This window comes from Athene noctua, chromosome 3 (assembly GCF_965140245.1).
Source record: "Athene noctua chromosome 3, bAthNoc1.hap1.1, whole genome shotgun sequence".
Classification (NCBI taxonomy): Eukaryota; Metazoa; Chordata; class Aves; order Strigiformes; family Strigidae; genus Athene; species Athene noctua.
In genome coordinates, this window is record NC_134039.1 from 29,654,105 (window position 1) to 30,205,550 (window position 551,446).

Genomic DNA, 551,446 nt, shown 5'->3' on the forward strand with positions numbered 1-551,446 from the left:
TACCTGACAGCTGCTCCTCCAGCACCTCACAGCTCCATGCAACTGTATCCAGCCTAACCAAGTGATTGCAGAGACCTGGCCTGCCTCTCCCCCTCGCCAAGGGCTTGACAATCCTGAAGCCACTCTTTCCAACACCATTGCATTGAGTGAACCAGTGCCAGCACGGATCCTGACCTTGCTCAGGCCACAATACATGTAGGGCTCAGGAGCAACAGGTTTGATGTTCCCAAAGGACAGAGTTACCCCAAAGCAACAACGGCTGCTGTCAGTTCCCATCTTCTTGCACCTTTGTGAATCCTTTAACAGCTTGCAGTACCTAAAGATGCTCTTAGTCCAGGCTATTGGAAGCTCACAGTGCTCCTCTGCTGCTCTTGGGAACTTGAGGAGGTGTCTTTTTCAGGAAGCCTAAGCATGATGGACAATGCACAATGCAAGAAGAGATGAAGGTTGGTGTTCTGTGAGACCGGATTCCTCTATCACAGTACCCTGACCTGCCAGAGGGCTGCCCCAGACATCTGGAGATGCAAATCAGTCCTGAGGTCTCTGCTTCTTTCTCTCTGATTCGTCCCCAGGGCTGTGCTTGGAAGGTCTAAGCAGCAAGGACAGACACACTGGCCTCGGTGGTGTCCTTGGATGATCCCGCCTGGGCCCAGGGATGTCAACATGCTCCTTTGCCCTGATGGGTGCCTGCAGGCAAGCAGTAATCCCAAGGCAGAGGGACAGGGAACAGGTAGCTAGGCGGCCCAGCACCACATGGGAGGCTCAGCCTCACTGTTCAGCAAGAGATAGTGTTGGCACTGCTGTGACAGGCTCCTAGCACAGCCAGAGAGCAGGACAAGATGGGAGCACAGCAGCAGCAGAGGTCCTGAACAAGCCCCCCATCTCCTCCCCAACCCACCAGCTACATCACAAGGATGCTGCATAGCTCAGTCTACGTGGAGGTTGTAGCAAAGCTCAGTAGCAGGTGTTGCAGCCAGATATTTCTGGAAGGTGCCGGGTGTCCTCTGTGGTTTTCCTGCTGTGCATGGGGTCCGTGCAGGGCTGAGGGAAGGGAGAGAGTGGATAGCAATGAAGCAATGGAGAGTCTGAAAGAAGGCCAGCTGAGATACCCTGAGAAATGAAGCAAGTAATAAAATCCCAGAGAAACACAGTGCTCTGCTCCCAGCCAGGCCCACTCCTGGACCTGCCAAAAAGTCATCCTTGGCTCAGAGGCAGGCAGTCATAAATGAGGGGAGAAACTTCACAGGGAGGGAAGGTTTTACCTGTTGAGCAAGTTCAGGAGTACCTTCACCCACCAGCTGGGAGTGTTGAGCACAGTGGTGAGGTGAAGTGGGCAGTTCTTCCACCACAGCCTTCAGCACAGCAGAAGAGGAGAGGGGGAGCAGCAGCCCTGTTTCCTCTGTGGCATCCAAGCCAAGAGACTGGCTGGGCCATTTGGAGAGGGGACCAACCCCTAGGGAAGGTGGGGTGAGCACCTGGGCCAAGTGAGGTAACCTCTTATTATTAGTGGGAAGGGTGAGTGCCTTTGCAGTTTTTGGCAGGCGGCTTCTGTTTTTGGCCACCCTCCTTGGAGTCAAACCTTCACAGCTGGAATAGAGGTCCTGTCCACTTATAGGGCTGATCCCCAGCTGTCCTGTCCTATCATCCCCGATGGGTCCTTCTCCCAGCCACTGCTTTGCCTCCTGAGCTGTTCATCCCTGCTCATGGGCACAGGTCCTCTTCGACTTGCTCAGCAGGTAAAACCTTCCCTGCCCACGAAGCTGAGCTTGCACCCCCAGGACAGCCCAATAAAGCACAACGTGGGGCAAGGCCCTGTTCTGCTCTCTGCTGTTTTTACTTCTCTTTCCCCCAAATAAACAGATCACCACAGAGACAAACGCCTTTGTTTCCAAAGCAGGAAGGACTGTGAGAATGGCATGTCTCTCTGCATCTCATCAGGGGTTAGATACATCCCTGAGGGCCATGGGGAGCCCTGCCATGCAGCACAAGTCCTTGCTGACAGTGCTATTGTTAAGAAGGGGTGCATTTTGGGAGGGCTGGGGCTTTTGCTCCCTGCTTGTTTCTCTCCAGGAAAATCACAACTGATGCTGTTTGCCCAGGGAAACTTCCCTTCCTGACAACTCTTACCCCAGACAGACACTAGCTTGACAGTTGCCAGGGGGTGTGCAGGGAGGCCTCCATTTCTGGACCTCTCCATGTGCCCCTGGGTTGGCATACACATCATGGGATGCCAAAACTGAGCTCTAAAGAAGTGGCCTTCTCTTGGGGCTGCCCAGCACCAAGCTCATGCCGCTCCAACCCAACATCTGCACCCAGCAGTGGTCCTTGGGTTGCTTCTTCCAGGACCTCTCAGGCAGCAGAGCCAGTGAAACAAGCCCAGGATGCTCACCTTACCCATGTTGGGGGATGCCTTGCCCAGAGCTTGGGTTAGGGCTGTGGTCCTGCAAAGGGCCTGTCCCACTCAGGGCAAGTTTGTACAACTGCAGACCCTGTAGGGACGTTGCTTTCCCTCTAAGGTTACGTCCTTATCACAGGCTTGATCTGGGTACTACTCTCATCTCACCACCTTCCCTTTGAATGGGAGGAGGTGCGTTATATTACAGGTTGAACCTGGCTGACTAAATTTAGCCAGTGCAGAGGCCAGGAGAACCTCCCTGGTTTTCCCTGTTTGCTTTGGTGGGAATGGAAATAACACATCCTGGCTGTTGACTGCTTCTGGAGCAAATGCCCAAGGGCCTGGAGGCTGGTACTTCTCAGATGTCTGGGGTTTTTGAAGATAATCCACCCTGCATAAGAAAACTCTTAGACTGTAGGACTTAAGGCCATGGACATACAGAGTGAGGGTAAATAGGCATGAACAAACCCTCTGGAGCCAGGGTTGCAGGGGACACCACAGGAACCATGTCAGTGTGATCTCTAAAATGTCACCATCCCAAGGCCTGGGGCGGAAGGGGAAGTCAGACAGGTTTAGTAACCCCGTTGGGTAACCGTTATCAGTAGCTGGAGCCAAGCGGAAGTGATAAATGACCCTTTGTCCAGGAGGGAGTTTCACAGGCATCTCACTTCTGCTCCTTGATGCCTCTGTTGTATCATGTCCACAGAGATGTGCCCAGTGCCTTCCCCCATCCTCAGGCAGTGCCTTCTGCCCTCTGCTTCTGGGCTGCACTCTCTTGCAGTCATTTACTTTGCCTCTGCCAAGAGAGAAGCTAAATACATTAATGCATTTCCCAGCTCTGGGGAAGTCTCAGGGATCAGCACCCCAGAGTGTAAGGGCTGAGCCTCCTGCCAGTGGCTTTTGGCCTCAGTGTATCTCATGGACATGCCATGGGCTGAACAGACAGCATGGACCTACCCCACAGACTGGCTGCCTATAGGGTACAGAGGGTACATCCAAAGATACCTGGCTGGCTGATGGACTCTCCCTTACCTTCTGTGCTGTGGGAGAAGAGCAGGTCTCATGCTCATGTGAGGAGAACTTGCCACCAAACATGTGGCATGGATATGGTGCATGGATACTGCAAGTGAATGTCCATCCCTTTTCCCCCAAGATCCTGTTGTGAAGAGGCTAAGCAGAAGCTGATATTATGTCTAATCAACCCCTTGCACCATCTGTGACCCTACTCCCTATTGGTCTGTCAACCAATAGTCCATGGGCCAAAAATGCTTCATACAATCCTCAAAGCTGTCCCACAAAAAAACACCCCACTCATGCACATGGCCAGGCAGTCAGTTGGCATGTCAAGATCTACCCCTCCAGCCAAAGTCAGGAGTTTGTCAGTGCTTAGTCTCAATGTCCATCACAACAAGAGCAAGACTACAAATAGAACAAAGCCACATTGTTTATTTTGGTGCTGAGTGCATCAATATGCTTCTCTCCCTTCTCCCAGGCCACCCTGTTCTGCTGGAATGTGAGCTGATCCTTGGCTTTCTCCCAGAAAAATGAGATGGTCCTTTGTTTGGAAAAGGCTGAGGAGCCCAACCCTGGAGCACAAGGCAGGAGAGAGGGAGGGTACATCTGTGCCACCAGTGCTAGGGGAGCATGAGCTTGTGCTCCTGATGAAATTACCACCCTACCAGCTGCTGTTGTGAACCTGCCTGAGCTCCGATCTGGAGGAGAGAACCAAGGAGATCCCAAGTGTGGATCCTATCTTTTGCCATGAGATGTGGACAGTTGACACCTGAACTGGCTGAGTGCCCAAGGCCCACTCTTCCCTCTTTTGCCCTGCTAAGCAGGCAAAGCCCAGCTTTGGTGTCAGTGGGGTGCTTCAGTGCCTGCTCTCTGCCCAGGGAGCAGAGGGAGCTGGAGAAGCGTGAGGAAGAGCGAGCTCTTGTGTGGGACATGATGATGGACGGACATGTTTGCTGGCAGAGGTAGAGATGGCTCTGCAAAGGGCTTCCTCACAGAGATCCGCTTGCAAAAACTCCCAAAAGAGCAACACAGCCACACCACAGCAATGATGTGCCTGTGCCCACCAGCCCCAGAGGGTGCCTGAGCTCCCCTTGCAAGGAGTGAGAACCAACAGTGTTGCAGGGCATGACGCATCCCAGTGCTTTCCACTGCATCTTCACTGCACTTTCTAAACTGCGATTGTATCGGAGAGGAGTGCCCTTCGCTTTCTCTCCGCAAATAGTACGAGCCTCGGGGAAGGGAGGTTGCCAAGCCCTGACGAAACACCCTCCCATTTCAGCAGCTGATCCTGGCAGATAGCAGACAGCTTACTAGTGAGAGGCTAATTAATTGTTCCAGCTGGCTGTAGGGTGGCAGACAGCAGCTGCCTAACAGGGCTCAGTACCACCTAACTCTTTGGGGTACCAAGTGAGGGATAGCACATGCTACCGAAGCCCCCAAAGGAGTTTTCGGGAATTGTGGGGGTCCCTGGTCAAGCAGTAGAGGAGAGTCCTGGGCTGCGCTGACTTTGGGGCACTGCCCCTGCCAGGAGGGTGCATCCCCACTGGAGAATGATGAGCTGTGCCACCCACATGTCCATGCAAGACAATTCTCTTTTCTCCAGCACTTGCTACATAGTGGGGACCTGTTACCCCTCAGAAAGACCAAGCTGGCCTTTTGCCTGCCTTGGCTTCAGTTCAGCGGTGCTGATGCCTTGTGGTCCCATGTGCTTTGGAGGCTATCCAAGCACAAGATGTGCCCCTAATGCTGGCTCATGGTCTGGCTGCAGACAAACGTGTTTGCCAAAGCAGATGCAATGGTCCACACAGGGTACATCTCAGTGAGAAAAACCTGACATGCTTCAGGCTCCATGCCGGCTTTACCTTCCAAGCAGCTCTGATGCCGTTTTCTCTGTGTTGAGACTGGTATCACAGCCCACACCCTAGATACCACTTTGCATGCACAAAAAAAGGGTGTTTTCAGGCTTCCTTGTCATTTCTGCTAGCAAAGCCTACTCAAGGCAATCCTCTTCTTCAGTATTATCATTCTACACTGGTTTTTACACACATCACTTGCTGAAAAATGGCATGCAGCTGAGTTTCAGTCTCAAGGCTGTTGCAGGAGGACGTGCCTGTATTCCATGAACATAGTTCTCCTGAGCACTGTCTCTTGGGAGAGCTGAAACCTGCATCTGGGTTGCTGTAACATGTTCAAACACAGCGTCCACTTACAGTTTGCATATTAATTACAGCAAAGAAACCTCTGCCCAGCACATCTCAAAAGTCATTTTAACAGACAATAACCCAAGACATGGAATATGTCTCAGCAGGTCGTTTCTAGGCCTGAAATAGGCCCAATAAATGGCATGTTTCTAAGGCACTACAAGGACACCAATTTGGTATTACAGCAGTGCAGAGCTGGTGGCCACAGTCAGTTGATAGCCTGCAGCTCTCCCACTCTGGCACATCAGTGCCGAAACATCTGACTCTCCTGCATAGAGCTGCATTTCCTTGCCCTTGAGTTCTCAGCACTAACCAGCAGCCAAAGAATATTCCTTAGTGTCATATAATATTCCCTTTCCTACAGACATTGTACTGGACTTATGTTTCAGGCCCTCCTGAACTCATTAGTCAACATCCAGACAAGTGTTGGCAATGTTTTCCCCTCTACGGTCAGCATTTGCTGAGCTTGTAGCTCTGCTTTCAAAACATGTCATTTCTTAAAAGGTTCCGTTTGAAGCCTTGCCTGCAGTGCCCGCACAGCCTGAACAACGCATGCTGCACCACAACTCATTTTCACTTCGACCTTTTCCTTTCTTTCTTTTCAACTTGTTTTATTTAAAGAAAATTGGAAATTTATGCCACTGGCCAGAAGCTGATTTCCCTTTTTCTTTACATGAGAATAATAGTATCAGTTTCAAACTGTGTGGCAGGGTTGTACAAGGTCCCTAATTGTACTTTGTCTACAGGAAAACTTAAGCCTTACGCCATTCACCTTCCAGCTCTCCCGGGTCTGCTGTCCTGCTCTGGCTCAGCAGTGATTGCTCAACGTGCTGCAACACTTTTCTTAACCTGCATTTGCAGCTCTTGGAAATACTCTATGTGCAGCAACCACCCAGTCCGGGCTGCCTCATTGAGAGCAACCTCTCTGTGTCAAAACCAAGAATGTGCTTTCCTAAAGCATCAGGCCACCCGTCTTTCATTTGCCTTTGCTGTGCAGCCCTGGGCCAAGTGCCCCTAAACCGAAATGCAAATGGCTGGAAGCCTTCCTGACCAGGCACCGCCCGGCTGCGATTAAAGATCTGCTAACTCCAGTGCTCCAGAGTCGCAGTCAGGATCCTTCACATCCAAGTTAATCGAAGACCTGGCGCTTTTTTGCTGTGCTGTCAGTATTTCTAGCACAGTCAGGCATGGAGTCCTTCTGCCTATCCCCCACGGGGTGGAGCTAACCCAGATCTGTGGGTGGCTTCTCGCTGCTCTCTCATGCTAGAAGGGCACTTGAACATCTTGGGCCAACCATCTCCTGGGCTGACACAGGCTGATCCATGCCGCCTGTGGCTGCAACCCAGCACCTGGCTCCCTCCCTGCCCTCCCAGCCATGTGCCCATACCACATCTGCAGGGATACCACCCTGACTGGCAGACCAGGAGCACTCCCTTCCCTGCTAACCACTGCAAGGACCACCAGCTGTGCCTGGGGAGGGTTTACACCCCAGAGGTGAGATGGAGCCCAGTGTGAGCAGCCAGAGGTGCTGGTGAGGAGGTGGGGAGCATGGATTTGAGGAGGTCCTGGGATGCACTTTGAGGTGTGTCTAACACATCCCAGTGTCATTAGTATGAGCAGGAGTCAGTCCCACTTACCCAAGCTGTAACTTCAAGCTCGCCCAGATAAATCACCTTGTCCAGGTACCCTTTGATAACATTTGCAGGATTATCTTCATCACTGGGGAACACATTTCCATACTGATTTAATGAAAGCACAGAATCTGGAGTCAGCAGGAGCTGGAGACTCATAGACAGGTCCTAATCCAGGAAATTGGATGTGGTTGGAAATATTCCAGCAGGCAAAGCTTGGGAGATCCTGCTGTGGCTCATTCCTGATGTGAGGCTCTGTGTCCATGAGATAATAAACTTGTATTTAGTGCACCTAATCCTGAATTTAAAATACCACAGCCCACATAAGACAAAGTGGCTGAACAGGTACAAAGACGGTGTCCCAGTGGAAAGATGTTGCAAATCACTGAAGGAGTAATTGCAGCTGAAACAGGCTTTTGCCAGCTGGAGAGTAATGTATACAGGTGGATTTTGGTCACGTAGTCCACGGGCTTTTCAGACAGGCCCTTTCCCAGTCTCCAAGGTCATGGCTTGGGATGCCCTGTCTATTGTTTCATCCCTCACAATCAGATTTGGGGGTTAATCTTCCCTCTTTTGCTTCAGACACTTGCCTGAATGGGCTATTTCTTTGGCAGCTGCCAAACCACCTTGGTTAGAGCCACTCAACAGCTCAGCCCAGCAGTTCAACTCAACCCCACAACTTGCAGTAGCTGGACTCCAGCCCTCAGCATGAAGGACCAGACTGGGTATTCTGGGGCACACTAGTGCCTATCAGCTAGACCAGAAGACAAGCCCTAAATCAAAGCTACTCACAGTAATGAAACTCACCCTTAGCAATCCCTCTTTCACCTAAGCTTGGAGGTTGGGAGGGGTGGGGATGCCCATGAGGAAGGCTTGGAGCTCAAGAAACCATGCCATCTCAGCATAGAGAGATCAGCACAGGCTCTTTGGGTGTCAATGAGAGTGCAGGAAGAAGGCAGAGTCCCTGGAATAAGAGCTACAAAGAAGAACATGGGCAGCCCTAGCTACACATGGGGATGGTCCAGTCCCTTCTACAAGAATGATGGGTCACAGCCAGCGTTGGGGGAGGAGCTCAGGCCCCAAAGGCAGCAGCAGTTCCTTAAAGACTGTCTGGGAATTGCTCATTGTACAAGGGCAATTTGCACTTTCCAAGAAGGAGTGAGTAGATAGGGACATTGTGCAAAGAAAGGCTAGCAAGAGAAAAGCAAGTTGCTCCCAGGAGCCAGGCTGTCTCTGAAGCATGGGCCACAGTAGAGGTGCTCAGGGTCAGGCCCTGAGTGGGATGCCTAACCCCTGGCACAGGACATGCTTGGTGGAGTCTTTGCTGTGATTTCTGTCCTTGCACACATGTGCTGGCTGTGAATTTGGTCTGTCCCTGTCATGGCAGCTGGGTCTTCTACACCCCCTTCTCCTGGCCCCATCCTGTCCAGAACACACAATCCCAGTTTGGAGAAAGCAGATGCAGATGCAAACACCACCTGCCTCACCCTCATAACCAGAGATGAGGCACTGCTAAAGTAGTATCCCACAGACATTGCTCTCTTCTCCACACTTGCGGCTCCCTCTGGCCAAGAGTTTGTCATGGCCACAGGCACTGTTTGCAGCAACAGCATCGGGTCCAGTCCCTCCCTTTGGCTCAGGCAAAGATCTTTTGCTTCCCCATGTATGATGTAGATCAATGGCTCTCCCTCTAATACAAAGTAAGGATTTCCAATGTGATGCAGGAGAGCTCTCCTAGTGAGGAATAGCCTGGCTGGAGGGGTGAAGGAAAAGTGACCTATCCCACTGTTGAGTTCCCACACAGCAGGACAAGCCTGTGCCACCAAGGTCTGCTGTGATCTGTCCTCATCTTCCTCATCTTCATCCTTTGCAGATCCGATGGGCCAATAATCTGCTGACATCTCCCCTAGCTGGCTGACCCACTGCACACTGATAAGGAATGAGGTGACAGAAGGTGAGGTTTGCCAGCTCTAGTCAGCCTGGCTCTGCCTTTCTCAACCCACAGTGGCCCTTTCTACACCACATTTCTCCTGAAAATAATGAGCAAGCACCTCTGCATCTTCAGTGTGGTGGAGCAGGTGTCAGTGCAGTTGGGGACACCATCTCTGTCTGGTGTGTCATCAGGGTGAGCAGGGACCCTCCCTGCCCTGAATTCAGCCATACCTTGTGAGGATTCTGATCCTGGAGCTTTAGATTTTGTCACCTCATCATATTGGCCAATCCAGAGGTGGGAAGGGAGACATGTCATTGTACTGATGGAGGTAGCCCATGGCCTACAGGCAATGGGAAACCCCATTGCCTCCTTGCCTGTGGTATTGGCCTGTTGTGCTAATGTAATTTAATTCAAGGCTCCCTGAAAGCCAGCAGAGACACCTGAACCTCCATCAGACAAACACAGGCTGCCTAAGGTAGACTCAAGTCTGAAGGCTGAATTTCTTTGTTGTGAATAGCCCTTCCAGTGCCTCCTCTGGGATGGTATCCCCTCACTCATTATCATTGTCATCCATGAGCTGGTCTCTAATCTTCCCAGCAGCATTTGGAGGAACGTCCCTGGACAGGTATGACTCAAGAAGCTGGTAGCTGCTAAGGCTGGGTTACAGTGCTCAGCTGCCAGAAATGCTTCAGGAAACACAGAATCTGCCCCTGACCTTTTAAATGGCCTCCCTCATCTCCAGCTCTAAGTGAGCAAGTATCTACACATTTCCCTTCCCTGTCAAACATTTCTTGCCACGAGAACAGCCCCCCCTAGTCCAGCTCCTGAAACCTGCTAGATCATGGCTCCAGCAGCAGATCATCTCCTTGGAGAGATGTTTGGGTCCTTTGCAAGGGTTTGGTCTGACAAAATCTTGAATTTGAAAGGAATTGATTTAATCACACATACAGCCTGAGCAGAGGGAAGCTAGCTCTGGTTACTTTTACTCCTGCTGGTATGGAGCACTTCTATTCCCGCACCACATGGAAGGGATCAGGCTCAAGGGCTGAACCTTGAGGCAGATTTCCAGAGGGGGAAAGAGGAAGCGGGCATGTCAGACCAGAGAAGCCCACTTTGGCCTTTACTCCAGTCACTGTGGGGTGATCAGTGACCTGGCCAAAGGCTGAAGGCTGTCCATGCCCTCCCCAGCTCCACCAGGCAGGAGGGTCTCCCTACTAGCTCTGCTGGCATTGATGGCACCAACTGGAAATACCCAGGAATGACAGCCTCTGGGGTCGTGCTTGATAGGGGTAAGATGGATGGGGACTATCATGTCCTCAGCAGAGGGGTAACTGATAGGCCTCATAAAAAGGGAAGAAGACAGCGTTTCAGTGAGTTTCAATTCTGGGCCTCTTAAGGAAATCACAGAGCGTCTTATGATTTAGAGACAAATATGCAAGACAAGGAGAGCTTTAAGCCACAGGCTTGGCTCACTGCCTGAATTTTTTCCCTCATCTTTCAATGTAATTACAGTTGAGCCATGTAGTAATTGAGCAATTTTTTCCAAAGGAATCCTTTCACCCAGAGTGAATCATACTTGCCACAAAGAGAACATGGAGGCAGATAAAAGATTTAAAGATCCTATGGTTTATTGTGATAGAGCATTTTGCCCCCATCCCCTTGTTCCTTAGCCCCCAGGTGTGTCCAGGGCAGGTGCAAGAACCAAGCACTGAGCGTTTTTGGATAATTCCTCCCCACCCCTCCAAGATGGCTTCCTTCTGGCTTGCTGTGCCCTACAGCCAAGATGAACTGCATGGTTTGGAGGGTATCTAAGGGTTCTGCATAATAAGGACTATTTTCCCTGCTTTGGTTCCTGTACCTACAAGAGCAGGTCGTAGGGGCTGGGTCAGCAGCTGGACAGCCTCCAAGGACAGCAAGGCTTGATAGTGCAGCTGGGTGTCCCTGGATCCAGCTTCAGTCCTCTGCTCCTGGGTTTTCACCTGGACCACAAACAGTTTCTGAGGTACTGTGTGCGCTCAGTGATATTTCTTCTGCTCCTGATTTAGCCAGAGCTGAAGAGCCCAGCCCTCCTCACAGACCCTTCCCGCCAAGTCTCAATCCATCTGACCATTTTCCGTGTGGGATAAAAGCCTTGGATAGTAAAATACTCATTGTAAAACTATTTTCCGTTGGATTCATAGCCACACACAGCTGGATCTCTTCCCGGAGCGGCCGGCAGCCTGCTTGGAAGGGTTGGGTTTAGCATCCTGGAGAGGAGCCTGGGTGAGGGTGGGAGGAGGCAGCTCTGCCTGATAGGCCCTCCCTGCCCCCAAAACTAACCCCTCCCACCCTTTCCTCGGTCTGATTGGCGGGGGGGGGAGTGGAGAAGGGCTGGGACAACTCAGCTCTTCATCTATTTAAAGACAGGGGTGGTGCCCCTTCAGCTGCTTGCCTGGGACTTTTGCACCTCGGTGGAGAGGAGCGTTAGCTTGCTGAGCAGCACCATGTCTTGTGTGAGTAGAGAAAGGGATGGGGCAGCTGGTGCGAGGCTGCAGGGGCAGCTTTGCTGGAGGTGGTGCTTCATGGAGTGGGACTGTGGGGAATGTGTTGGCTTGCTGCAAGGATTCTTGCACTGTCTTCCTCCATCTTCTCATCGACCCCTGTGTCACAGGGTCTGCTGGAGCTGGTTGCCTATTGCTGGGGAGGAAGGATCCATGGGCCATGCCTTACAGAGAGGGGGCTGCTATTTCTTTTTCTAGCAGGAGTGGGTTTTTTCCCTGCAGGATCCCTTTGGATACATATATGGGGGGTCCTTGCTGGATTGGCTCCTAAACTGGCATAACCTGTTTTACAGCAGCTCTGCTCTATGGAAGCAGCTGCAGTAATGTTTATTGCTCTCTAAGCATCTCTTCTGGGCAGCCTTACTGCTTGCTTCCTGGCTGAAGTTTTCATGAGTCACTGAATTATTCCCCCTTTCTCATAAGGAAATGTGCTATACAAAAGTGTCCTTTTGTGAGTGTCAAGGACTGCTGAGAAGATGCTTGTGTCAGAAGAGATTCTACTTCTTTGATTAATTTATGTTTCATTAGACTGAGGGTGATTAATCAGGGAGTGCCCCAATACAAGCTTATTTAAGTGGGATGGGGGAAAGACTCTTAGTATTCTTGGGGTCTTGCTTCTGCTGTGGTAGAAAATGAGTACATATAGTTTTACCAGGGTACTTTAATTCTCCTAGAGAGAAGGTAGGGAAAGATGTGTACATGGAGCAGGACAATATTCTTGCAAATGTTGAGCTTGCAAAAAAAAAAAAAAAACACAAAAAACAACCTGCAAACAACAAGCCCTTGGGAGCTGGGGAGCAAGCTGTCTGAGCCCCTGGACCTAAGCAAGGCTTGGAGTTCAAATTAAACCCAGGGGAAGGGAGAAGAGGCTCCATCCCTGCACAGCCAGGCTTGTGTGGGATGGTGTGAGACCCACAAGGCACACAAGTATGTTTGGGATAGGGTGGGTGTGATGAGAGCTTGCAGGTACTTATCCTCTTCACTGCTGTGAAATACAGATATGTTGATAAAAGCAGTGGGAGAAAGGTTGGGAAATCAGACACATGTCCCATGTGACTGGGGTAGCTTCTCTGGGATGTGCCTGGTGCAATGCCCTAGGGGAAGGGAGCTTCCCTGTCTCCAGCCGTACAAAGCGAGACACTGTCTTGCAAGGCAGCAAGGAGAGCTGCCAAGCCAGCAGGTACTGAGGTAACATCTCTGCCTTCGTATTCCACAGGGACCAGTATGCAGCAACTTGGGTCTCAAGCCTGGCCAGCGCCTCACTATCAAGGGGAAAATTGCACCAAGTGCCAAGAGGTAAGATGTGCTGTGCTGCCCGGGCATGGCCGAGGCACCACACTGGGCTGCCCTCTGCTGGTGGAGGACAGAAGGAATCCCTCGGGTAGGAAAGGAGCAGCTTTGGAAGGAGTTAACCGCGAGTTAACTTCCCAGTGAGTCACTGCCTAATGCACTTTGTAGATGCACTCTACTGCCAAGGGATAAGCCAAAGCAGATGTGAAGCCCCAGCTGCGTGCACTGGCACTGACCACTTCCTCTCTAGTGCAGGGTAAAGGAAATGGAAGCTGTCTATACTGAGATTTGGGTTAAAATCATCCCCACAGCCACATCCTCTCCCCTGCATGAAGATGGCCAGTAGTAGGGACGTTATTAGGGTGCCTTGCTTCACTGGGCAAGAGGAAATTATAGCCCAAACAGCTGGGAGGTCTTGGGTGCTCTGGCTCCATGGATGCTCTGAGCCACTGCTGATGGTGCAAATGGAAAGGCTGCATGTTGCAGCAGGGCGTCTCAGTGTTGAAGCTTGCTTTCACCCAGTGGAGATGACTCTCAGATGCTGGTGGGGAAGGGAGGGAGAGAGGGAGGAAGGTGGTGAGCAGACAGGTGGGATTAAGTGGAAACGTGTTTCTAATGCTGCAGGGATCAGGGTGTCTGTCATCCCTGGGGAAGCTGCTGCATCACACCCCAGCCTTTGTGCAGGTCTGTGGCTGGTAGGGCCCCTCGATGTGTAAGGTGGAGCCTGTAGCTGCTGTACCAGCACTAGTAGTGTTCCAGGAAACATGTCCCAGCTCTTCCCAGTGCCTTTGAAGTTTGATAGCATCAGAGTGAAGCCTCCTGGGCTTTCTCTTGCTAAATAATATGCCTCTTCTCATCTGGGTAAGTGGCCTGAAGGCAAGGTGGACATTGGGCTAGGAAGCTGCTTCCTCCCACTGACATTGCAGATGCTTTGGGATAGCTAATGACATGGTAATTATTTCAGCTGCCTGCAGGGTGGGGAGAAAGCAGTGGCTGTCTGGCAGGATACAGCACCAGCTAACTGTTTGGGGCTGAAAGGAAATCTGTGAAAAGCAACTGACTCCTTGGGAGCCGGTCTGAGTGCAGAATAACTCCCTCTTCAGGTCTCATTGCTGAACCTTTCTCTCAAAAGTTTTGTGGAAACTAAGTGGTGTCCTAGGGATGGCACTGTGGGGCCTATCACCCCAGCAGAGGATAGTACCCTTTACTGACACAGCACCATCTTTTTAGGGAAGCTGTGTAGTTTAGCAAAGGGTTTCTCTTTGGTTACCCTCAGCTGGGCTTGAAGCAACAGACCCGGAGATGATCATGGTAATCAGCAATGTGTTACTATAGTATTGATTAAAACAGCATTGATGTTTTCTTTCTCTGCAGCTTTGTGATGAATCTGGGGAAGGATGCTTCCCACCTCGGACTTCACTTCAACCCCCGTTTTGATGCTCATGGTGACGTGAACACCATTGTGTGCAACTCAAAGAAGATGGAAGAGTGGGGTGCGGAGCACAGGGAGACTGTCTTCCCTTTCCAGAAGGGGGGCACAGCAGAGGTGAGGCCTGGGACACACTCTCTGTCCATGCCCTGGTGAAGGGAGGGTGTTTGACACAAGGACACCCAACTGCAGGGACTGTCTCAGGATTGCCTGTACAGGAGGTTGCTGCCTTCTGCTTGGTCAGTGCCACCATGCAGGGCTCTGAGCAGTGGTCAAATATGCAAGCTCCATCTAGCTCAAAGGGATGTTACTGTTGAACTGAGCAGGGAATAAGGCATCTCTTGGGAGACCAGAATACCACTCCTGCTGTTGAAGAGCAGGTTACGCTGCTTAGCATGTTCACCCTGCAAAGCACAGAAATGCTGTGGAGGAGAGAGGCTTGAAGGTATCTTGGCAGAAACTTTCTCTGACTTTTCCATTTGTCTTGCAGATCACTTTTGGTATCAATCAAAATGATGTGACAGTCCACCTGCCAGGCCACCAGTTCACATTCCCTAACCGGCTTGGTCTCTCTGTCTTTGACTACTTTGATACACAAGGGGACTTCACACTTCAGTCCCTCAGCTGGGAATAACTTCCTCTGACACCTCCATCACAAAGATACAGAAAAAGTGATCAATAAACAAGAGTTTTGCTCTACCCAGTCTCAATCTTTTCTTTCATACTGCAAATCCACATAGGTTGGTCACCTTGATGGAGGGGTGGAGGGTAGCCAAGTTTGCTCAAGTACCGTATGTGGGTGGGATTGTGCCAGCCCTGGTCCTTAAAGTCATGGATGGAGAGGAGGGTGAGGGTCAAAAGCCTGGAAAGGCAGAAGATGAAAATCCCAAGAGTCTCAGCAGGAAACACTGGGGCTAGATGTGACTTGGAGGGAGGAGTCGAAGGGTTGCTTAGGCAAAGTCACCCATTCTTGATATCTAGACTGACACCTTACCCTGTCTGTAAAATGTTTTGATTAAATCTATCTCCTCCTAAACCAATTATCCATGGCTGGCCTTAGACAGCTTTGAGCTGCTGTGCTAGGTAAACCTAGTGGAGTGAGGGGGAAGTCCTCAGTTGTGCTACCTTTGGCCTGCACCCCCCTGTGGACACAGGTCCTATTCAAGATGGCTCTCCTATGTTGTCTTGGGACTTCTTGCTTCTGCATGAGCACAACAGTAGAAAAGGATGCCTTGCTGAGTGTGATGAAGCATGCATTGGGCTCCTCATCCAAATCCTTGCTTCCAGCAACTGCAGGAGCATGCATACTGTTGAGCTATAGCTCATGTAGGACACAAGGGCAGTAACCTGGCAGGGTTTGTTTTTTTTTTCTGGCCCAGCTAGAGCTGGGAGAGGTAGCAATACCTAGCTGGGGTGTGGGATGCTAAGGATGTGTCCACTATGCTTTTGTAACTCCTTCACTCACATTAGCCCAAATGAGCCTGAGCACTTCTCAGTCTGAACTGAGGTTAGCCTCTGAGGAGCCTGGAGATGATGAGGCATGTTTAATGTTACAGCATAGTTCTCCCAGGGCTGTGGATTGTTACCCAAGATATCAGCCAATAGCTGCCTTGGGGGGGTCTCCCAGTCTAATGCTGCTTTGGCTGTAATGACTACTGCTGTTGGGCAGGCTGGGCCTGGTGGGCATAGGAAAGGTGGAAGCTGCTCTTTCCACAGTGTACAGCAGTTACCAAGTTATTCTGGATTGGGAGGACCCACTCTTTGGGTTCTCACTTTCAGGCTTGGCCATAAGCAGTGCAAAGCACAAACAATCTGATGTCCTATAAGGACTCCTTGCAGGCCTGGCTGGGCCAATTCTTCCCATTAGGCAGTTGCAGAGCTATGGGAACTTGCTCCTATGGCAGCAGCACCTCCTGTTCTTGCTCCATAATTCATGAGGCTCTGCCAGGTTCTGTCTCAGGTACCCATGCAAAGGAGGCTTGGCTGCTAGAAATTGTGGGGCAGAGAAGGGAGAGACAGGTTGGAGACAAGGGCTCAAGATGGGCTTTTGAGCTGGGAGGCAGGAACACTTGTGGTATACTAGCAACCTGAGGCACTGCAGCTGGATGTCTCTTGAAACCTCATGTTGCCCAAAACCAGTCTGCTCTGGATGATCACATCCCGCTCTTTAGGGCTATATCTATAACAGTAAACAGGACAGCTAACATTGCCACCCTGTGCATAGGCATGGCTGGGGAATAGCATAGCTCGGACACTTCCCATAGACGAGTCCATTTTTTCTGGGAATGAGAAGAGAGTTTAGCTGTATGGAAGTGAGCCATACTAGGCTAGATGGCCTCAAGGCAAGAGACCTGGCCCAGTTTATGCAGTGACATTGACACAGTCTTGCAGACTGGGGTACATTTTGTAGGCAGAGAGTTGGGGATTTCCTCAGCCACAGCAGGGACATGGTGCTGCTGAGGGCTCCCTCCATGAGCTATGATGATGGGACACGTAGTGGAGCCCTTGCTTTGCATCTTCCTCTGCTGGACTGATCTTGAAAGCTGAGCAAATGTGCTGATCTCCTGAAGCTGTACTTCAGAGCAATCTCACTCTGTATCTTAATTGCACCTGGGAGTCTTTTTTTTAGAAAGACTCTTCAAAGATTTTTTGTGGAGGGTGGGGGAAGAAAGCTGAGATTAAGTTTTACCACAAGAGGATGAACCTCATTCAGGTCTCCTGCTAGCGTGGCTGCTCGCTGTGACTCACTGGGCCTGTGAAATCTGTGACTCAGTGTTGTCCTGACTTTGTTATGGCTCAGCCTGTTGCTAGCAAGGAGGTGAGGGTTTCCCAGCTGTATAATTTAGACCTATCGAGGCTGACTGCTCCCTTCCACCCACTCCCCTGCCTTGCGCAAGGTAGAGGCTGGCATGGGAGGGCTGAGGGTGGAGTCAGGCTCTGAAAGATAAGTGTCCTCCCCCAGCTGAGGACAGTGAGTGGCCTTGCAAAGGGAAAGGCACCACAACAACGTTGCACGCTGACATGGAAGGTGATGCACTTTTATTTCTTGACTCACCCCCAGTCAAAGGCTGGGAGATGTTCCCAACCTGGAGCATTGCTTACCCCTTGCTTTCCCCCACAGACCCCAACAACTTTCCAAAAGCCGGGAAGATGCTGTGGCCTCCTGCTGGCCCCTTGTAGCTGCCCGGGAGGGTGCTGTGGGCTGTGCCATGCCTATCCCGCTGCAGCCAGGGCGTCGTTGGTAGCTACTGGTGAGCAGGGTGTAGAGAAATGGGTTGATGCAGCTGTTGCCATAGGCCAAGCAGGTGACACCGAAGTTGAGGTAGGCCTGGGCAGCAGGGCCAATGCCCAGCCCCTCACCTCCATATAGCCAGGCCAGCTGCCAGGCCCAGAAGGGAAGAAAGCAGGCCCAGTAGGCCACCACAATGGCGGAGATCCTGGAGAAGAGCCGTTGGGCAGGGGCCCGGCTGGCCACCAGCAGCCCCAGGCCCCAGGCAGAGGACCAGTACGCCCGGGCCAGGCGGGTGTAGACAACGCCCAGCACCATGCCGGGTGCCAGGATGCTGGTGGCAAAGAGCACTGTCAGGTAGAGACGGAAGGCTGATGGCGTCCAGGTGGGGATGCAGATGCGCTTGTGGGGGCCATCCCCCTCCCGCAGCTGGGTCATCACCATCATGGGGGCTGTAAGCATGAGTGAGAGGAGCCAGAGGACAGCGCTGGCCAGCTTGCGGTAAGCGTTGCTGGCCTGCCTGGCCTGCAGTGGCCTGGCCACCGCCCAGTACCTCTCCAGGCTCATGGCAGTCAGAAGGAAGATGCTGGCATGCATGGTGAGGAGGTCTAAGCTGAGCAAAAGCCTGCAGCCCACATCCCCAAAGAACCAGTCATGGGCAAAGTAGGTGCAGACCACGAAGGGGATGGTGGAGAGGTACAGGAGGTCAGCCAGGGCAAGGTTGATCACGTAGACCCCCAAGGAGCCCACTGAGTGTCCTGCCACCTTGCCAGAGGCCACCACCACCGTGTAGATGTTTCCCACCATCCCAATGAGGCACATTATCAGCAGCACTGCACCCAGCGGCCCCGTGACTAGGCTGTCCCCTCCCAGGACACTACTGTCGTCAACCCCGCCACTGCTTTCCTCCACGAAGCTGCCACCCTCAGGATCCTCTCCAGGCCTTGCACTGATGAAGGAAAGGTCATAAGACATCTTTGGGTAGGGCGAGCAAGTCAGGCTGTCAGAGACCCGTTCCTTCTCCCTGCTTCCCCCCTCACTCTATGGGACATGCCTAGGCTTAACAGGAAAGCAGTCAAGTAAAGGGAAGAATGGTGAGAGTTCATCAGACGTAGGCTACTCCAGAGAAGTCTGTTCCTCACCTCCAGCTGCCCAGTCCATCATGCTGATCTTGTCCATCACAGGCTCTGTCCGGTGGTTTCCCTTAACCATCAAAGGGCTGAGAAAGGAACACTGCCCTCCCCTTCAAGATCAATAGCTGTAAAATAACCTCTGCCGGCCAGAACGAAACATCTCTTCTCTTCACCAGCTTTTCATTTGTTGCTTCACCAGCGTTCACTGTGCTCACGGAAACCAGTGGACGCAGTGGACAAGTAGATTTCTCCTCCCAAGTCTGTGTTCTCTCAGCTCAGACAGACTCTGGACGGGTGGGCTCTGCCCCCCTAAACCAACCACTGGAGAGTTGCCTTGGCCACTGCATGGAGGAATGTGTCTGACTCACAGTTTCACACACTGGTGTGAATGCAGTCCCAGTTTATACTGGGCTTTTAGCCACTAGCTGAGGAGCCCTACTGGCTCTCTCCTCTTTCTTGCAGACACACTCTTTCTTCCCCTGTGTCTTCCTTGCTCCCTTTTCCTTCTTATTCTTTTTTCCCTTTCTTTTCCCCATTTCCCCTTGCGTACTTGTTCTCATTTGAGAGAGGACATAACTGAAAGGTAAGACTTTTTAAAATGGCAAGTGGGGGAAAAGCATTACGCTGTGGTTTTAGAAGAGAAACAAGGACCAGCCATGAAAGTGAAATAGGCAGGAAGCTGCCACACTGTTCTCCTTGGCCCTTAGCTGAATCAGACTGAGAGGGCCTGTCCCCTACTTCCTTCCAAGGGCATCAGAGCCCCTTTAGGCGTAGACAGTGGAGGTAGCCCCCAGTTTGCAAGCAAGCCCAACAGATGGTAGGATATCCCACATTTTCTATGACCTTGCCCTGTTCCACACTTGTCCTTCTGTCAGCAGCAAGCTCCTAGAGACTCAAAGGGCTAGGTATTTTAGACCCGCTCTTTCCTCCCTCACCCTAAAGACCATCCTCCTTCTCTAAGCTTTATCCCTGCTGCCTCACCTCAGAACAGAGAGCGGAAGCTTGTTACGTAGGCACCATTGCCTTCTAGCGGGACATTGCTGCATGACACCTATGCCCTCCTGCCTTCAATGCTACCTTGCTCTTTCTTCATCCACATCTAAGACTCGTTGATCTCAGGGAAGAGACATAGAGGGACAAAATTTGCAGAGCAGAGGCAGATGTGCCACTATCAAATGCTCTCTGCTGTTAGTTCACAGGCGTTTTAAGGCCACTCCATCTACACCATTTTGCATCCTCAGTGTATTAGCTTAATTGTGGCCAAGTTAAATGCTTCCACTCATCTCCACCAGCAACAACTCAGCAGCAAACAGGAGAAGGAAGCATCCTACTGTTACTACTCTCGCTGCAGTAGAACCCAAGCACATTCCTGGACAATGTGCAGTATGCAACAGCAACAGCTTCAGCATTGCTGTGCCACAGGAGTGGCTGTATGGCACATGTCATTGATGGAGGCAACTTCAGTGGCCTCCCTCTGGGTTATCTGTGTCAACTCTTGGGATGTCTGGGTCACTCTCTCTACTCTTCCTCACAGAGGAGAACTGAAGTGGCAGGTCATTTAGATGGGGCTTGAGCTTTTTTTTAATGGACTGCCCCATTTTCATGTTACCAGAACCAAAAGGCACTTCATTTTGGAACACAAGCTTTGCAATGGGTTTTGGTTTATAGGACAGTCATGCTCCAAACTGGGGGAGATCATCAAACTGCAGTGACATCATACTTTTGGGTGGAAAGCTCCATTGTGTCATGGCAGCAGGATGAGCGATGCTGCTTCTTATCCAGAAAGTCAATGCTCCCAACAGGTTGTGGTGGTCTCAGCACAGAGAAGCCCCTGCCTTGGACCATGCCTTTGCCCATTTGGCTCTGAAGAGAAGATTCACAGTCCATGTGCCCCATGAAATGCAATTAAGAGCCATGGCTCCTTGCTCTGATTGGCTGTGTCTTTTTGCAAGAAACTACCTCATGCCTTAGCAGTTAGCATTTCAGCTCATTTAGGAAGTTAAAATAAATTACAATGGAATTTTAAAAATTAATTTCTTTAGGAGCTAATTAAAATGCTTGTTGCCTCCTAATTCCAGTTAGCTCCCCTTAACACATGAGATGCCAACTCTCACACTGCCCATGTAAAACTGCAGACACATCAGATTCTATAGTCATCAGCTGGTCCTTCCAGCATGTGAAACAGCTCTCCCAGGAGAGCTTTAAGGGATGATCTTTAAGATATGATTCATGGGTTGATTTAGTGGTTAGGGCTAACTGTTACTAGAAGGGCATGAACATATGGACTTCCTACTACTGCATAAAATTATATGTGTATGTAACATAAAATATATACATATGTAATGTATAGGGCTGAACGAAAGTGCTAGACCTTTGACATACAGAGAATGAGGGAGCAGAGATCCATGTATTATTAACTTCAGCCATCAACCTCTAGGCTCTAGTAAAGTCAACAGAGAGTCCAAATTCTGTATCAGACATGCCATAGGCTGCTCTCTGCTCCACTGGTTTGATTAGAGACTTAAATTTGACAGCTGAACTTCAATGGCATGAATATCCCTGACAGTATCTTCTGTAGGGCAGTATTCCAACTCCCACCACTTTTTTTTATATGCATGCACACACACACATTATCCACATACACACAAGTATATCCACACATTGCTTTTGAGCAGATGTTAACCCTCTCTGTAGCAATCAGAGGAAGGCCTCCACACAAATGTGGTCTGAAGAAGCTGGAGAAGGAAACAGGCCTCACATTTGGCTGTTAAATTACATCTTTTAAGTGACTTTTCTCAACTACAGCTCCAACTGATCAAATATCTAGATGTTTCACATCTCTGTTGCCAGCAGAGAAGCCATTTCTTGTAAAGGAACAGTCTCTCCTAGTCCAGCAGCCCCTGCAACTCACTAGGGTGTAGCCCCAGCCAGGCAGCTGTTTTCTTGCGGAAAGAGTGATGCCAGGTCCCACATCCAACACAGCAAGTGCCAAGTTTTCAAGGCCCGATTGATAGGCCAGGCCTGCCAGCATCCAGTCAGATCACAGTAATTTAACAATGATAATTTGCACGGAGGATTCAGACTTGCAAAATCTTGTGCTTGAAAGGAAGCAGCTTAATTCGGCCCTCAGAACAAATGGACTGTCCATAGGGAAAAAAAAGTGCTTCAAAGAGTGCTTCAAGAGCACTGTGTTTCTCCGATGTCAATCTCCTCTCCTCTCCTGACAGCCCACCCAACAGGACCAAGTAGGGTTCAAGTTGTAGAGAGGTTCCTGCATGGCTTCCTAGGATTTAAACTTGAAGTAGGCTTCAACTGTAAGTGAAGAAAAAGGGTGGTGCATTAGAGCAATACTCTGAATCAGAGCGGCAGAAGGGGAAGGAAACAGCATCCAGACACTTACTTGCATATTCCTGTGGTGTCATGGCCTGGTTGATGATGCTCGTGAAGGCCTCGATCCAGTCCAGCTGGTCAGTCTCTGTCTCGCAGGTGAAGAGGTATTCCCGGTCGGGGGTGACAATGGTGAGGCCATAGTGCCAAGAGAAATTGCCCTGTGTCCCGGAAGGCAATCCCTTCTGAACGCTATATCCATTCTCTCTGCTGCCCACAAATACCTCACCCTTTGCAAATGCATCCTGCACATCAGGAGGGAAAGAGGGATTTATAGAATGCCAGAAGAACCAGGGAATAGAAGGAGTGCACCTAAGGACAGGGGAAGAGTGGGTGAGGACCAGGGATGTAGCAGCAAAAAGATATGAAAACGGTCAGGGGATTCAGAAGAGCAGGGAGGCTATGCTCAAAGCCAGCAGCATAAAGAAAAATTTAAGCGCATAGATCTTAAGAGGTCTGAGAGAGGAACTGCTGCTCCTGTCTCTCCATGACACCCCCTCATGTCACTGTCCTCCCCATCACCACCTTGACACTGCTGCCCTCCCTTTTCCCATTGTCTGCAGGCAGTGAAACAACACAAAGCATGGGATGAATTAAGTGAGATGGAAAGGGGGAGACCTAGAGTCCATTCAGAGCAGCTGGGGAATCCCTTACTGCAGTGCAAAGACTCTGGTTACACTTCGACCCTGCCCTCAGCACTGTTGCCCGCAGCTGCCAGAGGTCAGATCTCCCCCTCACCAAAGGGTCCTTGAAGTACATGAGCCTGCGGTGATCCAGTGTGAACCAGCGCTTCTTAAAAGCCTCTCTCTGCTGTGAAGAGAAAAGGTGACATATGTAAGGGGACAGTGCCCTCTGCCGCGAGCAGTTCAAATGTATACCCAAAATTCATTCCAACCACTTGAACCAAGGCCCTGACTTAACAGCAACCTCCTCCTCACCCTTTCTGAGCTGAGAGTGGGGATCAGTATCGGGTCCCAACTTCTGTCCCCAAAGCTTGGACTTCTGTGAAGGACCCCAGAGTTGAGACAGGAGAAATCTAGATGCTACATACCTGTAAGGTCACGCACACACAGACACATGCAGAAAGATCTGTTGTTCTAGGAGAAAGCAGGGACTCTGGCTTCACCTACTTTCACATGTGTCCCTCCCCTTCCCTTTATTCTCCCCTCCCTTGGTGCACACACACTGTTCCCACGGGTTTCTAAAGAGTCAGGGGGGAATGGGGAAACAGCAGGAGGAAAACATTGAAGTAGGGAAGAGATCAGTGGCTCTCTGGGAGGTCCCCATTAGATTTTTTTTCTCCCACAGTAGATCACCTTGGGACCAGTCTTCTCCATGTAACCCTCCTTCAGGAAGTTTCTTGTCAGCCTATTTTTAATCTGACAAAAAGACAAGAGTAACATCATTTAGGCACGTTTCTTTGCTATTTGCTTTTGCCCCCAACCCTTCATTCTATTCCTCCAAATTCATCCACTTTTTAAATTCATGTTTGCAGAACTGCCTCACCAGGAGTCACTTCTGTCTCCAAAGTGCCCAGAAACAGCAGAGAGCAATTGTTCTCTGGCAATCACAGGCCCTCTTACACACACTTTTTCATCCCTCTGTCTAAACACTGCAATTTCCACTTCTGTACCTGGGGATCTAATAGAAGCTAATGGGCTCTTTTATCACATAACCAAGTACCAGTGGGAGACTCAGCACCACGTTCTATTGCTGACTCACCTCGTTATCACTGGCAATGGGAAATGCTACCTTCAGATAATGGAACTGCACAGAGCGAATGGCATTGTACCAGTCTACTACCTCCTGAGAATGGAAAAGGACAGGACAGAAAGCTTAGCCAGAGCAACAACAGCGACCAATCTAAATTCACCCATCTGCACCCAACCCTATGTTAACTATAAACACAGCCAGCTCTCCCTCCCCAACACCTACAACATCTCCCTCAAACACCACCAGCATGGCTGCTCCATTCCCCACATGCACAGGCAGCACATCTGAACATCTTCTCCAGCAGCTCCTCCCACACAAACCACCCAGTGTTTCTGCCCTGCTTCCTGCAGCAAAACTCTCACAGACACACAAACATAGCCAGAATCCCCACCCTGTTACCTACACAAACTCACACACACATGTCCTACCCATGCTTCAGACTACTTAGTGTCAGCAGCTTCTCAAAACACCTCAATTGCTTTGCAGTGTTTGATGCTAAAACCAGATACCTTTCCGCTTTCATGGTAGACAAATATATTCCTGGTCTTGTTGTCTTTGAGATATGTGATCTGCAAGCCATTGGGGTTCCCAATCTTCACTGGCTGGAATGTAGCGTTGATGACATCTATTTTAATATTGATTTTGGGTTCTTTGGCCTGAAAACAGAATGACATTTGGTATGCATGAGCAGTCCTAGTGGGAAAGAGACCTGAGCTACTGATTTAGTGCGGTAAGGCAGGATCAGAGGGTTTTAAAAGGTAATAACTGTCCCTTCCCAACAAAACTGTTGTGGCATGCACTCCCTTCACTGTGTGGTGTGCATGAGACCAAGCAGTGACCCAGCCCCTCCAAGTTAGATTTGAGCTGTGCCTACTCTGGAACTGCCAGTGAAACACTGAGAATGCATCTGACTTTACAGCTGAGCCAGTCTAAACGCTAACTGACCTCAAAAGGAAAGACTCCCCTCCTAGAATCATAGAATGGTTTGGGTTGGAAGGGACCTTTAAAGGTCATCTAGTCCAACCCCCCTGCAATGATCAGGGACATCTTCAACTAGATCTGGTTGCTCAGAGCCCTGTCCATTTGGCCTTGAATGTTTCCAGGGATGGGGCATTTACCACCAATCTGGGCAACCTCACCATCCTCATTGTAAAAGATGTCTTCCTTACATCTAGTTTGAATTTACCCTTTTAGTTTAAAACCATTACCCCTGGTCCTATTGCAACAGGCCCTGCTGAAAGGTTTGTCCATCTTTCTTATAAGCCCCCTTTAAGTACTGAAAGGCTGCAATAAGGTCTCCCCGGAGCCTTCTCTTCTCCAGGATGAACAACCCCAACTCTCTCAGCCTTTCCTCACAGGAGGTGTTCCATCCCTGTGACCACCCCTGTGGCCCTCCTCTGGACCTGCTCCAACAGGTCCATGACTTTCTTGTGCTGAGGACTCCAGAGCTGGACACAGTACTCCAGCTGGGGTCTCACAAGAGCAGAGCAGAGGGGGAGAATCACCTCTCTTGACCTGCTGGCCAAACTTCTCTTGATGCAGTCCAGGATACCCTTGGCTTTCTGGGCTGCAAGCACACATTGCCAGCTCATGTAATTTTTTCATGCACCAATACCCCCAAGTCCTTCTCCACAGTGTTGCTCTCAACCCCTTTATCCCCCAACTGGTATGGATACCAGAGGTTGCCCTGACTCAGGTGCACGACCTTGCACTTGGCTTTGTTGAACCTCATGAGATTATCCAGGTCCCTCTGGATGGCATTTCCTGCTCCTCCCCACCCCAAGCCATTTCCACCCTGTGATAGTGTATTAGCACTTGCCCCATTCATTTCAGGGAGATGATCAAACAGCGAAGTAGCCTTCCTCAAAACAAACCAAACAACTGGTTTTTGCCAACTTGGCTCACAGTGGGGTGAGACTGGTTCCAGGGATGCTGCAGGATTACACAGCCAGGCAAATGGGCAGGGGTGAAGTGAAAGATCAGTTCTTTTATCGGCAGGAGGGAAGGGTGTTGGGAAGCACAAAGGGAGGACATGGGGAAATGTCACACTGACAGTAGGAAGAGGGCCTCTCTCTTCAGTGACATATTTCTGTTATCATCCCTGGCCTGGGATGAGCAAGGCAACCTCAGAAACATGATTAGAGAATAGAAACATCTCTGTGACTCCACTGCCCTGGGTGGGGTATGCACTGAGGTGGGAGTTGACCATCATACTCACATCCTGCTTGGTGAAATACTTCAGACATCCCTCTCTCTCAGACAAGAGGAACTTGCGGGGTAGAAACTGCCCATTGTCTCGACCTCGCTTCCAGAGAATACCTTCCTTCACCCCTAGGAGCAAAAGGCCACTTTTAAGAGCATCCCCCCACAGGCACAGTAGGCATCAGAAAGCTGCATGCAGCCTGGGGTCCCAGCCACACCTCTGGGATAAAGCACATGATGGACTGCTGCTGAGATCAAACACTTGGGGAGAGGTCTCACCTCTGAGTTACACATGAAGTTGATGGTATTCCTGGGTTTGCAGCCCAGATAAATGGTCACCAAAAGACATTCCGAGATGCTTCCCACCTCCTAGTCTGGCTCCCACTACTGGCTCTGACTGTGTGAGAGCTGATTGTTCCTGTGAACACCAGAGTCCTGACTCACACAGACCCTGGTGTGGGACCAGAACTCTTTCCACGCAACTCTGCAGGCCTTTGGGCTCCAGAGCCTTGTGTCACAGCACTGGCAGTGACATTTCAAAGACAACTGCCATGGTTGGAGGGGGTGGCATGCAGGAAGACAGAAATTCCTTACTGCAGAGGTCTGGCTCCACCAGGACAGCAAATGCCTTCGAAAAATACCAGCTGGTAATACCAGACTTGGAAGCAAGCCATGGCACTGCCAATCTATACTGCCCACAGTTCAACTCCCCCCAAAACAATGCGCTGTAAGTACCAGCTGGGTTCTCAGGAGTACTTGTAGGATTTACAACATTGACTCTATGAGCTTTCTCCTCATAGTGAGTAAAGGCAACAGGCAGGATATTTTGATGCTGTGTTCTCCTCTTACCATCAGAATATGGCAGCCGTTTTCCTGGCTTGGTGAACTCTTCGCGTTCATATTTGGCCCGTATCCACTGTTCTCTCAGCACTCTAGGGAAAGAGGTGACAGATAGCTCAGAAATAAACTAGAGGAGCCCAGAACTGCCATTCCCCCTTTTCTTCTGTATGCAGCAACTTACTGGCAGTCATTGTAGGTTGGCTGGTAATAGTAAATAGGGATGTGAGCTTCATATGTAGCTTTGGTTACAGCATTTCCATGCCTGGCCAGAAACTGCAGAGTTAGACAGAGAGTTAGTGCCTTCCCTTTGATGCAGACTCATGTTGGACCTTTTTCTTTCCTGATCTTCTGCAGGGCTAGATGCACACTGAGCTCTAATGGAGCACTCTCTTTCCCCTCCATTGCAACATCCCAGCAAAGTCTGGCTACAGAAAGGTGGGTCTCAAAGGTCTTGTCTACTCTCAGAAGTTATACTGGTTGCACCTGAATCAACAGAATGCCATAAATGTCACTTCTGTGGAGCTAGGTGTCCCCACATTCTGGGAATTTGCTGCCATGCCCCACATTCTGGAGAGACCAATTTCAACAACAGCTTTGCAATGCCATCTGGGAGGATATTCCAAAACTCTTCACTCCTCTCCAAAGAGCAGCGAGATACAGACTACTTTCTTTGGATCTCTGGAATATATTTTCAGTCCCCTGAAGATTAATGGGTTGAAGGGGGTGTAATGGGGAGAAGTCAAGTTCCCATAAATGCCATTTTCCCAAGAGATCACATATCTGGAAACTCATCTTGGACCATGGAATTACCTAAGATTTTCCCCTCGGACTGCTGAAACCAAGAGGAGACACTGAGGCTGGATGGTGCTGGTGAGTGGTGAGTAATCTGGAGCAACAAAGATCCTGAGCCTTGGCAAGATACATTGCAAGAGCTCTACATTTGCCATAAAGTAACAGAACAGGGAGACACATAAAGCAAGTGCGTGCTCCCCCTCCCAGTGGGTTATGGGGAGCTTATCCCTGCTTGAGTATGCAGAGCATGTGTAGCAAAGGGACAGATTAAATCTCCAATTCTGTACAGCCAAAGGCCTGATTTTCCCAAGACAGTTTATTGCCTAGAGCCAAGCCACCTGACATACCAGTGGGGATAAAGATCTCACCTGCACCTGAGCATCATCCCAGTGGTCCATCTTCAGGGATTTGACTTTGCTGATGCTAGGGATGTTGCGGTGAATTCCTGAACAGCTGAGGCATATAAACACACCCAAAGTAGAGGATGCCCAGTCAGGATCTGAGGGTATAAAAAAGGGTGTGACTAAAAGTGGTAAATTCCCCTGGGAGATATGCCTCAACTGAGAACATAGCCCTGAAAAACAGAATGCTGGATGACCACAGTTTCATCTGAACTGATTAATTAACACCCAAGGTATAGATAGATGCCAGTCAGGAAAAAAGATAGCTATTAGTTCCTCATTGCCCCTGCTTCAACCACTTCATCTGAATCTCTACTGACCTGAGCCTTGAAAACCTCCGAAGTGCTCTGCACGCTCCCTTTGTGTAAAGGGTCACCTGCGATGAAAATGAAACCATCTCTGGGAAAAGACTCCAAGAGCTGTTTAGTGCAACACAGCAAACCCCCACCAGTATTTAGCTTAAGAAACAGAAAGCAGCCTTGAATCCAAAATTTTCCTGTAAGAATTTAAGAAGGTATAATGGTACTAATTAGCCCAGTCTTTGGGCTAATCTGGCTCAGGTGGTACACTCCACGTGTCCCTTTGGGAAGAGTATGATGGGTGTTTTTAGCAGCACTTGTAGGACCTCAAAGTGGGTATCCTTTCCAGAGGGCCATTTCTTCCATAAAAGAAATCTCCAAGGTGTCTGTGGCAGGTTGTTAGTTCAGAGCTGAGTCATAAAGGAGACAATGCCCTCCTGAATCATGCCTTCTTTCTGGAGCAGTTAGGATTTCACTGGGAGCTTTCCTGTCAGGTCCTGACTGGGCATGACCATGATTTGTATTTGAGATCTGACATGACTACAACCCACAGTACTGCAGCTACACAGACCCTGCTCATCTGGCACTACCATGTCCCCATCCTTCTTCCCACCAGCGCTGCAGCAGCATGTCCTTCTTCCTCCCTTGACAACTCACCTCCAGGGAGAGGAAGCAAATACCCGGAGCAATGCCTCTCCTTCCTCTCCACGCCAGGCTTGTGGGCAGTCCAGACAGCTGGTACACCAAATAGCTGCTAGAGACCAGCCCCAGCTCCCTGCTTCCTACTCTTCCTCTAGCAGCCCTCGGAGACTCACCTGGCTTCCCGCAGTCTGCGCACAAAGAGTTTTCTGCTCTTCTCCACACCTCCTTCAGGGCCTTCACGCTCCTCTCGTTGCCTCCAGCCATCATGTAGAAATGCTATCCCTCCAGGCAGGGCCAGGAGGGCAGCTGCCTGCACCTTCTGCACCTGCACGCCAACCCACAGGGTTGCCCAAGGACGAAGGAGCCACCAGAGAGACAGAAGCTCTGTCAGAGGGAAAAGGGGAAGGCAGAAGCTGTAAGGTTAATGGAAAGCGCACGGAGGCCTGACGCACCTGAGAGGGCTGAGCACAGGCAGGGACAAAGAGGCTGGAGGCTGAAGTGCACCCAGACTGTGAGTGAGGAGGAGGAGACCTGCCCCATGGGCGTGGAGGGAAGTGCAGCAATTAACCACAGAACTGGTTTTTCCGCATTTCTGCTGGTGAAAGGACAGGCCAGGAAAAGAGCACAAGTAGCAAGGGACATGATAAACGCAAGGCGGCTCTGGACAAGCGGCTGCCAGGCCGTGTCAGGACTCGTCATGCTCTGTGGGCTGTGGGGGTTGGCTTTGGCTCCCTGCAGTGCCTTAGGAACTTCCACCAAAGTCAGCTGGCCACCACAGAAGCATTACACCCATCTTTAAGGTGAAGACTGGAGGGCGAGAAAGGTTCAAAAGTTCAGCCAAAGTCACTCAAGCCAGCAGCTGAGAAGATGGCAGTCCTGATGCCCCCACCAGTTTGTGCCAGTACCTCTCACCACCATTACAGAAACCATGGCCGTTCAGCCAGGTTCTGCATCTTGGGACACTGTGCCTGAGCCAAACCCCACCCCTGCACTTGCCTTCCCCAGCTAAGAAGAGTAGCACAGGTATCACTGACACCAAGCAATGACAACAGCTTGAAATAAACTTTCAGACCTTTATTGAAGAGATGCAGATGTAAAATACTCAAGAAGAGTGGCAGAGCGAGTCTCAAGGCAAGCAATCGGGTGCTATGCTGGCTGCACAAGGTGATGCCACTGAATCTTTTGCTGACAGACAGCGGAGGAGCAGTGGGAGCTGGAGGCACTCAAGCCCGAAGCAACCCCATCCACCCCAGGCTGAATGCTATGGCCAGGGACACCTGTGAGATCTATGACAGTGGCTTCTCTCTCCTGCCCCAGCCTGGGGGAAGAAAGCACGGCAGGAGCAGGCAAGGACACACATACAGGCTCCACACACCGGTGGCACAAGAGGACCCGATGCCGGCCCCACACTGCTCCTTCAACCCACGCCACAGCCAAGGCAGCAGCCCTGCCGTGCCGTTCCTCCCCCGCCTTCCACTCACCACCCCACAGCCCACTGCCGGGGGTGCTCGGGGCTCCCCCACACCCTGGCGCCACTCTGCCCCCAGCCCAGCAGCAGCTCAGCCGACAAGGACTTCCCGCTTGACACATCATGAAGAAACCAGCCCCTCAAGCTCCCCCACCCGGCGAGGCGCCGACAGCACAAAATGGCGGGTGGGGCAGGGGCCGTCCTTCCCGGCCGGCCGGCGGCGGAAGGGGCGGGCGGCGGCGGAAGCGGCGGTGGTAGCGGTGGCAGCAGCAGCAGCAGCGTGGTACGGCCATGGGCCGCAGGAAGAAGGGTTGGGGCGGCCGTGAGGGGAGGTTGGTGGTGACTTTCGACGAGGAGAGGCGGAGGTAAGGCCGGGTGGGCCCGGGGACTGGGGAAGGTATCCTGTGGTGAAGGGGTCGCTAAAAGCTGGGGGGGTTCTGTATTGCCGGCGGCAGGGAGTACCTGACCGGCTTCCACAAGCGGAAGGTGGAGCGGAGGAAGGCGGCGCTGGAGGAGATTAAGCGGAAGCTGAAGGAGGAGCAGAGGAAGATGAAGGAGGAGGTATCCCTACAAACACCCCTTGGCCCTCTGTGGGAGAAGGTCTCCCCCCTCCTGCCGTGACGGGCTGGGAGCGGGCCAGGCCGCGGGGACCAAGCTGTGGGACAGGAGGGGTCTTCGGGCTTCCCCTGCCCCGCTTGTAAGGGGATGGGGCCATCCCGGGCGGCTGGAGCGGCAGAGGCGCTGCAGTGACCTGTTTCCATCCCTCAGCGGCACCAGGAGTACCTCAAGATGCTGAGCGAGAGGGAGGAGGCGCTCGGTACGTGCTGGGCCGTCGGCCGTGGGGCGGGAGGTGGGCGCCCGTGGTCTTGATACCCTGGACTGGGTGATAAGGGCTGGAGCAGGGGCGCTTGCACGCTCCCACAGCGTCAGCACCTCTCATGTCCGTCTGGGAAGCTGGGCAGTGTGACCTCTGCGGCCCTCAGGCCCTGGGGAGACAGGGGTCAAGTGGGTTGTACAGAAAGCAACAAGAAGGACATCTTCAAGGTGTTAGCAGGGCCCCTCTGCTGGGAGAAGGAGCTTGCCCTTCGTGCTTGTAGTGCCAGTGTTGAAGCCCCTCTGCCCTTTAACCCTACATGCAAAGGGAGGATCCCCCCATCAGCATGGCACCACAGGAACAAGCGAGCATATCTTGCAACAAGTTGGGCACTTTGCAGTGCAGGATTTCATGTCTCCCCAGATGAGGCTGATGAACTGGAGCACTTGGTGACGTCGCGGACAGAGTCTGTGAACATCGACCACCCAAACCACGTTGTAACAGTGACCACCATCAGTGACCTGGACCTCTCAGGGGCACGCCAGCTGGGACTGACCACCCCTGTGGTAAAACCTCATGCTGCCTCTCTGTATCAGTCATAAATATTCTTCGGGCGGCTAGGTAGGGCTGGTACTCCCTGACTATGCCCAAAGACTAGAAAAAGCAAAAAGCTGACTAGGAGCAGGGATGAAAGGGGGAACTCGTAACTTTCACATTCCTCCACAACTTATGTTGGGCCTCTAAAGAGAAAGAAATGTCTGATGTGAACAGCTCACATGAAACCTCCCCAGAGTCCTTTGCTAGTCCCAGATGCCCTTCACAGAATCACCTAGGTTGGAAAAGACCTTGAAGATTTTCTAGTCCGACCATTAACCTAATTCTGACTGTTCTCAACTACGCCATATGTTATAAGCACTATGTTGACCTGACTCTTAAACACCTCCAGGGATGGGGACTCTACCACTTCCCTGGGCAGCGCATTCCAACGCCCTTGTGTAAGTGAAAAGCGTCACAGGGCTGGATGAGGCACTGTAGCATTTTAAGAGCAAATACAGCACAAGCAGCGAGATTTCAGACTTTGCTGCATGGGCTATCCTCAACCTCTTTCCTTTGTCCTGTCTAGGAAAAATTACTAGCATGAGGAGGGATTTCTTTCTCCATGATCCATCCTGTCCTTGGACCACAAATAAGGGAACCTTTCAATTTTGGTTGCAGTTGCTTCTATTCTTAAAAAATATCTGCCTCTGTCAGCCAGGCCTCTTCCTGTGCCTGTGCCAATATCTCATATTTGTTTCACAGAGGCTTTCAGGCACTAGTTGACTTGATCCTTTTGAGCTTCATGACTTGTGGCTGGATTTGAGCTTTTTGGGGAAGTGTCTGTGTTTGACAGTTAACCTTTTACACTTCTAAGGTAATCTTTTAATCTGAAAAGCCATTTAAAGGTGTTTTATTAGTAATTCAAGAAAAAAGCTGAAACATTCAATTAATACTTTACACTTAAGTTGCACGATCATTAAGATGATGCTGAAGTTTTTGGATCTTAGGGTGGATTACTGTAGGACTTCTCGCTGTTTGTCCATTTTTGAGGGGCTGCAATGATAAACGTTGAGATTTGGACAGTGAGGGATGTTGAGAATTATAAAAGACTTCATCCATAACTAGATGGTTCACAAAACAGGATGAAACCAAGAAGGCAGCAGAAACATCAGAATCACAAGACTGCCTGTTTTAATGTGTCTATAAGGATTTTTTTCTCTTTTTTTTGTTTCATTCTTAAGGGAAAAATTGATGGATCAGAAGAAGAAAAGGGGGAAGAGATGGCAAACAAGCCTGTAAGAACAATGCCCAAGAAGTCCCGAAACCCATTTCTGTCTGAAAAGTATGTATAAATCCATGCAACTCTTTGCTGCTAGGCTGTGCATGCTCATCAGGAGGATCTTGGGTTTCCAGATCGGCTGTGTGGTTGCAGGGAGGGGATGCTGTGCTGCCTGGGTGCCAGTGGGCAGGAGCCAGCAGAGGGCACTGGCAGAGCACAAGCCTGCCCCAGACACTCCCATTCCCATCACGTTGATCGCTGGTGACAGCAGCAGAACGAGGAGGAGCAAGATGCGGTGCAGGACAGGCTTTGTCCTGAACTGTTTACTTAGTCCTCCTTCTTGGCAAATACTGCAGGGAAGGGTGTATTGCAGAGTGCAGAGTTTGTCTCTAGGATTGAAGGTCAAAAGACCCTAAAGTTTTGGCATACTCCACATTTTTCAGTATCCAGAATTTACGACTGCTTTGGGGATGCAGAGAATTAGTTAACTCTCTGGTGGCTGGGTAGCCCCATTACTCAGAAAATTCGTTTTTCTGTGGTTGTCACTGCACATGTAGACTTGCAGGTTTTTTGCTCTGTGAAGATGTGCCCAGAACAGTGAAGTTCCTCTGTGGCTTGCTGTGGCTGGTGTCCATTCATGCTGGGTCACACAGGGCTCTCCTGGTGGTGGTGTGGTGTCATCTTCCTCCTGCAGGCTTTGTCCCAAAACATTCTCTCTTCCTGCCCTGCACAGGATCTCTTCTCTTACTGCCACGCTGCACATGCACAGCCGGAAAAAGACAAAAAAAAAGAGACCCCAGCGTGGGCAAGGCTCACACAAGAAAATCCAGAAATCCACCACAGGGCGAACCACAAAGACCCAGCGACGGAGGCTGACAGGCAAAATGGGCCGTGACCAAGACTAATGGAGAACCTAGTGCTCAGACCAGCAGCTGGGACAATGCTCCATGTCTCGCCTGCTGCTGTTTGGGGCCCCTTCATTACAAGCAAGGGCCTTGTTTACTTGGTGCTCTGACAAGCAGTGAGCCCAATTCAGCCTTTCTGTCACCTCTGGAGCATTGTCCAGGATGACTAGACATTCATTTATTTCTGAAGTTGTCTCCAGCTAGATCTCTGGGTGCCGTGGAATCTCTAAAAACTTCTGCTGAGGGTCACATTCTCTATTTGGTGTAACCCTTCTGTCCTTGGGCCTCCCCTTCCAGATCTGATACTTGGCTTTGTCAAAGGAGAGGATCTGAGGTGGGTTGCAACAGGCACATTATCAGGGCAGTTTGAGACTTGGAAGAACTCTGCTTCCACTTGTGCATCAATGCCCTGGCATTTCTGCTGTGCAGTAAATCCTTTTTCCATGGAGACATATGGTGTCATCTTGTCTCGTGTTTCTTCTCCAGTGCCACACCTGAATGCAGGGGTGCTTTTTGTTTGGTACCTGTGCCAGGTGAAATTTGGTAACTTTGAATAAATTTTTAAGTCATTTTGCTGAAAAAACCACCACATTTGTGACTTACTTGAAGCACAGTGGCAACTGTGCTAACACCAGTATCAGCTGGAAAGAGGGGAGATGATTCCTGGTGTTTAAAGGATATTGAAATCCACTGGTGCTTGGGAAATTGAATAGCTAGGAGCTATTTCTGCGGTAACGCAGAGCCAGCCAGAGCAGGAATGGCTCATTCCTTTGTCTGCTGAATATGCTGATCTTAACTGTGATAGCTTAGAGGAGTATGAAGTGACCTAATGCCCTTGCTGTATGTGTGTGGCCCTCTCTGGGATAGGAGCAGCAGAGACTGCCCTTTACCTCAGGGCTGCTGCAGTCATCAGCAGTTAATTGCCTTTCTTCTTGGAACCTCAGTATATGTTTTTTAGCCTGGATGCCTTCAGCAGAGCGGTGGGGAGAGGTTTGCATGATTGGGGTTGAGAAACACTGGTGGCAAAAACTGAATGATTCCTCTGAGATGGAGAGTGAGCCTAGGCAGCATGCTGGCCTCTGTCCTGGAGTATCTGTAGGAGATGGTGGCCCTTCTGCCTCTGTCAGCCAGGCCTCCTCCTATGCCATGTGTACTGGCAAGGAAATGACAAAGGAACAAAAGGCCTGTGTGGCCAAAACCCACACAAGAAAATTGGCAACCCAGCAATGGGCAAGTACATAGATTCCTCATGCTAGAAATGGGAGTGGCAAGAGTAAACCAGTGCCTGGAGGCTTTGTGGAGGAACATCAGAGCAGTGCTGATGGCCACCAGCCGCTGAAGCTAGTGGCACCAGCCTGATGTGTCTCTTCATCATTTCCCAGGGCGTGTGTGCACATGCATGCTGCGCAAACAGAGAAATTCTGCAGAGTGCATTGAGAAGGAGGTTACGATCTCAGCGCTGAGAGCAGCTACGCAATTTCTGCTAGAACACCTTCCTCTGGAGGGAACTGGGTGACACGCGTGTTTGTGGTGAGGAATGGGGTCCGTTTGTACCTCCCATTCTCTGAAGAAGGTAAATGGTGGGAAGTGGACACTGTTAATCCATGTGCCACTGCTGCCTTGTGTGCTTGGACTCCTGAGTCCCATCCTGGGCTGAGTTCTTAGGCACTAATGCTGAAAAACCTTGGTCACATGCAAGCAGTGTGTGTGGTTTCCTCACCTCCAAAGTAGTTTACATACACCAGAAGGCTCGTGGGGTTTAATGTGTGACCTTGCCCATCTTCCTGCCTTACCTTGGAGTCTTGGGCATTTCAGAGCTGCAAAACCACAACTCAGAGGCAAGGCCAGAAGTCTGTTTCCGGAGTGAATCTCATCCACAGTGTCCAAGAGGCACCATATGTGGAGCACAAAAGTGTTTATTGCTCTGGTTTGGGAGTTATATGCTCTAGAGCCATTCTATGATTGTTGGGTTTGAGAGGGATGTGGAAGGGGAGGGAAGTTCTGTTTGGACTAGTGTACCACACCAAGAGGACTACAGCTCAAAGCTGGAGGACAGTGTGTGACACCCCTGGTCTGGTTCATACAGCAGTTTTCCCTTCTCTTCAGGCCATAGTGACTTGTGGAGTGACCATGGGCAGGAGGTGGCTTGTGTTTCCCCAGCCCAGGAGTTTGCTCTGGAGCTGCAATGGCCACTGGAAATGTACAGCATTTGTGAAATCTGCTGAAGTGTGAACTGTGGGTTGGGTTACCTTCTGCAGCCTGTAGACAGCCCGGCATGGATGGTCACTGACAGAGCACTGGATTACCTCATTGTAATCCTGATGGGATGTTAAGAGTGTTCTCAATAGTACTTTGGTGTGTGTTATCTTGCTGCCAGGTGATTTGGAAGAATCTCTTAGTTTGCTGGCCCTAATAACTTCTGAGCCCTTCTCAGGTGTCAGCTGTAATCTCCAACAACTTCTTCCATGCTCTGAAAGCTTCCAGTTCCTGCTGGAAGCTGTGTTTCCACATGGAAAAAAAAAAAAAAAAAAAGTTTATGGAAAAACTGAGAACAACACTGTTAAATCCTATGCTGTATTATCTATCAGAATTGTTCTCCATTTGATTGATTAAAGCTTTATTTTGTAATGTAAATTACAGACTCAGCCCTAGCCTGCTGTCTTTGTGTTACACCCGGTGCAGTCAGGCTTCCCCAGGAGGTATTGGATCAAGGATATGAGCTCCCATGTGCAAGTTAGTGTGTTAAGTGTTTGCCAGACACATCACGGTTCATACCAGACTCTGGCTTACAATTCTTCTTTGCTGCTTCCCCTTGTTTTCAAGATGGATTTCAGCGGTTTTGTTGGGGGGTTTTTCCCTCCTAGCTACTTACAAGTTCCAGCTGTTCAGGAGAAGGCTGCTTCCAAATATAAGACACCTGCAAAAATCAACATACTAGCACAGCCGCTGCTCCGAAAAAGAAAAGGAAAGACCAGCAGCTTGCTGCGTGCGCCCCCTTCCAGGGCATGCACACAGGCTTGTCACGCTTGGCTCTGCAGCTGGGCCACCTCAGGCACCTGCATGGTACTCAAGCTTGTGCCTGCGGGCTCACGGGGAGAGGTGCAGGGTTTTGATGTGGGCTGCCACCCTGGGGTTTGCATGCATGACAGCTTTCACTGGCTAGGCTTCGATTCCACACACGGGCATGCACAAAAATATAATTGAGATTACAGAGGATTAAAACCAGACTGGGAGCCAACAAGGTCAGAGAGTTGGGGAAAAATAGGAGCACTGCACAAAGAAGGCATGGCTACAGCATGTGCATGAGCTGTGTGATAGTCAGTGCACTGTATTTATTGCTTTTAAGTAGCATATTGTACCCAGTATAATCCTACTGCTGCTTCCAGCCTTGTATTCCAGAAATGAACTGGGAAAAGAAGTAGCTGGGAGAGTGACAAGAGCTTTTGGGGACTAATTGAGCTGAATAACTGGGGTTGTCTGGCAAAAACAGGTTTTTAGAGTGGGTTGCAAACGGCCTTGCAAATGGGTCAACGAAAAGTGAAATTAAACTTCTTTTTAATGCTCCCCAAGATCAGGAAGAGAATGAAGTTGAGTGGTAGTGGGAGCAGTGAAGGAGAGATGTTAAGCACATATCACTAGGAATCGCGAGGCTCAGGCAGGGCTTGTGCATGGCAGGTAAAGCCCAGGTTAGACAAACCTCTGTGGGGGTGCTGAGGGTAGGGCCGACCTGCCGTTGGAGCTGTGCAGGGGACACGGTGACGTTTGGCTGTCTTGGTGCTTGCAGATGAGTCTGCTGCTTCAGCAACTCTAGGGTGTATGTTACCTCACCCCTGGGGTGACGCCTGCAGGGGAAACACAAGGGGCAAGCCCTCGGCAGATGGTTTGGTGGTCCCAGGGGAGATGCAGTGGAGGTGAAGGGCAGAGAAGAGGCTGAGGTATGAGGGCCCAAGGCAAGGGGATGAGCCACAGCCTGCTGCCCCCTCCTCAGGGTCACCAAAATGAGATAAAAGAACTTACTGACACCAGTGTGATGTAGATAAGCAGACACTCCTTTATTAACGGCCGAGTGTGCAGGGGAGTCATCTCGCCAACAGCACACACCTAACTCGTGTAACATGCTGATTATAAAGGATACAGTAATACATATTCTTATACATAAACATGCTTATTCCTGTAACTCATTTTCATGCTCCCACCCCTTTCTGGTCATGTGCACCTGAGTCCTGAAATGAGTCGCGGGGCTGCTTTTGTGACCACCACAGACGACTGACTCAAAAGAACCCCCTCAGTGTCCTTGACTCAAGGACTTTGGCTCACATTGCAGTTTTAACCCACCTCGAGGCCCTTTCACAATACAACTCTCAAAACACCTGGTCTACAGGGCAATAAACCTTCTTCCCCAGACAGTCTAACGATGGTGCCTCGTCTAGCAGCATAACTGGCTGTATGGTTACTCTAAACTGAACACAACATCTCTAGGACTACTTAAAATATTACACCGCTATCTTTTATAAAAACAGATATTTCTGTGAGATTCCATTAGTCCTAATCACTCCTTATCAAAATCACCAAAAATCAACTCAGATTAATAACAAACCAGTACCACCAGCCCCGGGGTCGCCGAGCCCGGCCCGGCCCGGCCGGGTCGATCGCCCGCGGCCCGCGGCAGGTGTGTGCCCGCCCCGTGCGCGCCACGCCCCGCGCCACCGCCAGCCACTCAGAGGGCGGTATTCAAATCGCTGGTCGGCGGCAGCCAGTGAGAGAGGAGGGGCGGGGCCTCGCTCCCCACGGTTCCCACGGCCAGCTTCACTGAGGGGGGAGCTCGGCGGGCGGCCAGGTGCTGGGAGCCATAGGGAAGCTGAGGTATTGGGGATACTGGGAGGCACTGGATGCACTCAGCATGGCTGACTGCATGCATGCATGCATGCATGCGTGCGTGCCAGAGGCCCTGAGGATCACGGCATCATCCTGGCAGTAGGTCCTAAGGGATGTGCGGAGCAATGATTTGCTCGTCAGGCAGTGGGGTGCCTTGGGCTGCAGCCGCAGGTGGCACTCCACAGGCAGGGGTGGGCTGCAATGTTGGGGTGTTTGGTGCTGCATCGCTGACAGGTGAGTGCTTAAGCTCCTGTCCAGCATTTTGTGTGAACAAGTCAAGAAATGTGGCCCAATGCAAGGAGGAAGGCTGTAAGGTTGGCACTACTGCAACTTGCTGTCTTGCAAATGATTGCACTGACAAATAAAAGTTACAGCTTGGTTTTGGCATTGGCAGTTGATCCTGGTTGTTTTGGGAGCCTTGAGCAGTTGCTCTGACTCAAGTGTCCATGTTTAGGGGAGCAGTGGCATGTTCACATCAGGGATGCTGGACTCATCCCACACTGATTTCCTGTCCTTTCGTTGTTGCCCTTCACAGTTTTGCAACTGACTGTCCTACAGGTCTCAGAAATTTTAGTGGGATCAGCAAGCTTAGGAGCAGTCTCAGTGTGTTTCCAAATTTCCTAAGCTGCTTATAGCTATCCCTTTATGAGCAACATAGTTAAGAAGAAAGGGTTTGGTTTTGTGCCTTTTAAGTGAGCTTGAAGGAAGAAAACTTCCATCAAGATAGCAGGATGTGAGCCTGTGTTCACAGGGACTCCCAAACTGGGGGGTGTCAGCAGTCATTTCAAGGTGCAGTGAAAGAGGTCCCTGCTGGAGTGTACCCTTTGATTAACTATAATTATATAGATCATACTGATCACCTTGCACCTGGATACCTTTAAATTCCAGTATTGCCAGCTGAGAGCAGCAAACTTCAGTCTGGAAATAACATTCCTGCTTCCAAAGGAGCCTGAGGCTGAGGGACCCCAAACTCTGGTCTTCTGCTGCTTGCTGTTTCTTACTCCTTTTCCTCCTGGCTGCCCCCTGCCAGCAGCCCAGCAGCCAAAAAGATCTTTATCCCTGCTATGGACAATGTCTGGTTCAGTAGATGACGTGCCCTGCATGAACTTTGAAGCCAGCACATCTGCAAGGAGCCTGTGCCAGCACTGTTTGCAAGCCGCAGGGGTTCACCAGCACTCTATCCAGGTGAGCTCCTCCATTCATTAAGGGCCCCTTTGTTCCACGTTGGGACCTCATGTGCCTTTGTGGAGATTGAAATCCCTAAGACAAAGGCTCAACCAGCTTTCTAGATGTCTTTGGGTGAAAGTTGCAGGGGAGGGAGTCTTCCCAGGCATGGGAATCCATCACTGAACCATGTCCAGGCCAGCGCTGGGACACAGCAGGGAAGGGCTGGACACAGGGTACGAGGGGCTTGATAGATCCTGGAAGGGAAAGCAGGGATGTTGCAGATGCAAACCTACAGGAGGGAAGAGGGGACTGGCAGAGGAGGGACCCACCCTGGATTAATCTGCTTGATGCCTGCTGGCAGTTACAGTGTGCCTCACCTAAAATATGGTACTGGTGGGTGGCCCTGTGGCTCCCAGCTGTTGGCTTAGGGCCAGGGCTGAGTCCTGTCCCTGGGGCAGCTGCAGCGAGCTGTTCCCGAAGGGGAAGGCAGGAGTGGAATAAATCTCACAGAACTTTGGGCTCTGGATCCAACACAGTCCTTCGGCACAGAGATGGACACACAAGCTGCTTGGCTGCCTCTGACCAGGCAATGGCTGGTTTCATGTTCACAGAGGGTTTCGTGTTGTTCTCTGTCCTCCAGGAGCAACTGGCCTGACGTGATGAAATAGTAATGAGCTTCCCTCTCTCACCCTCTCCCTCTCTGCCCCTGGCCCCGGGCCCTCTAAGGTTACCTCAGCCCTTCGTTTTCGATCTGCACAGAGCTGTCACCTCTGAGTGAATCCCAGAGCAGGCAAGATGCTAGAGGGAAAGCAGCATAGGCAGCTGGCTCTTTGGAGCCTCCCCCACTGCTGCTCATAAAACCTGCAGGTAACAGGGTTTGAGGGATCCCCAGGGCTGGGGAGGATGCTGAGACACCTACAACCCATGACAGAGAGAGGCAGGGGCAGGGGCTACATCATTCTCTGCAAAAATCTCCCTCTGGGCTCCGTTGCCTCACCCTGGGCTATCCGAGTGGCAAGGGAGAGCAGCTGCCAGCATCAACATGGACATGGGGGAGAAGCTTCCCTGAGCCCTCATCCACGTCTGCTGTCTCTGGGATGCCTGCAGCATTCAGCTGGGCCTCTCTGGCCTCCTGAAGTAGGAGAAAAATCTGAACAGTGGGCTTGAAGAGGCATCAAGAGCCCCAGATGCCAGGCTGCTTTCGGAGGAGATAGAAGAAGCAGGCATTTCTGAAGAGCAGCCTTCCTCCTCATCCTCGACATGCTGACAGCAGCATTGCACCCCCTTCTTCCTCACAGGAGCATGCCGTGGAGGTCGCAGGGTATGATGCCAGCAGCGACACAGACCCAGGCGGGCCCTGGGACGCCCTCTGTATTTTAGCCCCGCAGTGCAAGGTATACCTGTGTGTGGGCCCAGAGGAAGAGACAGAGAGGTGAGTACCAGCCAGGAGCTGTACGGCTCCAATGACCCCCTTTGGTGGGAAGAAGGGAGGAGGGGGAGCGAGAAGCCAAGCAGGGGGAAATAAGATGCCTTCTCCCTGATGCTCTGCACACCCAGTGCCTGAGAAAAAGGGCTGAGCAAACCCCATGCCGTGCCCTCTAAGGGTTCCTCTTGGCTGTCCCAGGAGAGGTCGGGGGGCCACTGAAAGAGTCTCCTTCCTCCTCACTGTCTCTAGAGCAAGGCTGGTAGTCCCAGGATGGGCTGTGCCAGCCTCTGCCCATCCAGTGGAGAAAGATGATGTGGCTTGGGCCCCTGACGCTGCCACCCACCCCTGAGCTCTGCAGGCTGTGCTGACCACCAACTGTCCTCTCTCCCTGCCCCACAGCTGGCACAAGAGCAAGGGATATCCCCTGCTCAGCCCTGGACCTGAGGCTGAGCACAGAGAAACCAGCACCAACCCCAGCACCTGTGCTGAAGCCAACTCCATGCTTGACAGGGTGAGATGGGGATCTCTCGTGGTTTGGGTTATTTTGGTCTCCCCAGCCCCTTCAGCCCTTCAAGACCACTTCTGCTGGGCACATTCAGAAGGTCCCGAGATGCAAGGGGGGGATCAGCTGAGACCCTTAGTCCCCACAAAGGGGGATTTCCCCATAAAGAGCCCATGAGATTTGCTCCTGGATTCCTGCATGCAGACTTTCCTATGTTATTTCTTGCCATGCCCATTGATGTTGGGCTGGGGTCATCTTATGCTCACCCAGCTCCTTTTCTGGTTCCTTTTTACCAGCATCTTTGGGCTGAATGGGCTGTAACTTCTCATATAAGCTTTTACCCCTGTTTAGCCCACAAAAGCCATGGGTTTGCATTGCAGAGATCTGCTCTGTCTTGTCTCTCAGGACAGGGAAATGACCCAGTTGTGGGACAGCACTTTGGGACTGGGCAAACGGAAGATGATGAGCTACATGGGCCACAAGCAGGAGGTGCGGCCACAAGCCCCACAGGCAGACAGACCCAGGTGGGTTCAGCCCATTCCCTCTGGATCCTGGGTGAGAACTGAGGCCCAGGACTTTAGGAAAGAAATCTGCCCACTGAAAGCAGGTACATTTGGTTTGCTCCTGTGTGAGATCCTAGTTCTGGTTTGCTTTCCACCCGGGGATCTCTGAAGTTCATGGCAGATCTCTATTTAAATTTAGCATCTCTTTACCCAGTTCTGGTCCCAAGAGTCATTCAACACCCCAGTGGGCACCATGCAAAGTGATGAGTCCCAGAGTCCATGAGATGGCATCTCTGTGTGTTCTGACCCTGAACCACGAGTCTCCCGGGTGTTCTCTCTCTGCATGGTCTGGCATGCCCTCAACTTACAGTGCTGTGTCCCAGCACTCCCACCCTTCCTGGAGGGAGTCTGGGTTTTATCTCTGCCCTCCTGGACTGTTTCTAGCTCTCCTCCAAAGACCTGTTTTGCCATGGATGTGGTGGCATCCCACGTCGCTAGTGCCTCCCCCAGTAATGGCCTTCTCCCCGTCCCAGAGCGCCATCCTGCCAGCCAGAAGCCCAAGGAGAGCTGGCCAAAGCACCGGAAAACTGACCCTCCCTGGGGGTCCACCCCACCGCGTGCCACCACCAGCTCTTCACTGGCCCGCAGCAACCTGTTGGGTGGCAATGGGCACCTCGCCGCCTCCTACGTTTGGGAGCCCCACAGGCACCCCAGCAGCGGGAGCATGGAGGGGCGGCATGGGCTGGAGAGGCAAGAGTACACCATGCTGGCAGACCTGCCCAAGCCCAGGCGCCTTGGCCAGCAGAATGCTGTTGACCGCTGTGGCTCCCGTACGCTCAGCCCTGGCCGGGTGGAGGTGGAGAAAATATTTGGATGTGAACGCAGGTGAGAAGGAACGGGTCTCCATAGCAGTCAGCAGTGGAGGATCCCCTCCCTATGCTTGCTGTCAGGGGCCCTCACCTCCGAGTCACCGTGCCTCAGGGAGAGAGTAGGGCTAATGGCAAATCTCAGCTTTCAGCTGTGCTTAAATTTCCTTTAAAGCAAGGACTGGGTTAGGCTCAGCACCTCCCAGCCTGGGGAACCTCCCTCATCGCAGCACACAGTCAGCTGAGGCCATTGGAAAGGTGGAGCAGAGCTCTGCCACTGGAAGTGGAGGAAGCAGCCCACCCTCCTCATCCTCACAGCCTCCTCCTGGAAGCCATGGAAGGGGGGAAGGAAAGAGGTGCATCAGTAGCTCCCCAGGGATCCAGGGTCCACTGTAGGAGCTGCTCAGGAAAGGACAGGGGATGCCAAGAAGTACCCAGTGCTGGTTGGGTCTTGGCTGGAGAATCAAGAATGGCTCCAGCATTGGTGGCACAGGGCAGGAAGGAATGTAAATGGGGACGAGAGAAGTATCCTGGGCAGGTGGGTGGGATGTGAAGGATCAGATGGAGGGAAGCTTAATGAATAATGTGAAGAAGACATGGGTCAGGCAGCAGGACACAAAATCTGTGGTGGTTGAAGCAATGGGGATAGGGAGGGGCTATGGTGTACACTGTGTCTGGGGCAGACAGAGGTCTGCAGGGGCAGGTTTAGGTGGAGCAGGGCCCACAGAGGCTCTGCCTTCAAGCTGAGCCTGGTGGCAGCTGGACAAACTGTGTGTGCTTGCAGGAAATCAGAGACCCTGGAGGCCTTCCAGGCGCTGGAGGAGGGCCGTGTGGACCGGCTCGATGGCAAGACCCCGGTGCCACCCTGCAAAGGCCATCTGGTTCGGAGGCAGTCCAGCCCCAGCCTGCCCAGGGAGGTGAGGCTTGGCTGCGCAGCGGGAACCCATCCCAGCTCCTCAAGCTGGGTTGCTTTTTTTGTCCCACATCTTCCTCTCTTTCTGCCACATGTTTCACTCTACCATTCCCCTGCTCCCCCTTCCCTCTATTCCCAGCCCTCCCTCTACCATGGACTGGGACTCTTGGCTCTTAAATGGTAGCAGCCCATTCACCCTTTGGGTGCAAGAGGCTTCTCTTCAATACAGGCTGGCTCTGTGCACGGGGATGCAATTGCTGTCTGGGAACTATTTAACCAAACCATTTCCCTGCCCTAACCCTGTCTTCTTCCCACTCACCAGCATTTAGTTTTTTTCAGAGGACTCTCTGCTCTCTCTCCCCTGTGTCTCTAGGGTCAGCGGCTCTCCTGGCACCTTGAGCAGCGCAGCAAAGACCCCAAGGAGCCCCTGCGTTCCCCCAGCCTGGCTTGGCACCCCGAAAAGACCATCAGGAACCAGGGGGACCCCCTGCGCCCTGCCAGTCCCAGCTGGCTGCTGGAGAGAGGCAGCCAGAGCCCACGCTCTGCAAGTCCAGCCCACCGGCCAGAGAAGAGGGCAGGGGAGCCTGCAAGCCCTCCCTGGCTCTCAGAGAAAAGCTGGAGGAGCCGAGGGGAGCCAAGCCACCCTCCAAACTTGGAGAGGGGCAGAGCCACCTGGCAGGCTGGGGGTACAGGGCAAGCCCTGGAGAAGAAGAGCCGAGGGGACTCCCTGCACCCTGCAGGCCTTGGGAAGGGTTTGGATAATAGTGGGCTGAGGCGGGCGGGGCCACTACCACGGTCTCTGAGTCCTGGGAGACATACGGAGAGCACGTGGAAAAGCCAAAAGGAGATCTCCTCTCCCAGGCCAGTGTGGGGAGCAGAGAGGAAACAAGCAAAGCTGGGGGAGCTACTGCACCTCAGGGGGCCTGGGAAGCCGTCTGAATGCAGCTGGCAGAGCCTCCGGGAAAAGCTGCCACCCTCCCCCCCTGGGAAGGGCACTGGCAGTGACTGGAAAGGCAGAGGCAAACCTCTGCGCCCTGTGAGCCCAACACAACCACGGAACCAGGACTGGAGGGGTCGGAGGGATGCCCACCGAGCGCAGGCATTGGAAAAGGACTGGAAGCGCCAAGAAAAGCCTATGTGCCATGCAGACTTGATGCACCATCAGGAAAGGGACTGGAAAAGCCCCGCTACATGTCTGGATGTAGGACCACGGCCGGATGATAGTTGGAAAAGGCCTCAGAGTCCAGCACAGCAGCTGGAGGACGAGTGGAAGGGTCCCAAGCACACCCGAGACACAAGCAACCCAGAAAAGTCATTGGAAAGTGACTGTGGGAACAAGAAACTTCTCATTTACCATGTGAGTAGAGCAGGAGCCAGAGGAGATAAGGACCCTTCCAGGCATAAAACTGGCAAGCACAGAGTGGGTGGGTCCCCTGGATCCTCTGCTTCTCCGAACTGCCTGCCTGGTACTGGGAGGAGGGAGCATGCTTCCTGCCCTGGCTGGTGCCAGGAGGCGAATGCTCAGATCTGGGAAAGTGAGGTGGGAACTAAACCTCCATGGCTTTAGCTTCTGCTTTCTCCCCCTGCAGCCCCAACTGGGTGGAGGTACCTTCCCGCCCCAAAGCAGCACCAGCTCCTCGGGAAGCCCGCAGCCACATTCCAATGCCAGCGACAAGCGTAAAAAGGTAGGGGCCAGGTAGGGGCAGCTGCCCTTCCCTCGAGGTCACTGCGGGCAGCACCTGGATCTCCAGCACTTGAGCAGGCTTAGGGTGGTGCTGCCTTCCCGTGACCTCCTGGGCACCATGCTCACTAAAACCCCCCTGTCCTTCATCCTTTGCCCATTTCTCAGGTGGGAAACTGAGGCATGGTACCTTTTTTTAAAGCCAGAGAGGGGCAAGCAGTAGACCTGGGACTAAAATCTCAGTGTAGCTGCTTTCCTTCCCTTTGCTATTGCCAGGGCTATGATGGCAGTGAGGGTTTTACAGTGGCATGAAAGAAGATACGGTCAACTGTGTTGGTGTTCCTGGAACACCAAAAATGGAGTGGCTTTGGAGGGCTGCAGAAAGTGTCCCAGGAGCCCATGTAACTGGCAGCTGTGCCCAAGTCCCTGCCTCTGTACCCCTCTGTGTGTGTCAGTTGTCTCAGCCAGTTGTTCCCTGCTAGGGTCTGGCTTTGTGCTTTATACGAGTACAAACTGCAGCTAGGCAGGAGGCTCTCAGAGGACTCTGAAACTCAAAACCCATGACATCCCTTCCCTTGCTTCCCTGCCTCAGGCCAGAGAGGAGCCCAAAGCCGTGAGCTCCTGCTGCACAACTGGGGCTGGTTCATACATAGATGTGGATCTATTCCAGGTTTCTTGAGCACTGAGCTGCAGGCCAGGCACCTTTGCCTTGCCTTTCAGTGAGAAGCATCACCTCGGTGTAATTGCACAACAGAGCCTGGCATTTCATGATGGGCAGCCCTCTGCCCCTTTTCCTTCGGGACCCTCTCTAGCAATTCCCCTTCATGCTGCCAGCCGGCTTTCCGGGGACACCAGAGGCCTCCCTACCACCTCTGCCAAGACTGCAAATCGCTGCTTTAGGTGTTCGTTGGGGGGGCGGGGGATAGAACCAAGCAGCTTCAGGAGCGAAGGTGAGGACCTGCCTGTGCTCACACACATGACGGGACTGCTGAAAAAACCTGCCTGAAACAAACAAATCCTCGTCTGAAAGAAAACCCTGCCTGGCTAAGGGCTGGGCTCCCGGCGGTCCGTTCCTGGGGCAGCAGCGGCTCAGCCCATCCCTCCCCGGGCTTCAACTTTGCCCGGGCCAGGGGGAGAGAGGGGGAGGCGGCTCAGCCCCAGGACCGTCCCCGTGCCGTCCCGCCGCTCCCCCTTTCCTTGCGGCCCGGCGGCCTCGCCCGCCCCGGCGGCTCCATTGGCTGCGGGCGGCCGGGGCGGCGGCGGCTGCCTGCCATTGGCCTGCCCAGGCCCTCCCAGGAAGTTTGGGGGGTGGAAAGAAAAGTTTTTTGAGTTGGTTTGTGGTTTTGGTTTTTTTTGTGTTTGTTTTTTTTTTCTCCCTTTTCTTTCTTTCTTTTTTTTTTTTTTTATTAAAAAAAAAAAAAGCGGGGGGGTGGGAAAGGCGAGCGGGGAGCGCGGGGCGGGCGGCGGAGCGGGCATGGTGGGGCCGCGGAAGCCGCCCCGCCGCTGAAGCCGCCCCGCCGCCCTGGCTGCCAGCGCCCGGCCCCGCCGCGACCCCGGCCCCGGCCCCGCCACCGGCCGCGGCGCCCCCGCCATGACGGTGAGTCGAGACCGACCGGCGGGGTTCGGGGGAGGGGGGTTCGGGGGACGGCTCCTCTGCCCGGCTGCTGCCCGCCCCCTCGGCCGCGCCTTAGGGGGACCCCGCGGGGCAACCCGGGGCTGGGACGGGGCGGAGGGTCCCCAGCTCTCAGCCGCCGCCTCCCCGCGGGTCCCTCTGCTCGCTGCCCGCCTCGGGCACCTCTGCTTCCGTGGGGGCTCTGGCCCCACCGGGTGTCCGAGGCTGCGGCTGAGGCTTGGTGCCTCCTTGCCTCCCTTCTCCGTCGCCACCGGGCTCCCCTCCAGGGCTCCCCGTGGCTGCTCGGTAGTCGCTTCGTTAGCAGCGGGCACCACCCCACCTAGATAAGACACTGGTAACGCTGCGCCTAAGCGCGGACCGGGCTGAGGCCTGCCGAGCTCACCGCACCGATGACCGCAGCCGTATGTGAAATCCGCATCGCCCTGGGCGCGGGGAGTTCCTGCTCCCTGCGGGAACCAGATGCAGTTTCGGGGCAGGGAGCGTCCCACCCCTGGGGTGAGCCTTCCTTGGCGCGGATGTTTGCTGGCCCCAAGAGGAAGACTCTTGAGCGGAGCGGGGTAATGGAGGTGACAGGCCGGGCTGCGCCTGCTGGCGCTTCGTACGGGGGTGGTGAGAAGGGGAGAGGCTGTCGCCCGCTTGCTTTTGCAGCACGTACGGATTCAGGAGCCGCATGCGTGCGCCAGCCTGGGAGCGGTTGTGCTTCCACCAAGCTGAGCTGGAAGGCTTTTGCTTTGTGTTTTGGCCAGGGGCCTGCGCCTTGTGTAGCAGGTTCCCCTTTTGGAGGAGAGGAGACATTGTGCTTGCCGGGAGGCTGCGAGCCCCTCACACCGTCTCTCAGAGGTGAGAGGAAGTAGCACTCCAGGACCTGTGGTCCTGAGGAGCTTTTGGGAGTGGGAAGAGCGGGGGTGCGGCAATGCCAGAGGCTGGTGGTGGAAGGAGCACACCTGACCATCCCGTCTCTCCTCTTGGATGCCGAGCTTTCTCAGCCTGTCCCAGCCTCTTTTCCCCTCTCCATCCCAGCGCCTCGGTACCACTCAGGAGCCATTCTTTCACTCCCACCCCATCCCCTTTCCTTCTTTGGTGTTTACATTCTTCAGATACTTGTAGGCTGTTATCACCTCCCTTGTAGACCTTCTTCAGCCCCAGCAGGCAGCTGCCTCTCCTTAACCTGCTGTTGTAAGCCAGTCCTTCCAGAGGTCACCTGTGTCCCCAGCTGCCTGGGGACCCCCTCTGGTGCCTCTACCTGTCCAGTTGTGGGGCTAAACATTGTAACTGGTGGGTATGGATGCAACCAGGTGAAATTGCTGCTGCCACCTCCCAAGCCAAAGCCTCACCATCCTCAGCCCTGCGCTGCACTGCAGAGCTGCACATTATGCCAGGAGTGCATCCTGCTGCATCCTTGTGTCTCCGGTGCCCGGATCTTCCCAGTGGTTTGGCTTTCCTGGATGTTTACTTCTCCCACTACTGGGTCATTTCCTGTGGATGGGGGGTTTCAGTTTGAACCCTGCTCTCTTCTCCGCTAGTATCCCAAGGTCTTTATGCTGGATGAGGAAGCTGGATTTGCTTGTGGGAAGGAGGAGAAAAGTAGCCTTAAAAACTTTGTGCATCAACTGATGCTTCATCCTACAGTACCAGCCCCTCTATGACAAGAATAGTTCAAAGCCAATTCTAGAGCTGCAGCTCCGCATTTGGAGGTGGCAGGGAAAACGGGGCCAGCAGGGAAAACAGGAGCCCTGTGCAATTTGTCTGCTTGGGAGAAGCCCCCTGGGGGGATTTTCTGGCCCCAGCACTGTCAGGGGCAGCGGTTCTGGCAGGACTTTGTGCTGGTTTTCCCAGCAGCATGCACCCTGTTAATGTTCATTATTTTGACACCTAATGCTTTGTGATTGTAAATCTTCAAGAAGAGACACAGCTGATCCATACAACCACCCCAGTCAGGTGTCCTTTCACTTCCTCTCTCCCTCCCTATATTGTTTTTCCACCTTTGCATAGCCTGCCCGGCTGTCTTCTGCCGAGTATCCATGCATCCCGGGAGAGGGGGAGGTTGCACTTTGACGTTTCGCCTCCTTTCCTTCCCTCCCGCCGCTCCCAGTTCAGAGCCGGAGCTGAAGTCACCGGATTGGAAGGGATAACGGGAAAAAGGGTGGAGCTGTTACCATGGGGAAAGAATTAATTTTCAGGGCAGTTTTTCAGCGTGGCAGTGGGGCTGGTGGGGTGTCTGAGTCCATGGAGATGGACATACATGCATCCCCCTCATCTCCCAGCTGCTGGTAGTACCCGTCACTGGGGGGGTGGCAGGATGGGTTTGTGTGTGAGGCATGGGAGCCCTCCCATGCCCTTATGTTCTGGTTTTTCTCTTCCCCGGGTGGTGTGGGGCCGCCATTGGATGTTTCTGGCCAGGCCTGAAGCTGTAGCAGTTAGTGACCCACCCCTTGGCGGGCCTCCCCACACCTGCTTGAACCAATAGCCGACGCGCTGGGGTGGGCCAGCACGTATTCAGCTCTTGACACCCCATAACCTTGGGTGTAACTCAAGAGCAGCAGCTCAGAGAGTTGAAAGCAGGGGAAGGCTCAGGCTGGCTGGGCAGTCGGGGAGCTGGGCTTGCAGGGCAGCTGCAGCCAGATGCTGGGCTTCTTGGGGGGGTGCAGAGTGGCCCTCGGCTTGCCAAGTCACGCCTTCTCACCAGCTCAGTCTCTGGTGGTGTTGTGGCTCATGGGGATCGCTGGTGGTTTCTCTGGGGCTGCTGGCATGTCTGGTGCAGACCACTGGGAGATCCAGCTCTGGCACCATCACCTCTCCAGCACTGTTCTTGCCTGGTGTGGCTGCAGAAGAAGGGGCAGATCAGCAAACTTTGGCTTCCTGGGAAGAAGAGGCGTTGGGCTGAATTATTTGGTGGTGCAACTTCTCCAGAGCCAGCAAGGTTGGGAGGAGGGACCAGCTCAAGCCTGTTTGGCTGAGGGCAAAGCCAGGGAGAGTGGTTCCCCTGAGTCAGCTCTCTGGCACTCCGCCTTGGGAAGGAGATAAACTGGTTGGGATGCTGCACCAGTGGCATGAAGTCAGGAGGAGGCAGGGAGTGGGGGAAAACTTCTTTCTAGCATGGGGTGATCTCGGTGAAACTCTGTTCATCCTCGTCTGTGGCTGAGGCTGGGCAGAAGGCAGCTCTGCGGTGGAAGGGAGCAGAAGTAGCTGGGTAAGAAAGGAGCCCCCAGCATCTCAGAGAGGATTGAGTCTTGGAGAGGCTCGAGTCTCAGAGAGGATTAAGTGCTGATTGTGACTCTGATTTCATCTCTACCCTGGGACACATCGTTTAAAGGCAGCATGTTTTCACAGCTGTTGAATTGCCTCCTGTACTTTTTCAGTGAGGGCCATTTCGTAGAGAGCTACTCCTGTCTTTAATAAATGATTGGTGGTGAAGTAACCAGAGGGGTGTAGCTCTGGGGCATGGATGGCCAAGGTTTGGACAAGGCATGCTGGTTCTTTGCAACTTGCCTCAGTCTCTGAGGCAAGCCCCATCAATGGCAGTGGAGCACTCCCTTCTGCCCGCTCCCCTTGTCACTGCCTCCCCCTCTCTGAATAATTACCTCCGAGGCACCTTGTGGAAACCTCCCTGCTGCATATTTTCCTTTAATTTTTTTTTAAACCTCTTTCCTTATCTCCTGCTTCCTCTTACAGGAACAACTGCCAGCTGCTGAGAGCTAAATCCAGTTCTCCTTTGCCACCAGGTCCTACACCCCCATGAGTTTCCTAAATGCCAGGCTATTCTCACTGCCATTCTGCCACTTGGGACTTACCTTCTACCTCCTGGCATGAAAAGCCCTTTTGTGGCTTGCTCTGAGACAGTAACCCTCTGTTTTGTCCTTGTCTCTCCAGCCGGATCTTCTCAATTTCAAGAAGGGATGGATGTCCATCCTGGACGAGCTGGGAGAGGTAAGCTGGAGGCACAGGTCTGCTTCTTCCCCCAGCCCCTGCTGCTAGAGTGAGCAGCCAATTTCCTACCCCCTTGCTGGCTGAGGTTGCTCCTGTCGGGAAAAGCAGTGGGAAGCCTTTGGTGGAGGTGCCTTGCTCTGTGTGTGGGCACGGAGGTTCACCCGGCACCCATCTCCCAGCCGAGGGGTGCAAGAGGGAGCTGGAAGGGATGTGGAGGAGGAGGAAGAGAAGGCTAAGAGGTCACGTCACAGAGTGTCCCTCCCTGTTCCTACACTTCCCATGGTAATGGCCTATGCATTTCCCTCCTGTCTTTAACCTTCCCTCCCCCTGCCTGATCCACCTGCAGTGGAAGAAACATTGGTTTGTGCTGACTGACTCGAGCCTGAGGTACTACCGGGACTCTAATGCAGAGGAGGTAAGCACAGCCAGCCTTTCTCCAGCCCTGTCTTCCTTCCCAGCCAGGGAGGAGCATAGCCCTGGCATGACCAGCATGCTCTTGGGAGAAGTGGCAGTGTCATGTCCTCCTGAAAGGCACCAGAGGTGGTGAGCTGTTCTTTGCCAAGGGGTGATGAAGAGGATGGGTGTCTGAAGGCGGGCTGGTGGGGTGGGGAAGCCTGGGGGGGCTGTCAGTGGTGGGAGGTGAGGAGAAGGGCTGGTCCTGTGGCTGGGCATCTCTGATGCTCTCCATCCACGTTGCTGGCTGCCTCTTGGGCCACGCTGTGCTGGGGAGCTGAGACTGGCTCCTGGAGACCTGTGTGATGAAGGCAGAGGTGGCCTGTGCTTTGGTTAGAGTGCCAGCAGGTGGCGGGGGCTTTTTCAAAACTGGGTTTGCACTGGTGTCCTAGTGGGTGGCTGTGCTTGCAGGTTGATGACCTCGATGGAGAAATCGACCTCCGGTCCTGCACGGATGTGACAGAGTTTGCAGTGCAGCGCAACTACGGCTTCCAAATACATGTGAGTGTCCAGCAGTGCATGAACACGGAGCAGCAACACCAAGGGACATCGGGTGGGAATGAGCACTTCCTCCCTGTGCCAAGATGCTGAGGGGCAAGCTGTGCAAACCTTTTGTCAGGATGATGGCGCAGCAAGGCTGGTTAGTGACACATGGGTGGCAGTGCAAGTGCTGCCTGCCTGCAAAGGAAAGAGGAGGAGGAGGCTTTGCAGGGCTCGCCAAAGGCTGTGCTGGAGGCGGCCCAGGAGCCAAGCTAAATGCCAAGAGTGTTTATTTGAGCTGTTGGCCAAGGCAGCTTCTCTAGAGCTGCAGGGAGGGAGCGGTGAGCACTGCAGATCTCAGTGTAGCCTGGCTGACTATGCTCTGAGTAACAACCTGTACCCTGGATCCAGCCCCAGTACAATCCTGTCCTTGGCTACTTGCTGTAGCAGCAGGATGTGGCTGCTAAGGCAGCACAAAAAATGGTATTTCTGTGGGTGTGCAGTGCTGGGCATTTCATAGTCTGGGTTTCCCTGTGGCTTGCTGCTGTATCCCAGCACTGGTGCCCAGCTCCCAGCGCCTGAACGGCTGGATTGCTCTGGCTCATGCTTGGCCAAATGTGCTGGCAAAATTTCTTTTGCCTTTGTTTGGAGATGGTCTCACAGAGGATGTGTAACGGGCTTCCCCACAAAGAGCATGTCTCCACTCCCATCCCTCCACCTGGCCACAAGAGTCCTCGAGACAGCGGGTAGCCTCTCCAACACTCTCCAACCCCATGTAAGCGGGTGCCCAGGGAGCGAGTGGGAGCTGTCTGCACTTCCACCAGGCACTGATGGGTCCTCCATCACCTCCCTGTTGCAGACAAAGGATGCCGTCTTCACCCTATCAGCAATGACCTCGGGCATCCGACGCAACTGGATCGAGGCCCTGAGAAAGAATGTGCGCCCAGTCAGTGCTCCAGATGTCACCAAGTAAGAGCTGCCTCGCGCCACTTCTCCTCTTTCTCCTCTTGCTGCCCCTCTCCTGTGGCAGGCAGGGACCAGAAAGGTCCCTCTGGAAATCCAGCTGCTGCCAGATCAGCCCTGCCCTCTGCTCCTCCTGAACATGGCCTGGATACACCAGCCGGTGGTAGGGTTGAGAGCTTAATGGCTCTTGCTCTTGCACCTGCTTTTTGCCTTGCCACATCAGTTTAGCCCAGTTTCTCCACCAGAATGCCTGGAACTGGGGTGAATCCTCCCCACTCCATGAAGGAACCTGTTTCCCCAAGGGATGGGATGCTACAGGCCCAGCTCTGCGCTCAGGGTGGGGTTTTGTAAGGCTGAGCTGAGCAAGGGCTGAGCCTTGGGCAGCTGGCAGTGCCTCCACTGGTATCCTTTCCCACATGGTACCTCTCCTTCACTATCTGACACTCTGGTTTCAGGCTCTCTGACTGTGATAAGGAGAACTTCCGTAACTGTGTCCCCCAGAAGAGCTCACTCCGCACGGAGGAGCAGCAGCGGCCAGGCTCAGGCTCTGAGGGGAACTCGAAGGGTGGTCACTGGAAGGCAGATGGGCAGCGCCATGCCTTTGACTACGTGGAGCTGTCTCCCTTGCCACAGGACCCCGGGAATCAGGGGTCCCCTCAGAGGACAAGAGGGAGCTTGAGGATCTGCGACCGAACTCTCAAGCAAGAGGAGTTGGAGCGGGATCTGGCAGTCCGTTCGGAGGAGAGGCGTAAATGGTTTGAGACCCTCGATGGCAGGGTCCCAAACAGCGATAGCCCAGTGGGAGACTCTTCCCGCAAGGTGGGGGAGCAGGACCTACCCGCTCCCCTGCTTTCAGAGGACCAGCGGATTCGGCTGAATGAGGAGATAGAGAAGAAGTGGCTGGAGCTGGAACGCCTGCCTTTGAAGGACTCGCGGCGGGTGCCCTTGACAGCACTGCTGAACCAGACCAAGGGAGGCCACGGAGATGCGAGTGAGGCACTGGAAAAGGAGGTAAGAGAATCCCTCCCCTCTGAAACTGGGATTCTTGTGGCCCCTTAGTGTGGTCCCTGGCATAAGGAGGCTCTGCAGAAGAGGAAGGCAGAGGTGCAGGGAGATGTTAATTCTTTCTGGCTCCATTTGCCACCTCTCGAGTGCATGGAAGCTTTTGCAGCTGGGTTGTGCAAGGCCAGAGACCTGCTCTCGCGTGCCTGGAGAGGTTCCACAGGCCACATTTTGGTCCAGGATAAGTTAGTCGGTGGCACTGCTTGTGTGGAGTCTGTGTTTCCCAGGAGTACATCCTCAGCCTCTCTTCTCTGGCAGTTCCCAAGTCTGCAAGCATTTCACCGGACAGCTTTTGAAAGGAGCCATGCGCTTCTCTGTCATCCCAGCTACATGTGCAGTGGTGGCTTCCTCCAGCACAGATCCACCTCTGGAATTTGGGATGTCTCCTTCCCTCCTTGCTAGCGCTTACCAGGCTGGGGCTGGCTTTGCCAGTTTGGTCCCTTGGCAGGCTGCCATTCCTGTGGGAAGCAGGTGTCTCCATTGGCTGTGCATGATCCTTCCTATCCCTAAGCCCAGGGTTCAGATGTGGCACGTTGCTGGGCAGGGGCACTTTTCCACCCCTGGCTGAGCATCTCTCTGCCCTCCCTGGCGCAGGTCCAGTCACTCCGGGTGCAGCTGGAATCCTGCCAGGCCCGAAACGAGAGCCTTCGGGAGACAGCGAAATCCCAGGGAAACAGCCATGTGCCCCGGGGGTACATCTCACAGGTGAGCAGGGCATGGGACCCTGGGGTCGCTCCCAATCCCAAACTGGGAAATGCTGGGACTCAGCTTATTGCTGAGCAGGTATTGCTAATCATTGGGTTGCCATGGTGACCCTAACTGAGGCCAGTTGTAATGAATGTTAATTACATAAAGGCTGGTGCATGTTGCCTGGCCTTAAAGGAGTCAAAGTATAAACAGGAAGGAGGAGAGTTAGGAGAGGGGTGCAGGATCTGTGCCTCACTTTGTGTGTGTGGGCATGATGCTGGCCTGGGCTGGAGGGTTGAGCCATTCCCCAGCTCAGGAGTGGGTCAGCAGCTTTCTGCCAAGCTGCCTGCACGTTCCCTGGCGGTTTGCAGCTTGCCACATATGGTTCTTGATAACAGGGACTCCCGAATCCCTTGTTAAAAGAACTCTGTCAGGCCCTGGGGATCTCCTGTCCCTGACAGAGCCGCCTGAGCCCTGAAGGTCACTTTGACAGTGCAGCCTGTTTGTTTGCTGGGGTGGCACGTGAGAAAGCCCAGAAATCAGAGTTTGGTCACGCTTTCAGCCTCTCTTTTCTCTTTATTTATTTTCCCTGCCATGGACTTGTCCAAAGCAAGCAGGGTCACATCCCGCAGGGATTTCCTGGGGGGAGGCTGCTGTTCCACCATGCTGTGGGGATTTCAGGATGTGCCCTACGTGTTGAAAGATGCCAGGAGGGAAGGAAGTCGGGCTGGCAAAGCCTGTTGGCAGGTTGGCTGTACCTAGCCCAGATAAAGAAACCCACAAGTCCCATGGTGTCCAGCCCAGCCAGTTAGCAGTTGCTCTGTCCCCTTGATTTAATATTTACAGGTCACAGGCCTCTTTATGGTCAAAGAAAGCAGGAGTGAAGAGGAATGACACCTTATCTTCCTAATAACTTGGTTCAAAAGGCCAACATTTCACATCTGAGGCCAAACTTGGCTTTTCCCCGAGGGATTTATTCTCTCTGTCTGCCGAGGTTTGCATCTGGACAGATCACCAAACTGATCCCTCGTTTTTTCCTCTCCTTTGTTCGATCTGTGAAGCTTCCCAGCTTTCCTCATCTCAGTAGGGAGGAGTAGCCAGCAAGGACTTGTATTCCCACAATGTGTTGCAGTGCCGTTGATATCAGTCTTTGCCTTCCACTCTGGGGGAAGAAATGGGGTGGCAAGGAGCTGTTGGGGGATGTGATGTCTTCCTGTCTCTCTACTGATGTCTCAGAGGCCCTGGCTTTTTAAAATAGTACTCTGGTGGTTTGGTGGTGAACAAATCCTTCCTGAGTGGCTTGGGGTGGTGCTGCCAGCGTCTGGAGGGAGAGCAGAGGTATAGCTCTGAGGTGGGAACTGCTTTGCTTTGCTGTAACACCAGTTAACCACAGCACTCAGCATTGAAAGAACCATCCCCTTGGTCTCAGAGTTGTCAGAAACGAGGGCAAGCTATGTGAGGAGTATCCCTGACCATTAGGCTTTGGGGAGGGCTCTTTGGCAGCCTCCATCGGGCCACAGGGCAGTGGAGGGTGTCATTTTTCAGAAGAGGCTCAGTTTTCATTGATTCCAGGGGATGATGCTTCATTTAAAAGGCAGATAGCAAGATGCGGTTCCTGCTGTTGATCTCCTCCAGCCAGGCAGTGCAGCCTGGTGGAGAGTCTGGACTGCAGTGTCGGGTACATTATTCCCAGCTCTTGGCCCAATAGGGACATTCCTCTCCTGCTGCTTCAGTTTTAAGAAGAGCAAGAGGAACGTTTCTTCCTTCACAAAGCAGGAGGGGGTTGCAAGATTTGTGGCCTTGTTAAATGGTTGTGTTTGGTGGTAAACGTGCCACCTCACTTTCATAAGGAAAAGACACTCCTGGGAAGTGGTCTCACTTCTCTCAGAATGGCCCTGGGCTCGGGTGAGATTTACAAAGGCAAACATCAGCCCAGCCAGGTGCCTGTCCTGGCCCAAGCCCTTCCTCCTGCCCTCCTAGTCCCTCACCCTTCCTTTCCCTGGCACCGCAGGAGGCCTGCGAGCGCAGCCTGGCTGAGATGGAGTCGTCCCACCAGCAAGTGATGGAGGAGCTCCAGAGGCATCACCAGCGGGAGCTGGAGCGGCTGCGGCAGGAGAAGGAGCGGCTCCTGGCAGAGGAGGCGGCAGCAACAGCAGCAGGTAGGAGCGAACACCAAGCCGTGCCTCTGCTCACGTGGGTCTTTCCCGCCTCTCCCAAACGTTTCTTGCCAGAAACCGGTCATCCCAGTCACCTGGAGCCACACTGCTGACCCTACTGGTGTGAGGCTGATGCTCCTTGAGAGCATGAGCATGGTGCTCCTTGGACCAATGATGCGAGGGCTGTTTGAGTTGGGGAGGAGGGGGTGGTATAGATGCCATGGGAAATAGGATCTTGCCTTTGTGGATGAGTGGGAGGAGGCCAGTACCTTCTTGTAGGCAGGCAGGGCTGGCAGAGGTGACAGGGAGCTCCTGTTAGTCTCCTTAGCAGCATTTGCTGCATTGGGGATGATCCTGGGACATGGAAAAGGTGGGGGATGCCCTGAGGGCAGAAGGGAAGGAGAGGGAATCTGCAAAGACAGGTCTGGGAGACTCCAGCGGCAAGAGCTCAGGTGGTTCCCTGGCATGGTGTGCCCAGATGTGCTGGAACTGGCACAGCCTGATCCCCCATCTCCTGTTATCCCCCTCTGCAGCCATTGAGGCACTGAAGAAAGCCCACCGGGAGGAGATGAATAAGGAGCTGGGCAGGACACGAAGCTTCCAGCAGTGCAGTTCAGTCTCAGATGCCCTCCAGAAGCAGCACCAGTAAGAAACCACCTCTCCCTCTCCCCTTGCCCGATGCTGCTGCCCTATGCCAGTGTCACCAAACCCCATCTGTGGCCAAAGCCCCAGCTGTCCCTCCTGCCCCGTCCCCAGCTCACCTCGCCGGGGGCTGTGGGTGCCTGGTGGTGACTGCCAGTGCTGCTGGAGCTGTAGGACAGGGAGGTTTATTCCCTGCTTGGCTGTTTTCCCTGCACCACCTCCGTTTTCCCTGCACCACCTCTGTTTTCCTATAGCTTCTTCCCTCTATTTACAGAAAGCTCCTCCATTTCTCCTGCATGGCTTGAAGCTCCTAGTATCACCATACTCGTGTGCAGGAGGGTGGGAACTGAAGCCTTGGTCCACAGGGAACAGTATTTTGTGCCAATGACTGAAGTGGGCAGAGGCTGCCCGTGGCAGGGGGGAAGGTTATGCCAGTGGCCAGGGGCTGGACAGGGTTGTGGGGCAGCAATGACCCAGCGTCTCTTTGGCAGGTTGGACGTGGATTCCCTGAAGCGGGAGCTGCAGGTGCTTTCTGAGCAGTATTCCCAAAAGTGCCTGGAAATTGGGGAGCTCACCCAGAAGGCAGAGGAGCGGGAGCAGACACTGCAGCGGTGTCAGCAGGAAGGGAAGGAGCTCCTCCGGAAAAACCAGGCAAGAGAAGGGCTTTCCCTGCCAGCAGAGACTGTGGAACATGTTCCTCCTTTGCACAGCACAGCCCCTCTGTTAAAACTCCCCTGCTTGTTCATATTTCTTCCCTTCTGAGATTTTATCATCAGAAAGAAAAAAGATTGTTAGAGGCTGTAGATGGACTTGTCTTAACTATGGTGTTAAATATGGTGAGTGTATTCTGCTGGTTGTAGGTGCTGCCATTGCCTACGGACAGGGAGCAGGGCTGGCATGAAGTTGGAGGGGTCAGAACAGTAGAGAGGCCTGTGCCATGGCTACTCTGACATCTTTTGGTTCTGCAGGAGCTGCAGACCCGCCTCTCAGATGAGATCACGAAGCTGCGAAGCTTTATTTCCTCACGGGGCTCTGGGGACAGGTCCCTGCACAACAATGAGCGGAGCTCCTGTGAGCTGGAGGTACAGGAGTGCCCCCCAGGCTGCCCCACTGCCTCCATCCCCACCCCGTGCTGGGGGATGTCCTCCTCGTGGCGGTTTTGGCTTGGAGCGGGTGGGAGGGGGGTGCCTGATGGAGCAGCGGGGCTGGTGCAGGAAGGAGGTGCGCAAGCTTCCCCTCTGCCACTCTCCTGGGGCGCTTGTGTCGTTTCCTGCCCCAGACCTCCTGGCCTTTCCTTCCTTTTCCATTGCTGCGCTTGCGCAGGGGCCCTACAGCCTTTCCAGGGCAATGGCTCTTGAGTCACCTCTGGTTCACCTCCCCCCTCCCTGTCCCAGGTTCTGCTGCGGGTGAAGGAGAATGAGCTCCAGTATCTAAAGAAAGAGGTGCAGTGCCTCCGGGAGGAGCTGCAGATGATGCAAAAGGTCAGTGTTTTCTGGGAGCCATTGGGAAAGCAGCAGGAAAGGGGAGGGAGCGAAGCACCAGGGCCACATGTCAGCACAGTTCAGCTGGGTTTGATGGGATGCTCAGACCAAATGCTCGCTGTTTGGCCTCTATCACTCCCGAGCACATAGCAGCCACATGCTCCAAGCTGGCATCAATTTATCTTGTACAAGGGAAATGTCATGGAGACTTTGGTGCTGGTTTCCCCAGATATATGTTCATAAAAGTGCGGACAAGCCAGGAGCACTTTTTTCCCAGGTGGTAAGCCCAGATGGAGTCTTCCAGGCACTCTGCTCCCCAGCCACCTTCTCTTCACCTAGTTGTCCCCTTACTGTGTGGACATGTTTTCTTGGGCACCATTGCTGGGTGTGCTGCTCCCTCTGCTGGCAGCAGCTCCTTTGGAGGGATTTGCAAAGACCCCTGCCAAAGGGGAACCTGAAAGAGGCCTTGAGAATCAGTGATGCTCCAGGAGTTTAGAACTTTCTCACTTGGACTTTTTGCCGTTATAAATGGCTGGGACCAGCCCTATTAGTGGCCTGCAACTCTGGTGGGGTTTATTTTTCCCACACGACTGGCCCAAATGCACACAAGCCATGGTAAAGCCTCCATCACCTCCTCAGTGTGGTGCTTTGGATCTCTGCTGCTGCAGGACCAGCAGCTCTGCTTTCCTCCGTGGCCCGGGGTTTGGGAAGTGCTATTTCCATGCTCTTCTTCTGAATGATATCTGCATGGCCTGGATTGGGATGGGTTTCAAACCTGGGGCTGGCTCTCCCCTCCTCACTTGCTGGCCCTTCTCCTGCTGGGCTCACCTTGCTGTCCCCCTCCTCTGTATCAGCCCTCAAACCTGCTGATGCCCTTCCCTCCCCTGGCAGGATAAGAGATTTGCCTCAGGGAAATACCAAGATGTCTATGCAGAGCTGAATCACATCAAGGTGCGCTCAGAGCGAGAGATCGAACAGCTGAAGGAGCACCTGCGCCTGGCCATGGCTGCTCTGCAGGAGAAGGAGTCTCTGTGCAACAGCGTCGGTAAATAACGGTAAGCGCCGGGGATGCTGTGAGCACCTCTGAGTGAAGGTGCCTGAGACCGACTGCCCTGCTTTGACAGGGGGATGGAAGCTGCCAGTTCCTGCTCCACTCAGTGCTGAAACTTTAGGCTTAGACTTTTCCTTCTCTGCTTCCTGCATTCTCTCCTCCTGCCCTCCTGTTTTCCCTGATGTTGTCCTGAGGTCCCCAGCCCCCTCCTCACCGTGCTGCTCTTGAAGCTCCTGCAGCCAGCACCAGGTGCTGTTCAACCATGCTGGAGGTGGGAGCCAGCCACATGCTGGCCTTTACCCCATGGTTTGGGGGGCAGCAGGGGCGAAGCTACGTGCTACCTCATGTTCCTGCTGCGTTTGCCTTTGAAACAGTTTCCCTGTCGAAGCATGGAAATTTTAGGTCTGAATCAAAGCAGCACTGACTAGACCCAGCCCTCCTCCCACGCTCGCATGGGGGCATCACAGGTGGGGAGGGAAGCAGGGTGACTGGAACGGGGGTGTCCCCTTGTCTGAAGAGACTCTGCTTCTTGCTTGGATGCCGTGGCCATTGGGGTTAGGGTCACCCTGCTCCGCCAGCGCTTGCTGGTGGGCGCTGAGATGAGTGGGTCTGTAGAAGGGCACCAGATGCCATCTTCCCAGGGAGCAGAAGGGATGGCATTTCTGCCCTCAGTGGAGTCTTTCTAAACCATTTCTGGTTTTGTCTCTCTCTAGGTCTGCTCTTCGTTTGTTTATCTGTTCTTGTTTTGTATTTGCTCCATTCCTCACTTGTGGGGAGGGGGAGGTTGAATCCCATCCATATCGCCTTGGCAAGGAATCACACCCCCCCAACCTTCTCAATCTCCTTCCAAAGCTTTTTTGATGAACCCCTTTTGCCTGCATACCTGAGCACGTTGTTTGGACTGGCTTCTTACATGCACCTTCTTCAGGATTTTTTTATGTGAAAATTATATTTTATAGAGGATTTTTTTCCCCCTGCAAGAAGAAGAGGAAGAGGGGAGAAAAACTTGCTACATCATCAGCATTTTCTAACCTGAAAAAGAGAATCTGATTTCCCACCCCCACCCCAGCCCCATTGCTCCCAGCCACACAGCCACCTTTGGCACATATTCCCTCTCTTCCAAATGTCTCCATGGCTCCCCTGGGATGTACGTTGAGGACCATGCTCCCCCTCCCGTGCCACCCCCAGGGACCTGTGGAGAAGTGCACGCCATTGGAGGGAGCCGCTGGGGCAGTCTGCCATTGATGTGCTTGCCCGGGACTTTTTAAAGAGGAGACCTTAGCAAGAGTCTGCATGATCAAGTTCTCTCCATGACTGTCCTTTGGCTCCTTCAAGAACCCAAATGGGCAGGAGCCCAGAGCCATGGGGCTTCTCCTTTCCAGGGAAGAGGAGCTGTGAGGCTGCTACTGCACCCACTGGAGCCAACCTCCCCCAAGGTGGCAGCTGCTGCTGCTCTGCTGCACCCTTCAACTTTTAACTTAATAAAATCTTCCCCTTTCGCTGAGAAAAATGTGTTCATGGAGGGAAATGTGTCCCAAACCCGGTGTGGTGGCAGTGGGGGGCCATTTTTCCAGGTTTCTATGTGATTTTGGAGCATCCTAACCTGTCTTCTCTCCCTCTGGATTTGGGGAGGTATGGCAGCAGGAGCAACCCCAGACCCTGGCTGGAGAGTGGGAGGAGCCCTGCAGTGCTGTTATCCAGCTCTCTGCTCCACCTTTCGGTTTGGGGGAGTAAATAAACTGCTTCACCACAGCGCTCCAAAAATCCCACATGGACCCTCAGCCCCATGGAGGAAGTGCTGAGCCTGGGCTGTGTTAGTAAATCCAGTATTAGGGGGGCAGATGGCACTGCAGATTCGTGGCAGAGTAAACAGATCCTGGAGGAGATCAGAGGGATTTCAAACGCTTTTCTTCTCCTGTTTTTGGGTGAAGCACATGGGGTTTTTGGCAGGATGGAGGACCTAGGGGGACTGCTCCTCATTCAGCCCTATCCCAATGTAAATGTCAGCTGTTGCTCCACAGAGGCTGCTGGCAATTATGGAAGAGCCTTAACTGCAGGTTCGTGCCAGGGCTGGAGGTGCCATCTGAAGAGGGGAAGATAAAAGGAGGACCCTTGGAGGTGACAGGCATCAGCTGAGAGTCTGGAGGACTGCAAGATGAGAGGATGGAAGCAGGGCATAAGGACACAGTGGCATATGCAATGGGGGGAGTTAGGGCAGCATGCCTTCATTCAGCCTGTGATAATCTTGCTGTGGTATCGGTGGCCCCTGGGGCAGGGGTGTGCAGGCAAATACAGACCCACTCCTCTGTGATTACGGCTGTGACTACTGCTTTCCTTAGGTAAGGCAAGCTGCTTTGTAAGTCATAAATTCCAGTAAAACTGGATTGCAGGCTTTTGTCACGAACATGAGGCCCTTGGGTAACCCAGCGGATGGTGCAAGAGGCTGGATGCTGAGCCAGGGCTTGCTCTAGCTGGTGCTTGGCCTCCTGCCTAGAAACCCTTCCCATCCCTGTTCTGTCCAAGGTCCAGGCTTTTCCTCTGCCTCCCAGCAGGACATGGCTGTTGCTATCGAGTTTGGGATGGGGTGAGCATTCAGCACACCTGGGGCTGAGATGGGAAGGGAGGCAAGAGTCAGTAGAGCAGCACACTGCTTCCAGGCTCTAGGGCTTGGTCTTACCATTGGCAATTCGTAGGGACCAAGAAAGGAGGAAAAAAAGTGTTGTTCAGGACATGGTGTTGTGGACTGGGGTGTGTGTGCATGGTTTTTAGAAAAAACAACCACTGAAACAACAGTCTGCATGGTTGTACTTACTCCTCGGGGAGAAAACCCCCCAAAGCAGGACATTGGGGGCAAGTGGAGGGTAAGCAAGGGGTGAACAGCAGACTGCTGGTCTGTGTGGCTCGCCAGCTCCTTCCCCGAGAAGTTTGGTATCTTGTGTTTGTTTGGGTTGGTTTGTTGGTGTGGGGTTTTTTTCCCTTCCTGGCTGGGGGCTGCTGATCCTGATAAACATGTCACATAAGCACGGGTGAAATGTGTGGGTGCCTGACATGCAGTCAAGCCACCCCTACTCGAGGCTCTGTGGCTGCAGATCAGCCACCAGCTGGGTAGAAGTGTCCTGTCATCCTGGGGTGATGGGGGACTGCTGCCTCCCAAAACGGCATGGTGTTAATCAGGAGACACCCACCTCTCCTGCAGCAGGGCGATACGGTTGCCCTGTTGTCTCTGCATTGCTATCTTCTGGGTGCAGGGTTGCTGGGTGGGGGGAGAGTGGTGGGGAGAGGAGGTAGCCAAAATGCCCATGGATGACAGGCACGATGGCTGGGGGGAGGCCAGCTCTCCACCACACCTTGCAAAGCCCATAACATCCCAACACGATGCCTGTACTCCACTCCCTCACTTGCAGCTGGATTGTGGCTGCAAAATCATCCCATCCTCAAACACAGGGAGAATCTGCAGCCACACAGAGCCCCAGTTGCATGAGAGCCAGCATCCCAGCTTGCATAAGGTGCTTGCCGTTAAAAACCAACTCATAAATCTTTTAAAACAGTGGTAATCAATCCAGCAGTCAGAGTCAATACCCCTTTGCCATTTACTGGCATGGTTAAAGCCCACTCTGCCATTAGCGGTGGCTGGGCTGAGTGACTTTGTGCCGGGCTGACTGCACTGTGTTGCACACCAGGGGTCAGGGCTGAAGCTCTGATGACCACAGCTGGAAAATCAGCTAATTTCTCTGTTTTGCCACTAAAAAAGCACTGAAGCACTTGGATCTGAGTGCTAGTGAGGCCAAGTTCCACTGATGGGGATTTTGAGCCTCTTTGAAAACGAAAACCAGGTAAAATCAAATGTTGTTGCTGGTATGAGTTTCCAGAAGTGCACTGGTGCACTCAGATGCCAACAAACAGCCATCCTGACCCCACAAGGCAGGGGCTCCTAGCTGGCGGATCTGTAGTACGTCTACGATAGATATGATTTGACCACTTGAGATGAATTCCACAGCTGGAAGTGCATAAATCCCTATGGGGTCTGGTTGAATGCAGCACAGGGAGGTAGGGGAAGATAAATGGGGTTATGGAGAGGATTCCTCTGCCAGGCTCTGTCCTCTGGGTGTTCACTGGAGAAGCAGTATTTCCTAATGTCTGCCACTTAATGACAGAAATGGGAAGCCCAGGAGACTTGGAGCAGTTGGCAGCTCTCCTCAAGGAGAAAAGGGGGTGCAGGAGGTAACCCTGGGCATGGTGGCAGGTTCCTGTGGCCAAAAATAAAGTCACAAACCCAAGCTGGGCATGGGGGACTGGATGGCCCATGGGAATAATTTTTCCTTCTGGATGAGGCCCCCATGCTGCCTGTAGTGGGATGCTGGCAGTGCTGGACCCCATTTCCCAGAGGCAGCAGGGCTTGCATTGCCCTGCAACATCTGCATTCCACCTCCAGACCCATCATCCCACCAGGGACTGGAAAACCCCTCTCAATCTTGGCCAGCTCATGTTAAGGATGCATCAGTTTAACAGTGCAGGGTTCAAGGGGTGCTTTCCAATATCAAGTGGGGTGCTTAGGGGTTACCTTGACCAGGATCCCCTCCATGTGCAAGGCCAGCAGCAGCCTGATGAGCTGTGAGTACCCGTATGCCTTCAGTCCACCAACTCGTTTGGGGGCACAGGATTTTCCCCATATTTTGACTTGCTAGAAATTGGAGAGCTAGACTGGATGAAAGGGTCAGAGCCCCCATGTATAGGGGGGAGGGTGTTTGTCCACTGGCAGGAGGCTGAGCAGCCTCAGTTGGCTGAAGTAGCTGCCCAGGTGACTGGCTGAGATTAGATCCCTAATTTTCGGCTGGCTCAGGTCAGGTAAAGCATCTGTCCTCCTCCCTCCCTGCCTGCCCCCCTCCTTGCCTCTTCGTCACTGTGCTGCCCTGATAACGTCTGCCTGGTTTTTAAGGCTGGAGGCTCTGCAGTCAGCCTGCGGCACTGTGCCAACCCTGGTGGCTCGGGGCCGATGCTTACCGCCCCCTCCTTGTCTACCCTCAGAGCCCGACGTACGGGTGAGCTGCTTCTGACGGTTGAAAACTTGAATGTAAATAAAAGCAGATAGTGCCTTATCTGTGCACATTAGGGTTGCCTATGTGCAGGCAGCCAGTGACGGTTGTTTATTCCTGGCTAGGAAAAATGAGAGGTCTTTCAGCTGGTCAAAGCATTGTACAGAGGGCACCAGAGCTCACTGCCCATGCATTTCGTATGGGATGGAAAGTGATGTATTCCTTAGGCCTTAAGCAAAAAAACCCCCAAAACACCCAGGGGATGTGGGAGGATGGTTATTCCTCTCTGCAATTAGGAGCTCTTCTCTCTTAATAAAATCAAGTGTTTTGCAGATGCTGTAAACCTCTCCCGCTCCCCAGCTGAAGCAGGGCATGTAAAAGAGTAGCACCAGGGAGGGAGGCACGGGGGTATGCCCCCAGCAGCTCTTCCACCAGTGAGAAGGCATCAGAAGGCTAAGTGACTCCTCTCAGGACAGGGACATGCTGCACCCTTACAGAGTATGTGTGTGTGTCAGGGAGCAGGCATCAAATATTTCTATATTTCTATTTTCTATTATTTCTATTTCTATTGTTTATATTATTTTTATATTTATTTGTATTCATATATCTATATTTTTATGTATACTTCCATGTCCCTGGAGCATGGTTTTCAGGTCCCTGGGCATCCAAGGCACATTGAGGTTACAGACAGGTGCTCACTGTGTGTTTTAAAGCCCTGATGAAGCACTGGGGGATTTGGAGGTGCTGGGGTTCACCTACAAGCACTACGGGGCATGTCGGTGGACACCAGGTGGCTGCATCTGTGTGTTTTTAAGAAATAAGGGGAGAAATATCATCTAAATCCTATGGGCAAGATGATAGTAGCTGCATTTAATCTACCAGGAACAGCCAAACACTCAGCTGGGAAGGGGTGGCTGACTGTCAGTGTTATGTGACCCCTCACAGTGTTGTGTGTGTCCCCAAAAAGGGGACAGCCTGTCATTTGTGACCCCTGCCACCCTCATGTGAGGGCTGAGCTGATGTCCCCAAAGCACCTGGTGGGGTGCAAAGGGGGCAGAGGAGGGGGACAGAGACATTGGGCTGTGGGGTACTGCTGCTGAGCCTATTCTGAGCCCAGTGCTCCCCCTTTTCTCCTTGGTGTCCCCCGCACTGTTTCCTCTAGTGTCCCTCCCTGTCTCCCTAATGTCCTCCCCAGTTTCTTGCCGTCTCTCCTTGTGTCCCCCCTCAGCATCCCTCCCTGACCACCAGCATCCCCCCTTAAATGTCCCTCCACATGTCCTGATGTTGCTCCGTGTCCCTGCCATGTCCCTCCCTGTCTCCCCAGTGTTCCCCCATGTCCTCTCCCAGTATCCATCCTTGTCCCCACCCAGTGCTCCCCCCAAGTGCCCCTCCTTGTCTCCTCCATGCCCACCCCAGTGTCTCTCCTTCTTCCCACCCAGTGTCTCCCCAAGTGCTCCTCATCCTGCTGTTGTCCCCTCCAGTGTCCTTCCTTGTCCCTATCCACTATCTCCCTAAATGCTCCTCCCTGTCCTCCAGTGTCCCCACGCAGTGTCCCCTCCAAGTGTTCTTCCTTGTCCCCCAGTGACTCCCCCAGTGTCCACTCCAAGTGCTCCTCCCTGTCCCTCAGGTGTCCCTCCTGGTGGCTCCAGTGCCAGCCCGGCGGGTCGGGCCGGGCCGGGGCGTGGCGGGGGGCGCACGGGGACACTGCCGGCGGCAGGCGGGTGCCGCGCGCGCGCGGGGGGCAGTCCTCCCCGCGGTCCGCGACACGCCTTTAAGGGTGCCTGCGGCGGGCGCGGCCGTAGAGCCGGCGGCGGCGGCTTCTCGCGGCGGCTCCGTTGCCGTTAATCCCCACCACCGCTCGCTTCCCAACCTCTCCCCGCCCAGGGTTGTTGGGGGTCCCAGGGCGGGCCAGGCTTCCCGCCGTGAGGGGATAGCGGGCTGTCGCGAGGCAAAGTGCTAACCATGACAGAGAGCCCAGCCTCGGCTCCGGCTGCCAAGCCCAAGCGGGTCAGGGTGCCGCGGCGGCCAGCGGCCCACCCCACCTACTCGGACATGATCATAGCAGCTATCCGGGCCGAAAAGAGCCGCAGTGGCTCGTCCCGCCAGTCCATCCAGAAGTACGTGAAGAGCTACTACAAGGTGGGCCAGCACGCCGACGCCCAGATCAAGCTCTCCATTCGTCGCATGCTCGCTGCCGGAGTCCTCAAGCAGACCAAAGGAGTCGGCGCCTCCGGCTCTTTCCGCTTGGCCAAGGCTGACAAGGCAAAGAAGTCACCTGCTAGGAAGAGGAAGAAGGTGGCCAGGAGATCCGTGTCACCTCGGAAAGCAGCTACGCCCAGGAAAGCCAAGTCGCTGGCAAAGAAGCCCAAATCTGCCACCAGGAAAGCCAGGAAGAAGTCAAGGGCCAGCCCAAAGAAAGCCAAGAAGCCAAAGACTGTTAAGGCCAAGTTGCTGAAGGCATCCAAGCCCAAGAAGGCAAAGCGGTCGAAAACCAAAGCCAAGTCCAGCACCAGGAAATCGCCCAAGAAGAAGTGAGAAGTCTGGAGGCATTTTGGTACTCTCCCCGTTGGTTTCTGTAAATAGCTTTTGCCTTTTATTCCTGTCTGGAAATAGCTAAAACAAGGCAGCTAATGAAAGAAAAAAGGAACATCTTTGGTATGGAGAGTTCCCATTTCTAAGAGTTACTGGTCTGGGTTTTTATTTTGATGTCTCAGAATTTCTTGTGTGTGTCGATTGTTTTTTTTAATGCTGGGCTGCTTGTTGTGTGTTAGGAGTGATGGTGACTCTGTGTCTCTGTCAAGGCCATACAGGATTTCAATTCATGATCCTTCCCCAGCTCCCGGTGGGTTGTGTGTTTGCTAAGGCTGGGCAAAGACTCTGCCTGTGTCCAAGGGGCAGTGGAAACATACAGCTGCAACAGCCACAGCCCTCCAAGGAGGAGGAAAAGGGGCTCCCTTCTCCCTCCTCCACCACTCTGGCAAGGTGTGCTGGGCTGCTGGGTGTGAGGTCTGGCTGGTGCTGGAGATAACCAACCAGCCGGGCAGGTGATGGGGCTGCCCACCCACCTGTGGAGCTGCCACTGCTCTGCTGGGTGGTGGCAGGAACGGGATGGAGGAGGCGCAGTGGGATCAGGGTCCATCCATGTTTGCTTTCAAGGAGCTGGAGGTGTCCAGCAAGCAAGAAGGGGTTGATCCCTGGGGAGAAAGGAGAAACATGGCTATGAGTGGCTTTGCTCCCTGGGGAGGAACTGGCCCCAGCATGGCAGTGGGCAGCTCTGCAGGCAGGCTGGGGCAAGCAGGACTGCTGGGCACACCCCTGCTGTCACCTCGGGGCTCTGGCTTTGTGCCCAGTGGGGGCTGGCATGGCTCCAGGGCCTGCCTGGCCCCTGCCAAAGCCCCTCCCCAGGCAGAGCTAGGTGGTCCTGACAGCAAGGGCTGGTTAGGAGTCTGTGAGCAAGCCCTACAGCTCAGCCAGGATCTGAGCCTCAGGCACAAGGTGCCCAAAGTCCCTTGGCTAGAGACATCTAAACTCCTTGGATGTCAAGATCCCCAACCACATGGGTCAGGAGCTCCAAAACCCCAAGGGCTGTGGGCGTCCAGTCCCCTTGGCCTTGCTGTGCCTAAATCTTGTGGGCCCAGCATCTTCACGCTCCCTGGTGGTAGCTCCCAGATCTGTCGGCCTGATGATCCTAAATCACTTGGGCAGATGGTGCCTGAGCCTTTTAGCCATTGAGGATTCCAAATTGTGTAATTCAGAGTACTGAAGTCCTTGGCCTGGAGGCACTTAGTCCCTTTGGGCTTTGTTCCTAAAACCTGCGGACCAAAGGCTCCCTCTAGGCTGAAGACTCTAAACCCCTTTCAAGAGCCTGGTGCCTAATCCTGGACATGAGGGGCCTAAACCACTCTGGCACAGGATTACTGTCAGCTATAGTGGAGGATGAAGATGCTGGATTCCAGCTGGACTCTTTGTGTCTAAAACTGGTGAGCCTGTGGGTCACAAACCCCTTTGACCAAAGGCATTTAAATTCCTTGAGCTCAGGTTCCTAATCTCCTTCAAGATAGTAAGTCCTAAACCTCTCAGACCAAAGGATCCTTGGTGACCTCAGCTGGATGCACCTAAATCCTACAGAATTTCATCATAGAATCATCAAGGTTGGAAAAGACCTTGAAGATCATCCAGTCCAACTATTAACCTCACACTGACAGCTCCCAACTACACCATATCCCTCAGCACTATGTCAGCCCGACTCTTAAACACCTCCAGGGATGGGGACTCCAGCACCTCCCTGGGCAGCCCATTCCAACGCCAACAAGCCATTCTGGAAAGAAATGCTTCCTAATATCCAGTCTAAACCTTCCCTGGTGCAACTTGAGGCCATTCCCTCTTGTCCTATCACTTGTTACTTGTTTAAAGAGACTCACCCCCAGCTCTCTGCAACCTCCTTTCAGGGAGCTGTAGAGGGCGATGAGTCTCCCCTCAGCCTCCTCTTCTCCAGACTAAACACCCCCAGTTCCCTCAGCCGCTCCTCGTACAACCTGTGCTCCAGACCCTGCACCAGCTCCGTTGCCCTTCTCTGGACACGCTCGAGTCATTCAATGTCCTTTTTGTAGTGAGGCGCCCAAAACTGAACACAGGAATCAAGGTGCGGCCTCACCAGTGCCGAGTACAGGGGTCAGATCCCTTCCCTGTCCCTGCTAGCCACGCTATTGCTGACACAAGCCAGGATGCCATTGGCCTTCTTGGCCACCTGGGCACACTGCTGGCTCCTGTTCAGCCGGCTGTCAATCAACACCCCCAGGTCCCTTTCTGACTGGCAGCTCTCCAGCCACTCCTCCCCAAGCCTGTAGCGCTGCTGGGGGTTGTTGTGGCCCAAGGGCAGCCCCCGGCATTTGGCCTGATTGAAACTCCTCCAGTTGGCCTCAGCCCATGGCTCCAGCCTGTCCAGGTCTCTCTGCAGAGCCTCCCTACCCTCGAGCAGATCAACACTCCCACCCAACTGGGTGTCATCTGCAAACTGACTGAGGGTGCACTCGATCCCCTCGTCCAGATCATCAATAAATATGTTAAACAGGAGTGGCCCCAACACCGAGCCCTGGGGGACACCACTCGTGACCAGCTGCCAACCAGATTTAACTCCATTCACCACAACTCTTTGGGCCCAGACATCCAGCCAGGTTTTTACTCAGCAAAGCGTGTGCCCATCCAAGCCATGAGCAGCCAGTTTCGCCAGGAGAATGCTGTGGGAAACGGTGTGAAAGGCCTTACTAAAGTCAAGGTAAATTACATCCACAGCCTTTCCCTCATCCAGTAAGCAGGTCGCCCTGTTGTAGAAGGAGTTCAGGTTTGTCAAGCAGCACCTGCCTTTCATAAACCCATGCTGACTGGGCCTGAGCATCTGGTTGTCCCGCATGTGTTGTGTGATGGCACTCAGGATGAGCTGCTCCATCAGCTTCCTGGGCACTGAAGTCAAGCTGACAGGTCTGTAATTTCCCAGATCATCCTTCTGACCCTTCTTATATGTGGGTGTCACATTGGCCAATTTCCAATCAGTCAGGACCTCCCCGGTCAGCCAGGACTGCTGGTAAATGATGGAAAGCGGCTTGGCGAGCACCCCAGCCAGCTCCTTCAGCACCCTCGGGTGTATCCCATCTGGTCCCTTAGACGTGTGTGTGTCTGTGTGATGCAGCAGGTCACTGACTGTCTCCTCCTGGAATGCGCGGGCGGTCGTTCTCCCAGTCCCTGCCTTCTGACTGAAGAGGCTGGATTCCCTCAGTACAACTAGTCTTGTCATTAAAGACTGAGGCAAAGAAGGCATTAACACCTCAGCCTTTTCCTCATCACTCGTTGCCATGTTTCCTCCTAGATGCAGGGGATGAAGGCTCTCCCTGGTCTTTCATCTGCTGTTGACATAGAAACATTTCTTGTTGTCCTTGATTACTGAAGGCAAATTAATTTCCAGCTGGGCTATAGCCCTCCTGATTTCCACCCTGCATAGCCTCACAGCCCCTTTGTAATCACTATGTGTGGCCAGCCCCTTCTTCCAAAGGCTGTAAACTCTCCTTTTCTCCCTGAGTTGTAGCCAAAGCTCCCTGTTCACGCAGGGTAGTCTTCTCTGGTGCCAACTTCTCTTACAGCACTGGAGACCGCCTGCTCCTGAGCCATTCAGACTTTGTTATTAAAGAGCGCCCAGCCTTCCTGGACCCCTGTACCCTTCAGGACCATCTCCCAAGGGATCCTGTCAAACAGGTGCCCAAACAAGACAAATTCAGCCCTTTGGAAGTCCAGGATGCCAGTTCTATAGCCCCCTCTCGGCCTCCCTAAGAATAGAGAATTCTATTGCTGTGCCCTAGTCGGCCTCCAACCGCCACATCATCCACCAGTCCTTCTCTGTTCACAAAGAGGAGATCCAGCAGGGCACCTTCGCTGGTCAGTTCACTCACCAGCTGTGTCAGGAAGTTATCTCCCACACATTTCTTGAACCTCCAGGACCAGTCCTACTCTGCTGTGTTGTATTTCCAGCAGATGTCTGGAAAGTTACAGTCTCCCACAAGAACAATTGCTGTAGTGGGCACCCATAAAGGGTTGTGAGGATCCAAGTTACTCACCTGTGCTGCAGACCCCAAACCGCTCAGGTGTGGCCACCTAATGCTCCTGGCCTTGATCCTCAAGGTCCACAATGGCTCTAAAATCCCTCAGGCACTAGTACATGACCCCCACCACTAAAAGTTCCTAAATCCCAGGGGTGAGGGTTTCCCCAAGTCCCTCAGGCTCCAGACATCACTGGGGGGGGAGCCTCCCCCCCACTCCAAGAAAAGCCTGAACAGTCCAACCTGGGTAAAAAACTGTCTGGATGGCCGGGCCCAAAGAGTTGTGGTGAACAAATTTAAATCCATTTGGTGGCCGGTCATGAGTGGTGTCCCCCAGGGCTCAGTGTTGGGGCCACTCCTGTTTAACATCTTTATTGATGATCTGGATGAGGGGATCGAGTGCACCCTCAGTCAGTTTGCAGATGACACCAAGTTGGGTGGGAGTGTTGATCTGCTCGAGGGTAGGGAGGCTCTGCAGAGAGACCTGGACAGGCTGGAGCCATGGGCTGAGGCCAACTGGAGGAGTTTCAATAAGGCCAAATGCCGGGGGCTGCCCTTGGGCCACAACAACCCCCAGCAGCGCTACAGGCTTGGGGAGGAGTGGCTGGAGAGCTGCCAGTCAGAGAGGGACCTGGGGGTGCTGATTGACAGCCGGCTGAACAGGAGCCAGCAGTGTGCCCAGGTGGCCAAGAAGGCCAATGGCATCCTGGCTTGTGTCAGCAATAGCGTGGCCAGCAGGGACAGGGAAGGGATCTGACCCCTGTACTCGGCACTGGTGAGGCCGCACCTCGATTCCTGTGTTCAGTTTTGGGCGCCTCACTCCAAAAAGGACATTGAATGACTCGAGCGTGTCCAGAGAAGGGCAACGGAGCTGGTGCAGGGTCTGGAGCACAGGTCGTACGAGGAGCGGCTGAGGGAACTGGGGGTGTTTAGTCTGGAGAAGAGGAGGCTGAGGGGAGACCTCATCGCCCTCTACAGCTCCCTGAAAGGAGGTTGCAGAGAGCTGGGGGTGAGTCTCTTTAACCAAGTAACAAGCGATAGGACAAGAGGGAATGGCCTCAAGTTGCACCAGGGAAGGTTTAGACTGGATATTAGGAAGCATTTCTTTACAGAACGGCTTGTTGGCGTTGGAATGGGCTGCCCAGGGCAGTGGTGGAGTCCCCATCCCTGGAGGTGTTTAAGAGTCGGGCTGACATAGAGCTGAGGGATATGGTGTAGTTGGGAGCTGTCAGTGTGAGGTGAATGGTTGGACTGGATGATCTTCAAGGTCTTTTCCAACCTTGATGAGTCTGTGATTCTGTGACCTGCGAGAGCTGGGGGGGGGGGGGGCGGGACAGGGGCGGGGCCGGGGGGTTCCAGGCTCCTCCTTCCCGGCACGCCGGCGCGGGGGCGTGTTCCTGGCGGCCATTGGTCGGTGGGGCCACGCCCCCTCGGGGGCGGGGCGGCGCGGCGGGATGTGGCGTGGCGCGGCAGTGCGGGTGCTGCGGGGCGGCGGGGCCGAGACTTCCCGGGCCGCTTCGGGAGTGGCGGCAGCTGAGCTCCGCCGTCGGCTGGAGAATGAGCTGGAGGATATCCGAGGCGCCGGCACTTGGAAGAGCGAGCGGGTCATCGCCTCCCGCCAAGGTCCCCACCTCCGCTTGGCAGGCGGCGGAGCTGGTGCGTACGAGGCGGCGGGGGAGGGCTCTCCACTACGACGCCCGTGGGCTTCTCTCTTTCTCTTTGTCTTTCCCCAGGGATCCTCAACTTCTGCGCCAATAACTACCTGGGGCTCTCCAGCCACCCCGAGGTGATCCGTGCTGCCGTGGAGGCCCTCGAGAAGTTTGGCGCTGGGCTCAGCTCCGTCCGCTTCATCTGCGGTACCCAGGTACCGGGGCAGCATCCCCTGCTCCCGGGGAGACTTTCTCAGGGCTCTGCTCAGACTCCCTGCTTGGCACTCACATGCGTGCACAGCGCTAAGATACAGGTGGCAGGGCAGAAGAAATGGCCTGCCAAGTCCCTCCTAGCCCAATATCTGGAGATATGCCAGTTTAAACCATTAAAACCCCCTGGAGAGCAAAGAAACAAAACACCCCTCTGAATTTAGAAAATAAATGTCTTTTTCCCTCCTTGAGGGTCAAAATTACAGGGACTCTGACTTGAAACGCCTCTGTCAAACATACTCTGGTGTATCCCCACTGGAACCCATTCAGAGCCCCAGTTGGGTTAAGTGCAAAGAAAACTCAGAGCTGCTCCCCCATGGGTGGGGATCTTGGAGTCTCCCTGCTGTGCTTCTGGCATCCAAACCCATAACCACATTTTAAGACTCTGTTTGCAAACACTTTCTGAACACAACTAACATCTCTCACACACACCCCTTTTCTGTATAAAACCTGGATGTTTCCTCCCATTGCAGTCAGTGTCTAACAGCAGCAGGCAAGCGAGAACTTGTGCTGCCCCAGTGGTGACGCTCACTCCTCTCTTCTCTTTAGAGCATACACAAGGACCTGGAGGAGAAGATAGCGCGTTTCCATCAGCGGGAAGATGCCATTCTCTATGCCAGCTGCTTTGATGCCAACGCTGGTATCTTTGAGGTTCGTAGGGCTTTCCTCGATGTTGTGCGTGGAGGAGGAAGGTGTTGGCGATGTGCCTGCCATGCCTTCCGGAGGCTCTGATGTGAGCTTTGTGCCACAGACAAGATGGCAGTGACTGGTGATGGAGAACCTTGACTTGGTGCCCTTGGACTGGGGGAGCCACGCAGAACTGGTTAATTAACCCTCACCTCCCTCTTCACTAGCCAGCTCTAGGTTTTGGGGAGGGCTTCTGTTTCCTGGGGGATTTGTACTCCACTTTGAAGTGTAGGCAGGGGGAAGGGGTGTTCCCCCAGGCTTGCTAGGGAAGGAGAGGGAGGTTTTGAGCTCAGAAGTCACAGGCAAGAGCCTGGCCTAAGGAAATCAAGGTATAAGGTGGCTGGGAAGAAGAGTGGAAAGTTTAGAAGTGCCAGGAGAGATGTGGCAGCTGCAGTCAAATGCAGCTTTGTCCTCTGCACTGAGAGGCTGGAAGATCTCGGTGAGGTGGTGCCCTGGAGCAAAGGGTGATCCTTTCTGTTTGGCGTGGCCAGGCTCTGCTGACCCCAGAGGATGCAGTGCTGTCGGATGAGCTGAACCATGCCTCCATCATTGACGGGATCCGCCTGTGCAAGGCTAACAAGTACCGCTACAAGCACATGGACATGCAGGACCTGGAGGCCAAACTGCAGGATGCGCAGGTACGGATGTCTGCTCCCACTCTGACTTGAGGGTGCTCACTTAGCTGTGCTACCTGCACAGTAACCAGTCCTGAAGGATAAGCTCCGCCTTTTCCTGTGCCATATGCATTGTTTTTGCTGATAGGCACAGGTAGGCATGGATGGGTAAGGTGAGGAAGCAGCTGGTTGCAATGCAACCTCCCTGTCTTGGTTAGGTGTATCCACTCCCTACAGGAGTTGGACTATGTCCCAGTCTCCTTCTCCAGCCCCTCTCCTCAGGGTGACATCTTCACCCTTGGGAATGCTGGTCTCCCTCTCACAGAAACATCGTCTGCGGCTGGTAGCCACTGATGGTGCCTTCTCCATGGATGGTGACATCGCACCCCTGAGGGAGATCTGCCAGCTGGCCCAGAAGTATGATGCCCTGGTCTTCATTGATGAATGCCATGCCACAGGCTTCCTGGGACCCAATGGCAGGTAAGTGGCTGTTTCAATCCTGTTTCTCCCCCTGACCCCAGATACCTCTGATGCAAGGTTAAGTTGCTGATGACCAACATATTTTTGTGTGGGGACTCCTGGAGCCACCATTTCTTGAAGACTTTGCACCCCACCTTTGGGGCACCCGAGGGGATTGAAGGGAGATACTTTAGCACTGACCCATCTTAATGTGACAGCTGCTTCTTTGTGTGTAAGGGATGATGTGACTATCTCATTTGCCTCTCCTGGCAAGCAGTTGGACTTCCTGATTTCTGAATCCTTCTCCTCTCAGATATCACTCTCAAATGCTTGGGTCTTGGGGGTTTTGTGGCGTTAGCTTGCACAGATTGATTAATTCCCTTAGTGCAGCTTTTTCCTCCATCCCCTGAAGATCCTCCAGGTGCCAGGCAGTGCATTTGCTTGCAGGTGTGTGCTGAGAAGAGATGCTTCATGTGCTTGTTTTGTTCAGGCATGTGAGCGCCAAGCATTCTGTTGCATGATCCTTCCTGCTGGAAGGTAGAGACCCATGTGAGGCCACACCTGTAGGAATAAGCGGTGGGTTCCTCCTCAGATGGAGGGATAGTGCAGGATGAGGAGAAGGCCAACTCTGAAAAAGCCAAAAGTTGCTCTATGAGGAGCTCCCTTCCAGCTCTCATCTCTAGAGAGAACTCATGTGTGAGGCTGCCAAAGCCACATCAAGCTGTGAAATGGGTGAGAGGTGAGAACTAAGCAAGAAAACTTGCCTCATTTTCTCACATGGCAGATGTTTCATCCTGGATCAAAATAATGGTGCAAGAAACATCTTTTAAGAGAAGGGATCCATTTCTGGTGGCACTTCATCACTAACAAGAAGTGGTTGTGCTGACCCTGTGGTTGTACTGAGCTTTCTCAAATTTAAGTCTTCATAAAGAAGAAATCATAGGGTGGGCTGTTTGTCTTGTAATCTTCCTTCCTTGGGGCATGGTAGCCATCCTGTGCGTTTAGGTAGACCTTGTTGCTCTATCCCTGTGGGCTCTGTGGTCCCACCAGCTGCAAAACTATCTGACTGCACTGAGGTGTGTAAGTGCACAATGGCTGGAGGAAGAGGGAACAGTTACTGAGCGCTTCATGAGTTGTGCTAGTTTCAGTTTGAACCCAATGCTGTTGTCTACAACACTGTTTCAAGAGACCCAACAGAGGAGCTGTGTGGCCATGCCCCATCCTGTCTTTTTTGGGCTGGAGGATGCAAAGCTGCAGAGCACATTTGCCACATTTGGTTGGTTCCACTAGCGTAGGCCTTGACATGGATGCTTTACGCCTCTGTGTATTTGGGACAGCACATCAGTGATGTGCACAGCCCACCTCAGAGGACATTGGCTACTCTAGCCAGGCAACTGTTTTTCCCTGGCCTGTGCTAATGGTATGGTGTGTCAGAGGTGTGTGTAAGACCTACATCAATGGCTAGTGCTCTGTTTGGCCTATTAAACTTCTGTGGGGGAAATGTGAGCATTTTCCCATCTGTAAGGGATGAAGAACCCATTCTCTTAATTCCAGAGATCCCAGTTTAGGCTTTCTTCAGGAGGAGGGAAGGTCAACACTTGGGTGGAACTACCACAGGGGGGTGTTCTTCCTTTACTAGAAGAGGGGGCACGGGAGATCTGTCTGGTGGTGCTTTGTTTCCTGTGAGGCATCAGGTGTAGAGCAGCTTCCATGGTTCATGCTGTCACAGCTGAATATGTGACATGCCTTTTTCTACAGGGGTACTGATGAGCTTCTGGGAGTGATGGACAAAGTCACCATCATCAACTCCACCCTGGGAAAAGCTCTTGGAGGAGCTGCAGGTGAAGATGTTTTCCTGTCCAAGACCCTCCATGCCATAAGGAGCTCCATGGCATCATTTTGATGTTTCCTTCCTCTGCCTAATGATAGACCAACAAATGCATGTTGTCCTCTTCTACTGGTGGCATGAGGCTCAGTTTGGGACGCTGGTGCAGAGTCAAGGGAGGTCCTGCCACGTGCCTCTTCCACTGTCATCTTCTCCATGCATTTTCCTTTGGGGTCGAGGTGGAAACTCTTGGTAAAAGGCATCAGCTGTGATTTTTTTAGGCCTGGTTTCACTGAAATTCCTGCTGTAGGTGACGGGTTGGCTTTATCGAGGGGCCCCCATCTGAACAGGTCACCCTGGGATGCCTTGTTCATTTCTCTTTCCTTCATCTGCAGGCGGATACACAACTGGCCCCAAACCCCTCATCGATTTGCTCCGCCAGCGTTCCCGCCCATATCTCTTCTCCAACAGCCTGCCCCCTGCTGTGGTGGGCTGTGCGTCCAAGGCCCTGGACCTGCTCATGGAGAGCAATGCCATTGCACAGTCCATGGCTGCCAAGACCCAGCGGTGAGGGGCCATACTAGTGTGGGAACAGGGGGAGACATTTGTTAGGAATGAGTTGTCCACCTGTGTTTATTCACTTCCCCCAGCCCCGGTGATAGCCACAAAGGCAATTTGCAAGTCATAGCCAGTGGGTGCTCAGGGGAAACCATATGACGTGCGTCTGGGTGTCAGACAAATGTGTGGGCAGATGTGTCACATCTGGATGCTTTGCATGCTGGGATACATCTGCCCCCCAAGTAGCTGCAGTTCCATGGAGCAGGAAATGGCAGAAGGTCACTTCAAAAAGAAATCCTTTCCCTGTGCAAAAGATGCAGGTGGAGCAGAAACACGCTCAGCCCTCAGTGGCCAGGCCACCTGGGAGAAAGCAAGGCAGCAGTCCTCAAGGACAGGGTTGACAAGGTTTTACTCATCCTGTCATTCTCTTCACCAGGTTCAGAAGCAAGATGATGGCAGCTGGCTTCACCATCTCAGGGAAAGACCACCCCATCTGTCCTGTCATGCTTGGGGATGCTCGGCTGGCTGCAGTCATGGCTGAGGACATGCTGAACAGAGGTGAACTGGGGAGGGAGCTCTGGATGCAACAAATGCCTTGAGAGAAGGAACAGCCAGTGGTGGTGCCACCACCATCCTTTCTCCAGAGGATGTTCCTGCATGAAATCTGTCATTTCTATACCCTTCAGCTGTAAATGTCCTCCTGGTTGCCCAGATGTTGGTTGCTTCACTTTCTCTTTTGGGGGGGGTTTACTGAGCCCTCTTGTCCTGCCATGCTTCACTCCATCCCCATCACTGGTCCTAACCCTCATTTCTATGCTTGGGAGCAGAGCCACTTGAAAACCCTGAAGCCTGGAAATGCTTACTGAGAGGGAAGAGAGGATCTGAAATACTTTCTATCACCCACTACCACCTCTGCCTCCCTCCGTCCCAGCCAGCTCTGACTCTTTGTATTTTCTCCCCAGGCATTTATGTCATTGGCTTCAGCTACCCCGTGGTCCCCAAGGGAAAGGCCCGCATCCGGGTCCAGATCTCAGCTGTGCACAGCGATGAGGACATTGACCGCTGTGTGGAAGCCTTCACTGAGGTGGGACGGAAACACAGAGCGCTGCCTTGAGGGGCCAGTGAACACCTTCTCCAGCGCCCTTCCTGCCTACGACCTGTGCCAGAGGAAAAGGATTGAGCAGCATGCTGCCGAAAGCAGGACCGGTCCTCAAGACATTGCAGTCTGTGGAAGGCTGTGGCTGTTGGCAGCATGCTGGCAGGAGCACTGGCAACCATATCTTGTGCATTAAAGGTGTCCTTCAGTGCCACGGATATTTGTCTGGCTCTTGTTTTCTCATCCGGGAGCTGCAGTCTGTCCCCATCCTCTCTTGCTGTGACTGGACACTCTGCTGTGTAGTCCTTGAAGCTCCAGTCTGGGCACTGAAGCACAGCAGCTCTTGCTCTCCTGCTGATGGTTGCTGGTATGCCCGAGGTCACCTGCTTCCTCCACCTCTCCTCCAGGTTCAGCAGCATCACCCCAGCAGATCCATCTGCTGTAATTCCCCACAGAGGCAGAGGGAGTTTCCCAAGCTCTTGGCAACCTGTACCACTGGCAGCTGGTTTGGGAAAGAGGTCATGGGCCAGCCAAAGCTCCCATCTTCCTTTCTCCCCTTCCGTTCTTGGGTGTTGGGTGTGAGGCTTGCTCGATCCCTAGGGCTGTCTCTAAGGCTTTGCCCATCACTGCAGTGCTCCGAAACCTGCCCTGGGAGGTACTTCTTGCCCCAGAGAGGGCAGCAGGTAAGCAGAGGAGGCAGAGGCCAGCAGTATGGCAAGAGGGCTGAGGCTAAGACTAGGGGCAAAGCAGGTGACAGAAACTTGTAATTTTCCTCTGTAAACTGCAATTTTCACACAGCAGAGAACACACAGCAGGCTGGGATCTCTGGATTTGTTCTTCCAAGCCTTGCTGGTTACTGATTTAGCACCCAAGCAGGAATAAGCGGTTCCCGGTCATCTCTCAGGATGGCTTTGTTTGCATTGGTTTTCCTCCGGATGACAAATCATGTGTGTCCTGCCATCTGCCCATGTGCTGAACTGAGCACCAGCTGCCTGCAGCCGGGATCAGGCTTCAGCCGCAGTCTGGGTGCGCTGTGCTTTGCTTAGGTGCTGGAGAACAGGGTCACGTCAGCAAAGACCTGCTCTGAAAATGCTACTTGCTGTTAGGCAGTCAGGGAGCAAACTACAGGGTGATAATACATCTGACCTGAACCAGAGCAGCTGCAGAAGAATACAAAAGTTAATCCAGGGTTGCAGGGATTTACGGGATGCAGAGAGCAGAGGAGAAATGTGCTTTTCATAGGGCTGCCAACAGAACTTGTTAGAGCACCTGGCTGTGTAACTGTGTGCTGAATTTTATTTAATTTTCCGTCTCCACAGGGCCCTGAGCTCAGCCTGCTGATAAAGTATGATATGGAGCACCCTTTTGTGTGGTGCCAGGCCCTCACGGTGCTGCAAATTCTTTCCCCCTTACCAAAGGGCAATATTTTGGTAATGGGGAATGTAATGGGGAAATGGCAGGGGGTTACACTCAGGCCTCTTTTGCAACCTGGAATAGATGAAGCTTCAGCCAGATGGGCTCTGGTATAGAGGGTTAGAGCCCATAAACTGAATCACTGCTGTTCTGAGCCCAGAGCACATGCACCCCCTTGTTCCCCTCTACTTGCACACCTCCATTGCACATCTGTACCGTGCTCCTCCCCTATCTTTGTCCTGCTGGTCCCCAGCCCAGGCCTCTCCCTCTCCTCTGGGCTTCTGCAGGCAGCCCTGCCAGTGTCTCTGCTCCACTCAGGGCAACCAACTCAAGCAATTAAACCCTGCTCCATCCTTCAAGCCCTCCCTCACTGGGACAGCAGTCATACACAGACTACTTCCTACTCAGCCACAAGCAAGAGCAGCAGCAGACTCCCTCCTCTGCGATGCACACACTTGCCCTTGCATAAACACATGCACTCCCCCCTTCTCTTCCTCCTTCTCCTCTCCTCACCAGGCTCCCTGACCTCCCTATCTCCTGTCTCTCCCATGCCCCTTGAAAGCCAACCCACCATGCTCCATCTGCTTCTCCACCTGCTTCAAGGCCGAGCTCTGCAGCAGACTGCAGTTTGCACGGCAGCACGGGGGACTGCTGGAGCCCAGGGAAGGCAGGAGGGACGCTGGAAATGAATAATGCAGGACCCATCGACTGCAGGCATCGTGTTAATATTGCATTCTCAGGCAAAGCCTCCAGCTCTTTATTTCTTTAATGCTTCACAGTCTAGGTCTGATCTACAGCTCTTTGCAGTTTTTAGCCCAGAAAGCAGTGGGCTTTTTTCTCAGTGTAATGTAGAGGCAGAGGCCACTTTTTGAGGATGCAGTTCCCACCCCAGGTTTACTGACCAACCCCAGACCCCATACATTGCTCTGCCAGGCTTCCTTCTGGGTCTTGAGCCATCACCCTCTACACCATGTGGGATAGATATGGAATATCTGTATCTCACATGTTATACCTCAGAATAGGGGACTGTCCTGTCCCATCCTGTTTCAATACACCCACCCCCCCAGATTATTCCAGCCCTGGGTCACTGCCCAACCCCTATTTGGGCACCACCACCCACACCAAACCTGCACCCCTTCCCACTGACACCCTCCAGCCTCAACCCACACTGCTGCTTCCACTCTGAGCTACAACCCACCTCCCTCTACTCCTTCCCTGCCGGCATCCCTCTGCCCTTGCTTCCTGCCTGCAGCCCTGCCCAGGCAGACAGGGAGGCCCCAGCTTGGACTGAGTCCACTGGAGCTGATGCAAACAGGGTCTGAACCTGCTGTCAGGTGCTGTTATTTTCCCATCCTGCACCCTTTGTTGGAGATGAACGTTACACAAGGGCCTCTGTTGGTGCTAATGCCTCCCTGAGCTGGTACGTGAGGGGTGAAGCAGTTGCTTTCCCCTGCCCAGGGGGCTTCAGCAAGAAACAGCAATGACCCCAGCCGATCCCCACTTCCTTTCTGGAGGTTTATTTCTCTGTCTGGGGGATTATCTCCCAGGGTCCCCAGCCCCAAGGGTGAGTCCAGGAAGCTGCCCACCTTTTCAGGCCATTTGGCTGCAAGAATAGGTGCCAGGGGGCCCCTCCGCAGCCCCCCACAGCCCCTTCTGTGTCAGAAGCACTTGCAGGCAGCCACGATGGAGTAGGGGATCTGTTGCCAGGTGCAATGTGGGGGGCCCAGCAGTGCCAGGCCAGCAGCTTGATCTGGGTGATCTGTGTGGGGCAGCAGGCCATGCCAGGAGGCCAGGAGCAGCTGGGGAGGCTGGTCTCGCAGGCAGTGTGGGGCCAGAAGATGGGTCCCAGGTCCATCCAGGTGAGGTGGCAGGTGGCCCACTCCACCAGCCACTGCCACAGGCGAAGGGCCAGGGCCCCCAGCAGCTCAGGGGGCAGCCCCAGGTCGGGGGGCAGTAGGTTGGGCAGCTCCAGCCCCTTTGCCTCCCACCACAGCTTGCAGCAGTAGCATCCGGTGCCCTCTGCCAGGTCCTGGCTCAGGGATTCCAGGTTCTCCTCGAGGACACTGCCATTGTGGACCTGGGGCTCCTCGGTCACCATCTAGAAGGGGTCAGAGCCTGAGCCCAGAAGCCAGTGCAGCCACCTGGGCCGCAGTTGCCAGGGCTTGGGGGAGTAGCAGTAGTCCTCAGGGGAGAGCAAGAGGCTGTAGGGCTGCACCGGGGCTGAGGGGTGGCCATGCAGCAGGTGGGCAGTGGGGTCAGCAGTGCCAGATGGCGGTGGCATTGGCTGCTGAGGTTCCTCTGGAGGTGGCAGCAGGCCCAGGGCACCTGGTGGTGGGAGCAGGCAGAGGAAGAGGAGGAGAAGGAGAAGGAAGGTGTGGTCCCTCCGTGGTGAGCAGTGCTGTGACAGGCAGTGAGTGCCAGGCTGCGGGCTTGCACTCTGCTGCATCCCCTGGGTTATCACCACGTCGCGAGGCATGGCCTTTCCCTTTTCCCTTGTTACCACGGCTCATAGCGAATTGGTGGGGACACCTCGCTCCCTCCCACCAGCAGGGCAGGTGGGGAGGAGAGGCCGCACCATGCTGATGGGACATCATGGATGCTGTGGAGGGGAATGGGCCAGCACCACCTTTTTGTCCTCCTCATCTCGCTCCATCACTGGAAGAGGTGTCCAGGACCTTCCCAGAAAAGGGAAGCTGGCGGCCTTTGGGTCTTTCTGGGAAAGGGCCACCAAGCTGCACTTGGCCTCAGTGCACCTAGAAGTCCACAGCGAACGGGTCCCATCGTGCAAGTGGACATGGAGGCAGGGCAGGAGGGCTGTGTGGTCACTGCCAGCTCTCAGCACAACAGCCAGCGCATGTGCATCTCAAACAGCTGTGATGGAGCTGAACCTCTGGAGATAGCCTCCCTGGGTGGCTTGTCCTCTCTCCCCACACTTCAGTGCCCTGGCAATGCTGGTGGAGGACAGATCTGGACTGGATGGAAACCAAAACCTCCTTTCCCCTCCTTCCCCGCATCAGATATTGTGAGAGAGACTTGATCTGCTCTGTGCTGTGCTACTAACAACTAATTAATAACAGCTAGTAATAGCGATTAGTTGCTTGTGCTCCAGAGTGTTTGGACTCATATCCCAAGGACAGGGCAGAGGCCAGGCTTCCCATGGTAGGATATTCATATTCCTCACAGGTGTTGAGAAACACATCCTGAACACCCAGTGTTGAGAGGTACCTGCAAGGCTCTCCAGGGTCCATGGCACCCTGCTCCCTTCCATCCTCCCTCTCCCACTGGAGAGCAGTGGGCTTTTTTTCTGCTGCTCCCTACTCACTGGAGCAGGAGCAGCTGAGCCCTCTTGAAGGCTGGGCAGAGAGGAGTTAACTCCAAACCCAACCTCAGAGAGAGGGGTAAAAAAACCCCAGAAATCAATAGATCAGCAGCAAGAGCAGAGGGAGGGAAAAGGGAGAGACAGAGAGAGAGGGGAGAGGAGCTCCAGGAGAGAGACATGTGTGGCAGCCAGGAGAAGAGAGAACAGAGCTGGTGTCAAGCAGGAGGAGGCAGCCAGGAGCCAGGTGATGACACTGCCCAGACAAACTCTTCAGTGGCCCATGTTCTCCTCACCACCACTGTCTGGGCTAGACTAAAGGTCTTCTCCAAGTGAGCAGCAAAGCTGCAGACCCTTCCTTGCAGAGGTGAGCACTGGCTTTCCAAGCTGAGAGATGGCCTCTGGCTCCCTGAGCAGGGACACACTGGTGCCCAGAGATGTCCCACAGTTTATGTGTGAGGTGCATGCCTAGAGAGAGACCAGGGCCCTCTGCTCGAGCGAGGAGATCCCATGGGGCCAGATTGTTACCAGTAGGACAGAGGGGACTGCAGAGCCAGAGAGGCAGGGATGACCTTTTGGTGTGATACAGAGAGGCTGCTGGGAAGGAGACATGGTGTGAGCTGAGGGATGGGGGAGCATGGGGTGAAGGAGCTTGCACGACTCAAAAACGAGTTAATTGTGTGTCAACAGTTGCTAGATAACTGTGTCTTTCCCTCTTGTTGCTGCTCAGCGAAGGATAGTTTGTTCTAATGATAACACAACATGGTGAAGGCTTTTTAGGAAATAGGCTATTGGTGCTCCCCTCCTGAGCACGGTGTTACTCAGGGCTGGAGGAAGTTTTGCAGCAAATCACAATACCTTAAGCTGCAGTAATAATATGCTCCTTCACAATGATCATCGTGTTGTGTTTCGGGCAGCTCCAAGGTCTCCCCACCATCCTCTCCTAGCTGCCACCAACCAACCTGTGACCATCTCTCAGCATCAGTAAAAGGTGCCCTTAGTTTCCTCTCCCCTGTGAAGCATAACTACTGCACAGGGAGCAAGGAGCAGCCAGCAAGGAGCTCCCTCAAATCCCTGCTGCTGGAGGTGGCACAGCCCTGGGATGAATGTGCCAGGACCACTCACAGCTCATGGGAGCCCCCTTCCCCTGCCATGGCCTTGCAGCCAAGCCCTCTTGAACATGTTGAACACCAGCCAGGATTTAGACTTGCCAAAGCAAGTGATCCCAAGAGGTTTAAGAGCTTGGGGACTGTAGGAGGAATGTAGGTGAGACCAGGCAGTGGGGCAGGACGTCCTTCAGGGAGCTGGGAGCACAGGAGATGCCATGGTGGGGATGTGAATCTGGGCAGGAGAAAGGGGCTCCAGCTCTGCCCAAGCCAGGCAGATGTGGACTGACTGATCTCAACAGCATTCTTGCCAGCGACATCATGAGGATCTTGATGTCATCATTTAACCAGCCTGTTGGGATTGGTGTCTCTGGGAGAAACGTGGGCATCAAACAAAGACTGGGATCAAGCACCTTAGGGCCAGAGCTCTGGTGGCCACTGTGGTCAACACTGACCAACACCTGCATGCCTATGGCCACGCACAGGTGCCGTGTCTCCCTTTCTCCCCAAGCCAGTCCCTTCAGCCAGATGCGGAGATGCCAGGGGGATGGAATGCCTCTTCCGACAATCTGGAGCTATGACAGCAGGGATTATTGTGCCTGTCATCTCCCCCATCTTCCTCCTGGGTACTGTGGGGAACAGGCTGGTGATGCCTGTGCTGCTCCAGAACGGCCAAGTCACGTACACCACCACCAACTTCTTCCTTAATCTGGCCATGGCCAACCTGTGCTTCATCATCTGCTGTGTCCCCTTCCAGGGCACCATTTACACCCTGGATGGGTGGCTCTTTGGGGCCTTTGCCTGCAAGGCTGTGCATTTCCTGATCTACCTGACCATGTATGTCAGCAGCTTCACCCTGGCTGCTGTCTCCATTGACAGGTAAGTGTCCCCTTCCCTTTGGGTCTCTCAGCTCAGAGACAACACGTTTGCCTCCCTTGAGCTAAGGAGTGGGAGAAAGCCAGTCCTTACCCCATTGAGTGCCCTGTAAGAAGTAGGTAGGGCGTCCCCAGAGGCAGGACCAACAGAGCCAGCCTCCCCAGCTCCCTCTGCACTCGCCCAGCATGAAGCCAAGCTCTCAGTCTGGTTACCCAGCCCTCACTTGGGAAGGGGTGCAGGCACATGCTCATATTTGGTGTCCACCATGCAAAACCAAGAACAGCAAAAGCTCCAGGGCAGCAACACACCACAGGAGAAACAGGGAGCTCTCTGGGTGCTGCTCCTGTCCTTCCCTGGTTCAGAAAGCTTCTTGCCCTTCCTGAGATAGCACAGCAGAGTGGGTGATGGAGATCCCAGACCCCTATTGAGATGACCTTGATCTCTGTGTGAATTCACTGTAACCCTCCCTACCAAGAGGTGGGGAGGGGGAGAGATGGGCGGCTGCATAGGAAGGGGTGCACAGATGGCAGCTCCACGGGGCACCTCATCTCACCCATGTTGTGTTTGGTTTCTCCTTCTCCTCTTTGACAGGTAATTTCCTTTGTCTGCTCTATTTGCTGTGTGCTGGATACAATCTCTGCCCAGAGTAGGACTTGGTGGTGGAGGCTCTATGGGCTGTTTGACTACAGTCTGGTGCTCCCAACTCACTAGCAGGGTAGCATTTGTTTTATTTGACTTTGCAGACTCTGCAGAAGTATAAAGAAGAAGAAAAGCTGAAGGTTTTAAGACAGATCCTGCACTGCTGGTGTTCAAGAGAAAGTCATGGGAGAGGGAGACAGAAGCAGGGGGAAAAGGAGGGATGGTGGAGGCAATGTAAATGACAAATGTCTGGTGGGAGCCATCCACAGGGACAGAAAACATCAGTGAGATGTGATGAGGCAAAGTGAGGGTCTAGATGCAGAGGGCAGAAGGGAGGACAAGGGGCATGAGGGAGGTGGGAAGCGATGTGCTGGCAGAGCACCCACATTTTGGCAGGAGCATTCTCCCCAGCCCAGCAGTGTCATAGTGCTCTGGAGTTGGGGTGAGCGACACTCAGCCACATTGAACCCCAGTCCCACAGCAGCTTTCTCCAGCATTTTTCTGCATCATCAAGCTGCCAGAGAAGCCCAGAAAAACACCATCCAAGCAAGGCCTTTGATCAGTCTAGCGCAAATGTGAGGGAGGGAGACAGTGGGATTTGTATTGCTGCAATGCTGTGATTTGCCATGGTGCCTGGCAGAGCCAGGTCCAGCCACCTGGCTCACTTCACACAGCTCCAGTTTTGTCACGAAGTCATGACATGAGTGGAGAGGGGTGGAGGACTATGCAGGGTACTCGGCTTCCCCACTGTGCCAATTCTTCGTGCCACAGGCGATTGCAGCTGCCTGGGGCCATTCTCCATGGGACAAGACAACTTTGCTATGGGGACACAATGTGTGATGTCACCTTGCTTTCAAGTGCAAGAAGGACAGATCCTGCTTCATTTGCCAGTGCAGATGTAGCCCCTGAACCTCAGTCCTGTGGCTTGGGAGCTTTTGGTGATGCCACAGGACAAGACCAGGAAGAAGCCCTGGGAATGGGACAGCGTGGTATTTCTAATCCTCGCTGAAGCTGTTGCACGCCTTGCTATAGCTCAGCTCCAAGGACAACCCCTTCCCTGTGCGGGAGTCAGCCGAAGCACTGAGCTGGGAATTATTTTTCTTTTTCAAGTGTTTCATGCTCTCTGCACCTTGATCCTCTCTCACCTCCTATCCCTCTTACTGATTTCTCCAGCTCCTTTCCTCCATGGTGGCTGCTGCTCCTCTGCAGTCAATGCCTTTCAGAAACGTGTCTAGTGTGCTTTGCCCACCTTCCCAGGGATGGCTAGTCCTGCAGCCCCCATTTGCATGCAATGCTGTGGCTGGTAGCCAGCCCACATGGCCTCACACAGCCTCGGGGTAACACAAATGCATACATCATTTCTGTGGGTGAGGATTCATTTTGTGGTCCAAAACACTGGAGGGAGAAGGAAACAGCAGTTAGGAGCAGTGATGCTGCACAGTCAGACACTGCCTGTTCTTGCCCATGTGGCTGAGCTGCTGCTCGCCCCTGATCCTGCTCCTCCTGGTCCCAGCTTGCAAAGGGAGCAGATCAGGTCGAGACTGACTCTGCATGTTGAGGTGAAGCCTAAATAAAACAAGACAGAGAGAAGGCCGGGGGGAGAAGGTGCATTTAGCATGGCAAGTGTCTGCAAGCCCTGACTTCCATCCCTAAACTCTTCCTGGTGCTAAGCCCTGACTTTGGGGAGCACATGATTGGGAAGGGCAGGGGCTGAGCCTGGGTTAGGGAGGCTCAGAAGCCAGGAGGGAATTCCTGTCTGACCAGTAACAGCGTGCACACTCCCAACTGGTTTCTCAGCTCAAAGGCAGAGGTGAAGAAAAGGTCTCATGCCTTTGATAAAGAGCCAGGTTTAATTAAAACTGAAGGAGCTTGATTGCTGCTTTCCACACAGCCTCCCCTCCAGACTGATTAGCATTCTGCAGTCTCACTCCCAGCTTCTTGTCTTAATTAATGACTCTTTGCTTATATTTTCTTTCTTAATTGTCATCACTCAGGCTGATGGGCTCAGATTTAACCCTGCACAGGCCAGTTTGCCATATTGGCTGAGAGCAGCTGTGCCAGGAGCTGGCACAGGGCAGAGGGAATGGGAGAGGTGAGAGCAGGTCAGGGCTTTGCAGATAGTGGTTGGCACCAGCTCCCCTGCAAGCTGGGCATAGCTTCTCTCTGTGGAGCAACTTATTCCTGCCAGCCGTGTGCTGGTTCTGGTGCCTGGCACCTCCCTGGCATGCGTGCTGCGAGCCCGACGCTGCTGGGAGGTGTCAGACCTAGGTGCTGAGGAGCTCATCCTGCTTACACTCCTGTGTGCAAATCTGGCAGCCCTGGTGGGACAGGGGTTCCCTGTCTGCAAGCACATGGGGCTGGGGGAGATGGAAAGGGGTTGCAAGAACAGGTCCTAATTCCCTGGCAGAGCAACATGCTCGAGTGCTGCCTGTGTTTCCCCTTGTGCTCACAGGAACAGGACCTTGTACAGACACTCTGCAAGCAGCCAGGGCAGCCCTGCAAAGGCAGATCATGGCAGGACAGCCTTGCCAGCTCACAGGCAGAGTAGTGGTGTGCCAGGTGTGGACAGGGCACATACAGCACCATTAGCTATAGGGAATTATGCTTAATTGCGTTTGGGTTTAGCTGCTAGTTCCTAATCCATGACCAGACTTAGCATGTTGCTAGCTGATTATTTTAATTCTTCCAACAACCACGTGTTCTCTTCCCCTCAGAGCTTTCAGAAAAAAACCACAGAGGAATGCTATTCGCTGTTATCTCCTTTAACAGCTTCCTAATCAAAATTGCTGGCTCTTCCACCCCGTTGCCTCATGGGCCCTGAGCTGCCCAGGGATGCTCTCCCACACTGGCCAGGCATGGTGTATGAAGAAGGAAACTTTCTGCAAGTACCTTTCCTTGATGGAGAAGGAGAGATCTGTCTTGCTCATGAATGAGTGGAGGAAGCAGATGAAAGGGTGGGAGGTTTGCCAGAGATGCTTCATGGGGCTTCTTTCTTTAGTAGCACAAATAATTACAATGATGGATTGGGAGTCTGCTAGAAAGTCGAAGGTGGAGAAATTAATGGAGTTCAAGTGTTGGCATGATACCGTGGAGTTTAATTATTTCAGCTGCTGAAGAGTTGGAAAGATTCTTGATGTCTGCACATACTGCAGCATGTGCTTTGCATTCACTTGCACTGGTGAGTGCTTAATAACATCCACGCAGCTTTGCTGGGAGGCTTTGTTCAGGCTGTTGCTTCTGCTGTGGGTCCTCAGTGAGACGCAAGCAGGTTTTATCTTCACAGGCTTGGATGAGCCAGATCCTCAACCTATCTTGTTTTGGTTGCATCTTACAGCGCAGCAGCGGCTGTAAAGATGGGGAGGTTGCTGCTGGGTTCAGTGGCTGGGGATTGCGCACGTCACTGCAGAGCTGTGCTCTGAACAAGGGGAAATGGGGTATTGTATTTGGAGGCCAGAGAGCAGTGAGGGGCAAGCAAGGCCTTGGGTCAAGTTCTGGTTAACATCACGGCCCCAAGGCGGAGGATGCACTGCTACTTGGGAAAGGGACCTGGAAGGTGTGTTTGATGGTGTAGCACAAGGAAAATGAGGAGGTTGGACTGAGTTTCATGGAAAAATAGATAGCTGAGGGAAACCTGTGTTGTTGTTTTCATTCTTCATTACTGCAGCAGACACCTCTGGGAGATGCAGAAAGCTGCCACCAGCCTCACACCTATGGGCTGCACGGGGAGATCTGTGGCCCAGGGTGCAAGGGGAAAAGCTGCTAGGAGAGGCTGAAGACTCTATGCCAGGAGCAGCAGAAAAAACAGACAGTGTCAGTGAACAGCTCTAGGCACAGCATGAAGCCACATTCTCCTCCTCCCCTGGAACCTTTTATTTCCTTCTTTCTGTCCTCAGCACCTCTCTTTCTAGATACAGCTGCTGAGCATGGCAGGGTAGTCAAGGCTTTGGCATGACCAGCTGACACAAAGAAACCTAAAACTTTTCTCAGTCTGGTGCCAAACACATGACTTGGCTCTCAAGCAGCCCAGTGCTTCAGCCCTCAGGAGGAAAGCAGAACTGACTGCAGTGACTCATAGACTATGATTTCTAAATGTTGCATTTTTTCCCCACTGAAAACCAGATCCCGTTTTCTCTTTGTTATCTGGTGTTATCGCTAAAGCAGTGGCAAAACTTCCTATAAGCCTGCTGGTTTTACTTGCCTGTTCATTTTGCCAGTCTCCAGGGGACTGCCTGCACTGCCTCATCTCCCATGGAGGGAGCAAGGCAATTGCTCCTGGCTGGCTGCAGTACCCCTTTCCCCTCTGAGCATACAGTCAGGAGCAGTTATGAAAAACTCCAGTGTCAGGCAAGAAGAAGGCCTGAAGAGCTGTGAACAACACCACATGTACTCAAGGCTAAAAGCTTTTCTCTGAGTCCTAGCTAGGTGTATTCCTGGTTTTCAGGAAAGCTTCCAAGCTATGTCTAGTTAGCAGACAACCTCAGCAACTAAAGTAACTGCAGTGATAAAGATCATTTCAGCCGCTTGCCCTTTGGGCACCTTAATGGTCTCCTCTGCAACAAGGCTGCTGAGTGCAGAAGGCTGACAGCTAGGTGTACATGCATACCAAGACTCAGCTGTGAAGATGGGAAGAAATAAGGTAAGTAAATACTGGACACAAAGGTCACCTGCTCCTCACACAAGAACCACCCTAGAAATTCTGTGCCCTGTTCAGATGTCCCTCTCCAGTCCCTCATAACCCTGCTGTCTCTTCACAGCACAGCCATTTTATCTGCCATGGGGCAAGGCACAAGTTCAGCTGCCCTCCCCACACCAACTCCATACTTTTGCAGGACTGCAGACTGGATAAGGCTGCTTTTCCTCTTTGCAAAACATCCCATCTTCCAGCCTAAGCAATCCCACTGAGATTCTCTTTCCTCTATTTGTATGGTTTCACAACAGCTGACTAGATTTGAAGTTTGGATTTCTTGGCAGTGGTAGTCAAGATCAGGAGGTACGTCAGCAACCATGTACTTCGATCTGCAAACAGACTGGTGTTTGAATTGGAACAACTTTGCATTGTCGCTTCTGATTTCAGTACCAGGTATGAGTAGCAGTTACCAAGTCCAGTGCTGTGCCTGGGGCCTGGAACATACGTAAAGAAGGAGGAATGAGCCACTCTGAAAAAGAAAGAACTTGGCTGAAGACTCCAAAAAGGCTGACAGGATTTTATTGAGTTCAAAATATAAAAAGGTCAGATTGTCTCCCACCCACCCAGTATCCTTCCCATTCAGCATATTGTAATGAAGTATCAGTATTCACAGTGTCAGCTCCAGCTAAACCACAAGACCATTAGTCCCAGTCATGGCCTCATGGATGAGCCCATCTAAAAGTCATGCATATTTCTGGTATCTCAGCTTTGAACATAGAGGTCCACTCAGCCTCTTCCTGGACAAGAGGTCAGATTACGAGAACATGCTGACATGAAGGTCTCTGAACACTCCAAACCGTGGCTGTTCCATGGTTAAGCTGAATCTTAAGTATGAACACTTCCAAACCAGTGTTGCCCAAGCTGCAGGATGGGTATTGCTACTACACACTGTCATTTAGGTATGGTCCCCAGGTGGGCACTTGGATTGCTATCAGGCATGTTCTTGTCACCCTGATGCTATTTGCACCCTACTGACAAGATTTATGGATCCCAAAACAAAGCTATCTACATCTTCACTAATCACAGTGGGGCAGAAGCAAGAGATCAATTAGCAACGGCAATTCCCTGCATCCTTCATAGCTGCATTACTTCAGGTTCCCAGCAGAGGTCATAACTCATTCCTCACAGCACACTTGAGGTCCTCGAGCAGCACCTCTCTGTGACAAGCAAGAAACACACTATGGGCCAGCTCTGGGCTTGGCACTCCTGAAGCAGCAGTAAATCCACCTCCATCCCAGCCTGAACATACAGCTGAATACACAACACCTCCTGTTGCAGCTGGACCTCTTGCCCAAGACTGCCAGTAACAGGAAACACAAAAGTCAGTTATGGTGGTTTTTCTTTTCCCAAGATGTAGATGTCTGCCTAAAACTGCACTAGGATTAAGTCACCCCTCAAACCTTATCTTGCATCAGGGCAGGCTGTCTACCTGGGTATTTTTTTGCAAGTGTTTCACTGTAGTATTTAAGCACTAACTTGCAGCAGTGATTTAAAAACCAGGGGCAGTGAAAGCTGTTAAGTCTAGTGATTAAAAGCTTTGTATCATATTTGCAACCAGACAGATTCTCTGCCCTCTGACCACAGGCTCTGGGGAAGGTTAGGATTAAGCGTCAGCACGTGTGTCTCAAGGCAGTATGTTTGCTCAGCTGCTAGCATGCAGAATTAAGTGTGCGTTCTTCTCACAACACAAAGCCTTCTGTTGTCCGAGGCATCCACTTTCTGCCCCATGCAACTGAGTACTGTGGAGGTGGCAAAAGGTGCCTGTTCCAAGCATTTCTGTGATGTTGGCCAGCTGCTGAGTGCGCTAGTCAGGGCTGGTGACTGCACGTGGCGTCAGCCACCACTTACATCAAGCTGAAGTGATTAGGAGAAAGCAAAATATCTCTGGAAGGGGTAGTCGATTCAGTGCCAGCCCATCTGATAAAAAGAGCAGCTCTTTTTTTCCATAAATCTGAGCTGCAGCACTCTGTTGTCTAAAGCCTGCTGTCTCCCCATGAGGCAGCTGTGGCAGCACCAACAGGAACAGTCTGAAAACCAATGGAGAGTGGATCTGGCAGGAACGGCTGCTGGCAGCAATGTTTACTCAGCAATATGGGAAGCAAGCTTCAGCTTCCTCTTTTTCTCTCTAAGGTTTCTCCTGCTGCATCAGGAAGATGCATTTGGAAGCCCATTACCTCTTCTCCATCTTCTGCATCTGCAGGCTGAGTGATGTGAAGCTGGCCAGGAGGTCTGTAACCTCGTCCACCTGCCAGAAGAATACAGCTGGCCATTAGCCAGGGGAATGCAGCTGTTCAGTCACCCACCACCCCAGAAGAAATCCCCAAGCAGCAGGGACCACCCTTGCACCAGGACTGCCAGTAACACCCACGCTGAGCTTATACTAGGGCAGGACCCCTTTGGTCCCACAACCATGTAGAAGGGATCCCATCCTCACAATCCTAAACTAAGGCCTCCACCTCGTGCGATTTAGCCAGTCCTTAAAATAGAAGCATGTTGCTGCATTACCCAGAAATCAGCAACGGCATCAAGACTGTTTCTGCTAAGCTTGTTTCTAAGGGCCAATCTTTTGTAGAAAAAAACCTGAACAGGCCCTGCAACCCTGTGTGGTTGTGCCAAACCTAGCCTTAAAATGCCTGTGCCCTCGACCCATCAACTTCTCTACTGAGCTGCTATTGCTTTCTGCATTTTGAATTCCAACCTTTCTAAAGGAGTACAAGTCATCATGTAACTTGCCCACTTTACCCAATGTGAGCAAGAACACTTCCATAACCGTGTCTTCGGTGTCACCTTGCTCATCCAGTTGGATTCTCCTAAACGCAGAAGTCACAATGCAAGTAGGTGAGTCACAGTAGCTCAATGCTGCCTACCTGCTCCTTTGTGCTAGTCATCTGTAACCTGGAGCAGAGGTCATCCAACTGTTCCTTTTGCTCGTGCCTCCCCAGACGCTCCAGGTATTCCCGCAACATCTGGATAATCTGAAACCAACAGGCATAAGAGGCAACCATCAGACAGCTGCACCAAGCTGGGATGTTTTTACAGGAAAAATTAAAGTGTGGTTAAATTGCCAAGCACAGCCTTGACGCTGCAGTACATGGCAGAGTACATGACCCATAAAGAAGAACACATGAAAAGCAACTGGAGAGCACTAATGGCAGCATCAGAGCCCAGTGAGTCACCAGAGGCGTTGATCAGCCACAGATGGACTAGTTGTTACCCCTGTGACTGGTTTAAGAACAGGGAAGAGAGGCAGGCCCAGCTGAAGAAGCATAAGGTCTAGCCCTGAAAGCATCAAGCTTTTCTTCATGGCTAACTGGCTTCCCTCACTGTGAGGAGCAGGGACTCCCTACTCCAGCAGGATCCACTTGTGCATGGAGGATGAAAATCCTCGTGGCTCCTATATGGTTCCTGAAGCAAGGCCCACAGCTTGTGCATTTGTGATGCAGCCCTGTGACTGCTTTCCTGTTTCACCTATCAGAGCAGTGCAGACTGTGCTAGGAATGCAGAGTCTCTGCATGTAAAATGCCATAGCTACAGCCCTATGCTGTGGTCCCTCTCCTGCCACAAGGCATCTGGTGACTGAAGAAAAGAGAGTGCTCCATACAGCCTGAGAAGACATTCAAAGCATCCTTGGCCTACCGGAGCCAAGAGAGGTCCTGCAAAAATTCATAGTAGTGGTTGGGAAAAAGGAAGGTCTCTGAAAAGAGAAAAGTCAAACTCTTCCCAGAGCAGCTAAGAGCCTACAGGTATTTAAACTAGTTGCTAAATTATATTTGACCCTTAAAGGGTGAAGGAGACTGCCAGGGGCTGCACCACCTTACCAGAACATGAGACTGTTTCTTTTACCTGTTTCACTTCAAGGCGTACAGCCTCCAGGCTGTGGGAGAGTCCCTCCTGCAGGATGTTCAGCTTTGATTTAGCAAGGTGCAGTGGGGTTCTGCCAGCTCGATCCAAGGCATCAACTCTGGCCCCTGCAAGATGCATGGGCAAGGACAGAAAGTGAGGTCTCTCTTCAAGACTTAGTGTCCCTGGGGAGTGTAAACAGGGGCAGGGCAGGAAAGTGACAGACTGTAATTGTTACAGAGGAAATGTTACCTCCACGCAGCAGTGTAGTGATGACAGGAACGTGGTTTGTGCAGGCAGCTGGGGAGGGAAAACACAGGACACACAACTCAGAGGTACTAGCAAACAACAAAGGAGTTTCTGCTCAAGCGTCGAGCTTGTTGCTTCCCAAAGGGCTCTTTGCCACGGGAAACAGCCCAACTGCTAAGCGTAACTTCACATTTAAGCCTGAGTACACTTGCTGGAACAGATCTTGCAATCCTTGGGGCTGGCAGAGAGAGGGAAACTGATTTTCTCAATCTCTGACCCTTAAACTTTTGTGAGGAGTGAAGCTAATGAAATGCAAAGAGTCCCTCCTAGGCTTTAAAGCTGGGAATGCATACTGTGATGCACAGGAAAGAGGAAGGTGGAGAAGAAAGGAACAGCAAGGTGGTGTTCCCCTCACCTCTCTGCATGTAAGCTTCATCTGTGTGGCACCTACCCAAGTGTAAGGGGGTGTTTCCCAGCCCATCTCTCTGGTTCGGGTCAGCCCCATGGTCCAGAAGCAGTTGCACTGGAAACAAGGAAACAGAGCGACATCAATCCCTTCCCTTTGCCCCACAGGTCAGGCCCACACGGGCTGCAGGTCCAAGTGGCAGCTACCAGGCTGCCTTATGGGTGCTTCTGTTCAGCTCATCAACTTCCTCCCGGAAACAGGGCACGGAGGTTTGCACAGCAACACAGAAGGACTCAGCACAAAGCCAGGCAGCACCGCTGTCCCTGGGCTCCCCAAAGGGAAGAACTGGGACTAAGGACACCTTTCCTTCTGCACCAGTACAGCACTGTGTAATGGTTTTAAGCCCTGCCGGGACTGGAGACCATGTTGCTGTTGCCCCTCCTCCACCCTCTGACACAAGTAGGGCACAAACCCCGGGTTAAAATAAGAAGAAATTCAATACAACAGTGTGATAAACAATCTGAACAACAACAGTAGCAATGATAACAACAATAAACAGCAATAACAGTAAACAAGACAAAAGATTTACAGAGAAATACCGCAATGGTTACAGACAGCTCACTTGCGATGCTCCCCGCCACTAAAGCCACAAAGGAAAGCTTTCTGCGCTGCCCGCAGGACCTGACCTCAGCATGGTATGAATAACCTGGTTGGAGATCCCTTCCTCGTCTCTGCTGGAGAAACTTAACCCTATCCTAGCTGAACCAGGACACCCTGTTGCTAGGAGCTCCTGCTCCCCCTTCAGCAGGGGAACATGGCAAACCTGGAGCCAGAATTCAGATGGCAACTTTGCCACAAAACACAAGGAATCCAGCAATCTCTGTCATGTGCTGAATCAAAGAGCATCCTTCAAAATCTCTGCCACAGAGAGGTTGGAAGACAGAATTCCCCCTCCCTACTCACCGATGTGATCATTGCCATTGCAGGAGGCAAAGTGCAGGGCTGTCCGGCCTTTGTCATCCGCGGCACAGGGGTCAGTTCCATCCTCCAAGAGTTGCTGCACTGACAGTGCCAAGGAGAAGAAAGCAGGTAAAATGTGTGTAAAATAAAGCTCATTCTGTAGTTATTAAAAATACCGACAGATTTGCTATATTTTGAGATCTTTAACGTTTGATACTCCAGAAGAAAGAAAGGGAGACTGACAATGCCACCAGTGAGAACTGTTAATGGGTAACACATTACCTAGTCCTCCCCTGAAACCAGTAGGAAATGACATAACCTCTCCCACCCAGTGCCACCACAGGAAACAGCAAAGATTCTTACTTGATGATGAATAAATTCATCATCAGACACTTCCTCAAGTTGCAGAGTACACAAAACACATCAGGATTGTAAACAGGGGAGCCTGTGTATCAAATACAGGTGTAAAACTCTAAAATGGATTGAAACTAAGACTTTCACAAAGCCTGACTCTTTCATTCTTCCTCTTGTCTTCGTGACTGAAGCCAAGTCTTTTTCTACTGAGAGAGCTCCTCCACCAGTTCATGACACCAGGTGTTTTGTGGAGACCAAACCCCCATTCTGATATACTGGGAGTTTCTACAAGTCAAACCAGTTTCCAGTTCTGTTCACAGAGTGGCGGAATGAACAGTTAGGTCAGTACAGTTGAGGGGAGAGTATAATCTAAGGAGGCACAATGATAATGGGCAGATAACATACACCAATATTGTTGCTGGACACCATATCAAACCCTACCTAATCTACAGTATAGAGAGGTAAAGGGAGTCACAGATAGGCCACAAGCCTTCTCTGAAGTCACTGTGACAGGCAGAGTTCAGCACTAATCCTGGTTCTGATCTACTGGGTCACACTGTCTCATCACACAGGTTGACAATCTTAGACGATCATAACTTTTCCACCTTACCAAAACACTACTTTCTTGCTGCTTACGGTCAGGCAAAAGTTACATACCAAAAAAGCTGGAACGGCAAAGTGCTGCTTTAGCTTGAGGCAGTTGTTGGCGAACTAACACTATGAACCAGAGGCAGTGAATACTATAATCAACCTCACCCTGCTCAGAGAATGAAACAAGGCTCCAGAAAAGCAGTTTCTAGATTTGCAGCATCTAAAGCACCATGTCTGCAAACTACCTGCACCCTCCTCCTCCTCTCCTAAAATAAACGTCCTCGACAAAACTGCCCTTCCAGGAAGAGGTCCCAAGTAGGATTGGCAGAAGTCTTACCTGTGTCCAAGTCATTGCTATTGGCAGCTTCACGCAGCCTTTTCAGAGCTGTGGAGGGGAAAAAAAAAAAAAAAAAAGGCAGTTACTGGAAGGCACAGAGGACAAAGGAGCGCTTTCCTACAGAAATACCCCATCCCGGTGATCGAGCCCAGGAGGAGGGGCCAAACCACGCTGGTGCCGGCTCAGCCCAGAGAAGGGGAAGCAGGAGATCAAGATGCCAGGTAAGAAGCACTCTCCTTGCCTCCTCCTGAGGCTGGCCACGGTCCCTCCAGTCCTGACAGGCACCCTCCCCTGGCAGGAGCAAGGGTGCCTTCCCAAGGCGCCCACCGAGCACATCCGACCTCAGTCCAGCGGGCCCGCACACGGGAAAGCCGAAGCTTTACCGGGTCCCCACACGGGAGCCTCTCCACCCCGCCGAGGCCCGGACGGCAGCACGGCCGCTCCCCGCGCGGGGCCGGCCTAAGAAGGGCCGTCCCAGGGAGAGGCGCTGCCCGCCGCTCACCGTAGCTCTCCTTGCCCGTAGGCCCCAGCCGGCGGTGGAGGCGGGCGGCCCTGCGTAGGCGGCGGGCCGGGATCTTGCCCGCGGGCTCCTCCCGCTGCCACAGGACGTGCAGGTAGCCGAGAGGGGCGCCCGCCGCCGCCCCCAGCGCTAGCCCGGCCCCCAGCGCCGTCTCCGGCTCCAGCTCTGGCTCTGGCGCCTGCCCCGGGCCCGGCCCCGCGTCGGGCGCTGCTGCGGCCCCGCCGCCGCCCTCCATCCCCTCACGGGCCGGGCCGGGCCGGGCCGCCGCGCAGGGTGCGGGCGGAGAGGGGAGGGGAGAGCCGTCGCTGTAGCAACGGGGCGGGCCGCTTCCACTCGACTAATCGAAGGCGCCGCACCCTGTGTGTGCAGCCAATGCAGAGAAGCGGGTGGAGGAAGGCGAGTGGAGAGGCGGGGGCGAAAGGTGAAGGCAGAGGCCAGGAGGGTCTGACGGGCACGCACACTGCCCAATCAGAGGGAGGAATAGGCAGGCCATAGGTTGCACCAGGCCCATGGCAGCTGAGCGGGCCGAAGACGGGCAGTTGTTTCAGCCAGTGGAAGGGCGCAGCCCTGCGCCGCCGCTGCAGCTCTTTCCGGCCGGCCAGCCCGAGCCCCGCCCCTGGTCCCACCCCCTCTTCCTGCCTTCCCCGCGCTGGGCCCGCATAGCTTCCCGGAGGCCTTTCGCCGTTTGCCGTCGCCATGGCCTACCCGGGAGAGGACTACGATAATGAGGTTCGGGGTGGGGGTCCTGGGGCGGTGGGAGGGAGACGCGTGGGGTCCCGAGTGGGTCGTATCCGGGCTGGTCGCGGTGACTCGCTGCCGTCTCTTCTCCACAGGCTGCCTACGACCCCTACGCCTACTCCAACGACTATGATATGCACACGGGTGAGCGTGGGCCTCGGCCGCGCCGCCGCGGCGGCCGCTTAAGTGCACCGGGCTTGTTGGCGCCCGGCTGGCTCTGTGGGCCTGGGCCGCCCCGTGCGGCAGCCGCCTCACCACTCTGCTTTACCCTCAGGAGACCCGAAACAAGACTTGGCCTATGAGCGCCAGTACGAGCAGCAGACCTACCAGGTGATCCCCGAAGTGATCAAAAACTTCATTCAGTATTTTCACAAGACGGTGTCGGATCTCATTGACCAGAAGGTGTATGAGCTCCAGGCCAGCCGTGTTTCCAGTGATGTCATTGACCAGAAGGTGTACGAGATCCAGGATATCTATGAAAACAGGTATGAAACCATCCTTCCATCAATGGGAATCACTGTGTAAACTTTTAAGTGCACCCTGCTCTTAAAAGCAAAAGCTGACTAGCTGCCTTTTTCCAAACCTGGGCTTCCTCTAAAATACAGCATGATGCTTGATTTGATCACTGGGGAAAAAAACAGGTATTTCCAGGCCATTAGTCTAACATAAGTCTAGGTCAACTGTGACCTATCTAAAGCAATAGTTTAACAGGTATGGAGGTAGCAAAAAGTGACCTCAGTCATGCTAGTTAAGCAGTTTGCAGAAAGCTGTGAGGTGTAATTATTGTGTCTGTTCTCTACAGGTACTCCTACTCCTGTTTATAGCTACGTTACCTTACCATAAAGGGAATGTGAAAGTAACACACTCAGCTGTTCCATACTTCAGGGATAAATTGAAGACTTTAATTGTTTAGTTTGCCGTTCTTATTCTTTGCTTCAACACTGGACTTAAAGGATGGTGGTGGTGTTCTATTCTCATCAAATCCAAGGCCTCTATATTGTCATCTCTAACTCCAGCACTCATACTGAGAAACAGTTTCTAATACCACATGTATGTCTATTTTTCAGCTGGACAAAGCTGACAGAAAGGTTTTTTAAGAATACCCCATGGCCTGAGGCTGAGGCCATTGCCCCTCAGGTTGGAAATGGTAAGTTTTTTCCTTTATCTTTGCTTGTCAGAGAAAGAAGAAACTAAATTACTTTTGATACATAAATGAGCAGGTGCACGGTATTGCTGCTACCTTAGTCAATCATTGTTGTTCATGCTGGTATCTCCTTCAGTAGATGCCTGGCAAGAAGTCAAAACTGAAAGAAGTGTCTGTACCTCCCTATATTACTGTGGCAGGAGGAACACAACTGGCATATCTGAGAGATCCAGTTGCCTAGGCCTTGTGGCTTCTAATGTCCGGTTCTGTCATCTTTTCCAGATGCTGTTTTCCTCATCCTGTACAAGGAGCTGTATTATAGACACATCTACGCCAAAGTCAGCGTGAGTGTTTGTCCTCTGTCTTCCTGTTGGTTGCATGCTGGCTTCTCTGTGCTATAAAACTTGCGAGATCTTGCTGCCACCACAGTATCAGTGGTTCCATAATTTTTGCGAGACAGGATTGAATGGGCTTATGAGCTATATAAGTCAAGCTGCTTTTAGGGAAACTCAAATTTCTTGCCTTTTGTTAGTAAGGATTCACTGCTGAAAACGCAGAAAGCCTTGACTGTCTTTCTGAGGCTAGTCAGCTGTCTCCTCCAACTTAGTTGCAATGAGTGTGCAGGTTTCCCTGGCAGCTTATATTAATCAGAAGACCTGGTCTGAGTTTTCAGGAGGCTCTTATGTAAGTCTGTTACTGATATCAAATGTAGTGGTTAGTGAGTTAGGGAAGAAGGAGGTGTTGGGAGATAGTTGACTTTTCTTTTTGATAGAGCTGTGATTGCAAGACCTATAGATCAGTTAGCGTTCTGCGTTCCTTCGTGGCTGTTCTTCAGGTTAGCAGGTAGGTGAGAGGGTGTGTCACAAGAAGAGGGTGCGTTGTTTGCGATTAAAAAAACATATGGGGTGAGAGTGTCTTGCAGAGAGGGAAACATGGGCACCATAAAGGATACAGGAGAATGAAATAAAAGGAGTAGCACTCTATAAAAGAAAAAAGCCCCACATTTTTTTCTTAGGCTAATTTGAAGTGAGTAAGAAATCACAGTGCTTCTTTGTTCTTTGAGGAAAGAAGCTGAACAGAGACATGATGTACAGAGTGAATAAGTAATAACTGCAGTTTTGGTCTGGACCAGAGGGTGGAGAAATGGACACTTTAAAAAGTGTATTAATTTGAGTCAGGCTTTAAAAGGAGAGACTGGTTTTTCAAGCTGTGCTGTTAGTGGTTCTCAGGCTGCCCTCAAATGTCTCCAGGTGAACAAGGAAGATGATTCTAGGAAGAATGATTCTCTGTTGTGTTTACTGGTCTTTCAAAGCACTTAGAAATACTGTCCAGAAGCAGAATTGTTGATGTATTGAGGCCTCTTATGAGGAGAGAACAAAGGAAATCTGTTGAAGGTAATAGGAAGCTCTTGAGTCTGGACAGCAGAGAGGAGGACAAGGAAGGTTAAAGCATCCTATTCACGAAGGTTTGAATGCTCAGTTATCCTGGGAGAAGCTTCCTGTATGTCAAAAGTCAGCCCTGTTCTATGGCACAATGGTGACACAATTTCAGGTTTTCCGGGTGTTACTGCTGGATGTCCTGGTTGAATATTGGCTCTAACATTTCTGAAATAGATCTTTTACTGCTGTGACTATTGACTGTCTTTCATGTGCGGTTGCCCATGAACTCACTCCTGCCATGCTTGAAACTAAACAGACTGTGCTGACTTCTCGCTACAGGGGGGGCCCACGCTGGAGCAGAGATTTGAATCCTATTACAACTACTGCAATCTCTTCAACTACATCCTCAGTGAGTTGCTGCAGTTCACTTCTGGTTTGTGAATTTTGGAGAGGGCAGGGCTGGACAAAGGGTCAGTTTGTTTTAGATCATATAGGGAGAAGTAGTCTATGAACTCTCCATATGTTTGAGTTTCTTCAATGAAGAGCATTTACATTCTTGCATTTAAAACCACAAAAATCACAAATAACTTCCAGTGCTTTCTGAAATACTGTAAAGAATAAAACTTGTTTAGCTTTGTCTTGCTGAGAACTTCTTCACCTATCTTTAGTAAAAAGCACAACAAAGCTGTAAACTAGAGAAAACTTAGTGTTTCACAACTGCTTGCTGTTGTTGACTCCCCTTGGAACAAATTTTAGTGTTTGTGACTCCCTACCAAACTTCTTGTGGAAAATAAATTAGTTAGGTTAAGTCCTACAGTCTGCACAGCTTCTGAGAATCATTGCTGCTGAGCAGTCACACTCTAGAGATCAACCCCATACATGCTCATATTCTTTAAAAGTGAAGGCAGTTGAGGTAGCTAAAACTATGTATCACTGCCCTACTGGAAGCTTCATTTGCTGCTGCATCTCCCATTTCAGGGAAATTCTTGTCTTCTTTAATTCTGTTCCTTCAGTTCTGCCACTGTTCTTGCTCAAGGTATTAAGCTTCTCATCTGTTACTTACGTTCTGCAGATGCCGATGGCCCTGCTCCCTTGGAACTGCCCAACCAATGGCTCTGGGATATCATTGATGAATTCATATACCAGGTATATGACTTTAAGACTGGGCCATTTTGGGGTGGCCTTGCCTCTATTAGTGCTAGAAATTTTCCATTTCCTCCCTTTCTGTGATTTTCATACTAGGATACTATTGCAGGTCAAAAAACTTTGGTGAGCACTGGTATTCCTGAGTAGATGAAGTATTTGTAAATGTATATATTTTTAAGTTACAGGGAGCTCTTTGGGGAGTCCTGGACTTCTATTGATATTTCTGTTTCAGTTGCTGCTTAGGGGACTTATTTTTTTATTAAACTCGCCTTCATTTCTGTCTGATTTGTGCAAAGCAGCCTGACTGAAATCAGTTATAATCACAAAGACCTTATTAAGATACTTGTTCAAACTAATTTTATTGTGTTCTATGGTTTTGCTTTAGCTTCGTATTTCTTAGTCAGTAGGGCCTTTATGCTTCCACTGAGAGATCGCTGACCTGATTTGAAATCTATGTCCCTAGGATCTTGATGTTAGGAAATATTTTTTCCCCTTACTGTTCTGGAGTGCAGTAATACAGATCTCAAATGCTACTGTTTTTTTCTCTATAGATTCCTTTTTCTGTAACTTTTTATTATAGATATGCCTGGAATTCCACAAGTGCAGTCTTCTCAGGCCTGAGCATGAAAAAGGATGTGTGCATCTGTAGAAACAGATGTGTGTGTATGCAGACACATCTTATGACTTGGTCATTTTCTTTGCTACCTGTTCAGACAGCAAATTCATGTTTAGTTGCTGGTCCTAATTGTCTAAGAGATCCTTCTGTGCTTCATTCTGTCTTCTGGCCTTTTCCCTCTGCTCTGTATCATTTTTTCCCTAGGTGCTTTAAAGCTGGTATAATTTGCCATTTTGATTGCCACGTGATCTCAGATGAAACTCTTTTTCATGCAATTTGCAGCTTACTGTAATGCATTTGTGTGATCAACTTGTAAGCTTAGTGCACGTAGCTGAACATGTCCAAACTAGCTTCTTGTCATTGAATCTCTGCTTTTTCCTGTAGTTCCAGTCTTTCAGCCAGTACCGCTGCAAGACAGCCAAGAAGTCTGAAGAGGAAATTGATTTCCTTCGTTCCAACCCCAAGATCTGGAATGTCCACAGTGTCCTTAATGTGCTGCACTCTCTGGTGGACAAATCCAACATCAACCGACAGCTGGAGGTCTATACAAGTGGAGGTGAGCTAGCTGGGTGATGCCAAGCAAGACTGATTTCTGTGCTGCCTTACTTTGATTTGACCAAGCTTGGTTAGCTTTGTTTGGGAGCTGGAGTAATTCCTTAATCAGTGGATGGACTGACTGGGAACAGATTCTGTTGGCCTTGCCTGAGAAGTGCTGGCGATTACACTTGAGGTCTTGCTCCCTTTGCTTGTAAACATAGAGGTGTTGAAGAGTTCTCACCCCTTGTTGAAAGGGGAGCTTGCTTCCTTGGAGGCAAGTGTCATGGTTCCTTTTTTTCCTAGGTGATCCTGAAAGCGTGGCTGGTGAATATGGTCGCCACTCTCTGTACAAGATGCTGGGCTATTTCAGCCTGGTTGGGCTACTGCGTCTGCACTCTCTGCTGGGGGATTACTACCAAGCAATCAAGGTTCTGGAGAACATTGAGCTCAACAAGAAGGTAATACAGCATGTTTTAAACACTTTGGTTGCAGTTTTCCAAATGACTCTGTTCAAATATGCTGGTGAAAGATTGCCATAATGAATCTTCTAGCTGAGCAGCTGCTTGTAGCTGTTAGGAGTTTTTAGTTAAACACAGCTGGAGCTTTGGCATTAAGTCAAGCCATATGATGATGCCTGATAAATGCCTAGTTTTTGAGGAAGCTTGCAGTGTTGTTATAGGGATTATTATTTGAACTGTAAGCAGTAGTGCAGTGGTAGCTAGCTGAACATATTGTTCCCACCTTTGTCAGTGGCTCATTCTTGTATTTTTTTGAGCCACTGTGCCCACTCCCACCTTGCATGTTTTTGCCCTAGAATTGCATGCTGCTTGTGGTAACAGTGGCTGACAGAAGTCCAGCTGCAACAGAGACTTGGCCCAAGGCTTGGCCCAGATCTATGTATGTCCTGTCTGGCAGAGGATGTGGAGTGAAATGGGGGGAAAGGGAACTGAGCAAAGCGCAAGAGTCCTCTGCTTGTAGGAAGCTGAAACTGGAAAACAGAGGATGATCTAATAAATAGTGAGGAAGCTGCTGCAAGGATGGGTGGGAGATGAGGTATCCTAAATTAACCCTCTCCTTTCTATATTTGGAATGGGGGTGAAAGCAGAGGTGGCTAGATTCTGGGTAAAAAACTGTTTGGATCAAAGGTGATAGCCTCGCCTCTATCATAGTATGTTGATCTTTACTTCTTAGAGCATGTACTCGCGGGTGCCTGAGTGCCAGGTGACCACCTACTACTATGTGGGCTTCGCATACCTTATGATGCGACGTTACCAGGATGCCATCCGTGTCTTTGCCAACATCCTCCTCTACATCCAAAGGACCAAGAGCATGTTTCAGAGGACAACCTACAAGTATGAGATGGTAAGAGATAGAATAGGTCAACACTTACCAAGAGAAAAGGCTGCTGTCTTCTTTTCTGCCCCTCCTCTGTTACCTGTTAACATCTAATAGTCCAGCCCTGTTTTCCTGGACTCTGGTGGTGGTGGTGACTGGGAATCCTTTGAACTCCTTTGCTATGTGTGGCAATATTTTCTTTTAGCTGTGTTACTAGTTCCTTTGGTTGCTCACCATATGGTTGCCCTGGCACCATCTACACTCTCCCTCTAGGTAGTGTTGTTAATGAATATCAGCTGCTAATTATATTCTAGTCGATGTTTCTTCAAACTCAGTCCTATTTCTGGTCCAGTCCTGCATTTCAGGTTACTGCCATTGTCAGATCTATTTCCATTATCAGATGATCATTCACAGAGTGGTTTAGTTTAGTGTGGCTGAAACAAAGCTCCTTTCTCTTTCCACCTAAGTTGTCCCTGGTGCCTATTTTACCCTCTGCTGTTGCTGTCTCAATTTCATCCTTATGATTAATTTCTAACTTTGTGTAGCCAAGTCCTGCTGTTTTTAATTCCATGACACTTCAAAAGTTTGGTATGTCTGTTTCAGCCACACAGCTCTCCCTTTCATCCCACACTCAGATAAATCTTCCTTCTCAGTCTTTTCTTCACTGGCCTCCTTTGCCAGGAGATGGTTGTAAAACTATCTGTCTCTTCTCCTCTGCACTTTTTTGCACCAAAGCAATTAAACCTGCTTCTGGCTGTCACTCAGTACTGCCCTCTTTTTTCATTGGTGAGAGCCTTGATACAGCATTAATCTGTCTGCTTTGCCCAGAGGCACTGCTTCTTTCTGCTGTCCCTCTTAAGCATTAGGACCATCAGTGCTCTGGGTAAAAGGTCTGTCTGAAAAACGCAGCTCCCAGCTCTTTCTGGCACCAAAAGCCTGAGCACATTGGCAAGCTAACAGGTTCTCCTCTCTGTCTCAGATTAACAAGCAGAATGAACAAATGCATGCGCTCCTGGCCATCGCCCTCACCATGTACCCCATGCGCATAGATGAGAGCATCCACCTGCAGCTGCGAGAGAAATACGGGGATAAAATGCTGCGTATGCAGAAGGGTGATGCACAAGTCTACGAGGAGCTCTTCAGTTATGCTTGCCCCAAGTTCCTCTCCCCCGTGGTACCCAATTATGACAATGTGCACCCCAACTACCACAAGGAGCCCTTCCTGCAGCAGCTCAAGGTCTTTGCTGATGAGGTTCAGCAGCAGGCCCAGCTCTCCACCATCCGTAGCTTCCTCAAGCTCTACACCACCATGCCCGTGGCGAAGTTGGCTGGCTTCTTAGACCTCACAGAACAGGAGTTTCGTATCCAGCTGCTCGTCTTCAAGCACAAGATGAAGAACCTGGTATGGACTAGTGGCATATCTGCCCTGGATGGGGAGTTCCAGTCAGCCTCTGAGGTTGACTTCTATATTGACAAGGTTGGTATTTGTCCCTTGCTGGCTAGTAAATTCCTTCACCCAGGAAATTCTGGAAGTGGCAGCGCCTAGTTTTGCTCCAGTCTGGGAAACATCCCTCCTTCTTTGCCATGTGAAGGGCTTGGCTGCCCACAGTGAAGTTGTAGCCCTGCTTAGTAGGAGTGTCAGTAGATGAACAGTGATGGGATGTCACAGACAACTTTGGCAGTTGTTGTACCCAGAAAACAAAGATCCTAGATGTCTTCGCCAGGACAGAAGGAACTGTCTGTCAGTGTTCTTGGGAGGTGACAGCTGGGTGACAGCTAGTGCTGTCTGTGTGTCAGGTGGGATTGTCAGCTTTGTATGTCTCCACATCTCCTTTGCCTGACAAAGCAGGGAACTTGCTTGATCATGTGACATGTCCATTTTTAACTGGAACAGCATTTGGCTCTGTCTGCTCTAGGAGGAATCTAAATACAAGGTATGGTCCTGTCACCATCCTGCCGGTGTAGCTCCAGGCAGCAGGAAACATAGCAAAGAGTCGTTTAGGACTTGATTTTCGAAGAAGATAACAGCAACCATTAGGTTTCTTGATAGGAAGGAGAACAGGTTGTCCTTTATTCTCAGTCCTTAGAGCAGACCTCTTCCTGCAGCATCTTGTGCTGTATCTCAGCCTAGCTCTTCTGGACAGCACAACTTTTAGCTGCTGGTAGAGGGAAGCAGAGGGTGGTTTGGGGTTGGGACTGTCAAACTGCTGCCTTGAGAGACAAAAATAGGCAGAGTGCAAGAATGGGGGAAGTGAATACAATGTGAATTTGGGACCCATCTCAGGCAAGGGTATAGTGAAGGCAGCCCAAATAACTGAGTGACTGCTGTGGGACTGGCACAGGTCAGGTGTGTGATGCTGGAGTGAAGCCCCTTTGATCGCTTCTCATGTTTGGTGGTGCTTGCTGTCTCCCTGCTAGCGCAGTCCTTTTCCTGACCTCACGCTGTTCCTTCCCCAGGACATGATCCATATTGCGGACACAAAGGTTGCTCGACGCTATGGGGACTTCTTCATCCGCCAGATCCACAAGTTTGAGGAGGTGAGGCCTGGGCAGGATTGCTGTGTAACTTTATAAGAAAAGGGGGAAAGCATTGGGCTGTGCAGGCCCCAGAGGAGCCATGCTTGTGTGAAACAGCTGCATGGTGCCTTGCTGGGGTGAGCCCCGGCTCTGCAAGGCACTGAGCAAAGCCAGGTGGTTTAAGCAGCAGCTGCTGGCCTTTGAAGAATGGTATGTTTTGTGTGAGAAAGTGTTCTTTTGAGCCACAGTGGAAAAGGAGGAGGGTTGTACTGTTCAAGGGTACTGACTCCATTGTCCCTAGACAATTGTAGTGTTCATGTCAGTAATGCAACCAGAATAACATCTCTACCCTTGTAACTACAGCTCTAGAAAGTGGCCTCAACGATTTCTAGAGCACAGATGACTTCAGCATTGTGATCAGCCAGGAGGTGACATCCTGTCACTGCTCCACTCTCCCAACAGAGGTTGCTGCCCGATAGAAATCGAGGCAGCAAAATCCTGAGATGTGGGGACTTGAGCAGTACATGGTTGATACCACTGCTAGAAGTTTGCACCCTCTCTTCTCTCCACATCTTCCTTTGCTGCCTTGGAGAGGAGGAGGGAGCTTTACTAGTTTCTGTTCTACTTTGCACCCTGCCTTCACTTGCACAAGAGCTGTTTCTGTCAGTGACTTGGGGAGGAAGAAGTAGAGGCATTGGATGAAGGCTGCTGAGGGGAACAGTATGTCAATCACTATATTTTTTCTGACCTTTGCTTTCTCTAATTCCAGCTGAATCGAACCCTGAAGAAGATGGGCCAGAGACCCTAAACATTTTGTGGATGCAGTGATCAAACTGAACAGAGAAGTGGGTGGGAGAGATTATTCTCTTTGTGGTGAGGGAGAGTAGCTCAGGGTTCTGGTATTTTTGTAATCTCCTGTGACTTTGAAGGGTTTTTGTACTTAAATAAGCAGACTTGTTTGGCTCAAACTATCCTACGAAGGACAAGACATCTAATAAATTAGTGGAATTTTCCTGGTGCGCATTCAGCATCTGATGTACCCATTTATCTTTTTCTCCATGAAAGGATATAATTGCTTCTGGAGACATAGGCAGCTGCTATTGGTTCGTGCTGTCCTTGGTCCATGCTGTTGCAGGTTAACAGTTGGGAGCAGATCTCTTTCCATGCTCTGTAAAGGCACTGTGCACAGCAAACGGGAGACTGCAGAACTGATTAACAGGGAGAAAATGAGCTGTTGCAGTGTTTCCAGAGTGTATGGAAGGGGATACAAGGTAATACTATTCCTTTTAGCTCTTGCCCCACACATTGAATAAACCTGAGTTGTAGTTGCTGTCCTAGAAGGTTGCATTTTTTTTGCCTTCCCACTCCTCCTTTTTTTTTTTTTTTTTTTTTTCAGTTGCTGTGAGGTAGAAATGATCGAGTGGATTGACAAGTTTTAAAGGAAGGGGAAGGATTTTTGTAAATATTCAACCAATAGTAACTTTGGTCATCTGATGAGATGTCTTTGCTGGAGATAGTTTTATTTCAGCACAAGTGATGCCCAAGTTCTGTCCCTTAATGTAATGGAGTTCAGTTTCTCCAGAAAACTCCCTGCGACTGTTTAATTTATTAAAACCCTTTAAATGCTAATATTCCCAGCTCTCCAACCACTTTGGATTCTTCAAGGCAAACTTGCAGTGCCTTGAAAGAGAAAAGCCAGTTGAAAACTAGCCCTATAAAGGGGAATCAAGGACCTGTAAATATTGGGGAAGAGAACGCAAAGAATGAATTGCATCTCCTCTGCCCTCCACACCCTCTCTCCCTTCTCCTCTTGCTGTCTTTAAGTAGTTTGGTGTTTGAGTGGTAGAAACAGGTGCAAGAGCAAAACCTGCATGTGTAATAGGAAAGCTACACAAAGCTTCATATATACCATCTGTCTCTTTGTACTTCTCCCTGTCATTCCTTTCCCCTGAGAGCGTTCCTGGCGGTCCAGCTTGGCTTTGTATGTGATTCTGTTTAAAAGTCAGGAATAATTAGCCTTTGTTGGATTATATGCCATATTTGAATGAGAGTCAAGTTTCTAGTGTCCTAGATACTGCTCAGAAGTAAACTGCGTTTTCCATCCCAAAGTCCTGGAACTAAGGCAGGCAGGATACAGGCAGCACAGAGTGAGATTAAATGGGCAACTCCTATTGGCCTTCTAGCTGCTGCTGTTAGTGTTACACATGCTAAGGACTTAATACCTCCAGTTCTGAAGGGTTTGAGGCTGCCATATCATAAATGAAATCAAAGGACTGAGACACCACTCCACTGCAGCAGCACATGGGAGCTGGAGCTGGGTATCATATGAAGTGAATATGGTCCTTTTTATATTTAAGGCTGGCAGTTCTGCCTGGATGTATTTAGCAAGAGCAGCGCAGTGAGGATAGCTGTCGACAGCAACTCCCCTCCTGTTTTCTTACCATCCAAAGCCTAAATATTTCCCAGAACATGTGCTACAACATGTAACAAAATAACCTCTGGCAGGGCAGTATTTCCATGAACACTTCTAGTTCATAGCATAGCAAAGGAATCCAGTGTGTTACTGGGATTTGTTTTGTGTTTAATATGTGATTGGCATGTTGGAATTACAGAGTTTTAATACAATTGTGTATCATTTTAAACCCTCCAACGGTTACAGGGTGTTTGCAGGTATGTGAATATGCTGCTGCTTGTGTTTGTGTCTGCCAGAGGATGCAGAGAGAGCATCCACAGGCATGCCTGGCTCCACGTCTTGTCTGAGGGACTGCAGAAGGTTAACTGAGCAAGACTGGCACTTGGTGGAACGAAGCCAGGAAGAGCTTGCAGCTCTTTCTGCCCTGTGAGAGATGGGCTCAGTGAGCTGTGGTGCCTGGCACTGCTTGAAGCTAGAGGAGCGCAGAGCGTTCACCAGTATCAACAGAGCCTTGCTGCTACTGCTGGAAAGACTCTGCAAGGAGGTGGGGTGGGTTTGTTACAGCTCGAGCCTTGCCTGCCGCGGCAGGCTTTGGTTAGTGGAAGTGTTCTTGGGCAGTTCTGGTCAAAGTGGTTTTATCAGAGGGAACCATGGCACAGGGGTTATCTACTCTGTCTCTGATCTGTAGTTGTGAAGGGAGTGATTATGGACCCTGGAAAGGACAGTTAAGAAAACATCCCTATTCTTGCTCTCCCTTAGGACACATCAGGAAGATGCTGTCAGGCAGGTCTGGGGGATTCTGAGCAGCCAGCTTGGTCGTTACAAAACCAAGACAATACTTTATTTCCTTTTTCTCTACATAGTAGCTCTTCCTGTGATTTACAGCACAGCTTATCTTGGGCACTGAGGGTGGAGGCTGTGCAAGCTATTCAAAGAGTATTTTTCACTTGTCACAGCTCTGGGGCCGTGGACCAATAGAATGAAACAGTGGAATAGAAAACGGAGGGCTCTAAGCATGAGCTCTGACTGGAGAAAGGAATATAGAGCGCGTTAAAAAAAATGGAGAGAGGGGACTCCTATGGATTTGGGATTGCCAGCAATAAACTTAACATCTGTGTGATGGATTGGTCTTCCACAGAGGTAGCTATTGTCCCTCTCTTTGCCCAATTGGAAATGAAAAATATGTTTAGCAAAATTAACGTTTAATAATGTACTTTCTCCCCTATGCATCATCGGATCATCACACTAAGCATGTAAGCTAGCTCTCATGACAATCCATCTCCCCGATGTTGTGGTTCCTGAGATTGTATTGCACCCTTCCTCTACTTCTTCCAGGGCTTCCTGTGAAGTGCTGCCTGCAACTCCAAATGCCCTTAACGTCAACGCCCTCCCTGGCCCCGTGGCTACCCCGGCAGCCACTGATGTCCCACACGTACTCCGCTGTCTTGACGTTTCCATGTCCTCTGCTGCTCTAGCTTATTATACCTGTAGGATGGCTGAGACCTGCTTCTGCCTAGGGCAGCCTATGCCTAAGTCTGGTCAGGATCCGGAAACGGAGGGGGGTGGGTGGGGGTGGCGGTGGGGTTTTTAGGAGGGTTGGTTTTGTTGCTTTTTCTGGTGTTTTTTGCTTTAGCTGAAGTTAAAAACTTGAGTCCCAACTGTTTGCAGTTCCTGCTTGCAGTCCGCCAGGGACTGCGCCGGGATACAGAAGGATGCGACTTTCGTCCGGGGCTTTTCTCGGAGAATTCAGCCTTCCGGGGGGCGGGTGCATCTCCCGGGCCCGCTGCCCCTGGGGACTTACTGTGTTTCCCGGCTACCGCTCTGTCCCCGTTCCTCCCGTGTTGCCCGCCCTGCCGCCCGTTTCTCAGCCCTCCCCCCCCCTCGTTCCTTACGCGCGGCGCGGGCGAGGCGCCGCGCGGCCACGGCAACCGCCGGCCCCGCCCCCCTGCGGCCCCGCCCCGGAAGCCCCGCCCTAGGGGCCCCGCCCCGCCCCTGGGCGGGCGGCGGGCGGCGGCGGCGGCAGGAGTCGGAGCGGCCGCCCCCATGTCGGGCCCGCGGGGTGCCCTGCAAGCCTGGTGCCGCCGGCAGTGCGAGGGGTACCGCGGCGTGGAGATCCGAGACCTCAGCGCCTCCTTCCGCGACGGCCTGGCCTTCTGCGCCATCCTCCACCGGCACCGGCCCGACCTCCTGTGAGCAGGGCGGCGGGGGCTCTGCAGGCCGCGCGGCACCCGCCTCGCCTCGCCCCGCCGCGCTGGACGGGGCGCCGCGGGGCCCGGTCCCGACCTGCGGCGGCTGGGGGCAGGAGGGGGAGGCCCGGCGGCTTGGGGTACGGGGGGTGCCGGAAGCCCCGTTTCTGGAGGGGCCGGGCCGTCTGTGCCCCCCTGCAGCTCTGCTGGGGGCAGTCGGGGCGGGCGGGCGGCTCGCAGGGAGATGGAGGCGCCAGAGGAGACGGCTCCAGGCCGTCTGGCAATGGGGGACAGAACCTCCTGTGCATGAACGTGGGGGTTCAGGGGCGGAGACCACAGCAGTGGCTCCGTTGCCTTCTGAAATAATCTGGTGCCGGGAGGAAGGTTGCCTTGTTTCAGTGAACGGCTTTCTGACCCGGGCTCGCACACCATCAAGGTCAGGGGCTAGTAAGAGTCGTGTGGTGTAAGGCCGAGGAGAGCACGGAGGTGGCCTAGGTCTGTACAGCCAGCTTTTAGCGGAGCCGGCCGGGGAGGAGGTATGGCGCTGGCAGCTGGGCGTGGGGCTGTTTCGCCTCTGCAAGAAGTGGGCATTCCCACTTCCCGAGAACTGGAGGCCTGCCCAGCACAGGGACGTTCCTGGCTGCCAGGAGCAGCCGCTTTGAAACATGCAGAGTCCTGGACCGGGTTGCTCCTTGCATTTTTTCCCGATTGGTTTTCTGTGGATGCCATAGTGAAAGCAGGAGGTAACAAATACCAGCAGGGATGTCGAGCCTTGCTAGCCTCCCCCCGGCAAATGGCTTGGAGTTGAGTTTTCTCCATCAGCCTCCATTTTGAAGGGTGGCTCGGGGAGGGGGGGGGCGGAATGCGAGTTTCAGGAGGCAGCCGGTGAGTTTGGGATTGCTTGGGGGCATGGTGTCAGGCTGGAGAAACTGGCTGAACTGCTGGAAGGAATCTGCCCCAACCTGCTGTAGCCCTGCGCTGCTGGGAATCTGCCTCCTTTCTGCTCTAATCTTTGGTAGCCCTTGCAGTGCAGGTAGGCATCGCCCCACCTTGCGGTGCCTCTGGCGTGCACATGCTCCTCACCTGTCAGCAAAGCCCAGCAGTCGCGTTCTGCTCTAGGACTGGTGGCTCTTCCATTGAGGTTGCCTGAAGTGACCAAGTCCTCTTTTCTGAGCTAGCCCTGGGACAGCCTTTTGTCATGACAGCAACCTCTAGCAAGCCGAGGGTTGACAACAACTCCACTGTGGAGCTGTGGTGTACATGAGAGGGCAAAACAGGCCTGTGTTCTTACAAGCAGAAGCTGAACAGGTAGGCTAGAAACCAGACGGCTGCTTGCTGTGTTTCAGGTAGCTGCCACAAAACCCTCAGTGTGGCCTTCGGGAACCACTGGCAGCCAATACGTATGGTGGCTTTGCATGGCTCTGGGTCTTGAGGGAGCTTACATGGTCTTGTGTCCTGACAGCTCCTGGGTGGTGTGGTTCGCTCTGACCAGCTAGGATAGAGCTTCTGAAAAAAAAGCTTCCAGTCGCAAGGCTACTGGAGGGGAAGAGTAGTTTCTGAAATTTAAACATTTTCTTTCTTTTTTTTTCTAAGTTGCACAGTAACTGGGAACTGAAAAGCAGAGTTGCTTTTGAGCTTATGATAAACATCACTAAAACCACCTGATGCTTTCTCATTAACTGCATTTACCATCTCATTAAGTAGCAGCCACTGCTTTTAAGTTGTTAGTGGGCTTAAATCTGCTCCTGGCAGATGTCTTAACTAAATACTTCAGAGGTCCTGTGCATGAGCTGTATTGTAGAGACAAAGCCCAGGGCCTTACAAGGACATGGCATGTTGTAGAAGGATTTTCAGAGGGTGGTCAGAAGAGTAGCATCATTTCATCTGATTCCAGCTGCTTCAGCCTGTCCCAATTTGGAAGTAGTGGGAAGAACAGATCAGAGGCAGTTAATCTCTTGACTGCAGAGGAAAAGTGGTTGCCCTTCGCTTTCAGTCAGCCCAGTAATGGGTCTTGGCAGGGATCTGTGAGTACATTTCTGACCTTGCGTAGTCTTCCTTTGTGCGGGGCTCTCTTGGCCTGGATGAGATGGCCACGCTGCTCCCCAAGGGCTGAAGTTCCTCCGTACTGCTGCCCCACTTCCTGCTGACTTCCCCTTGGGTTGCAGACGGGAGGAACAAGGACATCCATGCAAGAGCAGAGCTGGAGCTCTCTTCTCTACTTGTGTGGCACCACTCCTCTGGCAGCCTGATCTTCCGGGCTTTATTTTGCTGCTGCGGTGGTTGGTTGTCTGTCCTGGCTGTCAGACCCTGCCAGGACACCCCCGTTGTGCTGTTGTGCTGGCAGGTGACACGCTGGGGAGGCTATTTTCTGTGTTACCCCTGGTTTGAACACAATTGCCTTGGGATGAGGCAGGTGGCATCGGAAGGATGCTCCCCTGAAGAGCTTAGAGCAGTTCCCTGCAGAGCTCTTGGAAACACTGGAGTTTGGGGGTTTTTTTGAAGTGGACTGGAAGAGTTTGCTGTCTACTGAATCTGGCTAAAGGTGTCTTGAACTGACGACCAAGGATTAAGTGCATACCCGTGGGACCTGTGTGTTGGACCATGAAGCTGAAAGTCCCTGCCTGTAGCTCTGCTACTGTACACACCTAACTTGGTTTCACTGCTTCTCCCTCCCAGTTGGGGAAATGGGAAGCCTTTGACTGCACTGCTGGCTGTGTGATCTTGAGGCAAGACATTTAATCTCTTATTTTCCCTTGTCAGTTAAGCTGCAAGCATCCAGGCCAACTTGACAGTGGACTGTGGGGATTAATGGGTTTGTTTGCTCAGTGCTCTAGAAATGTAAAGCACAAAATTAGTGTTTACAAGACATTTGTCACAGCTTAGTGAGGCAAAAAGAGTCTTTCAGTGTCCGAAGCTGTGCAGCTTACCCAGAGCTCAGGGGAGGTTCTTGGCATTCGAGTGCAAGAAGAATAAGAAAGCATGGCACATGTCTTTTGAGTGCTGCGAGAGATGGAGGCTTGAGGAAAACAGGAGATAAGAGCTGTGCATTAGAAATGCTGTTTTGTTTCCCTAGAGCGGTGGGTTCGGTTACAGGCAGAATCACAAATCTCATTTGTTCCTTCCCATGTACCGTCTGCATTTCCCTGACAAGACCTTGAAAGCTCAAGGGCTTGTTAAGCAGCACTGCCGTTAAAGTGCTCATGATTTATATTTGAGGAATCCAGGAATTTGCTCTGGTTTTAGCTGTACGGCGCACCCTTCCCCCTTCCCTGGGTCTGCTCTGCTCCCTGGCAGTTGCCCTAAACCCTGGAGTGTTTAGTGGCTCTGTATGTATCTAATTAGGTGAGCGCTTGGGATGTTATTTGCATGGAAAAATTACTCTAGAATGTACACATACCACAATACTGGGGTTTGCTGAGTCAAGGTGGTTGTTTGGCTGGGGTACCCAGAGTCTCGCCTATTCTTACATCCAATCCCTTGGACTGGGAGAGGAGCCTGAGCAGGGCTGCATGAAAGGCTGCTGAGATCAGGGCAATGAAATAACGTGACATTCAGCCACATGTCACGGAGCCACAAAATGGCAAGGTCTGAGATTCTGCAGAGGAGGCGGTTTATAGAGAGGAAAGGGGTATATCTGGGATGACCTTTTCCCCTGCCTGAGAGGCCTTGTACGTTGGTACAGGGAACATGCCCAGAGCCGCAGGGATGCCATGCAACAGAGTGGCATGTGGGAGTGCTTGTGTTGGGAGTGATGGAGATCAGTGCGGTCCTGTTTGGCTTGTTCAGAGAGGGACCAGGAAAATGCAGTGGAGAGGAACTGAATAAACTGTGATCCTTGGGCCCTCGTACTGATGGACTTCAATATCTCTGGTAAAAGCTCTGTGAGAACCTGCAATCCTATGTTAGTGGAAAAAATGTTCTATTTCCTTGCTGCTTGTTAGCCCCCCTGTTACCTCTTGAACTTCATGTCCTGTCTGCTGGCATCCTCTTTCCCAGGCAGATTTGCCTTGGTTTACTAAAATGGCTTTGGTTCACTGAGGTAGAGTGGAATGCTCTCCCAGCCCAGGCCACCAAGGATTCCTCGAGCTTCCAGCTGCACCACTCCCATATCCTGAAAGCGAGGACATTCAAAATGAAGGTCAGGAATGTTTAGTGGGCAGTTGATATATCAACTTCTCTGTCATCGCTTCTTCTGTGTTCCCAAGCTTGTATTTTCTTTAAAAGAAAAAAACAAAAAAAACAGTAAAACCAGCAAGGTTAAAGGAGTTCTCTAGACAAAAAAAAAAAAAAAAAAAAAGACTTAGGGAAAAAACATCTCCCAGTGGAAACTAGTTATAAATATAAAAAAGGCACTAGTTTTCACACCAGAGCCAAGGCTGCAGCTGAAGCCTTTTCTCACCGGTGTGTAGAGAGCAAAAAGTTGAGGTATTTTGAACAGGCTGAGTGCTGTGTCTGTATTTGCATGAGTTTTTGGAAAGGTACGTAACACAGAGCTGAATGTTCATCCCATCTTCTGCCCGTCTGCCGCATTTGCTCCCACAGCAGCGAGCGGGTGCAGTTTCATTTATCTGGGAGGAAACGGCACCAACAGCCTCTCGCTTTTGAACGGAGGAAGTATAATTTTATGGTGGCGCAGACAGCTGGGAAAATCTTTCTGAGCTCATCAAAAGACTTCCTCTGCAGCATTGGGAAAGGCGTGCGAGGAGCTTCCAGAAGGGGCGGGTTGCCCTGCGTTGCGGTGCTGGGGTGGTGTTACAGGAAAAGGCAATAAAATCCAAAGGGGGATAGAGGAAGGGAGGCTCCCACAGCCCCTCTCTGCAGGCGCACGGCTGGGGATTTGCCATCTCTCCCAGTTCCTGCACACCACTCTTGGGGTGGGGCTGCGTTCCCTCTTCTAATCTGAATTGTGTTTCTGGGTTGGTCTGCCAAGCTTTGACACCTCTCTCTGGGCCATTGGGGTGGCTTCACCTGACCCTAAACCTTTCTGGGCTGTGTCGTCTGTGAATCCAGCTCACAGGCACACCAAGCTGCTGCAGGAGGTTTTTTTGGTTACAAAGCTGAGATCCTTGGCAGGAAGGGGCTGTAATCATTTTAGTGTGATGCTGTTTTCACACATTATGCCCACATGCACATGCAAAGGCCTAACTAACTCCTTCCTCTATTTCTTCCACTCTATTGAAAACGTGCAGACTGCTTTAACCCTCCACCCTCTGCTCCTCTGATTAAGGCAGCTAGTTGATCCCTGTGGCTGGGCTCATTTGATCCCATGAAGGGATCCAGGGGCAAAGTTAAATTCCACTATGTTTATGGGTTGGGATGTACTGGGGTTCCTCTCTGTGCCCAAAACACCTTGCATTCAGCAAGCTGCCTCGCTGTAAAGGCTGCAGCTGAGGACGGTTTGCTATGTACTGCAAGTGTTGGGGGGCAGACAAGGACAGAAGTGCAGTTTATCACTCCAAATCCTGTGGTCACCTCAGATCCCTTAAGGTGGTTCAAGGAGATTTGTCTAAGGACCATCATAGCAGGAAGAGACCTAGCACAGGCAGCTCTTGAGGTGGGGGATCTGCTTCCCCATCCTCCTTCTGCTGTTGTGCTGGTGGCATTTGAGGGGCAAGTTCAGGGTGGTGTTGTGCACCCTTCAGTGCAGCAGTGTGTGGTGCTCATTGGAACGTGGCCCTGGTATTTCTGCAGCCTTTAATCGCAAGGGCAGGAGAAGCGGATAACGAGAGACAAGAATGACATTTTAATTTCCTGGTTACCACCCATTTGGGACTTGCTTTCTTTTTTAAATTGCAATTTCCCTTTGGTTTCTTTGTCCCTTTACAACCTGAAAACTGCTTTGCCAAGGTTTGGTTTATCTAGGATCTTCTATGTTTTGGGTTGTTGTAAGGTTGGCTGTCCTGGGAACCTGCACGTGGTAGCATTGGGGCACTTTTCCTCTGCACCTCATGTGGCTTTTTTGTGTTTTCTTATTTTAGAGACTTTGATTCTCTCTCCAAGGATGATGTCTATGAGAATAACCGCTTGGTAAGTCCCCGTTATGCAGTGCACATAAAGAAGAAGGGACATGAGAATGATTTGATGGAGGTCATGGAGTGTGGGAGGACTTCGTGATGGTAGTGAGGGTATAAGAAAAATCTGTGTTTGTAAGTAACAGACAAAAGCTTCTCTGGAAACATAAGGGAATGTGAAACATCAGCTTCCAGCCTGTACTGAAGAGAAGATAAGATAGTTATCTTGGTAGTTGCCAAGGCAACGTCTCAGGTGAAGATTAAAATGGTGCAACATCTTCTTGACCTCAGCTGTGCCAGGCTTGCAGGCAATGGAAGCAGAAACCTAGTTTTACTTCAGGCATAAACAGAGAGGAAGGTCATGCTGAATTTAGGCTGTTCTGCTGTGTTCCTTTCCCAGTTGGGACAGCTGGAGCCAACAGCCAAAGCAGGCAGTGGGGAATGGGGAAATGCCTAACCCCAGAGGCTAGGGGTAGGACAGAGCAGCAATAGCCTTGGTTTTCTTTGCTGAGAGAAAGACCTAATTGCTGCAGGCTCCATCTGATAGTCTGTGGAGAGACATGGGCCATCACCTTACCAAGATGAGTTGAGCTAAGTTGTCTGGGTTTTCAGGATTAGGGCTCTCCAGTTGGGTCCTGGCCATGCCCTTTCCTAGACCAGTTGGCCTCTTTCAGCCTAATCAGTCAACGGGTTCCTTCTCCTATTAGTGACCCCTAAGCTGGGATCTTTCCTTGCTCCCTGTTACTTGCAGCCTTGTGTTCAGCAAGGCTCAGTCCAGAGAACCAGCTTAAAGCCAGGCTGAGCAAAGCAGGGTGTCCACAGGGGGCATTTTACACCTCCAGTTACTGTAAATATCTTTTTTCATTCCTTTTCTTTAGATCCCACACACTGCACAGCATCTTGTGCCCCAGAGACCAGGCACCTTCAATCTTTACCCACACCCTGCACCTGGTATTTCACCATTCAGTCCACACACCACTCTCATCCCACCCTGACTCACTTTCTCTTCAATCCCTGCTGTAGTCTTGCATCCCCCCCTCTTTTGGAGATCAATGTGGGTGCATTGCCCTTGGCAGAATAGCAGGATGGCCAGCATATAGCCAGTAATCCACATACACTGCTAAGTGTGAAGCTCTCAAACAGCTATTTTCCTCTTTTACTCCTTCTTTTCAAGTAGTCGTGCATGCAGCTGTAGGAGCTGTGTGCTTCTTACCACAATGTCCTTGTCATTACTGCTTGCTGAGACACAGAAAAGTGCTGAAGTGGCTTGTGCATGGCAGGCTGCTGGCTGTTGAGCCAGGATAGCTATGTTAACTGTGGGAGGGAAAGAGGTGGCACCCAGGAGTGTGAAGGAATGGGCGGAGTTGGTGTTTCTGTGAGGTGAGCATTTGGGGTGGCTGGGGAACCTACTCAGTAGACCTGGTGTGTGGCTGTGTTGCTAGAAGTATCTGCCAGCCCTTGGCCCTTCATGGTGCCAGCCAAGGCTCTGTTAGGCTCTTGCGCTGGTGGTGTGCCCATTTCACAGGTTGAAAAAGCACTGGTTTTGGGTTGGTTTTTTGTTTGTTTTTTTTTTTTCCGATGAAAACTGAGACCCTCCCTGTCCCAGTGCAGTAGCTGAATGCCAAGACCCCTCAGGTGGGAGTTGCAGGGGCAGAGGCAGATGAAGTGACTTGAAGGAAAGGGAAGCTGCAGCAACTTGTTCCTTGTTTCTGATGTCACCTTCCCAGTCAAGTGGTGTGTCTGGGAGCCTCTGTCCATCAGGGATCATAGATCATAGAATGGCTTGGGTTGGAAGGGAACTCAAGTCATGGGCCTGGGCAGGGACACTTTCCAGCTAGACCAGGTTGCTCAAAGCCCTGTCCAACCTGGCCTTGAACACTTCCAGGGAGGCACCATCCACAGCATCTCTGGGCAAGCTGTTCCAGTGTCTCACAATGCTCACAGTAAAGAATTTCCTTATAATATCTAATCTAAATCTACCCTCTTTCAGTTTAAAACCATTACACCTCGTCCTACCACTACACTCCCTGATAAAGAGTCCCTCTTCATCTTTCCTGTAGCCCCCTTTAAGTACTGGAAAGCTGCTATAAGGTCTCCCCAGAGCCTTTCCTTTTCCAGGCTGAACAACCCCAACTCTCTCAGCCTGTTCTCATAAGGCAGGTGTTCCAGCTCTCTGATCATCTTCGTGGCCCTCCTCTGGATTCGCTCCAACAGGTCCATGTCCTATGCTGGGGGCCCCAGAGCTGAACACAGTACTCAGGTGGGGTCTCATGAGAGCGGAGCAGAGGGGCAGAATCGCCTCCCTCAACCTGCTGGCCACACTTGTCTTGATGCAGCCCAGGATATCGTTGGCTTTCTGGACTGCAAGTGCACATTACTGGCTCGTAATCAGTTTTTTATCCACTATACCCTCAGTCCTTCTCCTCAGGGCTGCTCTCAGTCCACTTATCCCCCAGCTGGTATTGATACTGGGGATTGCCCTGACGCATATGCAGGACCTTGCACTTGGCCTTGTTGAACTTCATGAAGATTGCATGGGCCCACCTCTTAAACCTGTCCAGGCCTCTCTGGATGGCACATCCCTTCCCTACAGTGTGTCAAACCACACCACACAGTTTGGTGTCGTCGGCAAACTTGCTGAGAGTGCACTCAATCCCACTGCCTGTGTCACCAACAAAGATGTTAAACAGCCCTGGTCCCAGTACTAAACCCTGAGGAACATCACTTGTCACTGCTCTCCACTTGGACATCAAACCATTGACTGCAGATCTTTGAGTACAGCCATCCAGCCATAGACTTACTACTTAACCTTCCCCAGGGTCTTTCCAACTTGATTTCTCTGTTATTTTTCAGAGAGTATCCGTTTTCTCTCCTTAATGCCTCTCTCTGTTCCTGCAGGCCTTTGAAGTGGCAGAGCGGGAGCTGGGCATCCCAGCTCTGCTAGATCCCAATGACATGGTCTCCATGAAAGTTCCAGACTGCCTCAGCATCATGACTTATGTGTCTCAGTATTACAACCATTTCAATAACCCCAGCCAAGGTGAGTGTCCTTCCACCCCTGTGGCTTCCAGTTTGCCCTCACTTGACTACAGGAAACCCAAGCATTACCTTGTGCTTCCTCATAGGGAGCCATGTGTGTTTGTGGGGAAGGGGAGAGGAGTGGGTAGTACCTGCCTCTACCGGATCTTGTTGGTGCTGGTGAGGAAGGCCTGGAACAGGGAGTAGGATAGAGCCAGGTTTCACAAGAGGTGGGGAGTGATTTAGCAGCTCAGGCTGGTGAAAGAGGAACTCCTTGTTTCTCCTCCCTCTGCGCTGCATTCTTGCCACTTGGGTTGGTTCTCATCAGACCCTTTGTGATCTGCTTTAACCCACTAAAATGAGAGAAAGCTAGATAGGCAAGCTGCCTACTACCGTAGCTCATTTTTATCACATCAGTGTGTGTAAAGTGACTGGAGGACAGAGGGAAAGGAGCCAGGGTAGAGTGTCTCAAATCAGCTCATCTGTCCTTGCAACTGCGACCTGAGCTAAGTGCTACTCTGAGCCAGCTCTTCCAGGGCATCCCTCCTGGGTGGAGATGAGGGCTCCAGGTCTCCTCTGCTCCACTCTCTAGCTGCAGCATCAGATAAATCTCTTCCATGTGTGTGTACTTCTTCAGAGATGCTGGCCTCCCAGTTGAGAACTCCCGCTGCGGACTGGTGTGTGAGTGCCAGCCCTGATGGGCAAGGGATGTTTCACAGACTTGCTGACAGCACAGAAGCCCTGGGGCCCAGTGGGTCACAACAATAGATCAGCAGCTACCTGGGGTGCTCTGGGCTTTAAGCATTGCTTAGGGAGTTGGTTACAGGGAAACCAAGCAGCATTTGATGACTAAATCAACTCACAGTGAGAGGCTGGTGACCCTGGGCCACAGAAGGGGATCCACAGCAGGGCCAGCCTCTCTGGCAGCCTCACAACTGACCCATTATTAGGTTGTGTTTGTCTCTTCCACCTAAAATAGGCACTGAAGCATTGGGAGTGGCAAGTCCTGTCCTATGTCACAAGGCAGGATGATTTTTTTTTTTTCCCTCTCCCCTTCCCCCACACGGATGGTGTGAGTCACAGTGCCTGATCATTCTTGCTTTCTGCCTCCAGCCAGAGGCCCTCCGCCTATGAAGCGCCCAGCTGCTGCCTCCTCGCCTCCTCTGCTGTCCCACAAGAAGCCTGGGGCTGTGCTGGAGAGTTCCCCAGCACCACAGGTACCTTATTTCTTGATTCAAAGCCAACCTGAGGCAGTGGTGCTCCCTGCGCTGTCGTGAGGAGCTGGAAGAGAGCCTGTCACAGTGGGATGGATCTTTGCAGGGGGCTAACTGTGTATTTTGGGGTGGGGGGGTTGTTTGGGATTTTGGTGCCTTGGGGACACAGCTGAGAGAGTGATTTCTCTCTAGAAGTCTGTGGACTGAAACTTGTCCATGGCAGGCAAGAGTTTGGGTGGATTGGTGATAGATGGTTCCTTGAGCCACCCAGGGCACAAGCACCCTCCTTCTTATGGGAGGATAACCATACAGATGAGGAAAGAGCAGGAATGTGGGGTTAGAAGAGCAGAAAAGATGCCTTTGACTTTCTTGGCCCTTTATTTCAGGTTTTAGCAGATGTTTGGGATGGCACAGTTTCCAAAGAGAGGAGGTTCCTCTTGCAGGTCCCTGCTGCCTGGAGTTTAGATTAGTCCCTCCCACAGCCCTTCAGCCCTAGACAGCAGCAAGGCAGCTTTTGGAGTGGCACCTTCTAATTTGGGAAGAGGCAGACTGCCTGTGCCTGGATTTGGGGGCAGCTGTTCTGTGTGTTGTCAGACCCTGAGGTCAGCCCCTGAGCTGTGCCACAAGTGCTCAGCAATGGGCCTTGCACAGGGAGCAGCTGCTCTGGAGGAGCTGTGGGCTGGGGAGCAGCTTGTGACCCCCATCCTGAGCTCCACATGCGTTGTGCCTCAGGATGATACGCCCCCAGACCCGTCGGAGCGGTCCCAGTGCACCACGCTCAGCAGTACCTGCACGGCCTGCCAGCAGCACGTCCATCTGGTCCAGCGCTACCTGGCTGAGGGCAAGCTCTACCACCGCCAGTGCTTTAGGTATGTCTTGGCCAGGCCTGGTGGGGCAGCCACTCTCCTTGGCAAACTGCACGTCTGTGGCCAGCTGCACCCCATCTTTGTGTGTCCGTGTCCTTGGGCAGCGTAGACCATCAATGCCAGTGTCCAAAATCAGACCAAAGAGGGTCCATTTGCCTGCCAGCCTCCTGTCCCAGAGGTCTGACTGGCCTTGTGTCCAGCCGTGTGCTGCTTGCCTCCCCTACTCCCTGTTGCCTTGCTCTCTTGTGCTTTCCCACTTCACTGACTTTGGGTCTCAGCCCCTTTGTGCTTCTCCCACCTCCATAAACCAGGATGCTCTGCCTCTTTGCCGCCTGCCTACCCAGACCGCCTGCCACCACCTTCCAATGAGGTCTAAGCCAAGATGTCATCCTACAGACCTCTTTCCACCTACATTCCACTTCCTCAACTGGATATACAGGCTCCTACACTGCTGAGGTGGTGCTGAGCTCTCAGGGGAGCATGTGGAGAGCTGTAGTTACCAAACTGAGGAATGAGGGATTAGACGTCAGCAGGTCTGCGGTTACTCCCTGTGTGCAGGTCCTTACCTGCAGCACCTGTGAAGTCATTTCACTTTGCCTTCCCTGCTCTGATAATTAAGGTATGAGATCTTTCCTGTGGACCACAGGACAAGAGCTGGCAAGTGAGCAGCTGGCATCTGAGGACAGAAATGTTGAGCCACTGGGAAGCTACAGGAGGTGTCATTCACTTGTATAAACAGTTCCTGCATAAGCCAGCTGGGGTTGTGTCATAGAAACAGCAGGAAGGGAGCTGACCTGGGGCCCATCAAGCTTCCCATCTGCAGCTGGGTCAAAAACAGGAGTTTGGGGATTTGGTCCTCTTTGGTTGGGAATGTCCTGTGGCAGCATTTTCTGTGTGTTGACGGACAAACAGACCTCTTCATCCCCTTGTCTGAACTTGCCACCTCTTCATTTCATCATACCCCTTCTCTCTAGAGCCCCTTGTGTCCTCACACTTCTCTACATTTCAAAGGAAGCCCCAGTCAACTGGACACCCAGAGCAGAATTCTTCACCAAAATTTTCTGCTTGCAGTGTAGGGCAGCCATCTGCTGCGAGCACCAGGTATTCAGACAAGAAAGAATAGGCTTGGTTTTCATGGGAGTGCTTGATCAGCCCCTTGCCCTTGGCTCTCTTTCATGTGAGCTATCCACCTCCCTTCCCAGGTAGAAAAGGGCTGACTTGGTTGCCAGAGCTGTGTATTACCCTTGCACTTGGAGGGCTTCATTAGGAGGATTCAAAGGCTCAGTGGGGAGACAGAGTGGTTGATCCAAGGCGATGTGGCAGACAGTGAAGGATGGGGAAGCTACTAGTCCAGTTTCAACAAGCAAGATAGAGTGTAAGAATGGCCCTACTGTATCATTCCTTCACCTTTCCAGCCAAATGCCATGACCCTGGTGGGGACTATGGTCATCCCCAGCGAGGGTGAGCGTGAGACCAGCTAGGCTTGTGTGCTGCTTCTCCTGACTACTCTTCAAGCCTCCAGTGTAGGAATTTCCTGAGTTGGAAGTGGCATAATATTATTTAATACTCAGAGTTTGGGGGGTTTTGTTTTATTTTTTTTAACCCTCACAGATGTGTCTGATGGTTCTTTAACCAGTCTGGACCCTTGACCCTGTCAAGGCAGCCCATAGCCTGCCTGTGCCAGTTCTGAACCAGCTGCTCCCTAATTCCAGTTGTTACTCCCTGTTTCACGTCTGTGAATGGTTGATTCTCCTCTGAGGGCCACTTGTGATCTTGTAGCACTCTCTCCTGTCCCCATCAGCTGCATCTTTTCCAGGAAAACTGGCGGTTTCTGCTTTTCCAGGTCTAGAAACCATGCCGTATCCCAATACCAACTATTGCCCTTCCACATCTATTAAATCCTTTCTGAGTTGAAGGAGGAGCCCAAATGCACGCAGTATTTGAGTTGTGAACTCCCCATGGGTTCATGCAGTGGCATGGTGATGTTTCTCTCTGTTCATCTCCTTTCCCAAATGACTTCCCCAAGACCATGCCAGGATTTAGTAGCAGAGGTGGGAACTAACTCCGTGGCCCTGCAAGGATCTCCCAGGTGCATTGCCTTCCCTTCTTGCCCTGAGGGGCAAGATGGTGTTCCCCATCTCACAGGGCTCTCTCTTCTCATTGGCAGGTGTAAGGAGTGCTCCAGCACACTGCTCCCGGGGTCATACAAGCCTGGGTCAGAGGCAGGGACTTTTGTCTGCATGCAACATCGTGGTAAACTGGCCATGAGTGGGAAGGTAGAGAGGAGGCTCAGTCCCGACCAACAGTCTCCAGACCTAAGAACTGAAACTGGGGCTGGAAGCGTGGGTGAGGATGCCCTCCCTGCAGGAGCAGAGGTGGGGAAGGACGACAGTGACTCCCTGGAGAGCATGGCAGAGACCCAGATGCCTGCAGAGGGGCTGGCTGGCCCAGTGGAGAACAGCACACCCAGCAAAGCAGAGACAGCGATGCCCCCTACTCATGCAGACAGTGGGGTGCCTGTCTCCCAGACTCCCCCCAGACCTCCCCTTCCCAGCAAGCCCACAGTGCTCACCCAGGACAAATCCAGCTCACTGGATGGACGGCTCAGAGACACACGGCCCACCCCTGCCCCAAGGAGGGCCACCGATGCGTCAGCCCTCTCCCCTCCAGCCTCTCATCCCATCCCTCGGCCCAGGTCCACTCTCCAGAGCGAGGGCAGCGAGTGTGGGCCTGGCATGGTGAACGGTAAGAGAGCCCAGTGGTGGCAGAGGTTACCCTCCACCTCCCCAGCAGCCGATGTGGTTGGCTGCAGGTTAGATGAGTTTCGTTCCTTCTCTGCAGCCTGATACCCTTCTGCCTCTGAATAAGTCTCAGGCTCAGACACCAAACCTTCGATTGCTAGCCATCCCCATAGCAGGGAGAGCAGTACTAGGTTTCATGCCTGCCTGCTCCCTTATATTTCTCCAGGGGGTGCTGCCAGTGTGGAGGGAAGGTGGCAGTGCTCGAGCAGTTTGCAGGTATGGGGACAGAGGGGCATGTGGGTTCTCTAGGTGCAGCTCCTAGGGTGGGGTGGGGAGAAAAAGGCAAAGGGGATGTTTGGGGTTGGCTGACTGCACCAACTATGGGAGAAACAGTGAGGCCTTCAGACGGTGGGACTAGCCAGTCTCCTGAAGGGAGATGTGTAAGAGGTTCCTCTTGTTGATTTAACCTCTTTCTTCATGTCCTTTTGGTGTTGTGACAGTCTGACCCTGTGTCTTTCTAGGTAGGGTACCTGAACCCAGCCCCCCTGTCCCAAAACCCCGAGGGAGACCCTGCTCCTCTGATCGGTACGTCCTTCTGTTCACAGATCACCTGCAAACCCCATAGTGAGGTGGGACTGTGGGGATGGCTCATATGTGGTTTCCTCTCCCATCTCCAGGCTCTTAGGAGGGTGTAGGCTGTGATCAGGTCTCTTCTGTTACCTAACGGGTGCCAGCCTGGTACAGTCAGGCTGACAGTGTTTGTTTGTACTTCACAGGATCTTTGGCTCTTGGGGTTTTTAAAGAGTTTGGGAGCTTCAGAAAGGTGTTTCTATGGCACGTGCAGACTGCCAGGTACCTTCTGAAATGGCCCTGCTTGTCAGTGCTGAGAAGGGGACACTTGTCTGCCTTGTGGAGGGTTTGTCCCAGGAAAGAGCCGGTGCAGGGACGTTGTGGGTGCCTGGCTGCAATCTTTAAACCTCCTGGGCTCCCACCCAGGAGCCCTCTGGTGTCAGTTCATCCTTGCCTGCTCTTGGGACAGAGGTTGCACAAGCACTGTGCATTCGCAGTGGCCAAGGAGTGGGCACCTGTGGCAAGCAGCAATCACTTTCCTGATTTGCTGAGCCCTGGTGCAGGTTTGCCATGGGCTGTGCTCCCAGAAGAGCAGAACTGATTCCAGCCACAGAAGTTAGCAAAGAGGAGTCCATCCCTGGGACACTCAGATGATAAGGTGGTGAACAGCCCTCTGAATTGTAGGAAGGGATTGTGACCACAGAGAGCAGGTATCTGATCTTGACTCTCCCTCCATCCACAGCCTGGGGAGCAAAGCTGGGTATAAGAACATCGTCAGGGAGGGAAGAACAGCTGTGCCCATAAAACTCAGCCTTTACTGCTGGTTAGCAGATGGAGGCTATAATTCAGAAACCTAAATGCTGGGTCCAGCGGGAAAGTCAGGCTGTGCTTTCCTCAGGCCCATAGGTTTGCCCGCAGAGAACAAGACACTTTGTGTCAGGGGAAGACTAGGGCCACCCTTGTATGAGAAAGCTGGTTCTGCACAGGAGACATCCCCCTCTGTCTGTCCTTTCCCCTGAGGGCTAAGTCCCTCTCCCAGTGCCTCGCCGTCCCAGCTTGTCTCTGTTCCTTGCCACCTCAATCTCTCTTTCTCCTTTCCCAGTGCTGGAGCTGCTGTGAGAGCCAGGGACCCACCATGGATGGCCTTAGTGCAAGCAGAGTGCAAGAAGAAGCCAGCTCCCCCTCCCCCCCCGGGCAGCAACCAGGAGACTCTGAGCAGGACTTCAGAGGAGGAGGATGGGGACGAGGTGGGGAAGGCTGGAAGTGAGGAGAGCAGGTCTGATGCCACAGATCCGAAACCGTACAACCCCTTTGAGGAGGAGGAAGAGGAGAGTGCTGCTGGCCAAAAGAGCACACCTGAGCAGGAGCAGAGCGAGACTGTTGCCAGGCCTCTCCACCCCTGGTATGGCATCACTCCCACCAGCAGCCCGAAGGTGAAGAAGCGGCCAGCTCCACGAGCCCCCAGTGCTTCCCTGCTAGGTGAGCTTCCCCCTACTCCCTTATCCCTCCGCGAGCCCTGTGTGGCCCCTTAGAGGCTTACCTTTCCCAGGCACATCTGCATCACCCTGGCAGACCAAGCCTTTATTCAGTGATGGTTGTGCTGGGACTTGTGCTCGCCGTGTCTTCTCTGCTCATTGGAGCACAACATTTGCAGGCATTTGGAGGGTCCCTTCTGTCTTCTCTGAAGACAGACAGGTGCTGCTTCCCTTTGCATTCGTCCCTGCCTCCAGTATATACCACTCTACCTTTTTCTTCTGGCTGTGCCCCTGTTCCTCTCTGAGCTCTCCCTTTGCTTTGCAGCCCACCACCCCAACTCCAGGCTGTCGCACTCGGAGCCATCATCCTCCACCCCATCACCAGCCCTCAGCCTCGAGAGCATCCACTCTGAGAGTTCAGCCAAGGTGCTGGGTGACCCTGATGAGGCGTCAGTGCCCAAAAGCTCCTCAGAGCCCACTGTCCACACGCCGACAGCCACCAAGACCTCTAGCACTGACATGCCTCTGGCCAGTGTCTCCTCCAGTGAAAGCCCAGCTGCTCCAGCCAGCCTCTCCACCCACTCCTCCTTTTCCTCCTCCAGCGAGCTGGCCAGCTTCAGCGGAGAGGCGCAGCCCAGCACCCCACACACCAGCAGGAGTGTCTCCACTGGCAGCTTAAAGACCAGCCCCAGTCGGCTGCTCCCCAAGCCTCCTGCTGGGGCTAGCCCTACACCCATCCTCTTGGCTTCCAGTGAGGGTGCTCGGAGCCCTAAGATGGCCTCCTCGCCCAAGCCACAGCTGAAGGTGAGATGGTGACGTTCCTTCCATACAGATCAGGGGGCATTTCTTCCCTGTCCATCACTCGGTCACAATGGGCATCATGAGTCCAGGCTTGCGCCTTAGGTAGGTTTGGTGTGTGACCCCCTGAAAGTAGGCCTCAGGCCTGTGCTTGTTAAATGATGGCTCTGCTCATACTCTGCCTGCCCCTTGTGCTAGAGAAGAGGCAGGATGTTGTATGGTCAGAGCAAATAAGAAGGGAACTGTGAAGTAAGATAGTTCAGCATGCTTGTTAGAAGCTGGGGAACTGATGCCAAATAGGAGCACAGCTGGTTTTTGCCCCATGGCTATGCTGCTGGTGGAGATCAGTGCTGTGTTCCTCACACAGGAGGCTGTGGAGCAGGACAAACCTTAGAGCTGCCCTGTCTGCTGAGTTCCAGCTGTTGGAATGCTATACCCTTTCCCTTTCCTGGACCCTCACATATTTCCTTTTGTCCCACTTCTCCAGTCTTCCTGCAAAGAGAATCCCTTCAACCGGAAGCCATCGCCTGCTGCCTCCCCCTCCTCAAAGAAACCTCCCAAGGGCTCCAAGCCGGTGCGTCCTCCTGCACCAGGTCATGGCTTCCCACTGATCAAACGCAAGGTAAAGGGGCCCTTGGGAGTGGGGGGGAGATGGGGGGAGGAAGCCAGCTCTGTAGTATGGCCCCAGGGCCAAGCTGTGTACATGCACCCTGCTGATGCATGTGTGGGTAGGGATTGCACAGGTGGGTGCGGCAGATGGTGTCTAGGCTAGACCCCGTTGATGGTGGCACCATGGTTTCCCTTTGCTCCAGAGTGGGGTGGGGTTTCAGATCCATGCTTAGGTGCAGTGTTCTGTTGTCCCCCTGCCCCCGTTAGTGTTGACCAGCCTTAGGGTTATCCCTGGAAACTGGAGGCTGATGCTGATGAAATTCTCTGCCTTGTGGTTTGGCAGGTGCAGACAGATCAGTATATCCCTGAGGAAGATATCTATGGGGAGATGGATGCCATCGAGCACCAGCTGGACCAGCTGGAGCACCGTGGGGTGGCTTTGGAGGAAAAACTTCGCAGCACTGAGAATGGTATGTAGGGTGGGCTGTCTGTGGGTGTGGGGCAGGATGGACCCTAGGGCTGCCTTGTGTTCAGCCATGGATAGCAGCAGTGACTTCCTCCCTGCTGATGCTGGGATTGGAAGAGCACAAGGGGCTGGGCTGGGCTTCAGGAATGGTCACAGCTGTACCCTGAACAGAGTGGAAACAGGTGGGAGAAGAGATAAGGTCCCTCTGGGGCCCAGGAACAGGCTGAGTTCAGGTTGGATCTAGCCCAGGGCCACTCTCCTGGCTTGGCAGAGCCCAGTCTGCTGCAGGGTGATGGGATCTTGCAGAGCTGGGGGTGGCCTTGAATTGTCCTTTTGCTTGGCAGAGAGCCCTGAGGACAGCCTGCTGGTGGACTGGTTCAAACTCATCCATGAGAAGCACATGCTGGTGCGCCACGAATCCGAGCTCATCTACATGTAAGTGTGTGCTAGTGTGTGGGGAGGCACTGATGCTCTTGCAGGAGACCGTGGCTCAGTCCTCCTGAAGCTGTGCTTCCAGGGGAGAGCCTGACACAGCCTCCTTGCTGGAGAAGGGAGGGAAAGAGGGGCAAGCAGACAAATGTATCCAAACACACTCAGAACTGACCGACTTAAAAGTCACCAGAGCCCCTGCAGCATCTCCTTCAGGAAAGCCTTAAGCAGCCAGGGCTGGTCCCTGCTGCCAGTTGCCTGCATAGGATGAGATCAACATCTTGATGGTCCTTTCCAAGCTCACTACGTACCTTGGGATGATGTTCTGCTTCTTTGGAGCCTTGCAATGGTTCCTGGATGTGCCCCCTTCCCTTGCAGCTTCAAGCAGCAGAACCTGGAGCAGCGGCAGTCAGATGTGGAGTATGAACTGCGTTGCCTCCTCAACAAGCCAGGTAAAGCATCGCTCTGGGTGCAGTTACCTCCATTTTCCCCCTGGGCTTCATCCCCGGTCCATTTGTTGGGCCTTAGATATGTAGGGATGCCAGCACAATCATCTGGCTTTAGAACTGTTGCCCCATCTCACTGCATGCCCCAGCCTTGTGCAGGGATGTGCTCCTTTTGTCCCCATGGGACACCACCTACACGGCTCTCCCTCCACAGCATCACTAGCCCAGCTGGCCCTGCAGCATGGCAGGGTAGCATGGGATCATGCTATGGGATCTCTGCCCCAAAAGTTCTGAGTTTGAGCTCCTTCAAGCCATTTAATTGTCTGTCCTTCCTTGCACTTTGGTTGGGTAGAGAAGGACTGGACCGATGAGGACCGAGGGAGGGAGAAGGTGCTGATGCAGGAGCTGGTGACCATCATTGAGCAGAGGAACGCCATTGTGAACTGCCTGGATGAGGACCGGCAGAGGTGAGTGAGGAGTGGGGCGGGCTGGAGGAGAGGGGAAAAGTGTAGCCGCCTGAATGGCTCATGGGTGTGTCCCAAGACGTCCCTGTTGCTGACATCTTTCACAGGCTTACCAATTCTTATCTATTTGAATGCCATGTGTGGGAAAAACAGGGCAGTACTTTCAGCTTGTGGGATTTATCCTGCTGGTAGCAAATGCTCACAAGAGAGTGATGGATCAGCCCCTCCATGGCTTATAAGTAGGAGGTTCTCTAGCCTTAAACAATACATCAGCTGTTTTCAGGGCTGAATTCTGACCTATTTCCCACCCTTTCTTTCAGAGAAGAGGAGGAGGATAAAATGTTGGAAGCCATGATTAAAAGGAAAGGTAAGAAACAGTAAGGAAGATTCTTGGAGTGATGGCTTCACTGCCAACCCCAGTGAGGGGCAGCGTAAGCCATTCATGAAGTTGCATGCAGAAGGAGAGATTGAATCTATTCTGTGTAGACTCTGCAGCCTTTCCTGTAGGGTTGTTAAAAGTTTGGGTCACAGTTGTGCTGCACACCTGTTATCACAGAAGAGGTGTGTGTACAGTGGAGTGATTGGATTCATGGCTCTCACCCTTGCTCTTGTTGCTATGCACATGTGTGTACAGCCATCAGCATTCCCCAGTAACAACCTCCCTTTGCAACCACAGAATTTCACAAGGAGATGGAGACTGAAAGCAAGAAGAAAGCCAAATTCAAGCCCATGAAGGTGCTTAAGCTGCTGGGCAACAAGCATGACTCCAAGAGCAAGTCACCCAAGGAGAAAAGCTAGAGCAGGGAACACCAGCAGTGGGAGGGATGTGCTGCCTGACTGCCTGGGCCTCTCTGCAGCTGGCCGGGACACCTGCCAGGAAGGGGGGGCTTGTCTCCCTCTGCTCCCCTTGCCTCTCCCCCCGCTCCCTCCCCAGGCACCAGAGCTGCTGCCCCAGGGAGACGCCAGCCCTCTGCCCGTAGTGGGGGAGTCTGACCAAAGCGCTCCCCTTCCCAAAGCTGCGGAGGAGTGTGACCGTCCCCGCTGTGAAGACTCGCTAACGAGGCAGGGAGAAGATGGATTGGCTTTTCGGATATGTTACCTGGTTACGTGTTCTTGTTATTAACTGAGAAGCAAGCCAAGGAGTGTGGTGTTTGTGGGAAAATTTGCACTAACTGCCCCCCATCCTTTCTCCTGCTCTAACTGTGACAGTTCCGTGTGCCTCCAACCTCTGCCAGGAGGGGACTGGGCCTGCCTGTCCCTCCCTGCCTGCCCGCTCTTGCCCCTTCCTGTCCCATTTTTAACTTCAAGAGAAAACTCTGGCATTAGAACCAGAATTCTTTGGGTTTTACTGGCTTGAACTAAAATGTTAAGAAAACACTCCATCACAAGGCTCTGGAGCCATAGCCAAAAACATAACCGGTGCCCTGTTATTTTGAACTGTCCCCTTCCTCGAGCGCCAGGCCTGGGTGGGCTCTGTTACAGGGCTGAGAGGACCCAAGGGGATGGTGTACAGCTGCTAGGACATAGCTCACACGCCGTACTCAGGACATCTTGCCCCCCACTGCTGCTAACCACCGCTGGCTCTGCTGCCTTCAAGGGGAGGAGGAACATTCCTTTTCCAGGCAAGGGCAGAAAAGCTCAAGGCTCAGTGCCAGCAAGGGGCACTGAGCTTGTGCCCCTGCTCACCAGTGCCACCCTCGAGCGGCTGGGAAAAGGGGTGCGCTCACAACTGACCTTTACCCAGCTTCATCTGTGTAGACTTTAAAAGTGTGCAGGAGTTGGCTGGTTATTTTTTACATCTGTACTAGATGAATTCAAACCGACCCTAAAACTTTTTAAACCCCTTATTTTATTTGTCGTGTGTGTACATTGGAGGACGGAATGGTGGGGCGGTGTTCTACCACCTGTCCCTTCCATTTTGTTTTCTGCCTTCTCCTCCAAGGCGAGGAGCTATTTATTGAGTTGTTGGATCAGTCTGAATTAGAGTTCATGGGTGTTTGGTTGATCAGCTGTTTGTCATGACTTTTCATTAGCCAACTAGATATAACCAGCCTGAAGCAATCTGCTGCAGCCCTTTCTAAAAACCCAACAGGATTTAGCCAAAATGCTCCCAGAGCAGTGCCTTGCAGGGTGGTGGCGTAGCATTCTGGAAAGGGATCCCCCTTTCCCAAAACCTGAGGGACCTCAGCCCCGCGCTGGTGATGCCATCCCACTCTTGCTGTACCCCAGCAGGCTGATGAGGAGCAGTGGTAGGGGAGATCCCAATGTACATCTTTCCTCCAAGGAGAAACAAATTTGCTTTAGAGCTTGCTGTCACGTCACTGTTGCCAAAGGACATTGAGATTGCTGCAGCCTGACACCCCTTGGCCCTGCGCCTGGTCAGAACTCTGATTTGTAAATTACACTGTACTAACTCCATGACTTCCATTCACTTGAACAGAAATAAAAGAAACATTGGACTTCAAAACCAACTGTGGCTTAGGTTTCTGATTCCTTTGTGCACTCATGCTGTCCTGGAGACAGGGCATGCTGCCTGCTTTTGGGGAGTGGTTGACGAGTATTGCTAAGAAGCAGATGATGGAATTTAAAGAAATCAGGAAGCAGACTTTATGCTGGGATTTATGCAGGAATAGCGGGGCATCATGCTTCAGCCTGCTGGAGGACAGAGGTAGCAATATGTATGAGGTGAGCAAACAGCCATTCCCAGGCTCTGTGTGAGACGCATACCATGCTTTCAGGAACCAAAAAGCCACAGGAAGCCTGCAGCAAGGAGCAGCATGCGCTGGGCTGAAATCCCCTCTCCCTCCTCAGTGCAGCTGTGCTGAGCACCTGCCCAGTTCAGCTGCCACCAAGAAGTTTGCCAATGCACACAATCATGTGGGCCTGCAGCAATGTCGGAGGCTTGTGTTTGCACGAGGGTGCACAGCAATATCTTTCTCGCTGCCGTCTGCCAGCATAGCCGTTCCCAGAGTGGTGGGGACAGCAGTGCATTGTGGATGTGGGTGGCACACACATCAGCATCATGCTGTCACAAGAAACCTCCAGCTCTGGGTGGATGGGATGAGTGCTAATTTTATTGGTGAATTGCTGTCCTCTGAGATACTGCATAGGCAAAAAGAGGCTCTACTTTGTCCTGTTGTGGTAGCCGCTGCTGTGTTCATCTCTTTAAGGGATCCAGTGCACAGGTAGGATTTTACAACCACTTTCTTCTGTTATGAGTTATATACAACTTGTTCCTGCCTTCTGGCTTTAGGCAACAGGTGGTGCTGCCCCCTCTTCCAGCACAGGCATACACCAGTCCTTGAAACCCGATGCCAAGAGTCCAGGAAAGAGGTGGGAACAAATTGCACTCCTGTTTTTCCCTTGGCCTAGTCGTGAGGATCGGATTTGTTCCCACCAGGGAAGTCTTTTGTCATGATCTCTCTCATTTCCTCACTTCTCTTCTTGTCAATGATCTCCATCTCACGCATTTTCTGCAAAGAACAAAGGGGAAGGGCTGAGCAGGGGAGAAAGCCGGCCGCTTTTTTTTCTTCTTTTGCCAATCCCAAGAACAAAAGTTCTATTTCCCTGATTAAGTTACATGCAGAGAAGGAAAGAAAGGCTGAAAACCTCTATCCTCCATTCCCCAAATTCACGCTTGTCCTGTGCTATGAAGGGAAACACTCAGTTTTCTGTTCCCTTCCCTGCTTGGGTATCAGAGGAGACTGTGCTTTAAGGTTTCTGACACCAGGGATTCCCTCCAAGCACTGTATGGCCAATGCCACCAGGGCCCTTGCATACCTGTGAGATTTCAGTGAGGACAATCCTTCGATATTTCTTGCCCTGTCCTAGAGCTGCCATCTCTGCCAGGAATTCCCTCCTCTCCTGAACTTCATTCACCACTGACAGGTAAGAGAAAATACTATGGAAACAACATGCAGCCAAAAGGCAAGAAAAAAAAAAACATGTTTTTTTCTAGATCTGAAACCCCACTTTCCTAGGTCTGCTTGAACAGCAGTCCCGCCAGGGGAAAGATGATGTCTGCTGTAACGCTCATCTTGCGCATGTCATCAAAATACCTCAGTAGTCCCTCATGCAATGGGAAACGTTCCCCCTGCCCATCTTCTTACCCCTCCCCAGTTTGCAGGAATAGTAACTTTCTAGTTTTCTTTGTAGACAATTCTGTTGCTTGTGGGCAATTTATCCAGTCTGTGGATGGAGACAGAACCTGCCTAAGCTGTTGAGGTTCACTACTTGACACACATCATCCAGTGACCACAACCATCTCTGCTCCCAGGAGCAGCACTGGCACAGAGCATTAGCTGCTGCTTTGCAGCACAGACCTGCAGCCAGCTGGTCCAAATCTTGCCACAGTACAAAGTACATGGGTATTTCAGATGTGTCAAGGACAACACTCAGCTTGCGACAAGTTTTAGAGGATACAAAACGTGTGAAGCCAGCCAGCTGCACTGGCTTCCCTGCAGCAGGAACCAAAGCACCTCTTCCGTACACATTATTCTAGTGTTGTCCATCTTTGTGCAGCCCTGGCTTGTGAAGGGCTGGCTGGTGTGTACACACACATTGAATATTCAGGCATAGAGAGGTATTAGGTAGGGTCTTGCCATACCAGAATACTCTGCAGGCCAGAGTCCCTCACTGCTTAAAATTCTGCTCAATATTGAAACTTTGCTAGTGTAACTGTTCTGATCCAGGAGTGAAAGAAAACAGAGCGCAAACTGTGGTCAGGTTGGCAAGTATTCTACTCTATGTTGAGTTATGCTGGCTGTAAAAAGGACCTGCAGAACCTGGGCTTCCTGCCCAGGTCACCTCACGCGTCCCTAGTGGACTCCCCTGCCGGCAGAGTTAATTTTGTGTGAGCAGTCCAGGGACCTTGAATCTGCCAGAAAACCTCTGCAGTATAAGCTCTGTGAGGATGGCTGGATCACAGCAGCAAGTCCTTTCTTTCTCTTGGAAACTGGACTTTGTGCCTCTTTCCTCAACAGGCTTCAGGTTACCAGCAACACAGCCTGCCACCCCAGCCTTCAGAGGTAGCTGACTTCCCACCTGGGTACCTAAAGACGTACATTCTTCAAACCGGTCAGGCTGAGGTATTTCCTCTTCCTTTGTCTGAACCAGCATCTGCTTCACCTTGTGCTCCACAACATCCTTCCCTGCCGCTAAGATATTTTGGAGCCTTTGCTTCTCCTTTTCCAAATCTCCTGTGAATGCCAAGGGGAAAAAACTTATTATAAGCCTGTCTCCTCAGGGAGGAACCTGGCCATGCTGCTTCCCTGACAATGATGCCAGAGGAAGTGTTAAGGAGACCCCATCCCCAAACTGAACTGCAAAAGCAGCACACAGGTGTAGAGCTAACCAAACTGACATCAGAACTTTGACTCACATTTATAAGCTAGAAAATTACATCGTGCTCCCTTCTTGTGCAAGGACTGTGCAAGTCCCTATCACCCCCTGTGCCAGCGGGCAGAAGTCAGCAAGCACTTACAACAGATGTTCCCTCAGAGATCCCTTTTTAAAGCAGCTTTGAAGACAGAAAGCGTGAGAGTGAAGTGCAATTAAGACACGCCCTGCCACTACTGAGATTGCAGGCAGGGGACAGATGTAAGGGCAGAAGAGGGACCAGCCAGCATCACTTATTTATTAACGAAGTTTGCCAACTTACGCCTTGCCTGTGGCTTGAATTTCTCTCGGGTGTAAGCATCTCCTGCCTGGCAGACCCTGGCAGGCCGGAGATGCGGTTTAGCTGAAAGCCTGCTCAGCTGACAAACTGGTGGGGAGAAAGCAGGTGCTGCAGGCACTGGCTCTTTGCTGGATGTGGGGTGGCACTGGAGGGGCAGGGCATCTCCTCCTGGAGAACAAACCGAAAATAACAGTAAGTCAGACACAGAGGAGCCTGGATACTGCCAGCAGAAGATCTGCCTGTTGATCCACTGTAGCACCATGAGTGAAGACTCCGGGTGCCACGGATATTTCAGCCTGGTTGTCGGTACACGCTGACATGAGGCAGACTGCGGTTCAAGTCACACCACTGCATCATTCCCTGGGTGACCCTTGGGGACACCTCTCCCTGTACGTCCCTGCGCGTCAGCAGTGGCCATGCTGCTGCCTTAAAGCACTTGCCCATCCAAACAGGCTGTGGGCGAATGCTCCCATCTCGGGGTGAGCCACAAAAGCGCTTCAGCACAGCAGCGGTCGAGAGAGCAAGAGGGCTGTCACTCACGTTTCACGCAGTCCATCAGGTATCTCCTCTGGAAACGTGTCAGCTTCGACTCCTCCATCATCGCTGAAAAACATGCCTTATGGGTGAAGACGGCAGCCCGAGGGGGCTCCACGCCCCGCCTCCAGCAGCAGGGACCGGCTGGGGAACCCGCCCCGGTACGATCCCCCCTCACAGCCCAAACCCAGGGGGGAAGACGCAGGTTTAGAAGACTCTGGCGCCACAAGCGCCGGGCCCGGCCCCTTCACCCGCTCCCGTCCGGGGGAACCGCGGTGGGACGCGACGTTTCATTTCAGGGTGGGGGGACTCCTCCCTGCAGCGGCCGCCGCGGGGGCAGAACGGGCCGGATTCCGGCGGTACGCGGGGTACGGGGAGGCCGAGCAGGCGGGCCCGGTCCCTGTCCCGGCCGCGCTCCGCTGTTACCTCTCAGCAGCTCCCGGGTCCTCGGGCTGTACCTGGCCGGCCCGGCAGCGCGCCCGCCGCCTCCCCCCGCCGATCTCCCGCCGGGTGCGGGCGCTGATGTCACGCCGCGGCGCTCCGACGTCTCCATACGACAAGCGGCGCCCCGGGAGGGAACGGAGCTGCGGGGGAGCAGCGCGGCGGCGCGTCCCCTGGCAACAGCGCCTCGGGGCACTTCCGGTAACGTCACGGCGAGCACCCGGAAGTGGTTGCTACTTCCGCCGGGCAGGAAGGTGGCGGCGAGGCAAGATGTCTGACAACGAGGACAAGTGAGAGTGGGGTTGGCCGGGGGTGGGGAGGGAAGGCGAGGCGGCGGGTCCGGGTCCGCCCCTGCCGGGGGCGGCCCGACCCCGGTGTGCGACGTGCGTGTCCCTCCCGCAGCTTTGACGGGGACGACTTCGACGATGTGGAGGAGGATGAGGGCCTGGAGGACCTGGAGAACGCGGAGGAGGTGGGTGCTCCGCGGGCCACCGCGCCGGCCGGCCCGGGCGGGCTCTGCCGGTAGCGCGGGCCTGGATCGCGGCCTGGCTGGGCGATCGCTGGGGCTGGGAAAGTGTCGGGGGCTTTCCCGGCACCGCGGGGCCTCGGTGGTGGGCGCAGCTGACGTGCAGAGCTGCTTTGCTTTCTCCAGGAGGGACAGGAGAATGTGGAAATCCTTCCCTCGGGAGAGCGGCAGCAGGCGAACCAGAAGCGGATCACTACCCCCTACATGACTAAATACGAGCGAGCCAGAGTGCTGGGCACTCGCGCCCTCCAGATAGCGTGAGTATTTCACTCTGTATCCCGAGTGTCGCCACAGTTTCTCCTCCCTTCCCAGTGAAAGCAGCTTTCCTCCTTCCTTAAGAACTGTATCTCACATAATCCTTTACATGACTGCTGAGCTTGCAGATTGCCATCTTGGTCAACACTAAAGCACAGGACCACGAAGCTTTTAGCTGCACGTGAAGTCTGTATCTCTCCTTGGCTGAGACTGTGGTACTTCTGCTAGAGAGGGGGGCATTCAGCAGCTGCACTGAACTTTCCTATGAGTAGGGAGTGTGACAAGCTGATCCTGCTTTCTGTCTTTCATAAGGAAGCCAATGTGGGCTGGAAAGCTCAGAACTGGTTTACAAAAACAAGCGTTGGAGGGAGTGATGCTCCAAAACATCTTCAGTTGATACCACAGAGCTGTAGGAATTGGGAGTGGAGTAACCAACCTGAAATCTGTTTTAAATGCAGTTGTGTTGTGGCAAGTTGTAAGGTTTTTTTAAGTATTTGGAATAGTGAGGCCTCACTTAAAATGTGTAACAACATTTAAATCCTGTTTTAAGTGCTGTAAGGCTGGCTGCTCTTAAATTCATTCATTTACCTGTGTAGATTTGTTTTAACAATGCATATCAAAAATTTTTGTGCTTTTTGAATAACTGCCTTATGAGTGAGATTGTTAGGCTGTGGCAAGATTTGTCTAAAAGCACATGTCTAAGCTTCATCTTGGTTATATCTACCCTCAAAATGATGCCTCTGCATCATTTAGAAGCTCGTAGGTGGTGCTCAGATCTTTACTTAATCATTGCTTTGCCAAGCTATTTTTTTCAGTTTTCATTCCGTGAAGCTATTTTGTGCCCATCCTTCCAACTGGTGGAAGGCTAGAAAAAGGGGGGAGATGAGATGGGCCCATGCTAGGCCTTTAACCCAAAGCACTGTGGTGCCTGGTTCTGCTTCACCTACATATTCTGCCTTCGGTGCTGAACCTAGGCCAGCAGCAGCCCCCAGTGGCCTTACCCACACATAACGTGAACTTTCTTTGCTGCCACTGTCTAATGGGCGGATATTTGCTCTGCTGTTAAAACTCTCTACAAGATGATTAATTTTTTCTTCCTAGAGGTATGGTGCATCGTAAATCCTTCCTTCCCCCCAAACAAAGCCTGGAAGGTGTGAGCAAATCTGAACATAAGAGATGTTTTGGAGTTGTGAGAGGCATGCTTATCTTACAGTGTTTCCACTCACTTCATTGGATGAATTTTAGAATGACTTTTTCTCACATTTGAGTACAGCAGAGGGTGACTAGAAGGGTGTGGATCTGACCAGCTCTTGAGCACCAGCTGGTCAGCAGAGGCTGAGGGGTGGGCCAAGAACATTCAAGTAAAAGCTCAGTCTTTAACCACTTGGGGAAATTTTCTTCCTGAAGTGCATAACAGAGCAAACTAGATTTGCCAACTTTACTGGCCGTATTCCAGGTGACATAGATAGGCATGTGCTTAGCTGTCCCTCTTCCCTTTCTCTGTGTTTGCTCAAATGATTGTTGATGTTCTGTCCCAGGATGTGTGCCCCTGTGATGGTGGAGTTGGAAGGAGAGACAGACCCCTTGCTGATTGCCATGAAAGAGCTCAAGTAAGTCCCAGACTTTGGCAGTGAGCATATTGATTTCCATAAAGCCAGCAGTCCTCTCCTCATCCCAGCATTTAGCAGCTTGTTCCAAGCAGCTTGTCTTCCCTCAGTAACAATAAGCACTACAGTTGCCTTTCCATTTTTCACCTTGGGACTTCTCTGCAGCTGCTCTCTCCCATCCTAGTTGCTTGTGCACAGTGCACTGTGCTTGTGCACATCCACTGATGATTAGGAGTGCTCTGTCATTTTTACTTTGGAGTCCAAGTGTTCTTTATTTCTATGATGAGACTCCAAGGTCCTCATCTTTCTGGAATCAGTTTAATTCCCTGAGTGGAACTGATTTGAAGCAGCCATCTGAACAGACCTGTGTTCAAATAAAGTGCTGGCAAAAAATAAAATAAGGGTCAGACTGATGGTGTGGAGACCTTGTTACGAATGTTCTTTTCCCATGCCCTTGTACACTTGGCTTATTGTGCTTGTGGGGAGGCATGTCCTCTGCTTGCAGAGAGATAAACAAATCATTTCTGACTGTGGCAGAGGCAGCTTTCGGGTGACAGGCCCACCTTGCCACAGCTGAGCTCCCTGCTGGCCCAGTTTGCCTGAATGTTTGGTGACCTAAATCACAGGCAGGTATCCTTCAAGCAGAGCAGCTGGACTCCATTACTGATTAAGTCCCTGTTCTTGAACTGAATTGTCCCTCTGCTCCCCTAGTTTCTCAGTGCATTGCAGTTGCTTTTGCAGATTTTTATATCTGTTACAGCTCCCTTCGTCGTGTTCCTGTCTCTGGTCACTGTCTGAGGGTGAGCTCTAGAAAGTAAATCAGGGTGTGACAAAGTATAGTGGCATCCTGTTCTGTGCCAGAATTCAGTTGTAATTCTTGGCATGGGGGAGCTACTTTTGATACTGGAAAAACAACGGCCCTGAATGTGATTAATAAAGAAGTTGTATTACTCTTCAAGTCTGATAGGTTGAAACCTGATGCCCCGGTTAGATTCCAGGCTGCCTGATTACATTCTGTTAACTTAAATCTACTTCCACTAAGTTAAATTGTGTTCAACATTTTCTTGCTTTCTAATCGGAAGCACTGTTAGCAGATGCTGTGCTCCACCCCAGCTGTACCGGGTTTTGGTACCTGAATAGTCCCTACTTCATGTATCATTCTTAAAATGTAACTGATGCTCTCAGGGTGAAAAATGCTCTGTAAATACCAGTTTGTACTGAACGTTCTCAGAATTCTGCCACTTTTGTAGTGTCTTGTGGGGAAAAATTTCCCATCAAACAAAAATTGGGTTTGTTCAAGTCCCTTGATTTTTAAAAAAATTTTTTTTTTTTTCCTCTATATCTGTGTTAGATGCTTGGTGTTGTCTCATAGTGGGTTCAGATCATGGGGCTCAATTCCTGCAGTAGCAACAGAGGGCTGACCTGCAGGGCTTAGACTTGAAACAACCAAAGGGTGCTTAGTGCTTTGCACCTACAAAAGAGAGAAGGTCCTTGGGACTTCCTTCTACTATATAATACCAAATCACTGGTGCTCACAGATCTCTGTTAAACCTGATGAGCTTACTGAAGCCACTAAGCACCTCAATTCCCATTGCCTGCTGAAGTGGTATAGTGAAGGCTCTGGCATTTCTGTTCATCTCTTTGTCCTGCCTTCAGAGCACGCAAGATCCCCATAATCATCCGTCGTTACCTACCAGACGGGAGCTATGAAGACTGGGGTGTGGATGAGTTAATTATCACAGACTGATCAGCCTCCTGCCATTGTTTTGGTTCTTTCCTTCTCCAGAGATGTTCCTATTTTTGTTTATATTTGTGTAAATAAATTATAAACCTCCCCATTTTAAGTTAAATGTGTTCATGTTTTTTTTTTCCCCCTCCCACCTTCTGTTTCATCTCAGTCCTACATGCCCAAGAGAAGACTTTCTTGCTTCTTTCTACCAGCTTGGTTCTTTCTGTGTCATGGGCTATGTAGTAAGATTAGGGAGCCAAGTGCCATGCTTTTCTTGCAGCTTTTTTTCACCTGCAAATGCCCTACCTTTTAGCTAGATGGACTGCAGTAACTACTTCCTCATCTTCCAGCACTGCTCCTCCCTGCTTATAGGACCAATAGCCAATTAAATTCCTGCTGTACAAAAATGCTCTTGCAGGTACTTTGGCTTCAGAAAGACTGCAGGTCTCCACCCCTGTTCTTTCTTAAAACAGGAGTGCCGAGACACCTCCATTGGTTCCCCCTAGACAGTTGGGCCTTTGTGCCCTGAACGGGTTGCTGTGGAAACCCCCAATTTCCTCTCTGGCCAAGGCTGGCTGTGGGTCTTCTCAGGAGTATCGTAGAGCAGCTCTCATCAAATCACCTATTGTTTCCCTACTCCTGCTGCTTATCAGAAGTGGGGATCCCCTTTCAGTGGCACTGCCCCAGCCGGAAGCACAGTCGCCACTCACAGCCCCACCAGTTCAGCACTCGTAGGTTCTTGCTGTGCCTGCTTCTTGTAGGACCGTTCTCTGACACACGATGGGAATGATGGTCCTGGGTGTGTGGGTGCTCTACAGCCATCTTAGTTGTACACGCTGTGTGTACTTGTCTGTTATACACACTCTGGTGGTTCTTACAGTGGCACAACAGTAGTTAAATCCTAGAGTTCCTTTAATCTGTAGCATGATGAAAGATCAGTCATTTGTCCCTTCAGGTACCTGCAGTCTAGCCTCTGGTTACATGCCCAAGAGTTGGGTGGATGTGTTACAATCTGTAACGGCTTCCAGCCAGCCACTACCTGATTCTCATTTCTTGGTCTGTGGGCTCCAAGGTTCTTTTTCTGCACGAAGATCTGAGCTGTTGGGCAGAACATACTGAGTTTTTCTCGATTAACTTATTAAAAAATGCTCTTGGAATTTTGTTTTATTTTTTTGAAGAAGGAGGAATCACAGAATCATCTAGGTTGGAAAAGACCTTAAAGATCATCTAGTCCAACCATTAACCTAACACTGACCATTCTCAAAAAGGGAACGCACGCCTCACCTATGTTACACTAATTTCTCTCTTTGCACTGGTCCAGGAAGAATATTTCTAACTAGTTTGTGTTAAAGCATGTGCTTATATATAAAGTGTGCATTCTCCATGCTGTATGTGTGGTCAGTGTCTGCACATGAACATCTGTGTCCCAAAGGAAGTTTATATCCACCTGCCTGGGAACTCAGCTCATATAACCAACCATGAGTGTCATTCTCTTACCACTCCCTGTAAAAGCACCGGTCCATCCTTCCTATGTTGGTGTGCACAGGAGGGGCTGGTGTTGGAGGCAATAATGCAAGAGCTGAATGGGTCCCTAGGCAAAATGACAGTTCAAAGGGAATGTGAAGATGCTTGCAGGTGTGGGAAGAGAGTCGACTGCGAGGAACACAAATGCTTCCTGGTTCAGGCCATCCTTACCAAGAAAAGGTTAATTTGCAGCACTGTGGCCTTCAGCCTTCTTCCCCCACCCTCCATGGAATCCTTTAATCACGTTGGTGCGGTGAAATTTCAGCCCTGAAATGGTGCCTTTGTGCAATCGTTTTGGCGTCTGCCATGGATTGCGGGGGTCGTTTTCTTGTCTTTTTTTTTTTTTATTTTTTTAAATGGCTTCTTTGTTCCCTACCCGCCTCCCCTCCCCAGCCTTGCATCTGTATCAGATACGATTAAAAGGATAGGGAAGGATGCCGGGCCAGCTCCTGCTAGGCTGGAGGAGGAGTGGTTAACCCCTCTGTTACCAGCAGCATTCTCAGTCCTGTCTTAGTTGTGAGGACCCTCCTAGATGAGAGGAGGCATTGCCTTCCACTAGAGAATGGGTGAGGCAGAGCCCACTCACTTTCTTAATTTGCTTTTTGAAGAGCTGGAGAATGGTACTTGTGTGTGGTTAACAACTTTCTTTTCCCACTCTTCTGTTCATCCACACCATCTCCCTTCTCTCTCCCACCCCTGTGATCAGCTCTCCTACCCTAACTCCACCGTGGCTTCCCTTCTTTCCCACATACGCTCCTGATCTGCTCAGCAATGCAGTCCTTCCCTTCTGGACTCTTCCCACAGCCTGTAATTTGGGGTAGAAATTTTTGGTCCTCTCCAGTGAATCGCCACAGTCCTGTGCTGCATGGAGCTCTTTAGCTGGCATCACCAGTCTTAGATCCATTAAGCCATTGTGCTGATGATGCTCTTGGCCCTATGTAGGACTTTATCCAAATAGTGCTGTGAGTTTTGAAAAGCTCTGAACATGTCCCACAGTTCCTAGACATCCTGCTTACTCTACTCACCCATAAAGTGTTTAGTGAACACGAACTCACTGGATTGATCACATGCATGGGCACTGAAACCCTTTGGAATCAATTTGTAATTGTTGTGGAGTCTCTGTGTTAATTGGGATCCTACCTTGCTACCATTGGCCTTGAGAGATGTTCTTAAGCAGACTGATATCTACTGTGCATTTTCTTTCCAAACATCTTCAGATAGCCTCTGAGGACCTGACTACACCCAGGATGTCTTCTTCAACAAATAATTAGGTGTATACATCTATTCTTGAATATACTCTCTCTGTGTGAGTGTTTGTATTTAGGTTTTTGCTTGCAGAAGGCAAGAGGCCAGGGGGGTTGAGTTTCTGCAGAGAAACTAATGGTTGCTTCCAAAATACTCAAGTTTGTGTATGTGAGGAAGTTTTTTTTAAGGTACATCATCTGCCACCTGGTGATGAGGAACCAAGATGAGAAACCCCGTGCTCCTATTCTGGAGAGCGCTAACAATCACACTGAGAAGTTCTTGAGTGAAGCGCATGTGAAACAGCACTCTTCTTAGTTGCACATGCTGAATCTTAGCTGAAGAACAGAAATCAGTGTTACTACTTTGTCACTGAAGAAATGACTGGAGCTGGGGTGTGAACAGAAAATGAGTTTCATCTCTGTGAAGGAGTCTGGTAAGCCAGTCAGAGTTCTGCCTGTGTCCTCTTCATGACAGGCAGAGGAAGTCTGTGCACAGGATCCGTGTGGCAGTGATGTGACCCATCATACACTTACTGGGGGAAAAACAGAGACTTGCAGAAAAGACGTCAAAAAAACCCAGACACATGAAAATGAAACTTTTAAGTTTATTATTCCATATGTTTAATGCAGAGTTAATGGTGCTAGGACAGCACAGACACTGGGGAAAGGGAGGTAGGGGAGGAAGGTGCTACTTGCATAAATAAGGGGTCAAGGCTGGAAGAGGTTACATGCGTACAAGGAGCAAACATTCTACGTGATCTTTTCAGACACCACAAGGATAAGTCATCCGTAGCTAAAGGAGGCAGGAAGGGCATCTGACAGTCATAGCAGAGGGATACAGCGGCACCGATTACAGTCCATGTTTGGTCAAAGTATTTTATCTTTTAGACTGGAATTATCCTTTGGAAGGTCCCACAACATGTCTCTGCAATCAATTGCCAGGAGTCATCTTTTCCTGCAGCAACTTTTGTGCCAGTTCACTCCCTGGCAGGACAAACCCCCCCAGTCCTGGAGGTGACAAAGTAGAAATAAGCAGACTGTCCTTTGATGTTGGGCTGAAAAAAAGAGCTTGATCTGACTGCGAGAGCTGGTTGCTTCCAGTTTGAAACCCAGAGGGGAAAACAAATTCCTTTGCACCTAAATAGGCTTCTTTTCTTTACACTCATCCAAGATTGGGTGTGTTATCTCCCTTGCTTAAAGCTGCAGGAGTATCTTTCCATCCTCAGTGTAGGTAGGAGGGAGGTGTTGACTGACTGGAAGACATGATGAACAAACAAGCAGGGATGCACACCCCATCAGCCTGAGTTTGGAGTGGGTGTTCAAATAGAGTATTGGAGTCAACTCAGGGTGTTGGCGGTGCATAGTAGCTTTCTTGGTGCCTCTTTGTTTCAGGCAGGCACAGTCAGACATGGAAGAGCAAGGACTAAGTTTGCTCAGAGATTGCTTGGGATACTGAAGAGATTATAAAAGACTTAGGTGCCAGAAATGCCAGACATAAATGAACGATATAGAGTAATCTTAAGAAAGGAGGATTCACCCACAGCACCTTAATAATTTACTGGTCCTTCCCCACCTCTCCTGCACCTCCGTACATGAACACGCATGTGCACACAGGCTGTGATATGAGTAACACTAAGACCAACGATGTGGTTCCTGAGTCCTATGCATTGTTCAGGCAAGCCTTAAAATCTCCATGCAGGAAAGAGTGTGGGATTAAACAGACAGGATGGAGAGAAGAGGCGGGGAGAAAAGCTAGGATGCAGCTGTGGAAAGCAGCAGGGAAGCAAGCGCAGGTTGGTCTTCCAGCGGGGTTCAAGATTCATGCATGTGTGAATCTTAGGCAGGACTGCTGCATGACGCTGATCACAAGGAAGCCGGCTGTCCCGTCTTCCCTGCTACTCCTCCCATAATGTGTTCACCAAGGCTGAGCAACCACCTTTCACCCACAGTGGGTGACAAAGTGTTGGCCATTGTGGCCTGTTGGAAACACTTGCTAACTCCCTGGAGCAGTTTGGGGAGGGGAAGGAAACGACAGTCTCTCTCATCATACAGTCCAGGGTGTGCACAACGAAACCCACCATGGACCAGTCACTCCATGTCTAGAATCGTCCTCATCTAGAAGGCCAATAAGGTGTTGCAAGTCAGTCATGTGGCCTGCGTGAAATTGGTAAAGGGCGAAAGGACAAAAAACCTTCCTCTAGGCGGGTGAGCCAGCGATAGCCGGGGTCAAGAAAGGCACTTCTGTATACTCAGTGGGTTCTGGTGGCTGGATGGCACTGAGTGACCTCGGAGTTCGGAGGCTCTTCTGCCTGTGCTGATTCTTCGGAGCCTTTCCGTCGCTGCTTCGGTCACCGTTCCCCATTCCCTACGGTCTGGAGAGAGTCGTATACACGGGCTGTTCCCAATGTGTGGGGCTATGGGACTGTGGCACAGATGGTGCAGGGTCAGAGATGGCAGTGTAAAGGGGACGTTGGGAAGGTCCCATATAGGAGAAGGCAGAGTAGAGGCCAGAGGCTTGGGTGGAATGGCTGTAGTAGGGTCCCGAGGGCTGGTGGTCCGGGTAGTCAAACTGTGGCCTGGAGATGGAAGGGAAGGCCGAACCGTAGTGAGGCAGACTCAGCGATGTGTAAGCTATCTGGGAGGTGGAGGGCTGGTCAGTGTAATGACCTCCAGGGGCAGACCCCTCTGTTTTCACCTGGGCCTTGGAGTCCACCACCGATGATGTGGCAGTGGACAGGGAGACTCCATGCTGCTTGGAGATCCAGGCAGAGTGTCCGCTGGCTGCAGCCAGGGCGCTCCCAAGGCCATAGCCAGCAGCCGCCGCTGCCGCATAGCCCCCAACATGGCCTGGGTGGCCGGCGTGTCCGTTGGGTGGCAGGTATTGGTCGAATTCATTGACATCAAAGGTCTCCATGTTGGACATCACTTCATGGCTGATCTCCCCAATGTCCACATTGCCAAAGTCAATGTGTGGCTTTCCCCCTTCCCCCAGAGAACGCCCTTCTCGTTTGGAGTCGGCTTTGCCTGCCTGCAGCTCAGTCTTAGGGGTAGTAGGAGGTGTGGGAGGCCCATGGCTCTGACCTGCAATGTGAAAAACATTTTGAGGAGTAGAGAGGTGAGTTACCACTTTATGCCTGGCTTTACACACAGCCCAGCTCTGCTCCTCCCAGTATGTCAGCAACTGTCTGGCTGGAGACTTCAGTGAAGGAAGAGAGAAATAGCCAGCCAAAACCAAATCTTTTTATATCATCTTGTGGAAAAAGAGTGCAATAGTACCTTGCCTGACCAGAGGAATGCAAGTTCCTGTGAAACTCAGGTGTGTCCCCATACTGCTGACTCCAGCAGAGTTTGATGGGTCACGAGCAAGGTGTGAGCCAATCACTAAAGCTTTCACCATGATGACTTGTCTTTTTTGAGCCTCTCAGTTGGCTGAAACCTGTCTATAGGTTCATGGAGACCTGGGACTCACCTGAGGAGTGTTCTGGATGACCGTCAGACATGGGTGACCCTTCACCGGGATGCCTGTGATCCAGGTGGGCATTCTTGTAGTGGGCCTGGATGGCAGCAGCCCCACCAGCCTCCCCATCCACCTGGCCTTCGCCCTCACCCTGAGTGGCTTTGCCATTTTTCCGCCGGCGGGGCTGGTACTTGTAATCAGGATGATCCTTCTTGTGCTGCATCCTCAGCCGCTCCGCCTCTTCAATAAAGGGCCGCTTGTCACTTTCGTTCAACAGCCTGCAGAGGCCAAGGTGGTAAAGAAGGGAAGAAGAGGAGAGGGGCAAGTACATCAGAAAAAAACTCCACACCTATACACAGCATCTTGGGACAGTGTGTAAATCCAGATGTCAGGGTGTTGCCCTATTGAGAGTACTTCCCAGAACAACAGGGAGAGCTTGGAAGCGTTTCAGTGGAGACAGAAGTGTTTTCCTTCTCCTTGTTAATTATTAAGCCCTGACACTGGTTGGTGCCAGTGCTGGGTCCCCCTTCCCCAGCAGTGTCACCTCAGTAAGTTCAACGCCGCCTTTTACACTGGCCAAAGGCAAAGCTCAGCCTTTCCAAGCTGTGTAAATAAGCTGTGTAAAATAAGGCTGGACAAGTTTCCTTCAAAGACTGGGCATATTAAGGGCAATTGGGATCATCCTTTGGACTAAGGCAGTGTGGGTGACCCTTGCTATCTGCAGTGCTGCCTCCCACGTGTCTTTTTCCCTTCCCCAGACTGTATTTATTCCAGTTTAACCTTACACCCTTCCGTAGGCTCTGCTCCAAGTTTGAGACTCTACTGAGCACAAATAGCAGCAATTGGTGTTGGCTCCACAATACCCATGGGTATTGCTGCATGGAGCTTGCTGGGCCTTTAAGCATCTTGCAGTATCCTAGAAGGGAATTAAAATTTCGGAGGAAGGGAAACTATTCTGCTATTCCTGGCGCTCCTGCTCACCTTAGACATGGATAGTGCAAAAGGCTGAAGTACAAAGGACCAGCCCTTCTTGAACTTAGCCAAGCAGTTGTAAAAAATTTAGCTTCTGTGTTGCTAGCCTTGTAGAAATAGATGAGTTTTGGTCTCTGGATGAAAGGCACTGCAGAAATGTAAGCTCCTTCTCTGTATGCCTGCCAGATCATGGGCTGCTCTAGTTAAGATAGGCTCTCTGAGGAAATGGTGAAAAGTGCAGGCAGGATGGCTCAAAGTACTTGAAGATGAGATCAACCTTATTGCTCAAGCCTTTAGCAGTGTCTCTTCTGGAAGCACTTCAGTTTCATTTTTCCCCTCAAATATTCTTGTGACTCGAGGTCGTCCTGCTTCCAACCAGAAACCAGTGCTCTCAGAAGGGACCAGCCTTCCCATGACTTGTAACTCCAACAGCCATTAGAAATGGCAGGGCTCCCAAACGACAAAAAATACTCTATTTATGATATATCCACGCCTTTTTCTCCCCAACAAAAGAACTACCTGGGGATGGGGCTGTGCCAGCACCTTGGTGCACCCGGAGTGTTTAGCACTAAAACATGACCAGTTCTGTTAAGCTGTAGACACTGAGGAACATACAAAGGCCTGAACTGGCCTGAAAAACTGAAGTTGAAGAGGAGACATGGCTCAAGGACAGACAGATAAATCTGTCAGGGCAAAGGGGTTGCCAGCAAGTAATGGGTTGGTTCCTAAGCAGCCTCTTTCTCCCTGCTCCTTGTGCATCCCCTCAACTGGCAGCCAGAAGGTGCATGGCATGGGCTGGAGGCCATTACGGTGCTGACCTGGGTTCACTCCAGGCAGTTTGAGCAGGTCGCAGCCACACACCACATTCCTCCGCTGCTTTAATCCTGGAGATTAAAGCAATTGAGCCACTGTGAATCCAACACCAGCTTTCCTGTCTCCCTCCCGCCAACATACACCATGCTCACACGTCCTGGAGGGCTCTAATCCCTCAGCCTGTGCTGCTCCGGACTGCTCTCCAAGGGGTCCAAAGCGGCATCATGGCCAACCCTTGTAAGCATCATGGACTGCAAAGTGACCTTGCCTTGGCAAAATCCTCAGCCTTGCAGAACGCCCCATCTCCATGGGAGATGGAGAATAGAGGCAAAAGCTGCAGACTTGCAACCCAGGACACTTCACTACAAGGCAGCCGTGCTCCAGCGTCCCTGCACTCCCAGCCCAGATGGTGCTAAAGCTAGTAAGATGCTGTGGTTGGGAATGAAAGGTCTTTCTCTACACGGGCTCCTCTCAGAGCAAGAAGGCTGTAGGCTGCACAGTCAGCTTTCATCTGCAGGGTGGACTGCAAGGCGAGCTCAGAGCAGAGCTTCCCATGGAGACCAAACCTCAGCCTCCCAGATCTGTCTTGTGGATGGCATGAACCAGAGCTGCTTGAGGCTGTGCAGGAGTCAGATCCCTGCCCTCTGAGCTGTGCCCGAGGGCCTCACCTCCTCTCCCCTTCACAGCAGCCCACGGACAGTGCCACCAGGACAGCGGCAAGTCCACTCCCCACATCTTTGCCTTCTCCTTTCCAAGGCTGCCTGCTCCCTCCTCCCTCCCACTTGGATCAGAGCTCAAATCGGCTTTAGCAAAGTGAAACTGGTGCGACCAGGCAAAGGCCAGGAGATTTGGGGGGATTTGGATTTCACTTGCTTCCTGCCCTCCCCCTCCTGTCCCCCATGCTTCCCAGTCCATAATGCAAAGGAATCTTGCACGGGCAGAGAAGTTATGGATCACAGAGTAAAGCCCTTCATGGGGCTTAACTGAGCCCTCGCCACCCTCCCCGACACTGAATGCTCATTCCTGAGCGGAGGGGAGAGGGGCAAGCATCCAGCGCCCCACTCTGGGAGAAGAAAGAAGGGCTAAAATCCTTATGCCTGCTTCCTGCAGCCTCCCCTTCTACCCTGTGCTGGGACTCAGCTGCCGATGAGTCAGTGCAGTGATAGGGTTGGGTGTCGGGGCCGATGCATGGCAAGGGCTGGCTGGGAGCAGAAAGCAGCCATGTGGGTGCTCCTACACGTCCATGGCCCCAGATTTTGTGGGAATGACCCTATTCGCTGGGCGCTGCCACCTCAATGCAAAGATCCCTCCATCAGGTTCCCTCACTCCTCCCTCCTGAGCCTTCCTTCCCTTCTGCTTGTGCCTCACTTGTGTCCAGCCCCAGAGGAGGTGCTGTCTGGCATTTTGGCTGAGAGTCATACCACCATTTTCATCAGCCAGCCTCCATTTGAGAGCTGCTCCCTGTCCCATCCCAGGGAAGGAAGGCAGCCAAGGTGAAATTTCATGACCGCCAAGCACAGAAATGCTCCCTTTTTTAGTAATTCAGTTTGTTGACTGCACCCCTCACACACCCTAAGTGGGTACAGACAGGGAGATGGATGGGACCATGAGCCCCCTGGCACCACCCTTGGGGCCACACAGGTAGTGTGGCCATTGGGACATGTCCTGCCACCCTTCCCCAGTGAGGGCTGGGGCCCGTGAAGGATGTGTTGGTGGCACAGAGCCAGAGCAAATGCTGGGCTTAAAAAAAAAAGCTGGGACCATTGCAGGCTATTTTGCAGAGGAGCACATGAGACAGCACTGTGGTTATCACTTAATCTGCTAGCTACCTTTCAAGATTTTCCATCCTCTTCCATCCCCACTCAGAGTCAATCGCTGGGAACATACTTGGTTTAATGGTGGTCTGCTGGCAATCTGTGCTTACCAGCACTCATCTCTGCCTAATACCCTCTACCTGTGTAAACTCAGAGCAGCCCACACGGAAATATGTCACCCACATTTTCCAAGGCAACTAGTGATGTAGGGTTTGGGTGGCCACCTTGTAAGGGTGGGGATATGTGAACAGCCAGGGCCCTTTGCAGGGATACTTGTCACATGTTTGAGACTAAGCTATACAGAGCAAAACCCGGCTGCTCACAGTCATACCTTGGGGATAGTGTAGATGAGGGCAGCGGGAACCTCAATGGACGAAGACCCAATCATATCATGGCTGGAAGGTGAGGCTCAGGGCTACTATCCTGGTAACCTTTGGGCCACCTCCCTTGGAGTTCTGTGGGCTGGTATTTCCCTTCTGTCTCTCAGAAAGACACTCACATAGTCATACCCAGGCCAGACACCGATGCACCCATAACTGAGCTTACTGTGCTGTATGGTCCTTGTAGGGGCTGACATGGCTCAGAGAGCCACAGCCTGCACTAGGGACACTCAGTGAGGAGATAATGTTCAAGCAAAGCAGCCACAAACACAGCAGCACCCAACAACCTCAGGCCTGATCCCACAAGCTTCTCTGCCTGACCCACACTCATTGGCCACACGATGCCCTAAGAAACACCTGGGGACCTTGCCCATCAACCGGTGGCAGCGTCCCCCTGCTCCAAGACCCATGCAGACAGCAGCAGTAGCTTGGGTGCATGAATGTGGCCAGGGCCCAGGGACTGTGTCTCCCTGTGCCCTGAATAGGACACCTGTGGAGGGTTTTACTACGTTTCACTATATTTTCAGTGTCCATAGAGAGGCTGCTACTCTAAAATCTGGCATTAAAGAAATGACATCTTGAAATAACACTTTGGGAACAAAAAAGGTGGTTTTACACACATACACACACACAACTTCCAGTACAGCTTCACAGGCCAGAGGCTGGCAGCAGAGCCCCAGGCAGGAGCAAATGCTGTAGTAAAAGGAAGGGAAGGCAGCAGCAAACAAAGTGGGAAAGAGCATCAGATGAGACATCCGCAAGCATGCCATGCCTTCAACTTCCCAAAGAAAACCCTTTGCTGGAGTTACATTAGACACTGGCACACCTGGGTAAACAGGCTGACATAGCAGAGGGACATGCTAATGCCCAAGGGCTTGGTTCTTTATGAGCAAGGAGGTTTGAGGACAGGAGGAGATCTTGGTACTAGCTGCTGGATGGGGTGTGTTTTGCTTCTGCTTAGAAAAATGTCTTTTGGTGCACCAGAGGTTGAGGATTTCCTCCACAAAATGCTGTCAAAAGAGAGAATGAGAGGGCACATTTGCATGAGCCTTGATTTACGCTGGTTGGTGCAAGGTGATGGTGGGGGGGACAGTGCTGTGGCAGAAAAGGTTTATAACAGGTTGATGGGATTATCAGCAGAGACCGTCAGATGGGACAGAAGTAGCATGGCCAGCCTGACACACTTAGTTTGGGCATGATGGTTCTCTGCACAGCAACAGGCTGGCTGCAGTAAATCGGGGCAGCCCATCGGTCTGCTGGAGGAAGGAGGAGCAGGTTGGGGAGGGCATGTAAAGGACGTGGGGATCTGCACAAAGCCAAAATGAAAACGGGTGCAACAAACTGGTGGGGCCAGAAGGATGAGTGTGTGTGTGCCGACAAGAAGGGAGGGCATCTCTCTGGAGGCAAAGGGCTGGTTTGAGCCACCGTGTTGCAAGAGAGCCTGCTAAGGCTGGTACTGTTGCACGTCTCTTCTTTTTTGTAAGCCTCAGCCCCCCTTTCTAGCAGGGTCTCTCCTTGTCCATCTCGCTGCACCTGCATGGCCTGTCAAAAACAGGACTGCCGTGGGAAGGATGGGTGTGGGGCTCCGACTGCCTAGCTCCTTTCCCCTAACCTTTCTCCTTCCTCAGCCATAACTTGGTTTGCTACTTGCTCTGTGGCACTGCGTGGAAAATAACCCCCGTTGGTGTTGGGACCTGAGCTCAAACAGGCTTGAGGCAGTCACCAGTGAGTTAAGTTGTATGGGGCTCAGCCCAGTTCCTGCTAGTGCACAACTTGGCCCAACAGAGACAGTGAGCCAAGAAAACTAGATCTCCCCTGGCATTCAGGCAGGAGAGGACCAGGAGCAGAGTGTCCTGGTCAGGAACAACAGAAGTTAATGGGAAACATGTGGAAAGGGCTGCTGCCCAGGATGGACGTGAGCTCTGCCGAGGAAGCCTTCACTACATCCAACCACCACTCTTGCCCCAGTCACCAACTGCGCCTCCTGTGAGGGGGCTGCCCGCAGGGAAGGAAGTCCTCTCAAGGGACACCATCCCGCTAAGTTTCCATGCTTCCATGTGACCACACAGTCTTCTCCAGGACACCTCCAGACCTCAGCCCTCATGCTCTCCCTCTGCCCGCCTGCCCGCTCTTACCTCCAGAGCTTCCCCAAGGTCTTACTGAGCTCAGCATTGTGGAGGTGTGGGTACTGATCAGCCAATTTCCTCCGAGCAGCCTGTGCCCAGACCATGAAGGCGTTCATGGGCCGCTTGACGTGAGGTTTGCTCTTGTTACTTCCATTGACCCGGACGGGCATGGGTACCAGGGTCCAGTCATAGCCACTCAGCACCTGGCTGACTGCCTCACGGATGCACACGGGGAACTTGTCGTCGTCTGCCTCTGAGTCTTGCTGTTCCTTCTTGACCTTCCCCATCTCCCCGTTCCCAGAGCTGGTGAGGTGCGGGGAGTTGTCCGACGCCATGGAAGGTCCTGGCGAGAGGCAGTGGTGGTCTTCAGAGCCCACGGGGCTCATCTCCACCTCTGAAAGGTCTTGGTCGTCAGCCATTGTTGCTCTCAAGCCCTCTCTCTCTTCCTTCTTGGTGTCCTTCTTCTCACTGGGGAGGGGAGGGAGGAAGACAAAAACAAAGGAAAGAAAGGAGAGAGGGGAGAAAAAGAGAAAAGGAGAAGCAACCACCAAGTCTGAAAGGGACTCCGAGGTCTCTGAAGAGCTGACCACGAGACAGGGGCTGCTTGATAAAAGCGCAAGCAAAGCAATTGCCGTGCACACCGCAAAACCCGTGATCAGTGGGGGTGGGGATGGGTCGGGGCCCCTGATTAATTGGGATATTGCTCCCTATCTCTGCGATCGTCTGGAGCTGACATGTGCAGAGGGGCCTGCAGCAAGAGGGATAAGGGGGTTGGGGACCTGAAAGGAGAGAGACATGGACCATCCTACCCAGGCACAGCTCCCCACAGGGAGCGGGATGAGGGGATGGCCACAAAACTTATGTGGGGAAGCGCCCCTTTCTTTCAAAGATGTGTGGTGAAATGCCAGTGCGGTACCCAGGGGGAGGCGTGGGAGGGGGAGTGCTGGCACCATATCCATAAACCAGAAGGGACCTATACCCTGGCTACTGTGGTAGCTGAGCAGGCAGCACCACCGGGCAGAGAATCAGCCTGGGCCCTGGATCTGCACATGGAGACCCTGATCCCAGCTGTGGAAAAGTGCCTCTGCAGGGACACCCCATCCCTCACTCTCCTCTCTCAACTCATAAACCAGAGACTTAAAATACATCTACATTGCATCCACACACACCTGTCTATGTGTATGTATGCATATACATATACACATTCATATATATATATATACAGATAAAAACACAAACCAAGTTTAACTTTGAGAAAAGCCAAGGCTTTGGGCTGCCTGCCCTACACACTCCTCCTCTCTCTGTCTGCAGTCACCTCTAAAAGTCCCTGCCACTGTGCAGCAATTTCCCCATTGAAGAAAGAAGCACTCTAAAAATAAAGGCCCCTCTATCCCCTTCCCCTCCGCCCCAAAATTAAAAAAAAAAAAAAAAAAAAAAGAAATTAAAGAAAAAAAGAAGTGATAGAAAAGCATGCCTCTGGCTTAGCTGAAGAAGATCCAGTGCAGAGCAAGGGCTGCTATCCCTCCAGTTTCAGAGAGTGACACGCACCCTTGCTAGGGAAATCAAAAAAAGTAAGATAAAGTAGAGGGGAAAAAAGCGCGAGTGAACATGTGCGTGCGTGCAAGCAAGCTCAGGTAGGAAAACTTACATTGCTGGCTGGTGTGCCTGGCAGATCCTGCGAGGGCTGTGATTTGTATCCCAATGGCCCCCCTGTTCTCCCTCCCAGCCCCAGCAGTGTCGGGGCACGCAGCGTGGGGAGGCTCTCAGGCAAGTGCCATTCCTAGAGGGAGGCTTGGTTTTTACTAATACCCTGGCTGGATGTCTCTAGCTGGCTTTGCTGCTTAGCACCGGGGGAGGGAAGGGCGGAAGGTGGAGCCAAGCACTCCTCAGAGTCAGAATATGTTCTGTCGGGGACAGCGGGGAGGGGACGCAGGCAGCCCCCAACCCCACCTCGGCTGCCAGCACGTTCCCCACTTTCCCCCGGTGCCAGCTTCTTCAAGAGAGCTGCTGGCGTTGGGCTGCTCTCAGTGGCATGGCCGCCCCAGAGATGTGCTGGAGAATTCTGTCCAGGGGGGGTTGGGGTGATGGGAGAGACGGGTGTGCACCCCAGGACTAGGATCCCCCTCCTTCTCCCGGCTAGTACAGTTGCTTCTGCAGGGTCTGGTGACCCCCATGCACCAAATGAGTCCCTGGTCCCCATCACAGAGTCTCACCGGGACCCTGTTGTGCTGCAACAAGTTGGCTCGAGACCCCAGGGTCAGGACACTGCCAAAAGGGCATCCTCATTTAGACCTGAATCTGCAGGGTGGGGAAGGGGATGCAGGAGGTCAGGGGTGTCCCGAGGATGGAGGACATCAGGTCCAGGGAAAATACTGTGCTGCTGGATGGTGGATACCAGTTTGAACTCTCAGGACTTTTGTACCCTAGAGATGGGCTTGTCGTGACATGTTTGCCTCTGTGGGGTCTTGCCAAGACAAGCAGGCTCTGCTTCCTTCCACATGCTGAATTGCCCCTGAAGGCAAATGTAGGGTCTTTCATTAGAAAAGAGAACAAGAAGGACTCTCTCACACTCACTCACCCTCTTTCTGGCTGCTCGTGCACTGGAACACATAGATCTCAGCACTCAGTGAGTTAGGATGTTCTTCATCACATCTTCCATTTTCTAGCTTGTTTTCCTTCCCAGATGCCTCTGGTAGCTTGCTTCTTCAGTTTCCTTTGTCACCAGGGCTGATATAGACCAACACCAACCCTGTACTACGAGGGATTACCCACAAAGAATCTGATGATCCTCCCAGGCCCTCCTGAGTTAGGAATGAGATAAACCTAGCTCCTGCTCCAGCTCCTCGCTGCAGAGCCAACCTGAAAACACTTCAGTGCTCAGTCAAAAAATACAAAGAAAAAAATGAATGTGACCCAGGGAAACAGCTTCAAGGGATTTCAAGAACATTTTTAACTCCTGTAGCAGATATGCACTCTCCAGAAACTTTGTGTTAGGAAGACCCAGCAAAATCACTGGCTGGTACCATGTGAAGCATAAGGGAACTAGTCCCGAGGACGGTGCTGAGCACCTGAGCTAAAGACCTCAGAGCAAACCTGTGGGGCTGGCCACTGCCCTTGCAGACCTGGCTGACAGCATAGGGCCATTTCCTTGCACATCTGCTCTTAAGTTAGCTAAATTCTGAAAACATAGGGTGACTGCAGGGAAAACCTTACTAGAGCCAGTGAGAAGTCTTTACTGAACAGAGCTGGGAGGGGGAACAGCTGCATGCCATTGGCATCAAGCAGGCAGAGGTGCTTAAAGGTACCTCTTCCACCCCTCAAAAAAACCTCTCAGGGAATCATCTCTTTCTTCTCTTCAGCATTACCTACTCCAGTAAAAAAGATGGGCTCAGATGGGCTCGAATACTTTTCCTTTGGAAGAGAGGAATATGGGTGCCTTTGTCATGGATCCAAGAAAACCCAGTGCAGGGCCTATCAAAACAGCATCGAGGCCCAGCTTCCTCAACCAAAGCAGCAGCTGGTGAACCTCAAGTCCTGCAGTATGGGATGAGCTCTCTCACCAAGAAAGACCCTAGTTGTGGTTGTCATGAGGAGGAGTCTTGCAGCATGGACAGGGGCACTTTGACAGCTTACCCTCTGTCTGGCAGACAGATAACCTGAGAAAACAAATGGGACAAGGACACTTTGTACAAAGTTGCCCATGGCCCACTGGATGCAGTCAGTGATGCTGCAGAGATCATGGCATCTTCCCACAGCCAGCAAGGATCATCCTCAAGCTGCAGGGACCCTGCATATGAGTTGCTGGGAGAACTGCAGGGTTGGTCTGTCCCACAGGCAGATAGCCACTGCCAAGAAACACTGCCCTGATTGTTCCCCTGTCTGCAGCCAACCTCCAACCTGGGGCAGGGAGGAAGAATGCCACAGAAAATGGCAAAAAAAGGCTGTTTATTTGTCGTCCCTTCAGGTGGCTGGTTTCTGTGGACCCCCTGGGAAAGAGGGCAGGTATTTCTCATTTCCCTCCAGAGTGGGGATACAGGGTGCTGGGCATCAAGTGGTAGGGAGTGAGAGGCCAGGGCTCCTCCTAGCACTTTGATGGAGAAGATCCCCAAACAGGAGACAAAGGAGCGCCACAGGGCACTGAGAGGAGCTTCAAAGACTGCTCAGCTCATACCCCAAATGCAGCTGCCTTTTGGCAAGCTCTGTGGGGAGAACAAGACGGTGCTTGATCCCAGAAGGACAGTGAGTGATGGGGGTCACATCTTCCTGCATGCCTACAGGGTGTGGGTGAGCAGAAAGGGATCAAACCCTGAAGGGATTTCAGTAACTCACAGGGCTCTGAATCGGTGTTTGTCCCACTGCTCACTACACCTGCTACCTGTCAGACAGGAGCTGGGTCCCATTTGTGCCTTGTTGGAAGAGCTGTGGGTGCCTCAGCTGCAGACAGGGACAATCTCAAAGGAGTGGGTACCAGCCACACAGTCTCTGCAATCTGCAGTGTCAAGTGTCTCCTCACACCTAAATGGCAGGGAAAGGGTTTTTTCCCTTCGTTTTGCTTTTTTGCATTTCTTGCCTTTTGTCTCCTTTGGTCTTGCCTCCTCTTTCTGAACTGTCTTTCCCTAGCATCTTTTTCCCTGTTTTCAGCTCCCTCTCACAGCACTGACTGCTCGAATATCCTTTTTCAAGTCTCTTCTGTCCATGTGTCATCTCTTCTCTTGTGCTACAGAGAGGTAGATGCAGGAGAGACAGCTGTGGAAAATACACCTCTACTGCAGCAAGAAGAGGTGTGACACTTTCTATTCAGCTGAGGCGAGAAGACAGGCAGAGGGGAAGGAGAAGACACCATCCCTGTTTCAGAAATCACTGGGGTGGCATGCCTCTTACTCCATTGTCTCCTGGGAGCCCTTTTTATAGACAAGGACGCTCCAAGAGGTACCACTGGCCACAGAAGCTAACATTGAAGAAGTGGTCTTTCTAAATGCAAGTCTTCCTAATGACTGGTCCCTGGGGAAATGCTCATATAGCAGGTTTCCACCCCTTCTTTTCAGCATATATTTCTATGGATGAGGTGCTCCAGGTCCATAAAAAACGGACAGTCCTTTGCAGGTGAAGGATCTACCAGTGAAGGTAGTTCATGAGCCAGAGAACTTGCTAAGCCACAAGTTTCCTGTGACACGTCAGTGAAATGTTTTCTTGGGGCCTCAGTCCCCAATATGCCAAGGTGGAAGGATGCCACTTCTCCACCATAAAGCCCTGTTGGGAGGGCAATGGGTAAAAGTGGGTTGGGAAGTAGAGATGTCCCACTACACTAGGTGCCCCTAAGCCTACACTGCTCCCAAGGGTAATGGGAAAGGCACTCTGCTCTGGGATGGGTGCTTGGCAAGCAAGGTGCATCATCACATGGGCAGGCAGGGACACCTGCTCAATAGGGTTTCAGTGAGGGGACCACATTGGTGGGACACTTCCACCACCAAGGTGGGACCACTGAGGTTGCTGAGGAGGAATTTTGCTAGATGAAACCTCTCCCATGCACCCATATCAAGGGAGGAGTAAGAGAGGAGAGCCTGTCTGCAGCAGAGGAGCAGCAGGATCCCCAGTGTGAGAGCCAGGGCCAGCTTTTGTCCCCTACCCAGCTCGGGGGCACAGCACTGGTATTGTCCCAGGACTGCCTGGGAAAATGGGAGGGGTTCCCCATGAAATCTTTCCATACAGTAAAACAGCGTCAGAGCTGGGGAGCGAGGGGGGAATGACACAGACATTCAAAAAATACACACACCCCCCAGCCAAACAATACCCGCAGTGTGCTGAGGGAAAGGGAGACCCATGAATTGGGAGTTTGATAAGGATTTTCTCCCGCGTGCGCCTGCTCTCTCAACAGCCCCTTCAGTTTTCCCAACACCCCCCCTCCTTCCCTTGCCGGCTTTCTTGTTTGGGCCTTAAACAGTGCGCCGTCTTTGTTCAGGATACAGGTGAACTACAATCATGTGATTAACACACACTCACACACACGCGCGCGCGCACATAAAAAGCTTTTTAAGAGCGTCCAGCTTGCTCCGGACCCGAAGACTGGAGAGGAGACCCAGGCTAGGAGGAGCTGAGGCGGCAGCGGTGGCTGGGATGGGGACAGCCACTGGGATGGACGAGCGGGCGCCACCGCCTCTCTGCAAAATCCCCTTCCCATGGAGGTGGGCACATGAGGCAATGATGGGCAGAAGGGGTGGCGGGGGGGGAAGATTTTGGATTTGGAGATGGGAGAGGGTCTTGCCCCTGCTGCCTTCTCATCCCCTCTGGGTAGGCTGGTGTGGGTTTGAACTGTCTGTGTCCCTCTGTGATGCTGTGGGAAGGACAGGGGGTGAACATCCCAACATTGTGACAGGGTGGGGGATGCAGAAGTCTCCTCTCCCTGTCAGGGAGGGGAGACAGGTTTCCCATGCCAAAGCCAAGCCCTTAACAGTTCCCATGTGTGATTTGCATCTTCGCCTGCCTGAGGCTTGTTGGTCCCACTGTGGCTGGAGGGGAGGGCTTGGTGAGGAAGAGGAGGGGGGCAGTCCTCCTGCTAGAAAGCAGGGGGATGTCTCCCCGTCCAAGATGTGGTGCAGGGACATCTGAATGGATTTGCTCAGTCCCATGGTGGCCCAGGAGGTAGAAAGAGGAAGGGAGAGAACTAGGCAACCCAGGCGGTCATGAGAGTGTTGTGGATGATAGGGACATTCCCTCTGCCCCAGCTAGAAACAGTATATCCAACATAGTGAGAACTGCATGCCACCTCTGGTGTGGAGATGCCACGGGCCCTATCACACCTCATCACCATGACCACAAAATAGCTGGGAAACTGGTTACTCAGTCCTGGGGGGAAGTGGAGCCTAGTGAGGGGGTGGGCAGGTGACCATCTGAACAATCCACAGAAAGAACAGGAAAAAATAGAAATGTTTCAAATGGTCACTCCTTTTATTTGAAGATGTCCTGAGTGTGATGCTCCAAGGAAAAGTGGGGAGGAGCAAAGGGAGAGGCCACCATAACACTTGGAGAATCTATGGGTCTGCAGCTGGTCTCACTCGTGAGACATCATGGGACATGATTGATGGCAGCCTGGGAGAGATCAGGACCAGGTCGTACCCTTTGCTGGAGCACCCAAGCCCAGCCCTGTCTCCACCACTTCCTCATGCCCTTCTCTACAAATTTCTCCTTGATCTGATGTCATGACCGCCATTCCAGGCTCCCAGCATGAGGGTTGTTTTCAAGGCTTTTCCAAGCCCACGTTTTTGTCACCCTCCAAGATCCTGTGGTGGCCACAGTCTCCAAAGAGCCCTTCAATTTGCCTTGTGCCACAGGCATCCTCCCAACAGGGAGCTGGGCACAGGAACCACTGCTGAGCTCTGGTTTTCATCACCCCTCACTGTTTTGTGCTGAAGCTCGCAATATTGGTTCTAGACCTTCCCAGATGCCTCTTTGCTTCCACGCATGGGCACTGGTGAAGTGTCTGCCTGCAAAGCAGCCCAAGGAGAAATAAAGCTGTGTGGGCACTCAGGAAAAGCAAAGAGCTGACTGCAGCCCTGCCTGGGTTTTGGCAGCACTGCACCACATCCATGTGGACAGTTAGCTGCAGGGGGTGTGCAGTAATTTTTGTCATGGGGTATCAGGCGAAACAAAAGGCAGACAATGCCTGGAGTTGTTTATTGCCTGACTGGGTTGTTTGTCAACACAGTTGTCCTGCATGTGGCAGCAAAAGAAAGGCCACAGTGGCTGCCCTCCTCTGGGGTTATCGTTCCCCATGGGCAACATGGCCTGGGTGATGCCAATTGCTGTGTGGCCCTTGTGCTCCCATCACCCCAGGGTGGGATGGGAGTCCTCGGGAAGCTCTTTGAGGACTGGGTCTGGGACATGGTTGCAGTGTCTCACCCAGGTCCGGAGCAGGAGAAACCCCATTCCCACTCCAAGGCACAGTGACGGCTGCCGCAGGTGCAGGAAACCATGCCACTGCTGCCACTGGTGTGGATGCCTTGATGTGGCTGAGCAGGAGACTTTGCTCAGCAGCATTTTTTGCTCTAAAGCAGTGGATTACAGTGCCAGCTGCTTCAGAAAGGAGACGTAGGGAAAACATCATGGAAAGGAGAGAGGACAATCACCTCTGAGCATTGCAAAGACCCCAGCGAGCTCCCATCTTGTTGTCTTGGCCAGCCCAACATTTCATGGGCATGGCAAGGACTTCTTATGACTAAATGGGACAATTTTCCTGCATTACTCAGGTCTGGGAAGATCAAAGAGGAATGGGGTGAGCATGTCTGTCTGCTACCTGCTTTGATGGGTGGCACAGAGCCTCCCTGGCTGTTAACCCCCTCACCTCCTGCTGGAGAGGCTAGGTGTACTTCCAAAAAGCAAAGTCCAAAAAGCAAGCGCTGAAGGGGTGGGGAGCTGGGGGAGAAGGGGGCTGATTTTGCCTCTTCCCAGATGGAGTCTGGCATACCCAATGTGATGTAATGGAGGAAGCTGGGTGCCCTCAGTCTTCATGACAGAGGAGAGATGCCCAGAGAGGGGGGTGGAAGGGAATTGTACGAGATCAGGCAGAACAACCAGAAAAGGGGACCCTCCCAACAAGACCTGTGGTTGTAGCAGTGCTGGGTGACCCCAGTGGGCTTGTTCAGTGGTGGCTGAGGTGGTTCCGGGGTGTTCTTCACCTCTGCTGGTCCTCTGGTTGCAGGGAGGCTCCTGGGGAGCCAGGGGAAGGGTTAAGTTGGGAAGGCTTCAGCCTGCTGCCTTGGCCCCTGTAATTCCTCCAGAGAGTAGGACTGGGAGAACAAGGAGCCCTTTCTGTTCACAGGAATTAATAGCAAAGAGTCATCTGGGGTGTCATTCAAGCCCTGATCAGCTCCCGGAGGAATGCAAGAGAGAGCGAGCAAGGGAGCACAGCCCGAGGCCGAGGCACCAAAGCCAGGGCAGGAGCAGTTCAGCTGGTAACCAGCATTACTGACTGGCATTTGGGCAGCGGGACCATCTTCCCCTTCACCCCAGCTTCTGTGTCCCCTCTGCCCTGTGCAGGGGCTCACCCTGACACTCATACTCAAAGGCCTCCTACCAGCACTTAAGCTTGTTCCTTGTTATCCATTGCTTTCTCGGGGAGGGGCGGGGGGGGGGGGGGGGGGGGGGGGCAAGATGTCCCAACCCATCAACACTGCAGCCTCCCTTCTGCTGAGCCAGGAGGGATGGGCCAGGCAACCAGGCGCCAGCACAACCCCACTGCCCTCATGGTGGACATGAACTCCAGCAGACACTCCCTCTCTAGGGCTTGCCCATCACTCCCAGCCTGTGATGGCCATGGGGTTTGTCCTCCTGAGCAAGCTTGTCCATGGACAGGGACTCCACGGAGCCCTCAAGCACAGCTGGGGACATGGGGCTGTAGCTCAGGGAACCACAGAGTTCAATGCTGAAGTCTTTTCCACTGCATCATCTTACCCAAACTGACTTGGTCACTGAAATTTCAGGAGAAAAAGATCAGGGCAGTGAATTATCATGCTAGAATTTCCTGGCATTGCTTGACGGCCACACAGGAAGGCTTGAAAGTGCTGCATGGTGACACTGCAGCGTTGCTTGTAATGGCAACCAGCTCTGGTGAGACAAGAAGAGATTTTGGCCACACCTCTACTAGCCTGAGAAGGAGACCTTGGAGTGGTCCATACTGTTCCATCGTCCCCTGCCTCCTCCCTTCCCAGCTGCATCACAGGAGGCCCATGTAACCACGCCTGGTAGCACAAGGCCACCCAAGGCTCTGGTGATCCAACATGGTCAACCCTAACATATGGACTATGGGATCTTCAGGGCAACCCTTCAGGTCAGCCCTAGGTGTGTGCATGTGATTTGAATTCACCAGACTGGTAGTGAGTGCAGGTTGGGCAGGCAGTGAGTGACCTGCATGAAATGTGAACAGAGCTGTGCTGGAGTGCATGAGTCGCTTTTGCTGGCCAAAACATATCTCACCAAAACTTTCCCTCCTCCCACTGACACACCAGGTCAGTGCAAAATCAGACTTGAGCACTAGTTCTGCATCTCAGCATCCTCTGAGAAATGTGCGGTGCTGCCAGGACAGAGTCGTCCACCCTGTTCCCACTCCCTGTACTACCACCACCACCTCCGCAATGAGCATGCCTTGTCATAGAGGGGTTAATAAATGATGCAAGAAAGGAGCTCTTTAATGCATGGTGACCTTTGGCCTTTCATAAATCACAGTGTTGGGCTGCAAGTGCACGGGGGGCATAAGGCAGTGGGGGGAGAGGATGGGAGGGGGTCCATGCAGCTGCGCCACGGAGTTGACATTGTTCCCACCATCACTAAAGTGCAACAAATCCCTCTATTGTGTCCCTGGTTTATCTGGTTCCTCTTGTTTATTAGCAGAGGTTGTTTGGCGCTGGCTCCAGCCCTGGGCGGGTGGAAAGAGTGCTGGCACGCACCAGAGGAGGGGAGGGAGGGAGTGGGGAGGATCGGGATGGGAGGACGAGAGCAGTTCATCAATGGCTGTATTGTCCCATCTTTTTTGTTGCTCCTGTAATGATATGTTCAAAAAAGGGGATTAAATAAAAAAAAAATTAAAAAAAAAAAAAAGAGGCAGGGAGAGACAAGAGCGGGGAGAGAAAGACAAACGGCACAGAAGGACTTGGTAAGAATGGCTGGTCTGGGCCCGCAGCGGATGCTGTTGCAGCTGGGGAGGATGGGTCGGGACAGAGCCGCGACGGGGCTGCTCTGTGCCTTTATGCTGTTTATTCAGTTTGGGAGTCATAAGCCCCAGTGGCTCGGGCTGGGCCCACCCGTGCCAACTCTATTCATGGCCACCAGGGACCACGTGCACACGGCGGAGAGGATGGGGTGGTGGGAGTGAGGGGTTGGGGCTGGCTGGGAAGGGGCAGGAAGGCTATTCTTCACATCCCTCGAGTCTCAACCTGCCTTTGTACAGAAGAGGCAGTTCGGGGGCACAGCATCTTCTCAAAGCACTGGCAGTGTCCTTCACCCTGCTTGGCCATCATCCCCCAACCTGCCCACCCATTATGAGAAGTATCAGGGACTCTTCCCAAATTAGCAGAGATTTTCTTGCACCCAGACCTTGCTCAGGCTTGCATTTTTTTTTCCCCTGGAGCTGCCTATGCACACATGCCTATGGAGAGCTCCACTGATTTTCATAGGGATCAGCAGGACAGTGCTGGAAGACGATGGCACTTTGGTCGCCACTTTGCCTAAAGCTAGATCACAGCTCAGGTAAAACTGTCACAGCCACAGGGGCTTTGCTCATCGTTGCTTCGCCTGTTGCTACCCATGGAGCTGAACAGACACAAGCACCCCTAAGAGGTTCACATCCCGCCATAAGCAGCCTTATTGAGATCAGACTGAAATTTATTGAGATAAGAGTAAAATTCTGTCTGGGATGCTCAAGGGCATTTTCTAGTTCATCTCAGGCCACTGCCTGGCTGGTTTTATTCCAACCACACCAGCCATTTCTGCTCCTGTGTCTCCATCACCTCAGAGGTGTCAGGTAGGGGCATGTTGATCTCAATATGCACAGGAGCTCTGATGTGATTTTTTTTTTTTTTCCAAATAGCATAACTCAGTGATTGAAACATTCTGCTGAACTTGAAATAACAGGTTTTATTTTGTGGTTATTAGGCTCTTGTGTCTGACCTCTCATTTTTCAACCTGGGTCAAGTTTTAAATGCAAAATGCTGATTTGAAATTAAATGTCAGAAATTCCCTATGAAAATGTCCATTCACAACATTTTGGCATTTAGAAAACAGAATAATTCAGGAAGATTGTCTTGAAATGAAATGTTTTGATATTTTAAAAATCCCCCTCCCACACTCGCTTTCCAGCCAAAAGTGCTTGTTGAATTAGGTCTGGATCTGCAACTAGTTTCATTCCCCTGAAGTCCCATTTCCTGGCAAATTATTTACCAATAAATGCTTCCCTGGTACCAGTCATTCTCACCCTCACATGATGCCACATCCTTGCCATCCCTGGGTCTCCACAAAGTGCTGAAGTATGCCTGGATTCTTGGTTTCCCCAAGTCCCACTTTGCCACAAGTGATCTCAGGACTCATGGCAGGCCTGCCATCAGTCATGCCATCCACTCGCTGAAGGTCAGGCATGAAGCCCAGTGCTGGTACAGCTGTAGCTTTGTGGCCTCAAAAACTAGAGGCTTTAACTCATGTAACATTGTCACACTTGTTTGTGCGGCTGCTGCTCAGGATATTTCTAAAGGGACATGTGAGGAGCTGGGTGGCAGAGCTGTGAAGGTCTGAAGCTGTAGGAGAAGTGGAGGGGAAGGGAGGAGAGGAAGGGACAGGACAGACTCTCTCTCATTGCAGGGATGCGTGGCAATGCACGCAGAGGGACCCCTTTTCACCTAAGTGAAAAATGAAGTGTGTGAAAGCTGAGAAATATTGCTGACTCGATTAAAGCTAACATTTTTTGTACCCTCTTCTCCCACATAAACATAAAATGAGTGAACCATCCCTGTGGCCACATAGAGATGAGCCAGGTAATGATGACAGGATTATACAGTTGTCAACAGCTTCCCAACCCTTCATTTCAAGAGTGGTTCAGCTCCCCACCTGCTCCTCTCCCCATCACACTGCTTCTCCCACACAGGTGTGATCAGCTTCTCTGCTATAGGAAATACTCAAACATAATTCTGACTTCCCCCAGTCAGGTACTACTCCATATCCAGCAGGAACCTCCATACTCAGTGTCATCCAAAGCATCTTCATGTAACCTCTGAAAAGAAAGAATTAATAATTCCCACCAGCAGTTGGTACTTGTTCAGATAAAACATCCAGGTCCATCTGTCCTTCCCTTTCTCCAGTCCAGTGAGAGGGAACTTCATAGGACTTCTGGATTACTAGCCTGAAGAGTTATAGGGTTTTCTTTGGAAAAAATCTGTTCACCAATTTGTTTAGCTGCAACATGGAAACAGTTTGCCTGTGCTAACTTGAACCGGTGGCAACATCAACTTTACACCTGAGCTAGACAGTCACAGGAATGTATCAAAGCCAAATCCCCTTCTAAGACTCTCATGTTTCTCCTTTTTCTTATGGCAGTCTAAGCTTTGCCTAACCTAAGGCTACCTATCAATCTCATCAGCCCTCACAGTAGGTGGCACTGGTGGCTTTGAAGGAGATTCTCCTGTCTGCCCAAAGTAGGTCATGTCACATCACAGAAAGGACAGGGCCTTGGGACCTGGATTTATAGCAGGCAAGCTATAAATCTAGTCTAGCCTGAGCTGCTTCCCCTGAGAGCAGCATCTGGATCACATTCAATGGGTAGTAATGAGGACTAGTCAGGTTGCCTAGAGGCTGTGCCTGCAAAGCACTGTAGTTTACAGCAGGGAGCACCTGTCCTTCCACATCAGCAAACAATGGAAGAGAAAACAAATTCTCATCATGCATACGAAGAGGACTTCTCATCCTGGACAGCGTGGGAGACTCTCCTTGGACACTGAGGTTTCAGCTGTGCTCATGGTGGGCCTGACTCTGCTTTCAGGGGCATCCCTTGGGGCAGGGACAGGACTGTGGCACTCACCATGAACTACACAGTCTGAGCAGTTGTCAAGAATCTTACCATTAGGCTTTGCTTTCCAAACCCTAGGGAAATTCAACGAATCACTTGTCTGCCAGATAGAGTCTGGGAAATTTTAAATGGGTATCAGCATTGGGCTGCAGATTCATAACAAGCCCAGATCAAGTTCCTAATCAAGCGGTACATTTGGAACATTTTAAAACCAGGTGCCACCTCTTGGGAATAGCAGAGGCTCTGCATCTCTGCACAGTCGCACCCTGCATATTTTTCTCTGAAGTGAGAGAAGAGTCACCACTTGTCGCCCCCGGGACGCACGACACGGTGACTAGAGGAGCATGGCACTGCTCGCTGAGCACACCGGCCTAGATGGCACAGCTGAACCTGCCGGGCGGCAAGACTCCCCGGCACTGCCGGCTGCACCAACTCCTGCTTCAGCGCTGTCTAGAGCACAGCTGCCTCATGTCCCCTCTACTCCCTATCACCCAGGAGACCATACAACATCTGTGGTCTCCTGGCCACCAACGTGGCCCCTCCATCAGGGGTCCCCTCCCTCACTGGCCAGCTCTGTTTGAATCGAGGCACGAGAATTTCTCTCTTATTCGCACAACCATCTTGCCTCTTCCCCCCCCACCAGCCATCAAAACCCTCCTTCCCTGCCTTCCTCCTTCTCCTTCCCGCCACCTCCCCCTTCTCTCCCTGGAACTTCCCTGCAGCTGCAGATCTGGCCAGACAATCGGGTGTTTTAGAGAAATACATTTTTGGGCTAATTTGCCATGCATAAGTGTTTCTCTTACCCTTTAAAGGCAGGGAACAAAGAGCACATTCTCCGGGAGCTCTGCCCTGTTGTGAGCAGCCCTGCAGCTGTACAGCACTGTGCTACCCTGCGCTCTCCTGCTTCACTCTCTGCTAGCTGTGTAAGGACATGGGGATCTGCTTCTCCCCGGGACCACACCATCTCCCACCCATCGCTACACATTTCTTTCTATTTTTTAAAAGCAGAGTCAGAACAAGTTAGGAGGGAGGGCATTTGGTAGCACTGTCACCTAGACTGACTTGCTAGATCATTCAGGTACACAGTCTTTTATGTTGAGACACAGTCTGAATTTTCCTTTATTTGGGGATTAACCCTGTGTCCAAGTTAAGTATTTATTTTATCTCCTCAATAAACAACACTATGGCAATGCATTACACACACCATATTAGACTGCCTGAAATTTTGCACTATCAAGGAAACTTCGTCATTAAAAAAGAAGTCATGTGTGAGGTTTTCAGGTCCTATTTCCTCACTTCAAACACTAGTAGCCATCCCTGGTTGGGGAATTTCTCAGACAGGAGGATTTTCCTTTTTAAGGCTATGATTTTGAATGATGAAGAGATTTGACCTGGTGGGCCAGACTGGAAAGAACATGCAGGTATTCTGGCATGAACCACTCATGGCTGTGGGAGAAGGAGATGGCTGGAGCAGCTGGACACTGAAGAAGTAAAGATTTTTCTCAGCCTTTTGGGAATCCCATTTTGGCACTTGCTGAATAATCTTTTTCCTATCCATGGAACGCTGGTCTAGCAAATGGCTTCCCAGATGGGGCAACAGGTCCTAGTATAAGCAAAATGAGACTTCTAAACCAGCCACAGTGAAATCTCTCACCCTATTTCAGCAGCGCTGTATCCAGGCAAACTCTTCCCATCAGCCCACTCCCATCCACCATAAATATTAACTCCATCCAAACCAGTCCCATTTTCTGCTTCAGATTCAACACAGTCTAAGGCAGCTAACCCAGGCAAGTCTAGCCTACCTAGAACATGCCTATCACAAGCTGCCATCTCAAACCCACATTCAGATTGCACTCAGTCCATGTAAGTGTAGCTCAGTCAGATCAAACCAGTGTAACTCAGGCCAATTCAGGACATACCCAGGCCATTCTGACCGAATTCAAGCCACACTCCATTCAGGGACTGGTATAGTGTAGCCTATCCAGTTGCGCTTAAAGTCTAACCCAGCAAGGTTGTCAGCTGCAAGGCAACAGAAGCTCAGCTCTGAGACACTTGATATGTGCTTTCAGGTCAAAATGTCTGGATCTTACCAAGGTCACCACGGCTTTAAGAGCTTGTGGCACTTTACCTCAAACAGGTTAACAGCATTGGTTCCCCTGAAACACCCTGCACACTCACACAGGCACACTCATTCTTCAGTTCTCTCCACCTTGTGCCCTATTGTTTTGCCTCCAGCAGATCCTCTTGACTCAAATTCAGATGGATCTCTTGAAAAAAATAAAAAAGATAGGGACTTTGCTTTAAAATTCTTCCATCTGTTCTAAGAACATATGGAAAAAAAGAGTGAAGAAGGAAAATGGAAGAGAGGCGAGAGGTAAGGTGAGAGAAAGAGAAGAAGAGAAGAGAAAAGAGAAGAGAAGAGAAGAGAAGAGAAGAGAAGAGAAGAGAAGAGAAGAGAAGAGAAGAGAAGAGAAGAGAAGAGAAGAGAAGAGAAGAGAAGAGAAGAGAAGAGAGAAAAGAGGACTGCAGTCAGCAGAAATGCATTTGGGGAAACACCGCAGGAAAAGATGAAGGTCTTATGGACCGGAGACTAAGATACCAAGCTTCTAAACTAGGAAAGGCCAGCTTGGAAGAAATGATAGCTGGAGGAACATACAGTAGAAAAAGGTGTAATCAGAAACACTAACCAAGTGCTAGGGCAGTGGCACAGGTTGAGCTTCACCTGGCACAGCCCACTAAATCTTTCAGTTTCTTCCTAACTATTTGAGCTCTTTTGCACTCAGCAAGGTTGGTAGCCTTATGCATCTAAGAACTTAGTTACAATAGGAGGCCATCAGTAGAGCCAAGGCTCAAGGACATGCATTTATTGATAGTGTGGTGGCACTTGTTCTACACAGAACACTACCTGCTCTTAGCTCAGCTGAGGTCTTAATGCTCTGAGACTCCTGCCTTGCTGTGCTACTGTGAATGAGGGAGCAGTGGAGACCTTCAAGTTACTTAGTTTCCAAACTGCCATTCAGACTCCAGAACTCGCTCTTCTGACCTTATAAGTGAAACCAGTAGGTGCCAGTCAGGTATTAAAACTGTAGCACCAAGAAAAAGTCAATTTCTGCTGGACTCAGAGCTGCAGTAGTGAAAATCCCAAATGGGTTTACTCATATTTAGCCTCCCCTCTGGGTAAATGTCCTTCAGTCCCTCTAGGACACTGAATTTGAAAATTTCCCTGGCAGAGCTGCAGGGGACATTATACAACACAGGTCGTCTGAGTGGCACAGGTAGGTTGGACGCCAAGACCAAGTGCCAGTACAAGCACCCCAAAGCCCAGGATGAGGTTAGCGAGAGTAAAATTGAGCTCCAGCCAGCCAGAGAGGGAGATAGAAAGGAAAGGAAAGGAAGGGAGAAGGTTAGGGAGTGGGGGAGGGCTGGGAGCCTGCAGACTTCTGTTGTCACATGATTTTCCTGGTTGTTTTCAAAGCACTGCTCTAACACACGCACGAGTCCCATGTGATTGCTTATTTACGAAAGCACAGTCGTAACGTTGTGTGCATCTCGCATCCGCTCAGCAGCCCACCTGACTGCAGGCTCCGTGGGCAACCACTGCATCCTCCCCATCCACACCATCGAGCCAAGGGGGGTGGGTGACCCATGATTTGTGGATACTGCTTCTGTCCTGGCAAGGCAGGGAAGCAGAGAGGAGGATTATCTTTCTGTTTCCAAACTGCTCTTTGCTTCCCTTTGCCTGGCACTATGTGAGGAGTCTCCAGAGGCAGGATGCTGTCCCTTCTCTATCTGGCTATCTCACTTGGTCTATCTGGCTGTCTCACTTCTTATAATTTGCAGAGCACCCAGAAGCAAGCTCAGATACAAATTGACCTGGCATATGCCAATATCCCATATTTGATCTTCAAGTAGGTGCAGATTCTCTTTCCTTGGGTAGAACTTTTTCTCATATCATCATCACAGAAGTCCTCTTTCACACAAAGATTCACTCAATAAAAGAGGAAGCCTCTTTAGAAAGGGCAGGGAGGAGGCTAAGGGAGAGTGTTCACAATGAAGTAAAGCTGGTTGCTTCTTTGGGGATGGGTGATATGGCCTACCTTCAATCCATTTGTATAGAGAAACCCTAACTACAGTAAAATTTTTCTTCTCAGCCAAAGGGAGGTCTAAGACATGAGCAAGAAAGATGCAATGTGTGAGAAGGGATTTTTTGAAGGCAAACAATAGGAACTGAATTCACAGAGGCTATGATGGGACAAGATTATGCTGCATAAAACATTTTAGGGGTGGTGTTTTCCTTTCCTTTCTCTCTTCACAGTCCTAGGTGCCAGTGTCCCTAGAAAAAATGTCAATGGAAAAGAGTCAGTGCCTCATACGCTGCAAAAAACCCTCCAGTGATCTTTGCCAGAACTGAAGCTCCTATGAAGAAAGAACATCTGACATTTTAAAACTTTGGTATGGTCAAACCGCCAAACGTCATCTACCTCCTCTTCCCAGACAACCAATGCTTGCTTTAAATTGCCCAAGAGCCACCACCACTACCTCCCCACACAGATTACGCCTCCCATGGCTATGCCTCTCTCCTGCATGATCAGTAAGTCACATCCATGAAGGGTTAATTCAACCAGGGCCTTTTACTCCAAGTTGTTTTCCAAGTAGCTGAGAGAATAGGTCTCTTGTTACAAACATGGCTTCTGGGCATTTGGTGATGCTTTCCCTTTTCTCTCTCTCTGTACCACAAAAGATTCTTTTGTTCTTGTCCCTCTGTCTCATTTATTCTCCCCCACCCTGCACTCCCTCTTCCCTCCATTGGCTGCCAAGTGACTAAGGAATGGCAAAAAATGACCATAGCGCAGTCATGGCAAATATTTCTTCAGCTATTATCTGATAGAGACCTTGAGCATCTATGTGAAGGGCCCTCTGCCTTCCCTCAGGCTTCTCCTAGCGATGGGGAAAAATGAGTCAGACACAACAGGGCAGGATGTAAGTTGAATCAGCCCAACTTGCTCATGGAAATGTCTTGCGAATGGAGTCATGGTGCCTGTTTCAGGAAAATCAAATGATAGGGACCGAGAACTGGCAGGAGTCCAGTGGCAGCTTCAATGGGTCTAGATTTTTATAGGAACATTTCATTTATTAAAAAACATATGGGAGGCACAAAAAAAGTCACTTTCTTGCTTCCATATTTACTGATTCAGCTGTTTGTTAGCTGGAGCCAACTATCTTTGTTGGATAGGTTGTAATGTCATACAGTTTCTCCGCACCATTGCTGTAAATCTTCTTGCTGCATGCTCTCCTACCACAGAAAAGCTGTGCCACATCCCCATGGATATCATGTCTTCCTCATTGAAATCTGACCTCAGGCATTCCTACAGACATCCTTCTAGCTATAGTCTCCTTTCTCATACTGCTTCACTGAGTCATTTTGCATGTACATACATAGATATGTAAAAGTTCACATGATGCTAAAGTCACTGCAACTTCCACCATGACCTTTCTGCAACAGAAACAATTCCCCAGCCAGATTTCCACCTTCCTATCTTTTAGAGCATTTGGGTATATCTTTCACTGATACTGCCTTCTGCAAGAAAATAAAATTCTTCAGTCTCACCTGAAGCAAATCTCACTGTTTCTGCCTTTCTACTCATCTTTTCCACTGACCCTCTTCACTCCTCTGACTACCCTTTGTCCCGAGTCCATCTCAGTCTGTGTTGTGCTTTAGATGAGCACAGCATATGCTGCCTGACTCCATCGGCCAAGCTTTCTGCACTCTTCTCCCATTCAGTGCCTTAAATATTTTGGAAGGCCCTTGAAACAATCATTAAATTTCAGCCTTAGTGACTTCCCGCACACACGCATACAAAGCTGTGGATGTAAGGCGTTATCTGGGCAATTTTTGTTCCTGTAGAGAAGGGGAATGGACTATACAGATAAAAGGGCCATTATATTCTCACATTAGAACAATTTCTTGTCTAGTGGATTTTAACCAAACTGGTTAAAACATCATGCAAATGGTGCACTGACACACTCCTCATATCTGTATGACTGTGCCCACAATAAAGATTTGTGCTAAGTCAACCATATCTGTTTTGAAACTGCACGCAGAGCAGCTTTCATTGTAAAGCATCAAACCCATTTAATATGTAACAATTAAGGAATATATAATAATCCTCTTCCTGCTTCCTGGCTTGATAGTATCTAAATGAATCCTGACACAGAGATCCTTACTGCAATCCCAGCTGTGCCCCACTGCTCCCACTACTCTATCGTACAAACACTGATCATCTCCATCACAGAGGACAACCAAAACACTCTGAGATGAAGAATCTTGCCCTTGTCAAAAAAGCAAGTCTTTGGCAGATCCAGAATCTTGTTAATTCAAACGTTGTGCATCTAATGCTGTAAACATAAACCTTCCCCCCCCAAGCAATGCCCATGATGAAGCAATGCATTGCTGGATCCTCTTAGAAACCCCCATTTAGCAATGATGAAAGGAAAAGTGTTTGCTTCTCCCGGGTTCGAATTCCACTTCACAGGGTGGGATCCCACAGTCCTGCAGTGGAGACTACTGTAGCCAAAGGCATTACACTGCCTAAAGAGCCCCATCAGTGTCATCTTTGCACCTTGTGGAGACCAAGAGGTCTGCTGTTGAAGTTGCTTCGGAAAAAGGAATCTACCACCATCTCTTTCACAGATGAGAAGCAGAAGGATGGATTATGGATTCTTACTTAGATAATTTTGGATGAATCAAGAAAGAGGGAGAGCTGGATGGCTAAATAAAGCCAATGAGATCACATGTTCCGCCTTTTTATCTGCTTTTCTCTTTTTGCTTTTGGATAACAAAGCTTCCTTTGATACAGAAGAAGAGAGGGGTAGGGAGGGTGGGGAGAGGGGGTGCCAGAGTCACCCCAATGGCCCCCGGTCACTTATCCACGCTCCTTAATGTGATGTTCCCACTGACAGAGACAGAAAAAAACAGTGATCTCATGATTCCAGAGACGATGCATGCAAACAATGCTGGGAGATGAGGTGTGAAGGGGACAGGAAAGAGGGGTAAAGGATGAGTGAGGAAAGGCAAGAAAGGGAGAGGGAAGGGCAGAAGTGATAGGGAGAGGGGAAACAGGAAGCAGGACCTTGGAGGACAACTGGATGAAGTTAGAAACTGAAGGTCAGAAACCAAAAGAGGATGTGTAGAGGGATTGTAGGGAAAAGGAGAAGAAAGAGGAGTCTTGAGACCAAGGGTAATAGGACTGGAGGAGGAAGGTTAGGTGTGACATTGTATGGCAGACTGAGGGCAGGGTCAGGATAAGAGCTGACTGAGTTGTCGAGTATGTAGGAAAGGGAGGCTGGGCTCAGAGACAGTGTGGTGGGATGAGAAACAAGGGCTTGAGACAAGCATGAGAAGGAAAGGAGAGGGAAGTACCTATGGGGTCGGGAGCAGAAGACTTACTGAAACTTGTTACTTTTGCATTCTGCTTACACAAAAGCAGGTCACCAGATCAGTTAAGAGAATAACCCTGGTCTCTTGCAGCCCCAGAGCCAACAGATCCCAGATGCCAGGAATGCAAAGGGGAGAGAGATTTATTACCTGAGGCATTCAGCCATGTCCAAGGGAGGCAGTGGTGAGGCAGTGGGACTGGAGATAGGCAGCCTGGTTTCCACTTTGGTTGGGCTGATGTCTCTGCAGGAGACTTTCACACCTGCACAGAGGGGCACTGCGTGTGTATTACACCTCACCTGCCAGCAGTCACTTCCTTCAGCCTTCTTCCTTTCCTTCCCTCCTGCCCTTTCCCTCCTCCTTCCCTCCCTTGTTCCTCGCTGCCTCCCCACAGGAAGACAAGAGCTTAGCACATTTGGCAGGGCACGTCCCACCTTTTTCTCCTTTCCCCAAGGGGACCTGCCACCCCAGCAGCCCTTGACCCTAACCACTGAAGCAGCCAGGGCCCAGCGGGAGGCTTTTGAGCACACAGGGCTCCCGATGGAGCTGGGACAAAGAGGGGATGAAGGAATGGGGGAACAACTAAAAGAAAAAGTGTCTCCCATTATGAGCTGCCATCTCCATGTCTCACAGCTCTCCCCAACATCAGTCTGTCCCAGGGGCTCATCACATTTCCCCCCTCCTCTGTCTGCTTCATGGCAGCTAATTGGTGACCCACTGACAGTCTCTGTCCATCACTTGTCTCTGCTCACAATGGGGTAATTAAACCCTGACCCTCCACTCCTTTTATCCATTTCCTCTGCAGTCACTCCCTGAAATGGCAGAGGGGAGGGCCTGCTGTGGAGGCTCCTGCCCCAGCCTCCAGCTGTAATGAAGATGTAAAGCTCAGGAAGGACTTGCTGTGAAGAGAAAGATGCTGAGGGGACAGCCAAAGAGATACTGAGTAGTACAAGGCTTCCCACATGGTTATGGTGAGCTCTGCTGACCTACCTCCATCATGGTAAACTGTCAGCTCTTTATCATTACACCCACAGGTTGTCCAGCATCCTTCCCCTGCCCATGCATACCTACAGCAAACCCACTGCTCCTCTGCATGTCCTCAGGGCAGTGCCAGGTGTGGGTGCCAGCTCAGGCCTAGCAAAGCTTTCCAGGAGCCTCAATACATTCAGTCCTGGGCTTGCTCCCTCACAATACCACCCAGGTTTGATGTACCCCAACCCAAAGCTTCTGCACTCCCTGCTGTGAACCCATCACCTCCACTCGGGCTAAGCCCAGTGCCTCAGGCCTGACACATCGGGCTTTCCTCATTAAACACGTGCAGAAGGGCAGAGGGCAGTCTTGGTGACAGGGTGCATTCCATGGAACACAGTGCATGGACCCAGGAGCTGGCCAGGGCAAGGTGATGGTTGCTCTTGCCAGCACCACAGGACAACAGGGGATGCATCCAGTGACAGACAGGAGTCACAAAATTCCAGGAAGTTCTTCTGGGTTTTTTGATTATTTTTTTTTCTGGCTTTCTGGCACTCTGCAAAATTTATTACACAGATTGATAAACAGCCAGAAATGATGCCGAGCAACCCAGACTCTGCTTCCTCCTCCCTACCCCAAGTGGGGAAGCTGCCTCCCTCCCACGCATGAGCAAGAAGGGCTGAGGCCACCCGGGGAAGGGCATGACAGCTAAAGCAGTGCCCCTGAACAATTAAGCACTGTCCCAGGCACTGCACACCCCTGTCCCGGGAACAAAAGAGTCACACACAAGAGACCTGACTGTGAAGCCTCCATCCGCTTTCATCACTGACCCCCAGGGCAGTCAGGGCACAAGGTCAGCCCACTTAAACTCCAAACTCGGACAGAAATAGAGCTGGGAAGTGGGTAAGGGTGGCCAAGTGCAGGGGTCCCCAACCATTTGAGGGGTTGTTTGACTGAGCCGTTTCATTCCATCAAAGACACATTTTTTTCTGGAAGGAAAATGGAGAGCAGCGGGTGTGAAGGGAGTAAGGGGGAGTCAGGGTGTTCACCGTGAATTATGACCACTCTCAACAAGAGTCTTTTACATTGCGGAGGTGAGGAGAGGATGGGGTAATTGGGCATGTTAGACCCATGCATAATGAGGGCAAGTCTCTGCCTGTTTCCCACCCTCCACTCTGCCACTCCTCATGAGATGTGTCCTCCATACGCTCTGTTGCTATTCCACTGTGGGGCTCGGCACCCCAAGGGCTCAGGCCAAGGACCACAAGCTTTGATAGTGCCTCACCAGACTGGCTGTCCTCCTGGGCTATGCAATAGCGTGTGGTCATGTTCCTGGTGTGGAAAGGCTGAAAGCTGCCTTACTAATTAAAAAAGATCAACCAAGCCAGGGCTCATGCTTTCCACATGCAGGGTCTCAGAAAAAGCATTAGGATTTGAGTTGCTGTTTTTTTCAGGTTGTAAATAGTGCTTTTGCATGTAACAGCTGTACCTTCTGGGTGTCAGCACTGAGCAGTACATTAGTGGTAGGTAAGAACAGATGCTCCTGAAACCTATCTCCTTGACTAGGAGGAGAAATATGTGGGGACAAAGTCGAGAGGGAGTGAAACATGTTGGGTCCATTTGGAAATACAATGCATCTACCATGGAGCATTGTCCATTTTACCAGGCTTATTCCCCTCTGGGTAAGCTTCTGATAGTTTTAAACGCAGGAAATTTCAGAGGAAGGACAATTAAAACACGCAGCAAGAAAAAAGTACAAAAGAAAAAAATGCACAAAAATACTGCTTTTCACCGTCCAAACTAAGTCAGCCTGAACCCCAAAGGACAGTGATACTGTGTTCTGCTGAAACTGTGAGGAGTTTGAATACAGTGGCAATAAGCTGTACAGGTTGGTAAATAAGCAGTCAGGTCATTTGTAGCCATGTTTTCAATGTTTCTCACTCCTTCCTCTCTGAGTTGGCAGCTCCAGGATGCAAGCGCTGACAGCAAACACCCATCCTGGCATGTGATAAACCACCTCTGTGTATGACAGTCCTCTACTTCACCCCAGTGGGGCCACCACCACCTCCATCTCCCACCTGCCCCACATAGAGGCCCCTGCAGGGGTTTGGAGGGCTCAGCATAAGTGGGGCAGGGATGGGGCAGGCAGGCTGTGGAGTGGTGAGCAAGGAATACAAATTACCCACTGAAAGTTTCCCCCAAAACAGACAACTCGGCTCAAAGGACAACAGTCAAGGAGGATATTAGCTCAGCATTAGTTGTGTTGATGCTGACAACAGCAGCAGAAAACCAGCCAGAAACACGGGATTCAGCACAGACCCAGTACAGAGAAATCCATCTGAGTGCCAAGAAGCTAACTAGTCATGCAACATATGATCTGCTTGCAGACTCCTTATTACACATGATGAAAGACAAGCAGAAGGGGGTTTGACTCTCAGAGCCTGGGCTGACTTTTCACGGGCTGTCTATTTGGGGGTGGAAAAATGTCTGCATTCGCAAACTGAGCCTTCTTGATCCAAGCCATATTGGAGGACTGTAAGCAGCGAGCCCACTTTTCAGGATAAAGCTGCATTTCAGATTTCTGATACAATTAATCAGACCTGCTCTTGAAAATGAACAGCTTCCTGGATTTTTTTACACATTGGCTAGCCTTAATTTTGTGGATTTTAGATAACCATTTCCATCAATGATTCATTACTTTTTCCCTTGGGAGGAGGCAATCAGCTGGATTTCTAATATTGAGACAGACATGGCTTTAGGGCACATGCAGATTCGTTCTCCATCTCATGCAAAGAGAATCCAATCGATCTCGGACGTGTTGGAGCAACAGTACACAAAAGGCAGGGTCAGTCAGCACATGGGTACAAAGGCTGATGCTTCAGGGACATACTGAAGGACATACACAATGCCCACACATCAGTGGGCACACCACAAAAGCAAGGCACATCAGACACACAGGTTTTGGCCTTGTCAGTGTCAGCAGGTCTGGTTTTCTACCTCAGGCCAGTTCTGCCTCTTTTCTTTCTTTCTAATGGCAGGAGCTGCCAGGAAAGGAGACATTCACTGCCTGTTCTTTTCCCCTGCAGCTCTAGTGAGCAGAAGGCGGACGCAGGAGAAATGAGGTCCTGGGACTTCTTTTAACCAGTCCGCTGCCCAGACATATGCAAGGCCCTGAGCAATCCCCCTGGGCACAGCCAAATGATTTATGTTATGCAGGTGTCCTCCTAGGTGTGGGGGAAAGTTTTGTTTCTCCTTGCAGTAAAACAGGAAAAGTATTTCACCGTTGCAAACCCAGTCGTACGCTTGAACCGAGGCCCCCTTCCCGCAGCAGAAGTTCTCAGCAGCGCCCACACGGTGGAGCTCCCCGCTCAGAAATGAAGCCCAACTGGACGGCCTGGTGGTCACTTCCTCTGGGGTGACCCTGCAAAGCCCATGGTCACGAAGCGAGAGACAGCAAGGGACGGTGTGGGACTCCCTGACCCCCTGCACGGAGCAGTCCTGCCGTGGAATGGCGCAGGCAGCAGGCCCGACTTCTGCCTCTGCCGATGATCGGCTGAGTGACATTCCCTTAATCAGCTCCTCTGTATTAACTGTCAACTTCGGGAGGGTTCTGCTGGGTTTCCTCTGTGTTCTGCAGTGCCCAGCTAGCAGGCCGGACTTCAGCGGCAGCTGCGATGTAACTGTATCACAAATAGGTTAACCCTTAGTTGTCAATAGCGAAGTTATATGCTCTGAGAAGGACAAGAGGACAGATTTTCTTAAAGATTTCATTTCAAAGTAAGTATTCTAAGAAGAAAGTTATGGACGGTTATTTTGATCCAAGAATTTGAAAGAGAATTACACAGCAAAACATTTCCAAATGTTGCAGGGTCTCTCTCAGGGTCACAGAATTGCAGAATCTTTCCAGTTAAATTTTCACTGTCTCTAGGGATGGCTATTCCATCACCTCTCTGGGCTGCTATAACAGTACTTACCCACCCTCACAGTACTTTCTTTTCCTTTTATTGCGCCAGAATTTAGTGCTGCAACTAGCAGCAAGAGGCAAGGGCCGCTTCTCTTTTGTTGTGTATAAGTCCTGGGAAGAGTCTGGCTCTGTCTTCTCTGTATCATCCTCAGCTGCAGTCAAGTGTTGTTGCACTGCTGAGCCCCATCAAGCTCCTCACATGCAAGATCAGGGTCTGGCTCATTAATTCTAGTGCTTCACTGATGTAAAACTTCTGTCAGTTCCAGGGTCAGGATGTCACTCTCTTCTCCTCAGAGAGCTTCCACCTGAAGGACTGCATTTCTCATTCAGCTTCCCTTCATAAATAAATCACCTCTTAGACTCAGGACTTCAAAGTGATTATTAACAACACACTCTTGCCCTTGTGCTCTAGTATTGTGGGTGGCTTCAGTTGGTGTTTTGATGTATGCAGTCAAGAAGTTCATGGGACTGCACACTGCAAACTCTAACCACCCTCTCAGCCAGCAGGAGAGGTCATTGTTATCAGCCAGTCCTTGTTCCTGGTCACAGAGGAGTTTTCAGTTCAAAGATCACACTTTTTTTTTTTGAGCCGCATCAACAAGTCAGGTTTGGCAGCCTGGTAATTGCTCAGAAGCCAGCAGTGGCTGGAAGAGATGACACGTAACACAACAGGCAACCACATTCTTCTGGGAAAACAAAGCATTCTCCCAGTGATGGTGCTGTCTTGATACAAGCAGAAAATTCATTTAAACACCTAACCGCTACCCACACACACACATTGCAGAAGAGAAGAACAGGCAGAAGCAGCTTGGCAATCCTGCCATACACATGACAGCACAGTGGTTTTGTACACAGCTGTGCTGACTGGCTTCAATCCCTGCTTCCACAGGTCCCACTGGCCTGCCTGCAGCAGGGGCGTTTGTGCCAACCAGTTTCAAAGCTCTTTGTGTCCCTGCTGTCATCTGAATCATCAGACTAGGATGTGTTCACATTTACAAATGTCTTTCTGAAACACTCCTTTGCGTGGGAGGCCGACGCGGGGTGTATTTGTGTAGGGTACATCACATTCCATAGGTGACAGCAACAGCTCTGTATTTTTCCAAGTGCCAAGTGCAAGAGAGGGTCTTTCCCTCAAGGCGGGCACACTTTGGGTGCTCCTCCTGGTGACTTAACAGCTGATAGCTCACCACTTTCCACTAATAACAGCAGTACAAGTCATAGTGCTGCTGTTTTGTGCTGTGCCATAAAACCTGTTCAACTCACTGGTTCTCATCCTCTTCTTCAGCTGCTGCCACCCTTGCAGCTCCCTCTCTGTGACTTACTGAGGCCAAAGGTAACTACGGAAACCTAAAGCCGAGCTGGAGATAGCACAAAACCTGGGCTGGAGGCTGCGGGCCTGACACCGCCATACTGCCGCCGCCCTCTCCGCACACTGTGGTGCTGGAGGGGCCCGTAGGCCTTGGGGCACGGGGTGGGGGGACGGACACGCACAGCCTGAGGACACTTTCTCCCAAGAGCCAGTCTCCGCCGGGCCAGCTCCCTGAACCGGCCGCACCGGAGCGGGGCTGGCTGGGCGGAGAGAGAGCGGCCCTTTCCCCTGAGGCCGAGGTGAGCCCCTGCCCGGAGGAGCGGTAGCGCGGAGCTGGAGCCTGGGTTACCCGCCCAGAGCCACGGCGCCGCCACCGCCGCTCTCAAGATGGCGGCAGGAGCGAGCTGGCCCCGCCCCCGCCCCCGCGGGTCTCCGTCCCCATGGCAACGCGGCGCGAGCGGAGGGGGCGGTGCCCCGCCCAGCGCGCGGGCGCTTCCGGGCCGGCCCCGGCGGTGACGTGTCTGCGGGCGGCCAGCGCCAGGCGGCAGGTGGCAGCGGTGCCGCGCGCCAGGCGGCCGCTTCCGGTGAGCCACGGGACACCCCGCACCCCCCGCCCTCGGGGCCGCCCCCCGCGGCTGCCCCGGCGACGGTTTCGGCGGGGGGCAGGCGCCGTGCTCCTCCCCGCGCCCCGCGCAGAATGGCCGGGCCAGTGTCCCCCTCCCCCGGGTCTGCGGGCCGGGGCTGAGGCCTCGGGCCGGCAGGAGACCCCTCCGCCAGGGCCCCACACCGAGCCTCCGGCGCCGGGCCCTCGCTCGCCCCGCGGCCCCCGGGCCCCGCCCGGTGACAGTGCAGGGGGTGGTGGACACGCTTGCGCCCGGCGGCTGTGCCCGACGGGCGAGGCCGCTGCCAGGAGGGACGCGGTGTGGCGAGCGGCCGGCGAAGCCGTCGCCCGTCGGCGGCTGGCGGAGTTGGATGTGGCGGTAACCGCCTCGGCAGGATGCAGCCGCGGTATGGCGCTGCCGAAGGACGCGCGAAACCAAAACGAAGTACTGTCCGAAGTTAAAATAGAAGATGAAACAAGGGCTTGTGCGTGGGGAAATAATGAGGCTCTTTGTGAAAACGAGTTGAAGAATCTTTGCGTAGCCTCCCGAGATAGATGAGCGTCAAAAAGTGACATAACTTGTTACTAAGTCAAGAACAAAATGGAGTTTTAACGGATGTAGAGGGTAGAACTGTAAATGCCTTTAAGAGCCTTGGTGCAGGTAGAGCATGTGAAGAGGCAGCTTCCAGAAAGGACCACGTTTTGTTCTGTGCTTTGGAAATACTGCACGTGCAGGGTTTGAAACATGCAGCATTTAAACTAGAGGACTTTCTCTTCTCTCATTCACAACAGAGAATCAGAGACCTTTGACATGGTTTTCATCTTTGATATAAAAACAGACAATGATGTGACATTCAAAAAAAAAAAAAAAGGAATCAACAAGGGTGACAGATTGATTCTCTTAAGATTTCTATTGAGATCATTGGTTCATGGGGGTTTATTATGTTCTTTCTTCCCAGGGAGTTTGGAATAAGCAGTTGCAGACTAAGAGGCTCCACTTAGCTAAAACAATGTTTGCAGATTTGGACTATGATATTGAGGAAGATAAACTGTGAGTATTTCACTTGCCTTTTCCTGGGTTTTGCTAACAATAGAAATAGTCTTTGCAGCCAAAACTTACTGGGAGTGGATAAATTTACCTGCTCCTGCGTATTGGAGACTCAGACTTGCTGTTCAGTCCTGATTTCTTGCTCTCTCTGGGGACTGGGGATGAGGCATTGTTGTGTTGGTGAGCAAAGGAGAACATTTTCTGTTGCTCTGCAATAACTACCCTGCATCTGATTGCAAAGCGGTGCTGACAGATCTTCTCTAAATTAGTAACCTTAGCCAGAGAAAAAAAAAATTATAATGGAGGAAAGAGAATTAAGAGACAAGAAGAAGTGGAGAGAAACTCAGGATTACTTAGGTTTGTAAGGAGGGTAACACTGGCATTTCCTGCACAAGTAAAAGGTTTGCTGAGATTAGCAATTTATTTAACGTGGAGCACTTGTCTTGCATCTTGTTTATGCTGTGCAAGTTTTCCTCTCACTCCAGTGCTAAGAGCAGGTGAAACACTCTCTAAAACATGATAGCCTTTCCTCAGCACCTAGCAATGCAGGAGGGTGTCTTTCCCACCTTGCATGCAGTCTCAAAAAAGGTAGCCCAGAAGATCTTTCTTCTGGCCTGTGCTGGTAGACTGTATGGCAGAGATGATGTTATGAGTTCAAATGTGCAGTACCCATTATGTTTTCGGTTTGTATTGACTCAGATACCAGAATTGTTTCATACACATGCAACTCTGCCAACCATGTTCAGTTATTCATTCCCTGTCTCATTCTAGGGGGATCCCCACTGTACCTGGGACAGTGACCCTGAAGAAGGACTCTCAGAATCTGATTGGGATCAGCATTGGGGGAGGAGCACAGTACTGCCCCTGTCTCTACATTGTCCAGGTGGGCACTCAGGGAGGAAGAATAAACCATCTTTGTAACATGGTGTTGGCCTGAGAGATGGAAAGCATGGAGAGTCCTATGCTATTCATTTTTCTCAAAGTGGGAGGCATCATCTTACTTTCCAGTGAATAAGATTTCCTTACCCTAGTACCTAATAGGTGTGGAAGAATTAAATTAAAACTTGTGAAATTACCATTCTCCTTGGAGAGCATGTTAGAATTTACAGGGGAATGGTGTGACATTCTCAACATCAAGAAATCCTGCGTTTGGGGAAGTGTGTCCTGGAGGCAAGAACTTCCTGAGAGAACAAGATGATCATCCCACCTCTTAGTTAGGAAAGAGGAAAAACTGCAGCTTCACTGTGAACAAAATACAACTGAGTTAAATAGGAGGACTCTAATTGTCCCTTTTTTGTTCTTTAGCTCTGTATTCACCTTTCTCTTCCTCTTGATTCCAGACTACCTGTGCTCTTTCTCCTCTCTGCTAGGTATTTGATAACACTCCAGCAGCCTTAGATGGCACTGTAGCAGCTGGTGATGAAATCACAGGAGTGAATGGGAAGTCTGTCAAAGGAAAGACCAAGGTGGAGGTGGCCAAGATGATACAGATGGTAAAGGTGAGAGGTAGGAGGGGGCCACTGGAGCTTCTGGGTCATAGCTGACAGTTTATTGTCCGTTGGTAAAGGAAGCCGCTGCTACTTGCTTCCAGCACAGCAGTTCTGGATTTGCTCTTTCTACAGGGAGAAGTGACGATACACTACAACAAGCTTCAGGCTGACCCAAAGCAGGGCAAGTCTTTGGATATTGGTAAGATTGGTTTCTTTTTTTCCCAGAGTGTTAAAATGACACAGAGAGGTGAAAAGATTAGTCCCAACTAAAACCAAAGTAAAATTCTGGTTCTATTCTTCCTCTTAACTCAGTCACTGTCAAACAGATCCTGTCAAAGAGTATTACAAGTTTCAAAAAAATCTTTCCCTGACTTCTTGAAATAGTCCTGAAAGTTAAATTGAGACTTGACTGTTGTTGCAGGAGGCTTGTTTTTCTGTGCTGTGTTTAGCATGGATGAAACTCAATGAGATAATTTATTTTTAATACATGTAAGTTATGCTGACCTATTGAGATTTTCAGCTGTATGCAGAAATGTGTCTACTGAAAAACACTGGTTGCAGTTTCTCAGCTTGGAGAACAGTGATGAAATGCTTATCAACACTGAGTTTTTTACAACTGTAAATTTTACAGGAGAGAGGAGAGGCTTTATTTCTAAAACAAAGGATGTGTTTTGCACTAAGCCTCACAGCTATCTCCTTTATATGGTCTACCTTTCTCACTTTCCTAAAAAATTCTCTCTATTCACTGTGCTTTCATTTCGTTTCATGGTGATTAAGGTGATAATGAGTTGACAGGGGTTCAGTAAAATTGTGAGGAGTAAGATTGATTTCTGGGGAAACAGAAGTGTGGTGAGAATATGATATTTTCCAGAGATGCTGAACACTGTGGCTCCAGCTGAGTTCTTGGGAGCTGCAGGCACTTGGCATCCCTGCAAGTTTGCCTCTGAATAAACGTAGCTGAGTCATCTGATTCCAAAGAGGGCATAACTGTCTCTAGTAATTTGCAGTGTATGACCACCAAAGACAGAAATTCCATCAAGGTCTGACAAAAGCGTTTAACTAAGATCCAAGGGATAAAAGTAAGCAAAGGGATAACTTTGAGCATTAAATCCTATTTGTCTTGCTTTCAGCCTGGTCTCCTAACTTCAGTTCAAGTAATACAGCAAGTAGCATAAGCAAAGTTTAGTTCCAAATACCATGATAGGTAGCTTATAGCAAAGTGATTGGAATGGTCTTCCAGAATAAGTAGTAGAGCTCTATTGATTGAAGTATGTAAGATGTGAGAGCGGAATAGTCAAGATAGAAGATGTGCTGTATATAGCTGGACTGAACAACTAGGTTCTATGGTATTCTTTTTCTGCTCACTACCTCAGTGGTGAGTTAAGTTCAGACTGGCCAGCTTATTCAATGCCTGAGAAAGTGGTGAAGTATGCTAGTGTGCTTTTCATGCCCACAGAAATGTCCCTGATCCTGGTTTGCAACTCTCTTTTGGCCTTTAGTATTGAAGAAGGTAAAGCATCGACTGGTAGAGAACATGAGCTCAGGGACAGCAGATGCCCTGGGGTTAAGCCGAGCCATACTTTGCAATGGTAAGTATTGTCCAGGAGGACATTTTCTTAAGGGAACACTTATCCTCTTGTGCTTACCTACTTTTTATTGTTCCTTGCATGTTCCACATTATTCCTTCATAATCCTTTCCTTCCGCTATGCCTCACTGTTGTGATTGCCTCTGCCCTTCCTGAGTGATATATCCTGTTATTGGGGCCATTTAAATGTTAGCTAGGGTCAAGTTAATAGATCAAATTAAGTGGGGACCAACTCAGTGAATGCCAATAGGTGATGACCCCACACTGTAAAATCAGTTTGCAATTATTTTAAAAGCTTCCCATGTTGGACCAGGGGACAGGCATTAAGAGATGAGGAAAATTTGAACCAAAGTTATGCAACTGGTGTTTTTTCCAGTTGATCAGGTCTTAACCATGTCCTGGATTTGACTGTTGTAGTTCTGTATTCTGATTCTTGTTTCCATGTAGATGGACTGGTGAAGAGATTGGAGGAGCTAGAGAGGACCGCAGAGTTATACAAAGGTAAACTGTGTCTTACATCAGACACTAGATGAGAGGGAAGGATGCTTCTGTTGTGTTTCGGTGAAATAACTTACATGCTTTTTCTGGCTTCCATTACAGGCTTGACAGAGCACACCAAGAGTCTTCTCAGAGCTTTCTTTGAGCTATCCCAGACACACAGAGGTAAAGAGTGAGAGTGAAGGGAGCAGATTTCTCTGACCTCTAGTTTCAGTTTTAGTCATTACTTAGATGTGTGGTTCCCTTACCCAAAGAAAACTAAGTGTTGCAGAACTAATCTGGGAAGGGCTGCCCTGGTGTTAGTGGTGACAGTGCTAACACAGGCCTTGCCTTTCACATGAGACATTGAAGAAATGCCCTGCCAGCTTCTGGTCTTCGGGGAATATGTAACATTGTTCCCCAGCCGAGTGCAAGGTTATGGGAAGGAGTTGTAACACTGGAGGGAAGATTCTTCTCCGGGGCCAACTTCTTTCATCTGTTTTGTATTTATTCCAGCATTTGGAGATGTTTTCTCTGTCATTGGTGTACGGGAGCCTCAACCAGCTGCCAGTGAAGCCTTTGTGAAATTTGCTGATGCCCATCGCAACATTGAGAAGTTTGGGATTCACCTTCTGAAAACAATTAAGCCGGTAAAGAATTTAACTGTAGGAGTAAAGGGTCTGGAGAAGAGGGGAATCTAGAAGGACAGAAGCCTGTCTTTGAAGGTGTGGTCTTAAAGGTCATTTATTGTGGGAAGAACTGTCTTTGCTTTCCTTCAGGGAAATCTCTTCATAAAGAACCTAAGGGGTAATGTAGTGAATATATCAATCTTGTCCCTTTGACTTCTGCACATGAGTATGTTTCTGTCCTTTTGGGGATGAGGGAGTAGTTTGATCAGGGTAGTCCCTAGAGCCCTTTCCCTGATATTGGTACCCATAATTGAAAGATATCACTAAATTTAAAAGAGTTTAGATAAGCAGTCCACGAGCAATTTAAGGATTTCAATCAATATATTTGAGTGAGAGTCTCCAGGGGACCTGTCCAATTAGTTTAGCAAAGAGAGATTAGGTGTTGATTTGGGTGCCATTTTCAGTGCCGTGTTGGATGGACAGCGTTGGGTAGTGGGCCTTTTGAACCAGACCAACTGACAGTGAAAAAGGCGAGTTGAAAAAAGATGAATTCGGACTAGAAGCGAGGCATGCATTTCTAACACTCGAACCGCTTGCCAGTGACAGTAATGGATCCTCTAACCCTGGCAATTGTGAGTCAAGATCAAACATTTTCTTTCAAATATGCTCTAGTTCAAAAAAGAGTTAACTCAAGGTCAGTCTCATGACCTGTGCTGGTTAGAAGGTTGCAACTGATGAATTGTAGTCATGCTTTTTGGTCTTATATTCAGCAACAGGATGCTTCCCTTGCAGATGCTTACTGACTTGAATACGTATTTGAATAAAGCCATTCCTGATACAAGGCTGACTATCAAAAAGTACCTGGATGTCAAGTTTGAATATTTGGTGAGCCACTTTTTTTTCTTTTAAGTACTGGTTGAAATTAAGTTTTGTAGAATCATAGCCTGAAAGTCACGTATAGCTTATATGATCACACATCTATCCTTCCACAATCCATGTGAGAATGCCTTTTTTTTTTTCTAATCCTTTGTCTATTGCCAGATTACTCAGATTCAGATACCTGCTTTTAACCTAATAGTTCTCACAGGTAAGAAAGGTCTCCCAGAATCCAGATGGCTTATTTTGTACATGACTGAATTAATTACCTCATTTATTTGTAGAGTTCCTATGCAACTTACGCTCTTGAACTCCACTGAATAGCTCTTCAGTCCATATTTTTCAGGTAGTTTGGGATAGTCTTTCTTTAGCTAAATTAAACAACTGTCAAATCATATTTGCTTTCATTTAGACCGTGCCTTTTTTAAACTCCTCCATTCCGTTCAGCCCTTGTTTTCTACACCCAAAACCAGTAGGGTTGTTAAGTGCATCTGTTTTCTAACTAGGAATCTATTTCCTTTTACTAGTTGAGAGAAGTATTTGGAACTGCAGCCCTAAGGCAAGTGAATATGGCAGCATCTCTTCCCACATGTCCTTCCCCCAGTTCATCTTTTTTTCCCCCCTCTTATTTATTGCTTCCTCGTTATTTTCTGGTACTGTGTTTTCCCAAACAGTAGATGAACACAGGATTTTTCTCCTACTTAGGTTATACTTATCCAAAGTATTTGCTTCTGTAATATAAATAATGAGTGCCTTTTCTCTCCCCATCTTTAAACAGATTTTCTTTCCACCTGGAATGTTTAATATACTCTGATCCCACTGTGCTTTCCCCAGTGTCCCTAGCTGCAGCATTGAAGGAAGGCTTGAAATGGTACAACCCTATGGCTATGGGTGATGATGAAATTGATTCTAATTCTTAGTATTTCCTTCTTTTTTTTCTTTTTTTTAAATTTATTTTAAATTCTGCGAAGTCTTACTGCCTGAAAGTCAAAGAGATGGATGATGAAGAGTACAGCTGCATTGTGAGTACCAGTACTGTGGCAGTGACAACTGCATACTCTCCTTTCTGCAGCTTCCCTGTGCACACTGCCTTATTAATGTGAAAGCACTCCTGTGCTTGTGTGCACCCAAACTAGTGAATACATCCCAAGAATTATATACATTTGTTCTTAACATGTTAGAAACTGGAGATCCTTAAATGCTACCTAGGAAACCCTGCCAATAACTGTTATGAATTACTGGTGCTGTGGAATATTAGAGGGACCAGAAATCTCTGCAGGTTGTTTGCTCGGTGATTGCCTGTCTCAGTGTTTAAGTAATACTAGCTTGTGTAAGGCGGATTAAGGTGTTAATCTTCACAGATTCTATTCGTGTGTAGTGTACAGCTTATCATTAATTCTGGAGTGTTTCTGAGAAATGGACATTTAATTTCTCTAACAAAATGTGTACAAAAATTGCATTTGTAGTTGAGGAAAATTTATTAACAATAGGGTTTTTCCTAAAAACAGGTAATTTAAAAGACTTAAAAAAAACCCCATTCTTCAGTAACAGTTTGCTGTCTGGTATAGAGTTTTGCAACTAATCCTTAACAGCTCTGTTTAAGATAGCTAAAAATGTCCCCTCCAGTTTCCCTGCATAAAAGTAAAATGTTGTTTTATCCTAGGTATTAATCCTAGAAGAGGGGCTTGAATTTTTGCAATACCGAATTCCCAGTGCCAGGAAGGAATAAAACTTCCCTAACACAACATTTAATTATATCTTTCCTGCTAAATGAAAAGGAAAGAATCCCAGTCTTGCCCAGCAGAGCAACATCTTTGGGTTTGGCACATGCAGTGTGCATTACCAAGCCATAGTCAGTAACAGATTTTTACATATGTTATCTTTACAGGTGCAAGAGAAGAATGCTGTTTTGCTGACAGACCTAAACCCTTTCTCTCAAAATATTGTGTGGGACAATATATAGTTCCCTCCCTGCTGGTTTCCAGCGTTGTGTCTGGATATCACAGGGTTCCCTGTGTAGGTGTATAATATGTTATGCAATCCATATAGGGTGAAGCTTGCAGAGGAGGGCAGAACTTTTTGTGTGATTGATCTAAATTAATATATCCTTCATATGCTAGACTTGTTTCTTCATAGTGCCTGTCTTAATAGTTCAGATAAGAAGTCATGACTGTTCTCTGTGCTGGGTTGGAAGGTGCCTGTCCTTTTGTCCTTGCTTACAGTGGTTGGCATGTATTTGGCCTTCAAAACAGCCCCATTGACTACCAGTTGTTGATGTGGCTCAGCATTCCTCATGTTTTGTGCTTCTTGACTGCAGTTCCAGTGAGCCCGAGAGGGCTGTAATAACCCAAGGTCATTGTGAGTCCACTTCTATAGGCAAGCTCTCTGTACAAGCACTGTTGTGGGAGTCTAAAATGTGGCCGTGTCTTTGGCAGGCTCTGGGAGAACCCCTCTATCGGGTCAGCACTGGGAACTATGAATACCGCCTTATCCTGCGTTGCCGGCAGGAGGCTCGCACACGCTTTGCCAAGATGAGGAAGGACGTGCTAGAGAAAATAGAGCTCCTGGACCAGAAACACGGTGAGTACTACTGGTGTGGCCAGCACTTCAAGGGGTCAGACAGACATGGCTTTGGCCTTCATGCTCCTCCTTTGTCTCAGCTCAGAAATCTTTGCTGAAGAACCCTTCTGTGGCTGTGCCCGGGACAACAGCCCTCAGAGGCCAAAAGGGATGAATGTGTAGCAGACTGTAACTAAAGCTGGCGAGGGAGACTCAAATCACAGTCTTCATCCTCAGCTTGTGAAGGGGGTTTTTGCCTGATTTGTTCCCAACTTGTCTCCACTACAGTGCAGGACATCGTGTTCCAGCTCCAGCGTTTTGTATCCACAATGTCTAAGTACTACGACGACTGCTATGCCGTGCTCCGAGATGCGGATGTCTTTCCCATTGAGGTGGACCTTGCCCGCACTACTCTTAACTATGGGCAGAAGGACACATACACGGATGGGGCAGAAGAAGAAGGAGGAAGCGAGAGAGAGGGTAGTGGGAAGGAAGATGCGAATGGTGAAAAGCTCATTGATGATGCCTGAGTGTGCCAGCGTGGCCAGAGGAAAGACTTTACAGACTGTTATAAAAACATGTATTTTACATGGCGATTCATCCTCTGTGACTTTCTGTGTACATACAGCCTGGGACTCCTGCTCTGCTTTGGGTGGGGGTGGCTGACTGGATTGGGACCGGCCTCTGCTTTCCTCTCTTTTCCCTTGCTTGTTTGCCTGGATATTTCTTTCTGCCCAGCTCGGGCACTGAGGTGTGGGGAGGAAGATCCCCTAGCACACCGCCACGCGACTCTGCATGCAGACAGGACACTGCTGAGCGTGCGGGGCACACTGCTCCCCTCTGGCACATGGAAGCCAGTTACACATGTGGTGATAATTGCAAATGGCGAGGACAGCCCCCTCTGTCCTCCCCTGGCATTATGGGAAGGTGTTAGCACCAGCATTGTTTACTTCACCCCACTGCTCGCTGTCTTGAAGCTTCCCATTCTCTGGCCTGTTGTAAACTTCCTCGCTCTTTCATCTGTCCTCATGGACTGCAGGACTGATTTTGTAGGATGATCACTGCTGCCACTCCCAGCTCTCTGCCCCACTGTTTTTAAGAAATAGGAGCAAGTCCAAACAGATGCCTAGAACCAGTGGTGGTACATGTCATCAGATCACTCCCCGCCAAGGGGCTGGGGGAAGCTCTCATACGCTGGGCTGCTGCAACAAGGTAGAAGTCTCTTCCCCTGGCTACCATCCCTCTAATCATCCCTGAGCTCCTGTGCAGCTGGCGCCATGTGCACGCCCCATAGCTACACACCAGGGCTAGAATCCTGCAGGATGTGGCTCTGCCCTTCCCTGTGGGAAGGAGGGACCTAGTTCAGGAAGGACCCCCCCCTACTCGGCTGACATGCTGAGGGGTGAGCATGCTTGTCTGAGGCAGGTGGGTTCCTGGGAGTGACAGCAAAGCTGTACACATCCACTTTCCATCGTTCTCTGTTACAGCTCTTTGCAATGGACAATAACCAAACATGCTTCTAGAGGATGTGCAGCTAGTCCTGCACATGCTTTCATTGTGCAGCTGCCAGGAGGAGCTACCTTAGAACTGCAAAGGAGACATCCCATCCTTAAACTAAAGATGAGAGACAGGAAGCCTTATGGAGAGAGCAAGACATGGCCTGTAGGCAGAGGCTTTGAGATTTTTTTAGTGCAGAGTGTGACTAGCATACCACCTCCTGCTCTCCTCTCTGCACGGCCATTTTGTGCTGCCTCTGGGCCAGACAGAAGCAGTACCTAATGTCCTGTTAACCAGCACAAGGGAAAGGGGGAAAGAAAAACCAAGGTAAGTGAGGCTGTTTCTTTCCTCCTTCCTTTTCTCCTCCCTCCATCCCTGTGGGCTGATCCCAGCTGCAGATGGCACTTTCTATTTTAGCAGGCACCACAACTGCCAGGAATGGTGTGCTGCTTGGAGGCAAGGGTTTTGACTTCTCTGTCATTACATTCTAGTGGTAGTGAGAGAGGTTATTTAAGGGCATTAATTTATGATTAAGATATTTGGTTTTTCTCTTTGATTTGGTTTTGGAGCTTTGTCGTCTCTGTGGGTGCCTGGAAGCAAGCCATCCATGGTCAAGCTGCTCTCAAAGATTTAAATGGACTTTGATGTACTGACTGTTGTTCTAATAAAGAAAAATGTGACATTCTGCTTCCTGTCCTTCATGGTTTTCTTTAGTAAGATTTTTGCTCATCCTTTGGTTTTAATCTTAAAATACAATGCTGGGAAGGAGGAGTGTCATGTTCTGGCCATTATTTTCTTGTTCATGCTGGTGGATAAGCTCTATGCCAAGATGCAGTGGTTACTGCACCACAGGTTTCCAGAGGAGGCTTATAAATGCTGTAGCAAGGCTAGTATTCCATGTAGTACCAGCTTCTCTGCATCTTGGCTTCCGTGAGGAATGCCAGCCTTGCAAAGCCACCTGTTGCCTTAGTCCTGCTTTATGCCATCCTTGCACCCCTCCAGGACCAGCTTCTCCACACAGCTCAGCTGTTGTATCACAAACTTGAGCTGATGCTTAAGTCCGTGATCCGCTTTCAGAGCTGTTTGTTGCTAAAATATGAAGTGGTTAAGAGGAACAGAGAAAATGCTTCGTTGGAGCCTGCCTGAAAGCAATGCCAAGTGGAAAGCACCGTAACCAGGTTTTTTGCAGCCTGACTGCTGGAGGGGAGGGAAGAGGTCTGTAGCAAGAGATTGCCCCTTAAGGGCAATTGCCTTTTGTGAAAAGATTTAAGAGCAGGAAGAGAGTGGGAAATGTTGACTGGTAACAAGGAAACAGAAGGGACCTTGTTCCAGTGACCTGCCTGGTGCTGAGAGGGGCAGTTGTTTTCAGGCTGTGAACCTTGGACCTCTGGGAAGTTGTGAGCTGCTTCTTGGAGGGGCCATTGGTGAACAAGGAAAATCCAGCCTGGGTGACAGGGGTGGCTGGGGAAAAAGCTGCAGCGCATCTTGGTGGAGTAGAGCAAAAACAGTGATCTTACCTTCTGGGGAGGGGAGAACAAGCTTGCGGAGCAGTGAATGAATGCTTACAGGGCTCCTTCACCCTTGCTGCTGCTCAGTCTCATTCTGGCTCATTCTCCCAGAGCTTTGCAGCTGGGGGGTTGTCATGGTGCTTAGTCAGATTTGGGATGTTTCTAAAGGGGTTTGAATAGGAAAAAGTCCAAAGTCACTGCTGTGACTGACTCACAATCAGAGCTAAGAATGGTGGGGGTGGTAGCCATGGTGGGACAGGGCACAGCCCCATGGTGTTTAGCTTCACTCCACTTTCCAATTCTTATGTCTCTTCTTAAACTGACATTCTTCAGCAGCTTTATTTTGCTTGTCATTTACTGCTCTTTGCTTGGGAGCATCTAGAATGAAACTCTTTCCTTCATGTCCCCACTCCCCCTCTGGGTTTCAATGGCTTTATGGGTCCTGCAGGCTTCACCCATTACCCATTTATTTGTAGTCAGTCTGGTCTGGAATGAAACACCCATCTTGATGGTCCCATGAGCTGCTTTCCCTGTAGCCCTCTGCTTAGTTTTTGATCCCTCTCTATAGTCACAGGTTCCCCCAGGGCCTCTGAGGTGAAGCAGTTCAGGAAACCGGAAGAAAGGGCTTTGGCCAGGGATGTTTATAAAAGATCCAGTCCTAAAGCAGATTAGGAGTGGTTTAAACATGCCAGGGAAGGTTGTCCTCTCTGAATCTAGAAATCTACCACTGCAGCAGGGGTGAGGGGGTCATGCCTGCCTTACCACGTGCTCCAACACCCTCGTTAGTGGCACACAGGCTTGTCCTTCTGCCTTACCTTTGATTCCTTTATGTAACGGGGTGTTCTCTATTTAAAAGAAAAACACATACGCATCTGGTGCCATTCCTGCTGAGTGGGTAATCACTTCGGACATGGTTATTTACCTGCCCTGAAACCTCCACCCTCACAGGGACCAAGTTGTTCCCTTCACATGTCAACAGGACTCACTTCAGCCCAGATAAAGCCGGCTCGCTGCTATTCCTGTCAGTGAGGCTCTGTCTCATGGCTGCTCACCTAATGGTATTAGTCTTTCAACTCAGCACTTACCTACTTGGAAGAGCAGCATCATGTGTCACTGCTGCAGCTTTACCACCTGCAAAAGATGCTCCAGAGGTGGTTGGAGCCAGTGTCCCACCAGTTTAGCAGTGCCCAAGGAAGGTATTGCAGGAAACGTGGTGTCTACCCCCATGCTGGCTGCAGCTGGAGGTGGCCCAGATGACAGCTATGAATTACACCACCTCCTAAACCTACCGCCAGCTTGGCTGGTGCTATCCTGACCATGGAAGTGGGGCGGAAGAAACACTGACACCAGACCAAAGCATCAGATTGATTACAAAGAGTCTCTAATTGTTTGTGTTGTGTATTGTGACAATGTAGAAGGAAATGGAGAGTCCTTGGCAGCCTCTTAAAAGACTTTCTCCAGGGCTGATTTGGAAGTGAGGAAAGAAGATTTTTTTTATTATTCTTTTTTCTTTTTGGTGTTTGGGCTGCTCTGAGCCTGTGTTGTATCAACATGGGTGCAGGATGCAAGCAGATGTATCACCAGGTGGGTATGTGGACATATGTACATAAGGACCAGCTATTCTTATACCTCTCTCTTTTACTTCTTACATCTGCTTTTGTCTTAACTTTCTCCACCCTGTATTCCAGCTACCCTCCCATGCTGAGGTGCATGCAAACAAGGCCAGTTTTATACCTCCATTTTCCTCTGCCCTGGCTAAAACCTGTCCCTCTCCACCATCTGGTCAGCGTTGCAGCCATCTTGTGCCAACACCTCCCCGTCTCCCTCGGGACACCCACCTCCCTCCCCGCTCTGCTCCTCTGCCACGTGGTTGGCCTCCTCACTGGCCGCCACTGTGGTGTTGTCAGTGCTGTGGGCCAGCTGATGGTTGTCGCTGCTGTGCTCCTCAGCTTCCTGCACGTCAGACTCTGCTTCCTCAGTGTCGCTCCCACCACCCGCAGAGGGGTTCTTCTCCAGGGGAGGCTCCTTCTTCTCCCCTCGGTTCAGGCAGCAGTAGGTTGCTGTAGCCAGGAAGACAGCAGAGAGCACCACCTCTGAGCCTGCCAGGTAGAAGATCACCTCGTAGTTCTTGAGAGCGTCAACCAAGCGGCCTGATGGAGAAGTGAGACAGTTAACCTCAGCCTACAAACTCCTGCATGGACAGTCCAGCACAGGGGGGCAGCACCTGCATTTGGCTGACAATCCATTTCTCAAGGGAAGAGCAAAAAGCCTGAATATCTAAAAATCACCCTGGGCAGGAGCCACACTGTACCACCAGTGAAAGTACTGTAAGAGTGAAGGGTTGGTGTTTTCCCTAATTTGGACAAAATTAAATAATTGTGAAATACTGATGATCACATCATGGTGGGCCATCTTGTTGCCAAGGTGAGATGAGCCTCTGCGGACTTGTTCAGTCTCAGAAAAGAAACAATATTTGAGAGGCTTTCTTAAGCTACTATATCAGGAAAACATTTAGAGGGGGAGAAGAAACATCTCTTTGGCAGAGAAATTGCTTTGGTTGGCCCACACCTGATGATTTCTCTGCCAAAGAAATGTTCTTAATGTATCTTCTGAATGCACTGGAGCTGGCAATGGAGGGAGGGTTCCCAGTCCTCAATGCTGGGGAGCCCAAGCAGCTGCCCTGTTATGGTCAGGATGTCACCCACTGAGCTAGGGTGGGGTCATGATGGCCAGAGGCTTCATCCCAGTCCCACGTGCTCCTGACTGCACATGTGACCCCCCAGTCCCTGATGCACTATGGTGCATGGCCTGAAACCAGCCCCAGGGCACACTGAGGTGCCTCCCAGAGCAGTCATGGGAGGCATGCGGCGAATTCCTCAGGGGGTGAATGTGCCCCTATTCACCCAAGCTGGATGGCAAACGAGGAGCCTGCATGCATGCACGCACACACGTGTGTGTGTGTGTGTGTGTGCAGCTTATCCTGTGCCAAACCCCCTCAGCCCCACAGAGCGGGAAGCAGCTCAGGAGGATTAACACCAAACAAAGCCACTTTGTTCAGCCCCCTTCTTCCACCTGAGCCTGCTCCCCCGACTTGGAGCTGTAGGGTTTGACAGCACACTCAGGTTTCCCGTACCAGGGGGGTCCTGCAGCAGCAGGTCCCCCTGGGGGGAAGGTGGGAAGCACAACTTAGGTCCCCTCAAAACCATTCTTCAGTGACCCTGCACTGTCTGCGTCCCATTGTGTACATGCACAGTACCAAGGCAGCACTGAATTGAGGCAGGAGGGCTAAGGGATGTCATCTACCACCACCCACTGGTGTGCCTTCTCCTTGGAGCAAGGTGGTGTTAAATCCCCTTCTCTCCCCATGATCTCTCTGCAGCTGCCTCCAAGACACACATTTCTTGACCCTCCGTGGCCTGGGACTGCTGACTGCCCCACAGCTTGTAAGCTGGGACATGAAGAGGGTCTTCTCTTGGACACCAATTTTTACCTGAGAGTTGAGTGGAGTCGCTGAGGGCAGACTTTGCTCATAACTCATAGTCTGTACTGGAGAAAAGATCATTCACACAGAGATCTTTAGTGATGGGCTTTAGCCCACATGTTGCAGGTGAAGGAAAGGAGAGCATGAAGCAGTGGAGTGGTCCCTGCCCAAGGGTTTGCCCATGGTCTGTCCCTGACCCTGCCTCACAAAAGACACATGCAGGAAACTTGGCTTCATGCCAAAGGATCATTTCCAGATGATTTGGCTTTCTCAGACCTGAGCAGACACTTAACAGGAACCTACACCAGCCTCTTGGGTGAAGGGTATCTCTCCCTATTCAACAGCTGTTTGTGGGGCATGGACCTTACCAGGGACTGTGGCCCAGATAGACTGGTTGAGAAGCTGTGGGTGTCTTAATCCTCTTAAGAAAAAGTAACAGCAGATGCCTCAGGTGGATCTACAAACTGTTTTAAATTGATTGACACCAAAATGCCTGTGCCTTGGGGTTGGGACCAACACAAACTGAGATCATTATTCACAGCAGGAAACAAAAGACCATGGACACAAAGGAGAATTTGAAAGATCCTTGCCTTGTCCTACTTAAGACCCTCAAAGGTTTGCCTGCAGCACGTGCCTGACCCTACTGATAACATTTTATGCAACATTTGCAGTGAAGGCAGAGAAAGGGGGAAGTGCCACGATTGAGGGACACTGGAATTTTGCCACTCTGGATAGCTCTGTATGCCTGCTATCACTCAGGTCTCTGAGCAAAGCAGAGAGAGAAATATCACTTGCTATCTTCTGCCCCTGCTCAGATTCGGTGTTGTGGTGCATGGAGTGAGACTGGGAGCTCTCACTTCAGAACTCAGCTTCCAGAGGAATTTTGAAACTGATAAATAGGGTCTTTCTTCAAGTACAGTGTCCATGCCCAATACCTGCAATACTGTGGAATGGCAGCCAAACTAATCACCTGTGTTTTGCAGCAGGAGACCTACCTGCAGAGGGTGGACCGATGAGCACAGCAAAAGCCTCGATAAGTAGGACCAGCCCGATGGCGCTGGAGAACTTCTGGGATCCAACAATGGCCATCAGCACCTCAAACTGCAGTGCCCCCACCATGCCATAAGAGATGCCAAAAAAGACACAGAAGATGACCAGCCCTGTGTAATTGCTAGCCCTGGCGCTGCAGATGTCTGTCAAGCCATTGAAGAGCATAGCAAAGCTGAACAGGTATGCCACGTGAGGACGGACCCACTTCAACCCTGCCACCATGCCGCAGGCTGGGCGGGCAAAGATGTCTATGAAACCAATGATGGAGAGCAGGAAGGCAGCCTCTGTGTCTGGTACGCCGGTGTCCTTGGCGTAGTTGACCAGCAATATGGGGGGCACGAAGAGACCTAGGACCAGGATGAACTTTGAAATAGTGTAAATGATGAACCCTCGGTTGGAAAAGATACTAAAATCCAGAAGCTTCTTTCCTTTCTTGGGCTTCTTCTTGGTTTTCTTGGCTTTCTTCGTTCCATCAGTGGTGCTGATTCCCTCCTCTGATTTCCCTCCTACAGGCAGCATCTCCTTGGCTTCATATTTGTCCTGAGCTTTCTCCATCTTCCGTTTCATGCCCATATCCAGGGGTCTCATGACTGCCCCACAAGTGCAGCAGTTAAGCAGAAGACCCCCCATGATAAGGAACCCTCCTCGCCAACCAAACTTCTCCAGCAGCACTTGCCCCAGTGGAGAGAGGGAGGAAAGGAAGACAGGGCTCCCAGCAGCAGCCAGTCCATTGGCAAGAGGCCGACGCTTGTCAAAGTAGGTGCCCAGCATGATCAGTGAGGGCTGGAAGTTCAATGCCATACCCAGACCTACATGAGGATGAGAGCCAGGAGGGAGACAGGAGGGGCAAGAACATGAGACATGCTTTGCAACAAGTTGAAAACTCCCCTCAGTCTATCCTAGTCCTGAAGTCCTATGATGGGATTCATGTGTTTCTTACAAGTCTCTGCTCCTTCATGTTGGTGGGTTACCCCGGGAGAAGATGGGCTAAAACAGCCTGGCTACCTGAAGTGTATGTGAATCAGGTAACTGCGGCCATGTTTAGACAGGACATCTGCCTTAAGCAGGAACTTTGCCTCTCTCCCCTACCACTATATACTGATGCCACCCCAGCTGCCATGATCACTGAGCATCACTTATGTTTCTTCTGTCCCTCTCCCCTCAACAACAGGCCCTGCCTGTTTAGATCCAGCCGATGCTTCTCCCACAGGTGCAACATTCAGGACTAGATGCCTCCTGTGAGCAGGTGTGAACAGGGGAGGGGAGACCTGATGCTAAACATGCCAGTGCCAAAGGGAGATACAATGTGGTCTTGGCTCTTCCCCAGGTAAGTCTGTGCCTCCCTCCAACTCCTGGGGCTCTCACCCGTCAGCACACCAGCTGTCAGATAAAGCTCAATGATATTGGTGGTAAAAGATGCCAGGATCATCCCAGAAGAAGCTAGCAGCCCACCGATGAGCATCACAGGCCGGCAGCCAAACTGGTTCACCATGATGCTGCATACTGGTCCTGGGAGAAAGCAGAGGAGACAGAGTAGGAGATCAAGAGACAGGACATTTGGGAAGGGGCAGCCAGCACCATCTTGGGGAAGATGAAACACTGATGATGAAATTCACTATTTGGCTGCTTAGACACACATCTGTTGGGCCCAGCCACGGGAGACAGATTGCAGTGTGGAGACCTCTGCTTTGCCCTGCCTTCAGCCCCCTGTTCCCTGTGAACAAGAGAGGCTTGGTGTGGTAGGGGCAGCTCTTCAGCAACAGGAGCAAACCCCTTCTCAACTGTCTGAGAGGCAGATGACCTATGAGATCTCCTGGGGCAGAGGAAACAGGGACATGAAATGCAGCACACTTCTAGAAGAGAAGTGGTGGGACAATTGTATTCTACATGGTGGTTCATGACTGTGCCAGTGAGCATGAGGAGAGCCCACGGGGACATGTTCTGGGCCTGTAGCAGGGTGGGGAGTGCACAAGTTGGGGAGAGGTAAGTGTGTCCAAGCCTCACCTGTCCCATAGAGCATGGCCAGCATGATGGAGGAGATCCAGGCTGTGTCACTATAGCCGACATGGAAATCTTTCATGAGCTCCTTGAAGTAGACACTGACGGCTTTTGGGAAGGCATAGGAAAAGCCGGTGATCACAAAGCAGCCGAGGAGCACGATCCAGCCCCAGCCACCATCTGGGGGCTTCACAGGAGCTGAGAGCTGGCCTTCCTCTGGGTCAGGTCTCCCCATCGTCTAGCCTGGGAGGGGAAAGGCAGGCCAGGAGGAGGTAGGGCAACAAAGAGAGAAAGAGAGAGAAATCTCCAGGCACTATAAGAAGAACAGAGCAGGCAAACATTTACTACAAGATTTCTCTCCATGTCCACTATCTCCAAGCTCCATGAACCTCACTGGGAGACCACATCATCTCTCTGCACCTTCATCCCACGAGGAAAGGCAGTACTGCTTCAGGGTGCAAGGTCAAGCCACAGCTGGGCAGAGGTGGGAAGCTCTCCCTGAGCCTGGGGCAGCCCACAGCTCCATAACTCCAGGTCAGACGCAGTCGAGCAGGGTCACAGCTTCCAGCTGAGACTGGAGAGCTGCATCTGATGTGGTAGGGCATCAGGATCTGCAGCACCCCACTTGCTTCATATCCAGCCTTGCCTGCAGGCTGGTGCAAGGTGAAAGCCAGAAATGTGACCCCTCTGGGTTCCCAAGATTTTCCTTTGAGCGTCTCCTGTCCCAGTCTGCTCTAGCTGGAAGCCCTGCAGGACCTTCCTTGCTACAGAAGCCCCCAGCAGTGAGGCATATGAGATCCATTAAGCCCACTGTGCTTTCCTCTAGGAGGCCCCAGTGCACAGCCCTCTCCCTTGCCCTCCCTTCCCTGCCACGAGGGGCCAGATTTGGGAAATGGGTGAAGGGGGAGAGCATGGCAAACCAGTGGTTATTTGCATGCCAGAGAGATTAGGGCTCTGTATCTACACAGAGAGGCCGGAACAAAGCCGAAGCGGGGAATTAGAAGGGATGTCCCGTGAGTTGCTCTTGGGGCCCTTAAGCTGCCCAGGAATTTTGCTCCAGTTGGCTGCTTTGGGTATGTTTTTCTCATTTCTCCCCTAGGCACCAGGTCTCTGCCATACCCCTTCCCATCACCACTGGCCTCAGTTTCTTGGTCAGCCAGACGTATTTTCACACCTGTATGCAAAACCATCCCTGGACTTTGATTACAGATGCTCCTAAAGTAGCATCAAATAGCAGGGGGCTTTTTCCATACCTGATCTTTGCTTTGTTGGGTCTGGTTTGCTCTACCACCATCCTGCTGGCAGTACACTCCCAATGTGGGTCCTCTGTCCTCCCCAGCTCCCTTGGCTGAAGGACTACGAGATGGCATCAATGTCCCCCAACATCTCTTGGCACCGGCAGTTGTGGGAAATGCCAGAAGTCACATCCTGACTGGAGACTGCCAAGGGGACAAGGACACTCCTATGGATGGTACACACAGGGCTAGCACCTGGCAGTTTTGGATCTGGCTGCATTTCTCAAGGAAGTCCCTCTTCTTTGTGTCCTCCAAGCAATGGGGATGACTTGACCTGTTTCCCATAGCTGCTGTTCCTCTGCATGTTAAACAAGTACAAATCCTTTAGGCAAAAGCATGGATGACATAAGTTGGGGCAGAGCCCAGGTAAAGGGCCCTTGCTTGGCAAGAGGTTGTCCTACCCCATGACACCCCTGAATCTTGCAGAAAAGGAGAGTGACTGGCCTTTCTCAGGCTGCAGGAGGTTCAGCATGCAGAGCCAGGCCAGAAACGAGACTGGGAATTGCTCTGAGAGGGGTCTGAAACTGTAGTTTATGGTATGCTGGAGAAGGGACTTGCAAGACAAGACAACTAGGTCAGTTCTGGACCCCTCAGCAAGGGACATGGCACCTGCACTACCAATGCATCAACATACAGAAGCACAAAATGGTCTTGGCCAGTTGGTTTTAGTAAGGTGCCCAAACCAAGGTTGACCTTCAGAGGGAAGGGTGGGTTAAAAGTCATCAGCCACCCTCAGCAGTATCCCCTCCTTTCAGAAGCCTTGCTACTGAAAACACAGGGGGTGTTGTTCAATGCAGTACCCAGGCATCTGCAACCACCATGGGTCCCTGCAGCTGAGTTCCCCAAACCTTCAGGACCCCATCAGCCATTAAAAAAGGGAGCAGGATCTGGCTCTGAGCATGGATTGAGGCAGCTTTTCTAGACAGTCATTCCCTAACAACTCTTGGGCTGAACCACAAGGGCTGGTGCAGGCTACTCCAGTCTCTCCCCACCACCCCAGGTCTCAGGGACTGTGGCAAGGGGCAGAGGCATGAGCTGAGTACAGGGTGCTGTAAAGACATTTTCAAGGCAAAGAATCATTGCAAGGAAGAAAAGATGAATTATACACTCTCGAGGCACCCATACCTCTCCATTCACACCCTTCCTACTGTTATCTGAATCACTAGCACCCAGACAGCCAAACCAAACAGTCCTGCTCAGCTTCTGCCATTACCTGCCGGCTGCTCTGCTCCTAGCTCCACCTGACTGGCAAGCTAGGCACAGCTGCACTAAAGGTGACCTGCTGCAAAAGCACAACAATTTCTTGATCAGTACTGGTGCTCTACCACTGCACCACCTGCTGCACATAGCTACGTCAAATAAGAGTGACTGCCACCAAACACACTCTGAGCCTTTTTATCCAAGCCCCTCTCCCAGCCTCGCTCTTCTCAATCTCATCCTGCACCACAGATGAAATGAATCAATCAAATCACTGCAATTCATCTTTTTTTCTCCCCCAGCTTCCTAGCAAGAAAATATTTATCCATCTGTGGTATGATCGTCAGAGATTTCTGTAGCATCACCTGTCAATGATGAGTCAACAGTGACTGATTTTGAAGAGCACATTAGGCAAATATCCATCAGTACTGTTTGAGTTTGGTGCTGCGTGGGTACCTCTACAAAAGCCACTCACTTGGTACTACAGAACTGAACAGCAAGGCATGAAAAGGACTTTTACCTGCCTACAGCTAGATGTTGGCTGAAAAAGATGAGGTGTACCAAAGGAGCTCACCTGTGGAGATGCCTCCAAGGCCAGTGTGCTAGAGCACAGCTCTGCTGAAGATTTATCCCAGCTCTGAGACGGGCAGTTCAGAGCTGCCTTGATCATAACAGCACAGCACATATGCTAGCTCTTCTGCTCACAGCTGCACACAGTGGTCACACCGTGTACCCTGTACAGCTTGCTATTATTTCCTCCTCAGTGAAGGAGCTTTAATCACAGGTAAAAATACCACGTGTAAGTTCATATGCACCTAAAATCTCATCAGCACGGGCACCTGCCCTTCCCTGTGCACCAGAGGCGGGTAGGCCAGAGCAGGCACTGCCGCAGAGCTAGTTGCAGGTGGGTGCCAGGAGAAGCCTTGTGCCCACACCAGAAGTCACAAGTCCAGACTGGGAGGGTGAAGGCCACAGCAGGTTCAGCCATGGTTGCTAGTCCCTGGACATACACAGAGCAGCCAGTGCTGGATGATGCCCAGCAAAGTCCCACTGTGCCAGGCAAGCTGCATCCAGGAGGGGCCACATAAATACTTAGATGGCTCCTAGTGCTTCCACACAGTGCAGATTGTGTGTGGGGTCTGTTTATTAAATGCAAGGGTCATGATTCATGCCACCAGCCTCCCCAGCCCACAGATGACACCCTGGGAAAGTATTTGTTAGAGAACTAAACAAGTGCAGGCCTGGGACAAGCTGTACCAGTACCAAGATGCAAGCATCCCTCTGTGCCACTGACCTGTGCAACGAAGCGATGACCTCCCAAGCACAGGCTGAGCCTCCAAGGGCCAAGCGGACCTGTCAGCAGCACTCCCTTCTCCCTCTGGCTGGCACTTCCCGGTTCTGGACGAGGGTGCCCGGTTAGATGGTCCTGCTGGCTCTTTGCTCCATGGTGGGCATGCTGTCAGCCAGGCACAGGGTGATGCCTGCAGGAACCCAGCAGTCTCTTGTGCCCCACTCCTTCCTTCGGGGTAACTATGTCCTCACTAGAGAGCTAATCGCCCTCTCAGCCTGCTTTCCTCCAGCTCCAATGCTGCCCAGCAAAGCCACCTGTGGCCAGCCCAGGGGGATGCCCCACACAGGGGACCCCCTTACCTCCTGCAGGTGCAAGTAGTGCCCCACGGTGCTCCCAGAGTGGATGTGGGTCAGCAGCTGCTTATGGTTTCAGGTCGGCAGAGACCAGCAGGTGCTGAGCGGGCAGAAAGCACTTCTCCAATTTTAAGAGGCTTTTCCAGCCAATGGGGAGGAGGTGGCTGCCTGCCGCGGCCCGAATCCCCTGATAATCCCACTGCCCAGGGGCTCCTCGCCTTTCCCTGAGCAGAGCAGGGCAGATTCAGAGGGGCCAAGACCGAAGCGGGGTGAGAGTAAGATATGCTGGTTATAGACCCAGTCAGAAGGGAGGGTGCCAGGGAGGGAGCAGTGGAGGATGAAGGCACAGGCCCATACTTCAGTAAAGGGCAAAATGGGGGAAGGGGCTGCTTTCAAAGCCCTCCCTCCCCACTTCCTCAGCCACCGTCCAGAAGGATGGAGCAGCACTGGTGTGATTTTGCAGGGCATGTGCCCTGCAGAGAAGGAAAATAAAGTGGACCAGCTGAGGAACTGTCACCATCCATGGCTCAAAGTTCCGGATCCAGCCCACCGCTGGCAGCTCACTAACAGCCCTTGCCCCAGAACAAACTCCCTCAGTGGCTGACACCCATAAGGGGGTCTGGTAGGTACGGCAGATGAGCCAGTCTCTAGCCACCAGTGGGGGAACCCATTTTACTTCCAGGGAGGGGGCCAGGGCTCACCCCAGGTGGGGTTTTGGGGAGGGAAAGGCCTGGACTGTAAAACCCCCAGAGCCCCTCAGCCTCTTGGTGGGGGGGCCTCCGGGGGCTTTGCAGATCTCACAGACAGGGTTTAATTTCTAATAATAAGGCTAATCAGCTAAAGCCCTGGCCATTGCTCACGCTCCCTCCCTCACCCACAGTGCCTCTCCTGTGAGGGCTCCCCGAGCACATGCAGCTGTGTGGCCAGGCTTGTGGGGCCGCCACAGGTCCTAGGGGAGCGTTTCCCACACACACCGGGCAGTCCCAGGGTGCTCCTGAGGCGCCCAGCCCAGCAGCAGGCGAGAAGATGGCTGCGAAGCCTTGTCCTCCCGGGCCAGGCCTGCCCCTGCGTGGCACCTGAAGTGGGGACTTGCTGCCCTCCAGCGGCAGAACAGCCGGGGAGGGCCAGCCAGCAGTGGGTCGTGCAGCCCTCCTAGTGCCCTCCATGCCCACCCTGGTCCCCCAGGCTGGCGTCTGCCCCACCAGAGCCACGACACTGTAGCATTCAACACCCCAACATGGGCAGCCATCATGGCCCCAGCACGGGCAGGGACCCCATGTCCTCCTCCCCCTATATCCTCTGACAGAGGTGATGTGCCAGCTGCTGGGACACCTACAGAAGTGGCATTCTCCATTTTATTAAAAAAAAAAAACCTCAAATCTTTTCCACAGGATACTAGGTGAAGGAGCAGGGTACTGGTGCTGGGCACTGTCACCTGCCCCCACCTTGCCCTGGGGCTGCCCAGCAAGGGAAGGGGCCACACTGGGGGTGAGAAGGGGCAGATGCTGCTATAAATGGACACAGTTTCCAAAGGGGCTGAGAGCAGAGTGCTGCATGCTGCAGACCCTGTCAGCTGGACCACGTCACTGGAAGCCTTCTTGTGACCTCCTCCCTTTGGGGTTCATTTTTCTGGTAGCAAAGGGACTATTCGGCAGGTGTCTTTTGCCTACAGCAGGGCTGGCAAAGCTTCGCCTTTGTCATCCTGCTAGCACTGCCCCATGCTGCAGATGATCTCACCCTTCCATCCCTCCACCTCCCAGACCAGCATCTTCCTCTCTCCCAGGCCACCAGCACCAGTAACACCAGCCTTCTCCCACTCAAGCACAGTAACATCACACAGGGAGGGGGGACAGGGAGCAACCCAAAAAGAGCAGCAGGGATCTGCTGCTGGCTAAAGCACACCAGACAGCCAGGTGAGACAAGTCCCTATGTCCCAGAGGCAATGCAGGGGAAAAGAGAAGCGACTCCTTGAGTGGTAGCACTAGGTTGCTGCCCAGCTGGGGGTCACAGACCATCACTTGTATGCCTCCCCCTTTCCTGCTGAAATTGTTCACCATCCACAGCCCCGCTTCATCGAATGATGGGTGCTGAGCGGTCGTTGGTGACTGTGGGGCGCAACTTGACTGTGGCAAAGGGGTTGGTACCTCTGCAAGGGGAAAAGAAACAGGCAACCATCAGGAAATCTGCAATGACCGTGCAGGGGTCCCACTGACAAAACAAAGGCTACTTAGTCCTGTCGGACAACTGCTTCCGGGCCGAGGAAGACTGTGGTAAAGCTGGCTGCGAGTATGTTTTCTCCCTCCTTAACACATTCTGCTGCACATTCCCATGTGGTTGCCCTTGGGCTCTCCTCAGGGCTTCTCATCCTCCCTCTTCCACAGGATGAAGAAGGGATATTAGCATAAGGCTGTGCCTTTCAGTTGCACTCTACACTAGTGGTCCCTGACCCTCCCAGCAAGGAGTCAGGGAGCAGAAAGAGGCCACAGCACCATGCCAGAAATATGGAGACACCAACTCAGCTGCAGGGGAAAGGAAAAGAGGAATTTATGGCAAGTCTCATCTCCACAGACCTGACTCATCAAAGCTAAAAGCCATGTCCCTTAGGCCTCAGCCCTTTCCAAGCAAGCAGGCTGCAAAAATCATGTAGCTCCATACTCATGCTGCAAGCTGCTATTGTGGCTCTTTCAGAATGGATGGGAAGAAGCATAAAGGTCTGGCCATATGCTCAGGGTGCTCAGGTCCTTTCTCATATTACCAGAGGTAGGAGAGAGTCTTCCCTGTCAGCAGAGGCCAGAATGGCCCACCTCTGCCTCCTGTCCTGGAAGGTGGGCTTTGCACTGCTTTCGTCCAGACGCTTCCCTGTTCCTCCCACATTTGATAATCGAGAAGATTAAATCAAAATAGCATTGTAATAATGCCCCCCTGTCGTCTGATTCCAGAGCAGAGCTCCATAACTCACTCACCTTGGGAAGAGTTCAGGAGGATGGTCAAATAGTCCTGTTTTCTGCAGTGAAAAGAAAAGCAGCTGTGAGCGATTGGGTGGGGAATGGAGAGACAAAAGTGAGGCAGAAGACAGTGCACACATGGAGGAAGATTTCACAAAACACTTAAGTGAGTTAGGAGCCCAAGTCCTATTAACAGGGCTCTGACTCCTTATTCATTCAAGTTTTGTGAAAGCCCACAAACTCACTGCTACAGATAACACCCTGATTTCTGTGGTGGTGAGTTTTCCCTACACCACAGGTTCCCTATTCCCCTAGAACACATCCCTTTTTCTTGGGGAAGAAATGAGATGCCTCAGATCCCCAAAGTGTCATGTCTGAAGAGCACAGCAAACAGTGATAGTCTGAGCTACATTTCACCCTGCCAGCACAGCCAGAGATGCCCCCCTCATCTTGCCCACACACCCTGGCAAAGAGTTTATCATCAGTGCTTTCACAAGCTTCCTGCATCCACTTGGAACTCAAGAGCTCCAGCTACTTACCCTACACCACATACTGCTTAAATGCAGACCAATCTGATGGAGAAAGAGGGACCCAGGCCATGCAGTCCTTATTCTTGGCCAGTGGATAGTGACAACTGCCTGCTAAAGCATGCCAGTTTCTGTAGCTAGTGGCAGACAAGAAAGACACATGTGGCTACCTGTGTTCCAGTTGGGAAGTCAAACATGCACCCATTTGCTCCTGGTCAACTGAAGGATGTCTTGAGCGTAAGTTTAGACCAAACTTCTCATGAGGCTCAGTCACACTGTCACAGTACTGCAAATGCTCCACACACTTCATTGCTCAATCCCAGGTCTACCCTTACACACTAGCCCTGGGACTGGATGAAAACCAGTGACCCAGAGAGGGGAGGGATAGGCTGCACAGCCTGTTCCCCTCTGTTGTGCAGCCTAAGGCTCCCTGAAACCACAGAGCAGGACATGAAGGGAAAAAAAGAGTAATTAAATGTTGCATTCTTCAGTCCTTTGAGCCATCCAGTTGCTTTCATCCTCTCACTGGCCTGGAACCAGCAATCAGAGATGAGTTTTCCCAGCCTCCTATGAGACTGAGCAAGTACTACTCCACAGGCAGCACCATTCTTCCCTCTCCCAGGACCTCAACAGTCCTCAACTTTAACTTTGTCCTCACCAGTCAATCCCCCACAGCTGGAATCAGTGATAAGTGGAGGGTTTCCTTCTCAGTACAGACACAACTTGTTCTAAGGCTCTCCAAAATGGCTGTGCCCTCAGCCTTTGCTCCTACCTTTTTCCCTACCCCAGCTGTGACTTTAACCCAATCCTTTTTTGAATTTAGAAGAAACCTATGAAACTCCTCTGCATTCTCTAAAGGAAGAAGAAGGATGGCATCTCTGTTAGCTGGTTACCCACTCCCAGCCCAGCCTGATCACTCCATGGTCCTACTATTAGCAGAAAGAGGTGCTGCCCTGGAGCCACCAGAAAGCAGGCTGGGAGGTCATGGAGAAAAGGACTGAACTGAAGAGTCCCTGGTGAGCAAAAAGAGAGAGAAATGAGAAGGCAGAGGCAGAAAAGCAGTCCCTTGGGGGAGCACAGCCAGGCACTGAGGATCTTCACACACAAGGCTGACTGTCAGGGATGGTGGCATGCAAACAGGCTGGGTGAGTGCTAGCAAGACCTCTTAGCTCGGGAAGGGAGGAGGTCATACACCAACATCTAGAAAGTGTTTTACTTTCTCAACAGGCCAATGCAGAAAAGGTGTGCCTTAGAGGATGGAAGTCAGATGTGGCCCACTCCATACACACCCACTAGTCACTCCTCCTGCACTCACCTTGGAGACAGAATTGACTGGGGTGGCCACTCCACTCTGGTGACTGCTAGCACCCACTGAGAGGGGAGGCGAGTTCGGCAAACTGGGCTGGGCACCAGCAGGCCAGTAATTGCTAGAGGAAGGAGTGCTGGGACGGTCCAGGATGTCATCCATACTGTGACTGCTTCGCAGTGGGAAGGACCTGAGCAAGAGAAGACAGTGGCGTGAGAGTCAAAGACAAGGAGTAGGGAGCAGCACGGGTGGTAGCCACAACATGTATCTATGGAATGTCTCTGGAGAAAATAAGCACCTTTGAGAAGATACTGCATGTGTTAGGGAAGCCATCTAGGGTAAGCCTGTGAGATCTCAGGGCACAGTGAGGCTCTCAGCAGATGCTCCAGCATAGGAGCACTGCAGGTCTCTATGGGGCACACCCCAAACAGGTGTTAGCGACCTACCAGGAGCCACTTCAGCTCCTCCCCGGCCAACTGCTCTCCCGTTACCTGGTGGTTGGCTCCTCCATCTCCCTTGCATCCTCCAGAGGCTTGACATAAGCTTCGGGGAACCAACCGCATCTAGTGCGCAGAAGCAGAGATGAATGACCTCCAGGCAACTATATTTTGTGGCTTTTCAGATACAGCTGCCCAAGACTCCTGATCTACACCACCCCACATATCAACCGAGCTGCTGCTTGCCACTACCTTATGTGACCGGGTTTCTGCACATCTGTCACCCCTAGGTGGGGCATGGGTTTATTGTGAGAAAGTCCTTGAGCTTGGAGCAGGACTTGCTTATCTCAGAGGCTGTGTAAAATCCATGCTTCTGTGAGCAACGCTGGTGCAATCCAGGAAGAGGCACTCTGAGCACAGTCGCCAAGGCCAGCACACAAGGAAGCTGTGGAAATCCCCTCTCCTCAGGGCAAAGCAGCTCCACCTCAGAAATCCCCAAAAGAGAAAGGTGCTGCTTTTGCTCATCCCACATGTGAGTGTGAGCTTCCCTGCAGAGTATAGAACAGGGCAGGCTTTGCACACAGGTGTTGGCTGGCAGCACCACAGGGAGTAATTCAGTAAGTGCTGGGGCAGCAGTTTCCATGCCCTGTCTGTACTGGAGGGTGCAGTGGCAGCTGTGGTGTGAGATGAGAAATGCCAGGCCTCTCAGGTAACTCCACCAGTTCATGGCCCTGAGCTGGGTCCCATGGCAGGGGTCATTCAGTCATGCAAGCTGGCAGGGGGACACCTGTCTATTCTACCCAAAGCCCCTGGAGCTTTCTAGGGCAGCTCATCCACACTCACCCTGCCCCACCACATCTCCGTGGCTTGGAGAGCCCTCATGCTAGGCACAACCCACGACTGAGAACATGGCGATGTCCCACCCAGATGGTGGGTGAAACACAGTGCCCAGGCAATGTGGGGAGGGGAAGTGGGAGATCATTTCAGACTTAAGCCTCCCAGCTCCAGACCTGAAAAGCCTACATCAGCCTGCCAGGCTGATTGACAGCGCCGAAGTCACGTACGTGGATGAGCCCTCCAGCTTGCCATAGAGCCAGCCATTCTGTGCGTCTGGCATCAGCACCATGACGACATCCCCGGGGTCAAACCGTAGCAGGGTCCGGTTGGCGCCTGTCGCATGGGGCACGATAGCCTGCACTCTCGCCGTGCCACTCCTCCTCCTGCCTTCACTGCCACTGCTGGCCTCGCCAAAGGAACCTGAACGGGAGGTACGGCCAGTAGGGGCCAAACCTGCAGGGAGGCATCAAGGGGGTTTGGCTGGAGCCTGGCACCCTCCTGCAAGACCCGTGCTGCCTCGAAGGGACCAGCGCATCCCTGGCCAAGTAATTATCTTAGAGGAGTAGATGGCCTTTCTCTGCAGGCAAAGAGCAGGGCATAGCATGGCAAAGGGTAAAACATTCAACTCATAGGAGAAAATTAACTTAAGCTGAAATCACTTGCTTTGCACTATGTCCTCTTTGGCTAGACATATGTCTAACTGCTTGATCTCCCTCTTCCCAACCCTGCTAGAGCAACTGAGAAATTGGGCCGTTTTCTTCTCCCTCTGCCCCCTTTTTTGTTTTTAAACACTTTAAGCTGAAATTTTTCAGGAAGGAAAAGCAGGTGAGACATGAGGTAACCAGCTGGGTTTTCTAGGGCAGGGTAATATTTAATCTGGTAGTGCAAGAGAAGATGCATTACCAAAATGGGAACTCCAGTAAGAACTAGCACTCATGGTTCAAGGAGCCTTGAAAATTGCACACCTCTGGGTTCCCCCCCTCACACAGCCAGCCAGAAAACCTAGCCTTGTCCTGGATGGACCCTGCTCTGAAGGTTGTGCTCACCCCCTGCTTCATTCAGCCTTGCCCTCCCCAGCTCCCATATGCACTGTCCTCTCACCTTGTCCAAGAACATGGCTGAGGACTGGTGGGCTAATAGAGTGGTGGTCGCTCCCCAAACCCAACCCTGTTCCCAGAGAGGCCCAACTGCTATGTCTCCCCCCAGCATTGCTCCCAGACATGGGTCATACTGGCTGATGGTGTCCTCCGCAGCAGCCGTCTGGGGGTCTCTGGCTGGGGAGACAGTCTCATTTCTGGAGGCTCCGGAGAGAAGATGCTGGATCTACTCCCAGTCATGGGAGAAGAAAAGTCTCCAAGGGGTCTCTGGGGCTGTTGGAAAGAAAGGAGGCTGAATCCACAAGGGCTGCATCAAGCAGGAGATGCTCTGAGAGACACCCAGTCCCTCTCGGAAAGCCAAACCCATCATGTTCCCCCCATCACAGCCCATACACACACTTCATCTTGGTCAGGAAAGGCCATGGAAGCTGGATAAGGCAGCAAGTACCAACAGCTGGCCAAGGACCGGCCTTGTCCTGCAGTCTGAAATCCACTGCCAAGGGGCAGGGTGTCTGTGGGTTCCTCACCATCTCGAGGTGGCTGGGGGTAAGCCGACCCGATGGATACCCCTGGCCATGGGAGGCCATGAGAAGCCCCTGCGAGTGGCTGTTTGAGGGGTTGCGGCTGGCCTCCAGCTGCTCCTTCCACTGTGGTGCCTTGGTCTGGATCATGCCCCGAGCCTGGGAAGAGAGAGAAGAGGTGACAGACAGGGCAGAAGACCTACAGAGCAAGCCAAGGGCTGACATGTGCATTAGTTTTGCAACCAGGTCTTTGGGAATGGTCCAAACAGAGCCTCTCAGGAGTGAATTTCTAGGACAGCACACCCAGCATAGGCCCTGTGGTCCCAACGACCCTGCTATAAACACCTACATCAACCTTCCTCTCCCATCGCTCACACACCCAACTAACCCCATGTCAGCACCATCCTCAGCCCCAGTCATGCTTTCCTAGACTAGTACAGTCAGCCTGGACCCCACAGCAAGAAATGTAATAGTTTCCTGCCCAGTCCACACACAGATGCTGCCTTCACCCAAGGAGTGGCTCAGGCCTGGCTCTCTCCTGCCTGCATGCCCCCCCTCTTCAGCCATGCTGCCTGCTCCCCCAGCTCTGCTCTCAAGCACACCAGGGTCATACCCTGCTGTAGAACTGTAGGAGAGTGTTGTAAAGCATGTGGTGCTTTTCAGCTAGGAAGCGGTAGCGGCGTTTCTCCTCCAGCTCAGCCTCCCTCTGGCTCTCAGAGACGAATGCCTGCATCTCCGAGCGTAGCCGCATCACATTCTCCTGGGCCACAGGGGAAAGAGGGAGGAAGAGCTCAGCATAAATCCAGCAGAGTGGGCTCACCCACGGCAGGGGAAGGGTTGAAATGGGTCATGTCTACCAGCTTCCCAGTCCACTCGCAGTGCTGGAGCAACCACTGGAGCTAGAGCAGGTTGCCAGGGATTAAGTTCTTGCCCACTGAGGCTTGCTAAATGAGGAACAGCCTTGGCAGGAGCAGGTACACAGGTCAGCAGCACCCTGTAGAAAAGGAGTTTCCTCCTTTCCAGATAAGCCCGCTGCCTTTTAAGTGTTGGGGTCAATGCCTTGGTTTATAACGTTGCTAAGAAATCAGCCCTGGCTCCAGAGAAATCATCCAGATCTTTTCCCAGCTCCCCTTCCTGCAATCACTGCTTACCTTCATCTCCCGGACATTTTTATCACGGGCCCTCTCCATTCTCCACAGCTCTGCCATGCATTTATCCAGGTTGGTGGCTCTGCGCTGGTACTCTAGCTCATACTGCTTCTGGCTCTCCTGCCAGGGAGAAACCAGGCTCAGTGAGGAACCAGAGACCCAGCCACACTGTGATGCAGCAAGGGTTCTGCTCTGATGGTGATTGAACATCTGAATCCCCCTGAAATCAGGCTTCACCTGGACCTCTTATAAAAAGTCTTTCTTTACCTTTCTCATCATTTTGAAGGGCCCAAGAGTGCTGATGAACCTCAAGATCTCAGAAAAAAGAACTGGCATCCAGCTTCCCCGGCACTGCGAGGAAGCCTCCAGGCTGCTGTCTCCCTCCCTGACACTACGCACCAGCATGGCCAGCTGGGCCACAACAGCACAGGAGCCACACCCATGCAGAGGCTGTGGTTTGGGGAAGCTGAGAACTCTGCTTTTGGGATGCTGAGTCTCTCAGCCCCACTGAAGCGTTTAGGAAGTCCCACTGCATAAAGACCAGTCACCAGTCTTTAGCCCTTCCTCACCAGGCAAACCAGGCAGGGGGGTGGGGGGGTGGGGGTGTTTTGGCTCATGATGGGAGAAAATAAGCCTCCCTAACTCCTGCTGAGGAAAATCAAGGAAACACCTCAAGTGCTCAAACAAAAGCCCTTGGGTAGAGGGGAGAGGGAAACAAGGGAGTTCATCACTCACACTGATGAACTGTACATCCATTTTGGTGTTCTTCTCCATGTGCTGCAGCAGGTCCACATGGAAGGTCTGAGCCTGGAAGAGGCAAAGGAGTCATCACCCTCATCCCTTCACCACGTGGTGTGTTACATGCACTGTGGTGAGGGGCAGCTCGTAAAACTTTCAAAGCTAGTGACTCTCTCGCCACCTGGACTCCATGCAGAAGCCAGAAATGGGCACACATGGAGCAGCCCTGCAGCCTGGGGGTCGGCACTCAGCACCCACCTGACCACTAACCCTCAAGCTTCTGCACAGGCACAAAGAGCAGTGTCTGGAAGGGCTAACATCGCCTCCACTCCTGTCCCACCACTGTCACCCAGGGAAAGAGAGGATGGCCTCACAACATCTTCACAGCTAGACATCACTCAGTCTACTGTGCACCCACCACTGTGCTTGTGGAGAGGTGGTGACAGTCCACCTATGGCACCAAACATTGAACACCAGCCAGGCTCTGGGCATGCCAGCTGTGTAACACACGTCTGTCACACACAGCAGGGATAGGGAGGCAGGCACCTGCCAGTAGGCATGTCAGAGGGCAGGAGACAGGGCAAATTGGGCAAATGCTGGCAAGCTGTGGTTAAGGAAGTCCCTTTTTTCCCCACTTGCACCAGCCCTCAGTAAAACCACTCACCACAACTTCTAAATCAGAGCTCAGGATTCTCTGCGTGTCAGACATCTGCATCAGAATTTCACCTTCAGGGAAAGAGACAGGAGAGGGTGAAAAAATCCTGCGGCCATTTCTTTGTGTGCCCAAGAAGACAGACAAGCAGCGTGCAACTCAGAATGATGATATACAGGTGTGAAAGTCCAAGTGATAGCACAACGCACTGCTCTCTGCACCCTGAGATAGTCTGATAGCCTTCCTCCACAGGGCTCAGATTCACCACCACTCCCCAGACACTGACAACATGGGGTTGCTCCAGCCCACGAAGCTGCCAGACCAGCACTCTGCTACAGCCCCAGGTGCCAGCAGGCAGCCTCGGCTCTGCCGTGGGCGCTGGGTTTCATGCAGCCACAGTCCCTACAAGCCCCATTTCTAACCCCAATGGCACCCCAGCTGCAGTGCATGGTTCTAGCTATTTACAGGAAAGCAGCTACAGCACTCATTGCTGATGCTGTGCATGGTCCTGCTTCACCAGTGTTGGTATTATGAAACCGGTAAAGGAAGAGGCTGATGACAGGGAGCAGAGGAGCAAGCTGGGTGACGCAGATGATGATAGCAGTCTGCAGAAAGGACACTTCTGCTGGAAGCTGTTTCTAAAATGTTTAGCAGTAGAGCAGTTCCCTGACCATGTTTGCAGCAGCTGTCATTAGGCTGCAGAATTAGTCGAGCTGCTGAGCCCCTCAGCCCCAAGCTGCCATTTCAGCAGGAGAACACCCCATCGGCTGTTGTGAGTCCATGCTCTCCAGCTTTTCCCTCACACCTGTAAGGAGGAGCAAAATGGTTCCTCCAAAATGAAAACTTCAGCTTTCTGGGCAGGATGCCTCAGCAAGGATTGATTTCCATAAGAGGTCCATCCCAAGAGCTGGGCTCAGTCATTGATCCGAGAGATACAAGAGAGTGCTGAAGCCCTGGGAAATATTCAAGGATATAAAATAAATTTGACTCTCACTGCCTGGACAGGGCCTGGTGCTGTGAGACACCATTTGGAGTAGCAGTCTTCTTTCCCCCAGTACCTGTGAAGGGACCAGCTAAGATGAGAAGGCCAAAAAGATGTAATTGTGACTCATCACAGGACAGAGGATGGTGAGTGGGAGAGCCTTACCCAGCATGTGTGAGGTGGAGCTCTGCAGCGCCTGCTCCCCAATCTTCTCAATTGCCTTAAAATACACCTCAGCTGCTTTGGATAATGCTGTGAGGAGAGGAGAGGGGAGGTGAGAATCTGGCCTGCCATCACCAGGCCTAGGAAGCAGTGCACTGGACAGCCACCCACTGGTACCTTGCCTATAGGCAAGGGTACCCAGTTTCTCCCCATTTCTGCCTAATAACAGCAGTGGATCCTGGAGCAGAAGAGTGCTTAAGAGCAGCTCAGGACATGTCAAGGGCAGGGACCAGCAACTTCATCCTGGGTGATGGCACAGCGGATGCCCAGGACAGATGCAGCAGCATGGTCTGGCTATGCGGGACCCCACTCACCATGGAAGGCACGCAGGTAGTTGTTCCCCAGGTACACCAGGTTCTCCAGCGCAGGGTTGAACTGCTCCAGGATACTCTGTGGCCAGGCAGAAGTGCATTAATGACAGCCTTTCCCACGCCCTAGAGACCTCAGGTCAGTGCCCTCCTGCTGTTCAGCTGGATGCAGCAGGGACCCAAAGAGCTCCCCCAGCCATGACGCCCTGCACAAAGTCAGCTCCCTGCATCAGAGGTAACTGGGACCCTCAACTGCCTGGAGTCCTCTCCAGCCAGCCAGGAGAGGAGCAGTGCAAGAGCAAGGTAGTCCACTGCAGAGCTAAGTGGTCGCCTGAAGATGGCTAACTCCCAAAGCCCCACACTCACCGCATGCAGGGGAGAAACTGCAAGGGGATCTGAGAAACCTTTTCCCTCACCTCTGAGCTGGCCAGGGTGAGGGCCACTGCTTATTATCCAGTCATGAGCACAACTTTTTCCTGTCCTGCATATGGGGCACTGCCAGACTCGGCAGCTTAGTAAGAGAAGAGACGGACTGCTCCAGACCAGCCTCTCTTACTTGCTACATTTATCAGAGGTGTTTATTGCCTACAGCAGAGCTGACCAGAGGCTGCAATAAGCAATTCCTCCTCCCAGTCCTCACCACCTTGGTGCAGCACCAATGTGCGTAGGGAAGTGTTTGTGAGAGCAGACTGCTTCTTCCAGCAAGGGGGAAAACAACAGCAACCAAGACATGCCACCCTTCATGCTCCATGTCCAAACGACCCTGGCTGTTCAATTCCTTCCTGGATCTGCCTTAAGACCCACACCACCCTCCCCTCCTGCCAGTCATCTGCTTTGAAACACAGCCCAGAGTCCACAGGAGCTGCTGCAGTTCAGCCTGGGGACGAATCCAGCCCTCGGCTGTCCACCCAAGAGAGCCTTTGGCAGAAAACAGCTCTTCTCCTCTCACCTACAGGTCCCCCAAAGGCAGATAGGAGCAACCACTCACCTTATAGATGGAGATGGTGGATCTGTAGGACAGGTCCATCTCTGGAGGCTCTTCCCTCTGGCCTGGGGGGGCTGTGCTTCTGCACAGCTGGCTGGATGGAAAGTGCCTGTCACTAGCAAGGCAGGGCAGTAGGGAGACACAGACGTGGTACAAAGGGAACAGAGCGCTCTGGAGTTTAATAATTCACCAGCCAAGGGGCTGGAACTTGATCTCTGGAAGTAACCGGACTCTGGGGAGAGAGGAATCCTGCAACAGCCAGCAAGGCATGCGACTGCCTCCTTTCATTATTGATTACCAGCTCGGTACCCAGCTCTCCCTGCCCTGACACCCACGGAGCCAGCCACCTGCCAGAGTAACACCTCTTGCTGCCTCCGACAGTGCCACCACCTGGAGGTGGCTCGCTCGGCCTCACTGTGCTAGCAGAGCATCTTCAGGTCCTTTGCACACAGCTTGCGATCACACGCAACAAATAGCAGGGGCTGGGGGGAAACACAAGGAAAGCTCAAAAAGGGTTTTACCTCTTCCCTGTCCACTAATCCCCCACCCCAAACCTCACCCTCTTTGGCTCTTAGCCTCCCTCATACTCCCAATGTCAGTGAGACTCCCTAACAGCAGACACAAGCTTGTGCCTGAGCCCTCCTGCTCTCCCTGCCTGTGTGCAAGGAGCCCAAACACAGCATCACTCTGGGAAGTCCCTGCAGATGGTGCAGACTATTTATAAAGATGTGAAGAGAGTGCAAGCCAGGGGCAAAAAGCAGAAAGGAGCTCACGTTCTCTCTATCTTAAGGTGTGGAGTTTTGTTTTTCCACAGGAAGGTAAGCCCCTCCATTATGTAGGAAAAATAAAACCTTTACTCCACATTAAAAGCCCCTTAATTCTACAATCTCATTTGTGAAACTGAAGATCAGAAGGGAGATAATCAGTTTTCAGCCCTATTCATGACTCAGCACCCACACTCCTGCCAGCAGTCTTCCTTGGGAATCAGTGGGTACCAGGTCCAACAAGCTTGCAGCAGTTACTTTGTCCAGGAACCATGTGGGGATTCCAAAGTTAAAGCCCCATCTCCAGCCATTTGTATCCCAAGGGTTTTCAGTGGTTCCCTTTTTAGGCCAAACTAGCTCAAAGAGCATTCTCACATGAGAGCTGGTCCAAAGCCTTCCCCCTGGCTGCAGCTGCTAAGCCTGGCACAGTGTTGTGCTTCGTGGGACAGCCAGCCACTCCCACCACACACACCTCCCAGGGCTGACTGCTGGGACTATTGGGACAGGCCACTCACCTCTTCAGCCCTACAAAGGGTATAACCCTCTGTCTCAAGCAGCCCAATTCCTCTTTTTCTACCTGTAAGAAATTCAGATGCTGCAATCTCAGAACCCTGTTGTAGGACAGGGAAAGAGACAAGACAACCATGACAGTGGAACAAAATGCAAACCTCTCTTTATTTCAGGTCATGTCAGTTTTGCATAGAAGCACTATTCACAACAACAGTCCATCCAGTCAAAAGCAAATGATTTTAAGAATTCAGTTTTTCAAGTTACTCCTCAAAATATCTCCAAATAGCTACATATATTATTTATAAATAGGAAAAATTACTGCAGAAACATTGAGTACTGTAGCATTCACAACAGAATTTCCAGTAAAAATCTGTCCCAGGGTCAGTTTGGTGGGAACTGATCTCAGACCTTTTCAATTCCACATTAAGAAGAAACAATCTCTATACCAAGCCACGATAAGGCAACAGGAATCCCTTTTCCTCATACCATACACTCCGAAACACCTTGGTCCCAGTGGGCCAAGTAATCCCTGAAGCTTTATCCAGCCTTGGCTCATTCTGTGATGTGGGAAGGTGCACAGGGCTTTGTCAGTGGAGGTGCTGCACAGACAGGAGACAGACTCCAGCAGCTACAGCCCAAGACAGGTAGGCAGGGGCTCTGGCTTCTGGGAAGGGCTGTACAGTCAGATAAAGGCAGCAAAACTGAGCACAGCAGCAGAGATGGGGCTGCAGTATGAAGATAACTGTCAGCATGTCACAGCTGTCTGGGAATACATGGAGTGTGTCCTGGAATAAATGTGTATGTGCACTGTTGTCTATTACTTATCGTTAATTCCTCAGTAGTAGTAGTCCCTCCCCCACCTCAACACCTAGTTTCAAGGGCAAATCCAAGCCATTTCAGTGTCTGCTCCTCCTTGCCTTTGGGATGTCGTACAGGAACCTCCAGGTCAGTCATCGGGAGAGAAGTTGCACCAGCTGCTCAAACTGCTCCCGCTGCTGGTAGATGTAAAGCTGGGTGTCCCAGAGAGCATTCACCAGCACGGTGTCGTTCACCTCATCCAACATCACGTCTGCATGCAGCTGAGGGCTAAGCCTGCACACAGCAAGACAGCATCACCAGATAGGCAACAAACACGAACACGCCGACCAAAAGACTTGTGCAAAGCGGCTCTCGCTGTCCTGGGTGTTCACCCGCCCTTATCTAGCAGGCCTGCGGAGCCGAGGCCTGCCCCTGCTTTAGAGGCTCAACCACGCTCAAGGCTGAGCCACAGCAACCACACCACCCAGGCGCGAGTCTCGAAACACCCTGTGCACGGTGCAATAGGGCAGGATGCACATCCCTGAAGGACCCTGTCAGACAGCATCCCCCGAGCCCCCACTAACTGACCCCACACAGGGCGTGCTCAACGCATCAGCTCGTACAGCGGCACATGTCACCGAGGCGCGCGGAGAGGGGCAGGGGGACAGGTCTGGGGAGGCATGCCTCTGGAGGGGACACTGCTTGGGATTACACATGCCACAGCCAGGTCTGAAGCAAGAGGGATAAAAATAGGTCTGTGCAGAAAGCAGAAAGGAAGCTTCTACCGGAAATATGGGACATCCGTCATCTCGCACCAGGCCCTGGCACGATCCACAGCTGGGCCATCTGCGTCAGTGCACTGCAGGAGAGACAGGCCCACGGTTAGAGCCTGACTGACACCGCTCTTTCCCTGCCTGCAAGAGGCTCTCCTAGCATCAAGCCAAACTGTACAAGCCACAAAGGGAGAGGAGAAAAGCAGGAGCAAGTGCATCCTGGATGGCACTGTTCACCACCAAGAGGGAGGTGGCTTTTTATCTGTTTTTTTAAATACAGGAACAGTGCTCCAGATCCTTGGGACACAAGGAACTGCACCCTACAAATCCTTCATCCATCGCAGTACTGAGGGGATTCCCTTAAAGAAACCCCCAGGATGATCTGAACCACAGCCTCATTGGGATTTCATCTCCATCCATTTCTGTCCAAACTCAGTACCAGTAGAGCCTGTGATTACTGCAGGCTTTCCGGGCTATCCTGGCACCACTTCCTTGGGAGCCTTGAAATAAAAGGCAGGAAGCAGAGGGACCTCTCTAGGTATTTTCTGGCTTTAGGAAGCTAAATAAGATGAAGCAAAAGAATTAAGATTATAGTCAGAGCCTCAGTTCTGATCTTTGTGGCTTTCATTCATTTGTTTTCCTGCACAATATTTAATGAGCTTCTTCCTCAAGCCTGCAAGAATGCCTATTACACATTTCTAACCACAGCTCTGAACTACTGCTTTTTGTTAGTGATACTCCCACTTCTTCATCATTTACCAATTTCCCCAGTGGGGATAACAAAGCTTTTCTAAAGAAAAATTGCTGCTTTCTGAGGCGTGATTTACTTTTTTTTTTTTTGTCCAGGCTGCTCATATGATAATCAGTGCTCCCTGGAAAGATACCAAGTTTTGTGAACTCACAACTGCAACTGTTCCTAAGGGTCACTGACCACCGTCCTCTCCTCTGCTCCTTTCAGTTGCAAGAACCTCCCTTGGCACTCAAAACCCCAAAGCAGCAGACCAGGCTTCAGACCTGTTGTGCTCCCACAATTCTTAAGCTATTGTTCATTCTACTACGTTCATTCCTTGAACTGGCCATGACTGAAGCAGTTCCAAGGAAATAAAATTTTCTTCCAAAAGGAAGCTGGAAACCTTTGCTCCCTCCCTGCAAGCAGCCTCAGGGATCTTCCCCCATCCCCTTCCTCCCAGTACTCACACAATCCACCACCATCTTGCCAAGCTCTCTGGCCCCAAAAACGGTCTTTGCCAGCTCCCAAGGGTTGGAGGGGCGGAAAACATCCACAGAGCTCACTGGGACCTGCGGAGGCTTCCCTGTCCCCAGGGAGACCACCAACCCCAATTTTCTTACTTCCTGCCTCTGACCCTGTGGACAAATGAAAGATTTGTTTGCAAGGACCAACAGTTAAGGTGGAGCATGTCTTCCAAAGCAGTCTTGGGGACACTCTGAAAAGCCAAGGCAAAAGGCTTGGTAGCCTCTTCTGTCACCCATCCTCTGCTTTAGTACTGCCTGGTGAGACAAGTATAATCCACGTGACTTCAACAGTTGCACTGTTCTGTCCCTTACACCCCTGGCTGCACCTAAACTCATGGGATCACCCAAAGATGAGTGCTAGTACCAGATGCCTGTGAAAGAATTTCTTTCAGTCATTTTAGCAACACACTTTCCCCTCCAGCTACAGGGAGCAGTAGCTGCCAGTAGTTAGTCATCTTTCTGAGGCCACACTACAGAAGGCATTCACTCTTTGGCCTTGCAGAGTACTACCATTCATTTCCATTTACTGTTGGGCAGAAAAACATTCTGCAGACCTGTGTCAAGGGCGACATGCAACCACCAATTGAATCATCCTTGTTCAAAGTTGCAAGGGCAGGCTGATGGGGCTGTCTCGTCGTCTCACACCCTTGTCAGAAGAGGTATTTCACCTCTCGGCCACCATTCCCAACACATATCCCCCTCCACACACTCCCTTCCAGGGTGCTGCACTGCTAATTTGTTTATCCACTACAAGAGGCATCCATTCCCAAACCCTCTTCCCCTTCAAGCGAGGTTCAGTGGAGCCAGGAAAGCCCCAGTTATCAGTCAGGGCTAGGATTTCCCTCACCTTCTTGATAAGTGTCTTGTTGTACTCATGGATCTCTGCCATGGCATCGAGGGTCGGGTTGTTGGCTAGCAGGCCACCATCCAGAAAGCGGCCTATCGGCCGGAAATAAGTGGGAGCCGCACCGCTGCAGCGGGCAGCGCGCCATACAAGTTGATCTGGAAGGGATAGAACGCATATGGCCTCTTTCAGCAACTTTCCTGCTTGCAAGCACCTTGCCTTCACCAACACAAAGCAGGAGGGCTTGCAATCCCACAAGACCCTGCCCTAGATATTTGTGCCTCTTTCTCCCAGCAGTGGGGACTCTGCTTGGATGCACAGGATTATTTTGAGGGGCTCTAAAAGATGTTCTCTCCCCCTTCTACATATCCTGGGTCAAATTCATTCTCTACCAGCTTCACTACTGCTATTCTGATGGTGAACCAGTTATGCTTGCTAGAAAAAGAAAGATTTTCCAGGTTAAACTGCTTCTGAGAGCCCAAGGAAAGGTACTGACTGTACACAGGACTCCTCCAGCAGACCTCTTCCTCATGAACCTCACCAGCCAGCCCCTGTTCCTAGTACAAGAGAAGCGGAGAAAGGAGAAAAGGGAACCATCACTAGGGCCAAGCTACAAGTCAGGATCAGGGATGAACTATTGCTGGGACACCCCAATTTTCAGAGCAATGGGAGGAAGAACAGGAAATTTTCTGTCTCTGAAGGATGTCCCCCTTCCCTGTCAACCAGACAGATTACTGTGTGCCAGCATTTACCTTCTGGCTGAGTGAGTGGTTTGAAAGATGCACTTGTCTTGTACTCAGTGGAGGTTTTTGTCTCTGGTACAGGGTAATTCCGGAAAAGGTGGAGCTCAGCTGGCTGCCGGTCACACAATGTCCCTGTCACCATAACCCTGGGGGAGAGAGGACATGACAGAATAAAATGGAAAAATCCCACACTTATGGCTTCAACAGTCTGCATCTCATATTCCTCCAGATCTGCTCTAAGGAGAGTCTCAGCATCTCTGCTGAAAAGGGTCTAAAGCACTCAGGAGAGCATCAATGAGCACAGCCTCAGGCAGGACTTACTTGGGTTTTTGGACATCTGTCATTTTGGTGTTTTCCCCAAATTCCTTCTTCAAGAACTCATCCAGGGGCTCCGACTCGTAGGGTCGAGACCCCCGGAACACCATGTCCTTCATGCGGAAGTATAGGCAGCGCATGTAGTCCATGGACTTCCCTGAGATAGGCAACAGCGTCGGCAGGAGCAGGGGGTGGAGGAAGGGCAGGCAGAACAAACAGCACATCAGAACTGGGACTTTCCAGGACCAGCAGGAGATGGGAGGTGCCACTCCCAATCCCATCCCCTTCCAAAGCTGCCTGTCACCAGCTTGGACCTCAGCAACATGACAGGGAAGGATTAAAGAGGAAGGGCAAGCTTGAACGTAGATTCCCAAAATTTCCCTACGAAAGTGTTGATCACCTTGCTGTAAAACCCCCGTGGAGAGAGCAGGAAGAACAGAACATTGCACCCTGCCACAATGCATTTCCCAAAACCCAGAAAGCTGCCCAAGGCCAGCTGACAGGAGAAACAAGTGCAAAGCCAGGTCTAAGCTTTCCTTCATTAGTGAACATCCCTTCCCTCCCCTGGTAGGGACAACAAATCTCAGTCAGGACTCAGAAAGGCAGCTCCCACCCCACATTTGCTCCCAACAGAGGGGCACTCGGGCCCACAAGTGCAAAAAGGGGCCCATTATTTACACTGTCCTCACCATGTACAATAGCCAAGGCCAAGATCCCCCCAGTGCTCGTCCCCGCAATCCAGTCAAAAATCTCACGAATGGGTTGGCCCACAGCCTTTTCGATAGCCAGAAGGAGTTGTATGAGCACCAGGCCCCGGATGCCCCCTCCATCCAGGCACAGGAGGCGGTCGTGACTGGAGAGAGACAGACACTGATGACTTGGAGCTGTGGAAGAGCCTACAAATCACAGCACGCTGCATGGGAACAGGGTCCTGGGGTGGGAAAACAATGCTGGTAATATTGCTGTGGACAGTGTAATCAGTGATCCAACAGTGCTTCCTCAGATGCAAATAAGACCGAACACAGTCAGTGCTGGTGCACCACCACTTGCTCTTTTAGCCATCTCTGACCTCTACACCAGAGAGACATTCACAAGCCAAAAATGCACCCCAAGTCACTTATTATACGATAATAGATACTGCCTCAAATAAAAATCAGACAGTCCTAAGAGTTCCTGCTAGCAGCACTTCAGTGCCAACCCTCCCTCTGCTCTGTGCAAGGTGAGGTGCAGGCACTGCCAAGGCAGTGCACAGACTGGCAAAGGAGCTGGGTGAGCATCAGGGCACTGCAGGGAGATGGGGAAATCACAAAGCTAAAACAGCACTTGGTGCCCAGCAGCAGAGAGGAGGGACAGAGCATGGGCCTCACCTGCTGAGCTCGGTCTCCACTGCAGCTCCAGGGCTGCAGGCAGGAACAGGTGGTGGTCATTTATGGGAACAGAGATTTATTGCAACGTTCTGGCAAAAACTGCAACATCAGTGGACATTACATTATGTCACTCTGAGTGTGCCACACCCACGGGTGTGGGTGGGGAGAATTCACACACATGGATTTCATGTTCAAGTTGCATAGGAGCCTGGACAGAAGCTGTTCCTCACTTACTTTCTTCTACCCTCACTGGGTGAGTCCACAACATCTGGTGCCTTCAAAAGCTGTCCAAGCGTTGTGGAGACATACAGAAGGTCCTGGTACCCTAGAGGGGCCATGAACACACAAAAGGAAAAAAAAAAAAATTAGAGACCACTTTGCTACCTGAACCTGCTGATGCATGCCTCAGAGATAGCTGTCAACCAAATTACACTTAATCCATCAGAAAACCTTCAACTGTTCTTCCTACTTTCTCTCTGCCCCCAGAGAGCTTGGTCAGGGTACCCAAACCTCCCACCAGTGTGGTAAATTATTTCCACCATAACCACATAGAGAACAGCCAACTCCCTTCCCAATCTCCCTGCAGGAGACAAAAGCCATCCTACCCATAGCCACCAGGTACCCCCTCGATTAAACTCTGCACCAAAGAGGAAAAACCCTGTCCTTTAGAGCAGGCAGCTGGAGATGCACTGGCAAAGATGAAGGATTTGCAGAAGCAGATAATGAGCACAGTAGGCGAGAGAGAAAGCAGAGCCTAGCAGCGTGCCCGCTACGCAGTTTACTGCAAGCCATAAAATAAAACCTAAATCTACTCCTGCGAAGTAACCTATAGGCAGTAGAGCTGTGAGGACAGGGTGGCTGGTCATTACCCCTCAGCTGATGTACACCCTGGCCACCCTGGGTGCAGGGCACCAATCCAGGCTAGGTGGGAGCCAGCCTGTGAAACCAAAAGAAGAAAGAACAGGGGGAGGGAAGTTAAATACTCCTGACAGCACCCAGGCTGGAAGGTGGCTGTGGATGACAATGAATATGGCGAGGAGTTTCTTCAAGGGCTGGAGTCCATGACGAAAAAGGGCCTTGCTCAGCCACTGCATCAGAGCTTAAACTGCGGCAGGAGGGTGGGGGGGGGGTGTCCCCTTCACAAGGCCATGGTGAGAAGAGAGTCCTGGTGTCACCAGCCTATGAGACTTGTGGCAACACAGGTGCACTCCAGGGTCCAGTTGTCCTCTAGCCCCACAGGAGGGCCTTTGCAAAGGAAACAACCAACCTGAGAGGGGAAGTGGATCACAAGCAGTTGTTATCTGCCTGCATGCCCCTCTCACGAGGGTCAGAGCCTCCCTCCAAGTCAGCTCACCCACTTCCCACTCTGTAACCCCTCCCACTGCCTCTGCCCAACCTCTGGAGCTCCCCGGAGGAGGAAAGCCCAGCACCTAGAATAGATCCATGGGCTTATTCACACAGTCAGGGCAGTAGAGAGCATAAGCTACAACACAATCGTGTGTTCTAAGGTAGGCTTTTCCTATGTGTAACATACACTGTGACTAGGGATGCTTATCCTCAGGCTTCATCCCCGCCCAGTTCCAGCTGCCAGCCTCCAGGATCTGAACAAGCAACACTTCTAATTCCCTTGCACCCAGCATGACACTGGGAGGTCCTCAAGGCAGACCAGTACCTCCCCTTCTGTACATGAGCCAGTGGATAAAGTACATGCAGGCAACTAAGTCCTACACCTCTTTCAGAGGGGTGAGGGAAATCAGTCTTCCCTTTCAACAGAGCTGTGTTGTGTCAGGTCTAAAAAACAAAAGTTTAGAGTACAAGAGTTTAGAATGCACACACAGGAAAAGCAGAGAAGAGATAGTATCCTGCAACAGATCAGTGAGGACAGTCACCAGAAACGAAGAGCTAAGAGTCCCCAGAACACACACCCCATCTGAAGAAGAGATCTGAGACAGCACTGTGAAGCAAGAAAGAATAGCGAGGGAGAGCCAGGGAAGGCTTTACCTAAGCTGTTGAAGCTGCTCCGCAAGGAAGGTTGGCCTTCCATGAAGGAAGCGACACGTGGTGCCAGGCTTGGGGAGTCAGGGTTGGGTGGGTGGCAGCGTTCGGTCCCTACAGTTTGCAGCAGGTCTAAGAGCACTTTCCGGTTCGCACCTTAGGTGATGAAGGGGCAGTCACAGATCAGAAAGAGAATCAGTGCACGCACACACCACGGGGGGCGCTCTGTCAAATTCACAGCAGCCTGGACCCTCACAAAACCCCTGGGGTGACCCAGGGACGGGGAAAGCATATCCCAGCTATCTCTCCCCAAACACGAGGCACCAGGACTTGTGCATGGCAGGGGTACCCAATGCTGTGCAGCTTCAAGGGTGTGCGCCACACACTGCTTGCCACTGAAGAACCACCCATGTGTGCTTATGCCTGGGCAGTTCAGTGGCACTGTGTCATCCCACCGTGAGTCTGCAGTGCCTGACATTGAAAAAGGGGGAGTGCGTGCCAGCTTTTCCTCTTGCATCTCTGTCTCAGAGGGGAGAAATTCATCAAGGGCTATTAATACAAAGCCTATGCCACTAGCTCAGGAAGTGCCTACTCTGTGAGTGACTAGAAGCTGGGAAAGCTTGTTGGAGAAGCATCATCTATGCTTGGCATGTTTTCACCTCTCCCCAATACACTGTTTTGACCACCAACAGCAGACAGGAGGCCAGGTTCACTCCGTAAGGCTCCCTCACCTTTGCTGCTCCTGGCTGCCAACAGACCTGGTGTCTCCCCAAAGTCATTGGGGATTTCAACATCTCCTCCAAACACGACGATCGCTTTGATCATATCCAGGTGGTCATGCTAGGGAACAAGAGAAAGCTCAGTCAAGAGCCAAACTCCTTTTGGCTACATGATTTCTCATTCCCTCCCTCCCTCCTCTTTTCATTAGCCAAAGCACCCACAAGGGATCACTCCACAAAAGACAACAGCCAGAATATCAAAGGAGTCTGTCCCTGTCTCAATCCTTCAAGAAAAATCCTCTCCTTGCCAGCAGCCTCTGCATAAAACTCACCTTCATGGCCAGGTGCAGTGGTGTGTTGCCATCCTGATCCCTGGCATTGGCATAGGCCCCGTGTGTCAGCAGTACCATGGCACAGTCAAAGCGTCCCCTCTTGACTGCAATGTGCAGAGCCATGTCAGCTGTCCGGCTCATCAAATTCACCTCGGAGCCGTACTCAAGCAGCAGCCGTGTCATCTGTGCCCAAATGTGCATGCACCACGTCAAGAAGAGAGAAAGCAATCACAAGCACAACCATTTGGGTGCCCATCATGGCAAACAAAGCAGGGGAAGAGGCATGACCCTTAGCCTGGAAACAGTCAGCTGGCAGATGCCAGCTGCCTTGTTCCAAGCACTGGAGATGGGGTTTCTGTCTTTTAACACAGAACTAGTTGGTGGTTTCACAACCTGGCTAGAGCTTCTGAATGTTTTAGGACTTATATGCAAGTGTAGTAACTGGTGGAGAACGGTGGAGAAAAAAAAATTCCTACTCAGGTCAGAATCCTTGCAGACTGGAGGGGAAAAAGGTTTGATTTTTGATCTTTTCTTCATAAGCCAAGCAGACTTATGTCTGCTCTGAAACTCCACAGGACATTTCTGGGAGGGATGTGATACTGCAGCAGGGAAAACTGTCCTGCCATAGGATGTCCTCTGTTTTCAACAAGCACCATTCAGGTGCTCCAGCATGGCATATCACATCACCAATCTACCCATCTCTGGCAGAAGATGGACCATAACCCACATGCCACCACCCTCTGCCTACCTCACACTCTTCCTACAGTTAAGGCATCAAGCTGCTTCCTTCCATAAATCTGTTAGTAATGAGAAGAGTGCTCCCTCCAGGGGTAACAGTGACCCTGCTGCAATTTCCCCAACAAAAAGGGAAAAGGGACAAGCTGGCAGTTTCACAGTCAAGGATGACATACTAGGGATGAGCCCACCAGTTTGTTTCACTGCAAGGCTCAACTGCTCCATCCCACATGGCAAACAGCGCTGGTCAGCACAGGGCAAAGAGAATCAAACACTGGGCTGCTGGCACTCCCAGGGCTCTGCACATGCACTCAGTAAAGGGAGAGGTCAGCAACACAAGCCTTCAACATGGATTGGTTCCATTTACCTCTGCCTTCTTCGCCCAGTGCAGCGGAGTAGCTTCGTAGCGTGGGTCCCTGGAGTGAACCTGACTGGCATCAACCTCGAGGATGGCCTGGGCACATCTGGCAAAGACAATGATGTGAAGGAATGGGTGGCTGCTGTCTTGACTCAAGACCTCCACTCCCATCAGCACCTGCCTCCCACTCAGAGCCTTTCAGGAAACCTTTCAGCAGCAACAGGCTCCCTGCAAGTTCCTCAGCTGCAGTTTTGTTTTGCTCTTTTAAGAAAGGAAGGGTGCAACAGGAAGCATACAAGCAGCAGAGCGTTTGGAGGAAGAAGGAGAATCCCTCTGAATTTCAAGTTGTAGAGCATCATCTGGGTGCTTCTCCGATACAGGAATATGGTATTTCTGGAAACTCAAGACCTGAGAGGAAATTCTCTTCTCCCTCTCTCTCCATGGAAACATGGGGATAAAACTGAAATAGTTAAATATTTGCTGAAATTATTACTTCCCTATGAGTGAAAAATCACACCTATTGTGAACTGACTACTATCTAGTGCCTAGAAAGTGTGGGTAGGTAGACTTATGAAACAAGCATACACTCTCCTCTCTGAAACACTATCAAACTATTGAGCCCCACTGCAAACTAAGGAACCTAAGCATATTTTTGGCTTGTGAATGTCAATCCAAGCACTCAAAGACAGAGGTACAGCAATTAGCAATACTGTTTAAGCATCTGTAAATCATCTTCTCACAGCTCATTCTGAGAAGTATTTCACAAACATTTAAAAAATAAAATCTGCATCTTTCTCCTGATGTCTGATACTAAATAATATATATAAATTCAGGGAAAACCCTTTTTTTTCCCCTGAGTGTTTCTTTCTTTTCCACATCAGCACTTTTCTGTTCTTTTGCCAACTCAGTGATGCAGCAGAGGACAGCACAGGACATCTTCCTCCTGAACACTGCCCCGAAAGGGGTCCAGTCTGGGACAACCCTGATGTCCAGACTGGAGGAAGAGCCTTGTTCTGGCAGCCTGAGCAATTACTTACTCCCTCTGGGAGAACTTCAGTGCTGTGTGGATGGGGTAGCCCAGTGTCCCCATGGTGCTGCAGCTGGCACGGCATTTCAGCAGAGACCGAACCATGTCCTCTTTGCCCAGCTGACAAGCGAGATGCAAAGCAGTCAGCCCTTCATGGCTCAGGTGGTCCAAGCCAGCAGTTGGGGTTCTGCCCAGAAGCTGGGAAGAGGAGACAACAGATGAATAAGTAGACAGACATAGAAGAGCACCATCTCTCTTCCTGAGCTCCAAGGACAGACTCTGGAGCACTGGGTCCCTCACAATGCTACAGCCTGTCCTCTCTACTCCCACTTCCAACAACAGTAGCTGTGGAAGCACTCCTTGTTTTCTCTCCTTAAAGGGTTTATCGTCGCCCTCTGTGCCCTATTTCTCTGGCCTGCACGCTTCCGAGACACACCTCAGCTGAAAAGGGCTCACACCACCTTGAACGACACAGCCCAGCAGACTCTCACCATTGCCCACTGTGTGAGCCAAGCTCAGCCCAACCAAACGAGAGCACTAACTGAAACCAGTAGTTCCCTCTCCTGCTGCAGCCCCTTCAGTTACCACCAATAGTCAGCAGGCAGCAGCTCAACCTCCCCTGCAACTCCACCATTGCTTTCAGATACAATCAGGATTCTGTTTAAAACCAGTATTTTCCTATTCTCCCCTGTGTTGGGTTTGTGTGTGTGGTAGGGTTTTGGTAGCGGGGGAGGGGGCTACAGCAGCGTCCTCTGTGAGAAGCTTCTCAAAGGTCCCCTGGCTCCAAGTTGGACCCAACTCTGTGCCAAGGCTGAGACAATTACTGATGGTGGCTGCGCCTCTGCAATAACATATCTTAAAAGGGGAACCTGGAAGGAGGAGCTAGAGTTGTGAGGAGCTGCTGTGAGGGAGACACCTCTGCAAACACTGAGGTCTGTAAAAGAAAAGAGGAGGAAGAGGGGGAGGTGTGCCAGAGCAGAGACCCCCCCTGAAGCCCATGGTAAGAGGGCAGGCTGTCCCCCTGCAGCCCATGGAGGTCACCAGTGGAGCAGATGCCCACCTGCAGCCCATGAAGGACCCCACACCAGAGCAGGTGGCTGCACCAGAAGAAGGCTGGGACTCTGCAGGAAGCCCACAGTGAAGCAGTTCGTTGCTGGGAGGATTGCAACACATGGGAGGGACTCACATCGGAGCAGTTCAGGAAGAGCTACAGCCTGTGGGAAGGACTCATGTTGCAAAAAGTTCATGGAATTCTCCTGTGAGAGGGACCCCACACTGGAACAGGGGAGAAGTGTGAGGAGTCCTCTCCCTGAGGAGGAAGGAGCAGCAGAAACAACAAATTTCTGAACTGACCACAACCCACGTCCCCTGCCCCCCTGCATCGCTGTTGCAGAGGAGGTAGAGAAACTGGGAGCAAAGCTGAGCTGGGGAAGAAGGGAACAGTAAGGGGAAGTGTTTCTCACTGTCCTACTCTGATTGTTAAATTAAGTGGTCATGGCGTTTGAATTAAATCCCTTAACTAGTCTGCCTTTTGTCCATGACCATCAGTCAGTGAGTCATCCCTCTCTGTACTTATCTTGATTCCCAAGCCTTTTGTTTTATTTTCTCCTCCCCATCCCTGAGGGGGAAGGTGTGAGCGAGCAGCTGTGGTGGTGCTCAGTTGCCCTCTGGGCTCTAACCACACATCCACACAAATTTTAGACCTGTTACCTGCTGACTAGATTGTTACACAAAAATACCTCACTGCTGTAGTGGGGAAACCCTGGAATCCCTGGTCCAGACAAAAGAAGAAGGAATTTAGAGTTTCTTTTCTCTAGTTTATCAAGGAACCAAGAGAGAAAGAAACAAAGAGGAGACAGATCAGACCTGGAAGTACTTCTGTAAAAACAAGCCAAGTTGCTGCCATCAGAGAAATAAAGGAAGAAGATACCTTTTTAATACAAAGGTCCAAGCTGCCCTGCTCCACAGCAACAGCATAGCAAGCCCCAATCATCATCTCTTCCCCATCATACACTAGGAAAGCCCAGCAGACTCTGGTAGGCAGAGGGAGAGCTGTCACCAACAGGTACTGGGCAAATGTTGGGGGTGCAGCTGTATGGGAGAGCCTATCTCACACTTGCACTGGGTGATGGGAAGCTGACAGACCTGAGGAACCAACGTGGAAGGCCACCCACACCCTTACGAACCCCGTCACTCTGCCCAGCACTTCCCAACAATCAAGAATGCCTCTGGCTTCAGACTATCTCTGCCTCAAGGCTCTGACTGCTGTCCTCCATGCAAGGCCGCTCAGTTCAGACAACAGGTTCTGCAGCTCAGGAGAGCCCAGGGCAGCTCTGAACTATCCTTCAGTCTGTGGGCAACACATGCTCCCCCATGGGAGCCTAAACACATGCTGCCCCACAGGAGCACTCTGCCCAGAACCAAATACTCTGCTCAGAGGTGACAGAGAAGGGACAGCCAAGGGCCTGAGGAAAGGCACGATGAAGGCCTAATGCAAATAGCAATGAAGGATACTTTCTGAGGAAACTTCCTTAACATCCTTGTTCCACTGCAGGGTAGAATCTGGAGCCTGCTTGTGGGAAACAGCACCAGTAAAGGGGGAAGAAAGAGGCTAAAATCAGCCTCAAACATTAATTCGATGCTGCAGCAGAGGAAACTGACTTTTTTCTCCCCTGTCCGCAGCTATTTTCTCATCTCCCCTCAGCACAGAGAGAAGCCATTCTAGTCCCACTCCTCCCAAGCTTTGAAATCACTCCCACCTCGATGATCTGGGGGTTGTTTCCTCGCACAGCATAGTGGAAAACAGTCTCCCCGTTCCTGTCAGTAATATCCACACGTGCATGGCACTCCAGCAGCTCCAGCAGGCACTCCATGTCTCCCTTGCGGCATGCCAGGTGCAGCGGGGTACAGCCATCCTCACTGTCCCTGATGTTAATACAACTGCAAGAGATGAGTCAACATGAAGCCAAGGAAGGGCTGTGAAGATGAGGATGCACAACTGCCCTGGGAGCTGATACAAAGGTACCTTCCATGTCTGCCACAGGCCCAGCTGCTGCAAACTATGAGGCTCACAAAAGCCTGGCCTCTTCCCTGGGAAGGAGGACAGGAAAGGGCCACCAACCATGGACCCTCTGACATGCTGCTCCTTCTTCTGCCCCCACTATGGAAGCAGCTCCCCCTGCCCAAAGGAAGGCAGAAGACAGGTTACAGTCAGCAACCCGGTGGAGATGCTGCCATTAGTCCCCCAGTCCCCTAACTCCTCACTAGTCTCCCCTATCCCCAGTGAACTTCTGCACCAAAAGACAGTGAGGGCTTGTGGCCAATACCTTTTTTCAGAAAGGCAGACCTACTGTACCTCCTCTCTCGTGCTTTACAAAGTCAGCCACAAGCCCCTTCATAAAGCAGCTCCACAAGGGTTGTAAGAATATAACTAGTGCCTCTATCAAAACACTTCAATTTTTTAGCTTAAACACAGAGCTCCAGGCTTTAACATCCACAGCAGCAGGCTGCAAACTCGCCAGTAGGCTTACACAGTGCCCATCGGACACCCTTTGTCATTCAGGCAAGACGCACCAAAGCCGTCACTTTTAAACACCACCTCTGCAGTAACCACAGGTGTTAGGGTCCTCCAAGAAGCAGCCCCTGTTGCTTTGGTACATCAAACCAGGACACCCAAATCTGGCCTAGCCTGCCCTTCTGGCCTCATTCCCAGCACCAGGCCCACCGGAGACCCCTGCCCGCCCCTTGCCTCAGAACATGGTTGTGCCGGAAGCTCTCACGATGGCCAATCTCCACCGCAACATGTGCTGAGGACCAGCTGGGGTGGTTGCGGAAGCAGTCACTGAGCTGCTGGAGATCCTCCAGCGACAACGGCTGGTACGAGCTCTCGTAGAAAGGGCGCAGCTGCCCCGCATATTGCTCAAAACGCAGCATGGCATCTGCTTCATTATCAAGCTGGAAGAGCCTGGAGGAAAGGCAAACGTGGTGTTGGTCCTGATAAAAGAAACAGCCTCCACCCCATGTATCTGAAAGAAACAGCTCTTCTCCAAACATTAGTGCTGGGGACTTTCTCATTCCTCATCTGTTGTCATGCTTGGTCTGAAGGAAGAAAGAAGCCTGCTTTATTAGCAGAGAACATCTCCTTTTCCTGAGGAACATTAACTTTTGGGCGGAAGTATCCTGTACTCCAGATGCTAAAGCTCCACAAGTATGAGTGGAAGTGCACATACCTGTGGATGTTTTAACCCGAGTACTTATTTCACAATCACCTGTTTGGACTCTATCCTGCCCTGTTCTTACAAGCTGTTTTGATGAAGGCTCCTCCATCAGCACATGCAAGAGCCTCCCACTTCTCATGAGCCCACCTGCTGACCAATCACATCACCCTACACCCACAGCTGCAAAACACTGCGGTCCTGAGATCAGAGATTTCAGGTCTTCAGTTTCACGCTTGAGTAGTGATTGTTAAAGGTCTGTCACTTACCGGAAAGCAACCTGTGGGCTCTGGGGATTCACCAGCAGGCAATCCCACGTGCGAGTGAAGCTGTTCTTATACAGGGCCACCCTGCCTTCCTGCCTCAGGCAGGTGTGAGCGGCATACTCTGCAGCTGACACCTCCTTCACCCGATAAGGGTTTGTGAATATTTGGGTGACACTGTTGATGGTATTCACCAACCGTCCAAAGAACTGCATCCTTCTGGAGCCTCAGGCGGCTTCTGCCCCGTGTCCTGAGAGAAACCCAGCCACAGGCTCCGCCCGGCCTCTGCCCTTCCCCAGCGCCTGGAAAGAACTGAGAGCCGCCAGGGTGACACACCACCGGGGAGGAAAGCCCGGCTTCGGCACCTGCGGTTTCTTTCCTGGCTCTTCCGGGAAGAGCAGCCAGTTCTCCTCAGCGCCTCACAGCGATCGCCGACCTCTGACCTCCCTCCCGCGGGCCTTACTCCGTCGCCTCGCCGGGAAGCTCACCCCCCTCCACGGCCACCCAAGGTGTCCGGCCGCCTGCCCGCCCAGAGAGACGGAGCGGGGGCCGACGGGCCGGAGCTGGGGCCGAACACGCAACCTGCCAGGGCCGGGACCGGGCCCTGCACCCTGGGTGAGGCGGCGCCCGCAAAGCACGACGGGGCCCCAGGATCCCCCGCGCCGAGCTCCCAGCTCGCTCCGCCGGCCGCCCACCAATCGCCGCCCCGCCCCCCGGGACGGACCAATCAGCGGCGCCGCGCCCGGGGAGGGGTGGCGGGGGCGGGGGAGCGCGGCCAGCGCCGCTGCGTCACTCCCGCCACCATCCCGAAAGAGGGCGCGGAAGCGGGGGCCGCCATCCTTGTGAGGGTGCTCTTCTTAAAGTGGCAGCGGCCTATCCCACTGAGCGGACGGGGTCCATCTTCTGCCCGGCACGGCCATTTCCTGAGCGTGCGTCACCTTGAAATTTAGGGAAAAACATCAGTGTTAGAGCGTGGCTGCACTCATAACCCGGTGCGTTTCTTACGCCGGCAGAGTGCGAGGCGGGGCTGTCACCGCGGGTGCTTTAAGGGCAGGGCCCGCCCTGCGCGGCGGCGAGGGGGCGGGCGCGGTGTGATGTCACTGCATGACTGTGTTTTTATGAATGAAAAGAATCCGCGGGTGAGTAATCGCGGGCAGTGGGGCTAGAGGCGCCGCCCGACGGCCCGACCCGGCAGCGGCCCCGCGGGGAATCAGCGCAGCCGTCCGGTAAGCGCCGGTCGGGGCGGCCCCTCCGCTTCCTTCTCCAGCTTCTCCCCCTGCGGGTCGACCGGGAGAGGGGGGCGGCGGCGGGGTCCGGCACCGGCTGGAGGCCGCTCTGCTGCCGCCGAGCGCCGGGACCAGGGCGGGAGGGCGCGGGGGGTGGAAGGAGGGTGTCCGCGTTTTCCTCCCCAGTCCTGGACGCCGCCCCGGAGGGAGCCGCCGCCGGAGCTGGGAGAACGGCGGCGGCTCCTCGGCCCAGATTGCATCAGCTTCCAGCCGCCCCGGCTCCACCTTCCCCGCCGCCCCTCTCCAGCCCCTCACCTCCCCGGGGGGCTCTCCCAGCCCCGGTCCGGCCTCCCGCGCCCCTCCAGGGGCTTTGATGATGAGGTGAGAAGAGGCTGCTGGGCTCCCGGCTCTCTCTCCTAACCCAGAGACGGGAAGGGACCGGCCACCGGCGAGGGACCAGGCGCCGTTTCGGTGACTTTTCCCCGCTGGGCTGCTGAATCACGGGGAGGCCACTTCTCGCCCGCCCACGCCGTGTGGCCGGGCCCCGACCCTTATCGCCTGTGGACACCCGAGCCTTGCACTGGGAGCCGCGGCCCTGGCCCGCCGGACACGGGGTCGGTGGGGTGGCACCTCCACGCAGGTCCTGGCTGGGTGACTTCGCCGTGGTTTCTCCCCGTGGGGCTGCTGCTTTTACTTTCTTTTCAGCCCCGGGCGGATCTCGCCCAGGTTTCCTCCCCGGGGGGAAGCTTTAACCTCCCAGCAGCCCCGGCTGGGGTGTTTTGGGTCCCTTGGGCAAAGCAGCATCCCAGCCACCTCGGGTGGGATGAAGGAGGGATGGGAGGTCCAGCCTTCCCCCATTCTTACTATTTTTTGCAGTCACCATTATTATTATTCCTACATACCTTTTTTAAAGGAGTATGGATGAGTCATGTAGCCAGTGGGGAGACGTGAGCACCGGGCAGGGGGCCAGCAGGGCTGGTGCCCTTTGTGCTGAGACAAGGGGCATGGGCTGACAGTAACCAGCTTTTTTCCTGGCTGCTTGGCAGGGCCAGTGTGAGACAAGGATGGCTGCAGATGGGCTTTCCAGCAAGGCACTGAAGGTGAGCACTGGTGGGACTAAGGGGTTGGGAGGGCAGGGGTCTGGTTTCGGGGGTCTCAGGCGACTGCTCCTCTCTATGGCAGGTGAAGCGGGAGCTGGGGGAGAACACGCCGCTGCTGTCGGATGAGGAGCTGATGGGGTTGTCGGTGCGGGAGCTCAACCACCACCTGCGGGGCCTGTCCAAGGAGGAGGTGGCAAGGCTGAAGCAGCGCCGACGGACGCTGAAGAACCGGGGTTATGCCGCCAGCTGCCGGGTGAAGCGCGTCTGCCAAAAGGAAGAGCTGCAGAAGCAGAAGATGGAGCTGGAGTGGGAGGTGGACAAGCTGGCCCGGGAGAACGCTGCCATGCGCCTGGAGCTTGACACCCTCCGTGGCAAGTATGAGGCCCTGCAGGGCTTTGCCCGCACCGTGGCTGCCCATGGGCCCCCTGCCAAGGTGGCCACCGCCAGTGTCATCACCATTGTCAAGTCCAGCACCAACCAAACCGCCTATTCCTAGTGCTGGCCTCAGTCCCCCAGCTGGGCACAGCACCCCTGGGGCACCTTCCCCCATAAATTGCCTCCTGTACCCTCCCTGACCTTCTCCCTGCTGGGACCTGTGCCCATAATCTTCCTTCTTCCATCCCTTGACCTCCAGCTCCTCCATGTAGGGCAGGCTGCTGCAGCATGGGTGCTGGGGTGGAGGACAGGACTGCACCAGTGGTGCCCAAAGCCCTACAGCCCCCTCTGCTCCCACCTAGCCCTATCCCCTACTGCAGCCCCCCCCTGGCTGGGCACCCCTTGCCCTTGGGGGTATAGGCAGGAGAGGGTGAGCCTGTGCAGGCAGCAGTGGGGAAGCATCCCATGGCTCCAAGCTGGCAGAAAAACACCAGGCGCCTTTTTTTTTTTGTGGAGGCCACAGGAGACCTGAGTGCTGGCCAGGCACTCCCAGGAGCATGTGTCAGGGAGGAAAAGGAGGGGAGAGAGGTTTCACAGAGAGAGGCAGAAGGGTTTCAATGGACATGGGGTGTCAGCGTTGGCCCCACAACTTGGACCATGGCTGGAGCAAGGAGGGAGGTGGCAGCATGGCTGGAGACTCTAGTGATGGAGATGGCCAGGGAAGGTGGCAAGTCAGAGGGGTAGAGAAAGTGACTGCGGGTTGGTGCCTGGGATGGGAAAGCGCCGTGGCAGTTTGTGGCGCTGGGGGAGCCCAGAGCTGACAGTGATGAAGAAAATTCCCTCAGGGAGAGCTGGGGGACATGAGTAATGGATTAGATCAGGCTGTTGCCCACAAAGGGGAACAGCAGTGGTGCTGTTCTATCTCTCTTCATCACACACATCCTTCACGCCTCTTCCTGCCTACCGGATGCTCAGCCTGGCCGGGTATCTCTGAAACACAGTGGCACTAGCAGGAAGGAAGCGGAGGCAGCTGGAGCAGAGATAAACACCGTTTTCCTCAGCACAGGCCAGCTTGTATGGCCCCACCAAGTGCTCCCTGCCACCCCACCACCTACAGAGCCCACAGGAAGGTGCTCCTGGCCACGGAGAGCCAGAGCTGCGGAGGCAGAGAGAAAGGTGGAGATGCTGGAGGTGGGAGGAAGGGGCGGAGAGCATCCCTGCTCCTGGGAGCCGCCTGGCAGGCAGGCAGACTGGCTCCTCCCTTTGGTTTTCCTCCAGCTTGGACGCTGGTGTGGGACAACCGTCTTTTCTGCAGGCTGAAGTGCTGGAGCAGATTTGGGTTTGCTAAATACAGACAGCCTGGAGGAGGTAACAGGAGGCAGACCCTTGGCATCTGCTGCTGTAGATGACCCCCCTCAGCTTTCTGCCCCTGCCTGGGTATTGTCATGCCAGCCACCCTCGGCTGCAGCCTCCATCCCTCCCCAGAGAGAGGTGCCCGCTGCTTGTGGAGTGAGTGCTGCAGTTAGCACCCCCCTACCCCAACTCCTCTTGAGTTTATTTATTGCACGAACATAAGTTATTTTCACGTCCTCTTTGCCATTCCGCCTCTCGGCACAGCCAGGATGTTGGTACAGAGCCGTACTTTATATTTTATATATGCAAATCACATTTTATCTTATATAGAGCAAAAAAAAACTTATTTATTTTCTGACTTACAGTATGTGTCCTACTTGACTCCTCTGTATTTTGTAGACTTTACAAATAAAGCAAGTTTGTGTTTTTTTTCACAGTGAGAATGCATTTAGTCATTCTTGAACTTCAGGACAGAGCTGTGTCTCAGTGAGACCAGCTTTTCTAGCTCCCTCAAGCTTTGCTGCAGGACATGTTCAATAATGTGCCCAAAAAAGATGGGATGGGGGACAGCTTGTGATGCTTTAGAACACACAGCTTTCTAGTCTCTAGAAGAAAAAGGCTCAGTAAGCAAGCTTAATGCTCAACATCACCCCCAAAGCAGTTGTTTTCAGGGGTGGTTCAGCTGTGCTGAAATCAGCTTTTCCTAGGAAGATAATGCTTTTTGCTAGAAAAATCCCCCTTCAGGCTGCCCTTGGACCTGGTGTGGGAGGAGAGGCAGGTGGAATCAGGGCAGCTCTACCCAAAAACATCCCTTCTTTTGAGTGACCTCACTGCCTGACTCAGGAACAGCGAGGAGGAAAGCAGGGAGCTCATGTCCGTGGGTGGCAGGAAAAGAAGGAAGCACGCTGGGCGCCTTACCCAAAGTTGAAGCCCAACCTCCTCCCCGTGGGGGAAAGCCACGCTTCCTCAGTGCCACGGTGGAAGTGATGAGCATATCTGCCTGATGCCCAGGCAGGCCAGATCCCATCAGATTGCAGGGCTTTACACTCACATTCCCTTTTGGCACTGCAAACTGCCCCAGCCCCACCACCGTGCATGGAAGAAAATCCCAGAGCCCCTGTTTGCTGGGGCCAGTGTTGGAGAAAGCAGGCCCCTTTCTCCCACAGGTGTTTTGCACTGAGCACCCACGATCAGGACTCCTCTACTCCAGGTTTTGGTGCCTTGAGCTATCAGTGATGTCTCAGCCCCAGGCTGCTGCAGCACTGCTTCTCCATCAGCTCCAGCCCACACAGCATGAAACTTTCCTCCCTAGAGGACTAGGAGGACAAGCCATACAGACCCACTAAGCCTCAGCCCCTGCAATGAACAAAAACTCAGAATCAGTTCAGGGAAGTCACTCAGACAGCACCACACAGAGGCATCTTAAGTACAATCTATATTATCTCTATATTTGTCATCATATTCGCTCATTTCTGCAGAGTATAACGTCACAAAGACCAAAATAGAGAGCGGCTTGTCACTGAGCTCACATCAGTTAAACACGATAGGTACAAAACTAGGTGACTCTGTCTTATTTATCATACATATTTTTTTTCAGTCATTTATATACAAAGAACTACTCTATATGGAAAAATAATAAACAAATCCCATGGGTATGTTACATGGTAAACAAAAAGAAGGAAGAAAGGAAAGGGGAAGCAGGTGAGGGAGAGCAGCTCCAAGGGCCTACTCCTGGAGTCAACAGGTCTGTTGGGGCCCCTGGGCTACTGTGAGCAGACCTGCAACACCATGGATGCCTTGGCCTCCTTGGTCTCAAACTCTGGGTCTTATAATTTCTCCAAGCCAGAGCGGCTTCAGAACCAGTCCTTGCTCTGGCACTTGCCTGTGGTGAGGGAGAGCAGGAAGCTCAGAGATGATTTTGTGTGGTGTTAAAAAATATAATATATGTATATAAAATTATAATGCATGGCAGCTGTCTGTTGTTTGGGCACTAGTTCTTCACCAGGCTTCTCTGAAGGCAGCTAGTACAAAATGGTTATACTTGAAACCACTACATACAGGAAGCTCTGAGAATATCCAGTTCCTCTGCACAGCATATATATGCAGCATATATTTCCAAATCACTTTTAAAAAACGCTTCCCCAAGCCTGGATCACCTTCGAGCTCAGCAGGGCAATCCCAGAGATCTCAGCCACCCAACACAAAAAAGAACAGGGACAGTCACCAATTAAGTGACCCTGGGACACCATCAAGGCCTGCAAATGCAAGGAAAGGGGACGAAGGGATCATGTCTCATGCTCCACTTTCCTAAGAGAGGGGAAGTTTAACATAAATACCTCACACCAAAAGACTATTAATCAAAGCCATGGAAGATGGAAGGAAAGTTCGTTCAATCTTCAGCCCTGCTTTCCAGGCACCTTACAGCATGAAGAAAAGCAAGTTTTACACCAAGCCCACACAAAGCCTGGCAGATAGAGTTTGCATGTCCACTTAAGCAGCGACAGATTCATGAAAAGCAGTAACTAACTGAATGACATCACAGGATATGTGCAAATGGGAAAATCCAGCAGCAGAGAAGCTGCTGGATCCACTGACCCTGCCTCCAGCTCCCTCAAGAGTCAGCACTGTTGCTCCCACCTGCTTCACCATACCCCCAGACACATGAGTACGGAAGGAGACTGTCCTTATGCCTTCCCCTATCTTATCCTCACAGCAGGGAGCAAACCTGCCTCCTCTTCAACCACATGCTTCTGGGAGGGATGTTGAGGGAACAAGGTGCTCTTTGCTCAGTCACTTCTGAGAAAGTGAATGAGCAAGCACACAGATTAGGATACGAGAGGAAAGGTAAACTCCAGGCAGTAAACTAGACCCCAGTTCTCCTAACAGAGCAACGAAGGGTCATCTGGAAATGTGCAGGTCTGCTGATGGCATCAAGCAAGAGAGGAACAGAGAAACTATAGCCAAGAACACAGCATCTTGCTCCTACCTCTCCATTTTCCTTCCTGCTTGGGGGCAGGGGCATCCATCTGTGGCACTTGAGTGTGCTTCCCCCTCCTCCCCTAGACAATTTTAAGCAAGCAAGAGGCATTTCCTGGTCCCTGGACAGATCTACAGAGAAGTCATTTTTATTCTGGCTCCACTAAGTACCTAGGGCTCAATCCAAAACCCAACAAAAGCAAGGGGAAGCTTCTTTTCCCACTCCCATGGATGCTGGGTCCACCCTCAGTAGCACTGCAGTTACTGCAGAGTCTGTGAAATGTGCAGTGGCAGCAGCAACTGCTGCCTGGGAAACTAAGAGGGACAATTTTAACCAGCTGGGTCATGTAAGGTTTCAAGTCTGCTCCCAAAACAGCTATGGAGACACAAAGCAAAGAAGGAATGTGCAACATTGCTTCCAGAATACTCCAGCCTAGGGGCAAAACCTGTGCAGCTCGAAGGGAAAGCCAGTGAAGACAAACACGGGGAGAGCCACCTGCAAGAGACCAGGACCTGCGCTGGCAGCTACCTGGTGCAATCCAGACCTTTAAGAGGGGCAGCTATGTCAGTGGGGGACAAGAAACAAGGAAAAACATTTTAGTGTTTACAATATCTTCCCTTCCCCAAGAAGGATGAAAGGGCCAGAGCTCTGTAAACTTTCACCACCTATCACAGCCAGCCCTCAGTCTTTTTAGTGGAAGACAGACACTCCAGGGAGGCTTCTTGCCACAGGAACACAGGGGCGATGGGAAGCTTGGACACCTGGTGATTAGAAAACCCCACTCTTGTGAGACAGTAATTCCATACCTGCTGAACTTCAACAAGCATCAGCTTTGATGAGGAGCAGAGGGGGCTGCAGGGAGCAGAGGAACAGTAAGAAACAGTCCTTATACCCCTTGCTCACTCAAGTACAGGACTGTACCATCAAGTGCGTAGGAGGGTGGGCGTAGATGTTCCTTACTAAGGATTCAAGGCAATGGCTATAAGAGAGACCAGTCTCTGGTCTGGTCCACATAAATGCTTATCGCTGCATCCTAATCCCATTCCACAAGGATCAGAGAGATGTTAGTAACAGGGAGCTGAGGGAGAAAACTGTGCCTACATCAACCATTCAAGAAGAGGAATACAAAGTAATTGGGTTGTCCAGTTGGAAACAAAACCCAAAAATATTTTTGGCCACAACTCCAGGCTCTGGCCAGTCATGCTCCACACCAAGCTGGGCAGGTGTGAAAGGCCAGAGCCCCAAACCCTGGAGCTTTGCTTCAGTTAATTCCAGTCTACTGCTGCTGTAAGGAATGGGCTCAAGAGTGGAGCCCTGGCCATTCCCCCACCTCCGCACTGCTCATCATGTCCGTACCCACAAAAGCTAATGGGAAGTGCTCACTTCTGCAATCTCCACTCTCTAGGAAGTGATATGACTTGCATGTTTCTGCTCAATAAATTAAAAAAAATAAAAAGAACAAAAGGAGGAAAATGACAGCCTGTTCTGGCAGTTTCTCCTCCTAGAATTCATCATCAGAGCTCAGCAAGAGGGTCTTCTCGTTGTCACGGGCACCCGAGCAGCTGTGGGAGCGTGAGATAACATGACTGCCATTACGCCAGGGTGGACCATGCTCCAGCGTTGACTGCTGAGTGTACTGCTGGTAGGCTGGGGAGAAGTTGTGGATCGCATCTTGGACAATGTCGTGGGGGTTCATGGTCTCCTTGAGGCTGCTGGAGATGCTCTTCATGGGAGCACAGCGACCTGTTGGGGGTAAGATGGGAAGGGACAAGTGAAGAATACTGATGCCTCCCCCACACCCCTTAACATGAAGGTAAGGAGAACAGGGAACGTGCACTCCTAGGTACTGCAGAAGTTACTTTACAGACTTCCTTAAGCAGCCGCTGAGGAAATGCCACACAAATGGTGTCAAATTTTACCAGTAGTGCTCCTAAATCCAGTCACTGCTAGCTAGCCAAGTGAATCCACCTCAGCACCAAATGGAGGACACACCATGAGAATGGGACATACCCTCAGAGACAGCCTCCACTACATACTACCTGTTCTAGCTCGGGTGTGCAACGAAGACAGCCAGGTAGGGAGGTGCGCCTGTAAAGGGTTTCAGAAGACAAAAAACTAAGGAAAGTCTAAATATATAAGAGAAATGGCATTTGCCATTCCCACTCACTGGAAGTTAGACTGATGGGCGGCATCAAAGCGTCCACAGGAAAGAGATCATAAAAGTGGGGAGCAGTGCAAAGGAGGGAAAGAAGAACAAGCAGTACTAGAGGCAGAACCGCCCCACTGGTGGAGGGTGCCACAGCAATCCCGTGAAGGAAGCAACAGTTGGAGATTGTCCCACTCAAGTGCTGAGCACAGAGGAAGGCTGTGGGTCCTTCTAGGAGCTGCTATTTCTCATGGCTTCTAGGTCCCATTTCCAGTGTGGGCTTCTGGCTCTGCTCAGTCCCAGGGATGAGCTCCCCAAACAACCAAAGCATGTTAATTATCTGTGGCAATTATGCAGGTGAAGGGAGGCTGGGGTGAGAGCACAAACTGGCTCCTTTGAGAGTCTGTGCAACTCTTTGGAGAGAGATTCACAGTCCTGACAGAAACGCTCTAAAGCCAGGTGTTATGCCACTGCCCATGGGGCTGTTTTACAACTTCAGATCCAGACAACCCTAAAGCAGCTGTGCGAGACAGTCGAGTTACAGACCTACAAGGAAGGGGGAACAAGGAACAGGGCAAGCAGCAGGCAGGCTGGGAATCAGGACAAAACAGCATCCCAGTTAAAAACCAACAAACACAAAGAGCATGCTGTACCTACCGTATGGCCCATATGATGGAACAGCTGCATCAGGGACCAGTGGCCAAAGCAAGGGAGAGATAAAAGGGAGAGAAGAGAGACAGAGAAAGAAAGAGAGAGAGGAAATAACAAGAACTGAGCAAGACCCACCACCGAAACATCCCCCACTGTACTGGCCAGCAGTTTACCCTTTCATCACCCACCTCATCTCCCCCAGCTGCAGTCACAGTCCTTCCAAAACCTCTGGGGCTGGCTGGGATGGAGGGATCATCTACATGAACACTGCCCAAGGGCTGCTGTCTTCCCACACCTTAGCACACACTCCCCCCAGCAGGAAGGAACCCCTTTATTTGGGGAACACTGAATGTACTTGCATAGACTGGGCACAAGAACCACCTTTTCCCAGAGATAATGTCCACCTCCCTCTCCCCTGGAATAAGATTTCTAGCAGCTCAGCCCTCACAAAATCATTACAGGAAGATCCTCTTCCTCCAAGCCAAACATATTGCCAAAGCACAGCCTCATCTTCCTGATCCAGATTCAAAACAGAGCCTGTTTCAGGGCCTGTCCCTCCTGCCTTCAGTCTGTTGCACAATCTGGAGTGATGGAGTTCCCCTTTGGGGAGACAGGAAGGAGGACAAACCCACTTTACCAAAAGGATGCAACTTCTTGCAGCCCTCAGACCTGCAACAAGCTCTCGTGGGCGGCATACTGGGGAACTGAAAAGGGAACAACACAATTCAGGCAAGGTTTCTGCCCTGCAGATCCCATTGCACAATTAATCTGTTCAGACACCACAGAGGCGGGGATGTGATGTTTTTCCAAGCACTCAACTCAGGTTGGGAGTCATATCAGTGCGTTGGTTGCTAGAGGGACCAGTCTCCACACTGGTCCACACTTCACTACCAAACAGACAATGTTCTACGTGCTAGCATATTTCCTACCTTGGGCATCAAGTCTCTTGTCCACATACACCTTGTATGTGAAAGCATGGCGTAGGGCAATGGCTGCAAAGAACATCTCCACGCAAATGATGAAGTCCTGATATCCGGCAGCTACGGTGCCTTCACCCACAGACACGCTGGCAGAGTGGATTTTGGGGATGGCACCACACTTTTCCAAGATGGCCAACAGCATCCCTAAACAAAGCAACAAGTTCATGTAAATGTGCAGAAAACACGATCACATGCTAACTGTAAGGAATGGACAAAGGTGTCTATGCTGCATGTCCTAGATGCATACCCATTTAACACAGGAGCTACAAACAGAGCGGGCTAGATACTCCCACCTACGCTCACCTGTACAACAGAGAAAGGATAAATAAATGAGAAAAATACATAAGCAAAGAATGTTCAAACACTGACCCTCTTCTATTCTCAACTGACGCATAATCTGTGGAACTAGATGCTGCAGGACTTAAGTCCAAAACCGTAAAAAGCAGTCAGATATTTCTGTGCACACTTCTGTGATCTCAGCACTTCCATTAGCTACAGCAAAAACTGAGGTAACAGAGCTTTTAATTTAAGCATAAAGTGGTTTTGACACACCATAGCAAGGAAGATATTTCTCCCTGTCCATAGCCAGGTGGCTGAAGAATTCCACAGAAGGCAGAAAGTGTGTGACCAGATGGCCCAAGATGATAAACTAGACAGCTCATTAGTTTGTCTGTAGACAGGGAGGATGGGCCATACTCCAACAGCCTAAATTCCACCTAAATGCTCACTCAATTAGTCTTTGAAGTGCAACTTGGTAAACTTAAGTAGGGCATCAAACAGGGAAATGCTTAGAGCCAATTAGTAAGAGGCACTAAGCTGAGGTGGAATTTCAGCTTTCTGTATGTGCCTCTGCATCATATGTATGTATTCTAAATGTCCTTCCACTTGGTGGCGGTTCCACGGCAGCACACTGCATTCAGACAGCTTGCTACTTCACATGAATCACAGACATACCATTAGATTTTTAATTATAGAACACTAAAACAAAACAAAAAAAAATTTAGATGTGCCACTTTAATCAATAAAATGGCAGCATGCAGATAAAATGTTGGCAGCTTGTGCTTTATGATCATTCCAGGAATGCAAAGGACTCTTCATCCAAACAGCTGATTTTGCCAGGCAGATACGCAGGGGCACATGCACATGGAGAGTGAGGATTCAGGAGCATAGATACAAAGATGAAAATGAGCAAAACAGGTTTCCCAGAAAAAAGCAATGAAAGACTAAAAAACAAATAATACAGAAAGACATTCTGGATATTGATCAGCAGTTGCTCTATCAATTCTAGTACCTGAGCCCCTGCAGAAAGATCTTTGTGTCTACCAAGGGAAGGGAAAAGCAACTCACCTTGCCAGAAGGACAGGAAGATGACAGACTTCACCATGAAGAACTTGAGGACTGGGCTATAGGGACTCAGCAGCTCACGTGTGGCAAAGTAAAAAAGGAAGAGGGCATACAGTGCCAGGCTGACAGAGATGTTGTAGATGATCGTCACATAGAGGTAGCCACTGGTTACACTGAAAGGAAAAGACGCATGAATGCCTGAAATTTCAGTATGATCTTTTCCCCTTGCTGCTGTCACTGGAGACTTCTAAGACTTTGTGTTTCCTTCCTGCTTCCCTGTCCCATTCCCTCCCCTGAGCTGAGGTAGAAGAAACCTGAAACCAAAAGGTTTACCCCTGCCCTCTTTTCTCACGTGTATATTGAGCCAGTGCTGTCCCCACATCTTTTCCCACAGTCCAGCACACACACACGGACAGAGAAGCACAGCTGGGCAGAGAACAGCCAAGTCATGCTTGCTAGGCAAACAAACTTACTCAAAGTCACCATCCTGGTACTTGCCGAAGGCCTGAAGGATGACTGTGCTGATCGCCATGAGGGGCTTCACCACACAGAACTGCAGGGTAGCCTACAGGAATGAGAGAGGAGGAATGAGAGGACAGGAAGTCCAAAAGGCCAAGTTCCCAATCACCATGAGCATCTCCACTCGGACAGCACAGCAATGCAACACAATCCAGCCCCAGCAAGGACTCTGACCTCAGTGCTTGCTAATCGACCATGCTTGAGGCCTGTGGCACCCAACAGGACAGAAAAGAGACTCAGAAGAAGTATGTGTGCTATCTACTTGTTCAGGATGAAAAACCTCTGTAGGTTGCTCCCAGAAATTGCTCAGCTGCTCTCTTCCAGAGCCATCTTTCACAGGCTGTGCTGCATCACATTTATGCATGGTAATGGTCTGGGAAAAAAAAAAAACCACACTGTGCTATGGTATGGACACAGCAAGTTTAACAAAAGGATAGCAGGGAAAGGAAGCAAACCTCAATCCATAGTTGCCATAAAGGTGGGCAAGATGGTCCCCTGGATAGCAGGGGAACCCAGCTCTCTGAGGAAGAACTTTGACAATTGCCATCACGTTAAGGCATTTAATATATACAGCAAGGTATGTTGCCAGACAAAAGTTAAGAGCTACTCAGTTGTCACCCATGTGACCTTACTAAATCTCCCCAAAGGCTCCATAGCACTTGGGATCAGCTCTATCCATTCTGCCAGTTTCAATCAGTGCTCCTATTGGGACTTGTCCTCCCCCAAAGCAACCCCATGCTTCATCTTTCTGGAGATGCTGAACTCCAAAGTCCTAAAACGCATAGGATTGTGACCCTAAAAACATCACCGATGCCTCCCTGAAGGAGGTTGCAAGATCCTGGGCAGGTGCTGACCTGCACACATGTGGGGAGGGCTGTGTATGGAAAGAAGGCAAAACCAAGCAGGAATAATTGCTTTGGATACGGTGCAATTTGTTAGTGGTCATAAGACTTCAAGGAGATTAAAAACACCAGCACATGCCAGTTAGTGAGTCACTGTAAATATGTGAACTACAAAAGGTCAAGCTAATTCGTAAACAACTCTGTCCTCCGAGCTTCCCCTCCTTCCAATCTGGGTATGTTTTAACCATTTCCCTGCAATCCAGACAACCATGTCCTATTTTTAGTTGCTTCCCTAGAAAATGCTACGGCAAGCAGGAAGCACATGGATGGTGCATGACCCATCTGTGAGGGTCACCAGACACAGACCCAGCTAAGAGTCTTAGTCAAGACATCTTTGAGGAAACAAGCTGTCCAGATACGACACTGCAGCCACCAGCATACCACCCAACTGCTGGAGGGCATCAGGCAACACAAGCAGACTGACTGACTGACAGCAGGCACCTGCCTGGGAATAGCTTGGGGTGGGAGTAAAGATGAAAAGAAGGAATGGTTGTAACACACAGATTCCTTCAAGATGAAAGGGGCTGGAAAGAACAGAAAATGGGCAGGTAGTGGTGGGAGGCAACAGGAGTGGTGGAGATGCTGAGAACAGGGATAAAATGGGCAAGGTGCTCCTTCCAGCACATTCCTCTTCCTGATCACAGTGGTGGATACCACACAGATCATCACTGAGATGTGCTCTGTTACCCTCTCACACCAGCCTTCCCAGGAATTTGCCTTGAAAGGTCTTACTTGGCAATTCTAGAAGTCTAGAAGTACCAGAAAGTGAGTTTTTGTGTCAAAGGTTTCTCACCAAGGCAATGTTTAAGCTCAAGCCAAGAAGGACAGAAGTATTTAAACAAACCTTTGCAAGACACCGCCCTCACAGCCTCCACAGCAGACTTAGCAGTTTGCAAAGGCCAGGCCTGACTAGAAGAATGGCTGCCAGACAGAAGCAAAGGAAAAGCAAAATATCCACCTGAGTTACCAAATGAACTGAGAAGTTGCAGAAGCCAGAAGAACCACCCCCCTACACCCTCAAAAGACTGCTTCTAGTCCTCACTGTTGTGAAAAAAACTTTCCGAACACAGCAGGTGCAACACATGTGGAGATAACTGCTAGAGGCTGTGGGACATGAGAAACAAGAGGTCTAAGGAAAATTATTTCTCCAGCACCCATTCACATTGATGGGTGTTACATCTGCTTATGACACATTTAAAAGGTTAACATTATGAGCAAAAAGAATAGGTAATGCATCAAATCAAACAAAGGGTGTACAAATGAAGCCCAAGAGAAACAGGCAAAGGAGTATACTGGGAGCAGACTAGAAAATAAAGAATCAGGGAAGAAAGCAGGAAAGCCATGAGGACAGAATATGGGACAGAGACAAACGGAACAGATAAAAGAAAAATGTAGTCCTTTGAAAAAGGCCACTTGTGGTGCAGAGATTAACACTGGATATTACTATGAGGGTGCACTGTACCTCTGATGCTCCTGCATATTGCTAAAACACAGAAGACGGGTCACGATGTGGAAGAGAAGCCAGGGCAGATATCTAGACCAAATGACTGGAATTACAATGATCTGAATACTTTCAAAAAACCAGACCTGCCTCACACTGTCTCCAAAGAAACCTCATATGCTCATTTCAGCAAGTGGGCAAAGCCTTGAAACTCACCTGCTGTTTCATGACAGTCAAAGGTGACTGACCTGGGATGAGCAGATAAGGCCTGTATCGAGGTTTAGATCTCCCCCATTCCCTCCCCCTTGAAATACCCAATTCAGCACAGACACACACACATGGTGAGCAATACTTGGTTCCTCCTACAAAGCACTGTGTCACACTTAACCTCCACCCCCTCCTCAACTCCAAACCACATCAGCAGCACTGGGAATTCAAGAGGCTATTACACAACTGTGGGGTGTCTGCAACACAACACAGCCATCAGTTTCTTAAAGTTGGGACCTCTGCAATCCAGAAAGGGAAGAGGAAATCAGAATTTCTTCGCAGGACTAACATCGGATCCAGGAGATAAACTGGGCCTTTTGCTAAGGCCTTCCTGGTATGGGGTTGAGTAGATAATGGTAAGATAACTCAAAACAAAGAAAGAAACAAAAAAAAACCCCAAACACCCCCTCTTCTCAGCAGTCTGCAGGCCTCTCAAAATGCTATTCTAAACCCCCTCAAAGGAGTGCTCATCTCAGAAGTTCAACACCAAAGGCACCATTGCCACCCACACACACTTGATTCACTTCTGGAGTATGGCACAACTCCTCTGGCCCATACCTGTTTGCAGAACCTCAGGAATCCAATCGAATAGGTCTTTCCCCACAGGCAGCAAGTCCCATATACACAGCTGGACCTGAAAGAGCCAACACAAGGATGACAGGGTTCAGAAGTAAGGTTTGGGCTAGAGTGCAAGATTACTATCCTCTTTGTCTACCTCTCTGTAGCAAAGTTGCAGAACTGGTGCTTTCTCCAACCATGATTACAGTTACAGCCATACCATCTTTTGAAGTTGTGTTTAAAACAACATCCTGACTCTACAGTCCAATGTATTTTTTTTTTCTTTTTAACTGAGTAGCATGGGGAGAAACACAGATCCTAGAGGAAGCACACACAACCAACTGAAGACAGAAAAGATTTAAAGGAGGAGAAGGGAATAAGAAATGAAATAAAGGAGTAGACAGGTGTCCAGAAAAGCTGTGAATCAGTCCATCTTGCTTAAGAGTATGTGATCAGCCTGATCTGTCTCAGAGAACAGAGTACTAGTAAATTATCACCATCCATGTTGCCCAGTCCCAGCAGATATTTGCCACCTGACACAGTTTTTCTGGGCAGAGATAGAGACTGGTAGATAGGCACAGGAGGAGAAGAGCATCAGGCTGTAAGCACAATAAATACTCACTCAATTGGTTTCCCTCTGATCTCAGACATGATGGAGCTCTCCCCTCCCAAATACTCATAGCAGAGGCTGAGAAAGTTGTATATTACAAAGGCTGCAAAGACATCAATCAGAGTAAAATGACAACCAACTTCAAAACAGGTGCAAGGACCAAGAGTACAGACAACAGACCAAACATTAGCAGGGACTACTTATGCAGCACCTTTCCCTTCAAAGCACTCCAGATTGTTTTCACTGCATTTACCGTTCTATCTCAGCACTCGCAAGACTATCTGGCCTGGACTTTGGCCAAAGTCCCAGGCCAGTTCCATGACTCATGCCAAAAGGGTCACAGGACCATTTAAAACTTGGTTAGTCTGTTTTACTTGGCATCTGTAAGATGCCATTCTTTACAGGGTTCCTGTGCATTATTCCAGGACATTACATGGGTACTAAATAATCTGGAAAAGTTATCACTGATTCATCAACCATTCCTTATCTCCTGTATTTAACCTTTTAGGTGACACAGTTTCTCTCTGAGGTAACCAGACTACAGACGAAAGAGCTTGGAGAAACAGAGGGGTTTTACCAACCACTGAAACTCTGTTTTCATGTCTGGTGGAGACTTTTGAAAAACAAGCTCTGTGCTTCAGTTCCTCAGAAAACTGAAATTTTTTGCATACTGAATAAATAGCCTTCTCCTTGGGCCGCCTCTTTCTGCCTTCCCCAGCAGCCTAGTACAGATGAGGAAGAGCCTTCGTAGACTGACTGCTAATACTCTGCCCCATTTCAATGCTCGTCAAGGCTCCATTTTGCTGATACATATAAACTGAGGTGAAAGCACTGTGGGGAGGGCTCTCATCATAACTACAGACAAGTTTCCTTTTCACAGGATCCAAACCCATTTAACTGTGCAAGGAGTAAGGTTGTACATGCCCTGTCTGCCACTCCTGACTTGTTATAATTGCTGTTGGACCCTCAAACAGTTGTGAGATTTTAGGTCAAGGACTGTACTCCTAAATTTGACACATACAGCCTTGGGGCAAAATGACAGACCAGGTGACCCTTCTTTCAACATTATTTTCTATGATAGTCTGTACCTGGACATTCCCTGGAATGCCAACACCGAAATCCTGGTTTTGGCTCCCAGCACTGACATAATACAAAGATAAAATAACTTGTGATGGAAACAGAAGTCTTGAGGAACTTTGAAATAAGAACAGAAGCCTAATAATGTACAGTGCTGAGAAGCTGACCTCACCAAGCAGCCAGTTATTAGCCCTGAGGTCAATTTTCTCACATGGATGAACTTCCAAAGCCAGAGACAGACATTGACTCTAATTCTTCTAATAGTATCCAAACTATACCCTGGAAAAAGTACAACACTCCTCAAAATGCTCATAGTCTCAAAACATTATATTTATGGCTTGTAGATGTGCCTAGCTGGCAAGAATGCTCCAGCACATAAAGGCCAGTGGTATACCTGCTTCTATGTATGTAATTGGGATATTGTTATTCCATCTGTAATCCTTGTTGTTCAATAAAGTTAGGTATGTTCACACAGCAATGATTTTGCAAAAGCCTTAATTAGGAGAGAAAACATCAACCATGGAAAACGTATTTAAATAACTGTGGTAACCCCTTTTGCCTGCAATTTTCCTGCAACTTAGCTGACAGCTCCCAGCACACAGAGGAAGAAAAGCTGAGCTTTTCCTATTATCCTCCAGTGACCCCTGCCCTCTGATGTGGTCATTACAATACCAGCTGCCCATTCCACAAGCACTAGGGAAGAGATGACATCAGAGGACGAAAAAAAAGAAAAAAGGGAGAGGAAAATACCTGTCCCTCCATCCCCAAAAGAAATGAGTGCTAACTATCAAAGCTCACCACACCAGCAAAAGAACTCTTCTCCCATTCCTGATCCACATTCATCAGATGGTGCTCATGACATCAACATAGCAAAAATACCCTACTGTGTTTTACTGACACTCAGGTTTGTACAGAAGCACAGCCACATGAAAGAGCAACACCAAAACATGCTCCTCCTAATACATACTACAAAATGCAGCCCATAAATGGCCCACAAAAGCTTTCAAAATTTATTAGTAGGGTCTTCTCCCCCCATTCCCTAACAGAGCTCCTCCCCACTTCACAACCTAAAATCTTCCCAAAAAAGAAAGGATGGGGTGGACGGCAAGGAAAGGAAGAGAACTAAAAGGCTATTTTGAAGTAATCCCCAGAAAAAGCGAGGGAGAGAACCTGCTGACCAAAGGTGCTTTCACCTCCACCTGTAGTCTTCTTGCACAGCCCAACATGCAGAGGTGAACTCTGGAGATGGGCTGCCTCCTGAGCAGATGCTCGGACATTTGCAAACTCCCCAAGTGAGGCAGAGGGATACTGGCTGTTGCTAGGAGAGGAGTTTGGCAGAGCAGCAGGCTTCTTGCTAGACCTACACACGCGTGCAGGGCAGGGAAGGAAAAAAAAACAGGCCCAAACAAAGATGCCTTCTGAATCACGTGTGCATGTTTGCCATCTGCTGCTGCATCTCAGAGCACTGTTGTGGATGTGAAGGAGGGCCTGCTGGTCCCTTCAGCTGATTAACTTGTTCACATGGCCAGGGGCACTTCTCTGCAATGCAGATCTCACCAAAATAACTGCACCAATGAGTTACAATTTCATGGGGGTATGGTGATAAACTATCCTCAAAAACACACTGCTAGAGTGCAGTTTCTCCTGCTGGGTGGGTAGAGGCTTCTTTCTAGATGAGATCAGGAGGGAAGCTGAGATAGCATTCGTAGGAGAGTAACTGTTTCTCTCACATACAACACTAGTGGTATTATCTTCAGCAGATAACCAAAACCAAAGCAATCGGTAACTCATCCTGAACACGGCCACCCCCTCTCCCACAGGGTTCCAAGGCACTTTACACCTCACCAACCCCAGAACATGGTGGCTGTGCTACCCTGTGCAAGCACACAAGTGGCCACAGGATGGAACTGGAAGAATACATTGCTAACAAACTGCATCAGGAAAACAGGACAAAACAAATGTCTGGCTGCTGAATAAGTGCTGTTAGAAGAGCCAGGAGCTATAAAATACTTCACTACACCCAGGTAGAATCAGATTTTTGGCTTTACACCTTTCTGAAACAAAGGACCCAAGAAAATAATAAACTTTGTCTCTACAGAGACAAAGTCTGATCAGAGGGAAGGCTCACAGATTTACAGAATTGTCTAGGTTGGAAAAGACCTTGAAGATCATCCAGTCCAACCATTAACCTCACACTGACAGCTCCCAGCTACACCAGATCCCTCAGCACTATGTCGACCCAACCCTTAAACACCTCCAGGAATGAGGACTCCACCACCTCCCTGGGCAGCCCATTCCAACGCCCAACAACCCATTTTGTGTAAAGAAATGCTTCCTAATATCCAGTCTAAACCTTCCCTGGTGCAACTCCAGGCCATTCCCTCTTGTCCTATCGCTTACTACTTGTTTAAAGAGACTCATCCCCAGCTCCCTGCAACCTCCTTTCAGGTAGCTGTAGAGGGCGATGAGGTCTCCCCTCAGCCTCCTCTTCTCCAGACTAAACACCCCCAGTTCCCTCAGCCGCTCCTCGTACGACCTGTGCTCCAGACCCTGCACCAGCTTCGTTGCCCTTCTTTGGACACACTCAACACATCTTGTCATGCTCAGAGGCCATCAAGGGAAAATGTCAGGTTGGACAGGTCTTTGAACAACCTGACCTAGTGAAAGATGTCCCAGCCTACAGCAGGGGCGTTGCACTAGATGATCTTTAAAGGTCCTGACTGACCCAATCCATCCTACAATTCTATGATTTTCAGCCACTGAGCAAGCCATGGTCATCCAGTGAGGCACACCATTAGGTGACAGTCATGCTTGCTCCATGTTCCCAACCAGAAGCAAAAGTTCTCTCGGGGTAGACTTCCCACCTCCTCCATTTTCTGTCTGACCCCTTCTTACCTTCGTAGCAGTCCCGCACTGTGCCAAAGTAAACATAGTACTGGTCATTGGTGAAGAACAGGAGACTGAGCCATGAGTCAAAGGCGTAAATGGGCACAATGAAGAGGATTCGAACAATGTAGCGCTGTTCATTTGGGCAGCTATAGCAGCGAAGATGCATGTAGATCTGAGAAGATGGAGAGGGGAGACCAGAATCAGCGGTATATGGAACAGAGAGGAGAAGGCAGAACTGGAGAGTCAACTGGGCCAGGAAAAACAAACTCAGTAAATCACCTCTTGATTGCCTCCAGCAGCCTCAAGGTGATGAACATAAAAAAAGAAAAAAACCACTGTTATCATATGGCATTGATATAGCACCCCTTAGCTTGCAGAGAGGCAGAAGGAGGGGGAAAAGGAAGTGGAGGCATTTCTAATCTAGTTTCTTATAGGGAATTAATTTGCTGTTATTATCATCACCTTGCCCATGTTCTTTTGTTCATAACTTTCTTCCCAATTATCAATCCTATATTCCTCCTTTCCTGTTTTAAGTACCTAAGATGCATGACACTGCAGGCTGCTTTTCTCTGCAGAGGGAAGGTGCATGCACTTAAGCACATGCTCATTGTATACACTCTCACTCTCTTGGCAGTTTTGGATGCTTCTGAGACTTTCACCTGAAACAACCTAAGAGAGACCTTCACAGCACTGCCAAGAGCTGATAAGCCCCAGCCCATCTTCTCAAAAAGTGCCATTCTGCACACTGCACATCAGTGATAGCACAGCCACAAAGCGTCAGCCATCAAGTGAGCATTGAGCTCATCCACCATGCTGAAAGGAACGACAAAGCCACACTGCTTGTTTTGTCTGACTGTCTGCACACGTGTCAATCCTTCCAAGTCACCCACTGGGGGGAGCACAATGTCCCCACCCTACCCAGTCCCACCACTCACAGTTTGTTATCCATCATTAAATCCCACACCCAAGATGTTTTTTCGCAGAATACCCACCTCCTGGAAGAGGTATTGACCACAAGTATACCCTGTAGATGAGCATCACTTCTATAATGGCCTAATAACATGGCCAGAGCTTCGGCGTGAGTTGCGGGTACGCTCTGCTGACCACGGAGTCAACAGAGGGCATGTTCTCCAGAGGCAAGGCCTCCGCACGGCAACGCTCATCAAGGTGCTGCCCCAACTGCTGGCATTAATAACAGCTAGTTTATTGCATACATGCCTCATGACTGACCAATTCTGCTGCCTGAAGAGGCACAAGCATTTGTCTGAAGCTTCACCCTGCATTTGAGGGTTCTGCGAGGATTCTCCAGGGTCTAATGAAGCATACATTGATGATCTTGCATCTCCCTCATAAGGGAGAGGGGGTTGTCATTCCTCAGCTGCCTATTGTTCACCTCTCCTGCCTCCTGGACAGATCTGGTCAAAAACCAACTGAAGGGCTCAAAATACTTCTGTTTCCTCTCCCTAACCCATAAGGAGCTCACAAAAGCTTAATTTCCTGAGGAGAACACATTGAAAATAAACTAACAGACATTAGGAATATTTTCTCCTTGTGACAATCCCGGCAACACACTTCACCCAGCACAGGGACAGCTGACACCGGACTTCAGATGACTACAAACTTTGCCCTTGGGATGTCACAAGAGCCCTGCGATCCGTGCGCCTATGAGAGCACAGGAACTGCTGCCTTGTAACAAGACAACAGTGCATTTCAATCAACAGTGTCTCGCTGGCACAGACCTCCACTGGATTCTTCAGCAAAAGGCATTAATACCTAACTGTGCAATGCTATACTACAGAGGAAAGATTTCTTCCTACCCTCAGTAGGCAATGAATTTGTGCTCAGAAACAGGAGGATCCATGGCACTTGTAATTGTTACCTAAGCTGGTGAAACTGCAGGTGTTACTCTTATTCATCAGTGACTAATCCATTTTTGAACTTCACTAGCCCCTGTACTCCATCAATAGGCTGTAGTTTTCTAGATCCTAGTCATCAGTCTGGAATCTACAGACCAACAGATACAAAACACAGGTTAATAAATAACAGGGCTTGCGTTTCCCCACTGTGTTTTAGTTCACATGACAACTGTGTGAAAGAGAGGTACAGAACAGGATGCAGGGTTTGACTTGTTCTGGCTCCCAGGACACCTGCCCCAGAAAGAGGGGAGGGGAGAAAAATTAAAATAAAACATTTCCTGCTGCTCCCTTCCGCAGCAGTGTTCAGCCTGTGGAATCCACTGGCACAGGAGATCAAAGGAGATATGTCAAGCAACAGATGACCATGATCACTTAGCTAACAGCTGACACAATAACAAAGTGGCTAGATTCAGCTACAAGACCTGGGAAAGGATGACTTGAGATAACACGCCTTTCTGCAAACACTCAGGAGATGGCCAAATGTTTTACACCTACTAAAGAGTTTGCTTCCTCTCCATTCATACTACAGAAACGGTCTTAACGTGGATAGAGAAAGGCCTTCATATAAAAGTTGCTACCTTGATCAGCACAGATTATATGTTAGACCCCAAAGAAGAGGTCCTGCTACCACTCCAGAGCCTGCTAATCCCCATCACACCGCTGTATCTGGCAGAGATGTGCCAGGGGATCATATGTGTAACTCCATGCGAGGAAAAGGATAAGCATGAGCGACAGGATTTTACCTGATGGCAGGTGATGAGCAAAGCTGTCCATACAAAGAAACCTGAGATGGCCTGAGCAGCGGTAGTCATGAGGAATACTGGCTGCTCTACAGCTGTGGGACCGCCATCCTCTGGCATCCAGGAGAAGTTGGGAGCCACAGCTGGAGTGGTGGCAGTTGACCCCAATCTGGGGGCTGCAGTGACGTCACTCATCACTATCATGGTGCCTTTTGGTGTGAGGTTCCTGTTGCGATTGCTAGAGAGCTGCCCACGAGCCAAGACCTGTCAAGGAAGAGAACCAAAAAGCAATTGAACCCAGCTGAAAGAACTCAGGAGCATAACAGTAGCAGTACTTTGCATCTCTCACATGCCTTTCACCAGGCTGCTCACATGCTTTACAAACAGGAGCTGGATAAGTCTGCCACTGCCACCCCTCGTGATACAACAAATCATGTGGGTACTCGGGAACCTCTCTACCACTCAGAACACAGCCTCCCCGAGACCATGAAATACTGCCACCACCATGGTCACCACCCTTCTGCAATAAAAATCTTTAAAAGCAAGATGAATACAGCATTCACCTGAGAGCAGAAGGAAGTGTCTAAATCACCCATACTGGAAGATGACAAGCACGCTTAAGTTAACAGCTCTACTCTCCACAAAAGCACTGGCTGTCCTGCTGTGTCCTGAAAAGCCAGAGTCTTAGTCTAATGGTTTTACCTGGAAGGCAGCAGAACAAGCATCAGCAGGCAACAAGAACATGCACCACAAAGTGACACTGTGCAGCAAGGGGGAAAGAGCAGCATCCTCATTCCTCCAGTGAGCAATCCCCACCTCTCCTGCCATTTTGAAAACACCCTCAGCCCAAAGCACCTTCATTGGAAGGGTATGGGCTGAAATCTCTTGTTAGAAAGAAGAGCATGAGGGCAATGCTTTTGTATTGGCATGGTATACTTAGCCAGCCTGTCAATAATTCTAACTTAGCATTGTTTTCTACATGACATGAATGTAACCTGATTGGCTTTTCAAAGCCAGTTGACCCATGAAAACACACCCAGAACACAAGGATACGCAAGATTTCAAAGCAGTATGACCCTTGGTCATTTCCTGGATGAAAAAGCTGTTTTCTTTCAATGGAACAAATTCTTGAAGGTCTAAGATCTAAAGCAGCTATTATTTCCAATTTGGTTGTAAGAGGGCTCTAATGTGACCTCCGGCTTGGAGGAAGATAATCCACTTAAACCAAGATCACAAGCAGACAGCCATTGGTTTTATCCACTATAAGAGCTGCTTCAGATGCAGTGTAGTAATGACACGGTTATAAGGGGAACAGCATAATATTGCCTCCTTCTGAACCTCCTAATAGTTTTTGGCATACACTGTCATTTACTGACAGGTCACAGCAGTACATGAAAGAGAACATACATCTGCAGAAAAACTGCCCCAGCCTTGCTCTGCCTGAAGCCCCTGCACAAACTGGGGAACACACACCCAGTAAAAGCTGAGGGCCAGGAGCAAATCATTTCCACTTGCACACTAAAGTGTGCAAATAGCCCCTCCAGCACATACCTTTCCAAACCACACACACCTGCACCAGCAGTGCTGTGGCACCCTGATGTTACGCCACGTTCCACCTCATTTCTGCTTTCTCCACAGTGGGAAGAGAACAAATACAAATCCTGGGAAATACCCAGATTTGTTTAAGCAGATATTATCTTACTATAGAGGAGGTTTCACAACTGTTATAGTTGAATTGTCAAAATAATTGTCAAACTCGACTTTTCTTCATTCTTTCCATTCATTCTTTTTCTAAAATTTCCCTACTCTGAGTTACAGCTTTCCATAACTGCACATACTGAAGAGGTAATTCCTTTCCAGTCCTGATCAGTACAGGAAATTTAGCTATCAAGTTTTGAGTTTCAAAGAATACACACAGACATTACATTATCTATATTATATCTAAAAATTTGGAGAAATGAAGGCTGGATGGAGATGTCACAAGGAAGCAAGGTTTTTATTGCTTTGAGAACAGTTATCTACCCAAGTGACTTCTGAAGTGACGGAACACTCACAGTGCTGAGAGTGCTTCAACTAAGCTCACAAAGGGCGCAACTAAAATGAAATCAGAGCAGATGCACCTGTGGTTAACCTAGCTCTAAATAAAGTTCAGCCAGCTGCAATCCTGTACATCCCAGTGCACTTTGAGAGCTATGCAAAAGAGGACACTGTTAAGCCCTTCCTATAGTTCATTGGGGAGAGGATCTCTACTGCAGACCACCAGTGGCAGGAGGGACAAGACCTGGAGCTCCACACTCCAGATAATCAAACCACACCAATAGCACAGACCCAAATGCAGCACAGGTTAACAACAGCAGAACTGAAGATCTGAAAGGGAATTCCTCTGCTTCTCTGCACTCATTTTAAAAGCAGCTGAAACAGCAAAATGTCATCAGCAAGCATTCTGACATGACAAGGACACTTACAAGTTTAAGTTGTATGCAACCTTAACACTGCCCCCTTGTGATTATACATAAACTGTTGTTAATTACATGATTATGCATCATTCTCCACCTAATCCCCTTTAATTCACAGTCACTGAAACTAGTAACTCTTTCCAGTACTGTGTTCTGAAAGAAAATATACAAATTTTCTTAACCAGGGTTCCACTTCTCCTAGCCCAAACCCCAACCCACCTCACCCATGAGCACCCCACTGTTCCTCAGGGTTGCCCCTCAGGACAACTTTTAATTGCTTGATACTTTTTATTGGTTGTAATTGCTTGATACTTTTTATTGGTTGTAAGCATCAGTTTGCAGTTCATTCTCCTTGCTAATGAAACACAAAGAAACACTGTACTCTCAATTCTGCAAAAGTAACATATACCTTCCAAATTATCCTTTCTAATCTCCTGAAGTCCCATACACTATTGCTACAGTGACAGGTATAAGCAGTGCACAAAGCTATTATGAAAGACTACTGGATTCAAGAAGCTGAAGCTGTAAGAACAATTCTGTACTGTATTTAAGAAATAAGTAATAGCACAGATGCTTGCAGCCTCAACCGGGTGAGTGGATTTCAGCTCATTCACTACCACCAGCTCAGAGTCTGATAGCTCCTCTTTCGCCTTGTTAAAAAGAGCATCATGACAGGGCTATGGCAACCCTCTTAACAGGCCTTGTTTCCAAGATGCCTCTTCCTCATTGTGCAACAGGACCGAGCCCAGCACATCATCAGAACAGGCTTCCAGCAAAGGTGCTACCTGGGAGCACATCACAGCAAACATGCTGCCTGGACAAACTTCAGATAGAGCACCCTGGTGTAAGAAGCTTCCCTCTTACCTGACACAGTGAATGTGTTTGTTTGATACTTGTTTTTTGGACATCTACCTCCATCACAGCCCATGTCAGTGCCATAACACATACCTTCCTGCTTCCTCTCATGTCCAGGGAAAAAGGTCCTTTCCAACAGCCACAAGCTATGCCATATTCACCTCAATTTTCTTCATTCTCCCACTTTGCTACTCCAGCTGTGCAATAACCTGACAACAGTGTAGACCACTGGCTGCGATCTCTTTTCTCCCTGCTGGCTACATTTCTTCATTGTTTCCTGCACATTTTAAGCTCCTTGGAACAACCACCTTTTTGTTCTCTGCCCATACAGTTCCCAGCACCGTGGGGTACCAAACCATGAGGAAGGCACTTGACATTACCATATGGAAAATTAGGAACATCTAGAAACCTGAACTGCCAATGCAATATAATCTAAACACATAATAAATTTTGAAGAGTTCCTTACTCTTCTGCCATATCCTGTTTTCTCTGCCCATCTCTTTCACCTCCACCTCATCGCTTCCATTTCAAGGGAAAGTAGAGTTACTTGCACACTTACTCTCCCCCTCCGGAGGGCTCTCTTAAATATACCAAAGGAAAATATTTCAACATCTGTAAATTTCATTCCTGAAGCTTTTCCCATCTCCAACTGATTACCTTGCTCCCCCCGGAGGTAACCAGTAATATGGCACATCCCAAACAGGACCAAGAGAACAGATAGCCAAGATAAGCACTAAACTCTGGAAACTCTTAACACACTCACAGAAAAGTAGATCTGGGTAAACACACAGGGCTTTTGGACATGGGCTTACATGTGTTTCAGGATGGCCACAGGAAACTTGGATCTGCTGGTACGATTCCTGTATGTGGGCTACTGAGTGCTTAGGTCTGCGTGAGGTCTATGCCCAATGTCCCCAAACAGGGAAGGCAGAGAAGCTTCCCAATGAGCTGTTATGTGTTCCTGCCCAGATGCCATGAAAAGTTATGCACATTAGAGCAAGACAGGACCTTGTACTGCTAGGGCATTAGCTTAAACACCAAGCTAGTGCCAGCTTAAACTTATCTAACAGATCTTCTGAAAGCACTTTAGGAGTATTAGGGTCTGCTCTCAATGCAAGGAGAAGAAAAGAAAATAAAGCAAAGCATGTGCTATTATATCATGATAACTATCCTGATAAAAACCTGGAGATGCAAAACACTGTTAGTGAGACTCTTCACAGGGAAGGGACTCCAACCTGCATGGGGACCAGTTCTGTCAGAGACACCAGACCAACGTAAAGCTAGCAGGGATGTGTCCACTGGGCCTGAAAAACACAGCAATGCAGTAATTTTCAACCAGGAACAGATTACCACTCCTGTGTCTTTTGGAGACAGAGGCCTTCTGTCTCGTAACATTAACATGGCAGCTTCTTTCACCAAAAATAAACTCAGAAGAGTAAACAGAAGGGATGTGGCACAAGTGAAAACAAAAAACGTCACTTTTGGCTTGTGTAAAGGCAAGGAAAATACTACAACCGAGGAGAAGCTATTTCTACATAAAGGTAAACAAACAAATATGGAAACCACATTTCTAACTCAACAAAACTGGTGTGAAAGGAGGGAATAAACATTCAAGCTTGGTCCTTCAGTTCTTAGGGGTACTTTTGAACACGTATTCAATCACAGAGTCTAGTCTTGCTCTAAACAAGACCTGCTCCACCGTGCTGCTGGAGACAGCACACTTGCTTTGCTCTAATGTTGGTAGGAAAAGAACCCCCAAACAACATGACTCTGAAGCCGTTCTCTGCCACCTGCAAACATAATCTGTGTTTTTAAAATAGATCATCTTCTCCGAGGCTAAAAGTATTTCATTTCTAAACTGCTGAGAGAGCAAAGAATGATACACAAAGCTATCCCATGAAAGAGTCTTAACAGCTAAGCCTCCTTCTGCTGTACAAGATACAATCCAGCAAAACATGCATGACCTGACTGCAAGGTTCTCCTGGGAAACTATAAGGCAAGAAATTTCTCCTCCTTAAAACCTACTCCACAGTTACTGTAGTTTCAAACATCTACCATGCTGAACTTTGTTAAGATACCACAAAACTATTCTCCACTCCCCTAACTTCTTACTCCTCCAAGAGTTTCTCTGTTAAATTATCCTTATTCTAGACCCCAACAGACTGAGGCAGAAATGCCATGTAGTAGGTGATTTAAAGTCTGAAATTTCTGCATCTATTAGGACACAAGCCAGAGCTTTACAATAGTGAAAGCAGGAGTTTTATGGGTTTTAAAGTGTCCCCTAGACTTACAAGGAGCACAAGAACACAGAACAAAATGGTTCAAAGTTTATTTCAGACTATTTTAATTATAAGAATGCCTAGACTTGCCAACTGAGACCAGTTCTTTCCATTGTGCCAGGTGTATATTGCAAATTCATAATTGATTTAAGGTCTTTTCAATCCCCAAAGGCATGTCATCACTGGGTGATCTGGCAAAAGGTAGGAAAAGGAGGAGGTAGAGAGCAAGAGACCCATCGGTGCAGCTTAAACCAGTGATAGCAATAAAAGAAAATCAAATATTTTTATATTTATTACTTCTTAAATTGCTTTCGCTCTCTGAGGTGGCATCTAGTTTACTTAGCTATGAGACATGAAAAGGTCCCAACAGTGCATTTTTAAGTTCGTCAGTAACATTCCCAAAACAATCCATGAGTTAAGTATGTGACGTGGCACGCAGCTTTTACTAGTGCAACTCATTTACATTTTACTATTCATGCTGGGCAAAGCTTTCTTAATGTCAAGCCAGTGAAAGTCATCCCAACAACACAGGCACACGTACATAACTCCAAACACACAAGCAATACTGTGTTCAGCTAGAAGATGGGAATTCAACAAGATTTACAAAAACACGCAGTAATTGAATCTGTGCTTCCTATCAGCTTAATGCACTTCTCTCTCTGCACAACAAATCTGGATCCACAGTTCTCTGCAATGTTTTTTCTCCAGAGCAGTAAGCAGTCTGAGCACTGAAGAGATTTCTGCCCAGTCATAATTTTCAAAACAGCTGTCAGTACAGTGAGTGAAACAAGAGAAAAGTGTCACTGGGACACAAAACCCGTAGCATCAGCACGAGCAGAGCAGGAAGACCATTAACCTCAGGAGCAGAAGGCAGAGGAGTCAGGCACCTAGGAGGACCAAACCACCAAAGGCACAGTATACACCCACTAAGCCATAATCAAGAGGTAATCCGATGCCTATGTACATACAAAAGTATACCGTACATACAAACAATTCAACCTTCAACAACGCCATGCAACTTCTTTTCTCGTTTTAAGGAAATTAAATGCCGAGAATAACACAAAAATCTTCTTCATGTCCGGTTCACACAGACTCCACCCATTTTGCTAATCCACACACAGTCATCCTAAGAGAGCAGTTTCCCCTCCCCACGCATCCATTTAAAAACTCACAATCAACAATAAAACCTTTTTACCCTGAGCCATGCACTCTCCAGAGTTTTTTTCTGCTCTATTAATTTCTGTTGTCTCACTGTACTCACATAGCCCTCCTCCCCCCATCCTCCTCCTCCTGTTGTTTTTTTTTTTGGTGGACTGATCCATATTGTGATAGGTCAACATCCGGTCCCTTTTTTGGAAAGGGACAGGAAAAAGAGAGAAAGGGAGAGGAGTAGAAGGGATGTTCCCCAACCTTCCAATCACTCCTTCAAGAGCAGGATCAAGCACACTTGGGCCTTGCGCTGCATCCCTTTCCCATATTCCCAGCAGCCCCACTCCACACAAATCAGTCAAGCCCTCTGCTCCCAGGGGAGAAACACAAAGACACTACAAAGAGACTGCTGCAACTAGCAGAGGGAAAAGAGACAAGAAAAAGGATGTGTTGTAAACATTTGTGTCCGGCATGACAGAGAAAGTTTGCATTTCATTTTCCCAATCCTCAAGAACAAAGTTAAATCAGAACTTATTCCACCACCACTTGCATTCATCCTTCCCCACCTCCAAGTGCCAAGACAGATGGCAACAGTTTTAAAGTTGCCATGGGGTATACAGTTACTCGAAGAAGAATCAGAAGTCAAACTCTATGCAGAATCAAAAGCCACTGAACATGCCGCAGTCACACATGAAGGGAGCTTTTTTATACTGAGGCATACTTTTCCACACAGAATATAACATACCGTATCTATCTGATCAGATCCATACTTAATTTAGCAAGTAAATGTGCTGGAAGAAGCCAGACATCACAAGCCCAGGCAACTGTGCAGCAATGCATTATGAGGGAGATGGCACATCTGACTTCCCTAGCAGTCATTCTCTGATGCAAATACGTAGCAGTGATGAGCACTGCAAAAGTAAAAACAGTGATTCTCAACAAAGCACCCAAAGCCACTCCGCAGGAAGCCATTCTGTTATTGCTAAAATAACATCTGATCTGCTTATTTTTATTTGTGGGTTGTTGCCTTTTTTTTCTTTTTTTTTTAACTCTGGACATAAGACACATACATCCTCTTCTTAATCCCCAAGAATCACTGACTCTTAATTTCACTACTCCTGTTCAACATTGCCCCCTCCACACTTCTCTCCTGCCCCATTACACCATCAAGAAAAATAAAAATCCTACAGATGCAAACTTCTACAAGCAGAATTAGGAGCTTTGCATTCCTGGACTCCTGGGAGAGGAGAGTTCCTCCCCACACAAAAATGCCAAGCCCTAAGCAGATCAGCATTACAGCTTTGCTAGTTAGAGAATGAGTCCAGACACAGTACTTCCCTTACGGAAAAGTTACCTCTGGAAGCTCACAGGCAGAGAGAGCAATGCCTGGGGGAAGAAACCATTCTCACCCTTGCTGGCTAAAGCACAGCAAGTAGACAGCATCAGAGGGGGAAACCCTGCCCAGAACCCTCTTCTGAAGGCTACTTACACCACAGGAGCAGCTAGAAGCTGCTCACCTTTTCCTGACTCATCACCGAAGATGACTACAGACAGGTTTGCTGAGAAGTTGCCAATACTGTTAGAAGCTGACAGATGCCAACAGATACTGAAACACAGTCCATGCGATACTGAAATCCCCCCTCTATATCCCACAAGGCAGCGACAGCAACCCATTTTTATACCAAAAGGGGCACACCAAGTGTCTAACAGAGAGGGTAAGTGCCTAAAAAAAGACAAAACTTCAACACAATTTTTCCAGACACTGTAACATTAAATTACGCAGTTGGATGAAGTTGCCTAAATGGGAATTTATATGAATAACTTCTAGCTTAAAACTCTGCTGCAAAATCAGTGCCATCACAAAGCCATTGGGACAGGTGAAAGAAAGTCTGAAAGTCAGGAGAGTTTGGAGAAGGAAAAAGGTCACTCTCAGCTCCTAGGGGACAATTAACTGCAAATAACTCCACTTGCCACTAACCAGCCTTTCCTAGCAAAGCTGGCAAAGAGGAGACAAGATGTGGTGAATCATGAAGAGAAATTCACTCTCTTCCAGTCTGCCTCTTCAGGTGACTGGCTTGTCCAGGTTCATTTTAAGTAACCTGGACAGAGGCACAGCTTCCTACATTACTGCTACCTGGGCTGTAGCTGTGCTGGAGATGACCAGGCAACTTCAGGCTCCCAAGCAATCAGCTCAGCACTCTCCAATAGCATCCATGTCATGTTACAGCACCCATGTCATGTTTTGCAGCCTGGGGAGAGAAGAGTGGGCCAGCAAGGTCAGCTTTTAAGGTATTATTTCATCTCACCTCCTTCTCAAAGTCTCACTGCTGCACTAGATAACATGTTTAGTATTATTCTTCGCTGAACCAGAAAGACCTTTTTTTACCTTTTTGCCACAGAGCTGATCACGGGCCAGAGGTACAACATACCCAGGCAGAGAGGAATGATTTTGGGTTAGACACCAAAAAAATTGAGGCCTTGACACCATCTCTCTATGCTCTCGATCACTCTCCATTATACAACATCCTCAAATAGCTGATCCTTTGAGTATTGTCAAACTCCCAGGCACTGTGACTGTTAAGATAGTAATAGCAGTACTCCCATCCTTTCAATGCAGAGACAGACTTGAGGGTGGGGAGACAAATATCCAGGTACTCTATGGGTTAAAGGACATTCAGTGCTGCGAGTATGTAAGTTATTTCTTCAGGTTTCCTGTCAATTATGCCCCTCAGGAGCTATAAAGATCTGGTCACACCCAGACACAGCACAGTTCCTGGGCAGCCTGCCTATACACTGCATTTTCCCCAGACAAAGCTTGCTCTGTTGCCTTCCCAGACACGTTACTTACACTACCACAAACAAAAACCCCATAGAGGTTGAGCTGATTTTTAAAAACTAGAGAGAACCTGGCTATAAGCAAGTACTCTGGTCCTCTGCATCTCCCTAGAGGAAGACTCTGAGGGAAGACTAGAAGGTGGCTGCAGCTCACTGCTTCAGCTGGCAGAATTTAACCTCCAAAACCTTCCTGGGGAATCGCTGCTCTAAAAACATGCCCAGTTGCTCTCTCCCAAAGTAGTCCATAAGAGAGGGAGAAAAAAAGAAAATAAAAATTTAAAAAAAAAAAAAAACTTTTCAGAAGGGTGTTTCCAGTCCAGCACTATCATATTTTACAGTTATTTTAGCTAAGTGTTTTAATCCATTTCATCACAGTGTCAAACCACTTTCAGAGTCCCAAGTGTTCTGGTAGGGTGTTAATGTCTTGGCAGGAAACTGCTCTTCCACCACAAGAAAGCAAACTCCAAGGAGTTTGAGAAGAAGCGAGAACAGCACACAACACACACGCTGCTTCAAGCAAACAGATGGGCAAATCAGCACACAAAACCCAAACAGGACACTATTCTCTACAACACCTCAGTTTTCAAGGGCCTTCATGAGTGCAATCAATCACAAGCTCTAAAACAGAGAAAAGCTTCTGTCCCCAGTCCTGGCTATTCAATAACACGCAGTAGTTTTGTTAGGTGGATAGCTAGCAGCAGTCATGTACTAGGAAAGCTCTACTGTACAAATGTTAAGTGCAATTTCTCTCTGAGGCTGCACTATTCTCTTGATTCTATATATTCACCACTTCTTTATAACCTTGGTTTCCTCAATTTTAGCCTGAAAACCTTGTGAAAGTCACAGGAGCCGCCCTTCAGAATCAACAAGTCTGATTTGCAACTTCGTTGTTTAGCTCAACCTTCAATGCTTTGAACAATGAAACACTGGGCTCCTGAAGAGCTGGGACCAAATAACAAACATCTTCCGAGGAATTCACTAGTCCCACTAGCCACTGCTGCAAGAGCTCAGAGATATCCTTCGAGCTGCTGGAAAATGAAATGGGCACTTCTGCTAGAAGCAGCAGGCAAGAGCTCATCTCCATTGCTGCAAACATAAGCCAATTAAACAGAGACCCAAAACAGGAGGGGAGGAGGCATGAAGGGTAAGCTCCATCACGTGGAAATTAAAAGGTTGTTGTCTTAAGTCAAAACATGATTATTAGATGTTTTAGTTAACTCAGCAGTAGAACTGGATAGAGAAAGGTACTGACATTTGGTGGGGGGGGGTGGGGTTAAAAGCTATATTGAGTTGGAGAAAAAAAAACAACCCAGCCTTCCGTTATCCACCAGAAGAAAAGAACCCTAATCCCACAACTGCAAACTGCAAAAGCTCATCTCCCAGCCTGCTACCAGCAAACAGGCAAACAAGCTGACACAGAACAAGGCAAATTTCTAGCTGGATTCTGTCATACTGTTAGAAACCAGCCATCTCAGAATGCTTTCGTTATGCTAAGCCAGCTAGTCACGCTGAACTTTATTTTCTGACCAGCTTGTGAATGCCTAAGAACCTTTCCCTTCTAACTGCCACGTGTCCCAAAGGAGACAGACAAATAAAAGTACAAAAGATGCCTGAATGACTGGGAGGCATTCTTCCCCTTGTCTCCCATTTCCAAAACACAACCCATTCAGCACTCTGAAATGATTGTAGAGACCTGAGCGGAATACAGAAAAAAATATCTTCCCACACCACCAAACTGGTGAGAAACTCTAACTTCAGTAGCAACATTTTCCTAATAATTTTACAGTAAGACTGAATCACTTCTGCTCCAGATGCAGAGGTGGCCACCTGCTGCATACATGCCACTTAAGGTTTACAGCACAACCATGACAATGATGGTATTAAGGACTTAAAAACTGCTCCACTAGACCAGAGCAGATTCGAAGCCCCTTTTCTTGGCAACAGTGGTCGAAAAAAAGGCCTGAAATAGGCCTTTGTGTAATACGTTCACCATAAGTAAAGCTCTCCCTAAAGCCTTATTGTTTAGTACTCAGCCAACATCCTAAAAGTGTGAGAGTTTATTTTTTCCAAAAGTACCATACAAATACAAACCTTCAGTATTAGAAACCTGAATAACACAAACATTTCTAGAGAAATCTCCGATCCCTTTTAGGGAGGCTGCTAAACTCAAGGGTAACTTTCAGTAACACAGGTTCAATGGAGCCGTTAACTATTGTGTTAAAAAAGAAAATCAAGTCTTTGTTAGTAGGATGTATGTATGCTTTATTACATTTTCATTGATTGTTGTCTTTTTCTTGCAGGATATGAAACAGACACTTCTATTCATTCTGTTAGCCTTTTGCTCTATTATTGATTAATGCCTTCTATTTTTCTCTTCAACTGAGGTAAACAGTCTTCCCCCTGGGGAGACCTGTCTATGCTTTCAATAATTACTTCTGTCCAAGCTCCTTATGTGGCAAGAGCAGTTGCAAACTTTCTGTAAGGAGGAACCATCTTCAGTATTTCCTCTAGATTTCCCACTCCTCCTCCTCCTCCCACTCTTGACAGCTTTGTGGTGTTCCAGCCAGCTTTCACAGAGCTGTCCCTTTCCTGGATCTCAATTCATCAGAACCTTGTCACGCACATGCTCTTCCCAAGACCTCCTTCCACTACACATTGCAGCTGGCAAGACTGAATTAGCCTTCACGGAGCAACTGAAATTTCAAGCCACCACAAGCATCCAAACAAGACGCATCACAACTCACCTGTGATACAGGAGCACACAGGCACAGCAACAGCCCCCTCACACACCTACCACATCAACACACGCACATACACACTGGGTCCGTCAGTCCATCCAGCCTGAACCAGAGGAGGCAACAGCAAACACAAACCCGGTGCCCACCACCCTGGAGGGGTGGTGCTCCCAGCCCGCCCGGGACCAGACACACCCTCGCGGCCAGTGACACCCACCCAATGCCACCGAGAAGCCTGACAGCACCGGGGGTGCGGGGGCTGTGCTGGGCAACGCGCCCGTGTGTGTGCGTGCGCACGGGGAGATGGGGCGGGCGGGAGGTGTGGGGGGAGCGAACTGTGCGGGCTGCAACGGGGGGCGGGGGTGCTGGGGCGGTGGACGCACGGGGAGCCCGTGCGTGGAGAGGCGTGGGGGGGCCGCCAAGAGGGGAAGGGCGGGGGCACACCGGACAACGTGCGCGGGCTGCACCGGGGAATGGGGAGGAGGGCCGGGGGGCTGGGCCGCGGGGGTCGTGCAGGCCACGCCGGGGAACAGGGAGATGGGGGAAGCAAAGGTCGCGATTGCAGCGGAGCGATACGAGGGGTAAGGCAAGGCGGGTCTGCGAGGGGCAAGGCGGGTCTGCGAGGGGCAAGGCGGGTCTGCGAGGGGCAAGGCGGGTCTGCGAGGGGCAAGGCGGGTCTGCGAGGGGCAAGACGACCACGCCCGCGGCCCCCTCAGGCCCGCCTCGCAGCCCCCTCAGCCGCCCCACGCCCCGGCTCCGCCGCCACCCTGCCCCGGCCACGTCTTACCTCCCGGCGGGCGGGCGGCGCTCGGCTCGGCTCGGCTCGGCCCAGCCCGGTGGGGTGAGGAGGGGTCGGGTCGGGCCCTGCCCCGCTGCCCCACGGGCAGGCGGGCGCCGGCACCGGCGCAGGGGCGCTGGAGGCCTCAGGAGCCCATGGCGACGCCGGGCCTAGCCCGGCCCTCCGCGCCTGCGCACGGCGCCGCACGCCCCGCCCCCTCCCCGCGCCGCGCGGGCCGGCGGGGAGCGGGGTGACGTCACCGCCCCGCTCTTAAAGGGGCGGTGGCTGCGCCAGCCGGGCCGCGCTTCCCGGCGCCGAGCACCTGGGCGTCCAGCGCTCCAGCTGCCCGTTGCCCGCCCCCAGGCAGGTTAAGGGCAGCACTGCCCTCAGGAAGGTTCCCCCCGGCCAATTTCCGCCTCTACCTCAGAGCCCTTTTTCCCCCAAACTCGAAGGAAAAACACACATGGTGTTGGAAACCGAAGCTGTGCTTCCACTCAAGCCAGAACAAGGGATTTTTAATCTAAAAAAGAAACGACTCAAAAAACGCCAAACAAGCCCCAAAAATCTTTAATATGCATGCTCACTGGAGAACTGTTTCAGCAAGAGGAGGTGATATCCCACCTGAGATGTGCATGATGAGACTTTCTCTTGCTTCTGTTGAAGGGCACCTGCCCTCATCTTCTGAGGCCCAGATGCACCCACAGAGCTGCTACCCTGCGTTTCCCAAAATGGCAGTGCATTTCACTCCTGTCCCAAAACGGAGCTCCCACCCAAAACACAGGAACCTGTCCTGAAACCACCAGCCCACAGTTCTGCTGCCTCCACCATGCTGCAGAGGCCATGCACTCAGTGGAACAATGACATCATGGGGAGGGTGTGTTGTCTTCCACATAGGCAACATTCCTCTTCACAGGAAACAAAATTTAGAAGGGAAGTCATCCAGTTGCATTCTGATCCCTCAAAACCACGCTAAAAATGAAGGCAGGACCAATGCAGGGTAGAAGCAACAAGACAATAACCCCATACCCCTCAACTACCCTCCTCTTCCCTGCCCTCCTACTCATCCTCTCTCAGCCGAGGAACTAGAAGGCCCACACAGCAGGTAAATGAAGGAGCTGCTCTTCCTGCTCAGCTAGCAGACAACAGGGTTGGAAGGCATTTGTGAAGTCACTAAGATCCATCATTTAATCTCAGCAGGTGTTCCTGAAAAATCAATTTCAAGAGTTCTACACAGCCTGCAAGAAACAGGCAGAGAAGCATTAACTACAGGCACAGTGATTTAGAAATAAATCAGTAATAAAATGTAGTAATTTACTGCCAGACAGGTCAGGCAACCAAAGGAGAAACCCAAACCACACCACCACAGACACCAAAGCAGCAGGTGCCACTTCACAGGGAGTCACCATGTTTGCACCAGGCACAGCACTGTGGTCTGGTTCTCAGGGCTGCTGCTTTGGCCCCTCTCCTTCCCCTTCCTCCATGATTTGAGGGTAGAAGAAAGCAAGAGAACACAAAACTCTCGAACATCTCTCAAACCTGGTGCACACCCAAAGCCAATGGCATGGAAAGGTCCCACCCCTCTCCTCCTTCAGGCCAGACAAATGGGATGCTGGAGGCTCAAATCCAGGAACTGAGAGATCCTGAATCAGATTTCACATAGCTCTTGCTGTTCCAAGGCTGCAACTGCAGAGATCAGCTCAGATTTATTTTTAGGCACTCCAGTCCTGTGCCTTTTTTCCAGTAATTCTGATCAAACTTGTTCCTGGAACTCAGGAACAGGTTCAGCCACAAGACAGCACTTCCTGCATGTAAGATTGTCACTCCCAGCAAGGATGCCAGGGAAGGAAGAAATGACAGATGCTGGCATCACTTTATCATTTTCTACTTTATTACTTCAAATTAACAACCACGATAAAGCTCAAAAAAGTCCAATATTTACACAGGAAAAAAGTACAAAATCCCCCCCCAAGTTCTTCAGGTTTTTTTTTGTTTTTTTTAAATTACAAAGTAATAAAAAGTTTTGTTCTTTAATTAAAAAAAAAAAAGAGACACAGTAAAAGGGGTAAATAAATTAGGAAAAAAATAGGGAGGAAAAATAAAGTGTTAAATAGAAAGGATAAAAACAAAGAAAACAAAGACTAACCCCACCCTCCCCGCCCTGCCGACAACCCATTGGCTCCACACTACAGTGACAGTGTGTCTGCTACAGGCCATAGGTCGCAGTGGTGATCACTGTGTTTCAAAGCCCCAAGCGCCACAAAGCAGCTTGAGTATTCCTAAATTATATTTAAAAACAACTAAAGTGGGGGGGAAGGGGGGGGGAGATGGGTGGGAGAGGGCAGGAAGGGATTGTGCATGTATGGTGGATCTTACTTGGGGTTGCATGAAGGAAGGAGAGAACAAGAGCCACTGCTCTGAGAGAACACCAAACTCCAGTTTCTGTGCACCCCTCTCTTCTCCTCAAGTCCCACACTCTCTCCGCAGAAATTAAAACAAGTTTTAATTTAAAAAAAAATAGAAAAACACGCACAGCCAGATAAAAGAGACCCTGCTGCATGGATGGGAAGTGTATTTCTCCCTGTATTTCAGTTCAGCCTTCCCATCCTCCACGGGACCAGGTGCCTCTCCATAAAGACCCCTTGGTGCGTGAGGACCACTCAGATCAGGGAAGTCTGGCACTTCACCCAACAGCCGAAAAAAAAGCAACACAGAGAAGCCACCCAAGGAAAGGAAGCCCAAGTCAATTATTAGGCTGTTGCCACAATTCCCCTCACAGCTTAAAATTTATTTAATGCTTGAGAAAATAAATTCTGTTATAATAATAAAAATCAGACTTCTACCATCAACTGTGGCTGGAATCTGATTCCCGCCTGGCCCACAAGGCTCCTGAAAAAAAACAAAAAAAACCCCACACACCCCACACCCCCCCATCCTCTGCCCTCAGAAGAGAAGGAGAGCAAAATTAAAATTTATATGGCTAGAAATTGTATGATTTGAAAATAATAGTTAAAAAAAAAAAACAAAGCAGGAGAAGATATCCAAGAAGAAGAAAAAAAAAAAAAAGATAAACCAGGAGCAGAGTCAGGAGAGGGAACTGGGAGTAGCCAGTGGGGGCAATGGTAGGGCCAGGGTGGGGCTGGGGGGGCAGCGGAGGTCTTCCCGCATGGCTCCCGCATCATCAGCTTCTTGGAGGCGCTCGCGCTGGGGGATGAAGGTGGCCCCCTCAGAAACGGCTCATACCAGTGCAGGGGCTCAACTCCTCGTCGTTGGCAAAAAGAAATTGTCAGGGTTTTTTTTTTTGTTTTTCGTCTTTTTTAGTTTTTTGTTTGTTTTTTGGGGTTTTTTGTTTTTTTGAAAGAAAAATACAGTGAAGACACTAGAAAGAGAATTATTAAAGAGAGAAAAAGGGAAGAGGTGTTAGAGGAGAAAAGGCTATTCCCAGCTCTTCCAAAGCCAACTGGATCATAACAAGACAAAGCAGCCCTTTCTTCTACACTCCTGCCACCCCTCAGTTACCTTGTAGAGGAAACAACAGTATCTGGACAAGAGGCACTTGCTAGCTGTGCAGTCTCACACACTCAATTACATGCTCAGCACCCTCCTCCCCAACACTATCATGCTGCCAGAAAAGCATTCATTAGGAACCACAGAAACAGCTCCCCAGCCCAGCACCTTCTCCACCCTCCCTACTCTCCTGGAGAAGTGGAAGCTACCTTCATACTCAAGATAGTCCAACCCCTCTAAGTTTTGGTGGCCAACTTCACTCTTCCCTCTAAAGCCAGAGTAAGGGAAAGGGAAAGGAAATGTACCAATCCCCCCCAGCAACATTAAAGCCTTAACCTAATCCCTAATGGCAGCAATTCCTTCCTTGGGGGATCCCAGGCACGAGGACACGCTCACCTAAGCAAACACTGGTCCAGTGGCAATTGCTCCTCACTTCCCAAGGTGATCAAATGGCACACTTGTCTGCAACAGAAAAGGAATGAGTAAGTAAGGAACGGAGAGAAAGAAAAAGGCACGAAGGACACAAGAGAGGCTGCGCATTTCTCTCAGGATATCGTTCCTCCCAAGAGTTTACAGTTCCACTTCTCCAAACCACTGCAGTCTGGAAGACAACCAGATGAAGGTTTACTCCAACAAAGCAGAGCTAAGACGACAGTACTGAGCATGACCTCCAGAAAATACGTAACTGAAGAGCAAAGGTGTAACCTGGTACCACTTCCCTCACCACACTAGAAGCTTCAGACTCATGTCAGCTCCAGCAGATAAAGTAATATCCACTGTGCAGGGCCCATCTGGGACATCCAGGCCAAGGCCACAAACACTGCAGCTGGGACTCACCTGTGATGCTGAAATCCGTGACACTTCTTGCCGTCCTGTGAGGTCAGATGAGGAGACATTGGCAGGAGCCCCTCGGTGTAACCTCATGCTGACCTTTCGCTCCCTGTCCACTCTTGAGATTGCTCTGGGGGACGTGTTTCCTGTTGGGGCAGAGAAACATGGAACAAGAGTATCAGTCAAGAGTTTTTGGCTTCCATCCAACAATAGGGATGGCACACTCCTCCAGCTCTCCCACCCAACTCACCAGACTGCTGGATTCGGGAGGTGGGGGTGGAGGCCATGGGCTCAGTGACATTGCGAAGACGGTTGGCAGTGGCTCCAGCAGGCGGGCCAGGGGGCAGTGCTCGTGTGGCTGACCCCCGGAGTTGCCCCATCCTCTCTTCTCGTTCGTGCTCTCGCCGCTCCCGATCCATATCCTCAGGGTTCCGGGCTGCTCCCTGAGGAGAGAAACCCCCACATCATGCATGGCTGTCAGGCAGGAGAGAGAGCATCCCCAGACAGAAAACACACAATGGTATATCATGCCAAGAAAGCACAACTCCATCCCCATAACATGTTCTCCACCCACCATCTTCCACTCCACCCAGAGAGGGCCTCATTCTCTTCCATGAAGTAACAGGAAAGAAAGGGTATGGTACTACAGCTATCACTGCAGTCCACATCTGTGTCCCGCCTCCAATATAGGTCTCTCCTGAAAAATTATCTCTACCTATCTACAAGATCTACTGACACATGCTATGTCAGACACACTCACTAATATAGCCAACCATAGCTATACCTTCCCCAGTTAGCACCACCAAAAAAATCCTGCTTCTTTTCCATGATTTTTCCATATCCAGGATACAAATCAATCCCTGTCCCTCCAGCCCTTCTGCCACGCAGACTCACAAATTTAAGCATGTTCCAGTCAAAGACGTAGTCGTAGGAGAAGCCTTGGCGGTGGAAGAGGTTGCGGAAGAGCTGCCGCAGGTACGAGTAGTCAGGTTTATCATCAAATCTCAGCGAGCGGCAGAAGTTGAGGTATGTCGAGAACTCAGCTGGAGGGAGCAAAGAACAGTTGGCAGTTGTACACCATCCAACCCCCCTGGTCCCACTGCAGAACCACTGCAGCCTTTCAGCAGCAGCATGCTGGACCAGGACGGCACAAGCACAAGAGCCACATAACCAAAACAGAGCCTGCTGATTGCAGTGCTTTGGCCACCGAGAAGGTCTTGTCTCAGAAATGCTCAGGCATCTCTTTTCTGGCTGCTTCTCCAAGCAAGAGGTAGCAAGTCAGAGCCTTCTGAAGGAGACTAAGAATGCAGGAGTAAAGAACTAGTGGATATGAGTTTTGGAAGGCTCAGCTCAGACCAGCTCCTAGCTCAGCAGCCTGTCTTAAGCAGTGGCCAGAAGTAGACAGCTACAGAGGAAAAAGTCTGGGGCAAGCATGTCTGACACTTCCATCAACATCAGCTCAGCTTCCACCTCCTTCAACTCAGGAAACTTCCTGATCTGGATGTGGTTTCTAATTATTTAGTAAACCCTCAGTAGAGCTCTCTTCCACATAGCTGCCCAATCTCTTCTTGAACTCCTTTAAGCTTTAACTATCCACAATATCTTCTGGGAAGGAGTTCCACAGCTCTACTACTGGCTGTGCAAAGAACCACACTGTTTTGTTTGAGCTAGCAGGAACCAGCTTTGTTTATCTTCCAATATAAGAACTGGGGCCACCACAAAATTAGCTCCAATCCAAACTTCTGGAGGCATAGCAAGAATGTAGACTCTTATGATCTCTCTAACCACCTCTTTTCCAGATTCCAGCAAACTCACCAATTGTACAGACATCACCTCACCCTTTTGGCCTTTCCTGGACCTTTTTCCAGTTCGTCGCACCCTTTCTGAAATAGCAGGATGGACCAGAGCTGCATAGTGCACACAAGGTGCGAGTGGACCATGGGTTTATGCACACTGTTGGGGCTTCTTTTCTTTCCTAGTAATTCTTAACATCTGACCAGCTTTCCTCAATAGCCACTAAGCACAAAGTCGATACTTTCACAGAACCATCTATTGTAGCTGCAACAGCTCACTGATGAGTGGGGCACTGGTCAGCTCAGAGCCTACTACTCTGCATGTGACATGAGGATCAAGCCTTCTACTCTCCCCTCACATACATTACTTCACATTTACTTACAAAGAAGTGCATTTGCCACTTCATTGTCTGGTTATTTCTGGGACTCATCACAGTTAGCCTTCATCCTTATTACCCAGAACAACTCAGGATCATCAGCACAATCCTTCACCTCACTGCTGATCCCTCTTCCAGGCTCTTTCTGAGGTCCTACAGGTCCCTTTCAGCACCCCCATTTCCTTACTAACACAAGACTTGACTCTCCACAAAAACATCTACATTTCCCACTTCTGAACCAGAACTGTATCACCACCAGCCTCTTAATCATTCTCATCACTGGTGTCAGCAGCACATCCTGGTCTGGGGGTACTGGGCATTGCCCTTCAGGACTCAAGACTCCATGGAGTTTCAGCAGGAGAGCAAGTCATGCACCAGACAAGAGAGCCATCAAGATGAGAGCACTTACAAGGGTAACCTTTGCAGAGCACCTCAATGGGCGTTGACATCTTTTTCTCGCTGATCCTCTCGTACTTTTGGCGCTTGGTGGCAGCCTTGAGGCCCTGCCAGGGCAGTGAGCCCAGGTTGAAATACATGAGCACGTAGCCCAGGCTCTCCAGGTCATCACGGCGACTTTGTTCTGTGGGAAAAAGTAACAAAGGGATAAGGAGTGAGCAGCAACCAAAACTGCTTTGGCAATTACACAGCTCTGGAGATGAACACAGAAGAGAAGAAACAAGCCCTCCCTCTTCTTTGGTAGATTTCTATGGATGGACAAAGTTGTAGAAGGCATTCCAGTACAAATTCCTGCAGGGATGTTCATACTGCAAGAGCTGAAGTGCTTCTCTCCCCATAGAGCCCAACCCACTTCATAAATGAATGACTACCCCCTCACTTGGACAAGCCTTAATTCACACAAGAATTCAACAGCTCAAGAAGTGCTGCAGTGACACTGCCTACTTTGCTCTTCCCAGTCGCAGAGGTAGGGCACCTACACTTCTCCACCCAGAATGATACTTCACCCTGAGGATTAGTCATGGCAGAGGTAGTCAGGGAAAGACAAAGCTAACAGAGGTAAGTCCAACACAACCCTTTTGAACATATCTTCTAATTAACCTGCTGATACTCTCTACACAGGGCAAAAACAAGGAACTAGAAACTCCTTCTTGTGGTAAATGACTTTGTTGATAGTTCAGAGAAGCCTAACATGTAATACCATGCAAAGATCTTTCTGGATTGGTGGCGTTTTTCAAGCTGTGGAGGAAATAGGTATGAATACAGAGGTATACTTTGAATAAAAGGTTCCCCTCCAAATGGGGAATGACTGTGTAACTGGCAACACTACCAGCTCTACTCAGAGCAAGGGTTGCCCTTAACATGCCACTGTAAAGGCTGGCTTTTAGATGCTTTACGAAAAAAACAACGCTGTTTTCCCCAACAAAAACATTCTACATTGAACTTACTCTCTGGAATGGCCAAGCCATTTTAAGTTGTAAATTAGCTCATGATGGAGTTAACCCAGAATCTCAGCAACCGAAAGTGTTGACTGGTTAACTTCTGAAACTCCTCCAACATGCTTACAAATTCATTTATAGATTTTGCCAAGAAGATTTTGCCCTTGTTCCCCCTCCCAAATAAAATAAACACTGAAAAAAGTACTTTACATCTTGAGGAGAAGAACAACTTACATCGATAACAGAGAGGCATAATGTGGCTTGAGGGAGAGCACAGGTAGAGGGAAGACTAGAGATTCACCTTTTAGATTCATTTACTACTACAGCACATCTTACCAGATTCAGTGCCATGTTCTAGAAGATGCTGCAGATTATGTACTGGTCCGTGGGTTAATTTTCAGTATCAGTTACATGCTACTACCTATCCCATCCAAAGTCTAGTAGATTATTACAGCTACCTCTTACTCTACTAGCTGAACTGAACCCTGATGAAGGAGTAGCTGTAGCAGGCCACAGATATAGATGTCCAGATGTACCAACGCAAGCTGTGAGTCACCATGGGCTTTTCTTCTCCTGCATGCCTCTCAGTCACCTAGTGTTTTTGAGGATTAGAAGGCTTGGCAAATTAAGAATAGGGGAAAAAAACCCCACTGTGGTTGCAGAAGAAAAAGAGGGTGTCATCACTCCATAACTAAGAGAGCCTTTGGTTCAAAGCACATGAGATGCCATGAAAATGTCATGTTCCAAGACAGAAGTAGAAGAGAAAGCAGATGTGCAGCTCCCCAAAGCATCTTTCTTAGACCATGCAGAAATAACAGCACTTTTTGACCTCACTTACTGCCTCAAGTTCCCACTTTGAAGGGGCTAATACTCCCTAATCTTATCAGGCTGCTGCCAAAGATAACTACATGAGTGGCTAGGAGATGCTTAGGTTTATGAAGGGAGAAAAGAAACCCACAGTTCTGCATTTAGCCTAGGGCTGGGATACACTACTCTCAGAGGGCTGCAATTATACACTATGCATACCAAGTAAGTAAAACTAAACACTGTTTGATAATGACCTACATCCTGAGACAGGAAGCCTGTGGAAATGGGAGTCAGAACACACATCCAGGGCCTGAAAGCACAGGTGAGAAGGTAACCTCAATCCTGCAACTTGCCAGCCCTCAACTTACCCATGATGTAGCTTTAAAGCCTGTAACTGTGGATTTCCTGTCTGGAGCACGGAGGTGCCCCTCAGAGGAGTAGGGAAAGGCAGGCAGGAACCAGAGAAATCTACTGAACAGACAAATCAGCCTTTTAGAAATAAACAAGGATCTTGCCTCCAAAATCTTGCCTGAACTCCACACTGCAAAGGTAGGCTGGACCACATGTACCTCCATTTTCATGGAGCACAGCAGCTTTGAGCACAGCCACTGACCACATCCAGAATAACAGGAGATGTTCTGCAACCATATGTCTAGACACAGTCCTAGATTTGGGGGAGGCCATGATTTGAGACCTGAGGTTAGGGAGACTTAAGTCAGTGGGAGATGCTACATGTCCTTACTGGAGGCAAGGAAAGAGGTTACAAAACCAATCTGAGCAGCTCACTAGCATCCAACACACCTTAACCATGCCTTAACACAGCAATATGATCAAGGAAAAATAACTGTAAGCAGGACACCCAATTATTAAAATGCTGAATTATAAACGTCTGACTGTGTCGCATCCCTGAAGTATCATTTATTTCTCAGGTACATATGGCCACTGTAGCCCACTTAAACTTAATTTCAGTGAGATTCAAACCTATGAGGAACCTGAAGTACCAACATGATGGGTCCCAGCTGTCAAGCTACCTCAAAACATTGTAGCTGTCTTTCACCTGTAAACCTCATTACAAGATCCTGAATTAAACCTTGGATAATGAAGAACAAAAGTTCTTACATCCCATTTCTTTGTTTCATCTTCAGCTATTACATACCCCCAAATTTATTTTTTTTTTGCCTGGCCTCATATACCAACAGCCATAGGATACTAAATAACATTAGACAGCAAAAGTGGAGTGTGTAATGAGAAAAAAAGTTCACCTCTACACACCAAAGAAATATTATACAACATCACTACTTTCCTCTTTTAGAAGCTTGACAATCATTGACTAACTCTCACAGCATGCCTGGGACGCAGGCAAAAGATCTCACTTTACAGTTTGAGAAGAGAAACACAAGTGACATGAATGTGTGCCTAGAGCAAGCCAGTCCAAAAGCAGGATTACAGTCATGACCTGTGACACCACATCACGCTTCCTCTCTCCATTTTACTTCAGTTTCTCAACTCCTACAATAGATGAGGGACTGCTACTTTTATAAGACACTCATCCTTTCCTCCCTCCCTCACAAAACCCCTTCCAACATAAAATACAAGGTTGCCTTCCCACGCAACCCAGCATGACCTCTCAAACCCAACCCACTCTGCAAGTGATCTGGTGCCAGTTCCCTCCCGTTCTCAGGGAGGCTCCCAGCCACCCCACACCCTCACGCCCTTCTCAAAGCAGGGTCCTCAGAAGAAGCTGAGTCAGGGGTGAGTAGCAGGATGGTGAGCCACCTGGGGAAGACATACTTGGACAAAGACAGAAGATCGAGGACTGCTTGCCTTGGATATAAGTTTTGTGACAAAACTTGTTTCTTTGCAGTGTAAAGTGCCTCCTGGTCCCCAAGGACAGTGCTTCCCCCCGACCCTATCCAAAGTGATGCTTTCCCATGCAGGACTCCCCAGAAATCAACTGTCTTGACTGGGGCCCACTCAGCTGCAAGCAGTCTTAACCAACCAGTGTTTTCCCAACTACATACTCGGATCTGATTTTGCACATGCTGGGACTACACTTCCCCCTCCTCTCCCCACTGCATGGCAACAGTCTTTAAAAACACACAACAACCTGCAATGGGTGATAGAGGGCAGGATGAACCTAAGAACTTTATGCTCTGCACAGCCTACACTGATGCCAGACAGGACATGCATTTGGAGAAGAACTGCCCCCAGACTCCTGTGATCCAGACAGAGCCCACCAGGCTTCTTCCAAGACTGTCTCCTGGGCACCCCTGGGCATCTATTTCAGACTTTAAAAGCCCCAGAGGGTGCAAGGGACTCTCCTCTCCAGAGCATGTGAAAATTGACTGGAATGCGTGAACCAAAGCCTGCACAGTCCAATGACTCCCCCAACAGCAAGTCTCCAGCTGTGGAAATCCTCCCCAATCTCGCCTCCTACTTTTTCACCCGGTCACTGAGAAAAGAATGTGTTTCCTCCAGACACTGGAATGCCCAACCCTTAGCTTGCACATTCAAATAAAGGCATTTATTCATTTGCTATTCCCGTCACACAAATACCCCAGCACCTGGTTCCTTCCCTCTCCCTAAACTGCATTAATGTAACATTAAGACAGAGAATTCAGTCTCTGAAAAGTGAAAAAAATTCAGAGTGACAGTTCCCATGGCAATGCTGCTAACTCACAAACGTGTCTGTCATACACCCTGTGGCAAGGTCTTGAGAAACAGGAACTTCAGCTGTAGGTCTGACACCCCCATCCCCTTTCCTCTGGGCAAGTCATGTAACCTTTATGCCATTCAGGGGAACTATCTACAACGTGGAGATAATACACCCAAGACCTGTTGCGCACAGTAACTGGCACCCAGACTTTCCCAAACCAAAGGGCATGAAGAAAGCAACGGCTGTGCTCAGACCGATGGCATATGCAATTTGCCCTTGGATTAGTGTTCAGACATTGTTTGTTCATCCTGAAACACAAACCAAACACCAGTAGTAAAGGGCTAAGTTGGGGTGGGATGAATAACAAAGTGCTTCAAAATAAAATCAACCAACCCCATGACCAGACATTTAGCCTCTCATGATCAGTTCAGACAGAGCAAGCATACACAAAAGAATCGACAGACATAGTAGTGAGAATTATTTTTTGCATGTCTCCTTGCGGCAGTTACCACGGCTTGGAAATCTTGACTGAGAATTCAATGGAGAGTCAGTTATATATAAGCAGGTCAAGCCAAACTACAGAAGACCAACTCAGAAAACTCTACGAGAACTATTTTTACTACGTGGAAGAGGTCAGGAGATCACAGCCCACTCTCAACACACAACACTCCCTATTTTGATATAAATAAAGCATTTTCAGTCTACCCTTACACACTATTAAGCAACAAAGACAGTGAGAAACTGCTTTATTTTCTGCAGGTCAAGTCCTGACTCCAGATTTCTGAAAAACCGTCTGCAAGAGGGGAGAATGGGAAGCTTTCCTTAGGAAGAATGAAGACACAAAATCCTGTGGAAGCTGTTAGTTCAAAAGGTTTGAGTTCCTTGCTCCAATTTTCCAATTCCCAGCTTATACATTTCAGAATAAGGCCTCCCAGAGATACAAAATGAGCTGCAAGCACAGGGGCTACTTTCCTGAGTCCACAGGCAGGGCAACTTCAGTTTCTGCTCTTCAGCTTTGCCAACCAGTAGCAGAATCTAGTCAGCCTCCTCAGAATGGGCCCTACTGTAACTAAGAAACTCTCACAGTGTGGAAAAAGTTTATCCCAAGCAGAGAAACAGGTCACACACTGGAGAGAAGTATCTGGTCAGGGAACAGAGAGAAAACTTCCAAGAGGTTTCCACCTCTGTTCCTCAGAGCAACCAGGTGTTGTGCATCAGGGGCTGATTCCCAGGACAAGAGTTCGGGTGACCTCACAAGGTTTAAGTGTGGTGGGTACTAACCTGCACAAAGTTTTTATAAAACCTAGGATGATGGCCATCACCTGTGTAAGACCTGGCTGATCTCTCAGCACTCTTCCCCAGCCTAGTTTTAGACACTAAAAAGTGTCCTAGTCAGAGACACTAAAAGCAGAGCCCTATCTCCCTAAAGCTGCCTCAGTTTCTCTCGGTGGTGAACACGACAGCGTGGTTCACAGAAATGCACATATTCTGAAGGCCCATGACAGCCAATTCTCAACCACAAAACCTGTATGTCCAGGCAGCAGGAAGCCTCCCCTCACTTCAGCTTCTTGGACGTTTCCAGCACATGGCCATCCTGGTCCTCAGTGCTAACAGGAGTACCACCATACTGCAGTGAGCCTGTATCCTCCAGCTCTGACAGCTACAGAATAATCACTGATGAAGGCACTCAGGAGTGAGAGAGGTTTCAATTGCACATACCCCTAAAGGCTCAGTGCCTGCAAATGTCTCCTTGATATATCTAATCAGCCCGCAAAAATTGCGCAAGGTAGACTCAGTAGCAGATAAGACAGGGAGGTCACAGCCTTGCTGCTGAAATAGGGCCCCACTGTACTAAGCAGTGCACAAACACATATCAGAAGCTCAGAGTGCCACAAAAGGCAGGCGAGGTAACACAGGCATCAGAGTTAAGTGATTTACCCACCATCTCAACACAGGTCAGCAGCAGAGCCAGGCACAGAACCCAACCCCCTCCTCCTTCTGGGGACACGCTACCTCCCCCGGAAAACCCCACCAAGGCGTAACAGCAGGCTCACCGATTCCCAGATGGGTGTTGATAGAGGCATAACGGGCTGTGCCAGTCAGATTCTTGTTTTCCCGGTAAGGGATGTGCTGGTGGGTCCGGGCATCTCGGTACTTCTTAGCCAAACCAAAATCAATGATGTATACTAGGTTGCCTTTTTTGCCGAGGCCCATAAGAAAGTTGTCTGGCTTCACATCCCGGTGGATGAAGTTCTTGGAATGAATGTACTCAATACGGCTGATCTGGATCAGGGGAATAAAGAAATAAATAGTGAGACAAGTGAGAAGGTAACTTATCATAACTACATCTGTTAAAAAAAGTACCCTGTCCAAGACACTGGCCTGTCAGAGCAGGGAAAGGGACACTTTGCAGATAATATCAGAGATGATAGCCAAGGAAAAAAACACCCTCTGGAAGCATAAGGATCTGGAAATGAGAATGGAGATGGAATTCAACCCTGCACACCAGCCCAGGCCTCAATCTGGGAAGGTCACCATTAGCACCACAAGAAAGGATGAGAAGTAAGTTCATACAAACTAAAACTATGAGCTTTGGTATTGACGCCAGTCAACTTTCAAACTTAGCCAGGCTGGGAAAGGAGAGGGTTCAGAACAGCTAAAAAATCCTGGGCGCTGGCAGTTGAGCCAAGATAGGTAGCGATGCCAGTTGTTCATCACACAGGCAAAAGCACCTATGCATGCAGTGCTAATACAGGGTGAGCAGCAGGGGAAGGAAGGAGGGATGCAGATCAAGAAAAACCAGTAGTGCCTAGGTTCCAGGCCCCCAGCTTCATCAAGAAATAGAAGCCTGGCAGCCACTTGCTGCTAAATGAGAAAAGGCTTGGATATAACAGCTCTTGAACAGAGGGGATGGGAGGGGGGGGAGGAATGGAAAAGGAGAGTAGGCACAAATGCTTCAGAGGAAACTCACCATCTGGTCTGCCAGGAGCAGAACCGTCTTGAGACTAAATTTGCGGGAACAGAAGTTGAAGAGATCTTCTAGGCTAGGCCCCAAGAGCTCCATCACCATCACATTATAGTCCCCCTCTGCTCCGCACCACTTAATGGAGGGGATGCCCACTGGAGAGAGAAAGATTAAGCCCATGGAACAGAGGAAAACTGCTGCATCCCCTGCCGAGACGATCATATGTAACACCAAATCATTTCCTTCCTAAGGCCCTACAGAATTTCTTTCTTCAACCACTCCCCCAGCCCCATCCTTTCATCCCATCTCACCTCCTCCCTGCATCATCTTGTAGAACTTGCTTTCAATGTGGAGCTGGGGATGCTTGGTTTTGACACATTCCAGTTTGATGGCCACCTCTTCACCAGTCGCAATATTGGCTCCTGCATAGAAATGAGGGTGAAATGAAGATTGTGCAAGCTTCCACTGAAGCTAAACACTTTTAACAAGGCCCATACAGATGCCAAAACCTTCAGATTTGCCCTGAAATTTATTCTCTATGACAGAAATGAGATTCAGCCACTTCATACTGAGTTTCCAGCACTGCCATTTACAAAGGCAAGCTGAGAAGGCGGCACCTGAACAGGAAACCATCTCTGATCCTGCAGCCAGGCTAGAACAACAGTCCTACAATGTGTTAACTGCCTTGTTATCTCAAAAAAACCGCCAGACTTTGGGAGATCATTCTGTATGTATCAGCAGTACCTAAACCAAGTGGAAGTTTTAGCTGTCCCTGACCATGTACCTAGCCCTTGAACCCAAGCCAGCCCCCCAGGCAGTGATATGGAGCACCTCTTCCAGAACAAAATTACTGGTTACCTGAGGTACATGGTTTCAACAGAGCCAATTAGTTCAGGAGACATTGCTAACATTCCCAGCTACCTCTGGTTTCTCTGACCTGCCCAATACAGACAATTTCCAAGATCTCCAGCTTCTCCCTGTCCTTAGGGCTTTAATACCTTTATCTTTTGCCAACACAGAAACATCTGCTATATCCTAAATTAGAAGGACAAAGAAATAAACTGAATCTGGTACTGAATTAGGCTACTCAGATGTCTTTGTTGAAGGTATTGCTAGTGATACAAACCCACCACCCCACGTGCTTCTTCCCGAAAAGAACTGAGCTGCCAGCCATGAAAGCCAGCACTCTGGTCCCTAAGTGTACTGTCAAAGGAGGAACAGGCTGGTCTTTCTCTTGTACTAGCTCAGAGGATTCCAGATGTTTCACATCATCCTAAAATGGAAAGAATGAAGATCTGTACATAGGTCACAGGAATGACCCTCAAGACTTGCTTCTCTCTCCCATGCTTGCCTCACACACGCACACACAGATACAAGCTCTTCCTTGTATCCGGAAGTATTAAAAGTTGCACTCAAACACACATCAGAGACCAGCTCTGATCACGAGCATCTTACAAACACTCTCATAAAATAAACTACTCCAAAACATGCATGCCAAACACGATCTGGAGTCAAAGGTGATGTTTTTCAGATATCCCATAGCTAGTTTTGGTAGGCCTGGTTAATTCATGCCTCCTGATCCCTGTGATAACATTTTCAGAGTCCATGAAGACAGCTGCAGATAAATCTCCCCATCCATCCTCTTTCACACACCACCTCCACAGCCAGGGGCCAAAGAAGAAAAGGAAGTGTTCACACAACTGGATCCCTTCTCACACACACACTCCCCGATCCTAATGAGATCCATCTCCTGTTGAAGAGTTCTGGTTGTACACAAAGTTAGTCAAGAGTTGCCTGCTAGCAAAAAGACGTCATCTAGATACTACAGTGTCACGTCAAGACAGACAAGCTGCTAGGAATTTGCAAGAGAGGAACAAAAACGATCACGGCCTAGAGGGATTGATTTACTAAGAAAGATTAAAAGAGCTAAATATGTAACATAGACAAGAGATACAACTAAGAAGGGTGGGGAGGAAGAATGGGACATGACAACAGTCTGCAAATATTTGAAGGCTGTAAACACTAAGGAGGGAGAGGAATTATTTAGGGTGCTCTGAGGGAGGGGAAGGAGAAGCAATAGGATGAATTTAATAAGGGTTTTTACTCAAGAGCCAGGAGAAGGGAAAGGGAAAAAGCCATCCTGAGAACTAAAGCCATTTGTCCCATGGTTACTTTTGGAAAGATGCTAATATTTTCCACTTAAACTGCTGGCCAGCAAAGCAAGTCTGTGCATTCCCTTCACGCCACCACAGGACCCTTCTTAAAAGCACTGGGAGTGCAAGGAGGAAAAGAACAGGAAAAGGGGCTCAGATCACAGAAAGAATGTGGCCCTGGACTAGTATCTACCTTTTAAATTAGTATTTAAACACTGGCCCTCATTTGGCATAGAAACACCCAGGACAACTGAACAGGTAAGAGTCCTTCCTTCTCTCTTTCCCCTGCCTTTGTGAAGACTTTCCTCCAAATACTCTGCAGCAGCTCCCTGTCTGTTCCCTGGGGGAATCTTTCCCTCTTCCAGTCCATCTGCTGACACACATGCAATGATAAGTCTTGCTGACTTTTGGCAGCAGTAGCATTAGCATTTTGAATGAACCCTACTCCCTGAAGTTGAACAGTGGAAAGATAAATGAGTTCTCAACTCTGTATCACCCTGCATGTTTAGGAAGATGATGATGATGCACCCATCTACTAGCCTGTCTGCAGGTGGGGAGTGTTATCTCTGAGCATGTAAAGCAGGGAAAGGAGGGGTAAGCATCAAGAAAACTTAGATTCTGCAAAATGTGAATATGCCATTCAAATTATTAACATGGCCTTCAGCCCCACACTCTCCATAGCTCCAACACAGGTGTTACGTCTCCTAGAAAAAGAAGAAACAACCGTGTGGTCTGGAACAGCAAAAGTAGGACCAATCAGACCTAATGAGGAGCTATTCTTTGCTGAGGGGGTCATCGGCTGAACACTTTAAGCTCGCCCCCTCCCCAAGCCCCCATATGTCTTCAGGTTGCTCCCTCTACCATTTTGTGGCTAGAGATCTACCCAGACTGAGACCACCACAATCGAGGAGGGAATTCATGAGCAGGAGTCTCTCCAATCCTTTGTTCCACGCTTTAACCACCATCTTTTTTAAAGATACAAGTACAAAAGCAACAGTTCTCCGCTCCCTCTCCAGACTGGAAAGCACCACATTTCAGACAAACGCAGCAGAGCCTGCCTAGATTCAGCCGCTCAAGAGACGTATGTAGGATTGGGGATAATTCCTAACATCCACCCCCAGTCTCTCTCTGCTGTGGGGGCTGCACAAATTCAACTCATTCATCACGAGCTGTTTGAAACAAGGCCCTGGGGACAGAGGATGTCACCGGCTCAACAGGATCTTTTCGGAGTGGAAGCCTTGCTGCATGCCTGATACAACAAACACCGCCCTCCCTGCGCATCCTGCAAGCCAACAGGCACATCCCCCCACTCTCCCACTGTCCGATCCCCTCTCACCATCTTGGCACAGTAAGAATGGAGGGCTGGGAACAGATGGAAGAAGTCAGATAGGGCAAGAGAGAGTTAACAGGCCAGGAAACAAAGAGAAGGCACTCCCCTCCCAGCAAGGGAGGAGCCTGCCACGGGGAACTGTCCCCAGCCAGCACAGGTCCCAGCATGCTTTGTCTGCCCCACCATCCCAGCGTCAGCTCCACTGCATCCCGGCCCCAAGGATTCCTACCAGATTCCTACCACATCCAGCAACCCAGCCCTGCCTCTTGGCCAACACCTCTGACAAAGCACCTCTCGTCCAAAAGGTCTCAGCAATCCCTCTGCAAACTGGGTTTTGCTCTTCTGAGTGAACATTTTTAGAGGCAAATGGGCTAGCCAAGGCCCATGGGCAGCCCTATCTCATTTTCCACCCTCCCAAACCCACACTGGGAGGAAACCTCCCCTAGTACATCTACCCCCAAGGTAGAGGGCATGGAAGCAAGGCATTGTGCTTTAAACCCCAGCTGAGGATTAACACAACCTTTGTGTCTGCCCATGTACAAATTCAAGTTTTCTTCTGACAGGAAAACACAAAAACAAATCCCAAAGAGCACAGCATGCAGTACCCACTGGTTACAGAGCAGGTGAAGGTACTAATGTCCTGAAAAAGAGAAGCTGGGCATAAACCATGCAGCCCATGCTCACCTTCAGAGACAGACAAGGCTCGTCTGCCCCTGCTCTGTCTCCACACCATTAACAAGTGCGAGAACTGCAAGGTGAATCTGGCACAGGAGAGAAGTCCTAATGAATGAGTCCCTCTGTCTGCAGAGCAGACTGTGAGAGGATAGCGTGAGCACAAGCGTGCTCCAGACGCACCATCCCAATCCCTCCAGGCTGGGGAGTCACCCAGGCTCCAAGAAGTCTCGCTATCACTGCTTCAGAACACACTGGCTTGCACCTCAATGAACATCACAAGGGCTTTGATACTGCATTCAAGTAACTTGGTTGAATTAGGCAGCAGGAGGCATCCCGCTGTGCTCACCACACTTGGGCACTGGGGCTTCCTCTGGCTCATGTTGTTTGGTTACAGGCAAGGTGGGCACAACCCCTTCACCAGAGCCCGTCTTCCATACCCCCTTTGCACAGGTGGTCTACCTGTTATATGGTGCAGAGGAACACTGTATTGGGCCTCTCCACTGAGCACCTCCCTTCTTTCTCCACAGATACCCCAGATGTTTTGCAAGATCCTGACAATTTATACTGTCCTAGAGAGGGCCTGGAAAGCTTCAAGTCCTACCATAGATGGAAAATGCTGAGTGTGGGCTATCACCCCTCAATCCCTAGCACCTGGAAATTAAAAGCACTGTCATCACTAACTGGCTGGAGGGCCACATAGGAGGGGCATACAGGAGTAGGCTGCAGCAAAGGCAGTACACAGTGGAATTGGGATCTCAGATCCATTATTTATCATCTTTGTTCACGCTCTGGATAAAGGTGGCAACAAAGCCTGTTACTGGTGATTCCCACAGGATACTTAATCAAGAGAGGTTGCCAACACCAATCAAGAGAGAATAATAAAGCAAGAGGGAACTGGAGATAAAAGCCAGAGGTAGAAAACAGAAGGTGATTTACAAACATGGAGAAAAGTAATCTGAACTGGAGGTATTCAACGAAAGAAACTCAGGGAGGGATGGAAAGATGTTGCTGAACCTACAATACAGCTGACAGTGCACTAAGGCAAATTCTGCAACCCGATACAGTGTTGGTGATGGGGGAAGCCAAGGAGACCCAAAGCAGTCTATGAAGAGGCATCACATTACAGATCACTGAAGGGTAGCCCTTCACTGCCAGGCACTGGAAATGCCACACCTCAAATGCTGTGTAGGCTCCAAGCTGCTCAGCAGATGGACAAACTGGGAAAAATTTGAGGAGCAGCAAGAGGAGTGGTGGATGTACTGGGAAGCAAAATACAACTCAACCGAACAAATTAACAGTCAAGGAGCACGTGACAACCATCTGTAAGTACCCAAAAGGTGCAAACACCAAGGAGGGAGAGGGTAATCATTCTGCTGGCCTGCAGGACTACAGCTAAACAGGTAGTGGTGGTAAAGCCACGCCAGCTCTCATGGAGAGATTGATCAAGCTACTGTGTAGTCTCACCACTGGCCCCACATGGTTTGAGCCAATAAAAACATGAGCAGGCAAAGCATCAGGAAAGATATCTACACATCAGCATGCTGGCTTGGAAGAACTTCTCCCCAGGTGACCTGCCATGGTAAAAGGAAACTGAGCATCTCATGGGGCTCTGTCCATTGGGCTCCCAGCCCAGGTCATTCCAGACATTAACTCTAAATCCCATTACAGATCTAACAGATCTGGGCCTCAGGACTTTAACCAGGCCAGTCTCTTTGACCTGTTTTACACCTCCTGGTCTCAGACCTCTCTCAGAGGTGCTGGACCACCTCTTCCACTACCAATTTTCCCAAAACTTTATTCCTCCTACCCTGAAAGAACAGCCATCTTCTCCCTTTCCATCACCCACTTTTTGCAGAGTTTATACCCACATACACCCAAGCTCAAGAAAAGAAGGCAAAAACTGGAGCAGGGTGCATGACAAATATGCCCAGAATAGCCCCAATCTAAATCAATCTGACCAAGCACCACTGTGTCTTCAATATCTGTGATGAAAAGCTGAGCTCGTATCACTTTCTTTTCCATCGGAAGACTCACAACAACTAGCAGCGTTCCTTGAAGCTCTCTTCCTCTCCACCACCTCCAAACTTACACAATGCCCACAGATATCAACAGGCAAGAAAAACAACTCCAAAACAGTGACACAACTGAGAAAAACACCCTTGCAAGTGGAAGGACAGAGACTCACACTCACCTAGGTATATGTCTCCAAACGAACCGCTGCCAATCTTTCTGCCAAGTCGGTATTTGTTCCCCACTCGAAGCTCCATGGTTCAGTTGTGCTGAGAAAAGAAGTACAGAAAAGCACAGCGTCAGAGCAAAAACAGGAAGTGAATCATGTAAGACTACAGAGGCTGGGTACAGTTTTTAATCTTGAAATACTTGCCTTTCTACACAGCCTCTATCCCCTGTCCCGATCTCCTGGATGTCCAGGGACAGCGTGAGCTAGAAACACTGCAGGAACACAACCCTTTCAAGAATGTTTTCCACATTTTCATTATGGGAATGAAAAAGGATTGAACCTCCTCCCCACCATTTTGTCCAGAGACTGGGCAGGGGGGAGGAAATTCCTCCTAAGGAGGTTTCAGTGGGTGAGCACTTCACACTGCCATGAAGAGAGATGGTACTGCTCCTTATAACCTACAGGACCTGGCACCTGGGCAGTGATAACCACGTGAGGCACCAGAAGGGACAGGCATCATAAACCCTATGAAAAGGGAGCACTGTCTGGCCCAGCCCAAGATCAGCACCTCAGTGACAGTGAAGTATAGGACCCAAAAGCTGGAGAGACAGACTGCAAGGAGCAAGGCAACTCCATCACCCCTAGGCGTGGTTGGCACAGGTAGGAGACATCTCTGAGCTGAACTGAACCTTGCGAGGCACGCACTGACTAGGAACACCGCTTGCTTATCTCCACACGCTTCTGCTGATGGGATCACAGTCTCCTTTGGTCTACCTGAGCCTCTCCGTCTCTGTTGCCTACCTAGGTGTGCCAGCTGTTTCTTTTTAGCAGCTCAGGCCTTTCCTCAGCCCTTTACCCGAGGTGATTAGCTAACCATTTGACCTGCTATACCCCATCAACATGCCCAGGCTTAGCCTACTCACCTTCCACAGAAAACCAACCAGGTAGAAGGACCACAGCCACAGAGCTTGTTCTCCCTGCCAACTTCAATTTCTGCTGCAAACACTTTGGGCCAAATACAGTTCCAGTAGTTCCCCTGTTAACAGCCCCCTTTTCCTTGTTCCCTGCCCCTTCCATGGCCACCAACTTATTCTAGGAACCACAGCTCTTTTCAAGACAGCCAACATGTCTCCTTTTAGAGGGATTTGCCACACTCCTAATTTATGCAACGCCACATTATTAGCGTATAAAATGCAGGCACAGAGCCTGTTGGGGACAGGAAAGGTGAGGAATGATTCATGTTTTCACAAGTAGGTGAGAGGAACTTTCCCTTGCTGGAGCCTGCTGGAAAGGAAGCATCACTGAGGGAAAGAAGGGAGGAATGGCCTTGTGAGACACAAGCACAAAAAAAATAATCCCAGCTACAGGATTCTGGGCATACTATAAACCCACAGCTACTTCTCCTGCCCCAGGAGATGGGATTACAGAAAGAGGAATGGAAGGGCTATGGAGACATACAGGGAAATAATCCTATCAAGGCATTCAGGGGACATTGTGAACCCTGAAAGCAGAGCTCCAGTCACCAGAAACCACACACAAAACACTTGGAGGTGGAGTCCCCTCACCTAGTATTTACTTATGCATGTGGGTTCCTGTGTGTCTAAAGTCTACAAAACCCTGTGGCTATTTCTGACTTTCTTACTACAAGGAATGTAGGCAGAGCCTTGGGAACTGAACCAGAAGGCAGGCGTACCTGGGTGAGGGCGCAGCAAACAGACATGATTTTTATCCGCTGCCTGCTGTTCTGTATAACCACATTAACATACATCTGACTTGCTTACACTCCTACTCCAATAAACGATCAAAGGTCTCTGTCCCCAGGAACCCGTCACACCACTGTCAGGAAGACAGCTCTTAAACCTCTTTCCTTCATGGCCATGTTTGCCCAGGCCTGCGAACCCTGAGCACTTCCACTCGAATCCAACTCCCAGCCGGGGCAAGCACAGCCAAGCAAGCTGCAGAGGCCAGGCAACAGGCACCAGCAGGGTCACCTCCACACCAGGGCACAGCAGCTACCACTCTGCAACACCACAGTTCCAAGCCTAAATTTGGTTCCACCCTTCTGGGACAGGCAGGAGCCAGGTTAAGAAGGGTTTCTCACACAATGAGGCAGCAGCCCTTCTAGCTGATTAAGCAACAGGCTCCAAAGGGGAATCTAAAAAATGCTCCGGGGCGAGGGGGTGGAAGCGGGAGCAGGATAATGGAGTGAAAAATCATGGTCTCGAACAGCTGTCATTTTGCCTTATCTCCCCCCCAACACACATACACAAGTGTGCTTAAAAACCTGGGTGGAGGACAGCCAGAGAGCAACAGCCTGGATTCAGGGTAAGGGGACAGGACACACACCCCACACCCCCAACAACTGCTCCAGGAGTTCAAACATCTACCACATTTGCTTCCACTTCACAAACGTACCCCCCCACTGTCTACAGCTTCCGCCCTTATCTGATCTTCAGATCTACTGTTACAAAAAGAAAAAAAGTCACATATAAAATTTATATTATTATATATTAAATTTATATTACTCTCTACATATTATTATTAGGTGAAAATTTAAAAAGCCCTCCCCCTGACGCCCCCCCACCCCCCAGCAGGCTTAACCCCCCTGCCACCCTTCCTGTGCTCTCCAGCCAAGGCAGCGCTCCCAGGGGCTGCAGGGCAATCATTTAGTTAAACCATTTAGTTTTCCATAAGGGATTAACACACACACAACCTCAAAGTGAGTGTGTGCCCTGCATGAGCGTCTGCATATATGAATATCCAACATTACACAGACACCTACAATATACTACACAGCCTCGAAAAAAAAATATACTATCCAGCCACCAGCGCTGCTTCCCCACACACACCATTTTGCACCAATTCCCTTTTATATAATATAAAATACCCACGTACAGGCACAAAGCCCATTATATAAACACACGATAAGAGTTGAGCTCGCACCCCTGTGCTACTGCCGATGGCGACCAAAGATGCAGGGACCATCTCCGGGGGGGTGGGGGCACACAGAGAGGAAGGCCACCTCGGTGCCACCTGAGGGGGTCGGGAGTGAGAAGATGCCCTGGCTAGCAAAGGCCACGCAAAACCAAATCCACGGCTCCATAATGGAGGCTGCTGAGCCCAGCACCGCTCCGGCTTTCGGTAGAAGTGTGGGGAGCGGGGGCTGCTTTGCCCATGCACCATAAAGGCTTGATATGGCTTTTTGTGCATGCGTGTGTGTGAAGGGAATAAAGAAAGAGGTTGGCAAAACAGTAATTTGAACTGGCTTAAAAATGGGAAAGAAAAAAATTACATTTTGATTGAAATGCAAAGCACCAAACCCCTCCAGACCCTTACACACTTACAAAAAGGAGAGTAGCAAGTAAGATGGGGGAAGAGAAACCCCACGTACATTTGGACTACATTTTAGCAAGAAATAGCCACAAGAGGAAAACGGGGAAACAAAAAAAAAAAAAAAATACGTCCCTTACACCCCCACCCCCTACAGGCAAAACACTACGCGAAGAAAGACAGCCTTACCCGGGCTGTTATTTTTCCGGGTAGGTAACAAAAAGCAGCCACCCCCGGGAACAGCTCTGAACTTCTCCTCGTCGCCCCCCCCACCCCCCCCCGGCCGCGGACCCCCGCCCCGACTGCTCCCCACCCCACACAAAAGGAAACACCGAGCCCCCGCAGACCCCCCGAAACAGGCGGCGAGGGGGGCTGGGGAAGGAGACAAGGCGCATCAGTGAGCGGGTGGGGTGGGGGGGTTAAATCACCCAGGGGGCGGCCTCCCGCGGGGACCCCCGCAGAGGAGAGCAGGGCACCCCCTCTCCGCTGGCCCCGGCCCCGCCGGCAGGCAAGCAGGGCCCCAGCAGGGGGTGAAGGGGAAGAGGGGGGAGCCCCCCCCTTAATCCGTCGCCGCCGAAGGGGGCGACCCCTCCCCGCGCCCCCACAAAAGGGCTTTTGTCCCCCGCTGCCCCCCCCCAGCCCGGCGCATCGCTCCCTGCCCTCCCCTCCCCGCCCCCTCCCCCTCCCTCCCTCCGCGCACACAAAGAGCCGGAGGGGCCGCCTTTCCCCCGGGGTTTGCGCCCCAAGATGGAGGCGGGCGCCCCCCATACCCACCCTGGCGGGAAGGGGACCGTGTGGGGCTGCTGCTCCGCCGGCTGTCAGGGGGCCAGGCGGCCGCGGCGGGAAGGATGACGGAGGATTGGGGAGGGCTGGTGGCGGCCGTGCCCGGCGCGTCCCTCCTTCGCTCGGCTCAGCTCAGCGCGGCGCGGCGCTGCCTGCCGCCTCCCGCCCGCTCGCTCGCTCGCCGTCCTCTCCAGCCGGCGTGTGCTCGCTCGGCAAAGCCCGGCGCTCACCCAGTTTCCATTGAGCCCCGGAGCCAAACCCACTGATGTCACCCAGCACAGCCCCAGCCCTCCTCCTCCTCCTTCTCCTCCTCCGCCCGCCGTTAAAGGCGCAACCGCCCGCCGCCGTGCCCGCTGCCCTCCCGCCCTCAGCTCCGGCGAGGGGGAGGCCTACCCCCGCGGGGGGGTTTTGACAAGAGACGTTTCTCCCCTCAGCAGCCGCCGGGCTCCCCGCTGGAGGTTTCTCCTCAGCGCGGCGTTGCAGGGGGGAGCGGGGCAGCAGCCCACCCGTGGCACCTCGCCGCGCTGAGGGGCAGTGGGGCAGCCCCGGTATGGTGCCATCGTCACCACAGCAGGGTCATCGGCCTCGCTTGGGGATCCTCACACAAGGGCGCCGGGTCCCATCGTGATGGCAGCTGATGCCGAGCGATGGCATGTGGGGGTATGGCATAAAGGATGTAAAGTGGGGGTCCAGTCAGAGCTGCCCCAACCCCACCAAGATACTGCTTCTTGGGAGCAGGGGGCACCTTGGGTGAAACACCCGCATATCCACACGAATGTCATTGCACACACATAAGCCCTAACGCAGATGGACAGAGGTCTATGGAGCACGAAGCTGGGGTACCCCCTTGACCTTTGGGACTTTGGGGGCCAGGTGGCCACCATGTGCCACAGCTAGCCCTGGAGCAGCTCAGAGCAAGACAGCTGATTTGGGAGGAGGCAGCCAGAGTGTATCAGACCCGCATGGGGGTGCAGGAGTGGAGCCCAGGCTGGGAAAGTTGTTTGGGGGCTCCTGGGAAGTGGGAGGTTTGGGCTGGATGGGCAAAGGAGGAGTGAGGCTCCATTGTGAGCTCTGGGAGTAGGAGTTGGGGGGAAGGCTGGAGGCCAGTGTAGGGTGAGAGGGAAGGGAAGAGCAGTAGGTCCTGTGGAGCAAAAGCCAGACACTGCCAAGCTTCCCAGGCACCAGGATGCCTCGTTAGGCAGGAGCTGCTTTGGCACAGTCATCTCAAAGTCAAGAACTGCAGCTCCTGCAGTCAGGCTCAGAGTGGACGAGATAAGTGTGATGGGGGAAAACTCAAGAGCCTCCATACCAGGCCAGCCCATGGGCGCATCTAGGCCAGGACCTCCGGATACACAGTGTAAGCACAGGCTGTTGGCACCAGAAGGCCCAAGTTGCAGCCCTGCCAGCACTGCAGTGCAGAAAGTGGTCGCCTGCTTCAGGTTGTACCAAGATAGTGGGTCCTCCACACTATGAGAGTGCTCTGAATCCTGCCGCCAGTCAGCGCCTGCGCCAAGTTGATGGGCCATGGAGACCAGGGAATAGTTCCTGCTTCATGCAAGCCTTTGGGAAACAGAGCAGTTTCCCTCTCTCACTGCCAGGCCAGTTTTATCACAGAACTTTGTCTCCATTCCAAGAAGTTAAAATTTAATTGAGTTTTTCATAGTAATGACATTTCCTTACACATGCTCCATTGAACCTCAGTAGTTTCACAGCTTACGTAACAGCGAACAGATGGGAAGGTGGGTAATAAAGTACGCAGCCGCTGCCAAATGCAGCCGAGGGTTTGCCCTCCTACCCTGGGTGGGTTCACACAGCAGCCAAGAGGCAATTTGCTGGAGCCCAACACTGCTCACAACTTTGTTGCAAGTGGCAGGCCCGTACAGGCACTGAGCGAGGCAGGCTCTGACAGAAAGGGCTCCTGGAAGGATGGATCTGAATCAGATCCCAGGAAAGGCAGCTCTCAGTGTGGCCTGGTGGGAGTGGAGTTTGGGGTGAAGCTGCCTGGGCAGGTGGGTGCAGGGTCTGGGGGGGACAGTGGCCACCCTAGCTCTCCCCCTGTTGCTGGCTGAGGCAGCAGGAGGGAATTTGAAGAAATCCCAAACATAGACACAGCCCTTGGGGATGAAATCGAAATGTGTGTATGGACACTTCAGCTACCTTTATTTTAATCACTTAGGGCTTAAAATAAGAACTCTTTAATTAGAAACATTCCCTTAATTGAATTGTAATCAAGCTTTTAGTGCTGTTAGCCTGGCTAACCATGTGATCTAATAACACCCACCTTCTTCTCTCTAAGCATTGCCTAGTTACACCTCTTCTTATGGAGTGATTTATATTAGGGAGCCTGGGCCAGAGGCTCTCATTTTGGCCATGCGTATAGCAGCCATACAATGTGGACCCTGTCTCCATCAGGACTGTTGGTGCTGGAGTGTTACAAGTAACTCCTGCCCCAGCTTCTAAAAAAAAGTAGGTGTTATATATAACACAAGCAGCAGGATCCATGCTCACAGTCTGTGCTAGGTCATGTCCATTCCCAGTGAGCAGCGGTAGCCACAAGCATCTTTTCATCTCTGTGCACCTGTCCAGAAATGAACATCTCCTTGGGTATAGCCCTGTATTAGGCACCAGAATACAACAAAGGTGCACTAAGATTTTGTTTAAACAACAGCACCTGGAAGGCTGTCTAACCTCCCAGACCCAGCAGTGAGCCACAGCCGCACTTGTAACCCCATGCCAGGCTGAGATCCCAGGAGGCCTCACCTCATCCCTTCTCTCTGGTTTGCCTGGGAAGAATCTTTGGGTGTAGAGCATGGAAGGGAGTCGAGACTCTAGTCAAACCCATTAGCTCAGCAACTGGGGGACCTGCACCTGAGACACCTCATGTCTATCTCTCATGGGGTTCAGACATGGCCAAAGCTTCCCTAGGTGATCCAGGGAGTGCTGCTGCTGAAGGCAGGAGAGCAGAAGATGGGCTACATGGGTTGGCTATGCTTGCAGGCCCTTTGGCTGCTGTCCTGTTCACACGGGAAGGTCCTTGGACAGTCCCCAGTGCTCACACTGCAGTGCTGTAGAGGGAACCCATGGCAACGGGCCAAGAGCTGAGTCTGAGCTGAGTTTTGTGGGCTGGTGTATCCAAGGAGGCTATACTTCACTGGATACCCAGCCATGTCATTCCTTGGGTAGGAAAGGAAAATAAGAGCTAGAGTTGCTCTGTTTATTCAGTGTCACTGCTGGGTGGCCTTCCAGAATCATTGTATATGATACTCATAGCACCTAGTAAAATTTGTGGGAAAGCTGAGCTTCAGTGACCTAGCAGACCTCAGAGAACTGCCAGGTCACATTTGGCAGCTCTGTCTGATCCACAGTGAGCAGAATCCCATTTCACCCACTATCTGGAGAGGGGCATGCTGCTTTGAAGACCAAAGCTGCTTCTTCACAGTGGGACTTGCCTATGCTAGGAAAGTGTGAGGAGTCAGGGAAAGAGCAGAGAAAACTTCATCTCCGTGCTGAAGTTCTTCTTCTGCAAGACCAGTGAAAGCAAGAAAAGATGAGAAGTGAGAACAAACACATTTCCACATGCAGTTCAAGAGCAGAGGTTCCCAAGGAGGCATGTACCTGTGGCTTGACACATCCAACAGAGCAGAACAGAGTTGTTCAAAGCATTAACTCAGAGTTAATTCAGAACATTCAGCCCCCACTCAAAAAAAAATGATTAGGGTTCACAGGGTCTTTTTTATGGGGGACATACACTCTACTTTGTCTGTACTTCCCAAATAATAATAGATTTGCCTTTCAATACTCATACCAAGCAAGAGAGTAGCATTTTAAAGACCCAGCATTCCTGGAGGGAAGGTCAGATGCAGCCTGCAAGGTGGGGATGCTGATCAGAGTGCTTTGCCAGAGCGCTCTGCATTTTAAAGCCGTTTCTACAGTCAAGTGCAAGCCCCCATTCACATGCAACAGGGAGCAATAAATACTCCTGCAAATGAGACATCAGGATCCCAGGATAGGACAAGGCTAAAAACAAAGCAAAATGCCAAAATAAATAAAACATAGCTAATAGCTACCTCGGAAAAGGTTGCAGTGAGTGACTTGCTCAGCATCAGGTAGGAAATCCGCAGCAGGGGCAGGGATCCAGGCCAACACACAACTGTCTCAGCAATGAGTCACTCCTTTAACTTCACACTTTTTTTGCGGGAAAAAAAAAGAGATGAGAGATGATCCTGAGTCCCTGCGAAGAGCCTTCTTCGTGACACAGCCCAGACTCATCCAGAGCACCATGTAACCTGTGTACTACAGGTGTCCTGTGGAAAATAAATCTGCGACCACATAATTAAAGACTCAACAGTAATTCATATGCATGAGGACATTGAAGGGCAGTTGTACAGCCAGCCTTGGTGCTGCCATTTCTCAGTGATGAGAAATGTATATTCTGATATAACAGACAACAGCAATGGCTTCTTGTCCTCAGTGAGGAGCAGAGCTGGCCAGAGGTGAGATGCGTCGTTGGGTGGCATTTGCGGTAACAGCACAGGAGCAGTAAAGCTTGGGAGGAAGACTTGGGAGAAGATTCTTGTTCAGGCACTGGAGAGATCTGTGGTTCCAGAAACACAGGAGGCTGATATGGCTGTCCTCCTCGCTCCCAAGCTTTCCCACTTTTGGCTTCACTTCCTCAGGCTTGCCATGAAGCCCTGGGCTTCAGGCTCAGCCATTGCCTCCTCCGAGGTCCATCTCACCTTCCCTTCCCTGTCTCTTCCCCACCGCACTCCCGGGCCCGGTCTCCTGCCCAGACACTACCAGTCTGGCTCAGCTGTGTGTCCTTGGCCAGTCAGTCCCAGCCTTCCCACCACGTGCTGTCCCCCTCCACACAAGCTTCTCCATGTTACCAGTCCAAACCTTCCTGGGCAGTTGGTCGGTAGCAGGTCCCCTCCATCCCCAGTCCCCATCCGTCACCAGAATCCCCACTCTCCAGGCAAATAGTTTGAGTGCTTCCTGCCTCACTCCCATCCCCACCTGCCCACCCCACTGCCAATCACCCTTCCTCTGCTCTTCCCATTCTCCATCTCACTGCCCCAGCCAACCCTGCTTTCTGCTCCCAGTTCCCCTGCTCAGCCAGCCTAAGTCACTCCAGCAGCTCCCAGGCAACAGCCCCTTGCCCAGCCAGCCCCAGCATATCCCTGCAGGTCCCAGTCTCATCTGCCTCCCAGTCTAATTTGCTTTTCCCCAGATTTTTCATCCCTTCCCTTTGAGTTTCATCCCTTCTCTATTCAAATGAGGGCCTTTCCTCCACCGGGCTTCCCAGAAGCCAAAAGAGAGGTGGCTGGGAGCACAGGGCAGAGGGAAGCATCAAGAGATTTAGCACAGTGCTGAATGATGCAGAACAGCAGGATGCGGCCCTAGAAGGGAAAACCCTCCCTGTTTCCTTCAGCTCTGCTTCTCTGTGGGAAAGCCCATATGCTGTCACACCAGCCTCAGAAGCCAAGGGAGGGTTGGGCAGGTTAGCAGAAGATGAAGTCTTTGTAGCTGTGGAGCTGTGACAAGTCTTCCTCCAGCATTTAACAAAACCATGTAATTTGTCCACACCACTGGAGGAGAGCAGCGGTGTTTCATGGACAAACAGCTTGCGTGACACAAACACTGACGTCCTGCCCAAGGCCAAGCCCTTGCTTGAAAGCCCAGAAGATCTGCAGCTTTCATCCCCTGGGACATATATATACTTCCTCCAGCCCAGGAAAGCTAGTGGTGGGCCAACATTTTCAAAAAGAACTAAACTATTGTGCCCAATTCAAGCTGAGGCAATCACTTTCTATGGAAAACTTCTGCTTGCATGGTGAAATTTTGACAAAGTTAGAGGCAAGTGAAAACAGGGTCTTAAAAGGGGAAGTGTCAGCAACCTTAATAATAGGAGCTGCTGCTGGCCACACCTGTAATTAAGGGCCTTTATTGTTTTTTTCCATATACCTTGCCTTTTTTATCCTTGTGGTATTCCCAGCTTCTGTCAGTTTGCAACTGACTCTACTACACCCACACTGACTTGCTTTGGTAATAATAAAAAAAAAAAGCCTAGTGGGAAAAAACCCAAACAAGCAGGAATATTCAGGTGCACCCTCAGACCTGTGTCAGGCCAGGGCAGATGTAGCAGAGGACCACAGGACCGGGCCAAGGTTCCTTGAGAGGAGCTGGACTCAGGGCTGAATCAAAAGGATCTTGCTTGAAGACACGTAAGCTTGTCCTTTCGCCTTTTCGCCTGCATGCTGAGTGCTCCCCAGGCACCAAGGCATCTGAGTGCCTGGGGGTGGTGGAAGAACCTGGGCAACATGCAGGGATGCAGGGGAGGCACCAGCTCTTCCTTGCCAAGTCTTGTGGATTCTTCCTTACATTGAAAGCAGCACATATCCCTCTAAGAAACTCCAATCCTCATATTTTTTGGAGAAAAGGAGCTGAACTCACCCCTCTCTCTGTTTGGGCTTTTGCCACATGGCCGTGTCCTGTGGCAGAGCCATCAGCTGGGGCAGCCCTGTCCCATCTCCCTGGCGGAGTGGGATCAGGCTGCTCTCCTCCCCTCTCCCTTTCTGCATGGCACTGGGGATGGCTTTTGGCAGCAGTGTGAACTTCTCAAAGCCTCTAATGAGAGGATGTGCAGCCCAAGGAGAAGAGAAAGAACCCTGGGGCTCAGAGACACAGCCCCTCTCTCTGTCTTAGGAACAGCGGGAGCAAAGCAACGGAGAATTGAGGAGCCACATTTGCCCTTGAAGGAGGATTTGCAGGTCAGAGCAAATGAAGTATAGGACTGGTCAGGCAGGAGGCAATTCAGCTGTGAAATGACTTGTGTTTGAGAGGCTGGTTGGAGGAGAGGCTGGATACACAAGTACAGATCAGAGGAGGTCCCCCAGGACTGGAGAAAGACAAATCCTGCGTTCTCCTCCAAAAAAGGCCAATAGGTTGATCCTGGGAACTACAGGCTGGTCAGAGTCATTTGGACCCTGGAGTAGATCCTCTTATAACATGTTTCTGGGCACATGAAGGAAAAGAAAGTGACTGGCAACTGTTGGTGTGGATTTTCCAAGGGTAAATCATGCCTGAACAACCTGATCATCTCCTTCAATAAAATGACTGGATTTGTGGGTGAGGGGAGAGTAGTGGAAGTCATTTATCTCAGATTCAGACAGGCTTTCCACACTATCTCCCACAATGTTCTGATATCCAAGTAAAGGTATTGTGGTCTCAACAGGTAGACAAACAGATGGGTAAAAACTGGTTGTCTGGTCAGGCTCAGGGTTGTACTCTACCTGGAGGCTGGTACCAAGTAGGGTGCCTCAGGGGGCTGTCCTGGGACCTGTCCCATTTAGCATGGCTATTGATGACCAGGAGGAAGTGATGGGTTGCACTTCCACCAAGCTTGCAGCTGACACCTAGTTGGAAGGGGAACAAGTCAACATGCCCAAGGGCAGGGCTGCCATCGGACGGACGGGCCTGTAGGAACATTGTGGGTTCAACAAGGACAAATGCACAACCCTGCACCTGGGAAGGAAGAGGCGCTGGCCACAGTTTGGGCTGGGGACCTGCCAAATGGAGAACATCTCTGTGGGAAAGGATCTGGGAGTCTTGGTAAAAGACAGAGCCAAGCTCTTCATAGTGGTGCACAGTGGGAGGATGAGAGACAACGAGAAGAAGTTGAAAGAAGAGAGGTTAGCTTTCTGTCCCCAAAGACAGTCAAAACATGGGGAAAAGTTGTCCAGAGAGGCTGTGCAGTCTCTGTCCTTAGAGGTTTGTAGAGAGGCTGTGCAGTCTCTGTCCTTAGAGGTTTGTAAGACCACTGAAAGCTCTGAGGAACTTTGTTTGACCTCTTTGCTGACCTGTCTTTGAGCAGGCAGCAGGGCTAGAGCTGTCCTGCGGTCTCTTTCAGCCTGAATTATCCTACAACCCTACCATGTGCAGTGCCCCATTTGTCTATGGCATGTGTTTGGCATGTGTCCATGGCATGGTATGTGTCCATGGCGACGGTGAGCTGCAAGCCTGTGTCCCGTATGAAGGGTGTAGCTGAAGGGGAATGAGGTATCACACACACACGATGGATGGGTAATGGGTGAGGAGCACAGCATGGCAGGGGAGCAGCTGGGGCAATAGATCTGGACACCTGTGGCAAGTATGCCAGTTTTGCACACACTGGTGAGCTTGCTGAGCGTCACACTCGTGCAAAGCACGCTGGCAAGGAGCTTGCAATGTAAGCATGTGGTGGGAGCGTGCGCGCCTGTGCCAGGGGAGCAGACATGTGGCCATCGTAGCGAAATGCATGTGCCGCGTACAGATACTGCATGCGGGGGGAGGGGGGCGGGGGGGGGGGCGGGGAGCGGCATTTGTGTGGGCTTGTTACTCACAGTGGAGCAAACCGGTGGTAGCTAAAAAGCCTCCCATGTACAAGCATCTCCCATGCGGACTTGGGGGGTGGGGGGATGGGTCATAGCGCAGGCAGTTGTGAAACCAGCTTGCCCAGTCAGGATAATTCACGTACTGCTGTGGGAGGGACAGGAGAGGTAAACAACACACGGGGAGACAGGAGGGCAGGGAGAATGGCTGAAAATGCTGCTTCCCAGCATGCCCTGGTGGATTAGTTCAGCATCTCAGCCCAGCTCCTCTTTAATTCTTATGCAAGGGGTTTCTCTGGAAGGGACAGCTTGTCCTCGCCAGCTGAACACCAGGCACAGGGCACTGATTAACAAAAGGCCATCTCACCACCCGTCCCACGCAGTGTAGGGTGAGAGGCAGCTGGGGACTCATTCCCTGCAGAGGACAGAGCTTGTGGATTTTTGTTTCTGCCTTGCATCATGCAGTTGCTCATCAGGGTTGGCAGGATGTGCTCGTCTGAGCCTTTCATGGCCTCCTAGTCACTTTTGGGTGTGATTTGAAAGTGCTGATTTGTACCTGCAAAGCCCCATGTAGGCTATTTTGGGGGAAGCACTGTGGCCCAATAGCTCCCAGTTCCTACCTTTGGATATCCAGACACCAGGGGTATCCAACTTGGGAATATGCACTGCACTTGGTCCATCAGAGCTGCTGTTTGGAGTCATCAGTGGTACAAAAGTGATGGGCGTTGTGTACACACCTAGGGAAGTGCAACATCCCGGCCACGGCTTCACTACAGCTGCAGATGCAGGATGGGCAGAGAGCTATTCTAGGAACTACTCCCAGTTCGTTTATCACTTGCAGTGTCCTCAGCTATGCACGAAACTGTCTGCTTCATGATCCTGGGCAAGTCACTTTGCCTTGCTCTCAGTTACTTGTGTCCCCCTTTGTTTTCTTCCTGGCTGAGAACAGAAGCTGCCCCTTCTCTGATGACTGCAGCAGCAAGCACCATGGGGCCATGGAAGACTAGAGGGCTCTGGAGGCTTCTCCATGGGACAAATCATCAAATAATTACAAGGTCTCAGAAGATCACATTTTTCACAAATTTCTCTTGTTTTTTAACAGCTGACAATGCATTTTGAGCTCATGAGACCATCTGACTGCTGCAGGAGAGCTGTGTCTCAAACAGAGCAGCAGGGAGCTTGCAGCTTCATCCAGGCAGTACAACTCTACCAACACACCTTGTACCTCCTCTGCAGTAATCACTGCCAGCTGCTCTCACCCCAGCTTCCCTTCTCCACTGACCTCAGACTGCTCTGTCCCATCGGCACCTACCAGCTTGATGAGTACTGGAGCTCCTTGGGAACTCCAGGGCTCCCAGTTACTTAACTCTGGCACCCCCGGTGCAGCCAGACACCCTGTGTCTGCAGTTCTCCACTCCAGAGCTGTTCTCTTCCCCACTTCCCCCACAGCCGTGTGCAACACTGGATAGGTCACATAAATTTCTCAATTCAAGGCAGCCTGGTTGCTAGTGAGCACAACACTGTGTCCTGGAGAGCCAAAGGCACATGATGTAACCCAGCAGCCTGGAGCTAAATGATGGTTCTGCTTTGTTTACGTTTAATCAGCTCCTTCTGTTGTGCTACAGCGTTGTGCTCCAAGTGTTGTGTTACAGGTCTGCATTGCCCGTCATGTGCTCACGCTCACTCTCCATTATTTTATCCCTGAAAGAAGTGCATGTAGGCTGCAGGTCATGTTATATATATCTACAGTCTTGTCTGGAGTTCCTGTGTCAGCTGGTCCTCCTCTGTTTGATACCCCAGGAGTGGTGTGCAAGCTTGTGTCCGGTCCCTGATTGACACGCATCTGTTGCTGGGTGACCATCTAATCACCTGTCAGGAAAAATTTCAAGCTCCTTTTTCTCTCAGTTGCACAGCTTCTGTAACAAGGCTTTATATCGTACAGGCCTTCCAGCTGACTTTCAGTGACTGTAGCACTGGGACATTGAAACAGCTCTATCAATGCATTACAGCCTGGGACCCAAATACTACCAGGTCCCAGGTTTCAGACATGCTATTTCAAATCTGGGGCCAGCACCAAAATAATCCTGCTAATTTCAGAGACAAAAAAATTTCTAAAGCTCAAATATCCAGTGTCTCACAGACTATTTCAGGATGGCGTTTGTGTTCATCCTGAATTTCTTCGCAGGCATCAGGGCAGTGAAATCACATCTTTCCACTCTTCCTCTTTCCACACTGACCTGACTTTGATAGCAAGTTGCTTGGGGTCTGGGTGCCCAGGATGCCCAGAGAGCAGAGGCATTGCCCCCACTAAATGCTTCCTTCTGGATAGGATGTGCTCAAAGGAAAGCAATACACTGATGGCCCACTAACTGCTCTGCTTGTGTGGCTTTCCCTGGGAACTGGAAGAAGACCAGGAGCCAAGGCTCTGTACGGTTTGCAAGCCAGGCTGTCATCATCTAATGTCTCAAGAGGGTATGAAAAGGTTGGTTGTTAGAAGAGCTCTTGTGGCATCGCAAACCCTCTACCTGAGAGCCCTCACGCTGGCAAGGACACATTCAAGTGGGACATTTTTCTGCTTCCATGCAGTTTCACTGCCCCCCTCCAGCTAGGGGAGAGTGCTGGCTGGCTGCCTGTGGCAGAGGACAGGCAGCAGCACCCTGCTACAGCCATAAGTTGTGCATGCACTATCAAAGGGACTGAATATCAGGAAAAAAGGGGGAAATGTCATACATCAAACACATGCAACCAGGCAGGGCTGTGAGACAACTGAGGGACAAGCAGTCAGCAAGGTAGCCACCAGGACCTGACTCTGAACCAAGGTCATCTCTGCCTAACTTCCTAGGGCTGACACGGCTTTGCAGGCTTCTTCCCAAGAAGAAATCAAAGTGGTAACACATATCTGAACTGTTTTCAGAATCAGTGGCCTCTCTGCAAAAGCCGTGGCCTGACTGTCAGGCAGGCTGACCTTTATTGCAGGTTATGGGCACAGCATTGGTGGTCGGTGCTGGTCCTCTCAGAGCCTGCCTTCCCTCAGGACCAAACGTTTCCACTGTCGACCCCCAGCTCTGACCCACGGCACTGCCCGGGGAGCCAGCCCCAGCCCATCCCCGCGGTGTCACGCAAGTGTTGGGGCCGGCGGCAGCACTGGGCCAGCCCGGGGGGCCGGGACCTGCGGGGACGCCGGGACCTGCGGGGACGCCGGGACCTGCGGGGACGCCGGGGCCTGCGGGGATGTCAGCCTTGCTTTCATCTCTAGATGGTGCTCTCAGGCCGGGCAACAGCCCGGCTCCTCCAGTTTGTTTCCCGCCACTCAGCCTCCCTGCGCTGCGTTCTGCCGGCGAGGACGCAGCGGGGCTGAGAAGGGCAGGACCTCCACCCTGCCGACCATGGCCGGAGGAGAAGCTTGTGTAACTCCTCCAAGAAGTGGCTACCGTCTCAGCTCCTCGTGGTGTGACATCCCCCGGCCGGGGGATACCATGCCATGGGCGGCTGCGTCGACAGACTGCGCCCCCTGCCTCCCCATCCCTCTGCTGACCCCTTTACCCCAGCCACCCCATGCTTGCAGCATCCCAGCAGGCTGCCTTCCCTCTTCTCCCCCTCCCGCGCAGCCAGCAATATGCTGTCCCAGCTTTGCGGATTTAGCACAGGGCTGGCGCCTGCGGAGTTTTCCAATAGTGGTGCTCCATTAGGGCCCAGCTCTGCTCTTACCACGGGCAATGGCAAAAGTCCCATTGACTTCGTGGGGGCAAGTGCAAGCCCTTAATGGCCTGGGGAGGTAAGGCGCTTTTTCTGCTTGAGTTTGTTGGGGGTTTTTTTATGGTGACATCTAAAACCATGCCTCTTGATATTATTGCCCGTCCAAAAGCTGGCAGAGACCTCAGCCCCTCCTGCAAAGGCAAAGAAGGGCTGCTAAAGCTCCAAGAGAGCAGAGGAGGCATTTTGTCATGCGGAGGTCACAAGGTTGAGGGCAGCTGCTGGGGTAGCACCATGTGCCCTGCTCTGCTCCTGAGCAAAACCTAGATGAAGCTGAGCTGGTTGAAAAGGAAGGCGTTTTTTCAGCAGCACGGACATTTTCAATGCCATTTCCTGATCACGGAAATCCAAACCCATTTTCTCCCCATTTGAGATTATTGTTGTGTTTCTTTAAAATATTTTTAGTTGCAGTGTGTATCAAAATGTTTTGCTGAGCAAGTTTTGGGTGAGTTGAAAGGTGCCAATGACAGTTTCTTTTCAAAAGGGTTGTCCAAAAGTGTTACTAAAAATAAAACATGAAACAAGTTTCTCAAATGTCATTTAAAACAACAACAACATCCATCCGAAAGCTGGCAAGGGTGTCAGCAGCCTAGTTAGTTGTCATGGGGTGGAGGATCTGAACCAGTGCCTGGATCTTATTCATAGGGAAAAAGTCCTTCCTCTCCCCATTATCTTTCTGGTATTTGAATAGCTTTCAATAATAAGCCAAGGAAATAATTCAGAAGTAAGACAGGAAAGAAATATAGGTTGTGGACAGATAAACAAAGAAGTGGTGTCATCCTCCTGAAAATCAAGCTTCCACCCCATCATGATTAGGGGCAGGTCTTGGGGAAGGAGTCCCTCTGTCAGATCCTGGAGGAGGTAGAGAGCCCAGGGACATCGTGCCCTGGTGTGCAACAGAGTTGTCTTCTCTGGAGAGCACAGGACATGAATGTGTCACCTACCTGAAGGGTGATGCTTCCACATATCACATGCAAAAGCCAAAATATCAGGTGTGTTTATGGTTGTGAATGACTTCGAGAGATGATTTGCAGACTCCTTAAAAACATCCAGTCTTCTTTATAGCAAATAACCTTCTAAGGTGGATTGTCCTGGTGGTCTTTCACCAGCTGCACAAAGGAGTCCCCAGCATACAGCCAGAGAGGTGCTTTTTGAGATAGATGACGCTGTTGCATGGTGTTTGTGTGTATGTTGCTGGGTGTTTGTAGGATGAAGTTGTGGTATAGGATGGGTTATGCCCCCATGTAGGGCATATATGTGTAGGCACACGCAGTATGTACTTGGGCACAAGTACTCCGTGATTCAAGCCTGCAGGTACAGAAGTACCTGTGCAGAAGTATGTATGTACCGCTGTGTATCAGCAAAGCCTGTGGGCATGTGTGCAGCTTGCAGAGGCAGAAGAGGACATTTTACTGGGAGCAGTGACTGCACCAAGCTGTTGGATGAGCTATGTGCGCCCAAGGAACGTGCCATTTTGGCAACATAAGCACAGCTGCAGGAGGAACGGTTGCTGGGCAAAAGTTTACCATCACCTCTGTTGTCCTGCACTCTGGCTGTTCCTCTCCTTCCCTCTGCCATCTGCCCCCTGCCCCTCTTCTCTCCCTTGGGTCCTCCTCAGCTCTCTATCCTGTCTAATGATATGACAGCATTCCCAGGTTACTCTGAATTTTATTGTGAACTGCAGGGGTTTAGCTGGGTTTTCCTCAATGCCTTGACGTCTTCTCCACCGTGATGCCAAACATGACATGAAAATGGCCAGCAGGTTCAAACACATGGAGGGAGCCCAGATACCAGCATGATGCTTGTTCCCTTAGCCTTATTGCAACCTTTTCCCATTTTTCCCCCAAAAGCCCTTCCAGCTGAAGCGTGGGGTGGCAGTGCTGGCCTGTGTGCTGCCTCAACCATTCTAGCTGTGCATGCCAATGGCCCTAGTGCACCTCAGCTGCCCCATCCTTGCCTGGCTTTCCTGGGCACTTGCTCCTTGGAGATGAGTGTCCCAAGAGCTTACAGGCCCACCAAGTGCTGCCACCCACCTCCAAAGGATGCTCTAACTTGGCAGGAGGTTGCCAGCCACGTGAGTTCCCCCTGTCCTGGAGGCCACCACCCCAGTCTGTGTCCTGGATGCCTGTGTCCTTGTACACAGAGTGCTCCTCACTTGGTCCATTAGTTTGTTTCCATCACCATGGCCAGCGGCAGGCACCCAGGGCTGAAAGCTGTATTAAAAGCCAGGTCAATACCAGCCCCTGCTTATTCACTCTCTGGGGAAAATAAATAATGAAAGGAGGAAGTGACTTCATTGACTAGCAATGGGGAGGAGAGGCAGGAGAGGGACACACATGGAAAAATAAGGCTGCTTATCATGTCACACATGGGAAAAACCAGGAGGCACCAGGATCCACAAGCTCCAGTCCCCACTCTGTGCCCAACGGGAGAGGGAGGCATCAGGAGTGATGCCTTTCCTTTCCCCTCTGTCCTGATGCTCTGCTCTTTGGTTGTCACCTGTCTGCTCTTTCATCCTCCTGCCAGATCCTCTGCCCTTCTTGGCAAGGCTTCCCAAAGGTGTCAGATCACTGCTTGGGTGCAGAGCAAACATGTGCAGGGCAGCTGTCCCCCCACAGAACCTATGTGCCAGGATGAGAAATGGCCACGTCTGGGTCTAGTCCTGTCTTACTAGTCTATCCCTGCTCTTTCTCAAATGCACTCCCATATTACCTCACTTTCTCTTCTTTTTCCCTTCCTCCTCCTCCTCCGCCTGTCTGCTGTGCCTGCTTCTTCCTCTCACTCCTGCTATTTCCTTCCTTCCCCTTCTGCTTCTTCCCCCCTTCCTCTTGCTTCTTGAACCAATTCCAACTTGATATAGAGATGCTGTTTTTCTGCTTCGTAAATCAGGGGTTGGGTGGGACATAATTTCTTCAGCCATTCCCCTGTTGGGTGCCCAGAGCAGCTTTCTGAGCTACCTGTTTGTCTTTCTGTCCTCATAACATCTACAGTTTTGACAGTGATTCTGCCACTCTGGATTACCAGATTTTTGCGTCTTTTGTGAAATGACAGCAAAATGATGTTACAGGTCTAGCTCTGGTTGATGCCCTCCCTCATTTTCCCTAGTTCTTACTTGCTTCTAGCAAAAAAAGACGGGTTTGATTTTTTTTTTTTTTGAGTCTTATACCTAGAACAATGTTTCGCGCATCTCTGCCTCTTCATCAAGCATATCTATAACCCTTCCCTGAGAAAAACCCTCATTATCTCCAAAACAAGCAGGATTGTTTGACCCATCCTACTGGTAATTTTAATGCAAATGCTTCCCTCCCTCCATTTTGTATGATCTTCTCCCCAAACAAATTCTCTGAGCCTCTTATTGTAGGCTTTTGCCAGAGAGGCCCAGAACAAGGGAGCCCTCATGGTCAAGCTTCCAGGCACCAATGCCATACAAACAGCAAACACCAGCACTAATAATTCTCATCAGTCTCTATACCAGGCTTCAGCCTTGGGGTCTCTCCTTTGCTTCCAAACCTCCCCCTGGGATATTAGACTTTATTAAAAATAAATAGTTACAAATTCAGTTTTACAGCTGATGGCAGCAGGGAGAAGAACGTAGGAGGTGAAAGGAGCAAGTTGAGGGTCTGCTGTCCAGTCAGGTCACTTGTCTGTCACCCTGGCTGCGCTGCGCCAGGGAGCAGTCTGAGTGTGCAGCACAGGGCCCTGCCTCCTCTGCCAGGCATCTCAGGGGAGGAGCAGGATGTATTTTTCAAGAGGACTGGGAGAACTGAGTCTGAGTCCGTGGAGCTGAGCTGCTTCTGGAGGTGACAGATGCCAAACTACAAGGAGAGTGCAGAGTAGGCTACGTAGAGTGTCCTTGTCTCCTAGCTTGGAATTTGCAGTGGAAGAATATGGATTTCAGTTCTCGTTCTGTTTTATATACAAAGAAAGAGTCATGTGCAACAAGCAATAAACATGCAAGTAAACCCCTCCCTTGAGATCCTTCCCCACTCCCTCCAGAGTTCCAAATCCTCCCATTCATCCTCATCTGGTCAGTGCTTAGGTATTGCTCCTCTCCTAGTGATGGTTATGACTCTTGACAGCCATGGGGCCTACCCACGTCGAGAAGGGACAGAAAGTCTGCTGTTGCCTCAGCAGCAGAAACAGTTGCTGTGGGTCCCAGTCTGTCCGTTGAGGGCAGGGACCTCTGTCACCTCTCCAGAGATGAGAAACCAGGCATGCTGCTCTCCTGTCTCTGGACAGGAAAGGGGTCTTAGCACAAGCTGCACACATGGGAAGAGTAGTGTATCCTCACTCCTCTTCCAGGCAGTATGACTTCACAGGAAAGGGACTATATCAGAGCAGCTCCAGGACTTGATGTACTCAGAGGCTGAGAGACAGTCATAGGAGGCATTTTTTGGTGGGCAAGGGACTTATCCAGCTACATAAGGGTGTAGAATGGAGGAGGAGACAGTGGGCGACGGGTGTGGAAAGGGGAATCTGGAAGAGTTAGATGGCTGACTCCCTGCGGTATGAGATTGTATCTAGGGGCAGAGTTGCCTGGAGCCGTTCCAGGTCCAGGTGGCTGCCAAAATCCATCATCTGGATAACGCCTCCCTCCTCCTTGGTGTTGCCCCCTAACACCACACCCACTTCATCATCGTCTTCATCTTCATCTTGACTGACAAGAGCCAGCTCATTCTCGTAGCAGAAGGCACTGGGAGGTGGGGGAGAAGGTAGGATAGTCATCTTGCTTTCTTGCAGCTCCCGGGCTGAACAACAAGGCGTGCCGGCTACCTCGTAGGTCTTGTGAAAGCGTGAATAATCCACTTTGTAGTGGTTCTTCTCCTCAAACACAACTGGTTCAAAACGATGACCCCAAAGGATTTCACTAGCGAGGTAAGAGCTTCGTGCCTGTGTGGTCATGGCTGTGGCTTCCACCATCCCCTCCAGGATAACAACAATCTCAAAGTTCTCCGTCTCCAGCTCCTCCTTGCCAATCCCATAGAGTGGGCTCTCCTCATCAATCTCATGAACGATAATAATGGGTGAGACCAAAAATATACGATCAAGGCCCACATCGTAGCCCACATTTAGGTCCCGCTGGTCCAGGGGGAGGTATTCCCCTTCCTCTGTCATGTAGGGCTTGATGAGCTGGGCTCGGACGTGAGCCTCCACAATGTGGCTCCGCCTCAGGTTACCCACCCGCCACATGAGGCACAGTTTGCCATCCCGCACGGAGATGACCGCATGGTGACTGAAAAGGAGGGTCTGGGCCCGCTTCTTGGGCCTTGCCATCTTGGCCATGATAGTGCCAATCATGAAGGAGTCAATAACACAGCCCACGATGGACTGGACTACAACTGCCATGATAGCCAGCGGGCACTCCTCAGTCACGCAGCGGAAGCCATACCCGATGGTTGTCTGTGTCTCCACTGAGAAAAGAAAAGCCCCTAGGAAGCTGTTCACGTGCATGATGCAGGGCTTGAGGAGAGAGGGACCACCTCCCACCACCTGTGCATTGAGGTCACCATGAAAGAAAGCGATGCACCAGAAAAGGAAGCCGAAGAAAAGCCAGGAGACCAGGAAGGCGGCGGAGAAGATCATCAGCATGTACCGCCAGCGTGTGTCCACACAAGTGGTGAAGATGTCAGCCATGTAGCGCTGAGACTTGTTGCTCAGGTTGGCAAAGTAGACATTGCACTGGCCATTCTTCTTCACAAAACGGTTGCGGTGCTTCCTCCGGGGGGCATGGCCCTTCCCATTCCGGCTGTGCCCATTCATGCTGCCCAGCGCAGAGACTTTGTGTCCATCCTCTTCAGTCGAGACAATGCTGTACCTGGAAGAGAAGAAACAGACATTTCCAGCAAAAATACATGAAGAATGACAGCAATCACTGAGACAGTGAGGGCGGGAGACATGTGGGTGGCTCACAGGGCTACGGTACCGCAGTGTTGAATATCACAACAGCACTTTTTCCTGGTTATTTGGCCACCCTGACCAAATTGGTGGAGCTCAGCTGCAATATTTGCCAAGTCTTGCTGCCAGAAGGTTGTATCTAACAAAGCCCCAATAGGGCAGCAAAGCAGGAGAAGATTGTAGCGCTGTGCTACCTTCCAGCCTTTGTAGTGAGGAGAAATCTGAGGCTTCCAAACCTGATGGCAGCTGGTACAGCTGGGAATCCTGGGAGAAAACACCTGCCGTCTGGCCACATTTTGGCCCTGACATTACATAAGGCTGGGAGTTTCTATTTTCTCCTCCGCTCTTCTCACTGATTTCATGGTGTGTTGGTGACAATGTTCATACACTTCCTGAACTCAGGACAATTCTGTTGCCACAGCAACGTGTGTGGCTCCCATCATCCCACATCTGAAGCCAAAGGTGTAATTTGGAGATCAACAGCCAAAGCACTGGCAGTTTCCCTGGCAGAAGCTCCATGTACACTTTCTGGGAGACACTTGCCCCTCCTGCTCTCCTCCCTCACAGGCAGCACTCCTGCTGCCACTCATGTGCTTCTGGGACAGTTGCAGATACTCCTTAAAGATGTGATGGCAGAAGATGCTCTGACCACTGAGGAAATCAAGCCAGTGCACAGACTCACCAAGACCACTCTGCCTACGTGATCACCGAGCTGCAGCCTCCCAGGACCCCTCAGGCTGGCAGCATCTCTCTCCCACCCCATAGTGTTGACCTGTCAGATGGAGCCCTCCAGCATGAGATTCATGACTCCCATCCTCATCTCACATTGAGGGAAGCACTGGTAGCTGCAGTTGTGATTCCCGAGGACATGGGTCTTCTGCAGCTCTGTTGGAATCTGTAATTTCTGGTCCAGCATCATGCAGCACTGTACTTCTCCATAATACTCCTCCAAGCACGGTCCCCACTTATGGCATGTTTTGGATTGGAGAAGGAGAGAGGAGCCATACCTTGGAGCAGGAAAGCTCCCGGCAGGTAACTTGAGAAGAACATACTGAAAGGCAGGCTGAAGGTAGGGCCTGGGGGATCATATGAGGAGGACCAGGCCACCCAGGGCAGCAGCAGTCCTTTAGAGGAGGGTTACTCACCGGTTCACTCGGACGCTGCCCATGGCTCGCTGTATCATCAGGTGTCAGGGGGCTGCAGGGGCTGGGAGGGCGTGGGATCTCATGCAGCAGCACTCGTGGGATCTCATGCAGCAGCACTCACATGGGACCGGGCAGCTCCAGGTTTCACCTCTGCTGAGCTGGGACCCACACTGCCATTGCAATCGCTCCTGGGCACGCACCTTGCAGGGAATGATGAAGCAAAACCCAGTCAGAACCTCCCCTGACAACACCCATCCCAGTCCCAGAGTAGGGGTGCAGGGCTTCCAGCCTTTTGCCCAGAAGGGGTCTGGAGGTGTCCACAGGGCTGGGAGAGGTGCAGGGCCAGCCGGTCACCAGTCTCCAGATCAAGGGCACAATGGCTGAGCAGCTTGCAGGGCCCTTGCCTTGAGCCATTATATTAATATCATAGCTTACACTAGGATGAGAGCTCAGCTGGGCTAAATACCTTGCACACAAGGACTGACAAAGCACAGACATGCACAGCAGCCCTCAGGGATCCCTGTCAGCCCAGCCTGACCCAGAGGGGATTTATTTCCAGAGGGTACATAACATCCCCCCTGTTTCAAAGAGAAGAAAAGCGATAGGTAGAAACAAAAAGGAGAACTGATGGAAAGGAAGGGTTTAAGAGTAGCTGAGGAGAAGCCGGTTAGAGCAAACAGACCTTGCGACATGCCCTGTGTACAGCATCCAAGGAGTGGCTTGGCGGCAGAGCCCTGGGGAGAGTGTCCAGCAGACGTTACATCCCGACCCGGTCCTCCCCGAACTGAGGAACGGGGAAACTGAAGACTCAAGAGCCGACCTATCCCACCTGCCTGGAGCTGCTGGGAAGTGAAATGCAGTGAGGGGGTGATGACTCACAGATTAGGAAGGGCTTTGTACACCCATGCTAATCCTGCACTGTAACCTTTGGATTACAGCAGCCAGTGTGGAGTGCAGGATGCAGACAGAGCCAGCTAGTTCGATTCCTCCCAGCCTCACTGATGAGCAACCGGTGGTTGCCATACCTGGGACAAATCTAAGGATTTCTGGGTCAAATCCAGGGTTTAGAGCTGCTTGCTAGTGGTCATGCACAGACGGGAGAGAGGAACAGCAAGTGATGTTGTCTGGAATGGAAAAGCTGGTGAGAACCATCCTTGTCTCATCATCAGTGTCACAGAACAGGCTTCATGTGACTAAGGGTGACCACCAGCTACCCCCAGTTAGGAGCACAGAATAGAAAGCAGCAAGTAAGGAGCTCCAGACATCCCCTCTAATGTGCAAGCGCTGCCGTTGTCATGTCTGGGATGAAGATTAACCAGCAGTCTCTCCTCCAGGGGCCAAGGTTACTGAGGCAGTTTAAGCTCTGTGGCAATACAAACATAGTTGTTCAGATCAAGGATATTATGGGACATAAGAAGACAGCAACCTTGTAGTCACCATATAGAGGTAAAAGTGAACAGCTGTTCAGAAATTCCCATCAGAAAAGAAAACTTTGGCACTGAACTGTGCCAGCACCCACCCCCTCACTGGCCCATAACATCCAAGTCTTTAAGGAGGGTCGGTTTGGCCAAATACAGGAAATGTTGTTGTGCAGCTGGTAAACCTACAGCAGAAACTGGGGTTGGTAACCTAAATTCATCAGTAATGTTGAGGGATGACCAGGTGATGGAGAAAGGTCACTCCATGCCACAGATGGTACTCCTAGGATAAAGCTAAGACTTCTCTTCAGTGATTACATGGTGAGTTTGGACTGCAGGGTTCCACAAGTATTTAGGAGCTTACAAAAAGGCAGACAATTTAGGTATACCCCTCTATGTCACCTCCAGCCAGGAGAGGAAGGGCATTGTCTCCAACTGGCACCTTCCTTAGCCAGGCCAGATAAGCCAAGCTCATCCCTAGCCAGCACTGACACTAATACTGGAGGAAAGGTACTACTGCAGTTCACACATATGGAAACTTCACAACTTCCAAAAGGTTTCTGGCCACCACCACCACCCTTTCCCCAACTGCAGGGACAGGTGAGCAATTTCTAGCAACTTTTTATTTCTGGCACAAGCAGTGGCCATCTCCAAAAAAAAGAGGGAGGACCTAAGGAGCTTCTGCTCACTGAAACCACCCAGATCTCTGCTCCTTGCCTTCCCCACCTCACCAAGAAGGGGCAAAGGAAGCAGATGAAATGCAAGGACTTTGCTCACCTCCGGTTCTGGCTGGTACAGCTACAGGAAGAGATGGGCACACTGTTTAAGAGCGCTGCACACCGTGCTGCTGTGCTTCCTCCTGGCTCCCACACAGGAACTCTAATCAGCCAGAGCTGTGGCACAGCCTCTTGGGCAGAGGCCATCACAGCTGGACCTTGCAGCTCAGAGCCTGGGAAATATTCACTGCTGGCTCCACAGTTGCAGAAGAGAGCATCAGCAGCTAAAACTACATTACTACCTGCAATTTGTACTTAATCACAAGAAAAGTATTTCCATCAAGAATAAAGGCTACAAAACTAAACACACACATTAAAGCATGGGAGAGCAAATGGTTTTAGTATAGGTTGTAGTGGGAGACCCATGTCTCGGTCCATACACTCATGCATAAAACCCACACAGAATAGAGTTCATTGCTCTTTTTCTGCTTCAGCTTCAGAAATTTTGCCAGTAGATTTAAGGACCTCCGTAACGAGATGCAGTGACATCGCTCCAGAGGTGAGCTGTCTGATGGACAGGTTTGTGTCTGTTATTATCTTGTGGAGATTCTGCAAAGCGAAGTCTATGTTGTGCTTCACTGCATCCAGGTCGGTTGTTTGGCCCGCTCTCAGGTTTTTGTTCTCCACCTTGGAGCTCTCCAGCTTTCCCTGGAGAATAAAGATCTCCTGCTTCAGCTTCTCCACATTGCGTTCTGCCTCCAGAGCCCACTGGGTCATTAGCTGGAGACTCCACCCAGATCGCTGGATAAAGGACTGTAACTCTTGGTCTTTCCTCTCCTCTTTGGCCTGGCTGGCCTTCAGCTGCCTCTCCAGCCTCTGCACTGTGCATGGCTGGCTCTCCAAGGAGTTCTGCATGCTCCTGGCTATCCTCCTGAGCATGGTGTTCTCCTCCTTGATCACATCGCTGGTCCCCTGCAGGGATGCAAACTCCCTGTCCCTGATGGCCTCATCATGCAGCATGTGGGGCTCTGTTTCCCTGGTGCACTCTGGGTACCCCAGATAAGGGTCACTGGCATGGGTCCATGGGGTAAAGGCATCCATCCCCAAATGCTTGCCCACGCTACACTGGAAACGGTCATAGGAGCCACACAGTGCTGTACTGGCAGTTTGGAGAACATGTGACCTTTGATGCGCAGGAAGGTGATAGGTCCAGCTGTGGTCCTCATCTTTGGACAAGCTGCCAGGCACTTCTATTTTTTGTAAAATCGGTCCTGAAATTTCTGAGTTTCCTCCTCAAGTTCCAGTGCATGCTTGGCCAACCTCTTGGCATACATTCTATTTTTCCCTCCTTCATCTTTCACCACATAAGAGTGCCTGGGATTTAGGGAAAATGGGATGGGTTCTTCCAGATCTTCCACCTGACTGTCACCCAAGCTGTCACAGCTCGTGCGCTGGGGTGGAGGGCATGCGGAGAGGCAGGGGTACTTGAGTTTGTCATCATTGTCATCATCATTTTCCAAGCCTTGAGATTCTGGGCAGACCCTCTCCGTTTTCCCAGAGATGCCAAGCAGCCATGACATTTTTGAGGAGTTTTGGGCTGCAGCAAGTGAGAGGACACAAATTATCTTCCTGGAGCCCGGATCATGCAGGCAAGTGACACTGACCAGCGCTGTGCCAACTTCTGCAGACTCAGTGATGCTTGTGCGGGAAGAGGCAGTCACTGAAATCCCTCCATTTAGATCACCAGAGTGTTCAGGAGGGAGAGGGGAAGAGGACTAAACATCTCTGTGTCTTTGCTATGGGGAGACCAGGAATCACCAAGGTCTGTGATGTCACTGCCTGCTGTGAGATCATGATCAGAGGGGAGAGGAACAGATCAACTGCAAAAACGCTTTTTTTGGCAGCAGAAAGACATGGATGGATCCTCATGGCCATAGAGCTGACCCCAGCTCAGGGATGCTGCCAGGGGGCAAAGAGGAGCTCATGAAGCCACCTGAGACCTCCAGCATGCAGCTGGGACAGGAATCAGCTGGTCCTGGGCAGGCAGCATGGGGTGGAGGGGACAATCCTGCCCCACAGGCTACCAAGACATCTCCAGCAGTAAGATCAAGCCGCTGGGGTCAGCCTGGGCAGAGGCAGGAGACATCACCAGCCCTTTGACCAAAGGCATCACCCTGAGCCGGCTGGCCACCGAGGGGTCTGCGCCACGGTGCTGCCGATCTGATTCATCCCCTGCTGCCAGCTGGCGCAGGGAAGCGTTAGTAATACTGGGCGACGCAAACTCAGAGCGGCACGAGCCAGGAGACGAACAAAAATAAACCCACTTACCACTTCCACCCCAACACACCCCCACAGCGCACGGTGTCGCCATGGGAAAGACAGACAGGCAGGCGAGAAGCCCTGGGCTGGGGACTGCCATCTCATTGGGCCAGCATTCACATTAGCCCCCCAGAGATGCCACACCTGGAGGTGATGTAGCCACCGTCCCTCCTCAGCAGCCGGTAGCCCAAGACCACCACTGACATCCCTGCCTGCAAAATGGATACCGCCATCTCAGAAAGGCCAGGGCTGTACTAGAAGCCTGAACCTTATGCAAACTCCATTCAAATGTCTGTGAAATGGTCCTTGTTCCTTGGAAACCTGAAACACAAATGGGATGAAAGGGGAAAGCTGAGAGTTACCTCCAGCAAAAGGGGATGACATTCATGTCCCAAACAGGCAGCTGCCTGTCACATGGGGGAGGGGGAGGAAAGCCTAGCCGAGGACAGAGATGAAAATCCTAGACCATGCCCAGGGACCTTTCCTGGAGCTTGCTCTGCCTCCTGGGACCCACATGTAGAGGGGGATGCTGGAGGGTCAGTGGCAGCTCCTGGAGAGTGGGATGAAACCATGCTGGTGAGTGCAGCATGGGGCACCCTGGGAGATGTTAGACAGGAGACTGCAGTCTGGAGAGATGCCTCCCCATCCCTCTGCTGTCCTGCCCCCAGCAGGCATGAACACCCACATATTTCATGGCCTGAGGAAGGCCCCAAGCACTTTGGGAAGCCACTGCAGTGTGGACATCGCAGCTGCTGTCTTGCAGCATTGAAGCTGCCAGCCAGGGTCTCCAGGGGCCATGAGCCACCTCTAGTCCTGCAAGCCTGGGCTGCCCTTCCCAATCACTTTCCCCTTCCTGCACCCTAGACTGAGTGATGCCAGGGCTGCTGCCGCCATGCTGCAGTCATCCCTGCCTTCCTGGGTGACCCCACGCTCCAGCAGCACAAGCCATTGCACCAGCCCATGCTGCCACCCCAGCACTGCTCTGACCCCGAGCAGATGCGTGGGGCTGGGCTGCTGCTGTCACTTTCCAAGAAATCTGCAGGCTAATAATGTCAGGGGCATGTGGTGCTGATGCAATACCTCCATTTCTCCATCTCCAGTACACGGTGCAGCACCTCGCACGTCCCAGGCTTCCTCCAGCCCCTGTCAGAACTGATCATGTATTTTCAATCCTTCCTTAAATTTGCAGTGGAAGAGTCTCATGAAACAGAACAGAAAAGTCCACGATGAAGCACTCCCCCACTTCTCTTTTTATAACAACCATATCTGGTGCTCTGGGATGTATATCGTGAACGACGATGGAAAAATCCCAGGGTATTTTTACACTCCTAGTCTTTGCTTTATCTGGAGTCGTCTAGCAAATGCTTCCCTCCTGTCTGTGGTCAATACCGCAGCCGCTGGTTGTGCTGTGCTTTGTGCCTTTATTCCTCTTACCGGCTGCATAGCACTGTCTGGTTTTGAGATCAGCATCCACAGACCCATCCTGCCAGCTCGGGCATGGTGACAACACAGCAAATATCTTCTCGCCTCTTGGGGAGTCAGGGTGGAAACACCCACAGCAGAGCAGGGACCCCTTTGGCTTTTTGCATAGCCTCACAGACCCACAGCATTCAGTTTGTCCCCTCCATCCTCTTTTTAACTCCATCTCTTCCTCACAAATATTCCTGGAGTTCATGCCAGGGCTTGTAGGGCAACTCAGTGTCGTCTTGCCACAAGACGCAGCAGCCAAGCGCTCGCTCCTCCGTGCCAGCAAGGCTGGGTGCTAGGCGCTGTATGAACACGCGCGAAGGCACAGTCACCGTGCGGGAGAGTTTTACCATATTAAAAAGGCAAGTGACATATGGAAGGTGAGGGGAGGAAGCTGTAATCAACTCTATACCATTTTTATATACACACTTCTGCCTTTTCGTTCAATAATTATAAATAGATCGAGTAAGTGCCAACAGTCCCCATCTGCCCCTCAAGGCATGATCCGCTGACCAGTTTCTCTCTCCAAAAGAAGATTTTATTAATGTGCCTCTGCCCAGTTTATATTTTGGGATGGAGTGAGAAGGGGGGATTTTTTTCCCCCCTGTGAAGCTCTGGAGCCTGGAGATGGGTAATATGAAAACAAAACAAAATGATTTGAAGTTAAACCATCTCAGTGTGTGACTCAGAGCTATTCATAGCTCCCTGAAGCCAGCTGCAGCAACGGAGCCAGAAGGATTCTGCCCGTATTATTATTCCAATTACCATCTGAATTAAAAGTTTGAGCAGTGATCAGCCCACATACTGACGGGAGGGGGAGAGAAGAAAGAGAAGAGAGAAGGAGAGAAAGAGAGAGAGGAAGAAAAAACAGATAAAAATGGGATCCACGCAAAGGTCCCCAGGATGACAAAGTAGGAAGAGGCACAGAAAGGTGACAGCATCACCTCCTGCCTGCTCCCACTCCACCCCAGTCATACCTGCTCCAGCCACACCGTCCAGGCAATGGCACTGCAAGAGTGGCTGCCTGCTCCCGGGATACCAGCCAAGACTGGGGGTACCCCATGGTGGGGCTGATGGGACTGGCACAGGCGCTCACCCAGTCTCCCCCAGCCAAAAAACAGGACTGGGGGCACAAGAGGCCCCCGGGGACTAGGGAGCGGCTGAGCAGGAGCATAAGGAGAGGATGCTGCTGCAGTGGCAGCTGGGGACAAGTCCCCACTTTTTCTTGTCAAGTGGGGTAAGTGGGTGTTATTATTTGTGTCATTCCCTGGCATCACAGGGAAAATTAGACAGTTAGAAGGCCCCTGGCCTTCCCTAGGTGGTGTTCTTGGCCAAAAAAGGAGACAGGCTATTGTGGCAGCCAGGTCACACAGCGTATCCCACCTGCTCCCCAGGAAGAAGCTGTCCTGCCAAAACCATGGACTTTTGTACCAGACCCCAAAGGGTTGGTACAAAACCCACAAGAGCTGAAAAACCAAAGATGCTGGGGTGTCCCCAAGGTCCCCACAACACTGACGGCTGAGGTGCGCTTAGGTCGCCTCCTCTAGCTTCTCAGCATGACTGTACCAGCAAAAAGGGCATCTCCTCTAACCCCCACACCCTAGGAACTCCCTTCACTGAGGATCCTGCCCTGTGGGAGTCTTGCCCAAAGGCCACCCCCAGCAATGTCCCTGCATCCCTCGGCATCTCTCCAGCACAGAACCCCTCCTTGAGCCCGTGCCAGCCTGGCCAGGAGGGCTGCAACACAGGGCCTTTCAATGGCTTATGGCTAGTCAAAGATGAGGATCATTATCAGTGTGCAAGCAAAGGGAGCAAGGGTGGCTCACATCACCCTGCCTGCCTGCCTGCTGCAGTTGCACTCTGACAGGGCAGGGACAGTCTGCCAGTACCGCTGCAAAGCATCCAGCAAGGCAGGTGCCTGTAAATGGGTTATGAACAACGATAACAGCAACAGCAGCAAAGGGTGAGCAATACCCAGGGCAAAGCCTGCTCTGCGCCGAACTCCTGACTGAGAGAGGCTGCAGCCACTGCTAGCCTGGCTGCTGCATGAGGGCTGAGTTCCCAGTCTGGACTGGCTTCTCAGTGCTAAACCATCAGCAATAGGGAAAAAAAAAATTTCCCCCCAAGCCATTATTGCTGCTCTAACAAGGACCCCAGAGGAGCTGCCAGCTTCCTGAGGGGATCCGATCTTCTCCTCTTTCAGTCATGCCTGCTAGACACTAGAAACAGAGCTGAGGGAGCATGCCAGGTAAGCTGCGAAACTGCACTCCCGCAGAGATCAAATCGACTATTTCACTACAAGTCTGCTGACTTGTATTGCTGCAGCTTGCTTGGCCTGGTTAAACAAATGCACCTGAAAAACGTCAAGCCTAAGTGCTTCCTGATGCCTGCAGCATGGAGGACCATCCTGTCCTCCTTCCCCTGCTCCCCTGCTGCCTGACATGCCAGTGGCTGCCAGGACTGATGAGCACGGGCACAGGGGAAGAGCGGTGCGAAGCAGGACATGGCAGCCACATTTGCACATTGTTATGCCTAAGATATCCACCCCCAGCATCGTTACAGGTTGCTGTCATACCCCTGCTCCTCCGGGCTGTGATGCTCGCTCCTGCTAGTGCCCTGCCTGCTCACCTGCCTCTCACTCACTGGCACTCGCTGCTGCCCGCAGCTTCTGCCTAGTTGCCTCCACCCAGACACGAGGCTCTTTTCTGGTGGTGGGAGTGGCAGGGACAGGAGAGGACAGGACTTGTGGGGCCACGGGGTCTAGTTCTGTGACAGGCACTGCCTCTTTGTAATGCCATCGAGCTTTTTAGAGGGATGAAGAGCCTGCCTTTCGAGCCTCTGGATTCCCTGCTGCCCCTCAGCCCCTACGCTCACCATCCTGCTGGCAGGGCCAACCCCTACAGCTCTCATGGGGCTATAGGGCTGCAGTACTCTCCTCTGTAGCAGAGTCACTTTTGACATCCTCCTTCTGTAAGTCTCTTTTGAGCTGGCCCCTCTGCTTGGGTGCCTAAGCAGGCTGTCAGCAAACACCACTGTCCGGCGCAGAAAGGGAGCGAGTGAGAGAAGAGGGGAGACCAAAGATGAAGGCAGGGGAAGGGAGAACAGGCAGTGGAGAGGCAGATGGGATGAGGCCAGCAGATTATTGCACCAGTTCTGGCACTGCTTGCTATGGAGAGAGGGAGGGAGGGAAGGAGGTGAAGAGGGAGGCAGAAGAGGTGTCAGGGTCTTTTCTCTGAGCCTTTCACAGGGGACAGAGTGGGGGACGCTGCCTCCCTCGTTTTCGCACAGCATCAGGCTCCCTCTGAAGTGTTTCAGGAGAAATGTTGCCATAGAAATAAAACAGCCATCTACATTGCGAAGGGCAGGCCTGCCACCATGGTGGCAGGGGCTGGTGCAGGTGTGGGCAAAGTGGTGGCAGGAGGCCCCGGCCAGCAGTGTGGGGCAGTGCTGGGCTGGAGGGTACCTTGTCCTCCATCCTCTGCTCCCTTATCTCCAGAAAGACTGGCAGTGGTGCTGCTGTGCCAGTGGGGCTGGTGCCACCCTGGGTGGCATCTCCTCCCCAAATGCACCAGTGGGTGAGTGCCAAAACTGTCCCTGCAGGCAAGCTGCCTGTCACCAGGCTCCTGAGGGGACAGGCATGGATGTGCACAGGTCTCTGGGGCAGTCGGGACAGGGTTGCACCACAGCCAGCTCCCATCCCTTGTCTGTCCTGGCCACGGAACCACCTGCACCTCTGGAGAACAAGACTGAGAGGTCTGAGGGCAAGAACGAGCTCAAAGGCGGCCCCTGCCTGTCACAAGGCCCCCACTGCCAGAGGATCATTATCTCTCCCGAGAAGGAGCTTCAAGACCAACCATCCCTGGTAAAACCACCTTGTTTGGGAAGGAAAACCAGTGCTGGTTCCTCCAGGGGCTCCATGTGAGGGCCGCTTCACCCTGGTAAGGGTCACAGGAGCAGTGTTGTCGAGGAACACTAATTTAGCCAGACACGGTTTCGCAGTGCTGCTAGGCATCACAGACGGCTTCATTCGGTCCTTACCATTCACAGAAAAATGAGCACTAGCGGGAGGCTGGGGAGCCACACGTGTGAGTAAGGGATCGATCACTAAGACACGAGCATCCATCTATTGATCCCCAGCCATGCTGTCGGGTTAAGCCAACCCAGTGCAAAAATGAGACAGGACAGTGGTAACTTGCTGAGGGCAGATTGCCATTAACAACTCTGCTGTGTCTGCACTGATGTCAGTGTGCAGCGGGTGCAGGTGTCCATCACTGTGTCCTCCTCCCCCTTGCTGGCACCCTTCCACTCATGATACCACCCCAGGAGTGAGTGCAGCTGCTTTCAGTGTGGTGGCCAGCAGCTGAGCTCAGGGTGGCCAAGGATCTGGAGGGGCCAGCGGGGACCCATCCTGCCAGGTAACTCCATCCTTCCCTGGCCACCTCTTTGCTTCCCAGCTTTCCTTGTAAACTATGGTGGGGGGCTGTGAGGGACAAGGACTGCTGCCAGCCCCCTCCTAGTGCCACACATTGTGGCACTTGGTCTTGGCACCCAAAAAGGGGGAGAGATGGAAGAGAAGCAGAGGAGAGGGAACCCCATTTCCCTCTGGATCAGCCCTCTCCAGTTCATCCTGTCCATAGCTATTCTCACAACCCCTCTTCTTCCCCACCAACCCCTGTCCCCACCAGGCTCACATGTCCTTCCTAGGCACATATTCCCCCTGTACTTATTGTCAGCAGCTACAAACAGAGGTGGCCATGTGCCGGGGTGACTCAGGCATCTGTGGATGCCACTTCCGATGGCGAATGGAGAGGGGGCACATCCACACTTCTTTGGCGAGACATGCTCCCCTCACACGCTGCTATCCCCTCCCAGGCTCCAGGTGACCCCAACCCCTGGGTCCCTCTCCACACCTCTCACCTCCCAGAGACGCCTCCTCCTGAGAAACTGAGGAGGGCACAGAGCGGGGGTTGAGGGTAGTCTTGGAGCCATGTCACCACCACGCGTGCCCCGCGTGTGCTGTCACTGTCTGCCCTTTGCAGCACACCCCCCAAAGGGGAAGGGGAGAAGGGAGAGGCCTCGGAGCCACCGTTTCCTTTGCCACGGATGGAGCTGAGGCTGGGTGGTGGGGATGGGAGACTCCAGGCTCTTGGCAGAGGGATTTGGTTGTCTCCAGGTGATTTGTCCAGGAGGAGGGCATTGGGGGCTGAAGGTGTCACCAGGGATGTTCAAGGTGATCTGCCTGCACCATGCAAACCTGCCTGCCCACTCCCACCCCAGCGGGGATGACGGCCTTGCCAGCAGGGAGCACAAGCAGAGTTTCTCTGGCATTTTGTTCATGTCTTCTTCCTGAGATCCCTCACTCAGACCCAGTATCCAGAAGACCCTTTGCACTGTGCCTGTCTGGGGGATATTGGATCACCACTGGCAGGATCAGCCATGCTGGGACTAGAAGAACTGGAAGGCAAGAGAAAGGGGGGTAGGTCTGGAGCCCAAAAATCTCCACAGGCAGCGGGAGACCCAACACGTCCGCTTCAGCCCTGGTTGTGCCCGAGTGCTTGGAGAAGGGGGTCTCCAGTCCTGTTCTTCTCCAGGAACCATCTGGGACCATCACCCATATGGAGCAGGAGAAACAAAAGGTGAGCAAGACCCAGCCCCAGGCAAGAAGTCGCTAAGAAAACATGGGGAGCCGAAAAAATTAAGAAGTTACCTGCAAAGCAACCAAAGTCAGGGAGGCGAGGGGTGGGGAGGGACGTCAGGGAGGTTTACAGGCAGGTACCCACCCCTGCACCTTGGCCCGCGGCCACCCTGGTAGCTATATGTGCATACACGGTGCACACAGGCAACTTTATTATTCACTGGCACGCTCACATGAAGCCACGCATCTCTCCCTAAGTTATATTTATAGCTGTTTCTCACAGCGAGAGCAGATGAAACAATACATTATTTTCCTGAGGAAAAAAACCCCTTCCCAGTCTCATGCCGGTGAGGGGAGCAGCGCGCCCCAGCACCGCCTCTTACCCGGGTCCTGCCGAGGGCTGCCGCCTGCTCCAGCCGTGCCGAGCCAACATCAGAGGAAGGGGAAAGCAGCCGGTTTCTCCATCTCACCATGAAATGTCTCAGCCGGACCGGAGGAATCAGGGACGTTTCTCTGCAGCCCTCACTCGCTTCTGGCTTGGGGTTCCCCCCCTGCCCCCGAGGAGCTACTTCTCCACCGTGACCTGCTCCTCTCCTAACTCTGCCCTGCCTACGCCAGTGCTCTCCTCCTGCCTCTGCCTCTCAGAATTTTTCACTCCCAGGAGCGTCCATCCCACGGAGCACTGATGTGCCTTCGTGGCTCAGCAATGGGTTCAGGTCTCCCCCTCCTACCTGGCTCCCTTGTTCCCTGGCATTATTTGCCTGTGCCCCTTGCTGCTCCACCGCTCTAGTCCCCAAATCCCCCCTCTCTCTTCCACTCTTCCTCCCTTTGCTCTCCGCTCCCTTTTCCTGGCTGCCTCTCCCCCTCGCTGATTGCTATGCAGTCTGTAGCTGAGAAGTCAGTAACTCTGTGGTAGGATCCAACAGCTTTCTGCTACTTTAGCCCATCCTCGCGTGTGAGCTCAGAGCCGCGGAGGCACCGCTGCGGAGCCGCCATGGGGGAGACGAGAGCGCAACCATCGGCAGTGGGAAGGGGACGGCGGGGCCATTGGATGCCCTGGGGAGGCGAATCCTCCCTCCGGGCTGGCACAAGGGCCTGAAATATCCACTGTTGGGGCTTTTTTTCCCACCTAGATTTGGGGTGCTGGGATGACACTTCACCCGGAGAAAGGGCCAGGCTCTCCCAGCTCGTGCAGAGCATTTGCTGTGGGGCATCACCTCCCCACATCCACAACCTGGCCTCCCCACCCTGAAGTGCTGGGGCCATCCTGTCGGAATGGACAGTGCAGAGGGTGGGAGCACAGGCAAGGAGGGACCAGCCCTTGGGCCTCCAGGATGGTGCATGGCCTCCCTGCTGGGAAACCTGTCCCAGAAACCTCCCCTGGGTCTCCATGGCCAGCAGCATCTCAGGGGCTTTGAAGAGGTCACTTCTTGGTGACAAGGTGAGGGGCTGGGGGGACCCTGCAGCAGCAAAGCTGAAGGCTGTAAGAGAGCCCTGACCCCACAGGCACTGGCTGTACGCACAGGCTCCCAGGGACAGCCCCACGCCAGGCCGGCAGGGTCCATGCACATTGTTTCTATCTCAGTGTCTCATCTGCCATCCCCAGTGTTAAAGCCTGTGCTGGAAAGTCAGAAAAGAGAAAAAAAGCACTTTTTGAGTGTCCCCTGGGCCTCAAGCCTGCAACAATCATGACCCTCCCTCCCAAAATCATCCCAAGATCCCCTGGCACAGGGGATGCCCCCTCGCACCACACACTATAGGGACTGCCACTCCCCACCGGCATTGGTCAGCACCGCTGTGGCAAGTGCAGCCCTCTTCCCTGACAAAGCCACCCCAAGGGGACCAGAGGGTATTTTTAGTAGGTCTCCATGCAGATGAGCAGCTGCAAATGCAAAGTGCATCGGGCTCCTCCACCAGCTATCTTGCCCCAAACTGCCTACAGCTGCTCCCCACTGCTCAAAGTCGGGTGTCCTGGGGAGCCACAGTGCCTGGATGGAGCAGGGTCAGCCTGCTTCCTCCATCCCCTCTGCAGCTGTCCCTATGGGGACCTTGTTCAGGTTCATGGGGGGACTTGCTCTCCCAAAAGCCCTGTCCCCAGGTCCCATGGGGCTGCCTCCCAAGAGCTACTGGCTGGCACCTGCACAGGTGCCCCATGACAAAGCATACCAGCCCTCTGGCATTGTGACAGGCCTTTCCCCTTTGTGCAGTAAAGGGATGAACATGTTGCTCCTTCATGGAGTCAGCAAAACTGCCATGCACCGGCCCACCCCTGCAGCCTCCTTGGCTTCAGGTTGCATTTCACCCTCTCTGCCCTCATCATCAGCTCCCCCCAAAACCTCACTGTGTTTCCTTCCACCTGGGCAGCAAGAGGCACCTTGTGCACAGCCCGGCACCCTGGCATGGTCAAGAAGCAGCCAGGACAGCTGGGACCATCGGGAGGGACATAGGGACATTGTATCGAGGATGCCACCAGACCCTCGCTGTCCTTGTGCCCCCGGGTTGCAGTGCCCTGGCCATCCCAGGCCCGCCGGCCCCGGCAGCGGGGTGGCTCACACTCGCCACCCCCGCCCGTCTCCACCGGCACCGTCTTTAATAAGAAGTGTGGAATATTTTAGCACCTATGGAAAAGCCACCACAGACGGTGGTGGCAGCCGTTGCCAGGGAAACGCTCCCAAAAATAGCCCCACTCCGCCAACCTTTCCCGATGCTGCTGTGGGGATGCGGGAGGCAGAGGGGTGGAGGGACAGAGGGATGAAACAGTGGAGGGATGGATAGAGGGATGGAGGAATGGAGAGAAAGAGAGATGGAGGGAGGGATGGAGGAAGGTTTGGAGGGTTGAATAGAGGAGTGGATGGAGGGAGGAATGGAGGGAGGGGAAAGCAGGAGCTCCTGGGAAGGTGAGTGAGTGCTGCCTGACCCCTCTCCATCTTGGGGATGAAGACACCTGCAACCCCTATGCCAGCAGCCCCTGCTTGGGCACCTGTGGTCCTGCTTTCCTGCAACATCAGCTAAGCCAGCACAAACACTCAAGACCTCTCTGCCCTGGGCAGGTCTGACTTAAACCATCGTGCTTAAACCAGACAACAGTTCTGGACTCCTTAGCACCTCTCAGAGTCCTTCTGCCATCCTACTCCAACCATCTCATCTCTGTTCCCAGTGCTCTGGGACTGCCTGAGCCAAGCTGTCTGGTCACAGGGGTAGAGGTGGCGAGAGATGGAGGTGGCCCATTATGCTGAACCAACCTCCAGGAATGTCAAACCGCTTCCCTCTCTGGGATAGCTCTGGGTTGAATCCTGGGGGCTGCCCACCCTCCTGGGGGATTCTGGATGCAGCCTGAGCCACAGTCTGCAGCAGAAATGGAGGGGGATTCCTGGCTGAGCACTTCCAGAGGCAAAAGCACAGAAGTCTTCCTGGTGGCAAGAGACAAATGCTTTAGTGAGAAGAAAACTCCCTTCACCCCTCTTCTCATGCCATTGCCTTGCAGGACAGGTGGAGGTGGGGAAAGGCCCTCAACGGAGCTGCTACCACCTGGCCCTGGGAGCTCTGCAGGAGAAGGAGCCTCCCAGACCAGTGAAGACAGAGAGGGAAACCCAAAAATAGAACTAAAGGGGGAAAAAAATAAAAAGAAACCAAACAACCCCAAATTCTCATTTTTAATGCCAAATCCCAGCTTGCTCGCCTCCCTGTCACCCTGGTGACATTCCTTGTGGTCACCATGGAAACGAGAGGCATAGAGAGAGCATCACCATGCAGGGCGGTGGCAGCACCCGGCATTATTTTGGGAGGCAGGGAGACACCCGGTGCAAGGCGCTTCGTGTTGTGGCAGGGAGGGAGGAGAGAAGGTTTATTTTTACTTGCTCCCACTTCGTGTGCCAGTTTTCCCTTCTCTTAAGTGTCCGAGTGCCCCTCACCCTCCCAGCAGCTTTCCCACGGGCCTTCCACATGCCACACAGGGATGTCCCATGGGGAGACCCCAGACCCACCACCATGTCTCATCTGGGTGAGCTCAGTTGGGCTGCTCCTGTGAACTCCTTCTGATGGTCACCTCGGATGTCAGTTCCTGGTGCCACAGCAGGAGATAATGCCGTGGCTTGGGGCCAGTCAGCTCTTCTTAGAAAGGTCCAAGACAAAAAGAATAAACCTTTGCCACCCACAACAGTTTTACCCCTCTGAAGGAGGCTTCATCCGCTGGGTGGGACAAGAAGCTGCAAAGAGGAGCAAAGGGATGAGAGGATGATGAGGGCTCTCAGACATCACACCTCAGGGGCTTGGAAGGGGATCTGTTGGAAAATAGGATCCTAAATCTTCCACCAAAACCTCCCATTTCTGCTCCAGAGCTCAGCTTTCTCTCTGCGCACCTATGAAAGGACCTGAAACACCAGGGACCTGCTGGGCCACCGGGGGTTGGGGCTTGGCTTTTGCCAGCACCCACACAGCCTTGTGGAGCCCTGCTGAAAGCCCACGCAGCTCCACTCCAGCATCTGGAAACCTGATTTCAGACAGTCCCTACCCTGTCGCTCCTTTGCTAAAGCTTTCCTTTGGTCTAACCTGCTCTTCTCTCACCACACCAATCTCTGCCTCGGTGCCCTGGCCAGAGGCAGGCAGGGCCCTTCCTGGTTTCACAGGGCCAAGTGGGTGGTTTCCAGCCCAGCCTGGGAACGCGGCTGGAAAAGCCCGGTGTGGCAGGTGCTGAAGCGGCAGAGAGGGAGAACACGGCAGCCAGCTTAATGGGCAGGGAAGAAATATATGCAAATGTATTCAGAAAGGAATCCAGTGATGCTAATAGACTTGTTAGTCCTCTCAGTAAGCACCAGGAATAATATTTTTACACTTTAATCATTAAGGGTTTTACTCCAAGTGAGCCCTAAGGACACAGGGAGACACAGAGGAGATGGCCACATGTGACCGCTGGGGACAGGGCAGCAGCCACAGCTGGCCCTGGGGCAAGAGCAGGCGGGGTCATGCAACCCTCAAGTAACCAAATTAGACCCATAGCCAGATGTGATTTGCTGGGGCATGACGTGACAAATTCAAACATCTATTTGGTTGTCTTAAAGCAACTTTATATTAGTGACTAGATAACGAATATCTCATGTCCCTGTCCCGATGCAGAGGTCCCCCCTGCCACTGCCATGAGACCTCCCTGAATGACCACTGCTGCAAGGACAAGGTTTATCCCAGCTGGGCAGGATAACACCCGGGGATGTTTCTGAATATATTAAAACTTTATAACCATCACTACTAAGCTGCTCTCTGTTAAATCTATAAAAAACAGTAGCACCTATGTGCTTCTTTCACTCAACACGTGTATTACATTGTTTGCAATCCACTTGCAGGAATCCAGGATTAATATTTTCAGCAAAGTTTGTTTCAAACCAGCCCTTGGGAGGATCTTTTCTTTCCTCCGGGGCTGGGCTCTGGGATCTGCACCACTCCAGACAGGACACCTGAAGGCAGGGGTGCCTGGTGTCAGGGCTGCTGGGGAATGGCTGTGCATGACCCACTGTGGAAGCGGGGTATGACATACAGCCACAATGGTCCGATAATTCAGATCTCTTCCTCCTTCTTTGTTTGCTCCAGGAGACAAGGTGGAGCGCTGGGGAGAAGGTGCTGGAGGCAGCACGGTGCTCGGAAGGGCAGAGGGCAGGAGGTTGCTGGCTGGGAGCGAGACAAGAGGTTAAAGCACCCGCGGGGAATGTCTCTGGAAAGCCTGGCCCTGGCAGGAAAGTGCATCCCCAAGGCTAGAGGATGAGGATCCCTTTCCCTTTGCCTTTTCCCCTTTAACGACACTTCCGCGTGTAACTTGAGACAAGTTGGGGAAGAAAAAAGAGGAAGGAAAAAAAAAGAAAAAGGGAAAAACAGCACTGTTATTCCCGCCTCTGCCTCCTCCTCTCTCTCCTCCCCAGCCAGCCAGGAGCCACGTCACCGTCACCCAGCACTGGCTTCAGGGCTGCTCAGCGGGCTCAGCCTGGGTCTCTCCAGGGGACAAACCCCAACTTTCGTCCGGAGCAGGGAGAGGAAGGCCCAGGGGCAGGGAGAGAAAATCCTCCTTGGGGGAAAAGTAAGCAAGGGAGACATCCAGCCTGAGCGCCTGGCAGCGGAAAGGCACTCACAGCCAGGGGAGAAGGGAGCCTGAACTTTTCTCTGCCAGAAGAGAGGGCTCCATACTCAGGCGAAAAGTAAAGTTGAGCCAGAGGAGAGCATTTGCTGGGTTGAGGCTTAGGGAAGAAAAGCTCCTTGCCCTCACCCTCCCTGCCCACAGAAAGCGCCCTGCTCCCTTCACCCTAGAGGAGACCCCCCCTGGCACCATGAACATCTTCCGCATCCTGGGGGACGTCTCCCACTTGCTGGCCATCATTATTCTCCTGCTGAAGATCCTGAAGTCCAAGTCCTGCGCCGGTGAGTGCTCCCACACCCCTAAGAAGGAGGGGGGCCTTTCCTGGAGGGCAGCTTGATGAAGGGCACAAGCAAAATGGGTGCTGAAAAGACTAGAAATAGCCCACACAAGCTGGCAGCCCTCCCCAGTGGGCTCTTCGAGGGAAGCCATGCTCCTTTTTCTCTGGGAGGTCCCCCTGACAGGAGGAGAGGGATGTTGGAAGGATCTGATGTGGCAAGTTGCACAGCCTCGCGCAGGTGTTGGTCTGGGGGTGGTGAAGCGAAGGAGAGGGCAGCAAGGCCAGAGGGAGGTGGAAAATGAGTACAAGAAGTTGTGGTGGCATCAAAACCAACAACCTGGAGGGAGACCTGCTTTAGGTCGGGGGTCTTCCAGTGCGTGGGCAGGGACCAAAGGCTGTCCTGTCCCTGGGTGAGGAAATCAGGACAGCAGCTTCCTGCAGGAGGATTTTTTTCAGAGTTCATGGTTTCATCCCCAAGAGACTTTGGAGCTGGGCTGCAGCACCACAGCCATTATCACAGGTAGAGAAATGGGTGGGTCTGACTGCATCTCCCTGCCAGTGGTGACTAAGCTTCATCAGCATCCCTGGGCTGGTCCCAGATCCTGCAGCTCTTCCCTCATGTGGTAGATGTCATGTCACACAACCCCTGGGGAGGTGGGCAGGCACAGGGGGCAAGGGAGGGAAGATCATTAGGCATTTTGATGACAGTAAGGACTGAATTGGCCAAAGCAGTGAATGTGCCCACCAAGTGCTGGTCCCTACGACCCAAGGCAAGGCTCAGAGGTGTCAGCAGGAGCCTGCCCTGTTACTTGAGAGACTCCAGCCAGTCCTGGGATAGGTCTAGAGCTACCATAGCACCTACATGCCAGACCTGGCTCACAAAGCAACACACATATATACACCACTTCCAAAGAAGGCACAAAGGGAAACCACCATCCTTCCTCCCATCTGCATTACCTCCTTTTTTCTCCCTGCCATGCAGGTATCTCTGGGAAGAGTCAGATTCTTTTCACCCTCGTCTTCACAACCCGCTATCTGGACCTGTTCACGACCTTCATCTCTGTCTATAACACTGTGATGAAGGTAAGGAGAGGGCAGTGCAGAAGCAGAGGCTCCCCTCAGCTCACTATGGTTTCTCGGGGATGTGACAGTACACAGTCACTAAGTCAGTTTTTCAGCCAGGAAGGGTGGATAAAGATACTTCCTTTGGTATCACTGGCCCTCCATTGACAAAAAAAAACCACCAGTGAGTGAGCAGAGTCCACCACATTTAGTACCAACAAAACCAGAATGAGATGACACAAATCAGGCCTGGGTGTCCTTGCACAGCAGGAATATTAACAGATGGCTGCCACCAAGCCAACCTCTTCATACAGAGCCTTAGAGGGCTTAAACAAGTGTAATCCTCATGGTAGGGCAATCTTTAGTTGGCTGCTGGAGTATCTCCAGCAGAAGACAATCCACAAGCCAGCACAGAAAAAGCATTCACCACTGTCTCACCCTGTTACGGCCCCACCAGAACCAGATTAAGAGATTTTGACTTCGTCAAAACCGTCCTCTCTTCAACCCAGAAGGTGTAATGGCAGGTAAGGTTTTGCTGTCTCCCTTCCCTTCCCCAGGTAATTTTTTTGGTATGTGCCTACATCACCGTGTACATGATCTATGTGAAGTTCCGGAAAACGTTTGACAGTGAGAATGACTCCTTTCGCCTTGAGTTCCTACTAGTCCCAGTCACAGGCCTGTCATTTCTGGAGAACCACAGCTTCACCCCCTTGGAGGTAAGGGAAACCTGAAGCAGGGAAGGGGAGGGGAAGTAGCAGCCTGACACCAGGCAGCAGAGTGAGCAGCACATTGAATAGTTGAAATTTTTAACAGCAAAAGCAGGCAAGAAAGGCAAGGTTGGCAGGCCTTGAAGACTGTACCATCTACAGAGCAGCTCAGTGCTGTCTCGTCTCAGTCCCAGCACAGCAGGCTCATTTTCCCAAACTCCAGCAGCACTACTCATCCCACTCACACATTGGTGCTCTGCCAAATGAAAAGCTTTGGGTCTTAACCTATTAAGAGTTAAATCCAGTTGTCGGCCAGTCACGGCTGGTGTCCCCCAGGGCTCGGTTCTGGGGCCACTCCTGTTTAACATCTTTATTGATGATCTAGACGAGGGGATCGAGTGCACCCTCAGTCAGTTTGCAGATGACACCCAGTTGGGTGGGAGTGTTGATCTGCTTGAGGGTAGGGAGGCTCTGCAGAGAGACCTGGACAGGCTGGAGCCATGGGCTGAGGCCAACTGGAGGAGTTTCAATAAGGGCAAATGCTGGGGGCTGCCCCTGGGCCACAACAACCCCCAGCAGCGCTACAGGCTTGGGGAGGAGTGGCTGGAGAGCTGCCAGTCAGAGAGGGACCTGGGGGTGTTGATTGACAGCCGGCTGAACAGGAGCCAGCAGTGTGCCCAGGGGGCCAAGAAGGCCAATGGCATCCTGGCTTGTGTCAGCAATAGCGTGGCCAGCAGGGGCAGGGAAGGGATCTTACCCCTGTACTCGGCACTGGTGAGGCCGCCCCTCAATTCCTGTGTTCAGTTTTGGGCCCCTCACTCCAAAAAGGACATTGAATGACTCGAGCGTGTCCAGAGAAGGGCAACGGAGCTGGTGCAGGGTCTGGAGCACAGGTCGTAGGAGGAGCGGCTGAGGGAACTGGGGGTGTTTAGTCTGGAGAAGAGGAGGCTGAGGGGAGACTCATCGCCCTCTACAGCTACCTGAAAGGAGGTTGCAGAGAGCTGGGGGTGAGTCTCTTTAACTGAGTAACAAGCGATAGGACAAGAGGGAATGGCCTGGAGTTGCACCAGGGAAGGTTTAGACTGGATATTAGGAAGCATTTCTTTACAGAACGGGTTGTTGGGCGTTGGAATGGGCTGCCCAGGGAGGTGGTGGAGTCCCCATCCCTGGAGGTGTTCAAGAGTCGGGTTGACACAGCGCTGAGGGATCTGGTGTAGCTGGGAGCTGTCAGTGTGAGGTTAATGGTTGGACTGGATGACTTTCAAGGTCTTTTCCAACCTAGATGATTCTGTGATTCTGATTCTGTGTATTAACCAATACCAAGACTCTCCACTGCCTTCATTTTGCATCTCACAGATACTCTGGACCTTCTCCATCTACCTGGAGTCCGTGGCTATCCTCCCTCAGCTCTTCATGATCAGCAAGACAGGGGAAGCAGAGACCATCACAACGCACTACCTTTTCTTCCTGGGCCTCTACCGTGCTCTCTACATTGCCAACTGGGTCTGGCGCTACTACACAGAGAATTTCTATGACCAGATCGCTGTAGTTTCTGGGGTAGTACAAACCATCTTCTACTGTGACTTCTTCTATCTCTATGTTACCAAAGGTAGGTAAATAGGTTGGTATACAACTGAAGTGTTCACTGCAATGTACGGTGGAGCTGCAGCTTGCCACGCATTAATCCTTATGTGAGTTTATTCTTTGCTGTATTTGTAATGCATATTGTCCACCTAAAATCCAGTTTAAAAAATGTATCTTCTGAATGCAAGTTGGGCATTTCTGCTCACAAGGTTCTAGACCTGCATATGAAACAAAGTATAAATTAAACCAGAGCTAAGCCTGGTTTAACTCCACCTTGGAAAGTAATAATTGGGGTATATTCAATTCTACGTACATTTTGAAAGATTATGAATCACACAGAAAAAACTTTAAGGCAGAAAAAAAAATAGCTGTAGGCAGACAATGTACCTGAGAAAGCAAGTGCAGACATATGGAGATATTATTAAGCCTACTTTTTCTTTTGACGGAAAAGATGTAACATTCTCAAGAACTGATTCTGTAGGAAGACAGGCATCTGCATGGACAAGCAGCCCTTTCTGCTTCCCAAAAGCAGATGCCCCTTTCACTTCAGTGCCATGCTTTGGTAAATGGCTACATACCAGAGCTAACAAGTGCATCAAGGGCATAAAATCTGGTAGAACATGCCACGGTTTACTGCAGCTGAAGTACGCTTTAAAACACTTTTCTGTTGAGGAGGATGGAATTTGATAAAGTCTAAGCTGGGTGAACAAGTATTTTCTTCCTTCACATTCCTGAACTAGTCTGCCAAAAGCAGTAGTGACGGCCCACGTTTGATGTTTTGAGGGATGGATATTTGGTAGCTTCATGCAATATACCTGCTGATAGAGAGCAGGTGTCTGGCCTTGGCAGATTAAGACTTCCTTCTGTCATTAAAACATTTTTGTAGCCGGAGAAGTATTTTGTAAAACTAAGATCAAGGTGTTCCACGTCAATTCATTTTTTTTTTTTAAACTAATTCCCATTTTAGCTTCACTCAATTCATATATCCCGTGTCCTGTATTTTTGTGAGAAATCCACACTCTTTGTAGTTGTGGATGGTGGAACAAAAGGGGGAAAAAAAACAACTGCTGGCTTTCAGTCTCACATCACTAGTGATAGAGCTGCAAAATTTAGATGATACAGGAGACAGAAGAAAAAACATTTGTCCCTGGGACATCAGAGCAGGAAGAGAACTGCCTTTTTTTTTTTTTTTTTACACCAATGTTCTGGATCAGAGAGAAAAGGGGTCTGAAGATATGCAAATGCTTTGCAGTCATTTATGAAAACCAGCAATATTATAGCAGGTGGCATCTCTCTTACACTCTTGCAAAAAAAAAAACCACCAACTTTTCAAAACATTTCTAACACTGAGCTCAGACAAAAGGGCAGTGACGCTGCAAAAAAAAGCAAAGATGTGTTATATAAAGAAATGTATTTAATAAGACCTCAGAGCATTGCAAAGGGATTTTTATAGAATGCAAGTTCTCTTTATCTTGTTTTCAAAACTAGATGAGCTCCTTTCTGTTTAACACAAGGACCTGAAAGATACTCTGCGGAAGCTTTCAGCTCCCAAAAGCTTTTATTTCACAGAACAACTGAGGTTGGAAGCAACTAGGGTGACCATTTAATCCACCCCCTTGCTCACAGTAGGGTCACCTAAAGCAGGTTGTTCAAGGTCCTGTCCAGAGAGGTTCTGAGTATCTCCAGGATGGAGGCACTGCACCCATTCTGGGCAACCTGTGCTGGTGTCTGATCATTTTCACTGTAAAAAATTTTCCTTGTTGAAGTGGAATTTCCCGTTGCCCCTTGCCCCGTTACTGGGCACCACTAAGCAGTCTGGATCCGTCTCCTTTACTCCTCCCATCAGGCATTTACACACAGGGATAAGATCCCTCTCAGCCTTCTCCAGTCTGAGCAGTCTCAGCTCTCAGCCTGCATTCTTATACCAGATGCTCTAGGCCCTTAACCACCCTCCTGGTCTTTCTGGACTTGTTCCAGCATGCCCGTCTCTTGTACTGGGACCCCAGAGCTCCAGCTGTGGCCTCACCAAGGCTAAGCAGAGGAAGGACCACCTCCCCCAACCTGCCAGCAGTGCAGGCCAGGAGGCTGTTTGGATTCTTTGCCATGAGGGCACATTGGTGGCTCCTGTTCAACTTGGCGTTCACCAGCACATGCAGGGCCTTTTCTGACAAGCCACTTTCCAGCTGGGCAGCCCCCAGCACATCGTGGTGCACGGTGTTGTCCCACCTCAGGAGCAGAATGTGGCACTTCCCTTTGCTGACCTTCATGAGGTCCCCACCACACCATTTCTCTAGCCTGGCATGGTCCCTCTGCCCCCATCTGGGGTATCAGCCACTTCTCCATCCACCCCATCAAACCCTGTGAGCCCCTGGCATTCCCAAGGGGCCTCCCATCCCAGCTTCCAGATCAAGCGAGATGGGGCAGACTCAGGGCAGGTCTGACCACAGACTTTATTCAGGCCATATTATTTATTAAAAGAAGGGAGCAAGCACTGGGGATAGAACAGTAGACTCCATCCTACATCATTAAGAAAAAATGGGGTAATTAATAGGCTCCATGCTTGAAAATAACCATGAAGAAGAAACAAGACCCTTTCCCTTTAGCATAAAGTAGTAAGTTGTGGATTTTCCCCCCCTTCAAAGAAATTTTGTAGTGGCTGTCTCCCATCAAAGATCATAAATTCTTCCATTCTCAGGATTTTCCCTTCTTGCTAAATGCTCCCAGATGCTCCTTCCACAATGAACAGGCTCCCCTGGAGCTGTTAGCACACTATCATAACTGAGGACAAACAGTTGTGTTACCTGAAAACAGCACAGCTCTATTCCTACTAGCCTACAATAGCACATGGAGGATACCTGAGGAAGTTTGACAGCCTTTATCTCATTGCTGTTTGCAAACCTGGCCACCCACTATCTAGCATTCTAATTAACAAGTATAAAAAAAAAAAATTGTTGAAACAACGTAACAGCTGAATTCCCCAAAATACCTTCATTACCTTCTTTTTCTCTTTGCACAGTTCTAAAAGGAAAGAAGCTAAGTCTTCCCATGCCTGTTTGAAGACATTTCCACAGACAACCCAAGAAATTCTGAAGACGAAGCTCTTAAGATCACAGCTTTCCTTTCCTGGCCCTTTTCAACCAACGGATGGCTCAGCTGAGTTTCACTCCTTGCCAGGAAGATGATTAGGCCTGGAAAACTGATATGCTTTTCATTCGTATGAGACTTTCCCTTTTTTTTTTTATATATATTTTTTCTTACTTGAATTTGGTGCTAGTAAGTAGCGCTGGTCAATACTGAAGTAGTGCAAATTATTCTCTCCCAGCTCTTCCCAGCATCTACCTCCAAAACACGCCTCTACCTTGATCCTGAGGCAGCACAAGGAGTCTAAGGGAAATGTCACTACCTTTAGTCCTTCAGTCCTTTAAGGAACGCCTTTAGCAAAGGGAACATGGTTGGATACAACATATACAAAGGCCACTGACCCATTTCACACATGGCTACATCTGATACAGCAGATGCTACAAACTGTTAATTTAACTCTGCATGAACTGACATTCTCCTGAAAGTTAACTCTGCCTGATCCTCATTCTGTTCAGGTCCTGTAACATTCAGGAAAAATACATTCCCTTCTAATAACATCAATTATCCAATTCCACAAGTATTTAAACATTCTCCCCACGCACTCATTCAGTGAAAGTTGTTCCTCGTATTTTACAAACAGGGACCCTTTCAATTAAAATTCAGCGGGTTGTCAACAAGAGTTTCGAACTCCTTGAATTTGACTTTAAGAACTGGGAAGAACAGGGGCAAAGATGGCTTTACACTCCAAAAATAAAGACAAAGTTCACAATTTATTGACAACAGTGTTTTTATTTATACCTACAAAAGAAAACAAGATGGTATCAAAAGGACAATTTACAAACTAAGAATAGTAACATAGCTCTTGGTATCCTGTGTCTGAACACCACAGATTTATGAATCTCTCAATTCAAGTCTTCATTAATACAACAGGAATGTGTTCAGAGACCAGCAGGTGTATGGAATAAGATGCTGATCCTACACAAAGCCACTAACCCTTCCATCGTTCAGAGAAGTTCAAACAGTAAATTGCTTCAAGAAGTGGGAGGGGAGGAGACACCCAACTCATCTGACACTCCCACAAACTTTTACAGATTGAAAACAATGCAAACAATACTAGATGCTGATGCTTTATCAACAAGGGCCCTCCAGCTGGTATATGGAACAGAGCAGCAAGCACCAGGTGGGACAGGGCAGCACATGCCATGGTGCATTTATGCATTCAACAGTCTGGTTAACACTCTGAACTGAGACCCTGGACTTCAGCTGACCTCAATGGCAATAAAGCACTGCAAGACTTGGCATAGATGTTTACATGTGCACAAGTCTACTCCCATAAAGAAGTGAAAGCTATAGCAGACTATAAAGGCAGCTTTGGCGGTCCAGAGACCCTTTTAAAGCCAGTCAGTGAGATGTCCTACTCCTATACCCCTCAAACACATTTCTGCATTGAACTCACAAATTAGGAAAAAAAAAAAAAAAAAAAAGCTAAAGAAGCTCTACACTTGCTTGTGACAGAGGCCAAAGACAAATCAGTCACTGCCCGGAAAAATGACGTTTCTGGCTTTCACTTAACACAAGCAAAGGAACTTCTCACCCAAACACTGGAATTAGAAGATGGGCCAAGGGAACCAAGGTTCTGGAAGATCTCTCCCCGTTCCCCATGTCAGCAACCTACCTGTGTACTGCACACAAAAAAATGTGCATTCATCCCCCAAAATTTTGCTCTGGGAAGAAATTAAATTTATAAAGAAATAATTTCTTCATAAGCAAACTCTTTTCCTGGGCTATAAGAAGTTCCACATTATTACAGAAGTAGTGGGCTGCCTTGTTCATCCACATGCAAGAACGCAACTGAAAAAAACGCCCAAACCCTGCACTCTCATAATGCAAAGATTATGCCTATCAAACCAGGAGATGTATCCATTCTTTTGTCATATTACCAGATCAAGAGCAGCCAACTCCTGCTATTATCTACTGTCTCTGAACCGTCTGGTATTAGAAATAACAAGTCAACAACATGCTTTACTAAAGGGGAAACCCCCTCACACCCACCTTAGCCTGTAAAATAAACAAGTTTTATTTACGTATTTACTAAAATTTCACTCTTCTCTACCATTTTCTAAAATGCTACCTACCTGCGAGAGCTCAGCTCAAAGGGACCAATGGAGCAGGGAAATGCAATCAAAAGCCAGAAAAAGCAATAGTCAGAGCAAGGTACAAAAGAAATAAAGCTTCAGAATCAAGATGCACTAACCAGCTCACCGCTTACCTCATGAAAAGGAGATTCCAGGCAATCTCCTCCTCCTCCTCTCCTCCCCTTGCCCTTCCCCCAGCCCACCTTATTCAAACATCTTCAATTTAAGTGTGGAAAACTCCTGTCACATTTTATTCAGCATAGCGGCATTCAGAACATTCCCCGTGGCAAAATGTAGTTTGTTCATGAAGGACAAACAAGACACGCTGTTTGCCATCTCAGTTATTCCGTTTCTAGGCTCTCAAATAAGACTTCTTTCGATAAACCCAATAGTAATTTGAGAGCAGAAACTAATTTAAGGATAACCAGCCTTCAATTTGTGATACTGCAGTTTTAACAATTGTAGACAAAGAACTCACTTGGCTAATTATAGCAGTGGTACCTACAGCAACTATCTGGTTTTCAGGTTATCAAATCCAATATAGGTTTGGTCTCTGACACTGCGGTTGTAATCTCAACTTCCCTACTGCAGGGTGTTACGAGTACCAGAAGATGGGACCGCAGCGTCCAGAGCTGCAGGAAACACCAATGATGTACCCGGGGCGTTAATCTGAACACCACCCAGCTCAGACAAATGAGCAGAGTTTTCCTACAGAAAATCACCTATGATAGACTACAAGCAATAATAGTGAGCTATTTAAAAAAAAAAAAAAAAAAAAATTAAGATTAGGAGAAGTAAGCATTGCTCCCTTGCATTTATTTTAAATTAAGTGCTTTTTGGCTCCCCAAAGTTTCCCCACCTCTCTTAATACTTCCTGAAATTAAGTTAACATGTTACAGAATATAAACTTCCTCCCCTCAAAAGTAAGTTTTCACACAAACCTTAGACACCAAGATGATCAAGCTGGGACCTATCTGCCTTATACCCATTTCTTTTAGAGAAAATAAAATTTCCAATTTCCTCAACATGCAAGACAAAAAATAATAAATTTTCCAGTCAACTATATATATCTCTTAAAAAAAAAAAAAAAAGAAAAAAAAAAAGAAAAAGAAAAAAAAGAGGACAGGGTCAGTAATGTGGACTGGGGGCCATTTTTGATGGGCTCGAGGGATCTGAGTGTGAATTCTAAATCTAACCCGCATGAGAGACATCACAATGGGAAAGAAGAGAAAGAAAAGGTTCCTTTAAATGCAAGAGGTCTACACTGGTCACCATCAGGTGAGTGGTCTCATTTGCGTGAGGGGGGAGGGGGCGGGGGAGGGGGCGGGTACTGGTAGGTGGCAGTCTGTCCCATATAGCCCATCACATTAGTGGCAGGGGGCTGCGGAAACTGTTGTGACATGAGCGGCTGTGGCTGCTGGCCTGAGCGCCCCACCATCCCTGCATACTGCTGTTGGGTAGTGCTCTGTGAGGTTCTCCCAGCGGTGGCAGCTGTGGTGCTGGCACCATAGCCACTAGCACTGTACTCTGCAGTGCCATAGCCACTCGTGCCATAGGCAGCTGCTCCATAGCTCCCTTGAGTGTAACCATACTGGCTCTGTGCTGCCCCAAAAGCAGAATTTGGGCTCCCGTAGGCACTGCCATAGGTCTTGTTGGCTCCGTTGGCATAACTGTCACCACGCTCACGGTCTCTGAAGCCACCTGAGTCTCTCCGGCCCTCTTTCACTCCCCGGAGCCTCCTGTCACACTCTTCCTGGTACATCAGGTTAGGGTTGTTTACTGAACTGCTCGTTCGGTAACGAGAACGACCTCCTGGCGATGGATATATTAAGATTTAGTACCGTGAACAAGTCTTAAACAATGAACTCTGGTCCAATTACACCACCCTTTCTCCCCCTTCTACATCCACAATTTTGCCCACAAGGAGCAAGTTCTTTTTACTGACTCTAAGTTCCCTGCACAGTTGCACATAAATCTCTTCATTTTTTGGAAGGTATAAATACCAAGATCAAAAAGGGTTCTAATGCATGTGCTTGAAGACAAAGAAAAAGAAGAAATTCAGGACTAGCTTGGAAATATAAGGAAACTTACTCTTCCTTCAGGGAATGGGAAGAAAAATAGTTTCGGTCCCTGAAGCTAAAGTCAGTGTACCCCTTTACTGATTTCAATTTTGCACATGCATGCACACACATCCTGTTGCCTTTGCTTAAGTAGAAGCTGCAAGGGATTAATTAATTCAAGTAAAATTAGCTCTGTGAGGACCTTACCAGGAGAAAAAAAATATCTACAGCAAAGGTAAAACAGCAAACTACCTCTCTGTTGAACAGAAATACTCCACCTACGTAAGACCTGAGGTTGAGACCTCGTGTGAAAAACACCTTTATTACTAATCTGTCTGTTACCTTAGACTTGTATTTACTACTTCCCTACCCTCTTTTGATCTTCCCTCCCTCAAAATGCGGAACTTATTCCCTGTGTAGCCCTTTTCCCATATGCCTTTACCTCCACCACCACCTCCTCCTCCTCTGTGATCCACAAGCTGCATCAGTTTTGGATTGATGGCTTGATTGGCTTCTTCCAACACTTTGATAAGCTCCCTGGCTTGTTTCAGGTTTCCTGGTGTGAAGAAGGTGTAGGCAGTACCTTTGTTGGTACTACGTGCAGTACGGCCAATACGGTGCACATAATCTTCAGAGCTGTTCGGATAGTCGTAGTTTATCACAAATTTAACATCTTCCACGTCTTGTGAAGTGCCCAGGTGCGAAGCACAGTGAAGGGGTAGGGTTGAGGAAAGGGGAGAAGAGGAGAGGACGTGCCAACGAAAGGTGGGGAGCACGAATGCAGGTGACAGTAATAAGAAAAAAAAATACAAAGTTAGTAACTGCATGGAATAAATACAAGACAGACTCATCCCAAAAGAGTAGAAGACTCAAATGTAAGATCATCAGGAACAAAAATCAGCATCCTGAAAAACAGTGGTAATTTTAAAGCAGTTTTGCCCTGAACTCAAATTCATCCTCCCCGGAATGCACTTCACTGTCTTCCTGTGTCAAAGACACTGATGTTTGTGAACAAGCTAATTTAATTTTGAACTTTTTTTTTTTTAAAAAAAAAAACAAAACCAAACCACAATCTGGAAAGTGAAAATGCCACCATCAGACAGAGCAAACTGGGGTGGAGGAAGGGCAGAACAGCCATGGTAAAGCTTTTACTCTGTTGGGAGAAGTCTAACAAATAGTAACGGTAATGAGATCACTTACCTTTCACTCAGTAACATGAAATATAAGGCAATCTTAAAAATATTTACTTTTATAGTCCTAATAAAATACAGTGAACTACTTTCCCTAGCCTAAAGCTTAGAACACTCCAATTACATTAGTATTATTCAGCCAACTCCTTAAAAATTATTCAGACCTAGCAGATCTTAACTTAGCTTTGTAGTTATTACCAGAATGCATTGCACTAACATTTCACCATGCTGTTCCATCCAGTTCTGGCAAGCTTTCCTAATCTGGACAATCCTAAATTCTATTAGTTATTCCCTACTTCCTACAGTGTCAGATGGAAGCAGGAAATTAAATGATCAAAATTGCTTTGAATGTGAAATATTATTAAAATTTAGATCAGAACTGCATGCCTTATGGGAAGACAAGCTTTGTAAACTTATGGGACAGAAACAAAGTAAATGTTAGTGTAACACTTCAGTGAAAGCACCTCAAGTATTAAAAGCACCTATTTACTACAGTATACAGTATTTTTAAAAGGCGTACTATTGCCCTAACAGCTCATTAAAAAAAAAAATAAATCTGCATTTTAAGAAGAATATTCTGAAAATATCCAAGATAAAACACAGATTTTTTTGATTTATTTTTTTTGTTTGTTTTTTGTTTTAAAGAGAGAAACATTCTCTGTTTTGTTACCAGACCGATGCACACTCCCTCCTCCTGTGGGAAACCGCTGCAGCCGATCCCGTCTCTTTGCCTTTTATTTTTGGCGGCCTCCTTTCGAAAACTCCGCCCTCTGACACGGGACCACTGGAGCGCGGGGAGCATGCATCAAGGGTCCATGGCAGCGAGAAGTCCCCACACACGCTCGCTCTGTGAACTGGCTTAGACGCTTCTCTGTAGCCCCATTTGGTTGTGAAGCGCCGGAGAACCTGGGTTCAGGTAAGTTTCAGGTCCTCCAACGCTTTTTGTCCCCTATTTGGGGTTCTTAGGGGCAATTGTCAAAAAAATGAAGATACAAAAATTACATCCAAAGGGTCAGACTGCATCTATTGCCCAGACTGCATCAATTTCAAAGGGGTTGTAGGAAAAATAAAAACAAGAGGGTTGTAGTGACAAGAGGGGGACTTTATGTCTGTTTCTTATTACAGCAAAGAGGGGGCTCCTCAGTCTTTGCTGACTCCAAAGTCCTGAATCACACCAAAAAAAGGGAGTGAGAAGGCAGGTTTCACAGGGGGCTGCGCGAGTCTCCAGCTAGGGTCCTTGATGCAACAGTTTTTTTAAAAAGGGAAAGTGAAGTAAAGAGAGGAGTACGTATGACAGATTGCATCTTCACAGCCAGAGAGTAACTAGTCTGACAAGCTGCAGGCTACATGATCCTCAGCCAGTCCCACTTCACACATTCATCAGTAGCAAAGTGACTTGAATTACCACAGAGGATACAAGGACGTGCTTTCCCGGCAGAAAGCACAGGGAATTGTAGCTACCAATGCAGACGGAACTGACTTGACTGGGGAGGAGCAGGAAGAATGGGAAGGCAGGAAAATGCAAGGGTGTTTTCCAGACTAGAAAGTGGTCCTGGTAGAGCACGCAGCTCGCTGAAGAAAAGACCAGAGCAAGTACAAGACTCGGCTTCTCCAGTCTAGCATGCTCCAAAGCATTTGTACACACTCACAATCTTCCTGCGCTTTCAGAAGATAATGTAGCAGGATCAAGAACTGAAACTGTGTTATAATTTTTGACAGCTACCTGGGAAAAACATTCCCTTTGTCAGACCACTGGAATACCCTATGGCACAGACAGTCTCCAATTATTAATCAGGAGAGAGATAAACTAGCAAACATGCTAGTCCAGAGAGCTGTTTAGACCATCAATGTAGATGTGCCCCCACCCCTGCACTGAGAATGATTTGCAGCTGATATCAAAGCTTCTGTTAAAGAAACAAAACAAAACAAATTCAATGTTTTTAGTTTAATAGACTGAACAAAAAATAAAGTTTAAAAAAATCAGTGCAGAGAGAGGACCTCACTCCAGGGAATTATCACAAAGAAGTCATTATGGGACTCAGAACTTACCTGGAAGAAGCTTTTTTGAAACCAATGTTCCATTAGGAAGAGGGAAAGCCCTGGTGACTCAGCCAAAAGGCGCGCGCCCCTGTTTTATGTTATTTAGGTAGAAGCCTTCACTTTCCAGGATCTTGGAGGAAGTCGTCCAGAAGTTTGCCAGTTAAGTGACTTATTTTAAGAAGCAGCAAACTCAGGGCCCCAAAACAAGCAGAGATGTTGTTCAGTAACAAGAAACAGACTCTGGTACCTTTCCCCCTTAGCTCAAGTGAGGTGGAGGATGGGAAGTGGGGACACTGTTTTCTGAAGTGTTATCCAATTGAGTAGTTTTGGGGGCAGTGTTGTTTGGTTTTTTTTGCGGGGGGTGAGGCTGTTTTAAATGTCTAGGCAAGATGCACAAAGAAGCTACCAGCACATAGCAAGCCTGTTTAAAAAATGCTGCTACAGAAAGCAGCTCTTTCATACAAACTGGTTTCAGGCCTCAGTCCCTTCTCCCAACAGGCCCAAGTTCTAACTGCACAGGTCCAGACATGACCCTAGAGGGCAGAGACTGAAGTCCATATAAACACCTCTCTCAGGAAGTGTTGGACGTTTTTTGAGGGGGGAGGGGAAGGAGGGGTGAAGGTTGTGTGAACAAAGTCTAGTAATGGTCTGCCTGTATTAAAGTGACCATATGATGCACAGCACAGCCACCCTTCCAGCACATGAAAAAAAAAAAAGAGCTCAGGTAACTGAGATTTTTAACAAACTAGAGACTTCTCTGAGCTTATCTGCACCAATCTGCAGTAGTTTTGTCTAAAATCTACTACAGTGAGATATTGACCCCCAAGTAGTTTATCTTCTACCAAACTCAGGGAGGGTAGAGTATTCAATGTCTGTTGCTGAACTCAGAGCACTTCACAAGCCATCCTCCTCTTCTAGAGTGGGCACACTAGGACTGTGCTTAGCACACAGTGTTTCACAATGCAAATATGCTTATTACAAAAGGGGGCACAAGTGATGCATCCAGACAGATCATTTTCATACCACCAGAACAGAGCTGTGCAATTTTGATTCAATTACACATTTGGGTAACATGGTGTTAAAGGCCATATATAATCTCAGTGGTCCTGCCTAGAAGGAACACAGAGGAGGGAAGGCTACATGTCAAGACCAAAGATCTGGAGTAGTGCTTTCTCAGATGTGAATACATCTGTGGGGTAAACATGTGTGTACACTGGGGTTGGTATGTTCAAATCTGTGGTGTGTCATACAGGGAGAATATTAGCTATTTGCTGTTGAAATGCTCTCCCACAACTTCCTACTTGAACTTTATCTGACACGCTCTGAACTGAGAGCAATCCATCCCTATCATCCAGCAACAAAAGCTGGATTTGGGGAAGAAGTGAGTGTAGTGGAAGGGTTGGGTTGCATAATTGGACGTCTCTTCTCCCTCTTGGCGATCGATTGGTCATGCCTAGGCCTTGCTGCAGACCAAAGCCTGTTCATTAGGAGCAGGAAGAGACTTTGAATATGAAAGAAAAAAAAAAGATTAATGTTAAAAAACGTATTTCACATGTGGGGGAAAATCACGCTTTGAATTTTTTTTTTTTAAAAAAGAAAACATATTTCAGTCCAAAGAAGAAAAATATGCAGCAGTAGGCAAGAGTGGTCTATGTGTACAAACCTAGCCCACGAGATGCAACGTCGGTAGCAATGAGGATAGGAGCCTTTCCAGAACGAAACTCTGTAAAACAAAGCATGCTATGAAGTAAGATTTTTCAAAAAAGGTAGTTACCTGAACTTGATTTACACTAAACACTCATTTGTCAGAATCTAGGTAAATTGGGTCAATTTCAGAAACCCCAGCAAGCCGGGATATAATGTGTCAACTGTTTTTCAAAATCCAGCTCTCGGGGTTAAGCAATTTTCCCCACTGTGTTTTTGTCAAAAATAAAAAAAAAGGCTAATAATACAAGTACTGAAATTAACAGTATGAAGGCAAAGGAATTTCTTTTGAAATGTATCTATTGGGTATAGAGACAAAAAAAAAAAAAAAAAAAAAAAAAAAAAAAGGAGGCTGGAGAAAAGTATTTCTCGGTAAATTACGTACAGTAGCCCAGGTTAATTCTCCTCTCAGTGATGGACTCACCATTAAGCACCCAATCTCTTTCTGGCTGACTCTTGTCTCCATGGATACACATAGCTGGCCAACTGCCAAACAGAGATGCACATTAGTATAGACAGAAAGTACATACCTTGAAGGCTACAGGAAGCTTTATTGGCATTTTGGTAAAAAGGCAAGAAATAAAAAACTTGAGAAATATTTTTTATTCCTTGTCCTCCTCTGGCCTGCATCTACCTAGCATGTATACTGGTTTGTTTCTTGCATATTAAATTTGCTACCTACATAACCAAATCTAAGCCAAATCACATTTGCTATACTGATACAGTCCCAACTGGCATATCAATATTCTGATACACTAAAAGCTGCACATCTTACAAATAGCCTCTCTTGCACTAATGCTTTGGTGGAGTGGAATCTTCTGGGAAAGACTGAATTCAGCCAAGAAAAGAATGGACAAGTCATTCCTAACAATAGCATCATGAGCATTTAAACCTTACTGCTTTTGATTACAATTTCTGTTTCCCATTAGAAACAAGGGGAAGCTAATCACCCATCTCTGCGCATCCTGCGAGTGAGATCATCACATCGCCTCTTTGTCTCCACAAAGATGATAGTCTTGTTTTCCTTCTCTGCCATGATTTCTTCCATCAGTTGTATCAGTCTAAAAACAGACATGAGAGCTAAGATGCATATCCACATATACAAGAATATAGGAGCACTCTCTCAACTTACATTGAGAAAATATACAACATGCATCCACGTAATAAGTCAGTAGCACACAGAATTTAGGTCTGTTCCACATCAGTATGGTTAGAACATACACAATAGAGGAGTTAATTACAGGACTTACTTTGTTAACACTAAAAGGTTAAATAATACTACAAGTCACTTCACTATTCAGAATTCATATCTGGCTTACAAAGCAATGCAGATTTTTAAGCACAACCAAAAAAGTGAGATGGCAGGAAAACCAGCTTACTTATGGTCTTTCTCGCTTTCCATGCATACATCCACTATCTGCAGAATATTGTGGTTGGCACTCAGCTCCAAGTTTCCCACATTGATCTGAACATAGTCCTGCAGGAAGTCCTCAGCAAGCTGGCGCACTTCTTTTGGCCAGGTGGCACTCCACATCAGAGTCTGTCTGTCGGGCTAAGAAAAAGGGAAAACGGATTTATTTAAGGTACTGGGCTTCAAATGGGAAACCAAAGGAGGCTGTCCTTTTACAAGGTTCACGCACCCTTATCTGGTCAACAATTTTACGAATTTGGGGTTCAAATCCCATGTCCAACATCCTGTCTGCTTCATCCAGCACTAGGTACGTACACCGACGAAGGTTGGTCTTTCCTGCCTCAAGGAAGTCAATCAAACGACCTGGTGTAGCAATGCAGATCTCCACACCTTCAAAACAGAATAAGGAAAAAAAGAGTAAGGCTCTTCATTTGAATGTCAATTGGTATTTTTAGTCAGAATGAATCACCTTCCAGAGCAAAATTGTTTTTTAAAAAAAAGCACCACCCTCATTCGTACCCAAGATTGAGTCATTTCAGTAGAAGCCCTAGTTTCTTTTAGTATTTTTTTTCCATTCTGAAATTACTGTTACAGTGCCATTAGAATAATAAATGCAATACAGAAGCTAAAAGCTTACGGCCAGAAAACACTAGTGAAGAACTGTCCAAAAATCAGAAGCAAAACAAGCTTCTACTAAAGCCTGACCCACCTTCATCCAGAATTATGCTGTCTAGAGAGCTCTAGAAAAATAAGAGTAAACTCCAGCTAAACTCCCCGTGTTAATCAAACATGAAGTGCTCCTCTTCTTGTACAAGTCAAATTACTTCCACCTTTTTTTTTAATATATAAAGCCAAAGCATCAGCTTTAATACTGAGTAATTATGCACCACTAGTGACAGACAGCAATCCTGCCTGTATCTGTTAGCACAAAAACAGAATTCAAATATTCATAAACTAGTATCAGGTATGGCAATTCATACACTACTTAAAAGGGGGGACTGTTTTCCTCTGATTCCCAAATCTTACAGGTGAGTCCTTCAGTGTCATTGAAATGTCCACAGCAGGTAAGTTTAGGGAAGCAGGGGGGTAAAAAAGAGCAAAAACCCAACAGCTTTCTTCACACTGCATTAGAGATGCACAATATTTTGTGGCAACCCAGATCTTCTTATGTATGTCAACCTGGACTCCACAGAGATGACAAAGCTGGGCATACTTCTAGTTTCTATAAAGCTCATGCAGGAATTACATTTCTAATGTAGCCATTGGTCTGCCAGGGAGACTGAATAACTGCAATCTCTGTTAATGTTGTATTCCTCCAAAGTAAATACACTAAATACCCCAAAGATCACAACTGAAAGAAAAAAAAAAAAAAAAAAAAGGAAAAAAAATGTTTTCTGGACTCTTATCTATTCAACAATCTTTGCTGCAGAAAACACTAAGCAATCGTCCAAAGCCAATTAACACCTAAAAGGACTGAAAGCACTGAACCTGCCCAGATTCTCCAACCAATGGGTTTTGATCATAAGCAGAACACCTATTCTACATCACTCCAGAAAGGTATACAAAAACCCACCAAGCTAAGCTGATCCTCCCAAGGTCTCATGTAACCTTTGACCCTCCCACTGAAGATGCTACTTTTGAATTGGAATGCACTACCATTTTCTTGAACAGCTATCCTACAGCCTCCTACCCTCCATGCTTTTATCCCAATACTGCAGTTTTCAATAATGACTCTGCAAGTTGCAGCGGTAAGTAAAATTTTCTGACTTCTTGAGTAGATCTGTATATATAATCTTACCTTGATAATACTTCTTACATCTTTTCACATAGTTCTATTAAATTTTTTTCATTTAGTTAAGATGAAAGCCAGCAGCAAATTCCTGCATTTGAAGTAGTATCTAACTAGCCCTTGTAATGAAGGTTAGGTCACCTGAGCTACCTCTGTTACAGTGGCTGCTGCAGAACTGTGGTTCCTCATCATTCCCAACTCCACCTCCTTGCTATGTACAGAAAGGCAGTCACAGAACGTTATGGGGTACGTGAATGGAAATAGAGCTTAGTGCTTAAGAACAATAATAAACCCAAACCTGTCTAGAAAAGTTTCTGTACATTCAGAAATGAAGTATGATTATTTGAACAAGCTTAGGCAGAAAATTTGAAATTTGGCTTAAGAAAAATAATTCCTTAAACTTGCTGCTACTGCATTCCCTCAAAATAACCTGTTCTCTGTTAAGTTTCCCCTTCCTACATCCTGATGACCTTCACAAGTGGGAAGTTCAAACAGAAAACAGAAAAGAAATCTAATATCCAAGTAAGCTGCTACACAAGAAAGAAGAGAACTGCCTCATGAACTATCATTGTAACTGGAGAAAGAAATAACCCCTCATTCACGCACACCCCCTTTCCAAACAGGTTTTAAGCAGATCACTTTATTCTGACAGAAACTTTACAATACTACCTCCTCCAGAAACTGCTAACACCCATTTTAAAGTTACCTCTTTCTAGATCTCTGATCTGAGGACCTTTGGGTGCTCCTCCATATATGCAGGTACTCTTCAGTCTTGAACATTTGCCATAATCATCAGCCACCTGCTGTACTTGCTGCGCCAACTCTCTAGTAGGTGCTAGAACCAGACACTGCAGAAGGAATCAATTCAGGATAGCCAAGCTGCATACACATCCCTAACTTAAGGGCTCCACACAGATACCATAAGCAAAGTTGGACCATCTGCTCTTTATTAGCTAAAACATTTAAGTATCTTTAGACTACGTCAGCAATTGCACAGAATTTCAACTGTGTGGGATGTTCATGTTGTGATAGTAAACATTTCTGTACTTACTATTCTGATATACCAATTAAATAAAGTACACATCTCATTAATGATGCCATGACTTACACACAAAAAGGAAGAGAATCAACCAGCACTTACAATTGGGCCATCCCCTCTCTCCAAATACGGTTGGTGGTTGATGTGAACAATTGCAGGCAACAAGTACTAAAACAGAAGAACTTTAAGTCAAGACACAGGAATTCAATATTCAAGGCCTATGACCTCCTGCCACAACAACTGGATTCATGGCAAGAGCCCATTTAGCCAAACAACCTTCAAGAAGCCAACACCTGACAGCAAGAAACCTTGGCTATATAAAGATCAGGATTCTGCAAAAACAGATACTTGCACTTACCCAACAAAATAGAAGATTTTCAGAGCTGCTGACCAACCATATCTGCTTTGACGTTAGCACAAAATAGAGTTGCTCAGCACCTCTGAAAGGCTCACTGAAATTTAAATTTTGAGTCTAAATTAGTAGAATTGAGCAATTCTGGCCCTACTCAATGATTTTCACAAAGGATAAAATTCCTTCTTAACCACTGCAGATAAAACTAACATACACCTTGAAGACTCAACCACTTTTTAACTTGCGTAGTTATTAAAACAAATATGCTGAAGAGCACAGACTGTTTTTTAAACCACAATGTAAGCATAGACCAAAGAGAAGTGACTAAGCAAACAAAAAGAAAGACACACACAAAATACATGCCTGTGAATAAGACAGGCTAGTTTAGCTGAAACTTCTCACCCATGATGCAATAAAGCACATGTAATCATCTCACTTTATGCTTGTAGTACTGACAAGCCAAAAACTACTAACAAGCAGCTGAGAGTAATTTCTGCAAAGGGACTAGGAAAACTAAATAAATAAATGGGAAGAATACATACTGCTAGTGTCTTCCCAGAGCCAGTCTGTGCAATGCCCACCATATCACGACCACTGAGGGCTAGTGGAAAACCTTGGCACTGAATTGGAGTGGGTTCTGTGAAGTTCTGGTCCATCAAGGCATCCATCACATATTCTAAGAATTTAAGAAAAAATTTCTTAAAGGATAACTGAGGCTCCAGAACATGCCTAAACAGTTACTGCTTTTGAGTAATCCTCATTATCTTAACGAACAGCAAAATACTTACGGGGAAAACTACACTGGTGGAAGGCAAACACAGGCTTGGGGCAGCCCTCCATTCCTCGAATTGTTATCTCTTTCTTTCTTCGCAATTCTTCAACTTCATACTATTCACACAAGAAAAAAAAAGCAAAGACAAATGCTGAACGACAGCAAGCACTTAAAGTGCATGTTTCTAACTATTAACTCACTTCACACCTCTATATAACAACTTCGTTAGATAACTGAATTGCAACAGAGATATAAAAAGGACTGCTTTCCTCAAGATTTTATTTTAAGATTGAGCTATCACATAGCTTCTCCAGTATTCAGACATATGAGCTCCCTACGTAGTCTAGAAGGACTAATGTCTCTCCTTCCAACCAGGCTTTTTAATGAAAAGTGTATTAATATAATATTTAACAACTATACCCTTTTTCCAGAGGCCAGGAATGACCAATGGCTTCAGAAGTGATTAGAAACAGAGGATCAGATAAGAAACATGTTTTATGTGCCAGTGCTAAGAACTGAGTAAAATAAACAGGCCCTGTTTATTTTATATACTAGGAACAAGCAGAGGGCAGAGCAGTCTCCCTCCTTTAATTAACACATTCCAGAGGAAGCTAAATACAGAGCTCTTGCTGGACAACTTGCAAGTCAGCAATGTTGCCTGGATTCTTTTCCGAACCAGCACTTCTTTTCTTCATGAAAGAAGCCCAGGAAACATCATAATGATATCTTAAGATCTCATAATTCTTTTTAATAATGGAATGTCTTAAAATATTTCTGAAATGTGTATCCACATAAGCATAATTTTAGGATTAGAAAGTGTTTAATCTTTGTCTAGGTTATTTTACAAGTCCAACTGCACTTTGCAACATGCTTCCACAATTCATGACCTTATTTTCATGCTCACTGAAAATCAACAGAAAGATACACATCAATACCAAATACACAATCCAAAGCAACAAATTTACTATTTGTGAGAATCTCTTGAGCTTGAATGAAAAGGTAAAAAAAGAAAACACCTTGTGAGATAAACATGAAAATCCTTTTAGTTAGCGAAGGCAAAGACAGCTAAAGCAGCTAACACTAACTGTGGCTCAGCAGTTCAAGTTGTTGTATCTTTAAAAAGCCAGTGCCTCTTTCAATTTCTTTATGCCATATAAATATCTCATGAATATTTCACAAATGGTTGTAAATCTATGTAATTAGATAAGAACATTTTGTTTGTTTGTTTCCTCATGCTAAGAATGAAATCTCTTACTTCTAAATATAAGAAAACTAATGTAAGAGGGGAAAAAAAGACTAGACTCAAGTTGGGTGGGAAGGGTAGACTACTGTATCCACAGAGTAAACACAAAGTACTGCATCCAGTTTTGAGCCCTCAATGTAAGGAGGACATTGTTTTAACAGGGCATGCCCAGTTTTGGGGGGAAAGCTAGATAGAGGCTGGAGTACAGGCTGCATGAAGACTGGGAGCACTGGATTTGTGTAGCTTGGGAAAGAGGATTAACAGGGGAATTTAACTGCTACTTCCAGCTACCTGATGGGTCGCTATAAAGAAGATGTTTCAAATAATTACTAGGGGGGGAAAAATACCCTGAGAAACATTAAGCCCTGGGACAGCCACCTAGAGAGGATATAAACTCTCCCTATCCCTGGGGACATTCAATCTCAAAAGGACAAGGTGCTAAGCAACCTGTTAATAGTTTTGTAGTTAGCCCTGCTCTGAGCAGGGGATTAAACTAGAAATCTCCCATGACCTCTTTCATCCTTAATAATGATAAAATATAAAACTTTCAAACATTTCTCATGTATTTCTGGTCCTTTTACTTCATTATTTTAGGTTCTTTCAGGGCCTCCCCAGTACTGCAACTCTCAAGTACTCTTAAGTCTTATCTACACTGACAATAGCTAGACCATACACACATTACAATGATGAATTACAAACAGCCAAATATACAGTATCTCATATAAAACCAGCTAAGAGCAGAAGTATCACCTCTGTTAAATACTGAAGGCAATTATACCTGTGGTACCCTGCAGAGTATACACATTCCAAACAAGCTTAATGAAGAAACAGTTCTATTACACACTGTCCCAGACCTCCTAGAACAAGTTTTTTCACTTGTGACATTTTCTGTTGTAGGCAAAATGGAACAGACAGAATCTGAAAACTTACTGGAGTAAGCCTGGCCACTTCTGGATGTTCCACGTAAAAATTCTTTTCAAACTTGGGCAGTTCATTTAAATCCCATTTTTTCTTACGTAAACGTTCCCCTGGATTACCAAATTTCTTTGGAGGAAGAGGACCTCCACGACTTGCTCCAAACCTGGGAATGTTAGTTATTAAAAAAAAAAGAGCATTTAATTACTCTGGAATTTGCACGTTTACAAGTATTTTCCACTCTCTTTTTCCCCAGTTGACACGAGCAAAATATTCTACCAAAAGTCACATGCCTAAGTCACTGTGACGGCATACAACTGCTTGAAATAACATAAGCCTGCTTTAAGTTATAACCCAAAACCATCTTAAAGTTTCTTTCCATTGCAGTCATCTGTAAGTCACTGCCTTAAACCTCCTGTCTCTAGGTTTCTACCTCAAGGTTCCTTCCTCAGGACAACACTGTGGGTACAGCTATAGCACTTGCCTTTTCTTGAAATTGACAGTGCAGTTAAAACGTGGTTAGATGAACCGGATGAGAAAAATCTCCAAGTTCCCTGTATCTCTCTCAAGGTTAGTTTTACACAAAAACAGCTACTTCACTGTCTCCCCCCTCTGTGTTTTCTCTCCTTTCTTATCAAGCAGTATGCCTCCAATGAAAAACAAGAGTGAAGAACAGAAAGTAAACAAGCCCAGCCAAGTCTGCCAGTCCATCTGTAATTCTGGAACCAAAACAATAAAAAAATAGTAAAATTTCTTTTTTAAACCAGAGTATAACAGGAAAAAAAAAAAAAGAGTACCTGGGAAAAATCATATCCTCTCAAATGCTTCTGATGAAGACTCAAGAGAGTAAGAAGCTAATGTTTACTAAAGATTTCCTAACTAGCGGAACAACTGAGATGTTACTGCTCTTTCACATAAGTTTTCTCTACCCAGTTAATTTAATACACTTCAGAAAGTTAAGAACTAACTGGAATGACTCATTAATCTATTAGACAAGACATGAGTTTCTGGCAATAATTTGTAGAAGTAACTGAAAACCAAGGGGCATAAAATTATTATTTACTGTAAACATTATAAATTATATATTTTTAAATTAAAAAAAGTTATAGCTGTTTCACTAGTATCATACAAACACAGCAGAAGGTACTTTTCCAAATGCTGTCATGTCAAATTTTGTCCTAATTAGAATTTAATAAAGTTACAGCTTTCTGCAAAACATGAATTCATGAGAAATGCCCATTTAAAACAAGACTTTTATTTAGATAGCAAATCCAGAGTGTCTGCACCTTACCCAGGCAGTCCACTAGTACATAAAAAACTGTTAATGAAACAAGCCAAAAGTAAGGAAAATTCCAAAACAATCTTCTTACACTAGTAACTTAGGTGAGGGGGTACTAAAAAATAAAGATGACCTGAAATAAATTTCTGGATTATCTTACATACAAGGCTATCTGTTCAGACATTAACTACATTTGTTCTTTACCTTACGTCCCAATGGAAGCTACAAATTACAGTGATTAAGAGACCAAAAAAACAGAACTCAAATCAAGGTACTAACAGCAAGAAGGGATCACATTGTTGGAAAAGATTAAGTATGGTAGATACAATTTAACTTAAAACCTGCTAAGTAAGTTTTAAAATGTTTCCTTTGCTACAACTGCCTCTTCCCTCTCCTATAAATATCCCTTATTTTCTCATCAGTATGTCTATTGGATCCCCCAGATGGCATGCACAGTCAGCAATTTTTGTCATATGAAAAGACTGAAACACAACTTCAAAAATTCAGTTAAGCATTACATTTTCTTTCAGGACAAAGTAAAAAAATAGTATAGATTTTCATTTACAGGGACATTCACCTTTACTGAAGATGTCTGCTACTGATCATGCTAACTTGAGGTCAAAATAACGACTACTGGATCCAACTAGTTCTAACTAAACCCACAGTCTCACTGAAGTCAACTGGACGTTCAAAGGGTCAATAAGTTCCCTTATGAAAGGATACACATAGAAGAACTGATTGCAAGACTGGACACTATGAATATTTGCTCCACAACTATCCAGGGGAAAAAACAGATATATTTTACATAGAAGTCACATAGTTTCAGTTCTCCATTCGTATACATGATATGGCTGTATACTGACCTGAAAGAAGTGAGCCCTGAAGCAGTCCTCGAACGCTGCGCCTCTATCCACTAAACTGGGTAACTTACACTTTACATTCTGATTAGAAGTAAAAACGAGATTCCAATTCCAGTTAAACTGATTTAAATCTAAGACTATTCCACTGATTTGCCAACAGTTTTCAAGTGTAAATTTGGACTGACTCAAAACAGTCTTCTGTAATATTACTGGTGCCATCATTTCTGGGACAGAACCAAGTGAATTTGTTACATTCCAGTGTACACAGCATAACTTTCCATTCTAAGAAGTCACCTCCAACTTGTTCCTGACAGGAGGAAAACAGAAAGCCTGTATTTGTTTAACCTATGAACAAATCAGCACTGAGAAAGTGATAAACTTTCAAATGGCACTTAAGCCGCATGCTGGGTGGCCCAAAATTTTACAGGTTATTTATGAAGTATGATGGTTGTTAGTAGCTACAAATATTTTCACACCTTAAATAGATGTATATAATAAACTGAATTCCTATGCATTAAAGCTTCCAGAATAACATGCCAAGAAAACGATTTTCCATACAAATGTCCAAAAACTTCACAAAGAAGCATGTATGTACTCCTTTTACTTATTCAAAACCACTGATCTAAAAGAGAAGCATTCACTTATAATCAAAGTCTTTACACAAAATGAGATTACACAAATTTTAAGACATATCAAGTGTTGCGACAATGCTTTGGCCAGTGTTCTTTTAAGTAACAGTATATAAATCTGCATACTCAGACTCACTAAACTCCAAAACCAGATGGGGTCTGAACTATCTCAGACTTGACAAAGTGTTTACTCCAATGTCCTTGTGTTAAACTAAGCTGGAAATCTCATAGTGGAAAAACACCAGAACCCTCCTCTCTGTGAAAAAAATGGAAGTATCTTTTAATTTCAGAGCACAAAATGTGGGTGTAAGATAAAGCAAGGACACAACTATCTCTCTCTCCACAGACGATGAGAAACTAAATGTTAAAATGCACAAAATATTCCTGAATCTCCCTGTGGGGAAGGAAAACAAGGAGGAAAGGAAAGGAAGCAGAAAAACAAACAAATAAACCCACAACCAAAAAAAACCCCAAACCAACAACAACAACAACAAAAAAAAGACTCATTAACTGAGGTCTAGACAGAGGTATTAAGAGTAACAGAAGACACATGATATGTTTATTGTTAATCCATGAGAATGGAGGCCTAACTACCTGTGATTTGAAGGAGAGAAAATGCCACACTCCTAAATTAGTTCTAGTTTTCTTTTTAAAAAGGCCTGGGATGAACATCTTGCTATTTTCAACCCTTAAAAAAACCTCAAGTCTCAAACTAGTTAAATACTATAATGCCATTGTATTTATTGCTGCCATCCTCGGAAGGAAAAAAAAAATAAAATCAAATGTGCAGAAACCTTTTCCAAGCCAAGTTTCCTCTAAATAGCAGATTCAAGAGTATCAAGCACTAGGCCTCTGACTTCTACATAAGCTTGGACATGCTTTTAAGTGTGGTCCAGGGCCATGTTTACAGAGATCACCCTCTCGAGTATGCAAGCCCCTTGCATGGCAGCAGTTTTCAATCTCATTTCTTCTCACGATAAGCTTGGCAGCGCAACTGAGAAAGATCTTTCACCAACTGCCATCTTTCTAGTAAGTCCAGAAGGAGCAATGACACCCAGAAGGGCAGACTGTCCATCCACCCTTGTCAGGGCCACCAAGACCTTCGTGGCTTGCGGGCGGGGGGGATGGACAGAGGGGAGAGTAGGGTGCAAAAGGGGGCTGGCAGAAAATAAATTAAGCGGGGGGGGTGGATATGCAGGCCTCAAAACTGCAAGCAAAGCACACACGGTTACACATGAACGACGGAAAAGCTAAATTAAAAAAAAAAACCTCAACCCACCACCCCACCTTGCTGCCAGACCCCTACGAAGTCTCCAGCCGCCCCCCAACCCCCCAAGAGAATTTCTGGGGAAAAAGCTCCCCCAAGTACCGCAAGAAGAACGCGCTCCCCTCGCCGCCGCGAATCCTCCCCAGCCTTCCTCCCACCAACCCCCCAACGCGGGGCAGGCGGCTCCCTCCACCGCCCCCAGGCCGTGTCGACCTGCGCCGCGCCACCCCCCCACCCGGCCTGCCCACCCCCCCCTTACCCGCCGCGGTCTCGGTCGCGGCCCCGGTCCCCGAAGCCCCTCATCGCACCCGGAGGGGTGGGAGAAAGGCAGCGGAACGCCGGCCGTGGGGACGGCGAGGGACTGGGGGTACGAGGAGACGGTCCAGCCAGGGGCGGCTGTGTCTCGGAGGAATCGCTTTGCGCCACCTCGCTTCTTTGGTGGGATACAAAAGGAGAAGAGGTGGTCAGTGGGTCAGAGACCCGCTGGACGTCGGCGGAGGGAACGGCGGGGCTCTCGGTCGGCTCCAGGGCCCGTGAAGTGTGGAGACACCAGCGTCTTCTTCCTCCGGGCTCCCGGCACAAAATGGCTGCCGCCGCCCCAACCCGCTTCAGTTACGTTACGGGCAGCCCAACGCTGCGCAAACTGCGGCCCTCGAAAATACCTACGCCTATTCCCGGAAACCAACTACGCCCTCAGTTCGCTTGACGAAACACTGCTCTGCATGGAAGGAAGGATACGAAAGGTGCGTAGTGTTCTTTACTTGAGTCGGGCCCCCGCGTGAGGAAAGGAGGGAGGAGAGTAACGCTCTCCCTATTTCTCAAAGTCTGCTACGCAAGGAGTCAACCCCGTAACCCCTTCTGGGCGGTAAGGAAAACCTAGGCCGAGGCGTACGTTACGTAAGTACATGGCGTACGCAAATTGCGTAACTCAGGCTGGCGTAGGGCAGGAAGAACCCGTGTGCTTTGCGTAAAATTCTTCCGCGGGTTGTGCAGGCAGGGTTGGCGGAGGGTCGGAGGATTACGTTAATTTTGCAGCGTAGTCAGGTTTGGAGAATACGGCCTTTCGGCTACGGGCCGGCTGGCCCCGTGGAGGGTGGCAGCGGTGGAGACAATAACGGGAACGCGGGGCGGCGGCCCGGCGCGGTACGGCGGGCGGGGAGCGGCCTCTCGGGCCTCTGCGGTGGCGCCGGCAAGGCCGCACGGGTCCGGCTGGTCGGGGTTTCTCCTCCGCTTTTTTCCCTGACAGATGACGGGGGGGGATCTTGGCGCGGCGCTGAGGCAGGAGCGGGAGTGACAGCAGCCATGATGTTTTCTTTTGCCCAAGTGCCAGGAGGCCGAGATAAAATGGCATAACGGGCCTCGACGTGGGTCGTGCCAGCAACCACCCGGTTACACATCCCCCTCTGCAGCTACGGGAGGTTCATGGCAACCTCTCCAGAAAGTAAACAAATTCACCCAATGTGTTGTTCACTGCCAGTGATAGAAGACATGATCAGAAGTACCCGAAGGACACCAGGCACGGCATAGATGCCCTGTTTATGGCTGCTAGCGTTCGACTCCCTGTATCAACCTGAGACTCCTACCTAAAAGATAAAGTAAGCTGTGAGGCGATTACGTGGCATTGGCTGTAAGTTCTTTTGTCCTGACACAAGAAGCCATGTCAGCTGGGTGCTCTGAGGGCACCACCCAAATTTTGGCCCAAACTGCCATCGTGCTCAGTGCTTTCTGCATTGTCAGAGTATCAAAAATCAGTTATATCGGCCCAAGATAAAGTGAATCCCCTTTAATTTTATACCCCTGAAACAAATAACTTGACCTGGAACAAGACACAGATTGTTTACCATTTTAGATTTACTTGCTATATGTATGGCATATGTGAGAAAGCAAAAAGCAGTCTTGGAGCTTAAAATAAGATGTTGGAAGAAACTTGGGCCTTTCTAAGGGGGTGGGAGTCAAGTGACACTGTAAGCTCTCACTGATGCTTGGTGCTTGGCCATTAGATACAAAAGCCTGGTGTGGGAAAGACTGGCACATGCAAAGGTTAGATGTTATGTTAAATCTCAACAGCTGGTCCATTTCTGGCTCCCTCAGATCAGTCAACTTCCCTGCCTTTGTGTCTCTGGACTTCTCTCTACTATGAAAAATAGTGCTTTACCTCAGGAAAAATATCAAAGATGGTGTTAAGAAGCCACTCAAGAAAGGCAAGCTCTATCTCTGTCACAAGGTAAACTGGTTACAGTGTCAGGCTTTTCTTGGATGAATTTCTGGTCATCACTGCCTTTTTACTTCATGTTATCTTACATGCATTCGTTAATCTAAATGAAAAAATTCTTGTATCAGTGAGGACAATCTCTCTCACTGGTCACCAAGGTTAGACCCAGTCTAATTAGCACTCATACAAGAGGACAAAGTTAGGCCTTCCCCTAAAGCATCTAATATAAAAATTGTTGAGTTTATTTTAAAACAAGCAATTCTGTGAGCATTGCAGGTAATGCAAACAGAATTCATATTTTGTCCCCTGATCCCCCATTTCTGTCTTTACTCCCAGCTGCTTCTTTTGCTGCCCATGACAGACATTTCTGGCTAGTTCAGAGCTGTGCCTGTGCTGGCAGGCCAGGCAGCATGCTGCCCCAGCAAGCCGAGTCATAACTGCCTTTCCCTCCATGTAAGTACCAATGCCAGCCCCCCTTCCCTATCTAGCTACTGGTTTTGTTTTTCTGTGCTTTATATAAAGTTTTTCTTTAAAGAACTAGACAAAAGGGTTTAAAATGTTGGGTTGCACCTGGTTTATTTCTCTCTTGAAAGGTCACTGAGATCATTGAGAGCAAGGTTTGATTCAAATCACCCAGATATAAGCAGAGTACTCTTCCAATTCATAATCTTTATTTTTAACTTTAATAAGAACAGTTTTAAAACATTCTCTCCAAAAAGCAGAAAAGGCTAAATAAAAATACAAAAATTATCTAGTGGACAAAAATGCCTAAAACCATATTTTTAAGGTAATTTATTGTTCTACTGGTCATAAGACTCCATCAAGGTCTTGGGCTGTTGCTCATGCCACTGCCTTTTCCATCTATTTATGTCAGTTTTATAACCGACTTTATTCCAGTTCTGTTCCATTTCACACTATTCTACCACACAGACACTGTCTTTGAAAGAAACTAAAAATGAGTATAGTAATGTCATGTGAAAAGACACATTTGATTTTTGAAAAATATAGGAAGAGGATTTTTTGAACAATTCACAAGTTTATTTCTTAAATCTTTGTCTGCTGAAAGTTTAATTGAAAAATGAAGACTCTAAATGAACCAAATTCTATTCAGATCAATAAAGCTGAACTGTACAGAGTCCATCCCAATGTTCTCCCAGAATACCTCAAATGGTTCCCAAAAGATGATAATGCAGTCAGGCAGTTGGTGACCTTGCACAAATCTTCATCCCAACTGCTCAGGTGGATTTCAGCTATACATTTACATTGGTTTTCTGCCTATTCTTTGGCATCCCCAATCCCTCCAGCAGTTATTGCAAATGTGGCTTCATTTTCAGGCATCTCAGGACTGGGAATAAAAAAGAAACAAGAAACTTGTGGGTTTCCCTATGTTAAATGAAGTTGTGAAACAATCTCCAAAATGTTGCGAGCATAAGCAACCTGTAATACTTCAATGTCTTTATACCTATGTGCAAACTAGAATGTGATCAATATTGATTGTCAAGATCAGAAAATGTAAAATCCACCTCTTGGAAGATAACAAATACAAGGAAGGAGAATGGAGAAGGTGCAGAAGAAGGAAAGATTTTGTCTGTGCAAACTCTCATTTCAATTTCTCAGTTCCTGACCAGAAACGCTGGTCTCTCCATGCAGTTTCACTAGTACAATTTTTAATGACTTGTCATTCTGTCACAGCTTACAAGGTAAAGTGATACTAATTGTATCAGCAAAACTTACTAATTTAACAGCTCTGGAATTTTCCTTGTCAAGGGACCACCAGTCTTACCAAACTATTTGATGGTCTTCTTTAAGAGATGAGCATCTAATAGTAGGATTTATGATGAAAGATTACATAATTTAATATATGCGATATGCAAGACAACTTTAAGTCTGTTAGTGTGTCCTTTCAGATTTTCTCTCAGTTGACCATCCAGAAACCAGGTTAGTTTGAAACCATGAATCAGCTGTCAAGTTGTTAAGTTTGTCACCTTAACTTTGTCACCTTAAGAGTTGCTGGTAACATAGCTTCCTTCCTGTGAAGGAAAGGTGATTTACCTGTCGTATATCTTTGCAATACGCAGCTCTCCTCTCCCTTTCCTCAAACTAATCCTGGTAGTCGAAGCATGAGCAAGGATGTGGCCCCCAATGGGCTTTTTTGGGTCCGCCTGAAAGCTAAATTAGCAAGAAAATTGTGATGATTCACTGTGCGAATTTCATAGGTTAATACTGTGATTAACTGTCAGACGAGGCATATTGAACTCAGTAATGAATAATAAATAGGTAAATATATCAAAAAAGGACTTTAACATGCCTCAATATGTGAGATGTTCAGTATATTCAGATGTTCAATGTTGGCATTAGTTTTCCTCTCATTAAATTGAAGAGGCTCAGGAAGACACACCTTAAACTATGAACTGCTCCAAAAGAAAATAGAGTGCTTCTTCAATACTTTTTATGGCTTGTTCTCATCGTTCAGGTCACAGTGAAAGAAGCCATCATACCAGGCAGCAGATAAACATGAGAAAAACTCATTATGAAAACTGAGAGAAACCTATAGGTGTCAGCCATGAATGATTCATCATACTAGAGGGATCACTGACCGACCTGAACCTTTGTTTCGATGCCTCTTGCTCTATACAATCTCAGTTGTCATCTCTGTTACATATGTAATACAAAAGAGAAGATTTTTTTTTTTAAAGAGAGAGAAAAATTATCTTACGTCATAGTTGCTCCTGGATCAGCAGTCATCTGGTTCGTCACAAACACGGCCACATTATATTCTGCAACAGAAAACAATGCAAAGGAGGTGGAATGTATCCAGTTAGAATTCTGAAATATTCTCCAAGCCTTGGTAAAATCAAGGCTGCTGCTGAAGCACTTCAAATTCCAAATGAAAGAGAAGTAAATATTCTTTACGTCTGATGGTTGGAGTTAATCAGGAGACAGCCTAAACCTGCTCCTATGTGACTTCAGCTGTAATACTTAGGCCAAAAATGAGCACTTTTCAGAATTCCACTGAACAAGTCTTTCTCAGTTCCCATGTTCTCTGTTGGCTCCCTGCCCTCAGCCCTCTCTCCCTCACTTTATCGGTTTGCCTTTTTTTTCCTCTATTTGCTGCATAAAAAAAAAAAAAAAAAAATTTACTCATTCCTTATCAATATTTTCTTCCAAAGAGGAGGAACCCTATTTAGCCTGTTAGCATCCCTCAGAGCATTGCAAAATACTGGGAACACGACAATGGGCATGGCATTTCCATCTCCCTGTGCCTTCATCCTTTTTTCTATTCTTCATGTTTACTGTGTTGAAATTTGGGGAAGACAATTTCTCTTACTGGATATTTGCTCAGTTCTACAACCTGTTCTCTCATTTAGGATGTCTCTTAACAGTATTTCTAGGAAGAGCCTAAATGTTGAATAGTTCTAAAGATTCCTTAATCTGTCATCTTGAAATAATGTATTATCAATTTGATCTTTTTAGTAACTGACAGAGGTGTAAAATGAGGAAAGATTCCTGGGCTTGATTGATAATACTCTCAGACTACTAGGTGGTTGTGCCACCAACAGCTACTGTTTCAGTAAGTCCAGTCCATGCTTTCCAAATTTTGCAATGTTTCCCTTACCTTCTGATATTTTTTGGAGCCTTGACAGCATCTGAGCGAGTTTCTGTTGTCGTTCAGCCAACTCTCCACGACCACTGAAATCCACACGGAAAAGTGCCATTATGGAGTCAATGATCTGCATTGTAATTATGCTAGATAAGTAAATATAGTGAAAGAAAATAGGAAAACTTATTTTTAAAGCAGTAAGCATACAGAAAAAATCAGTCTTGTACCAATAGCTTGAAGATACCCGCTTCCTCATGGAACTTGGCTGCTACATAGTCAAGTAATTCCATCTGGTGTTCACCTGGTGGGAAGTACAGTTGTCAAGTGAAATTAAGACCAGAAAGACCTCTGAAGGAACAAAAGTCTGCATTTTAAAATTTCACGTTAAATGCCTGTGCTGTTTATATTTTCACTGCCGGCAGTTTTGAATCCAGTGCCCAATAACAAGCTACCTGCACAATACCCAACAGTGCCTGTCTTTCTGCAGGTTCCAGTTTCCACTTGACCAGCTAACAAAACTTCTTTGTGAAAAGCTTCACAGCAAAACTATGTATGAAGACAACTTAAAAAAGCAATATAAAAATTTGAATTAAATGTTGAATTAAATGACACACATAAATTGTATTAATGATGTTGTTCATGTTCATATTGTACTTTCAAAGTCCCATTCAAAACTTTCTTGAAGTTTTAATGCAGTATCTTGTAACAGAGTGTGTTGGAGCTCTCCCTATAAAGTTCCATTCTCAAGACCATAAAGAATCTCAACATTTATAGAATTAGCTTGCATTCAGGCAGTCATGGTTACATTAATTGGTGCTTCTCTTACTAAGATGCTATGCTGACACTCATTATATACATGGCAGAGTTCGTTTAATGTTGTGGCAAACTGGAAAACACTGTGCTGCTGAGTTTGGATACTTATTGAGCAAGTCTGTTCAGTGTACAACACCAGCAATAGAAAACAGAAGCAAGCTTATGACGTATTTTGTTTGCAGCAAAACATTATTTATGATCTTCAGTGAGAAATTCCAGTTAATAAACTGAGAACTGTTAAAGTGGGAGCCTTAAATAAAAAACAGATACCATGTCAGCTGCAATAATGTTCTTACTAGTATATGCACGTGCATACAGCACGTTGTCGAGTACTGCATCGTGGTCAACATTGAAGCGATCAGCAATGTCACGAAGGCGGTCTGGTCGGCTGACATTAGAGTTAAGGATTTCTCTTTATAAAACCATGCTCTGAAAACAATCAAACTCTGTTCCAAAATAGAACTATGGAAAAACAATAAAGAATATTTATTTTGATCCTAGAGAAGACTGACTTTTTCTCTTCACACTCTCCCATGTACTTAAGATAGCTTAGAGCTCATGATGAGAATTGTTTTGTGTTTAGGATTTGGGGGCGGGGGGGAGGGGGGACGGACATAGGGATATCTATGCTCTAGGAATTTAGCCATGAGCAAAACCTATTTATACACAGTCTATCACAGATATGAAGTGTTAAAAATAGTTGTTAGTTCTTAGATTAATTTCTCCTGAAGTAAACAGAAAAGCTTCTATCACCTGTAGGAGGCATATTAGATCTCAAAAAAACAGTTAAAATCAGTATCCTAACACTAATTTTTCGAGGTTGGATTACATCAAATAACAGAAAAATGTCACTGCTTTGTGAGCCACTACACACTGTGCTCCAGGCTTTCTGTGTCAGTTACAATGTTTTACATGTATGAAATTATATCTGGAGCCTACTACTTGCCTATAACAAAATGAACTGTCTTTCCAGATCATGGTACCTGTAGCTTTTAATAGTCTAAAAGATACAAAGTGTTTTCAGTATCAATGAAGATAATCTTTCCACCTGTGTAGCCATTTGGTCCTGGAAGCTGAGCTGTGACTACAGTAAATCATAGAAGAACAAAATGAAAAGTGGGAAAAATATTTTCTTACTCCCACTATTATTAGTTTTTAATAAAATATGACTGCTTATCCATATCACAAAGAACCACAACTTTTAATCAATGTGGAAATCACTGGTATCTCAAATCTTACTGCCTTCTTGAGAAGAAATTAAAGCTACTTTTCTCAACTGCAGATCAGATGAGATTAATGGTGTCAAAACTGTGTTTTACTCAGTACCATCACTAAATCTCTATATTTTATATTGCGGATAGGTAAGGATATTATTAATAAGTTGTTACGCACAAAACATCCTCTTAATCCTCTGCCCAAATTAGTGATATTGATTTAGTAGGGGTTTTTTTTTCCAGCTGTAAGTCATATGATCAAAAATTCTTTGGATAAGAATTTTTCCTGATATGTGAATAGTTACCAATTGTGGGTTTAGTCTCTTAGGAGTGAATAAGCTAAAATACTCAATTCAGTTGTAGTCATTCATGCAAAAGGGTATGACTCTGCTGACCATTAGACTGTACTAAATAGAAGAGGCCTTATTTTTCCAGAAGGTGCTATGATTTCCTTTATAATATAGGGTTCATTTAAGGGAATGTTTGCCTACCCAGTGTCTGGTAACTATATTTCAGCAGCATTAACAGTTATATTAGTTACTATTTACACATTGAGAGATGTCGCTGAGAAATCAGAGTCCTGCTGTATTTGGCACTGCCTGAATATGGTGATTGCCAAAGTCTTTGTTTATCCAGTTACTGTCAGCCAGTAGTATCCTTTCAGTGCCCTTTCAGAATGTCATATTCAGCAAAACCTCTTGAAACCAGGAAAGTAAAAGAGTTGCTGAGAAAGTATCTTGCCTGTGCCCTTTTCTGAGCAATGCCCCATCCACCTGTAGGCCATATTTGTGCTCTGCTGTTCTGGATGGTGTGTTTCACTGCGATCTCTAAGACAGTCATCTCTCTCCTTATGGCAAAACTTACATTGATGTGAGCAACATTGAAAAGTAATCATTTACATGAGTTCTCAAACACAGTTAATGGAGGTAAAAGTCACCAAGGTCTGTTTCACTGTATTTCTAGAGATAAAGCATTGTAACTTATCTCTGTGTGTTTAATTCTGATATAGTTTTAAAGAATGGATTCACTCAGAAGAAAAAGCTCTTTCTTTTAAGGTATTACACCTACCACAAAGGGTGTGAGATAGCTGAGTTTTGCCTGTCCGGAACTCTGTTAAATAAAAAGGAAAAAAAAAGGTCAGGGTATCTTTTTCTGAGTTGGCCAGATTCAGAAGTTACTGCAGTTAGAAACACTCTTACTTACAAAATTCTCATCTATCTCTACCTTTTAAAATCATTTAACCCCAATTTGTAAATCATATTCTGTGCAGTATAAGTGTGTTACCTGAAAAGCAAAATCTGAAATGCTTTAATTTGATCATGCTTGACTTCTAAGGTAATTTATTCTTTTCTGTGTGGAAGTTAAAACCACTTGGCACCTGTGGAAAAGTGTTAACTGGGGACAGGGGGGTGGTGGGAAGAAATGGTTGATTCCAATGACTTGGCCCAGTTTCATTTTCAGTAATATGATCAAGGAGAATCTTATGAGTTTATTAATCTCATTATATCACATCAGGTTATTCTCCAGTTTATCTTTTCTAAAGGGAAGATACTGTGTTTTATGAACCCTATTGTTGAACTGTTAACCACTAACTGATCAAATTTACAATAACAGTAGCTTAATTGTCATTCCAAAATCTTATATGAAATGCAACATATCCTAAGTGTGCATAAATAAAATATATTTTGTGGCTGTTTTGTTACTGGAAAGGAACACAGATTGCATCTGGGAAACCCTTCCTATATGACACATTAATAATAGTATTAATAATGCTGTGTTGTACTGAATCAGCATGTCCCAAATCTAATGATTACTCAGCTCAAACTTAGTCTGCAAGCAAATGAAGAGGGAAAATGGGAAAACACTGAGAGAAGTGTTTTCTTTCTTCTTACACTTATGCAGGTACTCATGACTACAATGTGATAAATTTGACAGAAGTAATCCAGTGTGATTTAAAATCTAAACTGAGTTGTAACTCTTTGTTCAGTAATACTCATTTAATACTGTTTTCTCACCTCCAAAGGCCTCAGTGATTGCCATGCTTTCAATCCCACCACCCAGAAGTTTACTGGAGAAAGGGAGAGGATTATGGTATAGTTAAACCCAGAAAATCAGAAGATGAAAGTAAAAAAAGACATTTTTACTACTTTAAGAAAAGTTATTTCTGCCCTAAAGCACCTCCCTCATTTGTATACTGAGATTTTACAAACACATTAAATGCAGGGCCCTAAATGATTGCTGATTCATAAAGAATTAATTCTATCTTAACCACCCTTTCTGTATGCAAGAGAAAGATCTATAGAAATTGTTACTGGGAAAAAAAAAAAAAAAAGACAAGATACCTTTGGAAAGATAACATTCCATAAAAATATGTCAAGGGAGGTCTTGAAGACATAATTTTGACCTGAGACCTGCAGGTTGCTTTAACCCAGTGAAAAAATGATGATACGCTTAGGATTTCTGGATGCAAACTCTGTTTATTTACAACGACTGTACGAAGTCCAGTTTCCCCTCAGAAAAAGAGTTGGTTTTGTTGCTTACTGATGTGGGCATCTTTGAGCCAGCACTAGCTGCAGATGCAAGGTAACCTACATATCCTAGCTATATATTTATTCCTTTATGTTTTTGTGTCTCATTAAAGGCAACAAATATGATTATTGGAACAATTTGCACTAAGGAATGATTTAAGTGGAGATAAGCTTACTCAAATTCCTGGCTGCCAGTAGTAATATGAAATACCATCTTCCGTTTTTCACTGTACTCAAAGGCAGTCAGGAAGCCTGGTTCCTAAGGAAGATCAAAGACAACATAAGAAGTTTATTTTAGCTTTAACCTGAAGGTAAAGTGCAATATCCCACATAAACATCTTCTCTCCACACTAGCCTCATTTACACAGGTGTTTTGCCAATTATTAGGCCTAGCATAAAGGACACAGCCAGCATAAAGATGAACCAATAACCAAATTGTATTTGATACAAAAGGGTCAGTACATGGGTGAGCGCTGGGGGTACAAACAAGTCAGTCAGATTATACATAATTGATATCAATCCCACTGACCCCAACAACAACACCGCACAACCAACAACGGGTGGAATAAATGGTGAAATGCAGTCTCCCATAGAAGGAACAGGAGACCACCGAGTCAACAGGCCAAATACATGAGACCAAGGAAGCCACATACTGAATCTCTACACAGCCCACATTTACAAAGTCACACCTGACTGGAGCCCAGTTCCAGGGAGGCAGGAGGTCCTTCCCCAACAGGAAAGTGCATCCACCTCACAAACAGAGACTGCCCCTGCCTGCAAGTGGTCCCAGCTTTTATCCCTAAGTGGGACACCTGACCTTTGTTTACTTAATGTGGGACACCTGGGGCTCCTTTACCCAATGGCTCTCCCTGCAAGGCCGGCCACATCCTGGAGGGAAGCTTAAAGGCAAACTCACCCCCCCTTTGTGAAGGGCTGTGGGAATCACCCATATGTCAACCTTAATTTGGGGCTGAAACCCCAGCATTTCAACAGGTTGGGTATGAAAAGCACCGTAACATTTGTCTGGCTGTTGCAGAATATAAAGTATTATCCCTTTAGAGTAATGAGCAGAATAATTTTCAAAATTATCTTGATGATGTGGTGAAAAAGTCTGTTAAGAGAAATGTTGCACAGCATTTTGGAGAGGCCAGCACAAGTTTAATCTATCAGGCAAGTGATTGGCTTACAATAAGTTTGTTTGCGGCTTCTTTAATCTTGTCCACTTTGGCCTCTGACAGCCCTTTTACATTGCACAGTGCCCGTCTTGTGGTCATCTGGATTCCTTTGATCGTGCAGATCCCAACTGACTTCAGTTTTTTAATATCTGCTACATTCTGCAAAGAAAGTTCCCTTCTGTGAGTACTCAAGACAGTTAACAACTAGAAGGTGAAGTAAACCTTTGAAACATATTTTAATAGACATTCATATGTATGTGTATTTTCGCCAAGAAAGAAACAGTTCCACAGTAAACTCTCCATTATCTAGTTCGTGACAGCAACAATAGAAAATTTTAGGTAACATTGGTGTGAGGGGTCATGGTGCAGAGATGAGATCCTGGTGCTTTTGAGAGAAAGGTGTTTTGGGTTCAGTCATTTTTACTTGTTCAGTGTCAGTCTTTCTAGATCCAAGCTGGTAGCAAAGAAACAGTACAGATTATTTCCAATAGTGTGGAGCCCAGCCTAGTTAAACCCTGTAACGCTCAGTCGTCCTTGGTCCCTTAGCACAGATCATCTGTAAACCAGATAATCTGATTGTGGATAATTGGGAGCTGACTCTTAAGGATCATCGGATGCTGCCTCTAACTGCTGTGCTGTTTCTGCATGTTCACAGTTCCAGTTTAAAACACACATACCCTCCAGATCTGACCGACACTTTGGGCTAGAATGAACCACTAGTTTTTTTCATAAATTGGGTACAACATGACTTCAGTCAGCACCCTACTGACACATTTTGCCTCTCTCACCTCATTTTATGATTCTGACATCACTAGAAACTTAAAGGCAAGCAAGAGATTACTCACAAGAAAACAAACTATGTGAAACATGTGGGATAATAATTCAATTTACCATTTCCAGCCAAAATTTTTCTTTGACAAAAAAATATTAACTGAACGTGCCATCTATTTATTTAGAGAATGTGGGTGCATAGGACATAAGAATGGAGGGGTAGTTATGTGAGAAATTAGTCATGTTCATTTGGAAGCTTATTTCTCATGCTGTGATATGTTTTTTGATTATTACATTAATAGGAATAGTAAGCTAAAAATAAATAAGTCACAAATAAAAATTACTCCTCCACCCAGAAGCATGTAACAGCAATATAAAAAGGATTGAGCTGTTTTATTGTGGTCTTCTACTAAGATAATAGACTACTGCTGCAAAGATAATTTTTCTAGACCAAAAGTTTAAATGCATTACCCTGCTTCTGTGTTTCTTCAGTGGCTCTGTCTTTCTGATGACATCAAACTTAAGGGTGTTCTGCATTACAAGTCTCTGTGTGGTAGACCTGGTTATAGAAGTTCATGTTTTCTCCCTCAGATACACCTTTCACCAACATCTTATGTACCAACCAAGGTCCTAGGGTACAGGCCTCCTTAGACTAGCATTCAATACTACGAAGTGTTCAGCAGTACTCCTGGCTTAACATACTGACACGCCTGCCCCTTACACCAGCTGCTTGTCCTGAGCCTCTACCCCGTGTTGCAGCCGTGTCCTAGTTGTGTGCCCCTGAGATGGAAAAGGGAGCAAATTGAGAATTTACAAATAAAAAAACTAAACCACATTTTTTGTTGTGACAATTTTTGGATGAATTAATTCATAAATCAGGTTCACCTTGTGTCTACAAAAGCAGATGTGCCAGAAGGGATAGCATGGTCTAGGGGGAGGAACCCTCAGCAAAGGCTGCAAGGTCACAGCACCTTAATTCCTACTGAACACTTTGGAACGTCAAACCACAGCCCTAGTTGTGCTAATCTGACTCTCTTTGTGGCCACACTGTCAGATCTAGAAAATACTTCTCTCTCTAGTTCTAGGAAAAAAATTCTGAACCCATAAAAAATTTTCTTTAAGCAGATTTCTTTAATGAATATGTGTCATCATATGTTCACACAAAGATTTTAACTGGCACAGCTGAGAACAAAATCTTTCCCTAGCGTGTGGGAATAACCACTTGGCGGGAAGGAAGAAAAGGAGGAGGAGGAAACCATTACTAAGCTCGAAGAACTACAGCCTAAGACATTACTCTTTATTTCCAAGATCTTCCCTACGTTAGTACCATTCTCTGCATGCCATGTCTTGTTTAATATTGTCAGGCTAATACAGTACCCTTCCAGGTCATGAGGTCAGCCTCTTTGGACAAGTTGTTAAATTTTTAACACAAGAGTTTGTGTATTTTTCCTATGTTGCCCCGTAGTTAGAGCTCCCAACCTCATGAGCCTTCTTCAGAACTCTCTTTAAAACTGCCAATGAACTGCCAATAAAAAAAGCTGACAACAATTACACTGCTGACAGGCTGAGCCCAGTAACTATAGTGCTGACTAATGCCTTATTGTGTCTGTGTCCTCCTCATCTTTATCTGTCTGTAGTCATTTATCTTAGAGTTAAATCTTATATTACTTTGGGCAAACCCAACTTTTTATTCTGCTTCTATAACACTGAATATAATAGGGTTCTGATCCATGAACCAGTCTCCTGGATAAACATATACTAATAGTAACTCAAATAAACAGGTGATGTTTATGTGATAATAATGATGATGATAACCATTAGAAGCATCCATATTTGCTGAAGAAAACTAACCACTTATTTCTCTAGCTACTAATATTTTCCTCACTCTCACTCTACCCCCTTCACCAGCATGCTGAAAATAGCATAACGACAATTGTCACAGTGTAATTTCACAGGCTCCAAAAACGCAGGAGTAATTACAAAGATTGGCAGGAACAGGAAGTAATCTATCACACAGTTTTCAAATAAATTAGCAAGTAGTTAGTTTTTCAAGAGTGTTGGGTGCTAAATACTTTGAATATCTTGCCACTTTATTTAGGAATCTGATGGGAATGAGATTTTCTGAAAACTTGTCTTATCACCAAAGGCAAAATTTGTCTTCATATGCCTGATTTAGAATTTATTGCAAGGAGGAATTTCAGTTATTTGTATCAACGTGTGTACCCTTTTGGAAATAACCTTACAACAATTTTATATGGACAATTCTGTGTGGTAAAGTAATTGCTGATACTTACAATTCCATGCTTCTGTAGCAGGTCAATATCCTGAAAAAAGGATTCCTAAAAAAATAGAAGAAAAAAACACCCTATATTTTGTTGATTCTTGTAATTACATCTATCTCACTAGGTGTCTGTTTCAAATTTGTAAACATTTAAATTATTTTCTTTAATAATATGTAATTCGTTGGACTACCCAAATAAGCAAAGCCGTAGTGAGACAAGAAGGCCTACACATTTCCTATCACCTTCTTCATAAAGTGTATCTTCACAGGCAAGCAATCCTCTGCTGTGCTAGTAAAACTTGTGTTGTGATCGTTACCACCTTGAATTTTTCCTGCCACAGTTTGTCCTGGTTTGAGCCCAGAGGGCAACTGAGCACTATGAAGCCCCTCAATCACTCCTTCCCCCTCAGGGATGGGCATGAGAAAATAAAACAAAAGGCTCAGGGATCAACAGAAGGACAAGGAGGGCTGACTCAACCATTATGGTCATGGGCTAAAGACAGACTTGACTGGGGAAGGAAAAAGGAACATCAATTTAATTTGAACACCATCACCACTAATTTACCAATCAGCAGAGTAGGACAGTGAGAAATACAACCACATCTTAAAAAAAAATACCTTCTCCCCACCCCTTCCTTCTTCCCAGGCTCAGCTTTGCTCCCAATTTTTCTCCTTCCTTCTCCATAGTGGTGCAGGGGTGCAGGGAATGGGAGTTGAGGTCAGTCCCTCACATGTTATTTCTGCTGCTCCTTCCTCCTCAGGGGGAGGGCTCCTCACACTCCTCCCCAGCTCCAGTGTGGGGTCCCTCTCACGGGAGACAGTCCTCCATGAACTTTCTCTGACATGGGTCCTTCCTACAGGCTGCAGCCCTTCATGAAGGGCACCAGTGTCCCTCCTGTGTGTTGCAATCCTCCCAGCAAAAGACTGCTCCGCCATGGGCTTTCTTCAGCCTTCTTCTGGCGCAGCCACCTGCTCTGGTGTGGGGTCCCCCACAGGCTGCAGGTGGGCATCTGTTCCACCATGGACCTCTATGGGCTGCAGGGGGACAGCCTGCCCTCTCACCATGGGCTTCACGGGGGTCTCTGCTCTAGCACACCTCCCCCTCTTCGTCCTTTCTTTCACTGACCTCAGTGTTTGCAAAGGTGTCTCCCTCACAATTCCAACTCCCTCTCCCAGGTTCCCCTTCTTAAATATGTTATCACAGAGGTGTGGCCACCATCACTAACTGGCTCAGCCTTGGCACAGAGGTGGGTCCAACGTGGAGTCTGGAGAGCTTTGAGAAGCTTCTCACAGGGGACACCGCTGTAGCCCCCTCCTCTGCTACCAAAACCCTGCCACATACAAACCCAACACATAGTTCCTCAGTCTTTTCAGGCTGATGACCATTCCTTGTAAGCATAAAATTGATAGTCCCCTTATATTTAATATAGAAGGAAATAATGATCATCCTGTTAAAAACTGTATAGCTTTGGAAAGGTTAATGAAGAGTACTTGAAGAGCAAGGCTGTATGGGCACTAGGAGAATAAGATTTCTTGGTATTAGACTGGAACAAAATTCTAAATACATTGAACTCCCTGATGGTCTTTGGGGACCTCCTGTCTCCATGGATTTCATAACACTATCATAATACCTTCAAACAACATTTGCTGCACGTATTTTTCAATCAACCATAAATTTACCTCATCATCCTGGTATCCTTGTTCTTCCTGGACTACTTGATCCTCCATGGCCTTCATCGTGAAAGAACAGGCAATAAAGTATTGATCACTACTGGGAAATGAAAGCAAAGATAGTATTGGAGTGGCAATAAATAACTAAATGTCTGTAAAAGGACTTTTACAAAGTCCTTGAACTACCGAACCTTCTCAGTATGCCATCACATATGTATTTAAACTTGGATTCTTCTTCCAACTCTTTGTTATCTGACCTACCGGACCAAAAGGAGAAAATGTACTGCATTACTCTCATATGAACCAGTTTGCTAGAAAGGGTTTAACAGGTATTTAGGAAAATAGATGTCATTCCCTTGTGAAAATCATGGGTCAGAGAGGAGTTTGGAGGAGGGGATATTTTAAATGATTCCTCATAAGTAGAATTTATTCTGGTAAGAAAGTTAAAGGCAGTCTGTATTTTTATAACAAAAGTCAGCACAGTTGTCATGAAAAGACTCTGCAACATCTCAGCTTCCCCGTGTTTATGTGACAGAAAGCCCACAAAACAGTGCTATTTGAGAAGGCTACAACTCCATAGTCATGTATCTTGAGTAGACTATAAAGCTGTATTTGTTTTCAAGTTCTTGCTGGAGTTCAGAATACCTAATAAATGCTGAAGACATGCAAATAATGCTTGTAAGAAGTATACTTGCATAGAGAATAAAGGAAGGGTAATAAAAATCTGAGGCTTTTATTATGCAAGAACATATACTGACAGCCTCTTTCATGGTTTTTCATGGTTAACTTGCCATGTCTGTACTCCACTGCAGCTTCACTGCCCTTTTTATGGGACTTCCTATAATCAAGGCCTAGAACTGGAACAGGCACTTACTGATAGCATGGTTAAATAAAAAAGCAAAATACGACCTTCTTAAATGTTACGAATGCAAGAAAAATTAATACAAAGTAGTTCCTTAGAAATATGATCTTATAACCTGCTGTATCATTTTTGTTGTTTTGTAAATGTATAGGTTGCTTCTCTTAATTGTGAGCTTGCCTTCACTGTTCTATCTATGGCTGATTAGAAGTTTTGTAAACTACCTCACCCAGATGTCTATATATGTTTGTATGCCATCCTTGTTAATAAAATCCATGAAAAGTAAGTTGGATTTATTATGAAACTACAAGATGGGCTACATCTAGCAGAATATGGGATAATTTAGATTAAATATCTGCAAATAGCTTTTTACAGCTTCTAAATGGATAGTTAAGGTCTGCCTAATATGTTGGCAAGAATAGTGTCTAGAGAGGATGAGAGAAGTGAGGAAGAAAATATTATAACTTTAGAATTATTTTATTTGGGTTTTGGAGTGAAAATACATTGGATTCACTTCTGCTAGTATTTAATTTAAAATATTCCTATAAAATCAGTTGTTTCTGATAATGTCAGGATATTTTGTTTCTATTTCACAACCCTGGCAATTATCAAATGGGAAATCATGCCTTCATGTCATGCCTTGTATCAGTCAGAAAAATATTACCGTAAAACATAAATTAAAAAATACTTGAAGAGATTTTAACAACTCCTTAGCTTCAAATACCGAAAGAAAAACTAGTAATGCAAAAGGCATTACAATCACATTACAATCCCCCTTCTCCATTAAAAATATCCTCCTGAAATGCACATAATAATCCTGCATTCCTCCAAGCACAGCTGAACAGGCTTGGGACTACTCTCCTACTCCCCATATTTAGGTCACTGGCATCTCACAGCAGAAAAACGAGGCAGAAAAACGAGGCAGACCCAGACCTGTGCCTTCCTTCAGGCTACAAGGGAAAATTAAGAAATTATACCACACCCTGCTGAACGCTTTAGGGATGAACAAATTCCTCCGGTTTAGTGGAGAGTCCTCCTGTTGCTGGTGTGTTGGCACACCAAAGACCCCGAGGATTTCAGGCACCACTGCCTGCAATGAACCAAGATAAAAGAGTGAAAGTCTGAGACAATGCAGCAAATCCATGAAGAAAGGAGGATCTTTGTGAGGAAACACAAACACTTTTGTGCCATGTCGGGTGCCCTGACCCTCCTGTTACTGCCCTGGGAGCTATTCATGAGGATACGTGGGCATGACCTGCAAGCTGTGCTCCTTTCAAAAGATACAGACTGTCGGTGTGACAGGGACTTGGCCCCAGCACATAGTGTTGGGTTTGACGAGCACGTTTTGAGTAGACAGTCATCACAGCTGACTTGACTGGAGCCAAGTGTGGGCCACACGTTAGGGGCCTGCCCTGAGGGGCGCCCGTGGAATTTCACATCTATTGACTCAGAGGAAAATAAATTATTAATCAACACACAGATTTTTTTGGCTTTTCCTTGCCGGCTGCCTCTTCAGGGGATGTAAATTTCAGTTCTCAAATGGAGGCAGCGCAGAATTTCCCTCCCTCGCAGAGCACCAAAATTCCCCGTCAAAATTACAAGAATAATTAAAACACAGCTCATGCCCGGGCACCTCTGGGAGCGGGGGGCCGTGAATGGCTACAGTACCCCGGCACGTCGGGATCCGAGCTCCCAAAGCCGCTGCTCTGCCTGCCCGTCCGCCCGCCCTCCTCCTCCTGAGGAAAGAGACGCGGCTCTCTTCCCGCCGGAGCTGGGGGGGGGGGGGGGGGCGGGCGGGGAAGCTGCCTTCCCGCCAAAACGAGGCGCCCGCTCGCGCGGGAGTGCCCGCGGCCGCCATGGCAGGGCTGCCCCTTTCCTTACCCACCCCCCGCCCCAACATGCAGTTGAATTATTGCCTTCCATTACTTCATCTTCTAAAATTTATCAACTGCTATATTTGCCATCTCTAAGAAATATTGTATTACCCTTATTTTACAGCGGGCAAAGGCAGGCCGAATTAAAAACATGGAGTGGTGTTGGTTCGGAGGGCATTCAATTCAACACAACTCAGCCTTATTTTGTCAGGGTGCCACACACACATCTTCCTAAACAAGGCACGTGGCATTTTTGGATTGGATGACCAAAACGTGTCAGAAAACTTGAAGAGAAGTGACTTGTCTAAAGTCACTGGACAAGAAAATGCAGCTGAGTCACACACATAACTTAATCTGCCATTTTAAAAGGATGGAAAAGGAGCTTTTTAGGATGGGAACACCTATGAGACTTCTGTGGTCTTCTTGGAGGCAGTGTTTGGAAAGCAATCACCTGTTTTAGCTCACCTCTGATAGTGCAGTTGGTATGGGACTACATGTAAAGGAGATGTCAGCGCACTCCTGAGAGCAGGAGGAGTTGCTGGCAGCCCGTCGGGGTCATTGTCCTGGTGGGTGGGGGATTTCAGACGGCCTAAGGGATGGGAGCAGCATCTCAGCCTGTTTCAAGGTGTCTGTGAAAACTTCCCCACCCTGTGCCAGTGGGAGGTTAGAAGTGCACATGGGTGTCTCAGTACTAGACAAGTTGGGAAATCAACCAACAAAACTCACAGCCCCGAAGCATCATCAGCACATCACAGGAGTGCTTGCAGGGTTCCTATTCGAGGCATCAAGCAAGTACTTAAAGCTTGATCCTGGGTGCCCAGGGCTTTGTCTATACAGAGGAACTGGCTGGTACTGCTTTTGAAGACTGCATTATTCTGCAAGAGCTATTCCAGAAGAGCACTTAGGCAGACAGACCTTTAAAGATTAATTCCTTCACAAAGTATGCTTTTATTCCAGAACCAAATGCACATGCAGAGAGAGATCCTTCTGGTGTTGCTGAACAGCTCTGCAGCAGCTAATGCCTCTGTAAACAACCACTCCTCCATTATCCTTCTAGTTTGTAAAACAGTTCTCAGAGGGGTCAATGAATGCACTGAATCTGAAGATCATTTCTCACCCCAAAGCGTTACTTAGGGCAGCAGATTACATTCTATGTCTTCAGAACTTGTGTGATCATTAACTGCTCATTTGGCTTTCAGCTGGTGCTGTGCAATAACCCCACATACGCCATCAGCCAAGTGAGTTGAGGCATCCCAGAGTCTGCTCCTTCCTTCTTAACAGATCTGCTGCTGACCAGTGAACCTCTGGCTGTGGGTGAGGTACACCACTGTGATCTGCATTTCCTCTGATTTGAGATCTCGTACCAGTTTGGACAAGACAAGACCCCAGCCAAACCATTACCATAAAAATACTAAGTATCCAGCTGAATTTTTCATCCTCACAAACCATTTTAATCCATGATTGCAGTAGAGAAATCATGTGGGGGGTTTTTGGTTGGCTGGTTTCAATTCAGATTTATGTGGGTCGAATGAACTAGAGTTAAATATACAAGCTAATGCCTTCTCTGAACTTTCAAGTGGTGAGTTTGCCTGTTATCAACCAGGACAGAATAATCTGATATTTGGCCTTCCAGAACATAACCCATAAAGATGGAGCCTGGGATATGAGTGTAAATTTATGTCTGAATTGTTCTAGAAGAACTGTGCTTTCTGGTTTCCATAGGAATGCATTTCACTTAACAGTTGGTCCCAGACTAAAACCAGGACACACCTGAAATCTTCACAGAATTGCATAATCGGCAAAGATGCAGCAATTTCTTCATATTCTTCAGCTCTCCCTTCTCTAGCAGCAATTGGTTGTTTGGCTGTTTTTCCCTGTAAAGTTGAAAATACATGGGGGGGGAAGAGGGAGAGAGAAAGAATGCAATCTAAAAATGCAAAAACTTTATGTCTCCTATAGCAAAGGAATATACGGAGTAAAAGTCTGGCACCACTTCGGAAGTTATATTAGCTATTACATCCCCAAAATGACCCAAATCCACAAATCATGAGAGTCTTGCATTTATGTTGCACTTTACCTACTCCCTTAAGTCACACCAGAATTAATGATCACTGCTTCAAAACTAAAATGTGCCAAAAACCTTTCTGTGAGGAAGCACCAGGCAAACTGCACCTCAGTCAGTCTCAGGGAAGGGCCATGCTGCTTTAATGTGCCCCATGGAATTTGTAATAACTCACTCCACACATCACAGTTTGCTCCACTTTCTCCATGCCTGAAAGCTCTTCTGAAAACCCCTGTTAGCTAATGGGTTATACCTCTAGCAAAAGCAAAGAACAGCATAATTGAATTCAGGTTATCAAAAGACAGCAGGATGAATCCACACAATTTTTTTGTATTTAGGGAATTCTTGTTTATCTTTCTGTTACTTCTGGTCCAAATCCCTCATTTATCTGCAGTGTCTCTGGTGCCCTTCTTTGAATGCTGCGTCCAATCTTGTGAATATGCCTGAAACTCTGCCTGCATACATTGGGGCAGACTCTGAGTTTTACATAAAGGAAACAACCTTACCTATGTTTTCCTTCTCTTTGGTCAGAACAAAGATGAACTGCAAAAACTGTATCCATACAAGGGGTCTGAGAATAGGACTGGCAAAACATCACACCGGCCAAGCTTCATCATTCAGACTGGAGCAACAAGAGAGCTCCATTGTTAAAATGGAATTATTGGTAGGAATAGAGATGGTACTGCTAGACTGAGTGATGACTCTGTCCCAGTCTTGAGGTCTTTACGCAAAGTCTTGACAAAATACTAAATACTATACTGCTGGGAGTGATCCTGCATTAAAAAGACACATACATTGCTACCTCTAATTTACCTTGAGTTAATCACTAAGGATGTGTTACAGGATTAGAGATCTCCCTTCTGCATATCAAGATGTCCTGTCCAGACCATGGTTCAGCATTGCAGCTCTGGAGGAAATTATGAATTGTGCCCATTGATATTAGAGAGATGCCAGGTCAAGTCAGGACCACAACAGGTTGGGTGTGACTGGAGAAGAAAAGATGCCAAAGATAATTTACTATCATAATATCAAAACACTGACTAGAGATTTCAGGCATGGGTATTTTTTTCTAAATGAAAAATAAATAATCTGTATGTCAACTCTACAAATGCAGTAAGTGATAGCAGTCCAAGCACCATGAGCTTCATTTTCTTTGTGATCGATCATTTTAATAGGTAATTGTGAAATAAGTAATTCTTTATAAAGGATGATATGATTTAAAAAAAAAAAAAAAAAAAAAAAAAGACCCTGGAATAAACAAGGCAACTTTGCAAAACCTAAACCCAGTTAGAGCCTTTCTGGAGACATGCAGAGTCTATCAAAAAGACAAAGGAGGTAAGAAAAGCGGTCCCTTTTGAGAATGCACAAGGAATTTTTTACTTAAAAAAAGCAAACTAGCAGTAGAGAATAATAGGACTGAAAGGGACATCAAGAGAGTATGTGGCTCAAAGCAGAATCGACTAAACTTCGCAGATATTTGTTTGCCTTCCCAGGCTGTGGATTTTCTTTTGTCAGAGTTTTTTGAAAAAGAACCAGACAATTTCAGTGCTTGACTATCCTTGCCATTAGCCTTGATTTCCACCATTCACTACTTAACGCAATTTTGTCTGTAAAAATATGCTATATACTTTGAGCTAACTTCTAGGTCTAAAAGGTCAGATAACTGGGCCTCTAATTCTTGCATTCTTGTGTTTTCTACCCCAAAAAAGAAAAAATGCCATCATATCCAGTTCTAAAAACTTAATCAAACCTGATGGATTATCTGGTAGTCTAGGGCTAAAACATTATAATCATGGAGCCCTGTAATACAGTATTGAAATTCTCAGTAACTTGCCATAGCTTTGTACCAAATTTGCAAGGCTTCAGGACTGAGGCTTGTCAGGCTTGCTTTGTTTGAACTTCTCTCAAACCAGTTTCCATAATAGACCAGGTCTATGGCTAATTTGTTTCACTTCTGTTTATCTGTGTAGTACAGCCATCATTTTATATAAATAGCAGTAACAGTAATTCTACGTAGAATGGGAGATTTACAGCTAGCACAAGGATGCAGTGTAGAGAAATACAGGCCTGGTGCAATAGCAGAGGCCTTGAGAAGTGGGGACAGAAGATATGCAGAGGTGTACAGGCATGCGAATACAACAGGCAAGGCACAGCCTTGGCACTGGAGACCTGATGGCTATAAACAACTCACCAGTGTTAAGTTAAAGAAATGCTGACCTGGAGCTGGATGAAACCATTTTAGAGGTAACAAAGAGAACAAAAGGGAAAGTAACTAACAGGCACCACATACTGTAAAATCAGAAGTAGTGTGGCACTGCAGAACAATGAAGAAAGGTGTAAATATATTCTAGCAAACATAGAAATGGCACCAGGTGGATGCTAGAGCAAGGAAGGAGAAACCATCAACATGAAGATCATATTCTCTCAGGAAAGCAAGCCAGGTGCTGACAACTCTCTGTATCAAAACCCTGCCCCCCCACCAGAATGAAACCACCAACCTTATGACCCAGAGGAGCAGTGGAAGGGTGAGCAAAATACGAGGGGTAGAAGCCAAGAAGCCTATGTGTTACCATTTTATAGAAGTACACTAACTGCATTACTATTCTCTCTCTGTAAATTACTTTTGGATCAATAATCATTAGACTCTTAAGATTTCAATTATATTAACAAATTCTTGGCTTTAATTATACACAAGGTGTGGTTCCTCTGTGTCCATAAACAAGCTTTGAATGTAGCAGCATGTCACTAACAAGCGGCTGACACACCCACTTCTTAATTTCCCTGGTAGCTGATAAATTAGAAGAAACTCAAGGACTGCCTGAGCTAACAAGCAGACCAGTAGCAAAATGGACAGACATGGATTAAGTGCATATCCTGGTTGCAACTAAAATTCAGTCCTTTAAAATATCACTGAGCACATTTCTAAGCTACATTAATAGATTTTTTTTTAAAATCTATTTTAAAGCAGCTTTTTCATATTTAATAAAATAATTCTTCCTGCTTGAGAGGCTGGTGCTGTGACCTGCAATTTAGCAATCTCTGCACAGAAATTTCTACTGCAAGAAATTAAATGCTATTTGGGAAATACATTACTCTGAATCATGAAACGTACACTTTGGGAGATATGTGTCTTTCTTAAACTGGGAGAGCTTTCTAAATAGCTTTTGCAAACTCCAAAATAACTGCTTTTGACTAATTCCACATACACAGTTTTTTGTTCTGGAATAAGTGCACCTTGTTCTACTTTAGCTTAAGCAACTTTATGATAAACAGGAATAACAAACTAATTATTAAATAAGACTGCCCACTTATGTAGCTAAGCAGAAGTAGCAATTGCAGTTACATATATCATAGTTCATTTGAATTGACCTCCAAGGTCAGATAAAAGTAGGATGAAGAAAGCAATAGTAAAATTGATTTGCTATGAAACTGTTATCAGTCTTCAAACTCAGTGATAATGCTACTGACAAGCTTGGATGTGAATTAAAGCTCAGTCACCGGCCTGGCTGAAGTCCACGGGTGAATTATCTTTATTTCACTAAGTAAACCAGAAGAATTGACTAAATATTCCTCTGCTCACAGACGAAATGGGAAGCCATAACCCAAGGGAATGAAGTACATAAATCATGCACCAGGGCAAGGCCTAAGCAGACTACAGAGCATGGCCAGGCTGGCACGCTCCCCATAACTAACGTCTCCTGTTGCAGCTCTCAGAGGCAGCCCAGACTTTGGTTTGAGCCAGCAGGGCATTATGCTTTCCCTTACCTAAATGGCTTTGCATTTCTCCTATTTGTATTCACTGTGGTGCTCAGCTGAACAGTAGAAAAGATGGGATCAGATAGCTGGGGGATGGGGAAGAGAGACAGGGAAAGACTGCCTCAGCAAGGTGTTGAATCAATTTTGCCATTTGGTGGATTCACCATTCCTGTAGACAGAGGGACTTCTCTGGGACTGAATGCAAATACAGCAGGTAGAATTTGCGTGGTGGCAGCTGTACACATAGATGCATGAGACAAGAGAAGAGAGAGAAGCAACAGGGATTATTGCTTTAGAGGAAGCTGAAGCAGAAAACTTGATTTAAGTGCAATAACTCATCAGAAATGGAGTTAAAACAATAAAATTGCTCACAGATGCATCTGCCATGCTGCAGAACACAGGACTGCATGTGTATTCCTCACACTAAAAAAATTCTGACTCCTAAGACAAACAAGCTGAAAGTACTACAAATATTATCTTAACTGTTACAGCCAAATAGTCAGTGCTTCTCTAATTTATTCACACACCAGCATTGAAAAATTAATCTGAAAAAGACACAAACCAAACCAGCTTTATCCACAGAACGTAGGAGAGCAGAGTTTTCAGCGTTGCAGCTAAAAAAAGCATAATTAATGGAATGTTTTTTTTCTCCCCCTCTAATACATTCCAGCTCACAGAAGCTGAGTGCTTCTGTTGTCAAGTAGGTTGAATAATGACTTCGAGTACACTGCTCTGTTTTGTACTCAGGGCAGCATTTTCATTGGCATGCTCCAGAAAGAACGTATTTAAAGTACAGCTAACATAAAATTTTTAATTTCCAAGTCACAGCAGAATTCACTGGTCACATCAAAGAACAACATTTTGCAAGAAAAACATATTTTAACACTTGCAACAGGTTCAGCACTGATATCTGAGACATTTCTTCATAAAAAAACCCCAAAACCCAAACCTTGACTCTATTTGAAAACTGATCATTTTCACAGTGTTTCCACATACCTTACGTGTTTGAAAAAGTTAAGCCTTTCTAGCTCAGCCTCTTGGTTGGTAGCAGCTTTTCTTTTAAACCAGCCATGCTGCAGAACTGAACATGCTCTCCTTTTGGCCAGTTTTCTCTTGGCTTTGCCTGCTGCTTCTGCAAGTGAGTTTGTATATAAACCACAGAAAAAAAAAAATCTTGCTCCATTTGTATTCCATATGTTTGCCAGGCTAGTGGCCAGAAGAGATCACAAGCAGTTTGTTTTTCAAACCCTAAAACTTGGATAGGCATTGACTGCATCATCACACAGCTATTTTTAGCATACAATAATATTTAGAGCTCTCAGGAGTTGTAATTAGCTTTCAAATACTGAGTTTCCTTGATTTTGCTACACATAGAGCCTTAATTTTCAGTAATGGTCCAGCTAATAATTTTCTTCAGTCTTGCACCTTTAAATTTAAGAGATTCATTGGTCTGATTATTCTTGTTTTATCCCTTGTTCCCCGTTCCTTGGATTATCATGGTTTCTTTACCAGCCTTACAGGAAGTGTGTCTAATTTCTTCAACATTTCCTCTGTTGGTATCTGAAGAAAGCTTTTAATTTTATTCCTCATGTTTTTGCTGTATTGGTGATTATAAATGACCCATATGTGTCACTGAAACTCAGTGCATGTGCACAACTCCCACTTGGTTCAATATACCCCAGTACTTTCTACTGCAGTCTTTCCTCCTATTTTGTCTGCCCCCACGGTTATTTTCCCACCGGATTATTAAGGCAGTACTTCCTGCTTTAATGGCCAGGCAATGCAAGACAGAGGAATAGGTCAGAGTTTCTGAGACCAAATTTCACATGACCTCTGAGAGCAATGAGATGAGACAAGTAGGAAATCACAACATGCAAATCTGATTTCAAAATTGTATGCAGTATTGAACTGCAGCCATAAAATGTTCTTAACTGACCAGTTGCTGTTCCTCACCCTCAGCTATTGCAGTGATGATGCAGCAAAAGCCAGATGGAGCTAAAAAGCTGAGAGAGTAACAATTATCTTTCATCCCAGCCATTTGCAAGAAATGACTGAGTGGCCTTGAAGGAACTCTCTCTAAAGTAAAAGTGTCTGTGAGTCAGCTCAGGAGTCTGAACTATCTGGGTGGCGGACTTTTCTGGGTGTTGCTTTAGGAGGAATTCAAGTATATTTGATAGAAAAAAAAAGGCAGGGAAGGAAATTCCAGACACAGTGAGAATAAGTATGCAGTATATAGTTTGTCACCAACACTATATTAAAGTTCCTAAAGAGAACTGCTAAAGGAAGCCTGTTGAGAAGTGCACAATGCTACAGAATTAGAACTGTCATCATTATAAGACTAAAAATATATCCAAAGCACTAAGGTTTGGAAGCTGTACTTGTCAATAGTTCAACACAACAGAAGTTGTTTCAACTGTCTTAGAGGACCTGCTTCCAGAGAAAGGAGTAAGCTGCTCTCACCCATTCTGCTCAGGAAGACAAAAGGTTTTAACAGGGGGCAGGGAAGGGACCTTACTAGCTTAGGGACAGAATCTGTGCAGAAAAACTGACAAAAAACCAACACTAAGATGCACAAGGCAATCCCACTTCCACACTCACTTTGCACAAGCAACTGCCCTTAAGGATCTTTTCTGTATTGCAGGGCATATGTGGATTCCAACAAGATCAGCTATGTCAGCAGGAGAGAGAAAAATTCACTCAGTCTACCACATCAACTCTCATTCTTCTCCAAACACTGCATCACCTCCCTAGGATGAGGTGATTATTTTTAGTCTTATAGTTTTAAGCAAATGTTGAGACTGCTTCCAATCACTTTCCTTATTATACTTTTCAAGCTTTGCATCTTGGGTGTGGAGGCCTGAAATATTACATATTAGCCATCCGGATTCCTCTTGCCTATAGCACATCAGTGAATCCAATACCTGAGGCAGTATTTGCACTAATGAGGCACACACAAGAGGATACACACACAAGCAGTTTTGATGGGTTCCAGCTGTCTAGGATTGACAAACATATACACATATATGTACATACACACTCTTGCTTCTCATATGGGGACACATACTAGAGCATAGCAAAGGCCAATGAAATGCAGAAAAGCTTCTAGTAATTTACCACATTGTTAGGATTAATGTCTTAATTCTCAGATATTCTCTTTAAAAAGTCTAGCCCATCCACAAGTGAAACATAGCTGTTTCTAGGGCAAAATACAGCAGCCACTAGTGCTAGCAGCACCACATTGCAGTCATGGGAAAAGGAATAAAAACATCCTATCCTGCTGAAATGGCAGGAGAAATTTCAGGGTCATAGAAGGCAATTATAGGCTTGCAAAATAGCTATGACACCAGGGTAATGTCCTTATCTAGTAAAAAGTAACTATTTCATAAAATGCCCAGCCAAGTCAGCTGTCTCCAGCAGAAGCAAGTTTGGAAGACTTCTTCCCTCAGGATTGACTCCATATATTGCTTTAACAAAATTAATAAAGCTCAACACACTTGTGTTTTAATGTGCAGATCTGGGTGAAAAATGGCACTAACATCATATGGTTACTGTATTTCTCCAGTTTTATAATGAAACTAATCTCTCCCAAACAGCCACTCCCTTCATAATTACTTAGTGAAATATGTTTGACCCATGCCACCCCACAGTGACAAAGCAGCCCTGGTAAGGGGGGGGCTTTTTCTAACACTCTGTAATGACAAGACCCTGGCTGTGATGAGAGAAATTGATATGCTGGCAGCATAGCAGTATCACTTTGATGATATTTAAATACAAGCAAAGACAGGGATTCCAAAGGATAAAAGTGATCTGGAGCCTGGCAGGATTGCTCTAACAGCGTACATTAAAAAAAAAAAATACACCAAACTCGATTCAGCTTGGTCAAGAGAAACAGAAGTTGTTGCTTCCACTTGTTGGCAGACATGTGACAGCACAAACTTTCATTACAAAAATACATAGAGATCAGCAAGGTGCAAGCTAAGTTGTGTGTTATGATAGAAGTCCTCTGTAACATAAGTAAAGAAAAAAGAAAATGCTTGATATACCTGATTTAAAATTTTAAGGAGAATAACTTGCTCTCCTGCCAGCTTGTTTTCCAGGCCTCTAGATTTTAATGGAATGGGCAGAGCTTATGACTGATCACCTATTTCTTTTCCCCCTCTTAAGCATACAATACAGGAAAAATCAAAGTGTGTAAGAATACACCACAATGTTCTTAACTTCAATTTAAGAATAATATAATTCAACTTATTTCCAAAGCATTTGTAGAAAAATAAATGACTGACTTTATCAGTACCAACTTAGAATAATGTCCCTGGCTTCTGTATCAGGTTCAGCACTCCCAGCCTCCTATTCAATGAAGCCTCATATTTTCAATGTTACCAGGAGGGAAGGCATGTCATACTTAGCAACTGGTTCCCAGGTCACACATCTATGTAATTTGATACATTTTGGAAATAAAAGCAGATGAAGATCTGAGACTCTGAAGATTTAAATCTTGTCAGTCTGAAAGAAAGCTCAATTGTTTTCATGGGTCAGACAGGCTGTTCTCACCATTCATTCATTCATTTATTGCTGAAGTAATGTGCTACTTTAGTTCCAAGATTAAACAACTGGTAGTGATAATTTCTTGTCAGGGATCACATCAGTATGTCAAGCCTAGTGTAGAACATGGGAAAGCTTGTGAACAGAATTGAGATCTGGTTCCATCACTGCTGTGCTTCACTTGGTTTTACCAGAGTTTATTCTTGGTTAATCTAAGTGATTCTTACTGTAATATCATTGATGCAGCATGTAGCAATTAATAGTAATCATGACATACAGTGGCAGGGTTGTATAGCGATTAACATTATACAATTTAATTTATTAGCTATTCTCACCTAAAATCACCCTTGAGGCACACATCAGTCTTCTCCATCCTTCAGCATCACCCACCAAGTGCACCTTGTGCCTTGAGCAAAAGTAATCCCACAAATGGGTTTGCTTTGCCCAAGGCAGGAATAACCCAGACTGATTTTCCTAGCATATTTTTAATGTGCACTGCAGGAAGTTTATTCCCCTAAAGTGACTTAATCAACATGAACATTCATGGGGAAGAATTCCAGCCCCGATCTCCATCACAAATGGGGTTCAACAGGTTTCTGTGCCTGCTGCAGAGGGTAGGCACAAGCTGAACCCGTCAGTGTAGCACATGTGCAGCCCCAGACATCTAAGGGCATCACAGACCTGTTACTGCTCAATCTCAGGTGGCTGAACAATCTGAATTCAGGAAAGGAGGGCAGAAACTGAGTTTGAAAGACAAGCAATAACTCAGTGTGCAGCCTACAGCTTGCACAAACCACATTTCCTGACAGGAGCGAAACTATCGTCACTTGTCATCCATTCTGAAATTGCATTGCAAGGTTGTGTCTTGGACTCATCAGTACCGAAACATGATCCTGGGAAATCATAATAGAAGCAGATATACATGGCTTGACTCAGCAGTGAAGAAACAAAACAAGGGTTTAAGGAAAGAAAAATGACAACTCTATACACTTTTTAGTTAAGAGATCATGGACACACTGTTCTTTTGAATAATAAAGTCTACGTTTCAGCCAAAGCAATGACTGCAGCTTTGAAAAGCCGGTAATTAAGGAAAGAACTGCATAATTTGGCAAAAAAAGAGATGAAAACATTTCTCCTTCCCCCTTTCTTTAAAAAAAGGTCATGTTTGCAAAAGAGAACAATCAGACAGTTAGTGCAGATACTTAGAACCTTTAGGAGATAAGTAAAGCTTACTGTGAAAAGTGAAGGAAAGTTAAGAACCTGGAAATAATAAGAGAAAGCAGAGGTGATAAGGTGAAGGCATATTCATTGGGTGAAAGATAAGAGGGCAGACATGAGTGACGAGAAATAAAAACCGTGCTTTACCCAATTTGATTATTTTACTTATGTTATTAAGAGTTTTACTATCCAGAACACAAAGGCATGAACTTCCCTGGCTATTACTTGGTATTTCAATGCAGAGATACCACCCATGACACTCCAATATCATCAGAAGTTACAGTACAACTGATGGTTGGATATTAGAATTCCTGCAATAATTAGTAGATGCCTGCATAGCACTCCGAAAAATCTCTATTTATAGGGTGAGTTTCAGATTACTCCTGGGGGGACAGGTTTCTCCATCTCATTTCACTGTCCTTGTGTTTTCTTTGCCCAGCTATGAGCACTTTAATGAGGGCCTCCTGGTGGTGGAATCTGTGACAGCTTCACAAAGTGGTGTAACCGTTGTTCTAGCTCTTGAGTTGGCTATAATGAAATGAAGAAACAAAGAGAAAAAAAGAGGTGTCTGCTTTGTCAATAAGATACAGGCAAGATATTTAGTATCTAGGATACTAAAAGGGACATAATTAACTGCAGAGCACTGAGGCAACAGGAATGATGTCACTACTGAAGAAATTAATTGGGCATAGAATTAATTTCAAAATGCCCCAAAAAATTATTTTATAGGTTTTAAACTCAGTCTCGTTTAGTCAATGTAGCAAGTTTCAAGCAGCAATAATTACCATATTCTCTTTGACAGCAGAGTAAGCCTAGAGGAAGTCTACTGAATTCACCAGTCAGAGGGTTTTCCCTGCAATTACTGATACAACAGAAAACAATAATCCCATAGTGCATATGAAAAAAAGCAAGAGAAACACTGTGGAGTTAAAAGCAGCTCTGAGACCATCTAAACTATAGATTCCTTATTGCTTGTGAACTGAAAAAGCCAAAGAAGATGCTCCAAATTAGGCTATCAAGAATGGCTTGGGTCTATTCCAAAATATCCACACTGTCATGTGCTACAGCCCTATCTTCATCTTGTCAATCTCTCAGCCTTTCACCAGCATTCCCAAAGATGTCTTTATAAAAAGATAGGCAGTTTCCTTAAACAATGACTGTAATATGCAGGTTCTTCACCATTTAATGAGCTTTAGCAGATCCTAAGTGGTCTAGTTACTGTACTGGAAGAGAGAGTGTGTGCTAGGTGTTTGCTTCCCCACAAAGTGACAGGCACAGAAGGATGCACAGTGCTACACCATAATGCTTTTAACATCACTTAAAATCATGTGTCAAACTACTCACTGGCAGGAGAACAATGAAATATATTGAGAGGCAGTGCTAGAAACAGCAACGGTTGGCTCTTGTCTCAGTATCTACCTGATGTCAGTGAAGAAATAATGATGAAAAGCTGCTGCCAGAATAGCCTGGGAGGTTGGTGCAGCGAGGAAATTCCACAGCATTTTTTTTCAGGAAATGGAGTCTGGCAAGAAAGGAAATTCAATAAAACCATGCAAGAGAAGAAACGTTCCTGAAGCAAATCACACTGAAAATCAGACACTGAACCTCTTTCTCTTGCTCTAGAAACCCAGGAGCAGCTTTCTGAACTCTCATACACAAGCCCTACCAACTGCGAAACTATTTACACACACATTAGCGTCCATGCATGCAGCGATCAGGCACACAGAAGTAAGCATTCATGTCACAGGCCAAGGAAGTGGGATAGGCTGCATGGCTTTTTCCGAGTCTCTGTCTCAGAGAATGAGGCTGTCAGACAATCACTGTGAGACACTGGATAAGTGAAGCAGTTTTATTTTACAGTAATTATAACATATTACTACAAAACTCATCCTTAGTGCAAGGAGAACTCAAGGGCACAACTGTGCTGAAACAATACAGGTTTCTCCTAGGAGGGTGAACATTACTATCCCTGTGTTACTGGTGAGGCACATCCTGATCAGAGCTTCTTAACACCTGTTTTTTCACCCCTCAATAACAAACGCCTTAAATATTTACAAAGGAAACATAAGTGCCTTTGTCTCTGAGCATCTCAGGGAGATACTTCTCTCATCTGGAGCTCTTCAGGTCTGAGTGTTTAGAAACTAAAAATTTCTCAGTGCATATAACAACTTAAAAAAAAAGAGTGTTAAAAGCTCAGTTCCTCACTATCCCGTATGGTCTTTGACTCTTAAAAGCACCTAGGTTAGCTAGAGTTTCTTCAGTTCAAAATTTTAGTTCTACATTCTCCCAGCTTTTCTTACAAGGTTCTTGCACTCATTTCACTTCTGGCTCTTCTTTTCCAATATACACATGCACACACAGACATATGGATGTTAAATGCTGATAGGAGCCACAACTACTTCACAAAGCCCTTGTTCAGAACCGCAAGTTTTTGGTCTGCTTTTAAGAGTGGTGGTTCCCCACCTCCATAATCCCTTCTCTTATTAAAAAAATCACTAATTTCCATGCACAGACTCTAGTACACAGGGTCAGAAGGCCACTGTTTTTAGCGTCCTGCAAGAATCAGATATTGTTTAACTGTACCACCAGAAGACACTGCAGTACCAGAGATTTTTCTTGTCTATAGTCACCAGGTTGGCACTGTGGTACCTCCCTAGTTCTCACTCTAAATGAGCTATTTTCTGGTTCATTTCAGGCAGGGTGCCAATTAAAGCATTCTGAGAATGAAAGACTAGTAAGTAACTTTTTTGTTGAGTATTAATACATGTACAAAACAAACTAAGAGGTTGGTGATTCTCTTATTTTCTCCTCTCTTTCTTGGCTCTTCTGTTTATCAGAAGTGTCCTTCCCTCCCCCCCCTTTTTTCCCCTTTTCTTTACTGTTCCCCTTTAAAGTCAGTATCCAAATATCTCATTAGCCTAAAATTTTCAGGAAAGTCTCACAAAGTCCTCAACAGAAACTTTTCTAACAATGCAGCAAGTAATTTCATATCACTAATCTCTAACAGATTGGGCAATTATTTTAAAATTTACAAAGCATGGTATTTTGCCTCTGCAATATTAAAAATATTAGTGATAAGTGCTACCCTGACATTCATTCAAAATATTATCCGAGCCAACTGCAAAAGCCAGCTCCTATGGAATACAAGGCAGCAAGGAACACAATAAAACTAAATTTGTCCCATCACGTGGTGAGGAAGGAGGACTTCACAACATGTACAGAAAATCAGGCCACGGAGACTGCTTCAGAGGACAGCTTATTAAGGAACTGCCTGCTCTCTCCAACTGCTAACCCATCATTCCCAGAACTCGGGGAGTCCAGGACCCCAGACCTTCTCCACTTCTCCCACGTTCCCAAGCAAGGAGGGATTCTCTGTCTAACAGCGTTTCGTTGCTATTCTGAAAAAAAAAAAAAGAAAAAAGGAGAAAGTTTTCCAACCAATTTAAGCATTGTGTAAGGAATCAGCGGGCAGAACACTGTGAGTCTGATGCAGGCCGACCAGAAGAGCCCCGTCTGCACCGGGTCCTTCGCCCTCGCCCCTCTCCACCACCGGCAGCGGACGCGAGGGAGGGCTCAGGCGCTGGAGCGGGCCGCCGAGGCCCGTCAGCCCGGCGCGGGCTCCCCCGGAGCATCCCCCGCGGCCACCCTCCTCCCGGCCCAGCCCTCAGGGCCGCCGCCGCCTCCAGACGCCGCCGCGGCGGCGGCAGCAGCAGCGGGGCGGAGCGGCGGGGCACCGCCGTCGCCACGGCAACGCAACGGCCGCAAACCGCTCCTGGGGCAGGCGGCAGCAGCCGAGCCCGCCGGCGCGCTGAGGCACGGGGAGCGCCGGCAGCAGGCGCGGCTCGCCGGAGAGGTGCTTCCCCCAGCCCCCCGCCACCGAGGCGAACCCCGATGGCAGAGCTTGGCCTAGCGGCCCCCGCGTCGCAGGGCTGACCCTACCACTGCGGGGAAGGGGGGGGATGTTCCTCATCTGCTCTGCCCTCGCCGAGCCCGCTGGTTTCTCCAGCCGAAAGGGAAAACAGAACGCGGGACCGTCCAGGCGGCGGCCCGTGCGGAAATAACGCTCTCCGGTGCCTCCCCTCCCTTCTCCGCGCTCCCGCGGGGCGGTACGGCCCCTGCGCCCCCCTGGTGCCGGGGGATCGCTGCCGAGCGCGCCTGCGCGGGCGGGCGGCGGGCGGCGGTGAGGGCGGGGGGCGCCCGGCTTCGCGCTTGAGGGGTGCGGGGGGGGAATGTGGCGTCAGGGGAGGCCTCGCGCTGTTCGCCCCCGTCCGGTCCGGCTCGGTCACGTGACAGCAGAAGTGCGAGGGGAGCCGCGTGCTGGCGGGGAGGTGCGCGGCCCGCGGCCGTTGGGCCGGGCCCCGCGCCAGCGCCCCCCTCCCGCCCCCAGCCCCTTTCTGAAGGGCGGGGTGCATAGCGTGAGGAGGAGGGGTGCGGGGTCTCGTTTTAGGTGGAAACTGACTGGGCAGCGTCAGCGGAAGCCCGGGAAAACAGGCCACCAGAGGAAGCCCGTCCTCGCAGACCAGCCGTATTGTCACACTGCAGATTCTGGCCTACGGCCTCGCACTAGCCACGTTCCTCCTGCTCGGGAAGCAGCGCCAGGCTGTCGGGAGCACCCCGCACGCTCAGCTAGCAGCGCACAATGCCTCTCTTCGGGAACACCTTCAGCCCCAAGAAGACCCCCCCCAGGAAATGCGCCTCTCTCTCCAACCTGCACTTGGTAAGTCCTGGCGCCTGTGGCTTGCCAGCAGTGGCAAGGGCTGAGTGGCTGCAGTTGTGAGCACCATAATCCTTACAAGAGTTCCCAACCATGCCTCTTTACTCTTGTGGTGTGGCACTGTTTCTGATCGCTGGTGACCAGATACGAAGGTAGAAAGGGAGTAGCTCAGGGTAGAATAATCATCACCCCACCCACAGTCCAGAACTGTCACCTAAAACTCCTCACCAATGGTCTCTAAGCCCAGGGAGATGAGTGTATGTTTTGGCAGGAGAAGGTACAGGCACGGTAGCGAGAGGAGCCAGTCCTCTACTGCAGCAGTACATGACCAAATAGGATTTCAGGCTCCAGAGCCAGTCAGTAGGAAATAGGAGAGCAGGGGGTGGCTTTGGACTTCTGTAAAACATTGAGTGTCATCTCCTACCTGCAGCTGGATAGATCGACCCGTGAGATTGAGCTGGGCCTGGAGTATGGCATCCCTACCATGAACCTTGCTGGCCAGAGCCTGAAGTTTGAAAATGGCCAGTGGGTGGCAGGTAGAGTGCAGCTCAGCTTGTTTGGATCGGAAGTAGCCACGGTTGCCTGACAATCCATATCTTGACCTCTTTCTTTCCTTCCAGAATCGGGAAGCTTCACAGGGGATCGCAGGGAAATGCAGCGCTTGCGCAAACGAAACCAGCAGCTAGAGGAAGAAAACAACCTCCTTCGGCTGAAAGTGGATATTTTGCTGGACATGGTGAGTCTTTGCCCAACTGTCACCTGCCCGTAGCCGGGAAATGCCCATGTGAAGGGCGCTGGGACCGCCAGAAGAGGCTGTTCTTGCTGCACCCTGCTCTTTCTGCTGTACCTTGCTATGCAGAACAACTGTAACAGCAAAGTGACTGTGAGAGTAAAGTCTGATCCCCTCTGCAAGGAGAGGAAGGTTCCCCCTGCAGCAGAGCTTGACTTTAGTGAGCACTGTGGCTCAATTAGAGAGGAGCCTCTGGAATTGCCATGTCTCCTCTTTCTGTGTGGAGTATGGCATTCTTCTTGCCCCTCTGGCCTCTGCCCTAACTGTGAAAATAAGTTATAGCCACCCTTTCTGGTCACAGAGAATTAAAGCTTCCATCTGCTGTGACAAGTGGTGTGACATCTATTTTATGTGTAAACCTATGGATGAAAGAATTCCCAAGCCCTAAATAAACCGAAATTCAACCTTACCCAGAGATCACAGCTTTCATACTTAAAATCCAGAGACATTTTTAGTAAAATAGAACACCTGTGTATTCTCAGTCTGAACAAACACTTACTTATTCCTTCATCATTTTCCTTACTTCCACTCTTCCCGTGTTTTAAAACTGGCAAGTGGCTTTAGTGGCTGGAACACTTAGCAGACACCCCAGCTGCCCCCCAGGTTTTCCAGGCAACCTCAATGAAGTGCAAATTCACAGCTTCCTCTCACTAAAACGGGAACAAATCCTACCTATCACCCGGGTGCTGTAAATCTCAGTGACTTCCCTGGAAAGGTCATGCTGTGAAATCAGAAAAGCTTCCCAGGCACAAACATCTTGCTGTGTGTGCTGCCGTGACACGAGGTGCTTCTCCAGAGGGAGAGCAATCTCCCTCTGACCCCTCTGAGGGCCTTTGGCGCCCGGCCACACGTGTCCAGGGTACACAACTGCCTGCGAGGTCACGGGTCTGGGGTTCACCAGTCCATGGCACGGGGCGGAGGTTCGAGGAGTAGCTCACTCTTGTTGTTGGCTGTGCGTTGCAGCTCTCCGAGACCACAGCTGAGTCCCACCTGATGGAGAAGGAGCTGGAGGAACTGAAGAACCACAGCCGGAGGAGGAAGTGAGGAAGAAGAGGTGGCTGGAGGATGGGGGAGCGAGGAGGCTGGCTCTGAGTCTCGGCTGCCCCTGCATGTGGGACACTGGGGCTGGCTTGGGCCTGTGGGGCTGGCTTGGGCCTCTGAGCCGGGTTGGTACTGTGTATAGGTACTTTGTTCCAGGGCGTCGTGCATATCAAGATGCCTCCGGTACTGTGTGGTGCTGTAGGTACTGCATAATGGCTGGCTCAGCACCCCAACAAGTCATGCTGCAACACTGTTAATTAACACTCCCATTCATTTTTCTCAGAGCACTGTACCTTGCTACCTTTCCTCACCGCAGCCCAGCAGTAGGTACCCTCTTTCCTAAGGCAGCCTGACAACAGGCAGTGGAGCAGATCCACCTCCGGATGGGCCCCTCTTTGCCTGCTGTAGAAGATGCAGGGAGGATCCCCCCTCAGTCTGTCCCCTCGGGGGAGCCTGCGGGGGCTTGTACAAGCTTCACCGCTTGCCTTTGCCAGCAGAATGCTGGAGTTGTTGTTCTTAAGGGTTCTGCATTCCTTATATAAAAAATTTACATTGAAAACCAGACTCTACGGGTGTTTGTTCTGTGAAGGGCCGCGTTGGGAGCTGGGGGGCGGCCCGGCGGGAGCAGGGAAGGGTGGCCGGCGGCCCTCCCGGCCGCCAGGGGCCGCTGCCTCCCCCCAAGGCCGGGCGGCGGGAGGACCGCCTCGTTTCCGGCGGCGCTCCCGCCGCGGTTCCGCTTCCGCTGGCTGTGCGCCCCCTCCGTCCCTGGCTGGTGGTGATGGCTGCCGCGGCGTCCGTGTCCCCGGAGGAGCTGCTGCCCAAGGGCGGCCCGGGCAAGGCCGAGGAGCTGGAGGACGAGCTGGAGGACGACGACGACGACGAGGAGGAGGTAGCGGGGCGGCTGGCGGCGGGCCGGGGCGGGCAGGGTGACCCTGGCGGGCGCGCAGGGCCGGGGCGGGCCTGACGCGGTGCTGCCGCCCGCAGCTGGACGAGACGCTGGCGGAGCGGCTGTGGGGGCTGACGGAGATGTTCCCTGAGAGCGTCCGCTCGGCGGCCGGAGCCACGTTCGACCTGTCGCTGACGGTAGCGCAGAAGATGTACAGGTGAGGGAGCGGCGCGGCGGGCCGGGCCGGGCGCAGTGCTGGGCTGCGGGCGGGAGTCCCGCGGGAGGGGGTCCCGGGGGGTCGCGGGGCTGTTCCGCCGGTCCCGCTGCAGCTTTGGTCGCTGGTAGCGCAGGGCAGGCGGGCGGAGAGCGGCCGGGCCGCGGTCTCTGTTTCTCGGCTGGTTGGGGAGGGTGGGAGGAAGGTGCCACGGATGGGCCGCCTCGGGGCTGGAACAGGGGAAGGCCTCAGGTCGGAGGCACAGAAGGGAACTGCGGGAGAAGCCAGCGCCTATAAGAAGCAGCTAAGGAACCGACTCTTAATGTGCTTTCTCTTCTCTAGATTCTCCAGGGCAGCTCTGTGGATTGGGACCACCTCCTTCATGATTCTGGTTCTTCCTGTGGTCTTTGAAACTGAAAAACTGCAGATGGAGCAACAGCAGCAGCTGCAGCAGCGACAGGTGAGGCAGGAAGAGGCCAGCCCTCTCTCCTGGTCCTTGGGAGTCGGGTCAGGGTGTCCACACCTCCTCCCAGTTATCAGCTATGGAAGGAGTTTAGGGAACAGAGTGCAGTTTGTTAGACCTTGTGGCCTCCTTCATCCCACCATATGCTCTGGTTGCATGTTCCAATGGGATGATCCTGCCAATTCCCAGTAATGGGTTGGCGGTGAACTCTGGCAAACACAACCCAGCTTTTGCTGGGCCGAAATATGCAACAGTGTCCAAACCCGCCCTGTTGGCGTTTGGTGTGGTTGAGCTTTAAGCTTGGTTGTCATAGCCAGGGAGGAACCGATACCGCAAAACACTGCTGGTACCTTTGGCCCTGCCAAGTAGCCATGGGATGGGAGGGCAGCAAGTGGCAGCCATCTGGTGTCCTCACAGCCCCTCAACTGACTGTTTTCCTTCCAGATCCTCCTTGGACCCAACACGGGGCTCTCAGGAGGAATGCCAGGGGCCCTGCCTCCGCTGTCTGGAAAAATCTAATTTGTGGAAGCTGCATTGGATTCGTATCATGTGGGAAGATATTGAGATTATGATATATTGAACTGTTGATTTGTTGGGTCAGGGCATTTTTTTTTCTGTTTTGTTTTTATTTTTGGTTCTCCTTTGGGACATTGACCTGTTCATAACAAGGGGTGGCAGCCCCATCTCTGGACCTGATGATGGCTCCTGTCTGCATCCTCCCCCTGTAGAAGTTGTGAGTCTTTCCTTTTATTCAGTTAGTATGCTATAACCAGTTACAGACTTGAACTGGGGGAAGTTCCTCTTCTAGCCTCCTTGCCCCCCCCCCAACCCCCCCAGGGCACAGGTCAGTCTTCAAAAGGTGACCGTTAAACAAAACAAACCCTTTCCTGGCTGACTCGGAGCCAAAGGACACCAGTGACAGGAGGAGTGACTTTCCCAGCAGGCAAAGCAAAGGAAGAAGGGCTGCAGGGAGCTGCACCCCACAAAAACACTCTCTGGGAAGAGGCATCTGCAAAAATACTTTCACTGCAACTCTGTGTGTGTGTGTGAGAACTGAGGGAGCAGCAGGCCAGGGTCAAGATGATCACATCCGTGCTGATCCTCTGCCTAATAACGTAGAGCTTCAGATATTGGCTGCATATTTTTTTGTATTGAATATTAAATAAATCCAGCCTGAGCAGTGTCATTTTAATAGACATCCTTTAGGGAGGCTCCGTTCTTTCAGAGCTGTTGGTGGATTTGTGTGTGGAGACCATTCCATTGCTGTGGGGAAGGGGCTGACAGTGCTTTGTCACCTTCAGAGGGCTGAGAAAGCTTTGCGTGGCTTAAGGGAGTTCTCAGAGAGGTGATTCTACCTCAGCACGAGGGACCAACTTTCAAGGTTCTTAACTCCCAAAAAGGGTGCAGTTTTATAACCAAAGAAAAAAATTTATTTTTCCTTTACATACTTTGTTACAGAACAATTCAGTTGAACATACAGAAGTGATAGGACATTTATATGGAAATTTTTTTTTTTTCCATTTTTAATATTTGGTTAAACAAAAATACATCTCTGTAAACAAACCCAAGACAAGGATCTAACAAAACCAAACAAGCAAGAAAACAAAACATGGGCTTCTCCACTCCCTAGCAGTGGGCCTGGACCACCTTGCCCACCCTCTCGGGCACAGCAGCCTCGCCTCCCACAGGGGTGTGATCATACACTTTCCCTTTACCTGAGCAGCTGGATCACACTGTTTGCCCCCCACAGGAAGGGTGACATACAAGGAGAGGAAAGTAGCCCCAGAATATTTTAAAACATCTTTGCATATTGTGCACTGATCCGTTGGCTTGCGGTTTCCATGCAGACAGGGTTTTCTTCAAAAGTGTGACTTTAAATCAGCATAGAAAATGTTGCTGTTGAGATTTATTTTTTCCCCCTCTTGAAGAAATGGCTTCAAGTCACGAGCAGAATGCCTGCAGGCTGCGCATCCTGCCTGTAAAGTGTTTAAAAACTCTGCCAGCTGGTATTGGTCATTGGAATGTGTTACGAAATAGGACTTTTTATAGAAACATTGGGTCTTTAAAACAGAAGAGCCATTTGCCCTTGACTGTGGGAAGCTGTGCACAAAAGGCTGCAAAATGGTGCTTGCCAGATGTCCGGGGGTCAGTGAACAGCATCATCCCATTGTCGTGTGGCCTCTGTTCTCTGTTAGGAAGGTGCGATTTTGACAGTGTCTCTGCTTCAAGCACCCGCTCGTGCATTTGCAGAGCTCAAGAAAAATAACTGAGAGAGGGTAGTTAGAACTCCTCCTTTCACAAGCTCAGACACCAGCAATGAGACTTTCCTGCACAACGGAGCAGGATCCTTCAAGCTCCAACACGTCCCAGAGATTGCTGTTTAAGTGAGACATCCCACGTGTAAAGGAAGGAAGCAAACAGCAGCTCGGCCAGGAAGTGCTAAACGCAACAAAGTCTGTTCCAAATTCAGTGTTGCCTCCCCCTGCTGTGGAAGGCATGGCTGAGCTACAGCTCACCCAGGTGGCCGGGCAACAGCTGGCAGAGATTCCTCTCAGCATCTCCACGTCTAGTCACTCTTCCCCACAGAGGGGAGGAAAAAAGCAATTCGTCCGTTAACGGAATGTTTTGTTGGCCAACACTAAGAGGTTGGTTCAACTACGAGGCCAGGGTCTCTCTTAACACCCAAAGGTTCTGGTGGACCCTCTGTATCTTCCACATTATCAGCTAGTAACTATAAAAAGGGCAAACAAAACCTGACTACTATAAAGGCTGCTCTCCTCAGCCAATTTTTAATTTGTAACTTTACCTCTTTCTGGAACATCTTGCGTGGCATTTGCAACTGTGCACTAGACTTCTGGAAAGAGGAAAATAAAAAAGGAATGAATTCTTCTCATAACCCCTTCAGTTTTATTCCTCTCTAAGCAGCCCCTAAACTACTGGATGACCATACAGAAAACCAAAACAGATGTTAAAAAAGAAGAGAAAAAATCCTACATCACAAAGAAACCCAAGCAGACTACGGCCTCTCTCCAGTCCAGAAACCCAATACTCCTCAATTAGCCTGTGCTTGCTGTTTCCACATCACCTTAGCGAGCCACATACATAAATCCCTAGAGACAATGGGGAAGAATTCTCTAGCTACCCAGAGAACGTCTTGAAAGATGACACTTTTTGTAACTGTTTTCAACTTACTGGCACAAGCTGTCACTAAGAAGCAGAGGGTCATGCTGAGCACTGTACCATTCCTAGTGTTTGGGAGTGTCCTGAGAGACCCTTAGGGAATTGCAAACACCTTCATGATTACCTATTTTGGAAGGGGAGACTTGTGAAGAGGCAACAGCGTGCTCGGCCCCTGCTCCTCCCTGGCAAGCCCTGGAAGGAGCAGTGTTCCACCACACAGGCCTTGAACCACGCATGTGGGGAAAGGGAGGCCAGAGGCTTCCAGACACCCTAGCCCCAAGGCCCGGTTTTAAAGGGTGCAATGCCTTCTAGCTAGCCAGAGGGCAGGCAGCTCATCTGCCTTTGCAGCTGATTGGCTTCCAGTTGCCTCCACTCTGCCCTCAATTCTTCCCCACCCGCCACCCCCGGTGTCCTACACTGTTGCCCTATTGCACCAAGGAAGGAAGAGAAGAGCCTAACAAAGGAAATTCCAGATGGGAAGAGTCAGGGCACCCATTATCCAGGTTTCAGGATGTCAGAAGTTCAGTAAGGGGAAGAGCTGTAGTGGGAGGAGAGTCAGGCCAGGTCACACGTCAGCTCTCCAGCTCTGATGTGCTTCCACCTCCTCTGGCACCACCAGCAGGAGTTCACAGTTTTTTCCTCTCAGCTGGTGTTTCAAAAATTTCCTAAAAGAGAAGGAGAAATAAGTGCTACTGAATGTAGAAACTTTGTCATCTTCTACAACAACTAAATGCAACTAACTCTGCAAATATGACAAGAAATGGGAAGAAACCCCCCCACACTGTCTAGTTATTTTCTGACATAAAACACACAACCAACCATTAAACTTGCCACACAAGATTCAACACACCTCTAAAATTAAAATTTTCACAGAATCAGATAGACATGATCTTAACCTCAGCAGAGAGAAATCTATATGTCACTTTCCAATTTTCCAAAGTGACAAAAATAGAATTAAAACCAAGTTCAGTTTCTTCAGATCTCCAAGATCAAGAATCCCACTGTATTTTTAAATAATTCTAACAAGTCTGGAATACTTGTGGAAAAAAAAAACCCAAACCATCATTTAGATGTCCTTATCGCAGGTCACAACAGCAGCTTACCACCTGGTCATCTGACATGGTTCTACAGCCCCCTTCTGCCCATAAGCTTTTTCTAATACCAAACTTGGATTATCTACAACTATGAAAGTCAAATCAGCATTTTCTGATATCTTTTAGCCCAGATTTCCAAAATTCCCTGCATAGGAAGTCCTTAGGAAGAACAGCAGGATAAAATCCACCAGAAGCTCTGCACAGTAGTTCCAGAAGGGTGTTACTTTATCCCAGATGTTCACAAAAGGCTGACATTCACTTTACCAAGACTTTAATGGCATGGCAGGCTCTGCAAATACTGCTCATGTGCAACTCCTACCTCAGAACAAGTCTAGTCAAGACAGCAAAGCTGCTAGTAGGCTTTAGAACAGGAGGGAATGGAAGTCAAACAGCAACTAAGAGCAAGTGAGACTTTACAGTCAAAGTAATTACAGCAACCATCTCATGTTAAGACTAAAGAGGGGAGGGGAGTCAGGCCAGAAGTGCAGCATATGCTTACATGGGCAAGTGATTTCTAGCAAGCAGCTATCCCTGCTGTCAGGGATAACGCTGCACTTCTAGTCTGGAAAGCCTTTTGTCGGGAACATACATAAAGATTGCTTAAAGAGGCAAAGGAACGCCGATATTCTCATGTTTGAGGAGAGAACAAGGCACGGCACATCTCGTTGCAGGTGTCACCCACTAATACCTGACTTGGCCTCTACCTTCATCACTAGTGACAGAGCCAGCCACTTAACAGATGAAGTCAGGTTCTGAGCTTGCAGAGACCACCACTGCTGAAAGAATTTCCCTAGCTTCTTGCATATCAGCTGTAAATCCAAGTGGGGCCACAAGAACTTTATTACTCTCAAATGTCTGCTATTGATGCTCAACCATAAATGTTTCAATTGCTAGCTCTTTAAGGACAGATTCCCCACCTCCAACAGGGAAGGATTTGAGGAGGAACAGGATACAAAAAATCCCACCTGAGCTCACTTTCACCTCCAATCCACTCAGGCACCTTGAGTTTGGAGTCTAGGTTGTAGTAGGTGCCTCCCACCTCCCGGACACAGATCCAGTGCTGTCGCTTGAGGGGGAGCTTCAAGGGGCCCCAGCAAAGGCTGGAGGGCAGATTCATGATGAAGCCCATCACGTTAGACAGAGCAATAACGTTAACATCCCTGAAAGAGTGCAGAAAGTAAGACAGCAATAAGATTATATTCTGGTACTTTAGCTTCAGTTCTTTCTTGTTTTTACAAACAGCAGCCATCTGTAGAATTACACAAGTCCTCAGTACCTGCGCTTATCCCACCAAACTGCCTCATAGCCTTTGGTCTGAAGCGCTGCCATGATCACGTTCACATCATAGTTTCCGTTTCCCAGCATGCTCTTCTTGTGGGGCGTCACCATCGTGTTGGGAGACAGCCTGCAAACAGAACAGGAGACTGCTCTAGCTGGCGTTTGCAGAACCTATGTTCCACAGTTGGAAGGGGCTACTTGCTGTACAACTTGAAGTGTTTTTAGGGTTTTGTGGTTAAACACAAACTGTTCAGTTCCCCCTTATCACTCAAAGGGGCTAAGAGGCCTAAAGAATGCATTAAGAGTAACTTTGATGTATAAAGCCTCCAAAGATCCGAGCTTTGATGTGAAAGAGACAGCAAAGCAGGAAGTTATTTTTTCCTCCCTTGAACTGGTACTTCTGAAGGATGCTTCAATTACTTTTTCCTGAATTCAGGGTTGGAGTAAATGTCCGTTTGCCATTTAGAGCAACAGCTATCAGAATTTCAAAAGTTCAACAGTCAACACCACTCTTGAAGACTGGATGAGATAACAAAAGGCAGGGCGGGTTGGCTGCAGAAAAGGTTGTTCTCCCACCCCCCACTGGTAAATGAAAGAAGTATTCAGACACAAAGCTGTGAAGATATTTGTGTTTGGGAGATTTCTAAAGCATTGCCATTGCTATGAGAAAAAAATATCTGTTGCTGTAGATACCTAAAGAGATAACCTTATTGCAAACAAATCTCTTCAGCTTTAATCCATAACCTTGCCTAGACATCACTTGCATTACTACATCTAAAAATCTAGAATCAGAGTCCAGCATGTTACATGCAAAAATTTAAGACAGCCTTTGCATAAATGAAGATAATGGATGCAAGACATAAAACATGGAGACATGTGGCAACAAAGTTACTTTTACTGTTTTCTGTTTTCTCCTCCCAAGAAATTTTGTAAGGGGGGAACAATGAAGAGGGTGAATTATTATGGTGACAGACAGGCTTCAACAGCTGGAAGAGAAAGCACAGGGGGAAACTGGGAGCAAAGAACAGCAACATCATGCAACACCAAACCAAAGAAACTCAAGCCTGAGATCAGTTCTCTTGTGATGAGCTGCTCTTCTGATTGGCAAGGACTTCATTAGCTCTGCAGGCACAAGGTTCAGATGTTCCATATCATCCAAATATCCAGGTTTCACCTGCCTCTCCCTCACATCACCTCCATCCTGCAAAACTCCTGATGTTCCTGAACATTTTTCACTCAGCCTTCAGTACAGTGCAAATTCTGCAGGCTTATTTCACTCAGTGAAAATCCTTCAGCCCTTCTGCATTTCCCCCCTGACAACATAACATTTGACAAGAAGAAGAAAGCAGTGGATTGAGGAAGGAGTTTCAGACCAACCAAGGCTAGAGAGGATATAGACAGGTGGCTTTTTGCATCAGCTGTGAATTTTCTTGCAGTGGAGCAGACTGCAGCAGAACAGCCTGGGAAGTGACTTTACAGAAGGGAGGAGTCCAAAACAATGTGGTGATAGGAAAAGCTATTAATACCCATCATGGGCATTTCCGAGCAAGGCAGTGATATTTTCACAGAATCATGATTTCCAGTCTCCAAAGCTCTGCTGTATTTTACTAATCACAGAGATGTGACTGTAGCTTGTCACAGTTCTTCCAGCATGTCCATCAAGCAAGATCACTTGGCTACAACTAATTCCTCAAGATCACTGCTTCAACCTATTAACTCTCCTGAGTGCCAGCGAGCTAGGAAAGCCTTCCAATTAACAGAGTCCTTTGGGTTGCACAAGCACCCTCTTGTGGCACAGTTTTCCAGAGACAAGTTTATTTGCGAGCTGAAAGAACACATTTATCTTTGTTCTTACCCATAACTTTCAGAGCCCCAGAAATGAGATGAAGAGACCAGCAGAGGTGATACACAAAAAACTGGTACCCATGAGCAAACTTTCATGAGGAATCGCCTCAACATCTCTACTCATACCTAAGTAGGGTCCACAATCATCAGCTGAAGGATTCTGATTAGACAAGAAATTAAGTTGCCTCCCCAAAGTTTGTTTGTTTGTTTTTTTATCTAGACACTAAGCTGAGGAAGATTGACAAAGTTGGACAGAAATTCAGGTAATAATCCTCCTGAGCTTTCTAAGAAAGAAACTTTCAACATGTTGTCTTAACACAACAGGCTCCAAGATTCCTGTATGCAGTTGTCTTTCCTAATCTGGTCTCAATACACAGACTCCGGTGAAGCAAAGAGATTTTGTGTGTATCTCCACGCAACATTTGGAACATGCAATCTTACTTCCTGCAACAAAAAGCCAGAGAAACATCAAAAAGATATTTCTTGTATTAGAAGAAAGAAGAGAGGAAGGTCTACAAAATCAGAGGGGAGCCTGGATCAAGTTTTGGCATACACTCGAGATGATAATTGTCAGACTACACTGGCCTTATGCAATGCGATGCACCAAAAGGGAAACTAATGATTAAGCAATGTGGTTCAGTCATTCTTCAAGGGATGTGGTAAAAGCTACAGAAAGCTTAAGACTATTTGTGATTTTGTTACCTTGTCAACACCAGGTTTAAAAATCACAGCTCACAACGCCTTTGTAGCTTATTATTCATCAGTCCTTTATGAACACACAGAATATGACTAGACACAGGAAAGATATATGGAGAAGTGATGTATAAAGGGCAACTAAATCCACACTTTTTAAAGGCAAGTCAGAGCTAGACATGAGTGGTAACCCAACAGAGATGCAAAGGCAGTAGCAATTCTTATACGTAGCTTATAGCTCATTCATTTCTGAGAGGAATTTCCATGTATACTTCCATACTAACCTGTGTATCTTGATCTGAATATTAGGATGGAACAATACTACGTTGGAATCAAAGACAAGAGGTCTGACAAGATTAACATCCCAGCTCTTTCTGAGAGGTTTCATGCTGCACACTAATTCTCTCTCACCAAACCCAATGAAAGACGACTAATTAAATCATTGCACTCCTTCTACCACATGAACTGCCTTTGTTTGCTTCAGGCCAATACCAATCCATCTGTGATTAAGATTCTGACAACTGGTGCTCTTGGAACAAAACCACTGTATCTTTACATTGGATAAAGAGTGCCTTGAGCCTGCCGTGGACCAGCTCCACTTCACCAAAAGGAATTTTATTTACAACGCTATCTTAAATAGCATTTCAATCTGCTATTTGCTGTTGTCCATCACCACATTTCTTTTGCCAAAGACAGGCGTGCATTTGACAAGTCAAGCACTCGCTCCATAAATCTGCCACTTTTCAGAACAGCAGCAACAGGCACACAGCTCCCTGCTCATCAGCACAGGGTAGCGTGAACGCCTTGTCCAACAGTACCTGTGTAACTGCTGTCCTGAAGCACAATTTCCTACCTGCCACAAACAAGATGATGCTGTTAACTGCTGGTATCAGGTATTCAAGTGTAACTTAGGCAATGAGTACAATATCCACAGATTATCAGAGACCCCACTTCCTGTTTGATTACTTTGCTTCATCAATGAAAGGTCATCACAATTTTAAAAGGCATGCTCAGAATTTCCACAGAGCACTGGAACAGCATAGGTGTTTGCATCTGACAAAATATGAGCTATTGTACAGGCCACATTAATAACTTACATTATTCCAGTAAAACTCAAAAATGTTTTTATTAATTATTTGAAGCTGCTGGGAAACATTTATAGCAATGCCATGGAAAATATAGATCTAGCTACTGAAACTAAATCCAGTCTGACAGAGTTCACAGGGTCTTGCTGTATGGAAAAAAACCCATAATATTTGAAGAACTTCACTTAACTGCTTGACTAAGGAGCCACTCTTTTGGCAAAACTCCTAATTTCAAAAAAATTTCTAAGTGTTGCAGTGCTAAATCAGGAAGTTTTTATGATGACCCATTTGTCATTCCTACCACGTTCACTCTCACAAGGCAATCACAAAGTCCGTTATTATCATCAAGACAACATACCCACATGAGGCAGGGGCAAAAATGTGGAAAACTGGTAGAAGATGCATTAAGGTGGGTGGGGGAGAAGACAGCAAACAAACCACATGACAACATGTGCAATAAAGCCCTCGGACTCAAAACTGGCAGCCAGAAAAGTTTAAGAAACAAGTAAAAAGAAATAAAATTTCTGCATGGAGAGCGAAGGAAAAAAAAGGGGAGGAGGAAATTGAAAAAAGAAGCTACATTCAGTTCAAAGGACTGGCACACTTCAAACCCTTTCTTTGCTCTATTTTTCCCCCCAAATAAGATCTGAAAATTCCTCTGAGCAACAAAGGACGAGGGGAAGCTAACACCAGCGCAGAGAGTATCCTACCTCTGAAAAATCTCCTGCAGGGTTTCTCTAGTGAAGGCGTTGCTGTCCTGGAAGACATTGTTGAGGGCATGGAGGGCACACAGCTCTCTACGCTGCTTCTCATGGTAAATATGTAGTGGCGGTAGCTGGGGTGGCTCTGGTGATTCTGATTTGGTCTTGTCACCTTTCCATGGCACGCAACTCATTTTTGCGTAGGGTGGATGGAGAGTAGGTGGTGAGAAACGAAGGAGGCTGAAGTTTCTTCCTCCACAGTCACAACAGCAGACCACCGCCCCTTTCTTCTGCAGGCTAGCACTGCTTCCAGCTCACAAAACCTCCTCTTGTGCTTCAGTTTATTCAGTAATTGCCTCTGATGGCTGGTTTTAAAAACCACATAAAGATCTGCAACATGTTTTTCCTCCCTCCTCCCATATCCCATAAAATGCAATACTTCTCTCCCCCCGCCCCCGAAAAAAAAAAAAAGTGTCAAAAGATATGAATCCCCTTAGTCTCAAGGTACGAGCTGGAAATTATCACATCGCTCCTTTTCTTCCATCTCCTTTGGTCTATAGTGCCACTAAAAAGGTAGCCAGAGCAGGTAACAAAGAGAGGCCCACCCCCAAAGTGACCAAGTGGAGAAGATGAAGCCAGCTTCTGGCGCTGCCTATGGGAGGACAGGGTGGTTAAGGACTTATCAGCTGCATTCCTCCATTCCTCTGGGAATGACTGAATCCAGGCAAGAAGATGCGAACAGCTCAGGAAAGGAAACCGCTTCTTGTTAGGCCACAAAAAAACCCAGGTCCAGGCTCCAGGGAAGGCAATTCCTCACAAGTCCCCCTGCACTCCGACAAAGGGAAGTCTCCGTTAGCAATGAGAAGGGGCAGCACAAAACCTGTGGGAGCGAGGGGAGGGCAGGCAGCAGCCGAGACCAGCCCCAAGGCCTGCCTCACACCTTCCCACCCCGGCCCTCCCCACCTCGCGCTCGCTCAACCACCACCGCTAACAGCGGCCCGGGCGGCAACCGCTGCCCACAGCCCCGCGGCCCAGCCCCGCGGCCCAGCCCCGGCAGCCCCGTCTCCCCCGCGCTGAGGAGAGGCCCCCGCCTAACCGCCCCGGCCCCGGCCTGGCAGGCCTTCCCGCCCCCCAGGGCTCGCTGCCGGGCCGAGGCGCCCACCCTCCTCAGGAGGGACACGAGAAGAGCTGCCGGGCCTCGCCGCCTCACCCGCCGCTCTGCCCCGGCGCCCCTCACCGACAGCCGCCCGCGCATGCGCGCTGGACCCGCTCGCTCCGCTCCCCGCCCCCCTCCGCCCCGTGACCCCCGCCCCCCGCCGCGCGCGTGCCCCGCGGCCCGCCCCGCACGCGCCGACGTCGCGCGCGCCCCCGTCCCCTGACGTCAGCGGCCGGCGCGGGGCCGCCCGAGGGGAGAGGTGCGAGGGGACCCGGGACGGTGGCCGGGCGGGTCCTCCCGCGCCCGCAGCCGGATTTTCGGTTTACCCCCGAAACGCTCCGGGAGCCTGAAGCGCGGGGCGGACCGACCCGGAAAGAGGGGCAGGCGGCTGGGCTTGCTGCCGGGGCGCGGGCAGGGTTTGGTGGGGGAATGCCCCGACGTGCAGCTTCCGTCAGGCAGGGTTCGTAGCCGACCCTGCGGCTAATTCCCTGCATAACCTTAGGCGAGTTAAATCCCTGATCTTCAATTTCCCTTCTCGCCTGCTTAATTAACATGAGCGTCGAGCCTCACGCTGCGATAAATAAGCCGGGACGACTGAAGTGGTTTACCGCCTGGTGAATAAACATAAATCCTCCCCGGATTCGTTTTGGGCCAAGCTGGAGCTTGTGGCTGTTGAGCGGATGCGCGACCCGCTGGAAGAACGGGACGGCTAACTTCCCCACCGGCCTGCCCGCCGCTTCGGGGTCACCTGCCGTCCCGCAGAGCCCCTCAGCGGGCAAGATTTTCTCCTGGGCGCCGGCATCCTGCCGGCGGCCCCCGCGGGCCTGACCCTCACGGGCTGGGCACGGTGAGCAGACGGGCGGCGGAGGGGCTTTCTGTCAGGAGCCGAGGACTGGAGGAGACGGCACGGCCGTTCCCGTTTGTACGGCGGGCCCCTTTGCCGACTCCAGGGGTCGGCGGCTCCCTGAGCGCCGTGAGAGCTGCCGGCACGCCGGGCCCCCGCCACCCGTCGCTTCAGGAGAGCGCCCGGCCGGGACAGCCGGACCCGCGGTTTGAAGCGACACCCGGAGCGCTCGCTCCCCGTCCTACTGGCTTACACAACTGTCCGTGAAAAATGCTTTCTTTTTCATTGGCTAGCCCAAGAGTAGCCCGCCCACCAGGGCGGGTCCTGCCCATCTGTGGCGGCGGCTTAGTCCCACCCAGTTGCTCGGGTTGTCTTATCCGATTGGCCTTTAGGGTTGTTTGTCACGAGGGCCAGCTCTCCTATTGGGTAGGCGGCACAGGACACGTCTAGCGGGCTCTGTTGTGTGTATATATAGAAAACAAGTCGAGCTGGCAGTAGTTCTCCCATTGGCTTCGCGCGCTTTACGGAGGCGTGGCCCTCCCTCATAAATAACAATGAACCCGCCCGCTGTTATCATGGCTACAGGCTAATCGCCTCCTTTTCTCCGCCGGTGATTGGCTGGCACCGCCTTGGTGGACTGGGGGCGGGGCCGCCGCGCCTCCTGGAGCGGAGGGGCGGGCGCGGGGAGGGGAGGTGGGTGGGGAAGGAGGGCTGGGGCAGGGAAGATGGCGGCGGCGGCGGAGCGGAGCCGTTCCCCAATGGGGAGCTCCCCGGTGCCGGCCTGTATGTTTGCCCCGGAGCCCGGCTCCCCAGGCGGGGGACCTCGCGTAGCAGCGGCCGCATGTCCTCTCCGCGCCGCCTTCGACGCCGAGGACGGTGAGGCGCTCAACGGCGAGCCCGAGATCGACCTCACCAGTAAGGTAGGCCCGGCGGGGGGGCGGGTGGCGGCGAGCACCATCACCTCACCAAACCCCGCGCTGCCCTCTCCGCTGGCGGTTGCCTTGCCCATGGGGCTGCTCCGCGGGGCAGCCCGAGAGCCAGGGCCAGCCCTTCCGCTCGCCGCTCCTCTCCCCTCACCTCAGGAGAGCGAGGAACTGGGGGGCCCGTCTGCCTCCGCCGGGGTGAGGGTGTCACCGCGGGGCTTCCTTGCGGGCTGGAGTTGCATCCCGGGGGCTCCCCCTCGTCCCGGCATCACCCGGCCGGGCTCGGAGGGCTGGGCGACAGAGCCCGCCGTGCCTTGGGGAGGCGGCCGGGAGGAGCGCAGTAAAGTTGACCTATGAAGAGCTGAGAGCGAGCTGTGCCCTGGCCGGGAAAGGAGGGTGCTGGCAGGCTTGTCTGCCCTGCTCCTTCCCCTCCTCGGTTCCCCGGGGAAGCGCCTGCAGCGGGTGTTGCATCCTCTCAGCAAGAGCAGGGTTTGAAGTTGACAGCTGATTTAACGTCTCACTAACGTTTTTCCTCTGTGCTGGTTCTCTGTAGTTAATCTTTGCTGCCAGTCATACTAGTTCCTGGGGCTTTTTCACAATCTTGAAAGCAGGTCAGAGCTTGTAACTTCTGAGCACAAGGGCTCAGCTACAAAGGGTGTCTTGCTCTTGCAAACCAGGTTACGTCAACACAAAAAGGTTTGTTCACCTTACACAGTTCCTTGCTAGGATGCAAGTGACAAAATTGTGTGGTCGTCTTATTTCTGTTAGATTCCATTCTCACTTCCATCTTGCAGGAAAGTACATTGTAGTAATATGTGCATGCCAGAGTCCACCACCACAGGCTGCATTAGCAGCCTTTCCACACCATCTTCTGTTTTTTCCCAGTTAGCTGATAAACTGTATACCTTTTGCTGCCAAGGGTTTGCTGTATTGTCATGCTATCTCACACTCTAAAAGTCTCCTGAAAACTTGATTTGGTCCACTTGTAACTGTGTGATCCAGAAGTCAGCACAGCTGGTGCTTCCTCCTGTTTTTCTGCTATCCCTCCTCTTCATGCTTCCAACTGGAGTTGTTCCCAAGTTCTGGATTTTCTTGCCCTCTGTGGAGAAATGGAGAGAAGAGGAACTGTGGTGTGTGGATGTGGAAACATTTGTTTTTGAGGGGGTGACCAGATATTTTACAACGTGGTACTATATTAAAACCAATGTTATGAAGATGTCCTATAAGATAGTAAAGGACAGAAATCAAACATGCGGTATCTGTCGAGCCACCTGTTCGTGCCTTAATGAGCTGGACAAGATTTTGATACAGGATGCCAGTATCGATCTGTGCTTTGTCTTGGATGTGGCTGATGTGGAAGAGGGCCCAGGAGGATGCCGAAGGCTGTGTCACTGCTTCTTGACAGCCAAGAACATGACCAAAACTCTGATGAATGTGTTTTCAGCCTGTCTTCCATTCATAGAAATCTGCAGGCACTATGAAGATGATAGGTAAGCATTTTTTTCACCTTTATTATAAGTTAATTTTCTGTACAGCAGTGTACACCTGCTGTCTTTTCCCTAGACCTTTTTATTCATCCCCATCTTGGATGATAGCTAAGATGGAGCTCTGCCCCATCTCTCCAAGTTAGTCTCCTGCGATGTGCTCAAAACAGGGATCCCATATGGTGAGAATGCAGTAACTAACCTGCCCTCCGAACCCCCCATCTTTTCTGTCTTCCCAGTTGAACTGCTGCCCTCCAATTCCAGCTTAAAATGGTGATACCCACTGCAGTCAGTTTGTTTGCTGGTTGCTGCTTCTGTCCTGGTCTGACCCACACCCTCGTGGTGTTACATACTTTTCTCCCAGTCCTCCCCCAGTGTGTTCATTGTAATGTGTGCTCTTTTTAGAGAGGAACACTTTGGGATTCAGTTATTGAGTGCACCTTGTCAGCTGGGCAAGCAAACAGTTCCATTCATCAGCACAAATTCATTATCATGGCCATCTTAATGGGTGTTTGTTTTCCCTTCAGCACTAACACAATGCAGTAGTAATCATCTTTCAGGTCAAAACAATATTGCACCAGGCTATTAGTGAAGCTGATACTTACATTAGGTCTATGTTGACAACAGATCATTAATAGCACTTGAATTATGTATGTCCACATGAAACAGAAAGCAAAATATGACATTACAGAAGGTGCTTTTCCCCTGACTTCCCTATGTCAGGCTGTGTTATTCCAATAAAGAGCAGCACTATGTACCACGTAGTATTTGGTTTGGCCTTAATCTTTATAGTCTGCCTCATGGATATGGGATGCTGCTTTTGTAAGGACTGCCTGTAGTAGTGCTGATATAACCTGAGCTCAGTCTCACCAGTGTCTTGAAATTGCTGTTAATTAATATGGGCTCTTGCTTGCTGTTGGACAGTACAGAATGGCATAGTCCAACTTGTCCTCTTGGAGTAAGCTCACAGAGCTGTAGCTGTTGCTCAGCTCTGGTGTATATTAATCCCAAAACTGATCAGAGGAAAGGGAGGAGAAGCCACCTCTCCCCAGAGATAGGGAAGGAACTTTAAAAATGGCATCTCAAACTTGTGAGATATATTTCCTTCTGCGGTCATGAGAATAAAGCAATAACTGGTTGTTACTTTTTTGCTCTATAGGAAATCTGAGGTTGCTAGACCCACATGGCTCCTACTGTTAACTGCTCAATGCCTGGCAAAGTGGAAGGAACAAAACGAAAAATTTTTGATTTTGTGAAAACCTATGGAAACAGGAATATGTAGTGCAAGCATGGAGGGGATTGCTCAAAGGTGAAGAGCAAAAAAAGTAGAGAGGCCAAGATGGAGGGCCTCTCTCCGACCAAGGAGATGGCAAAGGACAGGCTCCTTCTGTCCAGGAAGCTAGCTAAAGAGATCTTCAAAACAGCAAGTAAAGTCTTGCAGTGACCTAGGAAACTGCAGAACTGGCTGGGGGCTGCGAGCTGCAGAAACAGCTGTTAGTAATACTGAACGGCATTGAAAGGTGTGATCCATGAAAGCTGTATTTGTTCTACACACCCTTCTCTTGACGTCCCACTATATCAGCTGTAAGCTTCATCAGCCCCAGGGTAGGCTTTGGGGGCAGGCTACCACTGGAACACCCTTCGGGAGCACCTTTGCATGGCAGTGGAAGCTCAGGGTGGGGTAACAGTGTTTTGAGCTGATGTGTGTGTGTGTGTGGGTACCATGCTGTTTGAGCTCCCAGCCATCCTGCCTGGCACCATGAAGAAAGGCTACAGCAAGCTGCTCAGGTGAAACATCCCCTTTAGACAATACCCTGCCCACTCACACTGCTGAAGCATTTGAACTCATAGAAGAATGAAGCTGGTGATGAGACTTGAAGAAACTGAAGTTAGCATGCCTGTACACTGGTGGCCTCTGTTATTTTATTGATCTTTATGTGTATGACAGGCTACTTAATAGATCTTCCTGAGTCCCTGTCCAGTGCTGGCACCCTAGCCTAAACAGTGAGCCTGTCTGCTGTGCTTCCAGGAATTCCTGAAAGTGCTTGTTGGGTGAAACAAGGCCTACACGTCAACACAGTCTTCCATTCCTGTCCTGATCAAGCCTCTGAACAGCTGCTGATTTCCCTCTCAATACATTTATATCCTATGGTCTCCTTTAAGAAGAAAACAAAACTGAAAGAACAACTCATAAAGGCAAAAGTCAGTCTTTTGGAGCATGAAACAGAGAGACTGTGTGGCCTTCCAATGGGAGTGCTTTGCTACTCTTTGCATACTGTGCCAAGTAGTTAAAAGGCTTAGGTAGGGCATGTGTCTAAAAGAGGCACATGAAGGTGATTGTCTCTCTTGCCAGGCCCTTGAAGATGCATACATGTTCTGTGTGACCCTTAGCATTCAAGGAAAGTGTTGCTTTGGCTGCCTTAAACCTTTTAACCAGCACTTGCTGCCTATGCTTCAGATTTCTAGATGCATGCATTGCTCTAGTTTTGCTTAGGTGGTATTTGTGTGGTTTTGGATTCCCTTACGCTTTACATTTTTAATAAAGGGCTTTATCAACTATGTAGTAGTAGTAGGTGGTAAAGGTAGTTCTTTCTTGAGTGCACATAGTGTTAGCTGTGCTAGCAGTCACGCTGTGTTAGAGAATGTTGGGCAGGCTTGAAGGTGTAACTGTTGTGAACTGCTGTAAACCATATATTTTGGGTAAATCTAGCACAGGTTTCAGACTGGCCTTAGTGTGTAGCGAAGGGAGGTACATCTTTCTGGGCATGATTTTGGAATGTGTGTGTGGACAGCTAGTGGAAGTATGGATTTCACTGTCTGTTATAGTGTGGTACAGGCATGCTACTCATAGGCCTATCAGTAGGTGATACCCTTTACAACTCTTACTAAAAGTGCCTTTTTAACAGAAACGGGTATCTCAATCACAACAGCTGTTGAGCCACTGTACCAGGATGCTTGACCACCAACAGATTTGTAACTGTGGAGGGAGCCAGCAAGCAGGTAGCCAATTGGTCCTCAATGGGTGATGAAGGTCTCCTTGGTTTGCCACTGCCATGGCACCACTGTGGCCATTCTGTGCGAGTGTCCTCACCAGTACTGTATGAGCGAAACAGGTTTTTGCCAGAAAGTTCTACACCATTCTGTTCTAAGAAAAATCCTTCCTGAAGCACTGTCTTGTCCTCCTTTTCCTCTTTGTTTCTGTCTACTTTTTCCTTCTCTTGATACCTCTGCAGGGAAGGGCAAAGGAAGTTGTGGTTGTTGGAATAACTGCAGTCAAACCTTGTTGGTAACACAGCTGCTGGCTTGCAAAACTGCAGCTCTCTGCTGGTGAAATGTCCATATATATGCTCGTACAAACTGCCTTGTATGTCTGCCTCTCAGCACTGTAGCATAAAGTACCTAAAGTTTTGTTAGGAGTTTGAAAATAATGCTTATTCATGTTCTCTCCTTCCCCTCTGCCCCCTCAGAAAACAAAAGGGGAGATCAAGTATGTGAAAGGCTTATGAGATGCTCTAGGTTTTGGTGCCTAGGTGTGCTCTGCCGTGAGGTCTGGCTGGCTTCCTCTGGCTGTCCTGATGCTTTGAGGGAGCAGCAGCACTGTGCAGCAGAGACTGTGGAGTACCCAGCTAAGGAGTTTCTTTAGAGAAAATATCTCCTCCCCTTTTTGTTTTCCTTGCACAGAAACATGTATTACACAGAAGTAGAAGTGGGAGGTCACTTAAATGTGGTTTTAAACATTGGTTACTTCAAAATGAGATGTTATGTATTCTTACTTGCTTTGAAGTATCTCTTCCAACATAAATTAACTCTGAGCTCAGACAAATAACCTTGTGTAGTGTCACAAGAAAATAGCTGTCAGTGAAGATGGTTTAATAAAAAAAAAAATCCAAAACCAAACCACCAGAAAGTGGTCCTTGAAAAAAAGCCCTTCTCTTTCAATAAAACACATGGATTGATTGTCCTTGTAACTGAAACTGGCTTTGAAATTGTTTGTTTGACATCTGCAAATGGATATTTAATCTTTTTTCCAGCTGGTGATGGTGAGTCCAACTTCAGAGCAGTATGACAGTTTGCTCCAGCAGATGTCAGAGAGAATTGATGAGGGATGTGGGGAGACTATTTATGTCATTGGGCAAGGATCAGGTGAGTATAGCTTCCTCAGAAAAACCACAAAAACATTAAAATGATAAGAAAAAGCTAGTTCATCTAACTGGACTGCTGCTGAAGCTAGTACTTCTCCGGAATAACTTGGAAACCATGAAGTACAGCATAACGTGTGGGACAGATTGATTTATCCCTGCCAGCAACTGTCTTATGTAATGGAGCTAAGCATATTTTTTGTATAAAATGAGACAAGTATTATAAAACTATTATTTTGGAAATAAGGCATAAATTTTCTGGGCACACCAGGAAAAGAGGAAGGATTTTAAATTATAGTAGCAGTTTTAGTACAGACATCCTCAATGTCTGGTGGAGGTCTTGTTCTGTCTGGTTTTGTTTACTTCTCCATTGTAAATAACAATATTTTCACCCCACAGGAATGTATTTAAGATATATCAGATAGCCAAAATATATGCTGCTGACTTTCTCTGTTAATGTGTGTCTGTACTATGGAGAGAAAGGTTTCCATTTTCTCAGCATGAGGCCTTTATTGTCGTATTAACTTGGGTGTGGCTGCAGTAGTGTTAGATTTTAGCAGTCAGCATGGGTTACCTTTTTGTTCTTTTTCACACTTTGAATATTTGCACCTGATGCTGGTAAAATAATATTGAACGTGGCCTTGCTTTGAAATTGAATTTTATTTTCTGAATGCAAAAAAATTGTCTATGGCTATCATAAGGCTAATGGCATGTTTCAAATATATTGGATATCAAGTTGTTATGATCAGACATTCTACTAGTGACTATGTTTGAGGAAGAATACATAAACCAGGTCGTCAGTGCCAGGGTTGGATGAAATAATGAGGGGAAAGCTACCTCTGAACTTTTTGGATTTTCTTGGTGTCTTGTGAAGCAGCTGACATAGAAGAGAGGTCAGGATTAGATGGCCATGCAGCCAATATCCTGGGGATAATGCTCTTGCCTCCAAGTGAACTTCCCACATGTAGTTGGTGTTTGGGATAACCATATCTGCAGCAGAGATCTAGCTAGTCAGGCTAGTAACTGCTTTTTCTTCTAGGATACCCTGTGAGGATGTTAACTGCTGGTTGTTGCAATGATGTGCTTAGAAGTAGGCATTCGTTTCTTAAAATATGAGCGAAAACTTCTGACTTCATTTTGGGTTGCTGCATAGTCAAGGGAGGTGGGGATCTTTTCTGTAAATTGGAAACAATAGCCAGCAGGAAAAAATCGTGATATCCCTGTGAAGTGCCCTTCTCGTTCAGTCAGTGTCTATGATTTTGATCATCCTGGATATCCAACTCCGATGACTGAGAAGTGAGTGAAGACTGCCAGGAAGCTCACTGCTTCATCAGTAGTGACCCTTCCCTTTCTCCTTCTCTCTTACCCTCTCCTCTCCTCCACATCACATTCCCCTTCTATGACCCAAGACCCCAGCACTGGTGCTTTTTGTTTTCCCCACCACCTCAGCAGCTTCTCAGCCAGGTTATGAGCTAGTCTGGAAATCACCCAGCAGCTCTACTTGTTGTAGAGCTGTGCAGTAGTTAAAATGCTGATTAGTTCGTGCACACTGCAGTTACTGCTTACCAGCTGATGAGTCAGCCATGCATATGAATGTGCACACAGCAATAGCTTTGGTCATCCAGGTACTGTGTGGCTCTCCACCTTTGTTTGTTGTTTTTTTTACCCACAGAGGAGATTCTGGCCTGAAATCTGTGCAGCTTCTCTGCACCTGGGTTAGGAGAGAAACTGAGAGCTGTGGTTGGCCCCTGGCTTGCTCTGACTGTCAGCTCTTTGCCTGGGTGGGCTGTTCAGAGGCAGCAGTGCCTCCTTGTTTTTTTCTGGACTCATATGCTGTCAGCATTTCTTTCAAGTGCCAGAATGAAGGCAGTGAGACATGCCAAAAACATTGTTTTAATTGGAGTATGTGGGGGCTAAAGAAATTGCTATGCAGACCAGACTTGCAGAAAATGTGCATTTGGGATGTGGTTTTATAAATAAAATAAGCTGATTGTTTAAATTGGTCCCACATTCACTGGTTAATTGTGGTGCTATTTCAGTCAGAGCTTTTCTTTTGTTAGTGCTTCTCCCTTTATAGCAATCACAGAATCATCTAGGTTAGAAAAGACCTTGAAGATCATCCAGTCCAACCATTAACCTCGCACTGACCGTTCCCAACTACACCAGATCCCTCAGCACTATGTCAGCCTGACTCCTCCAGGGATGGGGATTCCACCACCTCCCTGGGCAGCCCATTCCAACGCCCAACAACCCGTTCTGTAAAGAAATGCTTCCTAATATTCAGTCTAAACCTTCCCTGGTGCAACTTGAGGCCATTCCCTCTTCTCCTATCGCTTGGTTAAAAACACTCATCCCCAGCTCTCTGCAACCTCCTTTCAGGTAGCTGATGAGGTCTCCCCTCAGCCTCCTCTTCTCCAGACTAAACAATCCAAGTTCCCTCAGCCGCTCCTCTTACAGCCTGTGCTCCAGACCCTGCACCAGCTCCGTTGCCCTTCTCTGGACATGCTCGAGTCATTCAATGTCCTTTTTGGAGTGATGGGCCCAAAACTGAACACAGGAATTGAGGTGTGGCCTCACCAATGCTGAGTACAGGGGTAAGATCCCTTCCCTGTCCCTGCTGGCCACGCTATTGCTGACACAAGCCAGGATGCCATTGGCCTTCTTGGCCACCTGGGCACACTGCTGGCTCCTGTTCAGCCGGCTGTCAATCAGCACCCCCAGGTCCCTCTCTGACTGGCAGCTCTCCAGCCACTCCTCCCCAAGCCTGTAGCGCTGCTGGGGGTTGTTGTGGCCCAAGGGCAGCCCCCGGCATTTGGCCTTATTGAAACTCCTGCAGTTGGCCTCAGCCCATGGCTCCAGCCTGTCCAGGTCTCTCTGCAGAGCCTCCCTACCCTCGAGCAGATCAACACTCCCACCCAACTGGGTGTCATCTGCAAACTGACTGAGGGTGCACTCGATCCCCTCATCCAGATCATCAATAAAGATGTTAAACAGGAGTGGCCCCAACACCGAGCCCTGGGGGACACCACTCGTGACCGGCTGCCAACCGGATTTAACTCCATTCACCACAACTCTTTGGGCCCGGCCATCCAGCCAGGTTTTTATCCAGCAAAGCGTGTGCCCATCCAAGCCACGAGCAGCCAGTTTCACCAGGAGAATGCTGTGGGAAACGGTGTCAAAGGCCTTACTAAAGTCAAGGTAGACAACATCCACAGCCTTTCCCTCATCAAATAAGCAGGTCGCCCTGTCGTAGAAGGAGATCAGGTTTGTCAAGCAGGACCTGCCTTTCATAAACCCCTGCTGACTGGGCCTGACCATCTGGTTGTCCCGCATGTGTTGTGTGATGGCACTCAGGATGAGCTGCTCCATCAGTTTCCCTGGCACCGAAGTCAAGCTGACAGGCCTGTAATTTCCTGGATCATCCTTCTGACCCTTCTTATATGTGGGTGTCACATTGGCCAATTTCCAATCAGTTGGGACCTCCCCGGTCAGCCAGGACTGCTGGTAAATGATGGAAAGCGGCTTGGCGAGCACCCCAGCCAGCTCCTTCAGCACCCTCGGGTGTATCCCATCTGGTCCCTTAGACGTGTGTATGTCTGTGTGATGCAGCAGGTCATGGACTATCTCCTCCTGGAATGTGTGTGTGGGGGTCATTCTCCCAGTCCCTGCCTTCTGGCTGAGGAGGCTGAATTCCCTCAGTACAACTAGTCTTGTCATTAAAGACTGAGGCAAAGAAGACATTAGCACCTCAGCCTTTTCCTCATCACTTGTTACTGCCAGAGGAGATACTTTGTCTGACTGAAGGAAATTGCACACATGTGAAGTAAGGGACTTAGAAATGTGTTTTACCAATCCCTAAGTATTTGCTTGTAGAAACTGTGAAGAAAACTCCTCTAGATGAAAGATGGTGGTTTTCTAGTATCTTTTAAGACTTAGAGTGAAGACCGTCCTTTTTTATTTTGGGCAAAGGGTGCTTGTTCTGTTTACATGGCTGACATCTCCAGTCCACATATAAATCCTGGGTGGTGTGGAAGTCCCAGGCAGAATGACATCGGCGCTGGCCGTTGCAAGGTGGTGCTCACTGACTGTCCTTTGTCTCCTCACATCATACTAGATGGGACTGAATATGGTCTGAGTGAGGCAGACATGGAAGCGTCCTATGCCACGTTGAAGAGTATGGCAGAGCAGATTGAGGCAGATGTGATCCTCCTACGGGAGCACCAGGAGGCAGGGGGCAAGGTGCGCGACTACCTCGTTCGGAAACGAGTGGGTGACAACGACTTCCTGGAGGTCAGGTGAGAAGCTGGGTGGGGACAGGGTTAGTTAGCAGCTCAGCTGCATTTTTACCCTGTGAGCAGTCCATGATGCTGAACCAGCAACGCTGATTCGAGTCTGGGTGTTGTAGCTACCCAATAAAGGGAACTGAGCTTGACCACTCCTTGTTAATGAAATTGCCTTTTTGTTGTTGCTGTCCCTTTTGTGAACAAACTGTTTGTGGAGGTTTGCCTGTGTTTAGCTGAGGGCTGTTGCTGTCTGGGTGATAGGGATCTTTTGTGGACTAGAATCCCAGTAGGGAGTCACATGTGCACGTGTCTCTGTGTGTACATGTATGCACGTGGCTGGAATACAATACTTTTGACTAGGGCTTCAGTTCTATTCCAAGACTCTGATCATCCAAGTCACCTTTTAATGCACATATAATAGCTTGTGTAACATGAGAGTCTGCCCAGACCTGGATGGAATGGATTTCCAACATCTGCCAACAGCTGTAATAGCCACCTTCCTCAGAAACAAGGAAGGAGATTGGTGTTAGGAGAGGGCTTTCCCCTAAAACGTTTCATTTTTGTTTGAGCTTTTTCTTTTCTGGGAACGCCAATTTAAGTTTCTATGCTTTCCCTAGCACCTGGGGCTATTGCAACATGAAGAATATTAGAAAGGCAGAGGTATTCTAAACTAAGTTGGGATTTAGCCTTTCTTTTGAATTGCCACAGTGTATATGTTGGATTGCAGAGGCTAGGGGTTGGAGGAGAGATATTCTGTATGGCATCAGACAATGCTGGGCTTAGCTGACTGTGTTCTGCACATCAGTGACATGTTTTCACTGTCTTCCACATCCCAGTCCCCAGTCTGGGATCTCCTCTGTTAACTAATAACTGTGAAAGAATCTGTGCTGTGCTTGTGAAGGTCTAACATTTTTGAAACTTTATTTGGAGGTTAGGGAGAAAAAACTTACTTATTTGCAGGAGCAGTGGTGTTTGTTTTGTTGGGGTTTTTTTTTGATTGCTTGTTTGTTTCTTCAGGTATCAGATTTCACCAGGTTCCTTTTTCCTTTCCCCTCCAGGGTAGCAGTGGTTGGCAATGTGGATGCAGGAAAGAGCACATTGCTAGGTGTGTTGACACATGGCGAACTAGACAATGGCCGAGGCTTTGCTCGGCAAAAGCTCTTCCGCCATAAGCATGAGATTGAGTCAGGTCGCACCAGCAGCGTGGGCAATGACATTCTGGGCTTCGACAGTGAGGGCAACGTGGTGAACAAGCCTGACAGCCATGGTGGCAGCTTGGAATGGACAAAGATCTGTGAGAAATCCACGAAGGTCATTACTTTCATTGACCTGGCTGGTCATGAAAAGTACCTGAAAACCACCGTCTTTGGCATGACTGGCCATTTACCTGACTTCTGCATGCTTATGGTAGGTAGCAAGAAAGATGTACACTACCAGCAGGAGCAGGGCTATTCAGAGCTTTAACAGCCTAAACTTCTTTCCTATTGCAAAGTCCCTGTGGGGTTGTGGAGGGAGGCAGCATCTCCCAGAGGTAGAGAGCAGTAGCCATTGTGGATATTTAGCCAGGGCTCTAAGGCAAGTGCCTCAGGACTGTCAGTCTCAGACAGGCCCAAGATGTATGGTTCCTGAAAATGGAAAGATTCCAAAACCCAGAACACCTTGCTAAAATTGAGGAGCAATGAGCCCTTAGCCAGTGTCCAACAGCATTTGAAATGAGCTGGGTCTGCTCATACAGTCCCAATGATGCATCTTCAAACCTAAACATGGCCTACTGCATGTCTGACACAAGACCTTCTCTGTAACCCAGCTCACTGCAGGAAGAACATTTGCATCACTGTATCTTGTATCCCTGGTGTAGGTTGGCAGTAATGCTGGGATAGTTGGAATGACCAAGGAGCACTTGGGCCTGGCGCTTGCACTTAATGTTCCTGTCTTTGTTGTGGTGACCAAGATTGACATGTGCCCTGCCAACATCCTGCAAGGTGAGTCCTACAAGCGCTATCCAGGGCTATTTCTTACCTCTGTATGTGCTGTTGTCCTCTGCTTGGGTTGAGGAATTACTGCTGGAGGAAAGCTGCTTTATCTAGTTTTGACTTCATCTTAAACACCTTCCAGAAATCTATCCTTTTCCCCTGCCCATTTTGCAGGCAGTTCAGTCGATGTCACTATTACAAAATTATCTGAGTTTGGGGACTCAGCTGGGCAACCCAAGGGTTTTGCTTAATTAAGTTCTAAGGGGAGAAGCATAGAGTGGGTGTTATGCCTTTTCTTTCTCTCTGGGGGGAGAGTCTGAAAGTCTGGAAGTTCTCTTGAAAGCTGCTTTCCTCCTTGCCCACAGTTTGGATGTGTTCTTCAGCTGTGATTAAACTTGTTCTCCAGCAGCTGTTAAGTGAAAGCGCAGATGCTTTTTACACCCTGCTCACCTGGGCACTTCTCAGATATGCGGGCATAACTACAGCAGCTCCTTCCTCTGTCTGAACAACTGACCAACACTTAATAAATCATGGTTCAAATCAGCTGTTTATGTGGGCTATGGTAGCAGGACTAGACTAGACACAAGCAGGAATGGCAGTGAGCAGTAGGGACTAGTGACCTTTTTTGCTCAGCAGCAGTTTAAGCAGCACCTCTAACCCAAGCAGTGTCCCTTTAACTTATGCTTGACATTTTTCAGGCTGTGACTAACTCTCACCTTTTAAAATTCATTTGTTTCATTCAGGAACATGCTATGTTTAATTCAAGGAATGCTTTTTTTGATAATCAGGAATGTGAATGCTCCTGGTACTGTCTGTGGTTAGTTCATTATTGTAAAAATCCTAAATATGTTTCATGTAAACAGACACGTGATCAGAAGATAATCTGAATGTCTCTATAATAGATGTTTGGCAAATAAATGTAAGGCCCAACCATAAGACAGTAATTGGGAAGGAAGGAGAACATTTGGCTTGGTGTGAGGAGAGAAGAGCTGCTCTTGGGAGAAGCCACTCATGTGTCATGTTCTGTTTAAATTAAATAGACACAATATTTGGCTCAAGTGTATCTGTAAAGAGCAGATGGCATGATTTAGATGTTTGTGTTTCTGTATCCAAAACATTACTTTCCCATAGGCAATCATTTGTTCACAAAACCATCTAATTGGATGACAATTGTAGAATATAAATGATTCGATCTTTTAAGCTCTTCCTAGCCTTTTTTTTTTTTTCATTTATTGTGAGGTACTTTGCAGGACGCTGATGCTAGTGCATCAGGTAATGTCCCTGCTGGCTGATAGTTACGAGTCTTAGAAAAATAAATTAAAAAGAGACAAAAGATCAAGGTTAGGAGCCATGAGATTTGTCCCTAGATATTTATTTCTGGATCTGGTCCACCTACACTGTCCTAGTCTGTGATGGTGATCTTTACCTCTTTCATGCTTCTCTAACCTTCTAGGGCAGGTTGATCGCCAGGGAAGGTGTGTTGAGGTTGGTTTGGTCCAAACTGATTTCTCATTCACATATTCTCAAATATTTAAATGAAAAATCCTTTATAGGAAGAGGAAATACCTTGTAAGTGCTCAAAGCTACTTAATAGACAGCTGTAAAATGTCTAGTTCACAGCATTGCATTTGCAGATGCAAAAATGTATGTCTGTTCATGTACGGTGTTGCTTGGCAGCAGGCTAGCTGGCATGAAGTCGAAGATGGAATGGCTCCTAAGTCCCACCTGGGCTGCAGCAAACTCAGTCTCACTCACGCACCTTTAGCCATCTTCTCCTGTCTATTTGTGGCAAGAGCATCAGTCTCCCTTTGGGGAGAGACCCCACAAAAGCGATTTGTAAAGACAGGAGATGCTGCCCTAACAATATTCATTTCACCCTTTAAGAAACCCTGAAGCTGTTACAGCGACTGCTGAAGTCCCCAGGGTGCAGGAAGATTCCCGTGCTGGTACAGAGCAAGGATGATGTCATTGTAACAGCCTCCAACTTCAGCTCAGAGAGGTAACGGGAGTAGAGGAGAGTTGTTTCTCTTTCAATCCTACTTGGAGACTGGGTGAGAAGATTCAGAAAGAGAGTCCCATTGTCTAGATGTGTGAAGGTTGCATCTGCCATGTGGTGTGTTGATTCCATAAGAATGTGTTGATTCTGAGATTGACCTGCTTGTGTTCCCCTCTCAGACAGAAATGAGAGGCTGCTTCTGGGCAGTCTGCAGAAGATGGCAGGGTATTCGGCTTCCTTCAATCCTAGAACCTTACACCTATTCCTGAATGCCATTAGAAGGCAGAGGCAATGTTGCAGGTTTTCAAACATGGGGTGTTGTGCATCTGACTGCTTGAAGAAGGCTCTCCCTTCCTAGCACTGTGTATTGAATTCAGTCCCAAGATTTTGGATGTCTCCCTACATGTGGAATTCCAGGCACAGAGGTGAACTAACTCCATTTTCATCAATTTTCCTTTATAGGATGTGCCCAATTTTCCAGATTTCAAATGTCACCGGGGAGAACCTAGATTTGCTGAAGATGTTTCTTAATCTCTTGTCTCCACGGACCAGTTACAGGGAAGAAGAGCCAGCAGAATTCCAGATAGATGATACTTACTCTGTCCCGGTAAGGGGCCTGGTATTTGGAAGAATTTTCTGCTTCCTCTTTCAGGTTGAAGAAGGCATGTTCCCTAGAGAGATGAGTTCTAGAGCTCTTCTGCTAGCATGGTCAAGTAACCCCAATTACTGTTCTTTCTTTTTTGGCATAGGGTGTAGGAACAGTTGTGTCTGGGACAACACTGAGAGGCCTGATCAAGCTAAATGACACCCTGCTGCTGGGGCCAGATCCCCTTGGCAACTTCCTACCGATTGCTGTCAAGTCCATCCACCGCAAGAGAATGCCCGTCAAAGAAGTGCGGGGAGGCCAGACTGCCTCCTTTGCTTTGAAAAAGGTGAGGTGATCTGCTCTAGACTCCCAGAACAGGAACTGCTCTCCTAATTTTAGAGTGCTCTTAGAGTTAGTTCAGCTGGAATGAGGAATAGTGTTAGAGATGTGTAACAAAGCAGAGAAAAGTCTCGTCTTGTGCTTCAACTGCATTGGTGGCCTAGGCAGGGTATTTACACTGTTCTTCTCAACTTATAGGACTAGCTGCGTGATTTGGGGTTTAAAAATAAGCAAAATTTGATGTGACTCCTCTGGCGAAAGGTTTCTGTCAATAGAAGCTACACTGATTTTAAGAGGATATAGCTATACCAATTTTCATGTGTTCAGTCTTAAAATTTTGTGTTAACAGGTGTTATGCTTTTGGAGAGATCATCTGCTTGGGTAATGTGCACCCAGAATGTATGTTTTGCTTTTAAAGGATCAATGAGTTAAAACTTTTGTGTCAGTGTCCAGCATTCCCAGCACTATAGCTAAAGCTTCCTTAGAAACTTCAGCTGAACTTAATTTTTGCAGCCTTTACATAACATCGTACATAGTGCTAGACAGCTCTGGCTTTGCCTTTTGGTGAGCACAAGTTAATATCTGTGAAATCCCTTAGGATCCTTCTGGATGCAGTCAGCCAGAGAAGCAAATTTCTTCCCTGGAGACTCATGCTAAGGTTTTTTGTGTCTCTGCTTTTCAGATCAAGCGTTCTTCCATCCGGAAAGGCATGGTAATGGTGTCACCCCGCCTGAATCCACAAGCATCGTGGGAGTTTGAAGCAGAGATTCTGGTGCTCCATCACCCCACCACCATCAGCCCACGATATCAGGCCATGGGTATGTGTCTCTGTGTTGTCTTATCTTTGTTTCCCAGTGGTAACATATCAGCTCTAGCCTGAGATAATTTTTCTCCCAGTGGCTCTGTCAGCCTAAATATAAGCCGTAGTTCCTGGTTTGACCTTTCTCAATACATTAGAGAGAGGGGAGGGAGCTGACAGTGGAGAGTGGTGAAGGCTGTAAGTAAAAAGGAGATGTGTGACTCCAAATGTACTTGGAGCCTGCCTGAGCTAGATCTCCATGCTGCACAGATTCTTCAGCTTCAAATGCTGAGAGACTCATTTTAGGTCCTGCCCTCTAGCCTGGCTGCTTGGCATGTAGGATTCTGTTGAGGATGCTTCAGGAAAGTCTCTGTTTGAAGGCAACTGTTCTAGCTTATATATGTTTTCTTTTTGAGGACTGAACAAACGCAGCCGTGTGACCTATATAGCCTTTGGTACACAGTAGATTTTTACATTCCAAACTCAGTGCTGTTAGCTGTATAGTAGCAAGAGCTGCCTTAGATGTCTGGCTGAAGCTTATGTCACTAATAGCACTGGCTGTTGAAAGCCTTTGTGCATTACATTCGCAGTGCATTGTGGCAGCATCCGTCAGACAGCCACAATTCTCAGCATGGACAAAGACTGCCTGCGGACGGGGGACAAAGCCACCGTGCACTTTCGCTTCATCAAAACCCCGGAATATTTGCATATAGACCAGCGTCTGGTCTTCCGTGAAGGCCGCACCAAAGCTGTGGGTACCATCACTAAGGTAAAGGCTGAAGAGTCTGACTACCTTTTGCCCATTAGCTACTTCTGGCACTGAGAAGCCAGCAGGAGAATCTGGTTAGCTCTGGAAAACTGAGGGAAGAGGGCATCCTTTGATCACAAACATGGGTTGTAGATGACCAATGTACTTTGTCATGTGGTGGGTCTTAGGTAGTGTGAATGAGGGAATGTGAAAGTGGGGGGTGAGTCACAGCAGGGTGAGTCACATGCCTCGGGTTCCTATAGCTTGGTCTTTTTCTGACAGCTTGTAACTGGTCCCTTTGAGTCATATCAAGGAGGGCAAAGTGTCACCTCAGCCAAGTGGCCCTTTCTACCCTGTAAGCGTTCCTGAGGGCTAGATTTCTTTGAACAGCTGTTGCTGCATTCGTCTCCCAATGACTATTGGTATCAGTTCTCTCAAAGCTTTTTATTAAAAAGCAGCATTGAACCTTGCCATATTGGCCTAGCTATTTTTAACGCTGATTTTGGCCTCTCCCTTTGTAATTTGCAGTTACTTCAGACCACCAATAACTCACCAATGAACTCCAAGCCACAGCAGATCAAGATGCAGTCAACCAAGAAGGGAGCTGTTACAAAACGAGAGGATGGTGTTCCCCCAGCTGGGACAGCAGCTGGAGGCCCACTAGCTGGGGACGAGGCCCCCTCAACAGCTGTAGCGCCACTGACACCTACTGCTCTGCAACCATTGGTAAGTGAGGAAAATATAATGCCTGTCCTAGCTGTTTGCATCCTGGTTTAGTCTGTTGGAGGAGGGACACTGTAAAGCACAAGCATTATCCCCTCATACTCTTGAACTTACCTTGGGATTCAATGTGTAACAGAAACAAATGGAAATATAGGTCGTCTTACAGCAGAAATCAGAATTCTCTGATCACTGGATGACTTCTCATGACTGATGTGTCAGCAGCCTACAGCTTAGGGTCCTGGGACAATTCAGGTTAGACCTGGGGAAGTGTTTAGTCTGACCTCCTGCTCTAAGTAGGATTAGCTGTGAGGTCAGACCAGGTACTCAGGGTTTTGTCCAGTCATGTCTTGAAAACCTCCAAGGAGGAGGACTGCACAACCTCCCTCGGCAACCTGTTTCACTGCTTGTCTGTGCTCACAGTGAGAGAGCATCTCCATATACCCAGGAGCTGAACTAGTGAAGCCTCTAACAATCGGTCACAGAATGGGTCTGTGCTGTCTGAGAGGCAGAACATCCTTATGCCAGAGAAATTACAGCCTAAGTAGTAGTATCAGTATCGTTTGCCCTGTCAAGGAGGGAGGATGGAGATGTCCAAGGAGAAGGAAAGGCTTATCTCTTTCTAGAGAAATTTGTCCAGGTTGTTTTGTTGGTTAGGACTTCTCAGCTCAGCTTGTCCAAGAATGATACCTAGCCTTCCTGGTCTGAAAGGAATGGAAACTCAATTTGAACTGCAGGCTTTGGGAGCTATTTATCAGCTTCATTACTGGTAGAAGTAAGGTTTTCTCCTTTTAGTGTACTTAACCTAGTAAGTGAAAAGGTTCAGGAACTGACTCTGTCAAGAGACCCCCTCTTTAATTTTAGCTGTCTTGGTTACCATTGGTCAAATCTCACCCTCTTGAGCCAGGTTGGCTGCTGGAAGAGGGCCGTCCCTCTGACAGGGGTTCTCTCCCTTTGCATATGCCCGCGGCTTCTTACCGATCTCCCATCTCCTCCTTGTCTTCTTGTAGCGTCACTGTGATTGTAAGTAGTGCTCCCAGCTTGCTCTTTGTTTTGTTTCTCCCCCTGAGAGTTTGTGTTGCTTTTGTTCTTGCTTACCTCTGCCTCTCTCTCCTTGCTGCTTCCCCTCAGCCTGCGCTGGATGAAGAGCCCCACATCCGTGAGGGCAATAAGGTATTTGGCTGCTTTAAAAAATAAGGGTGGGCTTGCTGGCCTGAGAGTGGGAACAGAGTCAGGTTAGCAAGAGAGCCCTGGTAGGGGGACGGGGGGCTCTCCTGTTCTGCACAAAGCCAGGGGAGCCTGAGACCTCGATTTCCTGGATGTCGAACCCCATGGCATCTGCTGACTCTCATGGGAGTGAAGCATTCAGAAAATTGGGAAATCAGATCCTGCTCAGCTTGAAGGGCTGAACGTCATGATGTATCTGTCTCTCCTCCTTCCTTCATGATGTGTGTGTCTGCTTTATCTCTTTCCTGCAGTGGTAGGAAGCTGATCAGTCACAACTGCCCTCCTGCTGTCTGAACATGTGTGTGATCCATTTGAACTCCTGCTGTGTTGATACTCTGGTTCAGAGGTTACCGCACACTAAAGTGTAACTTCTTGTTTTTCAGTCAAAAGCTGGAGGAGGAGGCCGGCGACGTGGGGGTCAGCGCCATAAAGTGAAATCTCAGGGAGCCTGTGTGACTCCTGCCAGTGGCTGCTGAATTTCTTACTCCTCCTCTGAGGAATTCCTCCCCTTTCCTTCATTTCTTATCCAAAAGATCCAGCGCAGCTTAAACCAAAACCCATCCCAGCTGATTGGCTGCAGAATTGTCCCTCCTCCCTGAAGGAAGCGATGGAGAGGAGCATAATTTATAAGCTAATGAAGGTGATAAAACACACGGAACTGAGTAACTGACACCTTCCTCCTCCCCCTATCGACACATTTTTGTACATCATGGGCTTAGTTTTTATTCTTATTAGTTTTTATTATATTCTGTGTGCATGAAGATGAGAGTCTGGATAGAACTGCGAGGAGCCAGTTAGCTGCCTCCCTCCTCCCTCACCCCATTCTGTCTGCAGGACTTGCTGCTCTCCTCCTATGTGCTGTCTCAGATCCAGGAGTTATCTGATGTCTGAAATTTCAGACTTGCAAAGGTTAAAACACATTGCTTAGGATGGCTCCATAGGGCATTGTTTCCTCACCACTGTGGCTCTGTGCCAAATATGTTTCTGTATGCTCTCCATCTTTCTTAAACTATTGGGTTTAATTTAATGTTGTAGTGGCTGAAGTTTGAAGGAGATGGTAAGAAAGTTTATTAGTTGGAGATCTAAGAGGGAAACAAATAGGAAAGCAGTTCTTGATGTTAAGGAATCCTATACTAAATAGCCTTCTCAAATACATTGATAGCACTTAAGTTTTTAATTAGAGACAGAATGAAATGGGCAGTCATTTGCCTATCCAGTTCCCCTTCCCATCATGCTGCTTTTCCTATTGTTTGTTCAGTGCACACTGGAGCAAATCTAACCTGCCTCTCAAGGCTGCAGCAACTCAATTGACAGTATTAAGAACATAGTGCAGGAACACTCAGTCCATCCCTTGAGCCAGAGAAAGCCTTCTCACCTTGACGGACAGAGATCACAGGTGGTAATATACCTTTGGAACAGAGACACCAGGCAAACAAGACCTTTTGATTCTATTTACCCACAAGATTTCTCCAAATCATCTGGAACTCACTGGCCAAACTTTGCCATGGCAGAGATAGGATTTGTCATCTTCCCTCTTGGCTGAAGAGGGCAATGATGAGTTGGTACCAGATCTTAAAAAGTGCTTTCAGTTTTGGAAGTATGTGGTAATTTTTATGACTTTAATTTTTTTTTAAGCTTGTATTTTTTTTAATGACAAATAGTGGCCTCTCCAGGAAGGCCCTGCAAGGACAGTCTATGAATTAACTTTATACGTTTTTTAACCCTGGGTTGTGCAAGTGATCAATTCCCTACTTATTTTGATCTCTTTTTCTTCTAACTCTGCCTCTTTGCTAGGCTCTGTGAGGACAGGTGTTATCCTTTGCTGGCTTGTGGTGAGCTGTGGGATCATGGTAGCATTTTGAGAGAGAAGGTGGCATCCTCAGCAAATCGTTGCTCTCCCCAGCAGGTGTTGTCAGCCTCAGTTTCTTTGAGGGCTTCCTCCTCCAGTGAAGGACTTCTATTTTAATTAGAGGGAAACTGAAGAGTTTGTGTCCCTCCTTAGCAAGTTGTTCCTGTTTCTCACTCTGTGGCACCTGTGTGGAGTTCATTCCAGTTCACCTTGCAATTTGAAGTAGGCTTTCAAGCCAGCTGAGCAACAGCAGGCTTGAGGAGGGGGGACAGCATGTCTCCCAGTGCCAGCACCAGCACTACAAAAGCATTAAGCAGCACAGGAGAGGTGAGGAATGTGGTTTCAAGATGGGGTACTTTGCCTTAGAGACTGCAATGGCATGAGTGTGGGTGGAAAGGGGAGGTCAGACAGTCCTTTCCAAGCCATGTGCCTAAATACCAGCACTCTCCTGGTGAGGGAGGAACTATAGGCGGCTACAACACTAATAGCACCCGCATTGTGAAGGGGTGTGAAGTGTGGCTAAGCAGGGCACAAGGGCCTGGTTGGTTTGCCTTCAGGCCCTGTCACAGTATCAAACTGTATCTGATTTCACTGCCCTCTGCTTCTAAGGGGAGCAGGGAGCTGCAGGCGGTTTTCTCTTTCTCCATTCCTTGTGCTCCAAATGAAGGAGACTGCTGAAGCTGGAAGAGGGTTTACTTCAGTTCATGCAAAGGAGGTGGTGTGATCTCTCTTTTGTGACCAGCATTCAAAGATCACTCAGGCTGGTGTGATCTATAAAATAAATTTTAAAAAAGTTTGTTCCAAGTTAAAGTATGTCCTGTTGCTTTTTGTCCCGGAACACCAGTGCTTGCTGCTTTAATGCCAAAAGCCAGACCAAGTGGGTTTGCCTGGCACCGTGCCCCTTTGCTGGTTACGAGAAGCAGCTGCATCTGTAGTGATGTCAGGGGAGGGCATGCCATGCCCCAGGACAGGTGCTGCTGAGCCTCTGCAGATACCTGACTTTTGTTCTGCCTATGATATGGTGCTTCTTGGCAGCAGAGTGGTGTGAGCTATGCTGTGCAACATGCATGTGTGTGTGAAGAGCTGCTCTAGCAAGTCAGTTGGGGCCAGCTCTGCCAGAGACACTGCTAGAGGATGCAGTTTTAGCACAGCACTTCCACTGCCTGTATAAGCTCTGGGCTTTTGCTAGGACTTGCACTTCACCTGTCTGTAAATACAGTGAGATGCTCTAGGGCTTGGAATGGGCTTTTTCCTGCCTCCTCGGTTAGTCTCAGAGGTTCACAAAGGCTTTTCTGGCCCTTTCACAGGTAAGTGTTGGGCTGGGAGCTGATGGTGGCTGGAGCAAAGGCCCATGCAACACCTCTTCTCCTCTTGGAGATGGCTGGTCCAGGGCCATTAGCAAACAAGGTGTCCTTCTGCAAGGAGCTACTTGGGTGCTCCTCAGCACAAGCCTGCCTCCAGCCTATCCTGGTTAAGAAGACACCAGTGTGACCCTCCCCAAGCTCAAGCCAGTCCAATTTTCCTTTTTGCGGCCTCTTTTTATGCTCTAGGTTAACTTACTCATGCTGAGGAAAATGAAGTATTTCCTTTCTGCTTGCTCTTAGCTTCCTGCTGAGTAATTACAGCCTGTGTTAAGGAAAAGAGAACAACCCACAGCTACCCTTAATTGTGGATGTGTCAGGCTTTATCCTTGCCCTCCCTGCTGCCCCAGCTTCATTTGCCACTGCTCAGGGCCAAGCCAGGCTCTGTGCATACCCATGGTAAGGCAGAGGGTGGACTGATGTCCAGGGGTGGCTGGAAGGTCACAGGCATGGTCTGTCACAGACTTAGACTACTAGAAGTCATTACAGTCCCAAGGCCTTTGAGCTTTTAAGTGTAAGTCTTGTTTTCATCATTGCTCTAAGCAGTTTTTACATCCCAGAGCCTGCTCTGGGACAAGGTGAAAACTACTGACCCTAGAGTTAGTATGTCAGGCTGGAAAACAAGGATGAGAAGAACTCCAAGAATACCTTCATTGATCTCTCCTAGCTGTGCATCATTCACACCAGCAAATTCACCTGCAAAACACAGCAGTTTTGATATAATTTATTTGTCTTGGTCTTTTTTCTTGCATAGGCATAAGTTACAATCTGTTGATTAGAAAATAAAATGAACAAAACAGTGCAGCATTTGCAACAGGCTACAGCATCAAATACAAACTTGTCTCCTGCCTGTAACCATCTGTTTCTGCAGGGCTAATTCATAACACATGCAGGGCAAATGGAGAAGGAGGGAGAAGAGAGGAGGGAAATGGAGTAAATAAGGGAAATCTGCTCTGACAGCTGTTTCACATTTCTCCTGCCTCACCCAGCTTATCTTCTGCATCAGCACTAGGATTAAATACCCCTGGGCAGAGATGCACATGCTGAAGTAGCAGTTTTATGTGCCCTCTTTTCCTCTGCAGCTCAGGAAAGCATTGCAGAAATCCTGTAAACTCCTGCAAGACACAGTTGGCTAGGCACTCAGTACAGGCGCTCAGGCTGCCACACAGCACGGATGAAGAATTTGGAGGATGAAAAACTGCACCTAGACTCAGCCTGCCTTCCTGGGGCTCCTCATAGAGTTGGCATGGTGAGGCCTTTAAAGCCAGCACTACCCCCTACAAAACAGCATAAACCCCCAGGGTGACCTCTGAGTGGTGGCTCCAGGCGGTTTTACCTCACAGCAGCAGAGACTTTCCAAAAGGAGAGGGCAAGCTTGCCCTGTAAAGCCAAGTGCTCCCTATCCCACAGCCAGCCCTTAACACTCGCTTGGAAGGAGCAGAGACCCTGCTCCAACTCCCCTCTCGGGTTCCCCTTTCCCACCTCTCACCAGTATGCCTGATTGCCCAAGAAAAAGTGATTTTGTGGTAAAAAGACCCTGTCTGCCCTGACAGCCCAACCACCCAGAGGATAGGGAGTCAGAAGGGACATAAAAAAAGGGGTTTTCCAGCCTCATGGTTATGGCATTTGCTACAGCAGCCAGAGAACACCTGTGGAAGGAGGAGAGCTTCATCTCTGCTCTCTCTTCAAATACAGGAGCTGCTCTATTGAGCCCAGGACAGGTCTAGGCATTTATAAAAGCACAATTCTGTGCATGCAGGTCACTCATGGACATGACTCCAAGGCAAGCAGGCAGCTGTAGACAAGTTTAAAATAACTTCGGCAGTGGATGCCAAGAATTAAGACTACGCTCAATATAGGAGAGAATTTATTGTCACTGGATCTGGCAGCAGCTCTACTTTCTCCCTGCAGCGGCCTCCCATCATTGCAGGGGGCTCCAGGGGATAATTTTAACCTGTTAGCAATGGGGTTGCACCCTTCAGGCTCACTTCCTGCGCCTGGAGCAAGAACACCCCTCCAGAAGGGATGTGCCACCATTACTCTCAACCCATTGGGCTGGCAGGGAGGGGTGCAGGGCTCAGCACCTCTGCCTGATGTACGTCAGGGCATGCTGAAGGGAGAAACCTCTTCAGCCCCTTCCCCTCCTCTACACCCCTCACCTTACAGCACTTCAAGCAGAGAACACCAGAGCAGGACTCAATTCACAGTGCTCTCCCCCAGCTCACAGTGCCAGGGGAAGATGATGCCAGCATCAGACAGGGCTGAAACACTAAACATGAGCTCTTTAGCTCCCCCCAACAAAACACAAGATAAATATGGAGGTTGTAAATGCCAAAATCATAAGCCAAACTAAGTGTGCTTGCAGGCAGCCAGGAGGTGGAGTGGCCAGATGGCCCTGGCACTCCTCAGCTTGGGGAAGGTCCCTATGCATCCTTCCTGCAGTCCCCTGCCACCACTTACCATCACCTGACAAGTACAGGTGGGATTTATGTGCCCGATGCAGGCAGGACTCCCCATCCTGCTCTGGCACAGTCCTCTGCAGCCAGGGCTGGGGAAGCTGAGCAATGCCAGGGAGAAGGCAGGAGGGAGAGGGCAAGGGAGTCCTTCCAAGAGAAAGGAGGTCAGCCCACGCCAGCCATCTGCCACTGGGGACCAAGAGGTGACCGAGACAGCCCTGAACGCTGCAGGTAGGGGGAGGCCCTGCTGCCCCCACGAGGTGAAGCAGCAAGCTGGCACCTGCCACCCCTGGGGAAGGAGGTCTCCCCTCTGCCCTATCTCCCACTCAGCAGCCCACTGAGGGACAGAGTCTTGCATAGCACCAGGGCAGCAGCTCCCACTCGCTGTGAACAGTCACCTATACATAGATGCAGCCATGGGTGAGGGGCCCTGGCTGCACATTGCAGTCTCGGAGGACATCTCCAGAGCAAAGAGGGCAGGAATGCCTCCAGCACCCTGCCAAGCAGCAGTCCACAGAGTACCTTGTCTCCCAGGTCCATTTATCAAACCACTGACAACTCAAGGCCCGTATTTTAAACAGCTCTCCCCATCTTATTCTAGCCTATCCTACTATGTGCACTGTTCTCCTACTAAACAAAGTTCTAGCCCTCTCTGCCCAAGCAGTGCCATGTAATATTCTCAGGTTAAGTAGAAATTGTGTGGAAAAAGTAATTTTTTTCCTTTCTACTACAAAAAAAAAAAATCTGCAACACCCCAAATGGAAAACCACCCCCCTCCCCACCCTTTAAAAAAATCCCAAACTACCAAACAACCAAAACCCCCAAACCACAACAAACCCAAAAAGGGAAGCAGGCAACAGGTGTTTTCAATAGCATCAAGCTTAACCCCAGGGAGCCAGCCAGCCAGGAGGGCTGACAGCACCACCAAGGCCCAACACAGCCGACAGCAGCAGGAGGGCTTGAGCAGACTGACAACAGCGCTGGGGTGGGTTCTGTCACCAACACATGCCAAATTTCTTCTCTCCTGCTGTCCCAGACTGTTAGCTTTATGTTAATACTTTCTTAATACTGTCCTATTTCCTCTCTGCCAAGCCTAGCATCAGAGGTCTGGAGATCTTTACCTAAGCCAATGCTAAGGCAGGAAAAGTGACCCCACGTGGACGGTAGAGACTCGGTGGCTGTGACCAGTGGCTCCTACCTACCACAGCAGCACACAGCCAGTCACCACAGTCCTATACACCGTGTAATGCCCAAGCCTGCATGAAGCACGTCGCAAAATTACATATCCCTTTCCCAAGCCCCAGCAACATTAGGCACGCCATCAGAAAGGAGCAGGGCAACAGGAATGAGGGGCTGCGCAGACCTGATTAAAAAAAAAAAAAATTAGCTTAAAAAGTTAAAGTGTCCTATATGCACTGACAAGCCAGCCTGCGCTAGGACCCACGTGGGATGCTCTTGCCTTGCCTCCCCAGTCCATGGAAGAGTGAAAGCCTCACCCCTTAAACGCCAGCTTTTCTCCTCCCCCAAGGGGAGCAGGTCCCTGGGGCGGCTGCTGGCACATCCCAGGATTTCTACGTGCAAAGCGGCGAACCAGACGAATCCCCCTGTCTGCTCTCAGCCTGGCAGCATACTCATCCCGCGCAGCATCCGGGGGTCAGTGTGCCGGCTCCCCGTGCACACGGAAGCGGTAGATGCAGGTGTATTCAGGGTGGCCCCAATTGCTCAGCACCCGGAGCTCCACTAGCTGATATGTGCCCACAGCATCACCCTTGGGGAGAGGGGGAAAGAAAAAAACCTGAGTCCTTGAGAGGTCTTGAGGACTCAGACTCCAGGGACCCCACTTTCTTCTTGGGGTCTGGTGTTCTAAAGGCAAAGCACTTACCTCCAAGTAAAACGTTTGGATGGGGTCACCATCGTGGTTGTAAGTGAACTGCCCAAGAAGGTGGCCCTCCTCCTCTCCCTCCTCCTTCAAGCCCTACAGAGGGTCAGAGAGGGAGAACCAGGGGTGATCAGAGAGGGAAACCAGAGGCGATGAGTACACCCAAGGCAGAAGAGGGAGACAGAGGCACAAGCACACTTGGCTCCTGCTCTTCCAGGCCAAAACAGACAAATGGGGACAGGAGCCAGTGGGAAGGAACGGGGAGGAGGAAAGACTGAGAGTTACACTTACTCAATCCCCTCTCTCCCAGTGTCCCCCAAAACCCTTCCTGAAGCACAGTGCTCCCCTTCTCCCACAGTGAGGCATGGGGCTCTCTAGCCCTCCTCTCCTACATCCTCTACCAATGGCACCCTTCCACCATGTTCCCCAATTCTTCCCAAGGGTCCAGGCAAGGGTACTCACATAAACAGTGAAGTCCTTGGGGGCACTGGGGATGGTGCCCTGGGGCGAGAGGGCTTTTGGGATGTGCTCCAGTGTCACAGCTGTAGGGCGGATGGTGCTGGAGAGGCGGATGACAGCAAAGCCCTGGGACCCACGAAATGCCCAGCAGTTCCCAGGGTTGACGTCTGGCTACGATTGTGGGAGCAAGACACCAACAACTTTATCACCACCAGTGCCATTTTTCTCCCCTCAACATCAGCCTGGTTGCTTGCTTGGAGCAACATACCAATAAAACCCAACAAACCCATGAGAGAACCAGTCAGGCCAGTCCTCCCCGCTCTGTCTCATCATTGGGGTCTCGCCCTGAGTGTGCCCACCTGCAGGATGACACGGGGGGACTGCGAGTGGTACCACAGGGGGATGCCAAACAGGCTCAGCAGCGCCGTCCGTGTCTCATAGGTCTCTGAGCAGCGGGTGTTGATGACACTGGCCCCTGACACAGAGAAGGGACAGCAGCAGGTAAGCTGTATGCCAGCACCCCTCCCTAACTCATCCTAGGTGGGTGAGAGTCCCCTACTACCTACCTGCTGACTCCAGGGCATAGTCAACCATCCCCACACGGTCCTCACTGTAGCGCTTCAGGGCCTGGTCCACAATGAGGTGTACTTGCTGCAGCGGGAGCAAAGGGTACAAGAGGGGTGAAGGGCTAGTATGAGTGTCCTGGTCCCCACCCACCTCCACCCTGCAGGGACTGAAAGAGACCAAGGACCTTCCCACAAAACAGCCAGGGGATGAATCACCGTGGCAAAAATGAGAGGACACACATTTGGCTGGGAAGCCTTGTTAGAGGTTGATAAAAATACCCCTCAACAAGAGGAGCTGTGCAACAAAGGGGTGGTGCCCAGGCACACTGGGCTTGCCTGTCCCCATCTCAAAAGAGGGGCTGGCCTCAGGACAGGAGTATCCCTCAGTGGGTACCAGACACAACCAGACAGCCTACCCACTTTCCCCCAGCATCATCTGCTGGTCCCTCCTGCCTCATCCCCACAGGATCAATGGGAGCTCCCTAAATCTGGAAAAGGGAGAGCTGGCTGGAGCATCCTTCTGAGGCCAAACCCAGCTCTAGGAGCTGCTACAGACTAAACTTTATGGCATGCACAAAGCTTGTGCAGACTGTGGGGACTGCTAATCCCAGCTTGATCCCTCCCCCTCCACTACCTCCACAGGGAATTGCCAACAACTGTTTCCAAAGCAAGCAGGCTCATTTTTTCCCTTGCTGTCATTCTGTTGAAATGCTTTGCCCCAAATGACTTGGTAGTGCTGCTGAAGGACAGGGGTAAGCAAGATGCTCAATCCATAGAAACCTTTCTGGTACCTGCCCTACCCTCTGGGTGAAATGTGCATGATAAGAAATTTGGATTTAAGACAGCAGGAGCCTTGCAGGAGTACAGAAATCACCACCTGTGACACCTGCCAGAGGAGGGCACAGGCACAGTCCAGGGCAGGCTGATAGCAGAGAACAGATGAGGGAGTTTCAGGGATGCTCCTGCTGGGTGGGATGTGAGCCCAGGATCCCTGTCCCAGCTCTAAGGGCTGTCCCCACAGCTCTGCTACCTGCCAGGCACACGTGCCAGCCCCGCCCCCCCCCCCACACACAATGGGGCAGAGCCCCCAATCCCACACCTGTGGTCACCATCACGTCCCAAGGGTTCAGGCCAGCACTCACCTCCTCTGTCATCCCTGCAGTACCCCCTTGCCGCAGGGCCACTCCAATACTGGCCTGGGCATCCCGTGCCGACAGCCTTCGGTCCTCCAAGACTTTGGCCAGGATCTTGCGCTCCAGGGCTTGAAGCTCCGCTTGCAAGTCTTCCCGTTGCAGGACAAGGCCAGAGGCACCATCCTGCTGGGACCCTGACAGGAACCGACTGACCCATGCTGGAAACTGTGCTTCCACCTGAAACAGTGGGGACAGAGCTCAACCCTGGGGCAGGGACCCTCATGCCTTCCTCTGCCAAACAGGATGGGGACCAGGGACTCACATCAGCCCGCACTGCCTTCAGCTGCTCCAGCAACCCCTCCATGTGCTTCCCCATCACCTCCTGGTCCGACTTGAGGCCCACCAGCTCCCTTCTCAATGCTGCCACCTCCTGCTCCAGCTTGCTCACCTCCTGCTGGAAGCTCCCCTGCACCGAGCTGTGCCAAGAGAAAGGCAACAAAACCTTGCATGGACAGTCCCAGCTTCCCTCTGCAAACTGGAAGAGGAGGTTCATCCCCCATCGCTGATGCTCAACCTCATCTCCAGCCCCAAAGGGCTTTAATTCCTGTGGCAATGACCTCTTCTACTGCATCCCATGGGAAAGCACCCCCAGCTTGCCCCTCAGCTGAAAGGCCAAGTTCCCCACAGTGATATAAAATGACAGTGGCAAAGGCCACTTGCAGCAATCACACTCTGAGCCCTGCTGCCAGCCAGGACACTTGCTTGTTCACATACCCTTGCATCCATCCCTCCTTTCCTCCGAAGATTGTACCTCTCAATCTCTACTTTGGCCCAAGCAAACCAGACCTGGAAACCCCCCACTAAGCACTGCTGCGGGGATTTCACCTGCTACCTGCCCAGCCCTAACAGAGCAGCAACTCTGCCCGGACAGCCAGCGTTACCTCTGCCACTCCGAGTTCAGCTCCAGCAAGTGTGCCTCCATCTCCTGCCAGGAGAAGGGGAAGGGTGTGATACCTGTGGTGAGGATGTCCTGCTCAGGTACCACCACACACTCGTCCCCTTACCTGAGAGGCTTGTGCCATCTTCCCCAGGCGTCCGTCTAAATCCCTCTGCACCTGGGCTCGGAGTGCATCCAGCTCACCCTGCAGGGTGAAAAACAGGGGAACATCAGAGCCTGGCCCTGCATGCCCCTATCTCCCCACATGCCCCCTGCACCCCTCACCTGGAGATGGCTGGTCACATCGGTGCGGAGAAGCTCCTTCAGCCCCGCTTCCCGGTGGCTCACCAGCCCCTCCAGCAGTGTGAGGATGTCCCCTGGGGGCGGCTCTCCCCCTGACGCCACTGCTGCTGCTCCCCGCTGCAGCTCCCACTGTGACATCTTGGACTCCAGCACCTCAAAGCGCTTCTCCAGGGCCTGGAGGTGAGCCAGGAGCCGGTGCTCCCCCCACAACCCCTGTGGTGGCAAAGGCAGGGCACGATGCAGCTCCCTGGGGAGGTGCTAATCCCCAGGGGGGCTGCCTGATCTAGAGGGACCCCTGTGAAATGGGACCCACACCACCTGGCCCCCAGAGTCAATGGCATCTTATTTATCTGCTGCTTCCCCCCTGCTCCATCCCTGGGACACCCTGAGAGTGAGATGGCCAGAAGCCGAGGGAGCCATTTCCACCAGCATGAAGCCACCACCTGCCCCATCCTTCACCACATCCCCATCCCCTGGGAGGGCTCCTCCAGCCACAGACCACACTGTCCTGGCTCTCCCTGCAAGGCACCCACCCCACCTGGGCCAGTACCATGCCTTTGCCAAGGCCTACCTGGTCCAGTGCGGTCAGGTCCCCTGCCCCAGACACATCGGAGGAGGAAAGCTTTCCAGCTCCCCACCACGGGAAGGCGGGGAGGCTAAGTGTTGCCAGCCCGTACGGGTAGAAGTACCAAGCTCCTGGGCATGCAGGGAGATGATATGGTTAAAACAGCAGGCTGGTAACGGGCCACAGTTGGGGGCACAGGGTGGATGTGCGAAGGTGTGTCGCCTGGGGTTACCAAGAGGCCCCAGGACAGGGGTGCAGATGCACCAGGGTATCAGGAACCATGAACACTGAGCTCAGGGCCATCCCATCCTATCCCCTGGCTACAGCAGTCGGACACTCTGCACTGCCCCAGACCTCAGGGGAACAGATTGAACCAGGCCGACTCACCGTAGGCAGCAGCAGCGAGGAGCAGGAGGAGCAGCAGCAGAAGCAGGGACCTCTTCAGCCATGGGTAGCGCCTAGAGCACAGGGAAGAAGAAGGTTTCTGTAGGACTGCAGCACCTTCCCCCACTGCAGTGCTCCTTTGGATGGGGGCCAGAGGGACAGCAAAGCCCAGCCAGGCTTCAGCACGAGACACCGACCCAATGCATGCCAGGCTCTGCGGGGCACCCCCTCTCCACAGGTACTGCAGGATTTCCCCATGCCTCCCCCATCCTAGTGTCCTGCCACCACACTCACCTGGAGAAAGGGACACTGCCCAGGCGGGGAGCTGCGCTGGTGAGGTGGTTCCAGGCAGCCACTAGCCTGGAGAACAGCCACCCCATGAAACGAACTGCTGGGAGAAAAACCAAGCCTCAGGTGGGATCCCAGCAGAGACATCCCCTCTGTCCCCAAGTTTGTTCCCACAGCAGCATAAAACCCGTCCAACTGATCAGGGAATGGCACACACAGCATGTGGGGAGTGGAGATGCTGGCAGGGAAGAAAGGTGCTGCTAAAAACTGCCCCCACCAGCCCTCCACTCACCCGGGGAGGTGAGCACCTGCCAGAGAAAGGAGCCCACCCAGGAGGCCATGTTCCTCAGCCCCGACCCAGAGCTACTCTGGCCTGAGTAGAAGTGACCTGGAAAGGAAGAAGGGAGGCAGTAAGTCACCAAACGGAGCCTGCCTGCATCTCTGTGCATCCCCCAGGGTAAAGGTTTTGCACAGAAGGTGGCATGCAGGGGGTACTGGCAGCACCCTGGGGACATATGCCCCAGCATTCCTGCCACCACGAGAGGCTGATGCATCCCTACCGGCGTAGTCATCTTCCGAGGAGTACCCAGACGAAGAGGCGTAGGTGTCGTACGTCTTGCTCTCTAGCAGCCCATTGATCTTGCTGGACTCAGTGTCCCCTGTGCCTCTTCTCCTCCTGGTGGAGAGCTCCCCATCTGCCCCCATAAGACAGAGTCACCCCCTGAGAAACCGCCCACCACCACACCAAAGGGAATAACCCAGTCAACTGGCCAGGGGGCTGCCCCAACATCCCCCCGCCCAGTGCTCAGGGAGGTCCCCAGTTGCTGTGGGAGGAGGAAGGGCTCACCCCAGTACGGGCTGCTGTCCAGGGCATCATCCAGCATAGAGCTGCCCAGGGCGGCAAGGCCCCGGCTGCCTCCCAGGTAGGACTCACTCATCAGGGACTCGCTGTAGTAGGAGGTTTGGGTGCTAGGGGCAGGGGAGAGGCGCTTCGTGCTACTCGATTTCCTCCTGATCATCCTGCTGGGGACAAGAACAGGCTCATCAGCCACACGTGGTTATGGCACGAAGGCCGGTCACAGTGCACCCGTGGGAGAGACCCGGGGAATCTCAATCCCTGGGCCGGCATCATTTCCCTCCACTCACCCCACCGTACCAGATGGCGGCAGGTTTCCGAGGGTGCAACCGCCGCTTTGCGAAAGGCCCTCCCGCCCTTCCCGGGCAGCTGCCGGCACCGCTTCCGCTCACACCGCTGCGGTTTTCCGGCCCGGCGCTTACAGCCACCTCCCTCCCACCGGCGAGCCCGAGGCGGCTGCGAGGAGGCGGCAGCCACCCTGAGCTGCCCAGGGCAGGCTCCCGGGGCAGGGGGCACGCAGGGTGCTGGGGCCAGGGGCACCGCCTGCGCCAGGGCGGCCATGCCGGGCTCACCTCACGCTCTCCTCCGCGAGCTGCCCTGTGTCCCCCCTCGGGAAGGTGCCCAGGCCGCGGTGCGGGATGGAGCTCGGGCCGCCCTTAGGGGGGGCGGGGGGAACCCCATCCCCCTGCACCCTACTAACCTGCCCGTGCTCTCCTTGAAGGGGAGCTGTTGGCCCTCCAGCAGGGAGCTGCCGCTGCTGCTGGTCGTGGCATCGTCGTCCCCGGGGTAATAGCGTGTGGTTAGGAGGCGCTGGCTGCGGCGGGACATGGCGGCGGCGCGAGGGGGGGTCACGGGTCACCTGGCGGGGGGCCGGGAGAGAGGAAAGTGTCAGCGGGAGAGGACTCGCCTGGAGCAACCCTACTCGCGGGGGGGCAGCCCTGCGGCAGGGCTCCGGGCTCAGACCGAATCCCCCTCCCGTCCTGGCGGCCGCAGGGTGCCCGACGGGGCTGGGGGTGCTCCGCGCCCGCCGGCGGAATCTGCTGCCCCGGGCCGTCCCTACCGCCAGCGCGGCCGCCTCCCCTTAGAGGGCTCTAAACCCCTTTCTCCCCCCGCCCCGGGCCACCCACTCGCTGCCCCGCCGAACCCCCTGCACCCCCCCGGCGCAGCTCACCTCCCCCCCAGTACAAGCCGGCCGGTCGGCGCACCCCCCGCCAATCCCGCCGCGCCCGCGCCCGCGCCCCACGCAAACCTACCAGCAAATCGCGTACAGAGCCCCCACCGTCCCTGCCCGCGCCGCCGCGGCTCCGCTCTCTTTTGTTTTGCAGTGGAAGCGGCCCCCCCGCCCCGCCCCGCCCCGCCCCGCCCCGCCCCGCTCCATCGCGCGCGCGCGCCCGCCGGGGCCGCTGCCGCGGGGGGGCCGCACAGCACCCCCTCGGCCTCGAGGGGCCTCTTCCGTATCCCTGCTTTATCATCATCGTTATTATCATTATCGCTATTGACACTTTTATTTTTTTGTATTTTATTTTGTTTTATTTTATTTTACTATTATAATCGGGCGGGGGCAATAAGAAAGGGCCGTCCCTACCCCATCCTCACCCCCCGGCTGCCCACGGGATCACCAAACGCCCCCTGTGCCCACCAAGGGCACCAGGCAGCCCACGCTGCCAGGCGAGGGCAGGGCCCCCAGGCATGTCCCAAGGGGTGATGCCGGCCCAAAATGGGGGCTTCCAGGTGCAGGGCTGCGCCCTGGCCCCGCTGGGGTTTTGCTGGGGTGACTGGTTTGCCGCTCCAGTGGGGTAGGAAATCCCCAGCACTGCCACGCACCACCCAGTGCAACGGCACGGCCGATCCCATCCCCGTGGCGAGGGCAGCCCTGCTCAACGCCCGTGCGCCCACGCCGCCCCGACCGGGCGGGCAAGTTCTGCTGCTCCCCGGGCCCGTGGCCTCAGACACCCCGTTACCATCCCTCTCCCTCCACGGGCGGCCAGGCTGGCTCAGCACCGGGGTGACAGCCAAACTCGGCTGGCTCCCGTGGGACCTTGAACGCGTGGCGACACAACCAGGACCTTGTGCAAACTCGCTGGGCTGAGAAAATAGCAGCCCTCCCACACCCCGGTTTCTAAATCCAACAGCACCTCGGAAAAAGATTTGCCTGGAGGGGTTCAGCAGGGGCAGGGGGGAACCAGCCACCTGTATCTGGAATGTCCCCCGATAACTTTGGGTATGGAAAAAAAAAGGCATTTACAGAAAGAGTTAAAAAATATGAAACTGGCAGAAGGGGAGTAACCTGTTGCAAAACAGACCCAAATTTCCTCCCCCTGCCTGGGTTTGGTGCACAAGCTGGGGCAGCAGCAGGAGGACATGCCGTCAGCGTTGGGGGGGGCACCAGCAACAAACCCCAATTCAGACTCCACAGCCCGTTGTGTAACACAGACAGATCCTCTTTGTCTCTTTTTTTTTTTCCTCCCTTTTGAGCCCGTTTTTAATTCCGGCCTCAATCTCTGCCTGGCTTTTCCACAGAAGCTCTGTCTTCCACTGCACCAGTCGCCCTTTTTCATCCTTTCCTGCGACTTCTCAGAGTTCTGCGGGCAACCAGCCGGGCTGGAGGACATCTCTCCTCCCCAGTGGCACCTTTATCTCTGGCCATGATGATACCAACCCTGTGCCTAGTCCTGGGGACACTGGAGGTGGCCCTGATGGCACCTCCCCAGGCTGACTTCACCCTGCCACGGATTAACCCCTCTGGGAGGCTCAGGGGATAAGCTGGGTGCTGAGCCACTGGGCACTAAATAGGGTACACAACCCCGGGTCAATCCGTCCCCTCCCCTTGGGAGGCACTTTTTCAGTCAGGGAGGGAGCCAGCGGTGGTTCCCGGGGTATTTGGGGGGGTGTTGGGGGGGAGTGGGGCTTGTCCCCCCTTGCTGCACCCCCAGTGCCGTGGCATGGTGATGCCAGAGCCGTGGGTGGTTTTGGGTGGGTGTGGGAAGGGCAGGGATAAGCAGCGAAGGGCTGGGAGCTTGTGCCTCAGTTTCCCCACACCAGCAGTGGGGAGTTTCAGCTTTCTGGGGGTCACCAGAGCACCGCCGTGCTGGGGAGGTGGGGCAGAAGGAGCTTGCCAACTGCTCGAGTTTGGCAGCTCTTGCTGGGGAGAGGTAGGAAAAATCCCTACCCTTTCCTAAAAGGCTTTGGAGGGCTGAAGTAACACGTTCAGGCACGCAAGGACGGGTCAGGGCTGGGAGAGCAGCCCTGGTGGGGAAGATCTCAGCTCATGTCTTCTCCACTAGGCCAACCTTTTTATTTAAATACCCTTCCTGTCCCAGCTATCCTCACAGCCTGCTTTCCTGGTGCACCATACCGCTGGCTCCAGTGCTGCCGAAAGCTGACACTGCACGGAGTCAGAGCTACATGCCAGCCCCCATATCACCCTCAGCAATGCACAAAAACACCCCAACCGAGACCTCCCCCATCACACCTGTGACCCCACATCATCCACCAGCACCTCGTCCGGGTGGGCTGCCTCGGCCAGGCAGCGTCCCACTGCCACCAGCACCTTCCCCAGGCGACGGTCTAGTGCCCGCAGGTGGGGCTCGGCCAGGACAGGGGCCAGGGGGTCGGTGGCCAGCGCCTCCCGCAGCAGGTCGCTCAGGCGGTAGGGCTGTGTGGCCAGCAGCTGCAGCCGCAGGTAGGTCGACTTCTTGATGCTGTCGAAGATGAGGAGGGAGAGGTCTCAACCCGGGGAGCTTCTCCCCAACAGCAGCTCCAGGGCAGGCGGTGGGAGCCCCTTACCTGCAGCATTGCCAGAGTGGGGCCAGGATGGACAGTTCGTCGCGTGAGTGCGTGCCAAAGCTGGGGGGGAGAAGCCCGCCAGTGGGCATCAGGGCGGCATCACCCCGCAGCTCAGAGCCCAACATGGGGCACATTTCAGCAAGACATGCGGAATCCTCCCACCCTTTTGCTGGAATTGCTTCCCCCACCATCACCCCTGGCTTTACCCACGGCCGTTGTCCAGATGGAGCAGGAAAGTGTCGTTCCCAAATTTCTCAAAGGTCTCATAGTGGTGCCGGTCCATGTTGCCTGCAGCGGGGCAACAAATTTGCCATTGGGTGGTGGCCCAGAAGGTGGGAGCAGGGACATGGAGCACCCTCCTGGTGCAAGACCGAAACCCAGAGGCTGGGGAAAAGGTCTGGGGGCACCTCTAAGGTGCCCATCTGGTGGCTCTGGTTGTGGGGGGCCTCCAGGCCCCTTCTCATCCCAGCAGCACCATGATGGGACAACAGCAGCAAATGGAGCAGAAGTAACAGCAAAGACATGGCTGAGTGTCTGGGGACGAGGAGACGGGAAGCTCTCCATGTCAGATGATGGCAGGGGGGGACAGCATGAGGAGGAAGAAACAGCCCCGAGGACAGGAGAGGCAGCGTGAGCCCAGGGGAGCATCACCATTGGTCCCAGCTCCCCAGGAGCTGCACATAGGATCTTAGCAGGAAGGTGCTTCCTGTTCCCAGGGTGTTCAGCTGGGATCTCCCTGGCATCTCTCCTCTGGCTTCTGCCTGGGATGTGCCCTAATGGCACAGCCCTTTGCTCTCATTTTGGCTAAGAGTGCAGCTCTTTGGCCGACAAACCTCGCAGGGCATGGTACCATGGGACGCAGAGCTGTTTGGGCCTCTCAGTCCTGAGGGGCCGCTGCAGCCCTCAGCGCCAGCATGGTGGGGCTCACCCATAAGGAAATCAAGGATGGTCATGTCAATGAGGTCAAGGAGGCGATGGCCCCTGTTGTAGGGCGGCGTCTCTCGCACCTGAGCGCAGTAGTTGGGGTTCAGCTCCCACCTGTGGGCAGAGGCCGGGGTGGGGGACAGAGCCATGAGACTGGCTGTGGGGCACGCCCCTGCTATCTCACGGCTCTGCTGCCCCGTGCCCCCCATCCCCCCCCATGCCCCAGCTCACTCAGCCTTCTTGCTCTTGTGGTAGGAGCGGCGCCAGGGGCTGCGCCAGGAGCGGCGTTTGGCCAAGGTCTTGTCAGGCAGCAGGGTGGCCATGGAGCCCTCCAGCCGGTCCGGCTTGCCGCAGAGGGCATGCTCAGTGGAGCAGTAGTAGGAGCACTCCCCGTAGAAGCAGACATTGCCCGCTGGCCATGGGGACAAAACAAAAGTTGACGAAGAGCAGGAAGGCAACAAGCCTGCTGAGCCCATGCAGGGTGGTCTGGCAGGTGGCTGGGTGACAATGCTCCATGCACCGTGGCCACATGCCACCAGCAAAGCACTGGCAAATGAAGGCCTTGAGAAACAGACCTCCACATTAGGAAACCCAGCAGGAGCTGGAGCAATCCCCGAAGGGACAAAGGGACAGTTTGCCCTGGGCAGGAGCAGCAAGCTTCAAGTGAGCTCCGTGCAGGTGGCTGCAGGAGAGGATGGACAGCATGAAAGCTCACCTGGGGAGATAAAGAATGTCTTGGCCAGTTTCTTGTCTGTGGTGATGTCACGGATCTCCTTTGTTATATTGACCAAACGGCCAGAAACTGGGGGGATTCGTCGGAAATCCAGGATCCTGAAACACAGAACTTGGGACAATTTCTTGCTGACCTTGGCTGGTTTTCACAGTGAGTTATTTAAAACCGCTGTGAGACGCAAGTATCCCTTGCAACAGGAAGGAAGAGGTGGGATGAAGAAGCAGTTTCTCTGCCACTTTGCTGTCATGGGAAGGCAGAGTTGGATGCCAAGCTTGAGTTCACCTGTCCAGGTGGAAGGCTGCAATCTCTGCGTTGTGCCGCTCAAAGTCCGAGAAGTAGAAGAAGTCAATGGGGGTTTCCTGGTCCCGGGTCTGCCTGGTAGGAGAGGGGAGGGTGGGGACTGTGGCCATGGACAGGGTCACCCTGACTGTGGCCTTGGCTCCAAACCACCCCTCACCTTGTGTCCCTGCTACCACTGGAGACACAGCCAAACCCAGTCTCCTCCCGTCACTCCCTGCTGGGTGGTGCGGCCCCAAACCCCCAGCTAGGCCCTCATGCACCCGCTGCTCCCAACCCAAGGGCTGGGAAGCCCTCATGGACTGGAGGGTCCATGGATCGTCTTCTTTCCACCACTGGAGGTCACTACCCCATCACAAGCTGCACCCAGCCTGCCAAGCACCACCAGGGAAGGCGAGGGGAAGGGAACCATCCTCTCGCTTCAGTTTTAGGGAGGGGTGGGGTGGGGTGTTGAAGCAAGGCAGCACATGAAGCATTTTCTCCATTTCTCCCTCTGTGGTCTTCTCTGGCTACTCCTCACGACCTAAGGGGACTGTGAGGGTGGGGTACGGGTTTGTTCCCAGTTCTACTCACTTCATGGGCTTGAAGAGGGCCTGCCCGTAATTCGGAAACGTCATGATCAGTTTAAGCTGGGTCCCGCCGGACTTCTGGACTGAAAGGGGATACAACGGGGATGAGGAAAGTGGAGAGCAGGCATGGGGGCAGGGGTGTGGGCAGGGGTGCAGGCAGAGAGGTGGTACCCGAGCTGACAATCCTCTGTGTGGCCAAGTCCCGGAGGAGGGTGGGCATCAGGGGGTCCCGGCGGGGGTACAGCTCGTAGCGGTTGATGCCAACATGGAATTTGAGCCAGGCAGGGTAGGTGTCATAAGCAGTCTTCCCTGTCGGAAGGAGCGTCTCGTCTTTACTGCTGCTGACCCTGCAGTCCGACAGTCACCGCCACCCCAACAACAACAAAATAGTTTAGTTGGGACAGGACGGGTCCTGCGTGCCCAGGCCTTTCCTGGGAGCCAGTGCACAGAGTGTGAGGTGGTGGCAATGCCCAGCACAAGCCCTGGATGGTGGCGAAACCCTCTGCCCTGAGCACCCTCCTTAGGGCTCCTGGCACCTGGGCAGGTCCCACCCATGGCTGGTGGCCAGGAAGATCCACTGGCACGGCTGGAGGAAGCTCAGTGTCTTCCCTTGCATTCACCATGGAAAATCCCCAGGCTGATCCTGCTCTTCTCATCCATGCCTATTTCCCTGCCAGAGCAGTTTGTCTCATTATTTTCCCCGAGGGATTAGCTCCTGGGAATACAACTGGCTACACCTCTCCATGTGCTCACTGGGGATACACACGTCCATAAAACAGAGGTGGAGGAGCAGGGTCTTCCCAGCTGCCCCCAGCACCAACCTGAACTCCCACCCTCAATATCCATTTCCACTTAGATGGGTTTATTGCACATCCCTGCCTTCTCTGGGAGGATGAGTTTGGGTTAGTGCTATCCCTGTCTGTGCTTCCTGCAAATTTGCAGTTTGCTGGCATTCAAGGGGGTCTCTTGGGAGTATCTGCCCTGGCTCCGCACCAGCACCCACTGGCACTGCAATGGGACAGTCCAGCCCAAGACATCTATAAACTAAATCCTCATTTCTCTCTCTAAGAAAATGCAGATTGTGCCCTGTTTTCATCAAACCAGACCTATCTTCCATAGTTATCCATAGACGAGGTGGTGCTCAGAGACAAGGCAAATGCCTGCTTGTGGAAACCAGCTCTTAAACCAGCTTTTATTCTCTCCCATTTTTAGCAGCTACCATGTCTGGAAGGTGTGCTTTCTGTAAGGAAGCTGCTACGTGTTATCAGCACTAAAGCTTTTAATATCTTCCCTCCTAATCAGAGGTTAGTAGTCCAGTGATAAAAATAGGCAGCCAGCAACAGTGAGCTCACCATACAGTTGAGCCTAAAGAGGTCAGGCAACGTCCTGTGAACTACAGGACAGGAATGGTCTCATGGTTAGAAGTACATTGTGGGCTTTGCATCTCCAACATATCCGTAAAGGGGATAAAACTGGTTAGAAATCTGGAGTGAGGACTTCCTCATACATACAGAGAGAGACCAAAGGCTAGAGTCTGTACTGGGGAAGGAAAGGAGGCAAGGAGATGACCTAAAAGATACCCTGCGTAATACAATGAATAATTCAAGAGTCTCCTTTGGCTTTGCTGTGTGCTACAGGATTCTGGGTAGCAGCCCAGAAACTCAGGGCTAAGAGAGAATTAGAGGTACAAGAAGAGCACGCTCCGTAATTGGGGCCCCTCTGGGGTGGGATGCTGGTTTATGAAAGGAAACAACGTGTTTGCTTCCTGCCACTTGTCCCCTCAAACCCACATATCCCCCAAAACCAAGGCAGGGATGAGGTATCTCCTTACCATTCATCACTCCTGCTGCTGTGGAGGCTGAACTTCTCCATGGGGTTGATGACAAACAGCTTGTCTTTCTCTGTCACCTCTGGGACTGGGATGTTGTAAAGAGGATGCTCAAAGAGCGCTGCCAGCTTTGATCCCTGGATCTGCCCTGTGTTCCCCTCTCTGGTCTGGTGCTGGACCCCCGGATCTCCAGCCCTTGCTTGCAGCCTCACTCCCTGCAGCTGGGAGCTTTTCTCCAAGGAGCCGTTGCTGCCGCTGAAATCCTGAAGGATTCGCAGGCTCAGCTTTTTGGGGCCAGCCAGCATGGGGCTGCCTGATGGGACACCCGAGGCTTTTGCATCGCAGACGCAGGGCCTGCAGGCTGTGGGGAGAGCCAAATCCATCGCCACGTGCACCAAGAGGGCCAAGAGCAGGAGAAAGAGGAGGCTGACTTTAAATTTCCTTTGGAAAAGTCTTTGCAGCCAGCACCGCATCCTTCCTCACCCAACACTCTCAGCAAGGGGTGGGCACCCACCCGGGGCTAATAAAGAGTTGGTGCAGCCACTGCCTCTGCAAAAATAGGAGCGAAGTGTCTTGGATTTAGAGCATCACAGCAAAAGAGCAACCGGTGCAAGGGCAGATTCGCAGGAAAGATCTGTCGCTGCAGCACCTCGTGGGGTGACACCGCCAGGCTGGCAGCAGGATGGGTCTGGAGTTTGCAGCGGGGTTTATCATCACTGATAAGGGGTGAGTTGGCACCACCAAGGTTAGCATGAACAGGGCAAGTTCCAAATCAATAGCCACAAGGTTGGCTCAGGGACAGCAATGACTGCAGATAACCCCCGCACCACTCTGTCCCTCTGTGCTATCACCTGCATGGGGCTGCAGAACATTTATGCAGGGCGTTAAAGTGGTTCTGCGCCTCGGCAGCACCCACCCTGCCCAGCACTACACAGCCCTATTCCCCACGTCCATCATACCTGCACACTTGTAATCCAGGAAAGTTTTTGTCCTGATGCTCAGCCAGAGAAATTTTATCACCTTTCCCCACCCATTCAAAATCACTAGTATTCAACCACCCTTTCAAAACCCACCCAAGCTGGGTAAAGCAAAGGGGATGTGAGTATCAGCATCACTGGGAGGGGAAAAGCTGGGCTGGCAGCGTACGGGAGGGCTGCCAGGCAGGTGAGGTTCATGGGCAGGGATGCTCCCAGGGCCTCTGGAACAGGCAGGGGAAGCAGGCAGGCAGGAGTGGGGATGCTGCCTGCTGCCTCAGGCATCAGCATGTTGGGGCAGTGGGACCCACTGAGCCCTGGGGAGGACTGGCAGCTTGTGGAGGGAAGGGCAGCCCATTTTTACAAGAAATTCACTTTTCCAGTGACACCCAGGGACACAGAGCTGGGTCGCGTGGGCAGAAACGGTTAGTGACTTGTAGGGAGGGAACTTTGGATTTGCTAAAGGACAAAGAAACACAGAACTACCCGCAAGAAGCCTGGGGCCTTGGGTACAGAGTCCGAAGCACTGTTTTTCATCTTTGCCATTTCCCAAAGGATGCAGAGCACATGTGAAATCCCATACATCACACGGTCCTTTCTCACTGTGTGATATACCAGCAGCCAGCTTGGACATCCTCGCTCCAAGCCAGGAAGGGTAAGATGAGTGGTGGGCAGGAGGGGGTACACTAGAGACCCCCTCCTCTGCTGCCATCCCTGCATACCCTCTTGCTCGTGCTGCCCTCTCTCCACGGCCCTGTGCCAGCTCCGTCCATGGCGGGCTCGGCCCCCGCCCAGGCGGTGCGGTGAGAACGCAGTGTTCCCGGTGCAGTGTTCCCGGTGTTCTCTGCTCGTGACAGTTGCCTGGAAACCGCCTCAGGCTGACACCATCAGCCGCCCCAGATTCAGCCAGCCCCGTGTTCCCTTCCCCACGCCTTGCACTAACAAGATGGCCGATGGGAGCCGGGGCGAATGGCGAGGAGGAGGAGGAGGAGAGCTTTCCAGCCTGGCTGGCGAGCTCAAAGCCCCGCAGAAGGAGCTGGGTGGAGGGGAAGCAGATGGCTTCCCCGGGGAAGGGAACACGGCGTCTCGCTCTGGGAGGTTTGCTGGATCCAGTCCGGACATAAGGCTTGGAAAGAAGGCACCTAGGAGGGGCTTGTAGCTGGAGCACAGGATCGTTAGGTCATTGCTTAGCAAAAAAACCCCATCAACAAAAACCATGTGCTAACTGCTTACATCAAAGGAGCTGAGCTTGGCTCCCAGAGCAGGGCCACAGATTTCTTTATTCCAGAGCCAGCCCTGGGAGACCAAGGGAGAGGGACACCACCCAAGGGGGATAGAAACCTCCCTCCCATACCCTAGAGCCAGATGGGGACAGGGGCCCTGTGGGCTGAAGCCACCCTACTGACCAGAAGTCCCATCCCCTGGCTAGGGGAGGTTGCATTGGAAAGTGGAGGCAGGAAATATTAGATAGGGCACTTGCCACCATTAGCACTTTAATGCTGGCATTAAATATTAACCAAAAGATTTCTCAGCGAGTCAGCCACAAGCCCGAAGCAACTGGGAAGAGCTGGAGAGCTTCAAAGCCTGACAGCATGTCGATGTACCTCGTTGCCATGACATCATCACAGAGCAGCAGTTTTGTTCACACCTCTTTCTTCCCATCTCCCCCCACCAGCTCTTCCTCCATCTTCCCAGTGCCTTCCCCCCTTCCCAGAAGGTTGAAGTCACCCTTGGGGCAGAGGAGGAGCTGTACATCCGAGGACACTTCCACTGCTGGCACCAAGTCAGGGCTCCGCAGCAGCTGATAATGATGTTACCCATCTCCCCTCAGCAGGGAGGGATGAAGTCATGAAGCACAGCCCTCTGAGCTGCTATTGGAGCTTTCCAGGACAGGCGGATAGACAGGGTCATTTTGGCTGGCACTGATGCATCACCCTGAGTTTTTCATCTCCTTTTCTATGTCTGACTCAGCCTGATGCTTTGATGGGTAATGGCAGCAATATGCAGGGGGCAAGAAATGAGAGCGAGAGGAGAACACACTATCAAGTCACCTGTTGCCAACTTCCCCAGCTTTCTGCTGAAAATTTATATGGTAAAATCCTTCAGCAAGGGACTGCAGTTTTATAGTCAGAAGCAGATAGGCCCTAGAATTTCCAAAGCATCAGCCACAGAGGAGTCTCTTGTGGGAAAACACAGGAAAATGGACCATCTCCAATCCATGAACTATACTCCCCTGAAAATTACAGGTATGCTCAAAAATGGCCAGTTTCACAGCAAAAGAAGGGCAAAAGTTTTTCTTCTAACACACAAGGGCCAGCACAGCATGGCTCAGCTTGCAATAGGCAGGAAAATTGGTCTGTCTTATTGCCTCAGAGAAGGAGCCTCACGCACAGCTGAATTTTGGGAAGCTGAGGTTTATGCTTTCACATACGGCAATAATGACGGGCATGCAAACCAGCTAAGATGGCTTGGCTTCTTTATGGCAACTTGTGGGAAAGCTGTTACCCTTGGAAACAAAAATAGCTTGCCGCTCTCCTGTGAGCCACCTTGCACTTACCTTGGGGGAGTTACAGTGTGGGAACTGACGTGCTGCAAATTCACACCTAGCTCACCTCAATCTGTTTGCAGGCTCTGGCTTTGAGAAGGCTGGGGAGCAGTCAACATTCGCTTCTGGCCAGTGTGGGTCATGGAGACATTAGCTTTGGTCAGCTGGTGGCCAAAGAGATAATAAACTGGCAGCGAGGCCAAAAGATTGTGTGCTGAGGTAAGCAGCTCCCTGTGATCATCTGCAGGTCACCGAGACCCTGCAGAGATGCCCATGACCAGCATGTCTGTGCATATGCACACAGCAGTTAATTATTCATTAGTGTGAAAGAGGCCCAATTAAAGCAACTATGGTATGGCTGAGGGTATCATCATGCTCCAATACAGGACATTCCAAAGACACTGGCTTTACCTTTTCCTCTGAGCATACAGGAGGTAGAAAGTTGTGGAAGAGAAAATAATCTTTTCCACCTCCCAGCTGCAGAAAGTGCCAGTCAGTAGTGCTATCTTCCTGTAAAGGCAGCCAGCTGAAGTGAGACAGAGTAACCACACTAAGAGACAGCTCAGAGGATTTGGACTCTTCTACGCTGCACAGTGATCCTGACACTGTGGCCCACTGCATCAGGCAGGTATCATCGTACCAACTACTTTATGATACCTGCTATGTGTCCCCTCCTGCCTTGTAATTCCCTTCCACCTGATCAATAAGGAATTAGGTGAGAGGACATCGGGTGCAGCCAGCACAGATGGTCCAAATTTGAAATAATTTTAGTTGTCTTCATACTACTCTAATTCCTGGCTTATAGAAGAGCTCCTGACATGATGAAATGGGAGGAAGGACATCTTTAGCATCACACTGAGGCCTAGAGAAGGAACAAAAGGAACTGTAAGACCCTCCACCAGTTTGATCCACCCCAGACACTAATTCAGAAAGGTCCTTCAAAACTGAACTATGGACTAAAGCAAGGCATAAAGCACAAGGTGCCAGTGGTACCGCTGGCAACATTCTGAGAGGAAACTGGAAAAATCAAGGAAGCCACAAATACGAGACCCCAAAGGTCAGAGCAGAGGCATGCTGGCTGGGCAGAGGACACACCTACACCCCCTTGCTGCTACTTCTTAGACAGCTGTGTGGACTGAGGACTTCGGCCAACAGCACTGTGGGCCTGGGAACCTTCCTCAGTATTGTGGCTTGCACTGGTGAAAGGAATTGAACAGGGAGGGTGAGAGCACATCTGGTACCTATAAGTCACCCAGGAAGCATGCAGAATGGAGACTTATCACTGTCCTCCACCTGAGCTACACCACTGCTTGCTTACTTCCATGTTGTCTGAACTACTTCTTCTTACCCTCCACTTTGAAATTTTCATTTTAGAACACACAGAGAAAGGGACATTTTGCTAATTTTTTATTGTAAAAACACAGTTCCCTAGTTTTATATAAATAAGCCATATATGTAACATACAATTATGTTCGTTCCATCCTCCAACATTGTCAGCTTTAAAAAAATGAGACAGGCTAAAAGAATGCAAGTCCAAAAAGACATTAGGCTTCTGATGACCAAGTGATATCTCACATGGAGCCGCCTTCCTCTACCAGCCTCCAAACAAGATGCTGAAAGTACACAGCACTTGCAACACCCCCAAGAACTGACAGGGAGGCATTTGAGCCTTATGAAGAGCTCTCACCCACTCCCCAGGCATCGTCAGCCGCCTGTGTTTTCATGCTATCTCAGTGTGCGGTGGGTGAGAAAGGAGGGGGCAGTTTGCATAGCAACCTCCTACACCCAGGCAGCTCAGCTGTTGTACCCTCCCAAAACAAGCAGGGAAGGACAAGCCGAGTCTGCTTTCCTGGGGCAACACCTCCACAGGCAGCCCGAAGGGAGACCCTTGGCACTGCCAGTTCTGTACTGACATCTCAGAAGAGGGAGGAAGAAGGTATTCTCAGCATTCAGAGAGAGGAGAGACAGGTGCTGGTCAGAGCCATACCACATGGTAGTGGGGAATGCAGAGAAGAGAGGACATGATATGGCACAAGTGGGAGGGAAAAAAAAAAACCAACAAAACAAACCATAGGGCTAAATAGCGCCTTTCCTCTTTCACTTCCTCCTCCTAGCATTGCTGTACTGTCTGCAGTGTGTCGTGCAGTTACCTATTCCCCACCTCCTTCCTGCTTTGGCTCAAACACCAAAGAAAGAGCCACAGACAGATAAAAAATCCCACGAGCAAGGACAGGACAGCTTAGCAAGTTTATATGCACAGACACACCAACTATAGGTATCCCACAGAACTGTTACATCAGTATGAAAAAAAAAATATTGACGTTTAACTATTAAAAATAAAGCCCCACCTCCAGATTGTACAAAATCTGTCAAGAGAACGAAGAAATCTCTTGTATGCAACAAGTCTGGAACCTGGCCAGATGTCAGGAGCACTTCCAGACACACACGGCGAGGCTGCCACCAAAGAACATGTACAGCAGATTCTTCACCTCGTGAGTGATCTCAAAGCCAAAACCTTCCCCAATCACCACATGCCAGGAGGACCCAAATTTCTTGTCCATCATCTCTTTGATCATCTTGGCAGCACTCTGGAGAATGTTAAGGAGGAGAGTATAGGGTGAGACAGAGAAAGCAGGGACTTTTTATGCAAATATCCCCCTAATCTCTTCTTCCTTTAATACACTACTCAAGCCATGGGCAACAGGTATAGCAGCTGCACTGCAGGAACTGGGAGCTCCCCAGAGCCATGCCCAGAAGTAAAACAGGTCTCTGTTTTCAGCAGCCTCCAACACAGCATCCAGGGGAAATTAAAGAACTCCATCTAGCAATCACTTCTCTCATTCACATCATCTGAAGCAAGAGTTCTGGTTCAGATGCTGATGGAGTTATGCTGGGTGCAGTGAGCATAAGAGGAGATTCAGGTCACTAAGCTGCGACTATTTTTACAGGAGTCAATTTTTTTCTCCAGCTAATTACCAAAACACTGAAACTAGGCTGACTTTTAAAAGTCTTGCTTCTCCAAGATCACACCCTGCTTGATCTAAAAAAACAGAGGAAGATTTTGCACTACATGCAGTGTCTCAGGAGATAGGACAGAAGGAATCTCTGGCTTCATAGCTCTGCCTTGCTCTAACACAAAACCACTCCAGCAACAAGCATTCTGCCCTGTCCACAGAGCAAGGTGTATTTTCCTTTATTGTTGGCTCTCAGAGTTAAGGGCAACCTTTCCAAAGACCATAACTTCTGCATCACCCCTCATTTATATGGTCTCAGCAATTTCATTCAGGAAGCTGAAAACCAAGAGGGAAAACTTAACAGACTGCACCTAAAGGTTCAAAGGCTTTAATGTACTCATCCCCAAAACAAGAGTCTTCACACAGTTCTGAGCCAAGCCTTCTGGACACAGGGCATTTTACAGAGTGGAAGCATGTCATAGGCAAGACAGGATCAGGAAGGAGGTAAGGTTTGGGAGGCAGCATCGCTACTAAGCACTTTGCTTTCCTGCAGGAAGCAGAGATATTACAGATCCTGCTGACAAAGGGAACCGAACCTGAGATCTAGCCAGGCTCTTTGCCACCTTCTACCCTTTCTCAGTGCAGAAAGAGAGTAATAGGATGTCAGGATCTGACTCCACTCTGCCCTGCACCCTAAGCCCTGCTCCTGCTGGTTCCCTGAGCCACAGCAGCTGAAGGCTGGCCATTTTGGGATTTGGCTAGTACCTCGTTGTTGGTGGCATATTTCTCACATGCTGTGACACACAGCTCCATAGCCTCTACACGCATCTCCTCCGGCATGTCTGTGTGCTGGAAAAAGAAAACAAACAGAAGGAACTAAGCAGAAAAGTAAGAGCTAGACACAAGACAACAGTAAGTAGCCCTTACTTTTACATAGGCTATAGCAGTGGCCTAGACTGCTGGCCATGGGCAAAAGGCAGCTAGTCCCCATGACTGTTAATGTTTGTTTCAAGGTGGGGGGCATCAGCAGCAACATGGGCTTGTCCATACACCAAGCATTTCCACTGTTTCAAAGAACAGTGAAAATAATAAATATGAAAATGGGTCACTGCAATACAAGTGATCCATTTGTTCCTTTGTCCCAACCAAGGAAGAATTCTTCTCTACCTAAGATTAAGACTAGCACTAAGTAAGCAGAGCTTAAAGGAGGAGAGAAACACATTTGTCAGTTTTTCTGTGTTAAGATGAAGGGAAAGCATGTTAATACTGCTCCAACCAGAGTTCTTAATTATTTCTATAGGCATAACAAAGAAGTCTAAATTACATAGTCTTTTCTTTCTCTTCTGCTATCTGGCTGGCTAGTAAGATCTTCAGCTCCTCTAGGAAAAAAAGCAAGCTGCATCCAGAACACAGGAGAGGGCTCCAAAGGCAGCACGTTCAATCTATTAGATGGATTACAGAGGGAGGGTGGGGAAACAAGGTGCTAATGTTCCTGACAGAGGTCAAGGAGAGGGAGAAAGCAGCAGCGATGACTGCGATCCTTGCACAGGACCATCACTACACATGGTCTCACAGAAACTACTCAGGGAGAGAAATTCTAGCTTGAAAGGTTGGTAAGAATGAAGGTAGAACTTCATATCTGTAACACTGATAAATTAATAATCTATCCTTGCTCTTACCCTAATCAGTGGAAAGCTGTGAAGTCTTTTATAATCAGCCTCCTCCTTTTTCCCCTCCCCGGTGTCTGCCATGGTCCTTCCACAGTGACCCCGGGAAGGGGCAGAGGGGCTGCCTGGAGATCAGCAAGGTGCTACAGGGCACACAGCCAAGAGGAACACAGCTCCGTGAACACAGGCAGAGCAGCTTCAGCAGGAGGGGAAACTTCTCAGCCCAGAGGACACTGTTAAAACAAAAAACCCACAGGAAATTGAAAGAAAGCTTTGAATTAAAATGGAAGGCAAATAAAACTATTACAAAAGTATATTGCCCCATCTCAGTTACTTACTGTTTCTCAGTACCACCTTCACACACCATGCACTTAATCTTACAGACCATTAACACAAACAGATTTTTAAAATGTATCATTTTCCATAAATGAGGCTTCAAGAGCACAGCACTTTCCCAGAAGCACCAACTGAGCTTGTGGGAAGAACCAAGTCAGGACACAGCTTCCCCACAAGAGAGGGGAGAAAAATACATCAGCCATTATGTCTGTTGATTAATTCCAAAAGGATCTTCCCAGGACACTATTATCTGTGAGGGTTTCAAATTGCACATGACAAGCAAATAGTTAAGAGCATTTTAGGAACGGGATCAGCATACATGTGTGGACAAAAATGTTTAACAGGAACATCTTGGTCTGCTTTGTGCACTTGCTCCTCATATCCCTGAGCATTTGTCAGCCGGGGAGGACCATATGGGAAAATGCTGGACCATGCCTCTAGGCCTAATTACCAACCAGCCTCTACTTGGGCAACACAGAGGCACAGCACTGTCTGACTGGCAGATTCAACCATTTCACCCTCTGGTTCTCTCATCCAGAACAAAGCACCTTCCTCTCCTACCTAGAGGAAGCAAGGGTGATTCCATATTAGAGGAAAAACAAAACTAACACGGTGTCAGGCAACACCACACTGATCAAGCATTTATGCTAAGCATGTAGAGCTGCTGGCTAAAGCACCAACTCTGACAAACAAGCATTTCTCACACGAGGGTTCATGGGATCGGAAAGAGTCCCCACCACAAGCTCCACAGGACAGAACAGCCACCTGGCTGGGACCAGGCTCCTGCAGCACAGCAAACCCCGGGAGTCACTTCAAGGCCCAGCTTCTCCCGGGATGTGCCCAGGGCCACAGACCGAAGCAGGCCGGAGGCCGTTTCCCCGGGGAGGAGCTGCCGACGGGTAGTTGCGTCGGTTAAAAATACAGGGCAGGGAGGAGGCCTGGGGCAGTCCGCCAGCCGTGGGCCCGGAAAGGCACACCACAGCCCCGACGGCGACCAGAGGTGGAGGACAGGGAGCGGAGCCACTGAGCACCTAGCAGAGGGAAGAAGGAGGTGAGGGGCACGGCAAGAACAAGCTCCCCCGCCTCCTCTCCCCGCACCGCCGCGGCACCAGCGAGGGTGGTGGGGCTGAGAGGAGCGGCGGAACACGGTCCGAGCAGGCCGCACGCTCGCCTCCCTCAGCCCCACAGGAGAGAGATATGGGCTCGGCAAGCGGCTCTAAACAGAGGGGAGGAAAGGGGACGCGGGGGGTGTCCAGGCACGACCTCACCTACGCCGCCACGGCCCGCTCCACCATCCCAACACTGGTTGCTAAGGAAGAGCCGAACTTGTCATAGCAACCGGCGCAGGAAGTCCCACCCACCTCGCCGTCCATTGGATGTCAGCGCGCCGCCCGGCACGTCTGATTGGCGGCCTGCTTTGTCGGCTACCGCGCGGGGGCTTGGGACGGCGGCGGCAGGGTGGCCACGGGGCGCCTGTCGCTAGCCGCCCTCGGCCCCGGTTCGGCGTCCCCGCAGGGGGTGGCAGCGCCCCCGGCCCAGTGCCCCTGACTGGAGCAGGAGCAGGAGGAGTGCCCGGTGCTGGGAAGGGGCTGGTGGCCCCTCAGGGGGCCTCGTTAAACAGCCCCGCCGTGGCGGGCGGGAAAGGCCCATGATTTCAGTCCTGCGTGGCCGCGGGAGCCACAGCTGTGCCCCACCAGTGCCAGGCCCGTCCCTGTGCACTTCCCCTCTGTGGGTCACCTCCGGGGCTGGCTCAGGGGCTGCTGGGGGTCTCCCCTGCCCTGGGCTTGGAAAAGGGGCTTCCAGGAGACTGCCGGCTTCCCCGCCTTTGCCCTCCAAGTTTTGGCGCTGGGTTTTGGCTGCAGGGACAGGCTCTGAGCCCCACCCGCAGATGAACTGCCTAGTGGTGGAAAAGTTACTGTTTTTCTGACTTGAAACCCTTCTGGGGCCAAGTTCTACCTTTTGATTTAACAGTGAGGATAAATACTGGAGTGGTTTGTGACAATTCAGGGTTTTTTTATTAATGTGTTTCATTGTATGAGGGAGGCAACCACTCATGTTTGATGTGACTGGAAAGAAGGAGATTGATGCCATGAGTATGGGTCATGAATTTGCAAATAGCTCCTGTAACACCTCCATCCCCACCAAGCTCAGCCCTGCCCTCCATGGCCTTTATTTTTCTAATGTCTGTTTGCTTTGTGGTTTTCCTTGACTCTCAGCTCTCTAGGAAACCTCTGTTGTCTCTGCATCCTGATAGCCAAACACTGATTGCCTCTAAACCAGGGTTTAACAGTTTCCTGTGGGTCTAGGATTGTATTTGTCTGAAATCAATACAGGTGAAGAAGTTGCAAGCCCCAGGATAAGACCAAGGGGAAAGACTTCTCCTGTGCAAAGCCTTAGCTGCTGGGCATGATGCTTGGGTTTCCATCAGGGCCTGTCCTTGTCTTGCAGGGTGGCTTGTTTGGGTCTGATCTTTCATGCAGTCTTCTGGCTGGTGTATGTTTGAAATGTCCTCATTGCTGTCTGTCTGCTGAAAGAATAATTGATTTCTAGCTGTCTGAGAAGGAAAAGAGTGGGGGAGGAACAAGCTGGGCACTCTCCTGCTCCTGCCAGTTCATGAAGAAGTCCTCTTCCCTCACCGTAATCTCTAAACTCCCCCCTCTGCCCTGTAACCATAGGGGGAATATCTTGTCTCTTTTGCTGGCATGACAGTGAATCAGACCTCCTGGTTGTCAGTTGCCTGACAAAGTGGTGGAGGCAGCAAAGCTGTCTTTGGGCTTGGAAAAACAACGCTGCAGTGATGATTCGTCTTTGCCTTCAGCACTGGTGGTGACAGAAATGAAGTGCTGCCTCCTGTCTCCCTTGTTCTCCTACCACTCCTACCTCATATGCTTATTCCTTCTCCTTCCTCCTTTCGGCAAGCATTGGCCTCTTGCAGTGAAGCAGGCACAGAGCTAAATTTGTCAAAGAGACAGATAAAAGCTGGGAGATACTTTTTTTTTTTTTTTTCCGAGAAGATAATTAGGAATAGAATCTCTGCGAGGAAGATCTTTCCATCATCGTTACTTTATCTCCAGGCAGCTACTCTAATCTCTCTGGGGACACAGCACTTTCAAGAATCCAAGAATCGTATTTTTGCTGTGGTTTTTTTAATGCTTTAATCCCTATGTAGTTCACCCACTTTTGCTACTAAGCAGCAAGTTGGTGTGAGCTGGTGTGTTTGTGTGTGTGTGTGTGCCTGTGTGTGTGTGGGGGGGGAGCAGAGCACGCATGCGTATGTGATTCTGGGTTCAATTAAATGTGCTTTGGTTTTGATCAATGTGTCCCCAGGGAGTGTTTCCCTCAGGAAAAGCTGGGACTGGTTGTAAGGATTATTCATCAGCGGCTGCTAGCTGAAAAGCTAAGGAAAAATGTCCAAACCCAAAACTGCACAGGACCCAAAGATAGGAACACCATGTTTCTTGTGTGTGGTGCATGATATCGTGGGGCTGCAAGATGGAGATGCCTCCTGAGGAAGGAGACCATCCCTCTGGCCTGTCCCCATCTGCTGTGGCTTAACAAAATGCGGACAGTTTGTTTCTGGATGGGGTTTCTGTGGGCTGCCTCTCTACAGCACCACAAGCCAAAGCCTTGTGGTCAGCTATGGGCCTACATAGCTGACACATACCAGTCCCTTAGCTGCTAGTGTGAAAGGCAGATACACGGCCGGCTTCACATCACGTGGTCTTTAGTTTCCATACTGAGTGACCAGGTGCCTGTCTGTAGCTGAAGGAGAGTCTAGAGCAAGGGTCCAATTTGCCCCTCTGTATCTTTAAGGAACTGTAATTGTTGCTCTGCTCTGGCTGGTCCTTTCTTATTTGCCACTAAGCACAGAGGGAAACTCTTTCAGCCCTTTGCCTTCGGCAACCACAGTGGAATGCAATAAAACAAAGAAGTGCCGTTTTCCACCTGACATTAGATTGTGTTGTACTCCTTAGCTGAGAAACAGAAATGTAACCACCAACTGCAAAATATATGTATATATAATATATGTACTGCACCACTCTTTCTTTTAGCCATCTCCATCATCCATCATTGACGGCAGGAGGATAGTGGACAGCAGGCTGACTCGTCATCAGGTGGAGGGCACCCACAGACTCTCTCTTTTCTTGGCCCCTTCTGGCCAGGTTTTGGGACTTCCCCATCGTTCCTATGGTCACAGGCCCTGCCGTGGCCCATCTCCTCTCTTGGATAAAGCAGGAGGCTAGAGATTGCTGTTCTGCCTGTTGGCTGCAACCCAGGGGCGCTGCTCTGCACCACCTTGAGTAGTACCAGAGAGCCTGGGCTGGGGACCTGGGACACACCAAGGTCCGCCCTACAGCTGGCTCAGGGCGGGTAATATGGTCGCAGCTCTCTGGAGGCAGGAGAAGCACTCAGGAGGACCCATGGGAATGCTGAAGCTGTGTTTCATTGGGATCAGAGCACTGTGATGTGTTGAACTGAGGGAAGGCAGAGTCAGAGATGCTGGGGTGTGGGAACAGGTGGCAGCTGAAAGCAGCCTGTACTTCTGCTCCAGAGGAGAGAGCAACTTGCTTTGGGACGGCCAGATCCCATAGTTTGCTGGGCAAGGCAGTGGCACACGCATGATCCCATAGCTACTACCTCTAGTAACGGCTGCTACTGCAGCAGTAGCAGCCATGTGGGAGCCGTTCCTGTGCCAGATGCTCTGGAAGCACGGCGTATTCCCCATGTGAGCGCCACATGACACTTAATGAGCCTTCCTGGCTCTGGGAGGGAGCAGAGGAGGCTCCTGGCAGGATGGGGAGGCACAGGAAGGCAATTAAGGCAGCCCCCCATTGCTAGGGCAGTGCAAGTAATGCGTGCTTTGGAAGTGTTACCTCCTGGGGATGAAGTACAGGCTGGCTTGAGTTGGTTCGAGGGGGCCAGGAGGTTGTCATGCTGCAGGGAGCCATGACCTGCCAGCTCAAAGCTGAGGCCACAGGTGTCAGGGAGCACAGGAGCTCCCCAGAGTCCACCCCGGGGCAGGGCTCCTAGGGCTGCCTGTATCCCTGGCGAGGCAGCGCCTGCATGGCTCATGGTGCCCTCCAGAAAGCGGGGCAGAGGCTGGAGGGCGTCAGGAATTGCAGTGTTTTCTTTTCAAACGTGATAATAGCCATCAGGCCTGAAGGTTTCTTGTTGCCAGGTTTGACCTTCACTGCAGGATGAAGCTCTGTGTGGGGTTGGGGTGAGCCTAGCTAAGCCCTTGGCCTGCAGAAAGCCCTGCAGCAGCAAGTCCTGTGAATTAGGAAGGGAAATGGCAGTCCCTTTCCTCCTCTCGACGTGTGCTAACAGCCCCTTGGTGGGGAGATGGAGGAGAGCATGTAGGTGATATCCATCATGCCGCCTGTCTCGCCCGCCATCTCCTCTTGTGCCAGCCCTGCTGAACCACCATAGCCCAATAGTGCCTCTGCTCTGCCCACCTCTTGGGTTTCCTCCATTTCTTTCCCCCTCCACCTTAGGTATCTGGACACAACACAGCATCCCAGCTGAGCACTCCTACCCCAACCACAAAACCTTCTTGCTGTCATTAAAATTTTCCTTCTTTAACCTCCTAAGGGTGACTTTTTTGTTCCTTGTCTCTTCTGCATGCAACGTGTTGTTTTCCAACCAGCTGCCCTTAGAGAGACTCAGGGCTTTCTCCTGAGTGCTCCTGGTTAATTTAGAAGCAAGCAATGTGTGTAAGTCATTGTAATTACTCCTTCCAGCCAGCGATGCCATTGATTTGTTGTCTCCTCCACTTTTTAAACCCTGTCACAGGTTTGCAGCTCTTGCAAGGCTTGGTTTACCAAAAATAAATTGTCCCGTCTTGCTCTCCTCCTCCCCAGATGGGTGAGAAGAAGCTGCTGCTTCCCACAGAGAGCCAGGGCAGGATGGAAATCAAATATTTATTCCTGCTCTTGATTTTCTGTCTCCCAGCCAGTTTCTAATCTCCCTGTAATGCCTTCAGTTTCTGAAGAGCCTTATACGGAGGCGTTTGCCATAAGCTTCTGAAATGTCTGGATAAGTTATATCAAGTTTCACTGTGTCCCCCCTGGTCTGCCCAACTGACTGTGAACCTCTGCGGGGAGAGGAGGTCACCCTGGCAGAAGCTGTGCTGCTGGGCTCCCCTCTTTCTCCCGTGCCAGAAGTGACAGATCCACATGTCCCGGGGACATGGCTGGGGTTGGGATCACGCCAGCATCACCTGGCAGGGAGGCAGAGGACAGCACTGAAGTCCCTACCCAAACATATCCTGGTGTCCCCTTTGTTTCTGCTTTTCTGAGAGGATTTACACAGATTTTGGCATGCGCTGAGTTTCCGGGCTCTGGAGGAGATGGGTTTTATGCCAATAGCCTACACCAGCGGCCAGGCTGTTTCCATCCTTGTTCATCCTCCCGCATGGCTCCTGCAGCTTTAATAGGAGGGTCTTCTGGATGAGTTCCCCCACCCATTTCACCTCCTCTTAAGTCTGCGAACCTAGCAATAGTTTTGGATGTTTCCTCCTCTAAAAAGCACTGTCCTTCCTAATTATGCTGCTGTTATTTGGGCACACAAGCAGAGGTCACCTGTTGAACCCCCTCCTCTTAATGATGTTGGAGTGAGTCTACAGCTCAACGAAGCCCTTGAGCATGTGCTCCAACTGAAGTATGTACTCTTATTCGTTTCTTTAAAATCCCCTCAACTTTGAGATGTGCTGAAGGGCTGAAGGTGAGAGCCCAAAGACTTTGTTTTATAGCACTAAATACCCTCCAGAAGAAGTGGGAGCTGGGAGATGATGTGAGGAGACCCCACCAGAATGGCAGCAATGGCAGGCCCCTGGGAAGAACTGAGTCCTCTGGCTTTATGCTGTTTTCCCCAAATACTGGCAAGGTTGTGTCTTTCCTAGGAGGGACAGGACCTACTGAGGGGCAAAGCATCGTGCAGACCTGGCCACAGGTTGCTCCAGAATAGGTGGCTCTAAGAGCTGTGCTGAGAGTAAAATAAGAGTAATAACCACCTTGTGCTTAGCTAGGTCAGGAATTCATTATTAGTACTCAGATTTATACCTGACATGAGCTCCTTGTCATCTTGGTCTGACCTGAAGGCTGTGATTTCCCACTGGTTTCCACTTCCCTGTTGTTGGGATGGGGGTTCCTCCTCTGTGGAGAGGTGCTTCCCCCAACCCCCTGGCAGCAGCCTGTACGCCATGCTGCTCCATGACTGGGTAGATAAGAGGAGGCCAAATTGTTACACCACCACCTACCCTGGGGCAACAATACCCAGACCCTTGCAAGGATATTTCTGTAATGGAGCTATGCAGCTGCGGGCCTGGCCATCTCCCTCCAGGGACACCACCCTGAGCATCCCGTGGAAGGACACCTCAGCTTGGGCTGTCTGGTCCCATCTATCCCTGCAGCGACCTCACACTCAATGGGAGGCTTGAACAGAAAACATCACGTTTATTGTTCACGATCAGCTTTACAAAAGAAATGTCCCAACACAGGCGCATTTCGGGGGCCCCTTTCACGAACGTGCATTAGAGAAAGCGCGCAAGCGAGCGAGGAAGAGGGGGCAGCTTGGCTGGGTGCACAAAGGTCACAGTGTTTCCCACTTGGCACAAGGGCTGCACCCCGTCCCTGCTGCATCCCCCCTGGCAGGCTGAGCTGCCCACTGCCGGCGGGGACCCTGCCGGGGGGCGATGCTGGAGGGTGGGGCTGTCCCCTCTGCCTGCTTCACTTTCCCTGGGCATGGGGGCAGCTCTCACCGAAAGCACAAAGTGGGACTTGGGGTAGGGGGAGCACTGGAAGCTGGACATCGCATTGAGCAACCATGAGACCCCGAAATAACCCTCCCCACCCCAGATACATACACACACACACATACTCTCATGGTTTGAGACGTTGGTGACCATATGGTGTGGAAAGAGCGTATTTTCAGGCACTCCACAGGGAAAATACCAGCCCACTCCATTGCTGTCCCAGTTGCAAGGCCAGTGGCAGCCCTGTCCCTGGCCGGGAGCAGCTGAAAGCAGGGGACCCAGGTGGAGGCAAGGGCAGCAACCCAGTGCAGCACCTAAAAGGCTGGGAGATGGACAGCAGGGCTCTTCTGATCACCACCATCCTCCATCTCCTTCTTTCTTGCTTTTGCTGCCTTCAACAGCAGTGCTGCACAATCTCCCCCTCGGCCGGGATGGAGGAGGTGCTTTGCCCCTTTCCCCCCCTTCCCTCAGTGGCTAACTGACCCCACAGCCTGGTGGGGGGAAGCGGGTGCTTCCCTCTGCTTCAAAAGCCTGACTCCCCTCAGGCAGCAGCCCTGCCTGAACAGGCAGTGGAGGCAGGGGAAGGGTGTGGGGGGGACCACTGCCCCGCCAACCCTCCACCATCCTCCCTTGGCCTCCCTGGGCCACCAGGGCAGGAGGAGGAGAGGGGATGGGGCTGGAGGAGAAGATGCTCCTGGCCAAGTCTTTGGGCTCCCTTGGAGTACGGGCTTACAAAACTATAAAGCAGGGAACTAGAAATAAATAAGGAAAGGGGATGTGCTCGGGAGGTGCCTGCACGCTGGCATCCCACCAAGGCTGGAACCATGCTCAAGGTGGATGGAGGTTTCCTTCCCAGTCCCTGTTGGGGCTGACAAGGTGGGGATCCTTGCCTACCAGAGATGCCGGTGGGTATGGCAAGGTCCTTCTGAAACAGAAGCAGGGCAAGGTGAGACCCAAGGGCAGGCGTGCTGGGAGCGAGAACAAGCCACACCACTGGCATGGGGGCAAGAGGGAGGCTGCCAGGGGCCTCCCTCCCTCCTGGGATGCCAGCAAGGGGGGCTTGAGCATCGCCTTGGCAAGGCTAGGTGGTCTGGGAGGGGAGAAAGGGGCTCCCTGCTTTCAGGGCTGCCACCAGGCTCCTTGGTGCTGGGGAGGGGGCAAGGAACTGCTCATGCCTTCCTCCCTTCCTCACAGGCAGCGAAGCCCCCCTTGCTGGCGCCCCCGAAGACCTCCACCGCCTGGTCGTCCCACTGGATCACGTTGCCCTGGAGGTGGGAAGTGCAGTTGGCCAAGCCCAGGATCTCCGCCGGTGCCAGCATGTGGTCCCACACACTGAACTGTGCCAGCTCCCCAACAAAGGCCTGTGTGGCGTCGAAGCGGCCGCCCAGTGTGTCCTAGGAAAGAGCAAGAGAGGTGATGGGGCAGGGATGGGGACAGGAGAAGGAGCATGCATGCAGTGGGCAAACAGCAAGGAGGAGAGGGGGAAGTTTGGGGAGAAGCAGAGAGAGATGCCGGAAGGCAAGGAGGGGAGAGGATGGACCTGTGGGGGAGATGCAAGAAGACAAGGTGGGGAGTGAATGGGTGACAGAGGGATGGGGATAGGGAAGAGGAGAAGATGATGAATGCACGTGACCCAACAGGAAGTCAGATGAGCAGGCAGGAGAGTCCCTCACCCAAGCTGCCAATGTGCCATGCTGAGGGGTCCTCCCCATGCCACCCCTTGCCCTCACCATATTTAGGGGCTACCCCCCCCCAAATGACTTCACTCCAGAGTGATGCAAACCAGCAGCTCTCAGTGTCGGGCTGGCACATACCTGCTCCTGGCCCAGGATAATGACACCCTGGGGCTTGATGGCGTGCCAGGAGGCCAGGTTCTCGCCGGCGCCCCGCTGCTCGCCGTCCTGGTACGCAGACCACTTGCCATCCCGGGTGGTCCATGCCACGCAGACATGGTGCCAGGCCTTGTCCTTCAGGCTCAGTGGCAGCTGGGCGACCTTCACGAGACAAGCAAGATCCCGGCACTTGGTGGGACTACTGGGGGACCCTGCTGTCCCCCAAGCCCCTTGTAGAGCAAGTGGTGCACATCCACAGTGGTGGCACCCCAAATTCTACAGACATCCTGATGTGCTGCTTCTCCCTCTCAAAATCCATGCCAGTGAGCCATCCTCACCATGCTCCTCACCCTCCTGCCTCGCCCCTCCACCCCAGGCCCCTTCCTCCCAGCTCCCCCACACCAGTACCCCCAGGAGCATCATTTCCCATGGGGGTTGAAGCAGGGGAGATAAGAGCACAGCTTCCCTCCCTTGGTCCCAAAGCTGACCTTGTCATTGATGAGCAGCTCCAGGGGGTTGGTGCCCCACTCCAGCAGCACGATCTCATTAGCTTGGCTTGGGACAGAGTAGGAGAAAGGGGTGCCAAGCCCTGCCAGGGCCTTGGACTTCAGCCACATGCAGATGGTGAAGGCATAGAGCTCTGGCAGGCTCTTCTTCATGCGGGCATACATGTAGTTGTTCTGTACTGGGATGGTCACCTTGAAGGCATCGGGAGGGCTATAGCCCGGTGGTCCTGCATGCCGAGGATGGCGAGGAGAGAGAGAAGGGTCAGCATCCATCATTGGGATGAGAGTGGCCTGTCCTGAGGCTCTCCTGGAGATGGACCTTGGGGTAGGGACCCCCCTGCACCATTTCCATCCCCACTGGGCAGGACTCACCATGCTCCAGCTCCGTCACCCGGTTCTGGAGGGAATTCAGCTCCTTCTCGATGTCATGCTGCTGCTGGCTGCGGTCGGTGTTGGCAGCCTGGCGCTCCTTCTGCAGGGTCAGGATCTTGGAGAGGAGCTGCTCCTCCAGCTGCTCCATCTTGGTGTGGAGGGCATCACGGGCAAGCGCTGGGGTGGTGGGCACCGAGCCATTCGTGCGGGCTGGCAGCTCCTGCTACACTCAGCATCAGCCACAACGGAGGAAGAAAGGAGAGAGAAAAGAGAAAATTCAGCACGCTGTCACTGTAAGAGGTTAAATAAGGACATGCCCAGCCTGCACCACTGTGGGGAGTGCTGAAACTACAACCCCACATCCGCAGGCAGGTCTCCAAGAGCCTCCAGCTGATTTTGTACCTCCCTTCTCAGAGTCCCCATTGAGTTTGTTACTGTGAAACGAAGCTTGCCTGCTCCTAATGACTTTCTGCTGCTTCAGAGACAGAGCAAGGATGGGACGCTCGGGCACTCAGGTCATCCCTTGGCTCTTCTCCCATGTGCAGCTTCCCACGAGAAGGGAACAATGTAGGAAGGAGTTTGGACCTCTCCCCCCCCACACTCATGAGACTGCTTGACCATGGCTGGCATGGTAACATCATATAATGTGGCTGTAATCCTCTTAGCCCAGCTCAGCCAGCACACAGGGGTGCGTGCATGCGTGCCAGGTTGGGCAGGTAGCTCTCTATAAGTGTAAGCCAGCTTCTCCTAGGCCATTGCATCCCACAGAGAAGTGGAGCCAGTAGCCAGGCCATTGTGTCTCTGGTCCTCGAGACATGACCCATCACTTGGTGCCATTGTGCGTGTCTTGTCCCATCAGATTTAAAACCCCGATGAAACCTCTTCCCTTGGCTGATCCAAAACCCAGCACCTGGCGAAGATGCTCCCAGCTGCTACTGCGCCCTGCAAAGATCCCAGATTCTACCTCACTGGGAGACCCCATCCCAGCTGGAAGAAAACCAGGCTGTAAGGGAGAAGGTGGCCCTTTGCCACGCTCCTGGGGCTTCTCCATAAATAGCAGCCCCTTCCTCGCGTCCTTGGGGCATTAGGCTTTTTGCCATGGGCTTGGAAAGATGGTGACCGCCTTCTCTGTGCTGCCAGACCTTCCTTTGGTCCGGCAGAGGCCAAAGCAAGGGCCACCATGGCTGCTCCAGCACTGAGAGGGGTCTGCATGGCTGCTTCAGCTGGACGTTCACATGGCTTGTGCTGGTGAGACACAGGGTGATCCCATCCCTGCTGATCTGGACAGGGCCCCCCCAGCCTCAGAGCTGGCCTGGAGGAGGTCACCATGCCCATGTACGGTTGTGGCTTCCAGCTTTTTCTTCTTCCCCATATCCCACTTTTCCAGGATGGACAGGACCTGTTGATCATGCACACAGAGATGAAGGGGGGGAATGCCTACATTGTCACCCCCAATCATGAACAACAAAGGGGAGGGGAAGGACAGAGAAAAGCCATGGTTGGCTGGGCAGGATGTAACCTTGGTGGATGGTAACAGCTGGGAAAAGGTATCAGGGAGAGGTAAAGTTAGAAGATGGTGTTGGTGTGAGCACAAACAGCCCCACATCGGACAGCAACACACTCAGGCTGCAAAGAAGAGGGAGGCTGTGATGCCCCAGGGTCTGGAAGAGCCTCCAGTGGGGTCTTCTGGGGCAAACCCACAGGTTTTGTGAGGAAAACCAACACAGAGTGCCAAAAAACATCAAGGAAATAGAAATTGTGTAGGGGACATCTGCCACCCCTGACCAAAGGCCAGCTCTCACTGCTGGCTTGCTCTGGCAGCACTGGGGATGCTCTCATGGAGAGCAAAACCTCTCCGGGAAGGTAAAAGCACCTGCCAAAGGACATCCTGTCTTTGGTCTCCATAAAACAGGGAGAGATTAGCCAGTGGGGAAGGGGCTTTAGCCCTTTTTCAGGGTGGGGGGCACGTCTTGGGGACCCAGTAGTGCAGCCAGATGAAAGGCACGGTAGGGACGGCAGGAGGGAAGGAGAGGTGAGTGGAAAGGTTAATTTTCATCTTCCCGGGGCTGCATGTGCTCGTATGCAAGTGGAGCTGGCTGTGTTGGCAGGGGCAACACAAGTGGGATGGGGGTCGCCTTTGCCTCTTTGTCCACATCCTGTGGGCTCTAGGAGCTTTTCTCATCCCATCAAGCTGCCTGGCTGTGGCGGAGGCTGGCACGCTCCTGTCTGCCTCACGCTTTGATTGCTCGAGCTGCGGGTTGGGAGCCTACGTTCTTGCTTTCATGCATGGCTCCATCTGTTAATGACGAAAAAAGAAAAGGCTGGGAGCTTTTGTCACTCCTGCTAGCCCCCGATAGCCTGCCCTACATTATTCAATAGTGATTGAGTGCTTTTTTTTCCTCCCTCTTCCTCCTGCTTTTCTCCCTGCTGCTATTTTCTTCCCCCTGTAACTTTTCTCCCTATGGCTTTTTAATTTCTCTGTCTTCGAAGCGTCTCCTCCTGATGCTCCCCTCCACGCACACACACACGCTGTCTCTCCCCTTTTACTCGGTTCCTTCCCCCTTCCTGAGTTTTTCCCCCTCCATCTCTCTCTCCATCTCTCCCTGGACCCAGCAGTCAGGGCACTGACAGCCAGACCCATGTGGCCACCTGAACCAGTGCTGTTCTCCTGGCGAGGGATGCAGCTGGTACCCTCATCCGGCAGAGTTTGGGGGCCACCCCATCATCCCAGGAGCATCCCATCAGACACCATCCTCATCCCTGCAGCCAGTCCACAGCTGGACAGACTAGACTTCCCCATCCCATCCCCTGCAGCAGGGATGGGCCGGGTGATCCCCTCAGTGTGGGACTGGGCTGCATCCCCTAACCATCCTCTGCATCAGCAAGCTGCTGCTCGAGCATCTTTCTCCCAAATCAAATTATTTGGAAAATTATTAATGCTAGATGTGCAGCTATTATCTACTGGTGACCTTTGGGGAGGGGAGATGGAGGAGGGGGGAAGCGCCTTCTCCCTGGCTGTTCAGCAGGCTTTCCATCTGCCTCCGTGCAGGCAGCAGGGGAGTGGGCAGCGGGTGCGGGGGAGGCTTGCTCGACACGTTTTGGCCACCAGAGTCGGCAAAAAAGACTGAAAGATGCCAGGTAATATTAATCACGTTAAATGTCAGCAGCTGGCAGGGGGGTGGGGAGGGGGAGGCAGGGGCAGGGGGCTACACGTTGGTGTGCGCTCACTGAGGCTGTAGCCCTCGGTCAGCAAATGCACTTTGATTTATGTAAGGAGATCAGAGCCTCATTTACTAATTTACCAGCAAATCTGGGCCCCGCTGCTCCCCCTCAGCTGCCGGCACATGAGTGCCCACCTTAGGTGCTGAGATGGGGAGGGCAGGACTGTGGGATGATGCCTGCGGGATGATGCCCCAGCACATCCCAGGGATCATGATACCAAGCTGAGTGTGTGCACACAGTGGCTCCATCCCCTTCCTCAGACCCACGAGTCCTCCCCGCATCAGCCACGGCCTCCCAGCCTGCCCACAGCTAATCCATGGCTGCTGCCATGGAATGCTCACTGTCATGGGATGGCACACCCACCACACCAGGATTTTTTGGATCCTGCCACCTTTTTGGACCCTTTCAGACCCAAGCAGGAGCTCAGCAGTCATTAAACTCCAGGAGGAACTTCTCAGGGTGGGGGGCGAGCAGGGATGCCTCAGCCTTTCTGTCCTTCTCCTTGCAAGAGAAGAGCTTGCCGCTGATCCCATCCCCCTCAAAGCTCGCTCAGGGCCTGGGGCTGTCGTGATTTGGGGCTCTCCATCCCGTCTGCCGGAGATGGAGGCAGGAGGGAGGCAGCCAGCTTGCTCCCATTCCCGTGCACAGACCTGAGGGTTTCCTGTCAGCAGCCGGGTCATGAGCCGCAATGGCTCAGCCAGCACGGCCAGATGCCAGCTGATGAGCAAACAGGCTGTTATGATTCTGCTGGGGCCAGGTCCCCCATAGAGCCCATCAGGCTGTCCCCTCTCCTGCTCTGCTCCCCTCCAAGGGATGATGGGGAGGACAGGACTCTGGCACACCCCAGGCAGACAAGGCAATTACCTGCCCTCTCTGAAAGCACTACGTTTCCATTTGCAATAGTAATTAAAAGTGTGGAAAAGGAGCATCTGGGCCCCCCAGCTCTGTGTGCCAAGACGCACCCAAGCATACAGACGTGAGCACGTGTGGAGAGCAGAGGAGGGCCCTCAAAACCAGGAGAAAAAAGCCCAGCCAGGCTGCTGCACACAAGGAAAGGGCGAGTGATGCCTTGGGGGGGGTTAGGAGGAGGTGAGGGAAGATGTCCCTGTGTGAACACCACACTGGTGCTCACCTGTCCCCACTGAAATGACAGGGGGCAAAAAGCAAGCCCGTGGGGGCCCTTTGTGCACCCCACTGCCCCCCCCCCTCCCACCCCAACCCTGCGGCCACGTCACCAAAATTAAGAATCAAATGACTTAATAGGTTTCTCGGCACATCAGTAAATCTTGTTATGCCTTACAGCCGGGGTTGGGAGCGCCTGGATTAGATCAGTGATCTTCCACCAGCTCCCTCCTCGCACTCCCAGCTCCGGAGCCTCCAGCAGTAATCCCTGCTGCTGGCAAACCTGCCGGGAGATGCCCTGGGATGCAGCCTTCCCAAGGGGGGCCCACAGCATTTTGTGTCATCCCTCTCCTGAGACAAAGCCACTCCGGGCTTTGACAGGACTTCCTCTCTTTCATTTCCTCCCGCCGGGTTTTGCAGAGCCTCTGGCACTCTGCCTGTCCAGATCACCGCCTGGGGTGATCACTGCCTCCCTTTAGCAGAGCGGCTGGGGCTGGAGGTGCCCCCCATGCCATGGGTACCCCAGGAAGGTTCCCAGGGCTGACAGATGGAGCTGCATGAGACAGGGAGATGCAAACACCCTGGGGTGTCTGCTTGTACACGGAGGGGACACAGGCAAGCTGAGGAGGGGAGCACAGGCAGCACTGACCTCACAGCCAAGGTATGACCCCAGGGCTTGGCTGGCCAGGCTGTGGCTGTCACCAGGCTGGCCCAGGTGGCAGGTTATGGCAGGCTGGAGCCAGGGCAGCCAAAGTCCAGCCCCCCCACAACATGCTGCCCTAGTCCTGTGTCGTCAGGGCTCGCTGAGCCATGGGGTGCTGCGTCTCCCCTGCAGAGTACCCTTGGGGCCCTGGGGTCCCCAGCAGCACGAAAGGGAACATTTTTGGCGATGCAACACTTGTCTTCCTCCTCACTGTGTATGTGTGCGAGCCTTGACCCAGCATCACTTCAAGCTCTCCAGGTGCACACATGAGCCTGCTCCAGCCCTGGTGAGCTTCACCCTTCTCCACCTCAAACCTCCTGCAAGTGCCAGAAACCCCAGGAGAGGGGCCAGGGCAGCTCATGGGTGATGCAGCCCCTTGGGGAAGGGGGAGAGTGTGACCGGAGAGCAGCTACAGGCCCAATACTCCCCAAGGTTCAAACTGATGTACTGGGCACTGTCCCTCCATGCACCAGCTGGTCCTCATGCACACAGAGGTATGTGTTTTCAGGGGCTTATTTTTTCCCCCCCTTTATTTCTGGGTGAGTGCATCCACCGTCTGCACATACATTTCTTAGCCCATTTGTGTGATTCTGCTTGTGGGACCCTGTTTGTCTGGAGTCGCAGGGGGCTTTTGGAGTGGCTCCATCCCACACTTTGGCTGCATAGGGCTCTGGGCATCATGCTCAGCTGGGCTGCACGTCCCCCCCTCCCCACATGTGCCTGGTGTGCCTCTGTGCGTGTTTTTGTGTGTGTGTGTATGCATTGCCCTGGCAGATGACAGGTGCTTCTGCCAGTCTCCATCTCTTTCCCTTCACCTGTGTATGTCTTTACTTGCCTTTCCCTGTCTTTCTATACCTGTTCATATTTCCATCCATTACAAACTGTCTCATTTCTCAGCCCGTGACATTAGTGGCTCTGAATTTTCCACCCGTGGCCTGATGCTACTGCACCCACGTGGCTGTAGTGAGGGGGGCAGAAGGGGAAAGCTGGGCAGAGGTTGGGTGTTGCCTGACCCCCCTCGCAGCTCCACACTCTGGGAAGGAATGGAGGGGGAAACAGGAAACCAGATGGGTAGATAAGGAGCTTGAGGACTTTCAGGAGGCTCCTTGCGGGTGGCTCTGGCTCCCAGCAGACCACAGGGGACAACACAACGCCCAGAAAAGATGGGACATCTGGAGCAAACTTCCCAGGGAAACCAGACAACTCCCCTCTGGCAGCTTTTCCGTGCCCAAACTATCATCCTGGCCCTATCCGGCAAAGCCTGCCAAGGTCCGTGTGACTGCTAAGCCCACATCAGCCCAAATAAATTGACACACAGGTGCACTCTATAATGGGCCCCATCCCAGACGTCACCGTACAGCCTTGGTGCCGCTGGCTTGCAGTTGGGCTGGGGCTGAGCCTGCTGGGCACACCCTGCATGGCTGCTACGGCGTGGAGACCAGGGGTCTGCATCCCCAGTGCCAACAGCCCGACGCTGTGGTGATGGGCATGGGGAGCAGCTCCAGACGGCCCATTCTCTCTACAGCTCCTACGAACCGTGTGGGTAAGGAACACCGGGCTCACAGTGGGTGGCACCCCGCTTTACTATGTGAGAAGTCCCACTCATAACTGCGATGGCATCAGATGGGATTTACCTGTCTGCTAAAGGGCAGGATCTGATCCAGACTGCTCCGGTGGAGGCCTCGGGGGGTGCTACAGGGCGAGCAAGGTGCCCGATCTCTGTGCAGGCCAGGGGAAAGCAGGGCAGCCCTGGCCCCTTGGGACCACCTGGCACAGAGGGATGAGAGGGCGGCTGAGGGTGAGCCACTTGACCCTGGGCAGAGACCTCGGGGCGAGCAAGGCCGAGGACAACCTTCCTGAAGCCTCGCGAGGGGGACGAGCTGGTTTTGGGGGTGTGTGGCTGCCGGCCTGGGGAAGGGCATGTGTGGGACCATCCTCCCCTCCCCGACCCCCAGGGGCATCCCTCGCACCTCTATCCGGTCGATGCGGTCCTGGAGGGCGCGGACGGCCTCCTCCAGCTCCCGCACAGCGGGCGGCTCGGCGGGGGGGTGGCCCATGGTGCCGGGGCGCGGGGCGGCGCGGAGCCCGGCGGCGGCGGCGGGGGGGGCGGCGGCGGCGGGGGTTCGCAGGCCGCCCTCGCAGCGGCTGAGCTTGCCGGTGAGCTCCCGGATGGTCTCCTGGTCCATGCGGATCCGCTCCTTCTGCTCCAGCGCTGTGCGGCGGAGCTGGGCCGCCGCGCTCCGCAGCGCCAGCAGCTCCTCGGGGCCGGGGCCGGTGGCGGGGCCGGTACCGGGGCCGGTGGCCGGGCACTCGGCGCTCAGCGGCGTGCAGACGAAGCGACTGAAGAGCGGCGGCGGCGGCGGCCCCCCCGGCAGGCGCGGCCCGGCGCTGGCCAGAGCCTCGGCGGGGCCGTGCAGCGCTCCCAGCCCCTTGTCGGCGGCGGGCAGGAGGGCGGCGGCGGCCGAGTCATTGTCGGCGGCGGGGACGGCGGCGGGAGCGGCGGTACCGGCCGGGTGGACGCTGGCGATGATGCAGATGATGGCCCCCAGGAAAGCCAGCATGCCCGCCGCCAGCAGCACCGCCAGAAACTTCAGGGTGGCAGCGGCGTGGGGGGCCCGAGCCCGCGGACAGCGAGAAAACAAAGCGGGAGGAGATGGATGGACGGACGGGGGGCGGGACGGACAGACGGCGCGGAGGGAGCCGGCAGGGAAGGACGGTACCGGCAGCAGCACCGGCGCCGGGGCCCCGGCGCGCCGCGCTTATATCTGCCGGGCGGCGCCGCCCGCACCGCGCCGCCCCCGCCGCCCCCCCCGGTACCGGCCCCGGCCCCGGCCCCGGCCCCGGCTCGACCATGCAGCGCCGCCCGGACCGACCCCTCTTAGGGACACCCCTCCCCGAGCTGCAAGTGCGAGGGGCCCGGGAGGTGGGAGGTGAGCGGGCAAAAGGTGCTAGGGATGGGGAGGAGCGGGCGGGGAGGAGGGGACGCCCCCCGGGGGCAGCCGGGGACGGGAGCAGCCTGGGCTCGGGGTGGCTGAAATCAGCCCGGCGGGAGCCTCTAGCGAGAGGATGCTCCTCCGTGACAGCCCAAGGGAGGATTTTCCCCTGGAAGATGCTTAGGCTGGAAGGAAAGGGCCCTTTGTTACACTGAGGGTCAACACCTTGCAATTGGGTGTCCTCCGGGAGGGTCTTCTGGGCCGCTGGCGGGCCCCTTGCTTCGTGCCTTTCTCCTAAAAATTAAACTAGCCACCTTCCAGCTCTTGGAAATGCCTCCTACGGGAGGGCGGGTGGGCAGCTGTCCTGCTCTCCCACCCCAGACACGACTGTTGAAGAGACCAGCTATGGGATGCGTTGCCCTCTGCCCTGCATGCCCATGCCATCCATTTGGGAGGTAAAAACCTACATTTAATCTTCCCCTACCACTGCTTTATCCTAAACTACTTGTAAAAAAGGTACTTCAGACATCTGCTTTCTCCTTGCTCTCACAGTGTGCTCACCCATCCGACACAAATCATGCCACCATGTCCTCTCCCCTGCCCAGGCACACCAGGGCCTCAGCTACGCAGCCCAGCTGAGCAAAGAGGAGCAGTGGAAGGAAAGCAAACAAAATCGATTTTAAGCTCTGCTCAGTGATGGCAGGAAATCCTTCCTAGCTGTCAGGGAAGCAGCAGCATGTGTGTTTAAAACAACTCCAGCGCTGGATATGAAACACTGGTAAAGATTACATCTTCTCCCCCCCAGGCACGTTTTGAATGGATAGCAAGGGAGTCAGAGCTGCAAAGGCTCCTCAAATTTGGCTTCATGTGAGCAAGGAGTGAGATTCTGCCAGCCAGGCATAGTACTCCCCACGCCGAGTGCACTGCACTCCAGCCCCTCCAGATTCCTCACCGTGGAGCCAGCAAGAGGCCTGCTTGGCTCACGGTGCTGGGAGGTTGCAGGGAGGAGGTTGGATGGGGTGTTTTAAGGAAGAGGGAGAGATGACGAGAAAAAATCAGCAGAGGGCGAGAAGGTGGATGTGGAGAAAGCCCAGTGACATGCAGCTGGCCCCAGCAGTGAGGCCAGTGGGTACTCCAGGCAGGTGAGTGCTTGATGCACTGAAACGAGTTGGCACCACTGCAGGATGAAAAGAAAATGGAAGCTGGTGCCCCGTGGTACAAAGGGAAGCCTCTGACCTGCCCCTTCCCAGCGGTGGCAGGGGATTTCAGCCCCCTGCGTCAGCTCCTGCCTGCAGCCTGCCCACCCCTGTCAGTGGCCAGGCAGGAGTGGATTCAAAACAAACCCAAGTGGGTGCTGGACCAGACCACTTTACCCCACTGTGTGCAGATCAGGATGGGAGGAGCGTCCACTACCTGAAACTCAGTGAAAAAAATGCCATACAACTTTATGAGTTTTTTTGTGACCTGTGCTGGGGGAAGCAGTGCTGTGCTGGGGACTTTGCATTGACCTGGCCATCCATATTTTATTGCCAAAGGCCACAGGATCGCAGTGGCAAGGTTTATCCCTCTGTCTGACACCACTGTGACAGTGAGTGGGGTGGGTGAGCCCCTCCACACCAGCCCCCACCGCTCACCCATGCTGGAAGTGGAAGAGTTGGGTGTCACAGCAGGGCAGGGCTCATCGCTCATGAGGGACCCCAACTTTCCCCCGGAGACAAAGAATCAGCAAAAATAACTTTTCACAGGGGGGTGATGACTCAGACTGGTGAGTAGCCAGCACAGCCTCCCTGTCCCATGAATAACAATTCAAAGATGCTCGGTGGGCAGCCAGCTCCATGAGGACATGGTGATGCGGAAACCCTGCCCTCCTGTGGGCAACGGGGTGGGGGAGGCAATGAGGGGCCTTTGGGGAGCCCGGTTTCAAACAGAATTGGAAACAGAAGATGGTTTTAATAAGAGCTCATGGATTCAGCCCACAAGGATGGGGAGTGAACAATTAAGGGATTTTCTTCCTTCTAATTAATGCCCAAATAGTGTCTTGGGCTGGCTGCTGTTCCCAGTGGGTGGCTGTGGGCAGGGCAAGACAGGCTAAGAGGACACGCTGCCGTGGTCCCCGGGCGAGAGGGACAACTGAGATGGGCTGCTGGCTTGAGGGGAAGGACACCCCTTCCTGTGAGGCAGGTAGATGCACTGCCCCACATCTAAGCCTCCCTGTGGGAACAAGACAACCTCTTGCCGGCTGGGGGAAAAACTCATCTTTTGTGATGCTCAGGCCAGTGGTGGGGATGAGGAGAGGAGAGCCCTTTCCCAGGGGAGGGTAACCCGGGGTCTCTGGGTCAGGGGATATCTGCCCTGGCACTATCACTCAACTCACAGGTTCACCGAGGGCCACCCTGATGGGCAAAAGGGCTCCTCCGCAGCTGCCACCCCATGAACACAGCTCCACCTTCTCCTTAGACCAGAAGCTTTCAGTCCATCTCACTTGGGCATCTGCAGGTTCCACGCAGTGTGGAAATCCTGGCTTCTTTCATTTCCACATCTCATGGTGCCACAGACACAGCTTGTGTCACCTCACTCACACTCAGGGTCTGCCTGCACCAGCACACTCACACAGGACATCGTTGGATGTGTCCGGTCAAAGCTGGTGTCTGCCTCTCTGGCCTTCCTCCAGCTCCAGAAAGCATGGGTCAGATGTGGCTTCATTTGCTGTACTTGGGTCTGGTCAAAAGCCTGCTCACCTCCCAGCAAAACCAGGGTGCAGGGGTGAGGAAGTGAGTGCCAGCCCCACAGGCGTCTTGGGACACACTGGAAGCAAGGTGAGACCGATGGCAAAACACTAGTAGCCCAACATCTTGGCCGTGCTCTGCTTGAGTGGGCAGCGTTCCCCCCTCCCGGCCAGCCAAGACACTGCTGGAGGGCGCTCTCCTATGGCTTGCTGAGCTTCAGACACAGGAGAAGCATCACAGGGACCCCCAGCCTTGGCTAACCAAACCGTGACTCTCTCCTAGTCCAGCCCAACCTCTCCCCCTCAAGGTGAGCCCCAGATCACCTTGCCCAAGGGCAGCCCTGAGGCTGTTTTGGTTGGAGACAGCTAGATGGTGACACCCCACAGCCATGCCCAGCCACTACCCTTTCCCAGCACCCAGAAGTACCTACTTCCCCACTCTTCACCCAAAACCCACCCGCTTTCCCCATCGCATCTCCCACCAATAGCACTTCCCCACCTAAAATTTTGCCTTAAGCTTTTTTTTTTTGTGTGTATGTTTCTATGGACAAGAGACTAATGGAGTGAATTTGGGGCTCTGACTACACACGCGTATTTTTCACTCTATTTCTTAGATGGGAATGTCATAAAGTGCACTTAGGCACACATGTTCGAGTTAGGAAAAGCCTAAAGTGTTTTTCAGCCACTGAGTGCTAGGTGGTGCTCAGATTTAATTCCATTTTTTAAAAGGATGCAAGAGACCAGAGCACTTTGAGAAGGCCAAACTGTAGCAAGTGGAACCTGAACACACTTCACCACAGTTCTCCCCCTTCGCTCAGCATTACCGAAGTCTCCTTTGTCCTTTGTCAGAGCTTCTTTGTGCCCAGAAAGGCCTGAAGACCCAAACCAGAACTGACCCACAGTACACAAGAATATACTAAGCGTGTTCATATTTGACTGCAGAGCTGACTGATGCTGGTTTAGGGCAGGTGTGTTTCAGTAACCCAGCTACCAGCACCACAGGTCACTTACAGAGCAGGTCATGGCCCACCCAAGGAATAGGAGACAACAGGTTTTGGAATGTAACAATTTATTGGGGTTATTTTTTTTTTAATTTTTAACTCCCCATTTCTGGCATTGATACAATATTCAAGAGCAGCAGAAAGAACAAAATGTACAAGAATACAAGAGTAATCAGCACAACCCCCACCCCCAAACCTGGAGCAAACCATTTTCTTGTGGGAAGTGCCAGGGGAAGGGGCAATTCAATCACCCCTCCAGTGGCTATGCCTCCCACCCATCTGCTCTAGACAGAGTTTAGCCAGCTGGGAACTGGATTTAAAAAAAAAAAAAAAACAACACACAAAACAAAACCTGAACAAACACTATATTTAAAATGAAAATTGCAAGACAAAAAATATAGATATACAATTCATCCGTGCACAATCCTTAAATGCATTTTTTTCAAAATAAAAAAATTACAAGATACATACTTAGGTTTATTTTAAATTAAAAAAAAAAATACCACCTTCACTCAGTATGCCAAGTGAGGGGAAATAAAGAGACAGATGGGTTGCACCAGAACCATCAGCACTCTAGGAGTTAGGTCTGACCTTCTCTAAGAGAAAGGATAAGGCTCTGGTGCTGCCAAAACTCAAGCACAGGCTGAATCTGAAGCACCCAAGTACCACAGAGCTCAGTAGGGTAACTCGCCTGCTCAAAAGTTCAGTATTTGCAGGAATCTGCAGGATTTGAGCCTAAGCTTGGCACTGGGGAAGGTGAAAGGAAGGAACAGATGAGGCAGGCCCCTGTCCTCCACCACCAGCAGACAACTTTCTATCCAGAAAGAAAACAAACGGGGGAAAAAAAAATATAACACAAAATAGAGAGAGCCCTCTGTTCTTAAGGAGCACACAAGGCTTAATGGCAGGGCAGAGGAGGGGAGGACAGCATACCAAGCTGATCAGCTTGGGGGAAGCGTGAGCACAAAAGCTTTTTCCTAAGAAGTGTCATCACAACAAATTTTTTTGTCGTTCTGTTTGAGAACTTGACCTAAGACTAGGTCCCCCTTTGCAGCCGGGGGGCTGGAAGCAGCAGGCTCCCTCCAGGACAGCTAAAAAGCAACCTGCCTGTGAAAGAGCAACTACCTGCTGCTCTGCCCAGAAGGAAACCCACAGCACCCCCGGAGAGCAGGGTGCAGCCAAGAGGCTGCTGGGGAGCACAGAAGGACCCTGCTAGTCCAAGGCCCCTGAGCCCCACAAAGTGCTTTGACACACCCAGCCTCCCTCCTGCGGTTTAGTGCAAGCTCTAAGTGCTCAGCTAAACAAGGAAGTCGAGAACCAGGGCCCTGCAGTAGAAATTAACATTTCAGCTGCTTGTCCCAACCATGCCCCTTCCCTCCCATCAGATATATTTCTGAGCTGCTGCTGAAGCTGGCATCACCCTGACTGCATCCAGCTGTTCTTCTGTCACCTTACTCCTTTCCCTACACTGCAGCACAGTGCTTGCTGCCCATTTCCCTGCTCCACGCAGCCCAGGAGCACAGAGGGCATCTCCACTCCTTCAACCCCAGCGCTGTCTCTGCCAGCACTCCCAGATGGGAGCCTGGAGGGAGACGTCTCAAAGCACAGCACTCACCTGAGGTGGAGGGACTCTCACCCCAAAGATTGTGCTTTCAGATGGTCGTGGAGACATTTTGTTTCCCACCAGAGAGGCTGGAAGGGACAGAAGAGTGGCCAGAGGCAGCCCACCACCATGGGAGGGGCAAACTGACTACACCTACCTTCACTCCCAGAAGGAGAAATTTAAAGAAAGGGCGAAACTTGAGGCCCTGTGACATCCTTAGAAGCGAGGCAGGTGGGACACAGGGCACCTCAGAAGCACCACGCAGAACATACGCAAAGCTGCTGGTGCCAAGGCTGCTGACCCTGCACAGACAAGGGTGCAAACCCCACTAGCCACAGCAGTCTGACACAGGGCAACATGGAAAGGGGAGAGAAGCAGAGGATGGAAGGGCAAAGGTGAGGACAGTGATAGACTCCAACTATCCCATCTACACCCCCAAAAAGAAACCATACACATTGCACCCTGGGGAGGGACCTAAAAACCAGAAGAAAATAAAGCCACTTATTTGCTCAACCCCAAAGCATCGATGAAATGAAGATACCTGCTCTGCTGGAGTTACCTAGGGAAGGAAGCACGGACAGGGAGAGGGGGATTTCTGAAGCAATACTCAGCACTCCTCGGGCTCTGTGCAAATGCTGCAGGAGTCGGGGCTGCCAGCACCCTCAGCAGGATGGTCCCCTCCACCCCCCACCCCTTCACACCAGGGAGACAGAGGCACAGGGCAGTGACACAGCTGGCAGAAAGGCCACGGCAAACCAAGAAAAAGCAGAACCCAGGAGGCACCAAATCCCTGGCCCCAAACTAACCCTCTACAGCACAGCACATTCAGAGCAGAGATCAGGAAGGCTGCGCACAGGGTGATGGGTGAGACAGGGGGAAAAGAGGGGAAGGGGGAGGGTTTCTTTTATATTTATATATTTGTATATAAAAAGTAAATAAGATCCCAGCTCTTGCACAATTATTGGGTGATTGAAAAATGCAGCAAAAGCAAGCGATATTGGAGTAAAAGGATGCGCCAGGCAAGGAGGAAAAGGTGTTGTCAGAAGGTGGGGAAGGAAGTGAGGGGAGAAATAAGCACTTAGCCAGACATGCACTCCAGGTTTGTTACACCTCCCTGGGAAGAAGGACCTGCTCCCGAGCAGCCCCACTAATGCCACAACCTGGGGTGGGCAGTAGTGTGGGGAACTCAGGACACCATCCTTCAGCATGGCAACCTCTTTCTGCCAGGAGGTCCCCAGGAAGGTGATAATCTCCAAACGCTGGGAGCTACCAAAACCTCCTCTACAAAGAGGGGCTGGGAAAGGGAGTGAAATCCCTAGGAAGACTCAGCTCAGAGACAGCTGCTACTTAGTAAATAGCAGGACTGTTGGTTTTTTGTTTTGTTTTGTTTTATTTTGTAAAATCTCCCTGGGAACTTCAGTAAGGGGAGACACGAATAAATGCTCCCTTTCTCTTTTAGAAACAGAAATTAAGCAGTGGCTCACCACAGCTGGGTCTGCTCACCACACTGTTTCTGTTTTCCATCCCAAAAGGAGTTTGCATCTTGTTAGCTTCACACCTCCCCAGTCCCACTCTGCTCAGCGAGGAGAAAAGAGAGCACAAGACAGGAGGCTGCCACTCCAAGCTGAAAACTGTGGGAAGCACTGGCAGAGCTCAATGGGCAGAGAGAGGAGGAGAAATTCCTAAGAACAGCCCAGGCGATGGGAGGCATCAAGACATCTGTCACCTGCCACTGCAATGCCAAGGGCACCAGAGAAGTCCAGACAAGAAAAGCTGTCCTAGCATCCCCTGCCCATTCAGACACCAACATCTGGTGACTCCCCTCTTCCCTGCAGTCACTCCCACACACCAGATGAATGCCTAGCAGAGACATCTTGCATGGGGAAGCCAGCCTGAAAGAGCTGCCTCCTTGCTTTGAAGAAACATTCGGGCAACGCTTCCCCACCACCTCGCAGGAAGCCAGGGCAGAAGGTGGCAGCTCTACCTGCGCACAGTCCCATCGTGGTGTTCCTCTCCCCTCTCCATCCCCAGACCTCCAGCATTTGCTGGCCTCAAGAAGAGGGTATGCCTTGCTAGCAACACCTTCAGAGCACACAAGGCAGTGCTCTCATCTGCCTCTGAAGATCCAGCCACTATTAGAGATGGGAGTCGGTTCTCTGTCCTGATGTGGTGAATCCTACATGGAAAAATGCCATTTCCCACTTGACACTGGAAGAAGCTAAGAGACCCTAAGGAGGGGAGGCATATCTGCTTCCTGGGAGATAAGCCCACCGTGTTTAATCCTGCTTGGATATGGGAGAGGGGAAAAGAGAAGAGACAGTGACTTGGCAGGAAAGGTACATGCCAACCCCAAATCTTAGCAGCTTGCTGTGCATGCAGAGTAAGTCAACTGTTTCCATGTTGGTGGCTCGATCCACATTCTGGCAGAATGCGACCAGCCATTTCTGAGGGCCACCTGGCCAGAAAAACCACTTGGAGACTCCACCTTAGCTCACAGGAGAGGTATGGGAGGGAAGGGAACTCACTCCAACACTTGGGAGGCAAGGACGGGAAGGGTTTGTAGACAGGGTTCCTCCAACATACAACTTGCCTTTTCAGCTCAGAGATCGCTGCTTAGTCCCAGAATGCCTTTCCCTCCAGTTCAAGCAAGCCAAACACCATCCCAGACACACATGCTTCAATACTACAAAATACTCTTTTCTCTAAGGACCATCTAATACCACTACAGTTTGTGCAATCACTGCATTTATTAGTCATTTTTAAACTCTCTCTCTCGCTCGCTCTCTCCCCGTAGAAATTTTTTTTAAACTTTTCTTTTTTTATGCAAAACTAATCATTTCACTTTTTCCACTCCATCATAAAATCTCCTCTAAAAACACGACAACAAGAGAACAAACATGGCACAGACACAGAGAATACTTCCCTGTTTGTTTTTTTTTTTTTTAACCTAGGAGTTATGGGGAAGGGAAGGGGATACTTTCAAATAAACTCCTCCCTCAGTCCCATGCCCGTTTTTAAGGGCATGGATGGATCTTCTTTCCCATCTCCATTAAGGAGCAAGGGTAAAAAATCAGAAGGAGGAGTGTAACCCACGTGAATACGAAGGTAGGTTAGTCAGCCTCAAGTGGCTTGTCCACCTGAGGGAACTTGAGGCTGCTACTGCGTTCAAGTTAGAGGTTTGCTAACTCAAACCAGCACAGGATCCTGATTTCGGATCCAAAGATTCAGGGTTTGGTTCCCACCTGGTGACCTACCCAGGGAGAGATTTGTCACACAAGCAGTTGAGCTGTATCTGCAAGCCGGATCATACTCCTTTCTTCCTCCACAAAGAGGATCTACTGCATGAGTTCCTCTGCTGCAACAAGTCCCCTCATCTCGTCACCACAGGAAGAAGGTCCTCATGGAGTATCCCTACAATGACCCACTATTTTGCTCTTCACAGACAGTCCCCTTGCTTGTCACTCTGGAGTAAGGCAAAACCCCTTCAATTAAACAATTCCTGCCCCCTGCCCCCAAAGAACACCATACAAGAGACACCAGGGAAAAGAATTCTGCCAAGCAAGCACATCTTGGCCAAAACACATCAAGAGTTTCCTATTAAAGTTCCCTTTTATCTCCCACTTAAACACTTCAGTTCTTTTTTTTTCAGAACCTCAATACCACGAAACAAAACACATCACCACATACACACCAAACAGTAACTTAACAACCTAAAGTGACTGGCCAGTTTGCATCCACCCCACAAAGAAGCTCCTCTTATCTCGCAGCCACAGAATAGTTCTTGTTGAGAAGTGGAGGGAAAAAAGAGAAGAATCTCCTATTTCCCTAAGAATGGGCTTTTCCCTATGACAACAAACTGCTCATCTTTGAAGCTGCAGTCAAATGGATAGGCTATGCTAAAATAAGGGATCCCTGGGTGTGCCAGGCACAGGAAAGATAAAAAAAGAGAAAAAGACACGAAAAATACAGGCAGGTATTAATACAGACACGCACACAAGTCCAACAAGTTATAGGAAGCCTTAGCTTGGTGAATGGATCAGGGAAGTCTCTCCCTGCCCCTAGCTTCAGCTGCAAATGCAACTGCATCCCCAAAGAGTTCACTAAGCTCTTTAACCAAGGAAAGAAAAAGAAAGAGGTGTGCAAAGGGTGGTGCTAACAGCACCTGGAACCCCCCTCAGACTGTCTGCACAGACACCCAACCACAACTGGTGTGAATCCACTGTGCCCACAGCAATGAACACCACCCACTTTGAGGCAAGGCTTGTGGGGAGAGCAGCAAAGATTTTATTTCACCAACCCAGGCACTGGAGGCAGGGAAAAGACAAGCTCTGGGCACAGAAGGCCTAATTAAGGTCAGAAGCTGGTCTATCCTTCTACCACCCTGATGACGTCCCTTGGGCAGACAAATATTACCTCTCTCCCACAGACTGCCTCTCTTCTACCCTCAGACCACTGCAACCACAAAATCACTACTTCACACAAGAGCGCTCCTTGGAGCCGGCAGCTCTTGAGCATCCTCAATGTGAAAGCACCAGAGGGGCCAATTCCATTCATGTTCACCCACCCAGGGCAGATTTGTAAGCAGGTGAGCCCTGGCATGGGGAATTTTTTCCACCCTTTTCACCTCTGCAGCATGTTATGTAGAAGTGACACCCCTCTGCCCCATCCCAAATACCAGGGACAGAGCTGAGAGGGTGAGACTCCCACCAATTGATCAGCACCTCTTTTTCTTGCCCCTACGGCTGAGTCCTGTGCAAGTAGGGGAAGAAGGGAGAGCAAAGGAATGGCATCTTACTGTGAAGCTTAGGACTCAACACAGAAATGGAGCAAGCCCAAAATGGCAGGCAAAAGAGAGAGCTTATTTTGGATGTGAACAAGAGTGGTCAGGAAAATAAGGAGCTGTGGGTAAAGAACAGCAAGCTGTGGTCTTGCTCACTCCTACTTGCTAGGGGTCAGGGGAATGAATTTCTACATGAGCTCACAGGAGCTCTGGGGGAAAAGATCCAGCACACATGCATATGATGTGAGAGAAGTTTCTTACTAGCACCTTTGGTTGACAGTTGTAAGGGCTGTTTCAGATGCTGAAAAGACAGAGGGGAATCCTCTTCCAGGCCATCCCAGGGAAGGGAGAGCAGGAGACAAAAGGAAGCAGGAAGAGCAAACAACCTGCCTTAGCATCCACCCCTCCCTCTGAGGAAACGGAGAGGAAGCAAAAAGGTCTGTGGAAGCTTATGCACAAGGCGGGAGACCAGCCTCATCCAGCTGGGGCAGCATCATGCTGTCGGTGTTTCTTCCCCCAAACTGAAGGATGGATGCACAGCCCACTCCCACTCCCACCATGGGAAGGCTGGGGAAGGGCATTTCATGCTCTCTCCCCCAAGCAAGTGCAAGTGCTGAACACCAGGAGGAAGATCTGGGCCAGAAGCAGACTCCCCTTTTCTTCCCTTCCCCCTGCAGAGCTGAGCAAGTTGGAAGCTGCAGAAGAAGAGAGACCAGGGCACCTGAAAGCGCCCATACAACTGCCAAGGTAGCACCAATAGTCAAAGGAAATGGGAAGCCAATCTGGGGTGTATGCTGCACGGGGCACCCCCCACCACCCCAGCTTTGTCTCAAGCACCTTCCAGGTGTGATACTTCACCTGCCCCTCTCCCCCTCACCCTGGGGACACCGGATCAGCAACTGCCATGAGGATGGCAGAGGAGAGGGCAGATCCAGGCCCCAGTCCAAGAAGGGGAAGGATGGCAGGATCCGAGTCATGGCAAGGGGGAAACATGGGAATGGAAGAGACTGCATGCACATTGTGGGAGAAGGCTTGGAGGGTGTGGGAGAGGGCTCCAATCCTCTTACACCTTCCCTTCAAGGGTCTGGAGCTTGTCTTCAGTTTTTGTCAAAGATGGAAGGGGAAGGAGGAGCACCTTCCCCACCACCCACACAGGCACGTGCTCATCTACCCCTCATCCCCAAAGGCTCCACTGCCCGTTGGACCACACCACATTCAAGGACAAACAACCACTCCCTAGCCCCACCACGACCCTCCCTGCCTCCTCCCAGTGGCAGTGACACCCAGGAATAGTGGGTGCCCCCACTCCCCTGCACTGACACACTCCAGTCTCCAGGCAGGAGGGAGTGGGCAGGGGGAAAGAAGGAGAAAGGGTGACAGTGAGGGCAGAGGGACAGCCAAGGGGAAAAGGAGGGAACTAAGGACAGCCATTCACACCACGACTTCTCGCAGGTAAAGCTTCCCCCACGCCCCTGGAGCGGAGGGGACCTGGCTGCTCACTTGCTGCCTCCTCCGCTGCCACCTGCCGCCACCTTCTCAAAATCCTCCGCGTTGCAGAACTCCTTGATGGTGACGGTGAGGAGGTTGCTGGTGACATCTGTGACCACCACGTTAGAGCAAGGGGACATCTCGGGACGCCAGTCGCCGGCCTCCTGCTCCGGGTCAGAAGAGGAAAGGGACAAGGAGGGTGTCTGCCCCCCACTGCACCCTCCTGGGGGAGAACGCTTGCTGGTGGCAGCCGACTCGGGTGGGATGGAGAGGTCGAGGACCTCCGACTCACGCCAGTCGGGGATGGCTGGGCTGAGGGTCTCGGGGAGCAGCTTTGGAGGGGAATCATCTGGGTCAGAAGAGGAGTGGGGGGCGGGCGATGGGCAGCCAGAGGAGCTGGAGCTGGGGGCATCATAGGGGGTGGAGCCCATAATGAGCCCACAGGAGGCTGCCTGGGAACCTTCGGCTTCCCCTTTGCCCTCCAGAGAGGGGGCAGGCGCAGCAGATGGCTTGTTGTAGAGCGAAAAGGTGCCAAACTTCATGTGGCGGATCTGGGTGCGGAGGACACTCTCACTGAACTTTTTGCTCTTGCCAATGACGCGGTTTCGGGACGGGATCTTGGGCCGAGCCAGGCCCCCAGCCCCATTGGCTGGCTTCCCACCTTTGTCAATGACTTTGAGGTTGAGGATGATGCGGCTGCGCTTGGGCTCGCGGGGTTTCACCTTACGGTTGATGATGCGGACGGTCTCCGAGAAAGGCGAGACGGGAGGACGGATGCCAGCCCCGCCACCCACGCTCCCGCCATTCTGGGGGTCTGGACGGGGCAGTGGGCGACGGGACATGCGGTGGCATCGCCGGATGTCTTTCTTGAGCCGGTGCACCGCAGCGCTGGAGTGGAGCTTGGGAGAGGAGGTGCTAGAACCAGGCTTGACAGAAAAGTGTACATCCCCAATGTGGAGGGCCTCCGCTTGGGCCCGAGCCTGCGGTGGTGGGGAGAAAGAAAAAAAAAAAACAGGGTCAGAGAGGCAGCCTAGGTGCACCTAAATCTCAACTGGGCATTGCTCACCTCAGGACAAGTGCTTACCAGCAACGCTGTAACATTTATACCCACATGAATGACAAGCACAGATATACACCTATGGGCTACTGACAGCTATGGCACAGGCCCCACACAAGTTGTCTGTATCCTTTTTGGGCACCTAATTACTCCCTAGGCTGTGCCCCTGTTGACATGTACTTTTCCCAGGGCGAAACTGCCACCATCCAGCCACGTTTCAAGGTGCAGTTAACAGTCTCCAAGGTCCCCCCTCAGTCATCATCAGCCAACATGCACAATCCTGCACTGTCAGACAACCAGCCAAGCATCCTCCTAGACAATAGGGCTGTTAGTGTTGAGTTAGCATCCAAAATTACTTACTAGTGCCAAGACAGAGGACTGTATCAGGTCCTCTACAAAATGAGCATGAGACAAGGGGGAAAGGAAGAGTAACGCATTCAGCTTGCTCTTCCCCTCCCACAACCAGACTCATCTGCTCTGGAAAGCATGGTAGAAGGGGGTCTTGAGGAACACTGATGGAGGTGGGTGAGTGTGATCTAACAGAGCTGTCTTAGCTAAACACAAGTGCAGAGATCTGAAGATTAATTTTAACTAGAGATCACAAGCAATTTGTTTATCCTTACTCTGCTCTGGGAACAAGGTTCCATCTTTAATCAAGACTAGGACAGCTGGAATTCAAGTCAAGTTTAACTGCATCTCCAAAGAAGACACTGCCTCGTCCTTCTGAACACCACACTTGTTTGAAATCTACTAATGAAACAGAGCAGGAACCAGCAGCACTGGTTCAACTGCTTGGTGCCAGCCCTGCCTGACAGCCAGGGCAGGGGCACAAGACTTTTAAGCTCTTCTGGTGCTTGGGGATAGTGCCAAAACCTGCCCCGGTTCATGCACGAGAGACAGGAACATTTTCTGGCAGCAGACGCAACAGTTTCATTGGCAAGGTGAGGCAGTATGACCTGAAGGCCCTGTGAGCATAGCAACCCAGAGTATATTCTTACATCATGCCTTGTCAGAGCACAGCTGCTTGTAGAGCTCGGCCTCCCACCTGTACCCTGCTCCTTGCCTAAAGCAACCCCCTTCCTTACTTCCTCCCAGCAGTGGTCACAAGGAGAAGTCACCCAGGCCTGGAGGGGACAGGTGAGCACCCCCTCCGATTGTCCATCTAGCAAGCAGCTTCCCCCACCTCGTGGGCATAACAAGAACTGCAGTGCTAGAAGAAGACAGCTGTTTTTCCTCCCCAACTTTTCCATCCCGTTGCCCCCTTGTACACGCCAAGATTGGGATGGCTTATTGCCAGCTAAGAGCTTAAGCACTCCAACACCATCTCCTTTGTCACCCTGCAGTCTGTGCCTCCTACCAGGGAAACGCCTGGGGGAAAAAAAATGTGCGTGTAAAGGCAGGGATCTAACAGATCTAAGCGAGGGGCCCAGGCCAGCTCTTGCACAATAAGCTCAAAGCCCTGGCCCTACATATCCACAGAGCTTTGCTGTCACCCAGTGCCCCTCTTCTCCCACTGAGATCCCCATGGGAACCACAGAAGATCCTGAACAAGCAGAGAACAGAGACACGAAGACATTTTGTTCCTCCCTGGCTAATGCTGGAGGAGCATGCCCTCAGTACTACTTGTATCCTGGCTTTAAAAGGAGGAGATGAGGCCTCCTTCCCTGGCTGTATGTGTAAACACAGACTGAAGGCTCATCTGAATCAGGGACTCTAGACTTTTTGTTAGCCAACTGACAAAGAAATAGGGACAAATAACATGACTGCCAAGGCAGGCACACACACGCCCCACATCCCAGTGTCCAGCTAGTTTCTCCTGTGCTCAGCCTTGCATGTTACTCCATGCCCCAAACTGTTCAGAAAATGAATAGTTAAACACAGTTCCTGTCCCAGGCATCCTACAGGCTGGAGCACAGCAGCAGTACCAAATGAACTCCCTGCATCATGTATCAACTCTCTCCCATCCCATCCATCCACAACTCAAGAGACCCCACAGGCCCTGTCAGGAGGCCACAGGCACAGAGAGATGCACATCTAGGGCTGTGCTTGCTCCCTCTCTTCACAGGTCCTTCTGGAAATGGCAGACACCAGGACAAGCTACAGTTTGCTTTCTGACATTACATACCAGTACAGGTTGGATTATTTCTCCTGTCTGCCCCGCCTTCCCCATCAAGCCAGCCCTTCCAGCATTGCTACTCTTGTGCTTTGGGTTTCTCACCAATTTACCACCGCTCAGCTGAGAGCAAAGTGCAACCCAACGTCCTCTTCCAAAACGGAACAGGGAAGCCAGGCAGATGTGCCAGTAAAAATCCTGGATCCACAGCTTCAGCAGAGACACACAGGTATCCTTCAGGGCTTCTCCTGCTGCCAACACTGCATGTCTTCTAGATTAATTCCCTTCCCTGTAATCGTGCCTTGGAGTAAGGAGTTCTGCCCCCTCTGTGCCACTCTGCTCCGAGTCTAGTCTAATTACCGCCTGCTCACAGCACTGGCTTCAGTCACCTGTGTGAGAAAGGTGGCAGCCTCCCCCGTGTGGGGGAAGCAGTCACAAACACTTACACTTGCCTTACACACCCCAAAATTCCTCAGCAAAGCTTCCCATCAACCATATTAAATAAGTAAGCAATAAAGCTGGGACATTCACTGCCCAGCTGCTTCCATAGTCCTGCTGATTGTACTTTCTCAACCTGTGCATGTTAATCAGCTCTTGCCCCATTTTGACAGAGACCTGTCTTGATTTTGTGCTTACACAGCAGCCAGCACAGATCCCTGGTCCATGGCTAGGACTTTTCCAGTGTGCCAGAACCACTAGGTCTCCTTCACTTGCTATGTATCTGCCTTTCCAGCTACTTCTAGGGCACCTCCTCAAGGCTGAAACTGTTTCTGACTCCTGTTTCAACTCTGCATTTATTAAATACCAGTTTCAGTAGTCTCCAGGTAGACTACATGCAGCACTGATCTTTTTAGCCAGGTTAAAAGAGAGGGTAAGCCAGGACCCAACAGTCTTCCCCTGGTGCTACACTGCTATCTGCAGTGACCAGCTTCAAGGCAAGTTCCAGAGAGCAATATGCAAATATTCAGCTTACCTTGAGCTTGTTTTTCCAGGTAAGGTTTCAAGAAAAATAGTATCAGATGCTTTATCTAAGACCAGCCCCCAGAGCCCTCTCACTTGAAAAGCTCAGTATTCCTACCACAGGATCAGGTTTGTTCAAGCATCAACTATACAACTGAAGTCTCTTCCCTGCAGAGGACAGTACATTTTCTGGGCTCTCCTCCTGCTTCCAACTTTACATTAAGTAACTTGCTACCACTGGTTTGGAGAAGACTTGGCATTCAGTTTTATCTGTTGGAAATGCACTTCTCCCTGCTATGGATTCATTACTCAGTCACACTCATGAGCCATATGAGCATAAAGTCTTTGAAAAACAAACCCATTTAATACTTTTAGCTGTGTCACCACAGTTTGCTATTTAACTCAGAAGTTTCCCAAACAGAAACTATCTCTCTGGGTTTTCCTGTTTTCACCTGCAAGATTTGCTCACTGCTGAAGAGGTACTCAGCATGTATACGAAGTAATTCATTCTGCTTACAGCTCAGCCTATATCAGGATGCAGCTTCTGGAGGCTTGCTGCAGTGCTCTGTCACGAGAGCAAGCCAATTGCTAGGATTGCTTCCCTTCCCCCTCTCCCCTTCTGGGATATGTATCACCTTTATTTAGCTTGTACAGCTCTCCCTCATTGCCCCTGGGAACTAGTATATCTCCCCTGTTCCCTACTATTTCTGAATAAATGTCCCTTGAGGCCCAGCAAGCATATTTGTTCATTCATTCCCTTAACGCACTGAGGTGCACAAGCACGTACATGGACACGTGCTTACAAAAGCCTCTATTACCTGATTTGTATCAAAACCTCTGCAATTTGGAAGAGAAAAAAAAAAGACAAAAAAGAGACCTTGTACAGCAAAGGATTTCTAGTTAATTATTTCAAAACAAGTCATTTCCAGTAGCGCTGCTGCACCATAGTAGCGCTACTCTCTCATAAATTACTGGTTCTGCTTTGTCTTTTATTCTCCACCTGCATTCCCACAGTCCTTGCTCCAAACAGCATTCGCAAGAGCTCTTCTTTCCCCTTTTTGGCTGCCATTCTGCCTTTTTATCACCCTCTTTCTTCTGAAGTCTTCCAAGTGACAAGGCAACAGCAAGCTAGTTCATAGAACAGTTCTCCCAAGCCACACTGCCATAAACTAAAGTTTCCCTAGTGGATGGGGAACAAAATGCTACAAAGGAAAACGGTTTGTTTTCAAACCGCTTGGGGATAATTTACGAACAAGGGAGGAGATCAAAGGAAACGCAACTCTAACTTCAGGGTTCAAGGAAGGGCAAAGTGACAGAATACCATGCTGCTCAGCCCCCTCTTCCCCCCTGTCCCACCAAGACTCTCCCTTACTTCTTCTTTTCCATTAACGTTCTCTAGTCTTTTCACCTTAGTATTTACAGCCACCCTGACTAGAGTTCTTTGCTAGCCACCCACTGAGCCTGCAGACCAGGCTCTGTCTCTTAATAGCACTTGCTAGACTTTATTAGATTAGTTGGCAAGTTTTGCATTCCACACAGCAGAGTGCCAAGGGAAAAGCAAAATAAAATGAGCAAACCAAGCAGGGGAAAAGAGGAAGATCACTATAGCACACGCTATGTCCCGTTCTAACACCACACCAGCTTCCATTCTGACCTGCAGCTGAAGGGCCCATCCTCAAGGACTACTCCTGCCAGTCAACAAAGTAGTAAGGTTCTTTGTAGAGTGTTGCCCATTTCAGACCAAAGGCTCTGCTTCACGTACACTCAGCACAAAGTTTGTAGCATACCAGCAGCCTCCCAAGAACTGCAACCTCCCGCCAAGCTTGATCTCAGCTGTGGGAAAGTTTGCCCCTTAGTATGCAGAGAATAGAGACCCGTTTCCTGCCCAAAACTTTGCAGTTGAAGTTTACAGGGGTCACTTTCAACACCGGCCATCTTGACAGCAATATTACAAAGCCTGGACTGTAATTTCCCTTTGCAGTATGATCAAAAGGGCAAGTGTTAGACAGCTCTCAGCAACAGGAGCCTGGCTTACAAAGGCAGCAGGTGGCCAAAGATGCAGCTTTTCAAAGCTTTTCCAAAGGCGTGGGCCACTAACCTGCTGGAATGCTCTCTCCAAATTCCCATGGGTGCTTATCTGCAGCTTTTGAGAACTAATTCCAGGATAAACCTAGCCCCAACTGCAAACTGAAACACCCGCACAAGCCAGGAGACTGGGCAGCATATGGGGCAACTTATTTCAATGCCTTACTGGAGGCTCAGAAGCCCAAATTTAAGCACTGATACACATGAAAAATCCCAGCAAACCACTAAGGCTACAGCAGACTAATCTACCAAAGCAGTCCTAGGCCAGATTGCTGCTTAAACATCATTACATCCAGGCCTAATCTGTTCAGTTAACAGATAAAAAAGAATATTGTTCAAACTGCCAACTCCAAAGACTCCCTCTGGGATGCAAGAATCAAATTTCGTCTCCTGCTTCCGAAATTCTCACTGGCAAGAGATTCTGCAACTGAAAGATCCGAAAACATTGTTAGCGATGCGTGAGGCAGAGCCAGATCCCACTCACCCTGCAGTGGCACCGGTGCTGCAGGACTAGCAGAGGTCAAACCCACGTCTTTGGCAGGTCAGAAGAACTGACTAGAGATGTATACAACACAAACTATCATGCTGGTCTCCCTCACGTTTCTAGCTGCAGTTGCGTTGCCAGTGGTTTGCCTGAACAGAGCTCAAACAAGCTCAGATAGGGCTAGCAGAGATAGAGTTACTTCTTGCTGCCTGGCCTGGGGTGTTATTTTTAGGGTGGGATTCGAAGTCACAGAAAAATGGCATGTCAGGGTGCTAACAGTTTAACCAGCTCCATTTCCCAGAGCTGCAAACCAAGCAGCAGTGGTAGCACTCTGCCCTGCCAGCCTCTCCCACAAAGTGGCACCAGCCTTCAGGAGAGCTCATCTCACTCCTTATCGCTATCCATCTTCTGCAAAGTACCAAGCCAGCTCTGCAAACCTACAGGTTTTCAATAGTGTTTGAGAAGCTGGCAGAGCAAAGATGTGCCACAGAAACGTGTCCAGGGACGTGATTCAATGGATGCTGTTGAATAATTCAGGTTCTAACTTTAGAGGGGGGTTTAAAGGGCAAGGGGAGAAGAGGAAGAATGAGTGAGTTTTATTTTTGAGTTTGGGGGTTGGTTTTGGTTTTTTTAAATGAGTGACAGATTGGCAACTGATTTTGCTGTATCACATTCAGAATCAAAAAGAAAAGGAACTGGTTACACACAGTCACATTAAAAGCACAGCATAAACACTTCTCTACAACTCTGAACAGTGTCAGGTGTTACAAATACTACTATTTTTTTAATTCAAGCAGAGAACTATTTTAAGCTGGTGGTTTCCCTTTAAGCGTTCCTCTGCATTGTTGGAAACCTAAACACAAGGGTTTAATTTAATGCATGACTGCCAGAAAGAGAAAAACCAACTAGTCTAGTTTCCCTGAATAAAGTGTAAGAGATAGTACATATCAGTTCCGTTCGTATTTCTGAGTATGCAGATACATAAAACTGTTAGCAGAAAAACAGTCAGTGAGGAAGAAGGACAGCTCCATCAGCAGGACTTCCCAAGGATTACCGTGGTCCCCTGCGTTTTATTTGGGCCATGAGAATACATGTGCTTCTGCATTTCTTCTGTGTGCTTCGTTATGTCCTCTTAAAGCAGAGAAAAGATGACACCCTACCCCTCATGGCTCTTTCCGGTGCTCATACAGTTAAAATGCTGCACTGACTTGAGTAAAGCTCCTACTGCTGTCAAGCAAAGGAAAGTATTAACCTGTTTCACAGATGGGGAAGCATGCACAAAGGCTAAATGACTTGCCCAAAGCCATAGGATGACTTAGTGATAGCGATGCCTTACCGCAGGGCTGTCCCAGGGCTTTATACCAGATCAAAGCCATAGAAGCTGTGAACACGCTCATATGTCTTAATTTTACACAGATATGTTTTCTCTACGTTCATCTGAAATCTGAGACTGACATAGTTGGATAGTAAGTAGGGGGGAAGAGAGGAGTAAAGCAAGAAGTTTTGTCCGTAAACTAATAAATCCATAGAACTCATGTAGTGGTCATACAGCTAACGGATTTCTTAATTTTAAAAAGTAAAAGAATTGGGGGTGGGGGGGTGGTGGTGTCTGCACTAGGGACTACATTCCTTGTTCTTCACTGCAAGCAAGCAGAGATGCTACAACACCTTCTTGCAGAGGTGCTGGGTCTATCAGAGGGGAACTGAAAACTTCAGCTGCTATCCTATGCAGAGGTGAAACACTCCCTGCCCACCCCAGCCCCCCCACAAAAAACCTAAACAAGACGATAGTGTACAGATCAAAACATGAACCCTTCATGAAACTCCCATGGAGCACCTACATCCTGAAACCAATCAGAGGAGCATAAGTGGCAGTGGGATTCCCGTCACAGCTGCCTGACCGCTCAGCATGCTGCTAAGTTGCAGGGCACGGGCTGGATGGAATAGGCTGCTGAAGAGGGAGCGGGGCTGGCTAGCTCTCCACTGCGGCAGCAGAAGGCCGTAAAGGAAAGGATATTGAAAAAAGAGGTTGCAGCCTCACCATGCACATCTGCATGTACCGACTGTCCTGCCGGGGCACCCGTCGCTTGCACGCACACGCTCTCGCCTTGCACACTTCTGTGTCCCTGCCCCCCACCCACTTTCCCATCAGATTGTCCCCGAGTCCTCTGCGTTCCCAGAACCAGGCAGCAGACACAAGTCAACTGAAAGTCCAGTCCTTCCAAGGGCACGCACTGGCGCGGTCTGAGAGACATTTGGCTGGGCCTAAGTTATTAAAATAAGAGTTACCTTCAGGAGAAAAGTTTTAGGCTTAGGTCCTCTCTTCTTGGGCCCATACAGCTCACGCTCTCGTTCCCTTTGGGGAGTCAAATTTGTCAAGAAGTTAAAACTTTTCCCGAAGGGAGAAACAGAAGCATGCAAGTTAAAAAAAAAAAAAAAGAAAGAAAAAAAACAAAAAAAAAGGGCCTGAACGCCCTTTCCCGCTCACCCACCCGAAGCCAAACCTGCTGCAGTCCCCCCCAGGCCGGGTTGGAGGATGAGCACTTACTTCTGCTCGAAGGCGGCGATAAGGCGGGAGTCCAGGATGTTCTCCTCGGGTTCCCAGGTGCTGTACCTGCCGGGGGCGCGGGCACCGGGGAGGAAGTCGTGACAAGCGGCGGGGTTAGCATCCAACCCCCCCACGGCCGCGCGCGGAGACCCCCCCCCCCCCACCCCCCATCCCATGCCGATCCGTCCCCCACTGCCCCGGGGGCGGCCCCCGCAGGGTGGCGGGGGCGGGCCCCCCCAGCGGGATGCACTCACTTGATGGCCCAGCCTTTCCATTTCACCAGGTACTCGATGCGCCCCTGCAACACACGGGGAGAGGAGGAAGGGGGGGTGGGGGGTGAGGCGGGGGCCCGGCGGGCCGGTGAGCGGCACAGCCGGAGCCCGGCAGCGAGAAGCTGGGGGTGTCCCGCGGCCGCGGCCCTCCCCCCGTGCCGGCCGGCCCCTTACCTTTCGGATGCGCCGCTTGATGATGGACTCGGCGGCGAAAACGCGCTCCCCCACTGCAGACAGCTCCATCTTGCTCCTCGGCGGCGGCGGCAGCGGCGCCCACAGCCCATAATAATCCCGCCCGCCCGCGCCGCCCCGCCCCCTGCCCCCGCCCCGCCCTCCTCGTGCAGCCGCCGGCTCGCGCACGCCCGCGCGCCCCCTCCCGCCGCGCCCGCGCGTGACCCTCCCCCCGCCTCCCCAGCCGGGCGGGGACGGGGGCGGCGGCCAAGGGGGGCGGCTCGCGCGCAGGCGCCGCCGTTAAAGGGGCCGCGCCGCGGGGGGCGCGAGGGCTCCGCCGTCGTCCCCCCCTCCCCGTAAGGGGGACCCGTGGGCCCTGCCCCGCGGGACAGCGCGACGCCGGGGGCCAGCGGCGGGCGGCTCGCGAGGGGGCCTGGCACGCCTCCGCCATGGCGGCGGTGCTGTGCGCCTCTGCCGCCTCGGCCCCTTCCCGCCCGAACGGGCCCCTTTTTTCACTTAAAGCAATGGCGGCAGCGGGGGCCGCGCAGCCCCCTCCCTCCCTTCCTTCTGCATACGCAGATGCACCGTCACCCGCTTCTGGCCGGCGCGGGGTACGTGGGGAAGCGGGCAGTCTTAAAGTACCTACCCAGGCAAAAAAATAGCAATAAAGGTGCTTAAATCCGGTTTTTGTTTCTTTCCTTTTGGTTGGCGCTTGTATGTGCTCTCATTTTTGAGCCAGTTTAAGGTACTGCAAGGTAAATGGGCCAAGAATGCTACATAAACCTTAAAAAAAAAAAAAAATTGAAAAAAAATGTTCAGTCACAGAGGAGTTCCCTGCCCTGAGTGTTACTGCAAAATCCTATTTAATTTGCAGTGTGCTTTACACTCTCTTACAGGTTCTAAAAAGAAAGGAAAAAACAGTCTCTCTGATTCAAAATGGAAGGTGATGGCCCTGCAGCTGTCTTCACGTAGAGCTCATGGCCCTCCATTACCTGGCGGTACTACCTGGCACTGCAGAACAGCGTGTTCTCCTGCTTTGCCTTCATTTCTAGGCTGAGGAGGGGGTGCATTTCAGAATGATACCTTCTGGGAAAAGGGGGAGCTGTGACGAGGGCCGTAGGCAGTGGCCAACTTGCTTTCGCTGCTCTTTCCCAAACCCCGTGACCTCACCAGCCACCCGCAGAGCATCGCACCTCTCTGCCTCTTGCTGTTCAGCTGGCCTGGCAGGGAGCACTCACAGCCCCTCGGGCCTTTGCTAACTCTTTCTCCATTTGCATTCGCTTTCCCTTTACACCTCTGGCTCAGAAGTTCTACCCAGAAGGACAATTTTCTGGAAATGGCTGTATTTGTCAGTACGAGCAGGGACGGGTTTCCCAACAGCAAGATGAGCAGGTAGGAGAGTGAGGTTTCCTCGCTGCCTGCGACTCAGGCAAGATCTGTTGTAGCATTTTGTTCTTTTTCACCTTGGCAGCTGCACAGTTGCAGCCACCACAAGCTCTCTGAGCAGAGGAAAAGTGACTCAGAGAAAGATGCATTCCTCCCCACCTGTCCTCATTTGAAGCAAGGTGGATGGAGAGGTTGCTGAATGCTGACAAGAGGCCAACGGACAGTCACACGGACCCTGGTTCAGGAGATACACACAATGCAGAGAACAAGGCATTTCTGTGGTCAGGGACTGAACCGTGGTCCGATAATTCTGCATTTAGGTCATATAATTTCCTTCGAGAATAGGCTGTAAGTGGCCCTTTCAAGTATTTACCATCACAGGCCAACAGAGAACAAAACCTCAGACTTTCACCTAGAATGGGACAAGTCCTTCTGGACTGCCCTGTTTCTCTAGGCACCACTTTTTAAAATCTCAGTTCTTTATAGGCTTGAAGGTGACTTCAAAAGAACAAGTCGATCAGGTGTTGCATATTGCTTTACACTATTTTAACTGCTTTTAACTTAGCATATTAAGTGCTCATCAATGCCATCCACATTTAAATTGGTGTATTGTTACTGTTCACTTTGTTTAAACAACTGCTTTTACACTTGTGGCTGAGCATCAAATAATTGAACTTCCAACCATCGGTATCATCCACCCTAAAAAGCAGGCACTCGCAAAGCAAATAAGGAGAGTCCTTATGCAGGCACACAGGCAGCAGCTGTGACTGGTGGCCTTGTCCCCAAACAGACATAGGGGTCACAAGCAGCACACCTCACCTCAGGGCAGGCGCACAGGGCACCACCGATCTGTGGACCAGAAGGGGCAGCAGCATTTCGGAGAGCACCATGTGCTCTTTCTAGTTATTTTCTCCTTCCATCTATCAGCAGGACCCTCTTTTCATCCAGACCCTCTTTCCAGCTACGGCAACTGCTCAAATCATGGTCAGCAGCCATTGTACTGCCCAACACTGGGCTCTTTCATCTAACTTTTATTCTTAGAAAGCGAAGTAGCAGCAGAATACCAGCTGTTCAGAGCACTGTTGAGTATTTTCTTTGTTTCATTCACATTTCCAGTAAAACACTTTTAAAAAAACCCCCAAAAACAAAACAACAAACCAAAAACAACCTGGAAGATGGCTCTCTCAGAACAGCCATTGTTCACTACGGACACTGAAATACAATATTATTTTGGTGCCTTACTGCCTGCAAGACCCTGGTGCTGTAGGATACACCACAGCATTTCTTGCTAGCATGGAAAAGCCAGTGCAGGGAAGCAGTAAGCTTTGAGGGAGCAACAAGACCTTTCTCACCAGAATCACTGGCAAGTGGTGTATGAGCATGGGTGGACAGCAGCTGGTGCAAGAACATCTTTGTTTATTTTTTAAATGGCACTTGATAATGGGAAACTCACCTGCTCAAAGCTGGTAGCTCCTTCCACGTTCATTTTTTTGCAGACCCATGACCTGACAGGAGTATCAGTGCTTATCTCCATTAGAACAACTCCAAGGGTTGATCAACTGACTCCATTGCTGTTTGGTCTAGGGAGGTCACTGTCAGGAGCAGCAGATTTCTGTAAAGAAACAGTCATTCCCTCACCTACACCAGGAGCTGACGCAGCTGCACACACCCCAGCCCCTCAAACAAACGCTGCATTGTTTTTTATCATTGGTGCTATGGTCATCCATGTCAACACGCAGTAGGATTTCCCAGCTGCAACTCTGCAACATGCAAGAGCAAAGACAGACCCCTCAGAGCTGACTGTGTACCCGCCTGTGCAGCGGTTCTGGGTGGCTCAGTGGGGCCAGGACAATCACCCCTCCAGGCCACTAACTTTCTGCTGTAGCGGAGAGAGGAGGCAGCCCATGGAGTTCATGCAGTGCCTATGCCACTGGGGTACTGCCATATCCCTGGAGCCCACCTGGGAGTTCCCAAACGGACCCAGCCACCCAGTCTGCTGCTGGATCGGGGTGATTACACAAGTCCTGCAGGCTCTTGCATCCTTGCTTCAAAAACAATCACTTGACAAGCAAAACACTCGGCGAGCAAGAGGAGGACCAAGAGCAGGGAAGATGAGTGGTGCTGAACAGGCAGGGGGTGACTACCAGCTTCCCGACAGCACTTGCCATTGTAGGGGCCATGGAGGCTGTATTTCATTCCACGCTTCTTGGAGAACACCAAGCTGCTCACACCGTGTGGTTTCGCCTTTTGGGTGCTGCCTACCAAAGCAGGGGCCCAGGGGCACATCCTGCAGTGCAGCTAAGTGCCCTTGTTCTCAGGTATCCTACTGGGAGAGCTTCACAAGGCAAGCCACCTGCACTGCATGGATCAAGGAAACGGCGTAGCAACAGATTATTAGAAAAAAACCCAAAGTACTATCCAGATTATCCTTTAATCCAACCAACACATGCATGTGAAAGGACAAGCTGTTATGAGTTTCTAGCGCCAGCCAGCCTCTGCAGCATTGGCAGGGGTAGGAGCACACAATCTTCAGAGTAGGCTTTCCCGTAAGTCTGCACTGCAGTTCCTTACAACTTCACCTGACTCACTAGCTGCTGCCAGAAAGTAAGTGGCTGGCTGGAGTCTGCTCCTATGCCATCACTCAAATCCAGCCTCCCTGGCTCAGGGCAAGCACGCTGTCTGTGCTTTGGTAACACTGGAAAGATGTAACCGCAGCTGCCCTAAGCCATGACCGACTCAGGAAACACACCCCATCCCCCTCCGCTTTTGCTCCGCGTGCTTTTGTGATTGACGTCATAGCTGCATTCGGATGCAGGGCTCAGCCCCACGTTACATCTACTAAAGGCATCAGCTCCATTCGTTTGCTGAGGCACCCTGATTAACAGCTAGCCTCCCTCTTGAGTGAACAAGTCAGAAACCAAAGTGGACAAAATGACATTTGGAATTCTCTCCATGGAGTATTGGCAGGATCCAGGATTCGAGCTCCTCAGCTAAGCCTCATGTTACCTGCAGTGAATCAGGGACCAAACTCCACCCAGGAGCTATTGTGCTCCTGGGGAGCTCCTCAAAAGCCCTGCAGGCCAACCCACCAGAGGCTTTGGCTTGGAGGAGAGTAGCTTCCCCACTGGCAACCAGAGCAGAGCATGTTTGGCAGCCCAGGCCTCACCTCAGATTTTCTGTTCCCACAAGTGATACAGGATATGGGGCACACCGGCGCATTCCTGGTGCTGGCAGAGCTGTCCTGGCACTGGAGCATCACGTGAGGACATCAAGAGGTCCCTAAATCCAGAGCAGCAGTCACCCTGCCACTGGCGTTCTCCTCTTCAAATTCTAATCCATTAAAGACCAACCATCCCAGGTCACCTCTGTACAGCTCTAACTTACCCAGTGGGTTAAAAATTAATAAAAAAACTAACCTCCTTGAATTCAAGTAATGAGTAATGTCAGAAACAGTCTTTTGCAGGCTCCATTCTTCATCGATCCTTCTTTACTGATCTCTCTCACACACGCACACACATTTTCCATTTTTTTTCCAGCCACACTGCATGTTTATACCAACAGAAGAGACGGGTGAAAAATAACTCAGCTGTAGAATTAAAGTAAGGGGAGGTAAATGACCACACAAACAGACCATTAGGTAAATGTCAGTTCTCATATTTAATATTTTAATAATTTTGTTTGCAACATTTACCACATAAATCATCTAAATAAATAGATGCTGTACAGTCTCTTATCCATATCAGTACAAAAATAAAACCACACTTTGTGTCAAATTATACTTGAGCCTGCCCTCCCTTTGCTATTACAATCTCCTTTTACAGCACATACTTGCTCAGAAAAGGCATTATACTCTGATTGGTTTGTTTGGAATTGGTTTACTCCCTATTCCCCCCCCCCCCCTACATTCAATTAGTCTGTACAAAAGCTAGAAGCTCATTCTGTGCAAAAGGAAGCTTTCTGTGTGTGCAAAGACTCAGATGCTCTAGCGTGCTGACAGGAACAACGGCAACAACAGAGGAGACAAGAACAAAAATAACCGGGGACCCTCCCCTCTAACTGACCCCATCCCTCATCTTCGCCCCCCCAACAGAAAGGAAGCATACCAAATTAGATGAGTCAGTGTGCAAAAGTCCAAACGATGTGCAGATGCTAAGGGAAAAGGTTGGTGCTGAAAACCCAGCGAGAGAACTGGGGTTCCCCCAGCTGTAGAGCTGGCTAGGTGAAGAAAAAAGATTCATCTTAGCCTGCTCAAAAGGTTGTTGAGATACACAGAACAAAAGCTTCATCTAAACAATTTTAGTTCTTTTGTCGCTGTTCTGTTAGAGATGATGTGAGGAAACAGTCTCTGGAAAAATCCAGCAGCTACTGAATACAGCTCCTGGTTCACCCTCCTTTCCTTCCCACTCCCTGCAGAAGGACAGACAACTCCCCGTTCCTCAACTAAGCTAATAAGGTGCAATTTTTCAGACAGGAAACTCTATAAAGATGTCTCCAGGGCTGGAAGAAGTGGTCGTAGTTCCACACCAGGACCACCCAAACTGAAACTCAACTTCATTTTTCCCTTTCCTCAGACAAAGGAGGTGGGGAAGAAAGAAGCAAAACCTGCACCCCGAGGGTGAGTGAGGGACTGTGCAGGTCTCCTCTCCTCCCTTAGGGAGCCCTCCTTTACTTGGCACGGTGGAGCACACTCCCCCTTCAGCCATGGGAGGGAAGCAAAGGGCTGGGTGGCAGCTCTGGAAAAATGATAAGGAGCAGCCAGCAGCCTGAAACAGATTGATCTTTTGCTTTTCAAATGCCACTTTTAGACAGACGGTAAGGAGTACTTAGCACTCCTAGTGCTTTGCATTCCAAAGTGCTTCAAAACATACTTCAGATTTAAAAGCACAAAAAAAAGCTGCTTAACATTTTGACAGATTTGCAAAAAGCTTCTTTGTGCTGACTCCACATTTTCTGGTTAAAAAATAATAATAAAAAAGGCTTTCCACCTCCTCCTCCTCCAAAATCCCCCTCCTAGTCAAAACTCTGCTACCCCAGTAATGAGATAGGCTGTGATTGGGGTTTCAAACAATCTTATGAGCTCTCCCTTTCAACATCCGACTGGCACCCTCGGACAAGAACCCTTAGCATCTTTGTTTCCATCTGCTGTGGGCTGTGCTGCAATCTCAGCAGCAAAGCTTCTACCCCATCCCAACTTGGCAGCAATCTCTCTCCCCCATCAGCCATTACATGCTCCTACTGAGCTCTGCTCCTCTCTACAACTCCCAGTTAACTAGGGATCATCTGCCACCTGCTAAGCCACTGTCCTTTAAGAAATAAAGGGTGCAAGGGGAAGAGAGGTAGAAGAGAAGGGGTCATTACTCCAGGAAGTACCTGTTACAGGAAAGGATTTGAAGGGTCTGAATTCAATTTCAAGCCATTGTTTCTTTCTCCTCCCAGTTGTCCTTGGGCTGTTTTGTAGGCCTTCCTGTCTTGACCAGCTGCTTGGGTGGAACCCAGGTGGTTCGACACCCAGAAGGTTCACACTTTCTCTGCGAGGACAGTAAGTTCAGCAGGCAGAGGACAACATGGTCTCTTGATCACAAGCTATTGTCTCAAAACAAGCTGGCAAAAATTATGTGTTCCCTTTACCTGGGTGTGCCATTACTATACATTCCCACGTAGAAGATACCCTTTGCAAGCTGTTATTGTACACATCTCCCTTGCTTTCCCAAATGGTAAAAGAGATACATAAACACAGCCCTGACCATCTCCTTTTCACGGGGCCCACTCAGAACTCTGAGGGGCATCCACCCACTGATGCAAAGGACCAGCTTCACTGCAAGTTCTTTCCACTCCTAACATGCCTTCTCTCTCAGCTGCTAGCTCACCCAAAGGCCTGTCCTCAACTGCCTAGCAAGAGCAACTCTGAGGCAACTCCCTCCCTGACAAGCAGCTGCCCCTACCATTTTCCCAGATGGCCCAATGCCTTTCTAGGCTGCAGGTAGGCAAGGGAGGAACAGAAGACTGGTAGATACCAATTAGCTTTAGAAAAGGAGGCTTTTGCACTTTCCCTACTTCAGAAAGCACAAACAATGCTTGAGAGGAGAGGACTGGATGGAGAGGTGGTGGTAGATTTAGCTTTGCTCAAACATATGGATGTGGCTGACAGCCCTCGCTGCTGTCTTCTGCACCCCAGCCTCTGTTGGGGCTACCACCAAAGGTCTTGCATGAGCTACCCTGCCTATTTTTTGACCCATGCAAGGCTTCTCTTCTCTATTCCAGTGAAACCATCAAACAGCACTAGCTGGCATACAGCAGGAAACGGTACTGGGGCCAAGGGGCCCCTGTGAGGTGAACAAACAATTTTATACATTCAGTCACAAAACACCAGAAGAACAATTCTGGACAGTTTCACAACACTAACAACAACAACAAAAAAAGAGCCATTCATTTCTCAGTAAGCTTCTTTTTTTCTGAGGCTCCAACACAAGCAAGGGTCAATTCACTAACAAAGTTGGGCTTATTTTGGCAAATGGAAGTGCTTTTGGGTGTTCTCACAGTAATATCCTGGACTTGATTGAAAAAGGGAAATAAAACCAACAAAAAACCACCTTGGTCTCACTTCACAAGCAGAAGGGCCCCCAGGCAAATGCAAGACAATAAGGAGCATGCAGGAGGTACAAGGCTACTTAATGCCACTTGCTTATGTGTTAAAACTTGCTGTTCCAAGGCATCAGTTGTATATCAGAGCAGTAACATCTAGTTTATAACCATCCAGAAACAGAGGCAGTTCTTTCCTTTTTTTTTTTTTTTGAACACAGTGTTAACAATAAAGGTTTTCCATTCTCATGAAGGCCCTCAGTTCTGTCATATATACAGCGAGTTCACTGTGAAAAGACCTATGACAAAAACTTCTGTCCCCCAAACGTGGCTGGTAAATTCTCACATGGAAATAGTTCTAAGAATGAGTATTAGAACAGCTCTTCTTTTGAGAAGTTTGTTTCTTGCATACAGTTCAGTAATTTCCACTGGCTGAAGTTTTTCTTGTTTATAGCCATGGAGCCAAAAGAGGTATGGGAGAGTTAGCCTGTTTCTATTCTCAGCTTGTGCTTCAAATAGAATTATTAAACTCAGCTTCAGCTGGATGCTATTCTGGCTCTTCTAATCAAATGGAATGCTTAACAAAGCTCCAAGCACAGCATCTGATTTTCACAGTATATTAGCCCAAGAGGTCTCAAAACAATTTTCAGATTTTGGGTTGAACTGGCAGGTAGACGGTATTGGGGAGAAGAGACAAGTAAACCCAGACAACCTCTCTTGCCTTCACAAGTAAAACCCCCATACACCTCTACACCCGCAGAAGCGGAATAAAGCTAATTTTAAAGTTCCTGAAGACCAGCTCTACCAAGGAAGTTTACAATGATATGTCACCAGACAGTATGGAATAGAGCCACATTTTAAAAAGATCAAGAGAAAAATCTTCTCAAAAAGATCTTCAAGATAAGCAAAAATTCATGAATGTCAAAAAAAAAGTCCACCCCAACACAGTAACTGCTTAGTTTCCTACCACAAACTCCTCCTCACACACACAAACCAAACCCACGCTTAACCCGATAAGGGTTAACTCCTCATTGACCTGTACACAAAGCAGCATGGTAGCCAGGTACTTTGTTCAAGCTTCATGTAGCGAGGTGATTAGTCACCAGCACAACTCAAGCTAGCTTGATCCAAAAAATGATTAAGATCTAAAGCTGTGGGTGGATCCTCTTTGAAAGACCACCACAGGTCTCTGAAAAGTCCACTGCAAGAGGAAGAAAAAAAATGCTTAAAGAGAAACGCCAAAACAAAACATGGCTAAGTCTCAGCTGGTGAGTGGAGAGAAAAGCAGAAGATGGAAATCCAGTTTATTAGGACAAGTTCTTTCCTGACACAGGATTGGTATTGCTTCCAATGTCAGCCGAAGCCAGGAACCTTAGTAAATAGGAAGGTTTTTGGTGTATTTGTACACTGAGATAAGACAGGACAAAGGCAGCAGTACCTGTATTAGCATAAAGAAACCAGATCCTATAAATGCCATGAAGATTTAGCAGGATGAGCTGAAGTTCAAGACTTTTTAAAAAGCTAAAATGTTATGCTTCTGCAACGTGACTACTTGATCTGCTACAACCCTCAAGAGTGGACTCAGCCATGTGGTGTGTCCACTGGCCACAAGAAGAGAGAGATGCAGCTATTCAGCACATTTGGCAGGTGTCTTGAAGAGGGGGCGCGTGTCTGACCCCACATCCTGCAAATAAGGGTGCAACTCCAAATACAGAAGCCTCGCTCTGGACACCCACGTTCGACAAACATCCTGAGCTTGTATGCTTACCTCATCAATTTGCCCTTGGTAGCTACTGCAAGCTTCTTTCCCACTCACTCTTCCTCCCACCACATAATTCCGCCCCCCCCCCCCCCCGGCCCCCGCTCCCCCCCCCAGCTTCCACTTCTCACCTTCTCAGATTTCTCCATAATAAAACTCCCACATCACTTCTTTGAGAGACAAAAGGTTTGTCCAGAAACTGATGATTTTCCCAGTGTTGCTGAAACTGCTGTGACACAGTGGAAGACACATCTGCTCAAACAGCTCTGAGATGGAAGGGAAAATGCTAAGTCTACACTGAGCTACCATATCCTATTTGAGGTAAAACCTGCTTTTAATAAGAACAGGGGGCAGTACAAGCACTTTGCAAAAAGTAGATGTTTGGAGGACAAGAAGCCCCAGAGCTCCAAAATTCTGCAGGCCAGCAGCCAAGCCCTTCAAAGGAACACACTGAGGATTTTGACAGGTGTCTTTACCTCAGAGCTCAGAAGGCTCTTAACTGCTTTTAGAATAAATACAGCAGATCAGAGATGCTTCAGGTGTGGTGGTGAGAGGAAACAAAGGATTTGAGGACAGTAATCACAACAGTAGCCAATGTCACCCTGGAGCACTCTGTCCTGCAGTCCCCACCATAGACTCTAGCTTACTTTTCTTGCTTTCCATAGGAAAAGGTCTATATTTAAAAATTTATTTAAATAAAATTTGCTTTAAAAAAAAAAGTAAGAGAACATGCATGTGCAAGAACAGATGCTATGCTAAATTACCAACTCAAAATACAGCAATTCTTCAGAAAACCTCAAAGTGTCACAGGCAGTCCAGCACAAGGCATTTTTAAGTGCAAGATCAGGCAGGGTCTATTGAAATGCAGACCGCTTTCCTTGGCAAAGATTTTTAAGCCTTCCATGGGGAAGTTCCCATCAGTAAAGTAGTACAGGATCACAGATACTGTGAGGAGACTGGAGTCACAGAAGAATATTACTCAGGCAGTACAATCCAAGAATTCTCATTGCTAAGAATTAAGAAAATTTTTCCCCTCCTCAAATCTAATACATGCCTTCCCCACATGTTGTTTACCTTGGATCTCTCAATGGGGGGGTTCCAAGAACAGAATTTGCTGCCAATCAAGGTCCATTTCTAGCTCAGTTCTGTCCAATTCCTGTGTCCTGGGCCTGTGCCAATATCTTGGATATCTTTGCAGTGCCAGGCAACGCTTCAGTTGTCCTATTAGCCCCTCCTCCCAGGGGAGAGGAGTAAATTTTCAATCAAGTTATTACAACAGATTCAGGGCAGCATTTGTTATTAATACTGAATTTGGCAAAGGGTAAAGACACCCCACTTTCCATAACGCATTCCTCAGACAGCAGAGCTGAGCCTGGAAATCCTGTTTAGCATATACAGAATGGTATGTCTCGACTGTGCTGGGTTTCTGAGCTTTTAATGAGGGCAAATTGAATTTATGTTGCCAATTTAGATTTCAGAGATGCATTTCAGTCTTTCTGCATGATCAGCAATCAAAGGGAGAAACCTCTGCTGTCTATACAGACTCATGCTGCAAAGTCTGACTTACCACAGACAGGCAAATACGGTTCTGAAGTCCTGACAGCACTGGAGAGAAAGTCTTAACAGGCTGGAGTTATCTACACAGGTAGGATCCATCGCCTCTCGGTGCTGCAGGAAGAGAGGGAGGAGGAAGGTGGGAAGAGTAATGCACAGAGAAGTATCTTTATCCAAGGGATATCAATTGCAGAACAAGGCGACAGGCTAGAGATCCAGCTCTCTTTCCACCTCCACATGCCCTCTCCCCACAAATGCAGCTGCCACCACTTAACAGGATAAAAGGTGAATTGTTCAGCTTGCTGCTTTCACATCTAGGAGGTGAGTCTTTGCCAGGGAAAGGGCTGTCAGTTTTTCAGATGGACAAAACAATGACAAACACACACCCCCTACACTGCCCTTTTTTGCGTATCTGAAAGGGGAAAAAGGAGAAGAGAGGAAAAAAAAAAAAAAAAAAAGGAAGGTCTCTGTAAACATTTTAAGGGGAGACATTCTGGATTTTTTTTTTTCTTCTTAAGGGATAAAATAACCTTTCCCTAGCCCCACCCTAAAAGCACTAGTTTTGGGGAGCACTGAAAACAGAGATTCAGAACTGCGCACTCCGGTCTCGGAAGAAGCCCTCAGCCACTTGTGCTTCTCTGAAAGTGACGGTAATGGAGTTTGCTGTGATGTCTGTCACTGTCACTTCGCTGGGGGGCACAGTGGGAATCCAAGGGAGACTGCCATCCACATCTGCTGCAGAAGGAGAGGCAGATAAGAGCATGTTAGTGAGAGAGAGAGGGTGAAGGAGAAGAAAAGAAGAAGAAGAACAGAGGGAAGGGAGGGATGGAAAAGAGGCCTCCTTTCTGACAAATGGTGGGTGAGATCAGCCTGTACTGAGTCTGCACATACAAGGCAAGAAAGACCATGGGCAAGCCCTCTCCTCAGAGGCTACGGGAAAATGGAGGATCACTGCACAATACAATAGGAAAAGATTAGCAAAGGTGTCCAGACATACACCAGCACCAGAGTAGCCTACAAAGAGGTCAAAAGACTCTGTCTGTAACACCATCCAGCTCATCTAACTATCCACAGTTCCCCAATACCTCTCACCCCACCTCAGTCCCTAATTTGGCTGTCAGGAAAGCACACTTATCCAGGTGTGAGCTCACCTGCTTGTAAATGTCCTACCCTGCTGAAAAGGAAAAATTCACCAACCCTTGTACATGCTCTTCAGATACTCCTATGGGAGTCAAAGGGACCCAAAATGGAGAGTCTTCCTTGTACTGCACCTGCAACGCAGCCTGGGTGCGATTCTCTCAAAAATCCATTAATACTTCTTCATGGAGAGGCTGTTCTCCTTTCTCATATCCTTCTTTTGCTCTCAGATAGCTCCATACAAGAAACCCAAGCATTCCTGCACTTTCTCACTGTAAGAATAATTATCATTCCCTTTGCCACCCAAAGACTCACTTCCACCCAGCCCATAAAGACAGCCACAAAAATAGAGAGGAAGAAAAACATACCCTGTCCCTGCCACTATAGCGGTACTATACACCTTGTTGTCCTAACCTGGGTAAGGAATGAGGGCACCTTAAGGTGTATTTCCTGGCCTTTGTCTGAAATACCTGGAGTGCCTACTTTCACCTCAGAAAGAGTTCAAGTCCCCCCATCCTCCCTCCAACAATAACTGGAATTTCATGTAGTCCATGCATCAAGGGGAGAACAAACCCAATTTTACATTTCTGTAGTGCCAATTCACTCTTACAGTCCCCAAGTGCTTTAGAGCCCAGAGCTTCGAGGGCTGGGGGGGGTGGTGGGGAACAGCTCCGCTCATTTGCACGTTGCCAGGACACAACACTGGGTTCCTCTGTGCTACCCATATTGCTGCCTCCCTGGCTTTTGGGCACTGTTTGAATCCCTGTCAGAAAGGAGGGGATAGCGTTGATTCCCAGAACACAGCCATCTCCCCAAAATCCTTCCTAATCCAGCCTGGCTAACAGCTACTCCTAACAAGGAGTAACAGGATTCCTTTAGCTACTACAAGCAGCACAAGCCCCAGTTTTCCACTCCTCAGGAAAGCTACGCCTTCAGAAGCTCTAATAATGCAGGGATAGAGTTTCCCTGGTAACTCAGAGCAATGCACACATCCCACAGCCCTCCTGCACAAGATGCTAGTATCACTCCCCAAAATGCCAAATGTGCTTGGACATCTCCCTTGCCTACACTCACACTACCTACTCAGTGGGATCATGCAGGAGTTACCATCCTTACTTCATCTCCCTCATCCCCCTCTCACATAGCTCTATAGCAAGAGACTCTGGAGGACATAGGGTGTGGAAAGGGAAGGAGGGGGAAGAGGAACGCATAATGGGTTCCTAACAGTATTCCTGTATGCTCCTCAGAGCAACACTGTGAGGGGAGTGCTGGTGTCCAAACTTGTCCACTGCCAGCCAAGCCCCTCGGGGCAGGGGAGCAGTCTGAGCATGTGTGGATATGTGGACTGTGGCACAGTTCATCACTATCACACCTGCACATCACCTCTGCTGAGAGGAAACTGTAAGAGGGGAGTAACTTGCAGTATCTCCCTCGTGTTTTCTAACACTGGGAGAGGTGTCACTGATATGACTAGAAAGAGGCAGCAGCACCAGAAAAGCAGATACATCAGTGCTATTAGCCAAACAAGAAAGGAACTTCCAGACAAAAGGGCCATGATGTGAGACAGAGAGAGCTGCTCTGAGGACCTGACCTAAACCACAATGTCAGGATGAGGCAAGCAAGGAGGAAACATGCAGAGCATCCTTTGCATGTCCCAGAACTTCACAACCAAGGGGTGTCTGGCCTTACCTTCTTTGCTGGTGTGCTGCATGGCTTCCCAGTCCTCAGGGCCCTGCCTGGCCTCTAGGCCCACTGCATCATTCAAGAAGAACTCATGTCTGCAGTTTCGGCTCTCCAGGCTCGCCATGCGGGGGAACTTCTTCCTTGATAGTCGCAGGTACTTCTGGTTTTTGCGTTGCTTTCGGAGGGAGAATGGCAGGACTGCTCCTCCAGTCTTCTCTGAGAACTCTGCCTGCCCTGGCTTACTCCCTGGCAGGCTGCTGTCTCCTCCTCCAAACCTCCGTGCAAGAGAGAAACAGAGCTTCTCCTTTCCCTTGTGGGCACTCCTCAAGTCCATGCCATACAGCCTCTGCCAAGACATCAACACAGCAAGGGTCAGAACAGAAATCTGATAATACAGCCAGGGCTCCCACCTGGAGTCAGGAAACTATTCTTTGTTCGGTCCCTGAATATCTAGATGAGCTAGGATAAGTTGTGCTGCTCCTACAACACTGTTTCTCTGACTTCTTCAACTGCCATCTAAGATCTTCCTAATATGTGCTTTCTAGGATTGGCTGCTTTGCTTGGCAACAGTTAAAGTGTGCTGGAACTTCACTTCCAAACAGTGGTTACCTTTAACATGATGGGAAGTCCAAGCACAACATGCAATTAAGAAACCACGCCAACCAGGTAACCTGCAACCACCCAAGCCCAAAACTGATAAAATCCTAGTTCAGAGAGCAAGAGCTGTTGTTGGTTGGTTTTTGTTTTGTTTTGTTTTCCTTTTTTAAAGACAAGTTATCTGGCTCTTCAGGTTAAAACTGTCTGCCTAACCACTGATTTTATGTTGTTGTGTTAGCTTGTTGCCTCCAATTTTGTCCATGCAATAGCAAATGGACAGTTTCCATCTCTCTGTGAGCAGAGGAGCAGTGCAGCAGCTAACGAGTTCGAAATAGAAGAGCAAGAGGCTACCTGCAGTAGGAGGCGCTTTGGTTTGGGGCCTCTTTTCCTGTACCCCGATGCACGGTCTCTCTCTTCCCTGTGAAAGAAGAACACAAATCAAACCGAGTACTAAATACCACAGCACAAAGCCTAGTTGGAACTTCTACCTTTCACAGTACAGCTCCCTCATTTCCTTCATTAAAACCCAATGGTGACCAGCATGGGCTTGGAAAACTTCCCAGAATTGCTTCTTGTAGGAGTGAAAGCCTTGCAATAAGGGCATTTCTTTGACTTAGTTGCTCAAGGATAGGTTAGTGAAACTTATCACCTTACATGACTCCAGTCCAGCCCTGGACCTGATTAATACCTGAGAATGATTGCTCTTTGGCTCAATGCTGCTCGTTCTTGGCCTCATTTCCTGAACAGTGCCAATCAAAGCTGCTTTAACCCTGTCTTGCCCACCTCAGCCAACACCAGGATAGAGAGATCAAGCAGGATTCATTGTTACACATCTCATCTTTGATTGGAGTAGGGACAACAAGGGCGCTTTATGCACACTGTGAAATAAAGACACTATCTCCTTTTCCTGTGTCCAGAGAGAGAAAGAACATGCATCCTTACTTTTCTTCATAAGCCACTACCAGGCGAGGGTCCAAGATATGATCCTCTGGCTCCCATGTGCTGTATCTGAAGAAAAACATAAGGAATATAAAGTAAACAATACTTTAATGAAATGTTCTCTCTGCAGGCCTGCTACCCATGTGCTGTGGCCCTGGATACTGTCTTCACAAGGGTCGGTGGGGCCTGCCACAACATTGTGAGAACTCTGAGGAATCCCAGCCATTGCCTCCCAGACTTCCTGCAGACACTCCCCTTCCCAAAACAGGCAGGGCCAAGCGTCAAACAGCTCTTTGTAGAACAGAGAAGACTTTTCTCCCCAGGGCCCCCTCCATGCTGTTTGCAAAGCCTGTGAAGACACTTGGATTTTAAGTCAATGCCTAAACAGGCTTCATCTGCAGCGCTCCCTCAAATCCAACAGACCCCCATGGAACCTTGAGACGTGATCTGATACAGCTTTCTGAAAAATAGGTCTCTCTTAATTTAGAGAGCTCAAAGAGTAAGTATGCTTTCTCACCTGCATTATTAATTACCTCTAATCACTGAAGCCAAAAGTATTCATTTAAGAAGAGTAATTTTTCTCCACTGGTGCCATTCAACTAAACATGTTTAGACCTGGGCCCTGAGGCAAGTTGATGGCGACTTTTCAACTATTCCTCTTCTTGCTCGACTCCCCCTGCAGGTTATTTCTATCTAGCAGAGGTCATCAGTATTTCTGTACTGGCGCAGGACAAACCCATCTGCATTGTGGTCAGGGCTATCAAAACTACTCAAAATCAGCTCGATGCTCTGAAAGTAGCCTGTGAACAGTGTCACTCACTACTCCACCTCCCTCCTCGATTGACAGACAGCTGTGACAGGAGTCAGATGCACAGGAAAGGACTGAACCCACCCAGCAGGCAATGCCAAAACAGGTTCCCAAAGGGCACAGCTTTACTTAATAGCAGGGAGAAGCAGGCAAAAACTCCCATTGTGGAAGGTGAAAGGATCACAAGGTAGTCCTCATGGGATGTTTGCTTCTAAAGGGTCACGTTTGCCCAGAAAAGGCATGTCTCTACCATACAAACTCAAAGGCAAGAAAGCAAGTCTGAAACCCCAGATGCCTCATAACATTAATTTTCCTGGAATGTGAGGTCCAGGGCCTGAAGGCAGAGCCCCTCCCAACTCCCTGGGAGGAAGGCCAGAGAGGAGCCACATGCAGGTGGGCAAGGGTGCATTTGTATCAGTGCCTTTAAACAGGGGGGAAGCATTTTAGGATGTTTACATTTCTGGATGAAGCACAGGCTGCACATGAGGGCATGTGATACATGCATATATGTACACAGGGGAGGTGGTTTGGAAATGCTTTCCCATTTTATCTCTCCATTAGATAGAAGAAGGGTACTGAAATATAGGAGCATTCCTGGAAAATGGATCTAGAAATGAAAGTACAATTCTTTTACAAAAGGGAGAAACAAAAATATGAAATTCAGATATCCCGAAGTGCACTGTACATCAGAGAGTTAAGAACAGACAAGTCTTCAAAACCAGCTGATCCCCTGCTCCTTCCCTCCTTTGCTTAAGCCTCCTGCAGCAACCTGACTGTGAGCTGTCAAAGCCAAGATCCTGTTTGAACAGAGGAAGGTTTCCTCCCAGCTGCAGGGATTCTGGCATTCATTCTACAAATTTAAGAAAAATAATAACACAATGGGGGAAAAAAGACATTGGATTGCTTTTCATGGGCAGGAGAAGAAAAGGGATTTGCTTTTAAAAAAAACCTGATGGGTGTTCCCTTTTTCTCTGCAGCTCAGTTTCTGGCTTCGCTGCAGTGGCAAAACACTGCATATAAAAAACCCCATGGTTCAGTTTGTCACGCGCATGCGCACACACACACGCGCACAGAGCTATATATATGGGTACACGCAGCCCAGGCTGCAGTAGAATTGCAGAGAGCAAGCACTCTGGAAAACATAGATCATATGATCTTCCTTTGCCCTCCTTCTACTCCTCCTCTTCTCCCTCCCCTCTTAACTCCAACCCAAGTTGTAAACAAGCTTGTAGCTAGAATCAGATTGTAGCTCCTCCATTCCCTGACTCCAGCAGTAGAATCCAGAAATCTGAGGTGCAGTGCATTAACAGTATTTATTAATCAATAAAATATCAATTATATGGGAAAGCAGTAAACTACTGACCTATCCTTATTCCCTTCCATGAAGCCTCCAACAGAAAGGATGGGATAACTGGTACAGAGATTAGAAAGAGCAGTGCAACAAGGCTGGGGAGGGGAAAGAAGTGAAACACAATGTGGGATGAGGAAATGGAATACGTTGGAAGACAAAGATGCAGACAGCTTCTGGTGTTGCGTGCCATCGCAGGCATATGTATGTTTAGAAACAAGGAACAGAGACTGCTAGCAGGATGTAAGGGACTTCAGTGCTCAAAGCATCTTGGTTTTAAGCAACTCAAACCACTGCGTGAACAGTTAAAATGGAGGGTAGAACAAAAGAAAATCAGTGCTCTTCAGATTTGGAGTTTGGGGGAAGAGGAAAGGTGTTTGGGCATGTGACAGCATCAAAAGAAGGGAACCTTGATGTCCCCTCGCTCCCTGGGCACAAGGGTGTGCTTTTAACTCCCCAAAGAGGGTTTCTGACTCCCCCAGAGTTCCAAGGTGCAGGGCAAGGAAAGGCACCAATAAGAATAAGCGCTGCTCTTTCCAAGGAAACATTATGCCATGTCTCAGCCCACCTTCTTTGCAAGTGACTTTATAAGAGAAGGACCTCAATGCATTTGTTGAAAAGAGAATGGATAAACATCAGTATACTGGCCAAAAGGGGATGGAGCCTCGCAGACCACCAATGCATTTCCCAACCTCAGCCAGCAATTAAATTAGGTTTGGCTACTCAGAAGGCTGAAGCAGTCCAAAAACTGACCCACACTATATGGCAACTGGTGCTTGTCAACAAGTGCACAAGATCACACTTTGCCAGCTGAACTTAGAGTCAAGAACAATGTCACTCTCTCACCACTAGCAGGGAGGGGAAGCTGCATATATTCACACATGCCCTGTAAGCACAAGGACTGGGCATGAAGGAACACATTTCTACTTCTTGGACACGAGGACCATCCTAGTGGGTCCTGCATTGCCACTGCAAGGATGAACGTGTACAAGCAGCCCCTTTTGCTTAGCAACACACAGAGCAACGGCATGTGTAATGTAGTTGTACCCATGCACATTGTGTATGTACACACACAGTTACAAACAGAAAAGCAAAGACAGGGCCCCACAGGGCTTGTCCAGGAGGCTTTTCTACTAGACTGCTAGCCAATATAGTAATATTCTCCAGTTACCTAGTCCTTTTAATCTCAAAGCATTTTACAGACTATTTAGGCAAAGAGCAATCACTCTTCTCCAGAGGCAGCTGCATTTTAATGAGAAGTATCTGTAATCAGTGCACAGTAACGCTGAAAATTTTTTTTTTCCCTTTTTGCAACATAGTAACCAAAGCAAAAGCAGAAAAGACACTCAAAATAACAGAAGGTTTCAGGACAAGGAAATGAAGGATAGAGGTAATTTTAAAGGGACAAAGATCACCTGCATTTGGCTACAATCAATAAATCTGAAACATTGCCCCTTTCCATTTGTGAACTGCAGAGGGGAAGCAGTGGGACAAGAAGCCAAGACCATCAACTTGTTTTCTATTTTAAAAGACTGCTTATAGCTCTAAAAATAAAGTGGGGTCCTCTTGGTGCTGAATCAGAAAAGCAGTAGCCATTCCAAGTTCAGAAGAACCAGAGTTCCCTGTTGAACTCATAATGATTTTAAAAACACTGGTATCTAGAAAGCACTCAATGAAATCTTTCAGTGGTGGCAAAAAGGTCAGAATAGACTGGCACAGAGTTTGTATCCCTCAGCTGCCAGTCTGGAAGTAAGATTTGGTTTTGATTTGTGGCTTCTTGGTTTTGTTTATCTTTATTGGAATGAGGCACAAGAGATTACCTGTTAAGAATGAGATGCTCAGTTGAAGAGATACAGTGTAAGCTATTGCCAAATATTAAAGAAAAAGACAAGTAAAACACAACTTACTTTGGGGGCCATCCTTTCCACTTCACCAGGTATTCTACTTTACCCTAAAGATGGAAAAAGGAAGAAAAAAAACAGGTGAACTCTACAACCACATACGAGCTACAGTAAGAGATGCAACCAGTCAACAGGACTAAATTCTGCAACTGAAAAGCTCATTTCCCATCAGTTTATTTTCAAAATAAAGTCACCTCCTGATTCAGCTACACTTGGTATACCGTTTTCCCCAGAAAATGGGCACACAGGGGTATTCAGGCATGCTTGAACTGCCATCAGCTTGGGATCATACCCTTGCAGAAGCCTTGCAGGCAGAACCCCAGAAGCCAACCAGACAGCAAAACTGCAACCATTCCTGCATTAACAGGCAATCCTACAAGAATTCAGCATATCTAAATGCAAGAGGGAGATGTGTGCCAGGAGCAAGTGTCAGAGGAATTGTTTTTAAGAAAAGAGAGGAAATACAGTATTTCAGAACCTGTGAAGCATCTCTTTGACATGTTACCTTCCAGTTGCTACATGCTTTACTCAAACACTCTTCCATCCATCAGAGTCACTCAACCTTTTGACCCAAGCAAACAGCAGCTCACAGCTGAAGTTCGGAGTTATCCCTTTATTTAATCACTCTAAGTACAAGATTTAAACAGAAAAAAAGAAAAAAAGGCAAAAAAGAGTGTAGTGATTGGAAACCATGTTCACAGGCTCCATGAGCAGCTATTAAAATCTTTAATATTATATTGAGGGGCTTGTTAAGCACTTCCCAAGGCATGGCAGAGGCCTTCACGTGTGCAGGATGTCCCCCCCTCGAAGTGCCACTACCGCAGCTGCAGACACGTTTACACAAGAGCGCGACAAGCAGAGCGCTAGCGCTTGGGTCCCGCCTGAGCCGGAGAACCGGTTTCGTTTTCCTCACGGGGGGCTCACCAGCCTCCCAGTGTCGTGTTTGAGAGCGGTGCCCCCTAAGGAACTTTCCGCCGGAAGATCTCCACGCACTGCGTGCTTACGGGTTAGACCTCGTAAACCCCCCGTGGGGATGGCGAGCGTTTCCACGGCTGGGGAAACCGAGTCACTAAATCCTTCCAAACCCCCTCTTGATTCGGGCTGTCCGGTTTGGTGGCGCCGGCGCTGACCGTGCGTAAGCTGCAACCCCGATCGGTGACACACCCCCCTCTTCCTCCCGGGCTGCCCCAGAACCCCCCCACCTCAGGAGCAACTCCCGCCAACACGCGCGTCCGCCGGCTCCGCAGGCAGGTGCCGGTGCGGGGGCCCCGGAGGGCAGAAGGCAGGGCGGCCGCGGCGCTTGTGCGAAACGGGACGGGGGGGGTGTCCCGGGGCGCGCGCGCCCCCCCCCGCCCCGGGGGCCCGCCCCGCCCCGCCGCAGCCCACCTTCCGCACGCGCTTCTTGCGGATGCTCTCCACCGCGAACACCTGCTCCCCGATGGCCGACAGCTCCATGCAGCGGCCGGGACAGCGGCGCTGGCGCCCGCCACCGGCGGCCCCGCACCGGAGAGCCGGCTGTGGCGAGGCGGGCGGGGCTGCCTCCCGCGGCGGCGGCGGCGGCGAGACTGGCCCGGCGGCGGCCGCTCCCCGCTGGCGGCCGTTCGTTGCCCGGTTGGCGGCGGCCGTTCCCCGCCGCTCCCCCTCACACGCCCCCTCGCGCGCGGCCGCGCCCCCTCCCCTCCCCCCGCCCCGCTGTAGAACCTGCGCAACGTTTTCCCCGGCGCGCGCGCGAGGGCGGGGCGGAGGCGGCGGCGGCGGCGGCGGCGGCGGCGGGGGGGGCGCGGCCTGGGCGGGAACCGCCTGAGGGGCCGCTCCCGCCGCCCCGCCTCAGCCCCCCTTCCCCGCCGCCGCCCTCCGCCTCACCCCGCGGCCTGCACCCGGCCTCGCACCCCTTTTCCTGGTGGAACGGGCCGTCGGCTCCCCGCGCCCCGGCGCTTGCGGCGGGAGCGCCCTGAGGAGCCTCCGCCCGCCGCCGGAACGGTCCCCGGCCGCCGCAGAACGGCCGCATCTACCCGTGTTTTCCACAGGAGCGGCCCTCGGCGGCCGCGTGTCCGCGGCGGCGGGCGGGAACACAGCGGGTGACACAGCGCGGAGGCAGCAGAGGCAGGCGGCACCCGCCGCCGCGGGAAGAAACCCGGTGTGGCTCGTCTGTCCAGGCACACGCGTCAGGTGTCTCATCGCGGAGCGCTGGGAGATTTTATGGACGTAGCACACACGTAGCTATCTGACATCTTGGAACGGGCAGGACCTGAGGCCACTCTTCAGGGTGGCCACGGCTTTTTTGGGCAGGACACGAGAAAATAGGAACATCGCGAGTTGGTATTCAGCACCGCGGTGTCCGCGCTCCTTTGCGCACTGATCTGCTACGCAGAAATGTGCTTTTGCTTTCCGACCGCTGCATTAAATGACAGATTATTTTTTTAAAGTCACGTCGGACATTTTTTCATCACAGCAGGGACTTATTTCTACATGTGCAGCTACCTTTCCTCCCACAAGTGTGCTCAGCTGCTCCTCCACTGTGACTGCATGTTGCTGGGTGCTGTTTGTATGCAAACAGTTTGACACGGGATGAACCTTACCGTACAAACGGCAAATGCTATACAAAAGGAAGGCTACAACCAGAGCGAGTTAATGTTAGTCATTTAGTTTCAAAGCGTTCATTTTCACACAACAGACCCAATCCAGACCTGTGGATGCAGTAAGTGCCAGGGTTATTCTTGCTGCAGCCACTGAAGAATTCGAAGTTCACTGTCAGGAATTGTGACCCAGTGGGCTAACCATTAAGCAGACCTAGCAGCTTATAACATGGTTTTGGTTCGTAACAGCATAGCCGTTGAGTATTCAAGGATTTTGTACTGTATTGCAAAATAATAATAATAAAGCTTTGATTTTTCTTTTTAATCCTTCCCTTCTCATATTATGCTTCTATGTTTTAGAAGAAATATGGAAAAATATTTAAGATTAAATTTACTTTGTTTCTCAAAGTTGAGACCTTCAGAAAAAGTAGAGACAACGATCTAAACATTTCTCTGAATTGGAGCAGACTATTTGCCATTCCTTTCCTTGCATTTGAATCCAATAACTGCGGTGCTAAACTGGAAAGTGGAAGAAACTGCGCTCCAATGGCCATCTTGGGGTAAAATAAAATAAATAAATCCCACAGTCACAACAAACTTGCAGAGAAATCCATTGTTGATAAACTGTTGCGCTTCTTAGTATAGGATACTTACAATCTGCTATGTGTCTTTTAAAGGTCAAGAATTTATATATATATTTCAAAATTAAAGAAACTTTGTTTATTAATACTAAAGGAGTTCTCAGAGCAAATCCTGCATTTTGATCGCAAGCTATAATATTCTTCTTATAAATGACGGTATACAACCAGAATCCACATGCTCGATACTGTCAGTATAATTTCTGTATGATTATTCCCTTTCTTTCTGCTTTTCCATTTTTTCACACCAGCAACTGACCCAAGTGAGGTTTAAGTGGTATTTGCATCAGTTATGTCACAGCTCTCAAAAAAGCACTCCTTTGCCTGGAAGGATGAGTGGTGAAATCTGTCCACAAGATGACACCAGCATGCAGCAAATTTCCAGGCAAATCCCACGACACAACAAAACTATGTATTCCTTGTTCTCAGGGGGATTTTTCCATGCACATCTTCCTTCCTTCACAGGGACTTTATTTGCTCGTGCTGTTGTCCTGGCTGCAGTGAAACCTGTGTGAGTCAGGGCTGCCACAGTGACAATTCTCCCCTGGTTCTTCCAGTGCCTTCAGTACCAGAACAGCTTGTGCCTCAATTTACTTTTCAGAAAATGCTACTAAGTGCCTCACCATAGTCTGGACAGTTTTTTGCAGAGCTTGGGGGGGTTTTCTTGAAACACTTTGGACAATAATGTTACTTTTTAAAGCTGTTACCATAGTTGCTTTTCATTCTACTAATGGTTATACGTAATTTAAGTAGGGTGTTTTTTCAGTGGTGGTTTTTTGGGTTTTTTTGTTGGGGTTTTTTGGGGGGTTTTTTTGTTGTTTTGTTCTTTTTTTTTTTGACAACCAAGACCTGAACTCTAAAGAGGAAGAGCAAGAATGTCTCCCTTCCACCCAATCCCAAATTCTGAATTACAGTTAAGTGAATGTTACTAAGCCATTTATAGGGACTAGAAATAATTAAGACAAACAATTTAAGTGACCAGGATCTTCAGATCTTACAGCCTGTTTTAGCAGTACTTTAAAAGCCATTACATGATAAAAGATCTTTCCTAAAGTGTATCAAGAACTAGATTACAGAGATCTTTATTGGAGTTGTTCTTGTTACCACTAATTGTACAGTTGCACTAATAGGTAGCAGTGAACTCAGTGTGCAGAAAACCAAAGCAAATGTTGAACCTTCCTTAGCACAAATTCAGAGACCCAGATCCAAGGAGCCTTTAATCAAAATTCCAATTAACTTCAAAGAGTTTTACTTGAGTAAAAATTGCAAGCAGAATCTAGTACAGAAAAATTACCATTTTAATTGCTACTAGCCTGATTAAGCAATTCAGCTTCTAGTTCATACAAACGCTTATACTGACACTAAAAATTTATTAATGGTCATTTATATTCTACAAAGCCTAATCCTGCCAAAGACTGGTGTTTGGTTTTTGCCCTAGAAGGCTGCAACGAAGATCAGCATAGCTTCCAAACACCCCAGCACATCCCTGAAGAAATGCTGGTTGATGAAGCTTCAAGGGACGACCTTGCAGCAGAGGCAAGCCTTGGCATCCCAGGAGCATGGTGCTGCCACGACTCTGTAAAGTCACAGGAGCTGGCAGCCATGAGGAGCCATAATGCTGATGCCATTTGCAACGTATATCACTGACTCAGTGAGTGAACTGGCCTCTCTCTCTGCCGTGCTGTATGTTTATCAGTAGATGGCACTCATCATGCTGCTCTGCAAGTGCAGGTCCATTTTATGGTTCTGGTATGTGGCCTTGTAACACATCACAGAAATAAAAGGACAGTGAACGGGCATGGTGAGTGCTTCTCTGGCCCAGGAGAGCAGCCCACTCAGACCCCTGAGCGAGCTCAGCAAGTGGAGTGGGCTGGGGCACAGGCAGGATCACGGGGTGTCAGTGCTGTTAAGCCCAAAGGCATCAGAAAAACAGGCATGCCTGCATCAGTCAATACTTTTAGTTTCTTAAAACGCATGGAAAGAATGCAGCTGCCCTCTGCTGTCAACTGGCAGCTCCTCAGTTTACTCGGAGCCCTTGCAACAGCAGCCAGCAAACAATGTGACAATGCGTTTAAAGCCACACTTGCTGTGCATTCCTCACCTGGCTCTGATCCTCTCCCGGCACAGGATGGATGGCCAGCGAACCACAGCCCCAGTGCACAGTCGTGCTCTGCCTCCAGGGGTTACACAACACATACAAGGAAAACAAACAGGTAAGTCTCCTTGCCTTGGCCAAAGGAGCTAGTCCTAGGGGATAGAAGAAAGATCACCTGACCCAAGCTTAAGTCCTTCTGAGAGCTCTGGTTAGAGTTTGCCATGAAGAAAAATTCCTCCTATGGGTTCAGTGTCACTTCACTTCCCCTCTTAGCCCCTTTTTGTCCAGCATGGAGTTTCTCCACCCCTCACAAGGCACAAATGACAGTTGTCTACTTCAACCTTTCAACCTCTTTAAATCAGAGCACCCAGCATTTCATTGTGGCCATCCTTGGGCATAGATCTGAGGCACCTAGAGTACCATCTAAGTGGAATGGTAAGCACTGAATCCCAGACTGTGATCCTCTAAAGACTGCACAGCTGGCACTTGTCCCTTAGTGTCACCTCAACTTGGTGGGCAGCTCAGTTTTCCTCTCCACTTTGGCTCAGACCAGGGTGTAACTGGGATCCACCAGGTGTTTCTTGCCAGTCTTCCCAGAAAAAGGTCAGTGCAGAAAGCAGCAGCTACCATTTTTATTTGAAAATGCTGCTGGAAGAGAACTTGTTTTCTTACCTGTGAAACAATAGCTCAACAGTCATAGCACACACCTGGCAGTGCTGGTGATCAAGATCCAGTCCCTCCTCTGTATTCAGGGCCATGAAAACCCATCTTCTGGGAGGCTGCCCAAACCACCAGGTTATTTTGTATCTCAGGAGCAAGGGGAGCACATATTCACCCACTTAAGTTGCCTCATTCGGTGCAAGATGAATTCAGAGTTCAGCGGGCCAGGGAACAGGTGTGACACATCTCACCTTCATGGTCATTTTCCTAGGCAAGAGGAGATCTGTGTCCCAATCCCCGACTGAGTGTACATGTTATCCAGTGCCCAACTCAGAGCGAAATACCTAAACAGGTCCTAGTGAAGGTGCTGAACCACTGAGCTCCACTTTCCAGGATAAACACTTAGCTAGGGAGCAGTCTTCCCTCCCTCTGGGCTGCTTGGACTACTGAGTACTTCTGTGTCACAGCAAGAGTGACATACGCTGGTTTGGCATACGAAGTATGCAATTCAGATACATTCCTCTACAGAAACTCTAGTAGGATTTTCAGTGCTCTGAAGCCTAGACTCGAAGTGTGGGTGGGCAAGGGAAAATAAGTGCTTTTGTGGTTTGTGTTTCTTTTTTTCTAAATATGTGGTTTCAATGAAATTGAGTTTTGTTGTTCCAATTAATTTGAGCTTTGTTGTTTTAGTGAAAGCCAGCCCATCTGTGGACATATGATATGTCTTTGAAAAGCCTTGGTTCCCACATGCTCTATAGAAACTTCTTCAGCTGTTCATTGCCTAAAATTTCCAAAGACTCCCACTCCATGTATGTTCCTCCCACGGCACCTCCTGCCCGTAGAGCATCCAGGCCTAAAAATGTTTCCTTTCACAGACGACTATTTGCATGTGAGACTGTGTGTGGCCCTTGTTCCTTCCACTGTGAAGGGGACAGAGTTGCAGTGCTCACTTTCTTCATGTCTAAAGCCCCCTGAAAATTTTGAAAGACTTAAAAACCAAGTATGGGGCCAGAGAGTCTTCCACACTTGGCTGAGGGTTTGGCATCTGTGCAGGCCATGATGTGATTGGCATTTGTGTTCAGATCTCCTGCTTCAGTGCCAGAAGCAGGCAACCAACCTTCGAGGCAGGACACATCGGGGTTATACCCTTGGGATGTGGAAGCTAGGAGGTGCTCTTCATCCTTATTACAGACATACAATATTAAAACATGTCCTGCCGTGCCAGGCCAGGCAGAGTAGAGCAGACTAGGCTGGTGGAAAGAGTGCATTACAGTGCCTCCAGGCTGAGGAGAACACTTAGCTTGGAGCCATTTTCCGGGAGAGGGCTCTAGCCACACAGCTACTATTTACATGCACCCTACACTCTGCGCCAGCACCTTTACAAGAGGCCTCTGTTCTGGTGGGTGCCTGACCTGAGATCATGATAGAGAAGGTAAATGGAGGAGGACAAGGAATGCACAGCCCAAACTCCTAAACTCCAGGGAGAGATTAAGCTTTCACATGTTTTCTGTCTTCTGCCTTGAGGCAGCTCCTTGTCCTGGGCAATAGTTTGCCCCTTGGGGTGCCTCTTTATATCAGCAGAGGCCAGAAACCTGAGTGCAGTCCTGGGAGGCACCTCATTACCTCAGCGTCTTGCTCTCCATGTCTGAGAAGGCAGTCATTGCCACCAGCACCAAGCTTGCTCTTTGTGTAGAGCATTTGTTCTCTTTCTTGTCAATGATTTCCTTTGTAAAAACAAAGCACCAGCTGGTTTCTTCCTGAGTCTTTTAGGCCCTTTAGAGCTATTCCTGATCCCTGTGCCTGACCACTGCTATCCTCACCATTCAAATAGAACCCAACTTCTGCCTTCTAAAAATGGGAGTTCACGACTTGTCACTCAATAGGGTCCTTTTGATGCACATGGAACAAGCTGGTGAGTCACAGAAGGAGGGTGCAACACTGCAGCGTGTCACCTCTCTGCCCTGTCCCTTGGAATCAGTATTTCCCGAAGTGATGCAGAGAGAGGAGTTACTCTAATTTGTTGCTCTACTGCTGTTGACTTGTCTTGTGTATCTGAACTTGGCAAAAAGTTACTCTGTGACTTGTCCACAGAACAGGACTAGTATTACCTGCTGCCTAGCAGCTGGGTTGCAAGGACTGAATAAGTAATTTCTGAAGCACTGGGAGAGGGACAAAAGGCATTAGAGAGAAATTAAGTGCCCTAAGGAAGCCTTCACAACCACATTTGCCTGATTTCCCTGAACATAACAGCATACATGTGGGGTCTGAACGGTGCTTGTTCATTAGGTGGCACTACAGGCCCAGGATTTCACAGGCAAGCACAGTCTCCAGAGGGCTCCTCTGGGTATGAGACGGGCTTTGTAGGTTCAGAGGCTTCATTGCCCTATTTGCGTATTTTTTTTTCTCCTGGGGAAACATGCTGTCCTGACAAATCCTGGAAGAACACAGAAGTGGTATTGCAAAAGCAAAGCAGCAGCAATCAAGTCTTCTGATACAGACGTATGGGCCTGAAGTCTCCAGGAACTTCACAGGGGGGCCTGGAGCTGTTTGAGGTAAAACTTGTGCAAAAGACCTGCAGTCCACCCATCCACCCAAAGCAGCACGAAAGGCAGTGTTGTGGGGCTGCCGCTTTTCCCTGAACTGGAAGACAACAGGGCTGGTCCTCTCAAAAATCTCATCCTTTCTCCAACAACCTGTGGAGAGGCCTCAGACTACTGATGATTCAGAGACACATGAGGAGAGAGCACCAAGTCACTGTGCCTGTGCCTCCTGCCTCTGCTGTAGGGCAGGCAGCGATGCCTGACACCTACCCCAGGACCTGGAGCCTCCTGTGCTTTTGAGTAGAAGATAGCCAACACATCTCAGGTTCTGCCTCTTCCAATAAAATGTCCTAAGCTGAGCTGGGATAGGAAAGGTGCATGTGTCCTCTTACAGCCCTTCCAGCCACCTTCTTCCTCACCTTGACTTCCTTTACATTTTCTTGACTAAATGTTTGTACAAGTTTTCAAGGCCAGGGAGTGTGCTGGCAAGATCTGGGAGCACTTCCCTTGAACAATTTTGTTTGAGGTGTTTTCACTCCCTCCCTCTGCACTGCCAGTTATTCCTGGCCTGGCGCAATCCTCACAAAAACCCAGCTCTACCAAGGCACACCTGACTTGGCTGGCAAGTGCCATGGCTATTCCCGTCCCGGCACCCCACTGGAGCCAGGTCTGGGCTCCCCCATCTCAGCTGGCAGCTTAGTCATTTTCCAGCCTCAGGTCAATAACCTGCAGCCTACTCAGTGCCCCTCTGTCAGAAGCTGAAAGATAAATGCCCTTGAAATCTGAAGTAACCATGATAATTTTATTTTGAACAGGAAAATGGACTGCTTTTTCCCCTTATCTAATTGATTAGGAATGTCAAATATTCTTTTCTGTACACTATGCATGCCTCTTATTTATGTAGGAAGCAGCTGGTCTAGGGATTGAGCCAAACACTTTTTTTTAACAAGAAAAAATTATGCTTTTTGGGGGACTGGGGATGGGGGGGGGGGGGGTGTCACTGTATTTCATCGTGAGTTGACAGATAGAATCCATCTCTCTGCTTTTCCCTCTGTGTCCTGACATGTCTGTGGGAAACACTCACCATGTCCCTGCTTCAAAGAAAACTGCAGGTGTCTGGGAGAATGGGGGCGAGGAGGGAGCTCTGAGACACAGGCCACCAGGATGTTTGCAGCTCAGGAGCCCATGTCTGGGCGCCTGAATGACATCAGAAAAAAAATTTTGGCTTTTGTCTGGGTAGATTTCTGTCCACTTCTATTTCTGCACATTGCTGAGCAGTACTAGATGCAGCAGTTACTATCTAAAGGACGATATTAGCTTTGTGTCCGCGTGACTAAGTAATTCCTTTCTGTAATGGGCTTAAAATGGAGCGTATGTTCCCGTTTTTCTTAGTAGGCAGTTACGCTTCCCATCTGAAATTATACAGAAATTAGACTGCATTTCAGAAAGTTTTCTTACAAAGAGCCTGAAATTACAGCGTAGTTAGATTTGTTGCTGAAGAAATCTGTTCATTCAATCTGATTGACAGATACAGCACTGTCTACTTGCAAAACCCGACAGAAATTCTTGGTACAATTTGGCCAAATGGGTAACTGAACCCCCCTAAAAGATGTAGGTCTCTGCAGAGTCACTAGTCATCCTAACATCCACAAGCTCATGCAAAGGAAGTTGCCAATCAATAGAACTCTTGTGTAGGATAAACATGTGAATAATTTAAACATGAGGAAAAATAGACAATCAACATTACGGCTGTCACTGTAAAGCTGTCACTATGGATGTGCCTTATCCCAAAGCAGCCTGCTGCAGCTCCACATGACCATGGCCAGTGGTTTTGGGAGTGGGTAGTTTGTTAAAGGGGGAATGTACAAAAGAAATGGTAATTGAAACACTAAGTAAGGCCATGTATTGCATGAGAAATGCAAAAATGTATCTCCAGTAACACCTCTGTTCACAGAAGGTGAGAGCAGTAATAGGTCATACATTGGTGGATTGTTGAACTAGCAATCTTTCATTCAGTGTATGGTTGGCATCATCTGCAGGAGGTTTATACCTGAGTGGAGAGAACAGGGAGATACCAAATAAGTGGGGTGGTGTCTTATGTCTCCTTTCAAAAATGTTCATATGGCTTTTAATCACTCAGCCATGGCTGATGTCACCACCACTGTTTCCCACTTTCTGTGATACAGATCAGCTCAGAGGGTTTCCATCACATATCCCAGATATGTACCTGCCTCCATAGGCAAAATGGGATCTTGCTGGACTTTGCCATTGTAGTTAGCAGAGCAGCCATAAATGGGGTGCAAGTGGGGGAGAAAATAGAGATAGAGATGGACTTTACCAGGCAAAATAGTACATATTCCCTGTGACAGGTTACTATGGTGAGTGATCATTCTGACAGTCACCTTGAAAACACCTTAGTCTGGTGAGTTGGCATGACACTAAGACAGCTTTCAAGAGGCTCGCACGTGAGGTGTCCCATGACCAGCCACTTATCTACATAGGCCTCCAAGTTTGAGCCCTGAAAACCATTACAAATGGTTTGGAGCACGTTCACAGCAATATCGAGACAACCTAGACTACCCTAACATGAATATTCCCCCTGCTTCATCCTAGTTTTGCAGTGTTTCTGAGAGCCTTTTCAAAGCTGAGCTCGTGGTTGTCATCAGGGCTATGGCCAGAATGACACTCTGCCTCAAAGCTGCCTTCAGCAGTAACTGAGCTGCTGAATGCTGCTCGATGAGACAGCAGGGACAAAGCAGTTGAAAAGGCTTGACTTCACCTGGTTTGGCAGAAAACGCTGGGATTTGTTTAATCAGCTAGCCAAACAACCTCCAGCACCTGCTCCCTTAGCAAAGGAGGCCAAGCAACAAACATTTTGCTGGATAAAAAGGTTTCCACCAAGTTCTCACTGATGGGAGGAAGATCTGCCAGCAGCACCAGTCTCCATCACCAAGGCCTGTTCACAGGGGCTGACCCGAACATAGAGGTAAATATGGTCAACCTGGTTGCTCCCACCAGGCGTGAGGACACGTATACACAGTAATTTGGGCTAAACACTTGGGTTTGGCTATTCCGGGTTTTTACTTGTGATATCAGGAGCTGATGAATTGCCAAAGGTTTGGCAGCTGATAAAAACAAGTGCTGTGCCAGATCCAGGGAAAACCCCATGCTCAGGAGCAAGTTGCTAGCCCCAGAACTCTTTCCTACATGTTTCAAGGTCCCCATGGGACGTATTCTTCGACAGTGCTGTTGGAGGACAAGGCATACTCTGTATGTTGAGCAAGCAGGATTATGCTGAGGCAGTGGTTCCCATGATCAGATTTTAGCACTAACTATAGTCGTTAAATAAATCAAGACAGGAGCTGTGTTCCCGGACTCGCTGCTGCTTGTCATACGCTGGCACATTGTTCTCCTGAGGTGGGATTCACTGTGCTTGGTGTTTGCCAGCTAAAAATTAAGCACCTTAAATTGAGCTGACTGAAAATGAAGCAGTCAAACACTAGCAGCCCTTGTCTCCTTCTCTAGACAAAGGAGAGCATTGAGCACTGCTACAGCACGATTCATCCCAACCTTAAAAAAGTTAAACTAGGGAATTGAGTTGCCTTCTGGATATACCCATCTCACTGTATTGACTCTGGAGGAAGCTGGGACAGCTGTCTGAGACTTCAGAGTCAGTGTTTAGATGTCTGCTGTGAGATGAATCCCACTGTTTTCCAAGAAGGTGAGCTTTCTGCCCAGGTGTGACCAGAATTACTGCCACACATGGACAGGTTTGGGTATGCATGGAGGATATAGCAAGCACAGGGGAAGTGCAAACACACAGCCTTCTGCGGGGCTGCGTGCTGCATTCCAGCTCTGCCCCAGTTTCCTTCCTAATGACCTCCCACTAATCTATCTCCAAAACCTCTTTGACATTTCCTCAGAAACTGGCTTTCACTGACCAAGAGGTTACCCTGACTGCTGATGTGACTGACCACATACACTCTGTAGCAGGGGACAGGTTTATCTTCTGGGTGGGAGAAGAACAGACCAAAACAGACCCAAGAAGATGTTACCTTCACAGGGCATTTATTATTACCCAGAACACAGATCACCCAGAGGCAGGACCTGACATCTGAGCCCAGACAATGCAGATAGGTGGGACCTTGGATCTGGCTTTTCTGGACTGTGCAGGAATGTCAGTGTGCAAAATCAATCCTTGAAACAAATGAGTTTGCTCATCTTAGGGCGTCAGTGGACATGTATGTCAAATGACTACTTAGATCTGCCATCTGCTCCTCCACTGCAGAGCCTGGCCCTCTTTTCTTGTGCCAGGACAAGGCTTGCCAGCTGTGTATGCTACTGACCGAGTGCTGCGCCTTGTTGGTAGCAGATGTGCTGTGTCTGTGAGCACCCAAGAACTACTGGGCCCATCTTGCCCAGCAGCTTGTGTCCTCATGTAAGAAAGTAGAAATATGGGGAGACACGGATACAGCTGAAGTAATGCCATTTTGTGTACAAACACCCCAGTTTGATTTTTAAAAGGGCAACTCCTTTCATTCTTGTACCTGCTTTAATCAGAAATCCTGTTAATTCTCAGACAAAGAGATATGGATCTGATCAGCCCCTTGAAGACTGTTGATTGGCACTGACAACAAACGAGAGGTGTGGTGTTTCACACGCTAAATTTATCAGAAAATAAATTAACAAAAACAGTTTTACTTGGATTCCTCCACAACACAGACATTTAAATACAGTCAGGTGGATGCCAGTGACACTGTCATTGGGAAGAGAAATCCTGAAGAAAAGAAAGTTGAGCGCAAGCCAAATGGGAACTGAAGAGCCAAGGTGCAAGTAACAGGGGTTCCCCTCATCCCAGCCTGGAAGCCTGGCCAGAAATGTCATGCAACCATTCATCCCACACATGATATATATTGTTTTGTTATTCTGTTTTATGTAATCTGGCAGTAAATTAATGTATATGATATGACTACTGTGATTAGCTTGTATGGATGTCTTCATAGTTTGGGTACAGCTACACGGGGGTGACTTGGGATGGCCAGCTAGTTTACCTTGAAGAGATATTATCCTGCAAAATGGCTAAACTAGTGGGTGGGAGAGGTCAGAAGAAGCACTGAAAAGCTCCCTGCTCCTGACAGGAAAGCCATGGGGTGGCGGGCAGCCCAAGCGCAGGGCCCTGACTCCTGCAGTGCTGGGTGTGAATGGGTGATCCATGGCAGCGTCCCCATGAGCAGCAGCCCCAAAGTGCCGACACTCCTGTGACGGGAGCCATCCATGTTGACCGATCCCCGCACAGCAGGGGAGAAAAACAAAAACCGGCCCAGGAGGGCCTTGTTGCAAGAAGGAAGTATTATTTAACGTGCATTGTGTTGGGAAAGGAAAACAAGGGTCCTGGCGACAGGCCAGGTCCATTGGCCTCTTTTAATTTTTTTCTCTTTTCTTTTCTTCTGGGCAATTGTTCTAGTGAGGCCAGAGTTTTTTGGTTGTTTTTTGCTTTGTTTTGTATTCTTTGGTGTTTTTGGAGTTGACAATGCACTGGGTAATTTCTCGGTGCTCTTCCTTTGTTTTGGCACAAGGGCTGCCCGATCGCTCAGCCACGCTTCCTGTGGTAGAGACGCCACTGCCACCGCCACCGGTGCACGGGTTACATCACTGGGCAAGCGGGGGCTTCTTGCCTGCCCCGGAGCCGGGGGGCAGGAGGGAGAGGCGGGCAGCGGGGTGAGTCAGTGGGGAAAGGCAGCACGCATTTCTGCAGGGTGACTCACCAGCCCTTAGGAAGAAAAAAAAAAAAAAAAATAAATTCCAGCCAAATTCTTTCAGGGAGGTAAACAAGGTCACACAGTGCTGCGAGATCCTGTTTACCTGAGACAGGACGTCTTTGCAGAGCTCATGCTGGAAGGGGGGATGTGTTGACATGACTCAGGGTGGCCGACGCAGGGAGATGGGGCTGGGAGCACTGCTTGTCCCGAGGGTCCCGGCTTCACTGAGGTGAGGAGGAGGCAAACCTCCTCCATGGGGCTGGGTGCTCCCCTGCCAGGAGGGAGGGCAGGGGGTGAGGGGCCACTGGGTGATGGCAGGACTGTGCTGGCACCCAATGCTTGCCTGCGTCCCTTGTCATGCCTGCAGCCCTGGCAGCTCCAACCCACTGCTGCCTGCTTGCGCATACCCCATCGCAAGTGGACACATTCCCCACGGCCCCACAAGGAAGCCCCGGTGGCCACACAGTTAATCAGAACCCATTCCAGACGCTGACTGAGTGTTTTTTCCTGATAACAAGACGTGTATGAGTGTACGTCGCTTGGGTGAATATCCTGTTCTTGCGACGGCCGGAGAAGCAGGAGGCAGCCGGGCGGGGGGGCAACAACAACGGGGCAGTGCTCCGGGATTTCGCATTCCTGGCATTCCTGCCTTGGCCGGTGACTGCAATACAGTCCAGTGGGGAGGACAGGGCACCCACGGGTGGCCATCTCAGCCACCTGCGCACCCACACTTTGCCTCCATCACTGCCTCCCCAGTGAGCCAGGCTGTGGCGTTGGGGCGAGGGATCAGTCCAGGCCACCCCCCTGCGGCCACCAGATCCCCAGATGGAAGCAGCCTGGTCCCCTCAGCGTCTCCTCTTTCCCTGACAGTCTTGGCCCTTTTCCAGCACCTGTCCCTCAGTTTGATCTTGCCGGCTGTGTTCTGGGAGTGCCTTTTCCAGCATGGTCCTCATGCTCCAGCCCTGCAGCAATGAATGCTGGTGTGAACCCATGCTGGGGGGTCAGGGGCATCTGCTGCAGGTTGAAAGGCTCTTGGGCCTCGGCAAGTCCCCATGTCCTGCCCTCGGCCACCTTGGCTATCCAACAAAGACACACTGTAAGGACTTTGTGCTGAGGTCTCGCAGTCTGGGGTGTCACTGAATGAAAAAGCCCCACTTTCTGCCCCACTGGGGTGTTGTGCATGCGGAGGACAGGGATATATAGGAGTAGAAGTTATCCTGGTCTGTACAGTTGAATTTAGTCTTTAATAAGGATGTTTCTCCAGCTCCTTCCTGTTCCATAATCCCCTACCCATCAGCCAGACTGAGTTTCTTGCTGGGTCCAGACAAGCAAAGGATGCTTAGCCCTTCCCTCACTTCCAGGCTGCTGTCAGGAACCATCATGGTGATCGAGGAGCCCATGAGACACCGTCTTTCTGCCAGCACTGCTTCAGCTCTTTTGGGTGCAGAAAAGCACTCACAGCCCTGCTTCACTCCCAAACAAAGCACAAAGCCCAAGGGTGCCCTTCAGCTGGCTGCATGGACCTGCTCCCAGAACCCCCACCCTTGCAGAGGTGAGCCATGATCTTGCAACCCAGCTGTTTCAAGAGCTGCAGCAAGAGATCTTTTTCTTTTTTCCCCCCCTTTTTTAAATTGACACAACAAACCAAACAGGGTCAACACTGACCCTCGGCCAGAGCTACGTCATGATGGTTTTGTCTCACCGTCAAATCAAGATTCTCAGGGTCTTGCACAACCAGGCTCTTGGAAAAAAGAAAGATTTCTTTCTTTAAAACACACCCCTGTTCCACCTTCTCCAGCTTCCTGCTTCACCCTTGCACAACCTGCCAGAGTTTGGTAACTTTCTCAATGAAACAGGGACACATCATAGACCCCCAGAAGGAGAATGAGACTCCCTGGCTCCTATCACCAGCTGCATACACATGTATTGGTGGAAGAGGAAGGGATCAGGAGGAAAGAGGACAGTGCCTCCGGTCACATGTAGAACCCCGTTTTTGAGGAATTGAAAGCATATTATATCTGCAAGATTTAAAAAAAAAAAAAAAACACAACAAGGGTGCTTCTGCATTTTAGGAAGCAGCCAGCACAGCCATGCCCCCAAGGTCCAGGCAGCCTTGCAGGAGGCTCTCGAGGGAGTCCTGGCAATAGCCCTCTCCCTGGCCATCAGGGAGAAAATTGGGGCACACTGGGTGCAGGTTCCTTCCATGACTGTGTATGCATCAGGGACCTCAGCCTCATCCCAGCGCCTGGTGCCTTTGCCCTGGCAGTGACAGGGTGAGGAGCTGGCAAGGTTTGAGGTTTGCTTGGTGCTTGTCTGTTGAGGGGGAGTGGGGGTGCTTACCACCAAGCCACTGTGATTTTGGTATATTTGTGTATTTCTTTGCTGTATTTCTGGTGGGGAACCCCCACAACACAGAGTCAGGCTATCTGCAGGACCGCAGTCAACACCTTCACTCAGTGTGGAGTCAGGTCCTTGCTGTCTTAGGGCCTGTCTCTGAGAGAAAGGCTTCCATGCATTGGTCCCAATTTTCTTCCCAGTGTGGAGGGCCTTTTTACCCCCCACTGAAGGGGGACTAAACCATGCTGCAGAAGAGGGCTCAGTGCAGGACAAGGCAAAGGGGGCCTCTGCACTTTGATCTCAGCCCCCAGTGCTGCACAGAACCTCCCTTTGCAGCTCCATTCATTCCTAAACCCCTTAAATTCAATTTGTTTTTGAACAGCCTTTTACACATGCAGCTGAGAAGAGTCCCAATATTGGGGAAAGGTGGGAATATTTTGGACAACACATTGACAAGTGCTTTATAAGCACATCTGGGTATGTAGAAGGAACAGTGTCAAAGTCTGACACTTGCTGTCAAAGCCTGGCCCAGCCTGAGATTGCTTGGGAATGGGCCTCTGTGAGTCTGGTGCTGCCCAGAGAAATGGTCCAGGAACTTAATCTGAGGCACAAAGCTCCAGTCACTCAAGGACTTCAGCCCTGCCCAGGGCTCCAGAGCAACCCAGCTCCTTGGGAATGGGAAAACCCCAGCAGGGATCCACTGGACTCCCAGAGATTACAGCCTAAATGACTAAACCTGTTAGGTCACTCAAATGATCTGCTTCCTTTTATGGTCAAAATCAAGTGTCAGAATCACAGGTTTCCTCTTTCCTTAGAACTGGGCTTTCTCGATACCACAAATCCTTCTTGCAATGCTAAAATTAAATGTCTGAAAGCACATGCATAGTGTTGCAATCTTGCTGCCTCGCTTACTGTTCTGTGTAATGCATGAGTTGAGTAACAAACAATAGAGGTTGGAAATAGCTGGGACGGAGATTTCCTCTTTCAATTGCAGAATTGTTTCCTTGACTGGTGCGTGCATAAGACAGGTGGCAAAATGCTTGCCCCAACCAAGTTTCCTGACAAGCAGGAGGGGTCTTTGGGTGAGGGGTGGAAAGGAGTGAAATAAAAAGTTCCCGAAAACCAACTTCTTCCTTTCTTGGCCTTAGCTTCACCCTCCTACTCCTTTACAAGTTCACTCTGTCTCTCAGTAGCTGGTTCCTCACAAATTCTCAGGTCCTTTTTCAAACCTGCGCATGGGAACTACTGGCACTCCATACTAGAGATGAAGACCTGAGTTGAAGACGCCCATACCCAAAGCACCTCTGATACTGCCAAAACCTGGCGCTGTAACCTCTCCCATCCGGTGACACATACCCCAGGGAGCCAGGTCCTACCAGCCCTGGGGAGCAGCAGAGCTTGTTGCTCTTTAAAATTCAAGCACTGTAGTGACAACTTCCCTTAGACCATAGTAAATCCCAGATGGTACCTGCTCCAGCTGAGCACAGCTGTCCAGGTCTCACCAGGCTCTTGTTTCCCTCCACTCCAATTCATTAAGGACTCATCACATCTGAGGTTCAGGGCCCACCTGCCTGGCAGGAAAGCAGGAGGCCTGGCAGGAAAGCTGTGATGTCCTGGTCTCCAGGGGACCTGACAGCCCATTGAACACAGGTGGGGAGCTTGCAGTGGAGCAGCTTTCCTGGGTGCTGTAGACCCAGCTGTGTACTTCTGGTCCTGGCTGTGCAGGTAGTCACCTACACAGACATGTTCCTGCTTCCAAAAACCCAACTGTTTGAGGTCTTCCCCAGATCCTGGTGTTTGCACCTTATCTGACTAAAATGGCTGTCTCTGCCTCACTCAACTGTTGTGACCCAAGAAAGGGACCTCGGGCTGGGAGGTGGCTGCCTGTCCAGCTTGTGAAACTTTGGCTTGGTGGCCATGGACACCCCACATGCCAGGGATGCTGCCAGCAGTGATGATGTTCTTCTCCAGCTGCACCCACAGTGTGGGTGAAGTACCATGGTGGGCACAGCAGCACTGTGCCACCTCCCACCATTTGATGCCCAAGGACCTCCACTTCCCAGATGGGTGTTCACATGCACCCAGATAGGTTGTTGTTGTTTTTTGTTTTTAAACCAGGTTAATAAACATTCATGTTTTCCAACTGTCAAAAAAATCCCCTGTTGCTGGCTGGCTTTTCTCAGGGACTGATGGTGTATCAGGCCCTGCTCTTCCTCCCCATGGCAGTGGGAAGCCTCCAAGCTCCCAGGGCTTCTCCTACACACATCCACCCAACCCAGCCTTCTCTCCAAAAGGAGAAGCAGGTTCTTAACCCAAACCATTCCAATCAGCTAACCTCTTGCTTGGAAAAAAACACACAGGATGAATTTGCAGTCAAATATCCCGCTTTCCAATGGCTGGGTAAGAGCAGGGAGGGAAGGCAATGTGGTTCAGCTCTGGGTTTGGGGGTTGCACCTGGCTCTACATCTGTGTTCAGAGAGGGAAACTGGGGCAGGTTTTCTGTCTCACACAGTAGGAGCATCTGGTCGTCCTTCCTGGCCACGAGCTTTGAAATCACCTACAAAACCTGAGTAAATAAATAACTACAATAGGTCACAGTGTACCCAGTGGGACTATCCATGGAAAAGCGAAAATACATATAATGGAGAAAAACTGCAAATCCTGTTCAGCTGCTCCTTTCTGTTTCATTTAATATGTTTGAAGGTGGCTGTGCTGGGAAAATGCTTCATTCAGTTGCTGGGCTGTTCACACCCTCCTCAGTGGAGCCAGGAGAGCCTCGTCCCAGCTAAACCTGAATGTAAAGAGCACCCATTTCAGTCCTTTTACAACCAGCTGACAAAGCTGGTGTGATGCTCTGATGAGTAGAGCATCCCTCATCCCTTCCCAGGGACAAACCTGCACCACTGGCCATCTGCCTCGCTGCAGCAGGAGCCAGTCCTGCCCTTTGCAGACAGAGAGCCTCATCTGGATTTGTGCATCCTTCTGGGAGGGAGCTGCCCCTCGCCCAGCCTGGGATGCTCCAAAGTGGGGTCTCCCGCCAGTGAGAGCTGTGCTCCCTCTTTGCTCAGCTGGCCAGTGTTGCTTCAAACTTTCCAGGGCAAGGCTATGCTGCGATTGTGGTGTTTTGTCCATGGCCACCAGGTTTATGGGACACCAGGGAGACCCCCCTTTTCCTCCCCTCCCCCTCCCAGCGTGTTTTGTTTTTCTTCTTGATTAGCGGAAAAAATTCCTGAACATGTCAGAGGGAAGGAAGGTCTTTTCTCTCTCTCTCTCTCTTTCTCTCTCCTCAGTCAATTAGTGAAATACGAACAATTTCCATCATCATGGTGAAACACTTTTTCCAACTAAATAACACCTCTGCAGGCCTTAAAGGCACAGGCTTCTTTGCAGTGCACCCCCCTGCCCCAGCACAAGAGATGCCCTCCTCGGGGCTGTTCCCCATCCTGCTTTACCTGGACACATGCAGCCAGCCCAGGGCTTGGGGAATTATAGGCACTTCACAGAAACACAGGCACCTCACAGGGCTTTTCCTCGCAGACATCAAGCCAGCATGTGCAGGGTCATGGCAAACCTTCTTGCCCTCCTTTCTGAGAGCAGCTAACACCCTGGCATTCTCTAATGTCAGCTCTCCTGAGTGTTCCGCCATCCCACTGACAGCCATGGAGCCTGCTGACATCCCCAGCCATGGCCTGGGGAGTGGCGAAATCCCCTCCACGGAGGTGGCCGTCTTCAGGACCTCCTTCACAGCCAGCTGTGCAAGCCTGGCTAAGCTCCACTCCACCTGTGCAGCCCTGCCTGTGATGGGAGGCCTGGACCCTGCCTGCCAGAGTGGAGAGCGAGCATCCTTCCTGCCACACGCGTCACAGCTTGCGTCCTTACAGCCACCTGACTATTTTGGGCAGCCAAAGCACTCGGGGCAGGGTGCGTGGTGTGATTCACATGTGACTCCATGCATGCACACTGGGCTGTCCCTTTGCTGGACCCTCGTGGGGCAACATCCGATGTCACTGGGGGAGAAGATCATCTATGGGGCCTCCAGAGCCCTCTGGCCAGCCGCCTGCTGGGTGCCCTGGGCTGCATGTCTGAATAAGGGCTTCTTTCTGGGAGCACACCTTGGTTCATTAATCACCACTTCTGTAATGACCTCATTTACTTTTGTCTCTGATGTCATCGCTCACAGCCAGCTCTGTGCTGCAGGGACCAGCAGTACCTAACACTGTCTCTTCTGCTCTCCCCTGAGTCTGTGCTGAGATCTGTACTGAAAAAATAGTTTCTCCTCATGCAGAAGACACCCGAGCAGGGCCTGGGTTTGGGGAGCAGAGCTTGCTTTCACTGACTGCATTGACCAGTGGTGGCCAGGGCCAAAGGTCGGGGCATTTGGGAACTTGGGGGTTTCCAAAGCTGCTGGGGCAAGACCTTCAGCAGAGCTGCTTGCCCAGCATCTCTGCATGGTCGATGCTTTGTTTTTGCAGCACGTGCAAAAAAAAAATCACAGCTAACATTTCAAAACACACAATGACTGTCAAGCCACAAACCTCCCTACTGCTTGGGTCCCTGCTGTGTTTGGGTTGCTGTTTAATTGCTTGCAAACAGCTCCTTTATTGAGTTATTAATGACAAATGAGTTGTTTCCCTTGAGGTTGTTTTCCTTCCAGCATTGCTATGTCCTATGTCCTGTGAAACCAAGGCAGTCCATCGAACCAGAGAGTCACATTTGGTATCTGCCTGGCTCGGGGAGGAAAAATGGTAGGTGAGCCCTGTCATAATTTTTTATTTTGGTCTCATCAGCCTCCTGGCTCCTCTGCTGATAGCCCCATGGACCCACTGCTGTGACTGTTGCTCTTGTGTTAACCCAGTGCCTGCACTACCTGCAGGGAGGCCCCGGCATCTGGGGTTCCCTCTAGTTCCTATTAATGTTTTGTGGGGGTCTGTTGTTACTTTAACTCTGAGATGAAATCCAAAAACAGCCGAGGCTGTCTGGCTTCCTCACAACATCTTTTAAGACTGGAAATTCCCAAGCCTGCAACAAGTTGACTTGGTCATGGGCAGATCATGGCTGGGGCGGGGGGGGCGGCACCATTTGGTCACGGGCTGCATGAAGGCGAGTGGGGAACAGCTGCATGCTCAGGCAAGGAGTTTTTGTTGGTTTGTTGGGGTTTTTTGTGGGTTTTGGTTTTTGTTTTTTTTTTTTTCCTAAATAGCTTTTAATTCTTCATATTTTCCTACATCTTTGTACCTTGCTTTTCCCTTGGCACAGCCAGCTTCTCCACCCCCAGAGCCCACCAGACACTGCTGCATGGACAGTGAGGGGGGGCCACCCTCCAACACATCCCCGTCCCACCCCGGGATCCAGTGGGACGGCAATGGTTCCCACCGAGCCCTCTCCAGCTGTGTCCGGAGCGTGGGGAGGTGAGGCAGCAGGACAGGGTGGCCATCATGGGGGGCACGGCTCATGCCAGGGAGGCACGAGCTGAGCACAGGGAGGGGAATGCCTGTGTGGGATTCATGCCACATGGCTGGGCTGAAGAAGGCTGTTCCTTCAAGCCATGGCCAGGCGTGGGGGTGAGCTTAAGCTGTTTGTATTCCTGAGTGCCGATAACATAAGCAGAAAAGGGTTTTCCTGGGCCCAGTGAGGAAATTCTTGCAAACTGATTTTTCACTTCATTTAGCCGTGCAACAGCTTTAGCGTTGCAAACCCTCAACGCTAAAAAGCCCAAAACCTGGCTGTAAAACATGGGGGTTTGCTTTTTGCACCTGGATAGCCCATGAGCTCACTCTCCCATCTGCTTGCCACTTTCAGGAGCCATGTTCTTGCAGGGGAACCCATCACCAAAGCTTCTCTCCACTGCCTGGAAGGCTGGATGCATTTCCTCCATCAAAAGATGAACCTCCTGTTGAATGACATATCCTGAGACTGGGCCTTTAGGTAAAGCAGCAGTTGAGCAATTAAACCAAGGAGAGTTGCCAAGGCTCCCTGGCTCCTCTGAGATCACCTGTAGCACTGGGCGAGCCAAGCTGGCATCCCTGCACAGAGGAGATGCTTTCCGGAGGCTTGCCACAGCCCTCCCAGGGCTTATTTCAGGATTTAATTCCCAAGCTTGGCTTTGTGGGGTGGATGTAAACCACCTGCTCCAGCCCTGAGAAGCGACGTGAGCGCCCACCTTCCTGCGCCCCACGCTGACCTGTGCTGAGTGCGCGCCAAGGCACTGTGAGCAAACGGCGTTCGAGCGAGCACCCGAGCAGCTGCTGCAAGCGGACGCCAGGCGCTGCGGAGGTGTCAGCTCCAGGCGTCCGGGCCCGCAGCTTCTTTCAGCACCTATTCATTTTGAGCTGTTAAAAGCAGGTGCATGCTTGTGGGTGGGGCTGCACGCCTCCCCCGGGACCGCCGTGGCCAGGCAGTGTGCTGGCCCCTGGGGTGCCAAGCCATTCCTCCCACCCCTGGTCCAGGCTGATGCACCTATGCTTCCTGTGCCTTGTACCCCTCTTTGCACCTGTTGCTCCCCAAATTCCCTGCGGACAGGCCTTCTAGCCTACAGAAGTCTCACATCAAATATCTTTCTTCTCACCAGATTATCCTAAGGAAATCAAGAGCAGGGATGTGATTATTATCCTCACTGTGATTTTGCCCATGCTTTCTATCCTCAGGGGTGGGTAGAGCCCATCCCTGCTCCAACTCCCTTTGGAGGACTGGGAAAAATGTGCCCTCACCCCAAAATTAACAATGCCAGAATGAGGCACACACCTGGGAGTGCCAGCCTCATCCTTCGAGGACAGTCTAGAGCACACCAAGCTCCCTGGGTTCACCATTGCAACACAAGTCCTTACTTGGGTCTCCCCTCCTCAGAGCTGAGCCATAGACTGGGAGTGCTGTGCATGTGCTGGGGGGACCCCGAAATTGAGGCACAAGGCAGCAGCTGCCTTCACTCCCCGCGGCCTTGTGCCCAAGCGCCAGATGTGTGATACCTCCCTTGCTGGGAGGAAAGGGAAGCGCAATGGCCCTTCCGACCAGGGAAGGACTGCTGTTGTCTAGACGATGTGACTAAGGAGGGAAGGGGCCGACTGTTTGTACAGCTTTGGGGAACGTAAACAGTGCTGACTGTCCCCAGCCCTTCAAAGCAGAGGAATCTCGAGATCGGATGAAAGCAGAGGGAAATTCTGGCCGAGTGTCCAAACAGAGGGGACCTCTTTGAGACAAAATCCCCAGCACCTGAGTCATTTCAAACCAGCCTGAGCGCTGGGTGACAAGAGGGAAGGCGGAGTGCAGCACTGCCGACCATGGGCAGGGCTGTGAGTGGGGTCCCAGGACTTTCCCAGCTTTGGTTGCTTCTCTCTGCAATCTCAGAATAAGTGTCTTGAAAATGAAACTGGAGCCCTCTGGGAATCCCACTCTGCCCCACAGTGAGCTAGTTTGGCCTCTGAATTTCATTCAGCTCAAAAAAGAAAGAGAAAATATTGTTTGAGAGGCAGTTTTCTTTTTTTCTTTTTTTTTTTTTACAACTTTAAATACAGTACTGAGTATAAATTAATCTTACATTAAAAAAAAAAAAGCCCCCAAAAATTAAAATATAAAACCTCACCATCTTTACAAACCAAAGGAAACAGATTTTGGAACAGAAAAACAAAGTGTCTTAAGACTTGAGGGCTTGGGGATGGAGGGAGGGAGCAACATGGTGCCTTGGCAGTGGTATGAGAAGTGCTCTGGGCTTCCAGGAGGTGAAGGCTGGGTCCCTCCACAACTTGTAACAGCTCCCAGGTTGCGGCTTCGCCTCCTTCCCCTGTCTCCCTCTGGGGCTTTGTCCTGCAATAGGGGTGTGTGTGTGTGCGAGGGGAGAAGCGGCTGGAGGCAGGGGGGGGCTGCGTCAGCTCTGGACAGGCATTTTCTTCATGTGTAACTGCAGCGCCCAGCATGGCACAATCCAAGACTGGGACTCAAAGGTGACAGTGGAAATTCCCACTATGCGTAACATTTCTGCTAATGGTGACCAAGTATTAGGTCTGCAGAAATAGGCCTTGCCCACAGAGTCCTCCTCCCTCCTCTGGAGCTGGCAGTGGCCTGGGATGGACTCTATGACTGACCCCCCAGTTTTTCTCCAAGTCCTCCTCGCTTAGGAGAGCTCGTTTCTCTCTCAGATGGCTGCTGCCAACTGCAAAGACCATCCTCATTTCTTTCTCTACACCTACACAGACCTGCCCACATCTTGGACCAACTTCCAAGCTAGGTGGGCTGGGAACACCCACAGGCAAAAATCCAGAAGAAATTTGAGAGGGAAAATGTGAGGAAAATGACGGGAGATGCAGGGACGCTGGCTGGAAGAAAGCAGTGGAGGCAGGGTGTGCAGGACACCTGCGAAGGGGTTAAAAACCTCGGAAGAATGACACAATTCTGCTTTCAGGACTACGGAGCAGGCAAGGACAGCTCACTGAGATTAAGTCATGCTTCTAAGTTTGGCTGTTGTTGGTCTTGTTGTGGTGTCACTTCGCCTCCTGCAAGGAAGTTGTCCTGGGCGGTTGGTGGAGAGTGAGAGAAAAGGGCAGCAAGAAAAAGAGAGATCAGATGATGTCTCTGCCTATCCCACCACGGACCGCACGGGCACATTGCAGTAACAGTGTGCTTTCCTGACAGCCCAGCAAAGCCAATGCATGCACGTGCCTCTGAGCTTCCTGCCACTGGGGAATGAAATCCATTGACGAACATATATATATATATTTATAGATGTATGTATAAATACACATACACACACGCACGCACACGTATATATATATATACACACACATATACACGCGCACACATACAGAGCGAATTAAAAAAATTATTTGAGTCCGAGCCTGGAAAGTTGAATTCTCCACCAACATGTGCAAAGATGGCTCCCCTTGGTAGGGGCTGGGGGCGTGGAGACAATTCTGCCGCCGTCTGCTCCTTCTGCTCCTTCCCCACGATCCAAACACCTTCCAGTCAGCACCAGGAGCAGGAGAGGAAAGGGAGGTGGGGAATGCATTTGGTTTCCTTGTTTTGTTTTGTTGTTTTGTTCTGTTCCCCGAGATGTTGTATATCTTAGTGGTTTTGGTTTTTCTTTTTTAAAATAAAATATACACACGCACGTTAAAAATATAAATCTGATGTCCAGGTAGGGCGATAAAAGTCCTTAGTGCATTTTCCATCATTGGTCGCCGTTCGCAATCTGAGATACACCTGTTTTCACAACGTAGGTCCAGTGCAAGTGTTGATCTCAGCTGGGCCCCACAGCCTTACCAGAAACATGAGGGAAAGGGAGAATATTACCCTTCTGCCCTCTGTTCATTTGTTTTTCTCCTCCCCTCAGAAGATACTGGACTCACTTTTCTTTTCACATTTTCCATCCTGTCCTCTGGAGCAGGGAAGGCATTGTCCTGTTCTTGTCGCATGTTTGCGGCTGTCGGGGTTCATGGTTTTATTTGTACTTTGTTCCTTTCTCATATATATATATATCTATATATATATGTCATGTTTGTCCTTTTTTGTGTGTGTGTGTAAAACTTTAAAAGTATGCTAATAAATGAAAGAAGGGAGAGGCTTTGGTGGGAGAAGGTCCACTGATGGAAAGGGAAGCACCAATTGCCGTCTGAATCAGACGTCGAGGCAGACGGAAAAAGAGGAAAAATTATCACTCCAAGGACCCCATGGGGGCAATACAGCAAATATATTAAATAACCTGGAAGTGAAACAAAACCAGACATGGCATTAGAATATGTAATCCTCTCCCCCTGCAACTCCCCTCCTCTCCCATTTTATCCTCTGGAAATGTTTGTGTCGAAGTGCCAGATTAGAAGCCCAGGAGGGCTTTTGACCTTCTCTATTTTTTCCCCTGGACAGCTTGAGCCAGAGCTGAGATTTGCATGAGTTTGCATCATTTCTACCCTGGCAACTTTGGGCTGGCCAGGAGGATCCTGGGATAATCAGAGCCCTCATAGTGCTAAGCATGGGAATACCAATCCCAAGACACCGCCTGGCACCCCTCATCTCCAGCTCCTGAAATGCCACACGTGGAAGCCTGTTGCCCTCTCTCCTGAGGTGAGGGGAAGTGAATGTGAAGCAAGTGGCCTGGGCTCATTCAAAGGTCCACAGCAGAGATGGAACTGCTGAGTCCACGGGCCAGGACTTTCCCTGTTAGGCTGTGCTGCCTCTCTCTAAATTCTTCCCCTCTGGGTCTGCACCCTGGTTACTCTTTCTCTCTTTTCTGCCCCTTTCCCTCTCTCATAGGGAACCAGGGCTTATTCTCCTTTTCCTTGTACCAGTGAAATTCTTCTCATGACGAGGGAGTTACTCCTGTTTACACAAGTCAGAGAGAGGAGAATCAGATCCTGGACTGACAAAGTCCAGATCTCCTGCCAGAGATTCCAGTTCTCCTTTCCCCTGGTATGACCTTTCTTATGCATACAGGCTTCCCGCTAGGAGAGAGATGAACAAAAAGTGTTGCTGCTTTTCAGTCTTTCTGCCAACTCAACTAATGAAACAAGCAAAAGGGATCCCCAGAGCAACATTAATTCTCTGCTTTCAACAGAGAATCAATAGAGAAAGGAGAACAGGAGTTACTCCACAGAAGAGATGAATTACACAGAGCCCAAGGGGATTTAGGTGTAGAGAGAAGTCAGTCTTGCTCTCTGCCTGTAAGGGAGGCAGAGAAAGGCGAGGGCAGGGCCCAAGAGCAAGTATGGGTGCAGCATGATCCTTCCACCCTTGCAAAGAGCCATAAAGCTGTAAATAGGATGCACATTTTGGGTCCCAGCCTAGTCCTTCCACCTCCTTCAATCTGCGTTTTATTATGCCCAGGCCCTGCAGTAGCCCCACACCGCCAGTGCTGTGGGAAGGGTCCGAGACACCTGGGCAGAACCGTGTCCTGGGAGAACATCTCTCCCAACTGGAAAAGCAGCTTTCTGTTACCTGGCTTGTGCTCTCTCTCTCCTGCCAGCACTTCTATGCTATGAGGATTTCTTTCAGCACTTTCTTATCGTTGACATGCTTGTACTTCTTATGTTTCCTCTTCTGCGCTGGCGGCCGGCGTACTCGCTGCCTCTGTGAGACAGCGGCTGTGGTGAACGACGGTGACAAGCCTGCCAAAACAGAGAGGAGAGTGTCTGTACAGCGAGGGGCAGCCGGCTCATGTTGAAATATCTTTCCCCACACACTATCAACAGAGAGCTCTGCGACAGGAGGGCCACAAGGCCTCCTTCTGTTCTTCTGTCCCTTGTCCTCTGTTCTCCAGAGTCTCTGCCCTCTCCCTTTTCCCACGGCGCCCTTCCCCTCACCTCTCACCTTCCCCTCCTTCATTTCCCTGGGTTTCAGCCCCTTGCTGGCAGGCAGACATCCTGGGAAAGGTCCCTCGTCTAGTATAAACCAGTGAAGGCCCATGGGATTCACTGGAGCTAAGCAGACTGAAACCAGTGGAGGGCTCTTTCCTCTCTCCCCAGCCTGTCTTCTCACACCTCCCTCCACTCGACTAATGCCAAGATCCTTACGTCTCTGTTCACGTGGCCCTGGCCGGCTGTTCCTGGGGGGCTGACGGGACACTGCTTCACACCGACATTGCACATGGTCCTCCAAAGGTACAACAACTTTTTTGAATTTTGGCTTCCTCTGGACAAATTCTATCTTGTTCACCTATTTGGAAGAGAAAGGCAAGCAAAAGATTAATACAGCTGCAGCTCCCTCTCTGTAAAAATACTGTGTCAGTACGCTTCTGTACTGGCTTTCTTCCTAAAGGGTCAGAAGGCAGTTTATAAAGCATAGTTCAAATTCAGGGGTGGTGTGTATGGGAGCTAATTCTGTACACACCAGCAGAGCAGACCTAGACCAGGCAAGCTTGGATGTGAGTGGTTGTTTCCCCCATTCCTAACTATTGCCCCTGCTTAAGCAGGATAACTGGCTGATCACAGACAGAAACATGGGAGGTGCAGAACACCCCAGCCTGTTCCTGACAGATGTGGTGGCAGAGACCTGGGGGCAACCAGAATTCATTCCCACAAGATCCTACCGGAAGGTCAAAAGGAGAAAGACTCAGGCTCGATGCAAGCAAATGCAGCTTCACCAGCTCTGCTGAGGCCTGTCTGAATTTGTCTCAAGCTCTTTAATAACTTGCAGGGCTGAAGCCCTCAGCTCTGTGTTTCACGGGAAAGGCGGTGCTCTGGAAATTCCCTCAGACTCTCCACCAGTGCTGACTCAGAGGGAAGACTCACTGCTCCACATCCCACCACAGGGCACAAGTTTTCTAAGGGGTCCTCCCACTCCAGCAGCAGACAGGCCTGACCCCACTCAGCTTATCTAACAAGGCCGCAGTCCCTGAAGTGCTCCACAAGCTATAAATACTTGCTCTGCTGCGCGTCTGGGATTGAATTCCTCTAAACTCGCTGCCCCCAGCAGCATCCCTCAGCCAGCGCAGAGGCAGCCAGGCTGTTTATCTTTCCTTGAAAGCCCACTCCACACGCTTCAGACCACACGCTGCTCATTAGACAAACACTTCCAGCCAAACAATAGAGAGACCTCTGTCCTCAAAGAAACCATTTCCAGGTCACTTTTTCAGGCTGGCTTTTGACCTCTCACTTGTTTTTTCCACAAAAACAACTCCTGCTCCCCTCATTTTTCCCCCATTCAGCCTGGCTTTTCTGAGAAAGGAATTTCCTGATAAAAAGGGCTGTGTGAATACAACCTCTCCCAGCCAACCTCTGCCGCCTGCCTGGGGGAGTCTCTTATGGCTCAGGCAGAGGATTAGTACGGGATGAGTATTATTTTTAAACAAGCTGTCTGGGAGGAAGCTGCGAGGAGATCACTGGTAGCCGTGAGGAGAGCAGGATCAGCACAAGAGGTTAGCTGTTAGGTGTCTGCTTGCTGCCGGAGTGGGTCAGGAGGTAACTGTGGGGCTGAGAAAGAGGAGAAGCTGCTCCAGTATGTGTTTTGGGAAGAAACTGCAGCAGCAGCAGGGGGATGGAACACCGACACTGTAAGCCCTCCTCTTTTTGCATCAAAATCAGTTCCCACAATGAAAGCGTTCTGTTTCTTCTGCTCTAATACAGAAGACAAGGCCACCTCCAGCCACAGAAATAGCCGTGGTGTGGAACTGCAGCTGGGGACAGGGCCCTGTAGCTCTGCTATGGCGACAGTCCCCAGATGCTGGACAGCACCAGCCCCACGAGTAGCTGTCACGGACGTCACCCCGCGCCAGAGGCTGCAGCACTGCATGGCTAAAGCACAAGATGTGACTGCAGAGGGGGTGGGAGGAAACAGACAGCTATGTGAGCCTTGCACCTGAAACCCGCTGTGGTTTTGGTTTTGGTGGGTAGGGGTGGAGGTGGGCTGTGGGAGGAGGGAGCAGCAGGAGGCATCTCCCTTACCTGGACATGCCGGACACGAATCTGCGTGGGGCGACACTGCACATTGCGGTTGTTGCAACACCCGGAGCAGCGCTGCACCTCCACACAGGGTGGCCACACCACAAAGTTGGCATTGGTGCTGTCTACCATGTTGCGGGAGATTTCAAAGACCACCGCCCGCGTCTTGCACTCCGCAAGAACAGCTGGCTCTGCTGCTGCCAAAGCATCTATGGAGGGCCAAGAGAGGAAGGGGGGATGAAATGGGCTTGGCGGCTGTTACCAACCCGCTGCAGCCACCTCTATTGGAAGATAAAGACCCCACACGGTGCTCTCTCTCACACACACACACACACACACACACACACGTTCTTTCTCCTTCTCCCACCCCTCCAGCTCCCTCCCTGGACAGAGCTGTACCCTGTGGAGGAGCTCCCAGTAAAAAGATGCTTCTCACTGCAGCACCAGTCCTAGGCAGGAGGTGACACTCATTTAGAGCAAATCAGCATGGGTGGGGATTTAGAGCAGAGCAGCTTGCAGAGCTTCAGATTCCCTCTCTTGCCTTCCCCAGCTCCTACTTGAGGCCTAGACCCTCCTTCTCATCTGTCGATTCATCCAGGCACACTCCCTGGATGTATCCCCAGATGTGGATTTCAGACATGCATCTACACCCATCTACAGCCACTCACATGAGTGCCCCAACAATCACAAGGTGCAACACCCCTGACTCACCTAGGCTCCGTTGCTTTCGAGACAGGGTCACCGGGTTTTGACTGTGCTGAGTTGCATTCAGGTCCACGCTTGAGCTATCCTCCTCTGCAAAGGGAAAGACATGACCTAATAGCACCGGGTAGAGGCAAGAGAAGACAGTAGGCACTTGTGCTCTGCTCACCGGGCAAAGTTCAAAGACGTGGGCTAAGCCGTGGCCCCAGTATGTCACACTAGGTGTAAATCCTCCAGCCAGGTCACAGCTGTGCTGGGCACAGAGACACCAGGTTTGCTCTTTGCTCATATAGGCAATTCAAAGCAACAAGCCTACTGTGAAAAGATCTGGGAGAGGAAAATGCCATCTCAGGAATGACAAATCCTACAGTAGGGTTGTCTGATGTCAGAGAGAAATAGCAGAGGGATTCAGAGGGCAGGACATGGCAAGGAGTATCAAAGACCAGATGGACAAGCAGAAAGTTTGGTATATAACACTGAGGTGACTTTCTGGGATGGCTTGGGACTGGGAGAATTGGGGTGCAAGAGGGCAGGTGAAGGGGAACAATGGGTGGGAGGTGGGGTGCTTGCCTTCTCTCTCCCAACCCATGACAACTGCTCTAGGTTAGAGTCAGTTTTATGACAAAGGAACAGAAAAATAAAGTTGAAATGGCTTTGTCCCTATCCTACTCTAAGGTAAGCTGCAGAATCTGGAGGTATTTCAGTCAGCGATGGGAGAGGAAGGCAGACAGCATTCAGGCCAGCCCTGAGCAGTTCCCTCCCACCCCACTGCTTTTTCCCATAGGAAGTGCTGAATAGAGAAATGCCCATAATCCCCATGGAGTACTCCAACACACAGCCCCTCCTGAGCTCTGGACAATGGCCGCACTCAGAGATAGCTCCCACCCAGCCACAGCTCCTTCCTTCTCTGACCTGCTTTAGCAGCTGAAGGAAGCTGAATGGACGTCAGCATCCAGGGAGCAATTTTCTTACAGGGAATTTGGGGCCAGTAGAAGATCTCTGTTTATCAGATGTGCGGTGGAGCAGACTTCCCATACCTATCATGTCCCATCCCTCTTCCTCTGTCCTGCCCTAGTGCAGCTCTCTTGTAAGGGGGAGCAGGGACTTTGCTTCCGCTCAGCTCTGAAGCAACTGCTGAAGGATTTGGGATGGATGCACAGAGGCTATATTCACAGGGCAGGAATCATGTGCCTGTGCAGTCAACATCTACGTGTGAGGTGGGCAGGCAGACATCCTTTAAAGCAGCTGGAGCGGCATGATCAATTCTAGGACACCATTCATCTCACCCTGCAGCAGACACCCAAAATGAGATCTGGTGGATCACACTCTGGAAGGGCATAGTTCTGCAAGGGCTACAGAGGGTGTCTTGATGACTGGCTTAGATGGTCACACCTGCTTTGCAGGCAGCCACAGTTAAAGGAGATGACCCCCACTCTCCACACCTCTGTTGTTAGGACTACAGCATCTCAAGAGGGCAGTATCTCAGCTCATCTGCCTCCTGGAGCTGCCTAATCTTGGCTCCCTGTGCAGTCAGTGGAGGGCAGCAGCTGTGGCACATACATGGCACATGGACAGAACAGGGAATAGCCCTAGCTGCTTTGGGATTATTTTGCTAATACACTTATTTGCTAATAAACTAATTCCACATAGGGCAAGCAAAGGGTAACGCCTCTTGATCACTACCTGAGAGGGGAAGGGTGTAACAAAGAGACAGCTTCACAGCACCATTTTCTGTTTCCCTGACCAGCCTTTCCTATCTGGGACCTGAAGTGAAACCAGTGACTGAAAGCTCTGCAGCCTTCTCCCATACCCCTGAGCTTTTCAAGCCAACAAGAGACGTCCATTTTATTTCTTAATTGTGAGGGTGGTTAGTAACTGTGATAGAGACGTATCTGTTCCTTAGACACTGGGACATGACCAACTGCATGCATCTTCTCACCCATTCCTTCTCCACCCCTCCATCCTGCGCCACCTGGCATTTTATCAAACAAGGGTGGGGGCTGCCTTTTGTGCAGAGGTTGAGATGATGGGAGGAGAGAGAAATAGCAACAACTGTTGACTCAAAAC

The 551,446-nt window shown here is 50.0% G+C and overlaps 35 protein-coding genes and 3 pseudogenes across 71 annotated transcripts in view; 15 read left to right on the forward strand and 23 right to left on the reverse strand.

Moving 5' to 3' along the window:
* Positions 1–11,533: 11,533 nt before the first annotated feature.
* On the forward strand, positions 11,534–15,132 carry LGALS1 (galectin 1). The gene is made up of 4 exons (XM_074901349.1): positions 11,534–11,666; positions 12,931–13,010; positions 14,379–14,550; positions 14,924–15,132. Exons 1-4 carry the CDS (start codon positions 11,658–11,660, stop codon positions 15,065–15,067), a joined length of 405 nt encoding a protein of 134 aa, XP_074757450.1. The 5' UTR covers positions 11,534–11,657; the 3' UTR covers positions 15,068–15,132.
* A 2,399-nt stretch (positions 15,133–17,531) lies between these two features.
* Positions 17,532–18,637, reverse strand: LOC141958528 (urotensin-2 receptor-like; annotated as a pseudogene).
* Positions 18,638–21,563: 2,926 nt separating this feature from the next.
* LOC141958530 (arf-GAP with dual PH domain-containing protein 1-like) lies at positions 21,564–29,556 on the reverse strand. 2 transcript variants are annotated; one of them, XM_074901350.1, is made up of 11 exons: positions 29,245–29,556; positions 28,098–28,228; positions 27,119–27,210; positions 26,947–27,029; positions 26,114–26,226; positions 24,405–24,551; positions 23,905–23,988; positions 23,499–23,561; positions 22,921–22,992; positions 22,196–22,427; positions 21,564–22,107 (listed from the first exon to the last, which is right to left on the reverse strand). In XM_074901350.1, exons 1-11 carry the CDS (start codon positions 29,336–29,338, stop codon positions 22,079–22,081), a joined length of 1,140 nt encoding a protein of 379 aa, XP_074757451.1. In that variant the 5' UTR covers positions 29,339–29,556; the 3' UTR covers positions 21,564–22,078. The 2 variants fall into 2 exon arrangements, with proteins under 2 accessions (XP_074757451.1, XP_074757453.1); XM_074901352.1 differs by lacking the exon at positions 29,245–29,556 and adding an exon at positions 28,451–28,509.
* Positions 29,557–30,784: 1,228 nt separating this feature from the next.
* NOL12 (nucleolar protein 12) lies at positions 30,785–36,688 on the forward strand. 2 transcript variants are annotated; one of them, XM_074902456.1, is made up of 6 exons: positions 30,785–30,904; positions 30,995–31,100; positions 31,308–31,356; positions 31,777–31,919; positions 33,132–33,232; positions 35,457–36,688. In XM_074902456.1, the coding sequence occupies exons 1-6, from the start codon at positions 30,831–30,833 to the stop codon at positions 35,509–35,511; spliced, it is 528 nt and encodes a 175-aa protein (XP_074758557.1). In that variant the 5' UTR covers positions 30,785–30,830; the 3' UTR covers positions 35,512–36,688. The 2 variants fall into 2 exon arrangements, with proteins under 2 accessions (XP_074758557.1, XP_074758556.1); XM_074902455.1 differs by lacking the exon at positions 35,457–36,688 and adding an exon at positions 33,903–34,522.
* Positions 36,689–40,020: 3,332 nt separating this feature from the next.
* On the forward strand, positions 40,021–45,331 carry LOC141958386 (uncharacterized). Its single transcript, XM_074901172.1, has 8 exons — positions 40,021–40,134; positions 41,415–41,548; positions 41,942–42,053; positions 42,450–42,568; positions 42,992–43,432; positions 44,198–44,330; positions 44,700–44,870; positions 45,272–45,331. The coding sequence occupies exons 1-8, from the start codon at positions 40,021–40,023 to the stop codon at positions 45,329–45,331; spliced, it is 1,284 nt and encodes a 427-aa protein (XP_074757273.1).
* Positions 44,931–62,052, forward strand: LOC141959073 (TRIO and F-actin-binding protein-like). Of its 3 annotated transcripts, XM_074902457.1 has the most exons (15): positions 44,931–45,683; positions 45,916–46,011; positions 51,511–51,567; positions 51,914–51,982; positions 52,432–52,521; positions 53,360–53,469; positions 53,919–54,474; positions 55,120–55,230; positions 57,224–57,371; positions 57,902–58,013; positions 58,502–58,661; positions 58,979–59,092; positions 59,405–59,491; positions 60,383–60,546; positions 61,256–62,052. In XM_074902457.1, the coding sequence occupies exons 1-14, from the start codon at positions 45,462–45,464 to the stop codon at positions 60,542–60,544; spliced, it is 2,094 nt and encodes a 697-aa protein (XP_074758558.1). In that variant the 5' UTR covers positions 44,931–45,461; the 3' UTR covers positions 60,545–60,546; positions 61,256–62,052. The 3 variants fall into 3 exon arrangements, with proteins under 3 accessions (XP_074758558.1, XP_074758560.1, XP_074758559.1); XM_074902459.1 differs by lacking the exons at positions 44,931–45,683; positions 45,916–46,011 and adding an exon at positions 47,468–47,604; XM_074902458.1 differs by lacking the exons at positions 44,931–45,683; positions 45,916–46,011 and adding an exon at positions 48,085–48,135.
* A 5,327-nt stretch (positions 62,053–67,379) lies between these two features.
* H1-0 (H1.0 linker histone) lies at positions 67,380–68,255 on the forward strand. The gene has a single exon (XM_074901353.1). The coding sequence runs from the start codon at positions 67,538–67,540 to the stop codon at positions 68,108–68,110; it is 573 nt and encodes a 190-aa protein (XP_074757454.1). The 5' UTR covers positions 67,380–67,537; the 3' UTR covers positions 68,111–68,255.
* Positions 68,256–73,581: 5,326 nt separating this feature from the next.
* Positions 73,582–79,532, forward strand: GCAT (glycine C-acetyltransferase). Its single transcript, XM_074901354.1, has 9 exons — positions 73,582–73,818; positions 73,896–74,026; positions 74,631–74,732; positions 75,260–75,406; positions 75,708–75,862; positions 77,600–77,682; positions 78,062–78,233; positions 78,661–78,782; positions 79,187–79,532. The coding sequence occupies exons 1-9, from the start codon at positions 73,617–73,619 to the stop codon at positions 79,336–79,338; spliced, it is 1,266 nt and encodes a 421-aa protein (XP_074757455.1). The 5' UTR covers positions 73,582–73,616; the 3' UTR covers positions 79,339–79,532.
* A 2,859-nt stretch (positions 79,533–82,391) lies between these two features.
* LOC141958388 (noggin-like) lies at positions 82,392–83,209 on the reverse strand (annotated as a pseudogene).
* A 6,147-nt stretch (positions 83,210–89,356) lies between these two features.
* Positions 89,357–99,003, reverse strand: ANKRD54 (ankyrin repeat domain 54). Of its 4 annotated transcripts, none has more exons than XM_074902464.1 (9): positions 98,597–98,722; positions 98,095–98,142; positions 96,816–96,909; positions 95,898–95,969; positions 95,450–95,497; positions 95,201–95,325; positions 94,225–94,332; positions 93,532–93,602; positions 89,357–91,826 (listed from the first exon to the last, which is right to left on the reverse strand). In XM_074902464.1, the coding sequence occupies exons 2-9, from the start codon at positions 98,107–98,109 to the stop codon at positions 91,613–91,615; spliced, it is 747 nt and encodes a 248-aa protein (XP_074758565.1). In that variant the 5' UTR covers positions 98,110–98,142; positions 98,597–98,722; the 3' UTR covers positions 89,357–91,612. The 4 variants fall into 4 exon arrangements, with proteins under 4 accessions (XP_074758565.1, XP_074758562.1, XP_074758563.1 ...); XM_074902461.1 differs by having other exon boundaries at positions 89,358–91,826; positions 96,816–96,914; positions 98,597–99,003; XM_074902462.1 differs by having other exon boundaries at positions 91,635–91,791; positions 96,816–96,914; positions 98,597–99,000.
* A 221-nt stretch (positions 99,004–99,224) lies between these two features.
* On the forward strand, positions 99,225–109,655 carry EIF3L (eukaryotic translation initiation factor 3 subunit L). 3 transcript variants are annotated; one of them, XM_074902465.1, is made up of 13 exons: positions 99,225–99,343; positions 99,448–99,496; positions 99,627–99,837; positions 100,420–100,499; positions 100,779–100,840; positions 102,215–102,284; positions 102,948–103,021; positions 104,022–104,193; positions 104,478–104,632; positions 105,366–105,536; positions 106,489–106,986; positions 107,967–108,047; positions 108,796–109,655. In XM_074902465.1, exons 1-13 carry the CDS (start codon positions 99,311–99,313, stop codon positions 108,832–108,834), a joined length of 1,695 nt encoding a protein of 564 aa, XP_074758566.1. In that variant the 5' UTR covers positions 99,225–99,310; the 3' UTR covers positions 108,835–109,655. The 3 variants fall into 3 exon arrangements, with proteins under 3 accessions (XP_074758566.1, XP_074758567.1, XP_074758568.1); XM_074902466.1 differs by lacking the exons at positions 102,215–102,284; positions 102,948–103,021; XM_074902467.1 differs by lacking the exons at positions 99,225–99,343; positions 99,448–99,496; positions 100,420–100,499 and having other exon boundaries at positions 99,632–99,837.
* Positions 109,656–112,419: 2,764 nt separating this feature from the next.
* MICALL1 (MICAL like 1) lies at positions 112,420–134,657 on the forward strand. The gene is made up of 16 exons (XM_074902468.1): positions 112,420–112,628; positions 118,604–118,652; positions 121,535–121,676; positions 122,768–122,871; positions 123,601–123,737; positions 125,902–126,479; positions 126,997–127,060; positions 128,148–128,524; positions 128,846–129,324; positions 129,806–129,940; positions 130,271–130,397; positions 130,738–130,828; positions 131,201–131,274; positions 131,621–131,735; positions 132,053–132,099; positions 132,409–134,657. Exons 1-16 carry the CDS (start codon positions 112,483–112,485, stop codon positions 132,528–132,530), a joined length of 2,787 nt encoding a protein of 928 aa, XP_074758569.1. The 5' UTR covers positions 112,420–112,482; the 3' UTR covers positions 132,531–134,657.
* A 127-nt stretch (positions 134,658–134,784) lies between these two features.
* C3H22orf23 (chromosome 3 C22orf23 homolog) lies at positions 134,785–138,514 on the reverse strand. The gene is made up of 6 exons (XM_074902470.1): positions 138,370–138,514; positions 137,950–138,012; positions 137,392–137,577; positions 136,796–136,930; positions 135,513–135,613; positions 134,785–135,205 (listed from the first exon to the last, which is right to left on the reverse strand). The coding sequence occupies exons 1-6, from the start codon at positions 138,494–138,496 to the stop codon at positions 135,101–135,103; spliced, it is 717 nt and encodes a 238-aa protein (XP_074758571.1). The 5' UTR covers positions 138,497–138,514; the 3' UTR covers positions 134,785–135,100.
* An 86-nt stretch (positions 138,515–138,600) lies between these two features.
* POLR2F (RNA polymerase II, I and III subunit F) lies at positions 138,601–142,616 on the forward strand. Its single transcript, XM_074902471.1, has 5 exons — positions 138,601–138,674; positions 138,787–138,856; positions 139,037–139,167; positions 140,704–140,775; positions 142,429–142,616. Exons 1-5 carry the CDS (start codon positions 138,655–138,657, stop codon positions 142,517–142,519), a joined length of 384 nt encoding a protein of 127 aa, XP_074758572.1. The 5' UTR covers positions 138,601–138,654; the 3' UTR covers positions 142,520–142,616.
* Positions 142,617–145,744: 3,128 nt separating this feature from the next.
* SOX10 (SRY-box transcription factor 10) lies at positions 145,745–156,643 on the reverse strand. The gene is made up of 4 exons (XM_074902472.1): positions 156,480–156,643; positions 154,841–155,299; positions 148,739–149,004; positions 145,745–148,350 (listed from the first exon to the last, which is right to left on the reverse strand). Exons 2-4 carry the CDS (start codon positions 155,248–155,250, stop codon positions 147,635–147,637), a joined length of 1,392 nt encoding a protein of 463 aa, XP_074758573.1. The 5' UTR covers positions 155,251–155,299; positions 156,480–156,643; the 3' UTR covers positions 145,745–147,634.
* A 4,251-nt stretch (positions 156,644–160,894) lies between these two features.
* Positions 160,895–195,658, forward strand: PICK1 (protein interacting with PRKCA 1). 4 transcript variants are annotated; one of them, XM_074902478.1, is made up of 13 exons: positions 160,895–161,013; positions 183,612–183,703; positions 184,472–184,583; positions 185,071–185,199; positions 185,323–185,389; positions 186,690–186,779; positions 187,224–187,277; positions 187,377–187,439; positions 187,770–187,903; positions 188,675–188,767; positions 189,730–189,780; positions 191,194–191,338; positions 191,606–195,658. In XM_074902478.1, the coding sequence occupies exons 1-13, from the start codon at positions 161,008–161,010 to the stop codon at positions 191,845–191,847; spliced, it is 1,278 nt and encodes a 425-aa protein (XP_074758579.1). In that variant the 5' UTR covers positions 160,895–161,007; the 3' UTR covers positions 191,848–195,658. The 4 variants fall into 4 exon arrangements, with proteins under 4 accessions (XP_074758579.1, XP_074758580.1, XP_074758578.1 ...); XM_074902479.1 differs by lacking the exon at positions 160,895–161,013 and adding an exon at positions 182,555–182,635; XM_074902477.1 differs by lacking the exon at positions 160,895–161,013 and adding an exon at positions 182,714–183,097.
* A 131-nt stretch (positions 195,659–195,789) lies between these two features.
* On the reverse strand, positions 195,790–205,089 carry SLC16A8 (solute carrier family 16 member 8). 4 transcript variants are annotated; one of them, XM_074902476.1, is made up of 6 exons: positions 204,638–205,089; positions 202,105–202,290; positions 200,858–201,094; positions 200,219–200,362; positions 198,799–199,662; positions 195,790–196,472 (listed from the first exon to the last, which is right to left on the reverse strand). In XM_074902476.1, exons 3-6 carry the CDS (start codon positions 201,084–201,086, stop codon positions 196,078–196,080), a joined length of 1,632 nt encoding a protein of 543 aa, XP_074758577.1. In that variant the 5' UTR covers positions 201,087–201,094; positions 202,105–202,290; positions 204,638–205,089; the 3' UTR covers positions 195,790–196,077. The 4 variants fall into 4 exon arrangements, with proteins under 4 accessions (XP_074758577.1, XP_074758576.1, XP_074758574.1 ...); XM_074902475.1 differs by having other exon boundaries at positions 202,105–202,313; XM_074902473.1 differs by lacking the exon at positions 202,105–202,290.
* A 1,314-nt stretch (positions 205,090–206,403) lies between these two features.
* BAIAP2L2 (BAR/IMD domain containing adaptor protein 2 like 2) lies at positions 206,404–217,734 on the reverse strand. The gene is made up of 14 exons (XM_074901355.1): positions 217,696–217,734; positions 216,714–216,789; positions 216,343–216,429; positions 215,208–215,269; positions 214,541–214,612; positions 213,809–213,925; positions 213,271–213,417; positions 212,664–212,816; positions 212,271–212,409; positions 211,267–211,492; positions 210,257–210,328; positions 209,775–209,955; positions 207,951–207,991; positions 206,404–207,133 (listed from the first exon to the last, which is right to left on the reverse strand). The coding sequence occupies exons 1-14, from the start codon at positions 217,732–217,734 to the stop codon at positions 207,058–207,060; spliced, it is 1,488 nt and encodes a 495-aa protein (XP_074757456.1). The 3' UTR covers positions 206,404–207,057.
* Positions 217,735–219,111: 1,377 nt separating this feature from the next.
* PLA2G6 (phospholipase A2 group VI) lies at positions 219,112–235,338 on the reverse strand. Of its 2 annotated transcripts, XM_074902481.1 has the most exons (16): positions 234,710–235,338; positions 233,975–234,190; positions 232,986–233,166; positions 230,237–230,424; positions 229,209–229,305; positions 228,107–228,289; positions 227,787–227,895; positions 227,062–227,211; positions 225,295–225,385; positions 224,383–224,546; positions 223,700–223,850; positions 223,388–223,524; positions 222,639–222,793; positions 221,735–221,902; positions 220,550–220,623; positions 219,112–220,058 (listed from the first exon to the last, which is right to left on the reverse strand). In XM_074902481.1, exons 1-16 carry the CDS (start codon positions 234,916–234,918, stop codon positions 219,917–219,919), a joined length of 2,415 nt encoding a protein of 804 aa, XP_074758582.1. In that variant the 5' UTR covers positions 234,919–235,338; the 3' UTR covers positions 219,112–219,916. The 2 variants fall into 2 exon arrangements, with proteins under 2 accessions (XP_074758582.1, XP_074758583.1); XM_074902482.1 differs by lacking the exon at positions 227,062–227,211.
* Positions 235,339–235,781: 443 nt separating this feature from the next.
* On the forward strand, positions 235,782–239,191 carry MAFF (MAF bZIP transcription factor F). 2 transcript variants are annotated; one of them, XM_074902486.1, is made up of 3 exons: positions 235,782–235,929; positions 236,976–237,029; positions 237,112–239,191. In XM_074902486.1, exons 2-3 carry the CDS (start codon positions 236,994–236,996, stop codon positions 237,523–237,525), a joined length of 450 nt encoding a protein of 149 aa, XP_074758587.1. In that variant the 5' UTR covers positions 235,782–235,929; positions 236,976–236,993; the 3' UTR covers positions 237,526–239,191. The 2 variants fall into 2 exon arrangements, with proteins under 2 accessions (XP_074758587.1, XP_074758588.1); XM_074902487.1 differs by lacking the exon at positions 235,782–235,929 and adding an exon at positions 236,121–236,310.
* Positions 239,192–240,177: 986 nt separating this feature from the next.
* TMEM184B (transmembrane protein 184B) lies at positions 240,178–271,056 on the reverse strand. 2 transcript variants are annotated; one of them, XM_074902485.1, is made up of 10 exons: positions 270,871–271,056; positions 257,778–258,038; positions 255,125–255,290; positions 251,165–251,255; positions 250,543–250,618; positions 247,329–247,420; positions 246,859–247,028; positions 245,461–245,655; positions 244,538–244,561; positions 240,178–243,477 (listed from the first exon to the last, which is right to left on the reverse strand). In XM_074902485.1, the coding sequence occupies exons 2-10, from the start codon at positions 257,976–257,978 to the stop codon at positions 243,236–243,238; spliced, it is 1,257 nt and encodes a 418-aa protein (XP_074758586.1). In that variant the 5' UTR covers positions 257,979–258,038; positions 270,871–271,056; the 3' UTR covers positions 240,178–243,235. The 2 variants fall into 2 exon arrangements, with proteins under 2 accessions (XP_074758586.1, XP_074758585.1); XM_074902484.1 differs by lacking the exon at positions 244,538–244,561 and having other exon boundaries at positions 270,871–270,984.
* A 1,454-nt stretch (positions 271,057–272,510) lies between these two features.
* CSNK1E (casein kinase 1 epsilon) lies at positions 272,511–295,892 on the reverse strand. 2 transcript variants are annotated; one of them, XM_074902489.1, is made up of 12 exons: positions 295,630–295,892; positions 291,730–291,797; positions 291,538–291,625; positions 285,500–285,610; positions 285,195–285,343; positions 284,278–284,506; positions 277,776–277,946; positions 276,091–276,239; positions 275,447–275,639; positions 275,203–275,342; positions 274,762–274,827; positions 272,511–274,237 (listed from the first exon to the last, which is right to left on the reverse strand). In XM_074902489.1, the coding sequence occupies exons 3-11, from the start codon at positions 291,611–291,613 to the stop codon at positions 274,795–274,797; spliced, it is 1,251 nt and encodes a 416-aa protein (XP_074758590.1). In that variant the 5' UTR covers positions 291,614–291,625; positions 291,730–291,797; positions 295,630–295,892; the 3' UTR covers positions 272,511–274,237; positions 274,762–274,794. The 2 variants fall into 2 exon arrangements, with proteins under 2 accessions (XP_074758590.1, XP_074758589.1); XM_074902488.1 differs by lacking the exon at positions 291,730–291,797 and having other exon boundaries at positions 272,512–274,237.
* A 15,129-nt stretch (positions 295,893–311,021) lies between these two features.
* On the reverse strand, positions 311,022–315,641 carry KCNJ4 (potassium inwardly rectifying channel subfamily J member 4). The gene is made up of 3 exons (XM_074902490.1): positions 315,480–315,641; positions 314,798–314,997; positions 311,022–313,572 (listed from the first exon to the last, which is right to left on the reverse strand). Exons 2-3 carry the CDS (start codon positions 314,833–314,835, stop codon positions 312,243–312,245), a joined length of 1,368 nt encoding a protein of 455 aa, XP_074758591.1. The 5' UTR covers positions 314,836–314,997; positions 315,480–315,641; the 3' UTR covers positions 311,022–312,242.
* Positions 315,642–317,402: 1,761 nt separating this feature from the next.
* Positions 317,403–318,511, reverse strand: LOC141958389 (endosome-associated-trafficking regulator 1-like; annotated as a pseudogene).
* Positions 318,512–332,302: 13,791 nt separating this feature from the next.
* On the forward strand, positions 332,303–339,828 carry KDELR3 (KDEL endoplasmic reticulum protein retention receptor 3). The gene is made up of 5 exons (XM_074902496.1): positions 332,303–332,751; positions 333,730–333,830; positions 334,367–334,525; positions 335,873–336,125; positions 339,117–339,828. The coding sequence occupies exons 1-5, from the start codon at positions 332,661–332,663 to the stop codon at positions 339,155–339,157; spliced, it is 645 nt and encodes a 214-aa protein (XP_074758597.1). The 5' UTR covers positions 332,303–332,660; the 3' UTR covers positions 339,158–339,828.
* A 122-nt stretch (positions 339,829–339,950) lies between these two features.
* On the reverse strand, positions 339,951–360,613 carry DDX17 (DEAD-box helicase 17). Of its 3 annotated transcripts, none has more exons than XM_074902493.1 (13): positions 360,126–360,613; positions 355,847–355,997; positions 353,690–353,789; positions 353,444–353,577; positions 352,652–352,717; positions 352,217–352,358; positions 349,951–350,111; positions 349,690–349,862; positions 349,261–349,371; positions 348,735–348,796; positions 348,270–348,329; positions 343,819–344,058; positions 339,951–343,125 (listed from the first exon to the last, which is right to left on the reverse strand). In XM_074902493.1, the coding sequence occupies exons 1-13, from the start codon at positions 360,167–360,169 to the stop codon at positions 342,605–342,607; spliced, it is 1,965 nt and encodes a 654-aa protein (XP_074758594.1). In that variant the 5' UTR covers positions 360,170–360,613; the 3' UTR covers positions 339,951–342,604. The 3 variants fall into 3 exon arrangements, with proteins under 3 accessions (XP_074758594.1, XP_074758593.1, XP_074758592.1); XM_074902492.1 differs by having other exon boundaries at positions 339,951–343,128; positions 343,813–344,058; XM_074902491.1 differs by having other exon boundaries at positions 339,951–343,128; positions 360,126–360,612.
* A 2,262-nt stretch (positions 360,614–362,875) lies between these two features.
* DMC1 (DNA meiotic recombinase 1) lies at positions 362,876–380,651 on the reverse strand. Its single transcript, XM_074902494.1, has 14 exons — positions 380,636–380,651; positions 376,142–376,229; positions 374,475–374,519; positions 371,422–371,568; positions 370,411–370,493; positions 369,722–369,774; positions 368,775–368,816; positions 367,504–367,576; positions 366,789–366,880; positions 365,907–365,980; positions 365,695–365,809; positions 364,795–364,855; positions 364,131–364,247; positions 362,876–363,423 (listed from the first exon to the last, which is right to left on the reverse strand). Exons 2-14 carry the CDS (start codon positions 376,196–376,198, stop codon positions 363,354–363,356), a joined length of 1,029 nt encoding a protein of 342 aa, XP_074758595.1. The 5' UTR covers positions 376,199–376,229; positions 380,636–380,651; the 3' UTR covers positions 362,876–363,353.
* A 13,656-nt stretch (positions 380,652–394,307) lies between these two features.
* Positions 394,308–397,550, forward strand: CBY1 (chibby 1, beta catenin antagonist). 5 transcript variants are annotated; one of them, XM_074901358.1, is made up of 5 exons: positions 394,308–394,513; positions 394,891–395,160; positions 395,588–395,693; positions 395,778–395,893; positions 396,911–397,550. In XM_074901358.1, exons 2-5 carry the CDS (start codon positions 395,083–395,085, stop codon positions 396,989–396,991), a joined length of 381 nt encoding a protein of 126 aa, XP_074757459.1. In that variant the 5' UTR covers positions 394,308–394,513; positions 394,891–395,082; the 3' UTR covers positions 396,992–397,550. The 5 variants fall into 5 exon arrangements, with proteins under 5 accessions (XP_074757459.1, XP_074757460.1, XP_074757461.1 ...); XM_074901359.1 differs by having other exon boundaries at positions 394,476–394,492; XM_074901360.1 differs by lacking the exon at positions 394,308–394,513 and adding an exon at positions 394,606–394,623.
* A 168-nt stretch (positions 397,551–397,718) lies between these two features.
* TOMM22 (translocase of outer mitochondrial membrane 22) lies at positions 397,719–399,747 on the forward strand. Its single transcript, XM_074902500.1, has 4 exons — positions 397,719–397,877; positions 397,973–398,091; positions 398,431–398,548; positions 398,996–399,747. The coding sequence occupies exons 1-4, from the start codon at positions 397,767–397,769 to the stop codon at positions 399,068–399,070; spliced, it is 423 nt and encodes a 140-aa protein (XP_074758601.1). The 5' UTR covers positions 397,719–397,766; the 3' UTR covers positions 399,071–399,747.
* A 90-nt stretch (positions 399,748–399,837) lies between these two features.
* JOSD1 (Josephin domain containing 1) lies at positions 399,838–409,693 on the reverse strand. 3 transcript variants are annotated; one of them, XM_074902499.1, is made up of 5 exons: positions 409,665–409,693; positions 408,437–409,252; positions 404,102–404,230; positions 403,791–403,985; positions 399,838–402,396 (listed from the first exon to the last, which is right to left on the reverse strand). In XM_074902499.1, exons 2-5 carry the CDS (start codon positions 408,619–408,621, stop codon positions 402,297–402,299), a joined length of 609 nt encoding a protein of 202 aa, XP_074758600.1. In that variant the 5' UTR covers positions 408,622–409,252; positions 409,665–409,693; the 3' UTR covers positions 399,838–402,296. The 3 variants fall into 3 exon arrangements, with proteins under 3 accessions (XP_074758600.1, XP_074758598.1, XP_074758599.1); XM_074902497.1 differs by having other exon boundaries at positions 409,638–409,687; XM_074902498.1 differs by lacking the exon at positions 409,665–409,693 and adding an exon at positions 409,590–409,652.
* Positions 409,694–411,145: 1,452 nt separating this feature from the next.
* Positions 411,146–432,303, forward strand: GTPBP1 (GTP binding protein 1). Of its 2 annotated transcripts, XM_074902501.1 has the most exons (13): positions 411,146–411,347; positions 416,866–416,977; positions 421,088–421,268; positions 422,315–422,663; positions 423,115–423,238; positions 425,114–425,228; positions 425,688–425,832; positions 425,975–426,157; positions 426,833–426,968; positions 427,540–427,718; positions 428,226–428,423; positions 429,549–429,590; positions 430,028–432,303. In XM_074902501.1, the coding sequence occupies exons 1-13, from the start codon at positions 411,153–411,155 to the stop codon at positions 430,118–430,120; spliced, it is 2,052 nt and encodes a 683-aa protein (XP_074758602.1). In that variant the 5' UTR covers positions 411,146–411,152; the 3' UTR covers positions 430,121–432,303. The 2 variants fall into 2 exon arrangements, with proteins under 2 accessions (XP_074758602.1, XP_074758603.1); XM_074902502.1 differs by lacking the exon at positions 429,549–429,590.
* Positions 432,304–433,562: 1,259 nt separating this feature from the next.
* On the reverse strand, positions 433,563–444,028 carry SUN2 (Sad1 and UNC84 domain containing 2). 3 transcript variants are annotated; one of them, XM_074902506.1, is made up of 18 exons: positions 443,934–444,028; positions 443,381–443,539; positions 442,672–442,844; positions 442,385–442,519; positions 442,117–442,212; positions 441,831–441,924; positions 441,540–441,610; positions 441,159–441,283; positions 440,570–440,800; positions 440,412–440,489; positions 440,289–440,332; positions 439,670–439,823; positions 439,357–439,584; positions 438,215–438,299; positions 438,008–438,123; positions 437,652–437,819; positions 437,193–437,285; positions 433,563–437,078 (listed from the first exon to the last, which is right to left on the reverse strand). In XM_074902506.1, exons 2-18 carry the CDS (start codon positions 443,506–443,508, stop codon positions 436,965–436,967), a joined length of 2,133 nt encoding a protein of 710 aa, XP_074758607.1. In that variant the 5' UTR covers positions 443,509–443,539; positions 443,934–444,028; the 3' UTR covers positions 433,563–436,964. The 3 variants fall into 3 exon arrangements, with proteins under 3 accessions (XP_074758607.1, XP_074758604.1, XP_074758606.1); XM_074902503.1 differs by having other exon boundaries at positions 442,672–442,847; XM_074902505.1 differs by lacking the exon at positions 443,934–444,028 and adding an exon at positions 443,852–443,914 and having other exon boundaries at positions 442,672–442,847.
* Positions 444,029–446,146: 2,118 nt separating this feature from the next.
* On the reverse strand, positions 446,147–451,290 carry LOC141958536 (extracellular serine/threonine protein kinase FAM20C-like). Its single transcript, XM_074901361.1, has 10 exons — positions 450,821–451,290; positions 449,161–449,336; positions 448,994–449,072; positions 448,406–448,498; positions 448,106–448,221; positions 447,622–447,802; positions 447,395–447,504; positions 446,673–446,754; positions 446,467–446,526; positions 446,147–446,381 (listed from the first exon to the last, which is right to left on the reverse strand). The coding sequence occupies exons 1-10, from the start codon at positions 451,288–451,290 to the stop codon at positions 446,147–446,149; spliced, it is 1,602 nt and encodes a 533-aa protein (XP_074757462.1).
* Positions 451,291–455,737: 4,447 nt separating this feature from the next.
* Positions 455,738–460,621, reverse strand: DNAL4 (dynein axonemal light chain 4). Of its 4 annotated transcripts, none has more exons than XM_074901362.1 (4): positions 460,562–460,621; positions 458,970–459,190; positions 458,056–458,139; positions 455,738–456,924 (listed from the first exon to the last, which is right to left on the reverse strand). In XM_074901362.1, the coding sequence occupies exons 2-4, from the start codon at positions 459,039–459,041 to the stop codon at positions 456,760–456,762; spliced, it is 321 nt and encodes a 106-aa protein (XP_074757463.1). In that variant the 5' UTR covers positions 459,042–459,190; positions 460,562–460,621; the 3' UTR covers positions 455,738–456,759. The 4 variants fall into 4 exon arrangements, with proteins under 4 accessions (XP_074757463.1, XP_074757464.1, XP_074757465.1 ...); XM_074901363.1 differs by having other exon boundaries at positions 460,566–460,594; XM_074901364.1 differs by lacking the exon at positions 460,562–460,621 and adding an exon at positions 460,031–460,136.
* A 6,118-nt stretch (positions 460,622–466,739) lies between these two features.
* NPTXR (neuronal pentraxin receptor) lies at positions 466,740–477,640 on the reverse strand. Its single transcript, XM_074902507.1, has 5 exons — positions 476,774–477,640; positions 469,757–469,979; positions 469,367–469,611; positions 468,861–469,040; positions 466,740–468,440 (listed from the first exon to the last, which is right to left on the reverse strand). Exons 1-5 carry the CDS (start codon positions 477,362–477,364, stop codon positions 468,216–468,218), a joined length of 1,464 nt encoding a protein of 487 aa, XP_074758608.1. The 5' UTR covers positions 477,365–477,640; the 3' UTR covers positions 466,740–468,215.
* Positions 477,641–481,519: 3,879 nt separating this feature from the next.
* On the reverse strand, positions 481,520–499,123 carry CBX6 (chromobox 6). 2 transcript variants are annotated; one of them, XM_074902509.1, is made up of 5 exons: positions 499,027–499,123; positions 498,835–498,878; positions 498,581–498,646; positions 498,322–498,388; positions 481,520–490,259 (listed from the first exon to the last, which is right to left on the reverse strand). In XM_074902509.1, the coding sequence occupies exons 1-5, from the start codon at positions 499,093–499,095 to the stop codon at positions 489,342–489,344; spliced, it is 1,164 nt and encodes a 387-aa protein (XP_074758610.1). In that variant the 5' UTR covers positions 499,096–499,123; the 3' UTR covers positions 481,520–489,341. The 2 variants fall into 2 exon arrangements, with proteins under 2 accessions (XP_074758610.1, XP_074758609.1); XM_074902508.1 differs by having other exon boundaries at positions 481,520–490,313.
* Positions 499,124–508,869: 9,746 nt separating this feature from the next.
* CBX7 (chromobox 7) lies at positions 508,870–520,352 on the reverse strand. 3 transcript variants are annotated; one of them, XM_074901367.1, is made up of 7 exons: positions 520,101–520,352; positions 518,721–518,764; positions 514,661–514,726; positions 514,070–514,136; positions 513,128–513,467; positions 510,902–511,033; positions 508,870–510,415 (listed from the first exon to the last, which is right to left on the reverse strand). In XM_074901367.1, exons 1-7 carry the CDS (start codon positions 520,167–520,169, stop codon positions 510,381–510,383), a joined length of 753 nt encoding a protein of 250 aa, XP_074757468.1. In that variant the 5' UTR covers positions 520,170–520,352; the 3' UTR covers positions 508,870–510,380. The 3 variants fall into 3 exon arrangements, with proteins under 3 accessions (XP_074757468.1, XP_074757467.1, XP_074757469.1); XM_074901366.1 differs by having other exon boundaries at positions 510,902–511,036; positions 520,101–520,351; XM_074901368.1 differs by lacking the exon at positions 508,870–510,415 and having other exon boundaries at positions 510,741–511,036; positions 520,101–520,350.
* A 22,519-nt stretch (positions 520,353–542,871) lies between these two features.
* The window catches only part of PDGFB (platelet derived growth factor subunit B), a 17,360-nt gene continuing 8,785 nt past the window's right edge, over positions 542,872–551,446 (reverse strand). Inside the window, exons 3-7 of the mRNA XM_074901369.1 lie at positions 549,389–549,472; positions 548,681–548,886; positions 546,812–546,953; positions 546,237–546,406; positions 542,872–545,007 (exon numbers count right to left, since the gene is read on the reverse strand). Of these exons, the coding sequence (XP_074757470.1) occupies positions 546,270–546,406; positions 546,812–546,953; positions 548,681–548,886; positions 549,389–549,472 (569 nt within the window). The 3' untranslated portion in view covers positions 542,872–545,007; positions 546,237–546,269. The remainder of the gene's footprint in view (positions 545,008–546,236; positions 546,407–546,811; positions 546,954–548,680; positions 548,887–549,388; positions 549,473–551,446) is intronic.

Bases quoted from the DNA above. Each gene is read 5' to 3' on its own strand.
- KCNJ4 (XM_074902490.1), bottom strand. From the start codon at position 314,835: ATGATACAGCGAGCCATGGGCAGCGTCCGAGTGAACCG. The intron at 313,573-314,797 runs GTGAGTAACCCT...CTTCTCTTCCAG, and splicing joins GGCAGCGTCCGAGTGAACCG to GTACAGCATTGTCTCGACTG.
- CBY1 (XM_074901358.1), top strand. From the start codon at position 395,083: ATGCCTCTCTTCGGGAACACCTTCAGCCCCAAGAAGACCCCCCCCAGG. The intron at 395,694-395,777 runs GTAGAGTGCAGC...CTTTCCTTCCAG, and splicing joins AAATGGCCAGTGGGTGGCAG to AATCGGGAAGCTTCACAGGG. The intron at 395,894-396,910 runs GTGAGTCTTTGC...TGTGCGTTGCAG, and splicing joins TGGATATTTTGCTGGACATG to CTCTCCGAGACCACAGCTGA.
- LOC141958530 (XM_074901350.1), bottom strand. From the start codon at position 29,338: ATGATGGCTGGAGGCAACGAGAGGAGCGTGAAGGCCCTGAAGGAGGTG. The intron at 23,989-24,404 runs GTATCTGGTTTT...TTCCATTCTCAG, and splicing joins TCTACCATGAAAGCGGAAAG to GAGGTAGTAGACTGGTACAA. The intron at 22,108-22,195 runs GTAAGTGTCTGG...CTTCACTTACAG, and splicing joins GACACCACAGGAATATGCAA to TTGAAGCCTACTTCAAGTTT.
- DDX17 (XM_074902492.1), bottom strand. From the start codon at position 360,169: ATGAGGGGCTTCGGGGACCGGGGCCGCGACCGAGACCGCGGCGG. The intron at 349,863-349,950 runs GTGCGTGAACCT...CCTTTTTCTTAG, and splicing joins AAATTGTTGACCAGATAAGG to CCCGACAGACAGACTCTGAT. The intron at 348,330-348,734 runs GTGAGTCCATCA...TTTGTTTTACAG, and splicing joins AAGAGATTGGGTGCTTAATG to AGTTTCGTTCTGGAAAGGCT.
- PICK1 (XM_074902477.1), top strand. From the start codon at position 183,062: ATGGCGCTGCCGAAGGACGCGCGAAACCAAAACGAA. The intron at 187,904-188,674 runs GTAAAGAATTTA...CTTCCCTTGCAG, and splicing joins TTCTGAAAACAATTAAGCCG to ATGCTTACTGACTTGAATAC. The intron at 189,781-191,193 runs GTGAGTACCAGT...TGTCTTTGGCAG, and splicing joins ATGAAGAGTACAGCTGCATT to GCTCTGGGAGAACCCCTCTA.
- LOC141958386 (XM_074901172.1), top strand. From the start codon at position 40,021: ATGTCTGGTTCAGTAGATGACGTGCCCTGCATGAACTTTGAAGCCAGC. The intron at 40,135-41,414 runs GTGAGCTCCTCC...TCTTCCTCACAG, and splicing joins TTCACCAGCACTCTATCCAG to GAGCATGCCGTGGAGGTCGC. The intron at 43,433-44,197 runs GTGAGAAGGAAC...GTGTGCTTGCAG, and splicing joins ATATTTGGATGTGAACGCAG to GAAATCAGAGACCCTGGAGG.
- LGALS1 (XM_074901349.1), top strand. The intron at 13,011-14,378 runs GTAAGATGTGCT...CTTTCTCTGCAG, and splicing joins ATTGCACCAAGTGCCAAGAG to CTTTGTGATGAATCTGGGGA. The intron at 14,551-14,923 runs GTGAGGCCTGGG...TTTGTCTTGCAG, and splicing joins AGAAGGGGGGCACAGCAGAG to ATCACTTTTGGTATCAATCA.
- BAIAP2L2 (XM_074901355.1), bottom strand. From the start codon at position 217,734: ATGGACCTGTCCTACAGATCCACCATCTCCATCTATAAG. The intron at 215,270-216,342 runs GTAAGGCTCTCC...CTTTCCCTGAAG, and splicing joins CTCCACCTCACACATGCTGG to GTGAAATTCTGATGCAGATG. The intron at 210,329-211,266 runs GTACGTGACTTC...TCTGCGCACTAG, and splicing joins AAGCTGGAGGGCTCATCCAC to ATGCGGTTGGTTCCCCGAAG.
- GTPBP1 (XM_074902501.1), top strand. From the start codon at position 411,153: ATGGCGGCGGCGGCGGAGCGGAGCCGTTCCCCAATGGGGAGCTCCCCG. The intron at 422,664-423,114 runs GTAGGTAGCAAG...TCCCTGGTGTAG, and splicing joins CTGACTTCTGCATGCTTATG to GTTGGCAGTAATGCTGGGAT. The intron at 425,833-425,974 runs GTAAGGGGCCTG...TTTTTGGCATAG, and splicing joins ATGATACTTACTCTGTCCCG to GGTGTAGGAACAGTTGTGTC.
- KDELR3 (XM_074902496.1), top strand. From the start codon at position 332,661: ATGAACATCTTCCGCATCCTGGGGGACGTCTCCCACTTGCTGGCCATC. The intron at 332,752-333,729 runs GTGAGTGCTCCC...CCTGCCATGCAG, and splicing joins GAAGTCCAAGTCCTGCGCCG to GTATCTCTGGGAAGAGTCAG. The intron at 334,526-335,872 runs GTAAGGGAAACC...TGCATCTCACAG, and splicing joins ACAGCTTCACCCCCTTGGAG to ATACTCTGGACCTTCTCCAT.
- SUN2 (XM_074902503.1), bottom strand. From the start codon at position 443,508: ATGTCCCGCCGCAGCCAGCGCCTCCTAACCACACGCTATTACCCCGGG. The intron at 440,490-440,569 runs GTGAGGGGTGCA...TTCACCCTGCAG, and splicing joins ATGTGACCAGCCATCTCCAG to GGTGAGCTGGATGCACTCCG. The intron at 437,286-437,651 runs GTGAGTACCCTT...GACCCTCTGTAG, and splicing joins CCAAGGACTTCACTGTTTAT to GGCTTGAAGGAGGAGGGAGA.
- ANKRD54 (XM_074902461.1), bottom strand. From the start codon at position 98,849: ATGGAGGGCGGCGGCGGGGCCGCAGCAGCGCCCGACGCGGGGCCGGGC. The intron at 94,333-95,200 runs GTAAAAGAAACA...TGTTGGTTTCAG, and splicing joins TACGCCTTGAAGTGAAACAG to ATTATCCAGATGTTGCGGGA. The intron at 91,827-93,531 runs GTAATGGGCTTC...TTTCTTTTTCAG, and splicing joins ATGCAGAAGATGGAGAAGAG to AGTGGCTCATTCCTCCTTCT.
- MICALL1 (XM_074902468.1), top strand. From the start codon at position 112,483: ATGTCGGGCCCGCGGGGTGCCCTGCAAGCCTGGTGCCGCCGGCAGTGC. The intron at 127,061-128,147 runs GTACGTCCTTCT...CTCCTTTCCCAG, and splicing joins AGACCCTGCTCCTCTGATCG to TGCTGGAGCTGCTGTGAGAG. The intron at 128,525-128,845 runs GTGAGCTTCCCC...TTTGCTTTGCAG, and splicing joins CCCCAGTGCTTCCCTGCTAG to CCCACCACCCCAACTCCAGG.
- TMEM184B (XM_074902485.1), bottom strand. From the start codon at position 257,978: ATGATAGTGATGAGTGACGTCACTGCAGCCCCCAGATTGGGGTCAACT. The intron at 247,421-250,542 runs GTATGGGCCAGA...TCATTCCTGTAG, and splicing joins TCCTGAGGTTCTGCAAACAG to GCTACCCTGCAGTTCTGTGT. The intron at 243,478-244,537 runs GTAGGTACAGCA...TACCCCCAACAG, and splicing joins TCCATCATATGGGCCATACG to GTCGCTGTGCTCCCATGAAG.
- DNAL4 (XM_074901362.1), bottom strand. From the start codon at position 459,041: ATGGCAGACACCGGGGAGGGGAAAAAGGAGGAGGCTGATTATAAAAGA. The intron at 458,140-458,969 runs GTAAGAGCAAGG...TTCTTTTTCCAG, and splicing joins ACAGCTTTCCACTGATTAGG to CACACAGACATGCCGGAGGA. The intron at 456,925-458,055 runs GTACTAGCCAAA...AACATTCTCCAG, and splicing joins AATATGCCACCAACAACGAG to AGTGCTGCCAAGATGATCAA.
- CBX7 (XM_074901366.1), bottom strand. From the start codon at position 520,169: ATGGAGCTGTCGGCCATCGGGGAGCAGGTGTTCGCGGTGGAGAGCATC. The intron at 514,727-518,720 runs GTAAGTTGTGTT...GTTTTTCTTCAG, and splicing joins TGGAAAGGATGGCCCCCAAA to ATACAGCACATGGGAGCCAG. The intron at 514,137-514,660 runs GTAAGGATGCAT...CTTCTTTCACAG, and splicing joins GTAGTGGCTTATGAAGAAAA to GGAAGAGAGAGACCGTGCAT.
- GCAT (XM_074901354.1), top strand. From the start codon at position 73,617: ATGTGGCGTGGCGCGGCAGTGCGGGTGCTGCGGGGCGGCGGGGCCGAG. The intron at 73,819-73,895 runs GTGCGTACGAGG...GTCTTTCCCCAG, and splicing joins CTTGGCAGGCGGCGGAGCTG to GGATCCTCAACTTCTGCGCC. The intron at 77,683-78,061 runs GTGAAGATGTTT...CTTCATCTGCAG, and splicing joins AGCTCTTGGAGGAGCTGCAG to GCGGATACACAACTGGCCCC.
- JOSD1 (XM_074902499.1), bottom strand. From the start codon at position 408,621: ATGAGTTGCGTGCCATGGAAAGGTGACAAGACCAAATCAGAATCACCA. The intron at 404,231-408,436 runs GTAGGATACTCT...TTCTGTTTGCAG, and splicing joins CTGCAGGAGATTTTTCAGAG to GCTGTCTCCCAACACGATGG. The intron at 403,986-404,101 runs GTACTGAGGACT...GCACTCTTTCAG, and splicing joins GTTTGGTGGGATAAGCGCAG to GGATGTTAACGTTATTGCTC.
- EIF3L (XM_074902465.1), top strand. From the start codon at position 99,311: ATGGCCTACCCGGGAGAGGACTACGATAATGAG. The intron at 99,497-99,626 runs GTGAGCGTGGGC...CTTTACCCTCAG, and splicing joins CGACTATGATATGCACACGG to GAGACCCGAAACAAGACTTG. The intron at 103,022-104,021 runs GTATATGACTTT...TTTTTCCTGTAG, and splicing joins TTGATGAATTCATATACCAG to TTCCAGTCTTTCAGCCAGTA.
- LOC141959073 (XM_074902457.1), top strand. From the start codon at position 45,462: ATGTGCCATGCAGACTTGATGCACCATCAGGAAAGGGACTGGAAAAGC. The intron at 57,372-57,901 runs GTAGGAGCGAAC...CCCCCTCTGCAG, and splicing joins GGCGGCAGCAACAGCAGCAG to CCATTGAGGCACTGAAGAAA. The intron at 59,093-59,404 runs GTACAGGAGTGC...TCCCTGTCCCAG, and splicing joins GGAGCTCCTGTGAGCTGGAG to GTTCTGCTGCGGGTGAAGGA.
- MAFF (XM_074902486.1), top strand. From the start codon at position 236,994: ATGGCTGCAGATGGGCTTTCCAGCAAGGCACTGAAG. The intron at 237,030-237,111 runs GTGAGCACTGGT...TCTCTATGGCAG, and splicing joins TTTCCAGCAAGGCACTGAAG to GTGAAGCGGGAGCTGGGGGA.
- H1-0 (XM_074901353.1), top strand. From the start codon at position 67,538: ATGACAGAGAGCCCAGCCTCGGCTCCGGCTGCCAAGCCCAAGCGGGTC.
- SOX10 (XM_074902472.1), bottom strand. From the start codon at position 155,250: ATGGCTGACGACCAAGACCTTTCAGAGGTGGAGATGAGCCCCGTGGGC. The intron at 149,005-154,840 runs GTAAGAGCGGGC...TGGCCTCTGCAG, and splicing joins ACCTTGGGGAAGCTCTGGAG to GCTGTTGAACGAAAGTGACA. The intron at 148,351-148,738 runs GTGAGTCCCAGG...TTCACATTGCAG, and splicing joins TCATCCAGAACACTCCTCAG to GTCAGAGCCATGGGCCTCCC.
- LOC141958536 (XM_074901361.1), bottom strand. From the start codon at position 451,290: ATGCGGTGCTGGCTGCAAAGACTTTTCCAAAGGAAATTTAAAGTCAGC. The intron at 447,803-448,105 runs GTGAGCTTTCAT...CCCCATGGCCAG, and splicing joins GACATTCTTTATCTCCCCAG to CGGGCAATGTCTGCTTCTAC. The intron at 446,382-446,466 runs GTAAGGGGCTCC...CATCTTCGACAG, and splicing joins CCACTCTGGCAATGCTGCAG to CATCAAGAAGTCGACCTACC.
- CSNK1E (XM_074902489.1), bottom strand. From the start codon at position 291,613: ATGGAGCTTCGAGTGGGGAACAAATACCGACTTGGCAGAAAGATTGGC. The intron at 285,611-291,537 runs GTGAGTGTGAGT...ATTTCTATGCAG, and splicing joins GTTTGGAGACATATACCTAG to GAGCCAATATTGCGACTGGT. The intron at 275,343-275,446 runs GTGAGTTGGGTG...CTGCCCCAACAG, and splicing joins CTCCCGAATCCAGCAGTCTG to GAAACACGTCCCCCAGAGCA.
- C3H22orf23 (XM_074902470.1), bottom strand. From the start codon at position 138,496: ATGGAGACGTCGGAGCGCCGCGGCGTGACATCAGCGCCCGCACCCGGC. The intron at 138,013-138,369 runs GTAACAGCGGAG...CATGTTTTTCAG, and splicing joins GACCCGGGAGCTGCTGAGAG to CGATGATGGAGGAGTCGAAG. The intron at 137,578-137,949 runs GTGAGTGACAGC...TTTGTTCTCCAG, and splicing joins CCTGATGGACTGCGTGAAAC to GAGGAGATGCCCTGCCCCTC.
- NPTXR (XM_074902507.1), bottom strand. From the start codon at position 477,364: ATGCTGGCTTTCCTGGGGGCCATCATCTGCATCATCGCCAGCGTCCAC. The intron at 469,612-469,756 runs GTGAGTCCTGCC...CTCGGCATGCAG, and splicing joins GGTGACGGAGCTGGAGCATG to GACCACCGGGCTATAGCCCT. The intron at 469,041-469,366 runs GTCAGCTTTGGG...TGTCTCGTGAAG, and splicing joins AGCTGCTCATCAATGACAAG to GTCGCCCAGCTGCCACTGAG.
- PLA2G6 (XM_074902481.1), bottom strand. From the start codon at position 234,918: ATGCAGTTCTTTGGACGGTTGGTGAATACCATCAACAGTGTCACCCAA. The intron at 233,167-233,974 runs GCAAGGGGCGGG...CATCTCTTGCAG, and splicing joins CGGCACAACCATGTTCTGAG to TTGTATTAACATCAGGGACA. The intron at 222,794-223,387 runs GTAAATGCTGGC...TATCCCTTCCAG, and splicing joins ACCACTCACTCAGCCAGAAG to ATCAACTTGTATGGCGCGCT.
- POLR2F (XM_074902471.1), top strand. From the start codon at position 138,655: ATGTCTGACAACGAGGACAA. The intron at 138,675-138,786 runs GTGAGAGTGGGG...TCCCTCCCGCAG, and splicing joins ATGTCTGACAACGAGGACAA to CTTTGACGGGGACGACTTCG. The intron at 138,857-139,036 runs GTGGGTGCTCCG...TGCTTTCTCCAG, and splicing joins ACCTGGAGAACGCGGAGGAG to GAGGGACAGGAGAATGTGGA.
- CBX6 (XM_074902508.1), bottom strand. From the start codon at position 499,095: ATGGAGCTGTCTGCAGTGGGGGAGCGCGTTTTCGCCGCCGAGTCCATC. The intron at 498,647-498,834 runs GTGAGTGCATCC...CGCCCCCGGCAG, and splicing joins TGGAAAGGCTGGGCCATCAA to GTACAGCACCTGGGAACCCG. The intron at 490,314-498,321 runs GTAACTCTTATT...CCACCACCGCAG, and splicing joins CTAAAACTTTTCTCCTGAAG to GCTCGGGCCCAAGCGGAGGC.
- SLC16A8 (XM_074902473.1), bottom strand. From the start codon at position 201,086: ATGGGGAGACCTGACCCAGAGGAAGGCCAGCTCTCAGCTCCTGTGAAG. The intron at 200,363-200,857 runs GTGAGGCTTGGA...GCTTTCTCCCAG, and splicing joins GGCCATGCTCTATGGGACAG to GACCAGTATGCAGCATCATG. The intron at 199,663-200,218 runs GTGAGAGCCCCA...ATCCTCATGTAG, and splicing joins GACAGCTGGTGTGCTGACGG to GTCTGGGTATGGCATTGAAC.
- DMC1 (XM_074902494.1), bottom strand. From the start codon at position 376,198: ATGAAGGCCATGGAGGATCAAGTAGTCCAGGAAGAACAAGGATACCAG. The intron at 365,981-366,788 runs GTAAGAACATTA...ACTTCCCACCAG, and splicing joins GTATGCACGTGCATATACTA to GTGAACACCAGATGGAATTA. The intron at 363,424-364,130 runs GTAAATCACCTT...TTTTATTCCCAG, and splicing joins ATTGCAAAGATATACGACAG to TCCTGAGATGCCTGAAAATG.
- TOMM22 (XM_074902500.1), top strand. From the start codon at position 397,767: ATGGCTGCCGCGGCGTCCGTGTCCCCGGAGGAGCTGCTGCCCAAGGGC. The intron at 397,878-397,972 runs GTAGCGGGGCGG...TGCCGCCCGCAG, and splicing joins ACGACGACGACGAGGAGGAG to CTGGACGAGACGCTGGCGGA. The intron at 398,092-398,430 runs GTGAGGGAGCGG...TCTCTTCTCTAG, and splicing joins GTAGCGCAGAAGATGTACAG to ATTCTCCAGGGCAGCTCTGT.
- NOL12 (XM_074902455.1), top strand. From the start codon at position 30,831: ATGGGCCGCAGGAAGAAGGGTTGGGGCGGCCGTGAGGGGAGGTTGGTG. The intron at 31,101-31,307 runs GTATCCCTACAA...TCCATCCCTCAG, and splicing joins AGAGGAAGATGAAGGAGGAG to CGGCACCAGGAGTACCTCAA. The intron at 31,357-31,776 runs GTACGTGCTGGG...ATGTCTCCCCAG, and splicing joins CGAGAGGGAGGAGGCGCTCG to ATGAGGCTGATGAACTGGAG.